The sequence below is a fragment of the Podarcis filfolensis genome (assembly GCF_964270895.1).
Source record: "Podarcis filfolensis genome assembly, chromosome: 4".
In the NCBI taxonomy this organism is placed as follows: domain Eukaryota; kingdom Metazoa; phylum Chordata; class Lepidosauria; order Squamata; family Lacertidae; genus Podarcis; species Podarcis filfolensis.
Window position 1 is genome coordinate 25,086,599 of NC_139607.1, and position 534,251 is coordinate 25,620,849.

At 42.5% G+C, this 534,251-nt stretch overlaps 1 protein-coding gene across 2 annotated transcripts; it reads right to left on the reverse strand.

Moving 5' to 3' along the window:
• Nucleotides 1-147,185: 147,185 nt before the first annotated feature.
• On the reverse strand, nt 147,186-487,212 carry NALF1 (NALCN channel auxiliary factor 1). 2 transcript variants are annotated; one of them, XM_083610940.1, is made up of 3 exons: nt 486,491-487,198; nt 162,798-162,969; nt 147,186-152,469 (listed from the first exon to the last, which is right to left on the reverse strand). In XM_083610940.1, the coding sequence occupies exons 1-3, from the start codon at nt 487,148-487,150 to the stop codon at nt 152,177-152,179; spliced, it is 1,125 nt and encodes a 374-aa protein (XP_083467066.1). In that variant the 5' UTR covers nt 487,151-487,198; the 3' UTR covers nt 147,186-152,176. The 2 variants fall into 2 exon arrangements, with proteins under 2 accessions (XP_083467066.1, XP_083467067.1); XM_083610941.1 differs by having other exon boundaries at nt 152,240-152,469; nt 486,483-487,212.
• Nucleotides 487,213-534,251: the final 47,039 nt, after the last annotated feature.

Consider the following 534,251-nt stretch of genomic DNA (forward strand, 5'->3'; position numbering starts at 1 on the left):
TGTGCAGAGTTGTTGTTGTTGTTGTTTGGTGTGGGTGTAATATGTGGGTGCAGAGCTCAATTCCGTACTAGACAATAATCCTATGCAATGAAAGCAGTTTCTATAGAATAAGTGAGGGGTGGGGAAAAAACAGTATTTAAAACAGCAACACAACAGAATTGCATAGAATAGTGCTGTCCTTCACACAGGGGAGAAAGAGACAGGAGAAGAGATGCAGGAGGTCTCGGATGCTGGAGAAACTGAGGTGCTTCCAGAGGCAGCCATGGCTTTGGAAACCCCTGGGTCCCCTGCCCCAGTGGCGTAGCGTGGGGGGTGCAGGGGGGGCCGCACCGGGCGCAACATCTGGGGGTTAGGGTTAGGGGGCGCAAATCCACGGGTTAGGGGGCGCAAATTACTTGCCTTGCCCCGGGTGCTGACAACCCACGCTACGCCACTGCCCTGCCCCATTGTCTCCACTCTCAAGGAAGGACTGGAAGCACTGGAAGCAACTAGAGCTGCCATTGAGGAAGAGCACACCACTTTGGGCAAGAGAGTTTAAAAAGGCAGGGCCACACTGTTGCTCCAACTGTCCGTAGTCGTAGGTGCCTAGATAGCTAGTTAGCTGGGAGTGTTGTTGCATTCACTTGCATGTTAGGAGCTGATGTAACTGAGCGCTTTGCCAATAAAGAACTAGAAATCCAGTCACTCATCCTCTTTGTTCTGGGTGTATTTGGGACATGGTGCCTCCATTCTGCATGCAGACACTGTCCCCTTGGGCTTTGAACCCTTCTCCACACTCAGCTGAGTTTACTATTAGTTCATAGGGTTACTGTAAGGTTAGGACAGCCTTCTGGCGAGCAGAAAATGCATTCTGTTAAAAGGCATGGCGCAAACCAGAACTACCTCATTATAGAAGGCCTTGTGTAATAGTGTTTTGTTTTTTTGGTAAACCTTTATTAATATCCCCAGTGTTTATGTTTGAATAATTAGCATCCATTTCCTGCTGTAGCTAGATAATCCTGATTTTCCTGTACCACTCTCCCCGCAATGCACATGTGCTGTTTATTTTCAGCGCTAATTGAATAATAAAATCAATGCCGATGTCCACTTCCCTATTGGCAGCTAAATAGTCACCCTTATGCTGCTTCCACTTTGAAAACAAAGCATATCTGAAGGCCATTAAGGCACTAATTCCCAACTAATTTTTGGAAAGAAAGAAATCCCTGAAGAATTTGTGATTCATTGGTGGTGGTGTGGTGCACACAGAAGGGCACAGACTCTTGAGTTCCCTTTTAGAAAGATCCTCGAGAAAGTGAAAAGTTTGTTTATCCTAACGGTGGGATAAATTAAAAGGCGCCCTTGTCTTCTGAAGGAAAGGGGCTATGCCTGAGCAAAACTTGCCCTTCCCCCTTCTTAAAAAACCAGGCCTTTTGTCACAAATATCTCTTTTAAAGAAGTGCTGCTTATCTTGTTCTGCTTTGAAGCCAGTTCAAAGGAGAGAAGGAAGATCCTATTTTAGGTTTAGTTAGCTGCTGTCCACAAGATGGTATTCTTTTAATATGAACTTCTGTCTCTTTCTGGAATGAGGCCCTTCAAAATATTAATTGAGAGGCTTTCGGACTGCATCTTCCCTTTCTTTTTAGTCACATTTAGCTAAGCACCTCATCCTGGTGTTCAAAGACGCAGATATAATTCAAATCCACTGTGTTTACTTAAGCCGGGCCTTGTTTGACAGGATGCTGAGAGCTTATCATTTCTTACGAGGAGGTGCTGAGCACCTGGTGACCAGGAGTCAAAGCAAAAGTGAAGTATGTGCAAGGGGAGGAAATGTCAAGATATTTATTATCAGGGTGTGGAAAAGAGTTCAAACGCCACGTGACCTACTCTGAAGGGGTGTGTGTGACTTCTTTTAATCTCCAAGAACTCCATCTTATACCCGGCAGATAAAAGCACTTTCTGAAATGATGGCCAAATTCATACAAATGGTTGCTTCAGTTTAATAAAATATGTGTTGTGTGGGTCTAGATTTCACTTCATAGAATAATAGAATTCTAGAGTTGGAAGGGACCCTGATCTAGTCCAGTGTTTCCCAAATTGGGCCTCCAGCTGTTTATGGACTACAATTCACATCATCCTTGACCACTCACCTTGCTAGTTAGGGATTATGGGAGTTGTAGTCCGAAAACAGCTAGCGACCCAAGTTTGGGAAACACTGATCTAGTCCCAACTCCCTGCAGGGCAGGAATAGGCAGATATCCCACCTGGGGATCGAACCTGCAACCTTGGCGTTATCAGCACCACACTTTATTCAACTGAGCCAAGTTTTCTGGACCAGTTTCACTCAGAGACCATTCCCACTGGTGGAGGGAGGCTACTTTTGCTGATTCTCCTTTTATTTTGCAGCCCCCAGTGCTACCTCTCATGCTGTTGAAGGAGGTAGCACTGGGGACTTTAAGAGGGAGGGCAGTATTGGAAGACACAAGATCTACCCACCCTGGAAGAGTGGCAAATGAAAGTGATGGACTTTATGGAATTGGCGGAAATGACTGGCAGAATCCGAGACCTGGGAGAAGAGTTGGTGGAAGAAGATTGGAAGAAATTTAAAGATTATTTGCAGAAACACTGTAAAATTAATGAATGTTAAAATGATGCTGGATTGGAAATAAGTGGTATTAGCAACAAAGTTAATAAGAATATGCAAAAATGAATTGATAATGGATGAAAATACAGAGTTATAAAATGTTAAGATATAGAGCTAAGATAAATGAAAGAGGGTAAGGATTTGCTGATTTGATTATTCAAATGGGAATACAAGAAGGGGAGGTGTGAGGAGGTCAAAGAAACAAGCAAATGAGTTTTAAGTTATGAAAAATGGAATTGTTTTTAATTTTTCTTATTTTTTCTGTGCTTTTATCTTTATTTTTCTTTTTTCTTTTATTATATGTTTTTGTATTTATGTTTTTGTAAAACTTTAATAAATATTTCTTTAAAAAAAATAATTAAGAGGGAGGGCAGAAATCAGCAAAGGTTGTGTCTCTTGCCAGTGGGATCCTTTTGCTGGATCACAAGGCTTTCATGAACAAAAGAGCCTTTACCGTCCACCGAAGGCAAATTCTGGGCTGCAGCCCATTAAGTTCTCTTATGAATGGATGTCATCAGCTCCCCTCCTTATCATCCCGAGGTCCACATTCTGGGTGGGATCCAACAAAACAGTTCCAAAAGCACTTTTGAGAGTGCAGCAGAAGTTTCTCTCCCTGCCCTTTCCCCCGTGGGTTTTCCCCAACCCTCAAGAGTGGATGGAGGGTGGGGGGCAGGGGTATGTGGAGAAGGGAGGGGTTTCATTGCACAGCCAAAAGTACTGGCACTTAACAGAACTGCTGGATGCAGCCCTCTGATTCTTCTTGCTTATCATTTATAAAGTGCTATCAGTCTTTATTTTCTTTTAACACCATAATCAGAAAAGAACGAAAGCAGGTCTCTGCTCCAAGGAGCTCACAGACTAAAATTTGAAAGATGAGCCAGGGGGATAGGTTGGTGGTAGGAAAAGGAAAGCCGAGGCTAACAGATGATGAATGTGAGCAAATGCTGTTCTGCATACTTTTCCCCACCTTGATAATACTATTTGCATTTTGCACACAGGAGGCAAGAAAGAGCTGCTTATGTATGGCATTTCCATGCTATTGCTGCTGCTGCTGCAACATGCAATGCTGCTCATCACCATCTTCTGCCTGGGATGCAGAATTTCCATGTCAATGCTACTGTGTGAATGCAACTTAAGGTCCAATTGGGAAGACATCTCTCTCTAAACAAATTAGGTAGAATGGGGGTGGGGACTGAGAGAGTTTACTGTCTCTAAGAAGTACAGCATGTCTCATTTTCCTAAGTGAGACTTCTGAATTGTTTATTGAACTTTCTCCTCAGTTGCAAGCAGGCCTGTAGCTGGGACATGGGTGGTGCTGTGGTCTAAGCTACTGAGGCTCTTGAGCTTGTAAGGTTGGCAGTTCCAATCCACGTGATGGGGTGAGCGCCCGTTGCTCTGTCCCATCTTCTGCCAATCTGCCAGTTCAAAAGCATATCAGTGCAAGTAGATAAATAGGTACCACTGCGGCGGGAAGGTAAATGCCATTTCCCTGTGCTCTGGCATCTGTCATGGTGTTCCATTGCATTAGAAGCGGTTTAGTCATGACCCAGAAAGCTGTCTGCAGACAAACGTCGGCTCCCTTGGCTGAAAGCAGAGATGAGTGCCGCACTCCATAGTAAAATTTGACCGGACTTAACCTTCTAGGGATCCTTTACCTTTACCCTTTCCATGGAAATATATCAGGGTGATTGTGTTGGTAAAGAAATAATTGCAAAATAGCCAGGATAGAAATGCATTTAAAATGTCTTACAATGCAATTCCATATATGGCTACTCAGAAAAAAAGTTCAATAAGACTTACTCCCAGATAAGTGTGTATAAGATTGCAGTCTCATTTGCATTGCATGCTAATAAAAGTTTTTTAAAAAGAAAGAAATTGAAAAAACAAGCACTTCATGCTTCTCAGTTATATCAATGCCTTTTCACTCAATGGCAAACCAAACCAAACACAAAAACTGGAAGGTGGGAGCAAATTTGACTACTTACTGGACAAGGATATTGCCTGTATCCTTTTCCATTTGGCCCCACAAATGAAAAGGTTAGACTTCATTTTTTAAAGGAATTTCTGGAATATCCCTGACGACACAAGACCCATGTTGTATTCCTTACATTCTATAAAGTTACCGGTATATGGAATATTTATTGTATAGAATGTTTATTGAAATGTGTGTATGAATGTTTAAGAGCAACTGAGGTTTGATACTGGGCGGGTATCAAACTAGCACTCATAAAATATGTTCAGTGCTCAGACGGTTAGATTTGGGGAAAACCAAACACTTTGCAAAAAATAAAATAAAATGGGGAGCTGTGCAAAGCTCTGATAATGAACTAGGAGAGGTCAGGCAAAGGAGAGGTAGTGAGGGCACAATATATCTGTTCAGAATCCTGGCTAGCAAAGTTTGCACTTCTAGAAAGGGAACAAACCTTTTATACCAGAACAAGCCTCACCAATAGGCAAGGTGAGGCACCTTGCCCCACATATCAGCTTTTGGGAAACCATTAAAAGGGCAGCAAATCATAAAATTATTTAGTTTAGTATTGTATTTTTACCCTTTGGGGTTTTTGTGTCAGGCTTCAAAATGTATTGAGTTCTCTTGTTTCATCCCCACTTCAGGGTAGCATGTAAAACAGCCCCATAGAGTGGTCTGAAACCTTTAAAGTGATTGAAAACACACAGGTGAAAACAATAATAATAAAAAGGAGTCAGGTGTGCCTTCGACCATGGAGAATCATTTGCCTCGGAGCAGCTCAGTGTTCACATTTTCAGGGAAGATCTCATGTTTCCCTGGTGTGTGACTTAGTGTGGATTTTTTAAAGAAGCAGTAGTCACGAGACATCAAGCGCTCATGAAGGCAGCCTTCCCTAAGTGCCTGCAGATCAGAGGGGGGGAAGCTGCAGACAGGTGATTTTTTAATGTTGTGTAACAGAGGAATCCTAAAGAGATGCGGGTGGCGCTGTGGTCTAAACCACAGAGCCTAGGGCTTGCCGATCAGAAAGTCGGTGGTTCAAATCCTTGTGACGGGGTGAGCTCCCGTTGTTCGGTCCCAGCTCCTGCCCACCTAGCAGTTTGAAAGCACATCAAAGTGCAAGTAGATAAATAGGTACCGCTCCGGCGGGAAGGTAAACGGCGTTTCCGTGTGCTGCTCTGGTTCGCCAGAAGTGGCTTAGTCATGCTGGCCACATGACCTGGAAGCTGTCTGCGGACAAACGCTGGGTCCCTCGGCTTATAGAGCAAGATGAGCGCGCAACCCCAGAGTTGTCTGCAACTGGACCTAACAGTCAGGGGTATCTTTACCTTTAACAGAGGAATCCATTGCAACAGTTGCACTAGGGGAAACTCATCGTGTAACAGATTGTGCAACAAAGTTGCTAGCAATGTGCTGATGCATTCTCTGGTGCAACAGCATTCTGCTGACCCAAAACATTTCAGCATCAGAACAAGTATGCCCGTAAGTGACTTAGCACTACCTTGGATACAACCCCAGTAAGAGGTGGAATCAACGAGTTGTATCCAATGCGGTGGTGTAGTATGGGTTGCTGGCACTCGGGGCAGGGAAGTTGCTGGTGACTCCGGAGCGTCCCGCAAATTACCCACCTCCCTCCCTCCACAGCGACTCAATGTGGACCTGAGCTGCTCTGCTGCCTTTGCTAGGGTAGGGTAGGGATCTCCATGGAAGCCAACGCCTGCATGGGGGCACCTGGTTGCACCCCACACAGAATTTTGTGCCCACGGCAATGGCTTCCCTGGCTGCCCCCACGCTATGCCACCGATCCAATGTTAGGCATATTCAGAGTAAACTCATTGAAATTAATGGACGTGACTAATGTAAGTCCATTCATTTCTATGGGTCTACTACACGGGGTAGAACTTAGATACAACCCAATACTCTATGCACTTAAAGCAGCTTCCCCATACCTATTGCCGTACAGATGTTGCTGGAATACAACTGCTGTCAGTCCTGGACATTAGCTACGTATATTGGCTGGTGCTAATAGGAGTTAGACCCCGAGAATATCTGGAGGGACATATATTGGGGAAGGCAGAGCATTGCTTAGCATATGTGAGTCCTGGAAGGTCTGCTCATTGCCTTGCAGGCCTTTTCCCATGTGGCCTGGAAGGGTGGGGTCCAGACTGACTCCAGCTACAAAATCTGAGGCTGATGAACAGATTCCCCTGCTGGGCTGCTGCTGTAGCTGCTGCATTTTTAATGTTGTGATTTATGTGGAAATTGTTCAGTTTGGTTGTGTATGTTTTCATGTTTTATTTATGAGTACTTTTGTTATGTTGCTGTGATGTATTTTTCCCCCTGTGCCACCTTGAGCATAGTTTGAACTGTGGAAAGGCAGCATATAAATGTATGTATGTATTTATATATCTGGATCTGGTCATTCTCTGAGGCTGGATACAAAGCAGAGAGATCTTTGGACTGATGATGAGTAGCTGTTTCTTAAATGAAACACAGTATGGCATTGCTGTTGGGATCATAGAGGCTGCAAGTCATGTACTGGTGGAAATCCAGAGAGCAATGAACAGTGGGACTGGAAGTAGGGTGGGGTGAGGGAATGGCAGCATGGCTTTCCCCACAAGTTCATGATTCTAAGCATGGGCGTAGCCTGGGGGGAGCAGGGGCCTGCCCCCCAGATCCATAAGTATTATTGAAAAACATTGAAAGTGCTCAATTATCTGAGGTTCTGCCCCCCCCCCCCCGCAGAAGCCTGCTCCCCGCAAAGTCCTATTTACAGGGTATTTTTACCCATGACTTCCCAAGAAAAGCTCAACAATTTTAATTTCCTTTAAAAAGCCCAGCAACTTTGTTTTCCTAAAATGAGGTCAACAAGTTTGGCTGCCCCTGCCCCCAAACAAAAATCCTGGCTACGCCCATAATTCCAAGCGAAGGAATATAAAATAAAAAAGTACAGCAGACTTTAAATACCTGGCTAAATAAAACCCAGGTGTGCAAACCACTTACATTTAACATAAAGAATGAGATTATGGAGCTTAGAGAAGCTGGAAACACGGTCATTGTTTTAGCAAAGCTGATAGCAATACTCTGATAAAAAAAACAACAAAGCAATGGGAAATGATTGCGGTGTTTCTGAAACGTAGCGAGGGAAATCCAACACTCTCCTTAACAACCCAGTGAACAGGTTTATTTAGTACTGGTGGAAACAAATTGCAATTTTACATTCCACAGACCTAAGTATTAATCCTTTCAGAACTGCTGAGAAAACCCCCAGCAGAAAGTTAACTCTTCACCTGTGTGTTTATTCTCACTAAGTCATCGCAGGTCACATTGTTTGCTTGGTGCCGTTTGGTCTGAACTTATGCCTTCCTGTGCAGGAAGTCCTCAAGATTACACATTGTATTTTTATGGACCCGTTCCAGCCTACCCCAAGCTGTTACCTGAAGACTGACAAAACTGAGGGCCTGTTCATAGATGGATTATGAAAAGCCATGTAAGCAATATGTATATAGAGAGAGGAAGAAATCAAAGGATTGGATGGGGGAAAGAAGTCCTGTGTAGCAAATAAACAGATGCTCAAATGTACAATAGAATATTTTTGGCTGCTAGATCAGTCAAGGATCAGGGCAGTTTTATTTACATCCATGTGTTAGCTGAAAAGAGAGGTCTGCAGCCAAACGTTTTGTCAATCATTTCACATCAACATGTGAACTTTGTGTCCCTTCAGCTCTGCAGATCCTTACGTTGCCTGCTAAACCTCAGTTACTTATTCAAGATCTGTATAGGTTCTGATATTGTAGCAGGTTAATAGAACAGGGTTATATAAAGGTCCTTGACAGGGCTCTAAACACAGGCCTGTGACAAGCAGAAGAGGAAGTCTAAAGCCTGGTCTGGCAGTGAGCATCACCACCAACCTGGAGTTGATTTATTGGGCCCAGTACATTGTATGTGTACTGGGCCCGGGGGTAAACCGAGCAACGCAGTCCAGGTCCGGTCCCGAATCCAAGGGTTCCGTGAGGAGTCAGTCTGACAAGGCCAAGGCTGGACACGAGGCAAGAAACCAGGCAAGTTCAGGCACAGGGTCTCAGGCAGGTTCTAGCAAACAGCAATGTTGCTCCCAAAACCTGGGTCGAGGTCCGACAGTCTTTTATCTGTGTCGGGGTAACGGCCGGTCCTGATCCCCTGGTGACTCACCTCCCTGTCTCGCCCGAAGGCAAGCACTCCTCCTGCGAGTACTCAGGTCTCTTCTTCTCTCAGACCTTAATCTCTGCAGCTCGATGTTGGTGGGTTACTGGACCCAGAGGCCGCCTCAGCCTCTCCTGACCCAACTGGTAGTGGAGCAGCTGTAAGCGATTGCCCAGCAGAGGGCAACGAGGTACTCCCTGCATCTGGAGCCAGAGCAGGCTCAGGCCCCTGACTCGGCCCAGCTGGTGCTTGTTGCAGGGGAATCTGTGCAGACTGGGGCTCTTCAGAATCAGGCCCCAGACTTGGTTCAGATGCTGCCTCAGGCAAAGGATCCAGTGCGGACTGAGACTCCTCTGGTTCCGAGTCCGAGCCCGAGTCCCAGGCCATCACAGTGTGTGAATTGGTGGGTCCTCATCCTGCCCTCCCTCTCCACAATCTACCATCAAGAACTGCTGTTTATATGCTAACTTTGCCTAGCCTACCTCACAGCACTGTTGAACGTATGCTAACTTTGCCTAGCCTACCTCACAGCACTGTTGAAAATATTAAAGGGGGGGTGTTAATGTATACAACCTTGAGCTCCTGGATGGAAAAGAAAGATGCAAATGTATGGCCCACAGCACAAAATAATTACATAACCCATTCCCATGGGAGGCAGCAATGGCCACTAAACTGGATGCCTTTTAAGAAAGGATTAGATGATTTCATGAAGGTTAAGACAAGCAGTGGCTACATGTCACAGTGGCTCTGGGCAGAGACAGTGCTGCTTCTGAATATCAGTTGCCTGAAACTATAGGAGGGGAGAATGATGTTGTGCCCAAGTCCTGCTTGGGGGTTCCCCATAGGCATAATCTGGTTGGCCACTGTGAGAAAAGGATGCTGGGCCATTGGATCTCCTTATGTTATTACAGCCCATATTCTCCCAGTTTCCCAGTAGTTTGGGGTATTATAAACACTCCAAGCATTACAGTGGTACCTCGGGTTAAGAACTTAATTTGTTCTGGAGGTCTGTTCTTAACCTGAAACTGTTCTTAACCTGAGGTACCACTTTAGCTAATGGGGCCTCCCGCTGCCGGCGAGCTGCTACCGCACAATTTCTGTTCTCATCCTGAAGCAAAGTTCTTAACCCGAGGTACTATTTCTGTTTAAGCGGAGTCTGTTACCTGAAGCGTCTCTATCCTGAAGCGTCTGTAATCCGAGGTCCCACTGTATGTACTTCTGTTTCTATCCATCCTATACTTGTAGTTGAAGGATTAAGGGGGGGAAATCAGTTTTGCAGAATAAGCATCCCTCACTCTTGAAGCACCATAAGGGCAGCTACAACATTCATAGCTTCCCTCTAGTGGTTGCCAAAGGAAGGAAACGTTGATCCTACTGCGTTTCAGGCCACTGGCAGGAAATGTTACTGGCAACAAAAGACATTACTGGCTGTGATATTCCCTTTGCTCCTAAGGCTGCACTTCTTGGATGCTTCAAAGATATTATTTTGGGGGAAGATGCAAAGTTAATTACTGGTGGAAATTAGACAAGTTCGGCATCGTCATTTTGGAAATCTCCAAGTTTACCTTTAATCTTAATTCATTTGAGAGTGTTTAGGTCATTGTCTTACATATTACAAAAGATTTTAAGAAGGATGCTCATTTGAGAAGCAAGAGTTTATATATATCAACCACTAGAATAATTTTCACTTATTGTTTCCCAGGTAATTGGTTATACATTGATAATCTTAAATTTTGTATGTTTCCCCACTGGATTGGAAGAAGTTTCTTTTAAAAAATTTTTTTTTAAAAAACTTTTTATTGTATACTTTTATAGTCAAAATTATATCATTTAAAAAGTAGGTTATGGTAAGATTGAAAGAGGATAGTAACAAAATTTACTCAGCTGACCCTACAGCCAGTAGCCTTTTCTCAGCATGATTCTTCCAAGGCAGGCTTTTTAAATATGCTCCACTAAGGGACTCCTGCCAACCTAGCAGTTCGAAAGCATGTCAAAGTGCTAGTAGATAAATAGGTACCGCTCCAGCAGGAAGGTAAACAGCGTTTCCGTGCGCTGCTCTGGTTCGCCAGAAGAGGCTTAGTCATGCCACATTACCCAGAAGCTGTATGCCGGCTCCCTCGGCCAATAAAGCGAGATGAGCGCCGCAACCCCAGAGTCAGTCACGACTGGACCTAATGGTCAGGGGTCCCATTACCTTTAAGGGACTTAGGGGGGGGAGTCACTAGGACTGATGGAATAACCACAATCCCTAGGAGCTGTTGGTGGTCCTGAAAAGGTGTCTAGTCTTGATTGGAATGCAATTTACTGCAGAAATGGAAGAAATTTAAACGCCATCAAGCTTACTCTGTCATAAGACTAATAGGTGATACATATCAAATACCAATGTGTGATACACAGGTAATAGATATATTATATTAAGCAATAGGTATAGATGACTCAGGCAAGTAAGCCAAGCCACATGCTACTGGGGGAGTTAGGAGTTATATACTTATACGGCACCTTGTGGCAGAGAACCCCTTAGATTGCATTTGCACAATGTCAGTCTATTTTTTTTAAAAAAGCCAAACCTTGCTGCCTGTTAGTTTCATTAGCCGCCATCAAGTCTCCCAGTTGCCCTAGCATTCAGTCAAATGGTAAACTGTGGTTTTTACTCACTCATGGTTTTGTACATTTCAATCATATCTCTTCTTTATTACCTCTTGTCGTAGAGTCCTAATATCTTTTCTCTGCATGGGCTACATTCAGCACACACCAGTCGTGACTTGGCTACAAAAGCTCATGTGATTAAAGCTCTTCCTCAATCATTCCACCGTCATGTCTCTGAAAAGAATGGGACACACCACATCATAGTAATAAGCTCGGTATGCCCAGGTTTGAAAGCTTCTCTTCAAAGCAAAAAATAAAATTAAAGAAAATCTGATCAACTGCACATTAGGATGACAGAGCAAAGCATTACATTAAAAAAAAGCACTTTTCAGTAGCTGTGAATCTATAGTTCTATGGGGATGTGTAATTCCAGGTGTGTTATTGCATACCTGTGACCCCAGTCCTTGTTTTCAATCACACTTGATTTCTTCCATGTGCTGATTTAGTTTTTCCTTTCCCACAGAAGCACCCAACAGCTGCTTTACTACCCCCCTGCCCTCGCCTCTCCTTTTCATCTTGTCAACTGCAACTCCTGATGCTATCTTATTAAATATAATTTCCCTTCCAAAAAAGAATGCCAGGCTTCCAGTCAAGATTCTGCAATATTATTTCACGATGATCTAACCTTTTGGGACATGCTAGACTGAGGTTATAATGCTGCTCAACCGACATAAGCTGAATGGAGTAGCAGACTTCAAGAGATGGTTTACTTTGTCATCCTTGGAGTATCCTTGGAGCTGAATCCAGAGCAAAGCTGTCAACGTTTCCCTTTTTAAAATGGGAATTCCCTTATTCCGAATAGGATTCCTCGCAAGAAAAGGGAAAAGTTGACAGCTATGATCCAGAGTACTTCAAAAGCTTTCACCTCATTGCCACAGAAGAAGGTCTAGGAAGCCCTCTCTACCTTTTGCCTATCAAGCTTTTACCAGGCTGATTTAAATGCTAATCTTTTGAGTTAACTACCAGTGACTGGGTCATGCTATTAGATTCGTGATAGGATACTGGCAGCACCAGATATGAGGAATGTTATTTTTATCTTTACATTAATTAACAGGAAGCCTGGAAACTAGTGTCATCACCACAAGAGCTTGGTGTTCAAAGGCAGTATTCAAAAGTTCTCATTCTGTGAGCTTTGACATTTGAAGGTACGCTGGGCCATTTGACTTCCAGCAGGTTTCATAAAGAAGCTCTGGGGGAGATCCTTTTGCCTACATCTCACAGTTACAGATTTACCCAGGGTGCCACCCGTCCTTGTCAATTTACACATGTTCACCCCACCCCAATATTTCCATAAGTGCATGTGATTGCCCTTTGTGATGTTAACATATGAGAGTGCTGGAGGTGAAATAGTTAAACAGGTTACCCAATCAGAACCCAGGGGGTGGAGTCAGAGGGACTATAAAACCAGCTCTGGGAGGGGCAAAGGGAAGAGTTTGTTGGGAGGAGTGGGAGTGAATTGGGATAGAGTCTGTGGGTAGGTTGAGTTAGTGTAGCGAAATAAGCTGAGTCGGGAACATTTAGGAACTAGGAAGACAAGTAAATATCTGAGAGGTGGTTTAGTGAGTGAGAGCAGGTAGTGGAAGTTATAGGTCTGGATAGGCAACCCATCATTGTAATGGACCGATACCGTTTATGAAACCACACGCTTGTTAAACTGCAATAAATAAACAGAAGTTTATGTTCCAATTTAACCCTGACTGGACTCAGTATTGTACCAGGTAGGGCCTGGGTGGTGGCAGCGAGAAATAAAGTGGTGGCACAGGGATCAATAGACGGTAAAATGTCCAGGGACCCTGTGTGATCGCCACACGCTTCTCCTCTTCTTTTTCTTTGCATGGAAGGAGCATCCCTTCTGATTGAAATGTAGATTTTAAATTGGCCTCCAGGATAGGCCTATGGTAAAAAACCAACCATACATTAACTGCCTGCGATAATAAGCATTCCAGACCTCAACATTCTGGCTGTGACTTGACTGCATGCACATCTAGATATTTTGACTGTTTTGGATATTTGGCTCTGCTCATGTTAATGCAGGGATTTTCAAACAAACCAGATTCTCAACATTATCCTACATTTAAAAAAAAAAGTTTCATCTCAAGAAAATGGGGCTTCTAGCTAAAATAAGTATCCTTGTTGAAATTTTCCCCAATTTGCTGACTTCTTCTCCAGTACAGTACAAGCTTTTCTGAACTAACCTCAGGGTTGTGGGTTTGAGCTTCACAATGGGAGAAATATTTGTGTACTTCATGGGGTTGGACTAGATGGCCATTGAGGTCCCTTCCAACACTACAATTCTATAATTCTAAGTTATCCGAAAGAGCTGAGGGGCTGATTTTCCTGTTGCTATTTTCCCGCCACCCCCCCCTTCCTATAAATTGGATGTTGTAAACAGGCGGTGGCTGTGTAATGATGCTGGTTCTAAGGAAGATGGATTACTTCAAACGTACCAAGGATGGAACTCTTCCCTCAACCAAATTAACTTTGAAATTAACTCCCAAGAAGGAATGTTATTTCTTGAAACTGAGGAGGGCTCTCCTTCTATCTCTAACTCTCCCCCTGCCCCCGCATACTTTGCAAACTAGCATCTCAGTGGTTTAGAAGAAGAAAAAACAGGAAACAATTTTCACAGTTCATTCATGGAACCAGTGAAATGTGAAATAGGCTAGGTTAAAAACCCGGGCCTCCCTTTGTGCCACATGGCAAAAGACTTCACATAGAGACCCTTTTAGAGAGATAAGCGCAGATGGATCTCCAGAGTAATAGTGCTTCTATTCTCCATGTTTTTCTCATGTCACATTTTGAGGACTACAAGAGAGAACAGCCGAATATGCAGACATTATTCTCGTTCCCCCTTTTCCACCCCTTTCCTTTCCAGGAGTTTAATGAGTGTGCCGGTGCTATAGAAGCAGACTATTTTGTTCTGCTCCGACTGGTGAGTACCAGGCTTTAGGAAGAAAAGAAAGCCTTCTCACAGCTCCTAATATTGTCTAGTAAGTGCATACTTGCCAGAGAATACAGTAAATCGACACCTAAGATCTGAGACGGCTGCCACTGTTACTATGATGTACAACAAGGGGACGATAATCACATGCTTTGCCTGACTGAGAATTTCAATGACCTGAATATAGTAATAGAATATTGTAAACCGAGCCACACAGATTAGAATGATCACAGAAAATACAATATAATTAATGTCCCCCTTAAAAAAAAAAGCTGTCCCTGTAATTATTTTGATTGACACTTCATAGTCAGGTCATTCCATTTGTTCTGAAAAAGTGAGGTTCCCACAATTTGATGAAGGTGGGATCCTTCAGCACTAGCAACAGGCAATGCTTGGGGCTTGTAGGCAAATACCTCAAGGACCACCTCCCCCATATGAACTGACCTAGACCCTGCAATCATCCTCTGAGGCCCTTTTTCATGTGCCTCCTCTACAAGAGGTTCATAGGGTGGCAACATGAGAACAGGCTTTCTCTGAGGTGGCTCCCCATTTGTGGAAGAAGAAGAAGAAGAAGTAGAAGAGTTTGGATTTGATATCCCGCTTTATCACTACCCGAAGGAGTCTCAAAGTGGCTAACATTCTCCTTTCCCTTCCTCCCCCACAACAAACACTCTGTGAGGTGAGTGGGGCTGAGATACATCAAAGAAGTGTTACTGGCCCAAGGTCACCCAGCAGCTGCATGTGGAGGAGCGGGGAAGCGAACCCGGTTCCCCAGATTACGACTCTATCGGTCTTAACCACTACACCACACTGGCTCTCCAGGGAGGTTCACCTGGTGCTTTCATTACACATCCTTATGCACCAAGCAAAAATGTTTCTCTATAACCAGGTCTCTGGCCGATTAACATTCTATGGCCTTTCAAATGTGTTTGTGGGAAGGGGGCTATTGGTTTGTTTTTGGTTTTTCATTATGTATTTTGTGTTCTCATTTTGTAGTTTTATGTTGGGAATCGCCCTGTCATCTTCAGATGAAACAGTCTCCCTCGGGGGGATTGTGGACTCTCAGAGGTTGGATGGCCATCTGTCATGGATACTGAGATTCCTGCATTGCATGGGGTTGGACTAGATGACAATTTTATGATTCTAAGAAGGCCAGCATACAAAATAATAAATAATAAAAATTAATAATATACCATTAGAAGAATCTCTCGAAAACAGCAGCTGTTTCTGCCTTCACTTTCTGAACTTTTTAGTCTGTTGCAGTGCAGTTGTCCTCAAGTCCATTTCATCTGGCACTCTGCATGACTTGCAATTCACCCCGAATCTCATGTTGGTTTCAAAGAGCTTTGAGAGAAGCAGATGCTGCAATTATGTTTAAAAGAACGGCAGTATATAGATGGGCCTTGCGTGAATGAAGGCCAGCTTTTATTCTTGCTGTCCAACTAGAAAGCACTTTTATTGCCAGCAATCAGCTTTTGAAACTTCCATCGCAAGAGCTGATCGTTCTGCCTCAGGCTTGCTTGTTGGTTACATATGGCTAAATGTTTTGGATGCAAGCTAAAAAAAGTCAACATGAGAGCTCACGACTCCTTTTATCTTTGTACTCCTGCTCATGGTTTCAGGGCCACAAAATGAGCCTGCGATCACGTGATTGACACGTTGGCAATTTGATCTATTGAACTAGGCAGGGTCTACCTGCCCATGAAGTGGGGCAAAGTGCCCCTCTCAGGTATCAAAAGTGCAAGAAGCAGCGCTCTGCCTGCCCCATTGCTTCTGCACATCCCAGCGCATGGTATTGTGGCTCGGCTACCCTGTCCCATATGGAGAAACCAAGCGGCAATGCTTCCTGGCTTTCGCCTTCATAGCTCTCAACTTCATGGATGAGTGAGGATTTGAACTCTGGTCTCCAAAATCATAGTGTCGTTATCATACAGAGGGCAGAAGTGCTAGGATGCTTAGAAAGGTTTCTTAACATTGGGAGCCAGTATGGCATAATGAAAATCACCAGACACACAGAACAGAAGAGCTTGATTCCATTCTGGCTTAACTTGCCAGTGGTAGAGCATAGGAGAGGCCCGTAAAGTGGGGCACTGCCACACACCTGGCCTCCAGGGAAGCAAAATGGACGCCACTTACTGGTGCCATGCGAGTGCACTGGCAAAGCCGACACTGAAGAGTTTTTGCCAGTCAGTGTAGACAGTACTGGAGCTAGAGAAACAAATGATCAGACTAGTTGTTATAAGGGACACTCTTATGTTCCTAATCCCAACTCCAGTATGGAATTTATTGGGTGACCTTGGCTGTTCACTTCTTCTAGACTAACCTCCTCCCCACTATTGTTGTGACGATCCCCATTGATTCCATGCTAAGCTCTGTATGGGATTTTAAAAATGTAATAAATAAGATGCAGGCAGGCTCACAAGTGCCCAAATCTTTGGGTTTGTTCACACCATCGTACTATCTTTGCATGAGAGTGTAGGGATGTTTAGGAAGGTAGGAGAGGATATATTGATTAGTCATGATTCTTCTTCACTCATGCTAGTGAGCATATAGCATGTCTTCTGATGAATGAAAGGGGGCACTTTTTTAAAAACCACACTTTGGTAAAAGATCTGAATGGCCACATTAACAATCGGAGGGTCTCACACAATTGTTTTGAGGGCCACATTCATATGGCAGCCCGTCAGCTCACTGTCCCAGAATCTGTGCAAACGCTGCTTTGATTTGAATCAAAGGTGTTGGAAATGCATTGAAAGGACTGATGTCATTCCCACAATAAAAAGATGCACCTTGGAACTAATAAATATCCCTGAGGCAGCTTTTAATGCCATGCTAATTTCTGCATAAAACATACTTCACACACACAACACACACCCTCCATTTCCCTCCAGCTTTCCCCTCATAACCATTACCCCCTTTCCTTCTGAAGGAATTTGACTGGCAACCCCCTGCAGAAAAGAGAAAACAAATTTCAAAGACCAACCTAAGGAAAACTGTTTTTCCTTTTCTCTCTAGACATTTGTTGCTTCAGGTGTTGCAGGAAAAGCAAATCCCTCCACCGGGCTTGCTCTTAATAAGGGTTATTATTAAGATCCCCAAGTAGATCTACTATTGCCCTTCCAAAGAGAGCAAGGCGCTTCACTCATTTATTGATGCACTCTCCATGAAGGGATTGCATTTCACTTTGTTTGGAGGACCTGAGAGCCCTTATTATTTTGTTTGCAGAAACACTGTGGAGGACATGAAAGGGAGAAAGGAGAGATCCTCGGGTTCACTGGTTGCTAGCTGTTGATTGCATTAAAAAAAACCCCAAAAAAACTTCAATTTGAAAGCTTCTTGCATGATTGAATCCTGTTGTAGAATGCCCACATCCTAATTTTGCTCCTTTCTTTCTTGAAGGTTCGGAGGGCTTTGGATTATCAAGTTAGTCCAGATGACATTCGATGTCCGTCTGAACAAGAGAGGGGTTCACTTCTACATCAGAGTCCTTGCGTGTTCCCCCTTATATAGTCTACCCAGTTGCAGTTTATTTTTTCCTTTTATTTCCCGTCCACATCAATACAATGTCATTTCCTTTAACCTCCCACAGTGTCCCTTTACTACAAACCACACATCCACAGCATGTCAAGGATAGATCTAAAATTGAGGTGGAAGATTCAAAAATGCAGACCTTCACTCAGTAACAATGAAGCACTTTTTATTTTTATTTTAAATAAACAAATAGCATTTTTAGTCCCATTTATGTCAATGGGAGAACACAGGCACAAAATTAAATTTACCTCATTGATATCACATACACTTTACAAAGTGTTTCATGTTCATCAGATCGTGTCTCAATGATTAAAAAAAAGTGGGGGAGGGAAGCTGGGGGAAAGGAAAGGAACAGGTTTGGGAGCCTTCAATGAATCTGATAATGTTGACTGCCGTTCTTTGGAAGAGATGTGGGAAAATGGCAAGGCTCCCTGAAACTGCTATCATGGACTTACCACGTGGAGAGTGTGAGAGTGATGCTCCAACTAGGGCGGTGGAGGTCAGGGTGGCAGGAGCTGCAGTGGGTCCAGCGAGGCCCCATTGAACCCAGCAGCTGTACGACTCTGAGTCTGGCTAAGTCTAATATTATTGCGTAAGTTTTGGTTTTAATTTCCACCCTGACACCTTGGGGTGAAGGATGGATACGTTTGGGAAATCAATACATTTGGCACAACTCAGTTCCCTCACCTTCCCTCTCTTTTAGAGGGATTAGTAATTGAAGACTTGGAAGAGAAAAAGAATGATGAGAATGAAATAGAAGTGTGCTTCAGCTGAGCTGATGTCCTAAGCTAAATTCCAGATACAGTATTTCTCTATTGCCTCGTGATATTCATGGTATTACAGTGTGTTGCAACAGCAGAGATGGGGGAAAGATCCTTGACAAGGAAGTACAGTGGTACCTCTGGTTACAAACTTATTTCGTTCCAGAGGTCCTGAAACCGTTCTTAACCTGAGGTACCACTTTAGCTAATGGGGCTCACGCTGCTGCCATGCCGCATGATTTCTGTTCTCATCCTGAGGTGAAGTTCTCAACCCAAGGTACTACTTCCGGGTTAGCGGAGTCTATAACCCAAAGTGTTTGTAACCCGAGGTAGCACTGTACTGGTGCGAGGGGGAAATCATCTGTGGATTAGTGGCTCAGAAACGGTTAGTGGCTTGGAAGCAGAACAATTTTTTATAAAATAAAAGGCTTTTAAAACAACAGACTTTGTAAATTGAGAAGGAATTGCCCTTTATGCCCATGTTGTATCTACCAATTTCTTCCTCTAGTCCAGGGTTTCCTAAACTTGGGTCTCCAGCTGGTTTTTTGGACTACAGTTCCCATCATCCCTGATCACTGGTCCTGCTAGCTAGGGATGATGGGAGTTGTAGTCCAAAACAGATGGAAACCCTGCTCTAGGACAATACTCCTCAACCTTTTCAGGATAAAGGCTAAAGCCCAAATATGCATTGGGGGAATCCACTTTTAATTTTACACCACATTATTATTACTGTAATGAAATATTTATTTATACCCTGCCTATATCCTGACAGGGACTCAAGGTGGTTTACAGATAAAACAGAAACAGTTTAAAACATATCTATACTATATACCGTATTTTTCGCTCTATAAGACGCACCAGACCACAAGACGCACCTAGTTTTTGGAGGAGGAAAACAAGAAAAAAAATATTCTGAATCTCAGAAGCCAGAACAGCAAGAGGGATTGCTGCGCAGTGAAAGCAGTAATCCCTCTTGCTGTTCTGGCTTCTGGGATAGCTGCGCAGCCTGCATTCGCTCCATAAGACGCACACACATTTCCCCTTACTTTTTAGGAGGGAAAAAGTGAGTCTTATAGAGCAAAAAATACGGTACTTGTATGGCGGTAGTGTTGCTGCTGCGACCCACTTTTAGAAGACCAGTGGTCTAGGGAGTTTTGACCAGAGCTAGTCCTTTGCCTTAATGAGACTTTTCCATGCCCTCCAACATTTTTCTGATGAAAATTCGGACATCCTATTCCATCATTGTCATCTTCTTAATCACACATAATTTTATTATTTATACCCTGCCCACCTGACTGGGCTGCCCCAGCCACTCTGGGCAGCTGCCAACATAAATAAAAACATAATAAAGCATTACACTTCCCTATACAGGGGCTGCGTTCAGAAGTCTTCTAAAGGTTGTAGAGTTAATTTATCTCCTACTTGGCTTGGGGGGGGGGTCGCCTAACTCCATACCCTCCAACATTTCTCTGATGAAAATAGGGATGTCCTAAGGGAATGCAGGACATTCCAGGATCAAATCAGAAACCGGAATGGGTTCTGTAAATCTGGGAAAATAGGGATACTTGGAGGGTCTGCTTTTCTCACTTGCTCTGCCAAGCACAGAAACTTCTTCTGCTTTCTCCAGGTAGGCCTTCTGACCAGAAGGGAGGCAAAGAGAAGTGTACATGCAAAGGAGAAGGAAGAGCAGCTGGGGACCCCTTTTCCTCAGCCACCCTCCCTCTCGGAGAGCCTGACTAACTTTGCCTTCAAAATGTCACTTTTATTACTTCTAAGCCATCGCACTCTCTTTCACACTCGCGTTACCCAATGAAGCGGGATGTGTTCTCTGCCTGGCCCCCTCCGTCCTTCCCTTTAGCAAGCTGAACGCAACACAAAAAGTTCACAGGGGAAGCAGCGGGAGGGAGATGGTGTTAGTGGAGAGGGTCAGGGAGAGCTTTTAACTCATCTTAACATTGCAGTCCTTTCCCCGCCTTTTGACTTTTATCTGCCCATCTCGGCTTTTTGTTTGCTCATTCATCCGTTGTTTTAAAATGGGGGGCAGCGGTGGGGGGGGGGGGAAGAGAGAGAGAACCCTCACGTGCTAAATGGTGCGTAAGGAGATTGCATTGCTGCTGCAGCACCCAGCACTTTGCTGCAGTTTTCTCCGGGCACGCAGGCCATTTTCTCGATGCATAGAAAGCAGGATGCAGCCCTATATGCTGGTGTGATGAGCTGTTTGGCAGGCAGGGGTGGAGGTGGTTCCTTGGAAAATTCTTAGCCCACCAGAACCTTTCAGAAAACTACTTTCAGTTATATTAGCTAAAGGGGAAATGATCCCCACTGAATGTATAGAAGTTGCTTGGAAGTCAAAAGGTGTTTGACTAGACCAGCTTGCATGCATATCCAACGATCATCTTTCACTCATCTGCAGTTGTGAAAGTAGGTTTTCAGAAGCAGGATTGAATTCCTGTTCCAATTACACAACTTCAGAAAATTAAGGGGTGATCATTAGCACATCACAGGGTGCTGGTTTTCTTTGGCACTGATGCAGTATCTTTCTGTCTTTGTTTGCTTGCTTTATCTTGTTTAAATATTTCTATACCATGCTTCTTGGGAAAAAAGCAATGACAAACCTAGACAGCATCTTAAGAGGCAGAGACATCACCTTGCCAACAAAGGCCCGTATAGTTAAAGCTATGGTTTTCCCAGTAGTGATGCATGGAAGTGAGAGCTGGACCATAAAGAAGGCTGATCACCGAAGAATTGATGCTTTTGAATAATGGTGCTGGAGAAGACTCTTGAGAGTCCCATGGACTGCAAGAAGATCAAACCTATCCATTCTTAAGGAAATCAGCTCTGAGTGCTCACTGGAAGGACAGATCGTGAAGCTGAGGCTCCAATACTTTGGCCACCTCATGAGAAGAGAAGACTCCCTGGAAAAGACCCTGATGCTGGGAAAGATGGAGGGCACAAGGAGAAGCGGACGACAGAGGACAAGATGGTTGGACAGTGTTCTCGGAGCTACCAGCATGAGTTTGATCAAGCTGCAAGAGGCAGTGGAAGACAGGAGTGCCTGGCGTGCTCTGGTCCATGGGGTCACGAAGTCAGACACGACTAAATGACTAAACAACAAAATACCATGCTTGGTTCCAGGGTGGCTTAGACCTGTACAATACCAGGACAAGCATGCTACAAATTAATGCTACACTAGAACAGAAGAAAGAGCCACTGACAAGATTTAAAATGCCCCAAACTTGAAAGCCCAAGAGAATAAAAGTTTTTCAAAAGGAATGTTTGTACCAAGCAAATCTCCCCAGGGAGGGCATTTACTAGATGGGGGCTATGACTCTTGCAGTTTTTACCCATTTTGCTTTTGACAAGGGAAGAGCGTCAGCTGATGATTTAAGTGCAGGCATCATTGAAGTCCCCCCTCCAGGGGTCTTTGCCATGAAGAACTGTGAAGAAGCTATGCCATGAGCTCTGATTTTGCATGGGCATACGGATGCCATTCCACAGTCCCTCCAAATGTCCCTGTTTTCCAGGGACAGTCCCAGATTTACATAAACCATCCCGGTTTCTGATTTGATCCTGGAATATCCTGCTTCTCCTTAGGATATCCCTATTTTACTTGGAGAAATGTTGGATGGTATGCATTTTAGATTTTAGTGGGAAATGGGAGACACTTCCATAGTTGGGTGGGTTTTGCAGAAAGGTTCAAAAGCCTGCTCAAGTTCAAAACAAGCATACAAAAAACTGTGGTTACTACACTAACATACATGCACACACAGTGCATTATAATCATCGTGATGTTATCAGCACAGGCCAAACAAATAATAAAAAAGGCAAATGAATTTGTACATTTGGCGTATGCACCTTGTCTATAGGCCTAAATAGAACAGTTGTACGATCAGTGAGTTGGCCAGAAAAAATGGTGCTACCTTCTCCCCTGTCTACCTAAATGGTATCACAGGTTAGGTGTGTGGTCACTCTGCTGCTGAGCCTCTGAATGACCTCATTATTTGTGAATATTTGGTCTGGAATAAAGTACTTGGCCCCATCCATTGTGGGCGTATAGCTCCTTAGGCTAAGCACACTTCTTTGAAGTACTTTTGATCCACATAGATGACTCTTGCTTACAAACAGATGTGCTCAAGACATATGTAAGGACATTAGGTCATGTAGACGTCCTAAGGGTCCGCTTTTCTCCATACGATTGCTTAGGCAACAAAAAGCAAGCCATAAAAAGACTGCTGAGGAAAGAAGCAGAAACACTGGTGCGTATTCTTAACAGGGGGGCGGAAACATATTGCGAAAACGAAAAAAAAAGTCAAGCCAATAATAGAACAGTGTGAGCAAAGTATGAGTCCATCGTATGCAGATTTCCCACTAAAATTGGAATGGGAAAAGCTGGCTCATCCATGCACCTTGCCACAAACCTACTGGTAAACAGCAGCAACATTGCTGCCAGGAGACTCTTGACACAGCTCCAACAGGTAAGCTGACCTGCATGGATTCAGGTCAAATATTTGCACAGAATGATGGGTAAGAATCATTGGATATAATTTGGTCCATAGCTTCACAATAACACTATCTAGCCTTCCCCTTATGTTAATGCAGAAGCCATCCAGTAAACACACAAAGGATGGGCATGCTAGCCGGGCTCCTCTGTCCCCATATTCATCACCTTTAAAAAACATAATAATCACTTTCTAAGTTATGATAGGCAACAGTCTGAAGTGGGGGTTCCTTTTGCTTCCATTGAGGTTTCCATATGTTTAAGAATTCACATTATGAAGGATAACAGGGCTGTAAACAGACTAAATCACTCTGAAAAAACCATGTAGGTAGGGGCAATGAGGTTTGGCTTTTTTTTTAAGATTTAAATTTTTATTTTATTTTTTAGTCTCTCACTAGCAAAGCATCTTTGGGCAGCTTCCAAAAAATGCCTCTCCGAACCCCACCTTTCACCTTTGTTTTGTTTTGTTTGCAAAATAAATAAATAAATGATGCAGCATTGATAGTCTTAGCCATTTTCTAAATACGGAGTCACTACGTCATTGATCTGACTGGAATATTAGTTTTCATGACCTCGTGTTCTTATAACCGTTTTTTACAATGTTCTGTTCTGTTTACTTTATTGCTCTCTGTGGAATGCTGAATTTGGAAAGAAAATGCAAACTCCCACAATATACATGCACAGCCTGGCTTATGAAATATTGTCGAAGCATTTCCTCCCCCCCCCTCCCAGACCCAGTTGATAAAGATATGGTGAACTCCCATAAAACCTACCATTTAGTTCATAGTTTCCTTTGTACTGTGGCCAAAGTTCAAATTGTTACACCATTTCAGGGAAAGTGTGGTTTATATCAAACATTTGCAGTATCTAATTGCATAGTTTAGTCACTGCTGCACCTGAAACACTATGTCATCTAATGTATTTGTTTAATGGGATAGTCTTCAGGAGTAAGAAAGTGAAACTGTTGAGATGCCATCCCAGTGAATGTTAATCATTTTATGGAAAGTTATGGACTCTACTAGGCTTAAACCAAAAACTTGCTTGCACTTTCGAGTATAAAATTTTCTAGATAAAAACTTCCCCATGTAACTCAAAGCTGCATTTACTTCTCAATACAATATAATATAGTAACATTGGCTGTGATCTTTTAAAGACAGCAAGAGACAATGAAGATATTTGCAAATCACTTACTGGGCTAAAACAAGGCTCGCCCGATATATGTAAAACAAGAGAAAAGTCACGGAGGTGTCTTCTGCCCCACTGGGTCCCAAATCCCAAATCTCCTTTCCAAACAGAGTCTTTCATTAGGTTCAACTGGATCATAAAGTAACAAGTTTTGTCCTAGGCTTTTTAAGCAAAGCTTCTTTTGGCCAGATTAACCTCGTTGTATTCACTAGTGGGCTTGGATTAACCCCTCTGAAGCTCTGTTTTGTTTCTCTTCATTACATTTATCCTGATGTCTCCTATTATCTCCTCTTTTCATCAGACAAAATAGTACAAAGCGTAATCCCCAATCAGTTTTGTTTCAGCTCAGAGGTGTCTGCTCAGGCTTCACCCAATGGACATTGTTTCCTCTTCTAAATTAAACAATCTGTCTAAATATATAACCACATCAAGATAAACTGCTGATGTGGGGAACGGCAGGGTGAGGGAAGCTCAACCTGCAGACAAAACTAAATGAGCGGTGGATATCGCATCCTCCCCTACAAAGGTTGTGAAAGATAATTTTGGGGTTCTGGATACATATTATTCACGACCCTGTCACATGACGATCTGGCAGCCATTTTCTTCCAGCAAGATATGGAGAGCAATTTCCTGGCAGTTGTTTAGCAACAGTCCCTCAGCCCATGCATTCATAAACCAGAAGTGTGCAGAGTGCATTTCAAATAAATGTTGCCCCGTGTTCCTTCCCATGCTGTTGAGATAATGTAGCCAGGGTACATAGTACATAGTAGCAAAAGTGGCAGCCCATTGAAAGATTCAGGAAGCACATGCGATATAGTCCTCATGAGAGCCAGCATGGTATAGTGGTTAAGAGCTGTAGACTCGTAATCTGGTGAACCGGGTTCGCGTCTCTGCTCCTCCACATGCAGCTGCTGGGTGACCTTGGGCTAGTCACACTTCTCTGAAGTCTCTCAGCCCCACTCACCTCACAGTCTGTTTGTTGTGGGGGAGGAAGGGAAAGGAGAATGTTAGCTGCTTTGAGACTCCTTCGGGTAGTGAGAAAGCAGGATATCAAATCCAAACTCTTCTTCTTCTTCTTCTTCTTCTCATGGGCTGCATATCTTACTGCTAGAAACCTCCCAGAACATATCAATGTAGGACACCAGGAAGAACAGCTTTCTAGGATAGTTTTCTTTCTGCTGTGCTAATTTTGAACATGCAGCAAGATTTTTGCCCCATGTGGATGGCACATCATTTCCCCCATTTTTAATGGCCAGGCTGCAAGTGATGTGGCTCATGTAACCAAAATGGCATGACACACACAAGAGAAGTATCAGCCAACTTGGCAAAACCCCAAGGTTTGAAGGCCAAACCATTAAACAGTAACTGGAACAACAACTACAAAACCCCCAAACCTCTAAGGGAGCAGGCTGGGAGGTTACACTAAACTCTAGTTTAACATGGTAATAACAAGTTGTCACAAGCCTTGCACTCTTGCACTCTCCGATCTCCTTCCTTAGTATGCCTGCAAGATTGATAACTTTCGCTTCCAAGTTTCAGTTAATCAAAGTTTAGCACTGCTGTCCAAACCATAAATATTAGCTATGGACTGTTTAAATAAGGCAGCTTCATAACCTATGGTTTGATATTGTCTTCTTTCAAACAAACAAACTGTGGTTTGCTGGGTTCAGGCAACACAAACCGTGATCGAACAGAATTGGAAGCAACAGGTTCTGAACCTCTCCTTGCAGCTATGGTGCTCTTGTGTGACATCCAGATTGGATCACTATCTCAGTAATTAGATTGGATCACTATCTCAGTAATTGTTACACCAATCTTGTGAAATACACTATTATCCCCATATTGCATATAGGTATGCAAAGGCTGAGGAAAGAGTGGGTTGTGGACTTTGGCAGAGGTGGACTTTGGTAATAGGGCGTCCTGAGCGAGCACAAAATTTGGCACCCTCCTAATATTTCTTACTTTGACAATATTTGGGGGGGGGGTACAGTTTACCCATGCAATGATGATGATTATGATGAAGAAGATTTTGTGCCTCCTTGGCTCAGTGCTTTGGGTGCGGGAATCACCCACACTGCCCCAAATCGAGAATTGTTAAGAGCAGCTGTTGGTAGTTCTGAGTGTATGTGTGATCCAGGCATTCTATATATATATTGCCATATTTGTAGTCCTGAATGCTGGGTATGAGTTTCCTTTTTTCCACCACACAATGGTCTAACGTTTTGCCTAAATGCCAGTGCCAAACATTGGGCTTACTTCTACAGTTTAAATAAGAGTCTACGAAACAATGGGAGTACGTCATATTTATTTCCTTGCGGAAAAAAATTCAGGATTGTACCTTCAGCCTTACTTATCTGTCCGCGCTGAAAGAATGATTACTGCAGTATTAATGTTCATAACTTGTTTCTCTTGCTTTCATGGGCCATTGAAAACACCAGTGCTACTTGAATGGGCATTTTGAAGCTCCTAGGACTGTGATTTAGGAAAATAAATAATGCTTCCAACAGGATATTAAGCCAACTGAAGCAGATGTGGTGAATAATTTAGTTACTCATAACTTCAGGGTCTTTCAAAAGTCCCTTGTTCCAATTAAGCTGGTAACTTTTTCTGGACCAATGTTTGTGGCAAAAGGAAGGGCAAAGGCCATTTGAACTCCACAGAGCTCTCTCGGCAATATGCCAAATTGTTCTTTTAATACCATGCTGGCTGTTTGGGCCATCAGAAGGAAAATATGCAAGTGGGAGAGAGAATGAGAGCTTATGTGCTTTGGTCCCAGGGCATGGTCTGGAGCCAGATGATGCGGCAAGCTTTGTTGGTGATGGGGGACTGCATGGGAATTATCTTCTCCACCCCAATCTCTGCCACCTTGAGTTCTATCACAGAAGAAAACCAGGCTATAGATACATGGCAAATGAATGTGAACTGTATTTTTATTTTTTGCCTCAGTTGTTTTCAACAAAACTGCAGGAACTTTTTCAGATCCCCATGTTCCCTTTCTGCTACAGGTGTCACAGAGCAGATTCACACAAGCATGTTCATCGCTTGGCGGCTTCAGCAAAAGGTGACGATTTGCATGTGCAGATGTGTTAGCCCAGATGTGACACTATAGCTAGAACGTTCATATCACCTCAAGCCCCATGCTTTGAAATGGAAGCTATTTCCAGCAATCAAGCGATCTTTGCTAGATTGCTGCTGCTGTCCATCTGGGTTTTTGAGTTATTGCTTTTTTGTTTAAATGTTTTAAATAATTCCCCACCCCACCCTGGTGTGTAGCGTCAGATGTTTTGTGATTGCACATCGCACAAGCACACCGATTGTAATAAAGCAACTGATAAATATTTACATACAGATCAATGTAAGAACTATTGCATAGGCGACTTTAAAATTATTGCCGGATCCAAATTTTAATGGATATGCCACTGCTAGCTATGCTACATATTCTTAATGGAAATACTATATACTATGGAAAAGGATTTCAATTGGTTTAAGTGAAGAGCCTCAAAATCACTTGCGCTGCATTTTGTTTCTCTTGCTTGCCATTGCTGGCTTCAGATTATTTGGGGGGGGGGGGTAAATTCTGTTTGATGGGTCCTTTCCTCCATGAGCTATAGTGTCATTCTGGTACACTGTGGGAAATTTAAATGACAGCTAGACTGAGCCCCATAAAAGGTAAAAGGTAAAGGACCCCTGGATGGTTAGGTCCAGTCAAAGGCGACTATGGGGTTGCGGCACTCATCTCGCTTTCAGGCTGAGGGAGCCGGCGTTTGTCCACAGACAGCGTTCCGGGTCATGTGGCCAGCATGACTCAACTGCTTCTGGTGCAACGGAACTCCGTGACGGAAATCAAAGCACACAGAAATGCCGTTTACCTTCCTGCTGCAGCGGTACCTATTTATCTACTTGCACTGGTGTGCTTTTGAACTGCTAGGTAGGCAGGGGCTGGGACAGAGCAACGGGAGCTCACCCCGTTGTGCGGATTCGAACCACCAACCTTCTGATTGGCAAGCCCAAGAGGCTCAGTGGTTTAGACCACAGCACCACCCGTGTCCCTATACTGAGCCCCATAGTCCATCAGGGAAAACACTTTTTTTTTTTTTGCAGACCCCAGAGTAGACATTATCTGTGGGCCCTGCTTGGGAGTTGGGCCCTGTGTTGGTGGGTGGGTAATGACAGAGCAAATGCGCCACAGTCCTTGCACACCCACACCCAACCTCCTCTTGCTGTTGTCTTTGCACACCCATTGTCCATCCAATAGCTCCTTTACCCACTTGCACCTACTAGCTAGAAGATCAACTTGTGAAGCCACTGTTGGATGACATCAAGGAGGTCAATGTGGTTAGTGGCAGGGGTAGTTGCAGCCACTCTTCCTCATTGCACAGTCTGGGTGGTGAGGAGATGAAGGAGTTGCAGGCAACATTGCTGCTGGCTTGAGGGAGGGAGGGATTTTTTCCTCCCAACCTTCACATATTAGAGAGGGCCCAATTTACCTGTGGGACCTCAAAAACCAGTGGCAAAAACAGTCCACTTTGGCATGTTAAGAGGCACATACAGATCCATCCTTAGATGGGTTTACAGGTTTATAGTGCACTCAAATAGCAAATTATTCCAGAGTGACCTTATGCTTTCAAAACAGAAGTGATGTCCCACTCCATATGGTGATGAACGCTAAGGTTAAAAGGGTCTGATGTGCTCCACTGAGCCTTGCAGCCAAAGCAGGGAAGAAGAAGAGGGAAATGCCAGCCTTAATGAGAAAGAGGAAAAAGTCTTTTGAATTGTTTTCCAGCTTTACTGGAAGGGTTCCACACGGCAACAAACGAAAGAATGAAATAATATTGCTGAAAGTTTGTGGTGACCCTACCACTTGGTTTCCCTTCCACTATTAATTTTGGGGGCATGAGAAAAGAATTGCCTTCCAGGGATTAGCAACCTTTTGTAGGCAACCACCAGGTTTGCAAATGTTCTAAGTGCTGTAACTCCTATGGGGTGCCTCACATCCCTCGTGGCATGACATTCTCCCTGGTACTAAGAAGTCTTCAGCAGGCCAGGGGGAAAAGGAGGGACCCCCATCTCTCACTGCTCTGCATAGAAACTGCCTTCTCTCTTGATCCAAGATGGAACAGCAGCCGTGTTGTTTCAATGAAACAACTGGCAACCTGTTTGCGTAAAGGCGTTTGTTTATAAAACGCAACAATACTGTGCCTCACTTAATTTTTTTACCAGGTGTGCTCACTGTGACTTACAAAACTTGGGCTCATAATAACTATCAAATTACAACCATATGGTAGAACAGAACTGTAAAGGGAGCAGGATAAAAATGGGAAGGAAACAGAAACCCATTAAGCCAAATACCTTGTTAATGTTGTTGTTGTTGTGTCCATCTGACTAGGTTACCGCAGCCACTCTGGGTGCCTTCCAGCAAATGCCTACAAGGGAAAAGTGCCTGTCAGACCCCCACATGGAAGAACTTCTATCACATGGGGCTTATCTTATTTTAGCCACACAACAATCCTATGATGTAGGACTTGCAGAGAGAAAGAGAGAGGAGAAAGAGAGAGAGAGAGAGAGAGAGAGAGAGAGAGAGAGAGAGAGAGAGAGAGAGAGAGAGAGAGAATGGCTTGCCAAAGGCCACTAAATGTGTTTTATATCTGGACAGGGATCTGAAACTTTTCCCAGTCCAAATACAGTTCTGGTTATGCACCAAGTTGTACAGAGCAACTGGTGGCCCAAGGTGAACATCCCCAGCCATGTCATAAACCAGCCAAGGGCCATCCAGGGTCCAGCTGAACATTGCAGTGGGGATGATTCACATCCAGTTTGGATGGTCATCTGTAACACATAATTTAGGCAAGATTCTTGCATTGCAGGAGGTTGGACTAGGTCAGGGGTCAGCAAACTTACCATGCCTCGGGCTGGTGTCTCCAGTGCCGATCGCGCGGCGGGCCGGAGGGCGGGGGGAGCACGTGCCCATATGCGTGCGCACATGCTATTTCTGGCACACTTCCGGGTCAGAGGTGCACCGGAAATAGCTTGTGCACATGTGTACGGGCCTCCTCCGACCCGGGTGTGCACCGGAAATAATGCTTGCACATGCGCAAATAACGCTTATGCATGCGCACAAGATATTTCCGGTGCTCCTCCGACCCGGAAGTGGGCAGCCGTGCAGTACTGGTAAGAGTGGATGGCGGGGGTTCCACGGGCCAGATAAACGAGTCCCTCGGGCCTTATCCAGCCCGCGGGCCTTTGTTTGGTGACCCCTGGACTAGGTGTACCTCAGAGTCTCTCCCAGCTCTATAATTCTATCATTCTATGACAAACAAAACTCATTTGTTTGTAATAATGATTTTTAGATTGGTGATTCTTGTGTCACTTATCATTTTCTTCTAAGGCAGGGGCTAACTCTTAAAATATTAGTGCTTTCTAACTGAGAAACCTCATATGGTTTGTATAACAGATGGTGTTTCCTAATGGAGAAAGGATGTATTTCAGGCTGCATCTGTGAATATTTTCTTTAGTGACAGGTGATTCAGGGTGTATTCTTGATGCTGAAGAATCAGAATGCATGTGTATATCAATCTATTTGGGTTTTGAGGCATTTACAAAAGACTGGTTCCATCCATTTCTTTGGCAATTCCGAAATCAAATTTTGTCCACATAGGTTATGTCCAGTTTCCTTTTGTGAAGTGTTGGCTGCAGATATGCCACACAAATGTGTTTTAAAATGGACCCTAGTTCTGAAATATAGACTTGATTCCCCCCCCCCCCATCCGCCTGGGGATGTTTCCACAAAACGCCAAAACCCATAGACTTCCTGAAAACTAATCCAGTTCAGGGTCATATGATTTCTTTTCAGATTCCACCTTAAGAGAGTTTGGGGATAACAATGGGTTTTGCTGTCTGTGAACTGGAGAAAATCCTGTAGCTTTAGGGCGAACAATGAGTGGAATTTTCGTGCACTATGGCTGTTTGCTTAATACAATGGAAGTTGGTACAAACTGGACTTGCAAGTGTCGAGGAGACAGTGTGGGAAAATCTGTATTACCGCAACTGAGTCAACAAAGTTCTGAATGCATGAATGCTGACTTAACTGTAACTACAAAAACTATCCGGTCAGCTTCAATAATGCCTGAAAAGAGACGGAGCTTGAGAAGGGGTTAAACACAGCAAACAGGGCCCTGATGGTTACCGAGAGAAACAAAGCAAGCATTCAAATGATTAAAAATACCATGCAATATGCAATCAGAATCGCTTTGTTGGAGTTGGAGGCAAGTCTATTACCCAGTAACTGAAGATGAACTAAAGGCCAGCACAGACATTTTTCTGTCCTTAGGAGTAATTACATTAATGCTTCGTGAAGGTTAAAACAAACAGTGATTAGGGAACAAAAGAGATGCCCAGTCAATCTTCATGTGGCTATAAATTAAACACTTAAGTGTGTTGGACAAACCGTCTTTGAAAGTGACAAGAATTCAATTAGACCAGGCAGGTTTGGGTTAACAAATCAGGTTTAATGCCTCCAGCCTCCCAATCAATTTTTGACTGAGGAAGCGATATTATTTAACCCCTGGAGGCAACAGCTTTCATCCGTATGCCTAAGGACAATGTTTTTGTCTAGCACACAAAACAAACCCCATTTTTGGATGAGCAAGGTGAAGGGGAAAATCTAGAATTGTCAAATGGTAACAACTTTTATCTGATATATACGGGGATTTGCATTTTGTTGAGACTCTTTTAAGTGAGTGGTATTTAGGAGACTGGCATGGTATTTTCAGTTCTGTGTTGAGTGAGTAGGTTTGAAAGAAGCAGATTCTCTGGCCATATGCTTGTTCGACATGGCTGAGATTCAAAATGTTAGAACATGTGTGAGGTGCAAAATAGATGGGCAAATTTAGTGGGGATAAATCTACATTTGCTTGCAGAACTGGCACCAAGTGTTTATTATTTTACAGGACTGCATATATTGGCAGGAGTCACAATCTCTTTTTGAAATGCAACAATTATGGCCAATTTGTCAGGTTGGAAAGCCACAGTTGGAAAGCTTATTCCCCAGATCAGGTGAAGGGCCCTCCAGATATTGCCGGACTAAAGGTAAAGGGACCCCTGACCATTAGGTCCAGTTGTGGCTGACTCTGGGGTTGCAGCGCTCATCTCACTTTATTGGCCGAGGGAGCTGGCATACAACTTCTGGGTCATGTGGCCAGCATGACTAAGCTGCTTCTGGAGAACCAGAGCAGTGCACAGAAACGCCATTTACCTTCCCGCCGGAGCGGTACCTATTTATCTACTTGCACTTTGATGTGCTTTTGAACTACTAGGTTGGCAGGAGCTGGGACCGAGCAACGGGAGCTTACCCCATCACGGGGATCCGAACCACCGACCTTCTGATCCGCAAGTCCTAGGCTCTGTGGTTTAACCCACAGCGCAGGACTACATCACCCATTATCTCTCACCATGGGATTTGCTGGTTGTGGCCACTTGGAAGGCCACAGCCACCCCTGCCTTAGATCCTGCCCCTCCAAAGTAGCTTGCTATGGGCTAGAACTACTCCTTCTATCAATCTTTTTGCCCCTCCTACGGCAAATGATGAACATCAGAGGCTCGGTTTTGCCCAGGTGGACCCCAGTGAATTTATGAATCTGCATTGAGGAAAGATCAGCTTTCAAGAGTCTGGGAAGCAGCAAAGTGATAAAGCCTTTTTTGGCTGGAAAGCGTAAATGTATTGCCGGTTAATTAGCAGAAGGACATCAGTCACCCAGAGTGGATTCACACAAGTATATCAAATTACACCCCCACCCCAACACACACACAATGGTACTGTTTTTCAGTCCCCTTGAAGGGCAGCCTGGTCTTCCGTGTTATCACCATTCCTCCTCATTAGACAACGATCTGTCCCTTAGTAACTAATATAAAGTAATTGATTTGGCCACTTTTCATTGAGATAAAACTCATTGCAATGAAAGAGAAAGCCTAGATTCCTGGGGTTCCTAAGGCAAGTTATATCCTGCTTACATGTTCTTATGTGCTCTATCTTAGTGAGTGAGCTTATTAATTCTTATTTATCTTGAAAATATGTGTCTGCTTTATCCTGGTCATAATGGATGTTCCAGCTACAGTCTACCTGATCATCAGGTAGGACATTGGTTGAACACTGAGGAGTGGTGGCTGGATACTCATAGGTGGGCACCAGGAGAAGTGGGGTTGGAGACTGACTTGAAAGAAGGGATCAGCAATCTAGGGGAGCCAGTAACAGCCAGGAAATGAGAGTCAAAGGCAGGGGAAGCTGAAGGTTGGAGAGAGAACAGGTGCAATAGGAATGAGGGGGACATCAGGCTGGTGTAGCGACAAGGTCTTCCACATCTCCTCCTCCTCCTGCTCCCACCTTTCCTGCTCCACTGTCTCCCAGGACCAGAAGAGGAGTGAAGCGGGAGAAGCAGAAGGTTATACGCAGGTGGAGTCTTCACCTGCTTGCATGTAGCTCTGGTGGGGGAGATACATAAGGTCTCTGTTGCAGCAACTGCCTCATTGGAGTGGCTGAGAGATATGGGAATGGTGGATGTGCCTTTTGCTAACTTGTAGGTATACTTTTGACAAGATGGAGTTAATTCCTCACTCTGGACATTCCTCACCTTGCAGCACCATGGCAGGATGTTTTGTTTTTTGAAAATTCCTCACAAGCAAGGGATCACCCTTACTTGTGAGGAATTTTCAATAAAATAAAATACTTTCAATGGGTGAAAGAAGGAGGAGATCAGTATTCAGGAACTCTATCCACTGGGGCTCTAAAAGGAAAAACCACTGAGACATCCTGTTTTTTAAAAGCTTATTATTTCTGACACCATTTTCCTTTAGACCAGGGGCCAAATGTGGCCCTCCAAACCTTTCCATGTGGCCCTTACAACTCTCCCCAGGCCACACACAGCCCAGCCACACCTTCTTTGGCTGGAATGTGCCCTTGAACTAAGAAAATTCATCCAGCGAACCTGGATGGAGGATAGAGGAAGGTGTGAGAGTGTGTGTAAAATGTACCCTATTGTACAAAGGTAATATTCTCATTTGTCACTCTGCCCCCACTTGCCTCTGGCCCCACCCACTACTGGCATGTGGCCCCCAAAAGGTTTCCCAGAAGGCAATGCGGCCCTTGAGCTGGAAAAAAACAAACCATTCCTGCCCCCTGCTTTAGACAGCAGACGCATACGGCAAGTCACTCCTTCAGTGGCTCAAGAAGTAACCAAGCTTTTCTAATACTAATCCTGGCTTCTGGTCTGAGTTATAGGAAGTTGTTTACCAGCCAACTCAGCAGCTGCAGACCTGCCACAAGTATTTGGAAGCTGAGGTGGCTTTGCATCACAGGTAGCTACATAGCGGCACTGAGTCACATCAAGATATCAACACTTTTTATGATGTATTGACATGCTTACTGTGGCTTATACCACCTGGTGATGGTGAAATAGCACATGGATCCCGAACTATGTGATGCTGAAAACGGAGCAAACTGGTTTTGTTTTAGCCCATACAACAAAGAAGAGAAGAAAGAGGTTCATAAAGATAGCTCTGTACATACATATATATATTAACAATCCTCCTTTTAATGCCAAGGCAAGAATATAACAACCTGTAATTCAAGGATATAGTTCCCTCTGTCAATCCCCACAATTAGTTGGGGGAAAATATGTTGTTATCTTTACCTTCTAGTGAGCCACACGCTACTCTATTTTATTATATTTAAAATAAGCCTATTTTATTGCAAATCAAATAAATATCTGTGGGTCATTTTTCCTCCCCCCCCTTTTTTACACGAAGTTATGCCAGCATTCAAATAGCTGCTTTTGAATGGTTGATACTTATCTTTGGTCTTTTGTCTGTGTGTCCAATCTACCCTTTGGGAGAACTCCATTGCATTTTGGATTACTCTGGGGGGCGGGGAGCCATCATTTCCCCCTTCCTCTGTACTCCCCATGAAGAGAAGAATAAATTCCACTCTTGGCTTCTGAAATGCACTATTGTGATCCCACCCCACCCCCCACTCCTAGATAGTCTCTTTCACCATTTCTTTCTCCTTCTTTTTTTGTCTTGTGGAGATGTGGGCAGTTAGTTATTAGAGTTGAATTATATCGGTTTTTGAAGTAGGAAGAATGCCCTATCTGTCCTATTCTAACTGGTAGAATTTTGGTGTTCGTGCAAGGACAATCGCCTAAGTGATAAGATCCTTCCATCTCACCATCACATTGTACTACATGCAATCAACAACCTTTGGGCAGAAGCAAAGTTTCCAGGAAAGAAGCCAGGCATGGTGTGTCTCAGCAATGAATGGGATTCCAGAGCTAGTCTAATTATTACAGGGTGTTTATCTTTCTGGCGAGTTTCTAAACTCACTGGCAGAGGAAGAGGAGTGCGGGGGGAGCACACACACCCCAGCAGCGCAATCCCAGTGGGGCGCCATCACAGCTGCCTCCCCGCCCGCGCTGGGCACCACGCCCCCGCAAGCGGTGTGCCACACCCCCAGGACGTATGCCATGCCCCTGCGGGTGGCGCGCCCCACCCCGGGACGTGCGCCAACCCCGACCCCACCTGCTCTCCGCCCCCCAGTACCGGAGCATGAAGCTCCACCACTGTCTAAAGTCTTAACATATTGGGTTGTAGCCAACTATGTTCAACTCAGAGTAGCCCCATTGAAATTAATGAACCTAAGTTAGTCAGGTTCACAGACTTCAGTGGGTCTTGGGAGTTCTAAGAGAGAGAGAAAATGGGTGCAGTTTTGAAATCAGTGGTTACAATCTGTCCAGTTTTGAATGGTTCAGTGTGCCATCTTGATTGCAAACAGCCTGTAATTGTATACAAACACTGGCAAAATCCCGCTCTTGATTTTAAGAGCCATCATATAAAATTCGGTTATGATATCTTACGATGCATAGCAAGCAGGGAAACAAATTTCCAAAATGTATAGTACATGTGAGAGAGAGACTGAGATTGTGAGAGAAAGACATGATTTTTAAGGTAGAGTTGTGAGAAGGCACATGGCTACTACATCTTACACTTTTGAGTGGCCGGGTTTGTTTAATCAATGAATCAGTTTGCGATGATTGCAATGTCCGTTAAAGCCCTTTGGGTCTTCCATGGGAACAGAGGAACATAAGAAGAACCTGCCGGACCATGACAATGGCCCATGTCGGCCAGCATCTTGTTCTCACCATGGCTAACCAAGTGTGGCAATCCCTCTCAATGGTATTCTTGACGCGCATAGCTTGCTAGCAATGACAAATGCAAAATCTCAAGCACGACTCCTCCAATATTTCATAGCCCTTGATTGTATTGAATGATTGATGTTTACCACCTGCGCTCCTCGTATTTCTTTAGCGCTCCCAGTGTTAGCCAAGTGTAAACCAAAACAAAAGTTTCACTGTGTTCTTAGAACATTTTCGGTGGGGTAGTACATAGTGGCAAGTCCTTTATCTTTGTACCAAGCACAAAGCACATTCTTTCCACCAGGCAAAAGGCACATTCCAGTCTTTCACCTCGAAACACAGAATAGCTGCTGGTCTGCTCACCCACAATTCCGGCAATTTTCTGCTGCAGTCAAGCTTACTTTAGCCTAGGCTAGCACATATAACGTAAATGTCTCAATCGAGATCTGCTAAAAGCGTAGGCTGTTGTGTGTGTCCCCCTCCCTCCAGCCCTTCTTGAAGTTTCAAAGTATGTGAGCTGTGTGGGGCTTAGCTGATTTGTCAGTTTAAGCTTATTCTGTATAACATCTCTAGGGCCTTGGAAAATAGATGGTCATCCATGACGGATCAGTGTGCATCGTTTAATTTATGACACCATTCTGTAGCAAGAGACCTGGAATGGTAAATTAGAATGAGACCCCCCCCACCCCCACCCCAATGCTGCCTCTCTCAAGCATGCTCTTCCTTCCTCCCACCCACCCCAAAATCAGTAAATAAATAGCCAATCATTCTGATGGTTTGTTTAAACAGGGCAAGGCTCTGTTCAGGACTTACAAATAATGAGATAGGAAAATAAACATGTTGCTTGTACTGTTTGTTTGGGGCAAGATCCAGCCAAAGTTAACACTTTTGAGACTCACGCTAATTTCAGTGGGAGAAATAAGCACACAATCAAAACCTATATCATTAAGACTGATGATGCTTCCCTCTGGTTGGATTATACCCTGTCCTTGTCAGATTACAAGGCAGAGAACACATATTAATTTCTCTTCTATGCAATCCCAAAGACCCTAAAATTTAAAAGCAAAATAAAAAGTTGGTTCCATTTGCACCCTTCTGTTCGTGGAAGGCTTACTAGATGCATCTGCTAATGGAAAAGGAGACAAGCCAAGTCACTCATGATTTTAAATCAGGAGTGGGGAATTTATGGTGCTCTAGATGTGGCTGAACCTGCAACTCCTGCTACCCCCAGGTAACATAGCCAGTGCTCATGGATGGCATTTATGGTGAGTAGGAGACCTTCCTGCCCTACCTATTCTCAGGGCCCCACAACTCTGGGCAGGTAAGCAACAATCACATTCCATATCCAGACTGAGGGATAGTCCAGAGCAGGTGGCCTCTGGAAAAATCCTTCACCGTCAAAGGTGTTCACCTGTTCTCTTATCTAACATTAACCTTCCCCAACAGTTTCCTGCCAACAATGTGACCAAACCAATCTTGGAACCAAAGTGACGTTTATAAATGGCCTCAGCCCAGTATGCCTGAAGGAGCATCTCCACCCCCACTGTCCAGCCTGGACATTAAGGTCCAGCTCTGAGGGCCTTCTGGCAGTTCCCTCACTGCTTAAGAGGGCCTTCTCGGTAGTGGTGCCCACCCTGTGGAACGCCCTCCCATAAGATGTCAAGGAAACAAACAACTACCTGACATCTTCAGAAAACATCTGAAGGCAGCCCTGTTTAGGGAAGTTTTTAATGTTTGATGTTTTATCATGTTTTTAATATTCTGTTAGAAGCCGCCCAGAGTGGCTGGGGAGACCCGGCCAGATGGGCAGGGTATAAGTAATAAATTATTATTATTATTATTATTATTATTATTATTATTATTATTAAACTGCACCCACCCCTAGACCTCTGTGCAAAGCAGGCAAAGAAATCTGTCCAGCTCAACCAATTTGTGGGCAGGCAAAAAAAAAAAATTCTACTCAGCCCTGAAGTGACTGGGAATCCTATACTGGAACTAAGGGTGCGCTTGGCAAGTGCGAAAAAAAAAAAGGCCAAAGAGATGGTATATAGACACAGTCAAGCCCTATAAAGCCTACAGGCATGCCCCTGAGTAGAGGTGAGAGCAGATTTGCATGCCTGTGGAGTGTACTCAATTAATCAGCTAAAACTAATGCACAATCCTATGGAATGCCAAGGTTATTTGGGCTTGGAACCAGCCCAAAGCTAACTATTGTAGACCCCTCTTTTGGGTTATACTGCATACATTCTACCTGTGAAGGTTGCATACGTGCTTTTAAAACATTCACTTTTCTTTCAGGTCATGGGACTTTTCTCTTTGGCATTTCAGTTATGCCCCTCTTTCCATCCTTGCATTTATCTAGCTCTATAGCACACCATCATTTATGGGGACAAGACCAAATAGCTTGTTTCAGTGATATCACCCACCAGGGCAGGCCCAGACAGCTAGCAATGCATTATACAAACCAGGGGATATTTGTCTTGCTCGAATGAGATTTTGTGTTTGTTTTTTGGCTCAAAAATGTGTCCAAGCGTGAAAAGCTCCCCTTATCTGAAAAATCCACAAAAGGCCAAAACATTAGCTCATGAGAGCTCTGTATGACTAATGAGCAATGTGCATTTTCATGGCTGGATTGTCGTTTTGGTTGATGTGGGCAAATTGGAATTTATCCCTGGTTTTAGAAATACGGAATCCTCTCCCACTGCCCTAGAATTCCTATGCAACACACAAAGCTTTGCAATGTATGTGTTTTCTCTCTCAACACACCCACAAACACACCCACCAACCCACGAATTCTATCCTTTTCATTAATAGAACTGGAAAATAAAACAAAACTTTAGGAGGTACCGTATTTTTCGCTCTATAAGACGCACCAGACCACAAGACGCACCTAGTTTTTGGAGGAGGAAAACAAGAAAAAAAATATTCTGAATCTCAGAAGCCAGAACAGCAAGAGGGATCACTGCGCAGTGAAAGCAGCAATCCCTCTTGCTGTTCTGGCTTCTGGGATAGCTGTGCAGCCTGCATTCGCTCCATAAGACGCACACACATTTCCCCTTACTTTTTAGGAGGGAAAAAGTGAGTCTTATAGAGCAAAAAATACGGTAATTCCCCCAACAACTTAAGTGAGATGATGAACCTATTTTTTCCCTTCTTATATGTTTGTTTAACTAATATGTAGAGTAATGTATAGTTTAATAATAGTTTTCTACCTGTTTCAGGAAAGTGTCCTCTGGAGAACTTATGATAGTTTTAATAAAGGGAACGACCTCCACATCTCCCCCCCCCCTGCCCCCATCTACATTTGATTATACTGGAGACAGAGGTGCAAAAATAATTCATCCCACTGTGTTTGGTTAACACAGTGGTTTATATTAAAAATCAACATGTCATCCATGTGTATTCTGAGGGTGGTACATTCCAAGTACCATAATTACTATGACCACATTCCCATGGAATAATTGTCATCAAATGCATATGTATTTCTTTTTTCCAATTCTGTTCCACAAAAGTTTAATAATTTATAAAAGGATAAAGTTTTAGCCCCGAGACCAAAGAACTTTGTAATATTTGCTTCCTACATTACCATTGTTATGTAAAATATGTCGACTATAAGCATTTAATTGAAAACATACGTTAGATCTTATTCAGCATCACACTCCCTTGTGGGAAAATACATCTAAAACAAAAAAAATCTCAGGCGGGCTCGTTATCCTCGAGACACTGATTCCGAATCTGAACATAGACTTTGTTTATTTAAATTAGGCTGGTCACCTACTGTTCTGTCAAACCTTCTACCTTTCTTGAATTTTTGTTCATGTCGGGGGCTCTTGCCTTTGATTCGATATTGAGTCTCACAGAAGAGGGAAGAGTCACAGCTTTCAATTTTCTGCAGCAGCATCAAGCCAAGCTACTGAAGTGTTCAGTAAGCAAAATATGTCAAAGGAGCTGATGGAGATGGGATATGAGTAACTCATGTGGAGCACTGTGACGCTCCTAATGCAATTACAGATATAGCCGAGAAGCCACATTCCACTTAAACATGGCGTCTCCTTTATTAGTCAGACTATTACAATGGTGGGCATGTGTGTGTGTGTGTGTGTGTGTGTGTGTGTATAAAACAACCCAAATACTTCTCTTGTCCTTATATACGGAAGGGAATTTTGGGGCAGTGCCTGTTCTGCTCAGCCTGGCTACAGTATTCATTTATGGCTGAGTTGCCTGCACACATGTTCTGTGTCAATATTAAACTTTGGTATTGCTCAGGGGGCTATTCAAATCCTTAAAAGAGTCAGTAACGGGGGAGGTGGGGGTATTACTTGGGTGAGTACCGCAAAACAGAAATGCCCACTGTGGCAGATGAATTGAACTAGATCGATGGCTTTCTGTAAATGTAAGAGCTGCTGCAAAGTCCCAACTGTTAGGTTTTCGGAGCAGTCTGTTCAAGGAAATCCAAAGGGTTTTCCCCCTCCTCCCCTCCCACAATTCCGTTGGCCATTTTACAGGGCCTCAGAATAATGAATTGTCAGGGTTTTCTCCCACTCCTTGGCACAAATGTGGCTTCACTCAGCAGCAGACATGACTGGCATTTTCATCCCGCCATTTTATTATTCCTCGGGAAAAGATTGTTGTCGCACTGACGTGCTGGAACTCCTGTCCTCCAGGCCGGCTCAGATTCTTCAGAACTTAAGTCATAGGGATCGGGACAACAAAACAATAGCAACAGATTTGATATACACCTGAGCTGGTAAACGGCACTCCTTGCACAGGGTCACTGAGGAGGGTTTTGACAGACTCCTTCAACACAAACTGTTATGCCTTCTTGCCTTGCTGCGCAGGGTAAAAACATGCAACAATACCGGGAATGGGGCTTAAAATGAACGTCAGTTTTAGGCTGTGAGCTTTTGAATTCTGTGACTGAGGGCACTCCTAGACTGTCGCTGCTTTGTGGTGGGAGTCGATCACATCCTGGGCTGCAGGAGTTGCCAGAAGGAGACATACAAGGCACCATCCAACCGTCTTAGGGATTTCACTCCAGATTTGTGCAGGGCTTACTCCTTAGCCATTTCTTCTTCCACAAGGCAGCGGAGATTAAGGATTTTTCCTTCTGCTAGATGGGTTACCTTCCCAGGTTGACAGCCTCCACCTGCTCCTCATTTCTCTCTGCAGCATGTGCAGAAATTGCCTTCTTGACCTTTGGATCTACGACTGGTCTCGTAGCTTACGTACTGCCCTAGAAAACATCATTCTGCCCCGTGGATTCCAAATCTTAAGGGGAGAATGAGATGGTAGGAGCAACTCAGGGATGTTGTCAAAATCAGCATCCCTGTGCTGAGTTTTCTGCAGTGTGTAGTAACACACATGCACGTCACAAATTCGTCAGGTTCTACATTTGCCCACCTCAGCAACAGAAAGCGATCAAGTGGAAACGGGATGGCTAAATGCTCGCTGTGATTACATGATGACCAAGGGTTACTGCTTTTTACAGCAGCAGGGAACTTGACATGGCTTTGTTCTTTAGAAGCATAATTGAGTTGCTCATAACATGCACCTCCAGCCTCTGTCTTAGCAGTTGCAGTGCCCCCAAATTAGAGCCGTACTCCCTTACTGTGCCCTCAAAATTCCCTTCAGCCTTTTCTCCCGAGTTCCCCCACTCATGCACCCATACGTTTTCTGCTCATTAACCACCTTGTTTGAAACTTATGCCTTCCCGTTGCCAATGCCCTCCCTTTGCCCTTGCACTCAGTAAGTCCTAGCAAAGTTTGCCTGCTTTGCACCTGCATGAAATTTTATTGAACTGTATTGGACATGCTCTGTCAACTCACCCAGTTCTCTTTGTAGTTTGCGTACCAGCTAGTCTTTCCTGTACACGGGTCCCCTATTTGTTCATGCTTCAGATGGGGGGGGGGGGACAGCAAACATTCTGGTCATGCACTGCTGCAGGATTTTGCTTGCACATTAATTTTCCTTGGGAAGTAAGGTTCCTTAATAACATTCTGCTAACTTGTAGACATATTCAAGTGACTTCAAGATGTGTTCAGATTAGCGTGTGTTGGCTTGTTCTCATTTATGAGGAACTCTGAAGTGATAAATGCTAAAATAATAGAAAGGACGGCACATACTACAAAATGCAGGTGGGGGCTAGAATCTGAAATCTGCCTTATGATTGAAAACTCCCTGCAAATAGAAAGGCAGCAGAATAAGCAAAAAAAAAAAAAAAAGAATTCTGATGCACTAGTTTTCTACTTGCAGGGAGTTTTTCTGAAGGAGATATTTTAGAAGTGGGACCCCCCACATGCAGTAGTGATACAGTTTATTTCTTCTATCTCCATATTCTGCTGTCTCATTCACATGCCACTCTGCTACATATGAAAACTCAACTTCATGCAATTTTAAAGTTTCATATAATAGGCTTCAGCCAAACTCTTTCCACGCTCCTCAGTCACTGGCTTTCAGAAGCACACCACTCCAACAGTGGAGGGAGAACATAGTTATTATGGATGGTAGTTATATGAATATGTGATCTTCAGTGGCCATTTTTACTGTTGCATTTGAATTTCTTTTTGTGTTTGTCCTGACAGTTTGAATGCTGAATGTGTTAATTGATTGGTTGAATGAAACAAATTCGTATATTTAATAACACATGAGAAATCATTGATCAGCTGTCCTATACTTTCCAGTGAAGGTTGCTGAATTTTGAATATTGTCAACTATGAATGACTACCAAATATCATCAGACATTGACTACTGTATGTCAGATACTATTAAAATACTGACTGCTGCTGCTTGCCATACTTTCAGATTTTGGCTGGTATGTAACAGATGCAGTCAGATATTTGCTGCCGTATAATCTTTGGGTGTCAAATGCCAATGCAGAACATAAAATATTCAGAGCATATCCATCTAGTAAGAGATTCAAAATTCAGAAAGGAGCCCATTTCATCTCAACTTGTCTTAAATCATATTGAAAGCTGCAATCTTATGCATAGTCACTTGTGAACAGGTCACACTGAAGACATTGGGATTAAGAGTAAATATGCACAAGATTATACTGCAAGAGAACAATTAGGTTTTGCAAAAAAAATCCTGGAAGGCCCCACAGTTATTTCTCATACAGATGAAACGGAAGAAAGTTTTTGATTCATCTCTAGCAACAAACTTATTAAATGAACTTGTTTCACCAACAAAAGATATAAAATGATAACTTTTATTCAAATATTTTTTAATTGAACAACTTCTTTTATTTAAAGATTAAGAACTCTGAAACCAACAGAATTCTGATTCTGACTGAGCAGGGGAAAAAGAACCAAGCAAATTGCCTGACATTTCCAATTAAAATGTTCTCACCGAGAAATACCTCTGCAAGGGAATGCACACCTCTAGAATACTGATAATGGTGACCAGTTGCTTTCTGAGCCACTTTGCAAGTGTTTGCAGTGGGGGGTGGGGGTGGAATACAATGAGCTAGAATATTAGAAGGGGCAGTTATTGTCCACTTTGCTTGAAAGAGAAGCAAAGGCAGTAGATGCACATTCCTTTAAGTACATAATAAGGCGATGCCTAAGACCAGAGCTGGATTTATGTATAGGCTAAGTAGGCTGAAGCCTAGGGCCTCTAAATCTAGGGGGCCTCACCAGCCCTCCCACTCCCCAGCGGGCAGTCTCCCCTCTCCCAAAATTGCAACCCCAAGACTTAATGCAAGGGCAGGACAACTCGGGCCTCTAAGTCTAGGGGGCCTCACCAGCCTGCCCTCTCCCCAGTGCCGTTGTCTCCCCTCTCCCAGAATTGCAAACCCAAGACTTCATGCAAGGGCAGGGCAACTCAGGCCCAGCAACTATGAGACTCAGGTCTAGCCAGTGGGGCCCAATTTGAAGCAGTGGGGCGCAACTTGAATTTATTTATTTTTTTGTAGGGCCCCAGTTCACAGCCAAAGTCTTATAGATATAAATAAAATCCATCTAGATTGCCTGGTGCAGGGGCCCCCTTAGAAGTGGCCCTTGGGGTCCAATTTGGCCCAGTTGCTCTAATTGCCTTAAGGTCAGCCCTGATGAAACTGTGCAGGGGTTGGACTGACAAGCCATGCACCTTCTAGGTCCCTGGTGTCACCATTCAGAGTACAGACTCAAGGACTTGTTATGGAAATAAGGAGGGCACTTATTGGAAATCAGTTTTGTCACCTCTCCCCCCCCCCAAACCATGGGACAATGAGCCCAGCCACCTTTTATTCACAGTCGCATAAGCACTACACCACAGCATGGCCATAAGATTGTACGTTCAACCGTTGAAATATGCACCCAATATGCTGCAATGGAGATTTATGTTACTGCTTTATGAATGAACACTGTGTTTTATGAATGGACTCTGTATTTTGTGAATTACATAAGAGCCCCCAATAGGGGGCTCTAGAATCTGACAGCTAACCAAACAGCGACGCCTATTGCTGAAAGCCGGTAACCAGCAGGGAATGCTTCAGCTCAGCCTTTGCACTGTTGACTGAACACCCCCTGCTGTGCAGATAATGGAGAAAGCTCCTAAATTGTATCCCTTCTGGCATCCTGGCCAACTCTATTACGCTGGTGTAGACCCTGGTGCACCAGAAGCACAGAATAGCAGCACATAAAATCTGCTCATACGGCAGCAACTGATAAGACTTGTCAGCCAGTTCTTCCAAAGTCTTCCTAAATTATAAAGCTCCAAAATACAGGCCAAAAGAGAGCAGGGCTGGGAAGAGTGAGGCATACAATGGGCACCACCAGTGAAAACGATATGCAGGAGGACTGTTGTGCTACGGTGGGGTAGAGTGCTTACTGGTGAGAACCAGGCTTACCCAGTGAGTTCTCTCAGTGCCTTTGCCAATACTGCTCAGTTTTCCCTAACTTGAAGGGTTGCTGTGAGAGAGAAAATGGCTAAAATATATGCTCGCTAGAGGAAATGTAATGGATACAATTCTGCTTATGCCAGTACACTCACATTAGCTTAACAGAACTAAGAAACCTTAAGTACAAATATACTGGGTGATTTCTCTATCTCCGTTAAATGCCTTTCCCAGCCATCTCCAGGTCCAGAATCAGGATCATGTGGAGAATGTAATTTGCAAATGAATAACACCCAGCTGTAATTTTCTAAATCAAGACTGGACTGTTTAGACCAGTTCTGCAATCACAGAACAGAACTGCTGCGAAATGCATCTGTGTAATGGCAGGCACCTCATATTTCTTTACACATGGAGACAGTCAGAAGGGACTGTGTAGGGATTTGCAAAGATAAAATTAAAGAGCAGGCCATGTGACCTCCTGATACAACCCCGTTGATTCAGTGGATTTTAAACACATCTTCTTGGTAACTGTTTCCCTGTGTTACTTTCTAAGTGCTATTAGAAATAAACTGGCTGTTTTGTGTGTGTGTGTGCGTGCGTGCGTGCGTGCGTAACACTAAACACTTTCCAAGATAAACAAATGTGGCTTTACCAGCACGGGGCAAATGGCTTAATATTGAAAGCCTGCACCATTTTCCATGTGCTCAAGCAATGTTTTCATGGCCCTCATGCCCAGTGGTAAAATGGAGCTGTGTTTGTGTTTGTGCTTTAAAACCTTAGGTTGAAAGTGGGTCATTTGAATGACAGAGCCTCATGTTTCTTCAATTTCTGGACTCTGCTTTCTATTTCTTTCTATTTCATGATGACCATGCCGTCATCTGTTGCCTCCCCCCACATTTTGTGAGAAGGAGAAATGTTTTTTGTCCACTATACACCCGCTCACATGACTATTGCAATTTTCTGAACAAATCCTTTCCAAATAATGTGCTTGTTTGTGGGTAATTTATGAGAGACAATTTGTGGGTTTTTATTATTTTATTTATAGAGGCATAGGAGCATGAAGTTGTAGAGTTGGAAGGGATTATATGGGTAATCTAGCCCAACCCCTTGAAATGGAACCTTTAGCCTAGCGTAGCGCTTGAACCCACAACCCTGAAATTTCCTTTGCTATGGAGTTCAAGTCACCCTGCAGAAGAGGATCTGAGAGTGTCATGGGCCAGGAATCAGCTTCACCTGCTGAACAGCAGCCTGAAGGGGGAGAAAGTGGAATGACTCCACCCACAGCTGAGCAGTCTTCAAGGACAGGAGGAGAAGCTTCTGATGAGAACCAGCTGGCTCTGGCCTTCTTAAATGGAGCTCTCAGCAGAAGTCAGATGCTGGAAACAATGCCTGTAGTTCCTGGCCCTGACTTGTTGCTTTCTGTTCTCCACCTGGAACATTGGCTCTAGGATCATCTGGATTCCCTGACGTCTGGACTGTCTGTATGTATGATTCAGCTCTCTGGTAAGTGTTCCTTGGATATGATTCAGTTCACATTCTGAGGCCTGAGATACTGATTAACAGTGTATCCTCAGAGATTGTAGAGTACTGAACTCAATGGATCTTACTGCTGTGTGGATATCCATGAGATGGGGATGCACTTTGGTTATATACAATGTCTGAGTTTTTCTATAGGCCTGGTTCAGCAGCTGAATATTCACATGTAAAAGTTGATCTAAATTAAATGAAAACTGTGTGACTTGAATGCTTCTGGAAATAGGCAATGATGAGTGTCTTAATTGTGGATCCATAAATCTGAAAGACGTGTACCCAACTGTCAATCAATATTTTATACAATATTTCCAGCATAGCTTGTCACATCCTAATAGAACTGCCAAGGCCCATTTATATCATTCATGTGAGTCTCAGTTATAATATGTTTATTTAATATGATTGACAGAAGCTGATGTGATGCCTAATTTAGATCCCATTCATGTTAACAGCAACCATTCCATTGGCTTCGGTGGTGGAGAATCAAAAAGCACACTTTAATTTTTTTTGCAAATATTGAAAGCGCCTCTCATCTTGAAAAAGAATGTACATTTCACTTTGTGCATATATAATACACATTTCTGACATGTGATAGAATAGCTTTGTGGTAGAAATAGTTCTGTGAACGCTGCCATTCATTATTTAGCCAGACCCCAATGTGGTGGAAAATCAGAACCGTGCGTCAAACTTGTGCAATTTGCTGCAGAGGAGGTGAAATTGGTTTCTCAATTTGGCCCCCACCCAAACTTGGCAGAGCTGAGCCTAAAATGAGGAGTTTGTTCGATGGGAAGGTGTTGGACCGGTTATTATTGGTAATAAAATGCCTGCCAATCTGGTGGATGGGCTGAATACAGAAGCAGGCTTTCAGTTTTGCAGAGCCTCCTGGGGGATGCAATCCCAAAGCCACAAGATGGAAATACCGGTACTTCTATTGGGACAAACTCAGAATATCACAGTGCTGCGAGTAAGCTTTTGAGTTCTCCCAAACTCTTCATTCTTATTCAGCCCAGTTTGGGGGGCAACTCTATGGTGAAGGGGATCATCTCAAACAATATGGAGTGGAAGCAAACTTTGGTCAAGAAAACACTAATGATTTAAGACGGCCTGAATATTTTAAGGGCAGGGTTGTGTGTCTGCCTGGACGCCATGCTGAGACATAAGAGCAGAAAGGCAGAGTTGAGATCATGTCCCAAGGCACAGAAGATACATGCTAGCAGCTCTGGATGACCTTTTGGAAATTCCTTGCACTCCGATAAAGCTGGGGAATATTAAGTAAAAATAAGATGCACGTTCTTGCTGGTGTGCACTCCAGACATCATTTGCCAATGCAGAACTGGATTTTATAGAGAAAATGTGAGGGGGGGAAAGGGCAAACCAAAAGACAAACTTCTGGAAGGGGAGCAGGATCAAAAAGTGTCTACATTCAGTGCCATATCTTCCTCCTCCATATTTCTTTGCTTATTTTTATTTATGCTTGGCTCCAAGTTTTGCTAATGGAGTTTTGTTTATTTTGGGGCCTTTGGAGCCCAGCTTGGTTTTTCTTTCCTTTCTCCCTGACAGAAGGATTTCTTGTTTGGAGCACGTTTTCGAAGCTGTTCTTGGCTGTTTAGCCCAAGCCAGCCTTTGGGGGTCTGGATATTTGGCTCATGCACAGTTTGGAAGAGATGGAGTTTTTATAGGGCTCTATTCTCCCTAAAATCTCTTTTTTATTTTGATGTTGCCTTCTGTTTATTCCCTTGTGGTGCTCAGACTTCGCCCTTCTATCCCCACCCCACCCCCAAACATATTTTCTGTTCGGACCATTCTGGATCCTATACACTGGATCCTGGTTTCAGCTTTCTCAACTTTCCTCCCAAGTCCACAGAGGTCAGTTCCTTGATCACCACTTGCACTAGAAGCTATGATTTCTCCCTCTTTAATCTTTAGGTTAAACAAATATAAGCCTGGAGATTTACTAAGCTTTTAACTAGTTTGGACTGGTGAAACTTCTAGGAAGATGTTTCGTAATATGCATGCTCTATTGGTAGCTGTTTGGTTAATTATATGTATTTGCTAATCGAATATCGTTTCCCATTTATACATTGGCTTCTTATATTTCATTCATATATTCTTTTTATTCTGATATTTCAGCTATTGCCAAATCTGTATCTTTTCATCATGTCTCTGCTTAGAGTTAAATAAATGTTTTGAATTTGTTCTGTTGTTGGTCTGACCCTGCTACCATCACTAGCTGACTGGAGCGCATTCAATGGAGTGAAACTGAAGAATCTATTTTCACTCATCGGGCTGGATGTTGAACAAACTTAGGGAATAGACAAAAGCAAGGCTTGATGCTATTGCCCCCAAATCAGTCCTAAAATAGAAAGCAGGAGACATTATGCAGATATAAGTGGATTAGAATCAGACTTGGTACCAAACAAATAGCAGGATGCATTCAGGGTCAATGGGACAAAGAAGCATAATAGCCATTTCCCCATTCCCACCCCCCCTTAAAAATAAAAAATCTCAGTTAGTTCTGTACCCACAATACATATGCAGACCATGCCCTACAGCAGCATTTCCCAACCTTAGGTAGATGGATATGGTCAATTTCAGTGAACTGCAAGCATGCATGGAGCGTTGTCAATTTCAGTTTTCAGTTTTTTTTTATTTTTCCACTCTTAAATTCAGCTCTCCACATTTCTGCAGCAATATATGATTTTTAAAAATCCTAATGAAACATCAGTATTTTAGTGTGACTTTCTCTTACTGAACATAGTTTTGTTTGCTACTTTGCCTTATGTACATTTTTCCTCTGAGCAATTTTCCTTATCTAATGCATTTTTGGTATGTTGTTTTAGTGAATAAGTGCATTTTAATGCATGCTTTAGTATATGCATTTTTGAGCACATTGCTTGGCTGGGTAATTCAGCGCTGCAAAATTCAGTGAAGTGGAAATTTCAAAGAATGGCTTGGTTTCAAATTCACAGATTGTTTCAGAAAATTCAGTTTTATTTAAAAGCAAACTTAATCAAATTTCTCCGCACGGCCCCTCCTTCCAACTCTGTATCTTGTAAAAGGCCTTTCCAGCTGCTCTAATTTGCAAGTGACGGTGAGCTCCATTCTTGTAAACCTATTTATAGAAGTTAAAAACGACAAATACCACATTTTCCCCTATAATTTTCCTTCTGCTTGGAAAACCAAAGAGATGCAGATATTTGCTGTGGATTTAGTAGGAGGAAATGGGCTGTTTTGCCTTGCCCTGGGCTGACTTGGTTATTTGCAGCACTTGTCTGTTATTCTGAATGTTCTGGTGGCCTCTGACTATCGGCTATGATTGCACTCTTTCCCCCCCCCCTTCTTATTGTGTACAATTTATTGCTGTGAGACCCTGTGGCTCCAGTGTCACTGGTAGTTCCCTGGGGATCGACACTCTTGGCTTGTAGACTACGTGCTGTGTAGATTTAGCTTTAGTCTCCCGCTTGCTCTCTGCACCTTAGCAATACTCCATCTCTGCTTTGAAGAACTTTGTATGATTCAGATGATTTGCAAGGGCAGCTTCTTTCCTCTTAGCATAGATAGCTAGTAGCACATTGCTGCTTGAGCTGAGTGGGTCTCCTTCCTTGCACTTCTTTCCCTGTAGTAAATAAGGTATAAAGATAAGGCATCTTTTCAAGTTCAAGTTTTATTGCGGCAAAAGCCAGTAACACTAAACACCACAAGATCAAACAAAAAGAAATCAACAACAACATCAGATAAGAAAAAAAAGATTACACAAGGGAACTTCGCAGTGTGCCATTCAACAGAAGAGATTTACGCTTCCTGATTACTAAAGTGCAAAATTTGGCCACCTCATATGATATTGAGCTTGAGGAATCTTCCAGAAGGTATTTTCGTAGAATTTCGGGGGAGGATTCCAAATAATGTTGTAGGGGTATAAATTTTGATAAAAGCGGCAAAATAAGTTGAACTCGTTCTTCACTATAAAATTCGCAAAATAGAAGGATGTGTGTGACAGATTCTACCTTATTAGACATACAGGGGCAGAGACGCGCATGCATTGGTACCCGCGTGAATTTGCCGTACAGCACTGCTGAGGGCATTGTCTCAAAGCGGGCTCTAGAGAAAGCCCATCTATAAGCTTTGTTAGTGATGTTAGTTAAGTAAGGGGCAGCTGCAAAATTAGGCCAAGCTTTTAAGCATCTATACATCTCCGGGAGTAGGGCGACTTCTTGTTGTAATTCGACATCGTAAAGTCTCTGAGTGATAATTGCTTTTGTGAGGCATCTTTTAATAAACATGCACGGGGCATGCAGGAGATGGAAGGTAAGCACTGATGTCTCAAATTGTGCAACAGTGTACAATTCAGAAACATTTCACTGGTTGCCTCTTGGAGCACTGAAAACAAACGGTGATAATATGATATTCTTACTAATTTGTGTATAATCACTTAGCATTTGTATGGCATGTGTAATGCCTATATTCATTAAAGTAAAATATTTATTTATAAAAGGAAAACAAACCAAACTCCAACAAACACCAACCCACAATTTGCCCTGGAAGACAGAATTCTTGGTAACAGAAGTACTACAGAAACTGAAGAAATGCAAGTTTTCCCAGCTCCAGGAAAGAATTTAGATATAATCTTTACAAGACCTAATAATTATCTTTAAAATGAAGAAATAATAATATATAGATTTATGCTTTGAAAAAGGAAGTAGAAATTGTTTTAATGGTGTTTTTTCTTTAATACAAAAAATTGCTAATCCCTTGGGTATGTTTTATGGAAAGTAGGTCATAAACAAAATGAGGTGAATAAATAAAATTTTAATATAGTTCATTTAGACATGCTTATGTTGGACCGCTGAATCAGTGTAAGATTGGGTTTTATGGAGCAATTCATAGATAAAAATTAATATGGGGAAAGTGTTGGATTAAAAACATAAATAAAAACTGATTGGGTACTTCCATATCCAGGTCTTCAAGAGTTTCACTCGCATAGCATTTCCACCACTGAGTTTCAAAAGCTTTCTACGCGGTAGTGTGCAGAGATTTGTCCAAAGATACGCATTTCATTCAATAAGCAGATCCTTGACATTTCCTGAAATACACAAAAGCACAACCCCAAGATATTCCTCCTTGTGCAGAATATCCTGTATTTAGTTAACTCCTGCAGGAATCTAGAATGCCTAGATTTGGAGATTACAGGCAGATAGAAATGGATGTGGCTTTGCGACTCCAGCAAAGGAATGGCAAAGCTTTAAAAACAAGGGCTGTGTGAGAAGCACGTCCAAACCACGTTCTTGCAGTGGAGATGAGTCTCTGTAAATCCAGGCCTCAGCAAAGCACAACATGCTTTTCTTCCACAGAATGAAAAATGTTGATTTCACATTCCCATACATCTCTCAATGCTGGGGCAGGAAAGATGGGTGATATCCACAGTAAGTTATATTCAGCACAGCCCCATCGTTAATACCCATGGTTTCAATGGGTCTCCCCCGAATACAACTAACAGTGGCTATCGCCCACTGTGTTGAAAATGGAATTAATACGTTTGGTAGTTCTCTGCAGATTTCGGTGCAAATTAATTAGGTCCCCTCTTTTGTCAAGCACGGGGGAGTGTTCAGGTTGCAAATCTGCTGGAATGAAACGGGACCTTGCTAGGCGTAAAACAAAGGCAATGGGGTGAATTGAGTCTATAGGCACGATTCATATCCTCCACTCCAATTAGGGTTGCCATCTGACCTGCTTTTTGCCAATCAGCCTAGCTTTTTTTTTAAAAAAAAACACGAAACTGGTGCCTGAAGCCTGGACAATGGGCACCTTTAAATATTAATGATTTGTGCCTATTAATGCTTGCAAATGAGGAAGAGCTGTTTTCTTCCTGCTGCTCTATCCTTCAACAGTTATCTAACCCGGTGTGCCTTATATTAGACAACTATGGCAAAAGTCATCCATTTATAGTAACTAGAGATTGAGGTATTTCTATTGTCTTTTTTTATTTCCTGAAGGCTTGTTTACATGTATCTGCTCAGTATGGCAAAAAGTGGGAAGAGATGCTTTGCGGTTCCCCTGTTTGATTACAGTTTATTAGGAAAAACAAGGACCTTTTTCTTTCTTTCCACTAACCCCTACAAAAAAGAAAGAAAAGTTCTGTGACAGAAGAGGGGTTTAAAAATAAAATAAAAACCCTCTCCCCTAACTATGCCACACATTCTCAGTAAATAACATATCAAATTCCTTCCAAATCAGTTTTATCTTGAAAGAGTTGTTTTTATAACAATTATCAATAATGAAAAAGCACTTTGCAAGGAAAAAAAAGTGTAGCCACAGAATTTTGCCAAAAGCAAAAATTCAACACAAGCAGTGAGGTTCCTTCTTAGGTTAAACTTTTAGCAAAGTTTGAGAGAAGCAAAAAGAGATTCAATAAAGCTCATGGAATTCCTTGTGGGAGAGGCATGCCAAGTTTTGTTTGGAGATTCCTGCTTCAGACAAATAAAGCAATTTTGATAAAATAAAATAAAAAGTTTGAGAAGACATGGCTAGAAGGATATGTTTGTTTACACATCACATGACAGTCTCCACTCAGTATTTATAATGTGAGGCTGACTGAAGAAGGGAAGGCCAAAAGTGTGATTTGCAAGATAATAACGATCAAATCAAGTTTAAACACACAACTTGGTAAAACTACAATTACAAATAATGACCCCCCTCCCTCTTTCAAAAGAGTTTCATCAAATGAGAAAAGGTAAGAAGCAAGGCTACACATGTTCACAGTATGCTTAATATTGTGTGCTTAAGAGATAAGCACAATTCCATTATAAAACACACACACACACACAGTTCAGAAACAGAACAGAATAAATGCACTATGCCCCTTTGGTCCCCTTTAGTTAAGGAACTCTGTCCAATTTATTGAAACTATGAATGTGGGAGAAATTCCCATGCACTCTGCATAAAACTAGAACTGAATTTTTGTTACATCCTAACCCTCTAAAAACATTCATACAATGTTTAGAGCAGAGATGGTTACACAAATTGGATAAATAAGGGGAATAACAAACCAAGGCCGATGGAGAAGAAGGGGGAAGAACAATGGGCGAGAGATCCGAAGCACAGATTGTTTCAGGGACTAAGAACTCCTGTCTGTGCTCAAGATGGACTAAAACAGCAGCTAGACTCCTGAGGAACTGAAATCAAGAAAGGAAACGGCCACCTCAGCAGGCAGCGTTCCACCTCGGCTCTCATATTCTCTCTACAGGCAAAGAGAAACTGGAATAAAAGGAGCAAAGCTAAGATGAAAACAGAACTAGCACAGTTTCAGCTGGCGAGGAGTGAGAATTTTTATTCTGTAGCACTGTGCTTCGTGCGCTGGATTTTCAGACTCCTGGAGACAGAAGGCTGAGATGGGTTAAGGGAGAGAAGGAAGGGAATCCCGTTCTATTCCCACTGCAGCAGAGGAGGAAAGAATTGCGAGGCAAGAGGGAGTTTAATAATGAGGGATGTACACAAGACCCTTTGACAGTGAGCAGGTAGGACAGCCTCCTATTTCATGTACACAGCCAAGTTTAGGAAAGAGTGGAGGCTTCTTTCTGGCCAGAAGAATCTGTCTAACATTTCCAGAGGATGGGAATTAAATCCACCTAACAAGTCTACCGTATCTGGTAAAAATATTTTGTTGGGCCTGTCCTTATTTCTTTGCACATTGCAAGTGTCGGCTAACACCTTTCGCTGTGGGTTTTGCAAAATGTCGGAAACCATCTTAAAACAGTGGGAACCCAAAGGCTGCACTTCAGAAGCCAAGATTCCCTCCCCCTGCCTTAAAGGTTTTCATTGCAGGCAGGGGATGAACAAAAAACTCTGGGGGGATGCCCAGAGTTCATTCCGCAGTGTGCTGGTGTTTGCTGCCCTCTTCTGACAAGCACTTGCCTTTGAAACGCCAATACTCTGCTGTGCTTTAACATCTGAAATCATTTGCACCTAATTAAATAATGAAAGGCCCTGCAAATATATTGAAGACAGCAGCATAATATATACTGAAAATATGGTATTACAATAGAGGATGCTGTGCATACTTGCACAGCAGTAGCAATGTTTATTATTAAGCATCTATTTAGTACCAGTCGTGTGCTGCCTGCTGTACAGAAGCTGAGTGACAAAGTTCTTATCTAACGGCTTAAATTAGAAGCACTTGCAGATCTTTAAAATATATTGGGCTATACGCAACTAAATTGCTGCATTAGTGGAAGCCAGCATGATTCCCTCGAGTGCAAGAGGACTAATTTCATTTTGATGGAGCAAAGTACTTCACTTTCCTTGCAAATTAGAAAGCCTGGAAGAGGGGTGAACTGGAGTGGGGTAGCTCTTCCCCCTCTCCCTATGTTTGCCCCTTTCCGAGATTATCAGTAAAAGTGTCTGCTCTTGTCTAGTCTTGCTTGCTGTCCCTTGGCAGCCTATGGTGTGGGATGAGGAGCTGAAATGAGTGAAGGGAGAGAGAGTTGAGAAGCAAGAGCTGTCCTCTCTCGGAGGCAGTGTGCCTCTGAATACCAGTTTCTGGAAACCATAGAAGGAGAGAGTGCTGTTACACTCAGGTCCTGCTTGTGGACTTCCGACATCTGTTTGGCCTTTGTGGGAACAGGATGCTGAACTAGGTGGACCACTGGCCTGATCCAGCAGCTCTTTTTGTGTTCATATGTTAAGAAGCCAAGCCTTGACCAGAGAGCTGCTAGGGTTTTGTTTTTGTTTATTAATCATTCTATAATATTGTTGAACTGCACCTTTTCAGTGCTGTTGGGATCCCTTTTGAATTTAATTTTTTTACAGTGGTAACTCAGGTTACATACGCTTCAGGTTACAGACTCCGCTAACCCAGAAATAGTGCTTCAGATTAAGAACTTTGCTTCAGGATGAGAACAGAAATCGTGCTCCGGCGGTGCAGCAGCAGCAGGAGGCCCCATTAGCTAAAGTGGTGCTTCAGGTTAAGAACAGTTTCAGGTTAAGAACGGACCTCCGGAACGAATTAAGTACTTAACCCAAGGGTACCACTGTACTTTCAAATTGATCTGTGTGGAACTCCCCTTCCCCCTTAATATGAGGTCAATGCTGCAAAGGAATACATTGAAAATTCAGGGACCAACTTTTGTTATTTCAAAGAAGAGGTGTTAGAGATGAAGCACAAGTCACTTACGCTTCTTCTGCTCACACTTTCAGGTGAAGTCCCATCCAAAAGGTTTGAGAGATGCTCACCTAAAAAGATGCACACTTCTCTCCCACGGAAATACTAGGGGATGGGAGAGAAATCCACCTTAGTTTGCATTCTGGTGCAAACTTATGAATCGAAGCTCCCTCCCCCCACCCAAAAAGCAAACAAAGCCCAACCAGCTTATTCTTCAAAATGTGCACTTCCAAAAAAATGTGTATCTTAGGGGAAAGTGTGCACCAGAATGCATGCGTTGGTGAAGATAACATAAACATTTTCATTATGTCAGAGGAAACTGATTGCAAAAATAGGCAGAATGGCATACAAAGACATGCATATTGAGTACATTGGGTGGGTGAGGGGGAGTTCATTTTTGTGTAATACCAATGCAGAGTCTATCAAAAACAGATTTGTTCATCCTTAGGAAAGACACATTTCCCCTCTTCAGATGAAATCCGACAGTCCAGAGACAGGAAGTTCAGGCTACTTAGTCTCCTCTTACATTACTTCTTTTTCTAGATCTAAAGCAACTCTGAATACAACATTTTCTTCAAATACAGTTGCTGAAATAAGGAGGATACAAAGGAGCCCATAATTGTTAACAAGCACTGACTGCCACTTCACAAGTCATTCAGATTTTGGGCTTCCTTTTCTCACTGAATAGTGCCCCCCCCCCCCAATCACGAGGAAAGGCCTCTGAACAAAACATGATGCCACACTTCTCTTTTCTTTACACCCATGTAGACAGGAGCAAAGTGCAACTGCTCCCCTCCCCCTTTTCCCCTTTCTGCTGGTGCTTATGAACTGAAACCACCTTGGTAAAAATCAGATTGGCTATGTACTTGCGCACATGCTACTCTGCCTGGCAGGGAGCATTACACAGGAACAGAGAAGCCCTCGAGGCAACAGGGGTAGCCACTCTTTGAGTATCTGCCAGCCCTGAGCGACCGCAATGCAATTCTTACAAAGTGCTGAGCACAATAGGTGCTCATTGATTTTACCGCTCGCTGTCAACCCTGCTGAATTTCATGAAGTGCTTGCATCAATGGAAGGTGTCAACAAGTCTCTTCTGGGGGCGGGGACAGCCTGGGGTCTGTAAACTGTCCTGCCATTGGCCTTGGGGTTGGATTATTCAGTCCATGCTGCAACGGGCAGTCCATTGCAACCAGGTGTTCATAAAATGTCATATTCCTTCAAGCCAGCTTTTCGTTTACATTTGTAAACCGGTGATTTATTGCATGGAGAAAAGCACAGCTACAAAGAGCATAAGAAGAGCTGCCTGGAAGAGGTCAATGGCCCATCTTGTCCAGCATTCTGTTCTCACAGTGGCAAATCAGATGCCCATGGGAAACTTACAAGCAAGACCTGCTGTAAGAGCACTTTGCTAATGGCATTCAGAAGCACACTGAAGAGAAGGGGATCATTCATGGCTCCTTTACAATGGCGTACTTCAAGCCCAAGAAATTCTCTACAGTACATCATGTAATGAACTACTGATATTCATTAAAACTCATCTTATCTGGAGGATTTCCTTGCCATTCTAGGGAATTTGGGAATTTGTTTATCTCCAGCGCCATGAGAGTCCCATTCAGGCGTTCATCGAACTGTCCAAACAATTTGTGTGTGTTGTGTGCATGCTTTTAGTTGTGTGGTGGCTTCGAACCCCATGTTTAGAAATCTCCTGCAGACCTTCCCAATCAGTGCAGGAAGGTTGGGAATGGAGCAAGCAGTGTATGTTAACTCAGCATGAGTTGAGTTGTTGTTGTTTGTTGTTGTTGTTGTTAATCAGGGCCCTTTTCATCCAGAACTCACCAGAATTCAGTTCCGGCACCTCTCGGGTGGGTGCCATTGCCATTGGACGAGAACAATGGAGGTGCTCATGGTGAGTTCTGGCACCTTTTTCCCCTGGAAAAATAACACTGATAAAAAGAATAATAATAATTTGAATACTTCCCTTCATCTGAAGATCACAGGGCGGTTCACAACATAAACCCAGAATAGCACCTGAGTAGGGCTAAACTCATGCAAACCAAATACAGTTCTAGCATTAATGCAAGTTAGCTCTCTTGCATTGGCAGTACATAATACCTCAGGTAATTCAAATTCTTATGATGAGTTATAAGTTATAGAACCCATGCACTGTGGATTTCCCGCCCCACTTCTTGTAAACAATTTTTTGTTAGGGTTATTCTGGTAATGAGGTGGAGCAGAAGATGGAAAGGATCAGGTGACAAGTGGATGGAAGGAGAGCATGCACCCAGTTCCCTGTGCACACAGGATCTCTAGTGATCTTTTTCAGTAAATACCTATGCTGCAGAACTGTGGTGTAGCAACTGCCTGCCTCCCATTCACTCTCACTTTCTTACTCTGCTGGAAGACCTTATAACCTGGGTAGCTGATTAAAATCTAAGTTCTTTTTACCTGCTAAGCTAGGCTGTCCTCTTTTGCAAACTAGGCTGGATGTAACTTTATCCATCGGCCTAGAAAAATCTTCCTTTGGAGTCTCCCTCTTTCCCTCCCCCTCCTTTACTTTTGGAGTTTGTGCATCATCACTTGCAACATTAATTTCATGCTGAAAAGGAACTTTTCCAGGCAGATAAGGCTCCCCCATTCTTTCCCAAATCCAATGCTTTTTTGTTTCAATTCCTCTTCACTTGTCAGTGCTGTGAATGCTTCGGGAGCTCCAGCCATTGATTTCAGGAGCTAAATGCTATTTTTCCTGTTTATCAACATTTATTGTCCAATTGTTGGCTGTACTTTGCACTCAGGCTAGTTTTCCCACACAGTCGGCAGGAAATGGCTCTATAGCATCAGGCTTCCTCCGATTGATTCTTGTAGGGCCTGGGAGGGACCAGCCCTCTCCTGTCTGCTTTGTAATGTGACTGCTTAAGAGGCACGGTAAACTCACCATGGGGAGACTTCCTTCCTGGTACCCACTGTAGCTCAGACAGTGGTCCGGTCCTGTCTGCACCCTTTCTAAGCTCTCCCACGTAACCCCTGGGAAAATCTTGCCCTTATCTGTGTTTGGAGTCGTCCCTGCCCTCCTTGCATCTGTTTACTGCGTTGATTTCCCAGCTTCGGATGAGAATGTGCTGCTTCTTCAAGGCCACAGCACAGAAACAAATTGGTAAAATGCTGTCAAGGCATTATATTTATCACAGCTTCCCTTGCCATATGAAAGGAGGGGGAAAGTCTGATTAAAAAAGGATTTAGAAGAGTTGACAAATTACCTTAATTTCAGAAAACCTCTACTGCATGCCGCATATTCAACACCAGCTCTTGGCACACTGGAAATAAAACTGCAGAACTCACTGGGAGAGGAAACAGTCATACATGATAATGACCATAATCTTCTGCTGACAATTCTTCTATCCCCCTGCCTGGCTGTTTTATTTTTTTCTTTTTTTTATCTTCCCAGGGCTTCTCCTGGCTCTGGGCCAGCAAAGTGCTTAATAGCATAAATAATAATCATACTTGGCACTTTTCAAGGGCTCAAAGCACTTCCCTTACATCAAAACAGGACTGAATGCTATGCGGTGCTGACCAGGAGTAGAGCACTTGCCCCTGGAAGCATTTTGTATGGCTGCCATCTCACTGACATACTTGGTCTTTGGGGGCAAGGCCAAAAAGGACACCAGTGTTGGCATAGCAGCAGACACAATGCTAGGATGCTCAAACTATATAAATACGGCTTTTAAAAAAACAAAAAACATGTTCAGCTAAAATTGTTGTTTGTTGTTGTTTAGTTGTTTAGTCATGTCCGACTCTTCGTGACCCCATGGACCAGAGCACTCCAGGCCCCCCTGTCTTCCACTGCCTCCCGCAGTTTGGTCAAACTCATGTTAGTGGCTTCAAGAACACTGTCCAACCATCTCGTCCTCTGTCGTCCCCCTCTCCTTGTGCCCCCAATCTTTCTCAACACCAGGGTCTTTTCCAGGGAGTCTTTTCTCATGAGGTGGCCAAAGTATTAGAGCCTCAGCTTCAGGATCTGTCCTTCCAGTGAGCACTCAGGACTGATTTCCTTCAGAATGGATAGGTTTGATCTTCTTGCAGTCCATGGGACTCTCAGCTAAAATAGGGCAGCCATATGTACGGAATTCCCTGGACATAACCAGCATTCATCCGTTGAAAATGGCGTCCAGGTGGAATTTAGGGAAATCAGATAAAATGTCCAGGCAAACCCAGGTGTATGGCATGGATTTTACTTTTTGAAATATGGCAACCCTAACTAAAATCCTGAACATTGTGTGTATGGCCATCAGGCATGCTGATTTCAGGGGTGTAGCCAGGAACCATGGTTTCACTCCATATATCCATGTTTTTGGTGAATTCTTGGGGGGGGCGTCATCTGAAGACCAGATGTTAGGAACCTATGTCCCCTCCTACCCCAACTCAACCGCAGCCAGCATGGCCCATAGTCAGGCATGATAGGAGTTGCATTTCAACAACACACAAAAAGAAACAGATTCCCCACAAGGGCAAGGCAGACCCATCTCTCCCTCCCCTCCAGGTCAAATGGGAAACTGGATAAGGAGAAGAAGATAACCGCTGCCTCTCTAAAACACATGCAGCTATGAAACAAGGCACAGCCATGACAATGAGGAAAAGGTAGCCTATTAAAGACTAAAGGGAGAGCTTTTTTAAAAGGGAGCAAGAGAGAAAGGGAACAAGAGCTGCAACTACAGCTTCTTCACCAATGCAGAATTTATAAAATGTTTTTTTTTTTATTTAGCACAATTTAAAGTCTGCTCAATCAAAAAAGATAACCCTCTAAGCAGTTTACATTAAAAAAAAAACAAGTATGCATAATAAACTTACACGTGTCAGTAGGCTTGTCAAACAGAAGTATTTTTTAGTCAGCATCTGAAACAGTGGAGCCTGCTTGGTGTCAACTGGGAGAGTTTGTTTTGGCCTCCACTGGCAGAGTTGAGTTGCCAACTTCTTCTTCCAAACTATATTCAAAGTTGCTCCACTTTTAACGGCAGAAATTTAACTGCTGACTTTATCTGACCCAATAAATCTTCACCATTATTTTTTACATGTCGGCCTACCAGGCAACAGGTAAAAAAACATGACCCTTGCCGTAGCCAAAAGTGGTGACTCAACTCTTGAAACTGCTAAGGATTCTGCTTAAAAGTGGCTTTGGTGAATCAAGGTTTCCCAAACGTGGGTCTCCAGCTGGTTTTGGACTACAATTCCCATCATCCCTGACCACTGGACCTGCTAGCTAGGGATGATGGGAGTTGTAGTCCAAAAACAGCTGCAGACCAAAGGTTGGGAAACCCTGGGATAAATGCAGGAAATGCAGGAAAATGGCGGAATTGGGTGTAGTGGAGTGTAAGTCTAAGAAAATCCTGATTTTTAACCTTGACTATTTTTTTGTTTTTTTAAATAAATAAATCTCAAATTCTTTTTTTTTTAAAAAAATATCTCATTTTTTGTGCTCTGCACATGCTCTGCTGGTGCACGTGCTCAGTCTGCCTATCTGGTAATCCAGCACTGGAGATTGTGTCAAGGGAAAGTGCCGCAGAGTTACTGCAAATGGAATTAATGAGGCTTGCTAGGTGAAGGAAATATGTTTGACCAGGGCACAATGGGATTTCTTTAACCTTTTATTGTTGTGATTTTCAAAGGAAAAGCCTCATTTTGTGCTTGCCTGATAGCTGTTAAAATGGATGTGCTTCTGTCTCTGCTGGGAGACGCCAAGAGAAAAAGATTCATCTTAGAGAAGATTACTCACCCAACAAACAATAACCTGGATGGATTCCCTTTCCTCCTAGGAATTGCTACAAGAAATATCATATTTTTAAAATAAACCTGCCAAGAGGCAGCTCCCTCAGTGCCTTATCTTTCTAGAACTCCCCTAAAACCATTGTGATTGCTATGGGTGGGGGGTAGGCAAGCGATCGCCCCTCCAATGAACTATAACCCTCAGATTCCTACCTTTCTTTATTATTATTCCTTTAATTATTTTAAGTTTCTAGCATTTGTAGAACCTAAGATAATCGGCACAATGTAAAGGTTGCCTAATGTCCACATGTTGCTAAGCAATTTTCATTATTGTTGTAGTAGTTGTTATTGTTGTTGTTGTTTTATTTATAACTCATCCAGCATGCTGGATTGCATTTTCCATGTCATTTTCATGAATATATGCATTTAGATACACAATTTACCCCAATATATGCATTTTTGTGAATATTACATGGCTGGAGAACTACACTGCAAGATTCAGAGCAGTGTGGATGTTGAAAGGTGACTGTAGTTCAGTTCACTTACTCTTTTGGGGACTGCAAATTAGGTAGGTTCACTTTTAAATGCAGCAATGTCCAGGATGTATCTTGGCTGCTTCTTCCTGCCCACCTTAGGGGAGGAAGAAGCTGAGATACATCACCCAGCTCTACTGAGCAAGCCCTCATACCACTCTAGCTAGCGCAAGCTGGAGGGCTGAGGGGGCTTCCTTAAACTGCTCAGCTGGGGGATGGGGGTGGAAATCCTCCTGCCTGTGCCATTGCTATCTGCAGGCAATTTGAGATGGAAATACATTGCGGCTTCCCAGCCACCATGATGTACTGCCTGCTAAAAATGTCTGAAACCGGTATGGCAACCTGAACACCATACCGGTTTCAGACAATTTACCAATATATCATCCTGCTCTGTTGTTGTTGTTTAGTCGTTTAGTCGTGTCCGACTCTTCGTGACCCCATGGACCAGAGCACGCCAGGCACTCCTGTCTTCCACTGCCTCCCGCAGTTTGGTCAAACTCATGCTGGTAGCTTCAACCATGTCGTCCTTTCGTCCCCTTCTCCTTGTGCCCTCCATCTTTCCCAACATCAGGGTCTTTTCCAGGGAGTCTTCACTTCTCATGAGGTGGCCAAAGTATTGGAGCCTCAGCTTCAGGATCTGTCCTTCCAGTGAGCAATCAGGGCTGATTTCCTTCAGAATGGATACGTTTGTTCTTCTTGCCGTCCATGGGACTCTCAAGAGTCTCCTCCGACATCATAATTCAAAAGCATTCTTTGGCGATCAGCCTTCTTTATCGTCCAGCTCTCACTTCCATACATCACTACTGGGAAAACCATAGCTTTAACTATACAGACCTTTGTTGGCAAGGTTATGTCTCTGCATTTTAAGATTTCTGTCTGTCTGTCTAGGTTTGTCATTGCATCCTGCTCTAGTTGCAACTAATAGTTTCCCCATTAGTGAGAACCTCCACTATAGCTAGACCTTCTGCAAAGCACAGTAGGAAAGGACAAGGCAAGGCAAGGAATGACTCACAGAAGAATGGAACAAAACAGAAGAATGGCATTCAGGCTGCAATCCTTTGCACACTTCCCTGAGAGTAAGCCCCACTGAACTGAATGGGATTTAATTGTGACAAGACATGCCTAGGAGTGCGCTACCGGTTTATTTTTACATCTTGGTACCAAACTTCAAACAGCGTCCATGATCTTCTGCATTTTAGTCACATTGCAAGCTGTCTCCGCTGTAAATATAGCACAAGAAGAATAAAAAGCATGATTTCTCATCTCTCTAATTTCGACACTGGGTAGAACCTGAAAGTATAGAGGTGAGAAAATAAAAAAGTAACAAGGGGAGAAAAAGCATTACCAAAATATACTTGATTATAGAAAAATAATAGAGGTGGGTGGGGGGAGATGAAGGCACATGCTGGTTCAAAATCACTTGTTCCTGATTTGGATATGTGTTATTAGCGAGAAGGGGTTTAGACATGCAGGTTCGTGTCTAATTGTGCTTCTGGAGGTGGTATGATTAAAGCTGACTGTATAAATAATATGCATATTAGAAAAAGTTGTTTCCCCTTATAAATTAGGCATTTTTGCGATACGTGAGTGTATAACAGGCTATACAGATGAGACTGGCGGTCTTATGCAGCTGCTACTAACTTCTCAGTTAACTATTTCCTCAATACTGAAACCCCACTAAATATTATTCTCCTAACTGCTGAAAGGCTGGATAAAGATGCACAAGTTAGAGCCAGGTTGCTTCCAGACCACCTCTATTTCGCCCCCCCCCCCCGAGGTGGGATTCAATTAAGGTAAAGGTAAAGGTACCCCTGCCCGTACGGGCCAGTCATGACCGACTCTAGGGTTGCGCGCTCATCTCGCTCAAGAGGCCGGGAGCCGGCACCGTCCGAAGACACTTCCGGGTCACCTGGCCAGCGTGACGAAGCTGCAGCTGGCGAGCCAGCACCAGCGCCGCACACGGAAACGCCATTTACCTTCCCGCTATAAAGCAGTACCTATTCATCTACTTGCATTTAAGGGTGCTTTCGAACTGCTAGGTGGGCAGGAGCTGGGACCAAACGACGGGAGCTCACCCCGCCATGGGGATTCGAACCGCCAACCTTACAATCAGCAAGTCCTAGGCACTGAGGTTTTACCCACAGCGCCACCCGCGTCCATGCGCCACCCACGTCCCATGGGATTCAATTGCACACTGACAAATTCAGTTTGCAGAATTAAAGGGGTCTGGGCGCTACTGTGCCACAAATCCCCTTCCAAAAAGCTTGGACTTCCTGCAATAAGGAATCAGGAAAATGCACTGGGACACGTGCAGTAAGAATGGCTTGAAGTGATATCATAGAACTTTCCCATAGGCAAATCAGCTATCCTCCCCACAAACTTTGTGGAAACAAATCATAGAGTTATAGATAGATAAAACTTTATTGGCAATGGCCATAGCAACAGTAAAAGATTGCAGTATACGCAGAAAAGGAAATTTGATATAAGAGCACAATTTAAAGTCCTGAATCAGCAGTCAGTCAGTGGCCCTTATTCTGATTGCCCCTGCTATGAACCTAGCAGCCTTTGCTGTTATCTGCTCCGTTTGGTCTGACAGGAGAAAGGACACTGTGGCAGTGGTTGTGTGTCCTGGGATGGTCACTGAGTGGAGTGATGATCTCGTTCCTCAGGTCTTTGTAGAGAGTACAAGAGAGGACGACGTGTGCCGCTGTTTCGGTGCTACCATCTCCACAGGGACTAAGGCATTTCTCAGACGGGATCTTTTGGAATCGACCCTCAAGTACCACAGATGGCAAAACATCCAGTCTTGCAAGTGTAAAAACATGTCTATATTTTGGGATACTAAGTTTGTGCAGATATGGGGCCAGAGAATCAAAATGGAGAGGTGGAAAATGAACATACCAGGGGCAGAATTTCCTTATACAGTGGTACCTCTGGTTACGTACTTAATTCATTCCGGAGGTCCATTCTTAACCTGAAGCACCACTTTAGCTAATGGGGCCTCCTGTTACCACCACACCGCCGGAGCACGATTTCTGTTCTCATCCTGAAGCAAAGTTCTTAACCCGAGGTACTATTTCTGGGTTAGCTGAGTCTGTAACCTGAAGCGTATCACTGTACCGAGGTACCACTGTAGTGGCCAGGTTGTTCTGATGCTCGATATCTTTTAGACACTGGCAAATTAGACTGTATGCTTTGGTAAGGCCCATAGTGAGTATGTGTTGTGGGGATAGGCCCCAAGAGTGGAGTTTTTGGTGGACAGTTTTAAGCCAGGCACTGTGGAGTTGTAGAGTTGGAAGGGACCCCAAGGGTCATCTGGTCCAATCCCCTGCATTGCAGGAATCTCAGCTAAAGAATCCATGACAGATGGCCAACCTCTGCTTAAAAATCTCCAAGGAAGGTAAGTCCACAACCACCCAAGGGAGAATGTTCCACTGTCAAACAGCTCTTACTGTCAGAAAGCTATTCCTGATGTTTAGTCAGAATCTCCGTTCTTGTAACTTGAATCCATTGGTTCAAGTCAGAGCAGGAGAAAACAAGCTTGCTCCATCTTCCATGTGGCAGCCCTTGAGATATCTGAAGATGGCTATCCTATCTCCTCTCAGTCTCCTCTTTTCCAGGCTAAACATACCCATCTCCTTCAACCTTTTGTCATCAGGCTTGGTTTCCCGGCCCTTGATCATCTTGGTTGCCCTCCTCTGCACACGTTTCAGCTTGTCAACATCGTTCTTAAATTGTGGTGTCCAGAACTGGACATAGTATTCCAGATGTGGTCTGGCCAAGGCAGAATAGAGTATGACTATTACCACTCCAGAATGAATGCTCAGTAAACAGGTTGTCTTCAAGTGACCTAAGATGCAGATATAAAAAGTGATGATTGCAAAGGACAGCTGGAGACAGATGGTAGCTTCTAAAAGAGCTCAAAAGTAAGAAAAACTTTGAACTTGAAGTGTATATAGCATATATTATATACCCATGCGCACACACCTCACACTTGCCCCAGCTCAGATAGTGCAAGCTTTTGAAACACAACAAAAAGATCTGTGAAATCTTCGCAGAGGTGAAGGCAGAATGGACATATACTTCCCTCTTTCAAAACATCTTCGGCTCTCTAACAAACAAAGTTGTGCATCTCTAATCCAGCTTTGTTTGTAAATCTTACATCCATTTGTGATCATGCCCTACAGGGTGTTGAATTTTTGCATGAACATTGATTAATCTGCAATGAAATAATGTAGCAATTATAAAGGCCTAATCAAGCAATCTCTCCAGTCATCTTCCAGAAAGGTACTGAATTTATTGAGACAAATTTCTCATATAGGTACGCTGTTGGAGATAATTTAGATGCTAGCGCTCCTTTTTTTTTTTTTTTGCAGATGCAGGAATGCGTCATATGTGAGATTCATGAGTCATGGCTCTGATTAACAGACAAGCACTTGGAAAACGCTCCCATGCTGGCAGTGAAGTTAGCATTGGAGATTGCCCTAAGTTTTAGTACTTAAAATCAGGGCTGGCTCAGGGTATTTTGGCTGCTGCAGAAGTTCATATTCATCATGAGAGGGACAGGGAGAGTTGTATGACTTGAGGGGCAAGGCTAAACCCCAAACTCCATTGTACCCATGTTGCGTCTTCCCTCCAGTATTCATCAAAATTAGTATCTCATACATGGGCTGTGAAGGTAGAAAATTGGCAGCTGGCCATCTTTTGTTAAGCTGCCAACAATATTGTCTCAAGGTGCCACAACAGAGGTGGTGGCAATAGTGCTAGGAAGAAGAGATGTAAAATAGAGCAGGTGGAAGACACCCATACGTACCTGTTGCCTTTTCTTCTTTTGCTTGAAATGGGAAAGTAGAAACTTGAGTTTGGAGAGTGCCTGTAGATTTAATAGCCTGAAGGAAGTCCACTACCAAGAAGCACATGGGCAGACAAGTATAGAGCAAATGCTCACCTAACCTGTCCTTGAAAGTCTCCAGAGATGGAGGCGCTTCTTCTACTGCTTGTGGTTTATTTATCAGACAATTAAAACAAAGGGATTCCCCCCCCCCAGCAACAAGCACAATAATAATGTGATAGGCCTAAACACAATGATAGTTTGGGCATTGGCAAGGAGTTGAAAAAGATATACCATGAGGATTTATCAAGATCTAAAACAACTTGGTTCCATGAGGAGCAGATGGCAACATGACAGAATTTGTTTTTATGCCAACAAGCTTGTTGGAGGCACCTTTACTGAGTGACCAAATGCAGAATTATTAGATAATAGCATTGTGCTGGTTGCCAGATGCTCATTGCACCTGAAACATAATCAATGTGTGCGTTGTCGTTAGTTCCCTGGAAAAAAACAACGGACAACTTGCCTTTGAGAAGTATGTCAAAACTTAGCTAGAAAGAATGGACAAATCTGTCCGTTTCAATGTCTTAATCTTAAATCCAGTCCTTCACCTTTACACATCAGTTTGCAATTATGGGCACAGTCCAAACTATTCCCTTCTCTTCCAGCAGGGCTTTGTGGAGCAGCAAGATAGTAGCTCTGGTGGAAAGGGACATAGGTGGGTGAGTAGGACAATCTGTGCTGTCACACGATGACAGTGGGACCAGCTGTGGATCCAGTCCCCTATTTGGGGACTTTCCACTGGCCTCCTCCAGCAGGTATATCACCACAGGACCCTTCCACACACACACACACACACACACACACACACACACACACCCTCCTGAAAGTTTGCAGGTGGAATGGGAGCTTACAGAGCGAGGAGTCCAGCTGATCTGGGCAAGTTGGTCAGAGGGAAACCTACACCTAATCCAACACCAGCCCCCCCCCCCCCAGCCAGGTCTGCAGGGTGTCGGATTGCTATTTTATTTTATTTTCAAAGCCATCACAAAAATTCATGTTTTAGCGTACATTTCTCATAAGATGCACATTTTTGTATGCAATTTTCCTTAATATAATTCATCTTTGTACATTATTTTCACCAGTTTACGGGCAGTGGGGGGGGGACTCAGAAAAGTGTGGATTTTGGAGGACACTGGGATTTGGGTTCATATATATTATTCTTAGAGGTTCAAATCTGATGGGTTTGCATGACAAAGTTCTCCCCCATCCCAATTAGCTGCTCCCCACCATACAAATAAACAAGGCATACATTCTGCAAGCAGATTTTTCTCGCACTCGCTGGAAACACCTCCACCGTATCTAAGTCTGAAGATGCCACAGGATTCCCACAGCTTAGAAACATAGAATCATAGAATTGTAGAGTTGGAAGGAAGCACAAAGGCCATCTAGTTCAACCCCCTGCAATGCAGCAATCTTTGGGTCCATGTGGGGCTCAAACCCACAATTCTGAGATCAAAGAGTCACATGCTATCTATCCCTTAGGACTGCTCTGCACAAGAAGCTTTCCCCTGGCATGTCCCACATGTGTAAAAAACATTCTCATTTCCAGGACTTTCAAAGTAATCAACTTCCCCCATGCTGTATGCACACCAGATTTTAGCTTTCTGGGTGGCCTAAGATTGCCTTAATCATTTGAGGGTGCCTATATCTCCCTTCTCTCTCGTCATTCCTAGGGAGAGGCTCACAAACTTTTCTCCCTCCAACTTTTCTAGTAATCAGAGACTCATGGGATGTACTTTTGATTAACCATTTCTTGGGTTTGGGCTGCGCACAAATCATGTTGCTAATCTTTCCTAACGACCACATTAGACACATCTGCGTCCAGCCCCTTGTGAAATCCTGCTCACTACTTGACAGGAAGATACAAGCAGCCAAGATGTCGATGTGTGGTCAAACGTCAGGCTGCATTGCACACATTTCTCTTCCACGGAAACACTCAAAAAACAGGGTGTGCATCACTGAACATATGGAGACCTCCTCCTTCCAATACCAAGAGGCTTAATCTGGCTTGAGGAAAAGGTTTCGAACTCTTCTGTTATAGCCCTGCCTGCTTTCCAGCCACTTCCTGCTGATGAAAGAGAGGGAAGGTAGGAGGGTGCTGTTAAAAGCTTCACTTGTCCAGCAGTGTGAGCCATGATTCGTCTGCTCCTGCTGGCTGTGGGGCTGAGTTTATGTTAATGTGAGGAAGAATACGCAGCGTATCCTTGCAGAATGACAACAAACAGGTTGTTTTAAGCTGCAGAAGGACCACTCCAGCTGGTTCTCCTGCTGCACAATACTTTCTTTTGCTGTAAAGAATGTATTATTATTTATTACTATTAAGACTTCTTAAAGGACACCGAGCAACTTACATGTTAAACCTAAACATAAATACATTATGCCATTAAAAATCATATAAAACACCAGTACTTTCATACAAGCACCTACAGTTCATTTTCTGAAAGGGACCTTAGGTCTGATGCCAGGAGAGGGTTGCAGCGCTGACAAAGCTTTCTTTTCCAGTACTGGTGGAGCTAATTCTTCCTGGCAAGACATATCCATCAACTGCCACAGAAAAGCTGGTACATTCTGGTTTTTCCCCATGAGCATGGTGGCCATTTGGGGTGCCTTGCTCTCAGACGATTTTGGGCCGAGATCTCATGATGAAAAGAGTTTTTCAGGTCTGCATTTTTGGGCTCCATGACCCCCAAAAGCCCCTTTCTGAGTCTGCGATCTTGCACAGGTGACATGACTTGTGTGGGATGTCAGACCCAGAAGTTAGTGCCCTGAATCTGGGCCACATCATGTTGGAGGTTATAGCAAGGATCCTGGTTTTTCAGCAGCTGCAAGGCAGGCAGATGTTCACCGAAACCAGATTTCCTCAACCTGGTTCCCTCTAGATGTTTTGGCCCATAACACCCATAAGTTCCCTGCTCCCCAAGCAGGGATGCTTACAGTCAGGGATGCTAGGAGTAGTAGCCCAAAAAGCTGTCCGAAACTTTCCCCTGGGATGTATTATGGAAAGCTGCATCTGTTGGACTTTTCTCTGTCATGGAGCTATTTAAAGCACTAGGCCTCTGTCAAGAAAAGAGCACATAGTCAATGGCCTAAAAAGATCCTAATGGACGGATCGCTATTCATCAGTGTGGTGTAGTGGTTAAGAGTGGTAGTCTCTTAATCTGGGGAACCAGGTTCGCGTCTCCGCTCCTCCACATGCAGCTGCGGGGTGACCTTGGGCTAGTCACACTTCTTTGAAGTCTCTCAGCCCCACTCACCTCACAGAGTGTCTGTTGTGGGGGAGGAAGGGAAAGGAGAGTGTTAGCCGCTTTGAGACTCCTTAAAGGGAGTGAAAGGCGGGATATCAAATCCAAACTCTTCTTCCTGTTCTTCATCAGTTCTCAAAGATGCCTACGTTTATAAAGAAGATTCTATTCCTGTTCTACAGACTTCTCCACTGGAGATCATTGAATTACAATTCCAAGGAAAGAAAGGATTCTACTAACTCATCCCCTCAGCACAAGGATTACAGCTGGTGCAATGGGACTCTCCCCCCCCCCCGAGTGTGCCCCACACCCTCCTTAAAACTTCTCTGGAAAATTGAGGGAACCGCTAGAACAGATCAAGGAGGCATGTGGGAGGAGGAGAAGGGGAAAGTCCTTTTGTGCTAGCAGCAATCATTGCACTGATGAGACCCTGACACAGCGCTACATTGGCTACAAACCAAAGAGTTAAGCCACTGTTACTCTATAGTGCCTATATTTTCAGAGCAGCTACTTCCTCCAATGTGTTCTTTTACAATATACGCAGGTTTTACTGGAAAAGTCCACTTCTCTGGTGACTGGGACTTTGAGGGCAGATTTTCAGTAATTCCCAACGAACACAGTCCTTTTTCTCTACCCCTTTTTCTGAAGGTTGGTTTATCGGCAAAAGCCAGTGTGGCGTAGTGGTTAAGAGCGATAGACTCGTAATCCGGGGAACTGGGTTCACATCTCCGCTCCTCCACATGCAGCTGCTGGGTGACCTTGGGCTAGTCACACTTCTTTGAAGTCTCTCAGCCCCACTCACCTCAGAGTGTTTGTTGTGGGGGAGCAAGGGAAAGGAGAATTTTAGTCGCTTTGAGACTCCTTCGGGTAGTGATAAAGCGGGATATCAAATCCAAACTCTACTACGATCTAGCTTTTAGTAGATGCTCTCAGGGCTTATCAAGCCATGTTTTCCTATTTCACCCTGATTTTTAAAATGGCTACTTCATGCAGATTTTTGTATTTAAATTTGTAATAACCCACAAGGAGCATTCGAAATGGACTGGCTCGACATTTAAATAAACACGCAAACTGCTTTTATTTGAAAGCTAACACTTGCTGGCATTTGGTGCAGCTCAGGCTCTTGGTAACTAGACTAATGTTGGCATTAACTTTCTTTATAATTAGATTGCTTGCTTACAGAAATACAAAAGTGCTGGAACAGATTCAGCTCCTGCATTTATTCTCCCAAGACAAAAGGGAACTACATCTGTTTAGTTTTTAATCTATCTCTTGGCATTTCCGGCAGGAGTGGACTGGGGAGGAGCGGGGAAGGCTTTCATGCCACAAGGTGAGTGAGTCCCAAACTCAGGGAAAGGGCTTTTTTCCAGTTGGACGTTTTCATGAAACGTTGGGGAACACTATTTGAAAATGCCATTTGTGGAACATGCGAAATTTGCAGGCGAAGCCTCTCCTCCTCCCAGCAACAGCCATGATTTTTCCAAAGCAGTCATTGGAAGGGGCGAGTGTTGCACTCCAGGGCAGCATATCCCTGCGCTCCAATTTCCCATTTCTCCCTGCAGTGATTTTACAGGGTGAGGACAGCTCAGAATCCTTTTACACCTGAACTGAGAGATGAGCAAATCTGTCCATTTGGGTTCCCCTCCATTCATCACCCTTTCGTTCAGTTGTCCACATTTCCATATCAGTTATCATTTCTTTTTAAAGTCTTCAGAAAAATTCACGAGCATTTTATTGCAAATTACTCCAACATAAACATTTTTTGCAAAAGACATTTCTCCAAATATGACACCTTTATTTGGAAATGTACGTTACGTGCCACGTGCCTTTTTATGCACACTTTTACATAGAATCGTAGAATTGGAAAGGACCCTGAAGATCATCTAGCTCTAGCCCAACTTCCTGCAATGCATGTTTGTTTTTGTGTGTTTGTAAACAACACCGATATGGAGAACTGCACTGCAAAATTTGGAGAAGTACAAATTTCACAGAATGGCTCTGTTACATGTTGTTGTGGGCTCTGTTGCATATTGTGGATTAGGTAGGTTCTCCATTAAACGGGGGCAAAATCAAATTTCCCACCCACCCCTACCTGCAACTTCCTTGGGTTGACTGAGGGAAGTGAGTTGTCCTCCCTTCTCTAGGCCAATAAAGTTCACCTTCTGCCTCCCAGCCCAAGGCTCAAGCCTTTATACTGCCTGCTGCAACAGGTTGCAGGGGCGAGCAGGGTTGCATTTTCCTCCACGTGCAGAGGATCTTTCCCTTCCTCCTTCCTCATCTCGGTGTGATCACGGCGTGCCTGTATGTGACCCACTCAAGAAACACAGGTATGTCAGGAGAGAACTGTGCATTTCTGGGAGCGAAGCCTCCATTGGAATGGAACCTAGGATGGCCAAAGCTGGCACTGCATCTGGCGAAGGGAGTTTGCTTTTTGCTGTTGGCAGTCATTAATATTCCAGGGACAGTACCATGCTGATAACTCCGAAACAAAACATCTGTTCCAGGAAGAATAGCTGAAAAAATGGAAACAATAGATCTGGAACTGTGGCTGAGTAATTGCGGCACCCAAAGACTAAACTGCTTCCCCTAATGTTCTCTTTGGCAGCAGAGGGTGCTTGTTTGGCTGGCTGCAAAAGCAGCTGTGTTGGCACCGGTTGGAATGCTTTTGGGTTAAGTCGCTGTGTTTGTGTGTGTGTGTGTGTGTGTGTGTGTGTGTGTGTGTGTTTGCTTAGCTTACCTTCGCTTAAACATTCTTTCTGAGCCATGTTGATCCTGTCCATTCCCTCCCTTCGACTAACTCCTTGATTCTAAAGGAGATTACGTGCTTATAGGTTTAATGTTTGTATAAATTCACCCTGAGAAGGCTTTGTGAGCCATTTTGTGGTCAAAATTCTGAACTCCATTATATTTTCAAAGACACTTTAGAATAATACACTTAGACATAGAGTTTGAAGAGAAAACGGGAGGGAGACTTTGGTTGATTTCATGCAGGTACAGCCTGATCCTATGCAAGTTTATTTTGAATTAAACCTCAGTGGGCCTTACTTGTGAGTAATCTGTATTGAACTCAGTGGGGCTTTGTTTCAAGTAAACATAGAATCAGGCTACACAGCTTGTATACAGGAGATTTCCCTCATTTTCATCTTTCTAGTCAAGATTCTGGATGGGAATCTGTACTTATAAGATTCCTCTTGTATCAGAAGAGAAAGCCACAACTACAACCAGAACCACATATTTAAATGCACAGCCCAGGTTGTGCATTTCAGCTGGCGTTGTCATGACTTTGCCTGGGACCTCCAGTTGCGGACGGGATCCATTCCGGAGGTCCAGCCGGATTCTGAGGTTTTTGCAACTGAAGAGACAGCTTCTGCACACATAGACGTGGCAGTAGAGCACTTCTGCACATGCACAGGTGGCAAAAACCTGGAAATATACTTCCAGGTTTGCCGCTTACGTATCCCAAAGTTTACATAACTGGGGGGATAAGTAAGTGGAGGTACAACTGTACTGTCATTCATTCAAACTATTGCCCAACCTGTTTCATTGCCTCTAATTCTTTCTTAAGTGAAGGAGCTAACTGCCTTCTTGGTTCAGAGAAGACCTCTTAGAGCAGTTTTGTATGCTATAAGTTGTATCCAAATTCTAGTGAAAGACCACAGTATCAACATGACTCCCTGTGAGATAAACTGGGGTTGGTCCATTCTCAAAACAGTGAAGCCTACTCCCATGGTTGTCACAGTCCATGAAAACCTATAGACAAGAAGATCTTGGCATAGATACCCACATCTTCCAGGGCTTTCCAACAACATCTCCAAGACCACCTCTACCAGCTCACTTAAAGTCACTGTTGTGGGAGCAGGGTGGGGGTCTATATCAACAGAATCCCCATACTATCTCAGGAGTCAAATGCAGGGCAGCAATGCAAAAAGTCATAACAGACCACAGCAATGCCTCCTCCCCACTCATCAAGCATCCCCAAACTACTTCCCTTTATATAATAAGTTGAATAATGTTTTGGTTCCTATTGTCAGTCACTGTCACTAGAGTATGTGATAGAGGTCTTGGGTTCATTTTGTCTTGCACCTATAGATAGAGTGGAATGATACTGCTTTTATTTTTGTCATTCTAACTCTGCTGTAATTTCCCTTTGCAATCTTTTAGGTAAATACTTTTCAAAGGCATTTGTTGGCTAATGTGAATGGAATAGGCTTCAATTACAATAAAACCATCCTTTCACTATAGATATTATTGATCTTGAGTGATTTGAAATGCAAGTGGAAAGTTTTGAAGGATGGAACATTGCTGCTTTTATATTCCACCTACCACACAATTGTCTTTGAAGTCAATGTATATTTGATATAACCTGAAGTGAGTATGACCGGGCAGTGCCAATCCATATAGAGAATATAGTTATACAATTTAATGGCCTTGCTATTTTTTCTTTTTCAAAAAAGCTGGGTGTCTGAGGCAGGTTTCCTATTTCCTGCAAATCTTGTGGTAACCTTTGCTCCCCCGTGTGTTTAAATCACATTCTTAAGGGATTAAACTGTTATGACAAAAGAGGAATGTTTAGATATTATGCTTTGCCACTAAAAATTTGTCAAATTAGAAGCTGCATTTGATAATCTGAAGATCAAAGAAGCTTTCCAATAGAGCTTTATGTTTTGCTACAATATTTCCCCAACCTTTGCTGAACCTACATTTTTTTGGATTATCTCACATTGGGTTCACTGAGTAAACCTAACCAAATGTGGGAAGAAAATTTCCTGCCAAATATTTTAAACATTTCACATGTGTAGGGCATAGGTGGTAAACTGTGGCTATTAGTTTTGGAGAGAGGTGAAGCTGCCCTTAAACAGCCTTTTAGAGTTCAGTTTTAGAGATGTTTTTTGAGATTAATCTGACAAGGAGGTTAGGGGGGAGACCCATACAAGCAGTCGTTTATCTTCCATTAAGAACTCTGTTCACTTTATTTAACCTGCTCCTGTAAAAAAAGTATATTTTATATACTTTTTACATCTCCCTGGATTATGTCACTGCTCTGTGTATGTGTGTCAGGAGGGGGGAGGAATTAAATTTCCTCAGTCTATGAGTTCTCAGAACAGGATAATTTCTGCCTTTATCCATCTCTAACCCTTGCAATCATGTTCATCCAAACATTGCTAAGCAGTGATCATTCAGAGTTCACATTGCCAGTCAATGTAGAATCTCCTTCTGAATTCCTTTATTGTGCTGCCGTGATGAACTCAGCCAAACAGTGATGAATACAAACAGTGGATTCTCCACACATCTCTATGGAAGAACAACACATTGATCTCAGTTGAACCTTCTTTCAAATAAGTGATTGCAGCCTCTTTCTTTCTTTGATCGATTAATTGGAGTTATAAATCCAATCTGTCCCAAGGGCCTGGGACATGTAACAGCAAAATGTAAGCAATTCTTCTACTCAATCCTTTAGGCTCCAAAAGCAAGCTTGATTTTTTTAAAAAAAAATGTCTTACACAGCTTCTGGAAATTGTATTTGCCTTGCTTTGATGAGTGTCCAGAGACCACAAGCCTTTAGGAAGTACAAAGTAGCTGTCTCAAACAGCAGCTGCCGAGGGGCTGAGAGTGGCAGCTGGCTTTGGAGGAGAGAGCTGGGTGTGTCTTGACACTGCCTAAGCTAGCCTTATAACCTTTCAAGTTAGCCTGTCTCCATAGGATGCCAAATGATGCTGTCCTATCACCAGGGTTAAAATAACGTTCAGCTGCCATTCCAGGCAGATTCTGCATATGAAAGTGGGGAGGGAGAGATGGGCTATTGAGAGGCTGCTGAAGTGCTAGACAGGTGTTTAGAGGCAGTGATGGGCTGGATGTGAACCTGGAGCTGAATACTGAGAAGACAGAAGTGTCACATGTTCCAAGCTAAAGGAATCCTGGGATTCACCTACACAGCTGCAAATGGAATGTTTCAAGTGCATTATACAAATGTGACACTAGATGGTGATGGTGAGCTCATGGCAAATTCAATACAGTGCTACCTTGGTTTAAGAACTTAATTCGTTCCAGAGGTCCGTTCATAACCTGAAACTGTTCTTAACCTGAGGTACCACTTTAGTTAATGGGGCCTCCTGCTGCCGCCACGTGATTTCTGTTCTCATTCTGAAGCAAAGTTCTTAACCTGAGGTAATATTTCTGGGTTAGCGGAGTCTGTAACCTAAAGCGTCTGTAACCCAAGGCACCACTGTATATTTTTCAAGACTTTTTTAAAAACAAAAACATTTTTTATATGTGTCTAGATTCCACCCTGGCCTTTTGGTTTTTGTTTCTGTGGACCAGGGCTATCAATAAATGGAACTCATGAATCAAGAGGTATTTGATTGCCTCTCCCCCTCCCCCCGCCATTGACAATGTGCATAATGCATTTGGTATGAAACAATTGAGCATGTTTTCAGGGTTGGTAGAATTGAGGTAAGATGCTAGCTTTCTCAGAAGCATGTCCTACGTCCTCACCGTAGCTTTACAGAAATCTTCAGCGGTCACAGCTTCCCCCAAGGAATCCTGGGAACTGTAATTTAAGGGTGGTGAGGACTGTTAGGAGACACTTATTCCTCTCACAGAACTACAATTCACAGAGACTCCTGGGAAGAGGGATCGATTAATAAACTGCTCTAAAATTGTAGAGTCGAAACTGTGTACGGAACTTCAGTGAGGGGAGTAACTCACACGGTGGCACGACCACAGATTCTTACTGACATTATAGCTGTATCACATACCGGCATATCAAAACTCCTGTTGAGGGCAGAAGAAAATCAGAGAAGTCGGACAGCAGGTATTTTGTTTGTACAACATGTTCTTTCTGAGCAGAATATTGTTGAATAAAGACATAAAGGGGTCTGCAATTGTTCGTAACTTCCACCGATGTAGAATGCCATGGGAACCAGGTATAAAAAGTTTGCTAAAACAGTTGTGTGGCCCCATCCCCTGTCCCCCCGCTCAATTTTTTTTTAATGGCTGTCTAACAGCAGTAGCTTTGGACATGCTGTTATGTCTTCAGCTGCAGTGTTAAATAACATACCTGCTTAAGGCATTAATACAACATAATTATAAGAATGCATGCCTTGTAGGATTGCTGGAATATTAATACACCACGTGTGATTTGGGTAGAAAGACAGACAACATGAAGGATAGCAACATGGAAACACACTGGCTTTCTGAATCTGGGACACTTCATTAAACTCTGTTTGTAGGGGAGTGAAAAATGAAATTGCGGTTATCCAAAACCGGCCCAAGCATTAGAGTTTTGCTCAAATTAGATTTCAAGCCATGCTGGTGATTTCACACTTGAATGACATGAACACAATTATTTGCCTGTGCCTTTCCCTGTAGGCATGATTAAATTATGGAGTTGTATTCTTCAAAAAGACAGGGTTTATTACTTTTAACAGTTTTCAGACTGAGGTCTCTATAAATAAAGCAAGTTGTAACTCAGAAGCAGCCCCTCTTCCAAAAACACACGATATGTGCTTAATCTTCTCTTCCATCTTTTTTAAAACAGAAAACAAAAAAACCAGGCCTACAAGAGACAAACACTTATGTAAGGAATGACATGCTTTAATTTCTAAATTTCTTGAGGCAGATTCCCACAAAGAAAAGAACTTTAAAAAGTGTTTCCCCTTGACTCTTGTGTTCAGATATTTATACACCTAGACACTCAATTATAGTGACTGGTAAGGATGGGGTGGAGATAAAGTGTATTTCTTGTTGTTGTTTATTAGCAATGAAGAGGGAAGAAGGACACATACTGTAGTTGATTTCTGTAGGTACAGCAAGAGACAACATGGTGGGGTGGAAATGCTTACTTGACCTTCCTACCTACAGATAGGGTTCTGGTCTTCATCATGAGGGGAAGGAAGGAAGTGTTTTCATCACATGGGCAGGGGCACTGGATTGGCTGTGCTGGTGCATTTGCACTGCACTGACCTCACTGCAGCCTCACCTCTCCCCACTCCACTACTCTGTAGGAAATACACCTGAATAGTAGTGCTGTTTTTCTAGAAAAATTGGTGTTGGAACTCAGTGACCAACCAATGCATACCCTCCAAAATTCTCCGATGAGAATAGGGACGTCCCATTCCATGATGATAATTTTACTATTTGTACCCCACACATCTTACTGGGTTGCCCCAGACACTCTGAGGGGCTTTCAACATACAGTGGTACCTTGGGTTAAGTACTTAATTCGTTCCGGAGGTCCGTTCTTAACCTGAAACTGTTCTTAACCTGAAGCACCACTTTAGCTAATGGGACCCCCTGCTGCTGCCGTGCGGCTGGAGCACGATTTCTGTTCTCTTCCTGAAGCAAAGTTTTTAACATGAAGCACTATTTCTGGGTTAGCAGAGTCTGTAACCTGAAGTGTATGTAACCTGAAGCGTATGTAACCCGAGGTACCACTGTATATAAAAACATAATAAAACATTAAACATTTAAAAAACCTTCTGTATACTGGATTGCCTTCAGATGACTCCAACATTTCTCCAATGAAAGTAGGGAAGTCCTGAGGAAAAGTGGGACATCAAATCAGAAACTGGGACAATTTCTCTAAATCAGGGATGTCCCTGGAAAATGGGGACACTTGGAGGGTCTGGACAAGGGCGCCCATTTGAGAGGTGCCAGAACAGAGTTTTGGTGAGTTTCCCCATAAAAAAAAATAGCCCTGGTATTAAACCTTTCAAGCCCTAATGTTTTAACCCACTCCAAACCTGAAACCAACCACATTTTCAGGCTCCTGGTTATCTCCACAACACAAGACGAATGTTTTAGCTTTGAAACTCCTCCTCTGGCTTGGATTAAAAAATTGAGCCAAAGAGGAACTGAAACTCTCCCACTCTTCTGACTGGTTGCTGTAGTAGCAATATGAGAATGAAAAGTGATCTCTCCCACACCTCCCCCTGTTTGAAGCTGGTCTGCAGGGAGTAGAGGGGAGGCTTGCAGATTCACAGAGAGCAGAGGGAGGGATCAGACCCTGTTGAACTACTAATGGCATGATCAAGAGTGTTGCAGGGTTTGTTTGGGGCTCAGAATAAGCCAAGCTGTCTTCATAGATTTCAAGAGAAGGTCTTCCTTTTGCCACACTTATTTCCAAGCTTGATTGGATAATTTTTCCTCATGACTTTTTTTTTTTAATAACAACAAATAATTGCACATATAAAAATATCATATGTCTTATTTTCTGGCTAGTCATCTTATATAATTTATCAGCACATCTAATTTCTAATAGCGATACACGCACATGTTATACACATATACACAGAAAATAAAAGAATCCAGAAGCATTCATTACTGCAGATCTCATCTATATATTCCATTAGCTTTTATCTCAGTAGTGGGAAAGCAATGGCAATTCTATTTTAAATTTCCATGAAAGAAGACCAGGTTTTCTCACAGTACTCTCTTTTCCATCTCCTCTCCCTCATTTGAACTAATTCGGTAAGATTTGCTTCAATGCCACATACCATACTTTTTTCTCTCCAGCCATTCATTTACTGTAGGTATCTTGGATGAAAGCCATTTTGCAGCTAATAAAATTGTTGCAGCGTACAATAAAATTCCCACAAGGACAAAATGTTCTGGGGTTAGATCTAATTTCATGTAACCCTATTTTTACCTTTGTTTCTGCTTTTCTCGGTCTTTATTCTTCTGGCTCTTTCTCTCTCTCACACGCCCCTTCTCTTAAAAGCGCTTCAACAATAACCTCTACAACATGGCGGTGGTGTGACCGGGTTTTCCTCAGCGGGCAACCTGGTTGTGGGCCACCTACTAGTGTAAGAGCAATTGTTTGGAGCAGAGGTAGAGAAAATGGAGTCTTTCAGACATTGGACTCCAACTCCCATCAGCCACGTGATTGAGGATGATGGGAATTGTGATCCAGCAACATCTGAAGGTCACTATATTGGTTACCCCTAGTTTAGGCAAGACTGCCTTGATTATTATAGGTTCAAAACTCTGGGGGCATGTATTGCAGTGCAAACCTATGCAAATGCACTCAGAAGTAATTTCCAGTGAGTTCAATTGGATTTGTGCGTAGGACTGCAGTCTTTATCATTTGTTTCTGCCGTTCAGTGTGAGAAGGAGTATGGGGCCAGGATCTGTCCATCTTATACTGTATTATTATTCTATAAAACATCAGCCTCATATCTGAAGCAGTGCCAGTACACACTTAATTTCATTGTGACCAAAGATTATTCCTGCTGCCAGGACCTTCAAATTAAATTAGTGCTGACTGAAGAGCAGGATCAAAATCAACTCTGCCAGCCTCTTGACATCACTCTTTGCATGCAAGGGAGTTAATGTTTTCCTCAGCAGCACTTTGCTTTCACCTTAAGGACTCGCAAAGTTTTGCATTTCACCTTTTTGTTATTATGCATGCATGCTACCATTCTGTATGTTGACAAATGCCCATAGGTAATGGCAAGGAGATCATAATTGTTTGGCTGAAATATATGAAGGGTAGGCAACAAACTCCCTTAATTAACACAAATGTGTTAACACAAATGTGTTCTCCCTAACAAATGCATTAATTGAATAAACACGCTTTTAAATGAAACACATGCAGCTTTCATGTCAACCTGAGTTCATGTCCTCCAGCTCCTTCTTAAATGGATTTTCAGAATGACACTTCTGTGCCAGCTAGCTAGGTCAGCACCATGTTAGTGCAGCAAAAGCTTTTGCCCTGGTGGCCAAGCCGTCAGTGAATTCATTTTGGAGTTTACAGCTTTGTTGCTTTCATTAGAAAACCTTTTATCTTGCTGAAGGAATAAAATCTAATGAGAAGTCTGGAACAGGTTCGTTGGAGTGGCCAGAGCATCTGGGAAGCTTCCCAAACCCTGAATCTAAATGTGTTAAATGCCTACACAGCTGATAGGAAAGGGCTGGGTCTCTGTGGTAGAATTCATGCTTCGCAAGCAAAGGTCTCAGGTTCAATCCCCAGTATCCCCAGGTAATGCTGGGAAGATCCCTATCAGTGGAGGTAATGCTATATTGCAGGGTTTCCCAAACTTGGACTACAGTCCCCATCATCCCTGACCACTGGTCCTGCTAGCTAGGGATGATGGTAGTCCAAAAACTGCTGGAGACCGATTTAGACACATGACCTGACTTCTTAGAAGGTAGTTTCCCAACAATAGGTCAGATGGCCTTCCTTTTGCTTTTTACTAATAGGCTAACAAAGAAGGTCCATGGTAGACATGACCAACTGGCAGGCTGTCTCTGCCCCTTATCCTTGCAACCTCCAAGGTGCCAGACATCTAGGGGTAAGCTCCAGAGTGGTGCTGGTGGCCTAGCAGTGCAGAGGCAAGCAAGCCTTTTCAGCCTAAGACTGCATTGCCACGTTGTGAAGCCCTTCACCCACCCAAAAGGAGGGTGTAAATACCAAACCTTTCTGGGCTAGCTTCTGGGGGGGGCACATACCAGTGGTGGGCTGGCCCAGAGGCAAAAGTGATTTTGTAGAATCGTAGAGTCAAAAGGGACCCTGAGGACAATCTAGTCCAAGGCTCTGCAGTGCAGGAATACCAGTGCCAGATTGAACCCTGTTGAGACCCCTAGGCAGTCAAAATCATGGGGGTGCCCTTCACAAATTATCTGGAGCTGGCGGGAACGTGCGACACACTAACTCACAGAATGCTTCATCTCTAGAGATTTCTCGTGTGCGTGCTCTAGTGGGATAGCACTGAAGTAAGAAAACTTGATTGTAATTTTCTTTCAAGGTCAAATCAATATTATTTTGATCCGTTGTCGTGCAGGCATCCTGGGTGAGCTCAAGCCACCAACCTTTTGGTTAACAGCCATGCAAACTGACCCAGTGCACTATGAGATTAAAGCCATGAATGCAAATGTTACCTTTGTACAGTCGTCTAGTTTCCATGCACTCTCACACGCCCCCCTCTTCCACCCAGGAAAGCAAGAGACACCAACAGGTAAAACCTTCAAGGCAGATATCAGACTGTCCAAGTCTGGGATGTCCCTGATTTAGAGAAGCCATCCCAGTTTCTGATTTGATCCCAGAATGTCCCACTTTTCCTTAGGATGTCCCTACTTTCATCAGAGAAATGTTGAGGGGTATGGAGTTATCTGACTCCCGAGCCATCTGAAGTCAATCCTGTATAGGGAAAGGTTTTTTTTAAAAAAAAAAGTTTAATGTTTTATTATCTTTTTATATATGTTGGAAGCTGCCCTGAGTGGCTGGGGCAACCCAGTAAGATGTGTGGGGTATAAATAGTAAAATTAGCATTATGAAATGGGACGTCCCTATTTTCATCGGAGAAATGTTGGAGGGTATGGGATTTGGAGCAGGCCCGGTGAGAGGTGGGGGTTGCCTGGGAAGAAGGGATGTGACTGAGGAAGAAATATTACCTGCGGGGGGAGGCTTAGGGGCCATGTAAAAAACCTATAGGGCCACATTCAGCCTGAAGTCCCCCACCCCTGATTTTTGCACTTACATCGCAACGTAAACAAACATGGATGCCTCTTCTAAGGGTCATTTAACCTAAATGTAGGTAGGCTAGGTGATGCAGGTAATATGGGGCATGTAATACATTAGATTATAATAGCATGTATAATACATATATGTAGCATATCAGCAGAGAGACTAGTGGTATGGGAGATGCATGGGTACAAAGGATGAATGCCAGTAATAAATGCAGTTAGGCTTTCTTTCGGTTAGGGATGGTATACAGCACAAAGCAAACGCCAGCTGTGCTCTGAGTACCACACAGAGGGTTGGGGTTTCGGGGAGGGGGGCTGTGAATGCCATTCATGCATTATTCAGGACTGGCTGACGCGAATTCTTCCGCAAAGTTGCTCAAACTTAGCCAGTCTTAACCTTCATCTTAAAGGCATCATTCAAACGAGACCTTGGCATATTAAGAAAGTCCTGTCTGGGGGAGAGGCATTGTCGCTTGATTAAAATCCGCCCCCTCCTCAAGGTAAGGATTAGTGCACGATCCCCTTCTGGCCTCCTCTGCCACAGCGTCTCCCACCTCCCCTCTCCCACTGCTTTATGTTGACTTTGTGCAACAGCTGTGGGTAATCAAATCATCCTACAGACCTAGCTGCTGCTCGCCAGCTGGCACGAGGCAAGCTGGCCCACCTATGCCAGAGACATCCAGCTGTACATGTATCATTATCTATCCATCTGTAGCACATGCCATATGCCGTCCCCCAAAGATGCACGGAGGCTACACTTGAAACGAAACTTCCAAAGCACAGCTTGAAAGTTGCGCCCCTTCCACGCTGAGCTCTTTGAACCTCTCTCCTATTACTCAGCTTTATTTCTTCTCGGAGTGATTTGGAGAGCAGGGTCCTGCACAGAGCTTAAATTTACAGCAGCCTGGCTCAAGCCTAGCAGTGAAAAGAGCAGCCTTGCCTGACCCACATCCGACCTATGCTGGAGAGGTTTCACCAAAGTTTTATCCGGTCACCAAATCAGATGGTTATAGGTAATCCAGAATCAGTCTCACACATCACCAGCAAAACAGGTTCCCCAGCTATACTTGCATTCTAAAAGGCAATTTAAGCTTTTCCAGAATTGGTGAAGAATTTTTAAAAAGTGGTGGAAGGCTGTTGACAGCTGATACACAGTATGAGAAGATGTAGAATATATACCCATCTCCTTGTAAGGAGTATTCACACATCTGACTGAAGTAAGATGCTCTTTACATCTTTGGCAGCATTCCTTCACAGATGTGTACAGCTCTGCCAGAGTTTTGATTGCGTTCGGAAGGTCCACAAGATAGCTGTGATGGTAAATGTTTTCCTTAAGAAAGTTATAGTGAGAAGACAAATGTCACATCGGGAAATAGCTTTTCTCAGCAAACTGGCTTCCTTTTCGCTTTTCTTTTTTGTCACTCTTCATGTCTTTCCATAATCTATCCCTCCTCCCCTCCCCTCCCCAGAGAACCTTCTCAAGATTTCATGAAAAATCTGATTTTATTAACTTAGTAAGCAGCAGCATTGGAAATGGACACATTCAAAAGCCACATCCTGGTGACAGGTGTATGTTTGACATGCCTTTAATGAGATGAAAACCATTTCTTAAAGGCAGGTTCAACTCAGGCTTGTGACTCAGTTGTGTGGCAAGATTCCTTTAACTTTTTTTTTTTAATAGTAATAGTTTCCCAGTGTAGATACGTTTCCAATAAAAGTGTAGCAGATGGGAGTTGTTGGCAAAATACTTGTTTTTTAAATTGCTAATGTTAATGAATGGGCATAACTAATTATACTTAAACTAAGTCTTGTTGAAATAAAATTTATGGTGAAATTGCCTGTAAATTGATTGAGGATATGAAACCCAGATTATCATTCTTCAGATTATTCTAGTTTAAAAAATCTACAGTGGTGCCCCGCATGACGAATGCCTCGCTAAACGAAAAACCCGCAAGACGAAAGGGTTTTCCGATTTTTTAGCGGCTTCGCAAGACGAATTTCCCTATGGGCTTGCTTCGCAAGACGAAAGCCCACAGGGAAATCTCCGGGGACAGCGGGGAAGCGCAGCGCGCCTTCTCCTCTGTTCCCGGACCTGTCCTGAAGGCTTGCGGTGGGAGGTCCGGGAACAGAGGAGAAGGTGCGCAGCGCTTCTCCTCTGTTCCCGAGGCTTGCGGTGGGAGGAGGGTTTTTCCTCCCCACCGCCAACATTCAGAACAGCATTCTGAACGTTGGTGGTGGGGAGGAAAGCCCTCCTCCTACCGCAAGCCTTCAGGACAGGTCCGGGAACAGAGGAGAAGGCGCGCAGCGCTTCTCCTCTGTTCCCGACCTGTCTTGAAGACTTGCGGTGGGAGGAAGGTTTTCCTCCCCACCGCCAACATTCAGAAGGCTGTTCTGAAGGCTGGCGGTGGGAAGAAAAGCCCTTCTCCCGCCGCCAGCCTTCAGAAGAGTTCCCCCAGGGCTGCCTAGGCTGCGGATAGCAGCCTGCTGCCCCGCGCGAGGGGCGCTCTGAAGCAGAGCGCCCCTCGCGCGGGGCAGCAGGCTGCTATCCGCAGCTTGGAGAGCCCTGCAGGGAACTCCTGCAGGGCTCCCCAAGCTGCAAATGTCTGCCCCGCGCGAGGGGCGCTCTGAAGCAGAGCGCCCCTCGCGCGGGGCAGCAGGCTGCTATCCGCAGCTTGGAGAGCCCTGCAGGGAACTCCTGCAGGGCTCCCCAAGCTGCGAATGTCTGCCCCGCGCGAGGGGCGCTCTGCTTAAGAGCGCCCCTCGCGCGGGGCAGCAGGCTGCTATCCGCAGCCTAGGCAGCCCTGGGGGAACTCTTCTGAAGGCTGGCGGCGGGAGAAGTGCATTACTTCCCACCGCCAGCCTTCAGAAGGCTGTTCTGAAGGCTGGCGGTGGGGAGAAAAGTCCTTCTCCCCCCGCCAGCCTTCAGAAGAGGTCCGGGGACAGACTGTCTCCGGACCTGGTCTGAAGGCGGTCTCCATAGGAACGCATTAATTGATTTTCAATGCATTCCTATGGGAAACCGTGCTTCGCAAGACGAAAAACTCGCAAGAAGAAAAAACTTGCGGAACGAATTAATTTCGTCTTGCGAGGCACCACTGTATCATGAAAATGTATGGGTCTGAGGCTATCTGTGTTTGAGCTTAGCAAGTTCAGCTGATTTGATCAGTGACTTCCCAGTTGCTCAAAGATGCCTAAAATTAGCACGTATTTTCTTCCCTCGACAAACCACTTCTATATAATGCTGACAGCCTATCACCGTGTAGGTGGGGCTAACAGAGTGGTCCTTCCCATGTGGTTTTTGCCCTCCTTTCCATCTGGACGGCAAGTAAGTGGGTCATCTAACTAGCCCTACCTACATGGCAAATGGCTTTCAAACATTAATCATAGAATCATAGAGTTGGAACCGTCCCTTCCAACATGATTCTACGACCCTGAGGATCATCTAAAGGTAAAGGAACCCCTGACTGAGGTCCAGTTGCGGATGACTCTAGGGTTGCGGTGCTCATCTCGCTTATTGGCCGAGGGAGCCGGCATACAGCTTCTGGGTCATGTGGCCAGCATGACTAAGCCAGAGCAGTGCACGGAAACACCGTTTACCTTCCCGCCTGAGCAGTACCTATTTATCTACTTACACTTTGACATGCTTTTGAACTGCTAGGTTGGCAGGAGTAGGGACCAAGCAATGGGAGCTCACCCCATTGTGGGGATTTGAACTGCCGACCTTCTGTGGGGATCGAACCTGCAAAATTGGCATTATCAGTACCACACTCTAACCCAGGGATCCCCAACCTTCGGCCCTCCAGATATGTTTTGGACTACAATTCCCATCATCCCTGACCACTGATCCTGTTAGCTAGGGATCATGGGAGTTGTAGGCCAAAACATCTGGAGGGTCAAAGCTCTAACCAGCTGAGCTATGCTGCTAGGATTAAGCATAAAGAGCATCCCATGACCTCCTTGGGAATGTTTGGGAGGTGGTGGTTGTTTCTCTAGTAAACACACTTGGAAGGTGAATACAGATGACCCTTCCAGGGTTGGCCCAAGACTTTTTGGCATCTGAGGCGAACCACAAAATGGCACCGATCTTCCCACCAGGGAAGAAGAGGGGAGTAAAGTTTGACACTAGGAACAAAGGGGGAATAAAAATCTACATTGGGATCCACTGTCCCTATGGATCCTGCCGTCTGAGGCGGTCACCTCACCTTGCTTCATGGGAGAGCCAGTCCTGGACCACTCTACCAAGTCACTTGATATACCAGTCATATGTTATGTCCTGCCAAGTATGTGGAGAATTTAAGCTGCTTCTCCAGATTTCTGAACAGGTGCAGAAAATTCCCTACACTTGGATGAACAGACAGTTGGAATGACCACTTGTGAAGTAGATCTTTCGCACAATGAGGCAAAATACCTGTTATTTGTGATAATTTGTTTTCCATCCTTGAACTGCACTTATTCTGGAGCAACTGAGCTGGAAAAAAACATATGTTTTGAGTGCCGCTATCTTTACAGAACACACCCATGGATAAACATTTATGACCATAACCCAGCAATTGCAGTAAACACAATTCTCTCTCTCTCTCTCTCTCTCTGTGTGTGCATGACTAATACTTTAGAGCTGTATTAGTAATGTTATGTGAAGTATCATTAGAGGAAAAGATGGGAGAGGTTCACATTTTGCATCAAAGCTGTGGAAGAAGAATGACATCAGGATATTGGATGTGTTGGATTACTGTTACTCATTATGGTTTGTGTAACGATGTTTTGCATTTCTTCAAAAGCACATATTTCAACATGTTAGGAAATGACTGCTGAAGACCAGCTAGGTTAGTTCGGAGACCAGCAGTCCATAAACTGCATCACCTGATCTCCAACAGTGGCCTGTCAAATTTCTCAAGAAATCTTATCCTTCAAGGCAGGGACAACTATCTCCTGTTTCTTGTATCTGGTAGTAAACAAGCATTTTGGTTTCCCTGCAAATGTCCTGGTCTTCAAACACTCTGCACTTCAATTGGGAGAAAGCCACACTCGCAGAGCTCAGGTGATGCTGGATTTTGGCATCAGTGTTGACCCTTGTGGAAAGATAACTGCCTAGGTAGGAGAAGTGATCAACATTTTCCAACATTACACCACTGAGTTGGATTTGTGACGCTGCTGGTAGTGAATTGTCCCTCTTCTCTCAACCTACACATCTTGATCATTTCCAAATCATTTTTACCGGTCCTGCTCTGGTTTTCGGTTGCCAGAAGCACAGATTATAATGCCTGGATGCATGTACCTTTCAGTTTCAATTTCTCAGTTTTCCAGTCTTAAGTGCAACTCTCCGCATTTCTGGATCAGTTGGAATTTTTTTAAAGTCTTCATGAAAATTTGCCAGCACTTTAGTGCCCATGTCTCCTACTATATGCATTTCTGTATTCAATTATGCCTTACACACTTTTGAAAACCATTTTCTCTAATACAGCCTTTCTTAACCTCAGGTCCCCAGGTGACATTGAACTACAACTCCCATCATCCCTGACCACTGGTCCTGCTTGCTAAGGATGAGGGCACCCATGTTTGAGAAAGGCTGCTCTGATATAATGAATTTTGTACATTATTTTTGCTACTATATTTTTGTTCTCCTTTACACCCAATATGTGGGTTTTTGTACACATCTTGTACACATCTTTTGGCTGGAGTACTGAATCGGTTTGGAGAAGTACACATTTCTAAGTACAGTGGTACCTCTAGTTACGAACTGAATTCGTTCCGGAAGTCCGTTCTTAACCTGAAACTGTTCTTAACTAGAGGCGTGCTTTCGCTAATGGGGCCTCTTGCTGCCGCTGCGCCACCAGCACACGATTTCCATTCTCATCCTGGGGCAAAGTTCTCAACTCGAGGGAACTCTTCCAGGTTAGCGGAGTTTGTAACCCTGAAGCGTTTGTAACCTGAAGCATTTGTAACTTCAGGTACCACTGTATAGTAGTGTTTTGGTGTGTGTATCATTTCAGGAAGTATGACTTGGCGAGTTTCACATTAAAATGCAAACTGAACCAAATTTCTTCCCTACTTCTAGATGCATGTTATAGAGCAGTAATTGGTGTGCCAGGTTATGCTACACCACACTAGGAGAAGTGAATGTCATGAGATTTACTCATGCCTCAACTTAGCATTGCTTTCAGACAAGCAACATTTGTGCCCAGGTTTTTGTTCTTAAAAACCCCCCAAAAAACCATATATCACTTAAATCACTGCTATATGAACTAGACTTTTTTGAGCATGTGCTAAACATGAAACAGTACTAGTCTTCATTGCGCAGCAAATATAGGATTTCAGAATAGACTGAATTATGGTTCTTCAGATTATATAGCAAAACCACCTCAAGCAGTGGCCTTGTCAGATCTCATAAGCAAAGTGGTAATGGAATGGAACTGCTGGAAACTTCCAAGATTAAGCCTTGGCTATCCTAAGCAGAGATGTCATGGATCTTTCACACTTTGTAGCTCAAGTTTGAAAATCCATGTCTTTTCCAATAGCAGGCTGCCTATCAGATAGGGTTCAGGAACAGTGCAGAACAGGACATGCATACTCTCCCTGCTACCACTAAACCCAATAACTTTTGCTTCTATACCTGAAAAGACCTTGTGTTTTCCATTGCTACACAGGGAACTCATGAAGTCTCATACACCACCTTACATTTCTCAAGCAAGGATTGTTGGAAAGGCGGCAATGGAATCTTAGCCACAGAATATGCTCAGCAGCCAGTCTTTCTTCCTTCAGGCTGACCTTTGCCAAACAGCAGCAGTCAAGAATTCTCAAGAAAAATTCAGCCTCCGAGAGCTCCTCAGTCCAATCCAAGTGCTGCATGATACTGGAATTCACTTTATCACTCACAACAGGGAAAGAAAAGAAAAAAGGAGGGGGACATCACTGCATTTCTGCTGATTCTGCCTACAGACAAAGCAGTGCAAATACTGGAGCCATAAAAGCTCAAATTTAAGCTTTCTCTGAAATATGAATGGGTACAAGAATAGTGCCTTCACAAGTAAGCTGCATTTAAAAATGGTTTATTCTGTGCATAATTCCATTGCTTTACCATTGCCATTAAATGCTTCAGAGCTTTTATCTCAGGGTCACACAGAATCCCAGAGGTGGCTTTGTGAAATATTAATTTATGGGATTCCATTTATTCCACGGGGAATCAGATTGCACAGCTGATCCCTGCAGAAAACAGCCTGAAGCCACTGCCCATCAGCTGATCAGCGATGACTTTGAGCCGGTTGATCATCTGCACTTCAAAGCACCAGGCAGGGCTCCTTGCAAACTCAGCATGGTGCTTTGAAGTGCAGATGATGCCACTGTGGTGTCAGGTGACTAACAGGTGGGTGACCTCACTTGCCTGTCAAATTTGGTCCATGATGGGTAGGAGAGACAAGAATCTGACATGCCAGCCAGATCAGGTTTGTCACCCCATTTTAGAGGTTCCTGTTTCCCCCTGAAAATAATCTATATTATGCATTTCTTCTCTCTTTTTGGTTTAAAACTGGGCAAAGGGAGAGTGTGGAAACACTTCTTGAATATCTTGACCAGCAGGTGTATCCTGAATTTGCAAAATAACAAGTGCTGACATTATAAAGTATAATGCATATGTAATGTATGTGTGTCTGTAGAAATCTATCTATCATCTGGGACGTGGGTGGCGCTGTGGTCTAAACCACTGAGCCTCTTGGGTTTGCTGATCAGAAGGTCAGTGGTTCGAATCCCTGCAACGGAGTGAGCTCCTGTTGTTCAGTCCCAGCTCCTGCCCACCTAGCAGTTCGAAACCACGTCAAAGTGCAAGTAGATAAATAGGTACCACTCCGGCGGGAAGGTAAACGGTGTTTCCGTGCACTGCTCTGGTTCGCCAGAAGCAGCTTAGTCATGCTGGCCACATGACCCGGAAGCTGTCTGCAGACAAATGCCGGCTTCCTCGGCCTATAGAGTGAGATGAGCATGCAACCCCAGAGTCGTCCATGACTGGACCTAACGGTCAGGGGTACCTTTACCTTTTACATTTATGTCCCACCTTTTCTCTAAAGAGCTCAAGGTGCCATACACACTTTACCCCACTCTCTGTGTTATCCTCACAACAGCCTTCTGAAGTAGGTTAGCCTGAAAGACAGTGACTGGCCCAAAGTCACCCAGTGGGTTTCATGGTTGAGTGGACATTTGAACCCTGGTTCCCCAGCACTCTAACCACCACTCCACTCTTGTTCTACTAGATAAAAGGTAAAGGACCCCTGGTTGGTTAAATCCAGTCAAAGACGACTATGGGGTTGCGGCGCTCATCCCACTTTCAGGCAGAGGGAGCCAGCGTTCATCCACAGACAGCTTTCTGGGTCATGTGGCCAGCATGACCAAACTGTTTCTGGTGCAACAGAACACTGTGATGGAAACCAGAGTGCATGGAAATGCCATTTACCTTCCCACCACAGCGGTACCTATTTATCTACTTGCACTGGTGTGCTTTCGAACTGCTAGATAGGCAGGAGCTGGGACGAGCAACAGGAGCTCACCCCGTTGTGCAGATTTGAACCGCCAACCTTCTGATCAGCAAACTCAAAAGGCTCAGTGGTTTAGACCACAGTGCCACCCGCTTCTGGTTCTACTGAGCCGTTCAGAAAACAAACTATGTTATAAAACAGTTTTAAGAATATGACAGCCAAACAACATTGGGTGTGGTTCCCGTGGCATAGCATGGGTGGCCAGCGCCCTGGGCAAGGCAAGTAACCTTGGCACCACACACCAATAGGTTAGAATGAAGGGGCAATAGCATGGCGACCTACCCTAGTGGCAGCTGTGGCTGTTGGGAGTGGGTATCTTTCTAAAGCTTGTGCAGATGGCACCCTAGCAATAGCCATCACCCAAATCGACTCCTCATTCTGTCCATGTGAACATTGGGAGATTTCCTGAGTGTGTGGGATGGTGGCGCTGTTTCTTTTTTTTTTAAATTACTACTATCTTTCCTTTTTTTCTTTGAAATTTTGCATCCCTAAGAATATTGTGCCCAGGGCAATCGCCCCTGTGGCCCTGCCTACTGGTGTGGTTCTGATTATACTACTCTTGCAATGTTTCATTTAATTAATATATAGTCTATTATTTCAGCTCACACACACACACACACACAGAGAGAGAGAGAGAGAGAGAGAGAGAGAGAGAGAGAGAGAGATTTGCTGAGTTCCTTCTGTTTGATTCATAAAACATTCCCTGCTTTTATTTGGGAGAGTCCATTGCTCAGGAATTAGTCAAGGGAGAGGTGCTGTATTCCAGCAACAACAGCAGGGATCCTGCAAAGTGCCAGGGTAGATTGAAAATAAACTCTGGAATTCACTGGCTATGTGACCTGACATGAAGTGCTTGACCTCATGTTTTCAAAGCCTTGATGTGGCACAGCTTCAGGTCTTGCCTGAAAGACAGATGCCGCATCAACCTTGACTGTGAGTGTGTGCAACTGTATGAGCACATGAGGGGGAAAACAAGTTCTTTTTCTCGTTAGGAGATGGTCAGCAATCAGTTGTTGTTTTTTCACTCGTCAGTTCCACTTGCAATTTAATAATTAAGCAACCAGGAAATATATAACATCTTCTGTAAGGGTTTTAACACACACACATTCACAAACCCACATATTGCTATTAGTCCTTCACATATCTGTGACATTTAAGCTGCCTGAACAAATGATGAATTGGATAGTACTAAGATATTTCTCTGCCAGTATTCAATCTGATCTTGAAAAAGAGCATTGCTTAGTATGACCCACCAAACCATTGCACAGGGATTTTCACTTCACCGCCCTTGACTATACAAAGTTACTTATTTCTCTGTTACGAACATATTCACAAATATGCTCAGAAACAGTTGCCTGACAGCTTGCTCCAGAATGGTGGTTGTGCATGTGATCATGCCCAGTAGGATACATTTTTTTATTTCTAAAAATTCTGTTTTATTTACTACTAGTAGCATTCTCCATGAGCTGAAACCAAGGTTTGTCCTATGGTTTACAGCTCATAGTTTGTACCAGAGACCTAAAGTACGAGCCCATATTTGGACGACACATTAAGCTAAAAGACATCTTAGCTCAATGTGGCACAGCAGGAAAAACAACCAGTGATAAGTGAAGGAACTGGGATCTCTTCCCCAGGAGCCTCCACACTTGTATGTTCATGCTAATCCATGGTTTGGCTTAGCATGGCGTGTGAACCAGACCATTGTATTTTGAAGGACTGGCATGCCTCGTGTGTGCTTTTAAAATGCAAACAGAATGGAATCGAACAAATCCCTCAGAAGTTCTACCAAACATAATTTTAAGTATGCATTAATAGCAATTTTTTGTGTCTAAGAAAGAAGAGAACAATACCAAAAAATGTTGTAGCTTAATCCTAATCCTAGGGCTGTGGGTTTGGGCCCCACACTGGGCAAAAAGATTCCTGCACTGCAGAAGGTTGGACTGGATAATGCTTGTGGTCCTTTCCAATTCTACAATTCCATGATTCTATGACTTGGCTCACTTCCTTTCAGTTCACCCATCTTTTCAGCATCCATCCTGAGTTGTTTGCATGACGCCCGCAGGGAGGTTGGACACTCAGCTATTTATTGAGCATTAACTATGTCTGTTGGAGTTATGCCATGCTGTGTCAAGCGAGTGTTATCCCACACTTCCCGCTGTATTTTCCTGTCACTTTCTTCATTGCATTTCTCTTTATTGTGGAGGAGCGGGATTCTTTGCGTGGCGAGTTCCTGCCTCCCCCCAGTGGAAATAACGACATATGACACAATTATTTAGGTTAATGGGCAAAAAAAAAATGGCCACAACTTTCTTGGTTACAGGTGATGAGCGGTATTGGCTTAGGCATTGGTCCTAATCGACTATCCGGCTTCAGCCTGATTGCTTGAAGTCCGGAAAGAGTTAACCACCAGTAGAGGGAGTCCTGCTGATGGACATCAACTAGGAACTCCCCCGGGGTCACCGCTCGGGGGCGTGCCTTAGGCCCTCACCTCCATAGGCTTCGGCCGGGGCACGCCCCCCGGAATCCTTTATCGGACTACCCTTCAGTATGCAGGGGAGGTGATGGTGCTTCCTCCCCCCTTCATCTACATAACAATACCCATACCAGTGCCTAACGCCCACCCAAGCAAAAGCTCGCCACCAATACCCTCAGACCTGCAACCAGTCCCTAATCCCAGAGATATGTCAGCCAACCAGACAACATTTGCCGCATCGGAAAGATGCATGCCATCCTCTCGGTAGAAGGCCACCTTGTTGAACTGGATATTAGGGTGGTCAATGGCCGCCACCGCCACCGCCCCCCAATGCTGCCACAGCGGCAAAAGAGGGAGATCCCCAGCCGCGCTGGAACTAAATAGCTCAGGCCACTCCCCATAGGCCAGCCGATTGGCTGGCCAGGGAATGACACGGCCGGGGATTCCCTCAATCGCGCAGAGGCTGAGAGCCAGCCCCCGCGCACGTGGAGGGGGCGTGAAGCCCGCAACTCCACCTCCTCTCCAGTTCGGAAGTGGCTTAACCGTGCAACAACCTGAGTTGGTCAGTAGGTGATTCAATCCCATCCCAGAAGAACAACCATCTGCAAGTGCCCATAGAGAGCTGAATTTGCGGCTCAGCAAGCTAACAACATTTTGGGGTGCTAATCGCCTCTGTCTGGAAACTCAGTGAGGTGGCACAGGGATTTGTCTCTGTGTTGGAGCATCTAAGCTGTGCCTCTAACCTAGGTTCAACTCTGTATTTGTTACACCACAAAATGTCAATACCTGTGATCTCCTTCAACAGGAACAAAACCTGAGTGAGCGGTGCTTTTTGCGGAACTTCTCCCTGCTCAGAAAATTAGGCTGAGTGTAACAATACCTTCATCCTCACTCTAGGACAGGGCTGTTTGCTGGTCTAATGATGCAGCCCTCCAGGCATGGCTGCCTCTATACATGTCAATGGAGCTTCCAGGACTGTCTGTGCAAGTCTTGTTCAAATGAATGGCTAGCGCACAGCAGCAGTGCTTGACTGATTGTGACAAATGCACCCTGTGCAGCCAGCATGAATGGGTACACAATGACAAATAGCAGAGTTGATCTTTTAATTTCACCCACATCTACCCTGTATTTAAATATATACTTCCTGAATATAAATATATATTTCAAACCAAGAGTACCACATATCTAATATGACTTCCACGTGGATTTATTTTTTTAAAAATGTGAGAAATCCACAACTGATATATTTCTTCTTTGGCTGTTAATTTAATTGATCTGCTTTGACTCTGTGCCCATTTTATTATTACCTGCCTTATAGAATTAAACTTGAAGCTGTTTTCCTGACAGCAAAGGACAAAATGATGGATAGAATTTACCTTCTGCGAAATCAAATGCTGTGATCATAGAGTAAGCCCCCCCCCCAACTCAGTGCCTTATTGCAATTCTTATTCCGGATGCTTATTTATATATATAAAAAAAGTGGAAATATGTTATGAAATGTGCCGTACATATCCCGGATAGCTGCAGATAAAATAAGAAAGCAGGACAATATTACTTATGGTATTATATTACTATATTTTATATTTGGAAGTGTCACAAACTGAAAACATTCCTACAATATATCTATTTTTATATCTATCAAAAGCTGCTGGAGAATATTTGCATGCAATTCTTATAAAACCTATGAACTCTGACAAAAAATTGAAGAATATGGTGAATATATTAGTATTGCAGATCCACATTTTCCCATCCCTCACCCCACCAGACACATCAGTACTTCCTCATTTGGTCTGCTATAATGTTTGCTCAATTGTCCTTTTTCTTTCATTAGAATGAGTTGGAATTTCCAACAAACTCTTACCAGATCTGCAAAGGAATACAGTCGTACCTTGGTTTTCGAACAGCTTAGTTCTCAAACGTTTTGGCTCTCGAATGCCGCAAACCCAGAAGTTTGTGTTCCGGTTTGCAAACTATTTTTGGAAGCCGAATGTCTGGCAGGGCTTCTGCGGCTTCCAGTTGGCTGCAGGAGCTTCATGCAGCCAATCAGAAGCCATGCTTTGGTTTTCGAACGCTTTGGAAGTCGAACAGACTTTCGGAACGGATTCCGTTTGACTTCCAAGATATGACTGTACTTAGTTTGCTTTAGCCACTACAGTAGTACCTCGGGTTACATATGCTTCAGGTTACATACGCTTCAGGTTACAGACTCCGCTAACCCAGAAATATTGCTTCAGGTTAAGAACTTTGCTTCAGGATGAGAACAGAAATTGTGCTCCGGTGGCGCGGCAGCAGCAGGAGGCCCCATTAGCTAAAGTGGTGCTTCAGGTTAAGAACAGTTTCAGGTTAAGTACGGACCTCCGGAACGCATTAAGTACTTAACCCGAGGTACCACTGTACTCAGATAATGACAGAGAAGTGTGGCATGGCATTTTGTCGGAAGTAACCACAAAATCCACCCATCCAACCTATTTGCCTGCTTACTTTATTCTTCACTCCCACTTCCAACTCCTCCCAGTCCCTCACCAACTCCCCACAAACCCTCACCCTTAGACTCCACTCTCCCCACTACCCCCTTCACCGTCTTGTCCAAAAGCCCCACACTCCACCAACCCCACTACCCCTGGATCTTGCTGACCCCCACTAACGCCTTAGTGCTTTCCTTTCCACCTCATGCTGCTACAGTGAAGAAGGGTGAAGAGTCAGTTTGGCAGGACTGACATATTTGGGCTGACTCTTCATACTAAGTGGTAGGAGCAGCAGTAGCAGATTATTAGCAAGCCATCTACCTGGGCTCTCATTATTTCTTCCTGTGCTGCTCCTTCTGTCAGGTCAACTCTTTATCCGGTGGTGCCAGAAGCAGCAGACACCCAACTTGTGCCAGCCCACTTGGGTATCTGGGCTGGCAGCTGAAGGAACTGGAGGAGCAGAGTAGTTTCTGGGAGGCTGCTGCAACCTGTGGCTTTCCTGGGCCACCCATTCACTGCCAAGTGTCTGTAACCAAGCAAACTGCAGCATGATGACACGCTTACGTTTTTATTGTATAGTAAGATATTAGTCATAAGTCTAGGGTTAATGCACACAGGTCTGGCACCCAGTTTTAGCACCCCAAGCCTTAATTAAATTCTAGCAGCCACAAACTTATAACAATACATACATTAGAAGGTGCCTTCCTCTGAATCAGACCTTTTGTATATGAAACAGATGCTGTACCACTGAGCTATAACCCTTCCCCCAAGCTAATCTAAAGCAAATATTATTTTCAGATCCCACAGATATTGAAACTGCATTCTTTAAAACATTATCTGAGCAGGATAAAGTTCCAAATTAAGTAGGAAACTAGATATGGGAATGGATAATAATGGCTGTGGTTGCTAAACAATATGATCAACGCTAAGTGTGGTGGTGTGCAAATATGTAAGGCAAAAAGGAATCAGACGTGTAAACAAGTCAGGTGGCCCAGAAACAGAACTGGGCAGGTATCTGTGCCCTAGCAGGCTTCAAGGGAAGAATGGGCATCATCTTACTAATCCAAACAGAAATATATATCTTTTTTTTATCTGAAACAAAAAAAAATAGCATTTGTGCTCCATTGCTAAGAACTATTGAACAGGGTACGTGCTGAGCATCCTTGTTTAAGTGCAATTTGCCCGCTCTCCTTCATAGGAAGCTGAGCTGGCTCATGAAAAGTCACTGAGAGTTCAGATTTGAAAAATGCATCAAACAATTCACTTGTGAAGCTCCTTCAACCAGACACTTGAAAACTATAGGAGCATTGCATTCTTCTTTATGCCTCATCCCTGTTTGGATCCTGGAAAGATGCCCTTGGGAGATAAAATTACATACCTTGCATGTTTCAGGTAATGAAGTTCCTGTAGATGTGAGCAGGCAAATCTGCTTCCGAGGTCCCTCTGGAAGAACAGCGCCTATGAAACAGACACTTGGTTTGCAGTGACATGGAGAAAATGGCCCAATATAGGCATGGTAATCTGCACATGAAGGAGCTGCGCAAGCATCTGTGCATGAACAGCTGGCCTTGTGAAGGCAAGCTGCCACAAGGAGCAATTTAAAGCAAATCCCACATGGAAGTCATTGCGCACCAACTAGCCCTTGAAGCGATTTTACTAAAATTTTACTAAAAGTGCAGTCCTATGCATGTCTACTTAGTCGTGAGCCCCATTAAATTCAGCAGAACTTGCTCCCAGGCTACGATATCTAGTCACTTAACAAGCATAAAACTGCATAATATAGGATATTTTATCCTCCACCCTCCAAAAAAAGCAGTTTCCCTTTTTAAAAAACACATGCTGTAGCTATCTGATCTATCCTGTCCCATAAAAATAAATACTAGATGTTGATGGCAGAATTGAATGTTCATTTTACTAGGACTTGGCATTCATATTTAGCCTTTGGTGAGAGTTTTGTGATGCATGTTGGCTGGTACTTTAAATCTGTTCTCATCCCAATTTTACCACTATAATCCAAGAGTCCCTATTTTCCAGAGACAGTCCCGGGTTTACAGAAGCCATCCCAGTTTCTGATTTGATCCTGGAGTGTCTCACTTTTCCTTAGGATGTCCCTATTTTCATTGGAGAAATGTTGGCGGGTATGGAGTTATGCGATAAGCGACTATACAACCTTTAGAAGACATCTGAAGGCAGCCCTGTATAGGGAAGTTTTTTTTTAACGTTTAATGTTTTATTATTTTGTGTGTGTGTTGGAAACCACCCAGAGTGGCTGGGGCAACCCAGTCAGATGGGTGGGGAAATAAATAATAACACCATCATCATTATTATTATTATCATCATCGATATCGTTACGGAATAGGATGTCCCTGTTTTCATCAGAGAAGTTATGGAGGGTATGTAAATCTGTTGTAGATTGCTTTTCAAGCTCAGGCACTTTGGAGCCTCAGGAGGTGGGGTCGGGCAAGAGCAAGATATAGTTGCAACAAATACAGGAGAAACAACTGGAATTTAAACAGGCCACAGCTTTATTGATTACAGATGTCAGCAAGTTTTGGCAGAGACGTTGGGTGTGTATCCTGAATCAACCAATCTGAATGATGGTTGATTTTGCAGGAGTAATCAAGGTTAAGGATCACCCTTTGACATACCGGTACATCAAATTTTGGCGACCCCATAAGATGTGGGTGCTGTGACCCATCAGTCCCTGTTTGGGCATCTAGACAAAGCACACACCCTCAAATCCCTTTAAGGCAGTGATGGCCCTCCAGCTGTTTTGGGACTACAATTCCCATCATTCCTGACCACTGGTCCTGTTAGCTAGGGATGATTGGAGTTGTAGTCCCAAAGCAGCTGGAGAGCCAAGTTTGGCCATCACTGCTTTAAGGGGATACCCTGAAACAGTTCTCAGTCTCTCTTTGCTGGAATGAGTAGCTCCTTAGCTTTTGCCTTTGAAATAATGACTCATATAATTATTTGTCCAAAGGGAGCTAATGAATTTGCATGCATAATGGTGATTTACAGGTTGGTAATCTTTACTTCCTGAACAAATGAAATTACTAACAGATTTTATTTGAGAGAGAGAAATCAGTTTGATTTGCCCAGAGGTAATTGAGAAGAGGATGTTTAAAGTTGGCTAATAGAATCAGCAAATGGTTTATTTATCTAACTCTTTCAGAAGGACAACTAGTTCCTAGAGACACAGCCCTGATGATAAGCTACCCAGTTAATACTTTTGGCTCATTGGCTGCAAAATAAGGCTTAAACTGAGCAATTTTAAAAGCAAACAAACAAAGCTTACTTTGCTTAGGGAGGGTTTGCCTCAATGAAATTTATGGCAAGTCTGTTCACAGCCCAGCCAAAGATAATCACTTAAAGGTGTTTTTGACTGCTGGGGAAGTGCTTAGAAAAGAACTACACTTCCCAGAAGCTCTTGCACACCAGCATATGGTCAGCGGTGGAGGAAGCCGCTCAGGCGCCTGGGGCGGCACGCCCACGAACAGCCCCCTTAGTGGTGATACCCGGGGCAGACCACACCCCCTTCCTCTGCCCCTGCATATGGTCAGCCAGCCTGAGAGAGCAATAGCAAGGAGGGAAGAAAGGGGGAGGGAACCCTCTCCACTCTTCTCCCTGCATGCCCCCTTTGCTGCTGTTGAACTCCAAAGGAAACAAAGGAGAGGTGGCAGTGTATTTAGGGTTCAGTAAGAGGTGGCTTGGGATGCAGGTGGCGCTGTGGGTTAAACCACAGAGCCTAGGACTTGCCAATCAGAAGGTTGGCGGTTCGAATCCCCACGATGGGGTGAGCTCCCGTTGCTCAGTCCCTGCTCCTGCCAACCTAGCAGTTTGAAAGCACGTCAAAGTGCAAGTAGATAAATAGGTACCGCTCTGACGGAAAGGTAAACAGCGTTTCTGTGCGCTGCTCTGGTTCGCCAGAAGCGGCTTAGTCATGCTGGCCACATGACCCAGAAGCTGTATGCCGGCTTCCTTGGCCAATAAAGCGAGATGAGCGCTGCAACCCCAGAGTCGGCCACGACTGGACCTAATGGTCAGGGGTCCCTTTACCTTTACCTTTAAGAGGTGGCTTTGGAGGATAGAGCAAGGCAGCAAAGATGGGGAAGGGGAACTGGGCATTCTTCTCTGGTTCAGATTTTGAGGGAGACTTTATGAGCCCCTGAACTTCACTCCTCCAGCATCTGCAACTTCCATATTTTATACTAACTGTATGGAATCCTTTTTTTATTTCACTTCAATACTCGCCTCTTGCTGATTGGTACAGCACAGCTAAATACCTTATTTGGACAATGCCACATTTAGCTGTGCCTAGAAAGCACGGAACAAGCGGAAGTGTGTGGACAAGCCCTACCTTAAGTTCATTGATTTCAGTGAGTCAACTCTAAGCCTATGCGTCCCACCAATGGTAAAAATATGGCCTTATGACTGCACATAGTGCTGCTGATGAATCATACTCAGCACGCCTAGCAATGGCTAATAGCATTCATCAGTCAAACGTGGGTTTCCTCCCTTCCATTCTTCTATAATTGTATGTGATAGGGGAATTAGATATTTGAGAAAGGATCGTTCTGGTGAACTGGATTGTCCAAGCTGAGCCCTAGCTGTTGAAATGAAAAGAAAGGATCATTTCACTACATTGTTTAAGAACACCTGAAATACTGACGGTTGTATTCAAGCAGGAAATGGCTCAGTTCCCTTGCCTTTTCAAAGTGCATAATCCACATGTATTTTTCCAACTTGATATCGTACAATAAGGTACACTTTGAAAGCTGACTGAGCTATTGCAGTGAGTTAATGTTTTCCTATTATTAGATCATGAAGAAACTATACTCACTCATTTTTCCATGCAGTGAACTGGAATTCTTTTGTTATGGGTTAACCTTTCATTTTTTTACGAAATGCCAGACAAAGCAGTGACAAATGGAACTGAATTCTGTTTGAAGCTCACACAGTATCTACATATGCTAGTGGTCAAAATTTTGTAAAAGCTTTTGGAAAATACGTATTTCTGAGATTTGATGGCTTGTTGGTGCAGCACTTTGGTTTTCTTGGATACTGAGTGATAGACCAAGCTTTCCGCAAGCTCCTATGAAGATATTTAGGATGGTTTGGAGGTCATCCTCTGAGTGTGCACACACTATGTTGTCATCAGCATACTGAAGCTCTAGGACGGAGAATATGGTAACCTTACTTAAGTTAAGGTTTGGCCACTAATGTACAGTACACAGTACAGCAAATTCTTCAAAGGCATTCCAGTTCCTATCTGAATCTATCTCTGTCTCTCCAGTTTTAACTGATGTGTTGCTTCAAAAGGATTGTTTCTTGTGTGTTTTAATCATGGGTTTTTACATTTTAATGCCTTTTTAATCGGTTTATATGCTTTGTAGATTGCTTAGAAGTCTATTTTGGCATTCGGTGGTACATAAATGAGTATATATACTGTGTGTGTGTGTGTATTCTGACAATTTATTGGATAACTGAAAAGAGTTATTTTAATGACCTTGTTATGGAATTGTGGGGTGTGCTCCCTGGATATAAACTGCAAGTATATTTATCTCAAGGGAACAGCAAACTGTTTCAGTAAAAACTCTCCATTCTGCATCAAGAACATTAAATTTCTCTAGCTGGAATGAACTGAGACAAAAAGAAAGTTTCTGGCAACAGTTCATTTCACAGTTCATTCAAATTTCAAAGTCGAGAACCTTTGGAAAGTTTTACAAAGCTTGATGTTGGAAAAGGAAGGTTCATGAGGTACTGTTGAAGCAACACCAAGGAACGGGTGAGGCAAGGAGCTTCATATAGGTGGAGAGTCCGGGGGGGGGGGAGAGAGAGAGAGCTGTGCTTAAGCTGTGCTTTCAAAAACCAGAAGCCACATATGAATCTCTTGGATGTGCCAGTTTGCCAATAACACCCCTTCCCCACGCCAAGCGGCCACTAAATGTTCTCAGGTTTACCTTTACAGTAACAGTGGCTAATCTGTAGCCAGTAGTGATCGGGAGGGCAGCATTGCTCACCCCCTTCCCAACAATGAACATCGCTGATGGTTACAGAGAGGAAGAGGGGCAATGTGGTGGGTGCAGCAGTGGGAACATTAGATTGGCTCCACCACTGCAGCCGCACCACACTGAGCTTCCTCTGCCTTGCCCTCCCTCTCAATAACCACATGCTCCATGTTGAGAAGCCAGGTGAGCAATGGTTCAGGCTGCAGAGAAGTCTCTAGGCCCACTGCAGGCTTTTGATGACATCACTAGAGGCAGTGCTATTTTTCTACAAAAAGAAGTCGCACAACATGAACACCTCCCTTGTTCTCTTATAATGAGAGGTGCCGGAATTGAGTTCCAGTGAGTTCTGGCTGGGGGGGGGGAAGCCCTGACTCGAGGCTTCTGAGGCTTTTGGACCATCTCTACATGTTTTGGAGACTCTGAGATAGGGCGAAATTATGGATCCCATATTCTGTGTCTTATGGGCAGAGCTGGTCCTAGATTAGATCTACCCAACCCATTTCCCATCCTGAAATGAAGTTGGTCATCTCCAGCGCCTGCCAATGGACTTCTAGCTTTTGCCAAGCACTGGCATATATGGACCCAACCTGTATGTCTCAGATTGAAAGGGAAAAATACCCATGCCTTTAAAAATTGATTTTTTCACCTGTTTAGTTGCTGTCACATACATGTTCTAGAGTCTTTTCTTTTTAAAAAAATAAAAGTGTAAATAGGAAGGTTTAAGGTATTCACTGAGGAACATTAATGCTTGCTCAGCCTTAGCACACTCCAGTCTCTCCCCAAAGCAGTCTGGCATGGACTCAGACACTCGTCAGACAACTCCTATTATTCATGGATCATTGACGTGAAGAATGGGGATGGCTCCCTTAGACCCATTACAATGTTACACAAATGTGAGCCCCTAAGCCATGGATCATTTGGCATGAGAGAATGAAAAAGGTTTTTCCAGAGCCCTAACAGCTCATACTGGCACTGCGTGCTACGGAGGATCTTTAATTTGTGGATTGTTGCCACAATTGATCATTAAACTTCCTCTGGGACTCTTTTGGGCTGTCACACTAGAATACACTTGGCTGTCATAACAGAATGTGCTCAGCCATCATTAACTTGTAGATGATTGGTAGTCTTTTTATAGGTGGGAATGTATATAAAGACATGTCATTATTGCTCATAATTTCACAGTAATCCCGTGCTTCATTATCATTTTACTTCTTAATGTTTAAGTTATCTCTGCTGAATTGCTTGAGATGCTTCCTCTTATTCTGCCACTCTCAGTACAAATAAAAGGGCAAAATGGACCATCTGCACACGCATTCTCCTTTTGTAAGGCGGCATATTGTAATGGGCGGGAAAAGAACCACACCTGTTATGTTCATGATTAAATGGAAAAATTACCGTAGTTCACAGCTCTTTGGTGGAGCTCAAAGTATTGGAAGATGCAGAAGGATTTCCATCGTTTGCTACAGAGATGTGTGTGTGGCCAATGTGCATATTGCACCCCAGAACACAGAACACTCTGTCTTGAGAAACTATCTGCTTCCATCCTGAAGCTTATGTGCATTCATGGAGAGGGGGAATGAAGTTGGGGAGCTATCCTCACTTTTAAGAATAAACAACAACATTGTCGGCACTAACAGTGTGCAAGAGAATGCACAATCTAGTTGCTAGTAATACTAGATTCTGAAATCTGTTGCAGCACGTTTCTGCTAGTGCAGCTGTTGCACATCGTTAAAAACTCACCCACCTGCTAGCTCAAGAGGCCTTGTGCTAATGAATGGAGAAGGCTGGATGCAGCCCATGGTTTCTCATCATTAAATATATGGACAAAATAATTCTTCTGTTTGGTATGCAAATTTCTGTGGCCAGAATTCAAAAACATAAGAAGCACCTGCTCAACCAGGCCAATGGCCTGTCTAGTCCAGCCTCCTGTTCTCTTAGTGGTTAACCAAATGCCTGTGGTAAACCTGCTATTATGTCCCAAGCACAACAGCCCTCTCCACTGCTGTGGCTTCCAGCAACTGGTATTCAGAAGCAGTATTGCCTCCAACTGTTTAGGCAGAGCATAGTCATCATGGCTGGTAGCCATAAATATCATTCTCCATCATGAACTTCCTCTCTTTTAAAGCCATCTAAGTTGGTGTCCATCACTGGCCTCCCAGAGGATTGGTTGATTTGGGGGAGTGAGTAAGAACTATGCAATCCTCTACCTGCAATCTGAAGTAGTAGGAGGAAGACCTTTCCATGTACTTTTTCTTAATGTGGATTTAGCCGGCAGAAGAACCGTGCAGGGCATTCTTATGTGACAATCACCATTTGACTGGTGGCCTAGCTATCTCCTTCCACCTGGATCATGCAGAAACTGTTTCCTATCTTCTCTAGAAAGCAATGCAGAGCAGAACGCTGAGACGACCATTTCCCTGATATTCTTCTTAGGGATTATTGGGTTATAGACCTCCATAAATTAAGCAGGATAAAATGAAAAAAGGATGGAAATAAGGTGCAGAGGTCTATATAATGCCTATGGAGTACTTAACATTGTTGTCATCTGTTCATGTGATGAGACCCTGTTGACTTAGAGGACTAAAGGTGAGCATAAAAATGAACACATGTGAAAGTGCAGAGAACGTTACCTCAAAGATAATTTTATAAACATTTATGTACCTTTTAATGTAATACTTTTAAAAGCTTCTAATTGCAAATAAATACTAGCTTCTTTTTTAATGATGGCCATAGCAGCCAGCACTCTCAGACATTAACAGCTCCTGTGAAGTTGCTTAATGATATCTTGTTAGTGATGGAAGATAATGAGCTGATGAGGGCAAGATTCATTGACCCCTCAAAAGCTTTTGATTCACTAAATGACACTGGAAGATTAGCTAATTAAATTTTGCTTTTCATTAGGAATAATGGCCTGGTTCTGATCTTATTTGGTTAATACAGAGAATCATTGACTGTTTAGTCTATCAATCTGATTTATTACTGTCTCTCTCCAAAGATGCCTCAAGGCTTAATAATGGATTTCTTTGGCATCTTTTAACCCCCCCCCCAAAATTGTCCATTTGATGTTGATAATAAGACCCAAATTCCTTTACATGGCATATGACATAAGTGTGTTATATGTGACACTTCTCTTAACAATGCTGACCTCATCCGCTTCCTTCAGAAATTATTAAGAAAATCTGGAATGATAAACATCAAATAATGCGAAAGACCTGACCTGGAGTAAAAATGTAGCTTACAGCAGAGATCAAGCATCTTCTAGTACTACAATATATTTAATTATACTGGACACAAGCCAGCCAAAATTAAGTACTTAAATCCCATTGATTTCAGCAAAAGTTAAGCACATGCTTTAGCCTTTACAAATTATTGAGTAATTTGTTGCTTTACAAGTTACTGAGCTAACGTATGTGAAATTCCCTGAGAACTCCAAAGCACTCTATAAGTGCCAATGAAGGTGCCCTTTTGTGAACAGAAGACATTCTTCTGTCTCTGAGAGGGGTGTGGAGGAAGTGGAATGAGATGGTTGCTGATTCGTCCTCCACTGGTAGTCCCTCGCAGTTCCTTCCACACTTTCCAGAAGGCCTTCAAACCTTCTGGAACAGATGGGGTTTGCAATGTTCAGGTGCTACTGGCGTAATTATTGAAAACTGCCTCTTCCCTTCTGTCAGCAAGCCCTGGGAGACCCTTTCTCTGAGTGGAAGTCTGTTCAGGAGATCTTGGGGTCCAGATTGGTGCTGAAATGAAGCTCTATGCAAAAGGGTGAACCTCTTAATACTTGTCCTCCAAATTTCCTGTGGCCACACATCTTTCTATTTTCACTCACTCTAAACCCATCACACTTGCATCTCCTCTTTTCTTGAACTATTGCTGCATGTGAATTGAGAAGGGCAATTCCTGCACAACTCATTATCTTCCCATGTAGTGGACAAGAAGCCATAGGACAGGGTTTCCCAAACTCAGGTCTCTAGCTGTTTTGGGACTACAACTCCCATCATCCCTAGCTAGTAGGACCAGTGGTCAGGGATGATGGGAATTGTGGTCCAAAAACAGCTGGAGGCCCAAGTTTGGGGAACTCTACTATAGGATGACTTCTCTCCAATGTGGCCACCCACTGTCATTCTGCAGCTGCTAGGCTTCCACTACTTCTAGAGGCTATGAATACAAGAGGAATAAATTTCCTCCCTGCTCATATTTATATATAATTATTATATCTTACAATAATATTGTATAAAGAGTTAGGGACCATGACCATCACTAAGGCTACAGTCCTAGACATACTTGAGAATAAATCACACTTAACTCAGTGGTACTTTGAATGTAAAGGAACCAAACTATGTAATCAGAAGAATCACATGGCAAAGCATTTGGTTTACAAAGCAGATAAGAATCTCAGGTGTTTCCACCAACACTCATTAGCCTATACTGCATTGCTCAGCTCAGTGGGTGACACCAGGTGTGCGCATTGCTCCTGATTTTGTGCCTGATGATGTCAGCAGGATAACAACCTGTTCTATTTTACAAAAGGACAATGCTCTGTTTGAAGAGCTATCAAAGAACAGTCCTCTATCTGAAGGGTCCAAGTTGAGTTGAAAGATGAAGAACCATGAAAAGAGAGAGCAGGGCTTAAAGTTACCATCTGGACAGCAAACTGAGCAGGAACACAGCTTATCCAATCACAGTCCTCTCCACTATGGTGAGATGTAATGTGTTTTTATTTAAATTATAGTGCTTATAATACTTGCATTGTTTTAATTGAATTCTTTCTCGATTTGCACCCATACATATTAGGATTAGCATACATAAATCTTTTGCAAATCTGGATCTTCGTCATCTTATGGGGTGATGCACTTCCACTTGGGGTGGGGTGATGTGTAACTTCCCTCCCATGTAATGTGTAGTTTTGCCTTTGACCTTTCATGTCTGTAAGTAAACTTTAGATACAATATGAACCAGGAAGGCTATTCCCGAAACCGAGCAATCCAGTAGATGAGAGGAATGTGTGTTTTTTATGCAGAGTAATGGCAGCTACTATTTTCTGAACTAGTGATATTTTCTTTCCTAGTGATATCAAATAGTGCAGCATGACTAAAAAAAAAAAGGAGAAAGAGTTAAATGGGAAAGGGCAGGACCATGCCCTGGCATGCCAACTACAGTTTGCTGAGGGTGCTGAATGCTAACAAGCCATTATTTGCTCTAACCCCAATCAGTCACAACGAGATAATTAATTCATGTGCTGACCATACGACCTGAATTTCTGCAAGCAATTGGGACGTAATTCCCCCCACCCAGCCCAACATGAGAACAGTGGTTCACAGTATGCAATCCTTTTCAACAACATAAATGTGCTTTATCTTGGTTTCCCAAAAGCTTGCAGAATAATGTGCATTTACAGAAATCCATATGGGTGGGTGAATAATATTTTGGCTGCAGACAGCTTTTCTTCATCCTCGATGCCTACACAAAGGTTCATTTCATTAGCTTCTAAATACGTTGGGGTTACAAAGCGGGTGTTCACCTTGTCCTTTCATTTCATTTAATGTTTTTAGCATGCAGTCAAGGATCTATTTATTAAATAAAGTTTTGCTTCAAACTGCCAGATTGCTTGAACGTATATAGTTTCATAAGCCAAATATAAAAAGCTGGGTAAAAATCACTACCATGCACTGAGCTTTTTCTTGTCTTCCTCCTCCTCCATATCTCTGAGTTGAGCGAGCACCCAGGTTGGGAAGAGACCATGGTGTAGCCAGGATTTTTGGGGGGGGGTCAGGCCTTTTGTTAGGGGCAGGCAGAACCTCAGTTTGCTCTGTATTTTTATTGCTTTTTATTGATTGGGGGGCAGCTGCCCCTCCCTGCCCCCCTCTTGGCTACACTCACGGAAGAGACAATAACCTGATGGTAGACTTCATATGGTATGTCCCAGTAGTAGACCAGGAAAGAGCAGGAGACCTTGGAAAACCATGATCCAAAAAGATGGGCAAGACTAGACTAGATAGGCCAATGTTGGGCTTGGTTTCTTGACTCCATAAGGCAACTTCATATAGTCACATGGCTTCCTTTGGGGAACTTGGAGGTGTCCGCCTTGACATCTAAGCCCAGTTGAGTCGTCCTAACCATCTGGAAAAGTGGCAATGGCAGTTTGTGGCAGTGGTGTCCTCTCAGTGGCTGTGGCAGTCTAAGCCACCATGTTGTGCACCTCACTTCCTATGACCTTCCCTTCAACCTTCCCCATGCAATCGCATAAAGCCTGCATTGTGGCCATCATTTCCTTAGTTTCTATTTTAGAAGAAGAAGAAGAAGAGTTTGGATTTGATATCCCGCCTTTCACTCCCTTTAAGGAGTCTCAAAGCGGCTAACATTCTCCTTTCCCTTCCTCCCCCACAACAAACACTCTGTGAGGTGAGTGGGGCTGAGAGACTTCAAAGAAGTGTGACTGGCCCAAGGTCACCCAGCAGCTGCATGTGGAGGAGCGGGGAATCGAACCCGGTTCCCCAGATTAGGAGACTACCGCTCTTAATCACTACACCACACTGGCTCTCATTTTAGCCCCATGCTTGGCCCTCTGTTCCTGATGGGAGCTGACTTTTTGCCATTCCACGTTTGTCAAACACCTCCCCCATCTGACCTTTCAGGTTGATTGCACTGTTTCCATTTTGATGGCGAGCTAACTATGAACATTAAGAGGAGCCCCTGCTCTGTTAGATTCCTCTAACCCAGCATTTTGTTCCCACAGTGGCCACCTAGATGCCCGTGGGAACCCCACAAGCAAAACCTGAAAGCAACAGCACTCTGCCCCACTCCCCACAATTTCTAGCAACTGGTTTTCAGATGTATACTGACAGCGGTGGTAGAACAATGCCAGGCCCTCCAAGTTTACCTATTTTCCAGGGACAGTCTGGGATTTACAGAAACTCTCCTGGTTTCTGATTTGATCCTGGAATGTCCCACTTTTCCTTAGGACGTCCCTATTTTCATTGGAGGGTATAGAGTTATGCAACCCCCGAGCCAAGGAGATAAGTGACCATGCAACCTCTAGAAGACACCTAAAGGCTGATAGGGAAGGGTTTTTTTAATGTTTAATTTTTTAATATATTTTTATATACGTTGGAAGCAACCCAGAGTGGCTGGGGCCACCCAGTCAGATGGGCAGGGTATTATTTATTTATTTAGGACGTCCCTATTTTCATATGAGAGATGTTGGAGGCTATGCAAAGCCATTGTGGCTATGTCCCCAAATGCTTTGCTTCTAAGTCCCCCCAGACTTCCTTGTAGTTAAAGATAGATGGATAGATAGAGATAGATAGATAGATAGGTAGATAGATAGGTAGGTAGATATGAATCTGCTGCCGAGTTTACTTATATTATGTGCCTGAGGGGCACTGACTTTGCTTAGACGTCCTACTCTCTTCCAGAAGCTTCCACCCTTTCCCTTTAAAATCCGCCGAGTCCGTTTACCTGCTGCTGTTCTAGCCAACAGAGTTGCTGGGGAAATAAAGAAGTGACTTCTAATGAGTTTTAGAATTTGCCTTCAAGGTGACGACGCTATGCTAGAGTAGCTTTAAGGTCACGCCAAGTGGGAAACAATTGATGGATGAGATATAATAACGGAGACAAGCTTTCATTTCAAATCTGAGAATAACTCAAAATGTCCGCCCTTTAATTACTTTTGTCAAAACACATATTTTAGATGCTATCGGTTCACGCTAATATTGGGAAACAGTATGAAAAATTGAGAACTCTGAATGTTTTTCTCCCCTTTAATGACACGGCAGCATTACATTTTCCAATAGGCTGGTTGCTGAGAATTTATGGTTGGAGGTGCTCTCGTCAGACTTAACTTTATTCAGGTTTATTAAACATTTATTTTCTGCTGAGGGGGAAAGTATTGAAAATGGGATTTATTTTTAAAAATTAATTGTATGAAATGATACTAAGAGGATAACACTAAACATGTCACTAAAAATTGAAAACATTTCCTCTGAAGGACATTACTCTTTTTTATTTTGCCATCAAATGGCACTCTAAAATATTTTGGATATTGCAGGCATCTAATGCAATTAAAAGTTAGCTCATTGCATAAAATAGCTGTGAAAATTGACAGAAGTGCTACAGGGGTGAATGATTGGGTGTCTTTTTTTGAAAAATGATGTGGCAAAGGTAGAGAAAATAAAGCATTGGGCAAGAGGTATTTGAATAATAAAGCATTCTCAATGATGCTATATTTTAAAAATGACTTTCCAGCCTATTCCTCTGAAGAGAACTATTTCAAAGAGATCTGACTGGATTATGTGCTGCTCGTGAAAGCCACTACCAGCACTGACCTTAGTGGGACAGTTTCTCTAAGTTATGTCCACTAACTTTGGGAAGGGGGGCGGAATTCCCTGTGACTGCTGCAGTGCTGGAAACACTGAGTGCTTAACCCTGTGTATACCAAGAAAAGTGTGAGGGGAAACCTGGTCGGCAAGATTGGTCAACAAATCATCTTTTCTCCATCTGTGCTCTGTCACTTTTAAAGAGCAATTTTAAGTAGGGTGCTGACATGATGGTGCTCTTTTATTCTCTTTATACTGTGTTTTTTATGACCATGCTGGGCAGATGGTGGTTCTTCTGGGCTTGTGGATTTTAAGTTTTTGGGGTGTTTTAAAACTTGAAAACTGCATTTTTGTATCATTATCAAATGCTACGTTTGTGACAAGATTTTTCTAAAGCATGAGAGAAGTAAAATAAGTTGATTTTGAAAACGTGGTTTTTATCAATCAAAGAACCTAATTTAGCCAAAGTGAACAATTTTTAAATCTTGGTGATTTCCGTAGGATAACTTTTAAGTCTGTTTTTTTACTCCCATTGAAATCAGTGGGATTTGTCTGGATCATACCTAGAATTCCCTGCTTATTTGAACAGCTTTTTCAATTACTCTTGATTTTTCCCTTTCCAAGTTGGAAATTTGACTACTTCATTTTCAAAACTGAAATAAAACAAAATTTAGAGCAATTACTATCTGGATTGGAAAATGAATTATGCATGTATGCAATCTAGGATATGCATTATATACAGAAAGAGACATGAATAATGAAAACCTCATTTCTACAAAGGATAGATATTTTGGGCTGGCATATTCTGCAAAGGGAAAGTAATTACAACTTATTTTCTGCCCCCAAACCATCAGAATCTAGTACTAGGTAGATACCTATAAACCGAGCTTTGAACAGACAAATAATCTCTTTCTACTAAAGCCAAAAGTTCCAGCATTGACTGATAAAGTTACATTTTCCCTACCCAATCAAAGAATACTATTGCATTCTGCAAAAATAAAACAAACATTTTAAATGCATATAAATGCAATTGCTTTTAAAATATTGAAAAAGTTATGATCCTGGATCAGACTGTAGATAGTTTTGAGAAAATTTCTAGTACAAATATTTGTATTATTTCCAACACAGATACTCTGATATGTAGTTATAAGTGGCTGGGTAAGCCACAGGGAAAAATATTACAATCATGCTGCTTAAACTTACCACTTAGATTCTAGACAGTGGTGGCTGGTGCTGACAATTCCTAAACTTGGTTACTCAGCTGCAAGTCCCATAAATCAAATGAGCCTACCCTCAAGTAAGTGTGTGTTGGATCACAGCTGTGCAGCTCAAACATGGATATATTTACTTTGAACTAAGGCTCTCTTACTTCAAGGACAGATACTCCCCGGTCTGTGTATGTAGGATAGCAGTCTTACAGATTTAATTGCCTGGGTTTTATAATAATCTTACAGCATGCCTTTCCTGGCATAAGCTTCTCGACTTAGTATCTTCATCAAATGAGAAGTGTTTATGGCCTTATGCAGAACAGTTGGTCCTTGTTCTTACCTTTCAGGTAAGTGCAAGGACTGATCCACTTCTGGCATTTAGCTTGGCTGCTGGAAGAAGGCAGATCCCTCAAATTGCCTGTCCTGGATGTCAGGAGATCTGACCAAGCAACTGAATCGATCACTCGCCCTCATGTGGCACTACTACACTGCAGCCATAGGTTCTTCACTTCCTGGTGCTCCTTTGGAAGAGGTTAGACTGATAGCCACAGTGGAGCAGGGCTTTTTCACGAGTGTGGAGTTGTGCCCTAAGATAGGCCCTCCAGATTCAGAGTAACTGTTATGGTTAAAGGGTTTTTATTCTACCAAGTCCTTAGGGCAGAAGCAAGTACAGTGGTACCTCGGGTTAAGTACTTAATTCGTTCCGGAGGTCCGTTCTTAACCTGAAACTGTTCTTAACCTGAAACATCACTTTAGCTATTGGGGCCTCCTGCTACCACTGCGCCGCCAGAGCACGATTTCTGTTCTCATCCTGAAGCAAAGTTCTTAACTCGAGGTACTATTTCTGGGTTAGCGGAGTCTGTAACCTGAAGCGTATGTAATCTGAGGTACCACTGTATCTCATTCTTACCACTGTGTTTTTATGATTACTTTTCTGACACACTTGTAATAATATCATTATTTGCAGCAGATGTTAAATGCACAGACCTTTATCCAGCAATGCATGGGTGTTATGTACTGAGTTGAATAGGCTTCAGAATGCAGCAGTCTGACTGGTCCTAGAACAATAGGACCCAGAATGCAGCAGTCTGATTGCTCCACAGGAGCCACCCAATCCAGCTCCAGGTGGAAGTGAATCTGCAACCTGAATGGCCTACAGGAGAATCCCAGAATTAGCCAATCACATGGGGCGCATTGTGTAAATAATGTATATAAAGCAGACATTTTGGGGGAACATTCATTCCTCCTCACCACTATGAGCTGAACAAGGGGCATGAAATACACTCTCGACTCCGAGTATATTTCAATGGGTGTAGCTGCTGGGTGCAGCTTTGTCATTCAGCTGCATCAGTCAGCTGTTGGGTGGGGTGGACACACATGGAAGGAGAGAGGAGGTGGCATTGGACACAGCTTATGCACCAGTGGCCTTCTCTCTTCCTTCCATGTAATCCAAAGGGCTGCTGCTGTCCAGAAAGAATGGAAGGGGATGAGCGCAGCAAAGGCCTTGCAAGGAACTCCAGGCAGCCCAAGGAGCAGCCAGGAGGCCATTTTGATCTGATTTGGGGCAAGGGGGTAATCTGATGCGGAATGGATCAAATTTGTTGTCTGGTACCACGGCATGCCTCCGGAGGCACACTGGCACCTGCAGGCACCACAGTGGCAACCCCAAGATTATCCTGTTTTATGCTTGCTGTAGCTCATGTCAGTGAGAACATGCTGAGAAGCAGAAACTTCTATAACAAAAGCCCTCTTCAGGTTTTCAAAGTAAATGTGTGATACAGGATGGCGGCTATGGCGCATACAACCCCAACCTCATCAAGACCTTTTCATGTCAAATGGGAACATCTGAGGGGGCCTTTGAACCATGTCCAGCTTGATGCTCCACATGATCAGGAACCTTGAGTTATCTGGGTTCCAGATTGCCTGGGGGCTTTAAAATATGGTCACCTGAATGTGCAATAGATGCCCCCCTCAGGACTTCCCACTTAATACCAGAAGGTCAGGGTGGTGCACAATGGATGGAGACACTGGGGACAGGGTTGATGTGCCCCATCTCTGCCACCCCACACTCTCCTCACCAGTGCGGTGTAGTGGTTAAGAGCAGTAGACTAGTAATCTGATGAACTGGGTGCGCGTCTCCGCTCCTCCACATGCAGCTGCTGGGTGACCTTGGGCCAGTCACACTTCTCTGAAATCTCTCAGCCCCACTCACCTCACAGAGTGTTTGTTGTGGGGGAGAAAGGGAAAGGAGAAGGTTAGCCACTTTGAGACTCCTTCGGGTAGTGATAAAGCGGGATATCAAATCCAAACTCCTCTTCTTCTTCTCACATGTGTTTGAATACCAGAATTGGACTTACGTTTCAGTATTAAATCAACACTGGCCAAAAAAAAAAAGTTTAGGTTATTATTACCTCAGATTGTTGGACAATTTACAGTTGTATGTCTCCAGTGGGTGGTAGAGTAGGAAATTTGTAAGTACAGGTGCAGGTGCAACAGCAGAGCCAAGTTGTAATTACTTTCCCTTTGCAGCAACCAATTGGTCCAGCCCATTTCTCAGCCTTTCCTCCACTTCTACAGTCACCCCTCCCTCAAATATCTGTGAAACCATAAGCTCTGTGACATGCAAATAAGAAAGAACTGAAATATTTATATGGATGATGAGAATCTTCCTACCTTGGATACAGTTTTAAAAAATTAATAAGGTATATAAACCCACAAACTCCTTGGAATGAGGCATCTTGTAATGAAACAGCGTCATTCGATAGCTCCACCCAGGGATAAAATTGCACACTGCTCACTTCTTCACTGGTAGGGACCTTGCTGTGATTACAAACTGGACGATCTAAACAATGACAACAATTTATTTATATACTGCCCATCTGGCTGGGTTGCCCCAGCCACTCTGGGTGGCCTCCAACACACATAAAAGCATCAAACATGAATAGTAACATTCTGATCCAATAGAAAAAGTCACAATAACTTAAAAATAAACAACTTACATCAAATAAAGTAATATTCAATGATCCATTAGAATCTACATAAATGGTAAACAGTAAAAATAAACATCAGCAAATAATAATTAAACAGTTTATACTTATCAGTTACAATAAAGAATTACTAATCTATAATCAATAAAAATAACAGCAACTCACAATGCATAAAATACCACAAAACTTACAAAACTATGTCAAATGATCAAACTGAGAAACAAGAGCAACCAACTTATTAAATTAATTAAAAAATAATAATCCCTGAACATCTCTCTTCCTAGTTGCTTCTGCTGTTCTTGAAGTCGTGGTCTGGAAAGGGTTTTGGGGCTGGAGGGTGTGGCAAAGCAGGATAGAAAAGCCATTGCCTGATGAACGTAGCTTATTTTATTGGCATCAGTTAAAAGATGTGCCAGTTTCTGAGTCCACCAGACTCAGAAACCTGAAAGCTGGAAGGTGAGGGGGGGGGAGAGAAGGAAAAGGTGTTGCACTGGGCCTGATGGAAAACCTCAAATGTGCATCTTGTAACTTTTAAGATGGAACAGAGAAGGCATTATATAAATATAAATAGATTGGGCTGTACCTGGGAGAAAAATACTGTAAACTTGCCCAGCTGTGACCAGCTTCGGGTCAAAATGCAAACATTAATTTAGTCTTGTAGCCACCCTTTTCCATTGTTTGCCCATACATTGCTGTTTGGCCTTATCTCAAATAGTTGGCACCTGTTGGCAGGTTGAGCCAATCATCTGTGAAGTCCAGTGACTTGGTGCAAGTTTGAAAGTCATTGCCCTCAGCTGCGATGGGCTGTGCTATGGGACATGAATCTTTGATGTTTGAAAAAAGTGTACTTGGCTATCCAATTTAGAATCCATAGGTGATATTTATGTTTTATGCAGAGCTGACACATTGAAATGAAGGAGCATGACTAAGGCCCAGTAATTTTCATGGGTCTCCTCTAAGTCAAACTTAATTGAATACCATCCCATGTGTGGGTCTCACCCAACAAACCCCATCAGTGAAAGCTCTGTGGAAGGACTTCCACTTCCACAGCAGGGCTTTCTGGCTCCTCCCCCTGCAATTGAGTCAGGGGGTTGGGATAATTCCTCCCAGAACAGCACATGAGGAAGGACGTGGTGTATTGTTATTTCTGGCGAGCTGGAATGCTAGCACAGATGGAACAACTGGAAGAGGGTGAAGCTGAATCCTACCCCATTTACTGAAATCCAGTCCAACATACTTGTTCCCTGTATCTGTGCAGTTCATCAGCTCTGTTGTGAGAAAGCATTAAACGCCTGCAGGAATGCTGTGCTGTATTTTCTGAAATGTACAGATGTGTTAAGTCTCACCGCTACTCCCTTTTTGATGATCATTATAATTGCTAATCGCTTGGCACGTAAGGAATCTCCCAGCGACCTACAAAAATTTTAAAGCATTAACCATCCTCTGCTAAGTTATTTTTATTTTTTAACCTTCAGCCTGGAAAGCTCTGTTGGTTAGAGTGTGTTATGCTAATAATGCCATGGTTGCAGGTTCGATCCCTGTTTGGGACAACTGCGTATTCCTGCTTTGCAGGGGGTTGGACTAGATGATCCTCAGGGTCCCTTCCAACTCAACAATTCTATGTTTAAATAAAAAAGAATAATACATTACCCTAAAAAACCCCCAGAATATCCCATCAAACTGACCAGCAGCAGGGTGGAAAAGCACTGCTTACTTGGCTTCCTAACATGGAGGTTGCTGCAGGTGTGGTGCAGGTGCAACAGCAGAGCCAAGCCAACTCTCATGCTGCTGTGCCCACATTGCAGTGACCTCCCCCTGCCCCCTGCCTCTCCCTTCTCCCTTCTCCCTTCTCCCTCTCAGTTGCTGGCAGCAACCTCCCCGTTGGGAAGCCAGATGAGCAATGCTCCCCAGTCCTGCTCTGCCAGCCGCAATAAAAACAGACCCAACAAAACAGCCGCACAAACATATAATCAGTAAGCAGTGAAATCATGACAATCTGTCAAATGCCTGGGAGAAGAGATACATATTTACCTGGCTCTGAAATTAACGTTTCGCCAGGCAGACCTCGCTGGGGACAACATTCTATTTGTCAAAGTCTTCTATCTTCCTTGTGCACTGCTTATGGAAATGTAGAGGGTCTGAAATGTGAAAAATATAAAACATTCAGAAAACATAAATAGTAACGGCCACAACCTGAGCTTGCAGCAAGGCATGCTGATTTGAAACCATGTACCGGAATTCCCATTGTTCATTCTGCTTAGCAACCAAGTTATGATACTCGTAAATGAGTAATCATTCTTGGCCAGTCATAGCTCAAGACAAGGGGATATTTGTTTAGTGAGCCCTTAGTTATTGATTAACTCCTCAAGCGCAGACTCATGTAGTGGTTGATAAGGGAAGAAAGTGCATCCAGGGAGATGGAGCCACACCAGCAGCTGTTATCAAAGGGACTGGGGTTGCCTATAGACAAAAGCGAATTATCACTTTAGATCTGTGTAGCTGTATGTGCAATGACAACTGCAAGTTTTAAAAGGAAGGTACTAGCAAAATAAGAGGATAAGCAATCCTTTGAACCTGGCTGGGGTGGAGTGGTGGATGGGGACCTAAACCAATAGCATGACCAGGGGTTGGGGTAGGGAACTAATCCAAAATTTATATTGTGGTGTCCAAGTGTTGATGCATACCCATAAGTAAAAATGCACTAGAAAGTGCAAGTTACATACACACAGTGCAACTCCAAAATGCGAGCGCTTAATCTGGAGGCTGGAATCTTTGGTTGGATCTGCTTGCTCCTTGACTTCTGCTTCCTTCCTGGCAGTTTTTTAAAAAAAATACTTGCTGTGCTTGTGTGCTTTTGTATATTAGGAGTAGGCTGTAACGAGCAAAAGGTGCCGTTTTCGCATTCCTGTGCCATTTTTGTCATTTGGAGGGTATTGATTTCTCTCCCTCATTTATCAGAACGAGTTGATAGAGATGATGATGGTTTGCTAATCGCTAACTTATTGCAGTGTTCATCGAATTGCTTGGTTGGCTGCTATAGGCTCTCTTGCCTTGCCTTCAGGCTGAGAGGAGAATCATGTGGCTCTCCTGCTTCCCTGGATTTCTGATCAGATGGGAAAGTGTGATTCACTACTTTTTCTCAGTAGACAATCATCTGCACTTTATCTTGAAGGAATCTATAGTCCCAAGAGAATTCATACTCAACATCCCTGGCTGGGCTGACTTAGGGTCCAAACTAAGCTTGGCACTGGTGGATCTTGAAGATACACTAGGACCTGGAAGATACACTCAGCCCAGTGGTGGCCAAACTTGGCCCTCCAGCTGTTTTTGGACTACAACTCCCATCATTCCTACCTAACAGGACCCTTGGCCAGTGATGATGAGAATTGTAGTCCAAAAACAGCTGGAGGGCCAAGTTTGGCCACCACTGACTTAGCCCTTCACATAATTCCGGTTGCAAATTGGGGTGTGTTCATGGACCCTAACACTCTGTCATGCTCCCAATAGCCTTCTCATGTTGAGGTTGCAACCCTTCTCATGTTGAGGTTGAACTTCTGCAGCCAGGGACCCTGCTGTAGACTTCCCACCCTATTGAGGTTCCTGATTGGAGGATTCAGTATCACACAAGGCTCCTCAATGAGCAGAAAACTGCTACTACAGAAGTTACAGCTGAATACTGACTCATAGCTCCATCTGTACTCACTTGCCCTCTTCATATGAGCAATGACTGAAGCGGTCTCAAATGCAACTTTATATGCAGGAGGCAGGAACAATTCCTTCTGTGTTGAGCTCCCTTCCCTTGAACAGCAAAAGGAAATCTTGAAAAAGTGAGCACATACCACAATCTTTCATGCCACAGAGCCTGGAAATCAAAATCCTATTTCTTTCATGTTGCTTACTTGCTTAAACTATAATGTATTAGAAACCAAGCATAATCTGATTAGTAATACTTCTGGCATAGCGTATATGGATTAGAGGTTGTTTTATAATTTAACAGTATGCAACATTAGAAGGATCTTTTTGACTTAAAACTTTTCAGCTTTTTTTTTTTAATGCCTAGGAACTCTGTTATCTGTTTTTGCTTCCATTCCAGTTTAAAATCAGATCCTACAGATTTGCGGAAACTGCAGTAACGCAAGTGGTGTCTTGCACCACTGTATGCAAATATCAGTCCTATTAAAGAGAGAGAGACTAGTCCAGCCAGCCATACCATGCCACCTTCTCTTGTGTAGCCTCATTGTTATAATCCTTAAATTAAGCTGGATCTTATGCCTTCTGGAAACAGTGCACTGAACCATATTGGTTTTGTTACTTGGGAAGTTATTGCACATGAGATCTTTTCTGATCATGGCACTGTTCCTAGAAGCACCTTAATTATCCAAACAGTGTCCACCTTATTATTATGAATTCAGTATGGCAGTGGACATGCATTTTGTTCTTGTTGTTTAGTCGTTTAGTCGTGTCCGACTCTTCGGGACCCCATGGACCAGAGCACGCCAGGCACTCCTGTCTTCCACTGCCTCCCGCAGTTTGGTCAAAGTCATGCTGGTAGCTTTGAGAACACTATCCAACCATCTCATCCTCTGTCGTCCCCTTCTCCTTGTGCCCTCCATCTTTCCCAACATCAGGGTCTTTTCCAGGGAGTCTTCTCTTCTCATGAGGTGGCCAAAGTATTGGAGCCTCAGCTTCAGGATCTGTCCTTCCAGTGAGCACTCAGGGCTGATTTCCTTAAGAATGGAGAGGTTTGATCTTCTTGCAGTCCATGGGACTCTCAAGAGTCTCCTTCAGCACCATGATTCAAAAGCATCAATTCTTCAGCGATTAGCCTTCTTTATGGTCCAGCTCTCACTTCCATACATCACTACTGTGGACATGCATATTAACTTGGAAGGTAGGATTGCAATCCTAAACACACTTCCTCAGAAGGAAACCCTATTGATCACAGCAGGATTCTCTTTCAAGTAAGCACACATCTTATCAAACTTAGCAAGTAAGCATTTACTTGTGAGTTAACTTTCATAGGGTAGGGCTGCCACTATTTGTGTAACTGCAGATTTCTGCTGATGTGGGTTTCTGTGCTGATCAATCCATCCTCTCCCTGCTTCTACCGACTTAGCAGTGCAGACTTAAGTTGGCAGAACTGGAGCCAACCTCTTCCCTCTCCATGGTTGCATTTGCAATAGCAAGAGCTGAATCAGGGATTTCCAAGCACCGAAACTTAGCTTTGCTGAGCTTGCGGCTAAGTCACAATATACAATCAATTCTGCTTTGTATCTCATGAGCTTCAGCTGCCTTCTCGTTTCCATTTCTTATATTTTCCTCTGCGTTCCTTATCATTTGTGCTTAGATATCTTAATATACCATTTCCTCTGTGTTCGTAACTGCTATTTGTTTAAATGAAGCAAATCTTTTTCTTCTTCTTTTCACACCCTGCTACTGATTACATTATCACTGATTCAGGGCACTGTGTTTCAGCATCATTTTAGCTGCAGCAGCAGCCTTTCCGAAACAGGCTTGCTCTCTGAGATTTATTACACATAGGTCAAAGTCATTGTTACAAGCCAAAACCTCATCATACTTTATTTGACGGCTTCTTAACCACATGAAAAAAGGGAAGGCATTTGTCGAAGCAGCAAAACGAACCTTTTCCAGGGCAGAGTCAAGAGCTCTGACTTTCATGTGCTCTTATGCAACATTCAGGTAGGTGAAATCCCCCATTTTTAACCATGAACACTAATGTTCTCAGAACAGCAGGAAAGAATGAGAAAGAAGAAAGCAGCACAGAACATTCCACTTCTAGAATAAACCAGTAGGATGTCTGCTGTTATCACTTCATCTTGCCTTGTGGCAACCCACCTACACTTCAATGTCCTCTACAAATTGTGGATGGTGTCACCTCTCATTGCTCTTCTGCTGAAAGTAGAATTATAATTGACTTTCCATATTCCCAGAGATGTAGCGCTTTTTAAAGAATAAATAGTGAACATCCTGCTTGGTTCATCTGCACAAGTAGGCAGGGGAAAACTGGGTGGACACCCCTTCTGTTCCTTCTCCCTGCCCAAGATGGTGCTTAGGAGAAAACTGTGTTTCTTCTGTGGTGAACAGACAGATAGACACACTCACAAAGAAACAGAGTGGTGGAGAAACTGTATCAGGAGAGCTGGCCATTGACCCTGCATATACACCATTTAAAACACATGACTTCCCGCAAACAATGCCAGGAACTATAGTTTACCCCACCAGGCTACACTTTCCAGTGTTACACTGGAATGAGGGGCATTGCCATTTCATCCTTCCTCTTCTCCTTTTATTTAGACTGGGTGCACACATTTAAAGCACACCACTCTCCCTGAAAAATGAACTGTAGTGTGTTAAGGGTGCTCAGAATTGTAGCTCTGTGAGGGGTGAACTACAGTTCCCAGGATTTTGGTGGTGTTCACACAAGCCCTGCCTCAAGCATTCCCACACATTCACTCCCAGATTCAGTGCAAAGGTCTGAAGGAGGATTCTAAGTGTGTTTATGCGGCCTTGCTTACAATCCTCTCTACATCAGAAATCCCGACAACGCAGGGTTCTCTATTGCAAGGAGGCTTCCAAACGCATTCAGAAACATGTGGTTAGAGCCTCCCTACAAACCTTCATGCTGAATGCTCCTTCCCACGTAGAAGCCATTTGCCCCGAATGCATGAATTGTGTTTGAGGTTATGTGGATCATATGTGACATTATATCTGTCATAGCATTCACAAGTACATGTGACAGTCATCAGATGATGCATATGTATGTATGAACTGGTAGAGTTGTTCAGTGGAATCTCCGATATGGACCTTGTGTAGAAATAAATGAGCTTTCCACCCCAAGAATGAGTTTCAGAGCTTTACTGAAGAACAGTCTTAAATATCAGTTACAAACATAAATGTTACAAAGAAACAAACACAGCACACTCAAAGTAGTAGTAGAAGAAGAAGAGTTTGGATTTGCTATCCCACTTTATTACTACCAGAAAGAGTCTCAAAGCGGCTGACATTCTCCTTTCCTTTCCTCCCCCACAACAAACACTCTGTGAAGTGAGTGGGGCTGAGACACTTCAAAGAAGTGTGACTAGCCCAAGGTCACCCAGCAGCTGCATTTGGAGGAGCGGAGACGTGAACCCGGTTCTCCAGATTACGAGTCTATCGCTCTTAACCACTTCACCATACTGGCTGTAGTTCAGTCCTTTAAGTCCAGTAAACTTTCCTCTTTCTGCTCCCAGAGACAGAGAGATCCTAAGCTCACTGCAGCGCTTAATTTCATCTGTTGCTGCTACTGCTAGCCATCACTCCTGCTGTGCGAGATCTGCAGCCCATGTTTCCAGGGTTTCCAGCAGTGAGTCATCCGGCAGCTTAAACCTATGGAAAGGGAAAACACTCGCCTTCTGCTTTCACCTAGAGTAGAACCTCCTGCTCAATGTAAACTTCTCTGCCTTGCAAATGCAAACATTTACATACATTTTAACTTCAATGCATACAAACATTGCATTAATGCAAACATTAAACTTCTAATTTTAACATGAACCATAGCTGTGACAACTACAGTCGTACCTCCATTTGCGTAACCCTCTGGTTATGCAAACTTCGGGATGTGTGTATTTTACTGGGTTTCTCCCCTCCCCCCCCCCCCCCCGCGCGCGCATGTGCAGAAGCGGTCCTCAGGTTGTGGAAACCTCGGGATCCGACCGGACCTCCAGAATGGATCCCATCCACAACCAGAAGTACCAGTGTGCTTGGTTCTCTCCTAACACCTATCAAGGCATTTGTATGCCATAGCTTATCATTCAGGTTTGCTGATTTATATGGTAAACACAAGCAGGAGGCAGGGATGAACTCAGGCAAGTTGCTGAATATAGCTGCCTCCGTGTAGTTTCATTCCAAGTGGCCATCAGGGTGCTGCTTGGGGGTGCGAATTGGGCTGCAGTTCACACTAGTCACCCTGACCCAGAAGGCATGTGGTCTCTCATGTGTATTTGGGGCTTCTGGCATGCTAGGGCTTCTTCCATTTAATTAGTTGACTGGGACAGAAAGACCTCCACATGCCAAGGAAACTTTGCATGCTTGGAGTTGGGCCTTCTGTTTAAAACAGGGGTAGACCACACATGTAGGAGTCTTGTGTGTGCACAGCTCTCTGACCTGGACAATAAAGTCTTCTGTAAAGAAAGTACACTGGATGTATGTAGGTATGATGACATTTTAAGCAGCTCAGAATGGACACAAATTGTTTTCAGATACAGTGGTACCTCAGGTTAAGTACTTAATTCGTTCCGGAGGTCCGTTCTCAACCTGAAACTGTTCTTAACCTGAGGTACCACTTTAGCTAATGGGGCCTCCTGCTGCTGCCAGAGCACGATTTCTGTTCTCATCCTGAAGCAAAGTTCTTAACCTGAAGCACTATTTCTGGGTTAGCGGAGTCTGTAACCTGAAGCGTATGTAACCCGAGGTACCACTGTACAATATTATGGGATTTTATTCTTGCCAAGGAAAAACCCATCAGAATAAGTAACAAGAATGAATCTAGTTACAGATAGGTAGCCGTGTTGGTCTGCCATAGTCAAAACAAAAAATTTTTTTTCCTTCCAGTAGCACCTTAAAGACCAACTAAGTTAGTTCTTGGTATGAGCTTTCGTGTGCATGCACACTTCTTCAGATACCTGAATGAATCTGTTAATCAAATGCTAGATCATATTGGTCCTTCCATATATATATATATATATATATATATATATATATATATATATAATCCGCAGCAAAAACTAAAAAATTCAAAAGTTGCCACTACTTGGCAGCAGTGGCTACATCAAGAATATTTCCCACCCATCACACCAGATTCATTAGTGTGCTGCTAAATGCTATGGATCTGAGATGTGGATAAGAAGAACAAAGTCCTTTTCCAGTTCTTTGCTTCGTTAAACAATCTGAAGGGCTTCTCCAAAGGGCATGCCCTCCAATGGGTGGGTTATCTCAACTAAAACCTCGGCACTGAAAAACCCACTTCATTGAGAGAGACCCCTTCATCCTTGTGAGTGAATCACAATAAAGGAGGAACAAAAGACTGAGCTCATTCAGACCCCGGGCATTCAGGGAGCCCAAAGCTCCACAGAGATGCAAAGTTTAGAAGTACTTGAGCTACTTGAAGCTCCACAGAATTGCAAGGAAATAATTCACTTCTGTTGTTCTCCCAACTGGAGAGCGAAGCCTCTCCCAACTGGCAGCGCCTTGCTAAGGTTGGCAGATGAATCAATCTAATTAGTAGGTGTGGGTCTAGCACTGATCAGGAAGCAGGTCTGTAGGATTTAACAAGAAGGCCTTAATATCTATAAACATGCAAAACACGCCTGCCTCTGTTACGGCACTTCCAAATGCAGGGAAATAACAAACGGCGGTATAATAACCTCTAAGAGCAATTCCCCATAGGGGGACGTTTATTGTAATAAGGTGGTGCTACTGGGTGTTTGTCAAAATGATATTGTATCCTCTCGACATAAACTGCAGATGCAGGGTGAGAATATAGCTATGCAATTAGTTTGGTTTTGTTTTTTAAACAAAGTGGAATGCTCCATGGGGACATGCAAAACACACCTTTAATTAATGCAGAGATGGTTTCAACAGGCTTTGAAACGCCTGTTATCAATACACTGTGGAGATGCAATCGATTGTCGGATGTACTGCAAATGACATTTCTTGAAAACATCATGTGCTTATTCAAAATTAGGGGTTAAAACATATATCATTCCAAAATTAGCGAAGGAGGCAGGTTTGGCAATTTACCCCATGTCAGCTTTTCAAAAATTGAGCTATGGTTCTAATGATTAACTTATTTAGCAAAAGGATTTATTAGCCATTTTGCAAACTAGCCTCTCAGTTTTAAAAGCCTCTTTATATTTCTCTCATTACATTATGTAGTCCTATGTTCTTGTAGAGAAAACTTTAGAAGTGACAGAAGTTTTTTGGGGGGGGGGGAGGGGTAAGCCCTCTTGTAAATCTGGCCAGAGACGATTGAGGAGATATTTTAAAACCCCACAAGAACTTGCCAGATCACAGCTATCTTTTGCTGTATGTTTCCTTAATTACATTCAGTGTTCAGAAACTAGCAAGTGGAAATGGCTCTTCGGCCCTTTCTAAAAATGTCAGATCTTTGTTTTTAAAAATTGATACCTGTGGTATGACTGTTAGTACTAAAATGGGTGGCAGGGTGGGCTGAACTGGCAACGTTTTGAAAGACGCGCCTAAAAAAACCCTGAACTCTTCACTTCCGGGGATGTGAGGAAGTAAATAAAAAATCATTCCCAACTGCGAATTCCTCGAGTGTTCATTCCATGCAACTTGCCATGGTTGAAATACATATTTCATAAATGTATTGTGCACCAAGGCACCATGCACAGCTGGAATGTAGGAAGTGAGGCTGTAGGAACTGTTCTAGGAAAACTTTTGTCAGAAAAACAATAGTCTTTCTAGGTTTAGAGAAAAGAAAATAACTTGAGCCAATGTTATATTCTATAAGCCTGGGTCTGATATATCTGCTGCATCTGTAACGTTGAAGTCATTATAATGCAGGGCAGTCCGTGACAGTAATTAGGCTTTCTGAAATAATGTTTGGAATAATTTTTACGTAACCCTGTAACCTGACACCATTGGGCAGGTATGTCAAATTGGCAATGCAATTAAGCCAGGAAAAGAACCTTGAAAGAATCTAGGATCTTTGTCACAAATGCTGACCTCCATTCTAAATGGAATGCTTTTCTGTCCACAAAAAAGTCCACTGAGATATTATAGCACATGCATCAGCATGTAATGTGTCATTTTCCCCTTTGACATACTAGTAGGACATCGCACTGCACACATCATAATCTTTCAACTGAGTTAATCCATTTAAAGTCCAACTTAAACACAAAGCTTAGCGGGGTTGCATGTGACAGGCATGATTCTGGACCACAGATTTTTCTTTTCTTTTCCAAGAAGCTCTCTAAAGTGTTTGATAGTGAAATATTTTGTGTGGACACATCAAGTTGTGGTTTTCGAAGGGAGGAAAGCCCTCTCTCTCAGAATATAAACTGTTTAGATTCACCACAGAGCATTTTCCAGCCCTAAAAGATGATTTATGCTCTGCTCTTGAACACCATTTTTTTTACAACAAACCTTACCATATTTCTGGTGTTCCGTCCTCTGAATGATCACTTGCAGGTAAACGAAATGACGAACTTGCCGTGTCTTAGAAATACTGCCATAATAAATGGCAGAATTTACTGCATTCTCTGGAGGAAAAGAGATAAGAGGATGGCTGAACAAGTGGTAGAATTTTCAGCTTCAGAGATGAGAAAATAGAAATGCCACGTGGCTAGGGTTGCCATACCTCTAGATTTTCCCGGACATATACAAAATAGTGCAGTCGGCAATCGGTGAAAATGGGGAAATTTGGCATGTTGACAGTGGCAATTTTGCCCCCATAAAGCTCAAAAACTTTGGGCAAAACTATGAAAAGCTGAACAACTTTTCTGTCCGGATTTTCAGTGTTCGAAATATGACAACCCTAGTCAGACCACCTAACCACTTGTCTAAATTTGGCTAGTTTTTTAAATAACTAAAATGGTTTCCATGGCTGACCATTAGAAAATAACAGCCTGGTATGAATGATCATATACCTGTATTGGCTTAATAAGTTGAGATACGAGCTAGCATTTTTCTTACACACGCAGCCCTTTTTCTCATCTCATCACAGTGAAGACAATAAAGCTAGAAGTTTCTAGTTAACCATAGTTTCCCATTTCTTTCAAACTATAGTTTAATGTTCTGACTTGTTCCAAAGCAAGTTACCATAGTTTCCCAGTCTGGATGAAATGGAAAACACAGTTAATTAGAAGATTCCTGGTTTGATTGCTTATGCTGTGAAGGCAGCAGCAAAGGAGATGCACAGGCAAAAGGCCCATTCAAATAAATAAATATCTTTATTTATCCCAGCATAGGCCATAGTAATGCAAAGAGTGTCTTCATCCAACCCAAGTTTGCTTTGCATCTGCACTATAGCTGCAAGAGTTCACGACCATATTTTGATATTCTTGTGCCCAGTGCAAACATTACAAATAAATGCATGCTTTTATTTAAGGGGATTAAAGGGGCAGCAAGGTTTAGCTCCTTTGGGGACATGACAGAGGAGGAAGATGCCTGGGTTTGTGCCCTATCGTTCCCTCTATTTCTAATATTCAGGATGTGAGCGCCATTGCTGATGGAGTCAAAACAGCATCACCCACACACAAGGAGGAGGTTTGGAAACCCCGAGGTTTGCTGAAGTATCCAAAAGCATTAGGGAAAATCCCTGACAAACCTAAAAAAATAGTGAGGGTGAATGTGCTCAGTATCAGTGGGATGCTGACCGACTCCTAGGAGAGGGTGAAGGAAAAACCAAAAGAATAGGGGGTGGAATGGAATAGTTGAGAGCCTGAGGTGTTCCATACAGCAAGTTTGTTGCAGAGAGCCCCTCTTGTTGCTTAGTATTTCATGAAACAGCACCCTCTAGAGGCAGGGGCACTCAGCCTCTACAAGAGTCTGATGCTTTGGGGCAATCAGTCTGATGTGCTGACTCCTCCCGCAGAATCACACTCTTGATAAACACCGCTTGTGAAGTTCTGAAAATGTTGGAGAGCGGTCTTCTCAGCTTTGCCAATGATGCTTGCAGCAAGTCCTACTAATGCTCAATTAATCTTTCCCCCAGCGCCTTGCTTTCCAGATTCTGTAAATACATGCACTTCTCTCACTCTGTGTGTGTGTGTGCATGCAAGCTGGTGGCAGGGACCCTGCATATCATCAAGTGGAAAGTTTGGCCCGTTGTTCCTACAGTGGGCAAGGGAAGCATGAAAAACACAAATAAACCGAGGATTTGCCCATGAATTCTGCTTGGTAGGTTGCCAACTAATCAGGATTCACGGTACAGCTCCCACTTTGGTTGCTTTCCTGTTCTGGGCTAATTCAAACACAGCCAGGGACTCAAAGTATGTTTTGCTTTCTCTTTTTTAGCAGCCGCATTCTGAAGGGGTGCAACCAACAGACCTATGTAATCTGTGTGATTTGCAACAAAAGTTTATTTTAAAAGGGGGGGGGGAGTGTTGGCTCACTACTTAGACAAACAGCCCCAAGACCAGCACCACCAGTAAGTTATTGGCAAAACACCTGGGGACCGAATGTCGCTTCTGAACTCTTTGTAAGATTTGATTCACATTGGTAGTGCAAATTAACTGTCTATCCTTAAAATAATATACTGTTACCCCCTGAGTAATCCCTCCCTAGATAAGAGTATTTCCCTCACCTCTTCTGGAAAATGCATGATGAACCAGCTGAGAAAATAACACACCAAAGAGAGCCAGAAATCCTGCTTTTATAAATATGTCTGTGAGAATAATAATCTCTGCATTTTTTGCTAGTAGGTGCTGTGGTCAGGGTCACTGAAAAACACAGCCACGCCAGGCCCTCTCAGGAGTAACACCAGCAGCCTACTGCAGATGAAATAATGAGATACATAAGGAAAGGTGGAGTTGGGGGGAGACAGAACAAGGAAGGACAGAGCAGACAGAGGGCGAGAAAATAAAGGACTCACATTGCAATCAGAAGGAAAGATTTGAGACATGTGAATGAGCGAGCAAGGAAAGACAGAATAGAAACCCTGGTTTTGATAGAGGAGGCTGTAATCTGTAGATCATGCCAGCACAATTTGTAACCCACCGAGTAAAAAAACAGCCCACCAGCCATGCATATTGCACCCTGCCAGGGGCTTGATAATACCAGGCAGGCAGGGAAAGCAAGAAGATTAATTGAGCCCCCGGTGGGCCCACCATACATGGTTTGGCAGCCTTGTGAGTGTTTTGGCTTGGAGGGTCACAAACCGTGCAGCTCTGCCATAACAGTGCAATTCTAAGTGTGCTTACTCAGAAAAACGAGACCTATGGAATTCGTTGGTGATTACTGCCTAGTAAGTCAGTGTTTTCAGGATTTCTGTCTTGGTTACATAATAACATACCCATTAAAGCCAAGAGATCCATGGGCTGTTAGTGACAGATAAGCATTTTTCAGTAAAATAGCTGCCGAACTATTCAGGGAGCGTACAGAAGTTTCAGGACATCACAGTTGGTTGTGTATTGTCTTGAGCATTTAGAACAGGGGTTGTTAATGTGGTGCTCTCTGGCTAATAGTGAGCTGTAAGTCCCATCATCCCTGACCATTGCTTAGGCTGCTTGGGACTGATGGGAAATGGGTTTTTTAAACTTTTTTTAAATTCAAAATTAAAACAAAACATATTATCCAGAAACATATCATCCTTATTCCCCCCCCCCATTTTTCCTCCCTCCCTCCCCCCACCCTCCCACACATACTTTCTTTAAGAAATTAAAGCACCCTTTAAAATAATAGTATATGTTTTTGTATATAATTTATGCTCAGTAACAAATTAACAGCTATATGATACTCAAACAAATATGTTAAATGTTATACCGGTATATAAAAAATAAACTGTTAGCAATGGACCTGCAAAACGATGCATTTTAGCAATGCATTTAGCTTCATTTTTTATACCCAGTGGCTCATAATTAGGGGCATAGCTGTCAACTTTCAGATTTGAAAATAAGGGATCAGCAGCCTCACCTGTCCCGGGGACAGTCTACGGGATATCTAACAATCCGGGATAGCAGCGGGAAGCAGCAGGAAATGGCGCTGGAATAAGGGAATTTCCCACAAAAAAGGGAAGTTTGCCAGCTATGATTGCGGGGGGGGGGGGGCTTTTACAAACATCAACAGGTCTTTGGCCTCTTATACTTGCATGTACACCATCGGCATTTAGCACGTTTGTCACCCCATATACTTCTGGAGGTATGTATATGAATATCATATGGAGCTGAACTGAGAATAATCTGTAACAAGCGTGTCAGTCATTAGAATGTTTGCTGGCAAGTAAAGCAGACTCTGTAGCCCATATCAGAAGTAGGGGAAGGATATTTGTGAGTCACTTTTAGATTTATTTGTCTCCTGGCAAAGTTATCAAGAAGATCTTGCTTGATTTATCGTTATTCAAACAAGCAAAACCTCGGGGCAACTCTTTGTTTTTACATCTGCACACTAGTCTGTTGTCCTTGGAAACAGCCACTGTTGGCTTGCGCAGTCCTCTTTAAGATGAATTTTGGGGCCTATGAAAGGCAATGTCCTGAGCAGCTTCCTATCTTGACCGCCAGACATAACCCTGTTTTGCCCCCATTCTCCACCCCTGGAATCCGGCCAGTTGCTTTTCCACCATCTGGATTCTTCAGGGGAGAACGGCCATGTTTGTCTGCCAACATAGCTTTAGACACATGGCAGAGTTCCCTCAAAAGTAGGGTTGCACCTTATGCATCACTGATAAATAAGAAAAACATCGGTGAGAAAAGCAGGGCTCATTGGCATAAACTAACTTGTGTGTACAGAGGCAAATTTAGAAACAATTGCTGTAATTTGAATAGAAATATGATACATTTCCCCTTAGTGGGGAAAACGATGACCAGGTGATGTCTGGGCCTGCTCAGTCTGCCACTGAGGTGTTAACTGGCCACGGGCAACTTCAGAGTCCCTCTGACTCTTCTTTTTATGGTTCTTTATATTGTTAGCAGAAAGCCAAACTTCAACTAATCAGCCCTTTAAATAGAGGAGTCCTTCAAACAGAGAGCTACCCTCTGTAAAGTGGGGCAGAAGGCCACCCTATCTTCAGGATGTGGGCCTAGAAGTTCATATTCCATCCCCTTGTTTTTATCCTGAATTTTATTCTGTGAACTGCCCTGAGATATTATGATGAATAAACAAACAAAGAAACGAACGGTATGTTCTGTGCTTGATGTGAAAAAGACACTGTGAAACCCATGGGTTTGGAGCTATATTTTAAAAATTGCATGGGGACAAAAGACTTGGAGGCAAGGAACTGGTGTCACCTCAGGAATCTTCTGTGAACAAGCACTCTGGTTTGGTTCATTATAACTAATGCCAGCCTGGTTGTTGGTGGTGGTGGTTTTAACAGGCTGTGGCTCTATCAAATATAAAGACAGGTTATTGAGCAAAAATGAAGGGGAGGAAAGCCTTCAATCACCATTTTTCATTTTGTGACAATGGGCAAGTGAAAAGTTGTAATCAAAAGGCCGACAGCCAGTCCCAATGCAATCAAATCTAGTATGACTGCAAGCCTTACTCTTCCCTGCTGGAAACACCCCCTGACTTCTGAGAAGCCCGCTTCCGAATCTTTTTCCTGCCAGAGATAATTGTGGAGAAACAGCAAAGAATTCCTAACGGTATTGACTGGAAGCCTTCGAGCAGATTGGCTGCATGTTGTTGTCTTGCGTGAGGAAGAACGATAAACAAGAACAACTGGAAGATGTAGCAGCAGAACAGTGCAAGATTTTCTTTGCAGGTCAACTGAAAGGGTGTTTGACCCAACTAAGCTTTCATTTCCTTTTCCCTCCAAATATTGATTTTCGACACAATCCCACAGTTGCAATAACCAAAATATTAGTTAGTTCTTAATAGGAAGACCCTTTTCAAATCTTGGAGCTACATCTGTTTCCGATATAGTTAACCTTCCACACCAGATCATCTTCAAAGCGTAAAGGTAAAGGTAAAGGGACCCCTGACCATTAGGTCCAGTCGTGGCCGACTCTGATGTTGCGGCGTTCATCTCGCTTTACTGGCGTACAGCTTCCGGGAGCCGGCGTACAGCTTCCGGGTCATGTGGCCAGCATGACTAAGCCGCTTCTGGCGAACCAGAGCAGCGCACGGAAATGCCGTTTACCTTCCCGCCAGAGCGGTACCTATTTATCTACTTGCACTTTGTGCTTTCAAACTGCTAAGTTGGCAGGAGCTGGGACCGAGCAACGGGCGCTCACCCCGTCGCGGGGATTCAAACCGCTGACCTTCTGATCGGCAAGTCCTAGGCTCTGTGGTTTAACCTACAGTGCCACCCGCATCCCTTCAAAGCTTAGTAAACAACAAATGCAGATACAACAAATAAAACAACAAATGAAAAACTGAAGGCAAATACAAATGCTGGGTCTTCAGAAAGCAGGACGGGAACCACCTCTTACATCGGATGATGCCACAAAACTACTATAGCTCAGGTGTGAAGCTCATATACATCAAGAGTCTTGCATCCCTTTGCATGTGGGCCTCATTCTCTCTGCTGTGAGATCAGTTAGGTTATTCCTCTGTTGAAATCTGGGCATTTGATGAAGATCCTTCTATTGCAGGTATTATTAGTAAGCTTTCCGGTTTTGTGATTAATTTTAACTCGTTTTATCCACCATATGCTTTTTGTAGTATTATTTTGCACTGCTTAGAAACTTAAGGTGATAAGGAGCATGCAAATTGTTTAAATAAAATAAATAATGGGATTTGATCTATGAGTCTCAATCACAAACCTCGGTGTTATTTATAAATTCAAGCCAACTTTTAGAACTCACAATTTTAACATGTGCAGTAATTTATGGTTTGTCTCTCTATTTCCAATTCTGTAATATATGCTTTCGGCACTTGGAACTTAGCCAGTCTCCTTTATCTGATAAACCTCTACTTGTAAGAAATCAGCTTACTTTTGATGTTATTCAAAGCAATATATTTATTTAAATTGTTAGCATTTTAGTAAAATTATTAAAGGTTAGATTGATATCATAGCCTTAGTTCATGACTAAAACGCTTTGGAATGACTTGTATGTTGGGGAAATTAACATTCAACTGCATTCATTTATCACAAACGTGAGATGCATCAAATCTTGGGTTCACGTGTTCCCCATTGTTTAGTATTGCCATGAGGCAAGTGTCCCTATTTTCCAGGGACAGTCGTGAGTTTACAGAAGCTGTCCCGGTTTCAGATTTGATCCCAGAAAGTCCCGCTTTTCCTTAGGACGTCCCTATTTTCATTGGAGAAATGTTGGAGGGTATGGCATTATGCAACTCCCGAGCCAAGGAGATAAGTAAATATATACAACCTTTAGAAGACATGCGATGGCAGCCTTGTATAGGAAAGTTTTTTTTAAAAAAAAGTTTTATGTTTTATTATGTTTTTATATGTGTTGTAAGCCGCCCAGAGTGGCTGAGGCAACCTAGTCATTTCGTTGTAGGAATGTTGGAGGGCATGGGAGACTGGAAGTTTTCTCTTCAGTTTTAGATTACTTCAATTTAGTGTCAGGTTTGAACCCTGAACTCTTAAATAAAAATAACTATGGTTTGTTAAAATGGGAGCAAAAGCTTCCATAACCTTCCTCACTGTCTTTGCAGAGTGGGTGCACACAAGCCCAAGGTTTGCTGCAGCTCAACAGTGGTTTATCATTATGTGCAATATGATAATGATAATGATAATGATGATAATAAAATATTATTATTATTTATTTATTTATTCCCCAGCCACTATGGGCGGCTCCCAACCAAATATTAAAAACACAATACAGCATTAAACATTAAAAGCTTCCCTAAACAAATGAGGAGGAAACAATTAATGGCCCATAGGCTCTGCCAGCAATCCACCTCAAGCCATCATAAAAAGACCAATACTATATCTAACAATTTTTCTATTGACTCTATAGTATCACTCTATTCCTCTCAACCCATCCTGTCCCAAAAATTCTAAGAAGTAAGAGGGTTTCGGAATTGAATATGGTTCCCTAAATCGTCTAAACAGCAATGGATTAAAGCATAGCCCTGAATCAAAACTAAGTTGATCAGGTGGGCAGGCTGTATATGAGTTGCTTGGCAACCTTACAGAGAAAAGCCAAGGCTACGTGAGAGCAGATGGCTTGTGGATGGCAGGCTGAACAGCAATATTCAGAGATTAGAATAAGAAATGAAAAGTGGCTACTCTGAATTGCCATGAGATTTTCTAGAAGACCCTGGAAGATTACAGCTTAATCTTATTTAAATGTGGAAAGCAAGTGCTTTAATTCAAGCTTTTATTTGAGGAACTACAAAACGGCAAAAACATAGTAATACACACTTTCTGGCTGGACCAATATAATGGACATCTCTGGATTTGCAACAAAGACAACACCACTCAGTTGGAGGATATTTACACCATGACAGATGCTCTCTCCTACATCGCATGATGGGACTCCCTTAGATTTTTATCAAAACTTTTAAAAAAGGATTGTTGCTCTGGACACAGATGTTCAGCATTAGATGGCTTCATGCCCGCAAGTGCATCACTTTTTGCTTCTCATGTTAGAAGTGCTCAGTGTGCATTTGTGAGCAGCCATTATAGGCATAAGACATATAGACATTTCACCCACACAAATGCTTTTCGCTTGAGTCACTTCACATATTGAGCTGCATGTCTAGCACCCTGTGAGATTGTGGGTTTGTGGGTTCCTGTTGAAATGCATTCTCCATTCTTCTTCCCCCTAGTACAGCTTATAAGCATTTAAAACAAAATAGCAATAGTCAACATTCCAATAGAAAGCAGTTGAGAAGCGAAAAGCAAAACCAAAAACCCACATTTCAATAACAGCAGCACACAAGCAATTTAACATGGGGAAAGAACAATGGTCCTTAAGGCCAGCTGAAGTGGCTTAGACACCAAAAACCTCAACAGTGCAGGGATCAGATGACTGGTAGCGAGCTCCACAGTCTTAGAGCCACAACTGAGAAGGCCCTGTCTTATAGACTCATTAATCATCTGAGAAGGTCCTGTCTTAATGCTCACTATCACAAATGTTGATAGGACAAGGACCAGTGCCTCTTCCACTATACCTCACCATTAGAACATCTGGGACTCTTGCCCCCAGCTGTTCAGACTCTCCAAAGATGACTGCCACCAGCACTTTTAATGTGGAAGCAGACCAAGAGGCAATAAAGATCAAACAAACTGCTCTGCGAAATCTGGGCCCCAGTCATGAGTCTGGTGACAGCATTCTGCCCCTGCAGAAAAGTTTCTGAGAACATTGGCAAGGTCTGCGTTCGATGTGACAAGAGGCATTTCTTGAAACTAATTTCCAGAGTTCCCTGCGAAGGGGGATTGGCTTGTATACCACCCTGGGAATTGTTGCTTTTTGTTGCTTTTAACAGCTCTCAGCACCCTTAGCAAACTACAGCTCCCAGAATTCTTTGAGGGGAAGCTGTGACTGTTTAAAGTGGTATAATGCAGCTTTAAATGCATAGTGCAAATGGCGCCTTTATCTATCCTAGGCATTGCAGCTGTGTAGCCTTTGCTATTGTACATTGTCTCCCCGCTTCCTTCTCCCGTACTTCCACATAGCTAGCACATAAGTGGGGGTGAGGGTTTCAGGAGATGCAAAATGTTACCAGGGTTGCTTAGCATAGGCAATATGGTAAATAGCACTCTGGGGAAAGAGTTTTCAAAGTGCATTTAATTGCATTTTCCGCTTCTCCTAACAACAAGGGATTAAACTAGAATGAAATGTGATGGAACTTGAAGAAAGATGGGCAGCTTGGCAAATAGTGTTTGTTAATATGCTAGGGAAAAGGCTAAGCCTGCCTTGGAGAAATAAACATCTATGCTTGCTACTTTAAAGGTGAAATTTTGAATTGCAATCTGAAAGCTGGTTCACATGTTATTTTAAACAGCTGGGGAAAAGAACGAGTGCCTCACTCTTCAGATTCCTCACAAATAAAATGTTTTAAGTAGAAGCTTTGGGCATTTCTGGTGATGTTACCAAATGTTCTAATTTCATATTTTCATAGAATCAGCAATCCTAGAAGCAAGAGCTGTCAAAGCATCCCAGCGTCAGTGACAAACTGTCGAGGTAACAAGGAAGTTAGGCAGCTTTTTGAGGAAAAGGTAAGTACCACCAATTGTTTATCAGCTTATTCATTAAAACATCACTTTCTGCTGTAACAAGGTCACATCAAAGACACCTAAAAAGGGGGTTAAAATGACAAATGCAATTCAGTGAAGCGAGTTTAAAGTGATGCAAAATGGTGCAATAACCACATAAAACACACACACACACTTACCTTACAGAGACACACCAAGGAATCTGGTTCCTATGCAACACTTAGAACAGATGAATTGGGCATCACTGGGGCTGAGGTATGCCTGTTGCACTTCACACATTTATTTCTGGAAACCAGAAGTTCCTGACATACTTTTTGCAAAGTATTCATTGAACCAGCTCTTTGGAGTTTTAAGGACCTATTGCAAACACAGAAAGTGGCAGCAAGGCCCTTGGAATCAATATGGCATGTTTCTAGTCAATAGGCCTTACCTTGTAGAAGCGGAAACAGACACCTTCCTTCCTGGTCCTTCAAAATTAAAGAGGCACTTTTAAAAGGAGTGTAACATGTAGTTGGGCTCTTGGGACTCAGCTACAATTCTAACGTTATGAGAGTGTTATAAAGATGTGACACTAGATGGTGCTATAGAGCTGCAAGTCAATGTTAAATTGCATTGGGAGCCATTTTCTTTTTTTTTAATTGCGGTTTTTCTTCATGGTGCTTTTCATATCTGTGTAGATCCAGCCTTAATATGACCTAACAGTGAGGAAGATGGATAAATGCCTATTATTTGATGGTTGTGCTCCAAACATGGTGAAGATGTGAATATTGAACACGTGAGATGTGTGATTTCTGCTGCCCTGCATATGTGTTCATGTCTAGACACTAGCACTGTTTTCATTCTCTCAGATTCCACTTACTTGTTGCCTGTATTCTTCCTGCAAGTTTTGCTTCGGGAAGATTATGGCCTTGGCAAAATAGAGATCCCAAGAGCCCATAATGTTATTCTTCAGAGAACGTTACCTTGGATTTAGAACAGGGATATAAAGCAATTCTCCCGAGACGAGCAAAGTCACAGGCATAAAACACTTGCCTTAGTTGTCTCATCCATTAGAAGAAGTTCACCCTTCCACCTTTTTTAAGATAATGAAACACTACTGCTGCGGAGATTAGCACCTAGAGTAATACTAAATCTGCCAAGGGGCAGTACCTTGGTAAGAAACAACCAAAATGTCATGAAACAGTGATCAAGCTCCTGAGTTCTTCGGAGCTCTTCTTCAGGCAGGCTGTGAAACAAAATGGGGGGGGTGGGAGGGAAGAAGGGGAGGAAGTGCTGGCATGGGATGAAAGCCACAAAGTCTGAAGTTGTTATACTCTTAAGATGGAATGCGGAAGGAGGTGCTCAGATTTTAGGTTGCACCAAGGGCTGCTGGTACAAAGAGTCATTGTGGCTGATCCCCCCACTGCTGAACTGGCTGTGGTCTAGAGATTCTTCGCCAGGCAGGTGATTACAATGGGAAAAGGGGGAGATTAGTATGGGAGAGATAACTTAGAGCAGAGGAAGTGACTCCCTTGGCATTCCTTCTGCGGCTCCCCTGTGGGAAAAAGCACTACGAGCCTCAGACACTCAGTTATGTCACCCCTTGCCTGCAGAGCCAGCAGCCCCTCTTCCCTTTTCAAACACCCTCCCTTGCGGAGCGTTCCTTCAGCCTCCTCTCCCCTCTGCTTGGGAGTCCTCTGGGCAGCTGCTGCCACTGTCCCTAATCTGAGCCACTTGGAAACTTCAAAGAGTGTGTCTGAACTTTAAAACCATTCTAGGGAAATATTTTCTATTGAAAAGGTAGAGCAGCACTGCCATCTAGTGGTCAATCTCAGAATTCGCCTTCTGCCAATTTTATATATATACATTTTGGGTCATATCCCAATCGCGCTGCTTCCCTTGGCAGTTGCCTGTTTTGGCCCTTGTTAAATTCAAGGGATGTGGTGGAGTTTCTGTGCTTGTATGCTTTGCAAGCTCCCACTTAACCTTCTATTCAAAACGTTTGTGTACCGAACATTTGATTTTGCAACAATTGTCAGTATTGAAAGGTTGTGTTATGTATTTCCCCCTACCTCCTCGAGGAGGGATGCTGAACAGATTTTTATTTTTTTAATTATACTTTGCGCAATGATGTGAAACCGGTATAGGATTCCTGATAGTTTGCACAGCTGGCGATGGTGGCTGCTCCCTTGCTATTTTCTGCCTTCCTTTTCCCAAGGACTGAAATGCAAGAAAGCAGGAGAGAGGGGATTGGGTGTCAAGTACTGGTAGGCCACAGGGGACATGGGTGGCGCTGTGGTCTAAACCACTGAGCCTCTTGGGCTTGCCGATCAGAAGGTTCAAATCTGCTCAATGGGGTGAGCTCCCGTTGCTCTGTCCCAGCTCCTGCCAACCTAGCAGTTCGAAAGCACGCCAGTGCAAGTAGATAAATAGGTACCGCTGTGGCGGGAAGGTAAACGGTGTTTCCGTGCGCTCTGACTTCCGTCACGGTGTTCTGTTGTGCCAGAAGCAGTTTAGTCATGCTGGCCACATGACCCGGAAACCTGTCTGTGGACAAGCACCAGCTCCCTTGGCCTGAAAGCGAGATGAGCGCCACAACCGCATAGTCGCCTTTGACTGGACTTAACCGTCCAGGGGTCCTTTACTTTACCTTAGGCCGGCATGTTTAAGAGGACACACTCAATGTAGGAGAGGCCAGTGCAAACAGGAACTGAGCAGGAAGGGCAAATTTCTGAGGGCGTATTTACTGAGACATTCTTGCAGGTGGCATTGGATGGGCACAGCGGCATCTATGGGTAACCCTTGAATTGGCAACCCTTCTTGTCAGCACTGCTTGCCATCTCAACACTTATAACCCCTTTCAGGTAAAAACTGAAGAAGAACCAATGCTTGGAGAATGTGTGCATGTGGCTGCGGCAGGGATAATCACACGCACTGACCTCTGTGCATTCATCTGAACCTGAGTACAATGTCTTCATGCATACAAATTGTACATACCTGGACCAGGCATGGTGGTCAAATTGTACATGCCTGGACCAACATGGTGCCCTCCAGATGTTGTGGACAGCTGGGAATTGTAGTCCAACATCATATAGAGAGTACATTAGCTGGTCCTGGCCTAGGTTCAGATGAATGCATGGGGGGGGCGGTGTAGGCAACAGGCTCATTCCTGCCTTCTCACCTGTGACCTCCTCCACCATAGGAGCTAACTATTAGTGGCTGAGGTCCTTTTGCCCCCCCCAAATAAAATATTTGAGGGCTGCCCCAAAGTTGATGGACCTTGTCATTCAAATGCATCTTGTGATCCATTATACAGGGTGGGGATTACCTGCCCTGCCCAACAATATTTTATTCAAGTGGGCACCCCTGTTCTCCACCCATTCATTCCCTCTCTCGTGTCATTTTGAAAAGGCTTATATCCCCAAGGAAAGATCTTCAACACTGAGGGAAGTAAATTAGTGAGCTTACCTTCTCACGAGTAGTGAATGTTTGCATATTCAACACCGATTAAGACTTAGTTGGCTTCTGGTCGTTTGTTTTTGCACACTTGTATGTTTTCTATCGCCGCACCTCATTTTGTTTCATTCCCTATATTGTGGCCTCTTCACTTGTTTTGTGTTTACCAAACGACGCAGGACTTACTATTGGAATCCCAACCTAGCGTAGCTGCAGAGGAAAGCTACCCCCAGAAATTCCAAATGGTCCTACCTGCAAAGATTGCTGTTGCTATGTTTCTAGTCCAGGTAGCATAGACTGGCAAAACATTTCAGCATGTCCTGTTGGTCCAGTTTGGTTCCTGCGGCTGTTACAGGAAACGAAGCAGGGACTGTAAATAGTGATGGTCTCACAGCTACCATCCCACAATGTGTGCAGCAGCGCTCCAGCCTGATAAAGGGATATCTGTCTGCCAGGAAGCTTCTGTCTATCCACAGAACACATTGGTGGCTCCAAGCAATAGCAATAAATTTCTATTGACACCTATTAATTGCATTATTTCCTTCCTGGCACCTATAAGCCTACTGTTGCAGATCAGTGATCACTAATAAAGCTTTATCCAGATGCTCAAACTGGGGGAAGCTCACGCCGATACCAATCACTTCAGAGTACCCAGATGAGTTTGCAGCTAGGCTGCAGTGACAATTTTGCTTGATCGAAGAAACACTTCCTACATGCTCCAAAAAGCACCACTGCATCCATAGGCACATTGCTTAAGGCCCTACATGGTCACCTTTCCCTCTCATCAGGGGCACTCTGCATAAGCGCAGTGGTCCTCTTGTACGCTGTCAAGAAGTTTCTCTGGTGGCCACCAAAAATGAGAGCCTGATGTAGCTGAGTGAAATAATTCAAGTACAGAAACCTGAAGAGAAGAAGAAGAAGAAGAAGAAGAAGAAGAAGAAGAAGAAGGAGGAGGAGGAGGAGGAGGAGGAGGAGGAGGAGGAGGAGGAGGAGGAGGAGGAGGAGAAGAAATAATAGCTTAAAGCTTCCTTGAGGATCAAGTGGTTGAAAGGCAGGATACATATAATTTTAAAAATGGCTGCCACCCAATTTGTAAAAAGTTGATATGATTAGTTAGAGTCAGGCTATTGATTCAATTAGCAGAGATTTGCATGTGTGTAAAACATGAAGCAGACTTCATTTGCTTTTGGGGGTTTTTATGAGTCATAACGTATGAGTCACAACAGGCAAATGCCTCTTCTGAAGAAATAATGCCTCTTTTAAAATGTTTCTTCCCATACACAGCTTTTCCCAAACATTGGTATTCAGCTGTATATATTTTTAAAAGCTGCTACACTAATCAGGGCATGTTTTTAGTTGAGCAAAGGTTTTTTTTAATCATTTCATCTACTGATTAATTGACTAACAGCACAGTCCTATACACATCAAACTAAGATGCGAGTTCAATGAGGCTTCATCCCAAGTAAGTGCGTATAAGATTGCAGCTATAATGTTGCAGCCATAATAATAAAAGCAGCAGGAATTTGGCCATTTTTCAAAGTTGTCAGTGCTGAACATTAGGAGCTCAGTAGGACTTGCTCAAGCAAGTAGACAACTTAATAGAGAGCAAGATTTAAATGGTTATTGCGAATGCCCTATATTGACAATGCCAAGTTTCCAAATTCTGTTTTCCAAAATAAGAACAGATCAAAAGGAAATGAAAATTAAACTTCGTTGGACTGGTGGAGGACAGTCATATTATCACAGCTTCATATATTTATGTTTCAAATCCAACATTAGGCTGTATGAACTTGCCTTTGAACTTGAACTAAATACGGAAACAGCACTTCCATTTCCCTGGCTCATAGGAGTTGTAGAATGTGAACACATGTGAGTTTATTGCCACCTTTTTGTATTGTGATGCATTCCTGGGTGAAAGGGCAGCACAAGAAAAAAAGGGAATGCAGAGACATGCACATGGATACTCAGTGCCAATGAGATATATTCAAGACCATCTTTAGGGACTTGGACATACTACATTAAACATAAATTAGTGGGTGAGGCTGGATAGCTCAGTCAGCAGAGCATGAGACTCTTAACTCCAGGGTTGTGGGTTTGAACCCCATGTTGGGTGAAAGATTCCTGCATTGCAGGGGGTTGGACTAGATGACCCTTGTCGCCCTTTCCAACTCTACAGTTCTGTGAATCTTTTACTATAGATATTGGTTTACGCACCCCCAGTCATTTGTAAGACTGTGGCAAAAAGAGAGAGAGAAGAAGAAGAAGATCTTGCTCCAGATGTACTGAGTCTCCTTGTGGTTCCATTCATCCTACAGCATCTTTCAGAATACTAAATCCCCACTGCCCCTTCCTCATCTAATATTGCCTTCTTTATTTAATACCAATTCTCTCTCTCTCTCTCTCTCTCTCTCTCTCTCTCTCTCTCTCACACACACACACACACACACACACACACACACACACACAATTTTCCTCCAGTTTACATCTATGTAATCCACCTGTTGTGTGAGTGCCTAGATTATTTCACATCATTGTCTTTCTGCCACTGTTATTTTCTATCCACTGGGCCATAACAGTGTTGCTGCTGCCTGAATGGACATCATTGCTTTATCAGCTGATGGTAGGTCTGTCCTTTGCATCCTTCGATTAGGAGATCAGTTGCCTGCAGCAAAGTCCTTTCTCCCACTCTCTGTAATTTCAGTCTTAAGGCCTTCAGAATTCTTTCTTCCGTTATTGTTCCTTGAAAGCAGATGCATCAAGGTTGAGTAGTGAAGGAAAGGCCCTTCTTCCCCTGTATCTGCAGCAATAAGTGGTGATGTAGTCACATGCACTGTTTTTGAAAAAGAACAACATGATTGCTGTGGTGCTAGATACATCATGAAACATACACATCCCTGATTATAGATTCAAAGAGCATCGCAGAGGCCAGTCAGCAATGATTAGCGGAGGTGTACGTATATGAGCAAGTGAGAGATGGATGCAAATCCCATGAACCCAAATGGGATGGGTAAAGGATGTATTTGTGAAGGCACTTTGCCTCAGTCAAAGAGATGTTTTGAATGCATAGATGCAGGGAAGGAGAGAAACAAAAAAGGAAGGAGTTAGTGCTATGGATTTTAAGCTTCCGGAGAATGCCCTAGTAAGTTTTTACACTACGTGTTGTATGTAGGCACTAGAATTTCCATTGGATGAGAGTTATCCTTTGTGACTTCACCCATCTGTTTTCTTGCTCCTTTTTAATTTTTTTCACCTCTCACTCACTTCTGCGTATCTACTCTTCTTGCTATAAACCTGCTGTTTTTCACATGTTCCGTCCTCTGTTCTTCTAATTGATGCATCTTCAGTTTTTGATACAATTGATCATTCTCTCCTTTCATAGTCTTTAGGTTTTGGTGGGCATGTGCCTTTGGGGCCTTTTTCTTAGCTCTTTGAGAGTTCATTTCCTATATCGTTATCCTCCCCCCTGTTCAGCTGTAGTTTCCCAAGGGTCTTGGGACCCCTTTTCTCTCATTGTTCTTTCTCTTAGTCCCATTGTTCATTCTTTTAACCTCCACACAGTCACCTGCACCTCTTCTTTTTCACTACTCTCTGTATTTCGAACATCTTGACTCACCTTTGATTCTGATTCAGACTGGCTGTGTGTAGAAATGAAATGACGCCGCCATTTTATGCTATTCTGCGGTACCCTCTGCTGCAGTAGCATTACCCCATCATTGCCTAGTTTCATTACAGTAATTCTCTCCCTCCCAGTTGGTTTCTTTCTTAGCTTCCTCCAATCTCTTAACCATTATGAGAATTCTGCTTCCTGTTTAGTTTGTCTCTCTGTTTCTTGTTTTGCCAGCATTTCTCCTTTGCTACAGAGTCTTACTTACATTGACTCTGGTTTCCTTATCTGATCCAGTTTCCGGTTTCCTTATCTGATCCCTGGACCATGTGTATGGAGGTCTTGGGCTGCCCAGATGATAAGACTCTTGGCCTTGCTGATGTGGTCTAAAGGAAAGCAGAGCAATATGTTTGGCACCAGCTTGGCTGCAGGAGTTGCCGGAAGGAGGCATACAAGACGCCATCCAACCACCTTAGGGACTCCACCCTGGATTTGTGTAGGGTTTACTCCTTAGCTGTTTCTTCTCCCAAATATAGCCCACAAGGCAGTGGAAGTTTAGGATCTCCTCCCTTCCCAGGTGGACGAGCCCCATCTGCCCCTTACTTCTGTCTGCAGCACATGTAGAAACCACTTTCTTAACCATTGGACCCTCTATTGGTCTCATTCACTCAATCTCAACCCCTAGATACCCCTATACCATTTTCATACTGAATGTTGTCCACAAGGCAACAGGGAGGGGAGCGAATCCCCTTTAGTTCTCTCTCTAATCAGCTTTAAGGAGACCTAGCAGAAAACTCCCTTTCTGAAATTTTCCAGGCTTATGACCTGGGGACACCTCTATGGTTTACAGTGGTACCTCAGGTTACATACGCTCCAGGTTACAGACGCTTCAGGTTACAGACTCCGCTACCCTAGAAATAGTACCTCGGGTTAGGAACTTTGCTTCTGGATGAGAACAGAAATTGCGCAGCGGCAGCGGGAGGCCCCATTAGCTAAAGTGGTACCTCAGATTAAGAAGAGTTTCAGGTTAAGAATGGACCTCCGTAACAAATTAAGTACTTAACCCGAGGTACCACTGTATGCCATTTTCATACATACAGATTTTTGAACGAAACAATAGGGTGGGTAACTACCCCAACACTGTAAAAGTTGCCCTTGCACGAAAACCCCTTCACATATCTTTCTAAAATTTCACAATATTCATTGCTTCAGGAAGGGCTTTCATGCCTGTAAATTTTTATCCAGTTGTACCACCAGATTAAAAATGTTATAAACCAGTGGTTCCCAGTTAACTAATTACTGAGGACCCCCTATTCTTCAAAAGCCAATCCATGGACGCCCCTGCTTTAAAAAATTTGATAGCTGTATGGTATCAGGGACCGTGTTAAGGAGGGCTGCACTGAGGAGGAATGGTGGGAGTCTCCCCCTCCCTCAGGTCCTGATCAGTATCCTGAATCTTTCCAGGAGCGGTGGGACAGTATAGATTTGGAACAGTGGTAGGCAGAGAGGCATAGTTCAAAAGGCAGAAGCTGGGAAGTACTGGATGGGGAACAGCTAGGAGAAGAACTGGGGGAGAGAGTTAACAGACTCACTGTTGCTTGAAAGTGTTCATCTATTCAGCTGAAGGTCAATAAGAGCAGATAAGGTGGCAGCAAAGAAAACACAGTGTTTGTGAGATCAGGTTACAAGATGCGGTCGTGATGTGGGTGACTAGGGAGGAAGTGGGTGGAACCCTTAATTGGGAGCACCTTCATTCCTAGGAATGGATTCTTTGTTCTCTCACTGTGCTCATTAAATTTTCAAACTGGTAAGAGACTCCTTTCACTTTGTTCTGCTTATCTACTGCCAAAGGGGGCTGGGGGTGGAGGAAGCAGAATTCCTGAAGCTTGACATTACCTCTTCAAAGCAATTTTTTGAACAAAATGTGGGGTAGCCCCTAATAAGCAAAGGATTTTAGGTATAGTAAAAAACAGACTAGGGCAGAGCGATATCTGATTTTCAACGTCGTGATATATCAACAGCTAAACATTGTGATATTCCAATATATGACAATGTCTGAAACAGGAGATCAGGCGTGGGGATGAGGGAAGGAGCAGCTACATAGATCGGGTGGGGTGCGTGCAGATCAGGCGTGGGGTTAGGGCTGGGCGGTGTCAGGTTTTTAACATTGTGGTGTATCACCAGCCGAATATTGCAGTTTGGTGATAAACCATGATGTTGAAACAAGCTGCATCAGGCACCAAGTGAAACTGCCTCAGCTCTCACCACAGCAGCTGAGGTGCTTTCACCCCAGTGCCTCGCAGGCTGGGGCCAATGCATCTGGCCCCGGTCCACTGCTCAGCTGGGGGGTGGGAAGGCTCCCGCGCCCCCAGCTGAGCAAGCCCCAATGTCCCTGGAGGTGAGGTGGGGGCCCCTTTAGACTTCTCCAACAAGGGGGGCAGAACTGTACACCCCTCAATGGAAAAGTGTGGCAGAGCCTGCACCTCCCCAGCTGAGCAGCTGTGATCCCACTCCTCGCATGCTGGGGACGGGAGCACTTTAATGGAGCCCCCACCCTGCCCCTGGCTCATGTGAGCCAGTGGCAGGTTGGGGGCTCTGTAGAACTGCTTGGCTGAGACAAGGGCAGTGGTGCGCTCCTCAGCCAAGCTTTGTAAAGAAGCAAGGTGTTATGTACTGAAGTTCTCACCCTGGGCCAGCAAGGGGATACTGTAGATAGTTTTCACTCAGGTCCACATATGCAAATAAGGGATTGAAAGTGACGTTCAGTGATTGGATAGTTACAGAAAATGGTTACTGTTGCGTTCTAGTGGAGCTCTATATAAGCAGGCTGGCTGAACCCTTCAGTTCAGTTCTGTTCTGGCCTGTGAATAAATAAGAGCTGTTTGAAGAATCGCTGTGTCGTCTGATATGTTCACCGACAACTTAACACAAGGGATCTCGCTTGTTTCTCCCTCTGCAGCGGCATGAGGGCAGAGCACGATGGCGGTTTCACTCAGTGGTATATCGTTGGTGAAATTGTCACCGCTCCCGAGTTCCTTTGCCTCCAGCGCCCGGCCGCAGCTCGTCTTTCACTCAGCGCACTGGGCGCTGTTAGCAGAGAGACTCGGGAGGTGGCAGTTTCACCCATGATATACTGCAGAGTGAAGCCATCCTCATGGTCAGCCAGGCCTAGTGGGGATAAGGGAAGGAGCAGTCACAAAGATTGGGCGGGTGGAGAGAGGAAGTGGAGTCATTTCCACCACGTGGTTTGAGAGGGTGGGGATGGGGACAGGGTGTGTGCATAAAGCGCCGAGAGTGGTGGAAGCCAACGAAGATGAACGTACACTGTAGCTGCTGCTGCTTTTCTGCTGAGAAAAACTGCTCTGCCTCAGTGCCACTGAGGGAAATCAGCTGCCCTGGTCTCCCTCAGCGTGCCGGGTCAAAATCATTATTGCGGTGTGATTTCAAAACTGATTTTGGCCAATATATGGAAAAATCAGTGCCAAAACAGGCCATAAAATTTGTGATATTGCCATGCAAAAATGGCAACAATATAGTAGGGGGCAAGCAAGGGATGGGGCTGCAGACCCCCTGGGTGCATTTCCCAGACCCCCAGGGTTCCCCGGACTCCTAACTGGGAACCACTGTTAAAAACAGATCCCATATATATATATATATATATATATATATATATATATATTCCATTTCCTGTTTGTCTTCAGGTTTTGACAGGTTTTACCAACTCAGCAGGGGCTACCATGACTGCAGATTCTATTGAAAATGAAAGTTACAGTTATTTGTTGATTTTTCCCCATGATAGGGAATGGCATGGAAAACATCCGAATCAGTTTGGAACTGAAGTGAACTGGGAAACCTCTGAAGAGGTCCTAGTCAAATTGAAGGCTATTTTTACAAGACGCTGACTGAATCAGTGTCTGAACTGTATCCTGTGGTCAGTGCACACTTTTGATAATCACATCCTCCTAGATTTAGAATGCTTGCAACCAAATCGAAGACCATTAGCTACCTCCACTGCAGGCCTGGATGACGTATAAGCATGAATGTGTAACTGCTTAGAACCTGCTCAGAAGCTTTAGTGACTAAGAGGCATATAAATAGCTACAGTAAATAAAGAGGCATAATTATCTGGAGCAACTGCAAGGAGTGGTTATCACAGCTTGATTGAAATTTTACCTCAGGGAGAGAGTCAGAACTGGACCTGTAGCCTCCTTGGTAGGTCTGCAACTCAGGAAAGAAGGAAATCTTCAGCCTACTCCAAATTTAATTATTTGTTAATATTTTATTTTTTGAATTTGGTTTTTAAAGGCCTGTGTGCTCTGAGGGAAAAGGCATAAATGTAGCCTAGGCGAGAGAATTTGTGTGGAGGCCATTGATGGCTTGGGAGAACTGTTGGGTCAGCCCTTGCCAGTAGCCAAGGGAAACCCTGTGTGCCCTGAGCAGAAGAATGAAGAGAAGCCCAGACAAGGAAATTCATTTCATCAACTCATGGAGAGGCCACTAATGGCCTAAGACAACTCAGCTTTGCAACATTTTATTTTAAAAATACATTTTAAACTATAACCCAGCCAGTAGGCCTTGCATTTTTAATGTTCTCCCGTATCACAGATTGCATCTGAAAGCCCCATCTGTTTGAAACATGCCAGTTGTGTGTTCCTGTTCAAAGACCTCTTTGGTTCAAGGAACTTTGGGTGGTGGCCTGCAATTGCAGCATTGCCTGGGTAGCACAGTTGGTTAGAGAGTGGTGCTGATAACACCATGGTTGCAGATTCGATTCCTGCATGTGAAAGCTGCATCTTTCTGCATTGCAGCCGGTTGAACTACTCGATCCTCAGGGTCCCTTCCCAACTCTGTGATTTCTGTGAAATCCTTGAAGACATGTTCCGCTTTCATGGAACTGTCTGGCACTTTAATGTATATGCAGGGTATTGAGACCGATGTATACTAGGGCATATACTGGGGGCTGTAGCTCACTGCTAACTGCTTTGCATGCAAGAAGGCCCCAGTTTCCATTCTCAGCATCTCAAGGGATGGCTGGGAATGTCCCTTGCCTGAAAGGCTGGAGAGCTGCTTCTGCCAGTCAGTGTCAACAGAACTGAACTAGATGGGCCAGTGGTCAGACTCAGTAGCTTACCCTACGTGCTTTACACAATCAAGGATCCAGGTGTTGTTATCTCAAAAGTTCTTGGCAACCTTTGAAATAGGCAAAGAACTTCAGTGGGTTTTGCCCCCACTGTCTTTCTCTACTTTTATTCCATCCCATGGAAAGTGATGTCGAGAGCCCCTAATTCTGATTGTGTTCCCCCTGCCCTCATTTCACTCTCTTGACTGGATGTAGTGAAAAGCAAACAGTGCCAGGAGCCAGAAAGGACTCTGTTTTGTCGTCTTGCTATTCTCAAACTACTGCATTGGACTATATCACACAATATAACCAGTTATACTTGCTATCTCCTCTGTGTTGTTGTACTGGACAGCTCCTGTTACCTTTCAGTGGTTCTATGCTTTTAGGAAACTATGCATGACAATACTTTTTTGGAAACTTTTCAGCCCAACGCCATTATCCCGCAGAGTCTTTTGATGTTGACGGTGCTCTTGTACCACTTGTGGGTCTCAACCTTTATTCCACTTTTCATTGGTGTGCGGAAGGACAGCCTTCAATAGCTATTATTTGCAAAAAAAAAGTATTCTATCTCTTTAATGAAAGGAAAAGTCAATATAATGTATTCTCAAATGTAAATGCAATAAGGAATTAACATATAGCTCTGGTTGTGATCTATGACATTTGGCTTTGCAGTATTCATATATTGCACAAACTCTGGAATTTTCCCTGTTTCAGAAAAAAAATAAAATGATAGAACACATTGCGGTGGAGGGGGGAGGGCAGGGAAGTCTGGTCTATATGACTCTGAAATAGATACCTCTCTTTTTCTGCTTTTAAAAACACATGAACATCATTTATCCTGAAGCCGGTTCTTCATCATGTATGTCCAAGTCATACAGCACAAGGAGAAATGGAACAAGATGGCGGTTACAGTGGCAAGATGCAAATTTATTCGGGCAAAAGTAATAGGTGCACAATATCAAGCATGCTCAGGTTTGTGCCAAGAAAACTGTTTACGGATGAGGAATGGATGGGATGAGCTTTTTGCATCATACATGATTAACGGTTCTCTGAACTTCCATTAGGAAATCTATGTGTGATTTCCTAGCTGCCACTAAGAAATGATACAGACCACACTGCTGGAGCAGAAATACCCTGGCTCAAATGATAACGTAACATCACAGCAGCAGTGTACCCGGGAACGTGATATTCCTTAAAAATAAAAATAAAAAATGAAGGAAATAGACTGAAAAGTGTGGGGGGGGGAATAGTGATAGAGAATTCACAGACCATGTTGACTGCAGGCACCTATTTGGAGTGTTTCATTACGTCTTTAATTAAAATGGTTTGTGCTTCCTTTTTCATTTTATTCATTGTTTAGGTCTCTCTTTTTTTTTAAGCATGTGAATAACATTGCCACTGTTTTTCTTCAGCTCTCTCTATTTCTCTCCCTCCTGGTGTCATCGCTTGAAGCCAGGGAGTGTTAGAGCTGTGTTTTTCCTCTCCCCTTGAAAGCACATTTTAAAAAGGGAAAAGGAAAAAAGAAGGAAGAGAAGGAAAGGGAAGGCAAGAAAGAAGAAGAAATGTTCCTTTCTGGTATTCTCTGCAGTTAGGTCAGCAGGAGGCAGAATAGGGTCCCATTGAGAAGAACCAGCACTTCTTCATTAAATGCCACTTTAAATGTGGGACGAAGAGAACTCGCTACTGTATTGGGGCAGTGCAAAAAAAAATAAAAAATAAAAATAGAACGAATGAGTGTCTTAGTCCATGGGTGAACCAAAATGATAATGCAATGAATGTCACAGAAATGGATGTTGTTGAATGGCCTTTGCACAGCAGAGGTAGATCAAGGTTTATAACAAACTGTTTACTGACCATTTACGTTTAAGATCAAGAGAAGAGGTCAGTTGAACAAGAGCTCACCTATGTGCTTTCTTAGTCGCGCGGCTCTAGCAAACTCCCTAAAGTACTGCAGCCCAGTCCCCTTATTGCTGCATTACTTTTTTCCCGCAACAGACCAAAATGCTCTTTGAAATCTACATTCTACTATCGGTTAAAGCTTTCTCTCCCCCCACCCCCACCCCACCCCTAAATTTTCAAAGTATTTCCACAGTAGAGTTATGAGTATAATTCATATGAGATGTGCTCTTCCAGGGTGGGGGTGGGAAAATAAAAGCACCATTTTTAAATGCCAAGTAGAATACCTGTGTGTGCACATGTGCAGTAAGGGAGGGGAGAAGGGTAAGGAAAGAAACTGAAGCTGAATAATTCTGCATTTTACGTGCTTTTTTTGTATTTGCACAGGTCATTTTAAGATCCTCATTCTCAGTTCATAGCAAAACACTATCAAAACAAGAAGTCTTGCAAAATAGTTGAGCTTATACATCTTAAACAAATGCATTATTTTAACCTGCTAAAGCAGTAGGGATTTTTTTTTGTATTTTTTTTTTTTTGTATATATCTATATATATTTTTTGCAGAACTTCACAAACCATAAAACATGAATAAAAATGCATTATCAACACCGCAGTGATGAACAGAAACGTTTTCTTGAAAGGGCCAGGGAAGGATGGGGTTTTTCATAGCTAGAAAGTAGATAATTGGTTTGCTAAGAGAATATTTCCTATCTTTTTTTCCTTCATCTCTCAGCTACACAGCAAACAGCTCTAAAGTGCACTTTCCAAGTGTAGTTAGAGAACAGGAAGGAATGAAAAGTTTTTTTTAAAACAGCCCTTATTAACTTTTCCTTCCATTTATTCTAGTGTAAACTCTAAAAAGCCTTTTTAAAAAGCAAGTTCTCATACACTCAGCAGGTGATATGATTCTACAAAGAAAGAAATGGGGGGGAAAGACAACTGGATTATTCTATCTCCCTGCCCCGCTTTGACTACTCAGCCCAACGTGTTAAATTTTATTGCACACTCATGGAAATGGTTTATCTATTATGATGATTTTTAAAAAAAACAAAACCATTATGTTTTCTTTTTCAGCTGTGCTAACGTTTAGTTCTGCCTTCGCCCCCCCAATGTCCTCGTCTGCCTTTAGTTTTAAGGGGAATTTCATTAACATGTCATATTTAATAGACTGCAGTTTCATACACTGGATTGCTGCAGGAAACACACACCTTATACCAATGTTCCCACAACAAATGTGTGATGTTGGCGAAACACAACTGCATCTTTAAACACCAGTATACAGGCATCTGGGAACCCTGATTGGGGGTCAGAGATTTCCAAGAAATGTTGCTATTTAAACTAGGTTGGGTGTGCACTCATGTGTGATGTCCACACATTATGTGTTTTCTGGGGGGATTTGTGGAGAGATAATCAGAAACTGGTAAAGGGGAAAAGGAAAATCTTTGTTTTTTTGCTGAACCTCTTTGCTCCTATAGATTATACTGACACGTGCTGCTCGCATGACTGCGGCGGAATTAGTAAAACCGTAATTCACAATGAATGCCAAACTTCTACCGCCACTGTGAAGGCCTCTCTCATCTAGTCATCTTTGCTGAGCTCTAAACATGGTTTCGCATGCACTGTCTTCCGTCCCAGGCTGCTCCTGTTCAACTGACCAGTGAGAAAGGACCGGACTTCTTTGAAAATGGGAATTGGAGCAACAGTTTGTTATAGGTTTTGTTACGTTACAATTTCACTGTCCGATTCCACCTCAGAAGGAGAGCACTTCTCTTTTGCCTCCCCATCTCCTCACTTTGGGTTCCAGTCAGGTGACTTGTGCAACATGGGCAGAGGCTCATCTGAATCGTGTGCCCATTCATTGTGATTACACAGACAGAAAAGCAAGCGGGCATTTTCGGCTTTGGGGCACTGGAGAGGAGAAGGAGAACCATTTTTTTTTTGTGGTGGAGTAGGGCCGTTTAGGGGGCAAGGTTATTGTTGTTGTTTTTTCTAAAAATAAAAATTAATCCATTAGTTAGTTATGCCATGGAACCACAGCAGTTCTTTCCTCTAATAGAAACTGACAAGACATAAAAGACAGAACTATTGGATGAACACACACAATGACTAGAAATAGATAAGACAGTGAAAAGACTTAGTTTAGCTCTGAGAAACTGTCCAAAAAATAAAATCCTGTATTAACAAGTGCAAAAACAAAAGAAAGAAACTCCAAACATTAAAACACAGTGTATAAAATGGTGTGAGAAATTTAAGTCACCAGACAGCCTTTTAGTCAATAAAAAGCTGTATTTGATGTGTCCTTGTTTGGATTGTGGCCCTTCCGCTGAGTTTTACCCAGAAGGCCTTTGGAGGATTGAATGGAGGGCAAAAGGACCCAGTCTCTTGTGTTTGACTGCAGTACATGTGGGCCTGCTGTAGGCCCATAGGAGAAGATGAATTGGATCTTTTATTCCTCATTGGTTGAATTATCTTCCAAAGTTGTTATGCCGCCAAAGCCCAGTTCGGTTGAGTTCTGTGCTGCTGAGACTGTTAGTACTGTATGTAAGAGAATTAGTACGAGAACACACAGTTTAAGTCTGCTGTTACACAGTCTTGATGCTGATGAAACTGTGAGTGATGTCCGGTGACACATCGAGTCACTTGTTTTTATAGTCCCTTTGGATTGGTTATCTGATAATAGTCCCCATCTGACATCACAGCATTCTGGTTCTGCATTGGTTGGATAGTTGTCATAGAGCCCTGCAGGAAGGGGAAAAACAGTAAGTGAATTCTGGTGACTATTTCACACGATAAAGCAGTCTTCTGAATGCATATATTCAACTAGAAGGCTTATTGTAGTGTTACTTGATATGTATTATTGTATAGCTATTATTGTGTTGCATTGCTTTTCTGGTGCTGCAAACCATGCTATAATTTTCTTTATAATCAAATGGTTCATGACACAGTCTATGTGGAAAAGCGCCAGACAAGGTAAAGTTAGTAGGAATAAAAATAAAAATAAAACAATAGATTCCACCCGCTCCATCCTCCTTAAACTTTTGATTCTGTAGCTGCTTCATGTACTGACTATTATTAGTGCTGCTCCTTGTATTTATGCTTTTTGCTGCATAATTTGTGTTCGAATGCTTGGATCACTGTTGCTTTTACGTTTGCTTTCTATTTCCAAGAGGAAAATGAAATAAGTTTTGGTCTTGATATTATTCAGAAGATCACTTCACCTGCCACACCTATCCACTCATGATTACTTTTGTCAGGTATAGATAGCTACATAGAAAAGTGTTGCATGTACCGACAAATTTGTGCATGTGAGTTTTTAAAATAGGCTTGGGACTGATGCACATCTTATTTTCCTAACTGCCTTAAAGGAGGCTTCATGGCTGATTGTAAGAGCCTTCATGGTGGCAGATGATATAGATAGATGATAGATATTGCAGAAACCAAAGACAGAATCACAGAATTATAGTGTTCCATTAGGAACTTTTCTGTGTAGTCTTAGGGCTCATTCATGCTCCTCTTTCTCCCATGATTTCTAGACACGGGCCTGGTAATTTTTTCTTACGCTCTGCCCCTTTTGCAGGAAAAGGTGCAGTTTACTGCTGAATTGAAACAAACATCAACCAGGTTTTCTGAGTAGTGGCATTTGTTCTGATTCAGCAACAAACCATGCGTTTTTCTGGGGAAAGCTGCAGGAGAAAACAAAAACCCCTAGAAATCCGGGGACAAACAGAAGAAATCAGAGGACAGGGGGAAGTGTGGATGAGCCTTAAGCCTTTTTTTTCCTTCTCGATTTTGGCAGTTCCTCCCCACCCCCATTATATTTTATTCGGCTTCAACATTGTTAACATATACAATCAAAACCCAGTTTCATCTTCTGTCTTATTTTTGTTGACTTCCCACCCCATTTTCCATGGAGTTGTTTTCCCCCTTTGGTTGCACCCTATCTTCTATCTATTGAACCATAACCACGATATTGTAATCTAATTGCTTCCGTTGCTCCAATCCTGCTCACGAGTTCATCATACCATAATATTTCTTTAATTAATCCGAAAATGCATAAATTATTCCATAAGACACTCATTATTAGGTTCTGTTAATTTTGCCAGTTCTGCATAGTCCATTATCTTACTTATCCATTCTTCTTTGGTGGGAACAACTTCTTCCTTCCATTTCTCTGCATAAAGAATCCTAGCTGCTGTTGTTACATATATAAACAGCTTTAACAATTTCTTTGGGTTTTCTACCCTAACAGAAATACTTCAGGCTTTTTTCTCCCCCCCCCTTTTTTTTGGTATACTCATTCTGAACATACTTTTTTATCTCATCATGTATCATTTCCCAAAATACCCTCGCTTTCATGCAAGACCACCACTTCTTTTTGGCAGTTTGAACCCACTGGTGATGTAGCTTCCAATTCACAATATGTTCTTTTATGAGTAAACAAGTTCGCAGACGATTCACCCCACGCCTGGGAAGTATTAAGGTAAAGGGACCCCTGACCATTAGGTCCAGTCGTGGCTGACTCTGGGGTTGTGGCGCTCATCTCGCTTTATTGGCCGAGGGAGCCGGCGTACAGCTTCTGGGTCATGTAGCCAGCATGACTAAGCCACTTCTGGCAAACCAGAGCAGCGCACAGAAACGCTGTTTACCTTCCCGCTGGAGTGGTACCTATTTATCTACCTGCACTGGCGTGCTTTCAAACTGCTAGGTTGGCAGGAGCAGGGACCGAGCAATGGGAGCTCACCCCATCGCGGGGATTCGAATTGCCAACCTTCTGATTGCAAGTCCTAGGCTCTGTGGTTTAACCCACAGCACCACCCGCATCCCTCTAGGAGTATTAAGAAGCTGCTAATAAGTTACTGATTCAGTCGGAACTATTCACAGTTGAACCTTCTATACCACTTTACGTTATGTATGATTCTGAGCATACCAGCATGGAGGAAGAGGTTTTAATGAAATAAATGGGGCTGATTTTCAAGCAAACGTGCTGAGGATTTAGGTGTACTTATTGCTCAAAAGCCGCTTGAGGAAGTACACTGTTACACTTAATTCACTCCAGTGAACGAAAACAGCTGAAGCGCCAGAATGTTAGCCTTAGGGCCGCGTAGTTGTCACCATCTGTTTATAAGTTACTAAAAGTTCCTTTTCTTGTTCATTCCACTTACCTTTACTTCCTGCAGATAGGCAACAATAAGCTGGGGGGAAGAGTCCAAACATTTATTTAAAGCTACCTTCTATTTATTTGTTTTAATTACTGTTACATAATTTAGAGCTGGAGTAGGCAATCAGGCCAAGCAGGATCTACTGGAAAATTTCTGGGTAATTTGCAGTGGATCAGCAAAAGTTTCTGATTCCCAGTGGTTAGGACATTACATTGTGCAGACATTACTTTATAGTCAGCTTATATCATTGTAAGGTCTATTCACTTCTTGTACCAAGAGCAAATTCCTAGACTCAAAATGTGGTATGAAGTACAGTGGTACCTCAGGTTACATACGCCTCAGGTTACAGACTCCGCTAACCCAGAAATAGTGCTTCAGGTTAAGAACAGAAATAGTGCTCCGGCGGCACGGCAGCAGCAGAGGCCCCATTAGCTAAAGTGGTGCTTCAGGTTAAGAACAGTTTCAGGTTAAGAACGGACCTCCGGAATGAATTAAGTACTTAACCCGAGGTACCACTGTACACTGATATATAATTCTAACCAGATGTCTTTGGCACCTGACACTAGTTAGGAGATACTGGGGCTCTTATTAAATGTAACAAGTCTGAAGAGTGCCCCGGCCTCCTACAAAGTATTGAATTTGGACTTATGGTGGTTCCACTCCCCTTCCATGAAGCCGCTATATCTTTTAGGATGTTAAGGAAAGTGAAAAAAGGGGGTTAATTCTCCATAAGCTGACAGAAACGTCTGTTTGCTGCCTCGCTCAGCAGCTACCTTAGCACTTAGAAAAAAGAAAAATGATTTTCCTACAGTCATGGTTGTTTTTTTCAGCCAGAACTCAGTTCCAACACCTCTCAGGTGGATGCCATTGCTGTTACAGTGGTACCTCGGGTTAGACGCTTCAGGTTACAGACACTTCAGGTTACAGACTCCACTAACCCAGAAATAGTACCTCGGGTTAAGAACTTTGCTTCAGGGTGAGAAAAGAAATTGTGTGGTGGCAGCAGGAGACCCCATTTGCTAAAGTGGTGCTTCAGGTTAAGAACAGTTTCAGGTTAAGAACAGACCTCCAGAACGAATTAAGTTCTTAACCTGAGGTACCACTGTACTCGCACTTTGATGTGCTTTTGAACTGCTAGGTTGGCAGGAGCTGGGACCAAGCAACGGGAGCTCACCCCGTCGTGGGGATTCAAACCACCGACTTTCCGATCAGCAAGCCCAAGGCTCAGTAGTTTAGACCACAGTGCCACCCGCATCCCTATTGCTTATTACCCCATTCCATATAACAAAAAACAGGAAGTCGTTCAGTTTGCAGAGTTGCAATTCATTCGATGTAATTTAACTTGCTGCAGTCAGCTCTCGCCTTGATAGTTGACTGGAGAAGCAATTTTTTAAAAAGGAAATATTCAATAAATAGTTTCCAATTTATCATAAAGCTGTCATATTGCTTTTATATAACCTCATGGCTTTCCTCCCAAATAATGCTAAGAGTTGTAGGCCCCCTACCACCCCCCCAAAGAGCCCCTATAGTTTTCAAAGTTTCCTGGAGAGAAAAATGACTATTAAACCAGTTAAGTCGTTAGTGTAGCTTGTACCCTCTGAATATTTCACAGTATCTATTGAATATGGTTTGAAATGTTTATTGGTCTCCACTAGGTGTCCCCAGTTACCTATCAAACATTACAAAAAAATATAGCAGTGGTAAGCCATGCATAGTTCACAGAATTTGAAACACAACAATTAAATATCAATAGCACTTTGCTACAGCATTTGTGCAGTGTCTTGCTCACTGGCTGTAAAAAAAACTTTGAGACTGGCACTCTGCAATCTATTGGCTCAAATTTCAGGAGCTGAGTTTAATGATTGCACTGAGACATATCTTTGTTTTATATTAGAGCATATGACATTCAACAGTTACATAAAATTAAAATAACAATAAATACTCAGATAAATGTTTATGAATATATGTTGTATCAAAGTGTAAATACCAAAGGGAGCAAGCGAGGCAGAGGTAACTGCAAAGTGTTTGAGGCAGGTTGCAATTAATTTATCTTATGTAGACAGCCCTGGTTCCTTACATGGCAAGTGTGCAAGAAATGAGGCTGGAGATGCCTTTACCCAAGTAAGAGATTTTGCTACATATTCCTCTTGAAAGCTTAGCTAACTGGTCAATTGAACTGCACTTTTAGGGAGATGGTGCATAAACTCCCAGGCAACTTCAGCTTCTTCTATGGGAACTTTTATGTGGACCAATGTCTCTTGGCAAAACAATCAGCAGAGGGAATCTTTAGCAGAATTGATGCTTTGGAAAAGGAAGTGTCTGGTTTGAATGCCATAATTGGTACACAGGTTGTGTTAGTGGAGACAGGAATTCTGACTGTAGCCCCACAAACAGGACCTACCAAGCTGAAGTTGCGAAAGGTTTGAAGGTATATCAAGATGGGGATAAGTCTCTAGCTACTGAATCTGATAGATGTCATTTAATTGTTCAAGTCCCTATCAGGATTTGAATTAAACCCAGAGACCTGTTTTTACACCAATATGAACTCAGGAGATGGACCAAATTCTTTTAGAAAGAGGTTCCCAGATGTTCTACCGGTGGTCCTTCAAAGGTGGCCAGTGAAGAAACCCACCAGAATAATGCAAACAGAATCTGAACTGCAAGCAGGAATTCAAGCCTTCTTAGTAGGGACTTCCCTGAATGTAGGAAATGGTTTACATTGCAAATATCTGTCTAATTGTGATTAGAGAGGCAGTATTGAAGTAACCTTTCGGGAGCCATATGTATGGGATAAATTTTGGTCTCTAATTCATGATTGCTGGTTGGAGAGCTGTTAATCGAATTAAAATGTTGTTCAAATAACAGCCCCACCCCCATTGCAAGTTAGATATCGGTTCCATGTAATTATTAGAAAAGGGAACTGCAGTCTGGAAAAGGCAACTTGAAAGGAAGGAGGAAGAAGTTCTTGAGCCATAGCTCCTGTCTTTGTCACCTATCTTAATAAAATCTAAATAAAGGGCCTAAGAAGTGGGAGCTTGGATACCTTTATATTATTTGATTCGGCAGGAGATTTTTTGATAGCAGATTTTGGAATTCAAAATAATTACGGTTTGCCAGCACAAATAAAAACTGAATTAGGAACCCTGTTTTAGTGTATAAGCAACTACCTTCCCCCTACGGTCACTGACCACCAAGATTTGGTCAGATTTAGCATCCCTACTGGGGCAGATCAGCCATAAATTCTCCACAGCATTTATACTTCTTTGCAGGGATTTCAATGCCCGAATTGTTGCAACTTCACAGTGCCTCTTGCTACTTTTAGGCCTAGGCTATTTTACGAGCCTCTCATTGCTCTTTGGATAAGAATTATAACACACCAGGCCTGAGATTGTTGGCATTTGTATTCTAGCATAATTTATATATCCTTCATAGGAGTCCTGTAGACATTTCTGTGAATAGGTGTGTCAGTCTAAACCTCTTCTATGGTTTATGGCATAAGTAAGAAGGTTAATAATAATAATAAATTATTTATACCCCGCCCATCTGGCTGGGTTTCTCCAACCACTCTGGGCGGCTTTCAACAGAATATTAAAATACAATAGTCTATTAAACATTATAAGCTTCCCTAAACAGGGCTGCCTTCAGATATCTTCTAAAAGTCTGGTAGTTGTTCTTCTCTTTGACATCTGGTGGGAGGGCGTTCCACAGGGCAGGTACCACTACCGAGAAGGCCCTCTGCCTGGTTCCCTGTAACTTTGCTTCTCACAGTGAGGGAACCGCCAGAAGACCCTCGGCACTCTAAGGCACTGGACCTCAGGTTGACATGAGATTCTTCATAATGAACCTTGCTTGACCTTGGTACAAGCCTGATCCCAGCCTTGTCTCCTGAAAGACATTCAGGCATACCCCGAGAGTTCTCCATACCTTGGATAAGGGTCAACACATGCAAATTTACCGTAGTTGCCAAGTACAGTCCATTCAACTCCTGAATGGGGGCCATTAAGGAATTTGAAGGGAAAGCACATATCTCCTTTTTTAAAATAAAAAAGTGATGTCTAAGTGGTCACTCTACATGCGTATCCCCCCCCCATAGTTCAAGGCACCAACAAAATACTTGAAGGGAGAGCAGGCTAACTCATGACACTTAAACAGAGTTGCCCTGTTAAGCAGAGAAGGGGGAGAAAGATGCAGTTCCAAAAACAGCCTCCTCTTTACTTCAAAAACGGAGAGATTTCTTCTCTCCCAGGAACCAGAGTGATCAGAGGCCTGTTAAATAAGCCCTACATTTTCCCCCCCTCCTGTTTCAGACCTGCAGGCAAGAAGAGGAGAAAGCAGCTGAAGACCAGCCAACCAGAACTGCAGGCTGCCACTTCAGACTCTTTCATGCATAAGAAGTGCAAAACATTGCCACCTGTGGAGAGCGCGACGACTGAAAAATACGAGGGGTCAACTGCAATATGTGTATTGTTATGTGTTTATGGCATGAGCCCTCTGGTACTATTTTCAGAGAAACTCTTATTATTGAATGGTGATTTGCTGCTCCTGTTGATAACACGTAAATAAGAGAGATCACAAGGTTGGGAGCACATGCTGTCTATGTAAGGCCATTTCTGCTCACCTCACTGCTTATGGAGTGGGAACTTCTCTGTAGAATCCATGTTTGAAAATGGAAGAAAAGCACATCCATAAATGTTCATGGGACAATTTACTCGGTGCACAGAACTAGTGATTTGGTCAGAATTATAAATGCTGCTGATGTACAGACACACATGGTCTGAAAAACCAAGTGTGGGGAGAGTGCTATTCCTGGTGCCTTATATCTTGCTCTCTACCTGAGGCTGTTTTTGAAGACCACCTTGCAACTGGTAGCTATCAGGCTAGATGGGATCATAGGTCTTTAAAAGCACAATACAGCCTGCCATGAGTTACTGAGGGTGTTAGTGCTGGCATACAAAAAGCTTAAAAGGCTTAGGGCCCAAGTGTCTCTCCTAATACCTAATGCCCCCTTGCTTTGAGGCTGGCAGGAGAGGCCCTCCTGACCAGCATGGTCTGTGGTATGGTGACTTGAGACAGGGCTTCTTCTGTGGTGGCACCTCAGCTGTGGCACCTCAGCTGTGGAATAATAATAATTTCTTATTTATACCCCACCCATCTGGCTGGGTTTCCCCAACCACTCTGGGCAGCTCCCAACAGAATATTAAAAACACAATAAAGCATCAAGCATTAAAAACTTCCCTAAACAAGGTTGCCTTCAGATGTCTTCTAAAAGTCAGATAGTTGTTTATTTCCTTGACATCTGATGGCAGGGCATTCCACAGGGTGGGCTACTGAGAAGGCCCTCTGCCTGGTTCCCTGTAACCTCACTTCTCACAGTGAGGGAACTGCCAGAAGGCCCTTGGAGCTGGACCTCAGTGTCCGGGCTGAACGATGGGGGTGGAGACGCTCCTTCAGGTATACTGGGCCAAGACCAAATGCACATCTTGGGAAAGAGCAGTTGCCATTAATTTTTAAACATGTCAATTGAAGACATGCCTGTTCACTGGTCTTTCAGGAGGTAAAATTTCATTGAATCTAACAGTGTAATTATTGTTCTTGTTGTGCTATGCTGATGTTTTCTTCTTGTAGCTTTTAGATTTTTAACAATTGTATGGCTGTATTTTTACTATGATATCTCAGGCACCTCAGCCTTCTTTGCAGACAGAGCAAAGGAGCATCAAGGTAAATAATAGTAACCACCTGGGATAGCAGATCTCTGTGTGGGTCTTCCTCCTACCACTTTGGGATAGGTAGTCCTTGTACATACCAGGGCTAGGCTGGTATTTTGGCTGTGGCATTTGTGCTGACTCCAGGTCCTTCTGCTATGTCAGACTTTGCAGATTTCTCTGGGCTTGGTATGGGCATATAAGACTCCCTAGTATATATATGTATTAGCTGTGAATGTCTAAAAGTGAAGAATAACTTATTCTGCCCTGCATGTTCAACAGAATTAATTAGCCATGATATTGTATGCATATGTTACAGTTAATAGCAGTGTCAAAAGCAAGCATGATAAAAGGTTCCTGTTCAATAATTAATTATTCTCCCTGCAGTATTGCAAAACCTAGAATTTCTCCTCCTTTAATTATGTTAAGGAGAAGATGTGACCAAAGTCCCTTTTTTTCCATCAGGAATTTGATGTGGTAGCTTAGTGAGTTATAGAAAGTATGCTGAGCTCAGTGTATGTGTTCTACACACAGAAGGGCTGCAGTATAATTCCCATCACCCCTAGCTAACAGGACCAGTGGTCAGGGATGATGGGAATTGTAGTCCCAAACATCTGGAGGGCCAGAGTTTGCCTGTGCCTGGCCTAAAGGATCTACACTGGCTCCCAGTACAGTGGTACCTCGGGTTAAGAACTTAATTCATTCTGGAGGTCCATTCTTAACCTGAAACAGTTCTTAACCTGAGGTACCACTTTAGCTAATGGGGCCTCCTGCTGCCGCCACGCGATTTCTGTTCTCATCCTGAAGCAAAGTTCTTAACGCAAGGTACTATTTCTGGGTTAGCAGAGTCTGTAACCTGAAGCATCTGTAACCCGAGGTACATTTCTGAGCATTGTTCAAAGTGTTGGTGCTGACCTTTAAAGCCCTAAACAGCCTTGGCTCTGTATACCTGAAGGAGCGTCTCCACCCCCATCGTTCAGCCCGGACACTGAGGTCCAGCGCCGAAGGCCTTCTGGCAGTTCCCTCACTGCAAGCAATGAAGTTACAGGGAACCAGGCAGAGGGCCTTCTTGGCAGTGGTGCCCTTCCATCAGATGTCAAAGAGATAAAGAGCTACACAGCATTTAGAAGGCATCTGAAGGCAGCCCTGTAGCAGTTTTTAATGTTTGATGTTTTATTGCTTTTATATGTGTTGGAAGCTGCTCAGAGTGGCTGGGACAACCCTTCCAGATGGGTGGGATATAAATAATAACATGATGATGATGCAGGACCATGAGGGCACTCTTCCCTGTTTCTTTTTCTAGCAACTGGTATTCAGAAACAGAACATAGTCATAAGGGGGAATAGCTATTGATTACTCACAACAGTGAAGTTGGGAGCTAAACAGGTCTTAGACAGGTGAACCATTTCGCCATTTTTTCAGCTGACAGGCTGCATGAATGGCCAGCCTGACGTGCAGAACGCAAAGAAATGTGGTCCTTTGTAAAAAAATAAAATAATAAGTACCTACGGTGAGGTCATAGTGCATTATTGGCAATATTAGCCCAACAATCACCCAGTAATCACCATCACTTACCAATGTGAGCAAGGGCGCATAGACTGGAACTGCCAAGCTACAGTGGCAGGAAGTGGCATTGGGTTATGCAGTTCATGGGGGGGGGGAAATTAGGAGGGAGAAGGAACCCAAGAGCTCAACCAGCAGCATGAGAAGCTCTCTCCACACAGGCCCTGAAAGAGCAACTGTGGCTTTTGAGCAGGCAACATGAGCTGGAGGTGCACAGGAGCATTAAAATAAATTATACCCAATAGAAAGAGAACAAATAATATTAGCCTGGCATGCACTTGTATCTGAGAACTGTAAGTCAACAGAGAGAGAGGGGTGGGTGGGAAGTGGTAGCTGTTCAGACATAGGGCTCTGGACTGGGCTGCGGTTTTGGGGAAGGGCTCTTGGGTAGAAAGGAGGAATTTCTGTACCACCTGATAGCAATGGAATAGCAGAGTGATGGGGAAGCAGAAGCACAGACAAGGGCACGTTGTGTAGTGATCCCCAGCCATACCCACCCATGGGCATGTTGTTCTCAAGCTTCCTTTGGACACCTTTGCTTTACAACCTTTGAAAGCCTTTGGGAATGACTATACTTTGCCCTATCCTACTGTGGTGTGTTCAGAGAGAGACGCCAAATAACGACTGCTGAAATCTGTCCTACCTGTACAGATGAAACTGGATAATCCTCCATAGATGACATCATCGTTGTCTGGTAATATAAATGGACACCTTGTCTGAACCTCCAAACAGTATTGCTTGCAAGGAATTGTGTTGTTGCAGTGAGACTGTGTGACTTCAAAATACTGGGAACAGAGCCAGGCTTTGTAGACAGTCTAAGGAAGAGGTGGGGGGGGGGGAGAGAGAAAGAAAAGAATCAGACATACAGATGAGCCAAAGCAACATCGCCAGGATTAACTATGTATACATTGCACAGCACACAATTCTAAGAGACTCTCACTCAGGTAAATTGCATTACTTTCCTTCCAGTTCCAGAAAATGATTTTCTGAAATGCTTTCTATTTCTTTATCGAATCATTGTCCCATTAATTCCATGAAATACATGCCGGGTTTGCATGTAATACTAAAACAGGCTTTAGCTTTATGTGGACAAGCAAGCTGCAACAACAACTAAGGCTCAGGATCACCTGCTTCCCTTTCCCATGCAGGTGGAAAGAAGACCTGTTTGGAGAATTGGCTTCACTTTGTTATTGTGCCTCAGCAAGACAACCAAACTAAGTCCACTGCTCCCGCATAGGTCCTTCAGGGAGATAGCACCCTACAATGCCCATAGGGCCCAAACCTTACTCTCTGCGTGGCATTCAGTGCCAGTCCTACTCAGAGTAGTCCCACTGAAGTTAAGGAATATGACTTAATTTAGGCTCATTAATTTCAGTAGGTTTATTCTGAGTAGGACTAGCATTGAATCTAAGCTGCTGGGTGCTTCCAGATGAGGCTTTAATATTGCAATCTCAGCTAGTCTTCTCCATTTTTAAAAAAGGAAAGCACTTGGAATCTCTGCCAGGACTTCCTCAGCACGCTGTATTAACTCCCGCTTATCTAAAGTTCTAACCTCACATTAATATGCAAGGCATGGGACTCCCAATGAGATATTCCAGGACCCCAGAATGCAAGACGGTAGAGAGATGAGGAGCTGAGCACATCAGTGAGATGAAGGACTCCATTGCACTTGCATGGGGAAGTGAAGGGAGCAGCTGTGGTATTGGGCAGGGAGAGATGGCCCCTGGCTCTCTCTCATCGGGCCCAAAGATCCCAGATCCAGAATGGGATCGGGGAGCAGAAAATGTGAGCTCATGCGCTTAATTCAGATTTAATATGCCAAAATGCACTGGAACTGTGGTATGGCTGGTGGAGCTTATCTGGGAAATGAATGCACTGGAGAGTTAAGAGCCATTTCCAAACAGCAGCAACACCTGGAGGAAGAGGCGAAACCTGCTTCCTCTTCAGCTACCTTGTTGCCGGCTGCCAGGCCCAGATTTTAAAGTGATTTCTGTCTGCATGTACAGGATTTTGGTCCATTGAATAGTCCCCTTAGCAGAGTGAATGCAAATCAGTTTGGCAAAGTTATATACTTGAACAATGGAAACAAAATACAAGAAAGAGCTTCCAGAAATGATACGCCAATCAGTTTGCCTGCTGCAGTTTCACCATGTAAAGTCAATCACAAATATTCACAGAAGGTGGTGCTGGTTCCCTGCAACTAAAGATCAAAACCCAGGTATAGCAGCTAAAAGCAATGTGCTACAGGGTTCCTTTGATCACTTAGGTGTCATGCTATATAAATTTACTATTTCCATTTTTTTTATCACTTAAACATCTAAACTCTCGGGATGAAAGGACATACGTAGAAACAACTGGAAGGACAATTAATTTGGATTTCATAACAGTGAGCCCTCCACCCCAAATATTTCTGGCAGTGTAGTTCAAGAGCATATTGATCTACTTTTTAAATAACATGCTTAGACGTAATACTTTTCTACCTGTACCAGTTAATCTTCATATATGCTTTCATGAATAGGTTGGGCTTTATACACATTTGAGAACATCTCCTTTCATTTAATCCTATGACCGGGGGTTCAATTTCTAGTTCACCTTTCAGGTGAACGCCATTGCCATACAAGGAAGGCATTCGTGGTGAGTTCCGGGACACGCCCCCCCAAAAAAATAGCACTACCAATGAGCACTTTCACTAAAGTTCACCATCCATATTTGAACAGCAGAGGCATGTCAACAGTCATTCTCAGTAGCTGCTCACAACTGTAAATGTATCCACGACCAGTCGTATTTCACCAGACTATCACACCAACTCGCCAGATTCCATCCCAACGCTCTCTTTCTGGCTTTCTGAGTTGGGATCTTGCTCCACTCGCTATTCACCATATTCTGTTGCCAGGATCTGCCCGTGATCTACGGTCCTCCACCTCAGTTTGCAGGGCTCTGTTCCTGCCAACTAAGTTCCAGCCCAGCGAACCCCAGCATACTTGTTGGCAAGTCTACATGCAAGACCTCTCTCCCTTGGCAGATAAGCAAATGCTGTGTGTACTATGAAGAAATCTACCAACCCAAGAAGTCCACAGATGAACTGCACCCTGAGCTTCTTCTGGAGTTAGAGAACCCCCAGATTACCTCAGGAAACACATTGGCATTACAAGGGCTTCTTTTACAAAATCTTAAACAATATCCCAGAAGATCTTTCTTATGACGGGGCTGAGATTTTCATTTGTAGCTTTGATTTGTTTATACATATGAACCTTAATGTCATAAGCTGCTTTGAGTTTATATGTATATTTAAAAAGTGGGAGGTAATTTTTTTAAAATATAAACAATACACTTAAAAAAAAACTGGGGATGAAGCCAATAGAAGGTATATTTTGTTTACTGGGGGGGGGGTGTTTATTTTTAGATGTTTTTAATCTGTTTCTTTAAACATCTCACCTGCCCAGAGCCCTTAGAAGAGGGCAGAATGCTCATTTAAATAAATGAATCCCAGAAAAATAACTGCCTCATACAATTTCTTAATATTATTATTCTTATCTAAACTGTTGGATGATGGTCATTTAAGCATTTCTGAGAGGATTAGTAAGTACATTTCTTCCACTGGCAATTGTAAAAAGCAGTATAGACTAACTGATTGTTTCTCCTTTTTCCTCTCTGTACCTAGCCTTCACAAAAAGCACAATGAGAACTTAAGGGAGGAGGGAACTGCAAATTCAACAGCTGGGAGCTTGAAAAGGGATAATTTCCTAGAGAACTTGGTTCAATTTAAACCCATTTCATTTTATCTGTTCTGGTTTTAATTTGTGTCAGTAAAAGTTTAATTTCTGTAATTACCCACAAAGCTGTTATATTCAGCTTATTTGCAATGGCAGCAGGTAGTGGCAAAGTTGCTAGGTGACCAGCTAAGAAAAGAAAAAAACATCTATTGCTAATCTGTGGTTTATGATTACCACTTGCAGTTGGATTTTTGTCATTGTACCTTGCAGGGAAAGATATTCCCATTACAAATGCAATATCAATTGCTTAAGGAGAGCTCCCATGTTGTTGTTAGCTTAAACATGTTATTTACAGGCTAAAAAAATCAAGGTGAAACTTTTGTTTTGTTTGGATAAGAGCTTTTTAAAAATTGTACTGGCTTTCGAAACAGCTAGCTATGAAACTAATAACCCTTGTGCTTTCAGTGCCTTGGCTGATCTTATCTCTTATGCATCTCCTGTTGGGAAAAATACAAATATTGAATAAATTATTGCTGTAAAAATCCGACTCCACAGTAGCAAATGAAAGGGGTTTGCTGATTCTCAAGGAGTTACCTAAGAGCAGCTAGGCATTGCTGATAACGGGAGAGGTGAAACCACCCACTCTACAAGTCAATTGCTACCTTCCAACTAGCAGTAGAGGACCTGCTATGCTTCTGCTACTGAGACATCTTAGTGAAGAGTATTCTCCTCCACACTTTGATACATTGTGAGCAGAGGTGGCATATTTTGAGGCAGCTAAGTGGATTTTCTCAGTGCACCATACACTGGTGATGGCATCAGCCTAAGAACAACAGGAACACTATTCTGGGTTAGACCATCCATTTCCCACACTGACCACCTTTCTGGAAAGCAAAGAAGCAGGGCCCGAAAACAACAACTCTCCCTCCAAACCCATCATCTGCTAGTCAGAGGCATATTGTCCCATAAACCTGGAGGCGTCTGTTTATCTATCAGGGCTGATAGAGCTACCATCCTTTTCCCATGCTATCTAAGCTTTACAGATGTTTTGGGAGAGGTGCCTTGGCTGAATGGCGAAGCACATCGGTTGCATGCCAGTGGTCCCAGAATATTTGCCAAAACCCAGAATATCTGCCCATCAGAATAGGCAATAGTGTTCTAAACTTTACATAGTGCTCATAAGAATGCAACAGTCTGCTCACTAAGGCCAGTGACCCAACTAGTCCAGCTTCTTCATCTCACAGTGGCCAACCAGATGCCTATGGAAAACCCAAAAGCACAACAGGTTGTGATTTCCAACAACCAGCAATCAGAGACATACTGCCTCTGACATGGAGGTATCACATAGCCGTCATGGCTAAAAGTGTTGACAGCCTTATATCCCATAAATTTGTCTAATCCTCTATTAGTGCCATCCAAATTGGTGGTCAACACTACTACTTGGGCTCAGATTTCATCATTTAACTATGCACTTTCTGATGACGTAGTTTCTTTTGTCTGTCCTGAATATTCCAACATTCAGCTCATTTGGATGTCTCCAAGTTCTAATATTACAAGAGAGGAATAAAAACTTCTCTATGCCCATGCATAATTTTATACATCCTATAAGACAAACGCATAATCCACATGGCCGTAGGCTAGCAGCCATGACCTCATCTTGGGGCAATGTGTCCCATAAATTTATTGTGCATTGGAGTGTGGGAGGCGAAACTACCCAGATCCTGAGATCTGGAGTGCCTTTTCATTGGTGGCAAACCATTTGAGAATGCCCTTCCCAGAGAAGCTTACTGTACCTAGTGTCTTTTTGTCAATACTATTTTCAGTATGTTTTCAAGCACCTTAGATTCATGTGATCTTAATACACTGGATTCCAGATCTGCTGTGTACATTTAGCATTGTTGTGCATCTTTCTAGTTTTTTACTTGCTGCCACTGACATTTTTAATGCTGCTTTTTTAAAAAAACCTGATCACTATTTAATAGTGATCAGGCAAGGCACCCAAGGGACGTGGGTGGCGCTGTGGGTTAAACCACAGAGCCTAGGACTTGCCGATCAGAAGGTCGGTGGTTCGAATCCCTGCGACGGGGTGAGCTCCCGTTGCTCAGTCCCTGCTCCTGCCAACCTAGTAGTTTGAAAGCACGTCAAAGTGCAAGTAGATAAATAGGTACCGCTCCGGCAGGAAGGTAAACGGCGTTTCTATGCGCTGCTCTGGTTTGCCAGAAGCGGCTTAGTCATGCTGGCCACATGACCCGGAAGCTTTATGCCGGCTCCCTCGGCCAATACAGTGAGATGAGTGCCGCATACTCAGAGTCGGCCACGACTGGACCTAATGGTCAGGGGTCCCTTTATCTTTACCTAGGCAAGGCACCCAGAAAACCTTGTTACTGGAAAACATACAAATACTGTAAGTTAAACTCTTTTGTTGGCCCAGAACCTCCTGCTAAACATCTTTCTTGGGTGATCCCAAGATATTACACTGCAGCTGGCATTTTCAATGTTCTACCGTTTATAGCTGAGAGGAGAGGAAGACTGGAAAATGATTCATTATAAAATAAAGACAATTTGTCCTATCGGTATAAAAATTGGCATGTTGAATTGGCCCAGGGAGAAGTATGATTCTGTTCGAATTTCAGAAATATCTAATGGAAAATGGCTAAGTTATACCTGTTGCAAATATTTTGTTCAAGGTGCAGAGCTCCCACTGTTTGCAATTATTTTTACATCCACCTACAGGTACAGTTTTTAAAACAACTTTGCAAGTTATGAGTATGTGAAAATCACAGATATTTCACGTTACATGCCTTTCACTGGCCTAGGGAAAATCCAAAGTATATTCCCAAAGTTATGAGCTTTCAGAGCTCCCATTTCAAATCAATAATCCAGTCCCCTCCCACACCTCTTAACACAGGAGACAGAAGTTTCCTAAATCTACAGCTATCGGCACACATTTCATATGAGGAAGCTTTCTTTTTCTAATTTGATGTTTTGTTACACATTATTATAAAATGAATCAAAATATCCAATAAGCATACACCATTATCAAAACAGAAATGAACCGAAAAGAGAAATCATTAACATTCAGGCTGTTACCAAAAAAATAAATAAATAAATAAAATTAGAACACCTTCCACATTAGAGAGAAAACAAAAACCCACACAATTACAGCTGATGTGACAACAATCTAAATACATGATGGCTTTTAAACAAATGGCTCTTTACTTGAATCCTGAAGTGTGACACATGAGGACTCTACCAGAATCATCAGAAATATTTGATTCAGCCATAAGAAAGACTGCATCCTAGGCCAACCCCATGTAATGTTCTATAGGATGGGAGATGATAGCAGATGGGAGACCCTATGAGAATCTAATGAGATTGATGAGGCTGCAGCCCTACAGACACTTAAAGGTAAAGGGACCCCTGACCATTAGGTCCAGTTGCAGATGACTCTGGGGTTGCGGCGCTCATCTTGGTTTAGTGGCTGAGGGAGCCGGCGTACAGCTTCCGGGTCATGTGGCCAGCATGACTAAGCCGCTTCTGGCAAACCAGAGCAGCGCACGGAAACGCCGTTTACCTTCCTGCCGGAGCGGTACCTATTTATCTATTTGCTCTTTGTTGTGCTTTTGAACTGCTAGGTTGGCAGGTGCAGGAACTGAGCAACAGGAGCTCACCCCGTCGCGGGGATTCAAACCGCCAACCTTCTGATCAGCAAGTCCTAGGCTCTGTGGTTTAACCCACAGCGCCACCCGCGTCCCTATCATACCTAAACTTTAGTAAAAGAACATAAAGTATAATGTGCATAACATAAGACAGCTAACGACATATTAAAATAGCCAACAAAGCAGCCAGCCGGGTGGGACCAGATTGCTTAGTTGGTTTTTCCAATAAGGAAAGAAGACCAAGACTATTCTCTGGTTTCCCCCCCTGGTTACCAGCAGTGGCCACCATGTTGGAAAGCAAAGTAAGTAACACAGGCCCACCTTGCCAGCTACTACAGCAAGGCCAGTTACATCAAAATAAGCAACACAAGTTTCTGTTTATGAATAGAAAGTGAATATGCACAACCCGTGTTGCAACCACAAGCTGTTGCAGCCAATATTAACCAAAGCACAGCTGCACCCAATAGCTGTCTACCCTGCCCTTCTTGTGAATAGCTTAGCTTTTGCAATTTGGGACCTCCAGAAAGGAAAGAGTTGAAAATAGATACCATAAAAACATTATAGTAAACCAAATGAAGATGGTGTTATCTGGGCTTAGAAACAATGTGTGCATATTACTGCGCACATACAAACTCATATTTTATATTGGGGGGTATGCATAGAAAATAAACGCTGATGTAATGAAGGAGTAGCGTAAATGTTGGATATTCAATTACACTTTATAATAAGCTCGGAGGCTTCAATATTGTTTCATTACCATACACAGCCAGTGTTGTTTATTTGTTTGATTAATATGCTGCTCCATCTTGGTAAATAATTTATCACTGGTAAATAATAGCATACTCCAGGACTATTTCTTTAGTCATACTCTTAGAACCTGGTGTTGGAAAAGTGATTTAAAAGGTTCCAGAATATTGAACATCTTCAGGTATTTGTAGGCACTTTCAGAGGCCCAGGGAGACCTAGGCCACTTCCAGCTTCTAAGGCTCCTAGCGATACTAAAAATGCAAAATGAAAACACAGGAAAATAAAATAAAGGCATGCATATATCCTTTGCAAAATGCAGTAATTATCGATGAAAAATCTAGCTTTGGTACAGTGTCAAAGTTGGTATTTTGGCTGTGTACACACTGTACCTTTAAGGCACGTTCAAAGCATGTTCTTTCCCTCAGTTAAGGGTTGCTGGGAACTGTAGTTCTGTGAGGGGTAAACTACAGTGCAGTCAATAACCAAAGGCCTGCTTGAGATATTATAGCCAGCAAATATGCACAGTTTCCTTCTCATGGGGCAATTATGCACATTCTCCATGCCTGTCGCGGGGATTCAAACCGCCAACCTTCTGATCGGCAAACCCTAGGCTCTGTGGTTTAGACCACAGCGCCACCCAAGTCCCTTTACAGACACTTACCTGGGAGTAGTTCCCATTGAGCTCAGTGGGGTTTACTTCAGAGTAGACATATACAGTACTGGTATGAGTTATCTGAATGACAGCAGAACCATACTGTAGCTTTTGAGAGTCCCAAGAAAGTCCTAAATGCTAGAATTTATAATTCTCCAGCTTCTAAAGACTGTTTTAAGAAATAGTTGCCATGGGGAAATGCAAGCTGCACAGCACACAACACTCATGTAAATGTTAAGGGGGACATAAGTTGAGCAGTTAATATGCATATCAACCAGCCACTGTGCATGTTTCTCAGGCATGTAACTGGCCTTGCTGTAGTAGCTGGCAAGGTGGGCCTGTGTTACTTACTTTGCTTTCCAACATGGTGGCCACTGCTGGTAACCAGGGGGGGAAACCAGAGAATAGTCTTGGTCTTCTTTCCTTATTGGAAAAACCAACTAAGCAATCTGGTCCCACCCGGCTGGCTGCTTTGTTGGCTATTTTAATATGTTGTTAGCTGCCTTATGCACATTATACTTTATGTTCTTTTACTAAAGTTTAGGTATGATAGGGACGCGGGTGGCACTGTGGGTTAAACCACAGAGCCTAGGACTTGGTGATCAGAAGGTTGGCGGTTCGAATCCCCGCGACGGGGTGAGCTCCTGTTGCTCGGTCCCTGCTCCTGCCAACCTAGCAGTTCAAAAGCACGTCAAAGTGCAAGTAGATAAATAGGTACTGCTCTGGCAGGAAGGTAAACGGCGTTTCCGTGCGCTGCTCTGGTTTGCCAGAAGCGGCTTAGTCATGCTGGCCACATGACCCGGAAGCTGTATGCCAGCTCCCTCGGCCAATAAAGCGAGATGACCACTGCAACCCCAGAGCCAGTCACGACTGGACCTAATGGTCAGGGGTCCCTTTACCTTTACCTAGGTATGATAAGGAAGTAAGAACCACACCTATTTAAGTTTCCTCAGTATTTCAATATTCAATATTGCCCTCATGGTTTCAAAGCTTCTGAAAAATTGACATGTCTGCCAAAGGAAAACTGGGTCAAGACTGGGCCCTTACCACAGCAAGAGGACCGATACTGATGAATTGGAAAAATAAAAATGCAGCTCCCTTCTACGATTGGATTGAAGACTTATACAAACTCGCAACATATGAACATGGACTAATTAGACATGGACTAGACATGGACTAATTCAACGATATTTGGAATCCATTCTTACAAATACTGTGCAGTCGTACCTTGGATCCCAAACGCCTTGCAAGTTGAACAGTTTGGCTCTTAAACGCCGCAAACCTGAAAGTGAGTGTTCCATTTTCTGAATGTTCCTTTGGAAGCCAAACGTCTAACAGGGCTTCTGTGGCTTCCGATTGGCTGGAGGAGCTTCCTGCAGCCAACCAGAAGGCAAGCTTTGGTTTCCGAACATTTTGGAAGTTGAACAGACTTACGGAACGGATTCCATTCAACTTCCAAGCTACGAATGTAATAGGTTAAGATCTGGTGAAGTATAATAACAACTTTGTAAAGTATACAGTTTTGGGATCTCTCCCCCCCCCCTTTTTTTTTTACTTTCCCTTCTACATGGCTGCTGTTCTCGTTTTCTTTTTCTCTCTTTTATTTACGTCTCACCATGTTTAGTGCACATATAATTATGTGCTTTTTAACTTTCAATAAAGAAATAAACATGCTTTTTAAAAGAAGACTGTTCCGAGCTAATATGATGTTGTTTCACAAAGTTGCTTTGGGAAGAAATAAAAGCTAAGTCACTGTTCATGTTTCAAAATGTTTTGTAGGTGTTAGAGGAGAGAGGGAAACCACTCAATGGCAGGGAGGCCTATATTTTACCCTGGTAGGGTGAGGGGATACAAAGCCTGCAAAATCAATATCAATCTGTCACAAATGGTTCATAAGTTGCAAATTCTGCATCGAAACAAAGTACTGTTTTCTGAATACATTGTGCCGGGAGACATCATTTTCTCTCCTGAAAGAAGGTAGCCAGCAACACTGAGTAATCCTTGTGTTATCACTAAGACTCAACTGAAAGCTTCTTTATGAGAAACCAAGGAAATAGTCCTTATTATGTCACTCTTCATTTCTCATGTTCAGCTGTAGATCTACATTGCAATAATGTCAACTCTGATTAAATAAGGCCAGCTGGAACTGGAAACTACATAAACAATGCAAGTATAATCAGGATGTATGTAATGTACATTGTTGCAAGCATCCCAGAGAATGTGAGGAACAATAACCCTTAGGTTACTATTAATACATGTTTCTTGATTGTGTTGTTTTCACAGTGTGTCGTCGTGTTATTCTTTCTAACTGCCCTTTGAAGTACGCAAACATGGCAACCTAGAATGTTGACTGTGCATCAAACTACCTGAATGTACAAAGGATCATTTACCCACATTCCAAATACAAAGACTCAGACCCTTTCCCCCTCTTGTTCAGTCTCCTTTTCATTTTCTCCTGCTTTTACATGCCCTTCCTCTCTACTTCTAACTGTTAAACACGGCAAAGCGGTAAAAGGGACAGTATGTCAAACTGCTGGGGTAGAAAGAGTCCTCTGGAGAATTCACACTGAGTGTAGGTCTCAAGTGCAGAATTGTTGCCTCTCCAAAATATGATGTACTGTCTAAGGGTTCGATTCAATAAAACATAGGTCTTGGCTTATGCTGCACGAAAACCAAGGGAAGCTGTGGAAGTGGTGGAAAAATCAATTTTCTATGGATTCCAGAGCAGAGAAACATGACAGGTGTTTTTTATTATATAAAAAAATAAAATTGGGTTCTTAAACAAGAGCAAGATATATAAGCTGCATACTGAGATATGAGACTAGGTAACCACCGCACATTTTGGCGGGGAATGGGGGAACACACATGTGATTAAAGCTGTGACATTCCGTGAATCATTAGTAATCAGGTGGTTGTTGTTGTTGTTTAGTCGTTTAGTCGTGTCCGACTCTTCGTGACCCCATGGACCAGAGCACGCCAGGCACTTCTGTCTACCACTGCCTCCCGCAGTTTGGTCAGACTCATGTTTGTAGCTTCGAAGACACTATCCAACCATCTCGTCCTCTGTCGTCCCCTTCTCCTTGTGCCCTCCATCTTTCCCAACATCAGGGTCTTTTCCAGGGAGTCTTCTCTTCTCATGAGGTGGCCAAAGTATTGGAGCCTCAGCTTCACGATCTGTCCTTCCAGTGAGCACTCAGGGCTGATTTCCTTCAGAATGGAGAGGTTTGATCTTCTTGCAGTCCATGGGACTCTCAAGAGTCTCCTCCAGCACCATAATTCAAAAGCATCAATTCTTCGACGATCAGCCTTCTTTATGGTCCAGCTCTCACTTCCATACATCACTACTGGGAAAACCATAGCTTTTACTATACGGACCTTTGTTGGCAAGGTGATGTCTCTACTTTTTAAGATGCTGTCTAGGTTGGTCATTGCTTTCCTCCCAAGAAGCAGGCGTCTCTTAATTTCGTGGCTGCTGTCACCATCTGCAGTGATCATGGAGCCCAAGAAAGTAAAATCTCTCACTGCCTCCATTTCTTCTCCTTCTATTTGCCAGGAGGTGATGGGACCAGTGGCCATGATCTTCGTTTTTTTGATGTTGAGCTTCAGACCATATTTTGCGCTCTCCTCTTTTACCCTCAATAAAAGGTTCTTTAATTCCTCCTCACTTTCTGCCATCAAGGTTGTGTCATCTGCATATCTGAGGTTGTTGATATTTCTTCCAGCAATCTTAATTCCGGCTAGGGATTCATCCAGCCCAGCCTTTCGCATGATGAATTCTGCATATAAGTTAAATAACCAGGGAGACAATATACAGCCTTGTCGTACTCCTTTCCCAATTTTGAACCAATCAGTTGTTCCATATCCAGTTCTAACTGTAGCTTCTTGTCCCACATAGAGATTTCTCAGGAGACAGATGAGGTGATCAGGCACTCCCATTTCTTTAAGAACTTGCCATAGTTTGCTGTGGTCGACACAGTCAAAGGCTTTTGCATAGTCAATGAAGCAGAAGTAGATGTCTTTCTGGAACTCTCTGGCTTTCTCCATAATCCAGCGCATGTTTGCAATTTGGTCTCTGGTTCCTCTGCCTCTTCTAAATCCAGCTTGCACTTCTGGGAGTTCTCGGTCCACATACTGCTTGAGCCTTCCTTGTAGAATTTTAAGCATAACCTTGCTAGCGTGTGAAATGAGTGCAATTGTGCGGTAGTTGGAGCATTCTTTAGCACTGCCCTTCTTTGGGATTGGGATGTAGACTGATCTTCTCCAATCCTCTGGCCACTGCTGAGTTTTCCAAACTTGCTGGCATATTGAGTGTAGCACCTTAACAGCATCATCTTTTAAAATTTTAAATAGCTCAGCTGGAATACCATCACTTCCACTGGCCTTGTTATTTGCAGTGCTTTCTAAGGCCCATTTGACTTCACTCTCCAGGATGTCTGGCTCAAGGTCAGCAACCCCACTACCTGGGGTGTACGAGGCATCCATTTCTTTCTGGTATAATTCCTCTGTGTATTCTTGCCACCTCTTCTTGATGTCTTCTGCTTCTGTTAGGTCCTTACCACTTTTGTCCTTTATTATGGCAATCTTTGAACGAAATGTTCCTTTCATATCTCCAATTTTCTTGAACAGATCTCTGGTTCTTCCCATTCTGTTGTTTTCCTCTATTTCTTTGCATTGCTCGTTTAAGAAGGCCTTCTTATCTCTCCTTGCTATTTTTTGGAAATCTGCATTCAATTTCCTGTATCTTTCTCTATCTCCCTCGCATTTTGCTTGCCTTCTCTCCCCTGCTATTTGTAAGGCCTCATTGGACAGCCACTTTGCTTTCTTGCATTTCCTTTTCATTGGGATGGTTTTCGTTGCTGCCTCCTGTATAATGTTGCGAGCCTCCATCCATAGTTCTTCAGGCACTCTGTCTAGCAAATCTAAATCCTTAAACCTGTTCCTCACTTCCACTGTGTATTCATAAGGGATTTGATTTAGATTGTATCTTACCGGCCCAGTGGTTTTTCCTACTTTCTTCAGTTTAAGCTTGAATTTTGCTATAAGAAGCTGATGATCCGAGCCACAGTCAGCTCCAGGTCTTGTTTTTGCTGACTGTATTGAGCTTCTCCATCTTTGGCTGCAGAGAATATAATCAATCTGATTTCGATGCTGCCCATCTGGTGATGTCCACGTGTAGAGTCGTCTCTTGTGTTGTTGGAAAAGCGTGTTTGTGATGACCAGCTTGTTCTCTTGACAGAACTCTATTAGCCTTTGCCCTGCTTCATTTTGCTCTCCAAGGCCAAACTTGCCCGTTGTTCCTTTTATCTCTTGATTCCCTACTTTAGCATTCCAATCCCCTATAATGAGAAGAACATCCTTCTTTGGTGTCGCTTCTATAAGGTGTTGTAAGTCTTCATAGAATTGGTCAATTTCAGTTTCAGTAATCAGGTACCAAGTGACAAATGAACTAGCAAGTGGGATCTGCATAGGTTGGCTGTAACTCCTACTTTGCATAGGACAGTCCTTTTTCTGAAGTTCTCTCAGAGGACAGCATTCTGCTTGAATGAGTCCTCTCTTTGAAGGGCTACCTGGTCCAAGTCAGTTTCAAAGATAACCAAGAAGGGACAGCAGGGTCGCTTCAACAGTTAGGAGCTGGACAGAGACTGAACAGGCACACAGACAACCTGGTCATGGTCTTCACAACAATGGTGAGATGTATTGCCTTGCTATTTTAACTATAGTGCTTCCTAAATTTGCATCTGTATATAAATTTCCATTATTTAAAAGGTAAAAGTAAAGGACCCCTGACAGTTAAGTCCAGTCGTGAACAACTCTGGGGTTGTGGCGCTCATCTCACTTTACTGGCTGAGGCAGCTGACGTTTGTCCGAGGACAGTTTTTTCGGGTCATGTGGCCAGCATGACTAAGCCGCTTCTGGCGAAACCAGAGCAGCGCACAGAAACGCCGTTTACCTTCCCGCCGGAGCAGTATCTATTTATCTACTTGCACTTTGATGTGCTTTCAAACTGCTAGGTTGGCAGGAGCTGGGACCAAGCAACAGGAGCTCACCCTGTCGCGGGGATTCGAACCGCCGACCTTCCGATCAGCAAGCCCTAGGTTCATATGACTTCCATATGACCCGGAAGCTGTATGCTGGCTTCCTTGGCCAATAAAGCGAGATGAGCGCCGCAACCCCAGACTCGGCCACAACTGGACGTAATGGTCAGGGGTCCCTTTACCTTTACTAAGCAGAAGAAGAACCTTGATGGATCACATTAAAGCCCTTTCTAGCCTCCACAGTGGCTAATCAGATGGCTATGGGAAACCCACAAGCAAAATATGACTACAATAGCTTTCTTCTATACACACACACACACACACCACTTCTGTATGGCAGAACATATACCTGACAAAGTAGCTGGATATGATACTTCATTCCCTGTACACTTGACATTTGCACACCATGTACCTCTTGTTACTATGTGTTCTCTGACACAGTGCTTATATACACATTTCATACAACATTATGTGCATCTGAAGCCCTCTGATATCAGTGGTACTTTGATACCATTTGATGGTTCCGTTATATTGATTTCAATTGGGTCATACCTGATTCTGCAATTTGGTTCTAAGGTTTTCTTTTTGAATCTACTTTCCTTCCCATGTAAAGTTTATTTTAAAAAAAATCAAATATTGTGAATGAAAAGGTCTGTGCCTTTCCTTTTCTGAGCTGTTCTATAGCCTTCATTCTGGTTTGTATGTATCTAAAAAGATACATGAGAAAAATACCAAAGTGTCATCTATCAGAACAGCTACAGTAACTTGAATTTAGAAAAGACAAAAAATGGACAAATACAGATTGCATCTGTGCTTTTCCACTGTCATTTCCCCCCCAAGTAAGATTAAACTCAGTTGTGGTAAAATCTGAAGAATTTATTGCATTAAATCCTATCTGCCAAATTAAATCAAGCTATTACAAGGAATGCATATTGTCTGCAGGGCTTCCATTGAGAGCTTCCTGAGTTTTATGATAGGCTATTATTTGTTAGGTACACAAATGCTTAATATTACAGGAGAATTGTTTAGTTTTACAGCATATAAATTATTTCTTCTAGATTATAAATATTTCCACCAGTTAATTTATAAGCTACTATAACAAAACACATCAGCAGATTGTATTTTATCAGTTAAAAGTAGGGTAGAGAAAGTAGACTAGTAAATCACAACTGTATTGCCCTAACTTAGCTTTACCTCATCAGTATATAGCTTTTTGCTAAAATTTAATAGAAGAATACTTTTGCACCAGCGTTTCTAAACAGAGTGCCAGTGAAATTGCCATCACTGTTGATTACCATGAAGATTGGTTTTTCGTTGTGGAAAGTCACCAAGCACACAAAGATATTAGTATCTGCCTGTCACAAGTATTACCACTTGTTCACAACCCAGCACTTATCTTGCTGCCTGTTTACTGAATGCATAGATAGTGAAATCTGCCCTTAGGGTACAATATGACACTTCATTGTGCATCTTAATGTGATGGTTAGCAAACAAAATAAGTAAACAGAGCTGCAATTGACTAAAGCAAGATGCCACAACTAGGCATCACATCTAACGTTTATTAGCCTTTATTATGATAGCTTATCCCATAGCAGGGAAAGTGGTCTGCTGGGTATGCTAGTCCCAAGCGCTTTAGGCCTTTATATCTCAAGAATGAAACCTTGAACTTGGCTTGGTAGCAAACAAGCAGCCAGTGCAGGTCCTTAAGCACCAGCATAAATGTGTAGGGCCAGATATACCACTCAGTACTCTGCCGCATCAGCCTACGCTAGCTGTAGAGTCCCAACTAAGCCCATAGAACTCATTACAGTAATCTAACAGTGATGTAAAAAACTGGTTGTGAGCACTCCATGCCGCAGAGGTCAATTGACTTCTATTGAGAAAGAGAGATCAAACAATACTCTCAGACTGTGTACCTGCTCCAAGGGCATCCAGAACAGGCAGACATACTAGGAGTCAGTGCAGCAGGGGATAAGAGGGATTTGACTGGCTTGTCCCTCACCTGAACAGTCTCTTCTTCTGCTCCCAACACATCCTGCACACCTTCATCTGCCTCCCCCTGCTCTGAGCCTTCCTCCTCCCCCTGACCCGTCTCATGGGTGGCACCAACCCCCATAAACTTCTGGTCCCCTCTTCTGGGCCAATTTCATGGCCCCCCTGCCTCCACCACACACTTGTCAGAGCCCTGCCAGCCCCTGTCAACCTGCAGAGACGGTTCCTTCGAGTGGCGTTGAGTGACTGTGCCTCAGCCCCCTGGCAGTTAACCGTAAGGTGCTGCATAGCAGCATATGTTTAATGTATATGTTTAATGTACATGCTGGAAGCAGTCATTAGATTTGGAGTGAAGAGGAAAGAGCAATGATGGTTTCTGTGTAGCAAGAGTACATAAAGAAGGCGGGGGGTGTCCCACTGTTGCTGCAACTGCTCTGCAGGACACAGACCTGGGGACAGCTGCCTTGAGGCTGGAAGTGTGTGTGTGTGTGTGTGTGTGTGTGTGTGTGTGTGTATCTGGAGTACCACAGGAGTTGCTGTAAGTGTGTTCTTTTGTCAAATAAAGAATTAACTTATCAGGGATGTCCTGGGGTTGCCCAGGACACAGGTAGCAGTTGAACTACTATAATCCAGTGCCTCTGACCCTCAGTCCACAGACAGAATCCAAGGGCATGCTGTGTTCACCAGAATAAAAAACCACTGAGAGATCCAGCATGATTAACAAGACTAAACTTCCTCTGTCTCTCTCCCTGAAGAGATGAACCCAGACCAAAATGTCCACATAACCAGTTTCCTCCAATAATATTTTATTCCCCTAGCCCCAATGTTCTGTATCAGGAAAGTAGAAGCTGTTGTAGTTGTAAAGCATGGGACAGAATGGTGGGAGAGGGGGAGAAGTCGAGTTGTCTAGTTTGTACATCGCAATATATCCTTCATGCTTATGTCATTCTGTAAAAATGTCACGTCCTAATTTGTAAGTAGAACTTCTAAGCCAGAATTTCTTCCACACAGCATTCAATACCCATCTAGGAAGAGGATGGTGGGCAGTGGGCACAATTTCCTATCTTTCTGCAGGTGCAATTCCATAGCAGGAAATAAATACATGCAAATACAACTAACAAGCTCAGTTGGTTAGAGCGTGGTGCTGATAATGCCAAGGTTGCAGTTTCAATTCCTGCATTGAAGATGATCTTCAAGGTCCCTTCCTACTCTACAATTCTGATTCTATGATTTCTAAAAATAATAAAAAAACATACAACACAACTCACTCACTCTCTCTTATATACACACACGCGACCTTATAGTAGCAAGGTTAAACGATTAAAGCAATAAAGCTAACAGTACAATCCTATACATGTTTATTCAGAAGTTACCGGTAAGTACCATTAAGCTAAATGGGCCCCAACTCTGGGCAGGTGGGTACAGTACTATAGACCTGAGTGTTGCACATTAAAAGCCAATCTAAGTAAGAATAATGTATTCAATAATTGGTGGAACAGACACAAAGAGGGAGCCTGCCGGATTTCTGGGAGAGCATTGTAGAGATGTGTTGACGACCACAGAAAAGGCCCTGTCTCTTGTACTCACAAAGTTGTGAGAGGAATCCAAGACCAGGGCCACTGAAGTTTGTATCACTTTCCAAACTAAACCTATATGGAACCAAAAAGTCTGGGAAAATTACATGATCCTAAGCTGAATTAAGCTAAAACTACTTCAATTTGAGCCCAGAAGCCAATACAGCCACCATAGGATGGGAGCTGTATGCAAACAGGAGACAAAGTAGCATCCAAACACACCTTTGATTAATATCTGAAATGATTCTGACAGTCTAAGATAGTGGAAATATCCAAAATAAATATGAGCAAAGTGGTTCTGAAGAAAACTGAAGATTAAACCATGTTTTAAATGTCAGGCAGTGAAATATTGATGATAATAATGTCAGTTAAAAACTGGTAAAATATAGATGCAGTAAAAACAGCCTTTCACAACTCTCTTTCCCCCAATTTGAAGCACCTTTTATTTTTATCAAGAGCATGTGAGACTCTTCTACTAAGAATTCATTTTCCAAGGACTCTCCAGAGACAACTAGTATTAACTTCTCTTTCTTATATTAAATGAATTCTGACTCTATCAAACACGAATTCACTTTCTGCATACAGACCAAGAACATCAAATGGAAAGCATGAACTTGAAGCATTAGATTTAGTCAGGAAGCACATTCTTAATCCAAATAATATTTTTTTACAAAGGTGCATTCTGTTGTTTTGGACAATGGAATTCTTTGTGGAACTGCAAATTACAGGCAGAATAAACAAGTTTCTATGGTGTGCCTAAGAATAGCCAGAGTGAGGGACAACTGAGCAGGAATCAGGAGGAAGCTCCCTAATAGGGGCTGCTACTGAGAATGCCATATCACATGTCACTTCCTGGCTAGCCAAAGCCACAGGATATTTCCATGACACAGAGATACCCTAGGAACTTTCCCTCGTTCCATATGATTCAGTTATTCATATGCTCTTTACTGGAATAGCATGGTAACTAGTCAGGATTCATCAAAAGACTAAAAAAGTATCTACACTGAACAAGTCCTAATGGTAAAAGTTAACTGCCTGCATGTTATATCTGTTTCATATTCTATGGAAGCTTGATGCTGGCATCACACACCTGTTATTGTATCAGTGGACTGCATCTTACTATGAAGTGCAGAATCAACTATTCAGCTGGTATGCTGCTTTCAAAGATTATATGATTTAAATGTGAAATATCGTCTGCATAAGAATAGGATGAAAAATTTCAGACATCATCCAGGTCTTCATTATGGAAGGGGCTTACAAGCCCAATCTTGACAATTTGTTTTCAAGGCTGAAGGCAACACCACAGATTATATTATTCAAACAATACATGAAGTTATTGATTGATAAAGCAGTTGTCTTCGCGCAATGACTCTTATCAAGCCAAGCTATGATATGGCAGATAAGCATATAATATTTGATAAACACGATACATTTCTTTGCCTAAGCCTTGGACAGTAATTGATTTTTACTGTCTCAAATTGTTTTATAGATATTTGAAATGGTAGTTTTGTGTGTGCTGTTAAATCTGGCCTTTCTTCAAGGGTCTATAGTTGTTCTTGCTGGGTAGGTTTTGAACAACCCCTTGGACCATTTTAATGAAAAGGCAGTAGTAGTAGTAGTAGTAGTAGTAGTAGTAATAATAATAATAATAATAATAATAATAATAATAATAATAATAATATACCAACATGCTATTGCCTGTCTTTGGCTTTCACATACGCTGTGTGCAGACACAACATTCTCAGGGATGCTAGAGCTATCATCACTTGTTCGTCTTTCCCTTTCCTGCAGCAGTCTGCTCAAAGTAAATTTGCAAGTTTTATCACAATTGAAACTGTGGCAAGGAAAGACCAGTTTCTCCTCCCAGAAGGTGACAAAAGTGGATTCCACACGTGTGAATGCAGAGTTAAACCATAGCTAGATACTACAGGTAGACAGAATTCTTAGTAGGAATGACATTGCTACGGGTGAGTTCAGAGCAGTAAGACAGAAAGTGCAGGGTGAATAAAAAGGAATAACCAGGAAGAATGATAAAATAACATTACCTATCAGGATTTTTTTTAATGATGGGGAAAGCCAAACTGTACCCCCTTGCATAACTAAGTTGAGTTATACCAGAGCCATGTTGCCTCTGCACATGAAAGTTTCATGAATTTCTAAAATCATTGCACTGCTGAATTTCATTTTATATGTTACATATGGGACTCTCCAATCAAAGAACATGGATGCATCTAGATTACCTTGGGTAAGTCATTAATTCTCTGCCCACACTTTACATTCTAAAAAAGTAACCAGGGTAAAGATACACAGGATAAGGAAGTATTGTCAGGAGATGCTACACCCTGGTTTAATCAGCACATTCCTTGTCAAATAAAAAATATACCACAACCTCCACTGAGTGAATATAAATTTTCTTTGATTCTTAGATCACAGTTTTTATGTGCCATTCAAATTGCTGAACTGTGGTTTGAATGAGCCCAACAAACCACGATTGAAAACCACGGTTTTATTTGTATTTGCAATTTTGGCTTGAAGGGCTCAAATAAGCTTCTTGGTTAGGACATCGCAGCAAACTGATTTGACAGATTATTAAGTCTTGTGTTAAGTAGGGCACATGCGGTAAGGAGAAAGGAGAAGTGGAAGTTTGTGGACATGCAGCAGATTCCCAGTCCAGGAATGTAACCATTTAAAGAGGCTTGTGCATCAGCTAGCTCATGAAGAGAGCCAAATCATTTTGCATCTGCCTACTGTGTATCAAAATTAGAACAATCTCATCAAGTGCAGGAAACACTTTCAGGTCTGCAAGAATGTGAACAGGTTTGAATTGTTTTGGCTCCCGTTGGAAATGATGTACTGCTGGAAACCAAAGCTCTTCACTGGACACAGAACAAGGAAAGAACACATGGAAAGTACCGTATTTTTTCCTCTATAAGACTCACTTTTTCCCTCCTAAAAAGTAAGGGGAAATGTGTGTGCGTCTTATGGAGCGAATGCAGGCTGCGCAGCTATCACAGAAGCCAGAACAGCAAGAGGGATTGCTGCTTTCACTGCACAGCGATCCCTCTTGCTGTTCTGGCTTCTGAGATTCAGAATATTTTTTTTCCTTGTTTTCCTCCTCCAAAAACTAGGTGCGTCTTGTGGTCTGGTGCGTCTTATAGAGCGAAAAATACGGTAATTTCTCCTTCCTGAAAATCTGTCTTAGGAAATGAGTCACTCATCAATTGCTGAGTCAATGGGACTGCCACCTTGCTAAGCAAGCACAATATTACTACCTTAAGAAGACCAAACAATAAAAGAGTTATGAAGAAATAGCTATTAACTATTAGCGAGGTTGATTTAAACAAAGAATGTTCTTCCACAGGTCTATATAAAGCACTCATATCTAATATCACTTTCCACCTTTATGGGTCTTGTTATACTATTTGTGTGATTTTCCTCCACAAAAGAAATCTTGCAGCTTTAGGCGGTATTAAGTGCTGTGCAATATGCACAGCCCCACTTTGATCTGGCAACTGAATCCTAGTTCGCTGTTTATTCTTTGCTGCCGTGGTTGGTCTATTTGTGTTTGTTTTTAACTCTGAGCTGCTTCTCCTTGTGGTGGTAACTATTTTGGACTGTTTTTGTGTTTTTAAAGGATTGAAGATGCCATCTCTATAAGCATCAAAGCCGCATGATAGATGTGGTGCTAACAGGCCTGTGATACTCAGCACAGCAATAAGCTGTCAGCTATATCCGCAGAAACCACATGCTACGATCGTAGGCGGGGAGGAGAAAGCAAAAAGTCAAGTGTGTTTTCTTTCAAGATCAGCTTTCTTGCAGCCCTTATCTCGCCTTTTCCAATAATGATTTTGATTATGGTAAACTCCTATGCACCTACTTAGGAAATTGTTCTCGCTAGGTGTGCACAGACCTGGGAAATACCATGTTGAGATTCAGTGTTTTATTTCCCACTCAGGTTCCAAATTCCTTCAAACTCAGCTAATCTAGAGAACGACTCTGAAATGCTACTATTTTGGGCACTTACAGGGATGGGTGATTGACAGGTAAAATCCCTGTTGTCTAGGCTGGGAACTAGCTAGGTGACATGATAATTCCTAATGATCAGCTCATATGAATGTTAATACACAGTAAGAAAGCTCACTCACCACCTCCCTCTTTCTCCTTTCGTTTTCTTCCTAATGAATATTTGATGCATAAAGCAGTACTTCCTGGTGGTATTGCTTGAATGGAAAGAATTCTAAGACTTTTATTCCTTGGGGGATCTTTACCAAAAAAACCGTCAAGTGTTAGAACTGCTGTTCATTAGCAATACTAATACAACGTCTGCTAGTATTGCTTCCCTGGTCACAGCTATTTATTTTTTTGAGAGGGGACATGTCCTTAACCGAGGAAAGGCTGAAGGACTGGCAATTTTGGGTCCATCCACAGGTTCACTCCCACAAGAGACAACCCACAGGCAAAAGGGGGGGTTTCTTCAATGTGAGCAGCAACAGAAATGTGGCAGAATTCTCACCTTCACACATCAGTGGGTCGCTCTCACATGCCTCTGTCTTGATTCTTAAGTTGGAGTCAGGAGGTAAAGAGAAAATGTCTGCAGGGCTTCTGTTGCTGTCCACACCAGGGAGGAGTAGAGTCTTATGCTTGTGTCATGGATCAGAAAAAGTGGGTTGTGGTGGAACTTTACTGAGGTGGCCAAGAGAGGGAGAGGATAAGATGGGGTTTCTTGTGGGAGCATTTCAAGCTGCCTTATAGTTAGTCGCACCATCAGTTCATCTAGCTGGCTAGTAACTATACACCAGTGGTTCCCAAACATTTTTGGGCCACAACCTCCTTGGTTCTATAAAGACACCCTCAGTGCCCCCTACCTCATAAAAAGCTTTATTCAGAATAGCAGTTCACATGACCTGCTAAGGAAGAAAATATTATAATAAAATTTCAATGAGTAATAATCAATTGCACATGTATTCAAAATCCAGTGAAAACTATTTAACTCAACAAAACTGATTACAGTGGTACCTTGGGTTACATACGCTTCAGGTTACATATGTTTCAGGTTACACACTCCAATAACTCAGAAATAGTGCTTCAGGTTAAGAACTTTGCTTCAGGATGAGAACAGAAATCATGCTCCGGTGGCGCGGTGGCAGCAGGAGGCCCCATAAGCTAAAGTGGTGCTTCAGGTTAAGAACAGTTTCAGGTTAAGTACGGACCTCCGGAACAAATTAAGTACTTAACTCGAGGTACCACTGTAACTTGATCCCGTGAACCAGCCTTTCAAAGTCTGATTGTCATTTATACCTTCACCACCCCCTGCCCCCTTTCTTGCCTCTTAGCACCCCCTATGTAATCCCACTGCCCCCCCAAGGGGGAAGGAACTATCCACTTTGGGAGCCACTGGACTACACTGGCATGCTGTTGATCTCAAGAGATTCCAGACAGGAATCTCTCCCAGCCTCACTTAGAGATGCCAGGGCCCAAACCTGCCATCTACTACTGACCCACAGCCCTTCTCATGTTGTCGTTTTCTTTTCTGAAAGCAGTTTCCTCTTCAAGAAGAAAATTGCAACCATCTGTGGAGCCCAATCTCTAATCTTGCCTTCCCTTGACAAGGGAGGAGATGGGTTTTGTTGACCAACGCTTAAAGAGAGTTGCGGCAGTGCATGTGAGGCAAAGTGGCAACCCTGTTTGGATGTCGTTCTGAATCAGCAACCCTTTTCATGGGAGGTATATGGTTCATGGGACGTGGGTGGCACTGTGGATTAAACCACAGAGCCTAGGGCTTGCCAATCAGAAGGTCGGCGGTTCGAATCCCCTGCGACAGGGTGAGCTCCCGTTGCCCGGTCCCAGCTCCTGCCAACCTAGCAGTTCAAAAGCACGTCAAAGTGCAAGTAGATAAATAGGTACCACTCCGGTGGGAAGGTAAATGGCATTTCCGTGCACTGCTAAGGTTCGCCAGAAGCGGCTTAGTCATGCTGGCCACATGACCCAGAAGCTGTACGCTGGCTCCCTCGGCTAATAAAGTGAGATGAGCGTCGCAACCCCAGAGTCGGCCACAAGTGGACCTAATGGTCAGGGGTCCCTTTACCTTTACTATATGGTTCATACAAAAAGCCTAATAAGCATGGTTTTTATTCAGCTGGAGCTCACAGGAGCTGAGCACTGGCACCTCTCAGGTGGGAGCCACTGCCATTCTAAGAGAACAAGGGAGGAGTTCATGGTGAACTTTGGGGCCTCTTTTTCTAGAAAAGTAGCACTTCTAATAAGAATTGTTTTGGACCTTGTCAGGTTTAGTAGGGGGGGGGAGGACAGTCAAAGCTAAGACACACACACCAAAATGGGCTAACGTGCTGGGGAAACATTGACAGTAAGACTGACGGGGAGCAGAATCCCAAGTACCATCAAAAACTTGCATGCATATTGTTGATACAATATTATGTGGAATACTCAGGTTACCCTTTCTACATCTTTTATATTAAACATTATAAACCTTTAAACGAACATCTACAGGCCTTTCCTTGACACTGCAAAACGACTGTCAAGGAGAAAGTCCCATGTTGGCTTCCACGAAAGAACAGCTGTTTAACCCCAGAGTTCTTCGCAACGTTATCTGTCAATATAGCAGGCTCTAATGTCGGTGCTCTGTGAAGCCTGTTGCCAAGTGAATATTAACAGGGGCTTTGTTCATCCTTCAGGATTCTGTTTGTGAAAGAAGCTTGCAAAACAAATGCTAAAAGTTCACGATGCGTGCTTTGGAATTGTTTGCTTGCCTATATGTCTAGCGGAGCTGGGCAGTCAGTCATTCTGGAAGGGTTGGAGGAAGGAAATCATCTCTGTGGCAGAAATGGGGCTAGGGAAGAGGCTAGGGAAACTAATTCTCAGAGATAAATGTGTACACTATTGTTTGCATGGATTTACTCATTCAAATGCATGCAAAATGAAAATTTCCCGCTACACGGCACCAATGACTGGGGGGGGGGGCAGTGTGCTAGTATCAAGCTATCCTGATTGAAAACTCAACATGCATGAAGGAAAGAAGGATCTACCAGATGCCAGGTTGAGGGATGTTTTGGATCCAGTTACCTTCATTTGTCCCCTGAGTACACTAATTAACCTTTTCAAATAAATCATTAAACCTCCATTAATTCCCACTGATTCCTTTTCTACATTTTTTAAAAAGTTGGGCAGGGTATCTTTAGCTTTTCTATAAACTTCAATAAGGTAAGAGTTTGGTTCTTTAACTACATTTCATTTTGACCGCTCTGTGTTTCAACAATTGCATGGTGTCCGTTCAGCACTGTAATCTGATTTATTAACCCTCCAGTTCTGCAAGAGAGAGCCAGACACTTAAAGAAAAAAGTAACCAAGACAAAAGGAATTATGCAAATCAATGGTTTATGTAAATCATTGGTTAAAGGGCAAGAGAATGTCAGGCAAAAGCAGCACCCTGCTAGCTACAATCTCACCTGGGAGCAAGTTTCACTGAAGCCAATGGCGGTAATGCAGTGGTGGTGAATTTGTGGCTTGATTGCCACTCTGCTTGCTCTCTGGCCTTGGGGGGGTGCAGATGGGCCTAGAATTGAGTTTCCCCCATCTTCTCTTAAATAAGGCTTGTTTGCAGCTGTGGTTTGGAGAGGAGGCCAACACAACAGGGGAAGAGTACTTACAAATAGCCACTCCCTTGCACTGTTTGCATGGGTCACTAATAGTGGCAGACTTCCTTTACGCAACTGCTGCACAGATGCATTTACATACCCCTTGTAGGCTTTGTGTACATTTTTTAAAAATGAAGTAATAAGACTGGCAACTTTGCCAACGTGGTCATACGTGCCTAAATTTAAACCCAATTATAATAATAATCCTGCACTGAATAGTTATTCTATGCACATTTGTTCCAGTTGCCCCCCACTCACCCATCCAGAAATAGAACAGCATTTGTTTGAAATGTAAGGATTAAGAGATACAAAGAACCATGAATGGAAAGAACAGTGTCATTACTTCCTTCTACAAATGGTTCTACAAGAGTTTGATCAATTCTGTAATAATAGGTACATTATACAGCAATTTTCATTGTTTCTGCTTATACAACAGTTATACAATACAAGCTCTTGGGCAAATGGAAGATCTTTGGATTTAATTTCATTTTATAAAAAATATTGAAGTTTTTTCAAACGATAACACGAAGGATACGAAATTCATGTATCATTACTTGGACAACATCTTCCTTACTGGCTCACTATCTTGCAGCAAACAAGGAGATAGGAAGGTGGGGGAGAGAATAGCCACCATACCCAAGGAAGTAAGTCTCTCCAAATTGTGTTCTGGTTAATTGGAGGCTGAACATTGCTTCTAGCCAAGGCAAGAAATGGAGGACATGTGTAAAAGATAAATAAATCTTTTTTAATCCTCCGCCTCCCACTTTTCTACATTGCTGGGTCAACTTTTCAGCTAGCACTGATAGCCAGATCTTATCATACCATCTCCTCTCTAAGAATCTGCCACAGCTCCTCCAGAAACGCACTATCTCCAAACAAGCCAAGGTTGACAAGTGCAAAATGAGCTCTTTGTGAACAAGAAGCTTAGTTTAGTCTCGGAACAGGCAGCAGTGCTAGTGATAGGTAAAAGTGGATCAGTAATATCTGAGAAAGCCTGCTCTAGCGCAAAGTGTAAAACAGTTCTACATGCGGAAGGGCACATTTGGCTCCAAACCCGAAGTAACTGCACTGATTCCTTTGTACCAACCAATGGTGAAACAACCGCAATGCATATGCTGTTACTTTTAAGGGCTGAATCAAGCAACGCCTTTCCCCTTTTAAAATACATCAGTATAACATCTAATGTCTTGACAAATGTGTTGAGAATGTTGATTCATACTTCTGCTCTTTTTCCACTTCTTATAAAGGATGAGATAAAGGAAGTATGAATATCAATTAGATGTGATGACTGCACACATCCATTCCCCACCCTGGGAGATTCATCCATTTATGTTTAACTCAGCTGCCTGTCACAACTGAATGGCAGCAATCTGTAAACTAAAATAATAGGAAACGATTGGTCCAAATTATGTAAAACAAGCAGCCTAAAAGAATACATGGGCTGCTTATCAGATCATTAATTAGGACCGGAAGAAAAAACAAACCCTGAGGGCAATAATTTTACTGTCTTTGGCTGTGTACACACTAACCTGTACGCAGAACAAAAAAGCAGATTTCCTTAATCCTGAATTGTTTACGTTCATCCTCAACATGTTGCTTTCAATCTAGATTGATTCTAGATCCCATGGGTGTGGTTACTTGATATGTGTTGAAATCCCTCCGCTTGATTAGGTTATCCACACCTTTCTCCCTCTGCACATGCCCCAAGTGAATGAAAAAGGATGAAATGATTGTATACGTCCACCCACAACGACACTGAGTCCGTGTGGGTGCACCTCTCTTTGCCACGGCCGCCTACATCTGCGTTCGTCATTTTCAAATTGAAACACTGTGGGGGTAATGCAGAATCAATCTTCAATGAGCCTTTATTTTGGAATGAAGATAGTTTCTCAAGAAGCATTTTTTTGTAAGGGGGAATACACTAGATATAGATTACGTGTGGACTATATAGAAAAAGCACCATATACATGATATCAGCCACATTCCATATTTATCCCATATCGATCTAGTTTTTTCTCATCAAAAACCGCATTTTGGCATATTCTTCCCCAAAGAAGCTTCTTTCTGAATTGAGAAACAGCCTGGCTGCATTTTAAGCTAGTAATGTGCCCTGCTTTCTTTTTTTGCCTGAAGGAGAATCCCGCTAGAGGAGGTGGGGAAGCTATTTTGTTTTACAAATGAAGACAGCAGATATGGATCCGTGGAATGCAGAAAATATTTGGAAATGGCATATGGTACAGTCTTTCCTGGATGGGACATTTGACAGTATGTTTAAATGCTTTCCACACACACACACACACACACGCACTCCCGGTGGGAAGGTTGCATATCTGGAAGGAGGTTGGACTAAAAACGTTTTTGCCTTGCACCTAAAGGTGTATAATGAAGGTTTCAGCCAAACCTCCTTGGGAAGAGCATTCCACAAACAGGGAGCCACTGCAGAAAAGGCCCTCTCTCATGTTCCTGCCCTCCAGACCTCATGTGAAGGAGGCACACCAAGAAGGGTCTCAGAGAATGATCTCATGGTCTATTCTGAAGGAAATCAGCCCTGAGTGCTCACTGGAAGGACAGATCGTGAAGCTGACGCTCCAATACTTTGGCCACCTCATGAGAAGAGAAGACTCCCTGGAAAAGACCCTGATGTTGGGAAAGATGGAGGGCACAAGGAGAAGGGGACGACAGAGGACGAGATGGTTGGATAGTGTTCTCGAAGCTACCAACGTGAGTTTGACCAAACTGCGGGAGGCAGTGGAAGACAGGAGTGCCAGGCATGCTCTGGTGCATGGGGTCACGAAGAGTTAGACACGACTAAACAACAACAGGTCAAAACCAGCACTTTGAATTGGCCCAGAAACTAATTGGCAGCCAGTGCAGTTGGGCCAGGATTCCTGTAATATGCTCAAACCATCTTGCCCTTGTGAGCTACCTGGCTGCCGAATTCTGCATTAGCTGAAGTTTCCAAACTGTCTTCAGAGGCAGCCCTGTGTATAATGTGTTGCAGTAATCTAAGCTAGAGATTACCAGTTAAGTTGTCCCTGTGCAGACAGGGGCACAGCTGGGCCACCAGTTGAAGTTGGTATAAGCATTTTAAATGCATACCTCAACCTAGCAAATCAGTTCTCATACATATTACTTGACTGGGGAACGGCATTTCTTATTTGGAAAATAGCAAATTTCACAGGATGGCTGTGTTTTTGGTTCACATATTCTCTCAAGTTAGGTCGGTTCATCTTTAAATGCAAACTGAACTGAATATCTCACCCAAACCAAAAGAAAGGTTAAAAAGTACATAGAAATTAGGGAAAGGATTTGCTGAATTGACTTAATTAGAGAATGGAATACAGAAAGGGGAGGTATGAGGAGGTCGGGAAAGTAAGTTTTATGAATATAAGGGATGGAAACTATACCTGTTTTGTATGTGTGTTTTTTCTTATTTGGATTGTATGTATTGTTATTGTTTTTGTTTTTATTGTTCTGTTTATTCTGTTTTATATAAATTCCTAAACTTTAATAAATATATTATAAAAAAATGAATATCTCACCCAAACCATTATATTCCTAGCTTTGTGTCCCACAATAAGCACCCTAGCAGCTGCATTTTGTACAGTGGTACCTCAGGTTACATACACTTCAGGTTACAGACTCCGCTAACCCAGAAATAGTGCTTCAGGTTAAGAACTTTGCTTCAGGATGAGAACAGAAATCGTGCTCCGGCGGCGCGGCAGCAGCAGGAGGCCCCATTAGCTAAAGTGGTGCTTCAGGTTAAGAACAGTTTCAGGTTAAGTACGGACCCCCGGAACGAATTAAGTAGTTAACCCGAGGTACCACTGTACTAATTTTCAAGCTAAGTGCAAAGGTAGCTCAACGTACAGCACATTTTGGTAATCTAATCGTGAGGTTAATAGCAGCGGCAACAAAGAGTTTATAGACACCCAAAATTAGAAGACTGGTCTTTTACAAGATTTGTCTAGGTAGAATATGTGCTATGAATCCTGGAGGGGACGAGCTTATCATAAAAATGCCAAGGAATAGATTATTGTGCAGATTTGTAGCTCATTCCAGATATGCAAAGAGAATGCAGATGTAGAAAGAAAGTCTGGAGCAAATATTCAGTCTTGATTTCAGACTAAGGGGAATATTTTCTCTATTGTGAATGTAGAAATGTGAGCTCAGTAGTTTTATCTTGGAAACAAAGCACAGTCTGACATCCACGTCCCTTTTCCTTAGGGGATCCTATAATTGTATTCTGTGAAAAAAAAAAAACATGGTTTTAAGTCAGGCCTAACAAGCGCTCCAAAAACATCCCCCTTATCAGGGGCAGCAGAATAATTTCAGTCAAACCTGCTGATCCCCTGCATTCTCTTTCCTGGTTGATAACAGTACTTGTAGGAGAACATGGGTGCAAGCAATCAAGTATGATTAATAGTTTGTTGCACAGGGCATCTTGTGATATCAATGGCTCTGTAGGACATCTCAATGCATGGGTTGGTTTGCCTGCTGAGTGCTTTTTCTGATTAACAGGTGAGGAGAGCATAGATTAGTGGTTGAAACCAAAATAGCTGGCATGCGAACAACAAAAAGACGGCTTTTTGGTGCCTTTAATTTAGGCAGTCAGGTTGGTTTGCTTGTAGTTCTTTTCTTCCAATAACCCACCCCAGTCCCTCCTTCTGGTCAAGAAAACAGTGTACCCTATATTAGAATCGGGACTGGTGTGGGTGCCTTGTAACTTTGAACAGCATTTTGAACAACTATGTTCTTACACCAATTCGAATAGGGAAAACGTTAGTGCTTTAAAAAAAAAAACACCATTAGGTTCATTATAACATCTTTCTGGGTTGATGTACATATGAGGTGCATCATTACAGCTAGGTTTTCCAAAATGTACTGTGAAGGTTGAGCTGCTTATCTGCCATTTATTCATTTGATATTGCAACTGCCTTTCTCAGTTTAGCTAACTCTCTGGGCAGTTTCCAAATTACCTAGACAATATGCAATAATTCACTCAGTTGTTTGAAACTGTAATAGTGCTGTGGCTCCAGACTCCTGTTTGGCTTCTCTCATCACTGTCTTCCACTTTCATAAATGCCTCTCCTCTCCAGCTACACTCAGCTCCAGTATAAATACGGCACTTTGAAAGTGGGCAAGTTTGCAACCTCCTAAATCTCTGTGTTTTTGTTATTATAAACATTGATTTGTTCAGTGTTTCAAAGGACCTAAACAGTCTGTAGTAAATGGATCAACTCTGATCTGAAGTTTGGATGAGCAGCAGTTGAAAATATCAATAAATTCCTGGGGAATCTCCATTTTTCTGTACATTCTTCAAATTTGTGCCCTGGCAACTCCAGACTTCCATGGATTCTCTTTATTTATCACTTCCATAGCAATCGACTCTCACTGATTTCAATCTTCTTTCAGTTCAGATTTGAGTTTCAAAGCTTTGGATGCGACGTTTGCATTCTGTGTCTTCCCAATGCAGCTTTCCCTAGCCTGGTATGCTTCAGGTTTCGTTGGGAATACAATTCCAGTCATCTTTGACTTTTAGCCATGCTGTCTGGAGCTGATGGGATTTGTATTCCAAACACCTGGCAGGTACCAAACTGGAAAAGGCTGCCCTAATGAATGTATTTTGAATTCAGTTAAGGAAGGAAGGAATTGAAAATGAAGATTTGATTTTTGATTTTTTTTTTGTGGAGTCCTAACAAATGCTTCACCTGGCAAAGGATAACATGTGCGGAATGAATCTATTCTCATATTCTCTATGAGAATGCAAAGGCAAATACTGATCATCTCTCAGCTGCTCAAAAGGTACTTCAGGAAAGGAGCTGCTACATTCTTGAAAGGAACTTCATAATGCCTAGAGAAGAGCTACTCTCTTATTTATGACATATACTGCCGTTCCCTGGTTCTAAGGATCTGAAATATTAATCTTCATTTCCCTGCACCACAGAGCAGCAGAACACACACACGTCACTAGAAAATATTGAGCTGCTCTATGAGCCTCCTTTTGTTTTAAATTTCAGCACTGTAATCTCTTCAGAAGAGTTGGCAGGTGCTGAAGAGCTTGCCCCATTTTCAATCTCCTAGTCATTTAATGTGATCCTGGGGTTCATTTAATATGATCCATTTTCTGGGTTTAGCACCGCCTTCCTTGAAAGGAAACTGTGAGCACTTAAATGGATGGATTAAAAGATTATCTATCTAATTTCCCTGTTGCTTCCATAAATACCTTTGTTTCCCCCAAGAAGTGTTTTTCTCTAGTGTCCTGGAGCAACCGTGGTCACAAGCATGGCTGGAATCAACAATGAAAGCCCCCTTCCTTTCCACAACAATAACACACCAAGGAAAACCACTTGCTCTTTCTCCTACGCTGCAGGACTAAGCCTAATGCACCAAGGTCAGTGATAAATCACGCAGCTACCTTCTATCCTGCTTAAGCATACAAACAGGTACTTCCTTTAAAGCTACCATGCCAAATTAATTCCTGGGGTTCCTTATTAGAATTGCATCAGTGAAAGGTTTGTCTCAGGACTGCAACTGATAATGGTTAGAACTATGCAACTTCCTTTGCATGCTCACCAACACCTTAGTAGCAAGCAAATTCTACCTATACCCTCATGTACCAATTAAACCATCCTTAAGACAACTGTCCTTAAGGGACGCGGGTGGCGCTGTGGGTTAAACCACAGAGCCTAGGACTTGCCGATCAGGAGGTCAGCGGTTCGAATCCCCACGACGGGGTGAGCTCCTGTTGCTCGGTCCCTGCTCCTGCCAACCTAGCAGTTTGAAAGCACAACAATGTGCAAGTAGATAAATAGATACCGCTCCGGTGGAAAGGTAAATGGAGTTTCCTTGCGCTGCTCTGGTTCGCCAGAAGCGGCTTAGTCATGCTGGCCACATGACCCGGAAGCTGTACGCCGGCTCCCTCGGCCAATAAAGTGAGATGAGCACCGCAACCCCAGAGTCGGTCACGACTGGACCTAATGGTCAGGGGTCCCTTTACCTTTACCTTTTTAAGACAACGTGGTAAATTACAGAATGTGGAAAATATGAAGTAGTTTATATCCAGCTTGCCAACTACGTTTCGTAGTCAGCAAGCCATGTAAAAAACAGTTTCCTCTGCCTTTTAAAACCGTTTCGTCTACTTTACAGAACTGATTCCGGTCACACTATTTGAATGTTCTGTACACAAAATTCTGTTGGTTTTTTTGTGTGCTAGATTGGTCAGTGGGGCAATAAATGCTTTGATTTGTCAGGAATGAGCTTGTCCATTCTGGAAAACCATCAACTCTTCCATTCTGTGGCCTTTTGTGTGGTGTGGCCCCTTTACTGGAGGATTTGCAAGGTACTGAGGGAAGCACTTGTTTCTCCAAACTCAGAGGAAGTTGCCCATGAGGGTTTTTGCTCTAGTGCTGTGGAAGCTGGTTCAGTAGGCACCCTGGTTCAACTGTCTCTTGATCATCAGGCTCAGAGTCACAAGCCAAGTCTGGCTCCTTAGGCAGTTTAACACTGTAGTCTCCAGCTAAGTCATTGCTCCAGAGTCATGACACCTAGGTGCTAATAAGGCTCCAGGCAGGGAATAAATAATCAACAGCTGAGCTTCGGCCAGTAAGAATGCCTCTTTGCAGACCCCCAAAGTGCTCACTTGGGTCATAGATGGTAAAGTTAAGAGGGTGTTTCTCTGCTGATATGGCAGTACAGGGCATACTTCCTTCCTCTCCACCACCACTGTTCAGGTTAAAGGTCCGTATAGTTAAAGCTATTGTTTTCCCAGTAGTGATGTATGAAAGTGAGAGCTGGACCATAAAGAAGGCTGATCGCCAAAGAATTGATGCTTTTGAATTATGGTCTGGAGGAGACTCTTGAGAGTCCCATGAACTGCAAGAAGATCAAACCTATCCATTCTTAAGAAAATCAGCCCTGGGTGCTCACTGGAAGGACAGATCGTGAAGCTGAGGCTCCTATACTTTGACCACCTCATGAGAAGAGAAGACTCCCTGGAAAAGACCCTGATGTTGGGAAAGATGGAGGGCAGAAGGAGAAGGGGACGACAGAGGACGAGATGGTTGGACAGTGTTCTCGAAGCTACCAGCATGAATTTGACCAAACTGCGGGAGGCAGTGGAAGACAGGAGTGCCTGGCGTGCTCTGGTCCATGGGGTCACGAAGAGTCGAATACGACTAAATGACTAAACAACAACAACATTGAAATTGTTATCACGGACACAGCCAACGTCACCAGATAAATCCAGCTTGGGTAATAAGCTTTTCATAAATTTTTGATTGCTGAGAAAACTTGAGCTTCCAACATTAGCCACTAATAGCTTAGGACAACGAAACACCTTCCATGTAAAAGTGTTAATGCTGATTTTCTTTCCATCTACAGTGCTGCTTCAGTTATAAATAATGCAATTTTACATTCGCTTCCTATTAGTAAGGGTCAAATGTGCAATTACATAGTTGCCTCAAGCTGAGTTCAAGCTACACTAGTGAAACATGTAAATTTGCAAAAAATGACTTAATAAAGCACTTAGCCAATCAGTTCAAATCAGATAACCTGAATGCTTAAACTCACAGCTTCTATAATTTTGAATACACTCTTCCTTCCTACACATTCAGAAGTTCTGTGCAGCTTTTTGACTGAGTGGAGAAACAGATGTTCTATATAAATTCTGAATTCAGTAAAATTGTTTCATTTTATGCTTCATAATGTATTTATATATAGCCTTGAGGTTATTTGAATGGCAGAACAGCTTACTGCTGGGGCAACCCCTAGAACAAAACTTGCTTTCTTTCATAATACACTACAGTGGTACCTCGGCTTACAGACGCTTCAGGTTACAGACACTTCAGGTTACAGACTCCGCTAACCCAGAAATAGTACCTCGGGTTAAGAACTTTGCTTCAGGATGAGAACAGAAATCATGCAGTGCCAGCGGGAGGCCCCATTAGCTAAAGTGGTACCTTGGGTTAAGAACACTTTCAGGTTAAGAACGGACCTCCAAAATGAATTACGTTCTTAACCCAAGGTACCACAGGAACCGGGTTTGTTTGTTTGTTAAGTGCTGTGGTTCATAAACTAGTCCCCATATTGCAGTGAATAGATTCTTATTAGGATTATTTTATAGCTTAATGAAAACAAATAGGAGCTGTATAATGGGACTCAGTGGTGCTTCAGTTTAACGTTTCTTTGTTACTATCACAAGCAAAGTGGATTTAGCTCGTTTCTGCTCCTAAAGAGACTGCACTACAATCAAAACCACCTGCTTGCTAGAGAGGGACAAGAAGACATTGCCAGAAGATCAGAAAATGCTTTGAAGAACAGGATTAAGCATTGCTACAATAATTTTGTAGGTTGGGGTGTGATCTCAACTAGTTAGGCTTTTTGTGGTAGTATAATTGTGTGCTTCTCCTTCCCAGCTCAGAGCCTATTGAAACAGAATATGGCAGCTATTCTCTCTTCAGGTAGTTGGGAAGCCATGCACGTATTTCCACTACTTGGCAAAATGTAACCTGAGTATGTTGAACAGAGTAGTTGTGCATGCTATTTTACACTATGGGACAGAGGGAAAGACTGCTTAAGCTGCCTTGTTAATTACAAGGAAGTAGTAGTATGGTTTGTTAGGCTGTATTATGTAGCTGTAGTCAAATTATTACTGTTTCATTTTATAATAAATTGTCTCTTCTTATCCCTATGTACCATATTTTCAGAGCTTTGAGCATTGTACTCTATCAACAATACATACATGTCTCCCTTCTCTGGTGGCTGGGCTGTTCCTTACTTTGGTTATTGTGGCCTTATCATTAAATCTCATGCCATTTTTCCAATGTCTGATGTAGAGTGGCCGCTGATGTAAGGGAACCAGGTCAAACTCTCCTGCACCAGTGTACCAACACAAAAAGCATGGCCAAAAAAAAGGCAATCAAATGAAGACACAGATTTGAATAAAATGTGTATATCCTGATTTTTATGCACAGATGCTAATTTAGAAACAAATGTATTCAACCCAGCTTAGACCCACTGAAATTGTTGGGCCTAAGTAAGTCATGCTCATGGGTCTACAATGAGTAGACCAACTGTTGATGGGCAACTTCAAGGACCCTGGTCTCTCTTCTTATGGTTCTTAACCTTTAAGCTAGATCTGGACCAGGCAGCCCTGCAAATAAAGAACTGGCCTCTGTAAAGAGAGATGTATGGTCACAGTAATCAGGAAGCATCTTCCTTTATATAAATATAAATAAAATTTATTATTATTATTTATTATTTCAGTCTGAAACTGTGAAATCTGAAAAGGTGGGGGAAACCCTTGAAAAGGTCTCAGTGTGGAGTATTGTGAAGAAAAGAACAGAAACCTGGTGTGTAATCAGGTTTAAGAATTTAAAAATAAGTCTTTTGGAACAGAGGAATGATAAAAGCAGAAGAGGTGTAGTGAGGAAATGGCTGGGACAGAAGAAGTGAGTTGCAAAATGTCTGCCTGAATAATTTTTGCTAGCACTATGGAACAGTCCAAGTAACTTACCTATTGCACTTCAATACAACTAACATATTCAAATGCATGTTTTTGCTGGGTATGAATTAATTCAGGTAAGAAAACATAGGTGTGACAAAGTATCCCATGCATGTTAGACTGTTCTACCATTTCTGAAAATTTCCACTGTGCTCATCTGCCTGGGTTCTCTGGGACTCTGCAGGCTACGTTTGTTGGCTGGTGTTAGCAAACTTCATTTCCTTCTAACTGAACCTTTCCATCAGCCTGCCCATCTATTTATACTTGAGCCATGAAGGATTTTCAGGAAAGATTTCCCAATAGCCAGATTTATTGCAAGCTAATTTATTGAGACAGAGCATATGTTATACATCAAGTTAATTTCTTGCATGGGGCAGATAAGGTAACCACATTACTTTTTTTGCCCATTATAGGCAGCCTTGTCCTTGCTCTAATAGCCTCGTATGTGGCTGTGGAAAAAATATTGCTAATCCTGCCAAATTATCACCTTTATTATTTTTGTCTCTACCATTGCAAGTGAGCAAGAAAATAATATGCTATTTTAGGCTGCAGTAGTGTTAGAGGTGTCTTTGCACTTTTAAAAAAAGGGTCCACAGAAATAGCTTCACTTCTTTTTTTTTTAGTTTAGTGTTTTGTTTTTTGTTTTGCTGTGAGGTCACAAAAGTGGAGACCAGATTTCCTAGACTTAGGAGTTCACAAACTTTATCACAATGAGCTTTCCCTGTGTAAGGGAAACAGGTCAAACTCTCCTGCTCCAGTGTACCAAGGACAGGTATTACTGTGATGTATCACAGCCATTACAACCCTTGCATTAGCATTGCGAAAGCTATTCCCAATCTACAAATGGCAAACTGAGGCCCAAAGCCACACGTATCCATGGAAAAGGTGAAACCTCTTCCAGGATCACTTTCCTCTATCAGCTACTGGACCATAACATCTCTTACAGAAGACAACTATGGGAAAAAGAAGACCTGGGTTTGCTCTGTACATTGATACCTCGGGTTAGGTACTTAATTCGTTCCGGAGGTCCATTCTTAACCTGAAACTGTTCTTAAACTGAAGCACCACTTTAGTTAATGGGGCCTCCCACTGCCGCCGCACCGCCAGAGCACAATTTCTGTTCTCATCCTGAAGCAAAGTTCTTAACTCAAGGTACTATTTCTGGGTTAGCGGAGTCTGTAACCTGAAGCGTATGTAACCTGAAGCATATGTAACCCGAAGTACCACTGTATTGGAACAGGCCTGCTTTAAAGCTCCTGAGGGCAATATCTTGGGAAATTGAAAATTTAAAAAGTAATAAAGAGTTTTTAAAAAATACCAATGCACTTACAAATGATGATGATGATGGTGACATACACAGGACAAGGACTTGGACCCAAAGTTATTTTCTGTGAATGGAATGGAATATACAAGGCACAGATTTCCTGCCTCCCCTTTCCCTCTGCAGCCCCCTATGCCCATCAAAAATCTGCTCCTGGGGCTTTGTGGGGCCCTTCAGATATGGTATGGTGGCTGCAGATGGAAAAGAAGCTGGCAGAAATCATGTTCCTCTTGTGCGGTTGAAGGAGAAACCTAGGCTTGAAGTCCATGGGTGTTCTCTCCTGACCCAAACAAAGCACACACTGCACCTGTTTGTGGCACACAAAGTGCTTGCCTCACACTCTGAGAACTATTGCTCATCTATGAAAAGCCCAATAAGCTTTTCACACTTTTTTCCTGGAAGGAAAGAGGGTGCACAAACTCTTTCTCCTCTTGAGATCTCTATGCTAATGCAGCAATGAATTGAAATTGAATTGAAATTGAAATACTTTATTGTCACTTGTACAACTTGTATACAGTGAGATTACATGAGCACCCCCCACTCAGCTCTCTTAGTCTTAATTCCCCTCGTTTACTGACACATACACACCAAACCCGAAAGTCAGTTGCCCTGTTGTTATCTTTTCATTCAGCAGTCTAACAGCCCACGGATAGAAGCTGTTCTTTACCCTGTTGGTGCGACTAATCATGCTTCTATATCTTCTGCCTGAGGGCAGGAGATCAAGAAAGTGCTGGCCAGGGTGTGAATCATCCCTGAGAATTTTCCTCACTCTCCTGAGGCAACGTTCTTCCATTATTTCATCCAGTGGATTCACGGGACAGCCCATAATATCTTGTACTGTATTCACCACCCTCTGTAGGCACTTCCTATCAGATGATGTCAAATGAGCATAACACATCATGATGCAGTATGAAAGGACACTTTCTATTGTTGACTGGTAGAAGGAGATCATCAGATATTGATTGACATTGTTCTTCAATATAGTGCTGTGGGGCAGTATTACTCTCCCCTCACCCCAGGCTTTTTGCTTTTAGCATGATTAATAATCCAGTCCCCAAAAGCCATACAGGCCTGGTTCATACCTCCTGGAAAGCCAGAGTATGTCTTACCATGACTATGAAAATACGCTGCTCTCAGAGAGGAGTGCACACCAGCTTTGATCCTCCACAGACTTTTTAGGAAAGAGCCAGACGGCACCTAAGCCAACTTCTGGCTCAGCAATTTTTCCAAACTGGGATCAGGGTTATGATCTCTCCCTCCTTAAGAAAAATGTGTAACCATAGCACAACAGATCATGGTTAAGGAGGAGAGAAAGAAGGGCCCTGTTTATTTCAGGAACCTCTGGTACAAGGGGAAATGAGGCTCAGTGACCGTTACGTCACCCAGCTCCTGCTAACCTAGCAGTTCAAAAGCATGCCAGTGCAAGTAGATAAATAGGTACTACTGCAGCAGAAAGGTAAACGGTCTTTCTGTGCACTCTGGTTTTCAACACATTGCGCCAGAAGTGGTTTAGTCATGCTGGCCGCATAACCCAGAAAGCTGTCTGTGGATAAACGCCGGCTCCCTCAGCCTGAAAGTGAGACGAGTGCCGCAACACCATAGTCGCCTTTGACTGGACTTAACCATCCAGGGGTTCTTTACCTTTTACACCTCCCAGCATCAGAGGTCCAAAGGGGCAATCACCTAAATGGCAGCTCTGAGTGACATACTTTACTTTTCTTCCAATAAGCTGTTGCCCTCTGGGTAGAAACCACAGTGCTAGATAATGTATAAATTTTTCCTGACACTAGGAGATACATTGGAATTCTGAAAGGAATCTTAAATAATCTGCTCTAAACACAAATTTTCTCTCAGCTTCTTTTTCTTCACAGGGGGAACACCCATTATTGTAACCACTAAGATTCATTCATGGGACTTACAATGTTTTTGACGGAGCAGGCTAAAAGCTTTCAGTCTCTGCTGAAGAAAGTATGCCACCTAATCACAGGCCTTAAAAGCCTCCCAGACTCCAGTGGAGAGAAATGAACCCACTGACCTGAACCTGGACTAGCAGTTGTCTGCCTCAGGCATAGTTAAGTCTGCATCCGTACTTACTTTCTGAACCAATTGTCTCAAAACCTATAAAGGTAATCTAATAGGCTGAAAAGAGGGAACGATTTCCAGATTGCAGTGGATATAATTCACAGATATTAAAGTCAAAAGGGGCAAATCTCATCTGACCTCTCTGGCATAAAGCGCAATATGGAATTTCAAATAGGGGATCCTACCTTACTCAAACCTATAATTTCTGAATGTATTACATCTTTTTTAGCAAGAGCGCCCCACCCCACCTGAAAACCCAGGCTTTAATAATTAAAGATAAAAGGGAGCCATCTGGTAAGCAAATTATAGCAGGTCCCATAAAACTCTCATACATTCCGTCTAGGTGAACTCTGTTCCTTTCCAAAGCTGCACACATAATCTTCCATTTGGGCTCTCCTGGAATGCTCTCAGACTTTTAACAACCTGCTAGGGCTGCCATGTTTAGTGTAGTTCAGATCCTGGGACAAGTGCTTCTAGCTCAATGAGCCTGAGCCAAAGGAGCTTACAGTGATGGTGAATACAATAATCTCAAACCACTACAACATACTGTCTTAGATGTGCACACTTCATATAATATACACAGAAAAAGAGCTATCACCAGAAATAATAATAATAATAATAAATTTTATTTATATCCCGCCCTCCCCAGCCGAAACTGGGCTCAGGGCGGCTAACAACAATCAAAATAATCCAACATTCTAAAAACATTCATTATAAAATTAATTAAAATCAAATTAAAATCAAATTGATGGCAACCATTAAGCAAAATTCTGTGCAGATTGCCAGAGGAGGGGGTCAGGCTGCGCCCTGACCAAAGGCCTGGTGGAACAGCTCTGTCTTGCAGGCCCTGTGGAAAGATGTCAGGTCCCGCAGGGCCCTAGTCTCTTGTGACAGAGCGTTCCACCAGATTGGAGCCGCGGCCGAGAAAGCCCTGGCTCTAGTTGAGGCCAGCCTAACCTCTCTGTGGCCTGGGATCTTCAGGATGTTTTTATTTGGAGACCGTAAATTTCTCTGTGGGACATACCAGGAGAGGCGGTCCCGTAGATACGAGGGTCCTAGGCCGTATGGGGCTTTAAAGGTTAAAACCAGCACCTTAAACCTGATCCTGTACTCCACCGGGAGCCAGTGCAGCTGGTATAGTACTGGATGAATATGATCTCGCAGCGAAGACCCCATAAGGAGTCTCGCTGCGGCATTCTGCACCCGCTGGAGTTTCTGGGTCAGTCTCAAGGGCAGCCCCACGTAGAGCGAGTTACAATCCAGTCTGGAGGTGACCGTCGCGTGGATCACAGTGGCTAGGTCAGGGCGAGAGAGATAAGGAGCCAACTGCTTAGCTTGGCGGAGATGAAAAAATGCCGCCTTTGTTATAGCTGTAATCTGCGCCTCCATAGAGAGGGAGGTATCGAAGATTACACCCAAACTCTTAACGGACGATGCTGGCACTAATTGCACCCCTGCAAGAGATGGGAGTTGCCCCCTCAATCCCATATCGCTCCGTCCCAGCCAGAGGACCTCTGTCTTCGAAGGATTTAACTTCAACCGGCTCCCACGTAACCATCCAGCCACAGCTTCCAGACATCTGGTCAGTGTGTCCGGGGCCGAGTCAGGATGGCCATCCATCAACAGATAGAGTTGGGTGTCATCGGCATACTGATGGCAACCCAGCCCAAAACTCCGGACAAGCTGGGCGAGGGGGCGCATAAAGATGTTAAAAAGCATCGGGGAGAGAATCGCACCCTGAGGCACTCCACACACCAAGGAGTGGCGTGATGAAAATTCCCCCCCAAGCGCCACCCTCTGTCCCCGACCAGAGAGAAACGAGCGCAGCCATTGGAGGACTGTGCCCTGGATCCCCACGTCGGCAAGGCGGTGGTCTAGGAGTTCGTGATCGACCATGTCGAAGGCTGCTGACAGGTCTAGAAGAATCAGCAGCCCCGACCCGCCTCGATCCAGCTCCCTGCGGAGATCATCTGTTAGGGTGACCAGAGCCGTCTCGGTCCCATGACCAGCGCGGAAGCCGGACTGGAATGGATCGAGAGCCGATGTTTCATCCAGAAACCTACCAAGCTGTTCAGCAACCGCTCTCTCAATCACCTTACCCAGGAATGGAAGATTCGAAACCGGGCGGTAATTGGATAGATCTAAGGGATCTAATGATGTTTTCTTTAAGAGCGGACGCACCACTGCCTCCTTCAGTTCCCCTGGGAATATCCCGGTGCCAAGGGACAAATTGATGATATCACCCAGGGGGGCCCGCACCTCGTCTGGACATGCTCTAATCAGCCAAGACGGGCACGGGTCAAGAGGACAGGTGGTGGGCTTTCCAGCTCGGAGGAGTCTGTCCACATCGGCTGGGGATATCCAGTCAAAGGGGTCCAATACTGGACCCGAGGACAGTCGAGGGGCCTCCAGTTCCTTTATTGTATCCAAATTGGCAGGGAGGTCATGGCGGAGCAACAGGACCTTCTCCGCAGAAAAGCTCGCAAATGCCTCACAGCTGTGTGTCAAATTGTTATTTAAATTTGGCTGTCCTTCAAGGGACGTTAAAGACCTAATTATACTAAATAATTGCGCCGGGCGAGAGCTAGCGGAGGCAATGGAGGCCGAGAAGTAGGACTTCTTAGCGGCCTTCACTGCCATCTCGTAGGTTTTCATAAAAACCCTATAAGATGTTCTTGAGGCTCCGTCACGGGCACCCCGCCATACTCGCTCTAGCCGTCTGAGGTCCCGCTTCATTTTCCGAAGCTCCTCGGTAAACCAGGGAGCCCGGTTTCTGCGGGGTCGCAGAGGGCGCCTAGGTGCGATCTCATCGATGGCTGCTAGGAGCTAGATATTCCAGCCCTCAACAAGCTCAGTCAATGAGTCGCCAGAGGGAGCAAGATCCCGCAAGGCCTGACAGAATCTATCAGGGTCCATCAGCCTCTGCGGGCGAGCCCAAATTGGCTCGCCACCTAAGCAGGGTGGGGGTGGAAAATCAATCCTGGCTTTCAGAGCGTAGTGATCAGACCATGGCACCTTCATTGAAGGAGACATGATCACATCTATACCGGCGCCAAAGATCAAATCCAGCGTGTGGCCTGCTTGATGTGTGGGGCCCGAAACAAACTGGGAGAGCCCTAGTGTCGCCATGGAAGACACCAGGTCCAGAGCCTGTGAGGAGGGAATGGCATCAGCATCGATGTTGAAGTCCCCCAATACCAATAGGTTAGGGAACTCCAAGGCCCAGCCGGCCACCGCCTCCAGCAGGCCTGACAGGGTGGCTGCTGGTGCGCTAGGTGGCCGGTACACCAGCCAGACTGCCAAGCTCACCTCAGAGCCCCATACTAGGCCAACACATTCAATGCCGGGAATCGATGGTGATGGTAGAGCCCTGAAAGAACAATCTTCCTGGATTAATAATGCCACCCCTCCCCCCCGGCCCACAGTCCGCGACTGGTGGAGGACGGAGAAACGCGGGGGCGCCATATGTCGTAAGGTAACAGTTTCCCCTTCGCGCACCCAGGTCTCCATCACACAAGCCAGGTCAACCCCCTGCGAGGTGAAGAAGTCTCGCAGGGTGGCGGTTTTGTTGCCTATAGACCTGGCATTGCACAACACCAGTGACGGAGGTAAGTAATCCTTGCTCACCCTACCTTCGTCCCTCGGGATGGGGCGCAGATTGGAAGGGGTACGAGCATATCCGTATCTCGATCCCCTTCGCCTATGACATCTGCCCCCACCGCCATACCTCCCTCGCCCCACTACGGTAGCAATCCCAAGCCTCAAACCAACCTCCATTTACAAAATAAAAAACAAATCAAACCAAAAACAATTGTACCAACAAAACAAATCCCCACCCCACTCACTATCCAACCCCAAACCAACATAAAACGGAACAAAATAAAAAATACATGTATACAGACCACCGTTCACGGTGGTACAACAAAGTAAAAAGTAAAACCCCCTTTAAAACACTTTAAAATATATAAAAACATTTTTAACATTTGCTGCAGCAACACCAGTGTCCTTAAAACTGTAGCGGTGGCGAGTGTGGGCCCCGCCCCCTAGGCCTGGTGGAATGGGCCTACAGGAGGGAGCAGCCTTCCTCAACCCCCACGGTGCAGCAGCCGCAGCGGTGTCCCAGTGCCTCATGAGGCCTCTTAAGCTGTGGCGGTGGTGAGTCAGTCTGGGCCCCGCCCCCTGGGCCAGGTGGAATCAAGCAGATGGAATCAAGCAGATTTCAAAGATGGAAAGCACAGCCATCCCCTACAATAACACTAACACTGTCCCTTTTGCTACCTGGGCATCAAATACTCACTTGATGCGGCTAGTTTGAGTAATATACTAACTGTGCAATCCCATAAACGTATATTCAGAAAACTATGTCTCATTGAGTTCAATGCTAAGTGTGCATAGGCTTGCAGCTAAGCAGCAGTCAATCTCTCAGGTTTTTTTTCCTTTTTCCAATCTTAAGTTCAGTTCTCGACACTGGAATTGATTAAAAAGAAAGTCTTCATGAAAATAAAATAAATGCATCTTCATGAATACTGTACCTTTGTATGTGCATTTTTGTACACATTCCCTGGCAGGAGGATTGCACTGCAAAATTCTGCCAAGTGGAAAATTTGAAATATGGTTGTGTTTCAGTTCGGACATCATTTTGGAAAGAGTGAATTATGCAGATTTGCCTTTTAATGCAAACTGAATCAGGTTTCTCCCCCATCTCTACTTGCAGCCCAAGAAATAGAAGTAGTATTCCCTCCAGGCAAATGATGAGTACCTACGACAGTTCATATTGCCATCATAATGTTAATAAGCTACTAAAATTAATAAGCAGGATTTCCTCCGCATTTCATAGAATGAGATTTTCTCTACAGCTTAATCAGTACCAGCTGCCTGACAGCTCTGCCTGTAAAACTATGGGAGTTTCCAATTAATTCAAACTAGATTAATTTGTTTCTGCCATTATGAAAATGTAAAAATCAAATCAAGCATTGCACATGTTGCCAATTCCTGGTGCAGTACTTGAGCACATGGAACCTATCAGCATGTATCCATCCTTGTGCGTACAAGGATGAAAACGAACAATCTTGTTTCTTCTCTCTAGATGAGCAAAAGAATCCAACTTCAGCTTTCAACGGCGCCATGTTCACTGCTAATGATTATGCCAAAACATGATGATTGACAGATAATGAGCCCTGAAAACACAATGGAGGCTATTCCATTAGGGCAAATGGCGCACTGACCCACCAACACCAGTATGCTTTCAGTCACCTCCCCCCCCCCCCACCTGTCTGCCTTCTTGCTTATAAATAGGTCCAGGGGATGGTACTAGCTGTCAGCTTCCTCCTCCTCCTGAGATACCAAGTTGCCCCCTATATTCACATGTGTGTGACATCACACGTGTTGCAGGTGTATGACATCACACAAGCGACCTGTGCACGATGTCACAAAGTCTGGAGAAGGCCGAGTGCTCTGGAGGAGCTGGCCACTGAAGCTGCGACATATGTGATGTTGCATGCGCACAACACACACCTCAACATTGAGAAAAAGAGAAAAAGAAGAGTTTGGATTTGATATCCCACTTTATCACTTCCCTAAGGAGTCTCAAAGCAGCTAACAATCTCCTTTCCCTTCCTCCCCCACAACAAACGCTCTGTGAGGTGAGTGGGGCTGAGAGACTTCAGAGAAATGTGACTAGCCCAAGGTCACCCAGCAGCGGCATGTGGGGGAGCAGGGGTGCGAACCCGGTTCACCAGATTATGAGTCCACCGCTCTTAGCCACTACACCACACTGGCCCAGCCCCTTTCCATCATAGATAAGAGCAGGCTAGAAGCACGTCATCCCCTTAGAGTTGGTGTGCCTGTTGGTCTCTATAGAACTCAACAGGGAAGAGAACAGGAACAAAGCTAGAATTAGTTGACATTGGCTCTGGTTCCTCCCTGCCTCCAGCCCTACCAGTCTCAATGCGCACCAGCCACCACTGTTAAGGCATGACTAATCTACAATCACCCTCCCTCATGTTATCCTTGCAGCCCTGTGAGGTAGGTTAGGCTGAAAGCAAGAGACTGGCCCAAGGTTACCCAGCGAGCTTCTTAGCTGAGCAGAGATTTGAACCCTCATCTCCCTGGTCCTCTAGTCTAACACTCTAACCACTACACCGCCCTGGCTACACTACACACCAGCCAGTTAAAGTAAGCTAAATACATGTAAAGTGGCCCAACAATTACCATATTTTTCCATGTATAAGACACCCCATGTATAAGATGCCCCCTATTTTGGGGGACTCCAAATTAAGAAAACATCCCTCAGCACTACTCGTGTGTAAGACGAGCCCCAATTTTAAACCAATTTTTTTGGTAAAAAAAAACCCTAGTCTTATACATGGAAAAATACGGTATGTGCTTATTTTGGTTATCCCAATAATTCTGCAATTCTTTTTTTTATTATTATCTCAATATTTGGTTATCCCAGTAATTCTGCAATAATTTTTTTTTTAAATTGCTATGTGTATAGAGAATACAAAGAAAACCCTCCTAGGAAAGGCAGCATAAACAAGACAAAACAGATAAAAAGCTACTTAGAATGAGCAGTCTTGTGCAGAGTGTTGCAAAATCAGCACAGTTTTGAAAGTTTAAAACTGACATTTTGATTCAAATGGCATCCAACTGTATCAGAATACGAAAGGCTGCTCCTTGATCTCAAGAACCATCATGCAAAATTTTGTATCCAAGTGCATAGCAGATTAGATAGATAGATAGATAGAGAAGTGTTGGTGGAATGAAGCTTTTTTTGGAAAAACAAATTGATTATATTAGAATTTACGCAGGCATTACCATATCATGTTGGTAAATGCGTTCGATGGGGGATTAGAGGGATATAAACCAAATGTATCGCTGAGTAAATGAGAGGAGTGTTTACAGGAAGCTAAAAACATAACCACGGGCAAAGAACAGCATGTGTCTTTTAACAGCAGGCAGTCAAAGCAACCAACAATGGACACAGAAAGGTGCACTTAGCGATGTGCTGGTTGTCAACAGGATGCAACAACAACAACAACCATACATAAGCACTCCAGCAATTGCAGGGTCTTTCAATCACACAAGCAAGTGTGCCTGAATAATTTAACTTCAGCTGTCAGGCAAAAGTGCTTCCCCATGGCCTGCATAATGTGTACAGGCACTGGCAAATTAAAAGCAGTTCAGTTATAATCTTTGAGATTAACATGTGCTCAAACGTAAAGCGTTAGCAACTTGTGATTTCCAAAACATGACATGTTGGAAGAGGGAGGGGGGAATCTCACCAAAGGAAAGGAAGTAACCAGAGGAAGACTGAGCTTTGCAATGTACTTTGAGATTCCAAACATGCACTACAGAGAAGATTTTGTGGTAGGAAATTTGTATGTGTCATAAATCACAAATGCATTGCAATAAACAGGCAAAGCCCTAATGCATCTAAATGACAGGGAAGTCCTGTCCTGCTGTTGTTTTCCCCCACAAAGGGCCTTCCTATGTCCTTATGTGGCTGAGTCCAGAAATATTACCTTGGCATTGTATCCAGGCATTGTCTGTGCTTGCTAGAAACACAGACACCCACACATATTCCCCTATGCCCAAGTCATAGGGAGAGAGGCAGATTTTTCTAATTTGCACTGTTCAGAACAAACATAGGGAACATTTGGGCACTTCTATGATTATGAAAGTATTTTAAGATTCTTGTTAACTGTGTTGCTTTAAATGTGCATTTTATATTGGACTTCCTTTAGCAATGGTTTCTTTTCAAATGTTTAAGTTTATTGTACTTGTTTTTGCTAAATTTGCTGCATTAAATATGCAGTCTGGAGTTGACTTCCAGAGAAAAGAAACGCTGAATGTGAGCCTGTTTTAAGTGTGGAAAATGGGGTTGTTTTAGGTGTTGAAACCAATATACACAGGTTTGGGGTGATGGCTGCCTCCATATATAAAGCGATTCTGTCTTACACTTCACAATTGCTTTTTGAATAGGCTCAGAGCTCTCCAAGAAAGCTGCCTTGTATCATCAGGTCAGGATATTTTTCCAGATGGCCCCCAGTATTGGCTACTCTGACTGACAGCCTGTCTCTCCAGGGTCTCAAGCAGAGGTCTTGCCCATCAGCTGCTACCCTACCTAATCCTTTTACCTGGAGATGCCAGGGAATGATCCAAGGCCTCCCTGCATGTAAAGTAGGGGCTCTACACACAGATGATCCATTTCCTAAAGCAGCCCTTAAGCAAGAAGATAAGATGGCTCATGGAGCCATCACAGCTCTTCTGAGATGGGTCCTGGAAGCTCAACAAGCTGCTTGCCCTAATCTGGTGACTTTCCTCCTTAGTCCTCACAAAGTTATTTGAGACTACTCTAAACAGAGAGCAAAGCAAAATGAGGCTGCAGGGTGGAAGAGGTTGGAGCAACTTGGAGTGTAAGGTGTGCATTTCCTCTGCACTCCTGCAAAACATCGCCCTATGAACTATTTGTTTAATTATGTCCATATACATACTGCTCTTCGTACAAGATTACAGAGAATTTCATGAGGACAATGTGGAAGGAGGAACTGCAATGGAAAGCAAAATAATGGCTAAAATTGCCAAAGCTATTTCACAACTCCAAAGCAGCAGCAGCAGCATGATAATACGTACTCATGGGTCCTACCACCAGCCTACTGGCTCAGTGCCTCAAAGTTCAAAAGCTACATAACAGCAACATTACGGTGTCCCCAAAGTCTAGGTGCGTCTTCAGCAAATAGCAAAACTTAGATACTGATGATGCCTGATGCAACTCAGAATTCTACAGGAAGGGAATCACAGTGGAGGAGACTCTTGCCTAGGTAACAAACCCCAAGCCTCACCCAATATCCCCTCCAAATACCCCAATGGCTTGGCTGGCAGATACTTGGAGAGACACTCAATTCATTACAAATCTAGCCCTGGAATCCAATATTTACATTGATTAGCACCATCCCATTTGTCTGCTTCATATTGTGGTAAGAATACACTTCTACACCACCTTGTTTGTTACCCAGGAACAACCACCTTTTGAATTAAACCACCGAACCAAGGAAACTATTTCCAAGTCCTCTATCCAGATTTAGGGACCCAGCGTTTATTATAGCTATTGCAATAGGAAAAGAGCTCTCACTCAGCTCAACGTGCCAGTTGGAAAGGTCTGCCCCGAGGCAGCTTATATAGTAGTTCAAACACAGCAAACAAAGAGTCCTAAAACATCTTCACATATGTCAGGAAAGGTTACAGGTCATGAGAAGTCAAGCATACATGGCTCCATACTGGTATCTTCACCCCCGCAGTCACCTTGGAGTGGCTCTGATGTGCCGAGACCAAATGAGGCCTCAGTTGTCCAGCATTACCTTGGCAACCTAGCCTTCAGTGAGGGAAGAGCATTATAAAATCCTCTTCCTGGGTCTCAGATTGCTTCAAGGATAGTTGATTTACACTCTGGTGCTAAAACATCCTGCCATTTGTACAGCTTTCAGGGGCAGATAAGGAGAGATGGAATGAAGCATAGGAGGGGAAGACTCGCAAATGCGGAACACACAAAAATCAAGCCTAACGTACAGTGGTACCTCGGGTTACATACGCTTCAGGTTACAGACTCCACTAACCCAGAAATAGTGCTTCAGGTTAAGAACTTTGCTTCAGGATAAGAACAGAAATCATGCTCCGGTGGCGCGGCGGTAGCAGGAGGCCCCATTAGCTAAAGTGGTGCTTCAGGTTAAGAACAGTTTCAAGTTAAGAACGGACCTCCGGAACGAATTAAGTACTTAACCCGAGGTACCACTGTATTCTAAAAGGTCAAATGCAATTAAAGCAAAACATTGAAACATTATTAAAATAATAATTAAAAAATATACCTGGGGTCTCTAATTCTTATATCAATATGCTCTTTCTCACCCCCCTCGCCCCCATTTTACCACTAGTTGTGGTGGAATTTCTGGCCAGTTGGTGAGACTGAGTGTGCACACATTGAAGAGCTCTTCTTTTCAGTGGAATTGATGGCTCAGTGCATAGATCTGCCATCTTGTTCGAAAGGAATGAGGAGGCTCTTCTGAATGGGGAGTGTGACCACTCTTCACTTTATTGGGGATGTGAAGATGTGAATAAGAATATGTAGGTGAGCATAAGCCTGCAGTCTAAATATTTTATACCTTCCTTGCCCAGTGCATTTCTGCATAGTTCTAATTATGTCATCAGTGCCAGTCAATCTATTTATCCACAGTAATATATTCTTCGGTTACTCTCTTGGCATATGATTTTCTCTTCCACTCATACTGTGCTATGTCATTATCATTTTTGCCATTAATGTACATATGTGAGGGGTTCTGCGATGACCAGGAAACAGGAGAGAAGTTGATTTCAAGAACATAATTTGCACTCTACTCAGTGAGTGTGTGGTTTTGTTTCACAAGCTTTTTCATGCACTTACCATCCATTCATAACCAAACTGTTCTCATTAACTAGATGGTGCATGCAAGACAGATGTACCAAGAGCTTTAATGAAGTGTTTTCCATTCTAATTTAGTCGATGCACAATAAATGAAACTATTTTGTAACTTAAAGATGGCTCGCAATATTATCACACTGCTGCGTGAAATGATCAACACCTGACAGCCTTAGGCCATGGTGGGTCTTACTTCTGAGCAGATATATATAGTATTGGGCTGTTAACAACAAAATCACAGAATTGTAGAGTTGGAAGGGACTCCAAGGGTCATCTAGTCTTTCCCCCCTACAATGAAAGAATCTCAATTAAGGCATCCACGACAGATGACCATCCAACCTCTGCTTGAAAACCGCCAATGAAGGAGGTTGGCCTTCAGTATTTCACCTTTAAGAAACTCCCATCTGTCTTGGGCTCCCATCTCTTTTGAGTATTTCTGACCATGAAATCTCATCTTTCCAACACAGCATCTGCTGAGACCACAGCCATGGGAATAATGCTGTGGAATGTATGTCAGCTAAACTATATAAGAAGAGAAATAAGCATGTGATTTTGAATTTTGGACTAAAAAAGGAAAGGAAAAGAAGCCCCATAGATCTGAACTCCTGTCTGGTCTGGAGTCATTCTCAATCATTTTCCCTAATGACCTCATCCCCTCAACAGGCTGCAATTTGCCCAAGGAGGAAAAGCATGTCTGTTCTTTCCACATAAGGCAGGCTGAGGGAAGGGATTGTTCAGGAAATGGCTGGATTGTTGTTGTTGTTATTTTAAAAAAATGTCTTTTAAAATACATGCATTTCTCATCACATGATGTTTGGTCCACAGTGTAACATCACAGGAAGTGTGGATGACTTGCTGTCACATTTTAATATGTTTTTTTCTGTTTTAAAACATTAAATTGACCTCGAGAACTAGCAACTTTGGTAAAGGAAAGCTAAAGCTTTGCACAATAGGAACCTGGAGGGGGGGGAGCACACCAGATGAGAACAAACTAAAATAGAAATTAATTGTTCTGTGTGTGTGTGTGTGTGTGTGTGTGTGTGTGTGTGTACATGTTGAATGAGAAGCTGGTGATAAATTTTCAGCAATGCTGTCATCATTATCATGGTCTTGATAATTACGCACCCAACCCATCAGGTTAGGCAGTTTAATGTCTGCTTTTCACAGGCAGCACCTAAGTGGCATGAGAGGAAGCAACAGACCCCTCAACAGATAGCTCAGTCCCACAGTTGATATTCTTCCTTTCAGAAATTTAATGTGTGGAAAAGCTCACCACTTTGCCCCTTCCATACCGCATATATACGCTCTTTCAAGCATGTGTACACGCACGCGCGCGCACACACACACACACACACACACACACACACACACACTTATATACACACACAAACATTTGGTGCCAAAACTGATTGGTTAAAATGATAAATGTTTATAAGTATTCCTTAACACTTCCATTGAAAATGCTGCGACTTGATGAAGCTTGATCTAGCAGCTCATGCCCTATATTTCAAAACATAAAACCGTAATGGTGCTGTGCTAACTAAAATCATACTTGAAGATGAAAGAGCAAAATATATTTTCAGCAAAAAAGAGCAGGATGCTTTTGAAGTACCACTGAGTTCACAGTGACACTTTTAAGGAGCATAAAACAACTTCAAATGGTTCAGCTTGCCAGACTGTTTTTAGTGATACACGTAAACCCATCACCAAGTTCTACTTTGCGCTTCTTTTAAAAACAACAACAAGCCATCAATGATTTCACAGAGCATCCTTTCTAGGCCTGTCGTTCAAAAATGAAATATAAAGGTCAAGATGTCATGAAAAATGTGCAGTGCCATTTCCTTTTATGAATTTGTGTTTGGGATAAAAATGGACTTTTGGTCCAAGGACTGCTGCCCAGAATTAGATATAGAATGGCCACTTTCATGTTGCCACCGAAAGAGGACAAAACAGGGCACTAATCTGCATATGCTAATTTACAATTCTGCATGTAAATTTAAAAATAATTGCTAGAAATAAAATTCCCCCCCCCACACAATTCTTTAATATTCACCCACTCCAGAGAATCTAAATTCCATTAATTTACAACTCAGATAATCTACCTTGCTCAAATACAGGAAGCTACCCCATTTAGATGGGGTTACATTCTGGGGCACCACACATGCCACATATAACTAAAACCCACTGAAAAAGCTAGCAAACACCCTGTTCCGCCCCCACCCTAGACTTTTAGTGATATTTCAGATTAGTCTTTATGATGTTTCCAGGTCACGTCCAGGTTCGGTGTGATACACGTATTACACGGTCATGTGCATATTGAATGCAAGTAAACTGGGGGAGGGCTACCTGTACATATGTAATTTTATTTGTATGCTGCCTTTCCTTATTTAAAACCATGCTCAATGAAAACCATGAAAAAACACAAAATTCATGAACTACCATGAAAAAACACAAAATTCATGAACTATGAAAAAACACAAAATTCAAAACACAACAAAGGTAGCAATGAGCAATAAATAAAACATCAAAAAGTACACAACTAAATCAAACAATTTCCACATAAATCATAATAAAGATACAAAATAAAGATGAAAAAAATTAATATCAATAACAGCAACAACCCCGGGCTCCTGCAACAAATCCTACTAAGCAATACCCCAACCCAAGAGTCTGTTCAGCAGCCTCAGCTTTTGTAGCTGGAGTCAGTCAGGGCCCCACCCTCCCAGGCCAGGTGGGAAAAGGCCTGCAAGGCCTGCAAGGACCCAAAGCCAAGATGGCCTATATCTATTCCCCTATTATCCCCATTCAGTTCAATCATCACAATAGGACTCCTCTCAAAAGCACAGTATTACCCTCTCCACACCAAACTGAATTCAGAATAATAGTTGATTCCCTCTGGCTAGTGGCGGAGCAGGGCAGGATACTTACAATGAGATGAGGTGGCCACTGTGGGATCTCTCTCTCTCTCTCTCTCGCTTCCTTTTTACTAGAGGCCGCCAGATGAGCTGTCACTGCTGCTCTGGCACTGCAAAAATTAAAATCTCAGGGCCTGCATCTGGGAAAGGAAAATGTTCCTCATTTGCTCACCAGCACTTTGAGTTTCTAGCAGCTGGTGCACACACCTATTTCACTACCAGAGCAGAGCAATCAGCCCAAGGAATGGACCTGTCCATGTAGCACAACAGTACAGAGAGTGTTGGTTTATTTGCTTTGGCAAAAGGGGTGCATTCGTTCTAGCCACCCCATTGTGAGTGAGGTTAGTGTGAGGGATTGTAGCTGAGATCACAGAGTAGCTGAGGAAGAAGCCCTAAGATGTGGCAATTGGCAGTGAAGCAGCAGACCAGGAGGTTAAAAATGCAAACTAAAAGGTGCTAAGAGCAGAGGGGTATTTTGCCATCCTTGAAAACATCTGTTCAACCAGAAATGTTGGTGTGGGGGAGGCCATCCTTTCTTTTTTCTAATAGCAAGCTATTCCTCTCCAGTTTGCTTAAAAAGCATAACATAGTCCTTTATGAAACATGAAGCAAATGGGTTAATATTTTACTTGAATTGCAGTGAGTTCTTATACCCCCTTTCTGAGCTATCAAGATTCACACAAGGTGGCTTTTTCAGAATTTGTTTAATTGGTCTTTAGCACATCCTTCAGAAAGTTCAGAAAGCTCTTGATAAGGACAAAGGCTGAATAGCACAAGCTTAGTTAATCATGTGCTAATCACTCTGAAACATTCAATTTGTATTTACTTGAGCACATTAAATATGGTCCCTTAGTTTATTATGTACTCAAATATTACTTGACACACTCAAGTAATGAAATTTGCAATGAAGTGACAGCCGTACTATACTGAAGTTGAAGGTTTCGCTCAGAACACCCCACCCCAGAGTGGAATATGAGTTGCATGTTGCATTAATGACATGATTGGCAGTTACACCATCTTTTGGTGTGGTGTGCTGGTTAGAGTGTTGCACTAGGACCTGGGAGACCAGGGTACAAATCTCCCCTCTTCAATGAAGCTCACCTTGGGCCAGTCACACACTCTCAGCCTAACCTACCTCACAAGATTGTTGTAGGGATTAAATGAACTAAATGAATTAAATGAATGAAATACAAGATGGGTGACACCTGGCTTGAGAGCAGTACATGTGAAAAGGATCTAGGAGTCTTGGTTGACCACAAACTTGACATGAGCCAACAGTGTGACGCGGCAGCTAAAAAAGCCAATGCAATTCTGGGCTGCATCAATAGGAGTATAGCATCTAGATCAAGGGAAGTAATAGTGCCACTGTATTCTGCTCTGGTCAGACCTCACCTGGAGTACTGTGTCCAGTTCTGGGCACCACAGTTCAAGAAGGACACTGACAAACTGGAACGTGTCCAGAGGAGGGCAACCAAAATGGTCAAAGGCCTGGAAACGATGCCTTATGAGGAACGGCTAAGGGAGCTGGGCATGTTTAGCCTGGAGAAGAGGAGGTTAAGGGGTGATATGATAGCCATGTTCAAATATATAAAAGGATGTCACATAGAGGAGGGAGAAAGGTTGTTTTCTGCTGCTCCAGAGAAGCGGACACGGAGCAATGGATCCAAACTACAAGAAAGAAGATTCCACCTAAACATTAGGAAGAACTTCCTGACAGTAAGAGCTGTTCGACAGTGGAATTTGCTGCCAAGGAGTGTGGTGGAGTCTCCTTCTTTGGAGGTCTTTAAGCAGAGGCTTGACAACCATATGTCAGGAGTGCTCTGATGGTGTTTCCTGCTTGGCAGGGGGTTGGACTCGATGGCCCTTGTGGTCTCTTCCAACTCTATGATTCTATGATTCTATGATTCTAACTCCTTAGAGGAAAAAGTATGGTAGAAATGCAACAAACAAACACACATGTTTTTCAGCCTTCCCTCCTCAGACATGTTCTGGGCAAAAATTGCACCGTATGACGTTGGCACCGAAGAGAGGTGTGTTGTTGTTTACTGCTGCTAATTGCCATGTCAAGGGTTGGTGGAGAATTGTGACTAAGATTGCCATTAGGCTACGGAAGGCTTAAACCTCCATGTCTGGCATTTATGATAATATAATTGCTAATCATTTCATTAATGTAATGTGTGGTTAGGCCTTTAGGGAATGAAAACCAGGTGGGATTGGAGGACTTTACTGTTTCTGCTAACATGCCTGCAGCTGTAAATCTTGCAAGCAGTTGCAAACTGGAACGAGGAAGCAGAGGGCATGATCAAAGTATAGGTACAGGAACAGAAAGGACCAAAGGATATCACTGAGTTTTCTCTTAGGTAGAAGCAGGCACTCACTCCAGAGCTTGTGAAAAAGAATGGCAACCAGTTGCTAAGAGGCTGGCACTGTTCCTTAGCACTGTCTTCCAAATTCTCTTTTCACAGATCACAAGGCACAAGAGGTTCAGTCAGCTTAGGTACACATGTTTATTTACACAAGATGATTCTTGACTCTAAAAGCTCAGCTTGCATGTTTTCCCCTGGTTCTTTAGAAACCAGGGATTATATTCAAAGAAGCAAAGCAGTTAGCACCGTGTTGTATACAGTATAATAATGTGGCAAAGAAAATAATTTTCTTACTAACTTTAACCTGACACTAACAATAGGAAGGAAATTCAAAATGTAAAAAAAAAATGGTAGTTTAGAGGTTTCCCTCTTGATTTTTTTTTAAGCATTCCTATATGCAGTGCAGTTTTCCTTCAGAAGAAGCAACTGCATTTTGCCTATACCCCAGTGAGCAAGGCGAATCCATTGACAAATGCCATGTATTAGCAGGAAAAATAAGTCAGAAAAGGTAACACCGAAAGGCCAGCAGAACAGCTTGATCCTGATTTGATGAAACACAATGTGCAACATGACACTTTTTGCCATCTTTAAACATACTTTAAAGAATTCAGTTCACACACACACATGCGCACTAAGAGTAGAGTGCTGTTAGTTACTTCCAATTCTGTAACTCATTGAAATAGTTTTAAATTGCAAGAATGCCAGAGCTGTGACTTGCAATTCCCCTGTTTACCCCAATCCAGCGAACACAGCTCTCTAAATGCCAGCATGTATATTTACTGTAGTGCAGCTAACAGCAGGGGTGTGTGATCTGGATTGTGGGGGGAAACAGTTAGACACCCCTCTGTATCCCAGCACCACAACCCCAACACACACTTTCTGTTGACTGATTTTGGAAAAAATTGCAAGGAGATTTACTCAGGCATCTGCTGCATTACACTGAATGGTCTGCTTGCAACTTTCAGCAACCCATCTACCCCAGGGTAATTTTACTAAGTAAATGTTCAAGAGTAAATGTGCCTATTTTGGCTAATCTGCTTTCTTGCCAGTGCGGTGATTCTCAAAGGTTGTAGCGTGGCAGGAAAAGTGGTGGGAAGTTTCAAGGACAATCAGAGAGAAACAGTAACATTTCAGTGTGATGTAGTATAGTATCAAAAGTATTATTTATTTGCAGAATCAGGATAGATATATTTTCAAAATGAGAGGAAGAGCATCAAGTGATACTGAGGACAATCCAATCCAATGTATTTCTTAACAATATAAAAAATTCAGTGTGGTGCAGGCTAATTTTTATTCTGAAAGTGTGGCCCTCAGAGAAAAAAGTTTGAGAACCACTGTGAAATATTGACATTATGGATATAGGTAGGAATAAATTGCTACTTGGCATGCAACCAGTTATATTATCACTTGAAAGATGTCATAAATACAGAAATCAGCATAAATATAATACAAAAATGTATATTCCGTGGATATGCTACTACTACTACTACCACTGCTGCTACTATTACTACTGCTACTACTATATAATACTGCTACAGTCAAAATTATTTTACTAACTGGTATATGTTCCTCACCGTCCCAAAATTTAAGTGCAACATTCATTCATCCACAGCCATATCTTGCCTTTCTTCCATCACACAGCCCAAGGAAGTATATATATTGATCCCAAGTCCTGACCAGACCTAGACCCAGTTTTATAAAGTGGCAGCCTCATGTCACTTCATATCATAAACCCATATTTAATTTTGTCGTGCGTCTTTTAAGTTATCCAAGAACTGTTGGGAATTGTTCTAGAAATTAAAGTACTAAAACCAAACCTGAGGTCCTTCTCCTTAAAGATAATACCTTCTATTCCACACTATGTATATATGTATATTAAAAACAAAACTTACATTTTCTCTTGTCCTACGGCCTATTACACGTCCCCACCACTACCAGGAAAAGGAACCTGTGCTTGCTCAATACACAATATGCAACATAATCAGACCAACACCACCACTGGCATGCACATGTTTTGACATAAATACCTAGCTGTATATGCCACATATGCACAATATCTCCCTCCCTCATATGGAGGTTGTCAGAAGCTACAATGTAGAAAGTGGCAGGACTCCGAATAGTGTGTGGCAGAGGCAGGTGACCAGGAGAGTGACCCAGGAGAGGGGACCAGTGATTTATGGGGTTTGAGGCTGCCTGCAAGGCAGGAGCCAGGAGTGGGGGGAGGGGAGAGTCAGGGCAGTCCAAGAAAGAGAAAGGCATACCAGATGTGGCAGAAGAAGAGGCTGCTCAACTGGCATATGGGTCAGTAGCATCCTTAGCTTCCTCCACTCCACTGTCTCCTAGACCAGGAGGGAAGAGCACCAGCAACTTCCATGCAGGAAAAATCTCAGGTTGTGAGCATGCAATCCATCCTACTACACAGAAAGGAGTCTCCCTGTTGCTGCAACTTGCTCTTCAGCACCTAGAGCTATGGACAGCTACCTAGAGGCTAGAAGCCTGTGTGCTTGTGTATCCAGAGCACCCTGGAAGCTGCTGTTAAAGAGCTTTTCTTGTTGATAAAGTCTTAACTATCAGATGTGTACCTCCCTTGGCAGGGGAGGGCCAGGACACACCAGGACAGTTGTGCCCTAGAGGGTCTCAGAGCTGTTCTGAGAGTTGTGCAAGCCAGAAGGGGTGTGCCAAAGCCACACATCTGAGAAAACAGAGACGTAAAACCAACAGCAAGATTTGCAAAAAAAAAAAAAAAAGGAACCTTTGGTATGTGAGGGAGAGGGAGGGGAGGAGATAAAAATAAATAAATAAATAATAAAATTATTATTATTATTATTATTATTATTATTATTATTATTATTATTATAGTAATCTGCAACTTCTCACTTTCTGTAACCACCCACGACCTCCTTACTTCTGTTCTATTCAACCTTCCTGTTCCCTCCCTCTATTCCACATATTGCTTACTTGATTTATGTTGTCATGAAGATGAGAAATACAGTAACAGAGAAACACAAACAGATCCATTTGAATAGACTGCTAGCACAGTTATAAGCTATGATAACTTCTGCAAAATTCTATATTGTAAACTTTCAAGCTCGTTTAAAGATGTTGTTATAAACATTTACAACTCGAGGTAACAGCTATCGTAGGATGATGTTCTGAATTTGACTTGCCAATAGCAGTAACAGGTTTTTTTCTATTATGGGCTGGGAAAACAGCCACCCTTCCTCCAGCCTTAAGAAATGTACCATAGCTGTTGAATAAGACCTCAGCTGCAATCCGAGGTGTAGCTGTTATAAATTAGTTACCGCTATACTACCATCTGAAATCTTAAGCATGTCATAATGAGTCCATGGATGTACATTCTGACACATTTAGCTCTCCCTCTCACCTTTGTAGTTGTGGCAGAGGTGGACTACTGTTACTGAGAAGATTCTCCAAGTACAGAGGAATTTGAGCTGAGTACTGAGGGGTAGACTTTCAAACAATCTCCCTTCCTGGCTGCTCCCAATCTAATAGTTTGTCAGAGCATCCACAATGAAAATAAAGGGAAGACATTGCCACCCCTCAATTTTAAGAATCTGGTTGTATTTCTGGATATATATGACAGCGGTGAAGAACCGGTGGCCTTTCAGAAGTTGTTGGACTCCCAACTCCCATCAGCCCTAGCCAGAATGACCAATAATCAGGAATTATGGGTTCACAGGTTCTCACGAAGGTTTTGAGTTCGTTATCTGATTGCTGTGAATGATCTTGTCATGCTGTGGTTGCAAAAAAGGAATTCTGGGTAGGACTTAGGTGTGCGAAACATACAAACTTTAATGTTTTAATAGCTGCGGGTGTTCCTTAAATAGGCAATCTCCTCAGGATTGTGTGGGAGAAACAATGACTGGGATTTTAGAAGGCAGAGAGAAAGAATTGAAGTGGGCAGTTGGGTGACAATATGGCTCTACCTGATCTCTGGTTGCTGTTGCATAGCAGGACAGAGAGGGGGAGGTGGCAGCAAGGTTGGTGCAGTGCAAGCACGCTGGCAGAGTCAGTCTGGCACTCCTGCAGGTGCATTTGCACTGTACTGACCTCATGCCACCTTGCTTCTCCAACCCAGTATGCAGCAGCAACACAGGCGACTGGAGGTCAGCTGAGTGCCACCACCCCACTCTTGCTGACCACTACTGGATATATGTTGGAGGAAGCTGAAGCACCTTGGGGTCCAGGATGTCTCCCTCTTTTTCTAGGGATCTGATGCAGGGTGCTCAGTCTGTTGCCTTGTAGAAGAGCTTGCTTGCCTTCCCTTAGGCTCCACTTGTGTGTTAGTAAAAATGAAGCAATGACACCATCATTCCCCTGTGCTCTCTTATCCAAAGGAAACTGGACAGCGCAGCACTGTCCTGGAACGCCTCACTGTTTGGGGAAGCAGGGGTGCATGTGGCACTGTTATGGTGCTCAAGTCTGCCATGAGAGTTGCTTGAGGGCTTTAAAAAAATGAATGGAATATACCTGCATGTGACCAGACTGAATATGGCAAAGTGTTTATTGGGAGGGAGGGAGGAACAAGCATTGCATTTGCTCCTTGCTAAAAGATCAAGGCATAGAGAAGGTCAGCCATGTATGTGTAGTGAGAGATTAATCAGATGTCTGCAAAGGCAATGGGAAGGAGGCAGACACAACCCAATTATTTAATGTAATATGAATGATAATGGCTGATGAAACCAAGGGCAAATATGACTTTCACATGCTCTGAGAAATATTAAAACAAATCCTTTTGGGGAGTGCCTTCTTCTAGCTGGGTGATTCCTGCTCTTTCTACTTTAAAGCACTGGGGTTATTTGTATCTATGGTAACACTGCCATTCTAGAATGTATTTGGTCTTGGAATAATTACGGGGAAATTTGTATACAAACTGCTGAACTGCATCTTTCAATTTGAACAGGAGGCAGCTCTGAATTCAAAACCTGTGGCAGAGACAGACAGATATAATGCCTGAAACAAGAGGGGGGGGGGGGAATTAAGATTTATGCTAACACAATTCTCCCAAGCACATGAAGAGACTTCTTGAAAGATCTTACTCCTTTGTACCATCTGCTTTTCTTTCTCTTAGTCCACAGAATGAGCCTGCAACCATAGTCCTTTTCTTTTAAGCTACAGTGTGGGCTTTGATTCTATAAACAAAGGGTTATGCTATGCACAACTTATAAGCAGCAAACAAAATACACTAATTAAGGCAATTTTAAAACATGGAGGAATAAAATTTAAAATATATATATTAAATTGCCTCATTTTACTTTTTTTTTAAAAAAATGCCATGCATAGTAGTTTTGCTTAGGAGTATTTGCTGCAGTGTGTTTCATCATCTTTGGGCCTGGGTTTAGAAGCACACGATCACTAGAGAGGCTTTGGTTTGGTGGACAGAGAGCTGACCTGGGACTTTAGGAAATGTTGGCTCAAGATCTCCCTTTGCTGTGGATTCAAGGAGTCTGCTTAACAGGAACAGCAAGCAGTGTGGAGACTGCATGAAATGAACCTGTTTTCTCCACAATGGAACAATTTGTGTCTAGTGGTTCTTTACGTGGATTTCTTTGTGTCACCGCAAAACATTATGATTCTTGGCAGTCTGCCATTTCTCTTGAACAGCTTGCAGATTCGGTATCAAATGGCTTCCCTGTTGCTTTGTGTTTTGAGTGAAGTGGGTACGTGTTCTTCATCAGCTCCCAATCTATAAAATGGGGCCTCCCATTTGTCAGGAGGCTGCTATTTATTTTAGATATTAGAAATGTTGCACTCTAACAATATAAACACCAGTTCCCAATATTTTCTTTGTCATGGCGTGATTATCATGCTCAAAACGTGGCAGAAGCAATGGAAACTGGTTTGAGGGGAGATAGGTGGAAAACCTGGTACCTAATTTCAGGAGAGGAAAAACGGAATGGAGTGTTTTTTTCCAACACTTGAATTCATGTGGAAGACTAGGAATGCTACTTGGGGGAGTGGGAGAAGTTGGAAAGTAGAGATACATTGCTGCAGTTCCTATCTGATTTTAATAAGACATCAGAAGAAGAAGAAGAAGAAGAAGAAGACGACACAGGGCAGGGGTGGGAAACCTGTGGTTCTCCAAACGTTATAGGACCCCAGCTCTCATCAGCCCCAGCCAGCATAGCTAATGGTCAGGGATGATGGAAGTTGTAGTCCTGGTGTAACCCCAAATTCACACAACTTGCAGGACTGGATCATTACTCTTTACAGTCACAGAAAGATGACTACATTATCTGAAGATAGACAAACAGAGAATCAAAATACGTCAGCTTTTTGGGGAGGCAAATTCTACACAGCAGCAGGAGAAAAAAAATATATTTATGGCCAGAGGGCATCTCTTTCCCCTGCTGTGGCAGATGGCATCCCTCACAGCTATGGCATTATGAAGAAAGGCCCAATGCATTGCTGGAGGCCATTGGCGTGTCTCACTAGAATACAAATATTGGCACTGCCACTCATTGTAATGATTCAGGAGACAGAACTAAGGCATAAATGGTAATAGTTCCAGACTGCCTGTGAGTAATAGAGCTGAAAGGATATATTACTAATTCCCTTTTCCATTCTTTCCCTTTAATTCCCCATATAGTACTTTCCTTTTAACCATTTATGATTGGAATTGCTGCTCTTCACAATGAATGCCATTTCATCAGAAACACCAGCTGATATGCATAAGAGAGATCGAATGTAGAGCGTGTAAGCCTCCTAAAAAGAGATTACATTGCTTTCTATATAGCAAGGGTGGGTAGGCAGGCGATAGAATGGGATCTACTGGTAGATTTCTGAGGGATCTGAAGTATTCTGACGTCAATTCTGCTCACGTGGCGAACCTATTTGGGCTCGTCCGCGAAAACTGATGGATCCTGATAGATTCCGACAAGCCTTGCGGGACCCTGCTCCTCCTGCCGACTCATTAGATGACCCTGTTGAGGACTGGAATAACCGGCTCTTGGCAGCCATTGATGAAATTGCGCCTAAGCGCCCTCTGCAACCCCGTCGAAACCGGGCCCCTTGGTTTACTGAGGAGCTCCGGAAAATGAAGCGGGATCTCAGACGGCTAGAGCGAGTATGGCGACGGACTCGTGACGGAGCCTCAAGAACATCTTATAGGACGCTTATGAAAGCCTATGAGATGGCTATGAAACCTGCTAAGAAATCTTACTTTGCAGCTTCCATTGCATCCGCTAGCTCTCGCCCGGCACAACTTTTTAGAATAATTAGATCAATAACGTCCTTAGGAGGACAACCAAATTTAAGCACAAATTCGACCCACAGCTGTGAGGCATTCACGAGCTTTTTTGCGGAGAAAGTCCTGTTGCTCCGCCGTGACCTCCCTGCCAATTTAGATACAGTGACTGAACTGGAGGCCCCTCGACTGACTTCAGGTCCAGTGTTGGACCATTTCGATCGAATACTCCCTGCTGATGTGGATAGATTCCTCCAAGTTAGTAGGCCCACCACCTGCCTCCTTGATCCGTGCCCGTCTTGACTGATTAGGGAGTGTCCAGATGTTGCGCGGACCCCCCTGGTTGAAATTATCAATTTGTCCCTTGACACGGGGACATTCCCAGGTGAACTGAAGGAAGCAGTGGTATGTCCACTCTTAAAGAAAACTTCATTAGATCCCTTAGACCTATCCAATTACCGCCCAGTTTCAAATCTTCCATATCTGGGTAAGGTAATTGAGAGAGCGGTTGCTGAACAGCTTGGTAGGTTTCTGGAGGAAACATCGGCTTTAGATACATTTCAGTCCAGTTTCCGTCCTGGTTTTGGGACCAAGACGGCTCTGGCTGCCCTAACAGACGATCTCCGTAGACAGCTGGATCGAGGCGGGTCAGGACTGGTGATCCTTTTAGATTTGTCAGCAGCCTTTGACATGGTTGATCATGATCTTCTGGACCACCGCCTCGCAGACGTGGGGATACAGGGCATAGCCCGTAACTGGCTGTGCTCTTTTATCTCTGGTCGGGGACAGAGGGCGGCACTAGGGAGGGAAATGTCGTCGCACCACTCCTTGGTGTGTGGAGTGCTGCAGGACACAATCCTCTCCCCAATGCTTTTTAACATCTTTATGCGCCCCCTTGCCCAGATTATCCGGAGCTTTGGGCTGGGCTGTCACCAATATGCTGATGACACTCAGCTCTATCTACTGATGGATGGCCACACTGACTCGGCCCCGAACACACTGACCAGATGCTTGGAAGCTGTGGCTGGATGGTTTCGTGGGAGCCGATTGAAACTAAATCCTTCGAAGACAGAGGTCCTATGGCTGGGTCGGGATGGCATGGGGATGAGGGACCAACTCCCTTCTCTTGCGGGGGCCCAATTAGTGCCATTGCCTTCTGTTAAGAGTTTGGGTGTAATCCTTGATGCCTCCCTTTCCATGGAGGCGCAAGTTACAGCAACAGCCAAGGCGACATTTTTCCACCTTCGCCGCATCAAGCAGTTGGTCCCTTACCTTTCCCGCCCTGATCTGGCCACAGTGATCCATGCGATGGTCATCTCCAGGCTTGACTACTGTAATTCGCTCTACGCGGGGCTGCCCTTGAAGCAGTCCCAGAAACTCCAGCGGGTGCAGAATGCTGCAGCGAGACTCCTCACGGGGTCTCTGCCATGGGAGCATATTCACCCAGTGCTTTTCAAGCTGCACTGGCTCCCGGTGGAGTACAGGATCAGATTTAAGGTGCTGCTTTTGACCTTTAAAGCCCTTCACGGCCTAGGACCCTCGTACCTATGGGACCGCCTCTCCTGGTATGCCCCACGGAGAGCCTCAAGGTCCATAAATAGCAACACCCTTGTGGTCCCGGGCCCTAAGGAAGTTAGATTAGCTTCAACCAGAGCCAGGGCCTTTTCAACTCTGGCTCCGGTCTGGTGGAACGCTCTGCCTCACGAGACCAGGGCCCTGCAGGATCTGATTTCTTTCCGCAGGGCCTGTAAGACAGAGTTGTTCCGCCTGGCCTTTGGCTTGGAGCCAATTTGATTCCCTCCCCCTCTTTATTTTTTCTTTTCCTTCTCCTTCTGCGATGAGGCTACATTTTAATATTTTAATGTTTCAATATTTTAATGTTGTATTTTTTAATTTTGTTTTTAAGTTGTAATCATTTAACTTGTTTTTATTATTGCTTGTAAGCCGCTCTGAGCCCAGCCTTGGCTGGGGAGGGCGGGGTATAAATAAAAATTATTATTATTATTATTATTATTATTATTATTATTATTATTAATTGTTGAACAAGAGCAACAACAAAGGGTCCCCCCGCCCTTGCTAAATCATGTTGATGAAATTGTGCAAGCTTTTTTTTGGGAGGGGGGAGTGTATCAGCTCTGTGACATCAGTTCTAGCTTGGAAAACCAATGGTTGTATTGAGCCTGTGATCAAAGACACCACGTTCCTTCATCCTCAGAGGCTGGTGCCTCTACAAACCACTATTTTGCACCTGGCTCTGATTGCTTTATCTTGGAGTTCTAGTAAAAACAAAGTGCATCCCTCTGGCCATAGCAGTGCTGCCTCTGCTGAACAAAAGAGCACCATACCAGTGCTGAAGAAGGAATGTTGAGTAGGTGTGCTGGTCAGTGGAAACACTGTATGAACTCCTGGACTCAGTCCCATTTGCTAAAATAAGTACGCAAGTGAGCCTCTCTCCTGCCAGCCCCCTCATAAAAATTCAGGATTATGATGTGGCACTACAAACTCTCCAACGGGGACTGTGTGATGACAGCCTTACATTTTTATGTATATAAAGGAAGATAGTGCATGGAAACTTCTAAATTAGGTAACCTATAAAAGTAGGTAACAGGTTTACTCTGAGGATGAGAAAAACAAAGGCATTCTCTTGGCACTATAAGTTCCATTTCAATTTCATGAACTCTTGTTCATGTATATCAAAATCCAGAAAACTAAGTGTGATCAGTTTGCCTTATTGGTTAAGAGAAAGGTTCATCTAGTTCAGTGCCAACAGTGACCAGAAACCCCCGGAGACTCATTAAAGCCAGGCATAAATTTGCTAGTTTTCCCATTGTAGCCTGCCCCCAGAACTTAGTGTTAGGCTATACAGTGCCTCTGTACATGGAGGTTTCATTTAGCTACCAGAGTGAATAGCCACTTTTAGGATCTGCCATGAATTTCTCTGTTCCCTTTTCAAGGAACAGCCATCATCACATCTTGCAGTAGACTATCTCCCAAGTTAAGCACAGATTATATCTATGCATGTGAAGAGTTTCTGACACATGCTCTTCAGAAGAAGAGAATGCCCTTTGCAACATTTCCTTTTGGGAGGTTGACAGTTGCAAACTTGAGGCTTAATGTGGAAAAAATACATGTGACCACAGGCTATAGAAGTATTACAATAGCAAAACACACCACAGCAGAGGAAAAATTACAAAATGGTTAAGTCATTACAGTCATACCTCGGGTTACAGATGCTTCAGTTTGCGTTTCTTTGGGTTACGGACCCGCTGGAACCCAGAAGTACCGGAATGGGTTACTTCCGGGTTTTGGTGGTTGCGCATGCGCAGAAGTGCTAAATCATGCTTTGCACATGTGCACAAGCGCCGAATCTCAACCAGCACATGCGCAGATGCGGAGCTGCGGGTTGCGAACGTGCTTCCTGCACAGATCACGTTCACAACCTGAGCATCTACTGTATCTTCCTTTAAATAACTTTGCCATCCTGCCTTCAAAATAGGATGCTAAGTTTTAGTACAGTCATACCTTGGATCCCAAAATGCCTTGCGACTCAAACGTTTTGGTTCCCGAACATCACAAGCCCGGAAGTGAGTGTTCTGGTTTGCAAACGTTCTTTGGAATCTGAACGTCCGACGCTGCTTTCAATTGCGTGCAGGAAGCTCCTGCAGCCAATCGGAAGCCTCGCCTTGGTTGTTGAATGTTTCCGGAAACTGAACGGATTCCGTTTGACAACCAAGGTACAACTGTATTCGGATTCTTTTAAAATTTACTTATTTTGCTTGGGACGAAGGAGCTATATTCACTTCAGAATTTCAGAAGATCTGTTAAGGGTTTTTTGTTTGTTTGCTTTAGACCGCAGTTTACATTTTTCTTCTAATTTCTTCCTATGCTGATGCTTTACAGGGAATGTCAAATAATGCCCACAGCTATGGCTGGATCACTCAGGACCCATAAATTGCAAATCAATGTTGCAGGAGGAGCTAGAGACTGTATCCACCTGGGATTTATCCGTCACCTTCCATCATGACAAATGATACAAGAGGAAGGTTAGCAAAGAGCCACAACATTTGATCCTTCTCCCTATGTATATAAATTCAATAAAGGCAGTTTACAGTTGCAAAGCACAGCGCAGAATTCAGCAAGTCAGAAAGCTACATAAAAGCTCTAACAAGACAAATGGGTATTAGTAGCACCCAGTACTGCAGGGCAATAACCTTTATTTCTATTCCAGCTGCAATAAAATTACTTCCTCTTACAGCTTTCTGCTACATGGTGACAAACCTCTCTCAGCTCATACGCTGGCCTCATTTATGCCCACAACAAAAAAGGAAGAATGAAACTGAATGAAAAGCAAAGTTGTTTGCTGCTCTCTCTCTCTCTCTCCCCCCGCCCCCCATCTAGGGCCAGACTGAAGTAACTGAATACAGGGGGCAACTTTCCCCTCAATTCTCAACTCAGCCGCCATGGTAGGTTAATTTCTCCCATTTTATTTTGTCCAATAGTTGCTAGTAGCAGCAAACATTTCAGAGTGTGTAGCAATCGATGAAAAGGTGACAGTAGTTTATACAATTGACAGTGACGGTGCATGGTAGAGCCCGTGCACTCTAAAGCACTGACCCAAATATTGATGATCCATAGATTACACACAGAGGGAAAAAACTCAGAGAGGAAGATCACCACCTTTCCAGTTAGAATAGCAATAACACTTTTTTTTTTTTTTACTGTTTGGGTTTATATCCTGCAGTTCAGCTACATTACTAAGGCAATTACAATGGAATGCTTAAACCCCTATAAATGACACATTCAAATATGCTGTAATCAGGAACACTATAACCATATTTGGGCCAGTGGGCACATCTGGGGATTTGAGAAAGTCCCAGGGGTGCCAGTCACAAAATGGCTGTTGTGGGGTGTGTGGCATAACCATAGCTGTCAACCGTCCCTTATTTGGCGGGAAACTCCCTTATCCCAGCGCCGTGTCCCGCTGCTGTCCCTTATTGATTATGTCCCTTAAATTTCCCAGGTTTCAAAGGAAGCAGCTCCTCTCTCTCCCTCCCTCCCTGCCAGCCAGGGAGGAGGGAGGTTCCAACTGTGTTGCTTGGCTGCATTGCTCACCCAATAAGGAGTCTAAGAACGACTGGGGGGTGGAGCTTGCATGCCTTGTGCCGATCAAATCGGCCGCATTGCCTGGGGACTCACTCGCCTTTGCTCAGCGCTTCCCAGCGGAGAGGTGACGGTGGTTTTCCTTGCTGCATCACCTTTGCCAGGTTGCTGTGCTGTGGGAACCACCACTTGAGGCTTCGTTTGGCTGCTGGTTGACTTAAATCCCTTATTTTGGCTGCTGATCCCTTATTTTCGAGGCTGCTGGTCCCTTATTTTCAAATCTTTAAGTTGACAGCTATGGGCATAACACAACACAATGGCTGTGGGGGGGGGGCAACACAAAATGGTTGCAACATTAAAAACAGAAAAGGATACAGGAGCATGAAAATGCTGGGGAAGCCTGGGAACAGTAGGACCTTTTTACACAACATCCACAATGGCAATGCTGCAAAGGTACTACTTATCCTCTTTATCCCTGTCTGGTGCTGTTAATACTTTCCTCCCTTGGCTTCTCTTTTAATTTCTGGGAAGGGCAGAGAAAGAGGGAGGGAGGTAGTGGAGGCTGGTCTCTTAGGGTAAATGGTACCAACCACACTCCACCTTCAGCTAGCTCCCAACTGCTTGCTTTCTATTAACACCCATTCCACCCCTTCTGCTAACACGCATTCCTCCACCTTAGTCTCAGCATTGTCCCTTGTAGAACTCAGCAGGAAGGGAGGATGGGGACCAAACCAGGATTTGTCTGCTCTGCTTGACATTAGCTCTTCCCTCTCTTGGTCTTCCTGCTTCTGCTCTACTAGCCTGAAAGAGGGCCAGTCGCCACAGGATAAAAGTGTGTGTAGGAAGGAATCATGACCTATAGATGAGCGTTGGCTACTCCTGAAATGAGAATGCAGAGTGGTGAGATGTAAGATGTCCCATTTGGGCAAGAATGGGGGGAATGAAGGAGAGAAGGCTCAGAGCTGGTGACAAGAACACTGAAGACCACTTAGCATTAATAAGATTTAGGACATTTTATTAGACTTTGGGATTTAGGGCATTTTCTTAGAAACCCCAAGGCTGCTGTTGACAGAGCAATGGGAAATGGGAGGAAAATACAAGGTGGGAAGAATGTCTTGGTTTAAAGCTTATACGTTATACACTGTGTAGGTCATCTGTTTCTTCATAATATACCGATTCTGGGAAGACTGCAGCTGCCGCTAAGAGACCTGGCAGAAGTCAAACACACAAGGAATACAGAGTTGGTTTAAGACCAATTTATAGCAAAGTGTCTGAAAGAAAAGAAAAGAAAAAATCCTGGCAGATTTAAAACTTCCCTCTAAGCCCCAGTAATAATTCTCTCCTTAGAGAGAACAACTCCTTGACCTCACCCATCTTTTTAGTAACTCTAGAGGGGAACTGTAATCAAAATTCACTGCACAGAATATCAAACACAGAGGCCATGACTAACCAGAGGCTCTTCCAGACACATATGTTTTAATAGCAACAGGTCTTCATTTAGACATTGATTTATACATCTTTTTCTCAACTGGCTGCTGCTTCTTTTTTTGATACTGCCCTTGTCTGTTCACTAGAGTTGTCTTCCTTTACAGTTTTCTTACACATCCTCACTTCTCCCTCTTATCTACCTAGATTTTGTTACAATTGAACATCTCATCAATCTGACCTTTTCTTCTTGAATTTACCTCTGCTTCCATTTCATGGTTATATATCTGTTAAAGATAGTGATATCATTGCAAAAAAAAAAAAAAAAAAGTTAAATGTTTTTTATCACATAAATAGAACTGCAGCCTTTCTTTTGGTGGCAAATAAATAAAGTATCACATTTGGATAAAGTTAAGAAGTTATTACATCTTTCACTTCCTTTTTTTAAAAAACTCTGATGTAGCTTATCCGTTTTAATATAGCACCACTCCGGTTTCCCCATTTAGCTGATGACAGGACAGACAATTATCTCTAATGCCTCACATAGCATACTATTGCTGCAACAACTATGTATGAAATTAAATAACAGTAGATTACTGGTATATATTAATGGATCAAAATGAATAGTAACCCCATCATCCTCTGAACGAATAGGTTAATTTTATTCTTGGATTTCACCATATATGGATAATACTTTAGAAGTGTAAAGGAACACATTGGCTATTTATATTGTTTCTAATGTAATATACCAAGAGCACATTAGATTAAAGTAACTTTCTGAAGCTTGTAGACTTCAAAAATTATTACGGTGGTACCTCGAGTTACAAACGCCTCAGGTTACAAACACGTCAGGTTACAAACTCCACTAACCTGGAAGAGTTACCTCGAGTTGAGAACTCTGCCCCAGGATGAGAACGGAAATCGTGTGCTGGCGGCGCAGCAGCAGCAAGAGGCAGCAAGAGGCCCCATTTGTGAAAGCAAGCCTCTAGTTAAGAACAGTTTCAGGTTAAGAACGGACCTCCAGAACGAATTAAGTTTGTAACTGGAGGTACCGCTGTCCTATATCACAGATACACTTCAAATCCTCCCCCTCCCCCCCAAAAAAAACACACCCCACCTCTCCGCACCAAAAACTGTATCCTTTTGGCCCAGGACTTGTTTGCATACAAACTAATATTTCATTATAAATATCTAGTAATACTGTTTACATAAATCTATTCACATAACCTACAGAAAACCAATTCATGTTAATTGATTTACAGTACAGCATGCTCTCTATGTTCAATTGGGCTTACTTCCAGGCAAGAATGCTAAGGATTGCAGCCTTCATACAGCATAGTCTAGATAAATGGAACTGCCCAATAAGATGATAGAAGAGCTATTTATTCTATATGTAGATGGATAGAAGCCGCTTCCAGGCTTGGTCCAAAATTTTACATAACTTAGGGAGCAATCCTAAACCCAGTCACCTGGGAGCAAGCCACAATGAATTCAGTAGGACTTACTTCTGAGTGGACCTGGTTAGGACTGCACTGCGACTGCTTTGGGTATTATTTTGCTTTAACCCTGGCACAAATCAAATCCTCACAATTTGGTTGTGTGCTTGAGTATTTGTGGCCAACTTCACTGTTTCTATAACAATCCAGCCAGCTAGAGACAGAGCTAAATTTTGCCACTGCTGACCCTGTTCCACAATGTAGAAAGCTGCAGATCCTATTGATAGACTAGAGCTTCCCTGGGGGAAAGCTCTAAAGTAAGTAAGCGCAAATACTCAAATTGCCTTTCAGCTGCGGAAAAAGAGGTCCTTCTATGCCAAGGTCAGGATCAATAGTAGGGGTTTCTCAACTGCACTGCAGATGTTTGCTGCAGAATGTTTGCATTGCCAATGAAAAGAAGGTCATTTTCAAGGAATGTACCTTTATCTGCTTTTGATGAAAAGAGGGAAAGCACTTTTCATAATTCCAGTCGTCTAGTTAAAATTCTCTACCTTAATTGAACAGAATGCATACTTTTAAATGCAAACATTCACGCAGTATTCTAATAATTATTAGAGCTTCCCACTCTGTTCTTTCCAGAACAAGCAAATTCACTTTATACTCCCCCCCTATACAGCATGCATGTCATATGTAGCTGTCCTAGTTCACTGATGTAGGCTGAAAGATAGTTACTACACGGAAGCTATATGAAAGATAATTAAGGTAAAAAAAAGGTAAAGGACCCCTGAATAGTTTAGTCCAGTCAAAGGCAACTATGGGGTGGAAGTGCACATCTCGCTTTCAGGCCGAGGGAGCCGGCATTTGTCCACAGACAGCCTTCCGTGTCATATGGCCAGCATGACTAAACCGCTTCTGGTGCAATGGGACACCGTGATGGAAACCAGAGCACACGGAAATGCTGTTTACCTTCCCGCCACAGTGGTACCTATTTATCTACTTGCACCGGTGTGCTTTCGAACTGCTAGGTAGGCAGGAGCTGGGACAGAGCAACAGGAGCTCACCCCGTTGTGCGGATTCGAACCGTCAACCTTCTGATTGACAAGCCCAAGAGGCTCAGTGGTTCAATAAAATTCTGCAACCATGGAACTTGAGTGCTTCCTGTGTGTGGGTGGGTGCCAAGTGCCCTGTTGCTGCATTAAGCAGCAAAAGTGAAGGTACTCGTATTGGTTCGTGGGGTGGAGAGATACAGAAGTCCACAATAGGGTGATGCTTTTTGATTAAGACCAACCAATATGTCGCAAAGTTGTGAACAAACTTGCAAATTCTCCAGACGGGAGGTTGAGCAAAATGGGGTGTCTGGTGTCAGAAAAGAAAGCATGATGTGATGCTGCAAACTCTACAGTTCAGACCTGCCCAAGACATTTTGTTGCCTGGGCAAAGCAGCAGATGGTGGCCCCTCCCCAATCCAAGGTGCATAGTAGACAAGGCCAGCCAACTTAATTTGGCACTTAATGCAAACTGGATTCTGGCCCCAAGCACCACTACTTCTTCCAGGCAAACAGAGTGAGCTCAATACATTTTGCTGCCTGAGGCAAAGCACAAGATACTGCCTATGCACCACCACATTCCATGTATATCAGATGACCAGATTGGCAGATGAATCTTACTTCAAAACTGGCAATAAGGCAGTACCCTCTACCTTACTGGCCGGCAGTGGGCTAGCTTAGGATCTAAGGCAGGCCCTGCGACCCAAACAACCCTGTCCTCTAACCCCCAGTCACCACCCAGTCAACTATGCTCAGTTTGTCTGACCCTGCTGGCCAATAAAAATACATGGACAGCACAAACTCATACTCTCCAACATTTCTCTGATGAAAATGGGAACCTCCTATTCCCTAATAACAATAATTTTATTATTTATACCCCACCCACCTGACTGGGTTGCCCCAGACACTCTGGGTGGTTTCCAACATATATAAAAGCATAATAAAACATTAAACTTTTTTTTAAAAAAATTCCCTATTCAGGGCTGCCTTGGGGGTTGCATAACTCCATACCCTCCAACATTTCTCCAATGCAAATAGGGACATCCTAAGGAAAAGAGGGACATTCCAGGATCAAATCTGAAACTGGGATGGCTTCTGTAAATCCAGGACTGTCCTTGGAAAATAGGAAAACTTGCAGAGGGTCTGCTGTTTTCCATTAAAAACAACATAAGCATAAAATCTAGTTGCTACTCAGTTCTGTCTATAAGATCACTAAATTCCCAGTTCTCTTTGCTTGCAATACACTATATCAAAAATAATTTCCTGCTGCATGCTGTTCTGAAGAAAATGGGTCAAGCAAGCATAGTTCCTTCAAAACATGCCCTCCAGAAGCAGCAGCCAGTGATCCTACACACAATGAATCACACATAAGTTCAGCTGAAATCAATGAGGCTTACATATAAATATCAGTAGGCTCTTCCCAGGATCACAGCCTTCCTGTTCAGTCTCACTACCTTTGATACATCAACATTTAGCACTTACAATGGGAAATTGATTTAAAGGACTTGGAAATGTCTCAACCTGATAGTGCTCTGACTTCAATTAAGATACCCAGCAATCTTTCATCACCTCACCTGAAAATATGTTTAGAAATTAGCTTTTGATGCTTGAAAATTATAAAGCATTACCTGACATTTGATTTTCATGTAAAGTACCTTTCTGATATTAAAATATTTTTTTATTTGAAAACGGAGATATAATTTGACCTTTGCACAAATGAATTGTTTAAAAGAACCCAGCCTGTGGCATGCCCATATTACCCACTGTGGTTATTCTACAGATGGGCTGCAGTGCATATATTGGCTAGGTTGCTACATATGCAAAGTTCAAATGCATCTCCTCATAAGGAGAAGACTTGTTCTTGTTTAGTCATTTAGTCATATCTGACTCTTCGTGACCCCATGGACCAGAGTACGCCAGGCATTCCTGTCTTCCACTGCCTCCTGCAGTTTGGTCAAACTCATGCTGGTAGCTTTGAGAACACTGTCCAACCATCTCGTCCTCTGTCGTCCCCTTCTCCTTGTGCCCTCCATCTTTCCCAACATCAGGGTCTTTTCCAGGGAGTCTTCTCTTCTCGTGAGGTGGCCTAAGTATTGGAGCCTCAGCTTCAGGATCTGTCCTTCCAGTGAGCACTCAGGGCTGATTTCCTTAAGAATGGATAGGTTTGATCTTCTTGCAGTCCATGGGACTCTCAAGAGTCTCCTCCAGCACCATAATTCAAAAGCATCTATTCTTCGACGATCAGCCTTCTTTATGGTCCAGCTCTCACTTCCATACATCACTACTGGGAACTCCAGTCTGCTCACCCACCCAGGTCTCATTGATATAGACCAGATCAGCCTCCTGATCCATAATCAGATCATGGATGAGGGAGGTCCTATTCACAGCCAACATGGCATTCAGCAATAGCAGCTGTAGACCCAAGGGCTGGCTGACAGGACAACCACAATTCCCCAGGTGGGAGGAGGAACTAGCAAAGTCACTAACTGTCTATGCTATGTGCCCTACCTCCCATGCCTTCCCCTACCCTCAACCACTGCAATTGGGAAGGTTCCCTGTTCTTCCCCAGCTCCTCTCTTCCAAGGCACATCCTGTATCTTTCAATGCAGAAACAAAACTCCTGAATTAAAAAAATATATATCACACAAGTCAAAAACAACTGAAAACAATTTAAAACATCTCAGACAATTGGGTTAATAACAACATCAGCAAAACCCTCTATGAAATACCCCAAAAGTCTGTTTGACATTCTACATTTCCTATATGGTACATTCTATTCCTATAAGAATCACAGTCCATGCAAATCAGAGAAGGGTGCCCCACTGGCTTATTCACTTAGCAGGCTCGTTTCTAACAAACCCTCCGATGCTTCTGATGCTTTTTCAGTGCTCCAGTGAAGGCAAGTCAAACTGCACTAAAGGGTCCACCCTTTCAGGAGACATCAAGCCTGGGTTGTACATGTGTCGCTTACAGCAATAGTGGGAGCAAACCGTGCGCCCACTCCCAATCATAATTTACTCATTTACACTTTAATGAATAAATTAGTATGCAGCATCAGTTCTGCTCTGCTGTCATGATAAAACTTGCATTTATATAACCTGTAATCAGCTCCAGTATGAGCGCAAAGGGAAATGTTGATTTTTAGGTTGACAGCCGGAAATATCTACTATGCATTGCATAGTTCTATGCAATACATGGTAGATGCTTGTAGTGACATCCAAACAAACAAATACCATTAAATGTGTGGCCAAGAAACCCAACAACAGTAATTGCTTTGATGGTTCCTGGGACCTTTTTTTATTTGGTGGAACATGGAAACTGTAAATTACTTTCATTATATTAACATATCATCTGACCACTTGCTTTCTCCCTGTTAGCTCAGATTATAGAGAAAGAGGGAGGGAGGGGATAAGTGAGGAGCAGATGGGGTTCGTCATCTAGGAGAAGGAAAAATTGTGATCCTAAACCTCTGCTGCCTTGTATCTTCAGGAAAATAAAAGGCTTAAGAGTAAACCCTAAACAAATCCAGAGTGGAGTCCCTAAGACAGTTGGATGGTACATTGTACACGTCCTCACGACTCCTGTAGCCAAGCTGGAGCTAAATGTATAGTTCTGCTTTCCTTTGAACCACATCTGTGAGGCCAACCACATCTGTTGTCTGAGCAGCTCAGGATCCCAGGGAGATCATGCCTATGCTGCTAACACAGTGGTTTGACTCCCCGTTCTCGAAGGCACACTCCAATGTCTCTCAGGACAGCCTGATTGCAACAACAACAACTACAACACACAACTCTGTGTCCCTTGCTAGTTTCGCAACCCCACAGCTTACTTTTTAATTTTTTAAAATGCAAAGCAGTGGTGGGAGGTGCCAGCCAAAGGAAGAAGGCTCTTAGCCAGAAGATTGGTGATGGGACGGTGATGAGTGGTCAGAGGGAGCAGACTGGGAGGAGGTGTTGGCACTGGAAGAGGCAGCGGGGTTTAGTCAGCGGGAAGAAGCGATAGCAGAGAGCAATCCATAATCAGAGGCAGAAGTGGAGGTGGGTGAGGATGGGTGCCAAGAGCAAGTGATGAGTCAGGCTGCTTCTCCCTCCTGTGATGGGCAGCTCTCTTCCCCTCCATCTCCCAGAACCCGAAGAGGTATGAAGAGGGTGGAGCAAAGAAAGGCAAAACGAAGGAGCCTCAGATTGCTTGGTGAGGAGGAGACTTAGGCAGCTGTGGGAAGGCGGAGAGCTTCAGCCCTTGCAACTGCTTCATTGGGGTAAGATCTATCAGGAAGAGTTGCTGTGTTCACTAGGCCTGGCCTCCTGAGCTGTTTTGTTTCTTTGAATAAAAATAGTTAACTTCCCTGACCCCATGTCAGTTTTTGCTGACCTGATCCTGACACCAGCCCTGAAACCTTCCTTTGCTAAGACCCTGGTCTGGGGGTAGAATAGGAAATATTAGCAGTTTATGAAATCATGCCAGAATCTTCCAGAGTTATATACATGGATATTTTGCTTCTTGATGTGAGTAGGTTGCCTGATGCAAAACTTGAAAATTTGTGGGGTTTCTGTAGAATAATGTACAAGATGAAAATTTTATTCATTGCGTTTAAATGCTGGTGGTGTTGGGTTTTGTTTAAAACAACAACAACCAAAAGCCCAACAACTGTTATTTTCACAATTAGCATTCCTGTGAATCAAATTGTGTTTGCTGTTCCCGCGACAGCCCTCTTGAGACAAGGGGGATGTAACGAAGCTTTTCAATTTGTCTGCATTGGCACTAAGCATTGGCTTAGTGAAGTGGAAATGTCAAGTGCAGCTTTCACATTTATAATGAATATGATTAAAGAATGTATTTGCAAAAGTGTGCACTTCAAATAGGAAAATAAGATTAGAGCAAAATCTTCCAGCTGCTGGACCACAGTTTGGAGTGACACTTTACATTTTTGGTGAAAGATTGAAAAAGTAGCTCTTTTTAGCTTCTACTGCTTTGGCTTTTATTTTGCATTGTTTACATTCAACGAGCAACTGGCAGCCACCTAATGACTTTTGTTTCCAAATAATATGTGCAGTGTCCAACGCATGCTGGACTTTGTAGCCTGTATTTTTGGTTCCAATTGTTTCAAAGAATAGCAATCATGGATCTGAAAGAAAAGGAATTGCTACGCCATCCTGAACTAAATTGGTTTGAGTATCTGCCAGGTCCGGTAATTTTGGAAATGCAGCCACAGAGTCTCGCTCAGTGTCAACATGCAAAGCCACTTTGAGACAATCTATCAAGCCGCTTTCTAAGCAGTCAGATATGCCAGAATTCTTGCAGTCTTAAGCCTGCGTACAATGGAGCCAACGTGCTAAATATGTTCTGTCTCTACTTTGGAAAGCAGTATATCAGCGTGATAAAGCAGTGGGGTGATTTATTATTTTATTTTTTTGGTACTAATTCAGTTAGTCACCTGTGTTTATTTCCTGTTTATAGCAGCTGATATTATTGAGCACAAATCTGACATTTGGCACGAAAAGTGAGTTCCAAAGATCTTGAGATATATTTAAAAAGCTTTTGACTCTTTTTTTTTATGGCTAGAGCAGGGCTTCCCAAACATAGGTCTACATCTTTTGTCTAGAAGGTAAGATATGCAGACTCCCGGCCCAATCCCAACACATCAAGGTTCATTCTGTGAGTACATCATCATCATCATACCACAGATCCTCTAAAAGATGATTAACAGGCCTGTCCACAGCTTGTCTGATGTTCGGGAGTTGGGATGGGAGTCTTGTTAGAATGAAGGTACAAACTCAAACAAAAACCAGCCGGTCCTTGGCGGGGGGCGGGGGGCTGGCCAGTTTAGCCTTCTGAGGCCTCTGGCAAGTGTACCCAAGCTTCCCTACCTCTGCATGGGCCTGGTTCCTCCCATGTTGGTAAGTTGTTGTCAGATATGGTTAATTCCACTGCAAATCTGCATTGGAGTTCCTGGTGATAACCTTTGTCACAAACAATCACAAGCATTTAATAATGTGGCAGACCTAGCAAACACAAGAGCGTTTCCAGTTTTATAATGAAAGTTTTGTATTTTTGTGGGAAGATCTCACTTGAAGATTTCTGAAGCATATTACTTTTGTGATGGTTGATTGCACTCAACGTATTAAATCTTTTTTCCCCCTTTTGTTACCCAGGCTTGTGAGCTTTATTATAAAGGGACAGAAAACATCTTAAGCAGAAAAAGATTACATGTGGCAGCCAATTGTTTTATTATTGTTTATTCAGAACTCTCCGCAGTTTTGTACAAAGTCATTGGGTTAAAAGGTTTAAAAAGTTAAATATACCGTCATCTCAGTTATCTTTGGGTTGATTTGTGTGGCAGAGTGAAGACTTGAGGCTGGTGCAGACATTTTGAGGACTAGTTCCTTAACAAGAGTTAGCCTGGGCTGTGGCTTGGGCTGTGGGTTTCCTCCTATGCCCCAAATCTGAAATGCAACTACACTTTTAATGTTTTTAATGGTACTTACTCCCTGGTAAGTGGGTACGGGGACGGTTGCTTAGGTTTTGGTTTAGAACTGGCATTGGGGAATACAAGGATCTTGTGTCTTTAACAGCTGTATCTTCACAATCAGGACCAGCTGGATATGAGTGTGAGTGGCAGCAATGACTGTACCCTCTCTACTTTTGTGTTATGCCATGCCTCCCATGGCAGTCATTTTGTGACTGTCACCTTTGGCGCTATGCAGACCCTCCAAGTGTCCCTATTTTCCAGGGACATCCCTAATTTAGAAAAGCTGTCCCGGTTTCTGATTTGATCCTAGAATGTCCCACTTTTCTTTAGGATGTCCCTATTTTCATTGGAGAAATGTTGGAGGGTATGGAGTTATCCAACCCCCGAGCCGTCTGAAGGCAATCCTGTACAGGTAAGGTGTTTGGGGTTTTTTATATGTTTAATGTTTTATTATGTTTTTATATATGTTGAAAGCTGCCCGGAGTGGCTGGGGCAACCCAGTAAAATGTGTGGGGTATAAATAGCAAAATTATCATTATGGAATGGGACTTCCCTATTTTCAACAGAGAAATGTTGGATGGTATGCGCTATGTTAAAATCCAAAATGTACCCCCTGGTCCAAAATGGGTGAAAACCCCTAATGTTTCAGATTGCAGCCTCAGTATGACGGATACTGAATGTTCCTACAGACACAAAGATATTGATCTTCAGAAGACTACAACATTTTGCATATATATATATGTGCAAGGTTCATGCTTTGTAAAGTAAGGTCACCAATGCCCCTTTTTTCATGAACAAACTGAATACAGACAGTGATGTCTTGTAAATACTTAGTGTGAGTGAGTGCCTCAGAAAGAATGAATGAAGGAAAGGAAGCTCTGATAAGGAATAATAGTTTTGTCAAAGAAGACAACAGTTTAAAAGAGCACTATCGGTTTTCTTTTCATAAAAGGTTTTCATTTAAAATGAATAACCACTGAGTGATAACCTACACAGAACCATGACAGCAGAAACTTATTAAATCGTGGCATCTTTTGGTACCATGGAAGAAAAGGGTAGAAAAGAAGTCAAATTTGCAAATAAGGAATCCAGTGAGTAATATCCAATTAAGTCATACATAAGAGTAAACCCATTGAAATCAATGGACTCAAGTGTAGTCAATGGGTCTATAATATTCTGAGTATGAATAGCATTAAATATCACTCAGTATCTCTATAGTATTTCCTCTAAAATTCTCCGTTGCTTCTAGGAAAACTGCTATCAGCAAGTATCTATGAAAAGAAATGGCGCATCTTCACAAGTTTGTCATGCACTATGATTGGAGAGTGCATAAAGTACAAAGCAGTAACTGACTGAGATGCATTGAACTTGTAATAGCCATGTAGAAGATGACTCACTAGAGACAGAGAATGGGATAAAGAGACTTACAGAAATCGTAATAATGAGCTGACACGTCAGCATGGGCGAGCTGCTTTCAACGGCTGAAGACTTATCACCAGCGTATATTGCCCCATGAAAGAGAATCCTTTGCTTTAAGGAGGTGTAGGCGGAAAGTCAAATGTCTTCTGCCTGCCACCTTCCCTCTCCAGGAAACAGTAGGGGGAAAGCGAACAAAGTTTTAAAATGCTTACATTTGAATTTAGCGTCACTTAAGCAGTTGCACTTATGACCGATGGATTTTCATGCGGAAGCTTACACATACATTCAAAATGGCCTTGTGAATGAATCACTGTTCAAAACAATTTGTCCATACTGCTGGCCTCAACCCTGCCTCTTATTTTACAGGCGCTCTTATTGAGTGACTGGAGGAAACAATAGCTTGCAGTTTCCGTTTTTTGTCTGCGCCAGGTTCCACTGTCTGTTTGTTTACCTCTCAGAGTCAACCTGATTGCCATGTAGAGAACTAAATTCCACAGTATGCCTCACACGGTCACTGTAGCACAGTTCAGGGGGGAAACCCAGCCACTCTCACTTTCTCTTGACCAAGTATTATGAAGTAGAAAGGGAAGGCAAATGTGCAATAGGAGTTTTTGGTTCCAGCAGAAAAGCACAAATGGCATGAGCAACTGATTAACCCTATATCTGCTTTCTATCCCAATACAGAGTGGCCCCCAACGCAGTTTGCATGCAATAATAATAATGATAATTTTATTATTTATACCCTGCCCATCATGCTGGGCTGTCCCAGCCACTCTATAAAATAATATGATTCCGTAACAATTGGGTTATTCCCAACACATGGCATTGCTTTGGTATAGCCTCTGCTCCTCCCAGGACTGCCCAAGAGAAGAGAAGAGAAGGACCAGCTGGGAGCAGCAGATGGCCCTTCATTGAGCTGCTGAGCTATGATGGTTGATCTTCCACAGCCTAGATGTGTGCTCCTTCTCATTCTCTTTCCCCTAGGAATGCCCAAGGGTAGAGGGGTTGAAGCCAGGTGCAGTTTGCTGGGCTTTAGTTCAAAGGCTGTATGATGGCTCAGATGGATGAGATAATATGTGAACTCTGAAGCATTAAATGCATGTTAATCCTATTGCTACTGTATTTATGCTACTACAGAAACTACAGGTGTTGCTATGACGAACAAATGCTAGAAAAGTACAGAGTGCTGGTGGAATCCCTGGACACTGGTGCAAGGTTAAAAAGTAATGGAGCGTGATCTTGTTTAACCATGTATGCTCTGTAAAAAGGAAAAAGAGAGAGAGAAAACTCTTCTTCCAAAGGAATGGGGGAAGAGCCCCCACATCAGTAAATCTCCTGTTCAAGCTACTATAATGTTAATGGGTCATTCTATGTCAGGGAAAAGTGGTACTTTGGATGAAATTTAGAAAAGGGCTTATTCATTTTGTTTCACAAACTTTATATACCGGTGGTGGTTGTTGTTTTTAAAAAACCACACCTTTAAGCAGTTTACAAAAAATAAAGGTAAAACATGAAAAGGAGGTATATAGAAGGATTCATGAGATAAATTGAGATCAATAACAGTCAGAGAGATAAAACACATAGAACTTCTACATATCTGAATGTATAAAAAAATAATAATAATTGTCCAGTAGCACCTTAGAGACCAACTAAGTTTGTTCTTGGTATAAGCTTTCGTGTGCATGCACACTTCTTCCATGAAAGCTTATGCCAAGAACAAACTTTGTTGGTCTCTAAAGTACTCTAAAGGGACGCGGGTGGCGCTGTGGGTAAAACCTCAGTGCCTAGGACTTGCCGATCGCATGGTCGGTGGTTCGAATCCCCGCGGCGGGGTGCGCTCCCGTCGTTCGGTCCCAGCGCCTGCCAACCTAGCAGTTCGAAAGCACCTCCGGGTGCAAGTAGATAAATAGGGACCGCTTACCAGCGGGAAGGTGAACGGCGTTCCGTGTGCTGTGCTGGCTCGCCAGATGCAGCTTGTCACGTGACCCGGAAGTGTCTGCGGACAGCGCTGGCTCCCGGCCTATAGAGTGAGATGAGTGCACAACCCTAGAGTCTGTCAAGACTGGCCCGTACGGGCAGGGGTACCTTTACCTTTTAAAGTACTACTGGACAATATATATCGACTGCGTCAGACGAACACGGCTACCTACCTGAATCTTCTACATATCTGGGAAGGCTTGCCTAAATAAAATATTTTCAGCTTTGAGTATAGTGTCTACCTGATGTCAATATGTAAGAATTCCATAGCATAGGTGCTGCCACACCAAAGGGTTAAGTTCGTACAAGTGTGGAATAATGTGACACCTGTAGCAGTGCTAACAAAATGGCCAAGCGGGCATATATGGAGTGAAGTGATCCCCAAAGGATGGGCTTCTCTAGGAAGATGGGAGCACCCCAAGTGCAGCAGCACAATGACAAAAGCAGCGGGGAAGGAAGGGATAGGCATCTATCTCGTTTCTCAGGCAAAAAAAGTCATAAATTAGTCACATCAGTAGAGGAATTGACAGAAGCTTGAACTATGTCTGCTAGGAGGATATTGCAAGGCCCTGGCCAATTCCATTAGTGTGTCCCTTTGATAAAAGCTAATGATTTACATCTAGATTTAAGGGGGAATGCTTCATTACTGCATTTTTTCAACTTGCTTGCAGGCACTTCCATCAGAGCCTCAAGTGCTTTTGAAGTGCTCAAGTTTCTTAAAGCTCGAAACACCTTGAGAAGTGACACACCGTCAAAATATTCAGTCACTAATTTGTGACAACAAGGGAAATGTCGTTTCACAGTGTAAAAATAGTACGCCTTTGACAAAATAAAGACAAATGGGTTCCTTGGTGCCAAAATGTGGATAAGAGTGAATCTGGAGGCTTCTTTTCCAACAGTGCAATATTTCTGGAAGTGGTAGTTAAGGGGAGAGAGAGGGAAAGAGAGACTCTAGAGATACTGTCAAACGTCCTGCCATACAATAGGAGAATTTTGAGGTCAGACCATCACAGAGTAACAGAAACTGCAGTAACTGGAGACATTTAGATTCTAATAGCAATGAATGTGCTATCCAGGGAAAGAATAAAATATTGTGGCATTGTGTCCCTGCTGCAGAAGCACAACCTTGAGGGTAGATGTAGAGTACGAAATGTGCTCTGCAAATGAAAAGCAAGGGCATATTTATATTACACACATAGAAGTGCATGGAAGTACCCAAATCTGGGAAATAGTTTCAAAGTCAACGAGACTTCATATTGATCCCACAAATACTCCTAGCAGCAGAGCTTTTCCATCACCTGCTGCAAACAGAGCAGAGCAATGATTTTTAAACTTTCTACCTTCTGAGACCTATTCAAATTGATCCTTCTAGTGAAGGAACAGGGCTGTATGGGGCATGGAAGGAGAGGGCTCCTTCTAGGGTAGTTGTCCACCTTTGGTCCCCACTCTGTACTCGGGTCTCACCCATAGCTCCTAGAAACTTTCATGTGACAGCAGCCACACCCCATGAAATGGCTTCAACTGGCCAGTTAAACCAGGTTAGGGTAGCTGATGGGTCTTAAACTATCGGTGAGATAGGGACTTGTTACTCCCTCCAGTGGATTGAGGGGATGAGACCAATAGTGTGCCCAACAGTCGGGAAGGTGGAAGACTGTGGACATCCCATGGCACGACAGAGTCTCAGACAAAGATGCGCCCAAGTTCTCAGCATGCTTGCACTTCTGTCTCAGCGACATCTACACTGGCTTGGTCATGTACATAGAATGGAAGGTGACAGAATCCCCAAGGATGTGCTTTATGGGGAGCTGGCTTCAGACACCTGGCCTGTTGGCAGACCAACTCTGTGTTATAAAGATGTCTGCAAAATGTGACATGAAGGCTGGCAACATTTACCCTGCTGTGTGGGAATTCCTTGTAGACAACCACAGAGCCTGAAGGCAGACAGGCTGTGCATCCACAGCAGTGACCAGAGAAGAAATGACCTCTGAGCTTTCCTGTGTTATCTTTTGAAACTATATCCATAGTGCAGGATAGCCAACATTAGGGGCATTATGGGTGTTAAGTACTGAAGTTCTCACCCTGGGCCAGCAGGGGGATACTGTAGATAGTTATGCAAATAAGGGATCGAAAGTGACGTTCAGTGATTGGATAGTTTTAGAAAATTGTTACAGTTACATTGTACTGGAGCTCTATTTAAGCAAGCTGACCGAACCCTTCAGTTCAGTTCTGTTCTGGCCTGTGAATAAACAAGAGCTGTTTGAAGAATCGATGTGTCATCTGATATGTTCACCCACAACTTAACAATGGTACTGTGTTTCTGCCTTTGGTTCTGTTTCAGTTCTAAAAGCATGAACTCGTGAAATGATAATTTGTATCCCTTTTTCCTCTTCTCAAGGTGGTGACACTTTTGCAGGAGGGGGGTGGTTTCCATTCCCAGCTCCCGCATGTTATCAGTGTGTCTCGCCTGCATTCTGACTTTTTCCGGGTCCAAAAGGACCCATGCATGGTGGATTACATGTAAATTTGACGTGCCTAAATTTGTCACCGCCTGCACATATTTTAGACTGTATATTTAGAATAGACTCTTTTAAAAAAAATGTTGAGCTTTTGCACCAATATCCTTGACGTATGGTTGGCTTATGTTCTTTTCCAACTGTGCAGCTTAAAAAAAAAAATCTATCACGGCATTTTCTCTTGCAACTCCAATATCAAAATTAAAAGCGGAGTTTCACAGTCTAGCATAGGCTAAGGTAAGCATTAAAGTGAGATTTGAAGTGAAGAAATATCGCAGAGAACAAAAGGCAGAGGAAAAGGTTTCAGATGAAAGATCTTATCCAGGACAATGTTCCCATGCAGAAGTCACACTGAAGTCAAAGGAGAGATATTCGGCTCTTTTTTAAGAGCAGGAGTAAAGCATGACCTCTCCGTTGAGCACAGAAGCAACAATAGGCTCTACATCTTGGGAACGCAAAGTATAGGTAACAGATGAGACCCACCATTCCATGTTGCAGTGCCATTACCGTCACTCCAACTGAAATTGTGATACTTTTAATTGTGCTTTATGAATTTTAATACGCTGCTTGAGTATCGGAAACCACATTGGGGTCGCAATGCGACAAAAGGCAGTCTGTGAGTGCAATAAATAAATTGCCGAAGGGCAGAGGAAGTAACCAGGGTTAAGTGAAGAGTGCAATGAACAGTTTGGCTGTTCTTATTGCAGAAGGGGGAGGGGGCTTCCTTTATTAATAGCTAGCAAAATAATAATAAACACAATCTAGCCAAAGACAAGCATGTTCAAGTCCCATTGATTCCAGGGAGAAAGGTAAGCTTGGGTTGTGTTTCCCTAATATCACAGACCCAGAAATAAGGAAACGTTTGCAAGGTGGCGAAGTCAAGGAAGCTCAAGGTTGGCAGTGGTGGAGACGCCACACCTGCAGGGCTGCATTAGACCTTCCCCAACCTTGGCGTTGCCTCACCACATCCCTCTCCTGGCAAGCAGAGTGCAGCTGCCACCAGGAAGATGCCACTGCACCCCCCCTCCCCTTCGTGAGCCACTGGTGCCTAGAAGTAAATACCTAAAAGCATTCAGACCTGAGATTCTGAGCTGCTGAATCCCCAGAAAACAAAAGAGGGATTACTTCTGCCTCCCCACCCCCTGCCTTAAACATACAAGGTGCTTCTCTGCTTCAAAAAAAAGTGGAGGTAAAGTGGTACCTCGGGTTAAGTACTTAATTCGTTCCGGGGGTCCGTTCTTAACCTGAAGCACCACTTTAGCTAATGGGGCCTCCCGCTGCCACCGCACCGCCAGAACACAATTTCTGTTCTCATCCTGAAGCAAAGTTATTAATCTGAGGTACTATTTCTGGGTTAGCGGAGTCTGTAACCTGAAGCGTATGTAACCCGAGGTACCACTGTATATGGAAAGGTATATGGAGAGGTGACAGCATCTTGTCAAGCCTTTTTCTCCAAATGCCAAAGCTGAGCCCTGCCTCCTTTTGTTATCCAGCAGCACTCGGTCCGTCAGAATGGGACATGACTTATCTTTTAACACCTTTAATGGGCCAGTGTCAGCCCAGGCTGATTTGGTTTCCTGGCGTGTTTGTCTTCTGCTGTCTTCTTCAATTGAAGCCAGTGTTTCGAGATTAAAGGTGGCTCTCTTGGACACCACACAGACAGGATCCACACAATTTCAGAGAAAGCACCGTCTTCTGAAACTGGTATTATTATTACAAACATAATTATCAATTCAGGTGAGGCTTCTGACAGCACATGGTGCCAGATCACAGCTGTTTAGCAGTAGGTGCTTGCTTTGGATACCCATTTGAATATTGTTTGCAGCACTGCAAAAAAGGGAATAAGAAAAAGCCACAACTTTCTATGCCACTACAGTATGTTTGGGGGGGGGTGTGAAATAACATTTTACTAGTTTAGACAGGGGTGACTTTGGAAGAGAATATTGTGTGTCTTATGTTTTTGTGAACATAATTATTGGATTGCTTCTATTCCCCTCCCCACCCCCAAAAATACTGTTCTAATAGGTATAATACTAGCGCTGTTACAAACACAGAAAATAAAAGAACAAGCCAAATACATAGAGAGGTGCCTTGTTAAAAGAAAATGTCAGGATTTTCAGAGATGACTCCTGCTATCGTCAATCAATATGTAACATGTTTATAAAAGCAATCAAGGGAATAGTTATATTGACAGGAAAATTAGATCTACCATTAATAGAAACTGACAAGGGAGGTTAGCTTCTGAAGTATTAGATCAAATCATGAGGTCTTGTCTTGGAACACATTTTCCTAATCTTTCAGAACCCAAGATATTGTAGCATTGCAGACTATGGTATGAGTCTAGAAGAAAATCTGAGACTTCTGTTTCGTTTTATATGGAAAGCCCCCAAAAGGTTACAGTGAAGAATTAGCAACAGAAAAGGAGAAAAAAGCAGAAGTCCCTTTTTTCCTTCACGGCACTTGGGTTGCTGCAGTATTCAGGCCACCAGGTAAGGGTGAATGTGCAGGTAAGTTGATGGGCAAGTCTCCAGCTTTGATTGACATATGAGACAGAGAAGAAATCTGGGGATTGCAATAATCTCATATTGGAGGTAAGAAGTACAAATAGCTGAGGTTTGTATTCCAAACCAGGAAATTATGAGGTTCACCTACATCCCTGGGTGTCATGGATCTTCACATTTGATTTGATGGAACAGCCATGCAAGTGGGAACAGCTGTGGGATGTACAGTATATGAAGCAGCTGTAATAATAGGTACAGTGTGCTGGTGCAGCTGTTAAGGTACAATCTCTTAACTCCGATTAAGAGAGATCAAGGGAGGACTGAGCACACCTCCTCCCTGCAGATGACTAGAGGGATTCTCAAACCAGGAGGAAAAAGGCAATGGTGGGGAATTGCATATGATTCCATGACCTGCTTCCAATCTCTTTAATCTCTTAAGAGAGATATCATGTTTCTTCAACACTGGCCTAGTATTTTTTAAAATTTTTCACATCTATAAAAAAAATGTCTCTAACACGAAGAAAATACAATTTTCACATTTAGTGTGCGGCAGAGATGAAATGCATGATGAGAATAGTCATGTGATGCACTTCTTGCTCAGACGGTACCATTTTGAATGGCAGGTAGTAGCACCAGTTTGAATTGGGACTGAAAAATGAGGTTTATGGTTATGCTACCCAACAACAAGGGCCAGCTTTCGGTAGCCAAAATCCAAATGCCCAAAATGACAGTGGATGAAATCAAGCGGGGAAAGATTTCTCCCACTTCTCAGACTGCCTCAAGTGAACTAAAGAAGAAAGGAGGCATTTGAGCAGTTCTGACAACTGCCATCCGTAAATCTGTTAGACAGAATCAGGTAAGAGAAGAGAGGCAATAATTTCTAGTGGCATGTCTCTAGGTAACTCTTCAAATGAAGAGAAATTGATTTCCTTCTGGGGGTTTTTTCCTTCTCTGTGGAACAACTGCCATCAATATTTTATGGGAAAGGCCTTTGTTTACTTTCAATAAACTTTACTGGCCCCATATTATAGACGTTCAAATCAAAGTTGCGGCCCATTTCTGAGTGACAAACAGCTGCCTCTGAAAGGCAGTCATCTCCTTAACACCATTCCATACATTAACAGGGTATGAGAAACACTGTCACATTTAGCCGGGGCTCCATAGGAGCCTGAGTTTATTTCTTTTGGTTATTTTGGACCTGACTCTGTCAAAAGAAAACACCATGTAACACACAGCTAATTCTCAATGGAGCTCCATTTCCCCCAACACACTCCACCAAGAGAAGTGTGCAAGTATCCACACAAGGAACAAGAAGATCCTTTGTAGGGAAAATGAGGTTTATGCAATTCAATCCCAGGGTATGTTTCCTCCTCCTTTTTCAGCCTCACTACAATCTTATGAGTAAAGTTTAGAAATACTGATCCAAGGGCACCCAGTAAACTTTATGGCTGGATGGAAGTTTGAACTTGGGCCTCCTCGGTTCTATTCTGATGCTCTTTTTGTTATACTGCATTGCCTATCCATTATGGTACAGAGAAAGTTACGTGGGTGGCGCTGTGGGTTAAACCACAGAGCCTAGGACTTGCCGATCAGAAGGTCGGCGGTTCGAATCCCTGCAACGGGGTGAGCTCCTGTTGCTCGGTCCCTGCTCCTGCCCACCTAGCAGTTCAAAAGCACGTCAAAGTGCAAGTAGATAAATAGGTACCACTCCGTCGGGAAGGTAAACGGCGTTTCCGTGCGCTGCTCTGGTTTGCCAGAAGTGGCTTAGTCATGCTGGCCACATGACCCGGAAGCTGTACGCTGGCTCCCTCGGCCAATAAAGCGAGATGAGCACTGCAACCCCAGAGTCGGTCATGACTGGACCTAATGGGCAGGGGTCCCTTTACCTTTACCTATGGTACAGAGATGGAAACTTGGGTTGGGATATGGGAACCATGCATGGTCTTCTTAGTCACTGTGATAGTCTTCTTCACTCTTTTCCACATGGGTCTTCATGTAGCTGCACTGCATGGGATCATAATTTTTAACGTTCTGTACTGCCCTTCAGAAATCCATTGCTCACGGGATTGTGCAACAACCAGAACCATTAAAAATTAGCACACAGAGAATGGAATAGCAACAAATGACAGCAGGAAATAAGATACACTAGTACAGATTTATTCAAAATTGCAAGCAACTAAAAAGCCTGTCGATGCCATAAAACAAAAACATAAAAAGGTTATGTAAAAGCCAAAGCAAGTGTTCAAACCTAAATAAACAAGGAGCTAAGGCTGAATGGCATGCAGAACAAAGGTCTTAACTTGGCACCTAAATCTAACGTGAAGATGCCAGATGAGAAGTGAGTTTGCACCCCAAGGATTTCTTGGCAGGCAAACAGGAGCTCCTCAGCAGACAAATCAATGTGGATGAGGTTCCCTCAACATACGGAGTCTAAAAGCTTTGTAAACAGCAGGATTGCTATCTCGTTACACATTTTTAAGAGCTATGTTCATAATACTTATACCTGAAGATTTTTGTATGACCTAAAAGTTCACGACCAGAATATGCAACATTTGTTGTTGGCCTAGTAAAAGGCATTGTTTCATTTGCTCTTCATTTTTTATTTGTATCTTACAAATTTGTAAGTAACCAACTAATAAAGCTTTAAGTATGTTGTTGTTCTAGAGATAAGCATATGCATTCTATAACCTTGTTTTATAACATAGTAGCATATCATTTTTGTGAAGAGACTCAGCCACAAAACTGTCACTTTTTAGAGGAACATTTGAAATTAAGTGAGTATTAGATAGAATCTCCTGCCACGCCCCTAAAAATTCAGTTTTTCTGTGCACTGTAAAGTCAAAGGAGTTGATCATTGCAAACCACAGGTCTCTGGCCGTCTAATACTGGTTATAATCCCATCATACTGACTAGGCCAACAGTAACAGATAACAGGGTATTAAGGTTTGTTTGCCAGTCGTTTCAAGACACACATATAAAGTGTGGAGTTTGTTCACACACAGTGCAAGCTAAACTTGAAAGAAAGACCGGTCACTCTCAGATATGTCCTGCTTTGTGAAAAAGGTTTGATGCTACAATTACAAAAACCAGTCTGATATACTGCTATTCTGAACTGTTAAAAATCAACAAATAAACTACACAACATTTAAGCAGAATGCATGCAGGTCCATAACCCTGTGGTGCATCTTTGGTTACAGCTTTTCAACCAAAATAAGATACCTTCCCCCTCTCTCTTCCTTTTCTCCTCCTCCTTCTCCCTAATCTTCTTTCTCTTCAACTATTTGACTCACCTTCGTTTCTTTCATTTTGACACTTCTGTTAGCTCTTAGCTATACTCATGAATGCCAGGTAGTGGGGCAAATCAGGGTGAGTGGCAATATAGCAGGTCGCTGGGCTACTTGGCACCTGTGCTTATGAGTTTGTATAATGTGTGAGCAGTTCCTTCTCACTGAAGAGGATGGATTGAGGTTTTGTACTAATGTGCTTGATCAGTCAGACATACTGCAAAATTCTCAACCTGAATGTCAGGCCCTTTGCAGCCTGGAACTGTTGTTGTTGTTGTTGTTGTTGTTGTTGCTGTTGTGCAGTGGACCAAAGCTCCTCCAGAATAAATGCAAACTACAGCGGCAATAGCTCCTAACAGATTCAGATTCCTTTATTTGTATCTTAGTCATTAACCCATGGGGGGGAGGATCGTAGCATTTCCCCGTCTCCCTTAAATGTACACATTGTTTTGATTTATTACTTAATAAAAATTAATTGGCAAAAAATAAATAATAAGTTTCATAATTTCATTTATTTATGTTTATTTTGTATTGTTTGGCTGAGATTGTTTCTTTTTGAAAAATTCAATTAAAAAGAACTATTAATAAACAAAAAAATAAAACTTAACCCAGGCAAAAATAAAACTATATTGTAAACTTAAAATGCCAAATGTAATGGGAAAATCACATGCTCCATTTGTTTCGTTTTTTAAAGTCCCTCATAGCATATATTGAAATAAAATATTAGAATGAAAATAATTTTCATATCATATTACTGCTAACATTATTTTCATCTATTCATTTCGTTCCACGACAAATGTCTCAAAGCAACTTACATATCCATCAAATACATCAAAGCTTCTAAACGCTTTAAAAGAAATGCATCAAGAAAAGTAAAGGCAGATTTTTATCTGAAAAGGCTTAGCCAACCATAAGACCACCCTACCAAAAACTGACTACCACCTATAGGCCAGAATTCATATTACAGTATGATCCCAATTAATCAATGAAAATCCTAGCTTGGCATTTGAAACAGTGAAGGCTCTAAGCATATTTCCATGGGGAGAGCATCCTACAAACAGGGAACAGTCACTAAAAAAAGCCCATTCTTACACTGTCACCTTATGTACATTTCTTGGAAGTTAGGGAAGGACCTCTGGTGATAATTGAAGGGTCCAGGTGATTTTCCCAAGGTGAGCAACAGCCCCTGAGGCATTCAGGCCACATAAGGTATTTTAGGTCAAACCATCACTCTGAATTAAGCCTGGAAACCAATTTCCACCCTGCACTCCTTTGGGAAGCGAGATAAGAGTATAAATTTAATAAGTAAGTAAGTTGGCAGTGGAGACCACTGTAGGTCAGGGTCAATGCTATCTTTTCATACCGTCTGATCCTAGTCAGTGAATTATGCACCAGCTGGAGTTGCCAAACCATCTTCAAAGACAGCCGCAAAAGGCAAAATAAAATTATGACAAGACTAAATGAGTAAGAGCATAAAACAAACTTACAATTCTGAATCACGAGTAAAAAAATATATACGCAAATTTTCAAAACCACCAGCAGTGGACTGAAATGATATTTGTGATTTAGAAAGAGTTGTTCTCCAACTCAAGGGCTTTAATCAGTCATATCTTCCAGAACCCTTACTTTAAATACAAGTATATCTCTACTTCTGGACTTTGCACATAATCCACCTAGATCAGAGGCTGAGCCTGTTGTAGCTACTTCCTCACATCACTGCAAACCAGCATTAAAAAAAAAAATCATACAAACCTTCAAGTGCAGGATTGTGCCAAAAATCATATAAATCTCCAGCAGTATATAAAGCTAACGCTCTAAACATGAATATTTCAGAAAACTATGCATTAGCATTAAATACTTTTGTTTTTGAGAGGAGTGCCTCTAGACCCTTCACATTCTTTGAAAAGGGATGGAAATTTGCACTGATTGAGAGTTTTTAGAAACACAAGGACTAGAGCATGGGTAGGCAAACTAAGGCCCGGGGGCCGGATCCAGCCCAATCGCCTTCTCAATCCGGCCCATGGACAGTCCAGGAATCAGCGTTTTTTTACATGAGTAGAATGTGTCCTTTTATATAAAAAGCATCTCTGGGTTAATTATGGGGCATAGGAATTCGTTCATTTCTCCCCTCCCCCCCCAAAAAAAATATTGTCCGGCCCCCCACAAGGTCTGAGGAACAGTGGACTGGCCCCCTGCTGAAAATGTTTGCTGATCCCTGGACTAGAGAATGGTGCCTGCAATTGCAAATTTTATTACCTTAAAGGTAAAGGGACCCCTGCCCATTAGGTCCAGCCGTGACCGACTCTGGGGTTGTAGCGCTCATCTCGCTTTATTGGCCGAGGGAGCTGGCGTACAGCTTCCGGGTCATGTGGCCAGCATGACTAAGCCACTTCTGGCAAACCAGAGCAGCGCATGGAAACGCCGTTTACCTTCCCGCCGGAGCAGTACCTATTTATCTACTTGCACTTTGACGTGCTTTCGAACTGCTAGGAGCAGGAGCAGGAACCAAGCAACAGGAGCTCACCCCATTCCGGGGATTCGAACTGTCGGCCTTCTGATCGGCAAGTCCTAGGCTCTGTGGTTTAACCCACAGCGCCTCCCTTTTATTACCTTAACTTGAAGCAATAAATAAACAAACATATTAACGTATGTGAGAGGTTGTATTTTCCCCAAACTCTTTTGAGCGAACAGTGTTTTAGTCATATACTATATATCAACAAAAATTGCCATGTAAGAAACAAAGCAAATTTTCTTTTTGCTTTGTTGTTGTTGTTTTGGGTCAGTGTTCTTTACAGCACAGGAGAGTCAGCCATGTGGGTGATGCTAGCACAGATTATTCTTGATGTCCCTGTTTTTCAAGCAATTAACACCTACTTGCCGTTAGCATCATCAGTGAGAAATGAAGCACATGTAGGTGCAAGCCCTTCCTTTAACACTTCTAATGTAAATAAACTACATTAAATACAAATTAAGCTGACAACATATTACCAAGGCATGCTAGCCCGTCTGCGTGTTCTCCATTGAAGAACCAATTACAAGCAAATATTGAATTCAGTTCACAAGTCCATTGACAGGTAAAGGTAAAGGGACCCCTGACCAGTCGTGACCGACTCTAGGGTTGCGGCGCTCATCTTGCTTTATTGGCCGAGGGAGCCGGCGTACAGCTTCCGGGTCATGTGGCCAGCATGACTAAGCCGCTTGTGGCGAACCAGAGCATCACACGGAAATGCCGTTTATCTTCCTGCTGGAGTGGTACCTATTTATCTACTTGCACTTTGACGTGCTTTCGAACTGCTAGGTTGGCAGGAGCAGGGACCGAGCAACGGGAGCTCACCCCGTCATGGGGATTCGAACCGCCAACCTTCTGATCGGCAAGTCCTAGGCTCTGTGGTTTAACCCACAGCGCCACCCACGTGATAGTTCAGGCCAAATGTTGAATGAGAAAGGAAGAACTTGTGGGCCATGTTGCATTTTACTGAGTTAAAGCCAGCCCAAGTATGTTACCGTTAGGGTCCCATTCGAATCAATGTAAAAAGTTAGCCACTACTAACTTGAGTACCACTGATTTCCATGGAAACTGTAGTGGAGAACAAACTTGGTCTGGACCCAAACAATAGTTCACTGAATCTACTCAGTGAGATGGAGGGAAAAATAAACATCAGAAACATTCTGTAAATGCAGATGTGTGGTAACAAGAACCAGGGAGAATTCTGCAAGGCTTCACGGATGTTAAGAAGGGTACTTCAAAACCATTCTTCTACTTCCCTACTGCTCTGCTTCTCATTATCTTTTATTCCCACAGTTTACCGTCTACTTCCAAAAGTGCATTTGTATCATTGATGCATGAATGATACAAAATCTAGTTAAAACAGAAAGTTAAGGCAACACTAAAACACAGTAGGGAGGACTCTCATAAAATAGGAGAAACGCTAAATGAAAAATGACATCCGTAATGTGCAAAAGGGCCAATATATTTAACAAAGTAATGCACCCATTATGAAAACTATTTACTTATTTATTCATGCATCTGTATGGAAAACAGGGCAATAGATTTTTAATAGATGTCACTACATACCACTAACAATGAAGAAAAACTTCATGTGGCTTCTGAAGGAAAGTGAGGCAGGATGCTGCCCTGGGTGGCAACGAATGAGTGATGACAACTTCCTTTTACACATTTTCTTCCTCCTTAACCCAGAGAAACACAATGGCGATCTATCTTTTGTTACATTTCATTTTAATTAAAAGCTCAGCACCAAAAAAGCAGGAAGAAAATAAAGGAAAGGATGACAAAGAGCAAGAGAGAGCGCACAAAAACATCAACAGATGAAACAAAGAAATGGATGTGAGGATTTTTTCCCCCCAGAAGGCTATGTGTATTACTGCAACACTATATCTGGACAACAACTGTGGAAGAAACCTGAATGATTTCAAGACAACCTTCAGGAACTCCAAAAGACAGTACAGTGGATGGGAGGAACAAGTGAAGATGGTCACACCTATTACAGTGGTACATCGGGTTAAGAACTTAATTCATTCTGGAGGTCTGTTCTTAACCTGAAACTGCTCTTAACCTGAAGCACCACTTTAGCTAATGAGGCCTCCCGCTGCTACCACGCCACTGCTGCATGATTTCTGTTCTCATTCTGAAGCAAAGTTCTTAACCCGAGGTACTATTTCTGGGTTAGCAGAGTCTGTAACCTGAAGCGTATGATACCTGAGGTACCACTGTACTACAATACAGAAACAGGAGTATCAATCTGAAAGCACCCTGATAATTTCGTGTCTCCTTCAAAGGAGAGTTGCACTGAAAACCGTTCTGAAGACGGTCAAGGATTGGATTCAAAGGAAGCTGAATCAGATGCTGGGAAAGTGGGAAGAAAAACCAACTATGAAAGCCAAAAAGAAAATTCTGGAGGAAAACAAAGTGATGAAGAAGTACAGGGAAAGCCTTGCAGGTGCCAAAAAGTTCAGGCCTTATGGGGAAATGGCAAGAAGAAGTGAAACAGGAAAGTACTGATCAAGAGGATGAAGCAGCTGTTCTGCAGGAAACATCCTGAGCAGCGGCTCAAATAGCCAAGTCTTATGGTGACTGGGAGGAAATTGCAGAAGAGGAAGTTCCACATGAAGAGGAAGACTTGGAGCTTCCCAACATGGAAAGTGTCTCTCTGCCAGCACTGGCTCTGGAAGTCCCAGAGAAGGCCAAATTCTCTTGGAGACATGACAGAGGGAATACTGTACCAGTTTTCAAAACGTGAAAATTTGAAAATGGAAAATCTAGAAACATACGACAGAGACTGAATTGTTAAAGTTTCTTGGTGTAAATTGTATTCTTCTTCTTCTTTTTGAGGTTATACTATTTAATTTTATTTTTGCTAGAAAAAGGTTTCTTCTTCATTTATGCAGTTATCATAAAAAAAAATTACACATCTGATGAATTAGTGTTTCTTTTGTCTTATAAAATGGTATGTTGTCCTGAGTCATTTTCTAAGGGAGTTGGGAATTTAGCAACTCTACCACTTATATTCTATTCATTCAGTGGGTTGTCATTGGTGAATGACAGGGGATCAAACTTCATGGTGGTTGCTTTCGAAAGCAGTATTGTAGTTCATATGTTGGTTCTCTTAAGATTAAAAATCAACATGATGTGATAGACGATCACACCCCACTTTGGTTTTTAAAGCTGAGCAGGGAATATGTAACCACGTACCTCTTAAAATTGTGGCAAGCTGTGAAATGTGATCCAGCAATTAGTATCAAACTTTTCTCTCATTTACCTTAACAGAAAGTAGTAGAATACATAGGTATCACAGCAATTTACCATTCAAAGCCTAAGGAAGATTTCAATGTGATAACCAGGATTTCAGCCCCATGTTATGGGAAACAATGTTATTTTTTGATCTGAAATCTTTCTGGTTTTCTTCCTGCTACTTTTGTGCGTTTGTGACAGTAGTCTGCATGTTCTTTAGTTTCCATTATTTTTCTTGGAAGCTTTGCATGAAGAAAAGGTATGTTTTGTAAACTGGATATATAGATATGGGCAGGTCTCTTGGGAGTGCAGCTTTCAATCCGATTGTGCATTTCTCCAAATCTTGCTATGTGATTTTAGTTCAAAAATGTGCATTTTAGAGGGGAAACATGACCATTCTTTTATTATTGAAAGCATGTAGAAATGCATGCTATAGGAAAAGAATGCATATAAAATATGTTTAGGAAGTATACAGTTTACATACAAGTTTGTTGTGCTAATTAAAATACAAAAGACCCAAAAGGGGGTTTGGGGGAGTATAATGGACCTATGACTGAAAACATGGGAAAGGGGCACAGAAATAGGCAGATACATCTTGCGTGCTTTACTTAACTTTGTCCCCAAATACATTTGCTTAAGGAAGTATTTTATGCAGGAACTCTGGGTAACTGAGATTAAAACTCTACTGCTTTCTTTGCTGCTGGGTCAGCACACAGCAGCAGAGGGTGCGGTACTTCAATGTCAGCTTTGTGTTTGCTAATTTGTTGTCATCGCTTTAAAGTGAATGGAAGATAGCTTCATGTGTGGGTGGATGTCTGTATTGTATTATGGTGAAAACAAAGTTCATATTAGAGGATAGCAAACTTACCCTGTCCTAAATGTTCAGCCCACAATCATCATGCAGGTAATTTGGAGTTCTCCAGCTTGAGAACCTGGCTAGCTAATGTTAAGTTAGTATTGAATAAAGGATTCATTCACTAATTACACAAATTTTCTCATTGAAATCAGTGGAGAACCCAACATGGTCTTTCAGTGCACCTGAACCTGCTCTATGGGTTATGTTATGGTGTGTCACTGGATGTCCTTATTTCTGTTTTTTCCCCTTCTAGATCCTCATTTATCAGTATTTGGTCTTTTGAGATTTGCACGCATTAAGCATGTAGCAAGCCCAGACAGAGTCTGGTGAGAACAATAGTTAATGAGACAGAACACACATTTTAATAAGGTTGCTTGCCTGTAGAAGCATTTAATCTAACCCGTGGCACTGGATATACAAAAGCTGCACTACTTGCAAATTGCTGCCAATCAGTGTTTATGTGCAGAAAAGTTTAGGAAAAATATTTGCTTTACTAAATATAGTATAAAAGCATCCTCCCCGGCAGTAACGATAACAAACATATCATTAGAGAGATCATTTGTTGCTGCCAGATTAGAGAGATTTTGTTTACAAGCCGCAACTGCGAAGTGCCAAGATTTAAACCAATTTCAGTCCTACTGACTTCAAGTGGGAGCTAGACTGTCTTGAAAAATTGTGCCCCAGGCTGTCTATGATCTAGGATGCAACTAATAAGCAGTTCTCCAAACAGAGGTCTGCATGTATCAAGAGAAACAGAGTGTGCCTGCATCTTACGCATGTTTCCCTGTGCTATTTCAACCATACATGGGATGCTCTCGTGAGATCTTTCAGGAAATTGGATTCTCCTATAAAATCTCCAAAGAGCATCCATAACACTCCCAGAGCTGGTGTGCTGAAATGGCCTTGCCCAAGAAGCAAGGTTGAGAGCTTAACAGTTACTTGTGTGCCAGGTAACCCCAAGTGGACCTGGTGCAAAAAATACCTTTTGTCAGCTGTGCTTCACAGGTAAGGCCTACTCAGAATGCCAACTCTGGGACTGGTAGGGATGCCCTCTGCCCACCACCACCACCAACAGCAGCTGGCTAGCCACAGGGTGGCTCCAAGGGTAACATGGCTTTGGGTATACACAACTGTTGCATTGCCTTTAGAAATGAACCCCGCCTAAGATGAAGGCCAACTGGAATATTTTTACCAAGTACTCCCATTGACTCCTCTGCTGTGGCTTATGCACAAAACTGCATTAATGGCTGGGAATGCTGTAATGATGCATGTGGCTTTGGGTTTCAATTTATAAGCCAGGATTTTCAGCACCAAGAGTATCCTACAACATCAAGAGACCCATGCATGCAGCTTTAAAGAATAGGGGAAATAGTGCAACAACATAGGGAAAACAGCTACTGAAAGTCTGGTGAAGAACTGATCTCAAACACTATAAGAATGGAAGCATGGGCAGTGGCGTAGCGTGGGTTGTCAGCACCCGGGGCAAGGCAAGTAATTTGCGCCCCCTAACCCGTGGATTTGCACCCCCTAACCTGTGGATTTGCGCCCCCTAACCCTAAGCCCCAGATGTTGCGCCCGGTGCGGCCGGCCCCCCCTGCACCCCCCACGCTACGCCACTGAGCATGGGCAATATTCTACTAAACAGCTCTGCTAGCAGGAGGACTTTTAGCTATGCAGTGGAACTTCCTTGCCTTCTCTGCTCCCTGTGCAAACCCAGGATCTGCTACAGAGAGTTGGAGAGAAGCCTAGAACAGATTTAGGGGCCATGCAATGGTGCACAAAGAGAGGAGAAGGTGGAGAAGTTCCACCGTGCAGCTAGAAGTCCTTGCACCAGCAGAACTGTTTAGTTGGATACCACCTCTGGTGTGCGATAGGCATCTGTGTGATAGCCTGAAATTTTGACTGGAACCTTACTAGTAACCAGTTGAGTTGTTTTGGCATTAATACTGCTCCAAAGGCAAAGCAAGCAAACCTGGACCAGCTACAGCTTCTGAACAGTCTTCCAGGGCATCCCCACAAGACCACATTCCGATAACAGAGCCAGAAAATTACAAATGTCTGTATAATGAAAGCGTTTGAACAAGTTAAAGCAAGCAGAAGTAGTAGAAATCTGAAAGTCCAAGTCCAATACAATTCTAGGTGTACCCGCAAACTGCCAATATGACCCCCCACAAGAGAGAGTATAATACCATGCAGAACACTTATGCTGTATCTCAAGAAATGTGGTTTTTTCTAATCCCTATGTGATAAACTGCATGTACTTATAGGTAGAAATACATTGCTAGTCTATGAATCTGATCACCCTTGACATATACAATTGAAGTTTATGTCAATGTATAAGGGACAAAATTTATGGTTACTTAACAGCACTTAGTTGCAAGCTGTTAATGAATCTAGCAGAATCCCCCTAGTTCAAGACAACAATCTCCAGACCCAAAACTGTGCATGCTCATTCATGGTAATATGTAAATGAGAAAAATGCATTACCAAACTACTCTGCTAATACCTTTTGGATTAGGAGATTACATAGTTGCTTTCTAAATGTTCAGAAGTTTTTTATTACTTCTTTCTTTTATAAACAGAATGGCATACTCTTGTCAAAATGTTCTTTTAAAACCTTAAAAAAGTAATTATGTTTAATTACCTAGTTCATTCTAATTAACACCTCCTAAGCCTCTAATCAAGTTAAAAATATGTGAAGTTTAACTCTTCCTAGTGAAAGTACTCTAGGATTTCCTTTTAAGCTAGTTGAAGTACACTCTCTTCTTTTATTTCTTTGTTGAGAATTTAGGCCACAATCCTTACTCAATTAACCTGTGAGTAAACCCCATTTAATTCAGTTGGATGTGCCAGTATTTCTGAGTAGATATTGTTGGGATTTCAGCCTTAGCGACCTGGGGGGAAATCACAGATAGTGCCAACTATGTACAGGACTTAGCATTCTGACTTAGAACAGGAGACCCAATGGGGAAAAAATGGGTCTACTGTAAGCATGACTAAGCCAGAATCCTGCCCATCGTTTAAAAAACTAAGGCTGAGCCATATAACACATGAAATAATAAGACTGTTCCTTCCTTTCAGCAATCATTACCTGAGCAGCCCCCAAGCCCTCCCAAAGAAGGATTCTAAAATTGTGAATGAATCCCTGTGGCTCTTTCTTTAATGGCAATTTAAACTATGGCTATTTGTGACTGATAATGCTTAGCTCCATGACACAAAACGCTTCATCTGCTGATTTCTGCACATCCAAGGCGCAGGGGTACAATACACCCTCTCAAACTTTTTGTCGTTACAAATTCCATTTGAAGCAATTTTTCACTTTCAGCACTCACTGCAATCAGATTCACAATTATGTTGTTTGATATGCCATCCCCACCCCACTCCCTTGTCCATACTGTCTTCTCCAGCTTCAGTTGTTGAACACTGTGGCTTAGTCCAAGGAAATCTGGATGTTGTTGATGATGTCACAGACACTCATGGATTGGTGTGAATGGTAGCTTACACACACACACACACACAGAGAGAGAGAGAGAGAGAGAGAGAGAGAGAGGGGGGGAGAGAGAGAGAGAGAGAGAGAGAGAGAGAGAGAGAGAGAGAGAGAGAGAGAGACCTATGTAAAGAGAAGGTGCAGGGCCCCTGATCTGGATCAAGACCACAAAATCAGTCTTCTAAATTCACTTGCCAATCAGAAGGTCGGTGGTTCGAATCCCCGCAACAGGGTGAGCTCCCATTGCTCGGTCTCTGCTCCTGCCAACCTCGCAGTTCGAAAGCACATCAAAGTGCAAGTAGATAAATAGGTACCGCTCCGGCGGGAAGGTAAACGGCGTTTCCGTGCGCTGCTCTGGTTCGCCAGAAGCGGCTTAGTCATGCTGGCCACATGACCCGGAAGCTATATGCCAGCTCCCTCGGCCAATAAAGTGAGATGAGCGCTGCAACCCCAGAGTCGGCCACGACTGGACCTAATGGTCAGGGGTCCCTTTACCTTTACCTATCGGCCACTTGCAACCATGTGAAGATGCTCAGGCACCAGGATAGCACCTGATGTCTGTACCATCTGGAGGTGCATGCCTGGGGATCCTTGGATCTGGACTGTTTTCACACACTAGCAACACATCCATTATATTTTATCTACACAAACAGAATGAATTTCAGGAACCAAAAAGAGAAGGCCCAAAAATGGCAACGAGGCATTCTTTTTTGGTGACTATAACCCTGGTTTATGGAGCCATTTGGAGCCTAGCTTATATATCTGAGTTTCTAACACAGCACAGAATGTGGTAATGGGTTAATAATAATAACAATAATTTATTATTTATACCCCGCCCATCTGGCTGAGTTTCCCCAGCCACTCTGGGCGGCTTCCAATCAAGTGTTAAAAACAATACAGCATTAAATATTAAAAACTTCCCTAAACAGGGCTGCCTTCAGATGTCTCTTAAAGAGAAGATAGATGCTTATTTCCTTCACATCTGAAGGGAGGGTGTTCCACAGGGCAGGCGCCACTACCGAGAAGGCCCTCTGTCTGGTTCTGTCTGGGTTAAAGCGCTCTAGCCCCATGCTACGGGTCTGGTCTCGATCAGGGAGCCCATGCTATTTCTGAAAGAAGTATCATGCATTTAAGGCCAAACCACATGATTAACATATTGTGCAGTTTGGTCCTGATGCTGAGGACAGTTGAAGGCAAAAAAAGGAACATGAAAATGGCACCGGAAGAAGCACAGCATCAAAGCAAGGTGTATGATGAATCTATTTTGGCAAATTACTTGGCGGCCTCAAATGTGCTACTTGAAATCATGGAAAATATTCTCTGTATCCCTATGAAATACAAGCTATATTGTTAAGCTCTTATCGCATCTTTAATTATTAAGTTCCATGCATGCACACTGCTAGCATGAAAGCAGCCCAATGTGGGGGGTGGGGGTGGAAAGAGATTTGTTTTCCACATGGATTAATGAGCAATCCAGTGGTCTGACACAAATCCAGAAACTGATAATTTATAGACCTGCGAATTTGGACGCAGTTGGCAGCTTCCCATGGTGGTGTGGGAGCTGTGGTGGATTAAACGTTTAAATCCTATTGTCAATGGAAATGCTTCTAATCTGCTAGGTGTTCCATTGAAAGCAGCAACCTAAAGATTAAATTGTTATCATCCTTGGACGTTCAGGGAAAACATGTTTACTGGGGAAATGCAAAGACACACAGTTACTACTTTAAGCACAAACCTTTTCTTGTGCACTAACCAATTCAGTACAGTGGTACCTTGGGTTAAGAACTTAATTCGTTCTGGAGGCCCGTTCTTAACCTGAAACTGTTCTTAACCTGAAGGACCACTTTAGCTAATGGGGCCTCCTGTTGCCGCCGCTGCACGATTTCTGTTCTCATCCTGAAGCAAAGTTCTTAACCCGAGGTACTATTTCTGGGTTAGCGGAGTCTGTAACCTGAAGCGTCTGTAACCCGAGGTACCACTGTATTGTGATTAATAATAAATGAGTGTTCCTGTGGTTTTATTTCATCAACAGGATTGAAACCAGTGACAATTCAATAACCAACTTGTCATGCTGCATGCTGAAGCCAAGATTGCTATCATGGGCTACGATACATGGAAGAAAGGTGGGTTGTACATAAAGTGGAAAAGTATAGCAAACTTAGGTAAATTAACTCCATCCTTTCCATCCTGGAAAATGTCTTTGTTCCAGGGGGACAGTGATACCTTTTATGGATAGACAAATCTTTGAGATTTCTAAATTTCTCATTTTCCCATTCTTCAGCTCATCACATTTCTGCTTTAGTTTTCAGTACAGCGGTACTTCGGTTTGCGAACAGTCTGGTTTGCATACATTTTGGATTATAAACTTGTCAAACCGGAAGTGCGTGTCCTGGTTTGTGAACTTTTTTGGATTACAATCCCCCCTTTGGGGGGGGGATTACAAGGTGAAAGCACACCTTGAGTTACAACCTGTTTTGGTTTACGAACGGACCTCCGGAACGGATTATGGTTGTAAACCAAGGTACCACTGTATCCGTATCTGTATCTGTATCTGTATCTGTATCTGTATCTGTATCTGTATCTGTATCTGTATCTGTATCTGTATCTGTATCTGTATCTATATCTATAGAGTTTGTGAATATAACAAAAAGAAAAAAGAAACACCATCAATAACAACAATCCATCTATTCTGACTTAAACATGCACCTGTTTATATGACAAATCCACATATGTCCAAATAGTTCTCCAAATGTTCAAACGTATCTTTCAGACATCATTGGAAAAAAGTTATCGTGAAAATTCACCAGTATTTTAGAGCATGTTTTTGCAAGCAATTTCCCCTGACATTCTACATGTTATTTTCATAATATAAATATGTTTTGTGTATACTCCCCCCACCAATATGCACTTTTTTGGGGGGGGGGCTGCATAACTACATCACAAAATTTGGAACTTCAAAGGTAGCTGCATTTTGGTTTGTGTTATCTTTTCAAGGAGAGCAAATCAGGTATGTTTGCATTAAAGTGCGAATCAAACTGAATTTGTCTTTCCACCCCCACCATTAATTCCTGTCCCTCTTCTCCATTTCCTTAGATAATCCACCTTGAGAGAGCAGTCATCGCCCCCACTACAATCTGTGCATGGGGAAGCCTATATTCTGCATCTTTGTACGGCAATGCATCTGCTCAACTAGGGATTCCTTCGCACTGCTTCAGAGTGGGTGCAAGCTTTTTGCCTGTTTTGCCAAAGCTATTCTCAGAAAGCAAAACATCTGTTTTATTTTCTGCTACTGTACCCTAAACAAACAACCCTTACAGTTAAGATATAGTCTCGTGTGTTTCCAACAGCTTGATTGCCCGATGTGCTGTAATTGCCCAGGTCATGCTATCTAGTTTAAAGTTAGATGTGATTAGAAGCTTGTGGGAGGTTCGAGTTTATCCATAGTAATTAACACTGATGCGATTCTCTCCTTCCTCACCAACTGAGTGAATCAAATTGGTAGAGCCGGATTATTTCTGATGGGGCAAAAGGACTTGTTAATCAGGACTTCCTGGACCTCCCTTTCATTTCTTTCACAAGTTCTGTCCTTGATTTTCCCTTCTAATGGGCATGGTGGAATAGAATAACTCAAGCCTATCTAGAAAAATAACCTCCTCCTTCCTGAACCTCAGAATCTCAGAACTGTCTGAGTCAGATTACAGCATCTCCTTAATCTCTCTCCCTCTTCCTTGACCCAACTACTTATTGGTTGTGTTTTATTTTGTTCTATTTTAAAAACTTGGGGGGGGGGGTGCCCACTGGCTCCGCCCACCTCCTCCTATATGTAAGCCTCTTGAAATATACTCGCATTTAAGAGTGGATTTCATGCTCTTTATTCAGCTCATAGTGGTGAGGAGGAATGGAAGTTCCCCCAGAATGTCTGCTTTATATACATTATTTACACCATGGGCCCCACGTGATTGGCTAATTCCGGGATTATCCTGTAGGCCAATCAGGTTGCGGATTCACTTACACCTGGAGCTGGATTGGGTGGCTCCTGTGGACCAATCAGACTGCTGCATTCTGGGTCCTATTCAACTCGGTACATAACACTTTTCTAGCACTCTTTTTGAACCTAGGATAGCTCAGTAAGTAGAGAATACTCTTAATGAAGACTCTTAATCTCAGGGTCGTGGGTTAAAGCCCCGTGTTGGGGAAACATGGCAGGGGGTTGGATTAGACCAGTGTTTCTCAACTGGGGGGGCATATGGCCTCCTGGGACACCCCCCCCCCAGGATATTCCAAGGGGGCCACAAGTAAAATTATATAATTTATATAATTATAAAAATAATAAATAAAACATGCTCTATTTACAAACAAAATAGCTACCTTTCTACCAGTAGGGCAGGGGTGGGGCTACAGGAAGGAAACAAGGTCGGAAGGGGCCACGGTCGGGGGAAAGGTTGAGAAACACTGGACCTGACTCCTGTGGTCCCTTCCAACTCTTAGATCCTTGCAGTCTAAGCTGTGCTTTCCTCCTGCTTTCCTTTGCCTGGGAAAATGATCCTGTTTTCCTTTCAGCTGTCTCTTTGGAAGCCTGCAGATAACTTATTTTCCAGCTGTTTCTTGGGGAGAAGGGAGACGACATCATTTTATTCTCTTATTAATTATGCTGTTTAAAAAGTGCATGTCATATTTGACTTCATTTAGTAAAGCTTGCTTTTGAAATATTTAAGGGTTGGGGGGTTGGTTAATTTTGCTGTGTTAAATGCACATTCTGTAGTTGACCTTTGTAATGTTTTATTTTGAAAAAATCTTTAAGATGATGTTTTAGTTTTCTGTTAATTGTGTTGCTTTGAATATATACTTTGTATCTGACTTGCTTCTGTTTTATTCTGGATTGTATTATTTGATGTTTTAATGCACTGCAAACTGCTTGGCCGGTTTTTTTCCTTAAAAATACGAAGCTGTATAAAAACGAAATGACTAATAATGATCAAACAGCAATGTATCACAGTGGCCAGCAGTTTCTTAAAAAGGCTTCTTATTGATAGTTTCTTAAAAGGGCACTGGCTGCTGCACCTTGGCAGCGTTTTGGATGGTTGTCTGCAAGGAAAACTCACAGCATACAAACTCCTGGTAGAAACATGCCCCCAACTCCCAGGTCCACTGCCCTACAAACAAGTAATGTGTGAATAAGGCTCCAGATTGTGATTCTGCACTAATTTCAGCCTCCGGGCAACCACACATAATAGTACATGCAGTTGTGCCTTGGTTCTCAAATGCCTTGTGACTCGTACGTTTTTGCACCCGAACGCCCCAAACCTGGAAGTGAGTGTTCTGGTTTGCGGACATTTTTTGGAAGCAGAACATCTGGCGTGGCTTCCGCAGCTTGTGATTGAGTGCAGGAAGCTGAGTGCAGCCAATCAGAAACCGTGCCTTGGTTTCCAAATGTTTTCAGAAGTCGAACAGACTTCCAGAATGGATTCTGTTCGAGAACCAAGGTACGGTTGTATAATAATGTGTATATTATTTATTTAATCCATTTACAGGCGCCTTACTTTCCACAGATCTCCGGGAGGCTAACAATGAAGAAAATCAGAACATACAATCCAAACACATAGATATACAATAAGCACTATTTCAGAAAATTTATGTCAAGAAAAATCCAAAAACATAAATACACAGTATCATTCACTACAGCCATTCTCATACGGTATCTCTGCCAACCACGCACACCAAAACAGCTCACACTGAATGCTATAAACCCACATACACTTACCAAACATTTGCATCATTCTTACTAAGAATCACTGCCAAGCATACAATAATAACAGACTCTACACATCTCTGCGACACTAATGGGGTCATGCCCCACACTGAATCCTCAAATACTCCCTTCCCACTCCTCACATGGCAGAGACCCAGTTCTATACCAGTGCAGGCCCTAACCTACGGGAGGTGGGGTATAAAACTACCATATTTTTCGCTCTACAGGACGCACTTTCCCCCCTCCAAAAATTAAGGGGAAATGTGTGCGCGTCCATTGGAGCGAATGCAGGCTCTTTGGCTTCAGCGATAGCAACACGAAGCCTCCGAAGCGCAGAGGGACTGCTCCCTCTGCTCTCCGGAGGCTTCGCATTGCTTTCGCTGAAGCCAGGAGAGTCTGGTCTTTGAGGCTGGCGGTGGGGGGAATGCAGCGCTTCCCCCCCCCACCAGCCCCACAAGCTCGGGGGGCAGCGGGAAGGCAGCGCGCTGCCTTTGCGCTGCTCCCCGACCTCTTTGAGGCTTTTCCCCGAGGAGGGAGAAGGGACTGACTGGCCGTGTCAGTCCCTTCTCCCTCCTGGTCGAAAAGCCCGCAGGAGCCGTGTGCTCCTTAAAGGGTGCGTGGCTCCTGTGGGCTTTTGCGGGAGATGGGGGAATTTCCCCACTTCCCGTAAAAGCAGGGAGAAGGTCTGGGAGAAGCGCACAGGCTGCGTGCAGCCTGTCCGCTGTTCCCAGAGCTGGGGGGGGCAGGGAAATCATATTTTTTTCCTTGATTTCCCCCTCTGAAAACTAGGTGCACCCTATGGTCAGGCGCACCCTATGGAGCGAAAAATATGGTATATCCTCCTGAGCAACATAATATACCCCATATAATTCATAAAGTATGCAAGAATTGTTCTTATTTTTAGTGGAACCAAGGCGGGGTGGAAATCAAGCTCAAGGAGTAAGACAGGGATGAGAAAAATCAGTGTGGCTAAAACTCAACATAGGGATTTTCATGAAAATTTATTCCATACTTAGAAGCGCTCTGCAATTAACCTATGGGTCCTTCCCCCTTGATAAATTACAAGTTTCAAATCAAATTGTGTGTGAGGGTGGGTGTACGTGCCCATCCGTCTACCTATTGCTATGCAAAGAGGAATAAGAATGAAAATGGAATACAGAAATACAAAGGCAGATTGTGGAACTGTGTTACATGTAAATACATGATGTACATTAGCACCTATCTGAAAATGGCTGGGCCCTGTTAGAAAGTGTCGCTGCTATTGAGATTAGAGTTAATTGGTTTCATAGGTGAAATCCCATTAGATTTAGCAAATTTTCAGCTCCGAATTAGTTCTTATTTTCTTGATGATTTTTTTAAAGCCTTTTCATCTTTCATTATGACAAGTTACCATACTCTAAACAATGTATTCATATCACTTCAAATCTTGCTAATATTTACCTGGGTTATATGAATCCTGAGCGGAAAACAAAAAACCAGATAAAAAGCCATATGGTCTTTTGTTGGTCTCTATTTGTTTTAAAGCCAAAACCACATCTCAATAATAATTCAGCTGCGGCTTGTAAAGTCACACACCACACTATGAGCAAGAATCCTGGACCTCACGCCAAGAGTTATGGACAACCTACCTCAGGTAAATTCACCTGTAGCTCAGCAGCTATGTACATATCTATGACAATGCATCAATCCTATTATACTGTGCTTTTCTCCTCTTACATGATATCCTATAATTGAAAAGTATATTAGCACATAGTGCTGTTGATTACTGCACTCTAAAATGAATATCAATTAAGCTATAAATTCAACAGTTTTATGAATATTCTATTGAAGTTAGGTTGCTCTGTTTATAAGATTATGAATGATAAAAACAACTAAAACACATCATCAGAAAGGCATTTATCCCCATCCAACACAAACTCCTTGTACCTACATTAGAAGGGGACCTCTGGTGAGGGACACATTGTGCTTCTCCTGGGGCAGTTTGTCCACCTTTGGCCCGCACTCTGCACTCAGCTCTCACCTGTGGCTCCTAGAAGCTGTCAGCATGCGACAGCGGCCACACCCCATGAAATGGCTTTGACTGGCCAGCAAAACCAGGTGAGGGTAGCTGATGGGTCTCAAACCATTGACGAGTTAGGGAATTCCCCTGCATGTGAAGACAGGATTGAACAGACGGGACTAATAGTGGGTCCAACGGTGAAGAAGGTGGTTTCTGCACATGCTGTAGAGAGAAGTGAGGGGCAGGACCTGCAGAACTGGATTCTGAAATCTGCTGCACGGTCTGCTCCTTGGTAGTTCAGGGAGTTTGCTTTGGAACCTGAGTCCATCAGGTACCCATTTGCTCCCATAAGACTGTCCTGAACAATTTGGTGTCACCAGCAAACTACCACCTCGCTGTTCACCCCTAACTCTAGTTCATTTAAAAGGCACTGGTCCTTGGGAGAATGCACTTCTTACATCCTTCTGTTGTAGGACTGGCCAACATTTTGGAACTGGGGCCATATCTACAAACCAGAGAAACTGTTTTGGGCACCACATGCATGCTACAACTCACCCCTTCCGAGGAGTAGCCCCCACCCCCAAAATTGACCCAAGTTGTGAGTATAGGCTTGGAAAAAAGCCTTCTGTTGGCTAAACAAGGGCTTTTTTGAAGTCTAATTTCAGGAGGAAGGGGAATGGGGTCCTGTAGGCACCAGGGAAGGCCTCTGCAGGAACATGTGCTCCATTATAATCTTCGGGTCATAGGTTCAAGCCCCACATTGGGCAAAGGATTCCTTTTTTGCATGGGGTTGGATTAGATGACCCTCATGGTCCCCTCTATGATTCTGTGGTTATGAAAACTGCCTATTTATTCCAATTCTCTGCTTCCTGGTCTTTAACCAATTACCATTCCACAATGAGGACCTCCCCAGAGTTCTTAACTGTTGTGAGATCTGCACTGACCAAATAGTTGGGACTGAAGCATTGACATTACTGTACAGGTCTAGTAATCCTTCTGTCAATTTCAGCAGTTCCACTATCTTTTCATGACCAGTAACATCTCATTCTGAGGTCATAATTTCTTTACTCAGTTCACCCTCTGCATCACTTATTCTTATCCTCTCTCCTGAAAGTTCATGTATGAATTCTTTGTATAGGTAAAAGTGAAAGCAAACAAGCTTGTTTTCTGTAGTGGGGGTCATGCTGGGTGGTTGTAAAAACTACCTTGATGCTGCTTGCTTTAATGAGATGTAAAATTGAAGCCACTCTACGCGGGTTTCCAAAATGCAATGATAGTGTGACACCAAAACCTAGAAGCAGCTTTGCATAACATGAGGTTAGAGTAGCTCAGAGCAATACAGTGTTCTCTCATGTTTCTTAGCTTTCCCCTATTAATCTCTCACTGATACATATTGAGGAACATATTTGGATATTTGAGAAATTTTAGTCTCAATCTTGTATTCAGATTTCATTGAAGTACGTACCAAAGCAGTATTTTTAAAGGTACTTATCTTGAATGTTAAAAGAAAAGAAATCAAGAAGATAAGAATGTAATAATTGCCCCCAAAGGAAAATATTAAGCTAGCACTAACTTGTTTCTCCCTGGGCTAGGTAAAAATAGTAACCCAAAAAGGTAAACACTCAGTTCCTCTCCCAACAGACACAGCAGCAAACCATTTCTCCCAAGTTGCTATGTATAACTTTGGACAAAGAACTGCAAAGGAATTAATAGGACGTTGTGATAAGAAAAATTATAAATACAGTATCAAGGAGAAAAGGGGGTAGGAAATGAGTGAGATTCATGAAACACTCTGAGATTTTGCTTTATACTTATAACAGAAGACTTTAGAAAGAACTGGCCCCACAGGAATGACAAGATTGGTCATGTCAATATTAATCTGTATGGAATACATTAGCACTTCTCCAATGCACATTAATACTAGTGGGGTGCTGAAATTTTGCTTTGCTATATTTCTGATGCAAAAGTCACCGTTTCTGATGCGTCAGCATCACTTTTTAACATGAAAGACTGTCGCTATGTGATCCCACCCAGCCTTGATCACAGAGTGAATGTGTTGATGTTGCGATACCACATAGTTAATATGATCTGACTACATGATGACATCACAGAGAACCATATTAATGCTCCCTGTCTTGCCACAATGCGAGGGCAATTTTATTGCTCTCCTGCAAGAGGCCAAGTGGCCTGGCAGGCCACAATTTATCCTGTCCCCCGGCATAGGGCCAAGTGTCCCATTGGGCAGTTGGTCCCACGCCCAAGGGAACGCCCACAACTACCTGCTGCCATTGGCCAATATACGGCAGGCGGACGATTCAGTCTGCCATTCACTTGTTCACTTAGAGTGGTCCACAAAACTGCCTGCCTTAGAAGGCAAACAGACCTACAAGACTGTCACCTTTGATCCAACTTTAGTCAGGTAGTCATGTGCATGATCAGGTAGGGCAGAATGTGTACACAGAGAAGGCTGGCATCCACATCCTAATTGTGTTACTTTCAGTGGGGTTTGCCTTAGGAAGCACATCTCCATCCTGCCCTGTCTGGGTTGGAGAAGGAACTGTGGCCTAGGTGTTTTGACAGTGGAAGCCAGTCACCCTTGCCTCCTGATACCTTGCCCCTTGCATGCAGTTTTTTTTTTAAAAAAAAAGGGGTTGGGGAGGGGGGAAATCGCCAAAAGGTGCCACCAAAAAGGGGGTGAAAATGTTCACAACATGTGTGTGTGTTTGTGTGTGTGTGTGTGTGTGTGTGTACACACACACACACATATATATATATACAAACACAGAGTTTCAACTCAGTACTAATGAACGGAGCAACTTCTACCACCATCACCTCCTTGATTTAGTCTGCAAACCTAAAAGCACCTGCTTTCGTAATATTTTCATTTGTATTACTCAGACTTGACAGCCTTTCTGTTTATTGAAATACGAAGTGTGTAATCTATATCTATATCATCTACTTGGTTAAGATAGCAAGATGGCCTACCACCATGACTTACCTTAATGTGATTAAGGTAAGTCAAGAAGTACACCTTTGCCCACTCCGTCTTCTGGCCATAAAAGAATGAGAAGGATGGAATATGTGGGTGCTGGTGGGTCCTCTCCTTTCAGGCAGGTTGTGGTGTCAAAATCAAAAGGACTATGATGAGGGCTTGTTAAAAAAAGAAACTTCATAACATAACTGAATAGTACGAGTTGCTCTGATATGTATTCAGTGGTTATCAGGATTGTTGGAATTGAATGAGAATACTCACCAACACTACCAGGGAGGCCGTCGAGAGGCATCTACAAGAAAAAGAAGCAGAAAACAACGCAGGATAAGCCACCATCAGGAGTGGAAAGGCTTCTGTTTTGTTTTATCTGCTACTGGCAGAATCCTTGTCTTAAGGATTGGCCTTCTCTACCATCTTTTCCTCCTCTCTGGCCAGGATCAAATTGTCTTCGGGGGGGGGGGCGAAAATCACACTGCCAAGTGAAACCCCTTTCTAATTTACTCAAGATTTTCTTTCTAAGCACCATGGCTTTCAAGACGAATAAGTTCCAAACACTGGTTTATGTCTGCATACTATTATACCACCAGTGATTGCAATATATTTTGAGGGAAAGAGCAGCTTGGTTGTGCATGAGGCCAGCCTGTGATTTAGGAGTCGTGCCCTCAGTTTATGACTCAGTTCTTACGTCTAATGGTAGAATTCTATATTTGTGTTGGTTAAACAGAGAAATAAACTAGTTTTGTTTTCATCTCGCACCACAAACATCAAAACAGAGTGTTGAGGTTTTCAGTCCTTAGTGGATAGGTCCTGCAACAGCTTTCTGGTGTCTTTATGCATAGCCAATGCTGTGGAGAAACCTGTAGTGTGCAACAGAAACATTCATCTATTTTATATGTCACCTTGCAGTGTTCAGGACGTATGGTGGTTTAAGTTTTAGAAATAATTCCAATATGAATGGCTTGAACTGCACAGTTCTCAAACTGTCCCAACTCAGGTTTTACTACATTGAGCATTTTGACGATAACTAATGATGCGGGTGGCGCTGTGGGTTAAACCACAGAGCCAAGGACTTGCCGATCAGAAGGTCGGCAGTTCGAATCCCCGTGACGGAGTGAGCTCCCATTGCTCAGTCCCTGCTCCTGCCAACCTAGCAGTTGGAAAGCACGTCAGAGTGAAAGTAGATAAATAGGTACCGCTCCAGCGGGAAGGTAAACGGCGTTTCCATGCGCTGCTCTGGTTCGCCAGAAGTGGCTTAGTCATGCTGGCCACATGACCCAGAATCTGTACGCCGGCTCCCTCAGCCAATAAAGGGAGATGAGCACCGCAACCCCAGAGTCGGCTACAGCTGGACCTAATGGTCAGGGGTCCCTTTACCTTTACCTTTTAATGATTCAGGACTATAGAAATAAATGCATTGTGAATGCTCTCAGAGAAGTACAGTTAAGTTTGTTGTCGGGTTAAAAATTCTAGCCAAGATTTTCTAAACCAAGGCCGAAGAAGCTGTGGCCTTCCAGATGTTGCAGGACTCCAAAAGTGCTTTTGGACCTTGGATCCCCAGATGTTGCTGGGTTTCAGCTCTCATCACCCCACCCCCCGACCATGCTGGCAAGGATTGATGGGAGTTAGAGATGCTACAATTTCTGGATGATTGCAGGTTTGCCACTCCTTCCCTAAAGGGTGGGTGGGTGAGAGAATCTAAATACAGTGGGACCTTGGTTCTCAACGCCTTGGTACTCAAACAACTTGGAACCCAAACACTGTAAACCCGGAAGTAAGTGTTCCGGTTTGCGAACCTTTTTTGGAAAGTGTTCTGTTTTGAGTGTTACGCTTCCGATTTGAGTGTTACGCTTCTGTTTTGAGTGCCACACTACCGTTTTGAGTGTTACACTGAGGTCTGTCTGTTCTTGCTATTTATTTTGCATTTTTGTTTTTGTGGCTCTTTTTGTGTGTGACTGTGTGGAACCCAGTTCAGATACTGATTGATTGATTATTGATTGATTGTGTGACTGCAGTACATTGTTTATTGCTTTCATTTTATGGATCAATGGTCTCATTAGATAGTAAAGTTCATGTTAAATTGCTGTTTTATGGGTTGTTTTTAAAAGTCTGGAACGGATTAATCCATTTTGCATTACTCTCTATGGTTTTGGAATGCTTTGGTTTTGGAATGGACTTCTGGAAAGGATTAAGTTTGAGAACCAAGGTATCATTGTAGGAATTTTTGGAATCCTAAGCTAACCATGCAAACTGAAGGGAACATAAACCAAACGGTGGGTGTGTACGCACGCGCTCACACACACGTTTATTGGGGGGGGGGTGTTACCATGATATGAAATTGTTTCCCACTACAGATTTAAAGATGACTTATTCTAACTTGGACGAAGTTCAGTATTTTATACACTGCACTACAGTAGCTTTTAATGGAAACCTCAGCATACAGCAAGACAGCTCCATTTGTGCCTTGGCTTTCTATCATCAGGCAATCTTAAACGATTTACAGTCTAAAAGAACAGCTGACTAGTAGTGACATTTGCAGGCCAATTCACAACAGAGTCCTGAGCGATGATAAGTTTTTGTTGGAAGGAGAGGGCGGGGGGGGGGGGGCGGGGGAGAGATGGTTGCTCTAAAATTCTCCCACAGCTGTCAATGAAATAAGACCTCTGCTCTGCTTGCCTTTGTAGTCCTATAATTCTCACCGAATTGAAATAAAATCTCTCCTTTTCAAACCGGAAACATTGTTACATAGCGGGTGAATGTGTGATGATAAAAACTGACGGGTGGGCTTCCTATTCTGGAACATTGTGTTGGAGAATGAAAAGACCTTGATTTTCCTAACAGGCCGAAAAAGAAAAAGAAAAAGAGGCGAGCGACAAAAAGACAGCTTTGTAGAATCTCTCCATATTTCTGTTACGCTATTTCACAGCTGGGACCATGACTGGGGAACTGATTTCTGTTCAGATCCATAGTTCTACAATGCTGCCTTTCCTGACGAAAGGCAGGGGGGGGAATAATTAAGTCAACTTTTTGTTTGTTAAGGAAGCGTCTGCTATATTTTTTAATGGCCAGAAGCAGAATAGCACTGAGCACTTCCTGGGGATTCCTCAACGACATTTCACACATTACACAGAGGCAAAGCCTGGTTCGCCACCAAGCCATACATGCAAGGAGGAGCTGCATCCCAATGAGTGCAATTACTGTTGTGCAAATGTATTTGTCACATTCAAACATCACATTTTTCATGGCACTTAAGTGTACACCTATAAAGTGTTATGTGTGGTGGCCTTACGAGAGCTTACTGCTGCAGTACTCAGACAGGTGCTAAGATTATAAAATTGCCTTCACCTAAGATAAGACACAGGTGGCGCTGTGGGTTAAACCACAAAGCCTAGGACTTGCCAATCAGAAGGTCAGCGGTTCGAATCCCTGCGACGGGGTGAGCTCCCATTGCTCGGTCCCTGCTCCTGCCAACCTAGCAGTTCAAAAGCATGTCAAAGTGCAAGTAGATAAATAGGTACCACTCCGGTGGGAAGGTAAACGGCGTTTCTGTGCGCTGCTCTGGTTCGCCAGAAGTGGCTTAATCATGCTGGCCACGTGACCCGGAAGCTGTACGCCGGCTCCCTCGGCCAATAAAGCGAGATGAGCGCCACAACCCCAGAGTCGGTCACAACTGGACCTAATGGTCAGGGATCCTTTAAGATAAGACGTGGAGATATTCTAGAATTCTTTGATCCACTCCCTAGAGAGCAGATAATCCCATTCTGCCGTCTTTTTCCAACTTACCATTTTACCTTTTTATCTTATCCCCACCTAAGATATTCTTAAACTTATTCTTTCAGCCAATCCTTGAGAGGACATCATCACCTGTTTGTCCTTATTGCATCTTATAACCGAGACCCCTCATTATCATACACCTGGTCTGTGTTGTCAGCTCCTCCTGTTTCTCCTAGTTCCCTTTATAACTCCATTCTTCAAGTTTTAGTTATGCACAATATAAAAAGAGAAAGCAACACCTGATGCACCTGTTATAAAAGTTGCAAGACAGCCATGTAGGCTTCATACTCTGCTTACTAGTCAAAGGAATCTGAGGCTAACTTTTTAAGTAGAACAAAGTCTACATGAGTCATATCACTTTATTTTGCCTTGAAGATAAAATGTAAACAGAAGCAAGACAATACATCTTAATATTTAAATAGAGGGACTGTTTGTCTGTGATAACAGGGTAACTGCAGCAGCATGGATTCTGTACAAGGCAGGGGGTCTTATGCCCTCCTCTGCTACCCACTTCCTGTTTGGATCTGAGGAATTTTTTTAAAAAAAAATCTCAGCTCTCTGTGCTTTATAACTTGGGCATTAAAATACTCAACCCACTTACTTTGAAGAAATCCCACTGAACACAGTATGACACTATGGGAACAAGACTGTAGCTGTAACATATCGCCATCTCTCTTTTAAAAAAAAAAAAAACACACCAAGGATTTAAAAAGTAGAACTATATACAACAAATTATATTATTTCTAGAGAAGACTTTCTAAAGCATTTCAAAGATATTTAAGGGTTTCCTTTCACTGTGCTCATGTCCCTTTTGAATTCCCCCCCTACCTAATTCAAAACGTAGTGTACACTGACAAGACCAGTCTTGGGTCTCCCATAGTAAAGTCTCCTGTGCTCTCCTGTGCTCCATCACAATCTTCAAGATTAGCCACAAGTGACATCTTGAGAATACATACATCAAATTCCAAACAGCAAGGGGATATTCAAGGCATTTTTGGTGGGCATCCCACAATTGTGGAAACCCCTTTCCTCTAGAAGTTCATCAACCTGGAAGCCTGGGTACCATCTGAAAGTTTTATAAGACTTCCTCTTTTCAAAGTTTTATAAGACTTTCTCTTTAAGATAGATTATTGGGGGTGGGGGACCAGAGCTAATCAACAAGGAATCTAATTTTAGAATTCCTCCATTATTACCCCTCTGCTTTGTCCATGACAAGTCGCTCAACCATCGCTACTGTGTCCTTTCTTTTAGCAGATCAAGATGATCAGTTGACAGCAAAAACTGCAAGGTTTTTAGCGGGGGCAATTAGAATAAGATCTATTATTTGATTATTGGTGTAAAGCCCCAAAATGTATTTTCTACAGCCAAGTTTTTACCTCTATCTTCAGTACATTTTATTTTATTGCTATGGCTAGTGGCTGATGCAAATAAAGATTCTTCTGATTCTCCATTAAGCAAGTATTCTGTTCTGTGTTTCTGCCTCCCCTTCTTAAATTATTTTTACCCATCTCCAGCCCTTGGGCAATAGGAAGGCTAGAAGCTGAATGAATGGGCAATGACCCTGGAAGTTCAAACTTAGGTATATTAGTATTCTGTTCATCCTGTGTTTTCTCCTATAAACATTTATGCCTAAAGGAGGGCCAGACCAGGACATTTTGCCACTTCAGGCAAAATAGAAAATGCTTCTACTCCCCGGCTCCAGCCACCTCTGCTGCCGCTTGCTGTCGATGAGCATGGAGGAGGCAGCCACAGCAGCAGACAGGCATGGAATAGGAAGCGGCAAGTGGCAGAACAAGAAGCCAGATCTGCCACCTGAGGCAACTGCCTCATATTGCCTCATTGGCGGGCGAGTCTGGCCCTGGTCTAAAGTAGTGGCTGACATGGGCAGCAGTCAAATCTTACAACCCTCAAAATTTCTTTCATTTTTTAATCAGCTGATCATCTGTTGATGTTTTATTTGTTGTATTTTTATTTGGAAACCACAGCATCTGGCTGGTCACTATGACACCAGAATGCTGGACTAAATGGGCCATTGGCCTGATTCTGCAGACCCTCCTTCTATTTTTTATGACTCCTGGCTATTTTTTAATGTATTCCTCTCATATTTTAGTTGGTAATTACCTGCTGCTGTTGCCTCAGTTGTTGTTCTTGTTGTTTCTGTGTGTGATTTGTTGTTTTTAATGATGTAAGCCACCCTACACATTGCTTTACAGTGGAAGAGTGGGATATTTCCCCCCCCAAAAAAATGTGCTTTTACTTAGAATAAAGTCTCAATAAGCTCACAAGAGAGGTAAAGGTAAAGGTAAAGGGTTCCCTGACCATTCGGTCCAGTGGTGGCCGACTCTAGGGTTGTGGCACTCATCTCGCTTTACTTTACTGGTGTACAGCTTCTGGGTCATGTGACCAGCATGACTAAGCCGCTTCTGGCGAACCAGAGCAGCACACGGAAACGGCTTTTACCTTCCTGCTGGAGTGGTACCTATTTATCTACTTGCACTTTGACGTGCTTTCGAACTGCGAGGTTGGCAGGAGCAGAGACCAAGCAACAGGAGCTCACCCCATCGCGGGGATTCGAACCGCTGACCTTCTGATCGGCAAGTCCTAGGCTCTGTGGTTTAACTCACAAGAGACTTACTCCCAACTAAATGTGTACAGCATTGCTGCCTTAGCCAGTCCTATTTTTCTAGAAAAAGAGGTGCCAGAACTCACCATGAATGCTTCCCTTGTTCTCTTATAATGGCAATGGCACCCATCTAAGAGGTGCCGGAACACTGTTCCGGAAAGTTCTGAATGAAAAAAAGCCTGGCCTTAGCTACAATTAACCTTTGCTAGATAGGGACTATAGGGAAAGTCGTCAACTAAGTTTTCCTCAGAGTAGACCTATTGAAATTAATGGACCTAACTAAATTAAGTTAATTAATTTCAATGGGTCTACTATGAATCAAGTTTACTTGAATACCACCCATAGTTTTCATACTGAATAAATTTATAGTTACAGAAAATACACACAGAAAAAATGTAACCAAGCAAATTCTAGAACATTAACCCCTCTCTGCCTCACTTCTCCTTCTTCCTATTGTTTCAGTGTCCCAATTCCTGTATGTCACTTTTACAATATATGAGCACACAAACTTTAGTGATAATTAAGCCACTTCCTTGAATTTATTATTTGGTTAAAAATGGCACATGGCAGAAGCACTGTCAAACATGACAGAAAGAAAAATGGTTTTGCGTAGAAGATCTTTCCCAACAATTCTTTTTAAAAAGCACACCACTGCAAATAGACTGAAATGCTTCTTTTTAAAGATAACTGTACACTTTAAAGACTAGAATATGTTAGCTATTGTTTGATGGAAGAACCTGCACTTAAACACTTAAAGAAGATGTTTCTTTTTATATTCAGTTTTTACTGAGCTGCTTCATTATTACAATAAACAACGTATATTTATCAATAAAAAAATAAACGTACATAAAAAGCTGTCTCTTTTCCCCCTATAGCCATTTCACAAAAAGCATCTTGCATTTCCTATCATTCCTGATCAGTGAGAATACTGGCTGGGACTGAATGAAGACGCAGTCCAGCAACCCCAAAAAGGCCACGGATCCCCATTCCTGATGTATATCAGCAGTCAAGTAAGTGTGTCCCTCCAGAAAGGAACCAGTGATACTTGAGGGTTATTTTCGATAATTAATTCACCTTATATACTTCTCTTTATACAAAAATCACAGGGCAGGTTGCAGAATAAAACTTTAAAATAGGTAAAATAGACAGATACACAGATGAAACTCCGCAGTATATCAGTTACACAGAGGAAGGAACAAAGCGGAACATGCTGAGATTGGCCTTGTGCGATAGTCTCTCGTGTGATGGCAGCTGCATCAATAAGGGGGTTGAGACTGCTCTTCCTTGATGCTGATTGGTTCTTAGAACATAACAATTCTAAGGCATGTCACAAATGATCTCACATACTGAGAAGGTGGCACATATGACCGGAAGTTCAAAGACCATGTGCCAATCAAGCAACATACCCAGATGCTGGGAGCTTCAAAAGGACAGGGACCAAGTTAAAAAGGTAAAGGGTAAAGGGACCCCTGACCATTAGGTCCAGTCGTGACCGACTCTGGGGTTGCGGCGCTCATCTCGCTTTATTGGCCGAGGGAGCCGGCGTACAGCTTCCGGGTCATGTGGCCAGCATGACTAAGCCGCTTCTGGCAAACCAGAGCAGCACACGGAAATGCCATTTAACTTCCCGCCAGAGCGGTACCTATTTATCTACTTGCACTTTGAGGTGCTTTTGAACTGCTAGGTTGGCAGGAGCAGGACCAAACAACGGGAGCTCACCCCGTTGCGGGGATTCGACCCACCGACCTTCTGATCGGCAAGTCCTAGGCTCTGTGGTTTAACCCACAGCGCCACCCGTGTCCCTAGGGACCAAGTTAGATGCTCCCAGAACCACATGTCAGGATAAACGGGACAGGTGGAGACCTCAACTGTGACTGGTGAATGAGGGAATCATCCCTCCATGGTTGCTCCAACTCTGGCCAGAACAAAATAACCTAAAAGCTCCCTCCTTCCGGAAGCTCTCTCTTTTATCTTGTTTGATTTTGATCCTTCAATGGAACTTCACATGCATCTATGTAACCATGGACGTGCATGCTTCCATGCTGTAACTTATTAGCTCATTTTTAAGGCCTTAAGAAGTATTACAGCTGACTATTGGATCTAAGGTGCAAGCCAAACTATTACCCCACTGACGGGGCTTTGCGGAGCAACGAGGCCACAACTGCTTCCTGATTGGCACAGCAACTGCACCCAGATTGGGTCAGATGACATCAAGTGGCAGCAGTGAGACCAGCTCAGGCTCCAGCAGTTTCCAGGCTGGCTCAGCCCCGTTCCCTCTGTGCCCCCCAGAATATGCTGTGTTCCCTGGCAGCCCTCTCTCACATGCAGGAGGAGGCTGGTGCCAATTGAATGACACTTTGCATCATTCATCAACACTGGCTGATAGGAGGAAAGCTCAGCTGGGAGGGATACCTCCACCTAAATCCATACATAACAGGGTTTGGAGTGCTATGCCTGTCTCATGTTTACCTTTGGGGGGAAAACTCAGGACAAATGGATTCTGGTTTTGGCAGAATCATTCTGGAACCACACTACTGATTGGCCTCAACTCAAGTTTATTTTGAGAGCTGAATTGTTCTTTTAAAAAACAACTCTTTTAAGGATCTGTAACCTTTTCAAGTGCTGTTAGGTTGAAACACTTTAATTTTGTGAGACCATTATAGTTCTGAACTCCTTAGCATCCACATTTAACCACATCTAACTTTTTTAAGTGCATAGAGGCATTCAGCAATGCTTCAGTGAGCGAAGCATTTAAAAATTCAGGCGGTGTGCAGGAGGGAGTTAAGTGGATGTAGATTTGCTTAGCATGTTTCATCTGCAGCATTTAGGATCAGGTATGCTGAAGGGTCGTGAGAGGAAACTGTATAAACAGTTTAACAGAGGAAACTGTTAAAAGATTTATGTACCCAGCAATGCTAGAGGTCCAATTAATGATTTTGACTTGCTACTTTTCTAGTGCCAGCTCTGGCTACATGCCTTTTGTTTTCTCTTAAGTTTATATTGCATCTCATCTCACGGCTACCAGTATAACCATGAAGGCTGTTCTAAATGCTCATATGCACCCTCAGTGCAACACTTTAATTTACTATATTATGGTGCAAGCCTAACCATGTCTACCCAGAAGAAAATCCTATGGAAATGTCCTTGGCACTTACTCCCAAGAAAGTATTGCAGCCTTACTTATAGACTGCACCACTTATAGTATTGAAAAAGTTACAAAGCCACCATGCAAATTTCACACTCTTTTAAAAAGAAAATGTTAATGCATTCCAGTGCAATTCTGAGTCTTTTTTTGATGATTTTGTAACTATTTGGACCTGGTTCATTTTGTAAATTATCACTGATATCAGTGAAATAGCATGCAGAAATGCATATTAGGGAAAATTGGTCTGTAAAAAATTTGCATATTAAGCAACATTTGCACTAAAATGCTGATGAATTTGCATGAGAAAAAAATGCAAACTGATGTGAAAATGTGGGGAACTGAACTTGAGAATGGAAAAAGGAGAAACCAAGATTTGCCCATTCCAACACAGGGCTGCTTCCAACTAAATTTCCCTGCTTGTCTCCCTTTTCCCTGAATTTATGATCTTTGCCATCAATGGATTGATCCCAGGTGCATAAGACATCATTTTCAGACACCAGTAGAATGTTCTGAATTATAAACTACATAGCCTGTATTGGCTATAATGTTCATGAAAATTAAAGCTTGGTTCCAGATAACAGGACACAACAACAGGACACAACCAATGGCATACGTGTTCCAGCATCCTGTCTGCCAACCGCATACCTATGGGAAGCTCAAAAGCAGGCAGGCAACAGTAGCCGTCTCTCACTGTTGTTCTTCAGCATGCCAGCTTTGTCCCTCCAGGCACCATGCAACTCTCATGAACAGTAGGCAGTAATAGCCTCAAACTTCATGAATTTGCTTAATCCCCCTTTAAAGCAAAGTTGGCAGCCACACACCACATCTGGTGCTAGCAAATTCCATAGTTTAACTATGCACTGCGTGAACAAGTTTTTCCTTTTGTCTGTCCTGACTATCCCACAATTCAGGTTCATTTGATGACCCAGGTTCCAGTACGAGAAAAGGAGAAAAATGTCTTCTGTAGCTACTTCCTCCTCCTATGGTTTACACACTTCTTATAACATCACCTATTTTTTCCCTAAAAAAGCTCAAAATGTTGCAACCATTCCACTCACACACATATTAGTTCTGTGGAGACAATTAAGTGATGATTTGGGGGAGGGGAAACAACGTTAACTTGGTGAGCAAGTTTGGATGATAAGGCTTTTAGCCTACTCTCTTAAATACGCAGATCCAGGAAAATCAACTCTCTTGTTCCACCTGCTTTGTCTGCCTTTTGAGCCCTGAATGTATTAGTGCTTTTGGGATTGCTGCTGCATGATCCCATTAAGGCTCAAAGCTCAGTTATTCATGCATGAAGTGATTAATTTTTGTTTTAACTCGCAAAATTTCCTACCAGGTTCAATACAGTGATTAATGAGACTAATTATGCATTAAAAACCAACTCGTGTTATAATTACAGCAAAATCCATATTACACCAAGAAACCAATCATGGGGAGGGGGAAATGGTCCCATTTAAACAGCCTTTGCTCTTCCAAGACACCAAGTACTTAGCAAATAATTTTTTCTTCCCAACTAGCTTTGGAACTGCAAGCCTGTTTGTTGCAAGCCTGTTTGTTTGTTTTTTTTCTTTAAGTGTGAATCTGAACTCTTCTCATTATCACAGGAAACAAGAAAAGGCATACAAATGCAACCACCAGATCATCAATAGCACCAGCCTGTCTGAGATATAAAACTGCAACTTCCCCAGTTTATTAGATGACATTTAAATAACCAAGGAAGAAAAATGATTCTGTTAGCATTTGATTTACTTCACCGCTGCTATACAAAGCATCACAAGATTCAGTAATATAAGACTATATGAATGTTGCCAACAAAGGTCTGTACCGTTAAAGCTATGGTTTTACCAGTAGTGATGTATGGAAGTGAGAGCTGGACCATAAAGAAGGCTGATCGCTGAAGAATTGATGCTTTTGAATTATGGTGCTGGAGGAGACTCTTGAGAGTCCCATGGACTGCAAGAAGATCAAACCTATCCATTCTGAAGGAAATCAGCCCTGAGTGCTCACTGGAAGGACAGATCCTGAAGCTGAGGCTCCAATACTTTGGCCACCTCATGAGAAGAGAAGACTCCCTGGAAAAGACCCTGATATTGGGAAAGATGGAGGGCAGAAGGAGAAGGGGACGACAGAGGATGAGATGGTTGGATAGTGTTCTCGAAGCTACCAGCATGAATTTGACCAAACTGCGGGAGGCAGTGGAAGACAGAAGTGCCTGGCGTGCTCTGGTCCATGGGGTCATGAAGAGTCGGACACAACTAAACAACAACAACAATATGCATGGGTGTATACAAGAGGGGCAGGGGGGAAGCTGCCCCCCAATAAAAATCAATACAAATCTAAGGATCTGCGCCCCACCCCCAACAAAAGCCTTCCCCCCCACAAAAGTCCTGGCTATGCCCATGACTATAGGCAACATTATCTCTGTCATCAAGTCAACCTCTATTTGGTGAGTTAAACAGCTGTTCATCAGGCACAAAGGAAAGGAGGACACATGGGGAAAGTAATCTGGGCTTTTGCTAATGCAAAAGAAAATTCACTTTTTCTAGTAATTTCTGATAGACCTTTGTATATAAGGGTTTCGTCTGATAGCTTTTGTGCAACAATACATAACAGCCTGACCAGTAAGATACAAGAATCCTACTGAAACAATCCTCCTGTATACAGTGGTACCTCGGGTTAAGAACTTAATTCGTTCCGGAGGTCTGTTCTTAACCTGAAACTGTTCCTAACCTAAAGCACCACTTTAGCTATTGGGGCCTCCCACTGCCGTCGCACAGCCGCTGGGCGATTTCTGTTCTTATCCTGAAGCGAAGTTCTTAACCCGAGGTACTATTTCTGGGTTAGCGGAGTCTGTGACCTGAAGCGTCTGTAACCTGAAGTGTCTGTAACCCAAGGTACCACTGTAATGCATAAGGCAATGTTAACACTTAGACTTCCTTTACCTTCTGGACCTTCCCCCCAGCACAGCATGCACCATCTGCTCTGCTGGTTAAGTGCATACTGAAGCTTATGAATACAGTTGTGTAGTATGACCCTACGTGTAAGAATCAGTGGACTGGTGGGAACTTGGTGAAATCACTCCAAGGCAAACAGGAAATGGCAACAGCATGCAAGCCACATTTAAAGTGGTAAGGCGACCCACTTTACTTTACAGATGACTATTCCCTATTTGAAAGACCACCATAGAAGTCTTCTATTTCAAGGGCTTGCCAGTGCAAGTTCATTTTAAAGATCAGAATCACAGAATTTGATCAATACCTTTTTATGTTGGGCAACATTTTTTTTTACCTGAAATGCCCTCTCATTCCACCCTTAACTGAGGACACCCAGAAAAGTGAGAAAATCTGAACTGAACCTTAGAGAAAACCCACAGTAATACTGCAACACAAGCCCTCACTATTGATTCCTATTAACATTTCATTGGAAAGAAACCTGCAATCTGGCTGAACTCAGTACTTGAAAAGGTGATGGAGTGTTTGAACAAAGAGGGATGATTAACAGTTGATTTGGTTATTAAACAGAATGTTCCTAGCGAAGCATGGGCTTGGGCATCAATTCCATGAGACTTGAATTCTTGCCTTTAGTGCCTCAGGACTCAGAAGTGGCCGTGAACTTACCTAAAGGATACTAACCCACAGAAAACAGCTTGAAAATCAGCAATAGAGATCTACAATATCAACACCCCGGGGTGTCGGAGGCAGGAGAGCCACACCCATGGACAGAGTGGGAAGATGAATTCAGGAAAGTGTAATGCTGCCTGGATAGTGTAATTTTAGACAGAGTCTTCAGCACTTAATTCAAGAAACCCTTTATATTCATACAGAGCCTTTTTCATGCTGCCAGAAATGTAACATGCTCAATACATAAAAGAATCTGCTGACAATCACAAACTATTTTCAAATTCAGCAGTGCTAATTCTACTTTGTTTGAAGAACTGAAATATATCCATTCTCTTGCGCATAAAGGCTTGTAGAAAAATGGAGGACCTGTGATTTAAACAACTCTATATCCTGCTATTGAAGTATAAATTGCAACAGACAATGCATATGCCATTATTTACTGAATTATGCTTATTTCAAAAAGGAAGGATTATGATGTTCCAAACACATTTCTCTCCTCATCTTTCAAAGCCTTAATCTCCTTGCAACACTCAGTACTGCGTTTCTTTTATACCTGGAAATTAAACAAATTACGCTCTGGTCTAATGAATACTAAGCAATAAAACACTCGTGCTAATGAAGGGTTTAAATATTTGAAGGGCTCTAAAAGAACTTTATTTACGATGCGGCTAATGGTCTACATAAATTACACCACAAGTAACCAGATTAGTGATTAAAACTTTGACCATGATGGTTAAGTGTGAAAAGAGGCTCTGATCCTACTGTGCAGTAAATGATCTCAGTTCACAAAACCATATTTTAGGGACATCCCACTCTCTAAAAAAAAGGCATGTGCAGAAAGGGAAATGTGGAAGAGAGAAATGGCTTGGGCAGAGTAAAGAAGAGAGGAGGGCAAATGAGTAGGACATGTTGTGGAAACTGACATAAAAGAAGAGTTCACGCTTTGTTTTTCAATGATGATGAGTTGGGAATGTTGTAGACATAATGGATGCACCTTGTACTTCAATGGTGCTGCAAGCCCACCTTCACAACTGAGCTGTCAAATGAGAATACCGGATTATTTAATCTTTGTTCAAGCCCGTAAGTCTTGCATTTTATGGGAAAAGGCCGTAGCTCAGTGGCTGAGCACATTCTTTGCATGCAAAAGGTTACAGGTTCAATCCCTGGGATCACCATGTAGGGTTGGGGGAGACCTGTCCCTGAAACCCTGGAGAAACACTACCAGTCCAGGTTGGCTATACTGAGTGAGATGGTCTAACGGTCTCACACTGCATAAGGCAGCTTCATAGGGCAGCTTCATAGAATCATATAATTGCAGAGCTGGAAGGGACCCCAAGGGTCATCTAGTCCAATCCCCCTGCAATGCAATCTCAGCTAAAGCATCCATGTCAGATGACCATCCAACCTCTGCTTAAAAACCTCCAAGGAAGGAGAGTCCACAACCTCCTGAGGGAGACCATTCCTATGTTCCATTCCCTGCTTTCCACTCCCTGCTATCATTGGCATTCCTGATGGGGAAAAGTTAACGAAGGAACTGCAGCTAACATGGGTGAGCGATGAAGTGACAGAGAAGGCCCATGTGCCCAGAGTCAACAAGGCAACCCTGCACTCAATTCAACAGGACTTATCCCCTGGTATATACAGGACTGCAGCCCTAAGACTGCTGTGCTCTCTGGAAACCACCTTAGTCCAACATTTCTGTGAATTTGTGGCACTCTGGATCAAATGCTTTGCTGCTGAACTGTGGGTGCCACTTTGATCTAACAAGCTCGTTATAATAATGCTTTCCTTCACAACTTAAAACTTCAAAAAGCACCTCAGACTACAAAGGAGAGAGATCACCAGAGGGAAGGAAAACGTAATGACAAGACAACTGAGAGTAGAGGTCATAACTCCTGCCATGCAATCTGCTTAAGGTGTTTGAGAGACAGGATCATACAGTGGTACCTCGGGTTACCTTGGGAGAAAAGCAGTGACAAACCTAGACAGCATCTTAAAAAGTAGAAACATCACCTTGCCAACAAAGGTCCATATAGTAAAAGCTATGGTTTTCCCAGTAGTGATGTATGGAAGTGAGAGCTGGACCATAAAGAAGGCTGATTGCCGAAGAATTAATGCTTTTGAACTGTGGTGCTGGAGGAGACTCTTGAGAGTCCCATGGACTGCAAGAAGATCAAACGCATCCATTCTTAAGGAAATCAGCCCTGAGTGCTCACTGGAAGGACAGATCCTGAAGCTGAGGCTCCAATACTTTGGCCACCTCATGAGAAGAGAAGACTCCCTGGAAAAGACCCTGATGTTGGGAAAGATGGAGGGCACAAAGAGAAGGGGACGACAGAGGATGAGATGGTTGGATAGTGTTCTTGAAGCTACCAGTATGAGTTTGACCAAACTGCGGGAGGCAGTGGAAGACAGAAGTGCCTGGCGTGCTCTGGTCCATGGAGTCACAAAGAGTCGGACACGACTAAACGACTAAACAACAACAACAACCTCGGGTTACAGACGCTTCAGGTTACAGACTCCACTAATCCAGAAATAGTACCTCGGGTTATGAACTTTGCTTCAGGATGAGAACAGAAATCGTGCCGGCACGGCGGCAGTGGATGGCCCCATTAGCTAAAGTGGTATCTCAGGTTAAGAACAGTTTCAGGTTAAGAACGGACCTCCAGAACGAATTAAGTTCTTCACTCGAGGTACCACAGTACTTAACTCCACTTGCAGTGTTACCCAATTGTGTGTATACACTATGATATTTTGCTCAAATTATTATTTTCCTGTATCACAAATCTTGAGTTGCTTTTGTATTAAATCCAGATTCATACAACCATTGTAGAGATACAGCCTAGTCTACAAATTGTATGAAAAGTGAAGCATGCCTGAATTTTATCTTACTTGGGATCAGGACCAAGGAATTCATTCCTAATAAGATGGACCGTTATGTTCTCTAAATCAGAAGTGCGGATCTGTGGCCCTTCAAACGTTACTGGATTCCAATTCCCAGAATGATCAGAGGTTCAGGACAATTAACTGTAGTCCAGCCACATCTACGTGTCCACATGTTGCCTAAGCCTGCTCTAAATTCAGAATGCCATTCCCCAATGGGAATGTGTATGTATCTTCTGGGACAGCTCAGTCAGTAGAGATGAAACTCAATCTCAGGGACGTGGGTTTGAGCCCCACATTGGGCAAATCATTCCTGCATTGCAGGAGGGTTGGACTAGATGACCCTCATGGTACCTTCCAACTCTACAATTCTATGATGCTTGTAAACTCCCAAACAATTGCCTGTTTTCTCCCCATTTCCCCTAAATCTTGGCTTGTAGTAGGGTTGCACAAGCCTTCACACTCCATGCACTGTGTGTATAGGGAGTGCATGAACCAGCCCCGAGGTACAAGAAAAACAAGTGATCATCATGATAAATCATGCCACGTTAATGGCAAAGTAAATAAACCAACAGCCATTTCCACTGTAGACCTGTTCAATACGCTTGTACAAAACTAAAATGTATAACTATGCATAAAAATGGATTAGTATCTTTCCATCTTGCTTCTCAGTCAAGACAGTTGAGTGGCAATTCAAAAAAGGTATCTGGAATCAATGGAAAGGTTCTTTGAACAGTGGTTCAAATTACTATTTAATAAGGCAACCATTTCAAGCTTGTGTGTGTGTGTGTGTAGGACACACACAGACGGAGAGGTAAATCTTTTTCAGTTCCAGTTTTGCTTTTTACCAGATTGAAGTCCAAAGACTTTTGCCAACAGGTTAGACTCTTATGTTTCATAAAAGGAATTCATGAAGGAATTTAAGAGCTACTTAAAGTCATATACAATTACATGGCAAAATTAATTAACTCGGCTATACTACCAGATATACTAATAACACATTATTGGAGTGCTATCAATTGGTATTACTATTCTTCTTTGTCCATTTAAATAAAGTGACCTCAACTATGGTATTGTAATATATCATACACACCCCAGCTAAGAATTATATGAGTGCGTTTTCTTCTAAATTATGGGCATAATACGAAATTAAACATTTTTAAGCCCCTTAAACACATGGTTAATGTGAAATCAACATGTCAAAAATGCTTATATCTTGTTGAATTATGCCCAGAGCAAATTCTTGGATCAAGCAAATGATAGCATGGTGAGCAGAAAACATCCCACAGTCTTTAATGTACATCAAATAGTATTTGAAGGTGATTGCTGCAAACAAATGGCACCCTGGCTTCATTCCCTCTTCAGATTGTTAACTATGTCTACAGGTAGTAAAATAACAAGTCAATTGGCTGTTTCAGTTATACTCATATTCCATAACACTCACATGCATGCATAAAGGCTCATGACATTCAGATTATCCACAACCTGTGCCTGGCTCCAATATGCTGTAGATTTCTTCTGTTTTCATTCTTGGTCCTATATGGAGATATTCTGCATGAATGGATGCATACATCTGTGTTTGGGACTGCAGCTCTTCCTGCAATCTTGAGGAGTCCTATAGCTACTTCAGAGAGTATAGGCATTGTTCTAATTCAAAGTAAGCTGATATACTTCACATAGTACTATCTCCACACAGGAACACTCAGAGGTGGTCATTAGGAAGGAGATTGGTTGCACATGATACATGCATCTGGCTCAGCCCTTACAATCAAAACAGGTATGGAAGGAGCAGAAAGGATATATTTCTAATTTATCCACTGTTCTATGCTAGAATCGTTCTATACCAAATAGCACAAGGAACCAAATGTTGTTGCCACTCATAAAATTGGTGAATAGCCTATGTTCAGCTCAGGCAAATCAAGGCATGGTTTTCAGAAGCAAATGCAAATTATATAAATGCTAAGCAATCAAGCCCACTTTACTTCTACCCATTTTCAATCAGGATCAGCAATTATTTTGGGCAGAGCTACTTCTGAACAAGCCAGTGGCAAATACTGTTTTTTTTTTTAATACAGAACTGCTTGTAGAAATTCATTTACTTAAATATATTTCAGCTCTTGCATGCTGTCAGGGGCTGACCCTCCCCAAGGGGGGGCCCCAACAAATTCCTATTTGTAAAATTACAATCCATAAAAATAAACATCTGATATTATTATAACCACCAGCAGCTACTAGAATATAAGACAGTCATAACTTATTCTAAATATAAACCCAGACATGCTAGTTATGTGAAATTAAAAATAGCAGCAGTTAAGTAAGACATCCTAACATATTTAAAAGTAGAATTAGTAGTGCAATGCATCACTCTCCATCAGGGATCAAATGAATGAATGTATGTGCCGACTTCTCTGCTTAATTCGCTGCTGTGAAACAGATTTGGACCACAGTGCAAAACAGAGTGAAGCACATTGAAACCAGGGCCAGCTCATCCTATTTTGCCACAAGGCAAAAGGGGAATTGCTGCCTCTGGCACCAAGGGTTCCACCCTTAAGTGAACAGGGAGACAAGCCACCAAACAGTTGACTTAATATTACAACAAAATTACTCACAAGGTATGGGGCAGCACCCACGTGACCTCGACTCCCACCAGGTCTGTGTTTCACCCACCTTCACTGGTAAGGAGTCTCAAACAAAATTCCTCTTTCACACATTGCATCTCTCCAGAGGCCAAAGTTACCAATCATGCAAAAAAACCTGAAGCATTTAGGTGGGAGTGCGTAAAACAGAAGTTGCTGGAAATCCACACAAATAATTTCATTGTGACCTACTGAGTTCACATATGCAGAGGGCATTCACCTAAGAGCCAACACCATCATCTTTCCTTAAATCTGTGAAATGGCTAAATAATTGTGCCTGGAGATCTACGTCTTTCTCCTCCTAATTTTGGACAGGGTAGTAGTGTTAGTTTGAAAGGCACTCCCATCATTACTCACTCAGCAACACTGGAGCCCAATTATCTTCTAAAGAGATGGCTAGAGTTATTTTCTGCAATTTCCCAAGATAATGTGGGGACATTACTGGAGATTAGTAGGCTGGGGTTTGGTTGCTAATGGAAAGAAGCTATCTCCAATTAACATGACCTGGTTTCACTAGGCAGGTAAATCATCGGTTTCCTAAAACACACTTACTGGTTATACATCAAAAAGCCAAGCTTTATATAAAGCAAAATCATTTGGTAGGGTCCTGTCTGAACTTCCGAACTCTTTTACCATATTATGACTAAATCTGGGAGAGCATCATTATTAATTTCATTATTACTCTAAACATTTTACAGAATAACTGAGGAAGAAAAAAATTAGTCCCTGTGCTGAGGATCTTACAATCCACGTTTCAACGGGGGTGAGGGGACAATAAAAGCAGAGGCATGTGTAAAAGTACATAAATGCAAATGTGTGTTAAGAAACACATAGTGGGGGAAATGGGTTTCTCCTGAACCATAAACTCACCTGTACCATGTCATATTTGGAGAATTTTTATGGCTATTTAGGAATGTGTGTGAAGGGGCTGCTGCTTTGGGGGGGGGCAACCTCACTGTTGCACACACATAAATGTGGTCACTTGCTGGATTCTTAAAGTTTTAATTACATCAGTGTTATTTTGTTTCTTTAATTAATATAGTTTGACCCCCACATTTCAATACAAAATTGCCAAGGCAGCATAAAAGACATGGTTTGCCTTAGTGCTGCATCTTTGTCTTGCTCCAAACCAGTGTTTCCCAAACTTGGGTCTCTAGCTGTTTTTGGACTACAGCTCCCACCATCCCTGGCTAGCAGGACCAGTGGTCAAGGATGATGGGAACTGAAGTCCAAAAACAGCAGGAGACCCAAGTTTGGGAAAATCTGCTCCACACAAACCGCAAGCTGTAGTCAAAGTTTCATCATACTGCGTGTGGTTTTACTGGAGTGAAACAAGCTTGATCAACCCAGGTTTGCATGTAAAGCTATGCCAAACCGTGGGTTTGTTGTCGTTGTTGTTTAGTTGTTTAGTCGTGTCCGACTCTTCGTGACCCCATGGACCAGAGCACCCTAGGCACTCCTGTCCTCCACTGCTTCCCGCAGTTTGGTCAAACTCATGCTGGTAGCTTCGAGAATACTGTCCAACCATCTCGTCCTCTGTTGTCCCCTTCTCCTTGTGCCCTCCATCTTTCCCAACATCAGGGTCTTTTCCAGGGGTCTTCTCTTCTCATGAGGTGGCCAAAGTATTGGAGCCTCAGCTTCAGGATCTGTCCTTCCAGTGAGCACTCAGGGCTGATTTCCTTCAGAATGGATAGGTTTGATCTTCGTGCAGTCCATGGGACTCTCAAGAGTCTCCTCCAACACCATAATTCAAAAGCATCAATTCATTGGCGATCAGCCTTCTTTATGGTCCAGCTCTCACTTCCATACATCACTACTGGGAAAACCATAGCTTTAACTATACGGACCTTTGTTGGAAAGGTGATGTCTCTGCTTTTTAAGATGTTGTCTACCTCTTCATGGATCATCGCCTTGCCGTGGCGAAGGGGCTTAAATAACTCAGAGAAGCTATGAACTATGCTGAGCAGGGCACCCAAGATGGACAGGTCATAGTGGAGAGTTTTGACCAAACGTGATCCACCTGGAGCAGGAACCGGCAAGCCACTCCAGTATCCCTGCCAAGAAAACTCCATGGACAAAGACAACAGGCATATAAAAACTGTGGGTTAGCTCCAGGTAATATTCCAGCAGCAGCACTGAGGGAGGCGCAAAGCATTGTAATTTTCCCTCTGAATGTCTGCATGCTCACCCAGACACAGTTATCCATGGTCTGTCAGTGTTATGTGAAATGGGCTAGTTTCACGGAAATTTCCTATGATCCTGCACAAAGACTCCCCAATCCTTTTTTCGGAGAGATGGAGAACAAAGTTATGTCCCTGTTTCACAGTCTTTATTCTATATACTCAATCACTTTGAGATCTCTGCATAGCTCTAATAAAGATGAGAAAAGAGGGGGTAATTCAAACTGTGTTACTTCAATTGCCACCTAATGTCCCAGCAGATAAAATTAACTGGCATTAATTGAATTGACTGTAACTCACAGCTGACTGTTTAGCTGTCTAACCTGATGTAATAAAACCCAGTGGGTGCAAAACTCCAGTCCAACATAGCGTGAAACAGCACTAGCATCCATTTGCTAGACACAATGTTATTTCAGCATTGATTCCAAAAGTCATTTCTTCAATAATAATAAAAATTAACCTACTTCAGCTTTTGTTTCGGGATAATAACATTGCAGCAACTCAATAAATATGGTTTGGTTTGGGTTTTTTTACTCAGGAAAACAATTTTGGCATCAAGGCATATTTCCAGGATATCGTTTCACATTTTTCCAAGAAGTCAAATTCACATTTGTGAACTGAGATTAACTTGATACTTAATATTACCCCATTCATTTTATCAATTAGGGTTGCCATATTTCCATATTTGGGCTTTTCTTGGCAAAATCTTTTTTGCAAAATCTCAATACTTCTGACATGGGTTTCCATATGTCTGGAAAAATTAAATGATGATGTTAAAGTTGTTAATATACATATTCAATCATAGGGAGAGAAAAACATTTTTCACATGGAAAATAAGTTCTACAATAATTTGAAATCTCAGATAATTTGCTGATGTACTGCACTTCGTCAGGTGAGGTGAGGTGAGAATATTCTCTGCTAGAAAATTCTCCGCAAACTATAAATTCTAATGCAAGAACCAGTTTTACAACCCATGTTTAAAAAATCTAGTAAATAATAAGTCAAGCTGTGATATTGCCAGTGTAAGTAATGAATAATGATGTAGGTTTTTTTTATTCTGTTACATTACTGGGGATTGTGTCATTCACCATTGGCAATTCTGAAATGTGAGCTACAGAAAACATTTTATTTTATTTTTTAAAAATGCTATTCATTTAATTTGATCAACATTTGAATTTGTATATATTTCAACTCTATGTAATTGCCTTTTTCCTATTTTGGTGTGACCTAATTCTTAGCAATTCTATAACCCTTGGCCATACAGTGTATTTTATTAGTGTTGCACTGAAAATACTGTACCATGTAAATATACTTATTAAAGAACATACTCATGTAGCAGACCTGAGGGTTTTTTTTATATTCCTTTTACTTTAAAAGCTACATTTCATACATATACAACATAATTAGAATTCAAAGTTGATGGTAAATATACAGTTGGTGGCAAGCTTAGTGATTAACGTGAGTCATTCACGTTGAATTTTCAATTTGAAATTTGGTACAAAAAATCAAAGAATATGGATTCACTGCATTACCCCACTCAATATTATATTCAATTAATAAAATATTCAAAAAGGGGGGGGATAAAAGTATCTGTACAGTTTTTGGTTGCCATCTGAACAAGTTTACCCATGAATAAACATGTATATTAACTAATATAATTTTCAATGCATTAAAATCATATCATTATATCATTAAAATGTTCTATTTTAAATGAAAATTCTCTAATATTCTCATTAACTGAGAATACTGTATTCTCGAGAATATTCTCCAAAAGATTATTTTCAAGAATTTAACATCACTAACTGCACTCTTAGCAAGTCTCGTTTGTCTGTAACATGAGATACCAAACGTTCTTAATGTTATTTTAAATTCTGGATGTTGCATTTTAGATTTCTGTAATAATTGGCTTATAATGTTCCTTTAATGATATGTGCTGTGATAATTACTGGCAGTATTTCAGGCAATACAGTACAGTAAACAATTTCAACTTCTATTCACGATGGTGAAGCGAACCAATAAAATCATACCGGCTGTCTATGAGTTTATTTCACATTATTTGAAATATAAGTTTTTAATTACTTTTTAACTGTTACCATAATCAGGCAATGCCAATGCTGTTTTAGAACAAGAAGATAAAAGAATCTGCTGGTATCTTACTTTCCCCACAGACATAGACCAAAGGAGCCATTTCCTTATTATTGTTAATGCCAGGCACTTGTGGTTTGCAGTAACATTTTCCTCTAATTTTCTGGTGATTTGTATTCCCTGGCTACATGTACCAGTTAACTAATGTCTTGAAAAGCACTATATGAAACACCATGAAATTTAAGTTCTATCCAACTGATTCAACTTTAGATTTATATTAACATTTAAACTCATACTGATTCGCAGTCACAACTCTGTTTATTCAAGTAGCACATTTCAGACAGTCCATCAAGGAAAAGGGAAAGTCTGATCCTTAACCTCTGCTGCTGCCTTGAAGGATATCTTTGGGGAAAGAAAAGGCTAAGGAGTAAATCCTACCCAAATCCGCAGTGGAGTCCCTAAGATGGTTGGATGGTGCCTTGTACGCCTCCTTCTGGCAACTCCTGCAGCCAAGCTAGTGCAAAACATATTGCTCTGCTTTCCTTTGGACCACATCAGCGAGGCCAAGATGGAGGGATTGTCATCTGGGCAGCCTGGGAACTCTGTATACAGTGCTCAGGCTTGTACCCCAGGGAAGTGACTGTGATTGCAGCTGTTTGACTTCACCTCCGGAGGCTCACTCCATTGTCTCTCAAAACAGAACGGATGCCAGCAATTGGGCAGTGAAAGAATTTCCACTTGCCTCCCACTGCATTGTATGCTGTTCCAAAGTGACCCCTGACCTTTCAAAGTAGCTTCTTGGGAAAGCCCAATGTTCTTTTATTTACAGGTGTGTTTAGTTTTAAATACCTCCCTACAAACAACTCCATGAAAAGTGTTTTGTGGCAATTGATGCATGCAGAGTTTTACCTTAAAATAAGTTGGTGTTGATTCTAGAGCAGAACGTGCTGATTATTTATTGATGCTGACTTGTGTTTGAAGTGTCTTTGATTTCAAGCAACTTTCATTGTGCATTTTTTCCTATTCTATTCTGTTTTATATATTTTATGTTGTGAGACGTCCTTTCTTGTCAGAAGTGTGGGGTTAAAAAATAAAACCCCAAAACACCTAAAAGGAATGTGTGCCAAAGTACTTCTTCCGACAGACAAGAGAGTAGCCTTCATTTATTACATACCTTGTGCAATCCTAACCCCCTGATTTGTGCTGTAGGAGGACACTGGGATGTAGCGGATGTGCTGCAGCTGTAGAAAGCAAAGCAGATCAAACACTACCATCAGCAGTGATTCTATTACTGGTAATCAGCAGAGGGCCTCAAAGCTGGGTATTATGAGTTCATTGCTCAACCCTTAAGCAAATGTAAGACAGCAGGCTGCCTCCTTTCTTTAGTTTGAATACTAGGTAATTTAGCAATGCATTTATTCTGCCAGTCCTCCCCCCGCCTCCCAAATATCGGAGGGAGGGGGAATACTTTGCAGTTATGCTGCTGACCTTTGAAGCCCTAAACAGCCTCAGCCCAGTATACCTGAAGGAGAGCCTCCACCCCCATTGTTCATCCCAGACAATGAGGTCCAGCTCCGAGGGCCTTCTGGTGGTTCCCTCACTTCAAAAGTGAATTTACAGGGAACCAGGCAGAGGGCCTTCTCAGTAGTAGCACCCACTCTGTAGAACAGCCTCCCATCAGATGTCAAAACAGAGAAACAACTATATGACTTTTAGAAGACATCTGAAGGCAGCCCTGTATAGAGAGGTTTTCAATGTTTTATTGTGTTTTTATATTTTTGCTGGAAGCCGATGCAACCAAGAAATGTGTGACAATGGCCAGAACTGCCTTGGGAAAAGGGAGCAACTGGCCTGGTACATTAGCCAATCTGTACAAAAGCTGAGTACATATATGGCTGGGTTTTAAATTGCAGAGACGGCATCTTTGTTTCCTGTATGCTACTGTTAACATTTCATAGATCTATCTAGGCAGCTTCTTAAAATCAATCCAACTTCTAATAATTAGCATTATTTTTTCAATTTGCTCTGCTCTGGAGACAGTACTTCTGTTCCTAATGTTGAAATATGCATTCAGCAAGGCACAAAAACACATTTAAAATATTGTTGTTTTGGTCTTGCAGAGGAAGCAATATTTTCCCCCTCACTTTAAAGTCCTCCTCTGCCAGCAAAAGGAAAACCCCAGAGGGAGACAATTAGAAGAACCAACTGATACTAAGAAGGTATCTTCTGTAGAGTGGAAACTGCTATATAAGCAAAGAAAAGGATACATAAACAGTGCCACAACCAGTCTGACAAAAAAAAAGTTGCTTCATAACTCTTAGCCCAAAAATCCAAGTTCCATAAAAAAGTACTATACACAAACTGAACAGTGCATTAATTTTAACTACATTCCTCATCCTTATTATGCATCCCTTGTAAGATAACTTCAACCATGATCTAGTAATAGCAAATAGTAACAACAGGTGTCAAGAGATGTCAAAAACAGTAGAATAAACAGGTACAAACGAACACTTAAGAACTAGAATATCAACACATTTCACCAGGAATGGTTTACTTTAGAAGGTCCCTCTAAAACAAAAGTAGCTAATATGATGCGCTCTGCATCATGGTTTCCCAAAGTTGTGTCTCCAGCTGTTTTTGGACTATAGCTCCCATCATCCCCACTAGCAGGACCAGTGGTTGGGGACGATGGCAATTGTAGTTCAAAAACAGCTGGAGACCCAGGTTTGGGAAACACTGCTCCAGATGTTGCTAGGCCTTCATCAAGGGCAGTAATCAGGGATGAGGAAGCTGTTAAGTCCAACAACACCTGGAGAGTACCACATTACATACCCCTGCTATAAGACACAGCTGTACAACTCATAAAAAGCCGATGCTCACCACTGTTACCACAAGCAGAGACAGTTGTGCAAGGGGACAATGGTATAGGCAGAACTCTGCATGCCATAATCTAGCCCAGCCTTGAAAGCAGACTGTTTCAATCTGCACATGTTGTTCCTCAGACAGAATACGTCAACTGGACTCATGGCAGCTTCTCATCAGTGTGCGCCTCAGTAGCTTGAGACCAACATTTTTCTTCATCTCTAAGCCAGGTCATTTACTTCTCACTTCTTTTTTGTTTTGGTGAATACCAGGTGATAACTAGAGATAACCAGGTAAACGGGCTTCAGTGTCAGCATGCCGTAAGTCAGAGATGAAGTTGACATAGGAGTTGGCATTAAAAATATATATATTGCGACGAATGAAGCGGTAAGAAATGCATTCAGTATTTTAATGTATTAACTTCTTATTGTGGGTTCGATAAGAACGTAAGAACCTGGCTGTTGGATCAGACCAAAGGGCCACATTGTCCCACAACAGGGGTCAACCAGATGCCTATAGGAATCCCACAAGCCACAATTCTTATATTCTCAAAATAGGAATTCTTGCCCAACTGGACATGCAGATAATTGCATTTCATAGTTTTTTTGTCTACGGGGTGCTTTATCATTTTCTTATTTGCTTTTGTACAAACAAACAAACAAACAAACAAAGAAGCACTGTTCAGTTTCTTCCATTTTTACCAATGGGAACTGAAGGCTCCAATCCTTTAAAAACATACAAGGGGAGAACAGTTGGATTCGCTTCTGAGGATCGTACTATGTGACTGGTTGCTGGCAAGAGACATAAAGTGTTGCATCCTTCAAATGGATTCTTCATCAAATACCACATGGGAAAGGAAGCCATCCATTCAAGTTGCTTACAAGATAGATACAGTAAACTATGGCTTAGCACTACACGCATGAGCTATGAAATATGTTCATGTGTGAGCCAAGGATTGTGTTGGAACTAACTGTGAGAGCTTGTAATATACCTAAATCAACCCAGGAAATCTAATGCTGAACAAGTATGTAAACACAGACCTCCCAAATCTGATGCCAACTGCCATATGGGTCACGTTTCATGTTACTTCAAGGATTCTGAAGCTTTGCCAATTTTCACTTGATTGAATGGCACTGTGTTGCAAGGATCACTCCTAGGCATATTTCCCTTGATTATGCTTTCCCCAGTAAAAATATGTTCATAATAGACAGAGTTAGCTTTGTTCTACATGTCTTCTGCTACTGAAAAGGACCGTACTGACAGATTTCAAACTAATACAGAATTTTAATTGCTTTGGTTTTCATTTAGGTTGCAGCCATTGCACGCAAAGCCTGCAGACAGCTTCCCTAACGGCCATTGGTATCTCACAGGGAAGATGAACTCCTAGGAAATAAGCAACTTTGGAGCAAAATCAGTGTTGACTGGTATGCTTCTTCCTTTTTTTTTTTTTTTTTTTTTTTGCTAAAAGATCTTTAAACTTTGGGTTAGAAGAAGCTCATATATGGTGCGTGCAGCATACTGGCTGTAGCTGACTGACACATACAAGCTGACTGACACATTTGAAACAGAATCCTTCCCTGCAATTTCCAGAGCAGTGCAGATGGTCTTGGCTTTGTAAAGAAGTCGAAAGGTCGAGAGAGAGAGAGAGAGAGAGAGAGAGAGAGAGAGAGAGACTTGAACCAGGGTCTCTGCCCCCCACAAGTCTCCAGTGCCTTACTTCCTGCTCTACCAGTGCTCAGGTCTCTCAACTGAAAAGGCAAATCAAGGTGTCCTCCATTCTGTAGTTCTGCACTGAATTGTCAGTGGAGCCTTAGCCAATTCAGCTACTCGAAGCAATCTGTTTCATTGAGCAACCCAGCTCAGCCCAATCTTCCTGGACTTACTTTTCTGGAGCCTGACCCCCAGCCTGTTTCTAACCATACCATCATCTGCCACTGGCCCTTGTATACTTTTCCCAGGTCCTTATGATTAGGGGTTCCATCCAATCTAGTAATGTGAAATATACTCAGAGTCGAGAGTGGATTTCATGCTCTTTATTCAGCTCATAGTGGTGAGGAGGGAATGAAAGTCCCCTCAAAGTAACAGCTTTATATACATTATTTACACAATGGGCTGCACGTGATTGGCTAATTCCGGAATTCTCCTGTAGGCCAATCAGGTTCACTTCTATCTGGAGCTGGATTGGGTGGCTCCTGCCAACCAATCATACTGCTGCATTGTTCTAGGACCAATCAGACTGCTGCATTTTGGAGCCTATTGTTCTAGGACCAATCAGACTGCTGCAGTTTGGATCCTATTCAACTCAGTACATAACACAATGTAATAATCCTTCTTTATTTGCCTCTTAAATCTCCATTGACTTATTTTTCATCTTTTCCCTTCTTCTTTTTCCCAATTTTTGACCAGTTTAGTCTCTGAGAAATAGCGGACTTCTTCTGTTTGAATACCCATTAATCCACAATTTTTAGATTTCATTCTTGTTGCTTGTAAAAGTTGGGTTGGGATTTCTGTGTTGAGTTGTCCACGTACTTTTTGTACGGCCCTTATTAATCATACTTGTTTGGGGTGATTTTTACTTGTCCCTTATCAAAACTGTTTATTGTGATTTGTTACACAGAGCTAGCTTTTCCTGGCCATTGGCCTAAATGTAGCTTTAAATAGGTTTTAGGTTTTTATGGGTTACTTTTCCTTTCTCCTTCGATGTTTTATTTTATTTATTTCTCAGTGAGGCCCAGGCTTCAGTATTTCACTTTAAAACATTTTGAACACTTCCTCCCACCCTTGGTCATAACTGTTGGAAAATGATGACTGTTTAGCTGCCCTAAGATCTATCTAGTTCTTTCAGGGAGCCTTTTCACATTTTGTTTTACTAGTACTACTCATACTCATGTACTGAACAATGTGTTTTTGGCAGTGCCAAGTACTTCATTTCTTATATAACATTTGGCATCATTTATGTAAGTTGCAGCAACACACCAGAGCACAGCCTTGGAAGGACTGCTCAAGAAGAGCTATACTCACTCTTGAAAGTGTGATTTTTTAAAAAAATACAATACATGTATTGATCTATTTGTTCACAAAACGTCAAGCTTGAAGTGTCAAAAATGTGCTGCAAAAGAGCTTTTAGCATTATAGTCCCTTTTTCAGTTTGAAGATCCAGACTGATCTTGGGGAAAATAGCCAATGTGCTAAAAAAATGAAGAAGGGGAAATAAAACTCTTGACAGCCACACTTGACAGCTGTAATATGATTTGATGGAGGTGGCTGATTTGTTTATAAGTAGGGCTTTGCCAAAACTAGTAGCAGTTGGTTTTCGCAATCAGTTTTAGGAATTTTAAATTTGCCTTTCAATATTCAACATTCCTTACAAAAATATTTGGTTGCTTACTTAACTTGTCCTCAACTGCTCTTGTTTTCAACTGTCCTCACGTGCTCATAGTAACAGCCAGATCTGACTGGCTAAGTGACATCATGATGTAATTCCAACCATTACATAATTTCCAATGGAGTGGGATAACCAATTTGACTAAGCTAAGAAAGAGCAGCAACATGGCAAATCAATGGTGCCCAGCAAGACTGAGAAGAGGTGGATATTTCAGAATCTAAGTGGTTTTTGGAAGGAAATTTCACACATCTAGTTTCTAACCCAAATTCAAAAGTGGATAATATTTGATATAGAGCTGTTTAAAATGAGAAACTCTTGGGATGAAGCGATAGCTTCCTCTGGTATTCAAATCGCAGACCAAATCCAGTTTTAAAGTATTCAAAAGCCAAGACATTGAAATATGAATTAGCCATTTATCTGAACTCATGCTCCATCATTCACAAATACATGTCTATTGTGAACAGGAGTGTGTGAATTTGAACTTATTTCTATGGTTTATCTCTGTAGGTCATAGCATAAGTAAGGGTTGACATAACTTAAATATGACATGAGAGCTTCGTCTCAAAACATATCCTGAAGGCATTCAGGGAAGACATCCTGAGTTCCCCACACCTCGTAAATCAAGTTGCTAGCAAAGTCTGTTCAAACTTCTGAAGAGATAGCCAGGTTGAATTGGCTCATTATCACAGATTTTTACCATTTTGTTAAGCAAAGAGGATGGGCAAGATGACAAAGAGACAGAAACTAGTTCATTTCAAAGCCCCTCCCTTCCCTCCTAGGAGGTATTGGCTAAATATGTTATTTAAAAATCCAGATTCCTAGAAGGCATCTGGCTCTGCTAGGAGGCTGTTGGATCTACTAGCTTCAACAGAACATGTCCAGCACACTCAAGGACCAGTTACAGATAGGTAGCCGTGTTGGTCTGCCATAGTCAAAACAAAAAAAAAATTTTTTTTCTTTCCAGTAGCACCTTAAAGACCAACTAAGTTAGTTCTTGGTATGAGCTTTCGTGTGCATGCACACTTCGTCAGATAAGGACCAGGCTGTTGGATCTACTAGCTTCAACAGAACATGTCCAGCACACTCAAGGACCAGAAAGTATATTCTTCCATTTCCATTTCCATTTCCGCCTTGCTATTTAGTCTGGGTTTCTGTGGCAAAATTGCCAAGCTCACTATTCTACAGGATTTTTGAAAACAGTTTGATATTTCTGTTACTCTTTAGATTAAGATGTGCATGTACAGTGGTACCTTGGGTTACAGACGCTTAAGGTTACAGACTCTGCTAACCCAGAAATAATGCTTCAGGTTAAGAACTTTGCTTCAGGATGAGAACAGAAATCATGCGGCAGCAGCAGGAGGCCCCATTAGCTAAAGTGGTACCTCAAGTTAAGAACAGTTTCAGGTTAAGAACGGACCTCCAGAACGAATTAAGTTCTTAACCTGAGGTGCCACTGTATATTGTGTGAGTCGCTGCCTGCTTAAATTGTAATTTTGCTGTCTGAAGCAGCACTTACATATATATACTGTCACTTCCCTTTCATATAATAAACCAACCTTTCGTTGTTTCTTTGGTGTGAGAACTTCTTGTTAAGGTTAAGGGTAAGCACATATTCATAACAAGCAAAAGATCCCAAACCTCTCATTGGTGTGTGGGTGTGGGTGTGTGCTTGGGCACGCATGTGGGTTCGTGTCAGATATTGTAACACTATCCACTACAAAAGGGATGGGTGAAATGACCTTGTGTTGGTGGGAAGAAATGGTGCATGATATGACTTATGGTCTACTCAGTAAAGTACTTTACATTCTTCCAGATAACAACCACCGTGTTTCATCTTTCCCTTTCTGTCAGACACTACATGTTCTCAAACTGCACTCGCTGAAAAATTAACACATAATAGCCGATCATCAAAGGGTTTAAGTAAAACATGAAGCCTTTGAAGCTACGTGATTTCCGCTTATATCTTTTAGAGTTATCTGGTTCTAAACCCTTGGCTGTGCATGATTCACTTTGCAAAGATGCACAGAGAAGGGGGTGATGCTCTGGAGCGCATTGAAAATAAAGGCCTTGAATCTACAGATTGAATATAGAATGCACTATCTGTACTTGTTCTGTTTTGTGTTGCAATTTTTGTTTCTTTTTTTGTTTAGGTTTGTATTTGAAAATGTTAATCAACATTTTATTTTATTTATTTTTAAAAGCAACCCACTAGCCAATGTAATTCCTCAGAAAGATCTCTTTAATTCAATGTCACTCATACCAGCTTAGTAGTGACCACTTCCTGTGCTCCTTAACAAATACACTGGTAAATGGGAGAACTGTCTTAACGAGGGCATTTCTCAGGGAACTGTAATAAACCTAATGACACTCATCAGAAGAACTGCTGCTTAATTGGTATGGCGATTCATTTAATTGGGATGCCGGCAGGTATTAAGTAAAATCTATTAAGGGTACCTTCCAAGAGAAAGTACTAAAACTACTAGAATGGCTCTACACTGCTTATTCAGCAAAACATCTTACCATATTTACATGAATCTAATGCACCTTCGAATCTAATCTGCACCTCAATTTTCAAAACCTCGAAACCAAAAAAAGTATCTGCTATGTCAGAAGTGTTTTTCAAGCTTGTAGTTGAATCTAATGCACCATCAAATCTAACACGCACCCTAATTTTTGCGACATAATTTGGCCCAAAAAGATGCACATTACATTTGAGTAAATACGGTATGCCATTTGCTTCTCAGGTGCTTCAGAACATGTTTACCAGCAAGAGCTGGGTATTTGATTGTTTTATTTATTGCTGCTGCAGGTGTGGAATGCATAGAAAAACTTGAGATGTTGTGTGACAATTTTTCAAAATGGAAGTGCAATGCTAGTTACTCAACCTACTTACAAGCTGCGTGGCGATTCCCGCCCCCTCCCACAGATGGAATAAATAAAGACACAGGATGCCAGAATTTAGGTTAATGGGCGAAAAATGGCCACAACTTTATTGATTACAGGTAAGAGGGGTATTAGCTTTAGGCATTGGCCCTATCAGACTAACCGGTATAACCGGGAAGGGTTAAGCACCAACAGGGGGAGCCCCCGAGATGCACATCCCTAGGCACTCCCCGAGGGGTTACCGCTTGGGAGCGCGCTTTAGGCCCTAGCCTCCGTAGGTTTCGGACAAGGTGACGCCCCCCGGAGTCCTTTAACGAACTACCCTTCAACATTTGGGGGAGGTGATGGCGTTCCTCCCCCCCAACTCATTTGCATAATAATACCCCTGCCAATCCCTAACCGCCACACGAGCCAGGCTCGCCGCCAATACGCTCAGACCTGTAACCAATCCCTGATCCCCTGGAAAATGTCAGCAAGCCAAATATCGTTACCAGCATCAGAGAGATGCACGCCATCCCCGCGGTAGAGGGCCTCCTCGCTAAAATGGATGCCTGGGTGCTCAATGACCCGCCCACCCATCGCGGCCACTCTACGTGCCACCGAGCACTCAAGGATCCTCCTGGCTCTATTCACAGCCACGGGGTTTTTGGAATCCCTCCACACGCGCCTCTCAAGCAACGATGACCAGATAATTGTTAGATTCGGATAGGAGGCCCGCAACTCCCCCAGGTCATTGAGAATATGCCGCATTAAGTCCACCCCCTTTCTGTAAGCTAGGTCGTTCTCGCCCAGCTGGATGACCACCGCCTCCGGTGGGCCTTCAGCAGCAATTCTTTTTGTAACTGCTGGGAAGAATTCTTCCCAACGCATTCCACGACGCGCAATCCAGGAAACTTCAACATTGTTTGGAAGCTGCAAGTCGCACCAGCCCCTGGTAACCACACGCACTCTTGCCCAGTGGACAATGCTGTGGCCAATGATTCACAGACGCAGCTGCTGAAAGGAAAGAAAGGGGTGAGCGTGGGCTGCCCCGACCTTAAATGCCCCCTACAAATACCGCCCCCGCTGCCAGCCGATTGGCTGGTGCGGTGAATGATGAATCCTAATGAATCCCGGGATTCCCTAGATCCCGCGGGGCTGCAGTCAGCCCCGCGAGGGTGTGAATGGGGCGTGAGCCCGCAACCCCCCCCCTCTGGATGTCGGGAGTGGCTATACGTTCGGTCTGAGCAACATTGCAGTTATAATGGGGATTTACATACCCATGTCAAATTCCCAATCAACTAGCTCAATGTTTTCCACTCATGATGTTCAGGGAAAACCCTTTCCTTGTTCCTTAGAGTTCTAAAATTGCTTATGATTACCATACACAGATGAGCTCCCATGGTCCCATATCATGCATGGAACCTTGCCTAATGGCTGTGGGTGGCCAGCTGATAACCGTGGTTTCCTCTGCAGTCCAAGCTTAAGGTGCAAAAAGTTACAAGTCATACACAAATATGCTACAATACAGCCATACCTTGGGTTACAGATGCTTCAGGTTGTGTTTTTTCAGGCTGCAGACCGCCAAAACCCGGAAGTACCGGAACGGGTTACTTCCGGTTTCCGGCGGTTGCGTATGTGCAGAAGCACTAAATCACGCTTTATGCATGTGCAGAAGCGCCGAATCGCAACCCGCGCATGCGCAGATGTGCCGCTGCGGGTTGCGGACGTGCATCCTGCACGGATCACGTTCGCAACCCGAGCGTCCACTATACTCTTTGTTCTCTTCAAGAAAAATAATTCACTACCTGAGCTTGATTTCCAATCTGAGGAGGAGCTACTGGACAGCCACCTTGCATTATAAAGAAAAAATCAGATCACGACGACTCGAGACATTAATGTTCCTAGTCATCATTTCTTGGAGCTTTTGATACCTGGTTTAAGGAGAGAAATTCCTATTAGGGGATGGTAATTGTATTAGCTTCCCAGAAGGGCCTATATTCCTAAATCCTTCTGGTCAACAGCCAGTTTAAGACCTAAAGTATTCTGTCAGTTTTAATTTTAATCTCTACTCCCTGTCTCAATGACCCTTTATGGCAGGAAATGCCTCTGGATAGAAAATTTTATGTGGTGGCGGGGAAAATCTCTATTGGATGATAAGTGGCCCTAGATTTCATCAGGGTAGACTCAAGTCTTCCTCCTCAGCTGGTATATATTTTATTTACACTGTTATTTGTCATTTTATTTATTTATAGAAGTATTTCTGTGCCGCTCTCTCACAAAACATCAAAGTGGGGTATACCAACATAAAAAACGCCACATTTAAAAGCAATGCAGAACAATCATTAAAAACACCGGTGTTTTTAAATAATAAGTATGCAGGCCTCTTGGCATTATTTTTTAAAAAAAGTCTTCAAGAAATGCCTAAAAGTCGAAAGTGAGGATGCCTACTGAATCTCTGCTGGAAGAATGATGCTCCACAGGAGGAGACTGGCGTCAACTTCTGACTGAGGACAGACAGGTCTCTGTAACACAGGGGGACACTAACAGGTCTGCTCCAGATTATCTTAGTAATCACATAGGACCCAAGATGTTCAGGGCTTTGTATATCAACACAAAGAGCCTTATACCAGACTGATAGCACATATATAGGTAGATGTTTTAGCACAAGTGTCACATGCTGCCCACATCAGCAATCTGCACCAGATTGAGCTACCATACATGGGGCTATCAAATACAGTTGTGGGTCTTCTCCATATATATATATATATATATATATATATATATATATATATATACACACACACACACACACACACACACGGGGGTTAAGCTGTGAAAAGGGCTAAGCCCCACCATGAATGCAGTCCAAACAGTAGGGTAAGATCAGGCATCCCCAACCTTCAGCCCTCCAGATGTTTTGGACTACAATTCCCATCATCCCTGACCACTGGTCCTGTTAGCTAGGGACCATGGGAATTGTAGGCCAAAACATCTGGAGGGCCATAGGTTGCAGGTGCCTGGGTAAGATGAACCCAACACCTTCAGCTTGCCTCAGCTGCACGATGAAGTTGCCTCTGAAATTTAATGTACAGCTTGAGGGAATTCCCTCAGGTAAACGAACAGAGCAATTTCAAAGGAAGACCAAAGAATCTAGGGAAGACAGCTAAAATTCTTTAGGGTGTGTGTCACTTACTACAATAGGAAGATGAATAAGAAAATAATCTTACGAAGAGGTGGATAAATGACAGCTTTTAGGCTGCAATCTTATACATTTACGTAACTGAGAGTAAGTCTTATTGAACTCAATGTGACTTACTACTGAGTAAGCATGCACTGGACTGCACTGCAAACAAGGCAGATCCAATGAATGAGAGGCTGATACCATACAAAATATTACAACAGCTGCATTGGAAGGAGCCCCTCAACGTGAATCTTACATCCAGTTCATGGTTAGAATTGAACAACTTAGTTTATGTATACTTTTTCTAGTCTTTGAGCTCTTATAGATAACAGGGGTTTTTTATCCCATCACCTATGTTGTGCTTGTAAATAAATAAATAAATAAATAAATAAATAAATAAATAAGCAAGCAAGCAAGCAAGCAATCTTAACAACTTTGGGGTTTGTTCAACAACTTTCAGGGTGTCCTGGTTTTTACTTTTTGAAATATGGCAACCCTACTATCACCAAAGTTTATTTTCTATGCAGTAACTCTGGGAATGTTTTTTCTTTCTTTTCAGTGCATATTTAAATGCATTTGCAATTATTATACCTTCATTAAAAGGATTTATAGGTTGCTTAGTCCTGGCATAATTTTGATATAACACGTTTAATAAATTATTCGCTTTTCACTTTGAAATTCCATGTTGTTGGTGTTTTCCCTCAGCTGTCTTATGCTTGCATCCCTTAACTACACAGAGCTGCATTTTTGTTCAGGGCCTAAAGAGAAAGGTGGGAGCCCCTAACAGATTTTGAGTCCCTTTTTTTGTATTCCTCACAGCACAAACTTATACATAGAATGCTCTCCCAAGGGAAGTTCATCTGGCACCTTCATTATACATCTTTAGGCACCAGGAGAAAACATTCCCCTTCAACCATTGTTTGTGTCCTTAAATCTTTATTTCTTCCTGAGGGTGTGTGTGCTGTTGGTTTGTTTTGTTTTTATTTTTGTTATGTACTTTGTGGTTTTATTCTGTATTTTATTATTTGAATCACCCTGAGATCTTTGGATGATGGGCGGTATACAAATTTAATAAATAATAATAATAAATACCATGTCTATTTAGAACTAAGTCCCATTGAATTCAATAGTTGTCTAAATGAAAATCTACTAAAAGACCTTTTGATGAAATAACTTGAAATTGGCGAGGAATAACAAGGTCAATAGTTGAGTACTCATTATGAATATTTGAAGGGCTCCTGAAAAAGCATGTGTCAACTTCAAGAGAAGGATTGTATTTGTACTTTTTGTTAAATTACAATAAAACCCATCTGGTAAACATCTTATGATTGCCTGTTAAGAGCCTGATAAGCTCTGTTGGATTGCAGTTGCAACTGCAATTTAATGTTTTAATGTTTCTATAATTAAGGATAACAAAAAAAAACCCACCTCAACAACAGCCAACCATTCAATGCTTAAATTAATTTCATGATGTCACTTTCTTTGTGAGAATGTGAACTTCAATCCATTCTGAATTAAATTATCTGAAATGATTTAAATCACAATGAATTTTCCATCTTCTTATGAAAAAAGTTTTCTTTTTTAAATAAAAAATCCCTTTAGATTTTGATTAGTTATTCAACATGATGTTGATGATGACACAAGACTTCGTTACAACACATACAGCAGCCTTTTTTTTTAAAAAAAGAAAATAATCATTTTATCATGATATCAGCATCCCAAATTGCCTGCAGTTCTCTTGCTCGCATTAGTTCTGTCTGCCCCTTTGGCCTGAGACTCTCTCCTAGAAACATAAGAGTGGCAGCAATCATGGCAATATGATTCCATTGTGTTTCCCCCAATTTATTTACAGTGCTATTCACTTTCCTTGCAGTCAACAACAAAACAGAGTTTTCTAAAGTAAAATTAAAGCGGTGCCAAATTGCATTCTTAATTTCAGTCAGCACCCTATATTTCCTACATTATCTCATTCTGCTCAGAAAGAAAAAAACTACAGTATAGGAAAATGAAACCCATCAGTTTTTCAAAAACACACCTGATTTGCCGAAGTTAAGCCTTAGTTACGTTGCTATGAATGCTATCAGAAAATACAATGTGAGTTTGAATGTATGGAGTCCCATGGAGTCCCTTGGGCTGCAAGTTGCTTTTGAACAAAGTTCTGTACTGAGTACAGGGGGTACCCCAGAGGGTATTGCCAGAGTATTGCTTACTCAGATAGGTAGGGTCAGGCAGGAATTCAGGACTTTGGACAGTTCCAAGCATAAGTTTCCAATTAGGTCTGGAGCTCAACTGAGGCTTTTTATCCCTTTTGTCCAGACTACCCCTCCCACACACTGCCTGCTTCCTGAAGAGAAATCTTAAAGGGATAATGCTTGCAGCCAAAGATACCCCTCCATCACCTCTCAGTTAGCTCCCACCTTGTACACTGCCTGCCCTAGTAGGCAGACACCAGGGAGCATGAAGTCCTTGGGTAAAGGGGGAAAGTTCCTTAGGGAATAATATTTCTGGACATCTGTGTTTGAGGAACTCCAGCTCAGGGGGCTCCTGACCATACCTGTCAATGCTTTCCTTTTTTTAAGGGAAATTCCCTTATTCCGAATAGGATTCCTCGCAAGAAAAAGGAAAAGTTGACAGCTATGCTCCTGACTGACATACTCAGGGTCTGGGTTTCATCACAAATGTGCATGTGCATACACACCCACACTATTGGTGCAAATTATTCCAACTGTATAATATCTCTAGAAAATTTCATGATGCCCTTAATTATCCAGTCCTCTTTTATGGATTTCCCCAGGCTACCGTATTTTTCCCTCTATAACACGCAGATTTTTTCTCCTAAAAAGGAAGGGGAAATGTCTGTGCGTGTTATTGAGCGAATGTGTGGTCCCTGGAGCCAAATGGCAAAAAAAATCAGGCAAAAATCAAATCGCGCGTCTCGGAGAAGGGAAACCTGAAAAGAGGAAGTGGCTGCTTTCCTGCATTCTGCCTCAGGGTCTTACTGCCCACCCTCCTCTGTTTCCTTGCTGTGTTTGCTCAAACGGAACAAAGAGCAGGGAAAGCCCCTCCCCTCCAGGCAAGCAGAGGGGAAAGCAGAGTGTCGTCTCTGTGCTCCGGTGCTGCTGAAAACATGCAGGAGGGAGAGAGAGAGAGAGAGAGAGAGAGAGAGAGAGAGAGAGAGAGAGAGAGAGAGAGAGAGAGCGCTGGCTGGCTTGGGTGGGTAGGTGAGGGAAAACTTTTGCCTTCCTTTCCTCCCTCCCGTTATACCCCTCTCCTGCATTCTTAGCCAGCTGCTTCTCTGCACACCCCTCTCGTGCTCCTTGTCCATTCTGTATTTTTCCTTCCTTCCCCACTTAAAATGTGGTTAAAAAGCATGGATCCACATGGATCCTCAGGATCTTTGCATTGGGTCACCCCAAATTCACCATCAGATCACATAGCATGTCCATGGCTACAGCCTGCCCCCCAAAAACCACACACGCACTGTTGCCTGGGGCTGCAATGGTGCAAAAATGTGGTTAAAAAGCATGGATCCACATGGATCCTCAGGATCTTTGCATTGGGTCACCCCAAATTCACCATCAGATCACATAGCATGTCCATGGCTACAGCCTGCCCCCCCCCAAATCACGCACCCACTGTTGCCTGGGGCTGCAATGGTGCAAAAACGTGGTTACAAAACATGGATCCTCAGGATCTTTGCATTGGGTCACCCCAAATTCACCATCAGAGCACACAGCATGTCCATGGCTACAGCCTGCCCCCCCCCAAAATCACACACCCACTGTTGCCTGGGGCTGCAATGGTGCAAAAACGTGGTTACAAAGCATGGATCCACAGGGATTCTCAGGATTTTTGCATTGGGTCACCCCAAATTCACCATCAGATCACATGTCTGTGGCCACAGCATGAAGCACAAAAATGATACATCCACTGTTTCATTCAGAATGTTTTTTCCCTTGTTTTCCTCCTCTAAAAACGATGTGCGTGTTATGGTCAGGTGCGTGTTATCGAGCGAAAAATACGGTAATTGTTTCCATGGTGCCACGTTATTATCAAGTTGTTTTCATCTCTCATGCCTGATGCCAAAGAAGTGAGTTCTGTCATGTGGATTTTTTTTAAAAAAACAACAACACACATTTGTTCCATGTTTCTAAAACTTCTCTTTTTGTTAAGTGTCTTCTATTTCTTCATCCAGACCAGGAAGCAAAGTGTCATGGGAATTTTGCTGGCAATGTGCAGGACTGGCTTGAAATTGTTGCGGGCCTTTGGGCAACAGAATATCACTGGGCTCTCTTTGGCACAGGACTCAGCTATACTGGTAAAGAAAAAGTTATTTATATGTGTTGTATGTGCTATATACTCCTGCCAACCTAGCAGTTCGAAAGCACGTCCAAGTGCAAGTAGATAAATAGGTACCGCTCCGGCAGGAAGGTAAATGGCGTTTCCGCGTGCTGCTCTGGTTTGCCAGAAGCGGCTTAGTCATGCTGGCCACATGACCCGGAAGCTGTACGCCAGCTCCCTCGGCCGATAAAGCAAGATGAGCGCCGCAACCCCAGAGTCAGCCACGACTGGACCTAATGGCCAGGGGTCCCTTTACCCTTTATGTGCTATATAACATTGTGCCACCAGATGATGATGGGAAGTCCCATTTTTCTCAACCTGTTTTCCCTGAAATGCTTCTTTGATGTGTGTAGATCCAGTCACAGTCCCTTCATTGTCACTACTTCCATTTTTATGTTAAACATTGCTTTGTTGTCTATCCCATGCCTCTCTGCTGAGTGAGCCCCCTGAGTTATGCTCCCAAAGTCTTGTCCTGATGGCACCACTGGCTGGTGGAGTGGAGAGAGCAGCTATGTTATTCTCTCTCTCAAATGCCAAAATCTAATGCCTCCCTAACCAGATCTTAACACATCTACTTGAACATGTTTTCCACTGAGAGATTTAGATAATATTTCAACTTCTACATACGGCAAAAATGCAACCCATTATTAAAAACAGCAGCGCCGATCACTTTCACAATTCAAAATACAGCATCTACTTTTCTTAGCCAATGTTCAATAAAACGTTACCTTTCTAACCAAAGGTTTTTTTAAAAAAAAACACACAATAAAATGTGGCTGTAAACATTAGTTTTCTGCAACATTTCACCAATGTGCAGCCATGATATCGGAAATTTTATTACACATCATCTTGGGGATAATTCCAACCTTTATGAAATTAAAACTTTATTTGTGGTGGGCTGTGCCTGGCTGCTTTCATAGTAGCAATGTTAAAAGTGGTGGATTCTTGCTCTCCCTTTCCTGGTGATTGCCTATTAGTAAAAATTAATTAGACACTTTAATAGCACTCCTGGTTAGAGCAGCAGTATGCTCAGTAATTGGATCTTATTAATTCATCTCATGTTTTTTTCCACTATGATATAAAGCAAAATATAAAAATGTAACATAGCTGCCTGCAAAAAGACAGCACCCAATACATTTAAAACAAAATAATATATAAGAGGGTTTTAAAAAAACAAAACACTATTAACAAAAACACATTAAACCAGAGTTGCACCAGAATGAATTTGCCAGGAAATTCTTCCAATACGCTTACAACAGCTGTGAGCTATGATGGCATAGTATCCTTACTATGGGATGCAGAGTTGAAAGAGCAATATACAGAAAGAAGTGCAAGGACACCATTTGGTAGCTCCAAGAGGTATCAAAGAGCTCTTGAAAATTCCCAAGAAAAACTAACAAGTGTGCTGGATCCAGAAATGCCCTTTGACAAATGTAGTAGCTCCTTCCATTTCCATAGGGGATTTTGATCCAGCAGAGGCTACAGAGCGCAAACCACCGAAGAAACAATTTGTAGACTGAAAGAAAGGATACCTCCCCCTCCCCAAACCCACCCCCTCTCAGTCACTTTGAAAGTAATGATAACAAAACACATGCGCCCTACCCATGAGAATGCGTTGAGCGCTGAAAAGTTCTCCTGCATTTTTTAAACCATTCTCCGTCAATTAATGAGAGATGAAAACGATAAAAGGAGAGAGAAAATTGCACTCCTGCCTCCAGCACAATACGCAAGAGTCATCTGAAGGCCCTACAGTGGGGCCACGAGAGGAAATGTGACAACTCAACAGAGCCAACGTTGCCCCAATATTTGGATTAGAGTGAAGCCCGATTACCAAGCACTGTGATACTTCACTATTAGTGCCCCTCAAAGCCGAAAGACCCTTTCTTGATTCACTCTGCACACAATGAACAGCTCATTTCCTAAACCAGGTGAGGGCCACACATAGCCTGGGAGTACTCTTATGTTCTTTGTCAGTAAAATAAAGAGGAACTTCGTTTACATGTACAAAATCAAAGAAGGGAAAACATGGATAATATGTCAGAGTTGGCTTTTTCGCTGTAATCAACATGTGATGATGGAAGGCAGTAGGCAACAGTGAAACCAAAGGTACCTATGTACTTTCAAAATGGATATAATAAACAGGAAATTGGTTTATATAATGAATAGTCAATCATTCTTTAATTTAATCCTCTGAATGCAATGGCTGCTACATAATTAAGTGACTACTCAATAGTTAAGAACATAATTACAGGAGCTTCCTGGTCTTAACTTCATTTTAGAAGCCTTGAGGTTTCTTCTTTCTTTCCACAATTACATCTATGAGAAAATATTGGTATAGAGGAAGGCAAGCTGATCCAATGTGCTTTACTCTGTCCTCACATACTATGTGCTCCATTCAAAATGGATCCTTCTCCAAAGTCACATCAACCTTGTAAGATTTCATAGCGGATGCAAAAAAAAACCACAAAACAAGCAAACAAACAACTATATTCATTAATGATGTAAATCGGTGACGGAGAATCCTTTTGCTTTCCAGGTTTTTGCAAAATGTTTCTGAAATGACTTAAACATTGCTTCTGTTCAAGACACAGAAGGTTTAACTGAAAGCATTCAGCAAATAACATAATAACAAGCTGTAGTTACTACCTCCCTTGTAAAACGGAGTGGGGGTTGGCAAGCAAAGGAACAATATGTTCCAAAAATAGTGAGGAGAATTTGTCCTCCCATCAGAGCTGATTACCTGAACCTTAAACTGGATTTGCAGAAATGGTATCACTTCCACTGATTTCATAGAGGGAGGAAATTATTGAAGAATATTTTTAATGCCCTTGGCACTATGTTTAGATATTGTATTTTTTTTCCAGCAGCTGTACAATCATCTGATGAGAGGTACTTCCTGTGATTGAAAGCTGTAGACTTTGGGATTTATCTGGAGCTATTGCTATAACCCACACTGGGACAACAGGGTGAAGGGTGAGCAATTAATGGTGATGATATTGCTACTTGTTGGTGCTTTCTGTGCAACAAACACATGGGAGAAGTCTTATAGAATGCCAACATGATTGATGGGAGAGCTATAGACACCTGGCACAAGTCTGCTCACCTTGAGTGCCATGGGGGGCTTGTGGCACAGAGCGTTCCCCACCATCACTGCCCAGTGCTTGAAACTCCCTTTGTTTTAGCTGCATTTTGCGACAGGGAATTTCATTAGCGCAAGCAGTTTATGAGCTCTGGGCACAGTACTGCGCCTAAGATTTCAGATTAAAACTGCAGAATGAAAGAAAAGGGGGACCCTTTTCTGCCTCCCCACTTCCAGCTACTCTGAAGACTGGAGAAGAGACCCTCTTAAAAATGTTAGGGGAGTGGGTAGGGAAAGGACTAGACCATGTGAAAAATGAACATAATATTTTAGCTGCAGTTCATTCATTTTCAGCTTTGTATTCTTTATATAAAAAAGCACGCCTAGACATTCCATTGTTGTGCCCATAACCTAGGATGAAGATGCCATTTAGCTCCTAGCTTTCATATCTCAGTTTCCAATACTGCCACTGCCATGCGCTGCAGCCCAGTTAGCCCAATGGCCAGCAGGAATTGCCCGCCTGCATATTTGGCTGACTTCAGGCCAGCCTGGAGGTGGGGTTGTGGAAAGCGGAGCTCATTTGTCTCCACTATGGTTTTCCTCTCAGGTCTGTTCCCCAGGCTTGAAACAAGCCCACCTTTGCTCTCAGCACCGCAGTCCCAATTCAGGTGCCCCACCCATGTTTTCACATGTCTGACACAGGGGTGGTATCTGGTTTGACCTTGCTATGGAAATACCAGTTATTATATTCAGGGCTAGCAAGAAATTTTTCCCTCCAACGACTTGAGTCTGTCTCAGGTTTTCGCATACCTCGTAGCAACTTTTGGTGGATAAGGCATTGGGTCATGACTGGGTGTGTGTGTGTGTGTGTGTGTGTGTGTGTGTGTGTGTTAAGCCTCTGCTTTCCCCTCTTGGGTAAAGGAGGTATCATACTGAAGGGATCCTAGGGAAGATGCTAAGGGCCATAGAACTTCTGAGGCAGCAATCTTGTCTGGGTTGCACCTATTTGATGTATGTCATAGCCTTTTTCTCAAGATTGATCCCCAGGTAACCTAGGATGGGCTGGATGAATCCGGAATTCATCCCAATGCCTTTGCGAAAACTCCTTTACATCTGTAATCAACTAAGTTGTGGCCTAATTTGTACCAAATAAGGGTGGTGGGATCATTGCGTTTGGCAACACAAGTACCTCACTTATCTCTATCTCTATCTCATCTTTAATGTGGAACAGAGGAAGTTCTTACAGAATCTGATGCAGAATCAAGCTGAGATGAAGAGGCAAACCCATTTAAAATATTAAAAACAGAGTTGAATCCATATCTATATGTATTCAAATGCATGTTTCAAGCAAGCAGATTCACTGCTGTGTTACCAGATGCATAAAAGTATTGCCAATTCCTGTCATATGCTACACTTTTAGGGTTTGTTCTGAATAAGACTTGCAGCTTGATTCATAAAATAACATAATTAAGATCACTTATTAGGGTGCCAGAGAAGTGTAGAAGTTAATCATTTCCTGTTGGGCTCATTAACGGACACTATTTATATCTTTCCCTCTTTTCTCCCCTAGGGAAGCACCCACTGACTGTAGAAGGCAGTGGGTTTTATTATTTAATGATATGAATTGGAATATTTGTTTACAGCACCAATCTGAACCCTATACTGTACCAAGATGGGTAAAAGGGATCTAGGGATCTCCTGATTTATCTCTGGGTGATCTGCAGTATATATCCTCCAAATGTTGTTGAACTACAATTTCCATCTCCGTGGCCACTGTGCTGGGACTTGCAGTTCAGCAATATTAGGAGGGCCTAAGGTTCCCCACACCTGTTATAGCCACTTACCTGGGAACAAGTCCCATTGAACCCAATGGGATTTTTTTGTGAGTAGGTGTGTGCCCAGAGTGGCAGGAAGCAAAATGGTAAAACAAGACAATGAAAAATAATTGAAGGCATGTTTTTAAAAGCCACTAAAAACACATAAAAACATTAAAAGCTTGCAGTAGGCATATATAGAACCATGCTGTAAAAAAGCTTTCTCTTCTTCTGAATTGTGAAACAAATATACTTTGGAAGGAAGCTACAATTTCCTTCCTAAGGGGGAGGCAGAGGGGGGCAAAGGAAGGACTGTGAGATCTGTTATGGTACTGGAAACAAAATTCTGGGCACCCTGTTCCTTAATACTAAACGTATGCTAACCCACTCCTAGCCACTGTTTCGCTCTTGGTTGTGGATGGTTCAAGTAAAAAATACACACAAACTATATCCTCCACAAGCCTACTGTTCTTTGTGCATCTGCACTTCTTAAAAGTCTAAAACTGCAATCTGTTTTCTTCTAACAGAAAAGAAGAGTTATTACTTCCCATTTTATATTCCCACCCATTACAATAGATATGAACTCTCAGTTGAGGGCCATGATTAATATTATAATAAGTTGGATTGTTGCAACAGTATAACAACATAAAATGGGAAAAAATTCCACCTGTAGTACATAGGATGAAAAGAGACTGGCCAGGCCAGTGGATCTGGTTTCTTATTAGTGGAATTGCAAGCCCCAATTCCTGAAGTATTTTGTTTTGTTCTTCACAAAGAAGCAATACTTTGTGCTACTGCTGTTGCAGTCCAGAATAACCCAGCACATATGGAAATAAAACCAGGGCAGAGATGAGAAGTGAGATTGAATATATATTATTTGCAAAACAGTGCTTCAGATCCCCTAGTAACAACTCCCAGTGGCTTCATATAAATGTTAAATAGCATTAGGAATAAAATTATGCCGTGCAGAATCCTGCTGCATAACTGAGAAGGCCAACGAGCTCTCTACCAAAGCTACTCTCTGGAATTGACCCAGCAAATAGGAATAGAACCACTGCAAAACAGTGTCACCAGTACCCACCCCACTAACCCAGTCAAGGAGGATACAATGGTCAATGCTTTCAAAAGGCACAGAGATATAGAGGAGACAAAGCAAGGTCACTCTCCCTTAGACTCACTGGTTTCCTCATGCGTAAAATAGCAGTGTTGGTGATCAGGTGAGATGAGGGACAAAGGAGCATTTGACAACAGACCACTTTTAAGAGTCCTGAGGCAGGTGGGTCTTGACCCAACAGCTTGCTGTGTCCCACCAACCACAAGCCTGGGATTCGGACTCGGAGGCTGAACCTGAGGAATCCCAGCCTGCACAGGAGTCCCTACCTCCAAAACCAGCTGAGCTGGGGCTGGGACTTGAGCCTGAAGGGTCCTCACCTGTGCTGGATCCTCAGGTGCAGGCATCAGCTGAGTCTGCTCTAGCTCCTGAGGTGATGGAGGACCCATTGCCTGCAGGTGCTCCACTCTCAGCCCCATCAGGGGAAGCTGAGGTTGCCTCTGGGTCCGGTAATCCTCCAGCCTCTCCTGAGCTGCAGAGGCTCAGGGCAGAGAGGCGGAGGGAACTAAGTTCCCACAGGAGGAGTGCTCACCTCCAGGCCAGGAGAGGCGAGTCACCTGTGGTCCGGGGCCGCCCCATGCCTTGGGGCAGATAAAAGCCAGCCAGCCCCAGTCCCAGGTTGCGGGAGCAACATTGTTGGTAGCCTGTTCCTGCCTGCACCCTGTCCTGCTCTTCTGCCAGAGTTCCTGACCTCACCCAACTCTCTGCCTTGGACCCCACTTCAGTTTTGATGGACAGCCTCCATACCGCACCATCGACCTCGGACTGGACTTGGACCTTGCCGCACTGTTAACCCTTGGGACCAGCACAAGGGTGCAGAGAGTGCTGGGGGGAGCCCATCCCGTTACCTTTGGAGGCCAAGGGAGGAGAGACAGTCCCACTGGCTCCCTGTCGTGCCCTTCCATAAAGCAGAGAGATTCACTAACAATGTGGGAGGTCATAAGGCAACCAGAAGGAGAGGATGGACAGCTGGAAGAGAAAGAACTTGGCACTGCATCTCCTATTAGCAGCAGACCACACCCTCTGGAGAAGAGTGAGCCTTCAGGTACACCTGTCTCATAGGGAGAGTGAATCTCACAAGTGAGCATGTTGTGTATTGTCTTTAAAAGCTGGTGTGAGAGATGTGGCTGTTTGTTGAGCTTTTGTTCAGTCTCGGGCTTACGAACCGCTCTTGAACTTTATAGCTGTGTCTTTGGCAATCTTTATCCATAGCCTGACCTATTATTGTAAGCCTTGAATAAAGCTTTATTTCTTACTTGCATGTAAAAAAAGAGGGGAGCATTTGGAATGGAATCAATAAAACAGCAGCAAAAACATAGTTTGAGAGCTGAAAGGGGTTTTAAAAAGGCATCACTTCTGATGGTATACACATATTTCTTTCATCCTTCTATCACCTCTGGTTAAACACATTTTTGAAACCAGATAAAACCTTGTTTCCAGAGGTGAAAATGAGATGAGTGTATATGCACCACATGCAGCAATTCCTCTTTTAAACTTCCTTTAGCTCTCCAAACACGCTTCTGTTTATAGTCAGCTTGGGAGTAGCTCAGTGACTTTTTAAAGGCAGCTTCATAGAAATGCAGTGCTAAATAACCTAATATGTGGAAGCAATGGGTTTTTTTGTGAGGATGAGCTTGGTGACTATCCTTGCATTATTATTTATTACATTTGTTTGTGTTAGCATCGCCCTTGAGCCAGTGCAACCAACTGGACTCATCCACTTCAGCCCCGACTGGGCTAGGCGAGCTGGGTAGCACTTCCAGAGACCACCTTCTGCACAGGAACAGGACAAAGTGCTGTGGACTCACAGCTTAGAGTTGTGAGCACCGGATTCACTCCAACAAGAAGACAGTCGTCGCACAGCAGAGTCTAGCAGAGTATAAACGACTCGGAGAGCAGCTCTGTAGAATATCTTCTTTTATTCTATCTACAACTATTATACAACTATATACAGAGCTAAATGAGGTCTAAGCATAAATGAATGCTGCACTACACTGAGTGTCTGCAGCTGCTCTTAGCAGCAACCTTATCTCTACACACGATCTGTAACACTCAGTCTCTCTCTCTCCAACACACTGACTGACTGACTCTTTGACGTGGTGCTGGAGCAGAATAAGTAGAGAGCAGAACACTGCTCCTCCTCTCTGGAGAGTCAGCAGAGATCATCAGGAGATTCTTGGATATGGGAGGGGTGAAATCTCCTCAGTTTGCCCCTTTATACAGATAAGGAGTCTCAAAGAATCTTAAGCAGAGAAAAGTGTGCATACACAACAGCAGTTTAAAGGGAATTGATGCATCCGATGTGGGGGTGTTTTTCATGTCATCCACATGACACCATCCTCATCCCAGTGGTGCCCCCCCCACATACACCCCATTGAATTCAGATTTTCCCAGTCCTTTGACAATGCTGTAAGTGGAGGGAAATGGGGAAATCTAAAATAAAAGCACATGTTACCAGAGTGTGGATACACTGAAATGCATCTTTGTCGTTATTTTTAATGTGCATGGTGTGTAAACACACACACACATATATCTACACACACACACACACACACACACGTATACATATATATTTATAACACAACTATTTTGTGCCAAACTGCTGTTGAGCAAATAGCTATTACAAAAATACAAATGACCCAAGCTGCAGTTACAGGAGGCAGGAAAGGAAAGTTGAAAAGAAAAACTCTCTCCAGATCCCTCTCCTGCCTTGGACCTCTATGCTTGTCCTTGAAACATACCATTTATATTTTTCTCCAAGCTGCACCACATATTTCTGTGTTTGGCGGGGTGGGGACGGTATGGAAATAGGACATGCCCATGTTCTTTGCCCTGGCAGGGTGCTATTCACTGAATTGCAGAGCCAACACGCAAGTATATTTTTGAAGCTTCTATTTGGTGCAAATCTGGCAAGTCAAGCGTGCACTTTTAAAATAATAATTCAAACATTGCCACTTTGAAACACTGCCTTTCATGATAGCCTGTTGCAGCATTTATTTCACAGACAAAACACTTGTTTTTGTTTTAAGAAAAGGACTGTGCACACAGATAAACAAACACCTATGTGCATTCCGACAGCAGATCTCAGGTTTTCAGAACTTCCAGAGGACCCCTGTAGGAAGTGAGGGAAGGGGAAACACCACACAGCACAAATGCACCCCATTAAGAACCACCAGCTAGTGTGGATGAGAAGCTTCTAGCCAGATTTAAAATCACATCTGTATGACCCAAGTACACCTTGGTGTGTACACAGCCTCTGTCTCTTTTATAATTCAAGGACCCTGAGTCAACGTTCAGTGCCTCTTTCTGTAAATGATTTTGCCATTGTTCCTGTTCTCTTGAAACTGGCCACACACACACACACTTATTTTTCTGGAACAACTGTGTGAACAAAAGCCAGCAGGAATTTTGTTCATCAAGCTTGAATGTCTTTCTTGAACTATACTCCTGGAAGACCAATTCCAACATAAACATCTTCCAAAAGGGTATCTATGGAGACAAACTTTATGTAGGAGCAACCTGGCAGTGAGTGAATCCAATTAAATACGCAGCAGGTTGTAAACAAAAAGGAGAAACACAAGAAGCAGACTTTGCAAAGAGCTTTCTCTACAAAATATGGAATAGTGAATTCTCTCTCTCCCCCCCCTCACCCTGCATCTTCAACCCTGGTCTCTAGTCTTTTAGAATCTGTTTTTCAGGAGTAAACGTGGAGCTGGAAACTCTGAAAAACTAGAGCATTCAAGAATGATACAAGCAGTTCAGAGATCCCTACAAAATGCTATATGTAAACAAAATTAAAAACCAAAAAGGAAGGTAAAGAAATAGGAGTTATCTAAGGATTATGGAGAAGGGGGACACCAACTACCTTCTATCGATTACTAATTTAATTACAGAAAGCTGGAGGAAGCATGCAGAGTGTGTGAGTCAAGACATTAGTTTGAGAAAATCATTGTCTTCACAGACTACTACAGTCTCTAACCTGGGAGTGCCTAATAAGATTCCAAAGTGTTCTTTAAGTAAAAGGAAGCATGCATTCAAGTCCTAAATAATTTATTTATTTTTTTACAATACTGATTCCAAAATTATTTATAGCTAATATGAAGGTTGATAGCTGAGTCAGTAAAGCATGAGACTCTTAATCTCAGGGTTGTGGGTTCGAATCCTACGTTGGGCAGACAATTCCTGCATTGCAGGGGCTTGGAATAGATGGGTTGATTTCAATTTAATTTCAAATTTCAGTGAAGAAGTTAATGCCAATTACCATCTGCAGTTGCATCCTTGCAATGTAAATTTCTATTTTTGCGCTCCATCTCTTCAAGCAACCAAGCCCTGCCTCAGGTTTGAGTAGGCTATTATCCCGGGGATTGGCAGTGTATAGATTCTCTACATTCAGTAAACAGAGAACTGTACCTTTTCTTCTGCTTGGGGATTACATTCTGCAACTGAGACAGACGTTGAGACTGTTACAGTTTTATTTTGTTTCTTGGCTGCCTGATCAGGAAGATACATTTATTCTACATACTGTTATTATGTTGGCTCATTTCCGATGTCGTTCTTAGTTAACAGGTCGATAGCATGTGTGGTGTTCTACAAGCATTGCAGTACAATTCTGTGCATGTCTTCCCCAAAGGCAAGCCATTGAGTTCAACGAGACATATTTCGAGGTAAACTGTTTAGGATTGTTTGAGGGAGCTTACTGTGTCTCTGTAACCAGGGCAGGGGGTCTATTTGCCACGCACTGTGTCTCCTCGCAAAGTGTCAGAGGGAGGATTAAAGTAGTTCTAGCTGCTTACTGTTATATTGCTCTTCCAACCCCATTACAAACCAATACTGTAGGGCTGGAAATGGTGCAGAAGTAAAGAGTTTAAGCATCTGCAGCTTTTTAGCTTTTTTGGGGGGGGAAAGGACTGAACATGATAGAAGTTTATAAAATTCTATGAACTATGGAAAAAGTGGATAAAAAGACTATCTGTTCTTGAAGTAGAAGTCATCCAATAAAACTGATTCAGAACAGATAAAAGAAAAGTCATTCTTCATATAAATCTTAATTAATTTATGTAATTAAATGCTATTTCAGGTAGTGATGGTTGCTAGTTTATACAGGCTTTAACAAGGGATTAAATAGAAAGTTGCACTTGAGTCTTTCTGAAACCTATGGCACAACTTAGTTGTGACTAAGAGAGTACCTCAATTTCAATGGAATTTGTATGCAACTATATGTCTTTGGATTGGAGGTAGTATGTACCACAGCACACTTTTTTTCCATGACATCACTGATCACAATGTTCTAGTGTTCCTTGAAGCTTGCTCCTTTCTTGTGTTTTCTGTTAAACAAAAGCCAACATGTATAGCTTTAAAGAGGCCATTCAAGCATAGGAGTTTTGAGCATCTTGAATGTGTACAACATGGATCCGGAATCATTCTGCACCCATCGTTCTAAAGTCTCACTGAATCCAATGGAACTCATTCCCAAGGTAAGCTCCAAAGTTTTCAGGTCATTTAATTGAATAGTACACAATGCAACTGCTAAGACAGAAATGAATTATTATGGTTATGAGTTAGAAGAGTTCTCAGGTGCAAGCTCCAATGAAATTAAGAAGAATTAAGGTGCAATTCTTTTGGACAGAATCTACCAAAAACTTCTCCTGGGCATGTTCAAGCATAACTCCCAGACTTTTTCATGGGATCTGCTGATAAGAAGCACAATTTGAAACCGCAAGGTTCCTGCTGTGGAGCTGGATCCCTTCCAAAGCTCATTAGGAGGTTCGCAAGAAGACAAAGTCACCCTTTGGTGAAATTTAATAGCTCTGCACTGCACCCCGATCTGCATAACATACACTTGCTTGAGGGAGTACTGTTGCAGTCACTGCTTCCTTGTCTTCTCTGCAGCCATTTCCCCTTATGCAGAGTACAGTGCAGTACAACTAAGTTAGCAATATACAGAACACACTGTAATACATCGGCTCAGAGAAACAGTAAGGACAGGTAAGAAAACTTACTTTTTCATTTATTCTCAAGAATAGAGCAGAATCCAGCATCTAAAGTCCTTTTGATTGCAATGGGAAATAGTTGGGCACATGTCTCAATTCCTACTTGAAATTAAGGGTGAAAACAGAAGTAAAACAGAGAAAACTGAAGGCAGTTTGGAAGTGCCCTCATCCCCCTGTGGCCCTTGTTAGGGCTGAAAGTGGTCTAGAGACGTCCAAATCTACATAGCATTTGGTTGAACCCATTCGCAAACTCTCTTCTTTCAGTTCACGGAGTATTTTTGCACAAGGGTTCACAGGTTCAATGAAGTTACAGCAATACCTCAAGGCAGGAGCATCCTGATTACTGAGAGAGCTCAAGCATGGCCATGCTTAATTGGGATTGGAATATGTCACTTTAACTTCACTGAAGCTGTAACCACTGGTTGAATCAGTGTTCGAGTCCCACTGGTATGTAGGTATGTTATGTAGATCAAAAAGTGGATCCTATAATGGGGAGTAAAAATTCTACTGTGACTTCTGCTATAAAAATATGCTACTCCTTACTACTGAAAGACATTTGGCTGGATCTGTCCTATCATTCATTTGTGGAAAGAATGTGTTTTGATTCAACTGCATTATTATTCTTTAGGTATCAGGTATTAAACTAAAGAGAATTCGTTTTCTCTTGTATTATTGATCCACTAAACACCAATGAGAAAAATAGAACAAGAACATCATTTTAAACAAGCAATTAGAATGAATACAATCAACCTTGTGTTGGTGGTGATTAGTGATCGAAAACAAATGATAATGCCAATGTTTACAGCTTTTCCTAGAAATACTGCATTCTTTCTAGTAATTGATATGGCAAAGTTGTCACCATCTTATTTCATTCATTCCCATCCAAAGTAAACAAATAACATCCGTAGAATAAGCAAGGAAAAGGGGACTTGCTGAAAGGTTTTCACTAGGTATTTTTGTAACTCCAGGTTCAACGTTATCCAACAGACCACAGCAACTCTGTAACAATAAAAACTTTCTCAAACATACTTCCCATTAATTAAACCGAGAATACCTGCAGATCACTGAGTTGCAAAAGACCGCAGGTATGTGCTTGAACATACATAAGAATATAATAACATATTAGAAATATCCCCGCGGGATCAGCCCCAAAGCCTACCTATTTCATCATCCTGTTCTTACAGGGGTCAGCCAGACACCTATGGAAAGAGTGCAAGCAGCACTCTTCCCTGAGGATTCTGAGACAAGCTGTATGGTGCATATTAAGTTCATGTGGGTCACTGACCAGGCCTCCTGCGCCCTCCATTTCCTTACCTAGAGTGAAAATGGGCCCAGGAACAAACTTGCTACACCACTATGTCTTTCAAAGAAGTTTGTCTGTTGTTTATTTACAGGATTTCTGCATTTGTATGGTGCCCCATAGTGCCAAGTTCTTTGGGTAATAAATAAGCAAATATCCATAAATAAATAATAAAATAAAAAAAAACAAAATCAGAAACTACATAAAACAAAAATGCACCTAGTTCCAAAATAAACAAAAAAACCAGAGATATTAATATTCTAATTTAGAAATGCCTAATATGTTTCCTTGGGGTTCCCAAGGAATGCCGCTTGAAAACACTGCTCTAAATAATTTGCTTGGAGAAGAGCAGTGAAGATTTCTTTTCTGTTTCTAGTTTCTTTCTTTGGAATTTAAATCTATACAATGGGGCAGTGTAAATGAAGCCTTAGAATGGGAATAGTTCATGACAACCAATACAGTAACAGTTTACAAGGAGAATCATATATAGAAGCAGTAATTCAAATATATCTTCATCTGCAAGCGGTTTTCATAATTGTTGGGTGAATTAAACATGAATTAAGTTCATTTCATTTTAGGGAACAACTCTGAACAATTTCTAGTTCATCTTCATGTTCCCTCTCCCTTTTTCCTCTGACTGCACATGTGAGCATTCTGCATTTATAATTTATGGCAACAGGTGAGAAAATGAAATGTTAGCAAACCTCCAGGCTACATAAACTTTAGAAGCTGCTTTTGTGTTTATTTTCCATTTGAAATAAGGATTTTTTTTGTTGTTTTTTTTTTGTTCTCTCTACTCTCTCTTGCAGAAGAGTCTATTTGAAAGCAATACCTTTTCTTCCAAGTTCTTTATATTTCAAGAGTTTCCTTTTTCTTTTTTAAAGTTATCCCAATTCACGTAACACTTTAGGAAATGACGGTGAAAGGGGACGCGAAGAAAGGTTGTTTTGAATGGGTGAAGAAGGAATGTGTGCTGCTTTGTGAAAGATGCACTTCTTGTATTAAAGTCACTGAGGTTCTAAGTACATGATTCTACTTCTAGTTAGTGGATTTTCTGAAGAAAGAGATATTTGTTAGCCTTAATTTATTATTATTATTATTATTATTATTATTATTATTATTATTAGGTGCTGAGGGTGCCCAGATGATGATGATGATGATGATTTCCACCTTAGCAAAAGATACAGCATATCACTCACTCAGAAAGCCACTGACAGGGAAAACACAAGACTTCCACTATCGCAAAATATGCTTTCAGCTACTAAGGAAGCAATCCTGTACACAAGAAGTTGCCATAAACCAAGGCACTGAGAATGAAGCCAGCGTGAAATTACACCAGATCCAAACTCCATTCAGCAGCTGGGCTGCTGCTGCTTCTGCCTAAACATGGCAGAGGGAAAAGAAAAACCTTTAAAATAATGTTCTCCTCCACCCCCCCCCCCCTTTTATTTAAAAAGAACAGGATATTTTAATGTCATCGTCATCGCAGAGGTGTCTGTGAAGGGGATATATTGATTGGAAATGTCTAGTAAACCAGATTAGTAGTTGGATTCCTATTGAGGGTATTTGGCGACACAAGAGGATGGTGATATGGGATTGAGGATTAGAGTGATCATTCTGTGATATTATGGCAGTGAACAGAGCTGTATTATAACTTTTGAATAAAAGTGTTTAATTTTTTATTTTCCTTTTTTAATGTTGTATGCCAGCTTGCCAGGTAACATGGCTGAGCCGAAAGAGCTTAGGATCCAACCTAAGCCCCCACTCTCTTGGTCACAGCTGCAGAATGTGATTTTTTCCCCCTCCTTACACTTGCCCCAGTTCTGCTGGGATCAGCAAATTATGCTGGAGTATCCACAGCTAAAACAGGCTTGGGGACTTAATGCCATCTGAGCCAGACTAAACTGGGAATCAGCCAGTTTAGTTGGACATCCATTGCATCCAAAGATGTTCATCCTGGCAGATATTACCATAAGATTGCCCTTCAGTCACTTAAGGACTCTAAACCACCAGGTGTCAAGAGAGTGCCAAAAGAAGAGGCATATAGACAAGACTGAAATATTAAAAGGAAGATTCAATATGAAAAAGGGGGAAAGCACCATATTTTTTGCTCTATTAGACGCACCAGACCACAAGACGCACCTAGTTTTTGGAGGAGGAAAACAAGAAAAAAGATATTCTGAATCTCAGAAGCCAGAACAGCAAGAGGGATCGCTGCCCAGTGAAAGCAGCAATCCCTCTTGTTGTTCTGGCTTCTGGGATAGCTGCGCAGCCTGCTATTCATAAGACGCACACACATTTCCCCTTACTTTTTAGGAGGGAAAAAGTGAGTCATATAGAGCAAAAAATACGGTAATCCTAGTCCCAGATTCTGCCAGAAGTGTAAAACTCTGAGGCACTTCTAAAGAATGTGAGCAAAACTGGTATTACATTCAAGGCAACACCAAGAGGTATCAATATAATATGTCAGGGCTCCAGAGTACTCAAAATAGGGTTTTTATGGATGAGCCAGAGGCATAAATCTAAGGTAGTTAATTTGATAGCTGGGAGAACATTTTGCCATTGAGTGAACTGGAGCAGTTAACTTTTAAATTCCACTGGCTGTGGATAACATCTATGTCAGGGATTTTATTTTTTTAACATGATTTCTTTCTGCTCAATTTAACCTCAGTCAAAATTTTGACTGGCTCTACTGATGGTACTCAAACTTCATCACACTGTGCTTTCGCAAGTTTTCTGTGTGGTTTAATAATAATAATAATAAAGCAGTCGTTTCCCCCATCTCCCGAATCCATGACGACTGTAGAACATTGTGACAACCAGTCCGAGCACAATTTGTTTCTGTGCACAATTCAAAGTGTCGGTGCGGACCTTTAAAGCCCTCAATGGCTTTGGCCCTGTATAGCAGAAGAGCATCTCCACCCACATCGTCCAGCCCGGACACTGAGGTCCAGCTCTGAAGGCTTTCTGGCAGTTCCTTCACTGCTGGAGTTGATGTTACAGGGGATCAGAAAGAGGGCCTTCTCGGTAGTTGCCCCTGCCCTGTGAAACGCTCTCCCAGCAGATGTCAAACAGATAAACAGGTATGTGATTTGTAAAACATATCTGAAAGCAACCCTGGGAAGTTTTATGTTGTACTGTGTTTTTATTATCTTTTTGTTCGGAGCCACCCAGAGTGGCTGGGGGCAACCCAGTCAGATGGGTGGCATATAAACAAATTATTATTATTAGTCAAGACAGAAATACTGTACTTAGGTTCTGTCAAGGGTCACAGCAGAATGTAGCCCTCCTAGCCATGTCTGATCTGTGAAAGAAAGGTAGAGAGTGCTATCAGTGGCATTAGCACATTAATGGATGGATGTGGGGCCCTGATTAGCAACATAAGAAAGAGCACAGCCTTCCACCTAATCAGACCAATGGTCCATCTAGCTCAGGACTGCCCACAATGACTGGCAACAGCTTTCCAGGGGTTCAGGCAGGGAATCTTTCCCAGCCCTGCCTGGATATGCTGTGGACTGGACCTGGGACCTTTTGCATGTAAAACAAGTGTTCCTCAAGTGAGCTATGGATCTTCACCACCCACTGCCTCTGATGACTCCTCTGCCAGAACTGGTTGCTTGCCATGGGAATTGGGTAGCCAGAAAATGCGGGCACTATCATACTGACTGCAAAGCCTGCTGATGAGTTCTTGAGCTGTTCAATACTGAGGAATTAGAAGAAGCTCCTGTCCCAGTAAACGTCCCATAGGAAAAACCAGGCAGATGGAAGCTAAGGAGCAGCTTTGGCTCATTTCAGATATTTACCTTGCTTCTCACCCTTCATCCAATAAATTCAATTGTAGCCTCACCCAATGGGGTGAGAGGAAATCGCCTTTCCAGGGTTAACCAGTTAGTTCAATTGTTTAATTTGAAGTTGGGTTTCCCATATCAAAGTCAAACATATTCCAGCCATCATATGGTTTCCTTTTAATTGTGGTATTAGACTAGTGATAGCTGTAATACCTTCTTCTCCTACCCCAAGAATGAAATGGAAAAGAAAATTAAATAAAGCGAATTGAAGTTTACTGAGGCGCCCAAGGAAAACTTGGAGAGAAAGGCTACAGACATTTAATGGGAAAGCACTTTTTGATCATTTATTTGTCCCAAACAATGTTTTGCTAGGCAGTTCACAGGAACAAGTGCATTAACTGCTATGTAACAAATAAAAATTGTGGGAAGGAGGAAGGGATTGCCAGAGTTTCTCCTGTCTCCCGAATCCAGATAAATAGTCACAAAAATGTAATGCATTTTGGCTGATTCAATTTTTGCTAACAGCAAATTTTAATAAATAGAATTCTGTCCTAAGGCATTTGATCTTCTTAATGTTAACTTTAATCAGATATTCCACTTTCCAGACAGCAAAACCACTGAGTGAAGCTAACCTTAGCAAATTAATATAATCCGTGACTGTCTTTGATATTGTACCACCCATACAGCTTGATTATATTAGGTAGGAAAAACAGCAGCACATCTGTCTATGTATGAATGCTAACAAGGATTTTAAAGCAAGCCTGTGCTGGGTATTTTACATTCCCCCCCCAAAAAAAAAAAACACCAAAAGGTTTAGACAGTGCAAGGTTCTTGGTAGACAAAGCATTAGGGAAACCTCTTTTAACACCACTGAATCCTTGGGGCATATAAAATTATTTTGAACTCACTCTTTCTACCATTTATGGGTTGTTGTTTTTAAAAAAGGTATATTTAGAATAGCCACTTACTTTGCTCTGCAGTGAGCAGCGGTTGTGGCCCGGCACACCGCTGCGCTGCACCATCTTTGGTCTGTTGCCACGTCCCTCCTGGCCACCAGGAGGTGCTTGGGTTTCCGCCAAATCCCAAATTCAAATTAGCCAATCCACAGGGGCTTGGGGGCGTGGCTCAGGGAGCAGATCTGGCTGAAGCAGGCTTCACTCAGGTCTGCTCGCTGGCTATTTATCCTGGCCAATTGGCTGCCCTCAGACAGAGAGTTTGCATGAAACGAGAGGGTTCTTTGTGACAAAGTTTCCCGTTTTCTGATCAGAGCTGCATTCACAACCACCACTTCCAAATAATTCATACAAGCATGTACACAATCAAAGCCACGCTTAAGGGTACCAGTGTTTCTAGTGTTTCTAATAATAATAATAATAATAATAATTTTTATTTATACCCCGCCCTCCCCAGCCAAGGCCGGGCTCAGAGCGGCTTACAAGCAATAATAAAAAGAAGTTGAATGATTACAACTTAAAAACAAAATTAAAATACAACATTAAAATATTACAATATTAAAATGTAGCCTCATCGCAGGAGGAGAAGGTAAGGAAAAAAGAAAGAGAGGGAGGGAATCAAACTGACTCCAAGCCAAAGGCCAGGCGGAACAACTCTGTCTCACAGGCCCTGCAGAAAGAAATCAGATCCTGCAGGGCCCTGGTCTCATGAGGCAGAGCGTTCCACCAGGCCGGAGCCAGAGTTGAAAAGGCCCTGGCTCTGGTTGAAGCCAATCTAACTTCCTTAGGGCCCGGGACCACTAGGGTGTTGCTATTTATGGACCTTGAGGCTCTCCGTGGGGCATACCAGGAGAGGCGGTCCCATAGGTACGAGGGTCCTAGGCCGTGAAGGGCTTTAAAGGTCAAAAGCAGCACCTTAAATCTGACCCTGTACTCTACCGGGAGCCAGTGCAGTTTGAAAAGCACTGGGTGAATATGCTCCCATGGCAGAGACCCCGTGAGGAGCCTCGCTGCAGCATTCTGTACCCTCTGGAGTTTCTGGGTCAGCTTCAAGGGCAGCCCCACGTAGAGCGAATTACAGTAGTCAAGCCTGGAGATGACCGTCGCATGGATCACTGTGGCCAGGTCGGGGCAGGAAAGATAAGGGACCAACTGTTTGATGCGGCGAAGGTGGAAAAATGTTGCCTTGGCTGTTTCTAGTGACCAATAATTCATGAGTGAAAAAAGTAGAGTGCGAAACTGAACTTCACTTCCTTCGCATGAAACATTCCCATAACAAGAAAGCAACCCAGCGGTTAGAAACATTCCAAAGACACTGTGTGTTATATTATTTTGCTTTGATTTAGCCATCTCAAGCATCAATAGAAGAAAACAGACCCCTTTCTCCTCTCCTCCAATGGGTGCAAAGTTTCTGGTGAGTAATCCCTTCATCCATGGAGGCAGCTCTTTTAGGGTGAATGGACATTAACCTCAGCCAGCCTTTGGCCTGTCCCTGCCTGCCTTCATAATTACAACTAATGCAGGGGATGGCACCAGCTGTTAGCTTCCTCTTCCATAGCCCATGAAGAACTAAAAAGGGAGCAGAACATAAGGAAAACTAGAATTAGTTGGCTCTGGCTCTATCTACTGTTGGCTTACCTGCCTTCTGTCCTACCAGTATCAATGGGTCCCAGCACCCCCACTGCCTGTACATTCTAGTCATGATTATGGATCCCTGATGGACAATATTAAAATCCTAGACAAAAATCTAAATTCCACGGTGGACTTGAGAGCCTGCCGGAAAGTCCATTCTTCTAATCCTGAGAGACAGAAATGGGTTAAATTAGGCGTTACAGATGTTGAAAATGCCACCAGTGAACTTAACCCTGCTTGCCTAGTAGCATAAACTAGATCAGGCTTTCCCAAACTTGGGTCTCCAGCTGTTTTGGGGCTACAACCCCCATCATCTCTAGCTAGCAGAACCAGTGGTCCGGGTTGGTGGGACTTGCAATCCCAAAACAGCTGAAGACCCAAGTTTGGGAAACCCTGGACTAGATTTACTCATACCCTGATATTGCAAGCTCCCTCCATGCATTCATTACCCCAGCACTGATGCTACAACACTGCACCAACCTTAACCTCAACTTCAGTGCTTCCAGCATGGAAGCTGGCATGCATAGACCTTTGTGAGCAAGAACCCTGGAGTTCCAGCTTTCTTGGAAAACCTGTGTACATCAGCTTCTCCTGCTCACACTTCCATGTGGATGTTAGGGGCAAGGGATGTTTGCAGAATCAGCTGAAATAACTCCCGAGAGAAAGCAAGTTGAACTCAGTAACTTCCTTCATGTGAAATATTCGCACAGAGGGAAAGCAATCCAGTGGTAATCTACATTTCCTCGTTTGAAAATGTAGCCATTTGCTTTAATGCAGGGGTGGGGAACCTCTTTCAGCCCAGGGGCCACATTCCCTTCTGGGTAACTTTCTAGGGGCCACATGGAAGTGGTGGACAGGGCCAGAGGAAAAAGTGTGCAGAGCAATGGATATACATTTTACTTTCGTCCAGTATACAAAGTCACACCCTTTGCCCTCTCCCCCATCAAGGCAAGCAGGAGTGGTCATCAGAGCTCAAGAGCACATTCCACTGAGTCAAAAACACTGAAGGAGGAAGTGAACTAAGGGATGGATCTACACTCATGGTTTTTAACATTAAGGGTGGGTTACGGAAGGGTTTTCATAGTGTAGATGGACACATGATGTCCTACCTTTAACGTTCACGATGTGTTATTAAAATGTGACAAAAGCAACCAGCAGTAGGGAAAGAGTGTTTTGAAGGAGGAAACAAAGGTAAGAAACGCTTTTAATTTACAAGTATGCCCTGTGACATTCTAGACCCATATATTTAATATCGTTCTAATAACATTAAACAGGTCCGTGTAGATCCAGCCAAGGATGGGGGGGGAGGTGTCTTAGGGAGGGTGTGTGGCTTGAGAAAAGTCATAGAATTGTAGAGTTGAAAGGGGCCCTGTTTAACCTTTGCAATGCAGGAATACGCAGCTGTCCCATACAAGGATTGAACATGCAACCTTGGCATCATCAGCACTATGCTCTAACCAACTGAGCTATCTGTGCACTGAGTACCAAGAGCCATTGGGAAAGTTCTGGACAGCTGCATTTGCCCCCACCCCACCCGAGTTCTCCACTCCTACTTTAATACAAGTTTCTTTACTAGCCCAAGAATTGCCACTCTCAAGCCTCTTGAGTTGCATTAGCACAGCATTCTACCAATAAAGCTTCAAAACTGTTCAAACCATTTGCTTCCCATCCCTTTCAGCAATCAAGCTAATTACACCTACGAATAATGCTGCACGAATTAATAATGCAGCTAATAAAGCTGGAACCAGCAACCCTGAAGACCACGTTTATGAAACCGTCTGATGATTGACACCCATGTTTTAATATACAAGTTGAGATTTCTTCAGTATCCCAACTGGATAATGAAGTGGCTGTGAACGGAACACAATGAGTTCTGAATTATGTGACAAGGTACAATAAATCACTCCCCCCCCTCCCTCCCATGCTGCTTAATTTATGCGAGTGAATGGCTCATTTCGCTGTAGAACTGCTGTTGTTCCTCATATTAAATAAGCAAACCTGGAGGGAACAAGTAGGACAAAGATAACCCTTTTGCAGCTGGTGCTTAGCACCTGTGTCTGACACGTTGCACTGAAGTTTAAATAGGCCTGCTATTGGCCATGTCGGGAGAGAGGGAAGGAAATGTAGCAAAAATATAATATTGTCTTTGTTTGGCTCTCCTTGGAGGGTTAAAGAGAAAAAAAGAGACAAGAAATCTGCTAGCAGAGTTCTCCTTTAGTAAGTCATCCACACAAGACTCCGGAGTCTTGCAACAGTTTGGATTACAGGTTAAAGTAAAACATGCCTATAAATTATTCAGTCAGACTAGGCAATGATGTATGAAAGCCACACACTGTAAGAAGGGGAGAAACAACGGTAAAGATTGCTCTGAAGAGGTGGGGGATAAACCTTTCGTTTATTACATTTGGAACTCAAGAGTGACGTTGGGTGAGTTTCGTATGGGCAATATTCGTAATGCTGTAAGCGGATGCACTCATGCATACGTGTTTAGGTTTAAGCTGCAACTCAGCAGTCCGTTTATTCAAAAATGGATTTACTTCTGAGGATTGCTCAGGAAAAGTGCATTTAAAATTTCAACTTCTCTTGAATCAAGAGCCATATTTTGTCAAAATTGGGTTTTTTGGGGGGTGGGGAGAAGAAGTCCTTACTCATTTTAATTGCCATAATTCAGAAGCTTTCGGTACAAATAGTGGTCAACTGCTGTACTTGCCTTGTAATCCCACCCAGGAGATATTTCACAGTGTGTCTCACTCCTTACGAGATTTACATTCGTAGACGTCTTAAAATATGTCTGGAATGCATTAGCAGCATGGTAGAATTTATCAGCGTCTCGCCACCTTGGAATATTTAAAGTGGGAGGATGGGACTGAAATCTTTCCGGGGCCTAGATGCAGGAATGGTTGATTATATGAGGGTGTTATGTCAACAAAAAGGAAAATTACATGAAATACTTCTTATCTAAAACTATTTCAATCTAGCCTCAGGCTTACATTTGGTAATGAAAGCATGTTGGTCACCCCAGTGAGTGGGCTGGAGAAGGGCTGGAAGAGTCTGACAATGCTAATTCTCCCAGATCCCATGATGGCTTTTGATATGATCAGCCATAGTATCCTTCTGTAAAGTAAAGGCCTTTGTTTCAATAGTTCTGTTCCTAACTGAAGAGATGATTTCAAGAAGGTAAGTGCCATGAGGCTCAACCCTGTAGCACTTGCGCCATCACATCATATCTCCCATCATTGTTAACATAGACATGAAACTGTTGAGGGAACATTTCCAAGGATGAAACTCTTGCAGTGAGTTGGTGTGGGACTACTTCTGAATACTGTTCAGAGGTTTCTACAAGCCCAGTGCATCTGACAGTGGCAATAATACAGGGTGGTGTATCATTCCATACCCCCCCCCCCCGCAAATAAACAAATACTGTAGCACTGATTTACCTTACAAGGTTGTTGTAAGGACTGTTGAAGTAGCATATATGAAGTGTTTTGAATCATATAAAAGGTAAAGGGACCCCTGACCATTAGGTCCAGTTGTGGACCACTCTGGGGTTGCGGGGCTCATCTCGCTTTACTGGCCGAGGGAGCCGGCATTATAACACATTCTTATTTTAGCGGTTTACTTGTGCAGGGCTGGGGAGAAGCATCTTGTGATATTTAAGCACCTTTTGGGTATGATACAATACCCTATGCAATGCTCAAGATTTAGCTGAGAACCAACAGGAAAGCTACACAGTCAAACACACACACTGGATTCTAAAGGTTTTGCAGTTTAATCTGCCAAGCACTGAGCTCCTGCCCAACTGTTCACACATTCCTTTAGAATCCACATGAGATCCATGCTTGATGAATTATGCCCCTTAACAGAAAACATTGACTTCTGCAGTAAGATCACATTAGTAAATTTATAAAGAACCTGCATCGTTTGCTTTACAAAACAATTCCAATAAGAAGCAGCCCTTTAGGGTTGCTGAATTACCACTATAGACTTGTTAATTAGTCATTGTTATTAACAATAAGATTGAATAAATTAAATACCAGGCAGTCAACATTCTGCAACACAGAGAAATGAACTGAAAGATTTATGCCCCTCAACAGTTGTGAAAATGTATTATGTAATTACTACTCCATCTGAGATTAAATAGAGGCAAGGCAGGCCTTTACGCAGCATCAAGGAAACTTTCTACAATAAGGGAATGCCCACTGCTTACACTGCTATCCAGAGGCCCTTAGGAAACACAATCACGTGTATATTTCTTCATTTAAGAAGGGCACCATCTTGGATTTTATTATGAAAGGAACCACCTTTCAGTGTGGAACAAAAGATTCAAAGATCCTGTCTTGGGGATACCTTTAAGGTTAAATCACAAAAACAAAGAAGCAGTGCATGTGCTTTAATTCTTCTTGTTATTAATACTTCACAATAGTCACAGGAATTTTATCAACACAATCCTGCGTTCAGCCCTTTTATTATTATTTCCAGAGTCTCATCAAAGTCAGGCAAATCAATCTTTATCCATCTAACACTTTTACCGGAGGTGTGTACAGAAAAGGTTTTCTTTGTTTTATGTATATTATTATGACATTCTCGTTTACTTAAATTATGGGCTTCTGGGACATACATATAGGTGTTGAGGTTGATTCCCAGTAGAGGAATCAAGTGGATACATCAGCCTGGACTTTAATCAAGTAACTGTCTTGGGGTCAAAATTGCAAGCAGCATGGGAGGCTTGTGGTACCAGGAGGTGGGGCTGCTAATCATTTTCCTCAGCATTGATTCTGTTTGAACTTAGCATTGAATAAAATGCATGTACTTTCATAATCCCTGCATCTACCTCTCTGGTGGAACCTATGTATCAATGCTCTATTTCTATGCTATGTGGACTTCTCAACCCTGAGTGTTCCATCCCACCCCCCAATATCTTTCTAAGTGCAGTTTGCATAGTTTAGGAATATAATGTATATGTAACAGACTGTTCTCTTTTTTAAAAAAATAATATTTATTAACAGTTTAAAGACTATAAAAGAAAAAAAGAAGAATTCAACAAAACAATACAATACAATACAAAAACACTACGTAACACTGACACTAAAACATTGAATTAACAAAACACAACAAACACTCTTTAAAACACATCCATAATTTCAGTATCTTATCTTTCATTCACTTGTTTCCACGACCTCCTCACACCTCCCTTTTTGTATTCCACTTCAATTAACTGTTTCAGCAAATCCTTTCCATCTTCCTCAGTTTTCTGTCCTGTAATTTATCTTAACTTATTCTAACCTTATTTTTTTCCCTTTAATACATTAAAAATCTATTTATACTTAATCCCTTATAACCTTTCTGCTGAAGCCATATAACTTCATTCCAACATTTTTCTAGCATTCATCGTAACAGACTGTTCTCACCTTGAGTATTCCCAAGCACAGTTAAGGACTTTTTGAAGGTCTGGTTGTCAAGAAGACGGACAATAAGTGCGTGAAACATAAATCCTAAAAAACCAAGATACCAGGGCACCCAAGATAATGGACGAATAGAAGATAACAAAGCAAAGCAAGACAGTTTTAGCTCCCTAACCTATGGTCTTTTCCTTTCATATATACGTTCCGTGAGCTAATGCCTGTACATTTCTGAAAAACCCTTTAAAGGTTTGCTAAACTGTGCCTCAGAGTTCTCCCAACTGGTGGTTCTCTGAACGCCTGGTATGAAGTAGCTGTTGCTATTGCAATAGCTTCTCTCTCAATAAACTATGTTCCTGCCTGATGCTGAGCTTGCTTATCTCGCTTAGTTGCATGGTTTTGTAAGGTGTTATTCCCTCACCAGGGCATGAACCATTAAGAGGTGGTTTAGAAGTAAATTCTTACCACAGTTCTTAGACTTGTCCATCTCTGAAACTATTTTGAAACTACTAGGGCCATAGCTCAGTGGTAAATAATCTGCATGTGAGAGATCCTGAGTTCAGCAGCAGCATTTCCAATTAGGACTGGAAATATTCCCTATCTGAAACACTGGGGAACTGCTGCCATAAACATGGCAGAACTACGTTTATCAATGATTTGACTTTTTTTTTTTTAAGAAGACAAGCATGCCCTTTGTTATGACGAAGAATGATGCAATACACAGTACAAGCAAGCAAATGCATGCATGAGAAACTAGCCACCGTGAATAATCCCAGTCTACCTAGGTACCAGCAGAGGGCTCTAACCACTTCATGAACACAAAACATTTATATGTGGGAATAATCAGAGTATGAAAAGGCTAAGGACAGGACTCAAGTGCATTTTGATGGAAAGCAGATTGGCTTTAGTGAGAGCATAGCGTTTCAAGCAAACATCTGCCAGCAGAAATAAACGCACAGTTCTATAGCTAGTGTAAACTTTCCAGACAACGCAAAAATACAAGATCACTTAGAGATACTTGTGCTAGCAGCAATTTGGCAGTGACTAAGGAACATTGATGGCAGAAAGTGAGGAGGAATTAAAGAACCTTTTAATGAGGGTGAATGAGGAGTGCAAAATATGGTTTGAAGCTCAACATCAAAAAAACGAAGATCATGGCAACTGGTCCCATCTCCTCCTGGCAAACAGAAGGGGAAGAAATGGAGGCAGTGAGAGATTTTACTTTCTTGGGCTCCATGATCACTGCAGATGGTGACAGCAGCCACAAAATTAAAAGACGCCTGCTTCTTGGGAGAAAAGCAATGACAAACCTAGACAGCATCTTAAAAAGCAGAGACATCACCTTGCCAACAAAGGTCCATATAGTTAAAGCTATGGTTTTCCCAGTAGTGGTGTATGGAAGTGAGAGCTGGACCATAAAGAAGGCTGATTGCTGAAGAATTGATGCTTTTGAATTATGGCGCTGGAGGAGGCTCTTGAGAGTCCCATGGACTGCAAGAAGATCAAACCTATCCATTCTAAAGGAAATCAGCCCTGAGTGCTCACTGGAAGGACAGATCCTGAAGCTGAGACTCCAATACTTTGGCCACCTCATGAGAAGAGAAGACTCCCTGGAAAAGCCCCTGATGTTGGGAAAGATGGAGGGCACAAGGAGAAGGGGACAACAGAGGACGAGATGCTTGGATAGTGTTCTCAAAGCTACCAGCATGAGTTTGACCAAACTGTGGGAGGCAGTGGAAGACAGGAGTGCATGGCGTGCTCTGGTCCAAGGGGTCATGAAGAGTCGGACACAACTAAACAACAACAACAACAAGGAACATGAGGCAGGGATTACCGTATTTTTTGCACCATAACACTCACTTTTTTCCTCCTAGAAAGTAAGGGGAAATGTCTCTGCGTGTTATGGAGGGAATGCCTACAGGTGGCGGGGGGGATCTGCTGCAGTCGTGAGCAGAGGATCCATGGTTCCCCTTCCTTCCCTCCTCCGTGGCTCACTTTGAAACAGCAAAGCGGGAGATGAGCCGCTGAGTGGGAGGAGAGAGGGACAGAGAGCCTGCTTCTTTAAAGGAGCAAAGCGGGAGAGGAGAGGAGCCGCTTACACGAGTGTAAGCGGTTCCTGTACAGTTGGCTCCTTTAAAGCAAGCATGCTCTCTGTCCCTCTCTCCTCCGCACTCAGCTCGCTACATAGCAGCAAAGTTTTTCAGCTCGCTAAGCCGGGGATGAGTGGGGAGGAGGGAGAAAAGCAGAGCCTGCTTGCTTTAAAGGAGCAAAGCGGGAGAGGAGAGGAGCCTTCTCCTCTTATACCCCTCTTCTTCATTATTAGCAGCATCCTTCTCCACCCACCCCACACGTGCTTCTTCTCTCCTTAAACCCCTCTTCTGCATTATTAGCAGTATCCTTCTCCACACACCCCATGCATGTTCCTTCTCCCCTTAAACCCCTCTCCTGCATTATTAGCAGCATCCTTCTCCACACACCCCACGCGTGCTCCTTGTCCGTTGAGTGCTTTTCCTTCCCTCTCCACTTAAACGTGGTTACAAAGCACGGATCCACATGGATCCTCAGGATTTTTGCCCTGGGTCACCCCAAATTCACCATCAGATCACATAGCATGTCCATGGCTACATCTTGCACCAAAAAAATCACGCACCCACTATTGCCTGGGGCCACAGTGGTGCAAAAACATGGTTACAAAGCATGGATCTACATGGATCCTCAGGATTTTTGAATTGGGCTACTCCAAACTCACTGTCAGATCACATGTCTGTGGCCACAGCATGAACCACAAAAATCATACATCCACTGTTTCGTTTAGAATTTTTTTTCCCATGTTTTCCTCCTCTAAAAACTACATGCGTGTTATGGTCGGGTGCATGTTATAGAGCGAAAAATACGGTAATTATCAAGTCATTATCATCTTCCCTGCTGTACTTCTTGGTAGAAAGACAGGTTCACAAAACATCAATGGGATAAAATTATCCTCAGTGGTCAATAGTCCTTCAAGAAAGGCTTTCACACAATTCAAAATCAGAGTTTCACGTTTGTTTAATTTGGGACAGGGTTCAATTAGGGGGACTGAATAGGGCTACCTGTTCTGCTTTGTTTTCATAGCAAGGCTCCTGATCCTTCCACAGCTGCATCACACAGAAATTCAAAAGGCAAAGCATTTTCCAGCACAGGCACAATAATGAGGGGACAGGGTGGAAATCACCTGGAGAATTTCTGTTACTCATAAATCTGTTGTAGACCCTGGACTTTCGCTAGGTAATATGTGACAATTCTGGTAAATCCCAGTTAAATAAATTGGTCCGATAGCCTAGCAAAGTATCATCTGGCACCTTTTTTTCTTTTTCTTTTTACAAATCCTTAGGTACCAGGCAAAAACATTCCTGCTCTCTCATGCCTTTAGCTAATTAAACAATCTACGGCCTTTAAAACTGTGTGTTTTGTTGGTTGGTTTGTTATTATGGTACGTATTTTTGTGTTTTTATACTGTAAACCACCCTGTGATCTTCAAATGAAAGGCGGTATTGAAACTGAATTATTATTATTATTATTATTATTATTATTATTATTATTATTATTATTAGGAAATGGTGGGTTGGAGAGAAAGGGTTCCCATCACCAACAACTTGGCCAGTACACAGAGATCTGCAGGCAGAGAGGGTATGCACCCAGACATCCTCCTGGCAGAACAGCTGTATTCCACATCTGGCAAAGGAGTTAATCTATTGAATGACCCAAACTAATTGCATTATATTAATTCAGCCAAGCATGATCACAGGGAATGCTGACAATCACAGACGCTTGATGGAGAACGTTGTATGCAGCACAGCTGCAGCTAATTGACTTTAGCAGTGAACATGCTCCCTCTTCAGCATACCCGCTTCCTGCTCTGCCTCTCTGCAGCCATATGACCATCGAATGAGAGGCTTTGCCTTGGGCTTGCCAACTTTTCAGCAAGGCTCTGTAACTGTGCCTTTCACCAACCTATCCTGTTTCCATACAGTTTCATGTGCAGAAAGCCACACGTTAAGCTTTTCACCGTATGGAGATAAACAGTGTCACCCGATGTTTGCCACCAAATTACTCTAAAAGTCGCAGGGACAGGCAAGGCCAGATTTCTTTCTGGTCTGTTAGAAACCTTAACTTTGATTTATTATTTTAATTGGTTTCATTCCAGCTTCCAGTGCTTACAGGTAAAATGCTAGGGCCGTAATTAAATGCAGAGAGGAATTATGAGTGCTGTAATGTACAACTACAATGGAATGCTATCAGATATCTGGCTGCTACTCTTGAGAAAGCAACAAAGCAGGCTTCAACAGTTTGTGCCCCACCAAACCCAATGCATGCTACAGCTAGGCACTGTGGCTTTCTAGGTGCAATTTCCAGCTTTTGCAGACCGTGCAAGCGGCAAAAGAGACTGATTGTGGAGGCACTGGCAGGTCACCCTATACAAACACTTGGCTTGGTGGACCACTACAAACTATTTGGCTGTGACACGAAGTGTAATCATGGTAAGTGCATGCAAAAACTGTCTCCTTGAGTATAAAGAATCATGAAGTTTCAGGAAACTGAACTATCAAATACTGTAATAGCTATAAGCTATATTCTGATGGTTCCCAGTCTTTTCATAAACTCCAAGGAAGTCAAACCTTGTTATTTTAAATTGTTTCCTAGAAACTCTACACACACACACACACACACCCTTTCTATTACAGCTTCTCTTTATATCATTCTGCTAACATCTCTCTTCCCCATTTCCCTGCAAGGTAAAATATTACTCCCTTGTACTTACCTACCAAGGCTGCGAGGAGATTGATTGTTCTTAGCAGACAAACCTGCTAGGCTTGGGTGCTTTTGGAACAGGGTATTAAGTCACATCACAAGCAGGCTTGGTTTTTTTCTTCAGAAAAACAAAACACAGGTGTGGTCAACTTTTAATTAACCTTCTGACAAAGTAGGGACTTCTACAAGCCCTGACTGACACACTTCAGCTAAATACAATGCCAGCATTCGCACATCATGGCATACCATAGTTGCAGCAGAAAGTTAAATAGTTTTCACCTGCGAATGGAGCAAGGTTGTAAAGAAAATAAACAAACAGTTATTAAATGGATAATAATAAATGGACTGATTAAAAATTCCAGCACAACTCCTATACTTCAAGACAATTTTAAATCCTAAACAATGGATTATCTCTGAAACTCTGCTTACTTAAAAAAAACCTGTGCTATTATTTTATTCTGCTGGATAAAAGAGAAAGGGCTGGACACAATTCTGGTGGAAATAATCATGACTGCCAGGAGACTTTTGTAATGTGCATACATTAGAAATATTTAGGAAAGCAAAAGGAATTAACATCAAGTTCCTGGAGTGTGTAGGAGTAGTAGGAGTAAGCTTTAATGGAAATTTCATTGCAGTGTGACTCTACGGAAAAGAAATTCTATCTGGAGATGAACGTGCTGATAATACAAAATGAAAGCCTCATTCTTGGGTCTCATAAGATACATTTTCCCTTTTTCCGTAGAAAGAAGTGGGAGTGCAAAATGAGCATTAAAAGGCTGGAAAGTATGGCACATGTCAAACATGGGTAGTCTAAGAATTGTGCAATGTACTCAGTGTTTAATTTTTTTGAAAGAAATTGGAGGTACTAACATTTTTAATCTTCTTACCGTGTTTTTCTGTTGCAAATATAGGCTTGAAATTCTCTGTTACTAGAAAGACGCAATTTGCACATGCTCAAGAAGCATTTGATCCGATGTATAATAATAATAGTAATAATAATAATAATAATAATAATAATAATAATAATAATAATAATAATTTATTATATATACCCCGCCCATCTCGCTGGGCTTCCCCAGCCACTCTGGGCAGCTTTCAACAAAACACCAAAATGCAATAACCTATTAAACATTAAAAGCTTCCCTAAACAGGGCTGCCTTCAGATGTCTTCTAAAAGTTTGGTAGTTATTTTTCTCTTTGACATCTGGAGGGAGGGCGTTCCACAGGGCGGGTGCCACTACCGAGAAGACCCTCTGCCTGGTTCCCTGTAACTTGACTTCTTGCAGCGAGGAACCACCAGAAGGCCCTCGGCGCCAGACCTCAGTGTCCAGGCTGGATGATAGGGGTGGAGACGCTCCTTCAGGTATACAGGACCGAGGCTGTTTAGGGCTTTAAAGGTCAGCACCAACACTTTGAATTGTGCTTGGAAACGTACTGGGAGCCAGTGTAGGTCTTTCAAGACCGGTGTTATATGGTCTCGGCGGCCACTCCAAGTCACCAGTCTAGCTGCCGCATTCTGGATTAGTTGTAGTTTCTGGATCACCTTCAAAGGTAGCCCCACATAGAGCGCATTGCAGTAGTCCAAGCAAGAGATAACTAGAGCATGCACCACTCTGGTGAGACAGTCTGCAGGCAGGTAGGGTCTCAGCCTGTGTACCAGATGGAGCTGATAAACAGCTGCCCTGGACACAGAATTGACCCGCGCCTCCATGGACAGCTGTGAGTCCAGAATGACTCCCAGGCTGCGCACCTGGTCCTTCAGGGGCACAGTTACCCCATTCAGGACCAGGGAGTCCTCCACACCCGCCCATCTCCTGTCCCCCAAAAACAGTACTTCTGTCTTGTCAGGATTCAACCTCAATCTGTTAGCCACCATCCATCCTCCAACCGCCTCGACACTCACACAGGACCTTCACCGCCATAGAAGAACTGGGTGTCAGGGGCCACCGTAGGCTGTTTAAATCCCCTGGGAATGGACTTGAGGGAAGCCTGATTGTTCCCCCAGGCCCGTCCCTGAAGAGTCCTGCCCTCCGTGCCAGCCTGTCATTGGCCAATCCGGATTAAAACCCAGAAGCGAGCGAAAGAGTAGCCCCCAGCATCCAAGCCCTGCATCATTTTGGGAGGGGACCATTCTGCCACTCACCTTTATACCTTCTTCTGGGTCCAAAAGGACCCACGCTTTGGCGATCATGCGTCTATTGGACGTGCCTAAAATGGCTGCCGCCTGTACAGTAATTTGTTTATACAGTGGTACCTCAGGTTACATACGCTTCAGGTTACATACGCTTCAGGTTACATACGCTTCAGGTTACAGACTCCACTAACCCAAAAATAGTACCTCGGGTTAAGAGCTTTGCTTCAGGATGAGAACAGAAATCGTGCTCCGGCAGCACGGCGGCAGCGGGAGGCCCCATTAGCTAAAGTGGTGCTACAGGTTAAGAACAGTTGCAGGTTAAGAACGGACCTCTGGAATGAATTACATACTTAACTTAAGTACTTAACTACCACTGTACTGTAATTGTTGTTTTATTGTTAACTGCCTTGAGTGCTTATTGCAGAAGGGTACAGTGGAAATATAAAGCAGCAACAACAACAATTCATTGCAGAATTATGAACTGTGTTGTGTGATAGGTTATGGATGTCTTCAGGTTTCCTACTGCTTATATATTCATGACCAAAGTTAAACAAAGGGAAGAAAGAAGAATCCGAATTACTGAATTCCAGGAATAAGATCCAAGGGCAGGTTTATTAAAAATGCTGCTACTTTTTGAGAGTTTTCAACTATGAGCTGTGCTTCGGTTTGGGTTCGGATTTTACCCCTCGAAAGCCCCAACGCGTAAATATGTTATGCTTTGATTTATTAATAATATATGAGAGCTGCACCATCTCTCACACATGTTGCAAATAATCAGAGCTACACTGCTAGCAAGATGCTAATGGATTGCTGATTCCCCCGATGCCAGATCATCCACTAGTTACTCAGGTGGTTGCTAAGACACTGTCCTGCCAAGTCTCATTCATGTAAAATAGAATTTATACACAGCTTCCGTTTCCAAGCTCCACATCTACCAAACTCAGGAGACTCACAATGGATTTGACGCTGCATATGAAAAAAAAAACTCTCTTACTGATACTGTGTCAATGTCTAGAGAGAAGCATTATCTCTTATTCACAAGGGCTGAGATCTGAAATTGCTGGTGATTAATATTCTGATAACAATAAGTTCTTGGAATATATTTCGGGGCAATAAGTCTTTACAAGTCAAGAACTAATTCTAATAATGCTAATAATTTATTATTAAGTGTTATACAAATGCTGTCTATAGCTGTGATTTAGAACCGAACCAAAGAAGATTGAGTGGGTTGAAAATGGACAAGACTATACACCCATGAAGGGCAACACTGCAAGTTTCCACAGCTGGTAGCTGCTGGACATCAAACTTGTTTTAATTTATCATCTACGCTATTAACACGAAATGCAAAGCATAAAACTAGTGCTATGACACAGCGTCAGAAAACAACTACAGAAATGTAATAAAAGATAACATCTAAAACTATTGCTACTACTAAATAAAATATTGGCGCTTCTTAAAAATCATATCCAAAAGCTGTTCATTAAAAACCAAATGGTGATTTTTAAAAAATGAATACTATTGATAATCTTAAAATTAAAACTATATTTGTGGTGCCTTGAACTGTGTCCCCTTTATTTATTTATTTATTTTAAAGGGGCCAAGAAACATTAAGTGTTTTGCAACATTAGTCATAGGACCTTGGGCTGGTAGGGGATAGCTGACCCAGTGTGCAGCAAACCTCAACAGAAAGGCAATCCATAAAAAGCTAAATATGCTTAAATTTCAATAGGACTACCATTAGCACTAATGTTATTAATTGCTTAACTTCTTCTGGCTTGCAGCCTGTCAGCACTGTGGAGCAAAATGTGATTGCACCAAGTACTGAAATAGATTTTAAAAGAACGCCACTTAAAAATAAATAAATAAATAAAATCCGGCTTCTTTTTCTATCTTACTTTATCCTCAAACTATCACTCCCACAGCTATAGAGCCGCCACTGCCATGAGCCAATGCTATTGTCATGGCATTTTGTTCTAGATCTTGAATGGCATTTTTATCCCCGATGGTCTTTAGTAGAAGCTGTATAGGTCTGATTGTTGCCCACTGCTTCACAGGGCACTTGGGTGATTCTTCCTTTTCAACTGCATGCAGTGTGAGGACATAATGAAAAATATTGCCATTTGTGAAATGGAGTGAAGGTCTTGTCTCTTTCAGAATGCACAATCAGCCTGGCCTCGGGGCTGGAATTTCAATTTGCCCATGGAGCTTTATGTGGAATACCTAAATAGGAAAGTAAGTAAAGCATTAAGACAGAAGGAATGGCAAGAATCTTGCTCTGAGCACTCTAGACAGGGTAGTGCACATTATAAAATACTTAAGTACACATGGTTATTCAGAAAAAAGCAGGCAGAAGACACTATCCACTAAGAGAATATAATTAGCAAGGTTTGTCTAGGAATACAGGTACAGAATGCTTGAGTGAAGCCTGAAAAACAATCAATTTATTTTGAGTGATTGTTGCTATGCTATAATTATCTCATTTGGCGGCAAGGAGAGCAACCAATCAATCATTTAACTGATTGCATAATTATTTAATAGTGCACACCTTCGAACCACTGGCATGCTGTGCTGTGGAAAGGCAGGGCTATCAATTGTTTCCAAAGGGTGCATTCGCTAAGTTTTGTTTCAGAGAAGCGGAGGCGGGGGGAGCACTTCAAACATGGATCACAATTTCATCTAGAAGCCAATGGCTGCAATCCATTGCAGATACATCCAAAGGCTAGTCATGCATGTCCATCAGGCTTCTCACTTTCTGTCAGAGGATTATTTCCGAAGCTATCCTGGGTTTTGGAGATGCTTGTACAGGGATCTGCTGTTGAAAGGAGGGGACTTAGATTGTTTGGGACATGCAGATGTCAAGGCTTTGCATTCTGTATCCAGGGACAATACGTTATTTATACATGAATGTGAGAAGTGTTGTATAGAGTACAGAAAACTGAATGCTCACTATTAACATATGAACATAAGATAAGCCTACTGGATCAGGACAAAGCTTTATCTAGTCCAACATCCTGTTCAAATCAACACAGACTGTGGAAACTTCACACTGGACTTCAGGCATCTGGCATTGTGTGCCTCCCCATTCTTCCTCTAGACTCTGGGTCCTTGGTTTCCAAATGAGATGCAAAAGCTGCTCTCATCAGAAAAGAGATTTGGGGAGCCATGTCATCAGCTGGTGTTGGTCCACTGTGCTTCATTAAGTCCAGGGTCAACACAGCCGTCTACCAGGAGATTTTGGAGCACTTCATGCTTCCTTCCGCAGATGAGCTTTATAGGGATGCTGACTTCATTTTCCAGCAGGACTTTGGCACCTACCCACACTGCCAAAAGTACCAAAACCTGGTTCAATGCCCATGGGATTACTGTGCTGGATTGGCCAGCAAATTCACCTGACCTGAACCCCATAGAGAATCTATGGGGCATTGCCAAGAGACAGATGAGAGACATGAGACTGAGCAATGCAGAAGAACTGAAAGCTGCTATTGAAGCATCCTGGTCTTCCATAACACCTCAGCAGTGCCACAGGCTGATAGCATCCATGCCACGCCGCATTCAGGCAGTAATTGATGCAAAAGGGGCCCAAACCAAGCACTGAGTACATATGCATGCTTCTACTTCTCTGAGGTCCAATACTGGTCTATTTGCAATCCTTGTTTTGCTGATTTGATTTAATATTCTAATTTTCTGAGAATGTTAATTTGGGGTTTTCATCAACTGTATGCCATGATCATCACAATTATAACAAATAAAGGTTTGACATATCTCACTTTGCATGTCATGAGTCTATCTCATATATTAGTTTCACCTCTTAAGTTGAAATACTGAAATAAATGAACTTTTCCATGATATTCTAATTTTCCGAGTTTCACCTGTGTGTGTGTATGAATGAGACCTTGGAAAAGGTATCAGTTTCTCCCATTCCTCTTGTAGGAGTGTTATCAAACTATGCCTATCTGTTTTATCAAGCCGTTATTCTTCTAGATGAAAGTAAGAAAGCCAAGGATGGTGCATGTCCATACAAATAAGGAGAATTCCTCTCCAGTAAATCTAATTCCTTTTATCTGTACGTCTCTACCCCTGAAGTTTGCAACAGGCTTGTCAAAAGTTTGAAATGGGCTTTCATGTTGTCTGCAGTGCTTTGTCTCGTGTTAATTAATATCCCAGGCCGTCCCATCAGTTGTACAGATGAAACATCTATCCTGCATGCTGAGCAGCCAGCAGCTGAATGCTTTTGACACCAGCTGCTACCCTTCCATTAGCCTGTTTGCAGGTCACAGCCCAGGAACTGCAACATGCTGATCCCTTCGGCATGTGCCTAGTGGAATGACCAGCTTGGCCATAGCTGACATAGCAGCAGTCAGCTAGACCTAGGGTAGGGAAGCAGGGATTGTAGAACTGGTATGGGTGCTTCACTGGGATGAGGAAGAGGACAGAAGAAGCGAGATCCCTGACTAAGGTAATGGGAGGAACAAAGGAGGGATGAGTACATTGTAGTAGGGTGGCGGAGAGTAAAATCTTCAAAGGCAGGCAGGCTAGCGTATTGTCAGAATCATAAGTGATGCACTGAGCGGTGCAGTGAGCTACCAGCCTATACATCACCTCTCTCCATGGACCTCACTGAATCTGGAACAAATTAAAAACACAGCTGAGAGAAATGGGACAGGATATGAGTATCAGTGTTCTCATTCTGAGTCTTAAAGCTGGCAGGTGCCACGCACCTGGGGTGATGCCAGCTGTGTGAGCTTTCTGAATAAAAGTCTGGTATTTGGAGAGGGTGGGAATCAGTGTGGGGAAATCCACTAATATGCCACTAATTGTGCAGCACAAGATCTGGGGTATATGGTAACTATGAAGCTTTCAGAAACCTTAAAGAAAATAATATACCTGCCCACACATATTAGTTAGCATTAGTTTTGCTAACATTAGTCACACTTCCTGCTTTAATTCTTTTTGGGGGGGGGCATTTCTGCATGACAGGCTGTGAATGACAAAAACGAAAAACGAAATCAGGTAATTCTTTTTGACCCATTTAAGTAACATGTTCCATGTGAGGCTTGAGATGGACTGTCACCATGGCAGTGGATTCTGTCCTACTGTCAGCTCTGGTCAAATAGGTTTTGTAGGTTTCAGAAAAGAGAGGCAAGAGTGGAGCCGACTGCACACACTATAAGAATAAATAAATAAAAACAGCCTTTATTGTTACTTTCCTTTTCTAGCAAAACAAAGGGATCGCAAATAAATAATCACTGTTAAATAGTACCACATAATGGTCTGATCTGCGTGTCACAATAAGCCAAATTTTGTTTTCAGGGGTTGTCTGTATCCAGCTCCCCATCCACGCAATGAACCATAGTTTAGCTTATCATTATGTGTGAACCAAAGAGATGTGCTAACAAAAGATCTGTTTAGGGTGTCATCCTATGTTTTTCTATGCGACTTAAGATCCAAGCCTATGTTTTTTGGGCATGCTATCTAAATAATGTAATGTGTTTAATAGCACAGGATTTGCCAACAACGAGAGGGAGGAAGAACAAATAAAAGAAGGGAATTTGGGACAGAAATACAACAATGCCTATTAAACGGTAAAGCTGCCAAAACAGTTGTTTGGCAATAAAATGCAACATATGACCAAGTAGATAGCCAGGATCTCCTTGCCAGAGATCCTTCAAAAACCTTTAGAGTCTCCTGGAAATAATGTGGCATTTGGGTGCAATCTGTTCATATATAAAGCAATGGAATCATTTCCTGCTATAAGCATTTGTTCCAGTGCCCTCTTAATTCAGTGTGTTGCAGTTACCAGGGTTACCAAAAGGATGGCCAACCAAAGAACTTATGTCCAAGTGGGATTTTTCGCTCGCAGAGTGCAGTGAAAGGGAAAAGGACATCCAACTTTCTGGAAACAACGTTGAAAGTATTAAATACTGTACCATTCTTCTCTCACACACACACTGTGGCATCATATAATCCAATCTGATGAGCCATGTGCTGAGACAAGATTTCAGAGTAATCACATCCGCTGTACAATACAAGCTTTTCTGTGCTTCATACTGAGGTCAACAGGTATCGAATGTGTGTGGGACTTTACAAGATGTTATTGTCAGCAACTAGGGGAGGGAGATCAAGTAAAATGACTTACACATGTATAGCAGGTAACTTCCATCCCATTGCTTTGGGTGCAGTGAAACAACAAACATATATTACTATTTAGTGAAATCTTCTGATGGAGTGGGGGCACCAGGCACTCCTGTCTTTGTCTTTCAAAATACTTGGAATAAAATACACCAGATTTTTTGTCAGCGGGTGCTTTTTGCCCCAGTCAGCTTAAAGTATTTGGATTTTTTTGATGTTATAATGTTTTTTGAACAAAAACTGAACCAGCGAAGCTGTCAGGCAGGGCAATCCTAACTGAGAGCTCCCGAGATAATCGGAGTGAAACAGCCAGTGATGTAATTGAAGCCCTGCTAGCTCCTGCTTCTCAGGAGGTGCTCCCCAATTTTTTTCTGTGCCAGCTCCATGCTGGTGCACTAGAAAGGGCCAAACTAGGCCCCACACTTGCCAACAAGCTAGATAATCCTTGACCAGCCCTGCTCTGTCCTGCCCACCAAATCCCCTGTTTTGACATTTTACACCAGCTACCAGTGATGGAAACACCACTTGTTGTAGCTCCCAAGCACACTGCACTTTGGGCAGGTTCAGAGGAGACATCCATATTCACGGAGACCACCACGATATATCAATATATGGTCCAAAACAGGTTTGAAGTCCATATCATGATATCGGTTTCATAGTTTCTGACCTGGCAATACATCGCGAATCATGATGTGCGTTAGGGCTGGGCGATGTATCATCCAAAAGTGGTTTCAAGTCCATATCATGATACTGGTTTCATTTTTTTTTACCTGGCAATATATCGCGAATCATGATGTGTGTGCGCACTATGCAAACATCACAATGTGGGGAAAACCGTAAAGCCAGACAATGCCTCTACACAGTTCTCTCCCTATTTAAGATATACAGTCGTACCTCGGTTTTCGAACAGCTCGGAAGTTGAACGTTTTGGCTTTCAAATGCCAAAAACCCGGAAGTAACTGCTTCTGTTTTTGAACATTTTTGGAAGCCGAATGTGCCACACGGCTTCCATGTTGAGTTTTCCGGACAGAAATGCTTCTGGAAATGCATGCTTTGGCTTTTTAACGTTTTGGAAGTCGAACGGTCTTACGGAACGGATGATGTTCGAAAACCAAGGTACCACTGTATTGCAATACATCTGTATATGACCATGTTTAGGTGGTAATAAATCATAAAGTTGAAAACCAGCTCCATCCTTATTTCAGACATTGTGCTATATCAGTAGATCGCGATGTTAAGCTGATGATAAATCACAAAGTTCAAAACCAGCTCCATCCTTATTTCTGACATACCCACAACATGAAGTGATTGTGAAGGGGTTTTTCAAAGACCAGTCCCCTGCTGATATTTGAAAAGTGCTCAACTCACATATAGGCTATGATGGGGAAAGTGTAAATGAAATATTGTCAATTGCCAAGTCAGTTTTCAACTCAAGGGATGAAAGGAAAAGGAAGAAGCTAAGGGGGGAATCGCCCCGGGTGTTGGCATACTCAACTGGGATCCCCAGATATAGGGAAAGGCTGTGATATATCAGTATATTGTGATGTTTAGCTGGCAATATTTCACAAAGTTGAAAACCAGATCTCACCTGGCCCTACTGTTCGCCTCTACATAGTTCCATCCTTATTTAAGACATTGTGATATATCAATATATGACAATGTTTCACTGATGATACCCTGCGATGTTGAAAACCAGGTATCTCCTAGCCCTCCCACCAGGGGAGCCCGGCAGAGCCACGTGGACGGGACACCTCTATCTAATCCTAATCCTCACAAGAGGATTTATTTATGTTTATTTATTTCATTCAATTTATATAAACCACTTGACTGTAGAAAACAAACAAACCTCAAAGCAGGTTACAAAGAATGGAATGAGGGTTAGGATTGTTCCTTAAGCGGCCTTCTACTGACATTTGGTTTATGTGGTCTCATAAAACAGGCGGTTTTTACTCTGCATGTAGGGTCAATCAGTTGGTTTAAGGACAGTCAGCTGTGTCTAATAATCATTCTTGGGATGATTAATAATAATCATTCTTCCCTGTTCTATACTGTGGTAGCAGTAAATGCAGCTCGACGGTGACATTTCTAGGTCACAATGACAGGACAATTCAGGACGGAGTTACCAACTGCTTGCTTGCTTGTAAATAGGAAGAAGTTGCATAACCCTTAACTTTGCTTCCTTTTCGCTGTAGAGGTCCTTGAACAAGACACTGTGAAGCAAGCCTGACAGCAACATGAGAGGCACAAAGAAAACATTAACATGCTGGTCACCAGCAGTAACAGCTGTTATATAATGCTGTTCTAAAATGATTTCCTGCTACTGGAAGACTGGAAACAGCATTTCAAAATAATCTAGTTCTGGTCCACGTATCCATTCATATTTAACTTAAAAAACAACAGCAGCAGCCCAAACCAAGAAAAGCCACAAATTAAACCTATGTTGAATATATTTCGAAGAGATAGCAGCATCTTTAAGTCCAAATAGGTGTAATTGTTGGGACGCAGGTGGCGCTGTTGGTTAAACCACAGAGCCTAGGGCTTGCAGATCAGAAGGTCGGCGGTTCGAATCCCCACGACGGGGTGAGCTCCCATTGCTTGGTCCCTGCTCCTGCCAGCCTAGCAGTTCGAAAGCATGAAGTGTAAGTAGATAAATAGGTACCACTGCGGCGGGAAGGTAAGCGGTGTTTCCGTGCGCTGCTCTGGTTCGCCAGAAGCGGCTTAGTCATGCTGGCCACGTGACCCGGAAGCTGTACGCCAGCTCCCTCGGCCAGTAAAGCAAGATAAGCACTGCATCCCCAGAGTCGTCCGCGACTGGACCTAACGGTCAGGGGTCCCTTTACCTTACCTAAGTGTAATTGTTAACTGTTTCTTTAAAAACAATTCCCCTTTCCCCCTTAAAACCCATACTTAACTGGCAAATGCAAATGTAAAATAACAAGACTCAAGCACAAAGAGAAGCAAAATTACAATTAAAGCAAATAAAACCACGACTAATTAAATATATATTTATTCCCCTTTTCTTTTCCATTAATTCATTTGCCCATCAGTGCTAAGCAGTCACAGGGCTCATCCAAACTTACGTTTTGCCCCAATCATACCTATAGATCCCATGAGATGTCAAGGACATAAAGAACTACACAACTTTTAGAAGAAATCTGAAGGCAGCCCTGTATTGGGCAGTTTTTAATGTTTGACGTTTTACTGTGTTTTTATATGCACTGTAAGCCGCCCAGAGCAGCCAAGAAAACACAGCCAAATGGGTGGGGCATAAATATTATTATTATTATTATTATTATTATTATTATTAGCCCCAACTCATTCCAAGGGCAGGAAAAGCAATGGTATTTCTGTCCTTTAAAACAAAGCAAAAAAGTACCTGGCCAGTGTTCTCCTCTACATAGTTGCATCCTTATATACTGCAATGTTTAGCTGGTGATATATCACAATGTTGAAAACCATATATTGCCCAGCCCTTCTGGCCATCAATTATAAACAATCATTGGTAAGCCCATTGTCAGTCTGCATGGGCTGTTAACACCCGTTCCACAATTCTGTATTTCTTAAGTTCTAAGGTTGCTGTCTCACCAGCTAAAGTCTTAAAACATTGTCTGAGGAGAAGAATAACTCCATGTCTCATAACTCTCATTAATATCCACGCCTGCTAAGGAGCACAATGAGTTATTTGCACTACAACACTGTTACAGAATTAAGGACCTTGAATCATCACTTTCGGGTGCCAGTTTCATGCATACTGGTTAAATATTAGCATGGGAGGAAGCTATTTTTAAGTTCAAAGAATGTGTCTAGGCTGATACACTTCCAGCATCCACAGGATGATAAAATGAAGGCTAGGAGGAAACACAGCGGCAGGGTCTTAATCTGATTAAATTCATCTTCCATGCCAAAATCCGGAAAGGAGGACAGTTTCTTCTGTTCCTCAGACCATATCGTTCTGTGATCAAAGATTTTTCTACTGTAAAAACTGCCATCCTAATTACATATGCAGTATGTTTATCACCAAAGATAAAGGGGCAGACTGTAATCACACACATCAGCCATGGCTTTTTTCTCCTGTATTTTTGTTTCTTCAGTGAAGGGCTCAGATCCTTCACTTACTCATGAGTAAGACCCACTGTACTTATGAGTAGACATGTACAGGATTCCACTGCTGACTAGGATGGGAAGGTGGCTACTGTGGAGGAGAAACAACAATTGCCAAACTAAAATGTATATACTGGTTTATATCCTCTCTTTTTTTAATGGAAACTTGAGGGGGCATTTTTTATAAGACTGGGAAAGTGAAGGGTCACTGAGGCAAAAGCCAATATCACTGCATTTTTTAGCTGTGGGCTTAAAAGGGTGAGTGGGTGGGAATATCTTAGATTCTTCAGTGCTGTAGGCCTAGCCTTTATTCATCTTAGCACAACCTTTTGGATGCTTTTTCTACTGTGGAAAATTACCGATCATTCATATCTTCTTCTCCTTGCTTGCAGAGCCCTTAAAAATCTCCCTGTTAGGCCCTGCAATCTGCTGTTACAGACCCCTCCCCAAGTGCCCCTATTTTCCAGGGACAGTCTTTATAGAGAAGTTGCCCCAGTTTCTGATTTGATCTTGGAATGTCCTGCTTTTCCTTAAAAGGTAAAGGTAAAGGACCCCTGACAGTTAAGTCCAGTTGCGAACGACTCTGGGGTTACAGCGCTCATCTCGCTTTACAGGCTGAAGGAGCCAGCGTTTGTCCGCAGACAGTTTTTCCGGGTCATGTGGCCAGCATGACTAAGCCGCTTCTGGCGAAACCAGAGCAGCGCACAGAAACGCCATTTACCTTCCCGCCAGAGTGGTACCTATTTATCTACTTGCACTTTGATGTGCTTTCGATCTGCTAGGTTGGCAGGAGCTGGGACTGAGCAACAGGAGCTCACCCTGTTGCGGGGATTTGAACCGCTGACCTTCCAATCAGCAAGCCCTAGGCTCAGTGGTTTAGACCACAGCACCACCCACGTCCCTTTTTGCTTTTCCTTAGGATGTCTCTATTTCATTGGAGAAATGCTGAAGGGTATGGTAGGACATTCCTATTTTCATCAGAAAAGTGTTGGAGGGTATAGAATAGGGCACCCCTATTTTCACTGGAGAAATGGTGGAGAGGGCATCTCTATTTTTTTCAAAGAAATGTTAGAGAGCATGGAATAAGATGTGTCTATTTTCATCGGAGAAATGTTGGATGTATGCTATTAGCCAAGGGCACTAAATGCCCCTCAAAAACAAAATGTTCATCTCTTACAGGCCACTTCTCACAATGTGGCTGCCCTGTGGAGGTTTCTGTGAAACAGAACGATAGCTTATTCATTGTGTAACCAACAGAAGTGGACAGAACAGGACTTGGCAGCCAGTGCCCTACACTACCACCAGGGTGGCCTTGAAAGAAATCGCACAATGGAGATTAGCATTCCATGGTGGTGAATGACTATGGCAGGAACTACTAGTAAGCTGGCATATGGTCATGGAAAAGATGGTGATGGAGAAGTACTAGGAGGATGCAAGACATGTAAGATAAAGCTAGTTCAGACAACATGTCCGAGACACATTTTTGTCTCTGGGGAAAACCACTGCTTATTTATCCTTACAATCCAGAAATTCCAGTCAGCATCCCGTTTCTTGGGATCTAAACGGGAGAGGGCAAAAAGCCTGTAGCAGAGCTTACCAGCTGGATTTTGGATAACTAAGGCTTGGTCACAGAGGCAGCAACCCCTTTCCCTTTCATTTTCCTGCTGAACAGTTCAGCAAGCAATGTCCTTGACATGGAAAAGTGAGGGCCACAAATTCATCCTTCCTCCAGTACCTTCTCAAGAGCTCCAAAGTTCACCACACACATTATTCTTTTCCTGCGTGGAGATAACATCCATGTAGGAATTTATGAATCAAATGTAATAATATATAAAGACTAGCACACAATGTTTTTTCGCTCACAAAAACCCTGAAAGGGCAGCTAATGCACCCACACAATACCATTCAATTTGCCCTGCCTATGAAATATTTTTTTTAAAAAATGTATACTTTTAAATGAAACCGTCAAGAGTACTGGTGGGCCTAAGTTAGAATGGAAGGAAACAAATAGGGAGCCCAGCAAGGGTAGTTGAAAGACAACGGAAGAAGACAGAGTGCTGGTGAAGCCATGGATGGGTGAACAAAGATGAATACATTGACCCAGTCAGTAGGCATGAAATCCAGAGCCATGGCCATGCTTGACAGACCATCTGTACAACTCCAGTCAGGTGCCATATGCCCTCCTTAGTAGTTGGCAAGTCACCAAGATCCACTTTGGAACAGGTCAAAGCACTCAAGGTAAGGCATTCAGAATTTACAGGTCAACGTCTTTATTTGTCTGAAATTTACTCAATCACAACAGACAATGGCCATCTATACAGCAGTACCTCGGGTTAAGAACTTAATTCGTTCTGGAGGTCCGTTCTTAACCTGAAACTGTTCTAACTTGAGGTACCACTTTAGCTAATGGGGCCTCCCGCTGCCACCGCTCCTCTGGAGCACGATTTCTGTTCTCATCCTGAAGCAAAGTTCTTAACCCGAGGTACTATTTCTGGGTTAGCGGAGTCTGTAACCTGAACCATCTGTAACCTGAAGCGTCTGTAACCTGAGGTACCACTGGAATCTGAATGTGAGGGACGGAAATAGAGATGAGTAAAGAGGAGCTACCCTGTAAGTGTAAAATGGCAAAAGTAAGTCGTTTTCACCTCCAACCCATCCCCTACTGAAAAAAATATAGGGGTGGCTCTGGGAGTCTCCTTATCTACCTCTAGGAGGCCTGGTGGTTTGACTAGAAATGTGACCATCAGATTAAAATACCATGCACAGCAACAAGGGAAGAATCTGTGGCAAGGGCATCAGTGGGGGGTGGGTCTGTAGAAAAGAGGGAAAAGATGGCCCAAGATCAGGTTTCTGTCTACAGCAGGGATGGCTCTAGAAATTTGATTGGTCCAAATTCCAGAATGAACTCAATTTACTCCTTGCCTCCTGCAGGATACAAAATGGACAAGCGACACATTTTGAAAATGCCCACAAGTTGGGTTAAGCCAATGACAATGCCCACGTCATCCCATATGGAGGTGGTCCATGGATGCACACACTTCAGCACACCTCTCTGCATCACAGTGCACACAGCATGTAAAACAACACTGCTTCCCCACCCCCACACCGGCACAGTCCATGAGTCCCAGTGGCTCAGTCAGCAACAAGTCAATTACTGCTAGTCCCCAGTCATCTCTGCAGGCAGAGTGTCCCAAGTCCAGGTTCAAGCACTGCATGTAATCTTGCAAGGCAAAAGTTCTCATGAGCTTCTAGCCAGAAGCAGCAATGGATTTGCTCTTTGCCAGCCACTGTCTAATGCACATAGCACAGGCTTCCTCAACCTCGGCCCTCCAGATGTTTTTGGCCTACAACTCCCATGATTCCTAGCTACCAGGACCAGTGGTCAGGGATGATAGGAATTGTAGTCTCAGAACATTTGGAGGGCTGAGGTTGAGGAAGCCTGACATAGCAGATAGCTGCAGGCCTTTTTGAGACATATAACACACTTCAGACATATAAGGTAAAAGATAAAGGTAAAGGACCCCTGGATGGTTAAGTCCAGTCAAAGGCGACTATGGGGTGCAGGGCTCATCTCGCTTCAGGCCGAGGGAGCTGGCGTTTGTCCACAGAAAGCTTTCTGGGTCATGTGGCCAGCATGACTATACCACTTCTGGAGCAACAGAACAGCATGATGGAAACCAGACCACACAGAAACACCGTTTACCTTCCCACCGCAGCAGCACCTATTTATCTACTTGCACTGGCATGCTTTGGAACTGCTAGGTTGGCAGAAGCTGGGACAGAGCAATGGGAGCTCACCCCATCGCAGGGATTCAAACTGTCAACCTTCTGATCAGCAAGCCCAAGAGGTTCAGTGGTTTAGACCACAGCGCCTATATGTGGACATATAAGTTCCATCTGTCTAACAGGTAAATCAGTACGGGAGGGGGGGGATCTATACTACTGCGAACAGAAAATGAGTCTTGTAACTGATCGTTGTACTTAGACATGACAGTCTTCTCAGTCCTATTTTAAAGCAAGGGATTAAATCTATCAGTTTGACTATCTGAGGTCTCTTGCCCCCACCAGTTCCCTTTATTGCCTCTCTGCAAAACATTAACCCCAAACCAAAAGGAACATAGTTCCTTGCTTAAGACATGCAGAAATCAATAGGCAGGTTAGTTGCAACTAATTTGTGCCATTGGTTTCAATTAGGCCTAAGAACTCCTACCTATATCTACAACCCTTTTGAAACTCCATCTTTCCAAAAAAAAATGGGTAATATTATTAACTGTACTCCCTCCCCACAGATGGCGCAGCAGAGAGACCGTGTCACATTTATTATTAGTTGCCAGGCCTATCATTTCAAGACACTGGAAATATTTAGCTGCGGATACTCTCTTTGCATGGTACAACAAAATTTGGGAAATAGCACCATTGGAGGGGGGAACTTGCTTGTAAATTAAGAGTAGCAAGAGGACAAAACAAAACAATTTTTGTAATATGTTATGAATTTATTAAATATGCTAAGGATGACTTGCACAATTTGAACCTGAATCCAGCATTCAAAAGTTTATGGTTGATTTAATGAAATACATGTGACAACCCTCCCTCAACCTGTATGCTCTCCATTCACACAAATGTATAAGACCTAAATAGGATTTTCTGTTTTGTTTATTGTTAAGAAATGCACAAATATGCTCATAACAGAGCCTTCCCCCTACTGATCACTCTTTATTTAGTGTATCTTTTCATATTACACATTTTTAATCAAGTTCCTTATTAAGATTTGTAAACTACATGGTGTAATTATTCTGCATATTTGTATTGCTCTTAAAACCAATCATATTATTATTATTTTAAAAAAAAACACCTTTATCTGCATTCAGGCAATAGTAGAGGCAGCAAATACCCTAAGTCACAAACAACAATTCTTGACAGACAGTTATGCAGAATATTACAAGATTTATTTATTTTTCTAGCCCACGGTGATCATCTCCTAAAGCAATTCAGCTATCATATATTGACAAAAGCATCAGCTGTGACAGTAGTGAGTTCAGGAAGGTAACGTAAGCTGACATTTCTTGCAGCATTTCTGGCCTGCAAGATATGGAATGAAGTTAAAATGTGACTAAGCAAATCCTTTGAAGCATCTGTGGGTCTGTGTAAAGCGGAAGGAAGCTTTATTTATTTATTTATTTATTTGTTTATTTTCATAAGGGAGGAAGCACGGACAATTCTGATAATGATTTTATTATATATAGCTGAAGAGCCCCTAACCCACCCACCCCCCAAAAATAAAACTGTATTCCTCCAAAGAACAGCATGGGGTTATTCCATTAAATCCTTACAATAATCCTATGAGGCAGATGTCCATATCTTTTCCCCATGAAGGTATAAGGAGCTGAGAGGGGAGGGGGATTTTGAGCTGAGAGTAGAAAGGGTTAAGCACCACCACTTTTTCTCTTTACTCACACGCCCTCCTAAGGCTGCTTTTTGGTTGAAGAATATCGTGGGAGTGGAAAGACACACACAATTCCATGAAATGCCTAGGTAGGCTTCGTTCATTTTAGAACCGCACTGAGAAGGAACTGAGTAGCCCTCCTAAAAATAAAGTGGTACCTCAGGTTACAAACGCTTCAGATTACAGACACCGCTAACCTGGAAGTAGTACCTCAGGTTAAGAACTTTACCTCAGGATGAAAACAGAAATCATGCAGCAGAAGAGGGAAGCCCCATTAGCTAAAGTGGTATCTCAGGTTAAGAACAGTTTTAGGTTAAGAACGGACCTCCGGAATGAATTAAGTTCTTAACTAGATGTACCACTGTATGTGTTTTTGTAGGCACTGGCTACGTTTGGCTACAGTTTCCCTTTCATGCATAAACTGTGGCACCTTTCATGTAACTTGATCAAAATTGTTTCTATAAAATACCTCCCCTCCCATTTCACTTCCCAGTACAGCGGTACCTCGAGTTACAAATGCTTCAGGTTACAAACGCCGCTAACCTGGAAGAGTTAGCTTGAGTTGAGAAGTCTGCCCCAGGATGAGAACGGAAATCGTGTGCCGGTGGCGCAGTGGCAGCAAGAGGCCCCATTAGCAAAAGCACGCCTCTAGTTAAGAACAGTTTCAGGTTAAGAACTGGGGTCCAAAATGAATTAAGTTCATAACTAGAGGTACCACTGTACTGTAATGTCATCTCTCCATCCTTCTCATTCACTGTAGTTGACTCTGTGGTCATCTCTATGGGCTTCTTCCTTCCTTTCCTTTCAGCCCTCCCCTCAGTCAACTATTAACAAGACAGTGTCCACAGCAACCAAGGAGATACATAATGATATGGGCTGAATGGAATGGAGCCAAGGCCTGCCTATGGGTCACCCCAGTTCTTGGCAGGCTATATCTGAATATCGGCCACCTGTCTGAAAGGATGCTGAGGCGCCACTACAAAAACAAACCAGGACTTTTCTGCTTGTTGATACAGGGAGCAAATATATATTGTAAAGTCCGACATCACCCTTCCTATTTATAACTGGCTGAGCAGGCTCTGAAATCAATCAAAAGCAAAGGAGCCATCCCTAGGTATAACCCCTCCATTTTAAGATGCAGCATCATTACAAATCTAATATCCCATACAAATTGACTCCTGAGAGGATAAATGTGGGTAGTAAATCCTGTTAGCTCACAGCTGACGTAGCTGCAGTTATAAATCACTTTTGGGGATGTACAGACACTACCCGGCAGGATAGGAACACTGGGACCTGAGAAGGAAAATGATTAATAAAAAAACTAAATAACATGGAACTCATTATCTCTTAACAACATCATAATTTACCTGCTGATCTAAAATATAAACAAATTGGTCCCAATGTTTTTGGAGGAAATAAGTACTCTACTGGTGCATAACTGTACCCATGTATGCAGTTATCTTAACTTCAGCAGAACAATTTGTCCATCGATTTCAACCAGATGACTCATGTCAGTAAGTGTTTTCAGGATCACTGCACTGAAATGACTGGCATAAATTTAGGACCGACTGATAAGAATTTTACAAGCAAAAGGCACACCAAAGCTGTCTGAAAAAAAGCAACACTGATCACACTCTGTAGAGCAGCAAAGCAGTGGTGGCTTATATTTGTAACCATACTTAACAGTTGTTTGTGCATTAAAAATGGAACAAGTTACGAAGGTGAATGTAAGTTTGGATCCAGAAGTGGCCCTGCATGAAGGAGCACAAGGTTATTGGGGTTTTTCCCTAACTAGCAAAGCAACCCTAACTCTATGCTATTGGAGGATGTTGGGATATGGCAGAGTTGTCCTCTGACCTCCACTGGTATGGGGCAAAGGGACCCAACTGGTGCAGAGGCTCTAATAATGCCCTCAAAAACAATGGCTGACAAGCTACTGCTTGTAGCAGCTGCAAGCAGGCATAGAGCTCTTAATAACTGGATGTTGCAAGGCTGAGCAGCAGTAGAATAGAACCGACTCAAAAGATGCTGCATTCTGCTGAAAGGATCCTTATCTAGGCCCCTGAGTTGTGCTAGTCTGGAGTTTGCACTAATCATCATAATCATCCCAGTGACCCCACCTTCTGCCCTGCCCTGTACCAGCAGCAGGGCTTGGGATTCAGTATTCAATCTGCTGTTCCACCCAACTGCTCCCCAGGGCTAGGATTGCTCTGCCCATGCAAGAAAGGGGGCGGGCTCCAGAAATATGTCTTTCTGCAAGGAACTACACACTCTCTTGTACATCACAAAACATCTTTTGATAGTTCATACATAGAATTTAACGAGACAGTGGCAGAATTTATTTTGATGCGGCATCTCTAGATCCAGCCCATAATATTCTTCAGCATACATATTAAGCACCCGTGCTGTGGACATTTCAAAATACCTAGTGTCAAAAACTTGGGATTTTTTTTCACTGTTTCCCAGTACAGATAACAATGATAAAAAGAACTGCACAAGATCATACCTTCTGCCAGGGCTGAAGTTTGCAGAAGGCTACAGCAGTGTGTGTGTGTGTGTGTGTGTGTGTGTGTGTGTGTGTTTAATTGTAACTTCCCTCCAGGGGTATCCAGTTGGATAGAATGAACTTAAATTATAGGCCTCTGGCAGATGAGTGCAATAAACAAACTCTGGGAACCAGCAGCTCTGACATTCCAATTCAAGCACTCCTGGTATATTTTAGCAACACAGAACAGCAGGCCAGCTTCTGCTGCTCCTTAGGCTCCTAGAGAGTGAAGCAGCTTGCTGCTTTTCCTTTCTGTCTTGGGGTTTGGTTATTCATTGACACTAGGAGGAAAAAAAACTAAGCAGCTGCAAGGTTTTCTTTTGACTGTGCTGGCATAGGCAGAGACAGGCCTCAGATTGCCACGAGGACCCAAGAGGTTGTCTCCTCCCCAACCAGCTGTCTTCTTGGTAGCCATTATTGGTGGACTTGGCTGCTCAGGAGAAAGCAGTGCATGCTTAAAGAATGGAGATCTTAAGACAGCTAGCATTATAATATAAGAATGAGAAGGAAACACAACCAGCAAGAGATTCAAATGACGGGGGGGGGGGGAGTGCAAGAATCTGCAGAAACAGGAAACGTACACCATGCAGTCCAAACTTTGCAGGCTCAGAGAATGAATGTTTATTAAAGGACTGCATCTTCTCGCTGTACCCTAAGTCGAGGTTATTTTTAGCTCAGTTGTGTGTATGTTTAGCCCTATTTCCATATGTGTGACTAACCTGCAATTGTAACTGCAGCTAAAATATTATGTTTATTTATTTATTTACGGCTATTAGCCCATAAAATATGTACAAACATAAAAACACAGGGACATAAAAACAGATATATCCGACAACAGAAGGTGAACACCACGATGCAAGGGTGGGTCATTGAGCAGAGCCAAGTGACGGCTTGGGGCCAGGAGAGCTCCAAGGGATGGATCACAGAAAAGGAAAACTAAAGACGAACTCCGACATGCACTCTCAACATAACAGTCCAATTAGTTTTGATGTTGTTGTTGTTTTTTGGTGGTTTTTGAGTGTGAGATAACCGCATTCAGAAATCTCGCCACCTGCAGAGTTACAGAAGGATCTGTATCCTGCAAAAGCAGTGCGGCGTGTGACTCAACAGGCCTGCCAACCAAGTGCAGTAAAGCAGGACCCAGGAATTTAGCCCTGGCTATGCTATGTAGGGGACAGTTGAACATTATATGTGAAAGAGATTCAACAGTTTCCCCGTCACACACGCACAGCGGAGACACCAAACCATTGGAAAATCTGTGGTTCAGCAGGTTTGATGGAAAGACATTGAACCTTGCACGAATAAATGCACGTCGGTGTGGTACTGATGAAAGAGATGACATGTATGATGGAAGGCCAAGTGGTGGGGTTATTCCGTGATACCTGGGGGAGCAGACACCCCCACCCCTGGCGAGGTTGTGTTGATTTTCAATGTCTGCTAATCTTTGCTCAATAAGGCTTTTGGCTGAGCGTAAATTCATCTTTAAGGAGTCCGCTGGGGAAATTCCGATGCTCAGAAGTTTGGCATGGATTTTTCCTACCCACGGATTGACAAAGACGTCCCGCCAGAGGCACTGAAAAAGAAAATATTATGTTCCTTTTTTGCATGATCTAGTCCTTCCCCTGTCCACCTCCTCAGATTCTTAAGAGGGTTTCTTCTCCAGTCTTCAGAGAGTAGCTGGAAGTGGGGAGGCAGTAAAAGGTCCTCCTTTCCTTCCACTCTGCAGTTTTAATCTGAAATCTTAGGTGCAGTACTGCGCCAAGAGCTCAGAAACTGCTCGCGCTAGTAAAATTCCCTGTCGCAAAATGTGCCTAGAACAATGGGAGTTTCAAACACTGCATGTGACAGAGCTGGAAAGCACCCAAGCAAGCCTCAGGTTTTGAATATTTTAAGTCAGATGTTAAAGTCTGTTTTATCCAGTCTATTACATTAAGGTAATGTTGATGTGGATGCAAGTACGACAACCCCAAAACATTGGGGTTGAATAACTGAATATTGTAGCAAACCAGAGATCACGATGCATAGCAAATGCTGGTTAATTTAATAAGCCAGTGAAATGAAGGCAAAGGTCCAAGTTCTCCTTGAGCCCACACAGGAACAAGAAAGTTGAGGGGGATAGTATACAAGTCTAAGGCTTGCTCAGACTCATTCCATCTTGTTGTATTAAACCATGGTTTAGTGCAGGCATAGGCAAACTCGGCCCTCCAGATGTTTTGGGACTACAACTCCCATCATCCCTGACCACCGGTCCTGTTAGCTGGGGATGATGAGAGTTGTAGTCCCAAAACATCTGGAGGGCCGAGTTTGCCTATGCCTGGTTTAGTGTGATATGCTAACATAGTCAATATGAATGTTGCCATTCAGAATTTTTCTTTGGAGCCCAGGGGTAGTGCAAAGAGTTTTAGCTGTGCAAAGGAACTTCACTGCCCTCTCCAACCCCTGAACACCCTATAAATCTGCTCCAGGGGGTTGTGGGAACCCTCAGAACAGATTTTGAGGTTATCGTGGAACAGGTGAGGTCACAGAATTGTTGCTAAATCTCCTTGTGCTACTGGAACCGTTTAGTTGGATAGCACCCCAGGGATGCTGCAAATCACATTAGCACTATTATTGCTATGGAGGGGTGTCTACTTACATTTTGTTATTTCCTAACAGACACACACTCTAGAAAATTAAATGTGATGAAACGCAGGAGGCCCCATCAACCACTAACATTCCACTGGTCCCTGAAGAATCACATGTTTAGGCAAGCATTAACCCCAATATCCTGATTTGGACCTCCTGTTTTAATCAATTCAATTGCTATTTTAAATAATGTTGTGCTGCTTTAATTGGGTTATTTTATTTTCCATTTTAATTCTGCATGCTAACTGGTTTTGCATTTGTACACTGCTTACAATCCACCATGGCGATTAAGCAGAATAGTGGTGATGATGATGATGATGATGATGATGATGATGATGATGATTGTGTCTAAATATATGTATGACTTCAGATATATTGGAAAAGCTTTGTGGCCAAGGATAATTCCACATTCCAAGGATGTGGAATTATTTGACCAAATTCATTTTTGAACATCTGACTGCTTTGCATTTTCTGTAATAATAATAATAATAATAATAATAATAATAATAATAATAATCCAGCTTTGCATACATTTCCCCATGTTCCTTGCCACTGAAGACTGATAATCCTGAATGCATGGTCTAATAGTCAGCATGGTTGCTTGAAGAGTTAAAAAATCTATTGCCATGTTCTTTTGTTGCTATTTACAAGGTATAAATTGACATGCATAGAAATAAACCACCATGCATAGACAACAGTTCAGCACCCACTCCTCTATTTTTAAAATTACTCCTAGCATGAGAGGTGCATGTCAGCTGAGTTGCACAGTGCATTAAACAGGTCGGAATACTGGGTTATTAAGGTACAGATTTCCAGACAGTGCAAATGGCATGAAGCTAATAATAATCACGTTAATTAACACTTGGGTGGTGTTCAGCACTTTCAAAACTCTAGAAGAAAACTTTGAATAATTCATCCGTACAAACCCCAGTGTGGAAGGAGGAAATAGGTGGTTTTCAGTTACTACCCAAGGAAACAACAATTATAGTTTCAAAACTTTAATAAAAATAATGTTTAATAGGAGAATGGTGAGGTTAAGGAGATATCCTGACTTTGAACAATGCACATCGTTTTAACGGAACTGATGTGCTCCACTTTCAACAATAGTCCATGAAGATGAACTAAGCAAATATCACAAGGAGAAAGCCCAGGGATGAGCACGCACAAGAGCCTGGGGGATTTCAATCAAGACCTTTCCTGTCCCTTCAGGGTAGTACATTTGTTATGCACATTCAAATAATGCTAATCCACATCCTGCCCATTTCAACATATAATTCTTGCAAATAATATGGCTCTGCACATTTGTGTAAGCAAAACAAATATGGATAAAATCCGAACACATCATTGCAACACAAGCGCTTGTGTTTTGTTCTGCATCTGAGCAAAAGGAACACTGCAGAAATAATTAGCTCAGATTGCAGGGATTTGGTCCAAATACTCTAGTCTAAACTGACAATTTCCCTCACTTTTAACAACTACTTTATAAATATCGCAATCTGTACTCCAGGCCACTATCATTTTCTCATTTGGTTGATAATAAGTGAAAGCTTGAGTTGCAGCTTGTCCTTTCTTCTCCCATTTGAGCTCTCCTGTTCCCCCACTTACTGATATTGCCCAGCAAATGAAATGTGAGAAATCAATCCATGGAAATTGAATGTATGCATCCAAAGTAGTACAGCCATACCTGCCAAATGTATTGCTTCTGCCCAAATAACTTTGCAATAGCAGAATTACAGTCCCTTGTGTAGAGTCTCATGCTAAGCTTTATGTAGAAGGTGGGCTAGTTGCAAAGGTATAGACTTGATGACAGTTGTGTGTCCCCTCTGTTAAGTTGTGGGCAAACATATCAGACAACACAGCAATTCTTCAAACAGCTCTTGTTTATTCAAAGGCCAGAACAGAACTGAACTGAAGAGCTCAGTCAGCCTGCTTATATAGAGCTCCAGAACAACGGTAACTGTAGCAACTTTCTAAAACTATCCAATCACTGAATGTCACTTTCGAGCCTTCATTTGCATACAAACTATCCAATCACTGAACGTCACTTTCTATCCTTCATTTGCATAACTATCTACAGTATCCCCCTGCTGGCCCAGGGTGAGAACTTCAGTACATAACACCCTCCACCTCTACAATTCTATGGTTCTAAGTTGCATTTCTTTGGGAGTCAAAGGCACCCTGACTATTGCAGAGAAGAGCTTGGTAATTGCAACCAGCCTCCAAGCAAAGGAACCTATCCGGGTGCTCCTATTACCTTCCTTGCCTCCTCCCCTACGTAGCACTGAACAGTGGCAGCTGCCACTGTCCTCTTTCTCCTACTTCATCCCATTTATCTCAACACCAGAAGGGGGACAGAGAGCATATGAACAACACACACCCGAGTTTCCTAGCCAAGGAAACACAGTACGGTGCTATGGTTGCAGTCTTAATGGTTGCTTTTTTTCCATTTCCTATTTTGGTCTTAAATGCTGTCTAGACTAAGAGTATTGTGAGAATTAACTGTGTACATACAAACCTGTTTGTAGGCTAGATTGATTCTAGACTCTAGACAGGGTGTGTGGTGATTTTATTTGCATTTGGAAACCCTCTCCAGATGAATAGGTTATCCACTCCTTCCCCTCCCCCTGCACATACCTGGGGCGAATGTAGAAGGACGTGAGGGTTGTGAACATGGTCTACACCCACCCACAGCATCAATGGGCAGGTGTGGGTGGATACACAAGCACACCCATTGCTAGGACCACCTACATCTGTTTTCCAATGGACACACTCCTAGCTAATGCAGAATGAATTTGCAATGAGCATTTATTTGCAGAATGAAGCCAGTTTCTCAATAAGTGCTTTCCCTAGTATCCCATACTCATCTTTCCTGTGTCCCACCTTGCATATTTGCTCAAGATTTTACCTGGTCTCTAAGAGCAGAGGGGTTGTGAGCAGTGGATGTGACAAAGCCACTTCCGACCTCGGGAGAAGGTGGTGTTGCGGGCTTCCCGCTCCCAGCCCCGCGCGACCAGGGAAATCCTCTGCCGCGTCATTCCCCTGGCCAGCCAATCGGCTGGCTCAGGGGATGTGGCTTGCCGCATTTAAGGGCAAGCGTGGCAGAGGCGTGTCCTCTGTGACAACTATAAAGCAGACAAAACAAGTGAAAAGTGGGTGGATTTAGAAACAAAAAACCAATAACATGTCTCTCATCATCACAATTAAGAAAATCAGACCTGCATCTTGTTTTCTATATTATACTGTGACACCAAGAAGATTTTTTAAAAAAAATGGATTAAGGCACATCATGCCAGTAGATGGAAAATGCCAAGCAAAGTCAAATAATAAGAGATCTTAAGGACAACAGTATCTGCTCAGGTGGCTTAAGCAAACAGGCCATGCATGTCACAGCCAGTATGACCTTGGGGTAAATTTCCGCTTCACTTAAAAGCAAAAAAAAATAATTCTTTGATTTCATGCCTCCCTCTCTTTCAAGAAAAAAACAATGTTCCAAGCATCCAGATATCCCATCTGAGTGATAGCAGGGGAAACTTTGTGCACATTTAAGATGCCAGAAGTTGTCAAGTAAGGAAGACTGAGGTTGGTTTGCAAATCCTACACCTCTCCAGCTTATTCTCCCAAAATACGTGGTGCTACAACCAAGTAAGGAGATGCAAACCAAGGTCATAACAGGTTAGAAATTATTCTTTTGTTAATCCAGATCGCTTATAAAATTGAAAATAAATGTGAATTTTATCAGTCCATCAACTCAAAAAGATACCTAGCATCCCATAAGCCTCCAGGGGTCTTTACTTTGCTATTTATTCTATAAAATACCAGTAGGCCGGCAGTGTTATAAAGCCACCCACACCATTATGCATCATGGGGGGGGGTGATGTTCATCACCATGATGGATGACATATGTGCAGAGGGAGAGTTTGTACATTGCAGAAACTCCTAGGAATGCGGCTCACATAGCTGCTTTGGGTTTTGTTTTTTTACATCCATTCTTCTTCTTTTAATCTACAAATGCACATAATACTGCTTACACAGGGAATTCCCTGTGTGTGTAGAAACCAATACCGATATGCTGCCATTTTCAATGTGCTTTAGCAAGCTCTCTAGCATCTGTCTCCCTGGCAAAGGAAGACTACCAAGACATACCTTTTGTGCGATTTACCAACAAGTAGCATAATCAGCACCAAACAGATCGATGCTCAAACTTACAGCATTGTGAAAGGGAAAGAGACAGACATGAGTCTGATATAGATATACCCCTTGGTTGTATAAAGCAAAACAGGTCAATTAAGCAGCATTTAAGGCAAACCAGTCCACATGAGTGAGATCCCCCAGGTAAAAGCCTCGTTACTAGAATCCAGGTTGATTAAGTAAGGTATTGATTAAATGATTCAAGAGTAAAGTGAGTAAGAAATGGTAGGCTATGTTTTAAAAAAGTAACCCTGAAACCAGTTTCAGTAACTCACATAGACATAGAATTGTAGAGTTGGAAGGGACACCCAAAGATCTGGTCCAATCCTCTACAACGCAGGAATCTCAACTAGATCATACATGACAGACGCTCAAGAAAGTCCACCTAAGCGAGTACTTTCCACTGTCGAACAGCTCTTACTATCAGAAAGTTCTTCCTAGTGTTTAGTCAGAATCTCCTTTCTTGTAACTTGAAGCCATTGGTTCAAGTCCTACCCTCCAGAGTAGAAGAACACAAGCTTACTTCATCTTTCACGTGACAGCAGTTGAGATATTTGAAGACAACTATCCCATCGCCTCTCAGTCTCCCCCTTTCCAGGCTAAACATACCTTTCTCCCTCAACCGCCTTTCAGCACGCCTAGGGCATGCTTCTGTTCTAGCAGGGAAGAATGAGAGTTCTCCCAGGTTTGCAGAGGTGGAGATAAAGGACACCAAAGAATTGTAGCACTTTATGATTTCTTCCCCCAGATTTGTAGGTGGGATAGACCAATGATCCAATGAAGAGTAGTAAAAAAGGCAAATGGGGTTTTTCATTTACAGAGGTAAATGCGTACTACTTGGGTCAGGAAGAAGGAATACAATGAAAGGGATCCCCATCTTGATTTTGTGTCAGTGAAACATCCTTTCTAATTTGAAGAGAAGGCTAGAATCAATGTGTAATGTTATCTTCCTTGAGCTAGACCACGACTCAGCCCTCTGCATTAGCCCAAGTGTGCATGTGATATGCCCATTTCCATCAATGGGGGTTGAGGTTTTGCTCTACACTGGTACCTCTGGTTAAGGACTTAATTCGTTCTGGAGGTCCGTTCTTAACCTGAAACTGTTCTTAACCTGAGGTACCACTTTAGCTAATGGGGCCTCCCGCCGCCGCTGCGCCGCCACCTCGCGATTTCTGTTCTCATCCTGAGGTAAAGTTCTTAACCCGCGGTACTATTTCTGGGTTAGCAGAGTCTGTACCCTGAAGTGTCTGTAACCCGAGGTACCACTGTATTACAGCCACAGATCCTTCCCAATGAGCCCACTGCACTTTAACTAAAACAGAATGAGGTGACTGCATCTGAGAGAACCTAGGCTGAACATCACTTAATACATTTACACATACTCCACTGACAGCAGTTCCACTACTCTTCAGCACACGCACACACACAAAAGTGGATAGTCCTGGACAGATCCTTTTATTTAATCAGAGGCTTGGCTACAGACAAAAACCATTCCTATAATTCTAGGAGAAAATGAGCCCAATAAAACCTCTCCTCGTTGATGCTGACTGCTGTGAAACCTACAGAGACAAGAAACGACCTGCTGCTGAACTCAGATAACAAGCAACTCAGGCCTCTAAGCAGACAGCGCTTGTCCTCTTTTTTCTCTCTGAACACAAATTGAGTTCGTCACTGTTGTACCTTTTTCCTTGATAGAACAAGTGACTAAATGACAGATTCTGGCCACCTGAATTTAGGCTGCATTTCTAAACACACGGTGGAGAAAGCCCAGATGGACACAGTAAGTGGTACTTACATCCAAACAAACATGTATTCTCTTTGTGCTGTTTGTGTCTAGGAGCCAAGAGCTTTACACACACACACACACACACACACACACACACGTGTGTGTGTGTGTGTGTGTGTGTGTGTACTTCTACTCAGCCTTTTAATTTCCAGGGAATTTACAAGGCAGCTTACAAAACATCGATAAAACACGATGGGAAAGAAAGACATAAACATGATTATAAACAACAGAAATACAATAAAACGTAAAATAAAACAGCCAAATAGTAAAGCTTTAGAAGAAGCAGTAAAATGTATGTTAGTGCTCATTAATAGCATTGGAGATAGCATTGGAATTGGCTTGCTGCTTAAAATGAAAGAAAGTAGGCAAGAGGTAAAAACCTCCAGGAAGCGTATTGCTCTTAAGTTCTGAAGGTGGAAGGTACCAGAGAAGGACCTTTGAAAAAAGGTCATAATAACTGGGCAGGCTGGTATGGGAGCAGGCAGTTTTTTAGAGATACTGAAAACAATTCTTGAGTAGGCTATATGCTTCAAAAAGGTACTCATTCACTTATCATGAAGTAATTTTTGGCGCACGGTTATCCCGCCCTTCCCCCAGAGAATTCAGAAAAGCTGACAGAGAGTTATGTCATTTCATAGCAGCCGTGTAAGTGGGGCAAGTATGATAAAGAGTTTACCTGGTAAGCTTTACAGGTAAACAAGAATAAACCCCGATTTCCCTGCCCAACCCTGCAATGTTCTGTCTGCTCCATCACACAAACAATAAGGGCACAATCCTAACCCTAAACCTGCTGGGATGAGAGTGTTAGGATATAGTGGGTCTCTGGTTGAACTGCCTGGTTCTTGGCTTCATCAGCGTAAATCCCGAACTCCAGCTCAACCAGAGATAAGCTGGCATAATTCTCCCATCCTGGCTCAAATGCACAGTGGATCTTACACCAGCATAAGCCCCGAAAAACTGGTATTTTAGCAGAGTGGAGTGGGCAACACCAGGCAGGGGTACTTATGCTGGAGCCTAACTCTATTCAGCCACAGATGCAAAGGAGATGTAGAGATGTGTGTCTTCAATTGCTGAAAGCATACTCCTTGCGGAACCCTTGGATTTGGGACTGACTCCTTGCGGAACCCTTGGATTTGGGACCGGACCTGGACCACGTTGCTCGGGTTACCCCCGGGCCCAGCACACTTTGGCCCAACAACAGGAACAAACCCTCCAATTCATTGCTGTCTTCTTGGTGAGAAAGGATCCATTTTTGTCAATGGTGATGGCACCTTCCCCTCCAGCCCTCCAACATATGCTAGCGCTACATTGAGCACATGTAGAATAATTAGTATAATATGTTTAATTTCCTATTCTGATATTTGCCTCAAAACAGCTGCCAAGCAAATACTTAATAGTGGCTGCTTGTGTTCCTCAAAGAGCTATTGTCAGAATGCTTTATGGCATCACTATAAATACCTGTAAGATTTACGAATAGCAGCCTCTCAGCATTGTTCATAGCCCCTGACACTTTGCTATTCACTGCTATATCTCTCTCTTAAAACCAGCTTCTCCACATTTCATCTGCAAGCACTGTAGTCAATTATGCACGGTTCGTGGCACTGTTCATTCAGGTATGTGAGGTCAAGGCTTAGACTTTAGGCCAATAACATTCAAGATACATTTGTGCACGTCCTTTGGTTCCTAAGCAACTACATACGTAAATGTTTATTTATTTAATTATTCAGGACTTAAATAAGGTAATACACGAAAAAAGGAAAATGATATGCAGATAAAAGCAAAATCTTGAAGGCATGTTAAGTATCTTTACTGTAAAATGTACCCACTACTCATCTGCCCATTAGTATTTCATTAGCATTTAATTCCTCGGTGTCTATTTTATCTGCCTTGTCTTTTATTTAATTTTTCTTTGTTAATATCTTGCTGGCGTTCTATCCTTCCACTAACTTCTAGTACAGATGAGAGCTTCTGCTTTTAATCGTGGTTTTATCTTAATTTTACTGCAAGTTCCTTGGATGGGCCATAAGTTGAGATAAAAATACAAAGGGTTCTAGGTGGATAAAATTTCTAATCACATCAGTGAAATAAGAAAACACACCCAGAATAACGCATTTACCTGTGGGCTTGAAAAACTACAACTATTTCCAAGGCTCCTCGGTTAATTTTAGCATTGGCCAATAAATGTCTACACCTCAGTTTAAGCCAAAATATTTGGATCCAAGCCATGTGGATGAGATAAAATAAAGCTGCAGTCCCCTGCACATTGATCTCAGCTGCAATGAACACAAAGGGCCTAATGTAAGAATCAACATCCCTACTATTGAACTGCACATAAGTTAGAATCAGGATTGGCACATTTTTTATGGGCAGAGACTTTGTTTTTGACAGCTACATAAAATGTGGAAACCAACTAGAAATGAAGGGATGGGGAAAGTCTCAATTGTTGATTTCTGCCTGACACACAGCAGCTACACTCACAGGGCTGTTTACTCGTTACTTTTTAAATCACACACCATTTTGAAGGTTTTTCTAAAATAATCAGGATCCTTGAGAATGCCTTTTCTGGAAATGTTATTGGACTTGTCAGTAACATTAGCAAAACTGATCTATGGAAAGGAGAAAATGTTTAAAGTCAGTCAGTTCTGTTTGTTGTGTTTTAGCAAGCAGCCATTACACACTTAAAAATAATAGCAACAAGAATATGGCTACTAATTGTGGTTTACATTAATACTACCCGACCTTTAGAGGACAAATCATTCCCCATATCCACCCCCCTTTTAAATTTTGTTAAACAAACTTGTAGAGCCTTAGTAAGAAATCTGGATGTTCTAAAGATACAGTGGTACCTCTGGTTACAAACGCTTCATGTTACGAACTCCACTAACCCGAAGTAGCTGCTCCTGGTTGCGAACTTTGCCCCAGGATGTGAATGGGAGGCACGCGCACAGCAGGAGGCCCATTAGCAAAAGTGCGCCTCAGGATAAGAACGGTTTCAGCTTAAGAACGGACCCCCGGAACAAATTAAGTTCATAACCAGAGGTACCACTGTACATACTTCTCTACATCAGACAACAAAAACCAGGTCTTTGCAAGAGACATCCTTCCCTTCTGTGATCTTAACAATGGGCAGGTGTAGTTGCTTCTAAGATGCTTAGGAGGGAAAAGGGCATTCAAGGAGTACCTGAGCTGTGTCTTCTACTGACACAGCGTTGCAACTGCAAAATCTTTCCTTCTTAGGAACTCCTTTATGTCAGCACGTCCAATCTGCTAATGGAAGGACATTTAGTCTTGCCAGTGTAAAGGCTACCCTCATTTGAAATGTTTAAAGTAGCATCTTATAAAAACGTGTAAGGCTGAGTTTACCACAACTACCAAACTCATTCTGGAAAGTGTTAATGACATGACATAAGATCCATTGTTACAATAACATGTAATGCTAAATATTGTGGTAGTTGTGGGGATGGTGATGAACTTATCTGCGAAGCATGAAAGGTCCATACTTGGCACAAAGCCTCACTCACCACAGATTAGCTATTATCTTAAAATATTGCTGACATTAGTCAGCATAAAATCTGTAGCAATGGAAACCAAAACTACTGCCTACTTCCTTTCTGCCAACAAGCAGTGGTTCACCCATGCATTGACATCACAACATTTATCATCGTTCAATTGTTTGCTGCCTTATTATTCACAGCTGAGTGTGTGGAATGACTCTGCTGAAAAGCACTATGTTTTAAGGGGATGTGACAGCTCTGTCTGTAGTGTTTGACCTGTGGCAGCTCATTCACACATTCATGTCACTACTTGAGGTTGCAGTCATTAAGTGACAAGCATGCATAGAAAAACACCCTCTGCCATTTCAGATGTGTCAGCAACAGGAACAACACAGGCCAAGACATGATAATTCAATGAGTTTTAACAATCCGAACCATTTTGCACAGGACTAAAATGTCTGAGTGCACATTTCTGCAGCTTGCTTAGCACAGAAATGTCCTTCCACTTTCACAACATTAAAAGACTTGCAACACGAAGTGGCATAAAGGTTGGAAGATGATGCTCTGGTCATTCATAGTCTGATTCTGTGCTCTGTGTTTTCAGTTGATTCTAATCATTCTGCCATTTTAACCCAAAACCCTGAACATATCCAAAAGTACATCACTATCTGTTAAGAGACACAGGGCAAAGCAGTAATTACAGGCCTTACAAAGGCTGCTGTTCTGACCAAGAATAGCTATTTTTCATGCAAAATTTATGAAAATCTATTAGCCTCTTAACAGGAACCGGTCATCTTCCCAGTGTATGACATTCCATTTTTTAAAAGACCTCGCAGATTAATCTACTGCTCATTTAGTCTAATAAGTCATCAGTACCCATGCATTGCCTCATGTGCACTTTGCTACTGTAAAAACTTCAACGATTCAGAGTAAACTTTGGATTTGCTTCCTTGGACTATTTTTTCTGTCTAAGCTTCCCTCCACCCCACAATGATTTTATTTCTTCATCTCTCATTAGGGCCACCCCTCGATGTACGTGTGTATGTTTTCTTGCCAACAGAATGTCAAGTGACTATGCTAATTGATCTCTTACTGCTTTGTTAGTCTCAATTAGAAAGTTAGGTCACTAATGTTTTCTTATAGCTGATAGATTTGCATTGCAGGCCCCACAGCCCTTGCTTTCCCTGCTTCCCCATGTTCTTTCTACTGGGAAAAACAGCAAAAATGCTTTGGAGGTGGGGTTTTATTTTTTAACACGCTATACAATGCATTTCACAATATTAAACGCTGCATTCTTTTAAAAAAATCACTTCCAACAATATGGAAGTTGAAGAGATAATAGCTAAATACAATTTCCAACAGCTTTTGCATATCAATTGGAATTGCTTGAAGTGGTTTTACTTAGGTGGCTTCAAGTAGCAGTTTTTGTTTGTTTGTTAAATAAGGCATTTCACATCTTTCATGCAAAAGCATTTCAAAAAGTTTTCTGAGACAGATTTATTTAATATCCAGAATATCTCTTTGCAGGAAATGACCCCTTTTCCAAATTCGCACTGTCATTTTTCAAATCTCCGAAAAAAGAAAAACCGCAAACCCTCACTCACAGCACAAGCAATGGTTCTGAAATTACTGTCAAACACAAACCTACAAGTATTTTTCTTCAATACATTTTCTTCTCAATAAACATTGTTGTGTAAAACGTATTCTGTTTTCCATGAAAATATGCAGCACAATATCAAAGAGCTCACTGATCCACACAATTTAAATGTCAATAAAGCTTGTTCTTCTGTTATGACAGTAATTTGTGTTGACAATTATTGCCTTTTCTCCAAACTAGTATGATCACACAAATTATTCCCTTTCCAAGTTTTTCTGTTTATCGGAAGGCAATCAGAGTCACCTTATGGTGCTTGCTGCTTCATTATGCAGGACCCTAGCACTCTCATTGTTTTCATTTGTAATTTTGGGCTTAAAGACAATACAACACTGTACAAACAACACCCACCATTTTCTTTTTTCATTCTGCCAAGGCGATGGGCCTGTGGAACGTCACAAGTGTTCTTGCTACATTCTAAGAGATATTAAGCTTCATTCACAGTTCTGGAAAACAGTTTATATATGGGGTCAGATGAAAAACAAGCAAGAAAAATATTTCACTTTTAAGTCTGAAGATCGTACACAATCTTCAAATATCCATTTCACCCCTAAGCAGGGTTTGGAAATCTTCACTGTAGTGAGAAGTCAACTAGGCTCTGCAAAGGAGTCAGAGCTTCCTCCCATCACTGGAACTACAGAGGGGGGTCGATAATTCCAACCCTTCCCCTAGCCCCAAACAAGGGCACAAAGCTGCAATTTGTTTTGTTTTGTATGTATTTAATTAAATCATTTCTACCTGGCCCTTTAGCAAAAAGGGCTTTCAGAGCAGCAGGCAGCATTAAGATGGTTGATGACCCGAGGCTCACAATCTACAGAAACCTGACACATAAGGAAAAGGGGATGGGAAAGCACTCAAGCACATGTTCTTAAAGCTACAGTTCTTACAATGAAGATAAAGATATCTGTCTATGACAGATAGTGTCAGCAGTGGTTCTGACAGACTTGAAAAACAGCAGTCCCTTTATAAAGAGTAGTTGTTCCCTCATACCACCCTGGTCAGATCCAGGCCCAGAGGACAGAGCAGCTCCTGCCTCACAACTCTGACAAACGCCAAAAACAATCAGTCTGGAAGATGCCACACCCAGAGCATCTCTAACATGTGGAGGATCTGACATACCGTACCTGGTCTGTATAGTTAAAGTTATGATTTTCCCAGTAGTGATGTATGGAAGCGAGAGCTGGACCATAAAGAAGGCTGGTCACCAAAGAATTGATGGTTTTGAATTATGGTGCTGGAGGAGACTCTTGAGAGTCCCATGGACTGCACGAAGATCAAACCTATCCATTCTGAAGGAAATCAGCCCTGAGTGCTCACTGGAAGGACAGATCCTGAAGCTGAGGCTCCAATACTTTGGCCACCTCATGAGAAGAGAAGCCTCCCTGGAAAAGACCCTGATGTTGGGAAAGATTGAGGTCACAAGGAGAAGGGGACAACAGAGGATGAGATGGTTGGACAGTGTTCTCGAAGCTACTAGCATGAGTTTGACCAAACTGCGGGAGGCAGTGGAAGACAGGAGTGCCTGGCGTGCTCTGGTCCATGGGGTCATGAAGAGTCAGACACGACTAAACGACTAAACAACAACAACAACACCTGGTCACACACTTTGCAATTCCAGACCTTCCCACAGTCATGCCCATGACCAGAGAAGTTGGTGAGTCTGACCCAAAACCCAGGCCAGAAGGTACAGGAGGTGCTGAGTCAAATTAAGTTTTTGTAAGTTTCAGGGGCATAATAGATACTATTGGGTTGCTGAGGACAAGAAGCAGCCACTGAAAGATTTGTTACTGAAAGGAGGAAGGAAGGCCCATGACTGCCTTGTCTTTACAGATAAGACTACCACTCCCAAATGCCATTTGCCTACTTTCAGGAGATGGTGAATAGTCCCATGAAAGGGGAAGATACTTGGTCTCCTTTGAGCACATTACAAGCTCAGCAACACTAGGTTTTCATACTTGGGAGAAGGAACAAAAATATGATCTACATCAGGACCCCAGTGAAGCTATGGAAGCAACAAGGCCAGCTAGAAAACCTCTCACTTGTTTTCTGGTTGTTCCTGGTGCATCACCTCATTCTGCCTGGTTATTTTAGCTAACTAGCTTTGTGTCTTGTTCTGTTTCACTGCTTAGACAGCTCTCTTGCTATTAAAAAAAACTTGCCCTGAATTTTCTTACTAGGAACTTCCAAGCCTTGCATGTGCAACAGCAGTGACAGGAGGACATGACCCATGTCCCATTTCTCGGCCCTTTGAGCTCACAGGTCCCTGAGTTAAAATGATTCCATAAACGTTTGCACTCCAGTTGGTGGATTAGTGCCAAGAAGGCTTTCTGGATGTGCACCATTCTTTGGTATCCATCAGTGGCCAAGCACATTCATTGTGACCACTGGGTCCTGGATTAAATCTCTGCCTGTGTCATCTCAGGGTGCAAAAATGGGGAAGAGCCTTGCTGGGGGCCCTGGAGAGTTGTTGTCAGCCAGAAAGGACAGCATTGGGCTATGTAAAAATCAATGATCTGGCTCTGTATGAGTCAAGGCTAGCCACTGTGATTCCCTTGAGATGTTACTGGACTACAGCTTCTGACCTTTGGCCATGCTAGCTGGGGCTGATGGGAGCTGTGGTCCAACATTTATACCACAGACATAAATGAATCATTTTGCACCTAAGGCTGATCTAGAGGAATGCAGAAGCTTTAAGTACCATTTAGCACTTTAGCCGGTTAGCAGTTATACAATATTCATTAGGACAACCAAGTAGCAGAATAGTATAGTTTTCAGAACTTATTAGGGATACACCTTTCTGACATAAGATCCCTCTTTGGAGGTGTCAGATAGTAAAGCTGCATAAAAAAAATGTGTTAAAACAGTGGACAGAGAGTGAAAATAAAATTACCTTCCTGCTTCCTCTAATTTCTTCATTGCATAATCTTGTCAAGTTATTAAGCAGCAAAAAAAAAAATTGGTTAGTTTCTATGGTCTCTGCTACTCCCACACGTATCCTTGCTGACAATCAAATTAAGGTAGAGAGCTCTGCTAATTGTGTGCCTGATGCAGAAGCAGTTCACATTTCACAGCAGCCAAAACAGAAGAAAACCCAACCATTGCCCACACACACACACACACGCATCACCAAGTCATATGTGCTGAGAGAAACCCATCAGTTAACTGCAGAAGCTCATGAATAAGCCAAATTTCAGAGCTAATTTTGCTTTCCTGCTGAAAACTGACTGCTCAGAGATCATATCACATCCTCAGCATGTCACAGACAGTGATATATACATAAGTGATGGGACAGTTTTTTCTGCTATAAGACAAGTTATCCTCACAGATTTTCCTGTAAAGTCACAAATGTTAATTGTTCATGTCGTAACCTACTCTTTAGTTCTTCCCCATGTTTTTTTAATAAAGTAAACAAAAATAGAAGAGTAGATTTTCATGTTAAGTTTGCCCAGGCTTATTTTCATCTAGATGGGATTCACAGCTAGAGAAAAGCAACAGACTGCTCCCCTCCCATGCATATTTAGCAAATTTAGTTAGGTGCTGGTCTGGGAAATATTATTATTTTACAGCATAGAATAGACTTTAAAGCATTAACAAAAGAGACCACCCTCTGTCCACAAGGAGTTTACAATTTATTTATGAGTGACAAGGAACAGACGGATAAAGGAGGATGATAGGCTAGGACGTTTGGTTTGCTTTATAACAACAGTCAGACTTCTAAGAGACAACAAGCCATGATATATATAAATAAAATGCAGTGATAAGGGAGTTCATCCTTCACATATTTTAGCAACCCCTGACTGAGGGAGAGGGGATTTACAGTGGCAGCCAAGAAAGTAAGTTTAAAAATTAGAAAAGCTACACGTGTGACAGAATGAAAGGATATGGGGTTTTACCTTCATATACTTTTAACACTCTTGATGAGGGGGAAATAGTATTTTCTGGAGTATTCAGTAAACTATGTTTGCAGAATGCGACTTCTGCTTACCAATATATTGAACAGCTTAGTTCTGAATGCCCCCCAAACCTTCTTTGGAAGGTTTATTTCCCCACCTTTATTTCCCCACCTTTTAAGTTGCTATTTCATAGTTCATAAACACATAAAGAGGAAAACGAATAACATTTGACAGCTTAACCTTTAAGCGCCAGAAGCCTCATCTAGCCTAGAAGGATGCTCTATTATTGAAAATAAGAACAGGCCAAAATGAAGATAAATGACAGGGAATCAAAGTCTTGGGCCAAATCTTGAATTTATTTCAAGCATTTACTTGTATGATTAATGCCCCTATCATACACCAACTCCCAGTCCTCTCATGAGACTGCTAATAAACTCAGACACAGACTTGTGTGTGTACATAATATTCCAGCTGTAATTTATCTAGGGGTAAGTGCCAGATGTCCTCAAATTATGCTACAGGCATAGCACTTGATTCTTGCTTATGACCAGTGAATGGCCTTTTGCCATTGCCTAGAGTTAGGTATGCAGCTACCTAGGAGAAAACGTTGCAATGGTTAGTTCTTTGTTCAACAACATAAGGGTCAAGATGCACACAATCAAATTAAGTGCAGTTAAACCCAGTGAGCTCAAGTTTACTTAAATCTCTTGAAATGGGGCCAATGTGTGCATTTAAGTAATAAATGCTGCCCTGCGGAAGTCTCCATTACCAGGGCTGCAAGACAGCGCCCACAGAGCAGCAACGATGACAATGGGTTCTGGCGAGATCTTGTGAGATTTTAACAATGTCTTATGAGTTCTCACCAGAAGCCACTGCTTCTCTGCCAATGGCGGAGGTGGCAGGCTGGGCAGTGTGCTCGTGGGGGCACTTCAAGAAGATGGAAACAGTCAGAATCTCAGACATTATGGAAGAGCCTCTAGTCAAGGCCTAAATATTGCTAAGCAAGATTATAAAGAACGGTTTTATGATTTATGATTTTATGTATGGTTGTTCCTTCTTCATAATCTTGCTTAGCAATATTTAGGCAACAGCTGGTGACTCTGGGCTTCCCGAATTATAAAACTCTGTTTCCCATATTATAAAAGCTTTCTAAGCCAATATTATTTCAGGAGAATGTGGTTTTTGAATAGGGGCTCCCAAAAGAAAGAAGCAAGCAGTATTGTTCATATGTCAGGCCACTTGGAAGCTGTCTTTTAGAAAGCTTTTCTTCCTCTTTTCCCTCTCCTCTGCATGTTGACCTTGTACGTCTTCTGTGTCCCAGCCCAAATCCACCACCACCACCTCAGAGAAGGAGTCTATACAGTTATTACTCTTTTTTGTGCATCAGAGACTGCTGAAGGAGCAGACTGATCAGTCTGAGATGAAGCTAGATGGACACTGAAGGGGGAAGAGAGGTATTTCAGATCCAAATGAGGTTTCCACTTCACTGCTTTCTCTCTGCTTTACTGAACTTCATAGAGAGCAGCTGTTGCCTTGTGCTCTCTCTCTCTCTCAATCTGCTCAAAAAGCTTTAATGTCCAGGGACCTTCCAGTGACAGCATGTGGCTCTGTTGTCAAGAGGAAAATCTCTGCTAGTACATACATAGCCAGCAGATGGAGAAAGTCCTGTAAATTAAAACAAATGCATATTTTAGGTGATAGAATCCTACAGCATATATGCCTCTTCCACTCTTTTTTTTAAAAAAACAGTGTTTCTACTTTTGAGACACACAGCTTTCAAGGATTAAGATTCAGAGTGGTAGCCACACTGCTTCTGAAAGTCTTCACCAGTAATGTTTGGAAACCTCCCCTTTGCTTGGAACCACAGAGAGCATTCGAGAGGGAGAGAAAGAATGGATAAGCTGTCTCCAAAGCATATACTGAATGTGGTAAGCATTTGCCCTCACCCATGGTATCAGGAATAGATGCAGAATTCTTATATTTACTTTTTTGATCTTCAACATTGAACTTATACAGCTTTCAAGACCTGTACTGGCAAGGAGGCCTGATGATTTAACTTGCTTCCCTGTTCTGTTTCCCAGGAAACATGTGGACCCAGGAAACATATGCAATCCTCATAAAGTTATTCTGCTTGATTGCTTAAAATGTTCCCAGCTTAGTTTCTCTTTCTTCACCTATCAAAGAGGAACAGGGCCTCCAAAATCCCACAACCACCCTTGACGCAATTAAAAAAAAACAATGGGAGGAGCAAAACATAAGCTATGAAATAAACCCCACCTAATGGACTAGAAGGGGACGTGGATGGCGCTGTGGGTTAAACCACAGAGCCTAGGACTTGCTGATCATAAGGTCAGCAGTTCGAATCCCCGCGATGGGGTGAGTTCCCGTTGCTCGGTCCCCGCTCCTGCCAACCTAGCAATTCGAAAGCACATCAAAGTGCAAGTAGATCAATAGGTCTGGCGGGAAGGTAAATGGCGTTTCCGTGCACTGCTCTGGTTCTCCAGAAGTGGCTTAGTCATGCTGGCCACATGACCCAGAAGCTGTACGCCAGTTCCCTCGGCCAATACAGCGAGATGAGCGCCGCAACCACAGAGTCGGCCACAATTGGACCTAATGGTCAGGGGTCCCTTTACCTTTACCTTTAATGGACTAGAATGTGATCTAAACTTCCCTTTAAATCCATCTCAGCTGAAAGGTAACTTACTCTGAAACTAACCTACTTAATTCGTTCTGGAAGTCCATTCTTAACCTGAAACTGTTCTTAACCTGAGGTACCACTTTAACTAACGGAGCCTCCTGCTGCTGCCGCGCCGCGATTTCTGTTCTCATCCTGAAGCAAAGTTCTTAACGCGAGATACTATTTCTGGGTTAGTGGAGTCTGTAACCTGAAGCGTCTTGTAACCTGAAGGGTCTGTAACCCAAGGTACCACTGTACACAGAACTTTGTTAAGGGAAGCGTCTCAGTGCAGCTGCCCAAACAGCAGTACCCTGAGGAAGGTCCTGAAATGGGACATGTTGGGATAGGGAGCAGGTGGGACTGAACTGGCTCTGCTGCTATCATGTGACTGCAATGGACCCAATCCAGAACTCCCTGCTGCACCAGCCTGGGAACTAGCATAACACAAAAGCAAGGTATGTTTTTCTACACACGTAGAGAATTCACTATAACAATTGCTCCAATATTGCTCTATGTGAAATACATAGATCTACTGTGCTGTAAAATAATAATAATAATAATAACTGTGAAGAAACCTATCCCAATTAAGCCATTGAATGTTATGAATGGCTGCCAGTCAGATCTACAATACCCATAGCAGATGCATTTTAACTTTTAGTGTGTGAATCATTCAGGGACTTTGATAATGTCTTATTCTGTTGCATAAGAATACTGTAATGCAATTTCTGGAAACTGGCTATTCCAGCAATTGAATCCTAAGAGCTGGGCGTTGGGGGCCGGCGCAAGCTGTTTAAATCCCCCAGGAGCGGAACTGAGGAAAGCTTGGTTGTTCCCCCAGGTCCACCCGCAAAGAGCCCTCCCCTCCATGCCAGCCTGCCATTGGCCAATTTGGCAGGCTGGCACAGAGCTGGATTTCAAACCAGGAGCAGGAGTCAAAGCTCACGCTCTGGCAAGAACAGCCCCCAGCATCCCAGCTCTGCATCGCCATGGGGGTAAGCGGACTGGGAAGGGATTCAGGCATACAGCCTAACTCCCTCCAACACCAACCCCCCCAAAAAAACTCACATTACTTTCAAGGAAAGGGGAAGGACATAAACAATATGTAACCATTTCCCTGCATTTCAAGATAAATTTGACAAACTAGGGTTATAGTTTAATTGCTCTACCTTCAGTGGAAGAAGAAAGCTGAATGTTTATTCTTTCACTAATGGAGATATATACAAGATGCCCAGAGGAAATTGCATCAAATGGAACTGGCAAATGTTATATCCATAGCTGCTTTGAGGTGGGCTACAGCAAGGCACAAAGCCCTGACAAGTAATTGTAAATAGAGGACAGATACCGTGTAAGGGGCATTTGTGTGTGGCTTTTGCTCTCAGGCATGCAGAATGACTTCCCCTGTCATTCCAATCCCTTTTAAGTACAAAATCAAGTATTAATCACAGATCTGTAGAAAAGAAGCAGCAAGCAAAGGAACATTTTTGTTATAGAACACTTACACTCATTGGTTGCATTCACATGTACAGTGGTACCTCAGGTTAAGAACTTAATTTGTTCTGGAGGTCTGTTCTTAACCTGAAACTGTTCTTAACCTGAAGCACCACTTTAGCTAATGGGGCCTCCCGCTGCCGCTGCACCGCCACCGCCGCATGATTTCTGTTCTTACCCTGAAGCAAAGTTCTTAACCCGAGGCACTATTTCTGGGTTAGCGGAGTCTGTAACCTGAAACGTATGTAATCTGAAGTGTATGTAACCCAAGGTACCACTGTAATGCTAAGCCAAACCAGAATGTGATGGCCCCCCAAAGAGGATCTCACAGCCGTTCTGCTCTTCCTAGGTTTTTTTAATTAGGAGGTATGGGAGCTAAGCCAAGTCTTAGTACAGTGTGTCATCTGAACCCAGGATCCTTGTTAAGATCCCCCCCTCCCTAATGTTTGATGTTTTATGGTTTTTATATTTTGCTGGAAGCGAAGCCACCCAGAATGGCTGGGGCAACCCAGTCAGATATAAATAAAAAACCTATTATTATTATTATTATTATTATTATTATTATTATTATTATTATTATCATTACTAACCATGATCTGTAGCCAAGGTTTGTAGCCAAGAGAAGATAGCTTAACCAGGTTTGGATAACATGCTAAGAAAAGGTTTGGCTTAGCTTCCATGCCCCTAAAAGATCCAATGTTCTTGTTCAATCTTTCTCATTTATGAAATAAGAAACAAACTCCAAGGTGTGTTGCAGAATGCTACGCAGTGTCAGCATGTGCAAAGACACCTAGCATGGCTGTTCTTTGGAGTCTCCAAGGCAGTTAGGAGTCGATCTCATCACTATCTCTGTCTTGACACAACAAAGGCTATGAATGTATGAACGAATTGATTTATTTCAGTCACTGACCAGATTGAGCAAAGACTATGGTGTATACAAGGCAACGGACAGGTGAATCTTTCTCACCTATGCCCATGGTGGAAATGATTCTGTTTTCAAAAACTCTTGAAAATGGGAGCAAGAAGAGCAGAACTGATCATGGGCCTTAAATTCCTCAGTAAATGGGGAAGATCCAAATTAGCTTTCTTGTGACATTTACATGTGACAGCAACCACATAAAGGCCACCTGAAATCTCACCAGCAATGCACAGCAATTCACCACACAGATGAGAGTGGGTGTTCATGGTGTGTGTGTGGGGGGGGGGGAGTAATTTGCTGAAAGTCACTTGATTCCTCTGGTAGTCTAACAGCTCCCATGTAGAATAATCTAAACTGCCTCTGTGCAAATTGGTCCTTCATATGCAATGAATTAAGTTATTAAGATTTTTTTTTAAATAATGAAGCTATATCCCCACTTAGAGTAAGTAATATGATCTTGTACAGATTGACAAATACAGTGGTACCTTGGGTTACAGATGCTTCAGGTTACAGACGCTTCAGGTTACAGACTCTGCTAACCCAGAAATAGTACCCCGGGTTAAGAACTTTGCTTCAGGATAAGAACAGAAATCGTGCGGCGGCGGCGCGGCAGGCCCCATTAGCTAAAGTGGTGCTTCAGGTTAAGAACAGTCCTCCAGAACGAATTAAGTTCTTAACCCGAGGTACCACTGTAATGGGGACTGCATCCCTTATGTGAGGAGGAGAGGAATTCCAGAATGCTCTAGTTCCTCCTCAGCGGTTTGATAAAGTACAGCTATTACTCTTATCTTCACTCTAAAGTGGATTTGGGGTGTTGCTTATGCAAGATCTACAAAGCCAGAAAGGGGCACTTTGTGTGTTATTGCTCTTCCAGCAACTTATAGGCTAACTTACTGAACACCATCCAAAAATATTTTTCGCTATCCTGAGAAGACCACTGTTATTACATGTCTTATGGAACACATATTTCGGATTATACAAGCCCCATTTTGCCACAAAATTACCAACATTCACTCAGCTTTATTTAGTCAGCCCACTTATTACATTCAGCTCTGAAAAACAACTTTTGGGTGCATGTTCATGTGTGTGTTTGCAGAACCAGAGAAGGAAGACTAACCAATACGTAAATCCATAATAACAGAAAAGACTTCATATCCTCTGGAAAATTTTGAACCTTAGAATTACTGGTGCTACACAATATGTTTATTACCAAAATGCTAGCGATGTTGCTAAATGCATGTATGTGGGGGGGGGGGTTACTGTAGAGAATATCAACTGATGTTTAATTCAAAGGTTAAACAATTTTGTTTACAGCTATGCAAGGACAGACTAGCATAAAAATGAGTCACATTAAGTAACAAGGATATTATTTTGAGGCTGGAAGATGCAGTGGGTGGAAAGTTATAGGAGCTTTGATGGTAGGCTTTGTCCACAAATTAGTGCAGCTGGAAGCTCCATCAGAGGAGAAACTATAATTTGTATAGAAGAAACAAAAATAAATACAAATAACAGAAATACAACTAAAGATCTCCCTACTTGGATGGGTTAAGTGGAAATGGCTATTGTTCCAAAGTATTTCTGACTCAGAATCAAAATTCTGAATAAAAATATAGCCCAGTATTTAGTTGTCATTATAAGACAACTGAAAACACGTAATTATGAAGGCACAGGTTCAAGTGAGTTCAAGATGAAGCTGTATGATACTTTGAATATTGAACTTAAGGCTAGGGAGACCTGGCTCAATATCTTTGTTGACTCATGAAGCTAACTGAGTGAGCTTGAAATAGTTACTGCTAAGGGTAACTATTACAGGGTTTTTGTGATGGTTAAAAAAAAAAAAGGTTTCCAAAATGGTTTGCCTACACTTTGCAATTCCTTGCCTTCACTGTACTCTTCCAAGATTTTTGTTAAGGCAAACCTACGTGGACATGTAGAAGTTATATGTGTTTTACTGTTCTGTTTTTAATATTTTTAAATACCTGTTTTTAACTGCTTTATCAATATTTTTAATGTTTTCTTTTTATAGGGTTTTTTTGGGGGGGGGACACTTAAGATTCTCTTACGATCAAGTGGCATATAAATTTTATTAAATAAATAGGTGGTGGGTTCAGCAGAGAACCATGGCAAAAAAATTAGACTGAGAGACAGTGACTTGTCCAAGGCCACCCAGCAGCGAACTTCATGACTGAGTGAAGATTTGAGACCAGGCCAAAATATAAAACACAATCTACTATACCACACCTGCTCTCCCATTCATTTCAAGCACTGCCAAGGAAGCATGACAAACAGGACGCATGCAAGGTAGAAATAAAATTCACAAGTCAACCCAAATACCAAACTGAATGGATGCCATTATAGGGGTGGGGTGCTTACTAATCTAAGGTTGCATTGGAAAATAGTTTCCTTCTTATGTTTATCTATTTTTACATTTACCTCTCAACTTTCCTCCAAGAAACCCAAGGCAAGTGTACACAGTTCTCCCACCGCCATTTCGTCCTCACAACAACCTTATGAGGAAGGTTAGGCTAAGAAATGGTGACTGGCCCAAGGTCACTCACTGAGTTTCATGGCTGAATGGGAATTGGAGCCCTGGTTTCCCAGGTCCTAGTCCAGCACGGCAAGTACTGCACCACATTGCCTCTCAGTATCAAATCCAAATATCAAGTCTATAAGGAAAGCACTTTTAAGCCAGTGGCAGCATTCATTTTTGTAAAAATCTTTTAAGTATGCCATTATTACTTTGCTTTCAGAATTCATTAAGTACAAAAAGACTTTATATCATAGAACATTGATAATAATAAACTGTAATCCCACAGCACCCTCCACATATTGTAACAACTTGAGGTAGTGAAATTTTACAATTAGTTGTCTAAGACTTGTTCATTACAAGTTGCAATGCAGATAGCAATGGGTGCAGCCTAGAGAACAGCTAGAAAAGGAAGCAGAGTGAATTGTGCTTTTTAACAAAAAAAATGGGGCTGGGGAGAGTTGGGGTGCCAAAAGAAACATTTGTGAGAAAAGGGAGGTGAGGGGAAAGTGATCAGCGTGCGCAGAGCTTAAGTGAGAAAGGATACCTAGCTCTGTTTTAAGCAAAAGAAACAAGGCAGAAAGAAAGGTCAAGCTTTAAAAGTCCACCGAGGCTTAAATTCCTGCCTCCAATAGTGGCTTCATATGGACACTTTTGTGAAGAAGAATCCTGAAAAGCATCAAAATGCTGTTTTATTGTCCTAACCCTCTGACTCTGGAAGCTACTCATTCAAACCTCAACTTGGCCATGAACTCACTGGTGGAGCTAGGTCAGCTTGGCTATCAACTCAAGATGGAGCTAGGTCATGGTTGGGGAACTTTTTCAGCCCATGGATTGTATTCCCTTGTGGAGAAGTTCATGGGGGCCACAAGCCGGTGGTGAGCAGGGCCAGAAGACAATAATGGGAGGAGCAATGGATGTGACTCTTACCTTTGTACAATATAAACCAGAGGTTTATTCACACACCTCTCTCCAAGTGGCACCATCATTTTGTATAACTGCATGGCCATTGAATGGTGGAAAACACCCCATGGAGAATTCAACAAGAGATGAATACAGAGCTTTAGACTGGTACCCAAGTGTGAAATATTCAGAGAAATTCCATAAGAAAAGACCCAAACTGGCTATATAAAGGGAGAACAATAGCCTTCTCCATATCAAGACTTGAAGAAATGTTGCAAATGACTTACTTTGGAAGTACATTATACTTTCACCCTTATTATCCACAAGGAAACTAGTGATTTGGCTTTAATTTTCTCCTGTGAATTCACATCTTGGGGAAAAATTAAAACTCTAACCACTCACAGGCAATTGTATCGGATCCAGTCTTTTTTCGCTAATAGACCAATTAAACTAACAGCAATTTTATGTTCCTAGTGATAGTTTTGTTCCTTTTTTTAATTTTATAAGTCATCTATGTGAGAGTCGAAGTAGCAGGAAAAAACCAAAGGAGGGTTGAAACTAAGTAACAGTAGTGTTATTGTGGCTTGAGTGTGTGTTTTTCGTGCACACGCTCAAGCCACAATAACACCACTATTACTTAGTTTCAACCCTACTTTGCTAATCTTTAAACGCAAAGCATTTGGCACCTTGTAATAATAATAAATCAGAAAACATCCAGATCCTCTGCTAATTGCCTGTAAACCAGGACTCCACACAAAGCCTGTTCCCAAGCCATATCAGGTTGAAGCTGTCTTAGTTAACATAACAACAAAAAAATTTTGGCAAGTTATCCATTCCTTCCCCCATTTGGGACAAGGAAGCAGTTTTTCTATTCTACTTCCCCCATTATTTGTTTATCAAAATATTTATATTTCACCCAGGGTGATTTAAACAGTTACAATTGCCATTTCATAAAGACTACAATATTGTTATGAGTTTGTGGGGTAGGCTACATGCCTAAGTCCCTTCTAATTCCTGGATCCAGCAAGGCTTAAAATCTAATGAAGGATTCAATTGTTCAAGGAGCCAAACCAGGTTCTTGATAATGGCCCGAGGTGTGGGTCATTAGTATAAGAATGGAATCTGCTCTATGCAAGAGTGCAAATGGGCAGGGGGCCCTCCTTCACCTGGCTAATAATGATAAGGACAGTAGCCAGTGTGTGAGAGAGGCTGAGCTGGAAGCAGACTGCAGGCAGAAACCAGAAAGGGAGAGCAATGCTTGATTTCTGCTTGGAACCAAGGCTGTGGCTATGGAAAAAAACAAGACCTTCTTGGATGTTAATGCTGCGAGACCTCCATCATAGGCTCCAGTTGTACATTTGTGTAAATAAACTACATATCATAAGAAAGCACAGTTCTCCACTGTCCTTTGCTCCCAGAAAACCAAGCCTAGGGTAAGCACCTGGGACCGCCCCGCCCCCCGCCCCCGGTGCTCCGATATTTGGGTGGCATGCAATAATATGAAGCCATCAATAAGAACCAAACAAGCAAGGAGTCAGCTGTTAAAACCAAGCATAAAAACATTATCTGCCACATACAGCAAAAGCCTACACCGTCTTTGGTAAGCAATGAAAGTCGGTGGAGAAGGGGGACAACACAGGCAAGATGCCACGGGCATAAGGTGCAGCTACTGAGAAGGCCCTCACTCATGTCCTATTCAAACAAGGCTCTAGACTCTTTCTGATCTTATGGAGCAGGCAGGATTATTTCAAAAGAAGCAGTCTCTGCAGTAAGGTAAAGGGTCCAGTCGGTCCAGTTAGGTCCAGTCGCGGACGACTCTGGGATTGCGGCGCTCATCTCGCTTTATTGGCCGAGGGAACCGGCGTACAGATTCCGGGTCATGTGGCTAGCATGAGTAAGCCGCTTCTGGCGCACCAGAGCAGTGCACGGAAACACCGTTTACCTTCCCGCCGGAGCGGTACCTATTTATCTACTTGCACTTCATGCTTCCGAACTGCTAGGTTGGCAGGAGCAGGGACCGAGCAACGGGAGCTCACCCCATCGCGGGGATTCGAACCGCCGACCTTCCGATCAGCAAGTCCTAGGCTCTGTGGTTTAACCCACAGCGCCACCCACGTCCCCTAGTCTCTGCAGTATTCTGGAACTAAAGCCATTTAGGGCTTTGTAAGAAAGAGTCCGGAAAGAAGCATTAGTTCCTCTTACAATCTAAACTGCTTTAGGCTACTTGAACTTCCGGACAGATAAACAAGCTGATCTGCTAGTTATTTATTTCATAAAATTGTATACACCGCTTGATTGCAAAAAGGGAAAAAACCCTCAAAGCGGTTTATAAAAGATAAGACAGTAAAATCAAGAAAGGTTTACAAAGCTAAAATACTAAAAAATATTTTATTAACTAATCTGTAAATATCACTGAAGTCAAGTGACCTTGCTGGTCACATCTGACCATTTTGTCATAACACATTCAAAGTCTTATGTTCAACTATTAGGGTTATGAACTTAAAGCAGTATCTGGTATAAGTTTGCCTCAAGCTGGCTGCCTGTTTTAGAAAACTGTGCAAGAATTGGTCTAGTGGGAGTGAAGAAAAGTCAGAAAGTAACTTAGTGATCTACAGTGTTTACTCCGCCTATATCCTGATTTGCTTGCACAAACCTATGTGGTGATTAGACTATATGTGTGGTATTTACAGAGCATTCATTCTAATTTGTTTACAGGCTGGTTATAAGACAATGAGCCTTCGTCCCATGTTGATGCTGATTTGCTTGCTGAGTGGTTACACATCTTCCCAATGATTATTTGTTCACCCTACATTTTTCAATGCATCTCCCAATCACTTTCTAAACCATAAAAAGTCTGAGTTTTAAAAAGTGGATTTATTCCACTAGGGAGACAGAGCACTTTAATTCAGTTTAACACCTAGGCGCATTGCTCATTTCTTTGCAAGAACTGAGATTCCTGAAAGGCTCTCAGCACCCTTGATTAATATTTGATAGGATCACTGGAGGCCAAAGAAATTACTCTGAGGGCTGGATCCATTTCTCAAGTCACTAGCTGGCCACTAGAATGAGATGCTCATGCAGTAAGTGCATCCCTTCTGGTAGTGATAAAAGAAAACCTTGCACACAGACACACTGGCTAAGACTGGTCTTCCAATCCAATTGTGTGCACATGATTAGCAGCCAAGGCTGCATGCAGAAATCCCTGTTGGAAAAACTATCCATTGCTTCTGTTACAGTGGTGCCCCGCAAGAAGAATGCCTCGCAAAACGAAAAACGCGCAAGACGAAAGGGTTTTTCGGTTTTTGCGTCGCTTCGCTAGATGATTTTCCCTATGGGCTTGCTTCGCAAGACGAAACATCTTGCGAGTTCTTGCGAGTTTGTTTCCTTTGTTCCTTTGTTTCCTTGTTTTCTTAAAGCCGCTAAGCCGCTAAGCCGTTAAGAGCCGCTAAGCCGCTAAGCCGTTAAGAGCCGCTAAGCCGCTAAGCCGTTAATAGCCGCTAAGCCGCTAATAGCCGTGCTTCGCAAGACGAAAAAACCGCAAGACGAAGAGACTCGCGGAACGGATTAATTTCGTCTTGCGAGGCACCACTGTATCTATTCAATGGTGGCTGCAATTAAGTCCAGTCCTCTGCTTCCAAGTGCTCTCCCTCCTTTTACCTCTCTTCTTTCTTGCTTGCTTGCTTTCTTTCTTTCTTTCTCTCTCCTTCCTTCCTTCCTTCCTTCCTTCCTTCCTTCCTTCCTTCTTTTTTTCATTCCATAGTTGATGCTTCTTGTATGTAACAATTTGTAGTTGGATTCAACATGACCTCCGGTCCCCCCATTGTGGTTCCCAGATTACATTCTTTATCTGCACACTAAACTTTGTCTCCTCTGTTGTTGTTTAGTCGTTTAGTCGTGTCCGACTCTTCGTGACCCCATGGACCAGAGCACGCCAGGCACTTCTGTCTTCCACTGCCTCCCGCAGTTTAGTCAGACTCATGTTTGTAGCTTCGAAGACACTATCCAACCATCTCGTCCTCTGTCGTCCCCTTCTCCTTGTGCCCTCCATCTTTCCCAACATCAGGGTCTTTTCCAGGGAGTCTTCTCTTCTCATGAGGTGGCCAAAGTATTGGAGCCTCAGCTTCACGATCTGTCCTTCCAGTGAGCACTCAAGGCTGATTTCCTTAAGAATGGATAGGTTTGATCTTCTTGCAGTCCATGGGACTCTTAAGAGTCTCCTCCAGCACCATAATTCAAAAGCATCAATTCTTCGGCGATCAGCCTTCTTTATGGTCCAGCTCTCACTTCCATACATCACTACTGGGAAAACCATAGCTTTTACTATACGGACCTTTGTTGGCAAGGTGATGTCTCTACTTTTTAAGATGCTGTCTAGGTTGGTCATTGCTTTCCTCCCAAGAAGCAGGCGTCTCTTAATTTCGTGGCTGCATTTTGTAAGATTCTCCTATTACACATAGAAAGTCAATCCAGACCTGTCAACAGATTTATATTTTTGCAATGTTCTTTTAAATAAACTCTGTATAGATCCCACTCTCTATTGAATTTTTCATCGTTAACATCTTGGAACCTTGCTGATAATTTGGCTAGTTCTGCATATTCTCGCAATTTGTTTTTCCCGTCTAATTTGTATGGGATAGCTTCTCCTTTCCAACCTTTTGCAATTAAAATTCTGGCTGCTACTGTAGCATAAATGAAAATTCTCCTGAATTTCTTTGAGATTTCATTACTCATTATTCCTAGCAGGAAGGCTTCAGGCTTCTAGGGGAAAGAGCATTTAAACATACTTTTTTAAAGTTCGTTATAGATCATCTCCCAAAATTCTCTGATCTTTTTACAGTTCCACCACATGTGGATCAATGTGCCTTCCACCTCCCTGCATTTCCAACAAGTGTTTGAGCTAGATCTGAACATTTTGGCCAGTTTGACAGGTGCTAAATACCACCTGTAGAGCATTTTCATGCAGTTCTCTCTTAAATCATAGCATGCCGTGAATTTTATATCTTCCCTCCTAAGCCTCTCCCATGATTCCATTTGGATGTTGTAGCCAAAGTCCCTGGCCCACTGCACCATTATGCATTTGACTTCTTCCTCCTTGACCTCCCAGTCAAGGAGTAGCCTATACATTTTAGAGAGTGGTTTATATTTAATTTGAATCAAATATTTTTCAAGTCTCAAGGGGTATTTTTCCAGTTCTGGAAGATTCAATCCTTACAGAACCTTCTACCTCTCATCAATGGTTCTTCTGAAAGGATCCATTCATGAACATCCCTAGCAGCCAGACAGAGAGGAGGCATTACATGTGTAGTACTTGTTTGTTTGTTCATTCAGAACCAAGGCCCCAAGCTGAACAGGGCATGTGTCAAAAGGTTATTTCACATTTGTAAATGTTAACTACTAATGGAGCTGCTTTTATTCCAGCTGCAGCAATCAGTAGTTTTTAAAGATTTCTTATGCTTCCCATTTGTTAAAACACCAGCTTTTGCCACTTGTAATGTAATAGAAAGTACAGATAACTTAGGAAGATGAAAAATTGGAGAAGTATTGATATGCAGTTGAAAATAGAATTAATACGACCCATGGATGGGATGGGGGGAAGTCAGGAGATTCAGAGCAATCTCGATATGCGGAATTTGTATGATATTTTGATGTAACATTATTCTTTTTCTCTTTTGTTCCCCTTTCTTTTCTTTTCTTTCTTTTTGAAAATCAAATTTTAAAAATTGCATTATATATAAAAAAAACCCCGCTTTTGAAATATACTTGCACTTTGAAACAACCGGGGGGGGGCGGGACAAATTAAAAGGTAAAAGTAGTTGTACTCCTGTAGTCATATATCCTACATGGAAGTACATGCCGTTTTGATTTCAATCAAAATTACTCCCAAGCAAGCATGCACAGGATTGCAAAATCGTTGGCAGAGATTGTGCTTCTGCACAGCGCTTTGTGACCTTTCGTCAGGTCACAATTTGTCAGTGATGACAGTGTGCAAGAACTACTTCATGGGGGGGAGGGAGGAATAATAAGTAATATTTAAGATGGTGATAAGAGAGATGGATGGCTTTTTTATTTCGTTATATCCTATTGTGTGTCAGTTCTTCTGACCTTAAAAAGACAATAAACACATCACGGAAGGCAAAATGTCACAGAGTAACAAAACTAAACACTGCTTCTTGTGGCATCTGCTATTTTTCTAAAGCAAGGATGGGAAACCTGATGACTTGGTGCCAACGGCAGCCATGCAACCCTCTCTATTGGGCCTTTGGGACCCTCCCCAGGCTACACCCCCCCCCCTTTTCAGGCCACACAACCTCACCAGCCATGCTTTGCACTCTCACTGAGTGATTTTGCATGCCTGGAATGTGTCCTCGATATCTTGCCTTCTGGATGGGGGATAAAGAGACGTTTTTGAGAGTGTGCAGAACATTGTCTACTGTACACTTTAAATTCACATCTGCTGCTTTCCTCGCTTTTGCCTCTGGCCCTCCTCACCCCTGGCATGGGTTGTCCAGAAGATTGCACAGAATGTGGTCCTCAGGTAGAAGAAATGATTTTCCACCCTTGTTCTAAAGCAAGCATCTCCAAACTCGGCCCTCCAGAGGTTTTGGGACTACAATTCCCATCAACCCTGACCACTGGTCCTGTTAGCTAGAGATGGTGGGAGTTGTTTAGGGAAGTTTTTAATGTGTGACATTTTAATGTATTTTTAATCTTTGTTGGAAGCTGCCCAGAGTGGCTGGGGAAACCCAGCCAGATGGGCAAGGTACAAATAATAATTTATGATTATGATTATGATTATTACTGTAGACCCAAAACATCTGGACGGCCGAGTTTGGGGGTGCCTGTTCTAAAGCTTTAGACTCCTGCATGATAAATATGTGAACTCATCTCCACTTCTCTGGCAGTGTCATCTGCAACATATGGGAAGGATAGGAGTTTAACCTTTTCCACCTGCGAACTCTCCCCTTCCAGCTTCTTTTAGTGCCTTCCTCCCTGCCCCAAGATTCTAGGTTTCTGTCACAAATACAGCCCAGGAACCCTGATTTGGAGTGGGCTGAGATGGGGGAAATGGCCAGCAGGGAAAGGCTTAGCATCCCCTCCTCCACTTCTGCTTCCTTGCTGCAATGATGTCTTCTTAAAAGTGGCTGCATAGCATGCAGCTCTAGCTGACACACTGCACCCTTAAAACACATTCAAAGCTCATTCTCCCCCTCAAAGAATTATAGGCACTGTATCTTGTTAAGGGCTGCTGGGAAATTGCAGCTCTGTGAGGGGTAAACTGCAGTGCCCAGAATTCTTTGAGGGAAAGAAAGTGCTTTAAAGGTATCATGTGTACACAGCCTAAATGCCCAGGATTCATGAACCAAAGCTGCATTATAAGGGGTGGTGGTGGTGGTGGTGTTTAGTTGTGTCCGACTCTTTGTGACCCCATGGACCAGAGCACGCCAGGCACTTCTGTCTTCCACTGCCTCCTGCAGTTTGGTCAAACTCATGCTGGTAGCTTCGAGAACACTATCCAACCATCTCATCCTCTGTTGTCCCCTTCTCCTTGTGCCCTCCATCTTTCCCAACATCAGGGTCTTTCCCAGGGAGTCTTCTCTTCTCATGAGGTAGCCAAAATATTGGAGCCTCAGCTTCAGGATCTGTCCTTCCAGTGAGCACTCAGGGCTGATTTCCTTAAGTATGGATAGGTTTGATCTTCTTGCAGTCCATGGGACTCTCAAGAGTCTCCTCCAGCACCATAATTCAAAAGCATCAATTCTTCGGCGATCAGCCTTCTTTATGGTCCAGCTCTCACTTCCATACATCACTACTGGGAAAACCATAGCTTTAACTATAAGGACCTTTGTTGGCAAGGTGATGTCTCTGCTTTTTAAGATGCTGTCTAGGTGGTAGCAAACTGCATAAAAGCAAATAACATGAGTCAAATTCTTTGGTGTTTTCTGTTAGTCACGGTTTTACAAAATAGGATGAAAGAATTGCAACTTTTTAAAAATAGGAACAAATGTTCTTTCCATTTCCATTCTTCACACAGAATGGTCACCCATGTGATTCATAATTCAAAAGCAAGTTGGCATTGCAGATTGTGGAGGCAGGTGGGGAAGGAGAAGAATTAGGAAGCATAAGGTTTAGCCAAACCTGTGTTTGGCAGTGAGGTGCAAGCCATCCTTTGGGAGGAAGGGTGACATAAGGTCCAACAAATAAAATATATCAAAGAGGTCAGTGATGTTTCTCAGGCCCGTGAATTTCCTCGGTTTCTAGGGGGAGGAAATGTATAGGGAACTTTGATCTTGGAAGCTTTCCAGTACTGGCTTGATTCATACACAGAGATAAGCAAAACTGAGGTTATTATGAGTGTGTGAACACAAGGGCTCCAGAGAGGAGATCATGGCCACATTGCTCCTTTTTTAGATCTTCTGCTGCTACACTGCTGTGACCTAAGCAATGGATTGCCTTAGTGTATCATCTGAATCAGGGTTCATGGTTTGTCTGGAGGAGACCATGGCTTCGGTCACAGCAGTGTAGCAGCAAGACCAAGAGGGGTGGTCTTGTCATTGGGCAGCCCAGGACCTCCATACACACTGCCCAGGCTTGTGCCCCAGGAAAGTCACTTTGGTGCTGCTAACACAGCAGTTTGACTTCACCCCCAGAAGTGACCTCCATTGGCTCTCGAAACTGAGGGATACCAACAGAAATACACAGAAACACACATCTGCATTCGGCTTCATGGGTCATTGCGCTGTGTAGGCCTGGTATATAGGTAAAGGATAAAGGGCCCCCTGACCATTAGGTCCAGTCACGGATGACTCTGGGGTTACGACACTCATCTCACTTTACTGGCCGAGGGAGCCGACGTTTGTCCACAGACAGTTTTTCCAGGTCATGTGGCCAGCATGACTAAGCTACTTCTGGCGAACGAGAGCAGTGCACGGAAATGCCGTTTACCTTCCCGCCGCAACGGTACCTATTTATCTACTTGAACTTCGTGCTTTCAAACTGCTAGGTTGGCAGGAGCAGGGACCGAGCAATGGGAGCTCACCCCATCGTGGGGATTCGAACCGCTGACCTTCTGATCGGCAAGCCCTAGGCTCTGTGGTTTAACCCACAGCACCACCCACGTCCCTGGTATAGGCAATGACAATTTCACATTCCTTCAAGAAGATTCCCAGCACTTGCACAGTTTATATCCAATGCATCACTAAGTAACCATTCAAGGATTTCCTATACCTACCTACCTACTTACACACACATACACACAAATATATATATATCCTCCCCAAATCTACTCTGGAGGTAAACTCCAGAGCAGATTTGGGAGAGGGCATGGGGGGGGAGGTAAATCCCATTGCACAAGTGGAGACAAGCCTCTATACTCCTTTCTTGTATGCATAACAATTGATTCTGTAGAACCAGTTTCCCCATCCCCCTTTTCCCAAATGGCTAGCAACCCAACTTTCATGTCTTTCCCCAACTAATAACAATGATAACGGCAGTCTGGATTTTGACCTACAGCAGCTGGAACAAAGGCAACACCCATCAGCTTTTTCCTGGATGCCCCTGACAAGGATAAATGCCACACTCTTTTCATAGATGGCCCAGTTTTGAACACCATTTGGATACAGAGGGTGACTGTGTCATTGGAAAGCAAACAGTACGTTAAGAGTAGTTCCTATCTACATCAGCTCCTAAGATAACAATGAAACTAGACCTGTAACCTGTGGACTGGAGAACTTTCTTTGCATCAAAAACATTGTAAAGTACCTTCAGGTTTACAGTCTTGACAGCCATATCATCACATTAATATTTTGAATGTTCAAGTGCTGAGAGGGAGAGACCAGAATCTTAATAGTGTCTGCAGGTTACACTGTGAAGGAATGACTAAACAGCAATACGCCTATTCGTTCCATAAACAACTGGCAACCTGACAAAACACAAAAGGGTATGCAGAAAAAGATCGGTACGTAAGCCAGAGGAAGTGGTTGCATGTTTATGTTGCAGGAGACGGGTGCTAGCCTACAGGTGCATGTAGACATACAGTCCAAGCAGCTGCTTCTATAGCCACATTCAGTGGGGAAAAAATAAAGCATTCTGAAAACACTTTAATAATCATGGCTTCCCTCAAAGAATCCTGGAAGCTGTAGTTTGTTATGGGGTCTGAATGTTGTAAGGAGACTCCTATTCCCCTCAAAAAAGGTTAAATTCCCAGAGTAGTTTATCTATTAGACCCCTTTTCCAGGGGCCTCTGGAAACTCTGTAAGGGATATGTAGCTCTGTAAGGGGAAAAGGGATCTCACCAAAAAAACTCTAAGTACCCTTCACAAGCTATAGTTCCTAGAATAGTGAAAATGTGTTAAATGTATAGCATGGATGTGGCTTGTGTTTCCATTTAATTCCAGCTTTATTCTTTCAGAGAATAAATCACAGAGCCTAGGGCTTGCCAATCAGAAGGTCGGCAGTTCGAATCCCTGCGACGGGGTGAGCTCCCGTTGCTCGGTCCCTGCTCCTGCCAACCTAGCAGTTCAAAAGCACAGCAAAGTGGAAGTAGATAAATAGGTACTGCTCCAGCAGGAAGGTAAACGGCAATTCCGTGTGCTGCTCTGGTTCGCCATAAACAGCTTAGTCATGCTGGCCACATGACCCGGAAGCTGTATGCCGGCTCCCTCGGCCAGTAAAGCGAGATGAGTGTCGCAACCCCAGAATTGTCTGCGACTGGACCTAATAGTCAGGGATCCCTTTAGCTTTACCTTTCTTATACTTTCAGAAATCAGGTCCCAATTAGTTCCCAACATATTATAGAAGACTCCCAAACTTGAAGAAAGCACATAAATAATGAGGACATGGCAGCATTTTCAAAATTAACCACCAGAATTCTCAGGTGGCCTTCCACTCGGCTACTGTCCAGGGCCTTTCCCATTTAGCTTCCGAAATGAAACTGCATTTTCCCAGCTCCTCCCAGAAGCTAGAGGTAATTTGTAAACACCCTTAGAAACATCTTTGTGGTAGTGTTTATCCAAACAAGCTGCTCAGAGCTGCGGTTCTACCAATGACAATATCACTTCTTTTCCAAAGTAATTTCCCCAGAAATATCCTTTCCAACTCTCAAAAATAGAGGACCCGAGTGGTGTCACTCCCACTAGGAAATAAGAGATTGCACCAGAAATCTCAAATGGGAGCCTCTAAAGCAATTCCTAAAGGAATCTTTCCTTTTCAGTTGCAGAGTTATGCCTTTTGTCATGCGAAGACTGGGAGAGAAAGAAAAAACGAAGGAGCAGTGTGACTTGTGGACTAAGCAACCAGCTAGGCATCATTGGTATTCTTCACCTTCCCTGATTTTCAAAGACACATGCAGCAATATTTTAGTATTATGAGTGGTTTATCTAAGAGAATTAAGTTTGTGTTAGGGTATAATTCAAACACTGAGTATCTGAGCAACAAAGACCTACAATTATTCTGATAATAAGCTTTATTAAACAGGAAAAGTTTGTGCTTACTCTATATGTTATAAAGTAAACTTTAATACTTCCTATCTCAAACTTTGAGATAACATTGTCCTATTTAATGACTTAAATACATTCTAGAAATACATTCTAGTCAATAGTCACTTGTCATTATCTACACCTCAGGAATAGAAAATCAACCCCCACCCATTCCCAATATGGCAATACTGATTTAGATTATTTAATGGGTCTTTAGGTGGGGGGAAAGAGAATAAGAAAATACTGTTAAAGGTCTTTAGAATTTAAATTTTCTTTCCCCATTACATTCCCTATGCTATTATGTCAAAACTCTAATTTGCTGAATAACAGTGGTACAGTGCATCTGCCTGAATAAATTATACACTTGAAAATCTGCAGGAGCTACAACAAACAAAACAACCTATAGATTCCATTAAATAGCATATAGCTTATTCCTGTAAATTCATTAAAAAATCTACAGCATCAAGCTTACATTAAATGGATTCTACAGAATGTCATTATTCAGAATAATTATATTTTATTCACAAATCCAAACCTTCCACAGATAAACCTGTGAACAACAATTAATACACTGTCCACTTTTGTGGGAGCTTGATGGTCACAAGAAAAGTAAGCAGTGTCCGATACAAATCAAGTTCAAGCCAAGAGTAAGCAAGAACAGGACCTTGGACAGCTCCAAGGTTTTCTGGTGGCTGAAGCAGCTACAGAAGAGCAGGCTGGCAAGACCTCACTTTATGTAGTAGTTAGTCTTTGACTTCTGCAAGGCTCAGGAGACAAGAGGAACTGCAAAGGACTTACCTTCTAAGTCAGAAGATGGTGACAGAGCTGCGTTTTCTAGTTAGGATACTGACAGTTCTGCCCTTCAAGAAACTTCCTGAACTTCAGAGCCCTTCACTGTACTTGGTTGGGTCCCTGAGTCATGAGTTCTGACACACTCCAGAAATCTTAATGGGTGCTGATACATTGTATTTCTGCAATTAGATGGAAGTGGTCCTTCCTTGTGTCCAAGAACCTGCTCTAATAATTATTCCCAGCTGCGATCCCATCCAATGTTAATTTGCTGGTCCTAGGAAACTGAGGAGCTATGCAAGGGATAATTAAAAGGCTGGCCATCAAAAATCACCCAGCCATGATCAATAGGAAGAACTTAGAGCAGGTAAAATACTAAAAATGAAAACTTAAATACACAGGAGTCCTGGAAAGCCTTCATAGTGTTTTGCCTGACCTCTCTGCTGCAACTGGGTCTTACGATTCCAACTGTGTTAGCAACAACAACAAAAATCAACATAAATCAAAACTGAAAGGACAAAGAATGACAACTGAGACATGCTGGACAGCAACCATTTGGCAACAGCATTGACTGGATTCTCTATAAAAAATGAATTTATAAGAGTTGACAGTACTGGAGAAGAGACTAGTGTAGAAGCACCCAAAGAACCAATTCCAAGACAGCATTTTACAGCATTTCACTTTTTACACTGGATACTGTTTATAGTCAACTTATATTAAGATGAGGACTTATTGAGTATTGAACCCTAATAGAAGTGTGTGCACTTATCACCACATGCAACTCTACAATTCTATGGTTTTATATGTTTGATATAGTTGAAATTCCTGCATTGCAGGAGTTGCACTAGATCAGGGTTTCCCAAATTAGGGTCTTCAGCTGTTTTTGAACTACAACTCCCATTATCCCAAGCTAGCAGGACCTGTGGTCAGGGACAATAGGAACTGTAATCCAAAACAGTTGGAGACCCAAGTTTGGGGAACCCTGCACTAGATGATCCTTGGGGTCCTTTCCAACACTACAATTCTACAATTCTACGACACTATACATAGAGGTCTAAATCTAGCAGTGTTATCCCTTATTATGTCACATTTAATGGAGCATAATTGCACTGGCTTGTAGCTGTGGTTTTCATATAAATTTTCAAAGCCACTAATTCAAGGAAAGAGTTGGAATGTGAAGTGACCCTTTGCATGCTAATTCTGCTGTTCTTTTTTTTCTGTCTTTGGGGTTCCACACTATTCAGAGAAATCCTTGGGTTAAAAGGAATATCATTAGTATGACTCATGTAGCACCATCAGTTTGCATTGTGCTTTACATTTCACAAGGACTTTACCGTGGCATTTTGTGAAAGTGTGCTGTTTAGCATAACCCTGGTATCCCTGACTACATAAGGAGTTCCATTGAGAGGAATAATGAACTATGAATGCATGTGGGGAAATGATCCTTAAGTTAATTTGTTCTGAATACGAATTTATGAATTGACTGCTTTTGTATCCCACTCTTTATACAATGAGTTCAGGGTTAAATACATGTTTTCCTATTCTATCCCCAATAACAAATAACTGAAGTAGCTTGGGCTGAGAGATAGAGACTAGCCATGATTTGAACCCAGCTCTCCATGGTCAAAATCCAAAACTCAGGCACTCAGCCTTTTCACCAGTGATTACCAGTGTTTGTTCCCTTCTTCCCACACCATTACAACAAGAATTTGTCTTGATTTCATTTCAGCTTCCTTGCTGACACAAGACAAATACTTGCAACACCTCAACTGGGCAACAACAAAAAAGCTGATTTACAAGCAATTGGCCATGCTAACAGGAACAGATGGGAGATGAAGTCCAATAACAACTGAAGAGCCACAGGATTCCCATTCCTTGCACTATAAAAAGTAATTGGTCCTCTCTATGTGCTAAAACAGCATAAGAAGCAAGACAGTTTTACTGCCAGTGACTGTTCCTGTAAGTGGCTCACCCTATTCTTAGCTCACATACGCTTGAGCAATGCATTAAAATGTGATGGAACTACTGCTGCTATGTCCATTTCATAGCCTTCTCAGTGGTAGCACCTAGGCTATGGAACTCCATACTTAGACAATCTCGTTTTGCACCCTTTCTGATGGCTCTCCGCCTCCTGTTTCTATTTAAACGGTTTACAAACTTGCTGTCTATGTGTGTGCAAATAAAACCAAGGAGAGCACTTCATGCATTTGATAAAACAGGCTGTAGCCCAGGGAAGCTTATGCTATCGCAACACTATGCATGTTTACTCAGCGGTAAGTTTAAAGAGGTGAGCAAAACAATCTAACATGGGCTAGGGAGCATAAGGTGGAGAGATTGGTCTAGGCTGGTGTATAAGAAATTTGAGGACCAGTTCCATGGAAAGCTCAGCGGAGCTTAGGGTTCAGCACATCTCCCCAGATGCCCCATTTGGGGGGCTTGCTGCTGCCTACCACCAGTGGGAGAATATCTAGCGGGAGCTTGGGACTCTGACTGCTGCAGAGGCCCCCCTCCCACTCCCACAACTTTAGCACATCTCTCTGCCAATGAAAGGACATAACATAGCCTGTCCCCAATCCATCAACATCACTGGAGGGAGGGATTGCAGCCTTAATCATGGGAAAATATGCATGGATTTGCACCCAGGTGCCACAGGATTCTTAGTTATTGTTGCTGGTGTTTGTTTTTAAAGAAACCCATGCTCTCTGTGATTTCAGCACAGGCTCTTTTCTAATTTGTGAAGTCTGAATAAAAACTATATTCTTCTATAGTCCTGATGAAAAATAAAAGAACCCTTAAATGTGTAAAGGTTCTTCATTGTTTGAATAATTTAAAATGTATAGCTATTTTGTATTTGGCTTCAGTTTTTCAGCCCTCAGGGAATTTGTGCCTGGAATGCTAATTAGTCTACTACATTAAGAATATACTTTATCCTGAGTATTTCTCTAATACAGCATCTAAGAATGCAAGAATTGCCTTGTGGGTGAGAGCCAGATCCATCTATTTCAAAATTATGATTCTAGTAATGGCCAGTCAGAGATCTCTAGAAAGTTCAAACACAGAAAATGAGAATACGGCTATCCCTTGTTGCTTATTCCTATTGTTGCCTCTGTATCGGTATATGAAAATTACAGGACCTATCTTCCTTGAATATGTTTAATCCTTTTTAAAGAGATTTAATATTGGGTCAGTTCAGACAACATAATAATGCTGTAGAGTTATGAAATGGTCGAATGGACTGTGATAATCCTAGCTAAAGTCTGGAGGAATCAGATTTTGAACGTTCCCCACTCTGTTTAAGGGGAGGAAAGCATAAAACCTACACAGAAGGAAGAGGGATCAAGTAGATCCTTATTCCTACTGTTCATTTTTCCTTCTTTTTTTCCTTCTTTTTTTAAACTTACAGGTAGTTTTTAATGTAGGAGAAAGTTATATCCCAACTGCAACCAGAAGAGTTACAGTTATTCAATCATCCAAAATTCAACCACTTCATACACACTTCATTCTGCTGCTTGTGTGAGTTAGGTCCTAGCTAATGGCCATCAACGCAACTCGTGGTTATTAAAACCTTGAACAGGGATGGAAATACTCATTTGTTTGGGCCATGTAATATCATGCAAGGGAAGTAGAATGAAATCCTTGACTTGCAGATACTAACCTTCCTACATGGCTACTCATAAAAGTGGTAGAGAATCTTCAGTCCATGGATCTAATTACTTCTTCATTTGACCAGCAAGGACAGATCCTTTAAAATAATACTTTTCATTTTAGTTCTGGCAATTGCGTGCTATTATGTTTGCTGATAAGACTTAGATACAGAACCAACTGAGTGCTGTAGCAGATGTACACAGTCTATAGCAAAATTGGCCCCTCAAATCCAATCCGGAGGGTCAGGAGAACCCCAAGAACAGCGCTTGGGGGACGGAAAGGAAGCATCATTCTGTCTGGCAAGCAGATCAGACGAATGCAAAACTGAATTCACCCCTAAGGCATACTTACAACAGACTCGCTGAAATCAATGGGACATGAGTTAGTCATTGACAGGAAATATATTAGGCAGGAATGAAGGGTCAATAGGGCCTGAAAATATGAAACTAAGCCAAATTGGTTCATTCAGCATTAAAATGGAATTATATCCGGGGTTAACTCAATCCATTAGTTTTCATTTGTTATCCAACTTATTTTTTAATCAATCCAATTGTACATTTTAACTCAAATTTTTATTCAAAGCAAAAGATAAATAAATAATGTTCCACTGGATGCATGGGATTCCTACTCAGACTATTAATGTAGCTGCATGCTAATTGAGATGAAAAGTGGGGGGGGGGGAGATGCTCTCACAAACACAGTAGCAATACGGGCTTAAGAATCTGCCTGGCCTCTCAAGATAATGTTAGCAAGGTTGGATCTACTCAGGAACACAGGGAGAATACCCTTATCTTGGGCCCATTTAGCTCAGTGGATGTCTTAGTTTGAACATAGAATCTTAGTGAACATTTTCTATAATGAACATATGAAGATGCCTTATATTTTGTTGGATAATTTGCCCATATAGGTCTGACTGGCAGTGGCCTGCTAGAGTTTCAGGCAGAGGTCACTTGCTATTAATGATCCTTTAATTGGAGATGCAGGGATTGAACCCAGGACCTTCTGCTTGCAAGGTATGAATTCTGCCACTGAGCTATGGCTCTTACCTCTCAATTCACAATTTGCTAATACCTCTAACATTTCACATTTTTCCTCCAGTCTTCAGTTGATGCACATTTAATTAGGCTACTGGAATTTAAACCTACTGTCTTCCAGGGAGGAGATCTCCAATAGATTTATGGCTGCTTTGGGGAAAATGTGACTCTTCTTGCTAACTTCTAGGAGACCCCTCACTGAATTGGTACATCTTTTGCTGATGAAAAAGTCAGCTACATTCTCACTCTATCAGGTGAAATATCAGCACAAAAGGAACAGATCGAATTATATGATCAGTCTTCCAGGAGGAAGCATCAGGCATAATAAAGGGCTCCTCACCAGTTGTACAAGGTTTCGTGAGACGCTAAAGAAGTGGTATTACTTTTCACTAAAATGATTAAACACACCAAAAAAGTGCACATTGCTGTTCTCAGTAGCATTCTCATTCTTGTCTTACCTTTCAGACATCTACTAAGTCTGAGAATCCATTCTCCTTTACATGTACGGTAAGTAACTCCTTTTACAATTAGTCTTACAATTCTAAAGAAATCCTTCCTCCTACTATTAACGATTAAGCTTTTTCTGTAACAAGACTTCTTACAAATAAGATTAACACAGTTGAGGGGGACACTGTGATTTGTCACTGAAGAATCTTGAATCAAATTCTGAGGTGAATCATAAGAAAACATTACACTGTGCATAGCAACTAAAGATAGGCCTCAAAATAACTGTATCTTGGTGAGAAATAACCCTGGTAACATGTGCAGCAATTCACCACTAAGTGTGGTTTGCTGGCTTGTACAGTTTCTGACTGACCTCAGGCTTTGGTCAGTCTAAATCTCCCAAATGACCAAATCCCAGAAATAAACTGGGCCTTTGCTAAGCCTCCAAGAAGATGAAGGCTGCATCTACACATACAGAATTTGGTAGTGCTGGGTTCAAAATCAACATCAGATGATGGAATTTTATTTTTAAATATTGCCCACCTTTGAAATAAAAACTACCCTGGATATAGCACATCAAGATCCAGTTCATAACGGTAGCCACTTTAAACAACAACAGAACTCTGTTATATTAGTTTTATATTTGCACAGAGTATTTTTAAAAAACAGGAAGAGAACAGCCAAAAGTAGAATTCCTTCATCTATAGTTTGAATTGGGAGCCTCAATGTGTACATATAACCTTCCTTTCCTTGGAGACCTGGCAAAAACCCAGACCAGATCAGGCAACAATTTTTCCACAATTTATATAATTGACTTTTATTTTGTTCTGTGTATACTGCAATGTTCTTTTGTTGCTATGGCCAATGGCTGACACAAACAAAGTTTCATTCATTCATCCACAATTGTTTCTCTTGGCTTTGTTTGTTTTTAGAAATTAGCAGCCACAGAAGCTCGATCAAAAATAGAACCATTTCCCCACCAAAAATCTCTCAAAGCTGGTATTTAATTGATGGTGCAATTTCCCTAATTTTTTTTTAAATAAACCAATGGCCTGGAAATAAACATATTAATTGAATCTGCATGCAGTTTATATGTGGGTGGCTAATTATATGCATGGGTACAAGTCTACATGGTAAACCATATAGCTGATGAGCTGTCAACAAAGACTTCCTTTAGGGAGGATGTGTGTTTGTGATGGCATGACAAAAATGGCACAAATAGCACAGGGAAACACTTTTGCACACAAATAACTTACCACATGGAGATTTACCCACATGGTTCCATTTTAAGCTGCCACTCATACATGCAGCTACATGAATGAGTATTCCAAATTTGAGAGCCCTTCACAAATGCTGCAATATTCAGGTTAGTTTCTGGAGTAGTTGATTTTATCTGTTGTTTTTGTGACTGCTTAAATGGATTTGTTATTCTAGTAAAATATTTTATATTTGCTTTATAATCATTTCCTTCTCACCCTTAGGGCAAGAGAGGACATAAATTAAAATAAATACTCAGATTGCCCCTATTTGGTATATAGGCTTGATGCACCTTCCATGTGTCATCTTGATGCCAATACTCACAGCTGATACACACAAGATTCCTTATTCCATCTTGGCAGGCTAGTCTTTTCATGCCCTCTTAAAAGCTGGATTGCACATAAACAACTATTCTGCAGTACAAAACAGACCAAACCTTCATTATGTTAGTAAAAGGTTTTTTTAAAACAACAGCAACCCTAAATAATAAACAAACACTACAACTGTTCAGTTCAGGGCAGAAAAGTCAGGTTTCAAGCACTATTTAAAAAGGCAGCATTAAAAGGGAAGCTACTGAGGAGTTAATCTGAGTGTGTATAAAGCCTCTGTGGGGAACCAGTTCCATAATGTGACAAATGGAAGAATTAGCTGCTCTGAGTTCTGCAGTGAACAGCAGCAGCAGAAGCAGCAGCAGCAGCAAAAAAAAAAAAACCACCCAAAAACCCCTGCACATTCTGTAATCTGAAAGCACAGATAGGGAAGACATAAACAGCCGCTTTAGATGCAAAACTGCTGTTGAAGACTTGTCAGGTGGTTCTCTAGCAAGAGGTTATATTTGGATAGCAGTCTGCAGCAGCAAGAAAAGGGGGGGGGGCGAGTTGCTTGGTTATTGTTCCACCTGCTACAGACTGCGGATGTTTGCAACAACAACAAAAGCCTTACGTGGTGGTGCAATGGCTCTGTGCACTGAAGGAGTTGTCAGAGATTAACCTAACATCATACCGGAGTTTTAACCCATGAGGCACCACCGAAACAAACAGCACGTCTGCGCCAGATTTAAAGGGATCAGGAAGGAATCGTACACAGTCCACTGGAGGGAAGAGAGGGAGGAGGGGAGGGAGAGAGCAGGTGGGCAAAGAGTTGTAGAAATTAAGCAAGCAGTCTTTTTAAAAAGACAAAAACCAAAGTACATAAGTACAAAGGAGAAAAAAGCCCGTTAGACACCAAGACAACACAGGGAGCTGTCAAAAAGCTCTTAATGCCTTTGAGCTGCTTTTTCAAGGCAATCATCAGAAAAGCAGCCTTGACCTTCTTTCCATTATGGATCTAAGACAGAGCAGTGCAATGCAGTTTACCTGTGAGTGATAATATTGTCTCTAAACCCTAATGCAGATTAATGGCTGATTTTGTCAGTGCCAAAAAAAAAAAGTGTGATCAAAGGTCATGAAATTTAGGAAAGCATGGGCATAACTGAGTCTAGGGGGCTGTCAGTTTATGAGTCTGATGACTTTGTGCCACAAGCACAGTTGAGGTGGGCAGCTATATTTAAAGATGGCAGGGAGTTCAATAAGTGACTTCAGTGGCTAACCTGAATTTGAATTAAATATGAGGTTGTTTTTTTAAAAAACAACAACTTTATTACTGAATGTTAATATTTTGAGAAACACAAGCAATGAAATAAGTTGCGTGTGAGATGCATTTACTAGGCAAGTGAGATCATGGGAAGGCAATGTGAGACAAAGTATTACTATTGTGTCAGTCTTCTGAAACCCCAGATTGATTCAGGAAGTTATACAGAAGGTCAGAAGAAATCATTTCATACTTTATCCTCCAGCAACCCAAATCTATGGCCATCAGGACCAATTAGCCTACATTATCCACAGCTGGTCAAGTCAGTAGAGTATTAGCAGCCAACTACAGTGGTACCTCAGGTTAAGTATTTAATTCGTTCCGGAGGTCCGTTCTTAACCTGAAACTGTTCTTAACCTGAAGCACCACTTTAGCTAATGGGGCCTCCTGCTGCTGCCGCCATGCTGCTGGAGCACGATTTCTGTTCTCATCCTGAAGAAAAGTTCTTAACCTGAGGTACTATTTCTGGGTTAGTGGAGTCTGTAACCTGAAGCGTATGTAACCCAAGGTACCACTGTATCTCTAGCTCAGCCACACTGAGTATCCTTGTTCAAAACTTGTTGCATGATTGGTTCCTGAGTGAAAAAAGTGTTGTTTAGCAGTTGAGTCATTGTTACCAGTCCAAGCATGTACATCAGGTCCCCATAAATTGCTTCCTGTACCTTTCCTCTGGTCATACCCATTTCATCCAGCCAGCCATATTGCAGATGTACGAACTGTCCCCAGAGAAACGATAAAAGACTCTAACACAAATTACACTGTTCCCTTTATAACTTGCTGCCCTTTACTAAGGTAGAACCAAAGCCAATGGGTACATTTCAGTTTCTGAGAGTGCTGTGGGCACCAGTCATAAAATGGCTGTCCTGGGGGTGCAGTATAATATAATATGGCTGCTTTGGGCATGGCTAACACAACATTAAAGAGAGTACTGTTTTTCCCTTACTTCTGTTCCCATACTTGAAAAGACTTAGCCTGTGGAACTTATGCTGATAAAGGGAATGCCAAAGTCTAGGCTGCCATTCTGCGTAGTCTTACTAGGGTGTAAGCCCTATTAAATGCAAAGGAACTTATTTTTGATTATAGCATTGCATCATAAGTTAACAATATAATAAATTCTTAATAAATGCCTATTATTTAGCTCCTTCACAGCAGGAGGCATGCATAAGCCTCCACAAAATGCATTTGCCATTATCGGGGGGAGGAGTGGGGGAATTTTTAACAGCCCTACTCACTTATTGTGTAGTCATATTTGAAGAAAATAACTTCTAGCAGGCTTCCTCAAACTCGCCCCTCCAGACGTTTTTGGCCTACAGCTCCCATGATCCCTAGCTAGCAGGACCAGTGGTCAGGGATGATGGGAATTGTAGTCTCAAAATGTCTGGAGGGCTGTGTTTGAGGAAGCCTGACTTTACCTGATCTCAGAAGAACCTACCACAGAGAAAATGCATCTTGGTTGCTAGAAAAAAGAGAAGGGTACACTACAGAGATTCTGAGGACTAGAAAATAAGCAGGAAAGGTGCACTAAATGGAAGGGTGAAAGAGCTCTTTAGAATCCCCAGGATTCCTACTGCCTGGTGTCCAAACAGTGCACAGCAATCACAGTTCCAACTTTAGCCAATGGCTAAAAACACTGACAGGTGGGAGCAGCCTGTCAGGCTTATTTCACAGAAATCACTTAGAAGAGTACCTGCACATTTTGCTTCACAACTTTCTTTCCAGGAAGATTAGATACTTAGGGTTTTTTTATTTAAAAAAACCTGAAAGCTCATAGACTGGTGCCACTGCCTGGGGATGCCAAAAAGGGCATTCCCAGGCACCAAGAGCACAACCTCCACATTACTGCATTTTTCTAAAGGGTGATAATCTCAATCTCTGGATAACATCACATTTTGTTTTTTGTTCTCAGATGTGGATACTCAAGTACATAATAATCACCAAAAGGCTGATCTAGTGTTATAGCAAATTCAGTTGAATTAACTGTATTTGTTATTATAAAATATTAAATGTTGTTTTAAACTGAATTTGATTATATAATTTTCCTGCTTACTGTTTCTAGGTATATTGAAGGGGAGGAAGTTTGATTTTCCTTTTCCAAATTGTATACTTCATAAGTTGAATAAATGTCAGAAACTGAACACAGTTGCCAAAGAGCTGAACTTTATAAAGCATGTTGCAATTGCAAATATAGATTTAGAGCACGCTGAAAGCAAATAGTCTCCTAGAACAGACTGCACAACTTCTATTCTTGCATCAGATTCCCAAAGACAGAAACTCATCCTCAAGCATTTCAACTTCATTCAATTCTCAGCTCACTTGCAAACAGTCCCTCCCTCCCTCTCTGACTCTCACTGTCTGATTCAAACAGCAATTGCTTATGGCTAGCTCTCTGTCCCTATTCAAGGTTCTGATTAATGCCACATTCCAAGGCTGAAGAGGGGATTTCAGAAAACTGGGGAATATTAAAGTCCTTTTGCCATGACCCTGAATATTAATGAAGTTTGTCAGGAACAGCTATAGCAATAGGTCCCTTCGTGCTAATCAAGAACACCAAACTCATAACCTCAACCCTCTCAGAATAAAGGCTGGTGCCTAGAATATACTTGACAGCCCGCAACTCACCCAGGAAAAGATGATAAATGGACAAGTTATCAAAAATTCAGAATGCACAAGATGATACTTTGTAAAAGTAGCTGCTTACAAAGTCAGAATTTGTACCACCACCCTTACAAATTTGGGAGGTGCCAGCATTTTCTGTGGCAGCCCCTAAGCTGTGGAATAGCTTCCCTGCAAAGATACGTCTGACATCTTCATTATGCACTTTCCAGTGTATACTTAAGATGCACATCTTTGCCCTTGTATTTGATAGTTGTGATAGTTTATTTTGCTGGTGTAACTTTTTTAAACACCCTGATTTTAACAATGTATTATTATGCGGTAACCCCCTCTGAGATCTTATGATCATAGATAAGTAATAAATCCTTGATAAGATAAGATAGAGATACAAAACAATGGATTCTGATGTTTAAGTAATTTACTGTCAAGGGATGAGAGACTCTGTGTTGACCAGCTTTTCCCACAATGCCTTCCCCACCATACGGCCCTAGAAGCCTTCATAAGGGAACTGTTCCCAGAGGAACAACCGTGAGGGGAGACTCTGTTTGCCATCAGGAGGTGATTGGTTTCACCAGTGCTGTCCCACCACCAGCTCGGGGAACCTTCAGAAGGGAGTTTCTGCTGCCACAGACATTATGTGTATTTTAATGAGCTGAATAAAGTGAAAGATTATGGGTCATGGGGGTGTGGAGAGTGTGTGTATGAATTTTACAGTTTCTCTTTCAGTTGCTATTTTGGCAATATTGATAGTGTTTCATAGATTATAGATTCTGTATTGACTTATTAATCAGATAATAAGATTTTTGCTTTATTTTTATTTATTTTTTATAAATACTTACTATTAACTTATTATTACAGCACATACACACATGACACTTAGAAAACAAACTACAAAATAAAACACAAAATAAATGATAAATATATATCCATAAATCCGCAAGTATATGCACATGGACTTATGTTATCCAATCTTTAGTTCTTATTCTATTCTAATAGACTTCCTTCTTCCTCAATGCGGGTCTGATTTTAAACTTGATAAACTGTTTCTTTCTCATTTCGTCTTTTCTACCCTTCTCCATATGTTGCATTTGTAAACCATATTTTGTTTCACAAAAATTATTCGAAGCAAGTCCAGGTTTTAATTTGAGGGCACTGTTTTTTAAAAAATAATCTCTGTACTTTCCCCACTCTTTCTGAAATTTTTGTTTAGACTGTCCCCTAATTGCATCCGTCATTTTTGCCAACTCAAGGTAATCAAATAATCTCTCATGTCACTCTTTTTTGTTGTTGATACTGTTTCACTTTTCCAGTTTTTTGCAGTTAATATTCTTGCTTCTGATGTTAAAGGTTTTTGCTTTAATTGTGACGTTAACAAGGGAACAACAACAGTGTTTTATAGACTGTAATTGTTTTATTGCTGATTTGTTAATTATTCTATATGATTGATGCTGTATTTGTGATGTTCCATTACGTTCTATTATGCCATTGTTATTTATTGTTTGTAAGCCGCTTTCGAATTCATTTGAACGAAATGTGGCACAGAAATGCAAATAAATCAAATCAAGGAAGGCATCCGCTATCAACAAAACAAAATTCAACCATATTGAGTCATTAACGATTTTGCATTTGTGCTGTTTGGGGGAGACAGCTAATCTGATGCTGAGCCAACGCTGACTCCACCCCCATCTGTAAGGGTGCAGTGCCAACAGAAAGACTTGCATAGCCCCAGTACTCCAGGTGCCTGCTGAGCAAATATCTTTGGCCACCCACAGAGGGACTTGTTACTTGTTGCATCGGTGTCTTAGCTTGCACTTAACCCCTTGTTATGCTGTATCTTGTAGTCTGTGGTTGGCTTTACGTTCCAATATGACCTGAGCATCAAAGCCTTTGACAGAACTAGAGCTGGGAGTTTTGAGTTCTTTTGTCTGGCCGTGAGGGCTGGGACACATTCCTCCACCAAAGCCTTTACAGATATACATGGGGTACAAGAGTCTGTGAGAGTTTTTCTTTGCGCATAGCTCCACACTGCAACTAGTCCCTCTCCGATCAATCTGCTCCTAGTGTGGACTGCAAGCTGCTTTACCTCCTGCAATTTCTTTTCCCAGAAGTTTCTAGTTCTGATAGAACTTATCCCTGCAAGTTCCAAAGCTAACCAAAGCCTGCTGATTTTCAGCTACTGGCTAAAATGTTTTCTATCCAAAGCTAGTCAGCTGCTCATCTAGTTCATGAATCCCCTCAACAACTCCAATTGGCTTCTCTGCAGCCAGGCTTCCGAGTGAATTTTAAGCCCTTGTAAATTCTGTTCCAACAAGGCTTTCATCCCCAGATGTAAGGGATACGATTTTTGCTTCTGCTGTATTTGAGATGTGTCTCTGCTGTCTAGGCTTGCTTTAAAGTCTTCATTGAGCCAATGCTGAAAAGCCTCCACTTGCTACTGGGATGTACTGATTTCTGCTAGGAGTGTTGCTGTTCATTTCTTCCATTCTAGCTCAATTGCACCAGCTCAGTTTCTCTCCAAGGCAACAATAATCCTACTTCTAGCACCAGTGTTTAAGAGCTCTCTACTCCCTGAACAAGCAGAAGCCAGGGATAGCACTGAAGGGCTTTTATATCCTTTGGATTACAGACAGCACTGGATACTTATTGTGCATTTGTAATAACTGATTTATTTGCAAATCTTTTTTCTGAACCCCAGTGTGCAACAGGTGCTATTATTGTGCCATTAAAATCCAATAACAAAATTTGATTCTACATACCTCTGGCACGAGCTGATATTTACAACAGGATTATGTCAGATTTACAGTACAACCAACATTATGTGTATCCCAAATTAGAATTGAATTCATTCAGCGGGTTTCTATAAAACAAAACTCTTTAGCTTTACATTTCAACTAGTTTAAGTACTATTCAATAACTCCCAACCACATTGGAAAACAATGCCTGGCCTCAAGTATCCCGCTGTTAGCATAGATTGCACATAAAAAAATCAGTGGCCTCTTTTGCCTTCAATAATAAGTGAGTTTCTTACTTGTGATAAAGTATTTATAGGTTTAATGGAACACCTCTGAGACATCTAAGCAGCTGTGGACACTCCTACTGAAAGACAAAACTTGCCAAGGAAGGCTAATACGTTTATGCTCATATGTTTATAAAATATTCAAATGATATAATGGAACTGTGACATCAACATCAACATTAACCCAACTGCTGGGTAACTTGACAAAACACTGCTCTAACATAGTGTTTCGTCCTGGCATTAATCATTTAACATGAAACTATGGTTAACCTTGGGAGAGAAATGGAAAGGAGGTGAAAATTTATCTGGAGTGAGGAAAGAGAAGGAGCATGTGTTCACAAAAGTGGATCTCCTCTTGCCAGCAAGAGTGCTTTATGTCTTTCCATTAAGAGTGTTTTGTTTTGTTTTTATCTGACTGCCAGCAGCTTGTTTGATTTGACTGCTTTCCGTCTGCTTGCAACTTGTTCCGCCACTGGCCTGAATATTTGCAGCTGAGATTGTGGGCTGCATTGGCGTGGCCCCGAGCCTCAGCTGATTGCGGCCATACTTGTTGTAAGTAGTTGGGTCAACCAAAGGAGAACACCACTTTAGGAGGTCATGGGGCGGGGTTCATCCTTCATGGTGTAGTTTTTGCCCTGTGACATAAGAGGTGGTCTGAACGTAGGGGGATACAGAGCTCCCCATTATCATGGTCTGACCAGTAGCAAAGTCCTTGAAAGAGGTCAACTAGCACTCCCCAAGTACTCAGCAAATGATCCCACTCAGAGAGTTCACTGGGGGATCTAACTGCTGTTCTAATAGGAAAGAAAAACTGGGGGGAGTTGCACCCAAGCAGCCCTCCCACTCCTCCTGTTCGATGCTTCCCAGAAGTGAGATCTCTTCCTTGACCCTCTCCTAACTTGTAGGACTGGAAACCTTTCCATCGCAACAAGTACAAATGTTGGGGCTGCACATCATTAAGTCTAGTTTTTTTAAAAAAGCTTTTTATAGTGCCAAAAGAGCTCTTCCTCCTTTTGCATGCCAACTCATTAACATTCATCATCTTCCTAGTGTTGACGAGAAGGGGATTCTCATGACATTCTCTCTTTCAGGACATGCACATTTCTGCCACTAAACATGGATCTTCTGGGAAAAGAAATGTTACTTCCCCTTGTGTGCTTCAGCGATGTTTTGGGAAAGAACAACTTGACTCAGCTTTCAGATAAATGATCTTGCCATTATTATAGCCATTTAGAACACTGTCTACTATATGTCTTCTTCTATACTTTATTGTGTAGACGATGCACCTATGGATGGGGCCACTTATAACTGACACATTCAATGTTCACTTTAACAACAGTAATCATGGAAAACTAATGAAGTACCGAACTGCTCTAGAGGTCACTGCAATAGCTCTTTCATAATTCAGAAATTAGTTAACATAATATTAATTACAGAAATATGTGGACTTCCTCCTTGTTTCTTTCCCATGGCTTCATTTTTCTTCTACAGGCGGCCTGAACTTCCAGGCTTTTTGTAACGACACTCCTCCCTATTTATTCATTGCAATAAAGATTATTTATTCAGTCTTACCAGGAATTCTGAGAATGGTTGCATTTCAGATATCGCTGTGCTGGAAACAAATGGTGAGAATTTAATTCTTCTCGAGATGAACTTAAGTAAAATACGCATAAAGGAAACAAATGTAGAAATGCTGTCTGTGGGTTTTTTAATTTAAGTCAGAATGCTCAAACCTGACCATCACAATCATTATGGCTCTTATCCCACTAATGTCACTCATGACTATGTACAATTGAAACCAATGGTGCAAGTTAATTCAAGCTAACGCAAATGCTCAATGACATCTAGGTTGGAACTGCTCAATATCGAAGTTCAAAATTAGCCAGGTGCCAAGCAAATTTTGCTCCTGGCTATTGGCCACCTGTGACCAAGTGAAGATGCCTGGGCGCTAGGATGCCTGACATCTCTACCATCTGGATGTACATGCCTGGGGATCATTGGATCTGGACTGTTTTCACACACTAGCAACACATCCTGTAGAATTCTATCTGTTATATTTTATCTGTACAATTGGAATGGATTTCGGGAACCTAAATGCTTTTTTCCCCTGTTCAGCCTTAGAAGGAGCACTCACCATTAAGAAAAAGAGGTCAGAATAGGCCAATATATATGTGGACTGTCCTTGGATCAAGTGATTTTTCTTCAAGTTCTAATGAGTTTTTAACCTAAACTTCTGAACTAGCCAGATGCTGAAAATAAATCACAGTCAGTTCACCATTTGGAAAATGGCAACTAGACATTCCATTTTGGCAACTGTAACCTTTGTTTAAGGAGCCATTTGGCACCTAGCTTATATATTTAACACTGCTCATTACATGTAGTTTCTCCTTTCTTTGAGGGAGATTTTTAAAACACATGCACTCAAAGCTACTGCTGAGGCTTAACTTCATGTGAATAGTCCAGTGCAAGGAACGAATGACCTTTTAAGCCTGTCCCCTTGTGCCATTTTGCTGCAGAGAACTGCCTCCTCAGCTCTTTTTACACATGCCTGCACACACAATGGCAAAAGATACATACCCGTATCTTCCACATCATATTATAGCCTCAGCAAGTACACTGTGTAGAAAACAATACATCCCTCCCCCCCTCCACACACAAAAAAAGCATCACAGAACACCTATATAGGTGTTGCTAACCTCTGGCTACCAGACCCTGCAGATAAATGGGAATGAATAAATTACTCCAGCTTTTCCTCTATCCACCACTGTTTCGTGAAGCATTGTATACTGGCTCTTATCAGAGACAGGAGGTTGGATCAGTTGCAACCACTGGTTTAATCCAATAAGAGCAGCTCTCATATTTATCATACTTCCAAATTTGGAGACTCAAAGCTGTTTGAAGGTACATTTGTAACTGCCCAGATAAGTAAAATCCCATGATTACGTTGAGTGATGCATTCATTATTCCAAGGCACAGATGATTTATAGTTGTCTCCTCCCCACCCTCAAAGATCAGTGATTCCATTTACTTTGCCAAAATATCCTGAATTTCCTTCCTCGGTGGATATGTAAGGCAAACAACCTCACATGGCTTCCACGTTCGCTGCAATTTTTGAAACTCGGCAGGCTATAAATTTAACTAAATGTAAAACAAGTTGTAAAAAGCCAAAACAATTTTCTTTAACATCTTTGTTTGCTTGAAGTGCAGCTTGGTTATTTCCTCCAAGATGATTAGGAGTGTGAATTATACCACCTGTAAGCTGGCAGACAACTGCAACCTAGACATCTTCCAGCTGGAATACCTAAGATAGAATCAAAATGCACGCTATTTCCATGCCAAGAAATCTAAACAGGATATGCTATTTCTTTTGATCGTTATTAACTGAAAGTATCAGTGACTCTACAGGAAATGTCCCCACCTCTGTAGGAAGCAATCTTCTTAGTATGGAAATAAGGGCTTCTAACATTCTAAGTAACACTTTAATACGTATTCAGTTTAACCACTGCACTAACAAAAGCCATCACAATGCTAGCTTCTAGGATAACAAGACTGTTTCCATTCTCCTCCTTCATGCACCAGCCCCAAATCTGCTCCAGAGGGTCAGGAGACCCCCTAGAACAATACACTGAGGAAGCGCAGAATATATTGTTCCTTCAGACAAACAAAAATGGTTGTGCTGACAAAACGATCTCTTTAGCACTACATTGAATACAACCCATAACTTCTAATATTAACCTTCTGACATAGAACACACAGTCTATTATTCTGGATCCTACATTTGGCTGGGAATGTTCCCAACATTACCCATTGTTTCATTCCATTTTTCAGCGTAACACAATACATCTTAGTGTCCTGTCTTCAAGCAGTTTCATAAAGGAACATGTAAGCATCGCCATTAGTCTCTGAACTACTTTTTTCAGAGAGAACGCCTGAGCTAAATCAAATTAAGGGTAGATGAGAGATGAAATTTTGAGGGCTAACTAATAAAAATGATAGATTATGTAGGTGATCAGGTCCAGATGGCATAAGAAGAGAGTCCTTCCAAAAATCAAGCCTGAAATTATCAGCAATAAAACAGACACCCAACCGATAGTACAAACCCAGCTTGCCTTGAGACCAACAGTTAAAAGAAATCAAAGGAAAAGTCCTCCCTGTCAAGAGGAAGGTTGTTTGTGTGTAGACCACCTGAAATAGGTAGGTCTTTAAGGCCCTTTAAAAGATTTGAGAATGGTAGCATTCAAATATTAGATTTTTTTTGCTTTTTTTTTTTGCCCAATCACCCAGTTTTCTAACAAAAATTCACAACTTGTGGTCAGTGAAATTGGTCTCATTAATGGATTCAGAGGGGCAAGGGGTGGGGTCCAGAATATCAGAGCTATTGTTCTAATTCCTGTTCCAAGCAAATTGGTAGAATTCTTAAACATAGACCTATTAAACATTTAAAAGAACAATCCCAGATGAGGAAGAATCAACATGGGCTTTGCAAAGGAATGTCCTGCCTCATTAACCTTTTAGATTTATTTAAGAATGTTGGCAAATATGTTGAGAGATGTAATTCTGTTATATAATTACCAAAACTTTTTTATGAAGTCCCTCACCAAAGAACAAGAAGCAGAGGTAGAATAAAACAGATTCCACAACTGTGAGGTAAATGATACCACCTTGGCTGTAAGTCCTAGAAGACCTGGGGTATTGCTTAGGGGATTTTGGTGGGCGGTGGGGGGAAGGTGTATTGCTGTTCTTGATATTCATTTTGTGTATCTGTATTTTAGCTCCTATTGTGATATATGTGGAATTTGGTTGTTAGTCTTTCGATGCTTTATTTATTGTTAATGGCTACTTTTCTTGTGTTTATGTGTTTTTCATGTTGTAAGCCTCCTTGAGGTTGATTTGGAACTATAGAAAGGCAGCACACAAATAAAATCATGTACCGTATTTTTCTGTGTAGAAGACAATATTTTTTTCTTAGAAAAAAATAGGCGAAAATTGTGGGTCATCTTATACACGGATATCAGAGGGGGTGATTGGTGGCAGCAGCCAGCATGAGATTGGCAGTGGCAATTGGGCGTGTGATTGGTTGCTTGCAGCAAGGCCTGCTGATAATTGGCTGTGTCAATTGGATGTTGTTTTAGGCCAGTGGTGAGGCACACGTCCAATCGGCTGTGGTTGCGTTGAGTGCATGGGGGGGCTTTTGGTGGTGAGTGTCCTGACGATTAGTGTCTGTGGTGATGTGTGTGATTTGCAGTGGTGATCAGGCTATAGAATGATTGGCGGCAGTGCCCCCCCCCCAAAGCTCAATAACTCTGGGCAATCTCCCCCCCAAAAAAAAAGCTCAACAACAATCCCCCCCCAAAAAAATTTGGTCCGCTCCCAAAAAATAGGGGTCACCTTATACATGGGGGCGTGTTATACATAGAAAAAGACAGTACAGTGGACTCTCCGGTTGCGAACGTGATCCGTACGGGATGCACATTTGCAACCCACGTCTGCGCATCTGCACATGCGCAGATTGCGATTCGGCGCTTCTACGCATGCGCAAAGCTCACTTTAGCGCTTCTGCACATGCGTGACCGCTGAAACCCGGAAGTAACCCATTCCGGTACTTCTGGGTTTCAGCGGTCTGTAACCCCCCCAAAAAAAACCGCAACCTGAAGCGGCTGTAACCTGAGGTATGACTGTATTTATATAAGTGGTTGGGTCCACCAGTTCTCTAGAGCCAGGAGTCATTAGAGTGTTGATCGATTCTGCATGCGGCACCAAATTTTTTGGGATGGGCAAAGCATGGTAGACGGATTAGGAAGATCTATAAACTGGGTGATCGGGCAAAAAAAAAAAAAAGCAAAAAAAATCTAATATTTGAACGCTACCATTCTCAAATCTTTTAAAGGGCCTTAAAGACCTACCTATTTCAGGTGGTCTACACACAAACAACCTTCCTCTTGACAGGGAGGACTTTTCCTTTGATTTCTTTTAACTGTTGGTCTCAAGGCAAGCTGGGTTTGTACTATCAGTTGGGTGTCTGTTTTATTGCTGGTGGGAAGGGATAGTAGATACTGTGTTCTGAATTGCTATTCTGCAAGTCACTTTAGAAGAGTTCTTCTAAAGAGGAGTTCTTCTCAGATGAGAAGAATAGCCTAGAAACATTGTAAAACAATTCATTAAAAATATTTATATGCAAAATATGCATATGTTTTGGTTGCAGCCAGAGGGGGAGACTCCCTGGCTTCTTATGGTGCCTTTCTCATCTCTGTCTCCTGGGCCCTCTCCTCTCCAGCCTCCACTTCTGCTTTGGAGCCTGAACTGTGCTCAGCTGCAGCCTCTTCCTGTTCACTAAACCCTGTCACCTCTTCCGCTTCTGACACCTCCTGCTCCTGCTCCCTCTGACCATTCGTTGCCATCCCACCACCAATCCCCTGGCTCTGAGCCTTCTTCCCTCGGGCTTCCGCTGCTGGCGCCTCCCAACACTCTCCCTCATTCAGCGAGTCCAAAGTCATCATTAATTAATAAGTGTTCAGAAACAGGTATAATAAATGTGTTTTCCTAGTGAACCAAGTCATACACATTCTTCTAAAAGGCGCAGGCTCTGGCAAGCACAAACTCTGCCTTGTTTCCCAATGATTTTACAACACAAAGATTTTTTAAAAATTATCTAAAAGCAGGACTCTCTCTGAAGCTCTCAAAATAATGGGCAGATCCATATTAGAGAGAATACAACACATTTTAGAACGAGAAATCAAAGCCGGTGGTAACCACATGTGAAACAAGGGACCCAGTGGCAAAGGTTTATTAGTACAGTGGTTCCAGAGGTCCGTTTGTAAACCAAAACAGGTTGTAACCCAAGGCGCACTTTCGCCAATGGGGCCTCCCAAAAAAAGTTGTTCGTAATTTTAAAAAAAGGGTTGTAATCCAAAAACATGTTTGCAAACTGGGACACGCACTTCCGGGTTTGATGTGTTTGTAAAATGTAGGCAAACCAGAGTGTTTGCAAACCAAGGTACCACTGTATACAATCTGGTTGTTTTTATATTCAGTAAACCAGATTTGACCTGAAGATAGCTTCATTAGAAGCACTTCATTAGAAGCAAATTATGTTTCAAAAGGCTAGAAGCCTATTATGATTATGCTACAGTTGTACAACGTAAAATTATAAAAAGAAGAGGTGCAGTTTGGAAAAGAGAGGATTATATCTAGATGAAAATAGAATACTTTATTGGAATTCACAGAATATACTACCTATAAACAATAATTATGCTATCATTTTTTTCTAGTTTCAACAGCTACTTTGCTATATAGTAACACTGGAGATAATTTATCAAATGTATCCCCTTTGAAGCTTAAGAAAATTATTTGGCTCATAAATGAAGGAAATGTTGTAATGCAGCATGTTAATTTCACATCCATTATTTCATTGGCAAACAAAGTTGACTATGGAAACGCAAAATGTCAAACCATTAATGCTGGTTGGGAAACCGCTTATTCCTCATTGTCTTCCTGGTGTTCAAGAGACCAGTGGGCAACTTGGATTAAACATTGTAGAAGCAATGGGGAAGACACTATTGATCTCTTGTCTTGGGACTCACAGAAACTGAGCACTAAACCTGGCTTCATGGTACACCCAGGTCTCAATTGTTCACAGTGAGTAAACATTTTATCACACCACTGTTGAGAAACTATTGGAAGCCATTAATTCTGCAGATACACATCACTATGTTCTAGACTTTACTATACCAAATGCATTGGTACATTTATTAATTTAACAACATAGATGATGTAACCAGTATACAAGTCGTTTCCACTGAAAAGGGTTAGAGTTTTTTAACCCCTCAAATAGAAAGTTGTCCATACATGGTGTGCTGTGATGAATGCTGTGTATTTCAAACTAGAAATAAAGAGTTACCCATCATAAACAAATTATTCACTTTGGAGACAATTTTTCTTTCCAAAGGAAACACATATGGCTTCCCACTGTGATTTTGAGGGAGCATAACATCAAATGTTTAATTATTGCTGATTTGTTTTTCTGTATACAATCAACAGCTTATTTCTTAGAATCATTCTGTATCTCAGTCATGCTCTGAATGCTGATGTGACAGGAAGAGAGTTAGTTATTGGAAGGCAACAGTTTTCATAAATCTAGTTTTATGGCAGTGGAATAAAGCACACTACTGGTTGATGCTGAGTATCTTGACAGATGGGTGTTGATTTATATTAACCAACAGAAGGAAAGTATTTAACCTGCGTTGTTTACAACCTATCACAGAACAATAAAGCGGAATGGGAGTAAGTAAAGACAATAATTCATCAGAAGCAGAGCCAATGAAAACCAAGGTCCTGTTAACATTAACCATTGTCCTACATTAATTGTCCCATCGTAACCCCTAACATTAATAATCTAGTTAAAGTCAAACAGTCATGAAGTGAAAAAGAGCACATTCATACTGTTATAATCTTAATTCTGCTTTAATGTGAGGAAACTAAAATGGCAAAATAAAACACAAGGCTGCAGGTGAGGGCGAGCCTTGTGTTTTCAACCCCTAAAACCATATATTTCAGCACTGATCTTGAGCAAAGCTGATAAAAAGCCCAATGCCTAGTAAACATTAAATGTGTACATTGTGGGGGTTCTTCCACAATTTCATTTCAGTTCGAAAGTACCCCTAAGTGCAAGTAGATAAATAGGTACCGCTTTATGGCGGGAAGGTAAACGGCGTTTCTGTGTGCTGCGCTGGTGCTGGCTCGCCAGAGCAGCTTCATCACGCTGGCCACGTGACCCGGAAGTGTCTCTGGACAGCGCTGGCCCCCGGCCTCTTAAGTGAGATGGGCGCACAACCCTAGAGTCGGACACGACTGGCCCGTATGGGCAGGGGTACCTTTACCTTTACCTTTTATTCTCCTTGATGGGGAAACCACAAAAACTGTATTTCAAGGTAACTATGCTTTTAAGGGCACTTCACACATTACAAATGGCCATCAATGCTGAACACAGACACCTCTTTTTTAAAGAAAGTTGAAGGTGGTTTGAGAGATTTCATTTTCCAGGTTGTTTTTCTGGCATCGCTCCTGACAAAACAGGTTTCTGAGACCTGCAAATCCTGCTTAACATGAACCCCTCCCCAAACTTTCTGAAAAAGTCTCTAAAAGAAAGCAACCCTGCTATCTATCTCTAGCAGTGTTATTTTTCATGGTTCTCGAACCCACCATGAACATCTTCCTTGTTCTCTTATAATGGCAATGGCGCCCACTGTCCCAGCTGAAAAACAGCCCTGGTCTCTCCTCCCCTCATGCTAGGTTGAAGCAGCAGCGCGCCACTTCCTACATTTCATGGTTCAGTGGACCAATGGCCTTTTGCACAAACAGAGAAAAGCAGGCCAGTTATATAATGTGCTTTCATGAACTCAAGCAAAATGCAGAAGACTTTCAATCCATTTTACACAAGCAGCTAGAAAAGAATGTTTTAAAGCTCTCAGTGAAATGTATTTACAGACATGAACTAGGGCACTAGGATTTTGGCACCGTGTTCTAGCCCCGCCGTAAAAGCAAGCAATTCTGGATGTGGTTTTGAATCTATCACTTTCTTCCAATCCCACATTTTCTGCACCTAATTAAAATCAAGATTGCATGTAAGTCACTCAGCAAGGAATAAAATAATCTTCAAGCCCCAATACTTAACTAAAACCAGGCTAGAACAAAAATGCTAGTAGACCACCACCCTAGAAACATATATCACGTTTTATATTGGCTTAACTCATAATAATTACTCCCCTACTCATTTAGTGTGGGACGCGGGTGGCGCTGTGGGTAAAAGCCTCAGTGCCTAGGACTTGCCGATCGAAAGGTCGGCGGTTCGAATCCCCGCGGCGGGGTGCGCTCCCGTTGCTCGGTCCCAGCACCTGCCAACCTAGCAGTTCGAAAGCACCCCCGGGTGCAAGTAGATAAATAGGGACCGCTTACTGGCGGGAAGGTAAAGGGCGTTTCCGTGTGCGGCGCTGGCTTGCCAGATGCAGCTTTGTCACGCTGGCCACGTGACCCGGAAGTGTCTCCGGACAGCGCTGGCCCCCGGCCTTTTAAGTGAGATGGGCACACAACCCTAGAGTCGGACATGACTGGCCCGTATGGGCAGGGGTACCTTTACCTTTACATTTATTGGCATTTACCTTTACCTTTACCTCCTTAAAGTATTTAAGGAGCACTTTTACAGCCTGGTTCTAAAGTTTGTATGCTAAACCAGAAGCCATGGACCAAGAACAAAGCAGAGCAGTCCTTCCTGTTTCCAGAGTGCCCTGGCCAACTAGCAATAGTGCCCACAAGGCAGAGGAGAGGCACCTTATTCACCAATCATCTTGCTACCACCAGTTCCCAATGATAAATGTCAACAGAGGAGCATGTAGGAGTGCTGTGTTGAGAACTGGGGAGAGGATCATCCTCACCACTGGATGGGTAGGTTCCTGCTGCCAAGCCTAGTGCACAATTATAGGAAAATCTTACTCTCTGCTCTTCAGAGATCAATCTGAAGGACGGAGAGAGCAATTTCATCCCAATTTGGTACTGGGGCAGGTGGAGAAGTATTTGATTATTTTGAGCTGATTGAACGAATAGTCAAATATTCCTATTGCTTGTGTCTCAATAAGTCAAAATATAATTGCTGAGTTTTCAGGACTCATTCACCAACTTTTGCATGCCTCTTCATCCTTGTATTTCTACACTTGCACTCAATAGGAAAGCAAAAAAAAAAAAATGGAGCAAGGCTATTCTTCTTAATTCACCATTCACCCTTCCCCTTTCAGTCTCAGATTACAGACAGGATAGTTGGTTTTCCATTAAGGTTTGCTGTCCTGTGCCTGCTTAACTATGCCACAAACAAATCTTTCCCATTGTTTTGTATACAAGTTTTGTTTCGTTTTTAACCGCCGTGAGAGACAGCAGTATAGAGAGTAAGTTTTCTGGGTGTCAAGCCAATCTAAAGACCTAAGGAATTTGTTCAGATGAAGCAAATAGCTGAGTTGAACTTTTCAGAAAGTGAACTTCATAGTCAACTTCTAACCAATTCACCACCATGCTGAGTACTTAGAAAAATATGAGTGGTAAACCAAAAACAAATCTTGGCTACAGCTTATGGTTTATCTAAAGTGAAACAGGCATTAACAGTAAGCCAAACCATGGCTTAACCCTGAAGACTGTAGTGGCAGCAGGACTGGTGGAAAAGTGTTGCACCTGCAATCTTCAGTCTAGGAACCGGCACAGTTGGTCATTTGCACTAAGCCATGGTTTGGCTTAATGTTATGCATGAACCAGGTCAGAGAGAGGTTTGTTATCTACTCATGTTGCTTGCCAAAATACAGTGTCACCGCTCTTTCCTGTTCCTTATCCCTTCAAACCTTTAAAATGCCAATAAAGTTGGATCTGCATTAAGACTGGGGTCATGTAACTGTGAATCCATGCAATCACGTACACCTGAACAATAAACATGCTAGAGTTTTTAAATGTATACTTAACATTAAAAAATTTATTTGGGGTGGGAGGCAGCTGTGGGGTCCCAGTCTGGCATCATGCTTCCAAGCAACTACCCACATGGAACAGCACCTGCACCATCCAATTTTGGGTGGAGTTTGCCATAAGAGAAATGTAATTGTCTAAAGCCACTTCCATAAAGGAGGAATAGTATGTCAAAAGTGTGGTCTTCCTGATGGCCAGCTGCAGTGCAACGCGCAGAGATGTCATTGTTTATTGACATAGCTCGAGCACTAATCTCTAAACACTTAGATCAATGCCTCAGGTTACCCTTGTACTTTTTAAATATGTCATTTCCTCATTCTCTTAAGAATTCATGCCTGAACAGGATCCACCATCTCTAGGGACCATAACTCTGCTCTAATTTATTCCTCCTGGCCAGCATGCTGTGAATATCAATTTTCACAAGTACGTCATGGGTCAACAGGAGACCTGAAGCAGTACTGAAGATATCTGGTGTCATCAGCGGGAATAATAGAAAAAAACCACACACACACACACACCAATTAACTCTTAAAAACAAACAGCAATTTTAGTGTCATGTTACCCTAGGGCATCATATACTCTTGAAATGCTGTGCAATTGATTGTTCATTTTTAAAAAAAGCACAGAGAGAGAAACTTACAGAGCTGGCTGGCTGATTAATGTGAACTAAGGGGCAGGGTGATTTGCAGTGTAGAATAAGTAGCCAGGATGGGGTGGGGATGATTAACCCTTCCTCTGCCAGATAATTCACCCCTGCCCCGTAAATGCTTGTGGGTGTTTTTATTTACTTATTATAAACACTTCTATACTGCCTATCATGAACATATATCCAGATGGTGCTCAGTGACAATATAGACTACAATGAAATTATTTTGCAGTAAAAATGCAATAAAATAAAAATCTAAATATAGAAGCAACAAGGGTCAGCTTTTTCCCCCACAGCTGAGCTTCTTATGGCCTCAAGAGTCCGACTGGAAGGAAGCAAAATATTTATTTTAAAAACAAGGAAACAACAAGGGTGGATTAGCAATCAGTATGCACTGGAAGCGCAGAACACCCTCTTTCCATTTGCTGATTCTCCACTGCGAACAAACCCACTTTCTGCATGTGTGTTACAAAGCAAGTGCAGTGTTAGAAACTCTAAGTCTGTTTCCAAACCTGTAATTTCACCCATAGATTCACATGCTAGTTGGAACACAGACTGCAGTTAGTACAGATGGGAAACTGAGGGGTGATGTGCAGATAAATGGAATGAAGTGGCTGGACCCTGAACAGAAATGCTCCATGCTGCAACATTCTGGCCCCACTTGTTAAATCTATGTTCCACCATTCCTCCGAAGAGATTGAGGCAAAGGAGTGGTGAGATATGAGACTGGTCATAAAATAAATACTGGATGTTGCTATCATGTGAAATTGTTGTTGTTTAGTCATTTCGTCGTGTCCGACTCTTCATGACCCCATGGACCAGAGCACGCCAGGCACTCCTGTCTTCCACTGCCTCCCGCAGTTTGGTCAAACTCATGCTGGTAGCTTCGAGAACACTGTCCAACCATCTCGTCCTCTGTCGTCCCCTTCTCCTTGTGCCCTCCATCTTTCCCAACATCAGGGTCTTTTCCAGGGAGTCTTCTCTTCTCATGAGGTGGCCAAAGTACTGGAGTCTCAGCTTCACGATCTGCCCTTCCAGTGAGCACTCAGGGCTGAAATTAGATAATCTCATTTTATCCGTATTAGGTAGGTTAGGTTGAGAGAATATTTCACCCAGCTTCTTAATAACTGAGCAGGAATTTGAACACGGCTCCCCACACAGTCCAGTCCAAGTCATTACCATATGGGGCTTTCCTAAGTGCTCGAATATATCAGATCTCAAAGAATGACCATATAAGATTCACATATGTGCAATGCTGGATGAAATTGACATAGACCCTTATTTTCTAAACAACACATAGCCTCCTCAGATCTTGTGGTAGGTGAACACGCCACACAGATGGATTGTGCCATCTCTCCGACATCTTTGTCCTAGTTCAGCTGATATAGGGTGGGAAGAATGCAAATATTTTATTGAGCAAATAAAGTGACAACTTCAATAAGTATGAGAGAGAAGCTTACAGACAGTTTTCACCTTTGTACAGTGGTACCTCGGGTTACATACGCTTCAGGTTACAGACTCCGCTAACCCAGAAATAGTACCTCGGGTTAAGAACTTTGCTTCAGGATGAGAACAGAAATCGTGCTCTGGCGGCGCGGCGGCAGCAGGAGGCCCCATTAGCTAAAGTGGTGCTTCAGGTTAAGAACAGTTTCAGGATCTCCGGAATGAATTACCGTAAGTAGTTAACCCGAGGTATCACTGTATATAGTTTGGTTCCCCACTTCCCCTTAACCAGCGTTCGAAACTCCCACTGTTCTAGGCGCATTTTGTGACAGGGAATTGCATTAGTGGGAGCAATTTCTGAGCTCTGGGAGTAGCAACCCACCTAAGATTTCCAATTAGAACTGCAGAGTAGAAGGAAAGGATTTTTTGCAACTGTAAGAAAAAAAGTTAGAACTCATTTAAAACTTACTAGGATGATGTTGTTTCTTTATCACAAGGAGTAAAGAAAAAATGTATTTTTCAGTGGCAGCCTGTAACTTCAGTTTATTTCCCAACTGAGAGCATAATCCTATGTGAAAAATCTTTTTCTTCTTGTGTTCCCATAGACTAGAAGAATGATTTATTTCTAGGCAAAGTTAGGTCATCAACACACCATCAATATGATTTCAAGGGAGAATAAAATAGCAGGAAAATATATCTTGTGATAAAACTTCAAAAAAAATAACATAAATGGGACATTTTAAAGAAATGAATGTTTTGTGCTATCTGTACTTTGTTTCAAAACTATGTTTACTCACAGTTTTCAGTTTGGGAAGAGTGTTTCCACCACCACCACCCTGACAACCTTGAATTTGGCTCAGAAATGTATTGGCTACCAGTGAAGATTGTTAAGAACGCACATGACATGACACTGGCTGGTGGCTTCTCTCACCAGATAGGACACTTTGCACCAACTGCAGTTTCTGAGTCATCTTCAAATATAGCCCCATATAGAGCATGCTACAGTAATCCAAACCAGCCAAAGCTGAGCAAAGGCATTCTATACCACTGAAGATATATATGCCTTAAGTGACAGATTGGTAACTAGAAACATCCCCAGACTACAAGCCTGCTCTTTCAAGGAAACTGCTACCTCCTCAAGAGTAGGTCACTCCCCCAGTTCCCAGGCCCAAAAATCACCAGGCCCAAACATAGCCATCTTAGAAGGATTCAGCTTCAACTTATTTGCCCGCATCTAGCACATGACAGCAGCCAGTCTAGGACCTGCACAGCCTTGCCTGACTCAGATAACAAGGAGAAAAAGAGCTGGGTGTTATTCACATATTAGTGGAAGCCAGCTCTAAATCCCTGGATGACTTATCCAGTGGGTTCATATAGATGACGAACATTGTTAGACACAAAACAGAAACCTGAGGGACCCCATGGATCAAGCGATATGGAGTCAAACATAAGCCTCTGAATGCTACTCTCTAGTACAGACCCCATAGGTGGAATCATTTCAACAGACCCTCCATTTCCAACCCAATGAGCTGGTCTAGTAGGACACTATGATCAATGGTATCAAAAGCCAATGAAAGATCCAGGTTAATCAACAGTATCATACTACCTCACTGTCTCTCCCAAAGAAGGTAATCCATCAGGAAAGCCTTGGCTGTTTCAGTTTGAAACCATGGCCTAAAGCCAAACTGAAATAGGTCAGAATAATCAGTCTCCTCCAAAAGTGTCTGCAGGTGATTGGCAATATCACCTTCTGCCCCCAAAAGGGAGAGTTCTGACCGGTTGATAATTGTCTCAAACCAGATTGTCCAGGGAGAGCTTTTTCAAGAGGGGCTGCTACATGACTTAGTTCAACATGATGGGGGCCACCACCTGACCCAAAGATGCATTAACAGCATTTAAGATACAGCAAGTCAACCTTCCTGTTCTAAGTTTTTATTAGCCATGAAAGGCAAGGGTTGAGACTACAGGTTGAAGTACTACTGCAAGTATCTAGTCCACATCCTCAGGCTGCAAAAAATGGAAGATAACCGCAGAATGCATTGTCATTTGTCCAGTTTTAACTTTAATTTTAATTTATTTGAATTAATTTTGGGATGCATTTTAATCAATTGATTGTTTGTTTTTTGCATATTGTATTATTTATATGATCTTAGCTGCTCTGAGCCCGGCTCTGTCCAGGGAGGGCAGGGTACAAATAAAAATTTATTATTATTATGGGCAAATGGTGATCTGAACAACTCCATCAGAACTGTATCAAACGCTGTGTCTAGGCTTAAGCAATGTAAACTATTTTATCATCAAAGTGCCTAGAAAATTTGTCACAACTGGTTACCAAGAGTTTAAACAAATTGTCATGTGGTGGACACGGTTATGGTTATGCATTCTCACTTGTATTCAAACATACTCATTCCAAGAGTAATGCTACCAATGTTCTTGCCATCATCTGACCTGCTTCATCACCTTAAGTTCCCTAAAGAAGCAAGAAGATATCTGGGCTCTGCAGCAGAAGAACAGGTATCTAATAGTGATCATGTTGATGGATCTCTCCATCTCAGTGTTCCACACTGAGACCAGGGCCTTGACAAGGATCACCAGCAATGTTGGCCACAAAATCAAGGATCACCAGCAATGTTGGCCACAAAATCAAGGATCACCAGCAATGTTGGCCACAAAATCAAGGATCACCAGCAATGTTGGCCACAAAATCTGCCATGGCAGCCAAGAGTCCTTCAGATTTCTAAAGGATAAATCTCTTGTGGCAGGCCATCTTAACTGGTGCACCACCTCTCGGGCAATCATGTGTTCACTCTCATCAAGAGCTAGAAGTTCATAAAGGTCATTCCTTTGTACTCCAATATAGAATACAATAGAACTATATAAATGAAAGCATACATTATATGCAGTCTTCTCAGCACATAGCTGAGCATGAGCTATAGGATCTCTTTTCAATCTTACCTTATTACATCTTAAATTCAGATGTAATGCTAACCCACTATTAGCAGTCTCAGGCACCTCAAACATTTCTGCCAAAGGTAAGAGAATCAGAATGACTTTATCTCCATTTCAGGCATGCTATAACAAACATTTTTGTTGACTGTCCACCCCTCTCCTCCCTATTTTAGAAGAACATGCACAGTGATGGGAATAGTTAGAAAGGTGCAAAGCATTTTGGAAATTAGCAGTTCTGAGTCATTCCATCACAAAACATTCAGACCTTTCTACCATCATTTACCAGTAGGTATCAAGCATTTATCCTGAACATGACACAGATTAACCTTGTGGGTATCTCATTACCGCAAGAATACTCAGATAATTAATATAACATTCCCAGCTAAAATGAAAAGTGGCAATTGATTGGCCTGCTGAAACATGATGAAGTGTTCAATGTCTTAAGGGACAAATGATAATTCAGTCTGTAATGTAAGAGGAAATGGAAAGTATGGCTCCCCCATATTTCTCTGTCCTGTTCTAACAAAATTCACATATGCACCAATCACACAACAGGGCCAGGCACCGTGTCCTTCTATAATGTGTGCTATCAATTGCTCATGATAGTTCCAATAAGTGATCTCCCTTCACATTTTCAAAAATATATGTAGTTGCTTCAGGGCTGATTCACACATTACACAGCAGCAACGCTGGGTTTGCTTCTGAGTAATGGGAGTCACAGTCAATTCTGATCTGTGTACTTATTTGTGTGATTGGCAAGCTTATGTTTATTGTATTCAAGCTCTACGTTTTTAGATGTACATGCACTTAACAGTCAGATGTACACCTAAAACACATGGTGTGTGAAGTGGTCCGTAGTCCTTTGCAGAACAAAGCCTTTGAAGTAGCCTTTGACAACTTGGTGACCCCCAGATCTTTTGGACTACAACTCCCATTTGCCCTAGCAAACTCCTGTAAGATACCAAGTTAGCAAAGGCTGCCTTACAAACTAGCTGGCCTACTATAGCATGAGTCCACACTCTTCATCAGAAACACCACTTTGCTAACTTGTTACCTGCTTTGCATTGGCTGCAACTTAACCTGTCATGCCAGGGGAACACAATGCAGTGAATACTCAAGAACCAACTGTGGTCTAAACCACTGTGCCTAGGGCTTGCCAATCAGAAGGTCGGCGGTTCAAATCCCCGTGAAGGGGTGAGCTTCCATTGTTCAGTCCCAGCTCCTGCCAGCCTAGCAGTTCGAAAGCACGTCGAAGTGCAAGTAGATAAATAGGTACCATTCTGGCAGGAAGGTAATCAGTGTTTCCATGTGCTGTTCTGGTTTCACCAGAAGCAGCTTAGTCATGCTGGCCACATGACCTGGAAAAACTGTCCACGGACAAACGTCGGCTTCCTCGCCCAGTAAAACGAGATGAGCGCCGCAACCCCAGAGTCGTTCGCGGCTGGACTTAACTGTCAGGGGTCCTTTACCTTTACCTTTAATGAAGCAAATGGGAAATGTCAGAACTTGTCTTGACCTAAAACAGGGGAAGAGAACATCCAGTCTGAAGGAATTAGACATGGGGTAAGGAGAGGAGCCATTGATCGTAAAATGCCCTGTGTCTTAAAATTGTGTAAGGAAATCAACAGGGAAATTTGAAAACAGCAGCCAGGAATTCCAAAAAGCAAAGCAATGTGGGGTAGCATGTCGCTTGTGGCAGTGTGTTGCACAGTAAACCATAACTCTGTGCTGAGAGCACCCCTTTCAGATTTCCCAAATGACTAAGCCAAAGGAGTCCAGTTCCTTAAAGAAGTGGTACTCTAAAAGCACTATCTCTGGTGTCACATTCAAAAGATGGCTGAGGAATGCCAGTAGCTAAAAGCAAAAGCAGTGTCCCCAAAAGCAGCCAAAAACAACTGAAGCAATTGTCTTAGACACTTTTGAGTTGACGTATACAGTGTAAAATCCACAGAGTGCATCCAGTCTGTCTAGTGTTTCCCCCAATAGGGTGGGGGAAAGTCTCTTCCTTAGGGGTGAACAATACATAGGTGAGTCACCACAGGGATGAAAAGCCTTGGAACAGGAGGAAAACATTAGTGAGATGGAGGTAACTCATAGGCCTTTCATTGTGACTTTTGTTTTGAAAGAGAATATTGAGAGAACAATTAAAACAGAGAGTCAGTGCAGCCCAGGGGATAAGGGCTTGAACTCAGGAGGCCTGGAAAGCTTTGTGGACATCAGGAGGACCAGGTTCATATGTACCTGGGAGGGCATCAAGTTTGACATAAGGAAGAAGTGACCTAGGTATCCTTTCTTGCATATCACATATAGCATTGTTAGTTCCGTTCTCCATGTGAACAGCCTATCATGCAGAGTGTCTCTGTGCAACCAGGCATTTGTGTGGTGTGTGACATTATCTTTGTGGACCAGGAGAGGCAGGCTCCATGTCACACCAACCCAGAAGCACATGAACCAAAACGGGAACTATCATAATGTGTGTTATTAATAAAGCACCGAAGCAACTGAACTTCTTAAGTTGTGAATCAGAAACTGATATTTTTTTTTCTCTCACGACAAATGTTATTATGAATACCATGCACAGCCATTCAGACTCTGACTATGCAAAAATGTCAGAAGAACATTTTACTGCCAGTGAAACATTCAGCAAATAACAAATCCATTCAACTGGCCATAATCATAATTAATTATGTCTACAGCACTGTGACCATTCATGATACTTTACAGACACAAAAACAACTCTGACCCTGATGAGTTTTTACATCTTATCTACCAATGCCCGTTTAACGCCAGTGTACTATCAATAATTGAGAAATAAATTCAGAGTAATGATGCAGTTTTATCATTACAGTAACTTCATTATAGTTGTGTGTGTTCCACGCCAGACATTACTTTGCTAGGCATCAGATTTTAAGAATGGACAAACAAATAGAGAGAGAGAGAGAGAAATATATAAGGAGAATGGGCTTGATATAAAACCAAACATGCCAACTTTGCAGACAACACTGATGAAAAATAGACTAAAAGTCTTATCCTAATTCCTCTCCTAAATTATACTCTGAAAATTAAAATTAAAAGCAAAAGTAAATCATTCTTTCCTCAGTCCTTACATATTGCAGTTTGTTTAATTGCAATTTACATATTTCTACCAGATGAGAAGATTAGCTGCTCCATAAATACTTCTACCTGAATACCAATGCATGCAGTTGGTACAAAGAATTATTCAATGCGTTCTGGCAAGGACATATTTCAAAATCCTAAAAACAGCAGGAAGTTGATACATATGTTTTCCATGTAGAGGATGTGCTGAGAACTGCACCTTGAATGAACAGTTCGCAGCAATATAAACAACTAAGCTTTCTACAGCTAGGCCTAGAACCTAATGAGGCAATTCAAACAAATTCCTACTAATTTACTTTTTGATTGCATGTGTTTAAATAGGAGCAACGTTTTAAGATGCGCAGTTAAACACTAGTTGGCTCTCTCACTTGTTCTGTTTCATAAAAGGTTTTTTTATTATTTAAAAAAATCTCCTTGAGTTGCATTGAAGAGATTAATGAACTAGAAAAGAATACCTTGTCTGCATTAGTTGCAAATCCTCAGCCAGTCTGAAAAAAAATAATCATTTGCTTTGGTTTATTTAAGCCTGGCTGCCTAATAAATACTGCAGGCAACATAAAGGTACTTGTAGGAGACAAAAGTGTTTTAAAGGTGCTCAGGAGTTAAATCTGTGTAAATACGGTGCCTGACAAATCATTTGCGTTAGTGAAATCTTCTTCTTCTTCTTCTCTGGGATATTAGCATTGACTTTTTTTCGGAGTGTACAAATTATTACATTTAAAAATGGCAGCAGCAGCATCTGTCTCAACACATTCATTGCACCATCCCCAATTCTGCTGCCATCGTCTAACAACTGTTGGAAACATATATAGAGGGGTGATGAAGAGTCCTTCTCCATCCCCAGAACTTTCAGTCACTTTCAGAGGTGTTCATTCAGAACTTACTGGGAGCAAACATAATTTACCCATCCAGTTCCTCCAGGTCTTGTCAGTTTACAATTGGCTCTAGCTCCCTGCAAAGGCAACACATCCTATATCTATCTCAGAGGGATAACCCTTTAGCCAGCAGCCACCCTCCGTCCATTAGAGAATTCCAGCATCCTCTTCCTGCCTGCTCTCTGCTTGGACTTTAGATAGACTAGACAATGCCTGCCTCCTTGTGGGGCTCAAGCTCCCATGGAAGTGGACAGATATAGAATAGACATATGTCTCCCCAACCAACTGAATGCACCCCTTGCTTGGGGAGGCTGCCTTCTTTTACTTTAAGAAATGCAGTCCTAAAAGCAGCCACTATTAGCCACTTTTGGGATGCGGGTGGTGCTGTGGTCTAAACCACAGGCCTAGGGCTTGCCAATCAGAAGGTCAGCGGTTCAGATCCCCGCGACGGGGTGAGCTCCCGTTGCTCGGTCCCTGCTCCTGCCAACCTAGCAGTTCAAAAGCACATCAAAGTGCAAGTAGATAAATAGGTACCACTCCGGCGAGAAGGTAAACGGCGTTTCCATGCACTGCTCATGGCCACATGACCCAGAAGCTGTCTGCGGACAAACGCTGGCTCCCTCAGCCAGTAAAGCGAGATGAGTGCCGCAACTCCAGAGTCATCCGCGACTGGACCTAATGGTCAGGGGTTACTTCACCTTTACCTTCATTAGCCACTTTGGGCCTACTTGTCACTGTTTGGAGACAGCATGAATGAGTTAATAGTCCGGGCCAAAGTTATGTCCTGCTTGTCAACTCACAACACTTTTTGACAGGAACTATTGCACAGAAGGAAGGAAGAGAGGGAAGGGCATGAGTTTCTCACTGAGAAATTTCACCCCTCAAAGCTTCTTAAGCAGTTTCCTTGGTGTATGTGGGGTAGCAGCATTCTTATGGTGCCAGCCAGATAGTCTGGGGGGGGGGTGATTTAGTTGAAGAAAAATGGGTTCTTATATCTAAACACCAGGACTTTTCGTTATTTTTCAAGAATAAAGAATGAAAATATATATAACTGTCAGGGAACTGCCATCAGAGCTAGAGGCGGAGGCAAGGCTCCAAAGCGATGCTGGAGAAGGGCCCAGCAGGGAGAGAGGCAGCTCATCGGCTGGGGAAGAAAATCACCGTAGGACCAGGGATAAAGGGGGGCAGATGGGGGAAGCGGCGAGGGGGCTCCAGGACTCCTCGCCGGAGACCAGCGGGGAGAGCACGGGTCCTCCGCTGCCCACACCCACCCTGCGCAGAAGACTTCCGCGCAGGGAGAGTAGGCGGAGACTTGGCGTCAAAGAACTTCTATGCTGGAAAAGGTTCAAGAAACGCCCACTGACTGATTCTGCTAGCGACTGAAACAGCCACGAAGTGAAGGGCTGTCCAGACAGAAAAGGTTTAACCAGGCAACCTAGCCAGGAGTGGCGGCAACTTACGCACGAGCAACCCCTATAATCATTACAATAACCAAAAATGAAAAGGGCATACGCTACTTGATTTTTCTCTTTAGTTTCCATATTACCACCTACGGAATAATATTTCCATTTATTTAAAATGTTAGTAAGAGAGGCGACTCACCTTAAGACTGAAATTCAGTCAAATATTGCATGTATAAAACTTTACTTCGTCTCTCTGTGCTTTGAAATTTCATACTTTTTATTAACTTTCTCCCCACAATCTCATCATTGCCTTTGACATTTAGTCTTGGGTAGTTTCTTCCGTGGTTTTATTTCTATATCAATTGTCCTTGACCTTTAGAAGACCCTGTGAGTCATGCTTCTCCAGGAGTTTTAGAGTTTCTTTCAAATGGGCACAAATGTAAAACTAATATTTGTGTGTGTGTGTTTCATCTAAATGTAGATTAGCATGATCAATAAAATATTTAAATCAGCTATTTAATCAACAAAGTTCATACTTACATTTTTGGTCCTGGGCTCCCCTATAACAGTGGGAGTTACAGGAGCCTGCAGGACATGTAAGTTAACATTTTACATAAGATGTTTCAGACAAGCTTTCAGATAGACACTATAGCCAACAAGCCCTTTAAATATTTACATCTGTGATTACTTTCTCCAATAACCAGCTTCACACTCAGTATATTAAAGTCTAAACTGCCTTCTAAAATGAGGCACAAGTTGTTATCTATATTGGAGCCAACCCAGAGTCAGCTGACTCAGCATGGATGTTGAAGTCATCTTCAAATCATGGGTAATGCAACTAGTTTATTGAACCTAATCTTGGGTGTGTTAACCACAATTCTGTGTCATGACGACATGGCAAATCATGCTTATCTAAAAGTCAAAGCAAACATGTTAGCAAAAGCTTCCAAACTCCTTCTCTGAGCCATGTAGCAGGAGCAAAGGAGGGAGGTGAACAAACCCAGGGATCACTGTAGCTTGCACGTTAAACCATGGTACATTAAACCATAGTTTAGCATGATATGCCAACAAATCCAATGTGCTGGATAAGTAGAAGGGAAGAGAATTCATGTGAATAAAGAGGGTATCTTGTGATCACAAACAAGCCCAAGATTAAAATGTTTGCCTGTGAAACTGTAATTAAATGATCTGAGCTGCATTCTGATGCATTAGGAGACTTAAAAACATATGTCCCTATGGATACTTTATTTGCCAATGCAGTATTACATTCTCACAATTTGGAAGATAACAATATTAGGAGATCATGAGTTCACTTTCTTAGACTTTTTATTATTCAGCTTGTATCTTCATCATGCAAATTAACTAGACGCTAAAGAGCTTTCAATATTTTGTTTAAAAACTAAAAAGAAACTGATGCAAAGAATTACAAGAACTGAAAACAATTAATTCCATAAAAGAATTCTGTGAGCATTCAGAAATTGCAATAATTCTGACAAAAATATTGTGTAGTTGTTTCATTTAATTACTTTTATTTGAAGTAATTGAACGCCATCCGATTTAAAACTTGGAAACGAATTTCCATAAATGTGGTGTTGTTTTTTATATTAATGCTGTTCAGGAATGGTAGTTAGAGTAAGCAAACTGAGACAATTGCCTCAGGCATCAGGGGCAGGGGGCAGCAAATTTGCTCCCCCTGCTGGTAGGCCCACAAACGCACACACATAGTGTTGCTAGTCAGTCTGTTCTTCTGTGAATCTCCAGAATGCCTGCTGCATCCCCATGCCTTGCTCTGAAGAAAGGGCTGCTTTCTCTAAGCAATGCATTCTGGGCAAAGTGTTTTTGCTGCCATCACTGTTTGCTGCATTGACTAGATTTCCTTGCCTAGCTTTTCTCAGTCTACAACTAACTAGACATTTTCTTGAAGAAACTGCTTTTTAAAACATTACAGGTTAGAAAAACCTTCTGTTGATGGCAGGCACTTCTCTGTTTATTTACCTAGTCCCTTCATTGCTTTTGATTACTTGTTTTACTGTCATTAAAAGGCTGTCATACATTGTGTGCTAAGATCCACCTCTCTCTGCTTCAAGTGTATTCAATCAAAATGTGTTACAGAGATCTAAGGATTTGCTTCTGTTCTCTCTCCCCCCGTATCAAGTGCAAAAAATTTTTTGACTTTAGAACTCAACCTAAATTCCTTCTCCTTGTTATACCTAAGAAATGATGGTTTCAATTAATCAAAGTGAAAGGAAAATTCAGCAACAGCACCCATCCAGCTTCATTAACATGCCTCTGAAAACATCTTTGATTGGCAGCAACTGCAGCAGAGTCTGAAAGCCCATTCAGGCATTCGTGTATCTTGAACTGAACAGATTGCAGCAGTCAGACAATATTTAACCCAAATTATTTCCCAAAACCCTTTTTTCTACAGTTTTAGCCTATTTTGGATTTAAATAATTTCTTTAATTTAATCATCAAATCCCACAGAAAGCCAGTTGCTGCAACTATAGGTTATTGATATTGTTGCTCCTAAATATACTGGCTGTTTGCCATAATAAACATTGATTAGTTGGTTGGTTGATTGGTTGGTTGGTTGGTTGATAGATAGATAGATATTGTTGCCCTTATTTGTTATGTGCACCAAACTGTCCACAAAACTTGTGCAATTTAAAATTTCCAAAACCTCTACAAAAGCATCCTTACCCTTGTTTTCTCTTGATCGGAATTCTTCTCTCCATCACTGCCTGTTGGGGGAAGGGAGAGTCTTCCATGTACCCTTTCCTTTATCTTTGTGCACAATTTAAATTGCTGTGTACGTTCTTTTGAAAATATGCGAGCAGAGGATGGATTTCCTAAAACGGCGGGACAGTCTTTCTGCTAATATGAAGTTTGCCAATAACCTTCTGCCATAATTTAGATGACTTAAATTCAATATTCTTAATTCTAGGGAGGGGGGGCTGAAGGCCACAGTTTTCAGCATTTAAGAACAATTGCTGCTTCTCCAGCCCATTGAACACCACTAGGTATACTGATGGTGGAAAGGGATGTGGGGGGAAAGACAGGTCTATTCTTTGCCCAACTTGTTCCATTCATTTAGGAAGCTATGTCAAACAAAGACCGACCAATATTTACATGTTCTAAAATGAACAGCATAATGCCACAGTGGCCTTGGAAAAAGTATATGAAGCCAGGATCAAGAAATACTTTCTTTTCCTGTGTTTACCTCATGTCAGTCACCATGGTACCCTAAGCACTTGTTTGCAAAAAAAAAACCTGAAGCTTTGTTATAAGGGCTACATTATTCAGATACAACAGCAGGTTTACATGATTAGATTTCTTTGCTTGCTTGCTTCTTGCCGACTTAAGAAATAAGAGTTTAAAAGTGCATGGCTTCTGATCTGTTTGCAAGCCCAAAGTGCTGGTTGTCAGCTTTAAAGCCCTATGTGGTTTATGACCTGGATACTTAAAGGACCATATCTTCCCACATGATGAACCCACTTAGATTATCAGGAGAAGACTTGGCTTGTGGTAATAAAGGAGGTGGTATTTTTTTCCAGGTTATAGAATTCCTTGCTTCAGAAGATCCAGTTGGCTCATACCATGACAGTGTTTTGATACCAACACACACACACACACACACACACACACACACACACACAAAAACACACACACAGAGAGAGAGAGAGAGAGAATCAGCAGGCCTATAACTCAGTTGATGTCTGATCTATTGTTGCATGTTTTTTCCCAGTCCTTTACCTTAGAGTGTTTTCACTGCAGCATTGCACGTTACAAGTTTGTATTTTGTGTGTGTTTATTGCATTTGATTTTATCTGTAAATTGCATTAGGCAGTTACCATGAGCTAAAAGCGCAGGATGTACAAAACGAAAAGAATAATTTCTGAGATGAAAAAGTACCCTTCAGTTTATGACATAGAGAGAGATGGCTCTTGAAAGTTCACTCATTCTCCCCAAAATCATGTAAATGAGGGGTAGGGAACCTGCTACCCTCCCATTGTTGCTGGACCGCAGGTTCCATCAATGCCAACTATTAGTCATGCTGACTAGGGCTGATGGGAACTGAACAGTCTCTGACGGGCTACAGCTTCCCCACCCTAACTGAAATTGTAAACTAGGGTTGTTGCATAAACAGGTGTAGCATGAAAGCAATAAAGACATTTTACTCTCTTACATAAAAGGTAAAGGGACCCTGACCATTAGGTCCAGTCATGGCCGACTCTGGGGTTGTGGTGCTCATCTTGCTTTATTGGCCGAGGGAGCCAGCGTACAGCTTCCAGGTCATGTGGCCAGCATGACTAAGCTGCTTCTGGCGAACCAGAGCAGCGCACGGAAACGCTGTTTACCTTCCCGCCTGAGCGGTACCTATTTATCTACTTGCACTTTGACGTGCTTTCGAACTGCTAGGTTGGCAGAAGCAGGGACCGAGCAATGGGAGCTCACCCCGTCGCGGGGATTTGAACCGCCGACCTTCTGATAGGCAAGTCCTAGGCACTGTGGTTTAACCCACAGCGCCACCCGCGTCCCTTTACACATACTGTGCTCAATTGCATTTTTGACTGCAAGCACCCACACTTGCTTTTGGTCTTCAGCCTCTTTCTCTGAAAGTGAAGGGCAAAACTGATGTCAGTGATTATATCTGTTTAGTAAGAATGCATGTTGAAATTAGTGACAAGTGAAATGCTTACTGGAAGGAATGGATACTACAGCAATATTTGTTGTTGTTTTTAAATCAGATACTATTGTCTTTCACAGACCCTGTTATGTGGCCAAAATGAACACAGTATCTGTTAAAGTTGTATCTTTAAGACTGCAAATGTGGAATAAAAAGAAAGGGACCTGGAAAAGTAGGTGGAATGGGTAGAATTTCAAGGAGGATATTGGTTTTACCAATTTAAATACCTCTCTTTTGGGAAGGTTTCAGGCAGAAGACAACTCTTTCTTTTTGCGAATGCCCACTTAGCTTTCTAACACTCAGCACTGACGTCATGAGTCTTATCTCTTGGGTAGATTAATTAATAATGCAAACCCAATTCTCTCACACCTTCAAGATTCAACATCCCAGCACCTGCCCCCACCACTCTCAAGAGACATTTCAAGCATGTACAACTCACTAAAGTGAAGGCAGCCCCCAGATGTGTTTTGTGACTTGTCAGATATATGACAACCTCTCCTGTTTTCGCAGTCCTGGGCAGGCAGCAAAAGCAAAATATTTTCCAAGTCCCCAGTGGCAGCTGTACATGGTTGGCGCACTCGCACATTCAGTTCGGTGGGTCACAAGTGGCAAGCAGGCCAGATTTTCCTTAAAATTCTACAGCTCTAAGCATGGATTGCGAGCTCTGTGAATATAATAACCACTGTGAAATATGACACGAAATATGACATTATCTCCTTACATTCACTGCAAAATGACAGCAAATTAATCCATAGCGTGTCCACTCAAGCAGGCAATACTTAGTTAACTAACCACAGAAACCAATTCCAGGTTGACAACCTCATGTTGATTTCTAAATCTTGAGTTGTTGCTGTTGATTTTTTTTATTTAAAAAAAACGCTGCTTAAATGCATTAAACTCCTATAAGGTAGGCTCCAAGTTGTCTGCTAATCACTGCACTGAACTGTGCTCAGACAGGATTTGTAATAAGATTTCATACTGAACAGCCACGGTCACAAGAGTCTTGTGATAAAGAGCCCAGTAGGATATTGTAATGATCTCCTTTCGTGAACCAGCCAGAGCTTGCTTAGCAAGAGACCAAAAAGCTTGTAGCTCATTTTTTAACTTAATGAAAATAAGGTAAATTGGAAAGGGCACACAACACACAAAAAGACTAATCTATACTCTTCAGTGGGAGAAGCATTTGTCAATTTACATGAAGCAAGCGGCAACCAAAGCACATTTTCAAGCGGTATCTGAGCTTGCTCACTCCAGACGTTAGCCTAGAATCAATTCATACTACCTAACACTGATATATGTTAAAGCCCTATCCGCTTTCCAGCACAGAGTTCTGGCTTCCAAGTTGCACCTGGCAAGCTTTAAGGAACTAGGGCACAGCCTACAGTGACTTGCAAATGAGGCTGTGATGAAGCAAAAATACATACAGCGTGTCAGGGATATTGCAGCAGAGATAAATGGAGCCCCTGAGCTGAATCAATCATTCCTAATTATTCAAAGAAAGGGAGGGTTAAATTAGTAGTTTTGCACATGTGCTTAACTCTCCTTCATTCTCTCCTTTTGCATCTTAATCATAATTTCTGCTTCTGCAAAAACAAATTAAAGTTTCAGTGTTGTTGCACAGATTATTTCTGCCCACCCCTGTTGCTTCAAATGAAGAGAAGTTAATTAATCTCTATCAATTACAGCACACACACCTACACAAATGTAACAAAGAGCCATGTGGTACCTTAAAGACTAATCAAATAAAGACTACATAAATGTAGCGTGTATCTGCTCCAAATTATCAGGATTATGCTTTTGTGAAAATGGATATTTGGCTTTTGGAATTGAGTTGGGGGGGTTGTTTGTTTTTGTCTCTGTAAAGTTGTATTGTAAAGAGTTTTGCAATAAATTCTTTAAAATTAATATACAGCTGTTTTAAAAACCACAAATATCATATCCCCATATCCTATATGTTCAAAAGCAGCTCACACACAAAAAAATCAAATGATAATAAATAAAGCAGTCACAATGCATAATGGAAGAAGATAGCATCAATTTATTGCTAAAGCAGATGAAAAATTTAAATGCCTGAGTAATGCATCCCTCTAGTACCCAAGTCCTGACTGACCCATAATTACTGGTGCAAGGTATCTTTTCCAGGGCATTGGCCCTCTGATCTCAGCCTAACCAAACTTCAACGAAGTGCCTTTCCAACTTTTCTTCCAGAAACCCAGCAAGTCTGTCGCCAAACCAAAACTTCCTCTAAGTGTTTATCAGAAGAAGAAATATGTCTGACTCTAACCATATAAAACTACACATTTAGCAACAGAGAATGTGTCTAAATCAAGACGCATCAATGTTCAAACTGCCTAGTCATTAGTATGGCCATATGGTGACAGATGTATTTTTTGCATCCTTCCTGTCAAGAGTGTATATGTTACCAGGGAAAATTAGCATTTGTTTTCATGTGTCAGCTGGTATTCCACTTTTTACTTTTAAGCAAGAAGTTAAACGTGTTACCATTCAAGTTAAGTGTTTCACTGTCAAATGCTTTTATTACTTCTAAATAACAAGATGAAGCCAAACTCTTGCCGGCATTTCATGCAGTGTAACTAAGCACTATGAACATACTCAGGGCCGAGCATTCTGAGAAAGGCCCTGCTATCAAGGGAGAATTATGCATTTGTCCCCATTTAATCCAAGTGGCTCATGCGATTTCCCAGACAGCATACAGCAGCTGAGAAGCTAACCCACACAAATCTCACCATTTCATTTCAAGGGAATTGATTTGCAAAATGTAGCAGTACATTATGTGTAGTTGGTACACGCTTCAGCCTTCTTCTGTAACTCTTCAAAAAAATTCTGCCCGTCAAATGAGGCTGACTTTGAATAGCTTATTATGAGATTCTAAGGGAGAGCAAAAAAAGACAAAGCACATATGGGCAGCTAAAGAGAGGGAAGAAATTTGATCCGCTTTTTATTTAAAAGCAAACCTGGGGAAAACTTCCTTACAAAAAAGAATATGTATATCAGACAGAATTGCACAGAAGAATGTCTATATGAGAAATTCGCACTAAAATGCTGGTGGAAAATTTTTGTGGACAAGTGAATTTAAGAGTGGAATAATGAAAAACGGGGAGAAATTAAAACAGACAGACTGGTGCATCAGTAATGAAAGTATTAACATACAAGCACAAGCACTGTCCCCCTCTCTCTGAGTACAGAGACTTTGGGTATCAGACAGCTATCAAGGAATCTTCGCTGTGATGATTTTGATACAATATTCGAAATCAGCTTCCAAAGCTAATTTGACTTGCCAAATTCTTGCACAGCGGTAAGACTGCAATAAGACTATACCTCTCTGAACAGCAGATTAATTGCAGTACCAGAATGGTGGCAATTTGTTTCAAAATATTGCAGCAAAGCTTTTGAATGAATGAGCAATTACAAGCAGGCTGCAATTATAAAGGCAAGTCACAGGGAATGCTTTGCTCTCCTCTAGCTTAGGCAGAACAAAGAATACTAAGGAACTGCAGAAACAGGCAGCATGGAGCTGGTGGTAATTTGGCAGGCAACACTGAGAAATTAAGGGCATTGTTTTAGTGGATCCTAGTCCTCAGGAGAGTTTGCCCTAGAGGTACGTGGTAGTCATCGAGCACCATGTCAGAGGGTTAAGTAAAAGTGCACACACTGTGTTGCCAACATAACATTCACTTGAATCAGCATGGGTTTTCATTGCTTACCCTAATTAACACTGAAAGGCAGTCATTGCATGGCATTTTCACTGGTAGATGCCTGCTACTTGGCCTGCTGACTAAATATAGTCATGGATATCTGCATTGTGGCAGTGTAAAGCATATTCGTTTGCAGCCATCCCTTCTCTGCCACAACTCAATGTACGAAAACTCCATGAAAGTTTCCCTTCAACGCTGGCCATGATGAATGGACACAACACAACTGCCCTAAAAATAGACCTTTTCAATGCCAACTGGTCTGCTACCAATGTTGAAGGCATGAAGATCTGTAATGCTTTATCACTAAAAAAAAGCTCAATATTACTGACATTTAGCCTCTTATAAACTGAAATGGATGTATAACCTCTACCATCAAAGATATGTATCAAAGATGCAGCTCTCAAATGGTAGATCTTCTATATATCTTTTGGCACTGTACAGTAAGCAGAACTTCTGGAATATGCATATTATTAAACATACAAGAAATCACTTGATAATTTATACCAATTGCACCAATAATTGCATCACAAAATTTGGGTACGAGCAAATTTCAGATGGATGTGTTTCTGTTTGCATACTGTGCTCTGATTCAATTTCTCCCCAGTCTCCACCAACCATACACTTTACTTTTCTATTATTAAAATGAGCAACATCGCCAAAAAAGACTACAGCCCTGGAATGCCACCAGATGCGTTACTGGGCTGTATCCAATCAAGTAATTCTGTTAGCACTATGATTTCTACCTACACAACAGGTTTTCTCTTACTCCTTCCTTAAGCAGGCATAAGCCTCATTGAGCTCGGTGGGACTTACTTCCTAGAAGACATGTAGAGAATTGTGTTGTCACCTATTAATAAGTTGCTTTTAAATATTTGTTCAATTAGATCTGTACCTGGAGACAGGCAGCCAGGTTCTGCATCCATTGCAATGACCAGAGGAGGAATGACCTCTGGGAGGAGTGAGGAGAAGAAACAGTATGGTGTCCACCAGTACAACTAGACAGCTTCATCTGCACAGTTGCAACAAAACATGTCTCTCCTGTATCAATCTCTACAGCCACAGCAGGCGCTGCAACCTTCCGACAGTTTGACATTACTCACAAAGGCACACCCTCCATTGTCTCTCGAGACAGACAGATGCAAGCCAACCAACAGATTTGTATTCCAGATATTCATGGCTGGTAACAACACATTTATGCATACTTCTTATTGCAATCATTCTCACCCAAAGCTCTGTCTGCTTATTATTAGTGTTGAAAAACTGATAGATCACTCTGTTTTCTCTCACACAGAAGAATATTTTACCAGTCTATAGTTCTTGAAGATGGTGTTCATATTAGAATTGTACATATTTGCATATGGTCATTAAATGATAGGTGCAATCATTTGGGAAGTTCTCCTACATATACTGAAATTGAACACACTGAAATTGTGTGTTCTTGTACAGCTCCCATTAATTTCATTGGCTCCTGTGCCGTAAAACTTGCCAGAGGGTTGTGTTTTTAAACTTAAAGAGCATCTCAATCCTGGGAAAGTTTCCAGTGCAACATTTAGTATGCAAAAAAAGTATCTATCTATCCTTGCTTCCTGGGTTTTTTCCCTTTGCTTTTCTTTTCTGTAAGACATTGGTCAGAAAACTGTTGCTTTTTCCAAAGAACAGTAGAGAATGGGCACAGAGCAGCCATTACACTTTGCTGCTGTCAGATGGGTCACTCTTTGCATTGCTCTTGGCTCCTTTCCTCCTAATCATTGAGTTCAGCGGTGCTTAATGAGCTCAGGCACAAGTAGATCAATAAAGCATCCTGTGTAAGAAAGTGTGGGGCAGTGGAGAGGTTAGCATTTTTGTTCTGATCGTAATGAAAACAAAACACCAAATGACATTGCAAATGACACCCAGGCACTCGGACTATCTGCTGCTTCTAATGGGCCACCACTAATTGGCTCTTGCACCATTCAGCCCCCTAGATGGTTGCACAGATCCCAGCTAAGCAACAGGCCAAGCAATTCAGCAAAAGCACTGGTGAGCTGCAAAATCCCTCAAGCAACAGTATCATGAACCACAGTATCTGTGGCAGAGAGTCTCAGAATTGTTCAGAAATCTCAAAGCACAGAGAAATTAATCATCAGCTGGTTGTAGTGTTTTCCAGGTGCCTGAACAGTGTCTGGGCTAACAGCATTTTGCTTGCTCTTTATTTCTTCACCTCAGGTAGCAAACATGCTGCCTCATAATCTTCTTGTTGTTGTTATCATTGTTGTTGTTGTTGTTGTTATTGTTATTTTATGGACACATAGATCCAGTTACAAAATACATTCATAAAATGTGATGTTTATAAATGCAGCAATTTGCCAAGTGATACTATCTAACCTAAGAACTGTGGTGATAATAACAGAATATCTCAGTTTTCTTCTACACTCCCCAAAATAGATAACTTAGGTCCTATTAGTCTACTTATAAATTAGTAATATTTATCTATTCACTGCATTATTATAGCACTCATTTAACCAAGTCCACTTGGCAATTTACAAACCAAAAAACACAAATGCAATCAAAATGCAAAACCCATTATTGTCATTTGCCTAAGATATAATATATTTTATAGTTCTATCATGTTTTGTGATTTCAGTTTAGCCTTCAGCCGCTCTGTAGAGGTTTATTTTTATGGACATGCATGTGAGTTATACACAGAGCTCAGCCTGAACCTTTGTCCCACATTCTACTAATAACAGAGGGACCCAGTCCTGAAGCATATCCAGAAGAGAGAAAAATAAAGCAAAAAGAGAGCACTTAGGCATTTGAAGAGCATCACCACAGCCAGCCTCCTCACAAACATACTCATTCACATACGTGACTAGAAACCTCTGAATGGGCAACACAGTTTCCAAGATACACAGAATCCTTTAAAATGACGGATTCCGAGTCCCACCTCTGTCACAGCAATCATTACTGGTGACATCAGCATGAGGAAAGTGAGACAGATGCCATTACAAATTCTGAAAGTGAGCTGTGAGGAACAGCACTCCACTATAAGCCCCTTCAGATGCCTGCAAACAGTAAGGCTAAGCCTTACAAATGTCATATTTTCTCTGCCTTTCCACGTGGAAGCGTGAATTGCTGTTCCTACAGTCCTAAAAACAGTGGCTGGAGCCATCAAAAGACATAGAAATTAGGCATTCTCCGCTATCCTGACAGCAACTGAGGATGACTAGAAGGAAGAAGAGCTAGAAGGAAACAGCTTCATCTTCATGCAATCTTATACTAAAGCATTTCAAAAGGGCAATCAATTATCCTTTTACAAAGTTGTTGTACAAACTTGTTTCTACACGCAACTACGTTTATGTGGGGGTTATGTTCCAGGTTACCGCATGCATCAGCAAGTCACCATTCCCCCCCACTTTCAGGGTTAAAAAAAGCAATGTGGGCATCGGTGGTCGCACATCAATTGGACGTATGCAAAGCAGTCGCTGCCTGTATTTGAACTGCCTGCCTGTTTCATTTTTGTTCTTTGCTGCTTGTACATCCTGTTAAAAACAGACAGCTCTGTAATAACCAGAAGGCTGATTCCCCCCTCCCCCCTTTCATTCATGAAACTAAATTAAAGCTTATTAGATGGTGATAAGCATGAAATGAGCGCATGCACATACCATGAATGCATGCATGCACACACAGACGAAGAGAGTTAAAAAGCATCACCTACAAGGAGTGTTATATTGTCACGAAGAGTGCCTCCCATCTGCCTCACTTGTTATATTAATTTCTGTATACTTCAAGCTGCACAGCAGATGAAGTGAAAACTGGAGGGAAAATGATGGTCGCTCAAGAAAATCAGTCACTATTGGTATTCATAACTTGCTTCTGTTACTATTCGCCTTTTTCCTATATAAAAAAAATCCATTAATGTAACTTCTTTGGAATTGAAACATTTATTTATTTATTTTCTTATTATTATTAATTATTATTTATTAATTTGCCTGCAGTTATTTAGCTTCCTCCATATTGTCTTTTTTTCCAGGGCTATTGCAGCTCTGCAGGTATATTCCTCTATGCTCATAGGCAAAACTAGTTTATATTAACTTAGTGAGCTTATTCCAAAAAAAACAACAACCAAATTCTGTCAGGGTGAGAAGCACACCAAAGCTTTATTAATTTCCCCCAAGAACCCCTCTCAAATGCAATGTCATTGGAATGCATATTTGTTAAAAATCAAGAGTGTTAAGGAAGGCTCTGTTACAGCTCAGTGGTCAAAGTTGATCGTTTTAGCAGGAAGGTCGTTTTCACATATTTGCAATAACCATTGGTCCTTTCCAAAACTGCGTGCCTTCCTTCTTTGACTCCTGCATTGTGGGGGGTTGGACTAGACGAGCCTTGGAATCACTTCCAGCCCTATGGTTCTATTATTCTTCATCACCTTGAACATAAACAAAACTAATTTTCACTATCCATCTCTACACATGTGTCATGGGGTATAAACAGATTGCATGGCCTGGCCTGGGTGCTAGAAACCAGCAATGGGAAACTGGAGCCTGAATTGTAGAGGAACTGCTTTGTTGTTCAGGCAGGGCTAGATAGCCCTTTTCCTAGAATTTTTGCCAGGCCTATCCAGTCCATAAGCATCATACGAACAACTGCACACAAGAGCTGATGTTGCAAATTCACACTCCCTTTGAATATGAAGAGAGCACATAATAATCCCAGGTAATCCAATCAATCAGTACCAGACAATGGGACTCCCAGCTCAACCCTTAGGAGTCCCTGGCAGTAGGCAATTTAGGTGCATAGATGCCGTTGTACAGAAAAGTTTCTCTGTAGGGTTGAGTGGGGACGTTCAAGGCCAACCTGCTGTATGTATCATACAGATGCCAGATCCATTTGTAAACAAGCCCTAACACAGCCCATGAATGGCAATGAAACTGGGCATGTGCCAGGAGAAGCAGTGTGTTTCAAGAAAAAATTATTCCAATAGAGTTTATCTTCCAAAAGCTGGAGATGTTATGTGCAAACCACCCAGTGTTGTGGGTATACATTCTCCATTCACTTCAATGGAGATAACCTATGGTTTATTCCGTTTCAAAAATGAAGGCTGCACCGCAGCTGTGCTTGGTGGGTTGCACTTGCATGCTGCTTCCCACGTAATCTACATCAAATGTCAAATATGATTAACGCTTAAAATTAGAAATGTGTCTGAATCTAAAAAATCTAAAGTAAGCCGAAGAGGTCAATGGGGACTGCTGGCATAAACAAACATGACATATGATTAGAATAAGTCTCAAAAAGATGAGACTGCCTCATATGAGGTCCCATACTGAGGTCATGGACAAAACAACTTCTTTTTTTCTTTCATTAGAGCCAAACATCTGGGTGGGTTAAATGTTCACTATAAAATTATCCACATCAGCTGTAGTCATAGAACAAAGTCCCAGGTATTCAAATGGAAGTTATATGAATGTATTAGGCAGTCTTAAACTGACAAATTTAGGGGAGGGGCAAGTCATGTAAGCCTTTTGCAACAAAACTAGTAAGAATTTTGTGTGTCCTAAAAGACTAGCAAATTTATTATGGCCTATGCTTTTGTGAGCCAGAGCTGACTTAATTTCATGAATGGAGTGTTATTTCCAGTCAGTAGGAGTAGTGTGTGGTTGCTTGTACATACACACACAGAAAATATGCATATGGGGCACAGGGTGTGTGGCCAGCATGCAGTGGGGCGAACAAGCCACAAAGTATATAAATATAAATAAAAAATAATAAAATGAGAACAGGAGCGGTGATCTGTGACATATCTATGACGATATCAAATATATACAAGAGAAGACGAAATGGCCCATTCATAACAGCAGTCACTGTGATAATGCTATGATTCTATGACAAACTAATTCAGCAACTGTGCAGGTGCAGAGTCCTGGTCAATTGAACTTTTAAGTTCTGAATACCTCCAGTTTTGAACGTCAGCATGCTCACAAAATGAAAATATCAAACAATGACCTTTGGGGGAGGGGAGGCAATCCTACAGGAAGATCCCCCAGAATGAGAAGCTTAGGATGCAAATGTCATCCTAAGACTTCACTTTAATCTGTTCCACGTAGCCTTCCGAAAAGCAAGATGGAAACACACGAGAGTCTGCAAGGTTTCCCATAGATCAGTACTTAGAAGGAAACATGAATTCAGGGCTTGCTTTAGGCAAGGTTTGAATCCCCTGACAGCCCAAACTGAGAAGCCGGACAACTCTTTTGCAAGGGAAGCAGCGAGGGCCACGTAGGGAAAGAGGATATGCTATTGAAATCGCATCAGGCAAGTTCCCCTATCCAATAATTATAATGGCAGTGACTTGTGCTTCGACCCACATAAATCTAACAACCAAAACACAGCCAGTAGCAGCCTGGAAAACCACTCTTCATTCATGGAAAGCGCTAAGACCACATAGAGAAGGAAATGCTACCATTCCAATTACAAGCTTCATAGCAAGCCTGTATATAGGGTCCATTGCTGGAAGGCTTCCCAAATAACTGAGGCCCCAGATCAGTCCTGCTAGCTAGGGATGATGGGAAATGTAGTCCAAATACAGCTAGAGACCCAAGTTTGGGAAATCCTGGCTTAGACTAACCACCACACATCAGGAGGCAGAGATCTTAAGCGGTCCAGGCAAACAAAGTAGAATTTGAGTTATCTCTTCATATTATCATTTGGGCACTTGATTTCAACCAGCCTTTTAAAAGGTACCATGAGTGAGGTGTCGGAAAAGGCAAGTAGGGCATCAGCAAAAGTTGGGTGAGCAACCACTCCATAGTCCAAAAGCAAAGCCCTGACCTAGGACTTTCACGCTAGCTATGCTTAAAATTTTACAAGGCAGGCTTAAGCAGTATGTGGGCCGAGAACTCCCAGAAGTGCAAGCTGGATTTTGAAGGGGCAGAGGAACCAGAGACCAAATTGCAAACATGCGCTGGATTATGTAGAAAGCTAGAGAGTTCCAGAAAAACATCTACTTCTGCTTCATTGACTATGCAAAAGCCTTTGACTGTGTCGACCACAGCAAACTATGGCAAGTTCTTAAAGAAATAGCCTCATCACCTCATCTGTCTCCTGAGAAATCTATGTGGGACAAGAAGCTACAGTTAGAACTGGATATGGAACAACTGATTGGTTCAAAATTGGGAAAGGAGTACGACAAGGCTGTATATTGTCTCCCTGCTTATTTAACTTTCAGGATCTGCTGCAGCCTTGAAACCTGACACTGCCTCAACATAATGAACAATGAATAATTGCAATAAAGGCAATTTAGGGATTGTAAGTAAACATTAGGTTAACTAGAGTGGGGACACTTAGATGAAGGGTGCAATTTAAATTTCGATAATTATGTCAAAACATTTTTCATTTATAGCTTACACCTTCGAAAATGTAGGGTGGTAAGTTTTCTTTACTGGGAATCATTCAGAAAGGTTTCTAAGGAAACAAGGCAAACACACCAAACTAATATCAGGGTTTATGTGACAGCCAAAGCCTCAAAGGGAGAGAGACACTAGCTGAATTTTCAAGAGGCAGGGGCTGCAGATGCAAGTGACTAAAATCTGCCTTTAAAAAACTGACTTCTAAAGGATCCCACCCTCTCCCAACTCCTTAGTTTGAGTTTTTATCTGGCATAACTGAGAAAAGTATGTCACGCATATCAGTGAGGCCTAAGAGAATTAGATGAAGTGCATAAATGTCAGGAAAGCAAAAGACTTTCCTTAGGATGACAGAAGGCAGTGGCTCCAAACATGGTATTGGTCTGTTGCAAAGTCAATCTAAATCAGTCATGCCAACTGAAGAGCATGTGACTAGCCCCTTGGGATTCAGACTGCCAAGGTACAGTTTGCATCTGTACCTAGACGCATGCTGAAGCGCCCATGTATAATGATTTAAAATCTTCAGAAACATTAAATCCATGCAGGAGAGGGGACTGTTCCCCATGACCACCCCCACAGTTCATTTCCAGGGGAACCTGAAATATATGCAATATTCGTTTTACCGCCAAACCTAAACTTATTCCACTGCTTTAACAACATAAAATTCATAATTTATATCTTAGCATATAAACTTGAAATTTGCAGTGCAATCCTATGCACATCTAGTCAAAAGTAAGACCCACTCTGCTTATGGGCCAGGTCAAAAGGATGGTAAGCACAGGAATACTTGCTTCTAGTTTCTTCAAAGTAGTAAAAAGGCCCCACTGGAATTGGCTGCACTTCATTGGTCGCAATGCAGCTTCTCTCTGCCTCAAGTGAGGCTTGCTATGTAAGTACTGATCAGCTGATCAGCACTTATTGCAAGCCCTTTGAAAGCTGAGTCACCTGACATCATGTGGACATCAAGGGATTGGCCACTGGGTAGCTCAGCCCACCTGGGGTGGGGGAGCTCGGCCCTATTCCCCACTCTTGTTTGACAATGTATTGTATACAGTATGTCTATATTTTCATTGAAAAATTATGTCTATGTTTTCCCAGTTCTTTTTTTCCAAGGCCATTCATATTTCTAGCTCCAAGATCATATGCAATCAAGTAGGTGACTAAACTGCCAGGCAGCTGGGTTTAGTTCATATGAAATAAAATGAGGCCTTGAAGCAAAATGCCTTTCTATACAAGGTCAAAATGCCTGGAGCCTGGTTTTCACAGGTTTTCTCAGTAAGTGGGCACAATCAAATGGAAGAAGGCAATCCCTTCAAATACTACGGCCCTAGGAAATAGTGTACGGATACACACAAATTCTACCTTTTAGAATGATTATATAATAACATCCTTATTGCGCCATTAGGAATAGTTAAAGTGAGTGAAGATAATTTTGACTCAGAATTCATCTTCTCTTTTAATAACTGTGACCCAGTTTCGATGGCTACAGCAAGGAACTTGGCTATATTTTCAGAGATCTTATGTATGTATACTGTAGAATTCATCTAAGTTCCCCAAGCATGGAAAAATATTGGGAAGATCAAACAGGATCTTACATCCCTATAAAAACTGCAGCGAGAACATGGGCTGGTGTTTCGACTGAGCTACTTTTGCAAAGGCAAATTCTCAAGTGCCAAGGCAGCCCGGTAAATCAATCTTCCGTAACTACTGATGACAGAGCACTGAACCTAGCCATTTAAAAAATTGCTCTCCTGTATCTAGGAATATTTATTGTTCCTAAATATCTAGCAGGTACATAATCACTGCTAAGGGCTAGACCAAGGTATAATGGTGTGCAGGCTCTGTTTGCCAGAGCTAATAAATTTTTCAAGTTAAGATCTAGAAGGCTCTGTTTTAACGCTGCACTTTGTTTTTTCTAACATGAGTGGCAGAACGTGAGGTAGCGAATAGCCAATGGCATTAACTTTGTTAACTAATTTTAGCCGGGAGCAAGCATAATTAATCAAGCCAATCCAGGGATAGATGGGTCAGATCTATTGAGAATAAAATATAGACAGTAACCAATTGCAAGGGACTGCAAAGTTGTTTCCAAAGAGGAAATGCCTCCTTCAAAGTGTAAGAGGCTACACTGGAGACACAAAAGAGCTTTCTCAAAGAAGTGGTTTGCATTCTCTCTATGGATCCATTAATCCCCAGTATATTCCATTAATAATCTTAGTACAGTATAGTATTGGTTTTGCACACGCCTTCGAAACCTGAAGGTATATGGAGTAGTTTTTGAGGAGGGGCAACACAACACACTTGGCCTTCCAGCAGCAGAATCACTGCCACTTACCAGCAGACAGGGAGGGTGGCTGCAAGCGAGGCCAGTTCTGTGTGTAAACATCACTGGGAGTGCTGGATTGGCCCGCATGACACTGACTTCCTGGAAAATGGCAGCTACTCTGGTTCTGGGAGAACAAGCTATCTTGGCACCCTTCCCCACTAACTGCTCCTGGGCTGACCTCCTTTTGTATAGCAGAACTTCCGTAATGCAGCTGTGGAATATTCAGTGCACCCAAAGCAGTATTTTAGATCTGGCATAACCAGGACAGAGTACACCGAAAACTAACTCCCAAGAATTTACAACTGTCAATTTGTTGTTTTACATGCCCTTCTAGAGCGCGTTTATATTTCTTGCGTTCCTTTCTAAAAATCAGCAAATTAATTTTATCACAATTGATTGTCAGCCATTCTCCCTTGTAGTAGCCTCAGAATTTAGTCAAAAATCTTTTTAATCCAACCAGAGATTGTGAGAAAAATCCTCCTGGGCATTCTGAAAGGACTTAAAAGATAAACTTTCCCTTATTACAGATTGCTTCCTTATTTTTATTCACTGAATTTTGGGTGTCATTATTATTCCAAAATCAGCAGTATGTAAAATGGCATTTATACCTTCAGGTGATTTCATTTGTATGTAGAGAGTGCAGCTAAATATAAAAGGGTCATATTACTGAAAGTTACCTATGAAGCCTGTTATCACATGCTAAGATCTTAGAAGCACAAAACAGGGAGACTTCATTACGTGCCTGAAAGACATTTGCTCATAAATTTGATGGGTATTTAAAGGGAAGAAAGGAAGAGGAAGGAGCACAAAACAGTGGGTGTTGAATCAGATGCCTGCTATTTTGGGATTCACAGCCTGAAAAACAAGAACTCATTCAGAAACAGGGTCAATTTATAAGATAGATTCTAATATGCACTGAATTGTGTTTATACCACCCTGCACAGACCTACCAATTCTATTGCACAGTTCAGGCCTCAAATCATCTTTGGGGAAGCTGGAATATACCTCAGACTCTTAAGCTCTTTTTCCTTCTAATATATGGTTTCCCTCCTCCCTATTATGGTTTGCCTGAAACAGGCCAATCAGGGTCAATTCCAAACTGTGATTTGCAAACCTATTTGAAATTTCTCTTTCATGTCATCCTTTGGGGGGAAAGAATACCTGGCTAGAACTAATTACTGTGTTGAAGGACTACTAAAGTGTCATGGTCCTTCAACACAGTGTTTAGATGAAGAACCTTAAAAGAGCAGCCACATTCTCCCAGTTCATACGATAAATCAAATCAATCCCTTGGAACTGCTTTCAGCTGACCGGGGTTTTTTCCCCAATCAATCCTTTCTTTCCTCACTGTTTCATTGTTTGAGCAACCAACCATAGACCCAGTGACCTGCTTGTTGCGTGCTTCCTAGACTACCTTGCTCTAATGCAAACAGCTGGAGACTAGGGTCTTCTAATTAACTCAGCACTGCAGTGCCAAGAATGAAGAAGATACTTCTGTGCATTTATGTCTTTCTGCTGGGGAGAAAAACACCCCAATTTCCCAGCTGCAAAGGCAACATGGTGTTGTTTATCTGAACCCTGTTGAGAAATAAATTTCCTGCGTCTGCCTCTTCTTCCACAAGACAAAACCCAAAACTGCTCAATCTCCACTTGCCAAAAGTGAATCTTCCTATTCAGCAACCCACCTTCAAGAGGGAGGCACAATGATTTATTGGGCCCTGCTGAGTAAGTCAATGAGGTTTCTGCACGCCTGCCAAGAAAGAGAAAACAGAAAATCGGTCCCTGGCCTAAAAAGGAAGTCACATCTTCATTCAGACTGATTTTTTCTTCTTTAACTATGAGGAGACTGTGAGATAATAAGCCCAGCCCTAAACACACTTAGTGCATGCTACTGCAGCATAACATAATCACATTCAACACAATACAATTTTTTCTCGCTATTCCATATTCAGAAGTCTCTTCATAGCAATGCAGATTTGTATTTTCAAGCAAACTGACCTAATTCACACCTCCCAGACTAATAGATGGATCAGAACTTAATTACCCTTCAGATTTTGTGCCTCTCTAAATTTTGAGACAGAGTTATCAGCTCAAAAACCATACCAAAATGCTTTTTTAAGGATAAAATATGTATACACTGATATAAAATACAATGATACAAAATACATGTTTAGATGCATTTTAATGTGCAAATGAGACAAAACAGCCTTGTGAATAAACACATACAAAATTAGCATGGACCAAAAATGTCCCTCCTTTCTACATAGCTGCCATAACTACCTAATGCTCCTTGAATCTGGATTTCTAGCTCCCCAGTTAACACTGTAAAAGCTCCACATTCCTCTGACTCCCTGGCAGATGCAGGTTTAACAGGGATACTCTCCCTTTTCTGGGAAAGGGACTCTCCTCAGAAGTAAAAAGCTTGTCTAAAATCACCATGCCCCAACATTTAAAAGGCTGAGATGGATGCAGTACACACAATTTTTACTGCTACTCCCACCCACCCTTGACACTAAATACTATTCCTTGACAATCAAAACTGCTGCATGCAATTGAATACTAAGCAAGATAGGTAGACCAGGATCCAAAGTACCATGGGTGCTATTGTGTTAATGCATGTTGGGATTGTCTGCTTCTCATCTTTTCAACAACAGCCCCTTGAGATTGGGGACCCTCCAGATCAGCACCCCACAAGACGCAAGCAACTGTTGACAGCAGGAAATATTTCGCTCCTAAATGTGGGAGGGGGCAGTCTCGGTATGCAACAGTGTGAGATGATGGCAGCACTTGCATTTGAAACTATGGCGCAGTTTGTTTTAACCATGGTTTCTTCAACAAACCACAAATCTTCTCACAGAGGAGCAAACAAGCCATGATGACTTGTTTATCTAATGCTTGGCATGCTTACGAGCTGCTCTTGCCTGGTTCTGAAAAGCTGTTGGGAGTTCCCTGTTGAATGAGTGAAGACACTAAACTTCTTATATATATGATGCATAAAGGCAAATATTGAAATAGAGAACCTTCCACTTCACAAGTGCTGGTTTGGAAGTTCGTTCTTGGCTTCCTGAGCCATGCTTTAGCAAGACAGTGGCAAGTGCCAAGCCTGTGAATTGTCCCCACTCAACCCCTCTCTTCCTTCAGCACTCCAACCGTGGTTAGTTACAGCACCTCACTATATTCCTGCAGGAAAATGTGGCACTTGAGCCCTCTTTTCCCAGATCTGTATCCAATTATCCATCTGCTGATCACCAGGAGCCCACAACTTATTTAATCATGGGGGGAGCGTATCTTAGTTCTGGTGGCCACTGCACTTTAAGTTCCTAGTCCACTTTTTTCTTGAAAATTTGCTTGGAGAGAAACAAACCACAAGCGAAGTCAGTGCTCCAGTTTCTTTCCTCCCTGAGCAACACAGATGTGGATGCCATTCCCCACCCCCCACCCCCCACAAAATGTATTGACGGCAAAATCCAAAATCCAAAATTTGCAAACTGGCCAAGTTTTGTCTCGGCTCTGTTTCATAATAACCATGATTAGGATTCCAGGCGAAAGCCCCATGCTGCTAAATGTATGAGGCTGCAATGAAAACACAGTGTCATGTACTAAGTTGAACTAAGTTAGACTAAGGATGCAATCCTGTCATGTGTAGTCTGGCCAGGGAATAAGATACATTGAACTCAGCGGGACTTACTTCTGAGTAAACATGAAAAGAATTACCAGTATACTGTGTTTCACATAAATATGACTCGAACTGTGGCTCTAGTCTCGGGTTCAATTTCCAAATGTATATTAGAAATCTGAAATGCTTTAAGCTTTGATTCTCTGATGCCATGATTGGAAAAATTCCATATGTGATGCACTTTGATTAATGAATGGTGAATGTGGGCCCTGGGTATTTCGCATTTTCTTGAAAAGCAAAGTAAGGAAAAATACTTCTGCTTATTTAAGACTTATTCAGGAATCGGGGAAAGAGGCCAGAACAATCATAATGGAGCCTCAAAGAGGTTTCTTTTAACAGCCTACTGAATTTCCAGTTTTGTGTCAATTCCTTTTCATTATTACTACTTCCCGCAATATTTCATTTTAAATATTTTTATTTAGTTTGTTAAATATTCATCCAATATAAGAAAAGGACCTATATCTCCCTAAAAATCAATCAGAATTTACCATACCGTATTTCATAAATTTCAGCATGTTTTAATATTTATCCCTACATAATTGCCTATTACATCAAGTCCTTGCGTTAAAGCTGTAAATGCCTAATTATATTCGTGTGGTTCACATAATTATAAGGATTCACTTTATTCTTCTAAGTTTTTTCCCTGCTCTTAGAGGTATACATCTGTACATTTCTCTCTCTCTCTCTCTCTTTTGTTGTTGTTGTTTAGTCGTTTAGTCGTGTCCGCCTCTTCGTGACCCCATGGACCAGAGCACGCCAGGCACTTCTGTCTTCCACTGCCTCCCACAGTTTAGTCAGACTCATGTTTGTAGCTTCGAAGACACTATCCAACCACTCTCTCTCTCTCTATATATATATATATATTCCTGGAGCAGTATTTAAACTGAAACAGTATGTAAGAATCAGCTAATTCAGATTTGTAATACTAATATAAAGCGATGAGGTTGTATTTAGTTGTGTCCTTTTTATGGAAAAGTCACTTATCTAGCAGAGGCCTCCACTAACTGAAGGCAAGAAGTAATTTCTGCCCATTCCCCCTGCTTACTGGAGCTTCTCATGCACCAGCACCAACTCTAGGGGCCCTGGGTGCCTGAGCCCCCCCCCAAAAATGTGGGGGCTCAGCACCCACACCACGGGGCTCCGACACGGCTTCTGATTTCTACTAACCATTGGTGGCTTTCATAACAGCATCAGCCTAAGCCATTGTGCCAGATGGGTATGAACTGACTTGTGACGGTGGTGCAATGTCCGCTGCCATGCTGCAGCACAAGCCAACGCATATTTTTTGCCACTGTGGAGAAGGACATGCTCCATGGGCAGCACTCTGTCTACTTTGAGTCTTAAAATAAACTGCAGTGTTTCCCAAACCTGAGTCTCCAGCAGTTTTTTGGACTACAGTTCCCATCACCCCTTACCACCGGTCTTGCTAGCTAGGGGTGATGGGAGTTGTAGTCCAAAAACAGCTGGCAATCCAAGTTTCAGAAACCCTGGCATAGTTGATTTCTAGCATGGAAAGAAATAAGTGAAAATACAAATTGGCATAATAATAATAATAATAATAATAATAATAATAATAATAATAATAATTTATTTATACCCCGCCCATCTGGCTGGGTTTCCCCAGCCACTCTGGGTGGCTTCCAACAAAATATTAAAATACAATAGTCCTTCAGATATTAAAAGCTTTCCTTTAATAACTGGCTGGCTTGTGATTTTTTGTAATGCATCCCAATGCAGAAGGCTCTGTGTCTGTTGAGAGGCATTAGCTTCTAATACCAGTTTCACTTATTTGGTGGTTAGACTGAATTAGTGAAGTCAGGGTACAGAGCTCTTCCATTGAGAGCTAATCTCGTGTGAGAGAAATACCCAACAATGGCGGTGTTCATTTAAATATTGAATGTCGCTGTTCTGCCTGAAAACTATTTCTTCACATTTCATTTTCTTTTCATTTGTCATAAACCTTAAAAATATGTTCAGTCCTTTAATAAAGCTAATCATAATACAGTAATTATATGAATCATGCTATGATTTTATGAAATCCAACAACGGCTCAGACTTTGACAATGGGATGAAGATACTTTCAAATGAATAATAGAGAGAGGTTCAACATTTTCCCCCCGCTGGGACTTTTGTGCGAGTCAGTTACCAGAACAGTCATATTTGGCATCATAACAGACCCTCCTACCCACTCCAAAAATAATCTTATCATATAAGATATCAATTGCTCTTTTTACACACAGGCAAACCTTGTATGCAGTTATGCAGACTTCAGCTGTAGTGCTCTACTGAAACTCATTTCACCAGCAACTGACCTGAAATGTGCATATCCAAAAACATCCATGGTTCAGTGCATGTGCATCTGACACAGCACAATCCTAACCATGTCTACTCAGAAGGAAGTGCTACTGAATTCAGTGCAGCTTATTCCAAGATCAGCAGGTTTGGGACTGCAACTTAAAATTCTATCATGTTGGAAGAGAATCAGATTTTCCTGCTGAAAATGTCACAAAGTGTAGAAACATGCCAAAGCAGCGACGTTAAACTTGGATTGGGCCGTGCATTATGGTTGCCAAAGCTTGCTGAACCTTTTATCCTTATATGGGCTTTTTCCCACTGCTATTGGTCAAGAGTAAAGGGAGAGAAGAAGAGGGGAAAGAAGAAAACAGAGCAGGAGAAATGGCCATTATTATTATTAATATTGACTGACTGAATGATTGATTGATTGATTGATATACTACTTATATGTCAAATTGGCTTCTAAGCGATTTAGAACTATAAAATCATTACATAATTAAAACAGACAATATTAAAACATCATTGATTAAAATATACAATAAAATGAACAGTTAAAGAATATAATAATTAAAACATTTAAAACAATACAATCACAAGTTCAGATCTGGGGAATGCTTGTCTAAATAGGTGTGTCTTCAGGAGCCTACGGAATGCCAACACTGATGGGGCCACTGGTATTTCAACAGGGAGGACATTCCACAGAACTGGTGCCACTAGTGAAAAAGCCTACAAGCTGAATTGGCTGGTGGTCATCAGGCCGCAGTAAAACTAATCAGGTTCCATTAGCTGATCGTAAGTGCCCTTACTAGGTAAGATGGTCCAGAGTTCTTCAGGGATTTGTATGTTATTAGCAGAAGCTTAAAACTGGCTTGGTGACTAATAGGCAGCCAGTGCGTATATCCTCCTGCACTGGTGTGATATGTGCCCAATAAGGAGCACCACTCACTACTTGGACTGCAGCACTTTGCATTAATTGCAGCCTCCAGAATGGCCACAAGGGAAGACATGCTCAGAGCACATTACAACAGTCCACTAAAGGATGGGTCACAGTGGCCAAGCTATCCCTGTCCACGAAAAGGCACACTCTTCTCACCTCACAATGCAAAGCTGAGCCTGCTAAAATGTGCTCCTGAATGTGCTCTATTCCAGGTATTGGAGTCCAAGTCTCCTTTTCTAGAGAGAGAAGGCGAAAGAAGGACATATATGGTTGTATCCATATTGCAATTTGCAGGGTCTGCTCCGAAGGATAAAGCTATAGTAAACTGGCTACCTGGCCAAGCCCCTGCCCCCTGCCATGGACACGCAAACACACAGGGTAGAATAAAATCTCCCCATGTCTGGGAGCTACAAATGTCTCAATCAGATGCATCGGAGCCTAAAGAGATGCCTGCCTGACAACTCCAAGGTGGCATATGGATGCACATCCATTCCCATGCATTTTTTATATGTGACTAACTGCTCCCAACTTCAGTTTGGAGCTGGAAGCTGACACTAACAGAGCAGTTGGTGCAGGCTCTGAGTCATGGTTTTGGAACAAGCAGGAGGAGCTGAGACATCCTCAATAGCCTGAAGCGTTAGCCTTAAATTAAACCTCTGTTCCTTAGAACAGCTTGAAAAATAAAAAATGGGAGAATTAAGCATCCTTCAAGGAGTTTCACAAGCTCCCAACAGATATATTAGAACGGGGGAGGGGGATGAGAAAGAGGGAAGGACAAGTCTTCACAAAACACTTTTGAGAAAAATAACTATTCATGGACAAAAAATATATATAAGGATATTGTTATCATTATTGCTTCAGGGTAGAACTTGGCATCATAAACATAGGCTTTCTGGCAAAAATATATGGTAATAATAGTGCAACCCTATATCAAACCCAATCTCCTTAGCCCATGAGATTGTATTCCACGCAGCACTAAGGCTAAGCGTCCGCCGACACAAGGATTTTCCTTGTTCTGGGGAAACGCGTAGGAGTGGGAGGAGAGGGGGGAAATTCCTGTTGTATTAATAGTGATCCTTGCACTGGGTTCCACTAGCACAATAAGTTAGTTCAGGCATAGGCAAACTTGGCCCTCCAGATGTTTTAAGACTACAATTCCCATCATCCCTGACCACTGGTCCTGTTAGCTAGGGATTATGGGAGTTGTAGTCCCAAAACATTTGGAGGGCCGAGTTTGCCTATGCCTGAGTTAGTTGAATACAGCCCATAAAGTGATGTCATAATTTCTAGTTCCATCCTCATCTAAGAATTTTATTTGATTCCAGAATCTCTCCACAGAAACTGATCTAGGGCTACCATGCAGAGCAGTCCCAAGATTAGTCCCCAATATATTAGGATACAAATACTAATATACAGTATGTTTCCAAGCATAATTCAAAGTATTTGTGCTGACTTTTAAAGCCCTAAATGGCTTTGACCCTACATACCTGAAGGAGGATCTCCAACCTTATCATCCAGCCCAGACACTGAAATCCAGCTCCAAGGGCTTTCTGGCTGTTCCCTAATTGTGAGAAGTGAAGTTACAGGGAACCAGGCAGAGGGTCTTTTCGGTAGTCGCACCTGCCCTGTAGAACACCCTCCTATCAGATGTCAAGTAGTTAAAAAAACTATCTGACTTTTAGAAGACATCTTAAGGCAGTCCTGTATATGGAATTTTTTTTTTAATGTTGATATCTTACTGCGTTTTAATTTGTTGGAAGCCACACAGAGTAGTTGGGGCAACCCAGTCAGATAGGCAGCAATTATTATTATTATTATTATTAGCCATCTGACTTTTATATATACCTGTATATATACTCTATCCCTTCCCTCATTCTCTCTTCTGGTGGCAAAATATTTCTTCTGATGAAATAGGAACAGATACTGATGTGGAAGAAGCTTTGATGATAATTGATTATTAAGCAAAATATATTTTGCTAGTGCATTATAAGCTCAAGAGTTTTCTGCTGTAGAAACACATCAAAGCAATGAGGGGCTTGTGTTGTACATCATCCAAAGGTGACAGTCTTTTGGACAATGTTTATAATAAGAGTTGCTTTGATTAAAAAAGAATATGGTGAGTAATGATGGATGGCAGGCTTACAGCCTAAGAAATAAAGGAACAATAAATGTCCTGCATTTTCTGGAAAGGGTAATTCAGTAATCCAAATATACACCTGGATAGCTATGTCAGACTTAATCAGAACAGGGAGTACTAGAAAGAGGAGAGTGCGTTGCTTAAGTAATTTCCCATGAAAATACATACATACAAATACATGTGTCATTGTGCCAATACATAATCTTCCATTTATATAAAATAAAAGCGTTGTCAATAACTTGCTTTTGCTGTCAGTCTGGCTAAACATCAGACAGGAAGCATATTTACCTGAAAACTGACTGCAATGGGTTGAATATTTTTCAGTTCCATTCAGGATCCTTTCACACACAGAGAGAGAGAGACAGACAGACATAGACACACACATGATCATGACTGTCTCACTGGGTTTGACAAAGGTTTATTTTGCCTATCCATCATAGTGTGTCTATCAGTTGCCTGAAATATATATCTCAAGCTCACAATGTCTGATAATCTTATACCTTGTGGTTTCCTGCCTCTGCACACGGTTTCCATTGTAACAAGTGTCATGGCTAGCCTTTGACAGTTCTATCCTTGATTGTTTTTCTTAAATAATAATAATAAAATTTTATTTGTATCCCGCCCTTCCTGGCCGAGGCCGGGCTCAGAGCGGCTAACATCATAAAAACAACACAATATGCATAAAAACAGACATCAATTAATTAAAATACATCTTAAAATTAATTAAAATCTGGGCAGGTGGCAATTATCAGGTTGGAATTGAGAGCGGTTAATATAGACCCTAGGGCTTGCCGATCAGAAGGCCGGCAGTTCGAATCCCCGCAACGGGGTGAGTTCCCATTGCTTGGTCGCTGCTCGGGCCAACCTAGCAGTTCGAAAGCACGACAAAGTGCAAGTAGATAAATAGGTACCAGTCCAGCAGGAAGGTAAATGGCATTTCCGTGCGCTGCTCTGGTTCGTCAGAAGTGGCTTAGTCATGCTGGCCACATGACCCGGAAGCTGTACACCGGCTCCCTGTGCCAATAAAGCGAGATGAGCGCCACAACCCCAGAGTTGGCCACGACTGGACCTAACAATCAGGGGTCCTTTTACCTTTTAATACTTGCCAGGACCAACTGTTTCCACTGTTACAAATCATACAAGGACCTGTGAGCGGGTTGGGGGCTACTGGCTACCAACTCAAAATTCCACTGGGATTTCAATTTACCAGCTTCCCAATTCCTAAGGTGGGAGGAAAGCTGCAAACTAACCAGAATTGTCTTTACCACAGTGAAGCCTACGCAATAGGTGGACTTTAAGAAGGGCACATGCCAGAGGTCCCACCTGGAAATCTAAGAAACTGTTATGGGCACCACAAAATACCCACATCGCAGAATAAATACTAGCAATGCTCCAACAACCACAACCTGCTAAACAAATAAGCAGACAGCACCTCCAAATGCCAAATGTATCATGGTCAGGTTTTGAGAACATCTGAATAGAATTGTCTTGTTGAATACTCAATGGGACAAAACAATAACAGGTCACAGTTTTAGAGGGAGAGCAAGATTTCCTAGAATGCAGCACAATTTAATCCATCCCCAGGACTAATACATAACTATTCTGGTGCCCATTTTTCAAATTGCAAGCAAAACAACATATTCTGGTAAATCAAGCTAATCATAGCAGAGAGCAGTAATATTCAAGGGAACATCAGCTTGTTTGCTATTCAAACAAGATTAAGAGCCTCCATTCCTCCATGGAGTGTGCCAGTCTTCAAAAACCAAATATATCCACAAGAGAAGCTGAACCCACTTCCTTCACCAGTAGCCTCTATTGCAGCCCAATTCAGACAAACAGGCATTATGCCGTAAACACTTTAACCTCAACGATTTAAAGACTGTGCTTTTTGGCAACACAGTTTGTGTGTAGCTGCTGCTCACCACAAGATCTGAGTATAATCAGCAAATGACTACAAATTGATTGCAAAAATAAGATGCAAGGGCATGGCGAAACAAAAACCACCCCTTTATGGATACACATTGAAAGAGGCTGCATCTGAATATTCCCTGTGCAAATCATTTGCTTTTGTGTGTGGACTGGGCTTCAGAGAAAGAAAGAAAAACACCATTTACAAAGCTGGTCTTCTAGCACTTGTCAACAAATAATGTTCGAACAACAATTTGATGGACTGGCCTGCGTGCAATTAAGCATGCCTTTGGGACATTCTTTACCACAAAAAATGTCACATTGCTTTTGCTAATGCACATTACATAACAGTTATTTAGTGTGTATATTGTACTTTTGAACATTCCAGGCGTTTCGCATACATTGTCTGCATTCACACACAATGTTATGGTAAATCATGCTTTGCTTTGACTGTGGTTTATTAAACATGCCAGGATCTGTGTCACAGATGAGAAAGGAAACTGTAGCTTGTTTCCTCTAAGGTTAGTTTGTCTCCCTCCCACCCCCTGCAATATCTGTTTAAGACCTCAAATGCATTTGTAGCAGTCACAGACTAACAAAGCTTCAGTGCATCACCAGTTTGCTTATCTCGGAGTGGCTGTAGAAATGGAACAGAGAACACAAAAGTTCTCCACCTCAGAGATCTCTGACTTCTCGCAGATGCCCTGAGATAAATGAGTGCAAAAACTATCTCCCATTGCACTCCTAGCCACAGATTTTTAACTCTTTCCTAGCACCCTACCAGAGCAGCAACTCTCCCACTCTAAGTCCCTGCATCCCCACGGACTATTTATGAAACTTGCTAACACCCAAAAAGGTTAATGGTCATAGGGGGACATGTTGATATTCCTCCAGTACACACTCAGTCACCCCTCCTTCCCTACTTTTCTGAGGTCAACAAATGAGTTCATAGCAAAGGTGAGAATTTATATGGGAAATGTGCTGGTTCAGCTCTTAGCCACTGCAGCTCTCTGCATATGCAAGATCTAGTACTATTGTTTTCCAAAACATAACCTCTCCCTATGCCTTAATACACCACTACTGGGTGGGGAAATGTAACTCGGGAACCAGCATTGGCATGGAAAAACCCACCAGAAAAAAACTGTGCCATAGAAGGCATCCAACACCTCTTAGAGGCAATGGAGGGTCTGCAATAATCAGTGCTTTGCAAACCCTGTGCCTAGGCAACTACAGCCTACATAGAAGCAGTTTTGCATAGTAAGCGAGACAGATGTGGGTGGATCTGCCCTACTTATCAAGTTCAAGGTGCTGCTGTAGCTGTGATGGAACAAGCCACTGATTCAGCTGCTGGAGCTAAGTAGCTGTATCTGATGAGGCTCAACAATTCCAGAAGCGTCACTTGTCAGCTACACTAAGTCTCCATTCACTTTAAACTGAGGACTTCAAGAATCAAGCTGCCATAATAATAAAAAGAAAGAAAGCAAAGAGCAGAAATAAATGGTCAATTCTGAGTATAGCTCAAGGTAATCACCGCAAGCCTTCAGGTTTCATGCCAGAGCTTATTTGCAGACTGCAAAACAAGAAGAGGATAAAAATTTACTGATAACTCAATTTTGTTTTGGTTGACAAAATGGAACAGGCAGAAAACCTCTTGAGTGACATACTTGAGTGATGGGTAGATATGAATATTGAAAGGAAGAAGAAAAGCAATGGTTGCCCATCATTTGAAGTACATTTGAAGTAATACCAATACCAACGTTCAGAAAAAAGATGGGCAGTGCACTTATCCCACTTTAAAATCCATGTGTGGGTATTATACATTCGATTATACGTTTTGTTGTGGGAAACCTTCCATTCTGCTATGAGAATTTTGTCAGTTAGGGACAGGCTGCACATTCGATTTGCACACAGAAAGCTAGCATTTCTAGCATAGCATATTATTTGTGCAATAAGTAAATGCACTCAAATATATATATACAGCCTATATTCACTACACTTCCCTTACTCCCTCAACCACTGATTTTCTCCCACACTGATTTTCATTCAGTTTCTGGTTATCAATACTGTGGCTATTTTTAAGAAAGACATCATAATCCATCCTTTTCTTTTCCCTTAGCTTAAAGGGAAGAAAGAAAGCAAACAGGGAGATATAGAAGCAATTCAATAGGGGACATCAGATCTTATACTCTGCCTGCCTTATTTTTCCTAAGTAAACTCTATTCCACAAGCGCTTTTAGATATTTTTTCTGCCCCATCAAAACAGAAGAAATTCTGGATCAGTTTTATCTGTAAATTTATAACTCCACAGGGAAGTGAGATAGAACAGGGCCCAAATGAAGAAGCTGGGTTTGTGAATGGTTTAGCTGCAGTTCATCAGACTTGGGCTATGTCTGTAGTGGCGGATTTCCTGATTAGATTTTGTTTGTGTGTGTGCTTTTCCTTGCCAAACAGACCAGAAAAAAGTCTGCTTTTGTCCCTTTAACAGCTATTTGCTGTGCAGAAATCAAAAGGTGAAGCATTGCATGGCACAGAACTAAACTTTACCCATAGGAAACTGCCATGTGCTGAGTCAGATGATTAGTCTTTCTACGCCAGTATAGCCAACCACTGTAGGGCTGGTTCTCAACATTGTGATATTTTTGTTGTTGTTGTTTAGTCGTTTAGTCGTGTCCAACTCTTCGTGACCCCATGGACCAGAGCACGCCATGCACTTCTGTCTTCCACTGCCTCCCGCAGTTTGGTCAGACTCATGTTTGTAGCTTCGAAGACACTATCCAACCATCTCATCCTCTGTCATCCCCTTCTCCTTGTGCCCTCCATCTTTCCCAACATCAGGGTCTTTTCCAGGGAGTCTTCTCTTCTCATGAGGTGGCCAAAGTATTGGAGCCTCAGCTTCACGATCTGTCCTTCCAGTGAGCACTCAGGGCTGATTTCCTTAAGAATGGATAGGTTTGATCTTCTTGCAGTCCATGGGACTCTCAAAAGTCTCCTCCAGCACCAGAATTCAAAAGCATCTATTCTTCGGTGATCAGCCTTCTTTATGGTCCAGCTCTCACTTCCATACACCACTACTGGGAAAACCATAGCTTTTACTATACGGACCTTTGTTGGCAAGGTGATGTCTCTACTTTTTAAGATGCTATCTAGGTTTGTCATTGCTTTCCTCCCAAGAAGCAGGCGTCTCTTAATTTCGTGGCTGCTGTCACCATCTGCAGTGATCATGGAGCCCAAGAAAGTAATTCTGATATATCAACAGCTAAACTTCATGATATATCACAATGTCTGAAACAGGGATGAAGCTATGTAGAGATGAACAGTAAGGCTGGGCGATATCTGGTTTTCAACATTATGATATATCACCAGCTAAACATTGTGATATACTGATATATCACAATGTCTGAAGTAAGAATGGAACTATGCAAAGGCACTGTCTGGCTTCATGGTTTTTCCCACATTGTGATTTTTGCATCTCTCTCTCACACACACACACACACAAACCATGATTTGCAATATACTGCCTGGTCAAAAACTATGAGACTGATATCATTATGTGGACTTCAAACCAGTTTTGGACAATATATTGATATATCGCCCAGGCGATATATAAAGGATGGTTTACATGACATGCTAAGCCAAACTATGGCTTATGGGGACCATGCAAATGAGCAGGGAGTCCAAAAAGGAGCCCACAGCTGCTTTGCTTTTTTCCCTTGTCCTTTTTCCTGCTGTGCTTTAAGCCTCAGCTACAGCTCATGGATAGTGAAGGCAGAGCTAAACAACGAGTCCCTGTTAGGACAGCATGGTAGGCCAAGTACAGCACTGTTTGAGAGCAAAAAGGACCAGGGATGAGCAAAGTGGCTGTGGGTTCTACTAAAGGAACCCACACTTTTGTGTGGTCCTGCTGTAGCATAGTTTGGCTTACCTGTGTCAAGCAAACCAGGCCACTGGCCAGCAGGAGCTCTCCAGGACTTTAGACAGACATCTTTGCAAGACCTACCTGAAGATGCCCCAGGGATTGGACCTGGGACCTTCTGCCTGCAGAGAGAGCGTTGCCTTTACTACCAAGACACGAACCTTCCTGTATTGTCTGCCCATGGCTGTAGTTCAAACTACAGTTAAAGGAACAGGAGCCAGTTCAAAGTTGTCATGCACCTTTCCATTTTTGTATCCACATAAATGGATATAAAGCACATAAATGGATATAAAGCAAGGGCTTGCTTGTCTATCACCCTCCTAAATCTGTTTGCAGAATGTGCTTGTGTAAAAGCAGAACTGTGCAGCCAACAAACAAGAAGGAAGGGGGAGAGGCAGAAGCCCGAATTAAAATGCCAGGGAATAATTTGTGCCAGAGAAAGTGATCTGTAGCTGAGGGACAGAGGGCAAAGAGGCCCACTCAGCTTACAACTCCCACAAGAACGCAACAGCAACAACCACAGGAGCAAAATGCACTGCCCACAGTCAGTTGTTACATCTAAGACTGAAGCAGTAAAACTAAAGCCCCTCTTTTGTCCAGATAAGATTTTGGTGTGGTTGTTCAGCAGCTACTGTTAGCAGCAGTGCTTTATGCAGATGCTGATGGCTAGAAGTGTGACAAATACATATCAAAGGCAGATTAGCTTTCGTTTAAAAAGCTAGTGTGGACAACCCTTATCAGCTTAATCCAAGTCCTTCATTTTAAATGGCTGAGATAAATACCTAGGCAGCAGGAAAGGTTCGCCAGAGAGAGACTAACGTTTAAGAGAATAATTTCAACTGCAGTCATTTCTGCAGTTTAGGTGAATGGCAGAAGGTGGTGCAGTACTGTGACACTACACTACCCTCCGATTACAGTGGTGTCCTTGGAGCAAGGACTGTGCAGATCAATTCCTCACAAAACATCAACACTTCAGTTCTGCAGGAAGTGAGTTCCCTCAGAGGCACAGAGTTGCCATCCAGACAGAACCACACATTTCTGAAGGGATTTATGAATATTTTCTGATTTGTTTCAACAACAACAACAACGTTAAGTGCTTTTTTTTTTACCATCTAAGCTCTTTGGATGTTAAGGCAAGAAGTTCCATAACAATAATACAGCAACACCTCAAAAGCTAAACCAGACTTGCCATCTGAAAAAGATACAGCCATTAAGGGAAAAGGAAAAGAGAGAGAAAGGAAGGGCAGGGGAAGAGATTACAGAATCAACGGCCCAATGGATGAGGTTCATTTCTTCACTAATGCTTCTTTTTTAACTGTTTTATTTTTCAGTGTCAGTTTCAAACCCTGTTTAAGCAGCTACAAAAGAATGAGAGGTGGTAGGATGCAATGAGTTCAGAAAAGCTCTCACCCTTCCCTGGCCATCTCTCAGGTCTTTCAAGTAAACTTACAAGTCGGATTTTAGAGGCCACGACGCCCTACAGAAAATTGCAACTAGTTCCTTAAAAGGAGAGGACCAATCTACAACAACTAATTTTCACCAAACCACAGTTGAGGGTTCTTTGACAGGTATACTGATATAAAACCAGCTGCACAGTGTGAATCTAGGTGAGCAGTTGTAATCTAGGTGAGCAGTTCTAGATAGTTTGCTTCTTCACAATTCTTGAGAGTGTGCTGACGGTTTGGTTTGCAAGACACTTTTACAGAGAAGCTGTGCCAACTCAGATGCGCCTTTGTCTACACTTAACCTGAGGTATTCTCAGCCTCTGTTAATCGCAATCACTTGGATGAGTTGCAGCTAGTACATCCCAAGGACATGGACAAGATTCATGCAGCCTACCAATCTCCTTGATTCTTGAATGGGACATGAATTATCTAGACTAATTTCAGCCTGGATCAAGGACTGAAACTGTCTTGATAGTGCTAGTAAGCAACATACACCGAAATGTAGACAGGGACATGCATCACTGTTGATTTGTCTGGATATCTTGGAAGACTTCAGAACCACCCCTTACAGTATTCCTGTCAGGGTTGAGATTTGGACATAGCACTCCTTGGCACTGGGTCCACTCCTGTCTGACCGATAAATTCCAAAAGATGGTAATGGGAAGACTACAGTACTGTTTTGCATCTGGCAAACTCTATGTGGTGCCACAGAGTTCTGCCTTGTCTCCCAGGTTGTCTCACATTTACATGAATCTACTGAGAGAGGTCATATGAGGCTTTGCAGTATGATGCCGCCAATTAGCAAATGATACCCAATTAAATCTGTTCTTCCTCAAATCACAGTGAAGCAACCCTCGGCAGTGCCTGAAGTCAATGGGCTGAACACAGGCTAATAAATTGAAGCTCACGCTACACAAGGCAGAGATATTTATGGTAGGTGGGTCAGCCAATTTGGAAGCAAGCTGAAGGCAGATTTGTAGATTGGGAGTTCTCCAGGACCCAGCAAGCTGCTTAATGGGCAAGTAAGAGCCATGACAAGCAGTTTATGGTTTTTTAAAAAAAATCTAGCTGTGCCTGGTACATCGACTGCATGCTTATCTGGAAGACAAAAGCCTGAAAAATATTCAGAAACTTCAGCAGGTCAAAAATTCAACAGTCGTGTTGTTAAACTAAATTGAAAGTTATATGGCACTTTTTGCAGTGGACCATATCCAAACCAGCTCACAAGAAACGTCAGATAGGGATAGTGTGTCAACATCAATCCAAGTAGTCATCTCCCAGTTAGGCTATTGCAATAGTCAGCTGCAATTACCCATCAACAGGACCTTCTCAGCAAGAGTTCCATGCTTGTAGAATACACTTCCTCTAGGGGCTGCTGCCACCACTAAATAGCTTTAGGCACTATGAGCTGTTTAAATCAATATGTCTGGCTGCAATATTTTGAATTATTAAATAACTGAGATGTCATCAAAAAAATTACGTTGTGATTTCCGAGTTGTAATCTACTCTACAGCCTTAGGACGAAGGGTGGAAAATAAGTCAAAGAATATATAAGCAAAATACCAAAATACAACATCTCAGTTCGTAACAATACAAAACAAAAAAATTCAGATATGGCAAAGTCAACAAGTCAAATTAATAGTACTATTAAATGACTTGATTGGATATAAAAGCTAACCTCAGGTCCAAATGTTCCCTGCTATATTAAAATATAAGAAGGCAGCATTTGACCTGTGGAGTGGGAAAATCAGTGCTTTCCTAGGGATACTTCTTGCATTGTCCAGATTTCCGTCACCCAAACTGGCAGATAGTGATTTGTAATGTCACTTGCTCTCCTTATTGTGACCTTTTCCATACAAGTCACTCAGTTAATTGTTCGCTGCTGAAACGATCGCTGTGTTTTCAAGCTGTATAATTTTCCTTCCATGTAGATGAATTGCTTGCTTTTAACGTGTAGTGGTTTTCTTCTCTGTTCTTCAAACTATTTGCTACTTTTAGAATTCATATACTGTACTTCACCATGTGTTGAAGTGTAGTAATTAACTTCATAGGCTGACATCTTGTCAGAGAGACTTTTTAAGGCTTTCTTTATGTCACGCCACCTGGAAATTTCGCTGCAGCCATCTTTGTTTCCACAAATGAATAGAGAGGCCCAGGTAACCAGCCTACTCTGCAAGGGCAGTGTATTTGTAAAGGGATGCTAAGTGAGAAGGAAATTAAAATATGCTAATAAGAGATTGCATTTACTATTGTCCCTGGCAGCTTTTAAATGCTTAACATTAATACAAACACAGGTTGATGTTTGTTTGCTTGCTTGCTTGCTTGCTTGCTTGCTTGCTTGCTATGACTTGTATACCACATTACATCCTACTTTTTATTTTTTTTAAATGAAATTTTAAGTTAATTTTTTTATCCTTGACATTAAATAAGTGGTAAAGGACAAACAGGAAGAGGCAAGTATGATTTGCAGAAGTTACCTGTGACCTTCTCACTTAGCCACAAGTCCAGTTGTAGTGCTCTGACTTACTTTTGGTAACTCGATTTTTACAAAGGAGTCGTCACCTGTGCAAGCAACACCAATGTTTGAAAGAGAATAATTCATTCTTATGACCTCATGCCTCCAACAAATGCGACACATCCTATTTTGACGTTAGATGTCTGAAAGATCAATAGACTAAAAGGAAAGGAAAGGTTATACATGGCAACGAAAAGCAGGAACTGCATTTAATCTGGCATCAATAAATTACTGTTTGAGAACCAAGAAACTGGGAGCTTTCAATAAGGAATGTGTTCTTTATGTGGCAAACTTCCTAGGACATTATCAATCAGCATACCCTGTCATTAGCTCTTCACTTTACAAGCGTATAAAATATATTGTGAACTTAGCGCTTGTTCCGATTATACTGACATTGCAATAAAGTACTGATATAAAGAAACAGCGTTGCATGTTTACGCAGGGGAAGGGGATCCAATTGTGTTCAGTGCAGCTTATTCCCATGTAAGCATGCACAGGAGAGCAGTCTCAGTTCACCAGTAAGTGAACTGAGGCATCATTTCCTGCGGATTTAAACCACATAACCAAATAAATTTATATGTAGTTCATATGCTTTCGATTAGACTTTCTACCAACATTCACAAAAAGCAGGACTCACATCAAATTTATGTTAAACATGGCAGTTCAGTATTTAACATGGGTTGCACCTTTCTCACGAGTTTTTTGGAGCAAATAAAAATGCTCCTCTGCAAAAATCCAATGGCAGCACTGAAATTTGCAAAACAAAAACAAAACACTGTTCTTCCTGTTCTACTATATATTTTCCCTGGCCCAGCCTTTTATATTTGTAACCGTTATATTAACATGCACTATATATCATTGCAGTTTCCGAATACTCATACCCATGGGTATGTATGATTATCAGCATACATTATATTTTTACCCTCTTGCGCCAGACTGACTTTTGTTAATGTCACAAAATGTGGCCCTACAGGGTCAATAGGCAAGCCAGAATGAAGTCAGGACCCCTAGAGGCGTCCAGAGAAAGGTGGTGAGGGCAGGATAATAAACAGGAAAATGCAGACTAGTGTAGCACAGGACTCGAGGAAGCTAATTTGGAGAAAGAGCTAACCGAAGGGTCAACACAAGGCAGATGAAACAGTCGAGGTCAGAGACAGAAGAACAAGTAGGGCTGCTGATTCTTCTGTAAGCACAGAATTGTTGGCCAGCCTGTCAGGAGACCTTTCCTTCTTTCCTCCTTTCTCATGGGCTGCTGGCATGCAGGAGCTAAGAAGAACAAGAAATCTCAAAGGGTTTCAAGGGAGTTTATTCCAAGACAGCATGAGGCTGAGAAGCAATTCCAGGCATGTGCACATTAGATGGGGGGATAATTCCTGTTGAATCCAGAAAGATTTATCTCTGAATAAATATGCTTAAGATGAGGCTATCAATCTCACGCTAAATACCACATTTTGTGTGAAGGTCAAACACGTGCAGTTCCCAAATGAAACAATAGTTTGCAGCTCTGTAACTCCCAATCCCATAATGGAACATCAGGGTAAGACTTGAATGCCCGTTTCCAATATACTTTGCGGTGAAGTAAATAGCAGGATTTGAACTTCACTTGTGTTTTCTTAAGGGTTTTTTACTCCTAAAACGGTCAAAGATACAGTTTATAGATCAATCTGGAATTATTTCCCTTTGCTCTGTAAAAAAAAATATATCTTCGAAACAGAACTAGGAGCACCATAACAGTGAATAAAATTTGTTAACTGCTAAACCTTCATGCTTATGAGTCCTTTCTGAGCAAAGCCAAGGTACTCAACAGTGTTGCCATCCAAAATCTGTGGTTTGCATCCAAAATCTTCACAATTCTCAGACATGTTTGCCATAATGAAGCAGTACTGATGCAAGTTGGAAACAAAAATACTCCATCATCTGATTATCTGTGTTGCTTCTCTTTTGTTGTGTTTGCTTCTCTGAAAGAGGCTATTTTATCAATCACTCATTCGAATATATTTAGAAAGTCCCAGCTCAAGAGTTCTTATAAGGGAAAATAATGGTAGTAACACATCTATAGAGGTTTGTATTTTTATATTTAGAGCTCAACTGCTCCAGTGTAGTAATCTGGAAAGTAATTTAATTAACATTTCTAACTGGCTTTAATACACAGAGTTGTTCAAAACCTTCCTTATAAAATGAAACGCAACATCAAAATTTGTTTCCTAAGTGAAAGCATAACGGATACAAATAAAATTTTGAATGCTGATTCAAAGGAGCATATTACATTGTAAGTAATACCCTTCATAAATAACTTGCTGCAAACCAACTGAAGAAGAAAGAAAAAACAGAATCATAGCTATTGAGTTTGGGAACACTTTAGTTTTTGGAATCATCTCACTTACTGTAATAGGACTACTTTGAAATAAATAAATTATAGCTTGCATCTTACCTTGATTCTAAACTCATTACTTGGAAGTGAGCTCCACTGATTTTGGTGGGACTTACTGACAACCTACTGACAAGTAGATGTGCTTAGAATCATCGTGGAGTAAACTGTTGAAGAGCAAATATCAACAGGTTCATCTTTTTAATGAGAAATTGGTAGTATGACAGAGAGCCAGTAAAAGAGAGCCCTACATTAACCTTGTTTCAAAGTGATAAAGTGATTCTACATTAGGGATCCACAAGCTGGAGTCCATAATTTGGCACTAGTTCTTGAAGAGATGCTATCTGTCAACCTGTCGCTGTCCCACCACTAGCTGCTATCGGTGGCCTGCTGCCAAGACTGGTCACCTCTTTCTCTCTCTCTCTCTCTCTCTCTCTCTCTCTCTCTCTCTCCAAGGAACAGCAGGGTGCTTGAGGTAGGGGAAAGAAGAGCAAAGAAAGGTCAGAAACAGTGAATGAAACTCCTCCACAAGATGCCTTCTATGCATTGTACATTCACAGAAGACTCCCACAGAACAGCAATAAAACAAATCAGGAGTGGTGAGCCCCACCCCCCACCCCTGTTTCTGTTAGCGCACCTCACCACGACAAGTGAGAATGTGAGATTATGCTTTGACAGTGCAAGAAACAAAAAGCAACCTTGGCAGGTGTACCAGTGGCAAAACCTAACGCATCATGTGGAAGGTTTGCCAGCTGCACTATGAGGGCCAGTACGAACATAATACAGTGTTGAAGTGGCAAGTGCAGAACTCATACAAAATGTGTTCACATATACGTCTCACCACTCTGCCATTTTGAGCATTGCCACCCAGCTAGATCCACAACATGCTTGTTCACACAGTGCATCGTTAAGCTATGCAATTCACGACCGCATGACGTGGTGACAGCTGCCAATCTGAAGTGGTTGAAATGTGGGTTAACCTATCCTAGCCATGCTGGCTGTGCAGGCATGGCAATTAGTCTACACTGCAAACATGTTTTTGCCATAGACGGGACTTCATCCCACTCTACGGAGTCTTCTCCGTGGTCAGTACAATTAGGAGGCACCTTATTTAATGCTGCAGGCTGGCTTGACAGGTAAAACAGAACTACAGAAAGGAAGACGGATGGGGAGCACTCAGTCTATACCAAAGAAACTTGACAATGAAATGAATATGCTTCACAAACAACTATGGCATACAATAAACCAAAGGGCAGAGTTATCGTATCACTTCAGTAACAGCATGAACCCTAAATATAGGTGTTGCCTTGAGTGAATGCAGTGTCAAAGAGGATTCTGGAGTTCGATCTAACTTTACATCTCATTGTCATCCTTTGTTCTGCTGCCTCCAAAAACCCCCATTAAAGAGGTAGAGAGCAACAGCAAGCCATTAGCAGGGGAGATAGAATTGAATCTCCACTCCCAATTCCCTCAAAGTTACCTACCTCTAAAAACAGCTGCCAACCATAGCTCTAGCGCACATTCTCAGTATAGCTTTTGCATGTTGGACTGGTGGTTTTTAATTTTTTAGAAAATTAAATAAAATGCTTGTATCAGGATACATCCTCCAGAATTGAAATTAAGCCAAAATACAATTCAGACTCAGAAAGTATTTTTTAAAAAAATCTTTTTTATGATTATGACTCCTATAATTAGAGCTTACTGCTTGGTGAAATATTTCTCATTTCCCTTTTGATCATAAATACCTCTCATGCATTTTTTTATTAACTGAGAATTGTAAGCTTTTTTTAAGCTGCACTAAATAAATATGAACTATTATCAATTTGAAAAGAGTTTCAGAGTGGAACTTCACTTTTAAAATAGGCATTGTGAGATTAACAAGTATCACTGAAGGATTTCATGTGTGAGACTTTCAGAAGTGCTTAGCTGTGGCCTAAATTTGATTATATTGAAGTATCCGATAAAACACAGTAAAGCAGGAATTTTGAAATCGAATGGTAACGTATCACAAGGGAAGCCTGTACTTTGGTTGTGCCTCATGCATGGGTTCAAAATGTCTACTGATTTCAGTAAAAGTGGTATGTTTAGGTTTATAGAATGATATCAAATAAGTCACACTTAAGTAGGACTTAAGTAAATTGATTTCATTGATTCTAGTGGGCCATACTCTGCGTATAAAACATTGGATATCACCCAAAGTATGTGTGAAATATATAAAGGTAAAAAGGTAAAGGACCCCTGGATGGTTAAGTCCAGTCAAAGGCAACTATGGGATTGTGGCGCTCATCTCGCTTTCAAGCCAAGGGAGCCAGCGCTTGTCTGCAGACAGTTTTCCAGGTCATGTGGCCAGCACGACTAAACCACTTCTGGCACAACAGAACACCGTGACGGAAGCCAGAGTGCATGGAAATGCCGTTTACCTTCCCATCATAGAGGTAGCTATTTATCTACTTGCACTGGTGTGCTTTCGATTACTAGGTTGGCAGGAGCTGGGACAGAGCAACGGGAGCTCACCCCGTTGTGCAGATTCAAACCGCCAACCTTCTGATTGGCAAGCCCAAGAGGCTCAGTGGTTTAGACCACAGTGCCACCCACATCCCTTTTGTGAAATATATATTACATAGTCAAGATGTACATCCTCATTAATTCAACATTTTTGCATTTTAAGAAGTGAGACCTTCCTTTATACAAAAGGCACGCGTAACAACTCCATTATCAGTTAAACAGCCCAACCCAATTATGATAAACATTTGTGATTAGCACCTTTCTTTCCCAGTCATATGAACTGGTTCCCTGATAAATTTTTACTGTATTATTGTTTCATTTTCTGCGGTTTGCTTTTATGCACACCAATTAAAAATGCTAATGACTAAGCAGTATGAACATAAACGTCTTAAATAAAACTAATAAACACAATTATGTTTGTTAGCACTTACACCTGTTTATGAATATACAACAATAATATGGTGTTTGTTCCATAAAGTTGCAAGTTATTCCTTTTTAACCTTCAGCCAATCTCAAAAATAAATAAATCAAAATCACATTAATAGTTTTGGGGGTGTTTTTAAGGTCTCCAATGAGATTTTCAATGTATTGTTACAAAAGTTGGGTGCTTCCCCTTCTCTCTGCCAAGCGGTGGCAAGAGCCCATGGGATTCCAGGCACTCACTCAGTTCTGTGTACCTCTGGAGAATTGAAACACAGCGGAGACTGCCATAGCTTTAAGAAAAAAATGTTTGTTCACCTATTTGCACCTTCAGTCTGCATGGAGGGACTCCAGATCTTACAGCATGGTCATTTCAAAAAGGACTTCTACCTTCTTCCTCATTCTCCTTCCCACAACCAGGTTCTCCTTTCCTGTCACCTCAAACACAGTTACCCTGGCAGCTTTCCAAACCCCTGTCTCTGTTCACACCTCAGGGCAGGGGGGAGGGGAGGACAGTTCTCTTGCATTGCCAATGCCCCTCTATTGTTTCTTAAAGGGCAGGTCATTTTGCATAGGCTAGTCCAAGAATTCCTCTGCAGTTTGTATTTCTCCCTTCACATCCCAAATAATCAAAATCCTTTATTAATTTTTAGCCCCCGCCCCCAAAAAAGATATATAACAGTATATTGGGAGAGATTCAAGACCCCAGGGGGTAAAGTGTGTCTGTGGTGCCACTTGAAGTGTGCTTGACAAAAGCAAAACGACCAGCCAATAAATATTTAGGAGGTAGAATTGTTCTGTTAAGTAAAGGGTTGCCCCTGTATATCCGGTAAACCACATACTGAGCCTGCCCCTGCATATTGAGGCAACCAGGACTGAGTTTTTGTGTGATGAGACTGTTTGCTCAGTTCTGGTGCTGAAAACATACTACTGAGCTACTAAGCATGTCCTTGAGAGCACATGGTTCTTTCAATCTGTGTTTCCATCACCACCACTATTTTGTACCTGGCTTCAGTTGGTAGATCTCAGGGTTCTAGTAAAACTAAAAAAGTAAGTCTCACAAGCCCAACATATCTCATCTTGGTACTAGATCAACTTCCATCAACGGTGTCTCAAAAAATTTTTTACACATCACTTGGGAAGGCAGGCGAACTAATGCCAGTGTATTGGAAGAAGCAAAGATCACCAGTGTTGAAGCAATGATTCGTTGGACTGGTCATGTTGCTCAGATGCCTGATTATCGTCTTCCAAAGCAACTACTCTATTCCAAACTTAAAAATGGGAAACGTAATGCTGGTGGTCAACAAAAGAGGTTTAAAAACTATCTCAAAGCAAATCTTAAAAAATGTAGTATAAACATGAACAACAGGGAAACACTGACCTGTGAGCACTCCAGTTGGAGAACAGTCTTTACCAAAGGTGTCATGGACTTTGAAGACGCTCAAACTCAGGACGAAAGGGATAAATGTGCACGTTTTGCAAACCCTCACCGTGATCAACTCCTACCCAGAAACCTATGTCCCCAATGTGGAAGGACATGTGGATCCAGAATTGGCCTCCACAGTCACTTACAGACACACTGTTAAGATTGTGTTCATGGAAGACAATCTTACTCGGCTATGAGTGATCGCTGAAGAAGAAGATTACCGTATTTCCCTGCTGGTTGCAAGGATTATATTTATGCCTTCACTGGTGACTGTATTTATAGGCCATGATCAAAGGTTCAGGAATGAAGCACCATCAATAATTGCTTTATACAAAAGTGGCCGATGTATGTATGTATTTATTATTTCCATTTATGAGTCAACTAATAAAAATATTCTCTAAGTAGCCTGTAGCAGCAATATAAGCAACATTTCAAATATAACTTGCAGCAATTCAATAATAAAACAATAAACTGGTAAAACAACCCTGCAATAAATCCAGCCATAAAATCCAATTCAGCATAAAACAAGCACCAATCGACCCCAAGCAACCTGTACAATGTTTACAAAGTTCTGGAATAAGTTGCAGAGGGCTATGTTTTGTTTTCTATAGTCCGACAAAGCAACACCTGCTACATGCATGATTTATTAAAATATATTAATATTGCATACTTGTACTTTTGCATGATTGTTCATAAATGTAAAAATATTTAAACTTTATTCATAGCATTAACTTGACCTGAATTCTATTTTTATATACCTTGAATTCTCCAGGTAGAACAAGAAGAGAGGAAACCCATTATGCTTCAAAATAAGTTACGCAAACAATACTAATGATGTGTACATGAGTAAAACGTTCCCCAAGGCTGCAATCTCATACCTACTTATCTGGGACTTGCTTCTAAGTAGACACATACAGGATTGCACTATGATTTTCCTAGAACTAAGAGTATAATGCATTTGGATATGAAAATACATTCCGCCATCTCAATGTATTTGCTGCTTAAGAACTTGATTCTTTGCCCATGCTGTGCTCTAGGAATTTTGTTCAATGTTCACTATGTTTAATGAGAAACCTTAACAGTTCCATGACTTTGGATCAAGGCATTAAAGTTCAAGCGTGTAAATCAAATCAGCCCTCATTTCTCAACATTTGCATCTCCCTCACAGGCTATACCAATTTAGCCCGTTCTTGCTTTTGATCCAGTTTGAGCCTCGTCTACATTTGATTTATTTTATCTATTTTTTATTAAATTTCTATACTGCCTTTTATCCAAGCATCATAGGGCACTTTACAATATCAAAACACAAAAAAAGTAACATACTAACAAAAACAATATGCATACACACCCATACACACACCCACACAGATTAAAAGGCCATAGATTGTTTAATTGTCCAGCAGCTTGGGAGAAGAAGAATGTTTTTGCCTGGCCGATAAAGATCTGTAACAAAGGCACCAGGCAAACCTCTCTGGGGAGAGCATTCCGCAAGTGGGGAACCACTGCAAAAAAGGCCTAGTCTTGTTCTCCACCTCCCTCCCCCAACCATTGTTTACTGGAGCATACTGGAGTAGCAGGAAGAAACACTCCGGTTTGTTCCAAAGTTTTCCAAGCACTGGATGATTACTAAACCCTCAGAAAACATCAGAGAGGATTGGGACACTCAACCTGCCCTGCTTCCTCCTTGGAGGAGTAGAGAGATAGAAATAGCAGTGTGCTTTTGACTGCCCGTACTGTTGTATTTGAGCAGGGAGAGCCTTTTAAGGGGAAATTATGGCACTGTCTCTACCATGGAGCAATGTTTCACCACTGATAAATTCAACAGGAGGCTGGTAGCGAGGTTGACTCCAGCATTCAGCCAAGTGGGCTCAAACATGCCTAATTCTGTGCTGGATTCTAGGCCTAAAACTATGTCTGCAATACTTCTGAAACACATGTGTTCAAATACTTGGCTTCACTAAAATGTTTTTTACACATGCATGCTGGCATGAACTTTATTAGTTGACCCAGTTCTCATTTAGCAACAACCTGAAGCTTGCTTTATGACTAACTACCAACTTAAGAAACACTCGAAGACATCCTCTGAAGACAAGAATGAGGTTTGAGCTCCAATTTATTCCATCTTCCATGAAAACAAGGGATGTCTGGTATGGTGTCTGGTATGTCTCCAAACCTGTCTAAGTAACTTTTCCAGTGAGGTACATAGTAATGGATGGCTTAAAAAATCAAAATGAATATTGCTTTGTAAATATGTAAAATTCCAACTTGTTTACAAGGATATGGAAATTATAAATGAAAAGTTGTAAAGCAAAAGGGTTCATTCTAGGTTGTTAAAAGATAGCACCCATCAACTCAAGTCAAGAGCCATGGGCATTTTAGTAAATTACACAACTATAATCTTAATTGTCAGGTAATTGGCCTAGCGCTTCGCCTTTGCAAAATTCTCAAGAGCATAGCATGAAATTGTCCAACTGTAATTAAAACTTTGCAAAGTTAGAATCAGCAACAACATGTGCCCTTAAATCAGCACCCAGGCCAGATCTAAACAGACACATAAAATTGGCGCATTCTACTGTACAGTCGTACCACCGTTTACGTAACCCTCTGGTTATGTAAACTTCGGGATGTGTGCGCAGCAAACCTGGAAGTATTTTACTGGGTTTCGCCCCATGCGCATGCACAGAAGCAGTCTGCGCATGTGCAGAAGCAGTCCTCAGGTTGCAGAAACCTTGGGATCCGACCGGACCTCCGGAACAGATCCTAATCACAACTGGAGGTACCACTGCATGAACAACCATAAACATACTTACACCATTACCACGAGCTATCAAAATAATTCCACTTCCAATACCAATACAAAAATATCTAACAATCTTAGATGTGGTTTTTAATTTTAATTCTAAACCAACCAGTCATGCCAGTACATCAGGTAAATCCAAGTAAGTTCAGGATAAATTATATGTTAATCTGATTTATAAAATTAAAAACTTGGATTCATACTCAGCAATTCATAGCATCTTTCTAACTGGAGAGAACTGTGAGCTATGACTGCAAAAATACTCTTCTAGTACATAGAAACTGATGCAGTACAGTACCATATTTTGCTTGGGTTGCTTGCCACATAGATAGGAAAGATTTAAAAACTGCACATTGGAAAAAGAAATGTGAATAAGTAGCTCTCTATAGCATATTGATAAAATGTACAAACTGTGTAGTATTAAGAGCCTTTGCCAATTATCCTTGCCAATATCATTCTAGGCATACATTTTAATGTTCAGACAGGACATCAGCAATGCTATAGTTTCTGCTTTCTAATATACTAACCAATTGTTATCTGAGGCTGCTTTAGTAGGAAGTAAATACATGACAGAATACAAATGCTACAGGAGATGGTGTGTATAGCAAGCATCATTGATTTTGTCATCAAGTACAAATTGTAAACTGGAAGAAGTGCTCTCTTTTCTAAAATGGAAACGAACAGTTTTAACAGCTTTGCTGCTTAGATGCATGCCGGCCAACTTAATTCAATATTCTTGCCTCTTTTAATGCACAGTGAAAAGTAGCCCACAACAGACCAAACAATTAAATAAGACATAATATGGGCTGTAAGTAAGGTTCCAGTTTATGTAAGGCCTACCTACAGCTGAATCATAACAAAATGTACCCTTAACCGTCACTTAAACCGAAAGAAACATATCTACATCATACCAGAGGTTTTATTTGTGGATAAAAGCACAGATATAGAGTGTCAAATGTGTGTTCAGTAAAACGGTATTCTAATATATCTGTTACATTACTCTCAAACAGTACTACAAGCCTTGGTCCATTTTCCCCCCTAAAAGCAAACATTTCAAACTGCAAAAGCATTAAAACTTCATAGTTACATATTTGAACACAGTTAGCATACTGTAGTATGTGTTTTCCAATATTCAAGTCACAATATCCACCGTTCATACTATATATGCATCAAACGTATCAAACATTAAAGTGCTCAGTTATTACATTTATCAAAATAGGTGATTTGTTATGACTAAACCTAAGGCTCTGAGAACACCGTTACATTGCGTTGCTTATGACATCAAGCACCATGGACAGTACTGAAAATCTGCAGCACCATGGACAGCACCAGGCATTCGCAGCTCTATGTACCGCAGTTCCATCACATAAAACTGCCTTGCAGACTTTATTCCCGAACAAAATAAAATGTCTGCTGTTAAGAAGCAGACTCTAGATATTTCCAGCCCACAAAGCAGTTTCTCCTTTCACTTTAACAATAAGCAGCAATTTGTTTTTGTCACACAAGTAAGCATTCAAACTCTTAAAGATACTATTTAAGGACTTGCTAACCTGAACTGATGCTTGCATCCCAGCAGCTCTTAGATCATCACTGCTCTGCTTATAGATAAAGGTAATATATTCAATGTAAACTTTAAAAATTATCTGCTGGGGGGTTTACTTCTTATACCCTGTTTCCATGACAAGCAAATCCTTCCAACAAGCATTGCTTTCCTTTAAAAAAAAGTAAGTTGGCCAATACTCATTACATCTACAACATTTAGATTTTCTTTGGATGCTCTAAGATTACATCAAGGTGATAAGCCCTAAATAAAACACTGCAGTTCCACTACACAAGATAATATATTACTATCCCAAACACAATTCCTGGAAGTAGCTTCTACTGAAATCAACAAGATGCATCAATACCTAAATCAGGGCCTTGCATATATGTTTGTTTTTTTTAACTGCTTCTAGCCCTTGGCTGTTGTTTTTTTAAAGCACCAAACAACAGTTCATGTACCAAGTTGACAGCTACTACCCAGAGCCTATTATCCAGAATCTCTGAAGCTAGACCCCATTGATTTCTGTGGAACTTATTCCCACAGCAGTGTGCACTGAACTGCAACCTTAGAAACATGTCACTACAGCAAGAGCAACACTTTTCTTAAAGGACAAGGTGCCTGAGGTTAGGGCAAAATGGGAAATCAGAATTATGTACAAAGAGCAAAGAGGCAGTCACTAAGACTCTGCCATCACTGCTTTTTCCCTCACACACAGTTCGCTGCAGACTCTGCTTGCGACTCCCATAAACCCAGGGCATATTCCAACTCCAGGGATTCGGCAGAGCAGACTTGAAACAGACACATTTACACAGAGAGAGAGAAGAAGAGCCACCTGGGATCACTTCCTTTCCTCTAAGACTCAATTACCAGACTCTTAGGACACCCCAGGAAAATTACCAGGCTTTTGATTCCCTGAGTTCAACAGCATGCAGAGCTTTCGCAGCAAATGTCCTACACAACGCTGTCCCTCCAGGGACACACAAGAAAGTTCTTGACCAGTCCTGGAGCTGTCCTTGGTCGTCCAACCAGTTAGCCAGAAGCTGGGGAAGGAGCAACAAACAGATGCCTAAGGTATTTGGCATTGTTCTCCTTAAACGAAAGACAAACCACCAAGCCCGAGAGAAGCAGCGCCTCCTCACTCAGAAGTTCAGGACCCAACTCCATCCATCCCAACAACAGCCCTGATCCAGCAACTGGGAAGTTAATGCCCCCACCCGCCCCTGCGAAAAAAGCAGACCTTCGCACCGCCACGCGAATGACGCTTTTTCAGTTCCGGGAAACAACCGAGATCCCCTGATCATTTAAGGGCCAGGGAAACCCCCGCTGGCGACCACGTCTCGGCCTCCCCTCCCCCTCCCACGCACCCCCCCCCCACCCGCCGCCTCCGCGCAGCAGCAGCAGCAGCAGCCCACGCGCTCCCGGGTCCTGCTCATTGGCACGCAGCGCCTCTTCCCCTGCCAAGCCGCATTCCAGCCCCTGGCAGTCAGAGCGGGGCCAGCGCGAGTCAGAAGCCCATCGCATACGATCAGGACCGGGGGAAGGGAAGGAGGGAGGGAGAAGCAGCCAGAAACGAAGCCACAACCCGATGTCAAGCCTCAGCGTCGCCAAAGAGACCAACAGTGAATCCAAGGGATTGGAGGGGTGGGAGAAAGACATTGCCAAAGTGGTGGGGGTTAAAAACAAACAAAACCACCTACACTCCTACCTTACAATCCTCCGGGCCGGATTTCACCGAGTACTCCTCCGCCTGCAAGTATTTTTGCAGCACGAGCTCGAACTCTCGGTAGCGGTCCTGCGCTTGCTGGTCGTAGTTCTGGTAAGCCAGGACGCAGCGGCGGCAAGAGCCGAGCCAATCCTCCTCCTCCTCCTCCTCCTCTCTGCGGCGCCCTTCGCCATCCAACTCCTCGTCCTCGTCCCCCTCGCCTAGGTCCAGAGTGCAGTTCAGAGTGTCCGGGCGGGAAAGCCCGGCGAAGAGCTCGCGCAGCGTGTAGGAACTACAAAAGGGAAGGTAGAGCTCCGCCTGGGCCGAGGCTCCGGGCTGCTGCAGGCGGCGGCACGCAGCCTCGGCGTCGCCCAGCAGGCTGAAGCACTGGCCGCCGCCGCCGCCCTCCGCCTCCGCCGCGCCGTCCATGCCGTCCTCCCTGCCCGCTCCCGCCCGCTCTGGGTCCCGGTGGCGCCCGGCCGCGACCTGCCTGGCCTCAACGCAGAGCCACAGGTGGTCGGAGAGCAGCACGGTGAAGAAGAGCAGCGAGGCCAGCGACAGGCGCCATTTCTGCGCCCGCTCCGAGTCCGCGAAGGGCTTGTCGGGCTCCCGCGGGCCGAAGCACACGCCCGAGCCGGCTCCTCCCGGGGGGCGGCTGCTCATATTTCGGGAGCGCGCAGCCCCGGCCGGCTCCACGGCGAGGGGGGCTCCGCAGCCGGGCTCGGCGGCCCCACGGGCATGGACACGGCGCGGCGGGGCGCCAGGCTCCCCCCTCAGAGAAGGGCGACGACGACGGCGGTGGCGGCGGCGGCGGCGGCGCTAATGGGGGTGGCGGGGACGGTGGTGGTGGTGCTCCTGCGCGCTGGGCTGGGCTGGGCCGGTCGCCGTCCCCTGCCTCCCTCACGTTCCCTGTCACCCGGGCATGGTCAGAGCGCGGGCCCCCATTTTGGCGCCAACTCGGCCAGCCCACCGCTTCCCGCCCTTCGCCTCATGGCGCGCTGCTCCGCCGCCGCCGCCGCCGCCCCCCACCCCGGCGCCCTGGAGAGCCAGCCGGGGGACCCCGCGAGCCGGGCCCCCGCTAGCCCCAGACGAGACCCTCCTGCTCCTCCTCCTGGCGAGAGGCTGGCTGCTGCGCGTCGCCTGGCCCGAGCTGCTGAGGAGACGCCGGAGGAGCGGCGGGGCGAAGGCTGCCGCTGCCGCTGCTGCTGCTGCTGTGGCTCTTGCTGCGGCTGCTCCTGCTAGCACTGCTGGTGCCACTGAGCTGCGGCTTCTGCTGCTGCTGCTGCTGCTGCCGCCACCGCCGATGCTGCTGCTGTTGCTTCTGCTGAGGCTCCCGCCGGGCACGACCCCCCCTTGCTCGCGGCGCGGATTTGGCTGCCTCCTGCTGCCCGGGGGCCACCCTCATCTTGGGGCCCTGCGCTAAGTTGCCGCCATCTTCGTCCGGGAGAAGCACTTTTTTGGGGGGAGCGCACGGCCCTTTGCGTCATCTCCTCCTGCGCCGCCAGCCTGGCGCATTGGCAGCGGCGGCGTGCTCTGCCTTCCCTCGACTGGGGGTTGGGGGGGGAGGAGAGCGAGCGAGCCGAGGGAGGGAGGGAGGGAGGAGAGGAGAGGTTGGGGGGGGATCGCCTGCCGCGCTCTCCCCGCTCTGAGGACCCCCCAATCACCGGCATTCTGGCGCGAGGGGGCGGGGGCAATCCCCTCCTCGTGGAGCCGAGGAAGGGGAAGGAATGGATCGCGGGAAGCCGCCGGCGGTGAGTTCGCCTTCGCTGCTTTGCCGGGCTCCAGGCGGGGGAGGGGGGTCTCGCTTGCTGCTGCTCCCCGCCCCCTGTCGTGGGAGCCCCTCGCCCGGCTGCGCCCTAGAGAGCGGCCAGGTCCCACCTCGTAGTCGGGCACCTCGCGACGCCGCGCCTCAGCCCGGGCTGCTCCATGCCCGGTGCCAGCGCAGCCGGCGACTTCGGAGCCCCGGGCCGGAGAGGGGCGCGTTGCATCCCGTCGCGGGGAACTTTGTCCTGGCTTGTGGTGGAGGGGGAGGCCTCCCGATTTGAGGAGCGGGGGGGGCGAGGAGAAGGAGGGGGAGAGAGGTTTCCCACAAAATTGCCCCCCAAGGTGCTTTCCTCTCACGGTGGGGGGGGGAGGCGGGGGACACTTGTCTCTCGCCTCCCCACTTCTTGCCAGCTGGTTAAACAGAGCCGGCACCCTCTCTGTGTATAGGGAGTTTGGAGACCTTTCTTACTGCCAGACAGACACACTCTTTAAAAAATAATGATAATAATTTTTATTAAATGTGTTCTTTGTTTACAAGAGTACCTGCATTGTCTCTCTTTTCAGGTTGCAAAGTCTTTTTCCATATACCAGTTACATACAATGTGATACAGAATATGGTTGGGGAAGAAGAAAAAGTGGGGAGAGGGAGGAAAGCCACCACTCCCTTTGCCTGACAGCAGGGAAGTCAACACCTAGGGCAGGCGTAGGCAAACTTGGCCCTCCAGATATTTTGGGACTACAACTCCCATCATCCCTAGCTAACAGGACCAGTGGTCAGGGATGATGGGAGTTGTAGTCCCAAAACATCTGGAGGGCCGAGTTTGCCTATGCCTATGGGGGGCTGAGGTCCCCAAAAAATATTTGAGGGGTTCACCCTCCAAAAGTTCGTGGGCATTGCCATTCAAATGGGGTGTGTGTGCCGTGTTTTGTGGTCGATTAAGCCGGGCATGGCTTACCTGGGCTCCCCCAATTCAAGTTGGCATCCCTGCCTGACCATATTTTTTTAACATATTCCCAGATGATGCCTGAGAAAGAAAGGGAGGTGAGGGAGACTCTCAATCTGGCCAGATCTTATTCCGGCCTAAAATGTAAATTCTTGCCTAAAAAATGATGATCTGCACTTTTTGAGATCTTAGGCATCTTGCTTTGAGACCAAGGCGGCAGGTGCTTTTTATCGTATTGCAATGTAATCCTGATTTAACCAGCAAACCTGAGAATTTTATAGTCTGATTCATATATATAAAACATTTATTCAAAATTTACAATACAGCTTTGTCCACTGTCATAATATAACAGAAGGATCTCTCCAATCCTCAATCCCACATCACTGTCATGTTGTCTTGCCAAATATCCTCAGTAAGAACCCAGCTACCAGTCCGGTTGGCTGGCCGTTTTCAATCAATCAATATTGATTGAAGATAGCCTGGTTCCGAATATATGCCTCTTATAATCCATTTGGGAAGTCAGTGGGAACGGTGCCTACTGGTGGTTTCATGTCAGGGGTGCCAACTTGAATAAAATATTGGAAAGGGTTCAGGTAAGCCCTCCCCCACATAATCCATCACACCACACACACCATTTGAATGACAGTGTCCTTCAACTTTGGGGGGCAGTGCCCTCAAATATTTTATTGGGGGCGCCAAAGGGACCCTGGCCCCTAAGTGTTGGTTACTGTATTGCATGTGCAAAGCATGTGAATGGTCTGGGTCACTTTGCAGAGTTTCCATACAAGCATGTCATATGCCCAACAGCTTCTGACATTAGTCTGGACACTCTCCATCAACACATTATGGTTCCTGTCCATGTGGAGGCAACTGTATTCATAACCTGACATTTGGCAGGTAACTGCAAGCAGCTCAATCTAATGCATGCTTACCCAGAAGGAAGTGTCAATGTGTACCATAGGATGTAGCACAAAGTAGGTGTGCATCAGATTGCAAGCATAAATCATTGCAGTGTCACAAAACTAGAGATTGTATCTGCAATATTTATTTATTTTAAAATGGCAGCTTTTGTCATATCCAGTTGCTCTTTGCTTTCTGTGTTGCTTGCTAAAATGTGGTGTCTTTATGGCTATCCAAACGCATAAAATGTTTAGTGTTTTAACATCAAAGAAATGGAACCTGACCAAACCCATTTATATGCATGGGCAAGCCTCAGAAGTCACATCTATTGAGTTCGATGTGGCTTACTCTCGGGTAGGTATGCATAGAATTGCAGCCTATTGCGATCAACTTGCAAACACAGCTTATGCATCCCATCCTTCTCAGATGAAACTGAAGGTATTTTTAATTTTGCAAGAATTTCGGTCTTTTCACCCCTGTCGTCACATTTCATATGCTAAATTATGCTACTGAGCAATTTCTCTCCCCACAAAAACCTACGTAGCCACGTTGACCTGATCTTATTTCAATCCCTTACTTCAAACCTTCTATGGCGTGTCATTAAGTTATTGCCTAGCAGATGGGAAGCATAATACATTCATTAGCATCCATATGTCACAGAAGTTGTGCATAAATTTTTATTTTGATAGACTAATTGAAAGGTAGAGAAATTCATTTTAATATTATGGGAGAAGTCATGAGATACTCACCACTTAAATAGCGTGACATGCCTCAGTTTAGAATCTGGACGTTTCTCATTATCAAGGTTAAAAACTGCAAATAAAGGCATCTGCTCCACACTTCCTTGCAGAATTTCTGCACTGGAAGGGTGTTATATGCATTTTTAGTAAAACTAGAGCCTCAAAACTGTCTTCCAGGTGTCACAATGTCAGGGAATGGGAAACAAAATAGTTTCAAGTTCGGATTTTCTTTCCATTTTCTCGTACATATCTAAGAAATCTTGCATGTTTTTTACAGGTGTGGGTGTGTTAAGATGCACTCACAGTTCCCGAATGCAGCAAAACCATCTTAACGCAGTGTTCAGTTAGCACCAAACAAGGACACTTCCAGATGACTTGTTTACTGAACACCCATCGTGATTTGTTTGCAGGGAGCTTAGATGATGTATCATCAAAGCAACAGTTATCCTACACTTTGCAGTGCATTTCCCTCATTGCAAAAAGTCTGATAATTTTGGGGAGTGACCTGCCAATCAGCTGTAAACAAGCAACCTGAATTTGTCGGTATAAGATTGAATCCTACTCCCAAAATAATGACAATGTGGAGGCACACCAAGATATATTGCAGGACTTCCATGCAGATGTGTTGTTTTATTTTTGCTTTATTAACAGGCACCCATGGTGAGCTATGAATTTCGCTGGAGCTGCAAGGCAGGAAGGTGCTTAACCCTTCTGTCAAAGCTACCTCCCACAAACTCCTTTGTTCCCGAAGGGAGATGGTATGACCTTTTGCCATGGATAAGAAAGGATGGTTTTCACTGGAGAAAACGGCCCAGAGGGAAAGGGCTAAATGCACACACCTGCCCTGCACTCCTTCCCAGGTCTGTGTTTCAGAAGGAAATAAATCCACAAAGGTCAAATTACTGGTTAGGGTGCCTAGAATTGGGGGAGCTGAGTATGTTCAGCCTGGAAAAGAAGAGACAGGATAGTCATCTTCAAATATCTCAAGGGTTGTCATGTAGAAAATGGACCAAGCTTGTTTTCTGCTGCTCCAGAGGGTAGGACTCGAACCAATGGATTCAAGTTACAAGGAAGGAGATTCTGACTAAATATCAGGAAGAACTTTCTGGCAGAGCTATTTGACAGTGGAACTCTCTTTCCTTGGAGGTTTTTCAACAGAGTTTGCATGGCCATCTGTCATGGATGCTTTATCTGAGATTCCTGCAATCCAGGGAGTTGCACTAGATGACCATCAGGGTCTCTTGCAACTCGACAGTTCTTTGATTCTATTAACATGCATAGAATATATACCTTTCTGACCATCAGATATGGAGGAAGAACAGTAGAGGCGGCCTGATGGATCAGATCAAAGGTTCACCTCAGCCAGCATCCTGGATCCTAAGATGCCCAGCCTGACACTTGCCTGGAAGCCCGTCAACAAGACCTGAAGGCAACAGCCTCCCCTATAGCTGATCCGCAGCAAATGACATTCAGAGGGATACCGCTACTAAAACTGGAGATCATCATAATATCTTGCATGCATTTATTTAACCTCTTCTTAAAGGCATCTGAGCTACTGGCCATCACAACTTTTGGGTGAATGCCATAAATTAATTATGTATTGTCTGAATTATTTCCCCCCCCCCCCTTTTGTCTGGCCTGAGCCTCCTGCCAATCGATATAATTAGATGGCTCTAAGTGTTAGCATTATGAGGAAGGAAGATAAAAACCTATCTCCATCCATGTCTCTCTTTAAGCCCATCCCACCTTTCCTATGCATTGGGTTAGCCAAAATCAGCTTGCTGGTAGCTGTCATCCACCTGGCAGCTCTTAGGCTATTAAATGTGAAGTATATCGTGAGGTTGGGATGCTGTTTGGCTTTCTATGGAGGGGAAGTTAAAGTTAATAACTCCCTTTGTAACCGAGGGATGTGGAGGATATGGCAAGTGTTGCTTAAGTTTGAACTGTAACAAATATGCAAAGAGCGAAGTCAGGTGATAATTGATCAGATACGCATCCATATGTGGTAGACTTGCCTCTACACTGTTAGCTGACTCTGACTTTTAACCTAACCTTGATTTAGATATTCTCACATGGTGTGAGTTTCACAGAGGTATAGCAAAGGTAGGCAATGTGGTGCCCTCCATATGTTTCTGGACTTCAGCTACCATCATCCCTGACAACTGACGCTGATGGGAGTTCTAGTCCAACAACTCCTAGACAGCATCACATTGGTTACCCTTAACCAAGGGTTTTTTTCCAGCCAGAAACTGGAAGTCAGCCTCCAACTTAACTCTGGATCAACGGTTTCAGAAAATGTTAACAGAACAGTTGAAAGCAAAAGGGAACAGTGTAGACTATGATTATTTTGTTGAACAATTGGGTTTTTGGTTCCGTATGTTTTCAGCAATTAAAGTTCCAAAGCTTCTTCAATGGCACACAGACAATTCTTAAGGAGGTTATAGATTAAGCTCTATTCATATACGGCGAACATTCAGATATGTACCGAATATGCATCCGCTTTTAATTTTGACAATGAAAACAACAGACCCTCAAGGAAGGAGGAGGGGGAAAGGTTTGTTCATTGTGTGTTTAATTGAAAATCAATAAACGTAATACATTTTAAAACCAGTACCCCAAAACTCCAAAAGGTGATAGCTCTTGCAATCTGTGCTTTCCTCTACCACCTGACTCTGGTCCTGAACTGTATGCCAGGCAAAGCTCTATGTTGCTGTAGAGTTTCCTCTCCTATAAATATCTTGAAAGTCCCTCTGCTCCTCTCCACAGCAAACATGTTCTAATGAGGGTATCGCTGATTTCTGACTGCAGCAAGCAAGCAAGCAGATTCTGCTAAGTCGGAACTGCTGCAGCTCAGGTATCTGATGCCCTCTAGTGTTAGGCCTTGGAACTCAAGAGTCCTCAACAATATGGGACAGCTGGAAGGTGGGGAGGCTTGTTTCACCGCTATTGCTCCAAGGGCGATGCTCGGAGCGGGGTGGGAATCAAACAGAGAGCTTGGCAGTGGGGTATGACTCCACAGGATCCTGTGCCCTCTTGTTTCCTTGGCATACATGACCCCCAAGCAAAACAAAACAAAAAGACCCTAAAACTATACAAGCTCTGTAGCTAGCATAGTTAATTTCCTTCCAATGGTTGCAATGGAAAAGGGAAGAAGCAGAAGAACAAAGCAGCCATCAGTTGTTCCATTTTCTGTACGAACTGCTGTGAGGCAGCAGGTAGTGGTTCTGCCAAGTTCTCCCGCTTGGTAGATCGGACTGCTCTGTAAATGTACAATGACTGCTGTATGGCACCCATGAAAACGATATGCTATAGTACTACATATTATCTGACAGCCTTCCCAACCTTCCAGATGTTTAGGACCACACCTCCAATGCTGGCTGATGCTTTGATTTGATTTAATATCTGCATTCTGGTTTTCCAACAACAAACATTGAGCACAAAATGGCTCACCATAATCACAATATTATTGTGCAAAACACTTGGAGGGCACCAAGCTGAGGAAGGCTGATCCAACAGGTGCTGACTTGTTGACCTTTCAGGAGTTTTTCCTATTTACTTTTACATTTGGCCATCAAAATTCCAGAGGTTCCTATTTTTCTAATTTAAATAATGTTGGCAAGGTCAGTTATCAACACTGCTTTTCAGTTTCAGATATTGTTGCTTTTTTCTGCTATTGCAATATGATGTTCCTTATTAGATGTATTTTATTACACTTTGCTCGACGAATCTTGGCAAGACTAAGGAACTCCCGCAAGTCTTCTCTCTATAGCAGGCAGGGTCAACAGATGTTCCACAGTCTGATGCCAGTGGCCTTCTTCATCGTAAGATAACTCTGACACGCAGTGTTTTCAGCGGAGAACCAGGCAATTAAAAAGCTGCTGTGCATTTAATTCTGTGGCTCACCATGCACAATATGGCTGATTTATTGCACACACTGTCTTAGTGCAAAAGCTAACAGGATGAAATGTACATAACACCTTGGTTCAATGCTGTGTCTGCCCTCATCTTATTCTGAAAGATCTGTGCCGGGGTAGGCAACCTAAGGCCCTGGGGCTGGATGCGGCCCAATCGCCTTCTCAGTCCGGCCCATGAACGGGAATCAGCGTGTTTTTACATGAGTAGAATGTGCCCTTTTATTTAAAATGCATCTCTGGGTTATTTGTGGGGCATAGGAATTCGTTCATTCCCCCCCCCCTCAAAATATAGTCCGGCCCACCACATGGCCTGAGGGACGGTGGACCGGCCCATGGCTGAAAAAGCTTGCTGAGCCCTGATCTATGCAGTTGCTAGATACACGAAACATGGGCAAATCATTTAACTGAGTGCAGTTTTAACAAAAAAAAAATTTTCTTCCAGTAGCACCTTAAAGACCAACTAAGTTAGTTCTTGGTATGAGCTTTCGTGTGCATGCACACTTCTTCAGATACCAGTTTTAAGTTCAGCCATCCAAACGCAGCCCTTCTTTAATACCCACCATTATGCAGAAAATCTAAAAGATTGAAGGAGTTTTCCCATGTCTTGCTTCCTGCTTAGAAATTTGTGAACGGAACTGAGAGCACAAAGGCAATCCCTCAGAACCACGAGCACAAGGTTCCTGCAACTGATTTATAATAAGAACAACAGGAAAGAGTTATAAAAGTTTTGGCTATATGTAAATAACTCATTCCTAGGGTTCTGCATTAATCAGATTATTTCCCACACTGCTTCGGTGTCACCTCATACGTTTTTATCAACACCACAATCTCACCAACTAAGCTATCTGTGCAGTTTGCATTTCCACAGGTCTACCACCATATTCAGGGACGTAATCAGAAGGTCGGCGGTTCGAATCCCTGCGACGGGGTGAGCTTCTGTTGCTTAGTCGCTGCTCCTGCCAACCTAGCAGTTTGAAAGCACATCAAAGTGCAAGTAGATAAATAGGTACCACTCTGGCGGGAAGGTAAACAGCATTTCCATGCACTGCTCTGGTTTGCCAAAAGCGGCTTAGTCATGCTGGCCTCATGACCCAGAAGCTGTACTCCAGCTCCCTTGGCCAGTAAAGCGAGATGAGCGCTGCAACCCCAGAGTCAGCCACGACTGGACCTAATGGTCAGGGGTCCCTTTACCTTTACCTTTACCACCGTATTCACTGAGGACAGGACCCATAACGAAGTCCTGTCAACTAATATCTAATTCCGTCAGACCTAAGAACATAAGAATGCTAAATTTTATCCTCTTTCTGTGCTTTTATTTTTTATTTTTTAAGGAATACAGTGTTCTTTCCATTTGCAGTTTGTTAATGAAGAACAAGACCCAAATATACCTGCTGAGAATTCCCCCATGAACGGCAATATTATGATGCAATCCATTGACTCCACAGCAATCCTGCTGCCTATTCTGTACCCTCATCATCTCCTGAATTCGAAAGATAATGCTGCTGCTTTGTTTTCTCACAACAGAGCCTTTGCAAAAGGATGGGTGTGAGCGTGTGCCAGCACTTGGCAGCCAAACGCTTTGGATATTTTCTCGTGTCCTTGATTGCTTGTACTAATCATAACAAGGCAGAGTCCTCGAAACCCAAGGAGTATCAGCAGTGCATGGCACAAAGCTTATTCGTTCCGCATACTCTCCCAAGGACCTGGAATGGCCTAGTTTGACCACACTGTGGACTGCTAACAAGAGATAATTCCCAGCGAATGGCAGAGTCACAGCATAGTGGCTGTGCACCTCTTCCCTTTGATAGGTTGTGTTTGAAAATAAATACTGTATTTTTTGCTCTATAAGACTCACTTTTTCCCTCCTAAAAAGTAAGGGGAAATGTGTGAGCGAATGCAGGCTGCACAGCTATCCCAGAAGCCAGAACAGCAAGAGGGATCGCTGCTTTCACTGCGCAGCGATCCCTCTTGCTGTTCTGGCTTCTGAGATTCAGAAATTTTTTTTCTTGTTTTCTTCCTCCAAAAACTAGGTGCGTCTTGTGGTCTGGTGCGTCTTATAGAGCGAAAAATACGGTACATCAATGGAACTAGTGGGTGTGTGGATCTGTGCCTATACTGGGGATGATTCTCAACTTTCAAAGAAATCCTACATGATAAGAGAGAATGTGATCCCACCAGCTGTTTTTGTGCATGGCAAGTAATATCTGTGCTGAATACGCCACCTACATTCTGTATTCCCCCTCATATTCGCTCCATAATTCAACACTGCTTAGTTTATTAATTACTTTATGGATTCATTACTTTCTTGGTGGTTGCCCTGTGTTTTAATAATATTGCTGTCTGGAGGGCCACTGCTCCTTGGCTGGTCCTGCCCCTACAGTACACTGAATTTGGGGTCCCTGTGTTGGCTACTACTGCCAGCAACAGCTGTTACACAGCCCATGGCTTCAGTAGTTGCAGCAGGGGCTCCCTCTGCTGGTGGGGCCAAGCAGATGCACACCTCTTCCCAATCCTTTTTTTAAAAATCATTTTTATTTGATTTTACAATACCAAATTATAAAGAATTTTTTAAAGATACATATCCACATACAGAAATTCCTCTGAATCTCAGGACTTACCCCCCAACCCCTCCCTGGAGTCCCATTTTAAACATCTTCTTCAAACTCTAACTGTTGTATCAATCCATATTTTCTATGGTAATTGTTACAATACGAGTGCAATCAAAATCCTGCCAGTGTTTCCATCTGCTTACAGTGGTCTCTTAAATAACTTATAAATTCCCCTCATTCTTTTGTAAAGATTTTTTCCTCTTGGTTCCTGAGTTTCCTAGCGCCTCTGCCCAATCCTAACCTTCTCCAGGATCAGTCAAGGGTTAGTGTCACTCCCTAAATCTGTAACCAAGCCTCAGCCCATGTCAGTGAAACAACTCATTGTTTTCTTGTTTACCTCATCTCCACTTCCCTTCCTCTGTTGTTTCAGATTGTAGATTGCAGAACTCCTCAGGGCAGTCATCTGTTGTTATGGACTGGGCGGGTGCTGAGGTGTGGTGAGAGACACCAGCTGGGGAACCCCCAGGAGAAGAAGGCTCGGGGCCAGGGGATTGGTGGAAGGATGCCTGGGTCAGAGGGAGAAGACTGGGAGGAGGAAGTGTTGGAAGCTGAAGAGGCAACAGGGTTTAGTGAGCAGGAAGGGGCTGCGGCAAGGCAGAATCCAGACTCAGAGGCAGAAGATGTCAGGGACCGTGCTGAGCAGGGCTGTACTGAGGAGGACTGCTGGGAGCCTGATCCTGAACCTTCCCAGGAGCAGCAGGACAGTATAGATTTGGAACAGTGGTTTGCAGAGGGGCATAGTTCAGAAGGCAGAAGCTGGGAAAAACTGGATGGGGAACAGCTAGGAGAATAAACACTGGAAGCGTGGGGGTTAATAGATTCACAGTCTCTGGACAGCATTTCTCCACTCAGCCCAAGATCAAGAATAGCTCAGAAGGTCTCAGAACAGAAAGCACAGAGGGTACAATTTGTTTTGAAACTAAATGCCCCGATTCACCTAACTTTTTTTCTGTAGGACTTGATCCAGGATTCTTCTCCCTTTTCTATTAATATCACTTTTAAAAGAAGGAAAGTAAAGGGCTGCAACCCTATGCCAATTCACTATTGTGTTAATGGACAGTGAGACTGCTGCCATTAAAGCAGGACTCCAGTCAGTCTAGCTTCTTTCTATGTTTTCTGCCTATGTCTACTGCTTTATTCAGCATGAAAACACAATGAAATTATTGATTGGATATGCAAGAAATTTAATGTGATTTTTTTTAAAAAAAGTTCCTGCTAGATATTAAAAATGTCCTCACTGAGAATTTATGGCGTGCAAATGAATTGTAGCAAGACATATAAGCCATGCAATTTTCTTTTCCTTCCTTAAATAAGCAAAGCATTTATAATAAGGCCAAGGGAATTAATCTAGTTCTAGTAAATGGAAAGGTAGAGAAGTAAATTTATGGCTCTCATTCTTCTGCTCTTTTGGTTTCACTATTCAGCATACAATTCCAGTAAAGGATACAGCAAACACATTGGCTGAGTACAATTTGCATTGTTTATATTCATTACAGTACTCTTTATTATATAACACTATTTTCAGGAAGCCTAGAGTAGCTTACACAAGGCTCCCAGTCATATCCCATCCAAACATTTGAAAATCTTCCCCTTTATTAGGTTATCCATTCCTTTTCCTCCCTGCACATGCCCTAAGTGAATACATACATACTTGATTTTATTTGTATGCTGCCTTTCCATAGTTAAAGGGACGCGGGTGGCGCTGTGGGTTAAACCACAGAGCCTAGGACTTGCCGATCAGAAGGTCGGCGGTTCGAATCCCTGTGAAGGGGTGAGCTCCCATTGCTCGGTCCCTGCTCCTGCCCACCTAGCAGTTTGAAAGCACATCAAAGTGCAAGTAGATAAATAGGTACTGCTCTGGTGGGAAGGCAAATGGCGTTTCCGTGCGCTGCTCTGGTTCACCAGAAGTGGCTTAGTCATGCTGGCCACATGACCCGGAAGCTGTACGCTGGCTCCCTCGGCCAACAAAGCGAGATGAGCGTCGCAACCCCAGAGTCGGCCATGACTGGACCTAATGGTCAGGGGTACCTTTACCTTTACTTTTCCATAGTTAAAACTGTGCTCAAGGCACCTTACCATATGGGGAGAAAATACATAATTGCAAGCATAACAAACACTGGGCAGGTATGAATACATACACCTATACCCCATAACTGGGACCATTTTGTCTGTTTTCAGTTGGACACACGGCAGAATCAATCTGCAGTGAGCTTTTATTTTCGGAATGACACCAGTTTCTCAATAAGCACTTTTCAAGGACAAAAAAATATGCACTAGATGTAGACTGTGTGTGATGTAGAAAAAAAACAAGTACTCAGCGTACATTGACTGTGGAATAAAATGTCTATACAGTGGTACTTCAGGTTAAGAATTTAATTCGTTCCGGAGGTCTGTTCTTAACCTGAAACTGTTCTTAACCTGAAGCACCACTCTTAGCTAATGGGGCCTCCTGCTGCCGCCGTGCCGCCGGAGCACGATTTCTGTTCTCATCCTGAAGCAAAGTTCTTAACCCGAGGTACTATTTCTGGGTTAGCGGAGTCTGTAACCTGAAGTGTATGTAACCCGAGGTACCACTGTACACCATCTATTTGTCCACTGATGTGCCTATAACTTCCTAGAGCTTTGGCCCAGTTTTCGTCTGTCTGAAGGTTGTTGATAAAGTTAGAAGCAGAATTATAATCCCTGACACAAGACCCCGAGTTCCCTATCTTGCCCCCCTACCACTTCCCTCAATTTCAGCTTCTTGTTATTCACAAAATAAGTGAAATGTCCTTGTTTCTGTGGCTTCCATTGTATAGCAACACATTTTTTTGCTTTGTCTCATTAATGCCTGTGGTACATTAATTTTTATTTGCAAATCAGCATTGGGTTAAAAAAACAACAACCCCAATGTACTGTCTGTTTTCCCGACAGTAAGAGCTGTTCGACAGTGGAATTTGCTGCCAAGGAGTGTGGTGGAGTCTCCTTCTTTGGAGGTCTTTAAGCAGAGGCTTGACAACCATATGTCAGGAGTGCTCTGATGGTGTTTCCTGCTTGGCAGGGGGTTGGACTCGATGGCCCTTGTGGTCTCTTCCAACTCTGTGATTCTATGATTCTGTGATTCCCCCCACATTACTATTAACTTCATGCAGTTTCTCTCCCCCCCTCCCCTCCCCCCCACTGGAAGGATAGCTTATACCCCATTCACCATGGCAACTCAAGGAACTAGCAACAGACTCAGGATTGGGAAGGGTTTTTGAAAATATCCCCATTCTAAAATTGGTTTTGTGTTCACAGCAACACATTCTGCAGTTGGAGGAGGAGAAAGGCTTCCCTCTTGGGTGGAATCTCCAGGAACAGATGTGAGGGAGGGGTATAAAGGAGGCAATGGCTGCATTGAGCATTTTAAGGGTTAAAGGTTATGATATACAGAGTTTAGCCCAGTCTCTCTGTGGAGAATAATAATGACCAAATTCTTAACCTGATATGGTTTCCTGTAGTTGCAAACATGATATTTTTTAAAATTCTAAATCTCCTAAAAGACAATGGCATTTCTGTTTGTTGCTTATGGAACTCTAGAAACAGTACAGTTGTAGCTTGGATCTTGAATGCCTTGGCTCCCGAACAAATCGGCTCCTGAACGATCGAAACCCGGAAGTCAGTGTTCCGGTTTTCAAACTTTATTTTGGAAGCTGGACGTTTGACGGGGCTTCCACAGCTTCCGATTGGCTGCAGGAGCTTCCTGCAGCCAATCAGAAGCCACACTTTGGTTTTGGAAGTCGAATGGACTTCCGGAACAGGTTCCATTTGACTTCCAAGGTATCATAGACTTGGAAGTCAGGACTGTACACTGATGGCTTCCAGTCCCAATTCAAAATGCTGGTTTTGACCTTTAAAGCCTTTCTTGGCTTAGGAACAGAATATATGAAGGGCCATCTGTCTTTCTCTCTCTTTATTTTAAACATCCTGACCAGTATAATAGTGGGTCTTCTACAAGTGCTCTACCATCTGAGAATAATGGGGTCTTCTCGGTGGTAGCACCGCAGTTATCATAGATCTCATGGAATCACAGAGTTGGAAGGATCATCTAGTCCAACCCCCTGCAAGGCAGGAATATACAGCTGTCCCATTGGGGGATCAAACCTACAACACTGGTGTTATCAGTGCCACGCTCTAACCAACTGAGCTATCCATGGAATATTATACGCAGAGAGTCTCACCTGCTGCCCATTTTGTTACCATTCCTGCCTGAGGCAAAGACCCAAGCCTATTTTCATGACTTAGAAGTCAGTTCCGTTGAATTCAATGGAGCTTCCTCTCTGGGGAAGCATGCGTGATAGTGCAGGGTTAGATAACGATCCACTCTAGTCACAGGCAACTAGCCGTGCACAACAAGAGAAGAGGATGCACATGGTTGTACATATCAGCATCAAAATATATATCTAGCCCAGTTCACTGGGGCTAAGACGAGTGTTACACAATACAAATGCACACCAAATACTGTGGGCATGGAAACCTATTTCCACATCCTGCTTGGATCTGGGCATTTGTCTTCAATGTCCACAGCTGTCAAGCGAATGATGAATGTGCTAGTTGCATTGACCACTTTTCCGAAGGGGAAAGAAAAAACTGAGTCCTGTGGCACCTCAAAGACTAACAAAGTTATTGTGGCATAAGCATTTATCGACTAGAGTCCACTTCATCAGATGCATGAATTTTTATTTTGCGTTACAGATATATATACAAATGGTAGGTGGGTGAGATATTGCAAACAGTGAGGTCAGAAGGAAAGGAAATACAGAGGAGTACAGCGTAGGGATAATTTTGTTATTAACATAAAAGCCCCTATTCAATTAATAACACAGACTTTTCTATGGGATGGGTGAAAGCAACTATTGGTCAGCTTTTACGATGACAACCCAGGCTCCAGTTTGCTTTCCCTGTTGAGATTGACCTGTGCACATCTTTGGTTATAGCAGATCTCACAAGACTTTCTTATTCAGCCCAATGTTGAAAAGTAGCTAATATGAATGGTTATTACAGTTATTTCTTCTATGTTTTAGTTTATGATGTGTGTCTTTACTTCCAGCTATATTATTGTTGGCTGCTTTGACTCAGTTTCTTTCTTTCCTTGTCACCTTGCTTCGTATTGAGTTTGTATATAAATATTCCAAATAAATAAAAAAAAACAGAATTTCTGGGGGATATTTATGGAAATGTAATGCTATTTATCTTAAAGATAAAAATGTCAGCATCCACACATTCTGAAGTTGCAAGACATGTGTTAATAGAAACAGCAGTTACTCTGTACAAATGAAGGAGGCCATCTGAAATATTTTAACCTAACCACAACTGACAAGCTTGCTGCTTGCTTTTATTTCTCTGATATATTGCTTAAGTAATCTATCATTCCTAATGGAAAGACAGTATTTGAAATAAATTTCCCTTGTTCATCTCGGTAGGGATGCGTTGAAAATGTGAAACAGTCATGGCTGCAAAATGATTTCTCTCCGTTAACTGTAAAATCGCTGTGTCTTCAGCATAAGTCTTGTGGCTTTTAATGAGCCGGCTGCTAGAATGGAGCTAATATTGGTGTAACATAGTCATGATTTTAGGCAATTACAGCAGCAATGTCAAAAGCACAATGCTTAGGCGGAAAGTCAAGTTAGAGGCACCAGCCCCCCCCCACACACAGTAGCCATCAAAATTCCACTAGCACCCACCAATCTGACTGTCAATTGCTAATGATGTACAGTGGTACCTCGGGTTAAGTACTTAATTGGTTCCGGAGGTCCATTCTTAACCTGAAACTGTTCTTAACCTGAAGCCCCACTTTAGCTAATGGGGCCTCCTGCTGCTGCCGCGCCGCTGGAGCACGATTTCTGTCCTCATCCTGAAACAAAGTTCTTAACCCAAGGTACTATTTCTGGGTTAGCGGAGTCTGTAACCTGAAGCGTATGTAACCTGAAGCATATGGAACCTGAGGTACCACTGTACTCATATGGTCCACGCCTGGGAAGGCATCAATCAGCACATGATGATGGTTGACTGGCTCACTCTTTAACATCATTCAACCCCATGCAAATACAGTAAAGGTAAAGGGACCTCTGACCGTTAGGTCCAGTCATGGACGACTCTGGGGTTGCGGCACTCATCTCGTTTTATTGGCTGAGGGAGCCGGTGTACAGCTTCCAGGTCATGTGGCCAGCATGACTAAGCCGCTTCTGGCAAACCAGAGCAGCACATGAAACGCTGTTTACCTTCCCGCCAGAGCGGTACCTATTTATCTACTTGCACTTTGACGTGCTTTTGAACTGCTAGGTTGGCAGGAGCTGGGACAGAGCAACAGAAGTTCACCCTGTCGTGGGGATTCGAACCACCGACCTTCTGATCGGCAAGTCCTAGGCTCTGTGGTTTAACCCACAGTGCCACCCACGTCCCTAGGTTACAGTAAAGGTAAAGGTAAAGGTAAAGCAGTCTAAAAGAGAGCTCAGCACCACCTGCCACACAGATGAGTAGAATGTTTGTTTAGAAGGCCTATAGGAATCCCAGGAGAACAGTTGGAGACCACCCCCACTGAGGGCCAGCGCTGAGGGCCTTCTGGTGGTTCCCACTGTGAGAAATGAGGTTACTGGGAACCAGGCAGAGGGCCTTCTCGGTAGTGGCACCCACCCTGTGGAACGCCCTCCCACCAGATGTCAAGGAAATAAACAACTATCTGACTTTTAGAAGACATCTGAAGGCAGCCCTGTTCAGGGAAGTTTTTAATGTTTAATGTTTTATCTTGTTTTTAATATTCTATTGGGAGCTTCCCAGTGTGACTGGGGAAACCCAGCCAGAAGGACGGGGTCAGTGCTGGATTTATGTATAGCCTAAGTAGGCTGAAGCCTAGGACCTCTAAATCTCAGCAGCTTGCCCACTCCCCAGCAGGCAACCTCCCCTCTCCCCAAACTGCAAACCCAAGACTTCATGCGAGGACAGGGCAACCTGGGCCTCTAAATCTAGGGGGCCTCGCCAGCCTGCCATCTCCCCAGTGCCGCAGTCTCCCCTCTCCCCAAACTGCAAACCCAACATTTCATGCAAGGGTAGGGCAACTCAGGCCCGGCAATTATGAGACTCAAGGCTAGCCAGTGGGGCCCAATTTGAAGAAGTGGGGCCCAACTTTATGTTTTTTTGTGGGGCCCCAGTTCACAGCCAAAGTCTGCAAAATCATATAAATATAAATAACATTCATCTAGGTTGCCCTGGTGCAGGGGCCCCCTTAGGAGCGGACAGTGGGGCCCAATTTGGCCCAATTGCTCCAATTGCCTTAAGGTCAGCCCTGACGAGACTGTGCAATGGTTGGACGGACAAGCCCCGCACCTTCTAGGTCCCTGGTTTCACCATTCAGAGTACAGACTCAAGGATTTGTTATGGAAATAAAGGGGGGCACTTATTGGAAATCAGTTTTGTCACCTCTTTCCCCCCAAACCCCGAGACAATGAGCCCAGCCACCTTTTATTCACAGTCGCATAAGCACTACATAAGCAACAGAAAGCAAACTAAAAATGCTTTTGCAGTTCATCAGAACTATCCAGCAATATCAAGTTATAGGAAAACTGGTGCTATTAACAGTAATCCTTCTAGTTGGTTAATTGGCTCAGCAACTTCCATGCACATGATGTGTGATGCTAATTCTCCCCCGCCCCCCAAGAGTTAAATGATAACTCATCAGAGGCAGCTACAGTTGCAAATGGAAACAAAATATCTGTGAAAGGAAGAGGGGCAGGTTTGCTCAAGTGTGTTGCAGGTAGAAATGCTGTTTGTAATGCAGTTAGAGCAGTAGTTGCTCGAATTAACAAATAAGAAAGTTTTGAGAATTTACATGCTAGATTAAAGTTGATTAATTCATTGAGAAGGGGGTTATAAGAAAAACACTGGGGCCTAATTTGAATAATTTGGGCCTAATTTGAATTTATTTCCACACTGTGGCTGCAGACCAAATCACCTGTCAGGAGAGCTATGAGATTCAGGTGAGGGTCAAATGCCTTGTCAATCCCAGCAGGTATATAACAGGACGACCCGGCCTGCCCAGCAGGCCCAGTTTCCCTCAATTCAAAGTGGTTCCCTCTTTTGCCTCAAAGGTCTAATAACAGATTTGTATTGGGGAAACCGCCAGGAAGGGAATAGTTAAATAAACTCTTTCAGAACATTGCCACCCTGATCTTGATCATCTTTGCTTCACTCAATTTTGTTTATAACATTCTTCTATTTTCTTTAGATGAAGAGTGGAGTAGCCTCTCTTCATCTAAATCTGGCCCTGGTGGTGTGTAACAATTTAAAATAGATAAAGGCAAAAACTTTCCCTTATTTGTTCCCAGTGTCTGATATCTGGAGGTATAGTGCTTCTGAATATAGTTCAACGTGGCTATCATGCCTACTAGCTTTTTGGTGTTTTGGCCAAGCAATGCAGTAGCCACCATGAAATGCTTTCTCTACCGTTATTATTTTTCCTAATCCTTCAAAAAAGGGAATTTAAGCTCTTTAAACCTCTCCACATATTGTGGTTGTGAATCCTATCAGCTAATTATGTGTTGTGTGAGGAGGAAGCACTTACATGTGGCATCTCTGAGGGACATGTTAGCATTCATTTGCTGTGGAATGTTAACTAAAATAACTTAACTGGAAATATCCAAGAGAGAATGAAACACCCTCTGACTACAGAAGAATTCATTCCGAAAAGGAAGTTTCTGATGGTTTGGTGCCTAATCCAGTAAGACTGTCGCTGTTGCATTTTATGAGCATAGCCTGAAAACATTTGTTTGGTGCCGAAACAAATTAGCAACTCTGCTTATGGTTTGAATAAGCTATCCCAATAAAGGGAAGTGAATCTTCCATTTAGGAGGAGTGGCTAAACGCCATCTGTTGCTGAGCTATTTCAAGATACAGTACTACAACCCACCCAGCATATCGCAGGCATGAAACAAGACACTTGCAGCCTCACTATTCTCAGTTTTTGCAAGCTGTATGTGAGCCCCTAGCATATTGCCTTGTTTTTGTCTAGCTAGAGCAATCTTTCTACAAACTGTTCTATGAAATCTGGGGGTTCCTCTGAAGTAGGGTTGCAATATTTCAAAAATTCCTGACACCTGCAAAGTTGTTGAGATTTTTAAAGAAACCCATCCAAATTGTTGAGCTTTTTTGGAGAAATCTACCCCCTGTCTGAAGCTTAGCACTGCCTCAGTAGAATGTGATGATCACTAGTGGAGAATACCTGGGAGACAATTGCCCACTGTTACTGACTGTCCATCTGATAGAATTCAGAGCAGAGGCAGAAAAGTCTGTCCTGTTTTCTGGAGTACCAGAAAACAGACAACCAATAACACGTGCCTAATGTAACATTACCCAGAATTCCCAGTTTCCCTCAATGCAAAGTGGCTCCCTCTTTTGCCTCAAAGGTCTAATAACAGATTTGTGTTGGGGAAACCGCCAGGAAGGGAATAATTAAATAAGCTCTTTCAGAGCATTGCCACACTGATCTTGATCATCTTTGCTTCACTCAATTTTGTTTATAATATTCTTCTCTAACATGCAGGGATTCTCTGACAGATGTATAGTGTTCCCTTGGCAGACAGATGTTAAAAAGGTATTCTGACGCTAGAAATTTTGACATCCAGAGTATTTGTAGTTGACCATTACAAACCTTGGTGCTAAAACATGGACAGCCTTTTTATTTATTCGGGCCACAAGCACATCTACACTGAGAATCTCTGCCAAGGTCTGCTTGGAAGATCTTACATATGAATTGGCCTCCATAGGCACTTACGGACTCATTCTTAAAACCGTGTTTATGGAAGACAATCTTACTCGGCTATGAGTGATCGCCAAAGAAGAAAGACATATGAACCTACTTGTTATTTAGCTGTATAGAACAGAGGATTCCTTGGTGTCTTCCATTGCTTCTATCACAACGACACAGAGCCTTGATACAGCTTCTGTGCTTTTGAAACTACAGCCATGGGACATCACTTGCCAATGGCAATTCTGAACATGTGAACCTTCACATCAAGCCTCTCCACCTAGTTTTCCATCGAGAGTTGCTTTACTACCTAGATAACCAGAGTTGTAACAGCGTTGTAACCATATTGCGCCTGTTGAAGGCATAAGCGGACCTAGCTCTTTGATTTTGTGGGGCTTTCCCCCTGTCAGAAATGTGTGCAGGAGCCAGGCCCTGTGACCAGTAGGGCTTCACAGGACTGGGGCCTTCCTAAGTTTGTTCTGGTGCGGCCGCACAGGTGAGGCCGCTTGGTAACTCACTGCACTTGGTGGCAAGAGCCGGGAAGGGATATAAGGTCAGCATTTCCCTTCGGCTCTTTGCCACAGAGACATGTTTCTTGCCTTGCTGTGTTTGGCTCTTTGCTTCTCGACCCTCGGACCCTTGACTTTGTGACTCCTTGCTTCTTGACCCTTGGACACCTGGCTTCTGGACTCTTGTTCCTGCTCCCACCCCACCATCTTGCCCCTGGTCCTGACGTCCTCAGCCGGGATTTTGAGCACCTGTAGACCGTACCGTACACTCCCATTGTAAGTGTCTAAGCCTGTGCGCACATTGTTGACTTAAAAAGCAGTGAGGTCATTTCCCCCACTGAGTTTCAAATCATAGAATTCTAGAGTTGGAAGGGACCCTGACTCAACAATTGCCTGCAGCCTGCCCAGGCAAATGAAGAGAGGTAGAACAGTATGCACCATTTTGAGCTCCTTTGATGAATAAATAAAAACTCTGGGGGCAGGGGAAGGGAATGCTTGGCTGGTTGTGGCAGCAGATGAGGAAGAATGTGTGGTGTTCACTAACAGAGGCTGCTGTCTTCCTTTGCTCTCACTGATGCACGTGGAAACTTCCCTGCACTTGAGAGTTTGTTGGCATAACACACCTCAAACTGCACGCTTACAGGGTGGCTACTTGCCCTCTGCCTGGGGGACGCGGCTGTCACCTATTCAGCACATAACGTCCATTAAGCAGAGGGATTTGGAGACTCCCACTCTCTGTGGCCACAAGCATCTGAGTGCTCTACCCAGAGGGGAAAGCAGAACAGATAACACTCCATCCGTAGGAAATCACAGATAAAACAAACTGGAGGTGCTGCCAACTGGGGAATTAGGTGCCTTACGTGATTCAAGCTGGTGTGCTTCTCAGAGGCACAATAACATCTGGAAGAAGCTTTCATCCTAAACTCCACACAAGAACGTCCACTAGTGCAATGGACCTTCCCCCCTTCGCCCTCCCCCTGCAGACTCCCCCCCCCCAGGGGAGTCAGGAGAACCCCAGAACTGTGTATTTAAGGGAAAAGGAGTGATAGTTCCATTGGGCAAGCATAAACTACAGTGGTACCTCGGGTTACATATGCTTCAGGGTACAGACTCCGCTAACTCAGAAATAGTACCTCAGGTTAAGAACTTTGCTTCAGGATGAGAACAGAAATTGTGCACTGGCAGCGCAGCAGCAGCGGGAGGCCCCATTAGCTAAAGTGGTGCTTCAGGTTAAGAAAAGTTTCAGGTTAAGAACGGACCTCCAGAACGAATTAAGTACTTAACCCGAGGTACCACTGTATTGCCTTGATGGCGCAATCTCCTTGGCGCTATATTAAATTCCTCTCACCATGGTTCTCTCACATACTCCCTGACAGAATCTGAAAGTGGATCTTAGAAGGCTGTCCTCATTTATTTCCTGCTCTTTAAAATGGAACAAAAAAAGAGAGTGTTTACAAACTATACATTCATTGAATTTCATGTCCAAATTTGAATACACATATTAATTTCGCCTCTCATTCTGATAACAGGCCTTTACAATGTTCTTCCACTTCAGCTAATGTCAATCCACAGGGACCCTAACCTTTCTCCTGGAGTGAATTATATTCAGAATGAATAATATTACTGGGATTCACGTAGTGCAACTGCACTTGTCATTTTATTTCATTTTGCAAACAAAAAACACAATAACCCTCAGGATAATTCATATTGAAAACAAACAGTCACCACCACCTTTGCTTCGAGTTTACATTTGCGCTGCTAACATTTCATTAGGCAAAATGGCTTCTCGAGACACCTCAGGCAGCCCTCTCTAATGGAAACAGGAGACAAAACGTTAAAGAAATTAAAATCTGATAAGTATTTCAGAATAATATGTTAGAAATGATCAGTAACATGTTACGCTGTGATGAATTCTCACTGCCTGGCTAACTTCATGCTTTCCGAGATATGTAACCTGAGGTTATATGGATTTGAAATTTAAAAGCAAGTTTCTGCACATTAAGCAGAGAGGGTAAAATGTATTAAACCTAATAATGCAATGATAACGTAGTTAGCATTTGGCTAGGAAGTTAACCACTAAGAGAGGGGCGGTACCTCCCAAATCAATAAACATGAAAGCTGATTTACATTTGGTTTAAGTCCTAAACATTCAAAAATGTGTGACTCAGTCTCTAAGTGTCCCAGTCTGTGAGTGCTACTTTTCTATCCCCAACTGAGTATGCTTTAGACCCACTGAAATCAATGAGCAAATCTAAGTTGGGCCCATTAGTGTCAGTGAGTAAAATTAAATTGATTAACCTCCTTCATTTTCAATATATTCAGGGGGGAGTCAAATGTTGATTGATTGATTCTTTAATTTCTATACCACTTAACATATTAAAATCATCTCTAAGCGGTGCACAAAAACCTGAAGCAACAGTAGACCACTCAAACAAAATATTATGAAAATACAGAGTTACATGTAACAATGGTACATTCACACAAAGTTGCAAATGTTTCTGCTACAGCTGACTAATATATAATGCATGTCTACATTAAGGCGAAAGGGGCTTACTCTAAGGTAAAAGGGTGCAGTATGGAAGCCGAAGAATCTTGAAGCACCTTGACTAGCAGACTCATCATAGCATATACCAGATGTATGAAATGCTACTGCCACCTGGTACAGAGAAGAAAAATTGTGAACAAGGGGATCAAAAAGGCCACAAAAGGCTGTAGATCTGGGTCATTCTGTTCCCATCTCATGTGCATCTGAGCTGTGCAAAAAAATGTCACTGCCTAGTTCCTATTCCCTGTTTTCATTACCTTTTGGCCCCACTGTTTCCATTTTCTTTGTGTACCCATGTAATACACATACACACCCCAATTGCAGCTAATACTATTTAGCTATCATTTTTATTAAATCTCCAAAAATATTCCAAAATATTTATCATCATATACATTGTTTTCAACATAAAATTCTTCTTGTCTTCCTACCCCTCCTTTCCTGATCCTAGATCTAGCTATTTTTTACAATGATTTTTTAAAAAATCTTCAGAATTATTACATAACTCCAATAATATGTATCATGGTTTTTACACATTTCCTTCTTGACTTCCCATCCCTCATTCCCTGAGGTTTTTTTATCCGCCCTTAATAGCTGAGTTAAAACACATCTACATGTATTTTGTAAGCCCCCAAAATCCATTCTCTACATTCTTCTGTTGCTCATATCTTTAATAGGGTCTCAGAGCATGGCCTTATGGGTAAGTGCCCCAGGTATAAAAAGCCTGAAGATGTACTCATAATGGTAATAGTTTGGTCTAATTGTTCACTGCAGTTAAGCTTATGATGACCTAGGCAGGAAGCAGCAGGGCCCAGCATAGGGGAATAGATAGCTTTTACTACAGATACCTGGGCACAGAGTGCATCTTGTGCAGCAAGCCCATTATCTTGAGAGGTAAAGCAAGGCTACATCACAGATCGTACCTGAAGATGTTTATCCAAACTTGTTTCCTGGTATCTATATGCTTTGATGGGATGTCCAGGCCTTGTAAAAGGTCTTGTTAAATTTGCAGGTACCAGTCAAAAACAGATCCAGATTGGTGGTCCATGCTGATTATTCCACTGAACATCACCCAAGCCAGCTGTTTGTCCACAGAGGTGATGTTTGCAGTAAGACATGCACAAGTCTCAGGAAAAGAAGTCCATTATCTCTTTCTGTGCAGTTTTATTGGATGCTGGTGGTCGTGAGGTTTCACATAGAAATGAAGCATACACATTGGTTACATTCACACTAGATTTTTAACACAAGTGACTTTCCCCAATAATCCTGGGAATTGTAGTTTGCCTCTCACAGAGCTACAATTCCCAGCACCCTTAAACGACAGTTCCCAGGATTCTTGTGTTTTAAATGTATGAGGAGATGTGACTATAGTCCTGAATTGATGGGAGCTCTAAAACTACATTTTCAGCGATGTACGATTCCTCTTTAGGGAATCCTATTCTTACTTGTCTAAACCCCAGTTTGCACCAAATGAAGATTTAGCCAAATATATATTATAAATAAATATTTTGCTCCCCATAGAACTACATCATTCATATCAGGCTCTTCAGCACTTCCTCTTATTTTATAATCCAATCATATCTAATTAAGAGGTTTCTGTTCTGCACACTACTGTCATCCCCCAAAATGAGAGTACAGTAATGTGATTGATTTTTCTGAAGGAATCTGCACAGCTGATTAATGCTTTCGATGCTTTCAGGGTCTTGTAAGAATAGCACTGGTTTAGGTCCATCTGTGGTGCAACAGTTATATGGCTTTATGTGTCATTAAGGGTCATATGATCTTTGCACCCAGAAGAAAAGAGACACACAGCGACATTTATCCCATACATCACTAGGGCCATTTGCGGGAGCCAGTGTGGTGTAGTGGTTAAGAGCGGTGGGCTCGTAATCTGGTGAACTGGGTTCGCGTCCCCGCTCCTCCACATGCAGCTGCTGGGTGACCTTGGGCTAGTCACACTTCTCTGAAGTCTCTCAGCCTCACTCACCTCACAGAGTGTTTGTTGTGGGGGAGGAAGGGAAAGGAGGATGTTAGCCGCTTTGAGACTCCTTCGGGTAGTGATAAAGCGGGATATCAAATACAAACACTTCTTCTCTTCTTGCACAATACCATACTGATGCTTTTCTGACACATGAATGTTTATGCAACTAAAAAGCCTTGCATCGCCCCCCAGACAATCCATCAATGACAGGCTATCAGGCCAACGGTTTGGCCTGATTGCTGGGGCTTGGGCACTAAGTGCATGGAACTATGAAAGCCCTGATCCTTAGAGCTGAGCACGTAAAAAGATATACCCTGCTTGGCAGAAATAGCTGAGAGGCAGGCAGACAAGGGAGATATCTGTACCGTTTTGCCCTTGTGGAAGTGAATGCTGTCTCTTTTGGAGGTGGGGGTTATTTGTTGTTTTTGTTTTGATTTTGTGTATTTGATATTTTATGTGAACTGCCCTGAGACCTTCAGGTATAGAGTGGTATAGAAATTAAATAAATAAACAAACAAATAAGACTCACTGAGAACAGTACTGTACATGTATCAGAAGATTGGGGGGAGATGGGAGGCAGAGCAATGGGAGAATGAGAAGAGAAGGGCTTGATAGGAAAACAGAGGGAACATGCAGTGGCTGAAACCATGGATCAGGAATGCAGGAGACAGAGGAAAGATTCTCTCATCTTCAGCTGATTAGGTATATAGATGTACAGTGGTACCTCGGGTTAAGTACTTAATTCATTCCGGAGGTCTGTTCTTAACCTGAAACTGTTTTTAACCTGAAGCACCACTTTAGCTAATGGGGCCTCCTGCCGCTGCCGCGCTGCCGGAGCACGATTTCTGTTCTTATCCTGAAGCAAAGTTCTTAATTTGAAGCACTATTTCTGAGCTAGCAGAGTGTGTAACCTGAAGCGTATGTAACCCGAGGTACCACTGTATTTCTGACCTTAAATAAATAGGCAACATGTTTGCTGCGGGGCTCTAGAAGTTTCAATTATAACACAAGTTTCCCATCAGCCTTATCTGGATGCATGGAGGGCATTAAGCTTGTCTGACAAAAAAAACAAAAAAAAACAAAGGGCATTTCCAGACAACTTATTTATTCTGATTTCTTTGCAGGGTGGCTGGCTATTCAATGGGCATTTGTGCTGATTTGCTTGTGGAGAAGTTAGATGACACCTCAAAGCAGGTGTCACCTCAAAGCAGGCGTTATTCCACACTGCCTGGTGCATTTTCCTGTCACTTCCCTTATCACAAAAATGTCCACGCTTTTGGGGAAGCCAGGTTTATTGCAGGAGACCTCCCAATCAGCTCTCATTGCACAGCCTGAATTTGCCAGTATGACAGACACAAAATGCACTAGCTATGAAGGAGGCATCTGTTAGTGGTTTTAGGAATTGGGCCGGGGGAGAATCCTAAAACAGGAAGAGCCTGGATTAGAGAAAGAATTATCCCCCATCCTTCGTGTACATGGGCAAGATGGTCAGCCTCTTTTTGAAACAGATTAAGAAGAAAGTTGAATTATGATGGAAAGTCTCCCTGCCAGGGCAATTAATTCCATAAAATTCAAAGGCACCGTCCTGCAGCTCACACAGCGAAATGAAATCCTCAGTGACTATTAAGCTAAGTGATTCATGTAGAGCAGGTGATCTGATTTACAAAGGAAGATCAACTGATTAGGCAAATCTCCAGTCTTTCTTTCTTTCTTTCTTTCTTTCTTTCTTTCTTTCTTTCTTTCTTTCTCTCATTCATTGCTACTGGGCTAGGCTTCACCTTCTTTCCCCTTTCACATAACCGCTGAGCAGTGGTTTCTATTTATATTTCTTTTAATAATGCCATCCAATGAAAGCAATGGTTCTTTTTTAAAAAAGAACAAGTGTCCTTTTTTGTTGATGCCAGCAGTTTGTAATTTTTAGACATAGACACTTTTAATATGAATAAGCAGAAAACCATCTATGAAATAAACACAATGGTGACGGTCACCTTGATAAGACACTAAGGGCGACGCTCTTGGTTGGTGTGCGATCAGTATAGCTTTGGTAAAGCTAATGAGGTGGTGCAAAAATATGCTAATAGCTTATAATGAATGAATTGCACATTATGTTGTCTATTGCTTAAAAAGTAGCCTGAGGATAAAAAGTAACATTTAGACTGACGCTAAGATAGTAGTGGTCATATTTAATTCATTTCATGTCTTTGATTAAATCTTGATACTGAGAAAAGTAATTTCTTACAGAGCTTGTTGCTCTGGGTAACATATATATACATAAATATAATAGCTGCAGTTAAGCCTTTTTTTTAATTTCCACAAGAGAGAATCAAAGATCTCAGTGTGAACCGAGCCATCATAAGCAGTTTAAGATGGAATGGGAAACCTTGGAGTCTGAAACCTTGGAGAGCCATTGTCAACCAATGTAGACAGCATTGAGTTAGATGAAGCAATGTCTCATTCAGTATAAGTCAGTTTCCGATGCTCATAATTTCTGAAAGGCAATATCGACAAAATCACACTGCTCCAAATCTAATGCCATAAATTGTGTCAATCAAGGGAACACAGAGACCCTTGCTTGCATTTGCCAGCTCAACAGGTACATGACTTTCCATCCCATTCCCTACTAGATGTGAGCCAAGAGATCCATTTTCAGGCAGCCCCAAGGTTGCTACTGTCAACTAAGGAGCAGCAGCATAGTTTCTTGTCAAGATCAGTGTGGCAATGCTCTGAAAGAGTTTATTTAACTTCCTGACTGTTTCCCCAATACAAATCTGTTATTAGACCTTTGAGGCAAAAGAGGGAACCACTTTGCATTGAGGGAAACTGGGCCTGCTGGGCAGGCCAGGTAGTCCAGTTATATACCTGCTGGGATTGACGAGGCATTTGACCATCACCTGAATCTCATAGCTCTCCTGACAGGGAAGGTTCCTGTGTGTACCTGTGTGCCCATTGACACCATGCTGGTGACCGCTGCTATGACCTCTTCAGAAGCATCAGGTGGGTAATGGCAGGAAACAGAATGCTGAACTTCTAGCAGGTTTAATTTTTTATCATATCTATGTATACAGTTGATTTATTGTCGTTGAATAAATTATGTATTTACTTTGGGAAATATTGTTCTTTTGTTTTGTCTTGGCTAAGGGGTTAGGTGGGAACTGCCCTCCTTTTCTTATCTTACCAAAGAGTTCTGACGGCCCATTTGCTTTATTTATTTATTACTTTCACATCTCACCATTTGATCAAATAAACTTTAAGGGGGTTTACCACAGGTGAGTTCAGGCAAAGTATGGATTGGGCAGTGGAAGGGGGCATGCAAGCCCCACACCCAACGCCTTCGCACACGCCATCTTAAACATGAGAAGATTAAGGGCCCTTGCTTTAACATGGGGAAGGTCAAGCATGGACAAGTGGCGAGGATTTTGGAGATGGGGTTTACATGCTCCCGCCCACGCTTTGAACAGTCACATGTTCAGGCAAATGTCTGAACAGGCTTACAAGGCAGCACACACACACACACACACACACACACACACACACTGTTAAACTCCCACAGCTCAGCAGCCCCTTAGCCTCCTGACCAATAGATGCAGCTAGTGTAGTTCTCTTGAGCTCTGCAATAGGAGCGAAGTGTTACTTCTGGCAGGAAGATTGAAAGCAATCTCCTTGTAGATGCTCCTTCACTGGCCAATGGTGGGTCCAAGTTGATCTTCCACTGGTCATAAGGTTATTTCTGGGAGGTAGATAGGGCATCTTTCCAATGTCCCCTGCTTCCTTAGCAGAGGCCAGAGTGTCCTTGCCTGCAGAACCTTTCTTCCTTCCCTTTGGTACTCTTTGATCTCATCTGTTTATCAGTTAGACCTGAACCTCTGGTACAAGTCTTTGTTACTGGCACCACTTCTATATCTGATCTCTTACAGACATATTTTGGTCCTCAGACTGCCAACCTTGACAGTATCTCCTGCTGGTCCCCATCAAAGCTGGCCCCTGTCCATAGGGCTGATAGATTGCAAAGTCATCACTATACATTTTACAGTTGTGTGGCCATGGATGTTAAGGATTATTGTACCTCGTTTTTTAGTGGAGAAGAAAACAGTTTTATAATTCATATGGGAGACGTCTTTCTTAAGACTGGTTAACATACTGAAACCAGTTGTTTAAAAATAACAATAAGAAAGCCATTTAAGCTTGGGAAAGTGTATTCTAAATGAAGTTCAAATGTTAGTGATTTGAACCTTCCCTAGCGTTTGGTTTTGAAACCCTGCGTATACAGTAAATGAAACACAACCTTTCCAGTGTTCCACCTGAGGTAATATTTAACAGTAGTTGTTACAGAGTTGACTGAGCTTTTTGCGGGGGGGGGCAGGGGGGCGGTGAACAAGTGAGCACAGCTTGCGCAGTTCTCAATTGTTCCAGTGGGGCTTTCACAGGAGAACTCCTAGGGGTTGTTTTTTGGGGGGGTTATGAAGTACACATTGTGTGCTCAGTAATCAAATTTCAGAGTTTGATAGAAAAATAAATAAATCTGGCATATGGTCTCGTCTAGTTCTGAAAGAAAAGCATAGAAGAAGAAGAAGAAGAAGAAGAAGAAGAAGAAGAAGAAGAAGAAGAAGAAGAAGAAGAAGAAGAAGAATTCTATTATTTATACCGCACCCATCTGACTGGGTTGCCCCAGCCACTCTGGGCTGCTTCCAACATGTAAAAAAATATATAATAAAACATAAAACATTAAAGAATCTTCCCTATATAGGCTGCCTTCAGATGTCTTCTAATGGTTGTATAATTACTTGGCTTGGGGGGGGGGTCTCACAACTCCATACCCTCCAACATTTCTCTGATGAAAATAGGGGCATGAAAAAGCCTATGAAAAAGCAGGGCATTCCAGGATGAAATCAGAAACCAGGACAGCTTCTGTAAATCTAGGACTGTCCCTGGAAAATAGGGACACTTACTTGGAGGGTCTGGGAACTGCTTCACAGCTTTGGGAGCAAGCAGGGCAAAACATGCAGCCCCTTTTTACTATACTTTCCCTCAAGTACAGTACAATATATCCCGAAGAGGGCTTTTTGCGACAAACCAACCAAGGCCCATTTGCAGAATTGTGCACACCAGAATTGTGTGTGTGTGGAGAGAGGGGGGGGGAGAGAATCTATTGTGGTGAGAAAGAACCCTGTGTTAAAAAATATGCCAAAGTTTTTAAAAATATTACCTAATACCCATTTTGGATATACCTCACCTTTGATGTGCTGCACATCCGAATGCCCTCCAAATGTGTCAATTATTATATATATATATATATATATATACACACACACACACACACACACACACACACACACTTGGAAGAAATGGAAAGTTTTCCAGGCTGACAGACACCTGCTAGCATACCTGTTATTTCCCTGCTGAGAAGGGTTGGCTCAGTTCCACTCAGTTTTGAGGATTGGGGGGAGGGGAATGAGAGGGATAGAAAGTAACATCCTGACATACATTTGTTCAGTATGATCTGGCATTTCTAAAACGAAGAATCCATTTCTGTGAGAAAGGTTAAAAGCTGTTCCTTCACTTGATAAATTAATTTCCTTGGCAAAATAAAAGATTTTGCGTGTGGTTGTTTTTTTTAAAGAAAAAGAAAAAGAAAAAACTGAACACCACAAAACCCTCTTATAATCCTGCACATTTTCATGAGTAAATCAGAGACATTTGATTGCCCATCTTCTTCTGGTTGTTGCCATTTGATTGCCTTATGATTGTTCATTTCTTCCCTCTGATTGCTCTAAAAGTATAAGTGGGGTGGGGGGGCAAACATTTGCGAGCATTTAAATAATTTTGGAATCTACATGATCATTTTCAACGGTGATTGCACTCAATCCTGAAAACTTAGATGGAAGAACTTAAATCAGAGGTGAGAGGATTTATGGCCTTGCAGATGTTGTTGAAATAAAATTCCCATGATCCTTGTCCATTGGCCATGATACCTGATGCTAATGGGAGATGTAGGAACATCTGGAACAAGTTCCTCATCCCTGATTTAAGCCAAATGTCTATCCAAACAGGAAGACTTGGCATCCTGGGTAAAGTCCCCACCCCTCACTCCATATTGGGGGAGGTTAAAATCTCTCTGTCCTGCACATCGTGGTTGGCTCCCAGCATACACATGCATTAATTTTTTTAGAAACCTGATATCTCTTGAAGCATCAATTCAAAAGAATTATGGAGTTAGTAATCAGGCTCATACTCTGGAACAAACCTCAGAAGGAATGTGTCATCTTTGTCATTAGATCAAGTACCACTTATTCCAGTGCACTCAAGTAAGTACACATTGAACCTATCAAGGCTCTTTGTATTAAGATTGTTGTCACACACACCCCACCCCCACAAATTTCCAATAGGTGGGACACTTTTAAAAATAAATAAATTTAAGGCACTCCTCCCTCTTATACCAGAAATTGGGTTCTTTTTAGTGTGTGTAATGGTAACAATTACCCCCCCCCCACACACACACACTCCATCACACACACACGCTTCCCCTTATGTGGCTGCATGAATCAATGTTTGTGATTGCCATGAATGACAAAAGAGGCCGTTTCTTCACAGTGGTTGCCAATTCTACTGTACTTTTACATTGGGTATGACTGGATGATCCCAGTTTCTGAGCGTTGAGAGATCTCAGTGCCTTGGGTTGGGTTTCCTTGGAAGGGAGCTCATTTGAGATAGTGGTGTCTTTATGTATTGCTTAGTTCATTGATTGCATTTATATCCCTCGTGTTTCCTACTTCTTGTACCTCCTAGCTTGTCCCCTCCTTGGACTTCTAATACCTCCTAACTTGTCCCCACCACCAGGATCTGGGATCTAAGTCGTGCCTTCTGTGCCCTCCCTGTGGGGGGCTCTTGAGCCAGTGATTCCTGCCACTCTTCCTCACCCAGCCAGTCCTTGACAACCTGTCTCTCTTCAGTCCTAGCCCAGCAACCTTTAACAATTCCACCAGGAATGATGATTCTGTGGCAAGGATTAAATTACGCTCAGACATAGTGCGATGTGGGTGCTTGCAAATGATGTGATCCAAAACTGACCTGCACTGATTCATAGCAGAGGGAAGATTCATGCCAGTGACTTTTTGAGTCACATCTTGGTCACTTAGCAACTAGGCTACATCAGTTCTCGTAGTTATTATTACTTTATTAACTTTGATTATTGTTGGTGATTATGCCAGACTTAATCATAGTCTTAAAATACAAAAGGGGCTGTTATTTTCTGCCAAATAGGGTGTATATACTAGAAATATGTAAACACCAGAAAATTCAAAGCCACCAGTTTGGACCACTGCTGTGAAATCCCATGGAACTGAATATATGCAAGAGAGGAGCCATTAAAACAAAAGATGGGAGCTAAATTGAAACTGTTTTTACTACCTTTCCTCATGTTTGCTTTCATTTCTGTGTGTCTCATTCACATAATGAGTGTATTGACACTTATTATGCAAATGAGATGATCTTGCCAGAATGGTGTCTGTTCCTCCATGAGTCATTTCAACTAGGTTATATATTCATCAACAGAATGACTGGCTATAATAATAGGAACGGAAAACTTCCCAGGAAATGCTGGCAGCAGGTGGGTGGCTGCATCTTACACTGGCTGACCAGGACACTGTCTAGAAAGCAGTGTTTCACTGCCAGTGTCCAGAAGTCCAAAAATGTCTGCAAGTCCAGCAGGACTTTGAAGGCTCCACCACTGACTCAGCTACATGACCCATGATTAAACCCTTTTAAAATATATAATAATCATGTGCTATGTTAATGATGATGATGATGATGATGATGTTTCAAGTTGTCTGGAGACTTCAGGATTCAAACTCACAACCACAAAACTGCCAATAGTGCCAAAGCCCTGCTACTGCTTGCTGACCTTACATTTTGCAGTTTTTATCTCCCTTAGGGCCCAATCTGCACTATACAGTTAAAGCAGTATCTTACCACTTTTAGCAGCCAGGGGTTCCCCCAAAGAATCCCAGGGATGGCAGTTTTTGTAAGGGTGCTGCGAGTTGTTAGGAAACCCCTGCTCCCTGACAGAGCTAAAATTTCCAGAATTCCCTCTTGAGTTCACTGCCAAACCACTCAGAATTGTAGCTCTGTGAGGAGAATAGGGGTCTCTGGAGAACTCAGCACCTCTAAAAAAAGTACAGTTCCCGTGATTCTTTGGACAAACCCATGACTGTATAATGTGGCATGATACCGTTTTAAATAGATAGTGTAGATGGGGCCTAGATAAAAACAAAAGCAGAGACTTAACTGTTTTCAGAAAGTATTTTTATTTGTTTTGGAAACAAAAACTGATGATAACTGCTAATTTCTCTTTACTAAGGGAAATTATCAAAGTTGGGGGGGGGGGAATGGACTCTCAGTTCTGGATATATTCCAAATGAGATTTAAGCAACATTTCGCCGGCTAATCCTCTTCAAATAAATAGATAAATAAACAAATTACTGGAGCAACTCCAAGAGGGACAATTAGCAACTAAAGGGTAATTCAGGACGGTGATGCAACCTGGCAAAAAAAAAGACAAAATGGAGGGAGGGAATGGTGGCATGTTATTAATGGAAATGTTAAGGTGGTTAATAGTGTGTAAGTAGATTGGAGTTAATAGATGCATAGCAATGGATACATCCAACAGCTCAAGACTTCTCATTCTATTTAGGAATATATAAATCATTTCTGCAATATGATTACATTTTCATGTCCAAAAAATTCATAGATAATTTGATATATTTATCCCTCAGGGTGCGAGTGTGATCTGATCATGCCCCTGTGATTTGCAAATTGGAACTGAGATTGGATAACCGACAGCTTTATAGTTTGGAATGGGCAGAGCAATCCTATGGCTTAGTTACACCAGGAACAGAGATTCGCTGCCATGGTGCTGGCAGAAGAGTTGCTGTATCTTGTGGGCTCAGCTCAAGAGGGACAAGAAAAAATACAGAACCAGAAAATCCTCAAACAGCAGAGATGACCCAACATCTGTGGAAAACCCTCCATAACACACCACCAGCTGCCAATGATGATGCCCACAGGCCACCCCTATGAAGAAGAACCCATGAATGTACAGCGAGTGGGACACTCTCTTGCACCTATCCTAACACACACCGTGATTCCACAGCACCCAAGTTGGTCAGTCCCAGCAGCATAAACAACAACACCCCCTGCAAGTCCCCAGGGATTTGAATTCCCTGGTGCTCTTCACTGCCAGTCAGTGTAAGCAATGCTGCGGATCCTAGCAGCAAGGCTTTGCTCCTTTGCAGCCATGTCTTTCACACATGACATCAGGTACTGGGAAGGGAAACATGGTGTGGACAAAATGGCCTCAAGGACCGAAACAGGACTCCTGCAAATGCCTCATTTGACCCATGGGCTGGAGTTCCCCCACTGCTACCCCAAAGCATACTATGTTCCCGTTGGAGGAACTGGATGCAGAGGAATTGGTTAATTTCCTTCATGAGCACAGTTCACCTCATAATCTGAGGTAAGTCAACCAGTGCAAGGTCAGCCGAGCCAGTTGCTATGGCAATGGTCCAGTGCCATCTCTATATGTGATTTAAGGCATGCCAGATCACTGGGTCTGGGGCCTTGTGAAGTGTGTCAGGGTCAGTCTTGAGAAGCGACAGAGTCTGTATTACATTCTGAATTGCTGGAGCAACAGAGATACTTTATACTTGTATATATCTGTATCTGTATATGCAAAGCCTACAAACTGTATGTATATACCAGGGTCTGGAACTGTATTACTGAAGCCTAATCTTCTGCAGCAGTAAATTATTTTGGACCTTAAGCTGCCTCTCTGTGGTGACTAGAACTGGGGGCAACTTCTGCTACGTGAGTATCTCGCCTCAGATTCCCAACAAGATTTTTTTTGAATTTTAACTTCAAGTTCACAATATTAGAAGCACCATTTTTTTTCTTTCTTTCTTAGTAATTCATTGGTGATCACTTATCTCACATCCATTGTCTGGGCCAGGATCCAAAATACTATTTGTACTTCCTCTGAAAGCTCCTGGAAGGAAATTGGGGTGGTGGGGGGGGGAGAGAAACCCTTGAGTTTTCAGACATGGATATTTTCAGAGCCAGCTCTGCCTAATTTGTAATATCCCCCCCACCCCCCTGCTGCCTTTGCAGCACCGGAACACAAGCAAAAGACTTTTATTATTTCATATTGTAGCCTTAATAAATGGAAATTTCACTGGGAAAATGGAAGAACTGACTGGGGTCCACAAATGTTAATGCACCCACCTTGTTTATTTTGACATCATTCAGCAGCTCCAGCTTTCAATGTATTGTTGCAGCCTTGACTTTAACAAGCTTATCCTTATGCATGCAGGTTATCTCGTTTTTTCCTCTCTTTTCTTTGGGAACAGTCATCGTGTAGCTGATGACTCCACATCAGTATTGTCCATTTTAAATCACACAAATAGTTTTTAGATAGTCAAAGCAAACAGTATACCTCCCTTGCCTTGAGCTACAATAATCTGCTCTAGAGAGCTAGAGAAAAATGTTAACATGAACTCCCCATTTCGCCCACTGCACCCCGCTGCTACCTGCCCTCCCACTGTGTTCTTTTCTAAGGCCTTGCTGATTTGACTGTATTGTAAAACGTAAAAGGTTATTACATTTAAAGAAAACCATTTCCCTGCTTCTTAACATTGAACCAGAAAACTGAATAAAATATTTTAGCATTTCCCACCACCGCGGCCAAGGAGTGTGTTTGAGCTTTGCTTTTCAGCCAAAACTTTTTTGCTTTTCAGTTCCCAAAACAGCTCTCCACCACAATTAACACTCGTGGTTTATCCTAAATGTTACTGGTTGCAAATACGACTCCTCTTTCCCTCTCAACTTTTCTGCCATTACTCCCTGTTCCTCCCTGACCTGTTAAGCTGCTTTTAATAGGAATGAGGCATAATAGATAAAAAGACCATTTGATTTCTGCGTTTGTCTGAGATTCACGACCTGCTGTTATTCTACGGAGTTCACTGCAGGGGGCTGACAATACTAGATGCTGCATTTAAAGTGGTTTCTCAGGCAAGCACTGTTCCTTTTTCACTGTTAATTCCCCCCTTTTTTAAAAAAGGTCTAACTAGAGTGAATAGGCCCACAAGGGAGTCAAAATGTGAAGTGCCTACAATTACGTATCTTGCAGGATAATGGGCTTTCGCAAAGCAGGGACCAATTTTTTTAAAAAATACTGTTCTTGGGAGAACTTCCCACCAATAGCTTAGTTATCATTGTCCTCAAGTCACCATATATTGTAATCTGTTTATTACATCACGAAGGCTTGCTTGAGAAAAATAATGTTTTCATAATTGTCATTCATTGAGAAGGCAGTATCTAGCATTTGTAGTCTGTCCCTCTCTGTGCTGCTGGGCTGCTTATTTTGGAAACACTCTCTTCAAAGGCAGCAATTGTGAAAATGTTTATTCAGTGCTAATACGTCAGCGCTGTGTTCATCTGTAGCTGTCGGGGGGGGGAAGGGCTTTGGAAATAAGGTTGTGTGCAGCCTTCTATGAGATACATGTATGTTAAAGGTAAAGGTAAAGGGACCCCTGACCATTAGGTCCAGTCGTGGGCGACTCTGGGGTTGCGGCACTCATCTTGCTTTATTGGCCAAGGGAGCCAGCGTACAGCTTCCAGGTCATGTGGCCAGCATGACTAAGCCGCTTCTGGAGAACCAGAGCAGCGCACGGAAATGCCGTTTACCTTCCCACCGGAGCAGTACCTATTTATCTACTTGCACTTTGACGTGCTTTCGAACTGCTAGGTTGGCAGGAGCAGGGACCGAGCAGCGGGAGCTCACCCTGTTGCGGGGATTCGAACCATCGACCTTCTGATCGGCAAGTCCTAGGCTCTGTGGTTTAACCCACAGCGCCACCCGCATCCCTACATGTATGTCATGGGGCATAGTATTTTGAAGTTAACAGGCTATGTTGGGGGTTTTTATGACTGCACTAGATACTGTGGCACCTGCTCCTTTAGAGCACAACTCACATGTTGCACAAACTTTCTTCCTCAAAATCTCAAAGCCATACCCACCCCTCCCGCCTCCCCACATATTTTGCACTTCCTGGAGCTTACGGAGGCATTTTTGTGGATCTCCTGTTCTCTGCACCACTCAGCCAATCCTAAGCCAAAAGTATAGCTATCACAAAGAGATCCCTCCCGTGTGTTTCTAAGCAGAAAAAGATCATGTGAGTGATCCGACTAATGGAAAGTCAGCCCTATGCAGAAGGCTCTGATGCCATCTGTTGTTATGAGACCCGTCCAACACAGCCAGCTTAGCAGATATAGGAAACTACTTCAAAAACAGCCCCATGTGGTAGCATTAGACTATAGCAGAACCATATATTGGTTCTGAGCTGTTTCCCTAGACTCCTCGTAGATAACCAGAGAAGCAACAGGAAACCTGGAGCCAGCAGGCTAACTGAAATCTGAATGATGTTGAACAGTCTTTCCCAACCTGGTGCTCCCCAGTCAGCACAACCCTAAACATCTAGAGTCACCAGGTTGGGAAAGGCTGGTGTACAAGACAACTTGTTGTTGTTTAGTCGTTTAGTCGTGTCCGACTCTTCGTGACCCCATGGACCAGAGCATGCTAGGCACTCCTGTCTTCCACTGCCTCCCACAGTTTGGTCAGACTTATGTTTGTAGCTTCGAGAACACTGTCCAACCATCTCGTCCTCTGTCATCCCCTTCTCCTTGTGCCCTCCATCTTTCCCAACATCAGGGTCTTTTCCAGGGAGTCTTCTCTTCTCATGAGGTGGCCGAAGAATTGGAGCCTCAGCTTCACAATCTGTCCTTCCAGTGAACACTCAGGGCTGATTTCCTTCAGAATGGATGGGTTTGGTCTTCTTGCAGTCCATGGGACTCTGTCTAGCCTGCTGCAATTATTTCCATTGTACTGATAAGGGATTGAGATGGAGGACTAGTAACTTGTCCAAAGCAAGTCTATGGATTTAAATCTGGGTTTTGAATCTAGGTGTTTTAGACTGAATAAAAGTTACCCACTAAATATTGTGGCTGGAGTGGAGTGAATGTGTTTGTGTAAATGCCGAAGCCCACCATTTAAAGGAAACTTGAGACGTTACAAAAACTGAGTGTGTACAAAAAAATGGAATTTGTCCACTAATGGAAGAAAAGGACGGTGAGAATTTCCTTACACAACTCGGTGTAACTGACATCTTCAAGTCTACTTTCTTTTGAAATTGGGTAACTGCTGAGTCAAGCCCAGCATCCAACATGTTGATTACAGCTTTGTACAGCCACTTCGACCTGCAGGAGGTGAATCGTTCTGCCATTTATCCTATCCATTAATCAATTCTGGCATCCTCCAAGAAGAAGCATAATTAATCATACCTCCCTGGGCCCTCTGTTTTCACAAACAGCATTGATCTACTGCTCCTGGGTTCAATGGAGTTGGGAAAATGATACCTGTGATTCAAGATTTGTTTTCTTTCTCGACAAGACATCACATTCATGAAGTCTCTCTTTCATTATGCCTGTAATTATACTACCCATTTGTTTAAGATGATGGTTCTGTTTAATGATAATGATCCTCATAATTACCACTCCCTCTATTAGTGAAGTGGGTACTCAGTGTCAGGGAAGCCAAAGGAAAGGAGAATGGACAATGGGAGGGTGATATTGAAGCTATGCGGGAAAGCAGAAAAGGTCTGTAATGATATAATAAGTGGGAATCGAGGAAAATTAGCTAGCCTCAGTAAAAAAATAAGGGCAGGGTGAAGAGAAGCTGAGCAGAATGCAAGCAGAATTAAGTCAAAGTCAAAATTTATTTGTTATTGTAACCATCCTGGTCATGTCATCCAAAAATGAAATAAAAATATTCTATCTATGCATGCTGTGCTGAATATTCATAGATGCACTGTTAAAATACTGTGATAACCAGTTTCTATATTACGTTGACAATCAGACTTTACAATCCACCGTACTGTCTCAGTTTTGGGGCTGCAACCATGAATCTTGGTTCAGTGAATACGGATGACTGTGGAACCAGAGCTACCTTGGTTCCAATGAAGCTCACTAGGTGAATTTGGGCCAGTCAATGTATTTCATTCTAACTGCTACTTCACAGGGCAAGATGACAAATGATGGAGACATTGTTGTTCCGCATAACAAGCACACGGTTGCAGAAGCTCAAGTAGCACACAGTGGCCATCTTGTGGCCACTGGAAGATGGACAGAAAGGTAGAAAGCCATGGGCAACTTCAAATAAACCAAGACAACTTCAATAACACTTAACCTAACACCGCTTGCAACAGATGGGAATTATCATTGCAACCAGTCACAGTGAATTTTTATTTACTTTCCCCAATATGATCTAGCAAGACATACAATTATTGAAGTATAAAAATGGAGAAATACAAATAAAGGGGGGGACGCAAATCGTATTGCAGGGGAAATAAATTCAGAAAGATTACACACGGACAACATTTGTGCCGAGTAGTCAAACAAGAAGGCAGTTTTATCAAATAATTATTACATCTTAAGTTTGCTTTTGTCAGCCTTCAGCACCCTGGCTGCGGGGATTGCATTCGATTTCACACTTGCAGCCTGCTATATTGTTAACATGTGTATAATTCATTCCCAAGTCTGTAAGACTATGCAGTCTAATCACAGGTAGACTTGCCAGCTCTCCGGGTTTGGCCTGGAGATTTTAGATATGACAGTGCGAAATGCAAAATCTCCTGGCCTCCAGCCACCCTTTGGTGCCATGGGCCTAGCCAGGGAGACAGGGGAAATGCAGAAGGTGAAAGGCTAACTAGGTTCTGCGTGATATTTGGGTCTGGCTGGCAGAGGGCAGGAGCAGCAGTGGTGACATCATCCATGTTGCCATTTGGGCTGCTTGTTGTTGCTGTTTAGTCGTTTAGTCGTTTAGTCGTGTCCGACTCTTCGTGACCCCATGGACCAGAGCACGCCAGGCACTCCTGTCTTCCACTGCCTCCCACAATTTGGTCAAACTCATGCTGGTAGCTTCGAGAACACTGTCCAACCATCTCGTCCTCTGTCTTCCCCTTCTCCTTGTGCCCTCCATCTTTCCCAACATCAGGGTCTTTTCCAGGGAGTCTTCTCTTCTCATGAGGTGGCCAAAGTATTGGAGTCTCAGCTTCAGGATCTGTCCTTCCAGTGAGCACTCAGGGCTGATTTCCTTAAGAATGGGGAGGTTTGATCTTCTTGCAGTCCATGGGACTCTCAAGAGTCTCCTCCAACACCATAATTCAAAAGCATCAATTCTTCGGCCATCAGCCTTCTTTATGGTCCGGCTCTCACTTCCATACATCACTACTGGGAAAACCATAGCTTTCACTATATGGACCTTTGTTGGCAAGGTCCTGTTTGTACCATGCAGCTTATGGAGGGTTCAGCCAGGTGATTAGCAAGTAAAAGAATAGGAGAAGAAGTTGACAGAATATGTGTTGAGGATAGAGATGGATAAGATACTTAAGGAGTGAATGGATGGAGTGGTTGACTGATGGGCTGCTTAAATTTGTGTGTGTGTGTGTGTGTGTGTGTGTGTGTTTTGAAGGGGAAAGTGTGTGAGAGTGATACACATAGCAGCAGGAGCAGTCCTGCCCCCTGCAATATGGGTATACAAATGATGAACTTTGGAATTGGGAGAGTAGTGTTTTTTAATGTTTGCAAACTTAAAAGAGAAAAAAATACCAGCTCATGAATGAAATTAAATAAGAACTGAGTTAGAAAGGTTACGAACTCAAGACTTGGGTGCCCCCAGAGTTGTTGTTTTTTCATGGGAGGGATGCAATTGCACACAGGAACTTCAAGTTTACACACTTAAAGTGGATTGAGGCATTCTGTTGCCCTAGTACAACAAATCCACTTAAAAAAAAATACAATGAGCCTTTTGCAGTTTGGAAAGTGACAGGGAAAATGCACTGAAAAGTGTAGGATGAATGAATGATTAACCAGAATCAATCCATGTGTGAACTCCCCACAAGCAAATGAGGATGAATGTTCCTTGCCATTTAACCACCAGATAAACAAATCAGAATGCATAGTCTGACCATTGGGTAAGCTTTGTACAAGCAGATCAGGATGAATGCTGAATAAACTGACCATCTGAAGTCACTGTTTGCTGCTACCTTTTGGGGGGTTTTTTTGGTTGACTCACTACTCCCTAGTCACAGCTGCTAACAATCCCAGCTACCTGAATTGTTTTATATGGGGCAGCAATCACTTCAACATACAAAGTTTCATTTATGTAGTTAAACTGGTCTGTCCCTGTAAACTATTTGTTTAAGGACCATGGGCACCTACCAAACCAAGCTTTAATTTTTATTTTTTTAAGGTAAGTTTCTGATACTGGTAGAATTTAAGATATGAGACAAAATGTGCAAGCACTTCCCCCCTTGATTGTTTTGTGAGAAACTAGCCTGGTCCCAGCTATTAGTGTTTTTAGCCAATTATGGAATCATATCCAAGGATTATGTTTAGGAAAGCAGATCTAGCTGAATGAGACAAAAATACTCATTATCTAAAAAGGACTGTAGATAAGCTACTTATTACTTATATGTCTTCAGACCATTTTCTTGGTTTTGTACCTTCGTGGCTTATTTGAGATAGTGTCACCATATCAGATTTGGTACTAATATAATGCCGAGGAGGACAGGAATTTACACGGGTGGGTGTTGAACTAATGTTGCCTTTGCTTATCAGAAGCCTCATTCCAAAACCCCTTTTTAATCATGTAAACTTTCTGAGGCTTTTCCTGGCAAACATGTCCGTTCTTATATGCAAGCAGAAACTCTTCTAAGAATCTGGCAAATAACACGGAATTTGCCATCTGTCGCATGGTTGCAGCCACTAGAGTTCCTAGATAGAGGTATTGTACTGCCAATAATTTTTCTAGAGATTTGCGATGTGTAAACAATACCTTAGGAAAGGAATTTTAATGGAACGAGTCAGCATCTTCCTTCTGTTGAGAAGTGGCACACACTGAGCTGGGTTCAGATCTTGACGAATAACGAGACGCAGCATTTTCCTACAAGTTGCATGCACACAGACTGCAGAAGAGCTGGTGAAAGTGGGACTGCTCACAGTCAGACCTTCCATACCCAAGTACAGAGTCCGCCTGTTTGGTCATGGGAACAAGGCTCCCAGACTGAAATGACATATCCAGTAGGAATTTGGGTATACCGTATTTCCATGCACCTCCAGCCTTTTGGATCTGCGCTGTGCTGTGCACAAAATCATGCTGCCACTTTTTTTCCTGCCACGATCCCTCAGACCTTAGCAATTGCACGAAACTCAGCATATGTAGGGATGTGGGTGGCACTGTGGGTTAAACCACAGAGCCTAGGACTTGCCGATCAGAAGGTCAGCGGTTTGAATCTCCGCAACGGAGTCAGCTCCCGTTGTTTGGTCCCAGCTCCTGCCAAAAGCACGTCAAAGTGCAAGTAGATAAATAGGTACTGCTCCGGCAGGAAGGTAAACGGCGTTTCCGTGCACTGCTCTGGTTCGCCAGAAGCGACTTAGTCATGCTGGCCACATGACCCGGAAAAACTGTGTGCGGACAAACATCGGCTGCCTCGGCCAGTAAAGAGAGATGAGCGCCACAACCCCAGAGTCGGCCACGACTGGACCTAATGGTCAGGGGTCCCTTTACCTTTACCTTTACAGCATATGTAGCTTTCCCCAGAACGACAATGGTGAAAATCTTTGCCTGTCAGTGTTCTGCTTATTACTCAGCAGTGAATAAATGCAGAATATGGGATTTCCCAAACGCATACCTGTTTGTATGTGTACTTCAGTTAGATTCAGTGGAGCTCTCAGGAGTAGTTTTTACATTTGATGTCTCTCATATTTAAGGCCGAAACTTCTGTCATTTTGCTTGCTTCAATGTGACAACCTTGGAGCCTTATTTTTGCAGCATGTTTTTTTTTTTTTTTTAGCAGATCACACAGGAATACAGATTCTATTGTCATCATTGGAATCTGAGCAGTTCAGATGACCTGTGTCGTCTTTTTTTCTTAAGCAATTTGTGTTTTAACCTACAGTGCTACTGGCTGCTGTATGCATTTATTTCTTCAGCTCCACAAGGTGGCAACAATCATTTTTATAAAGATTAACTGCTTGGTAAACAGAAGCCGTGTGCAGTTTTGCTAAGGAAAATGCAATAATGTTACATTTGTATTGCTGTGGGAAGAGAGATGATCAGCTACTTCTGGGAATAACTCTCAATGTAGAAAACTTTGATTCATCCCTATTTACATCATCTCCCATAATTTTATTCTGCCTTGTTCCCATCCCTGCATCTTACATAATGCTATTCAACTATCCATCATTAAAATCAAATTCCAGCTGTTTTAAATAAATGCAGACTATATGTATTTGTATTTTTGTGGCAGCATTTTATTTATTTCATCATAATTCTTTTTCATTATGGAAGTGTATACAGTGGTACCTTGGTACTCAAACAACTGGGAACCCAAACACTGCAAACTCGGAAGTAAGTGTTCTGGTTTGCAAACCTTTTTTCGGAAGCCAAACATGCTCCGTTTTGAGTCTTACGCTTCCGATTTGAATACCACACTTCTGTTTTGAGTGTTACGCTGAGGTCTGTCTGTCTTTGCTATTTATTTTGCATTTTTGTTTTTGTGTGGCTGTGTGGAACCCAGTTCAGCTACTGATTGATTGATTGTGTGACTGCAGTACATTGTTTATTGCTTTCATTTTATGGATCAATGGTCTCGTTAGATAGCAAAATTAATATTAAATTGCTGTTTTATAGCTTGTTTTTAAAAGTCTGGCACAGATTAATACATTTTGCATTACTTTCTATGGGAAAGCATGCCTTGGTTTTGGAACGCTTTGGTTTTGGAACGGATTTCTGGAACCAATTAAGTTTGAAAACCAAGGTACCACTGTACCTGAAAACATGTATTTCTCAAACATATGTCTGTTGGTTAATGCAGGGCAGAAACAAGGGGTGAGAAAGAATATGATTAACCTCTCTTATGCCAATGAATTATTCTGTAAAAATGCTCCTCCACAGATACTTCCTTTCCCCACTGCAGCTGAGCTGAGGGGGGGGGAAAGCTAGCAAAAAGCCTACAAGCTCACTTGGGGTGACAAAATTCTTCCTCCGATTGTACTCAGACGATTAAACTCAACTATATTTCATGAAGTCCTTTATAAAGAGAACATAGAGTAATATAGTGAACAATATCCTCTACAGCCATCTTTCAGGACACACAAAAGTGTTCCAGTGGTTATTCCTTAAAACAGCCACCCGGAAAAGCAGAGTATACAACATTAAGTCTTAGTTGTGTAAAAGCACTGCTATGTGGAACTAAGTTCCACATATGATATCCAAATGAATGGTATCTTGATGAATGGCTACAGCTTAGGCTGGCATTGGGGGAAAGACAGGGGTTTATGCCTTTAACAGATGTGTGGCAAGCATAAATTCAACAGTCTCAGCCTTTTCTAATATGGAAATACAAGTATGGGCAAAGCTTCACCATGACTGTACTAATTTTGTGTTATGCCTGGCTCACCAGGCATTAGCGGGTGTGCAATGTCCACCAGCCTGCCTATCTGTCAAAATGGTGAAACTTGAATCTGAATCTTAGACGAAGGGAGAGGAAGGAAATGAATTAACCTTGAGGTTAGATTACTGCAATGCGTTATATGTAGGGCTGCCTCTGAAGACGGTTCTGAAACTTCAGTTGCTGCAGAATTCAGTGGCAGGTTGCTCACCAGAGCAAGACAGTTTGAGCATATTACACGGATCCTGGTCCGACTGCACTGGCTACCAGTTAGTTTCCAGGCCCAATTCAAAGTGCTGGTTTTGACCTATAAAGCTTAAAAAGCCTCAGGACCGCATTACCTCAAGGACTACCTCTTTCCATATGAACTTATGGAGACCCTGAGATGATTCTCTGAGGCCTTTCTTCATATGCCTCCTTCTCAAAAGGCCTGCAGGGTGGCAACACAAGAGCAGGCCTTTTCTGCAGTGGCTCCCCATCTGTGGAATGCTCTCCCCAGGGAGCTTTGCCTGGCGCCTTCACTGTACACCATTACATGCCAGACAGAAACATGCTTCTTTATCCAGGCCTTTGGCTGATTAACATCCAATGTGCTTTTAAAATGTGTCGGGGGAGTGTTATTGGGTTATTTCTGTTTTTGTTTTTATTATGTAGTTTGTGTTTTTATATTGTGATTTTATGTTGTAACCACCCTGAGACCTGCGGGTAGAGGATGGTATACTAATTTAATTAATAATGGTAGTATTTGGTCTGGGATGCATAGGACACCTTTCTCATGAAAGGTGGTTATCACCAGTGAGAGGGAATGTGGGTAAGCCCAGTTCTGGACCTTTTGTCAGATCAGGAGCAATGACATCTTCGGCTAGAGAGTGACAGGATAACTGATGGATGCTCCAGTCCTGACAAGTGAATGAACTGCTAAGGCTTTCGTGCACTTTTATTTGATGATGTTTCTATTTACACTAGCAATTCACCTCATGGCACTTCATTGCAGGTTTGTTTGCATTTCCGATTAAAAGCTTCAGGTTGCATTAACCTGCGAAGTGAGAAGCAAGCGCCACAAAGTTCAGTGGAGCTTACCCTCAGGAATCTATGCCCTAGGACAGAAGGTGTCCTTCAAAATAGCTGAGCTTTTATGACAACAGGGGGGAGTCTTCCTTTGTTTTTCAAAAATTCTCTACACGGTTGCTTGCCCCTTGGGAAGCAAGGTCTCCCTGGGGGCAGACAATGAACTTGTAATTAGGGAATTTACCACTACACCACTAGTTAGTATAGCAGAAGCCATCCATTCTCTCTTTCTCTCTCTTATTCTGGTGGACCGCAACTGTGGGAAGGCACATTCTTCCTCCTTATGGAAGGGGCAGTTCTTCCTCCTTATAAGCTGCATCAACGTAAGACCACAGTGGTCATTGTTTCTTCCTTGGGCACCAGCAATTGTGGGCACAGTGTGTCAGGACCAATAGCATCTTGGTCCTGTCTCTTTCTCCCTTAGGTGAGCATAGAAGCACATGGAGGAGGAAACTATCTCCCTTCTTTCTGGTGGGTAGCATCAGTATGTACAGGCTGCTGTCGAAGGTACAGGATGCAGCTGCCTTGCTGAAACTATACAGATCTGGGTCTAGGTCAGTACCTGGATGAGATGCCACCAGAGAACCAAGCTGTACACTGTCTTGGGCTCCATGGTGGAAGAAATGCAGAATACAAGTCTAAGAACATGATAATGATGGGGGTGGGGGAGTGGTAACCACCAGCACCTCTCACTGAAAGAGGTGTCAGTGTATGGGCAGATACCTACACACAGATCTGGGTCTAGATTTGATACTGGCTATGGATGCGGGTGGCGCTGTAGTCTAAACCACTGAGCCTAGGGCTTGCCGATCAGAAGGTCAGCGGTTCGAATCCCAGCGACGGGGTGAGCTCCCGTTCCTCGGTCCCTGCTCCTGCCAACCTAGCAGTTCGCAAGCATGTCAAAGTGCAAGTAGATAAATAGGTACCGCTCCGGTGGGAAGGTAAACGGCGTTTCCATGCGCTGCTCTGGTTCACCAGAAGTGGCTTAGTCATGCTGGCCACATGACCCGGAAGCTGTACACCAGCTCCCTCGGCCAGTAAAGCAAAATGAGTGCCGCAACCCCAGAGTCGTCCGTGACTGGACCTAACGGTCAGGGGTCCCTTTACCTTTATGGATCCCACAACTATTAGTAATCTTATTTATCTTAGTAATATCAAGCACTACTATGCTGCTGCAATTGTGTACACATTCAGTGGAAAGTAAACCTCAATGAACACAGCAGATCTTCCCTTCTCAATAAGGTTTGCACTTCACATCTACAATCTTAAACATGCTTAATTAAGGAGTAAGCTTCATTAAACTCAGTGAAACTTACTTCCAAAGAAACACTGGTAGGGTGCATTATTAAAGAGCAGTCCTATCCACATCAATCCTGAAGCAAGCCCCAATGATTTCTGGCAGACATAGAAGCGGTTAGAGGAGTATACTAAATTTTGTACTTCTAACACCTACGCTGTTACTACACTAGCTAGGTCAGAA

Excerpts from the sequence above, each read along its gene's own strand:
- NALF1 (XM_083610940.1), bottom strand. The coding sequence starts at position 487,150 with ATGAGCAGCCGCCCCCCGGGAGGAGCCGGCTCGGGCGTGTGCTTCGGC. Across the intron at positions 162,970-486,490 it reads CCGGCCCGGAGGATTGTAAG|ACTGTCTACAAAGCCTGGCT; the intron begins GTAGGAGTGTAG and ends CCTCTTCCTTAG. Across the intron at positions 152,470-162,797 it reads ATCCAGTTTCATCTGTACAG|GGCTCTATGACAACTATCCA; the intron begins GTAGGACAGATT and ends CCCTTCCTGCAG.